Source organism: Natator depressus, chromosome 11 (genome assembly GCF_965152275.1).
Source record: "Natator depressus isolate rNatDep1 chromosome 11, rNatDep2.hap1, whole genome shotgun sequence".
Lineage (NCBI taxonomy): Eukaryota > Metazoa > Chordata > Testudines > Cheloniidae > Natator > Natator depressus.
In genome coordinates this window covers 80456039-80980463 of record NC_134244.1, presented here as the reverse complement: position 1 = coordinate 80980463, position 524425 = coordinate 80456039, and the positions used below count along the sequence as shown (strand labels likewise).

The following is a 524425-nucleotide window of genomic DNA, read 5'->3' as shown; positions in this document are numbered from 1 at the left end:
TGCTTCAGGTTGGGGGGCTGGCTGTAAGCGAGGACTGGTTTGTCTCCCAAGATCTGTGAGAGTGAGGGATCGTCTTTCAGGATAGGTTGTAGATCTTTGATGATGCGCTGGAGAGGGAATTTGTCACAATATGTGAGTTGGGCCCAGAAAAAAAAAAAACCACACTCCCAAATGCTGTCTGTATGTCGTAAAAGACGCCATTTCCTAGACCTTGTCTCTTACATCTGTTTGCTCTGGCTGGTTTAATACAATGCCATGAGAAAAGATCATTTATAGATCAGCTTTCCTTCATGCTGGTCTGTTAGTGCAGCATTAATATTTTCAAACAAATAGGATACAGACTTAGTTTACCGATTTTGTGTTTGTATTTGTAATTTTTTTTAAAAAGTAGGGGATAAGTAATCTCTTTCACACATTCCAGTAAAATAAGAGGGATACTGCATCATCTACTACAGGAATACCATAATGCATAGCTGTGGAAATAGATTTTCAAGAATTTGAGGCTTAAAAAACATTTACAGTAACCTGTCAAATAGAATACAGAACACATAGTGCTTGCTTCGCCAGGATTCTGTTGTTATAATTGCATAACTTAGCAACCGGGGGGGGCAGGCAAGCACCTGGGATGCCAGGCTCAGCATCCTTTTTTTGTTGCCACAAAAGGGAAAATAGAATACCTGAAATATTTTACTTCAAACATTCTATCTGTGGATTCGTTTTTCACTAACCTAGAATTTTTGGATCTTTGTAGAATCTCATGGAACCTTGCAAACTTTCTGAGAACTATATTTTCCTTGAACATCCTAGAATGTTGTCAGCCATTGCATTGCAGTTATATAAGGGGCGGGACATCACAGGTCAGTCGGTGAGATATAAGAACGAAGTGAAGTGAGCCCAACTATGATATTGTGAACCTTGTTTTATTGTGAAATTGTGAAAGTGTACTTGTGTTTTAAGACTTGAAGACTGTAAGTAGTGACTAATAAAGGACATATCTAATGAGACGCCAGAGATATCTATCAAACCTCTATCTACGCAACAATATAAAAGAAATACTGTTTTTGTATTACCTTAGTGAACTTCTGGCAGACAGGAAAACGCTCTTGAAAAATAGTATGGACTTTCACGGGACGCTGACACATGGGGAATGTTCGGCCGTCAATGATAAAGACCTCAATGTCAAATTGGACAAAATCCATCACATTTTGCAACACAGGAAGCACTCTCCACTCCAAGATCTCCAATTCATTCATGATGCAGAGCTGAAGGACGCTTTTCCAATGTATGGATAGCTTTGAAGGTTCTGCTCACGCTGCCAGTCACAGCAATTATGCATGCAAATTGTTCATCAAAGTTGTGAAATGGGCTACAAATGTAATAAAAAAAATAAGGTATTCAAAAGTTTTAAGAAATGGAGGGGGTGGTGCCAAAAATACTCCTCAGGTGGGGTGCCATTTGGTCCAGGGCTGGCCCTGTTAGCAACTTCTATGTTCACTAAAAATAAAAAGCAATAATATATAAACAAGTGCAAAAACTATGGCATAAAGGGTATACATTTTGGACTTGGACATACATTATCTGCTATTAAACAGTCTACACAAAATTATAATTTGATTAGGCTAATCAATATTGCAAAAGTTGATTCCAGTGCTTATGCTGAAGAAAATATCTCTTAGGAATTAATTTATAGGGAAATTCCTCCTGTGCAAACCCATACATTCTAGCTTTAACAACATTACACATCTGCAATGTCTGTCTCAGAATCAGCAAGAAAATAGGCTCTCTCTCTCATAACATGTGCTATATATAGCCAACAGGAGTCTGTCATATGTGATTTTACTTCAGGATACAAAGACTGTGGTTTCAGAGTGGTAGCCATGTTAGTGTTGTGGAGGAAAAATTCAGTGGACCCAAGTAGGCCTAAACTTTGGTCAAGCTAACTGTATATATGAAGAATAAGAAAAGAGTGTGGAAAATTCCATTGTAAGGCAATGGCAGCAGCACAGCTTAAGAAACGTTAACCGCAAAAGAACACCTGTCAATAACAGGAAAAGCTTGTTTTGCTATATTCCAAATAAGGTAATGAAGACGAAAGTATGTGTAATTTGTCTGTGGTTTTAAGCTTTAAAAAGCTGTGTGCGCTTTGCATCGGGGAGCAGCTACTTAGAGCTGTTACCCCCCCTGCGCTTGTAATAAATAAAGGCGCCTCAGGCTTGGTTCTGATCCAAACACAATGCGTGGTTAAATTTTTCCACCACAAATCTTGGTGCCGGTGACTCGGATAGACGGCGACCCTGAGAGCCGGAGGACCGCGAGTTGTTCCACACCAGACCCCGGGCCCCTTCGAAAAGGTAAGAGACCTTTTGAAATCTCTGTATTGGGTTTCTGGTGGAGGACCGCCCGTAGGCTCTGGGCTTGGGTAAGTTGTACGGTCTATCTGGACTTTTGCTGCCAGACATGCCTGATGCCCTTGAGGTGGGTCAGAGTCCCATCCAAGTTTGGTTTCCCTGGGAAGAGCCACTGAGTGTGGCTGGGCAGGTCGTGGATAGATCTGGTTCCTTGTACCAGTGTGAAAGTGAAGGTTGATAGACCAGTGTGAATTGAGTCGGGTACTGGGGGCCGGAGGGTCCTAGGGGATCCCTGCCTCGCCAGGCCCTGACCTCAGCAGTTTCCCTCTGCATGGCATGACTGGCGAGGGGCTTGTCTAGGTCTAGGAGTGTGTGATCCCATCCTTTCCATCCTCAGACGGTCTGTTTCCATACCCTCTTTCTTCCCCTGTCTCTGGTTTCTGCCTGAAGGCGGTTTGGCAAGCCACTGACTGGTCTGATCACCTCTCCTGAAGCAACAGAGTATGCAGCGCCAACCGACACTCTTTGCTGAAGGGGGCTGTAAGACAGTTGTGGAGGCCCTAAACAAAAACCTTCCCTGTGTGAGTGTGACAAGTAAAACATCCGTAGGGATTCTAGGAGCCAGGGGGTCCAAAAGCGATTCCTGCACTCGCCAGCAAAAGACAGGGGCCGGTGCGTCAAGAAGGAATCACTGTCCCACCAAAAAGGCACACACTAGTTCACTTGCAAGTTTCTGGAAAAATTGGAATTGGTATACCAAGGATAGGGATACTTTAAAGTTATGGTTTCCATTAGGGGGAAAGTTTCGACCTTGACAAGATTGTGGACCTCAGAAGTGCCAATGTCAGTGTGAGGCATATTTCTACTGGCATAAAGAAAAACAAACAAACAAAAAACGGCGCCATGAATCTCAAATAAGGAGTGTCAAGGACTCCCAGGAGAAACTTACAACACAATTAAAAGAGATAAAAAGAAAATTGGCAAAGAATTTAAATCCAACTAAGCCAGCAAGAAATATTAAGCAACAGAAGCCCCTTACATTCACCCCTCAGACAGTGACTTGCTGTACTGAGGAAATGTTCCCCTTGCGCCAATTCCCAGGCATTGGTGCTTCTGGTCGTAAGACCTTAGTGTCTGCACATGCACCTTGGTCTCCTACAAAATTGTATAATTTACTTAAAAATTTTCCAAAAATAAGAGAAATGCAAAATTGTTACAAACTGTTATAACCCTACATGGGCAAATTTAAACCAGCTTCTGTGAGGGGTCATGCTAGGGAAACACTGAGTCGCCTTTGTAAAAAAGCTCAGTGGCCCAAGCAAAATCCAGGCCATAACCAAAAAAATAAAATAAAATCAGAAAAAGCTGTTAAATAAAATTCTCACAGCCTACCCAAAGAAAGCTGACTGGAGCAAAAATTAGCACCTGTAAACAAAGTAAAAATAAGAATTTGAATAAAACCCAATACTCTCACCGCCACATTAAAACTATGTTAAATGACCTTCCAGCTCCGGAATATACAGGGACCCTGTAATAGCCACCCATTGTAGGGGGAGAAGGGGAAGGCCAAACCTAGGCCCCACCGTCCACCTCACCTAGGAACCCAGTGATGGTGCATGTTACTATTGCAAGCAAATGGGCCATTGGGTACAGTAAGTGTCCCTACCGCCCTGGTTGATCCAAAAGCGGTAGGGATGGGCAATACTCTTATTCCCCACCCCATCTCTTCACCTCTGTCTGTTTCTATCAGTCCTTTGTTTGACCATCATGTTTTCCTTCTCAGTCCTTTTGGAAAAAGACTTACTGTGTAAATTAAATTGTATAATCTGCTGTACCCCAAATGGTGTGTATCTGGACGTGCCTGATCCCGCATACAATAAGGTCCTGGTAATTTACAGGAGAAGACCGACCTTCCTCATTGCAACTCATAGCCCTTCCTCATTGCAACAGGAACTTCTGGCTAAGGTCTCTCCCTCCTTGTAAGCCGATCATGCCAACCAGGTTGGGTGCATTGGGTCTGCCCAACCCATTAAGATTCACCTAAACCCAGCAAGACCCCTTCCTGAGGTGCAGCACTACCTCTATCAAAACAGGCCAAGAAAAAAATCCAACCTGTTCTTACCTCCTGCATTCAGCAAGGATTCATTATTCCTACGGTCACTGAGTGTAACTCCCCCATTTTACTGTGCTGTTAATGCTGCTGTACTCCCTACCTTTCCCATTGTCCCTAGCCCTGCTACTATCCTTTCCTGCAAAGCACCGGTGCTGAGGGGTTACCACCGCCTCAAATAAGAAAAAGGTTGTATTAAGTCCAAACATAAAAGGATTAAGGTTATTGTTAAATAAGATGCATCTAAATATAAAAAATAAATGTGTGTGTGTGTGTAAGTAGGTGTGTATAAATAAATAAAAGGGGGGTTAGTCAAAAAAGCCCACCCTCCTTGCTAAATTGGCAGTAAAACAATACCTGTGCCCATGAAAAAATAATGCAACAACAACAAAAAAAAGGATCGGGCCCATACAAGCCAGCAATCACAGTTTGAAAAAGTTAAAAGAAAAGAAAGTGAGAGGTTAACTATGTAGTTCGGGAGAAAATTGAGCAGTGAAACTCTGTACAAATGTTAAAAGAAGGTGTTATGAAAAGAAACACCTTTGGTTTCTTTGCAGCCATTCCTTTGAAGAAAGGGCTCATTCCTCTGGAAAAATTTCTGTAAATAATCCAGGCAAAAGATTATTTAAGTAAAATCGTTTAACTATAAACAAGTTAGGCAAATTAGCTAAAAACAACACTCCTGGTGTGTACAATCTTTGTTTTATAAGTTTAAAATAAATTGGTGTTGTTTTAAAATTGTAAAACCAAAAATATACTTTTGCCAAACAAAAGAAACGAGTGTTGTTTAATTTTGGTAGTTAGCATTTAATCCTTAAGGTGATTTAATGCTTTAAAAGATTTAAAATGTTTTTAAATAAAGACCAAAGTTGTGGCTGCAGCAGGGCAGTCAAAACCAGGAAAATAAAATATATATATATATATACACACACACACACTTTTTTTTAAATCTGTTTTGGTAACAAATAAAAGCTGTAGTCAGTGCCCCACACTAAGTCTTAAGATGGCTCTGGGTAATCAACGGTCACTTTGCCAAAGGGAAGCCAAAATAGGTTGTGTTTTCCTTTTCAAAATCAATGTGTGATTAAAAGCAAAAGTTAGAAGTTAGAAATTAATTGTGTCCTTTTAAGACAAAGTCTCTAAGCGGCTGATAACTTTGAATCCAAAAGTAAGCCAAGAATGTCTGTGTTAATGCAAATCACCTAAATAATAAAGATAGAAGCCATTAAAACCTGACCTGCCTATAAAATACAGGAAAATATGGGGAGTAATTCCTCAGTTTTGCCTGCAATCAGCAAGGGTATTTGTAAAGAAAGGAATATTTTAAGCAATACTGCCAACAGTGTGTAATCTGCCAGTAACATAGTGTTGGTAAAGCTGTCAAAGTTAGATAGGCAGCACATCCCCCTTCCTGGGGACCTTTTGTAAATATTCAAATTAATTTTATTTAAATGTCTAAATGTAGTAATTATAAAAATGTGTTAGTTTTAGTTGATGTATTTTCCAACTGGGTTAAGGCCTTTCCCTGTAAAAAGGCAGATGCCAAAACTGTTGTAAAACTTTAAGGATTTTGTACCACAATTTGGCATACCTGTGAGTAGCAACAGTAATAGTGGACCTAATGTTATTGGACAAATGATAACAAGTTATGTGCAGCTTTAAAGATCCAACAAAATCTCCACTGCCCCCACCACCCACAGTCTGCCAGGACAGTAAAACGTCAAATTAAAATTTAAAAAAATAAACTGGCCAAGATCTGTGCTAAAACAAATTTAAAGTGGTCAAATGCCCTCCCATTAGCATTAATGAATATAAGGGCCACTCCCAATTGAAAGACTGGACTTGGCAATCATGAAATTCTAACAGGGCACCCAATGCGGCTACTGGCTGCACCCCCACTGGCCCTGGCTCAAATGGACAGTCATTTAATGGATGACACAATGCTTAATCATTGTCAGGCACTAACAAAATGTGTTAGGTCTAAACCAGAAGACTGGATCTACATAAAGGTCCATCAGCAAGAAACCACCCTGGCCCCATGCTGAAAGACCCTTATCAAGTCCTGTTAATTATCAACACCGCCGTGAAGTGCCAAGAATTGACTACCTGCCCATGTTTCTCACTGTAATGGCTCTCCAACTGATGATCAGTCTATCTTTCCTTCTGGCGTTGTTGCTCCTTCTGGACACCAGTAGTGAAGGACAAGGTAAAAAGCCGGTAACCTCTCCTTTGTCCGCTGACAGACTCACCGTGCCTTTAAAGGCACAACCTCTCCACCTGAACAAAACAACCTCTCCACCTGAGGACATAATAAAGCCTCCAACCAAGCAAGGTAATTGTGCTAGTAACCTCTCCCTTGCTGCCTCATTGCCGGATACCTACGTGAATTAAGACTACAAAATCTTAAAAAATAGCTTGCAAAAGCTAGCCAAAAACTACCTAAAAATAAAACTTTTAATATTCCTCAGCCTTTCCTTCTTAACAAACTTAGGGTGGGAATGGAAAAGTAATATTTTTCTAGATCTTAACCAATCAGTAGCCTCACTAGTAAATAATCAAAGGTATACCCAAAAATTAGTTCTGCCACCGGAAATTTTGCCTGTACTAAAATTATCCCAGGAACCGATCATTTTACCTGTATCCTATTGTAACATGCCCCTTCTTATGCCTTGATGCTGATGCCTCTCCGCTTTTTTGTGAAGGTGTTTAGCCATCAAATGTGGTACAATACTTCATCAAGAAGAGATGGGTTAAAGTTTCAATGTACTGTAATTAATGCTACACTAAAAACTGTAAAATTTACACTACCCTTATCTAGTTTTTAAATTACCTCTACATATCCAAATTGCTCTAAAGGGGCTGCCATCAGGTTAGCACAGCAAAGGGCCTAAGTTTCCCCTAGAAAGAAAAGGGATTTGGCTGAACACCTATGAAATGTTGCAAATAGCGTAGCGGCAATCTGGGATATCCATAAAAGTCAAGAACATGAGAAAAAAAATTGGGACACTTAGAAAAAGCCACAGACCTTATTACTGGAGCACAATTGACCCAGACACAAGCAGGAGTAGGTAAATTATGTATTTTTTCCACCCTTAGTGCAATAACCCAGAAGCTTGTAACAGATATGGTGCTTAGTATCACTGGGGCTGGACAGGCATTGCAGTGGGAATCAGGCTTGTTCAAAGGTTCAGGATTTTCTGAATGACCAGCTCACGGCCATTCGGATGGATCTTGAACATCAGGTGTGGCCCTCTGCTCTTACAGCCATCTCGGGAGTACCATCTGATCTGTGGTCAGGAAGACATACTTAAAGATTCTCTGGGTGAAAATGCAGTCATTCACAGTGTTCCCTCCAAGCATACGGGCCGGTTGGAGGGATGTGGGCTTCCACATACCGAATCCTGCTGGGTCCATGGAAAGGATGCATGTAAAATTGGGAAATTCACCAAGACGTTTGGAAAATTAAACCACCTGGTATGCCTAACAGATTTATAGTCAGTGCTCCTGAAATGACGCCCGATATCTGAATAAAAATAGGAAATCAATGGACACTCTGGCCGCTAGAACACCTGTCATTAACAGGAAAAGCTTGTTTTGCTATATTCCAAATAAGGTAATTAAGACGAAAGTATGTGTAATTTGTCTGTGGTTTTAAGCTTTAAAAAGCTGTATGTGCTTTGCATCGAGGGGCAGCTACTTAGAGCTGTTACCCACCTACGCTTGTAATAAATAAAAGGAGCCTCAGGCTTGGTTCTGATCCAAACACAACGCGTGGTTAATTTTTCCACCACGGTCTGTATCAGCAAAAAGAATGAGGAGTACTTGTGGCACCTTAGAGATCCTTGATGCAACCAAAATCTTAAAATATTCATGAGGAGCCGGAATAGGGGCTGCAGCCTGGCGCACTCCAGGTAGACGTGCACCAGGGTTTCCCTCACGCCGCAAAAAGGGCAAGTGTCCGGGATTGGGGTGAACCGCACCAAGTACACACCCGCGCTCACGGCCCTGTGAAGGAGCTGCCAACTGATATCCCCGGCGGGCCTTGGGACCAAGGTGGAATATAGGCCGGCCCACCGGGGCTCCTCACCCTCTAGAGGTGGCAGGAGGTCCCGACACTTTGTGTCGGGGCAGGACGCGAGGTTGAGGACGAGAAGGGTGTGGAGCACGAGCGTGTATAGATGTTTCCTTGGCGCGGTCTGGAAATGGACCAGCTGCAACTCATGTAGCCGGCTCACGGTGAAGGGGCGGGGGAGGTCGGTCAGGTCCACGGGGCAGGGGCCCGATGAAAAGGTTCAGAGGGCCTGGCATGGAGGGTGGGTGGGGCTCGCCCTCCCTTAGGACCCACTCGAGGTAAACCCGAGCAGCAGGCGGCAAAGCGGCCCTCACCTCCTGAAGTACGTGCAGGGGAGTACGAGGTCTGGAGAGCCCCATGCGCTGAGCAAGCAGAGGATCCAGCCAGTCTCCCCGGTCGTAGTCCAGGAGGTCTCCGACTCTGGTGACTCCTGCCAGGACCAACCTCTGGCGCACCGAGGGGGACTCTGCCACCTGCACACGGAGCTAGGGGTTGTGTAGCAGGGGCTCCGCGAGGAGATCTTCCCCCACGGAGGACGCCACGGACCTGGTGGCTGTAAACAGTTTCCAGGTCCGGAGGAGGTCCTGGTAGAAGACCGGCAGCCCAGAGAGGTCTCGCGGAAGACCTCTCGGATGGAGGTAAAGGAGCTGCCAGTCATATCAGAGCCCTTGGAAACGGTGCAGGAAGGCGTGCGCCAGTACGCTCCACGCCGGACTACCTGCACCATAAAGGAGCCTCTGGAGGGCCTGGAGACAGAAGACATGGACCTGAGTGCGGAGACACTTCAGGCCCTGCCCTCCCTCCTCCAGGGGTAGATGGAGAACCCCTGCAGAGACCCAGTGCAGTCCTGACCAGAAGAACTCCAGAATCAACGTCCGGAGGTTGGCCAGGAAATCCGGGGCTGGGACCAGGGTGTTGAGCCGGTGCCAGAGCATGGACAGGACCAGTTGATTAAGCACCAGTGCCCTCCCTTGAAGGGAGAGACACCGGAGTAGTCCTGTCCATCTCCGCTTTACCACCCTGCCTTCTAAACCTTGCCAGTTCTCCAGTGGAGACAGATACGTGGCAGAAAGGTAAACATCGAGATAGAGCAGCGGACCCGCACTCCACCGGATGGCCTGAAGCGCGGGTGGGAGGGAGCTCGCCTGCCACCAGTCCCCTACCACCAAGCTAGAGCTCTTCACCCAGTTGACCCGGGAGGAGGAGGCTGCCGAGTAAACGGCCTGGCAAGCCTCCACCCGCACCAAGTCGCCCGGGTCCTGGACCACGAGGAGCACATCATCGGCGTATGCCAACAGGACCAGCCGCAGCTCTGGCTCCCGGAGCACCAACCCTGTCAGCCTCCTGCGAAGGAGACAGAGGAAGGGCTCGATCGCCAGAGCATACAGCTGGCCCGAGAGGGGGCACCCCTGCTGTACTCCTCGCCCGAAGCTGATCGGTTCGGTCAGGGTCCAGTTGAGCCTGACCAGACGCTCTGCGGAGCCGTACAGCACCTGGAGAAAACCCACAAACTGGGGTCCGAAGCCAAACGCTCGCAGAGTGCTCAGGAGATACCCGTGATCCACCCTGTCAAATGCCTTCTCCTGATCCAGGGGCAGGAGAGCGAATGACAGACCGTCCCTACACCCGAGTTCCAAGAGGTCCCAGACCAGATACATGTTGTCGAAGATGGTGTGGCCCGGGACGGTGTAGGTCTGGTCTGGGTGGATCACGTCCACCAGCAAGGATGCTAGCCGCAGCGAGATGGCTTTCACTACGACCTTGTAGTCCATGCTTGAGGAGCGAGACGGGACACCGATTTCGTAAATCGCGGAGGTCCCCCTTCTTTGGCAATAAGGCGAGCACAGCTCGCCTGCATGAAACAGGGAGGACCCCGCTCTGCAAAGACTCGGCCCAGGCGGTGACTAGGTCTGGGCTGAGGATGTCCCAGAACATGCGGTAGAAGTCCAGGGTCAGCCCGTCCATGCCCGGAGATTTATTGGTGGGCATGCGACGGAGGGCTTCTGAGAACTCGGCCAGAGTGAGAGGCAGCTCTAGCCGGTCTCGGTCACCCACACTGACCGTCGGGAGTTCGTCCCAGAGCACTCTGCAAGCGTTAGGATCGGTTGGATCTGGGAAGAAAAGGCCTGCGTAGAAGGCCCTGGCCCTCCCGCACATCTCCTCCGGATCCGTGAGGGGGGCACCGTCCTCTGCGAGGAGGCAGGTGACGTGCTTCTTGGCCCCCCTCTTTCTCCAGGGCATAGAATAAACGGGAGCCACAATCCATCTCCTGAAGGAGGCGGATGCGGGATCGAACAAAGGCACCCCGGGCCCGATGGGCCTCGAGGGCCCGGAGCTCCTCCCGTTTCTCCCAGCACGCCCCGCAGAGGGAGGGATCCTCGGAGCTGGTGGGCAGACGCCTCTCCAGCTCTAAGACCTCCCGTTCCAACTGCCCTATCGCCGCATCCCGCCGTCGGCTGGCGCCCCGGGTGTAGTCACGTCAGAAGAGCCGGGCGCACACCTTCCCCAGGTCCCACCACCGCCGCGCCGAGGGAAAGGCACGCCGCTGCCCTCGCCAGGCCAGCCAGAACTCCCGGAAGGTCTCCACAAAGCCCACATCCTCCAACAAGCTGTTGTTAAAATGCCAATAGGCCGGCCCCAGCCTCTCTGTGCAGAGAGAGACCGTCACAGTGGCTAAATGATGATCGGAGAGCGGGGCCGGCTGGATGCTGGAGGAGTGGGCCCCTGAAAGGTGGAAACATGATAAGTAGATGCAGTCCAACCGGGAGTGGCGTGACCGATGGGCCTCCACCCGGACAAAGGTGAACGTCGAGATGTCGTCCGGGTGGTGGTCGTGCCAGACGTCCACCAGGGAGTGGTGTTCGACTATCTCCCAGAGGACGTCCGTGGCGGCCGGGCACTGCTCGGTCCTCGAGTGGTCCCGCTCCTCGAGGGTAGTATTAAAGTCCTCGCCCAGGACCAGGCATTCGCGAGGATCCAAGGTGCTGAGGAAGGCAGACACCTGCTGAAAGAAACGCAGCCGCTCCGGGCCCGATGTCGGGGAATAGATGTTGACAAGATTGAACACAAGCCCCTCCATACGGACCCGGAGGTGCAGCAGGTGGCATGGCACAGCCTCGGTGACCCCCAGCACCTCGGGCCATAGGTCGGGGGAGAACAGGGTCACCACTCTAGCCGTACGAACTGTGAGATGGCTAAAGTAGACCCTGTCCCCCCATTCCAGCCGCCAGCTATCTTCGGCAGCCGGATCCGTATGGGTCTCCTGCAGGAAAACTGCAGAGTACCCCCCCCCCCGAAGGAAGGAGAGCACCTGGCACCGGCGGAGACCCATCCTACAGTCCCAGGTGTTCAACGTTGCGATGGTGAGAGGTGCCGTGAGGAGGGCTGGGGGGGATCCTCGCCAGCAGGGAAGCTTGTGGTTCCCAATGGGCCGCGCAACAATCCGTGACCTACCCCGTAGGTGAATAAGGAGTCACAGAAGAGGTGGACCCGCTGGTAGGCCGCGGTGGCCTGCTTCCCAGTCCTTTTACCCTCGCCCATGAGGGTCCTCATGGCCCGGAGGATTTCATGGAAGTCCCCCCATCGCTGGAGAGTGAACTGCACCTTGTTACGGGAGCCACGGACGTCCTCAAGGAACTTCTGCAGCTTCTCTCGCAGCGTATGGGGGGCCGGGGTCACTAGCCCCTGGCTTTCCTCCGGAGGGACCACTGACACAGCCCCGTGGCCCACCGAGACAGGCAGGCAAGGGGCGGACCCCCCACATGGCGCCCGATGGGCTGGCGCCACACAGCCCCCCTCAAACTCCGGCTCGATTGGGGGCTGCTGAGGGAAGATAGCAGCCCCTGGTGAGTCGGGACTGGGAAATACAGAGGCCGCTCCCTGGGGGCTATCCTCTAGGAGCGAGGAGATGACGGCCCCAGGGGCGGCAATAATATCACGGGAGGTGGAGGGGACAGGGATGGGGTTGACATCAGGGGCAGGGCAGGGATCCAGAGTAGGAGCAGGGCAGAGGTCGGGTGCAGAGTCAGGGAGAGGGGCAAAGGCAAGATCCTGGGCCCCAGTAGCCAGGCTGCTGGGAAATGGCCCCTCTTGATCGAGCTCAGGGAACCTGGGGCAGGGAAGGGGGCCCTCCGTGACACTGGGCTCCGGCACCATGGCCAGCATAGTAGCATCTTTAGTGGGGTCCCTGCCCGGGAAGGAGGTCGGTCGCCCCACACCCACGAGGGGCAGCCCGTGGGGCTCGGGTCCCAGCCGCACGGCACCGGCGGTCGCCTCGGTGGGCTCGGCGGCTAACAGCAGGGTGCCACCCGTGGCCGGGCAGATGGAGGAGCCCAGGGAAAACTCGGAGGCGGGAGCAGAAGCAGCAGTTAGGGGGAGGGAGCATGGAGAAGCAGGGGCCAGGGTGAAATCGCTCAGATCAAGGCCCACTGGCAGAGGGTTGTCCTCCCCCTGGGTGATCGGGGTCAGACCCAGGGCCTCGATCTCCTCATAGATGGAGGAGCTCCCTTCCACCACCCCGGAGGTCTCCCTGCCAGTGCCCGAAGTGACGCTTGGCCCGGGGCTCACAGGGGCTCCGGATGGTAACGGGGCAGGAGGGGCTCCATCGGGGTCCTTGGATGGAAGGGACTCCAATGGAGGGAAGGTACTGCCCTCCCCTGCTGCCACGTCTTCCTCAGCTGGTACCAGGGGATGGAACACGCCCACAGGCAAGGCAGAAGGCTCAGCATCGGTGCCCCCTTTTCTGGTCTTCTGGGGGGCTCCCGCATCAGTGGAAAGGAACGGAGCTCGAGCCTTCCGCTTGTCCCGCTTCCCCTGGACGGCATCATCGGGGGCTGGCTAACAGGGGTCGGGTCGGGGGGCAGGGACAATGGCTCAGGGACCGTGGGAGGCAGCGGTGGGCCGGAATGAGAGAGGGAAGATTCCCCCTGGGGCAGGCCCTCTCCCATGCTCGGCGGTATCCCTGCCGCACCCCCCTCTAGGGGCCCCGCCGGATTGCAGGCAGCAAAGGCAGGGCTCTCCCACTCATCTGGGCGTGCTGGGGGGAAGCGCCCCTTGGGCCCGAGTGGGAGCAATGATGGACTGAGTAAGAGGAGGGGCAGCTTTGGGCGCTGGGCAGACAGGGGCGCCAGCGCTAACGGGGCCGGTGCCCCGCCAGGGCTCGGGGGTCCCAGATGCCTCTCCGTGCCGGGCCAAGGAGCAGTCCCTCCGGACGTTCCCCATCGCCTGGCAGAGGTAGCACCGGGCCTCCCCCGTGGAATAATGCACCCGGTAATGCGCCCCCTGGTAGGGGATCAAACATGACCCCTCAAGCACCTCTCCGTCACGCGCCGCCAGCGGCAGTTGCAGCTGCACTTGCCGGCGGAACGAGAGGACGTGACGGAGGGTGGGGTCCTTGCAGCCCAAGGAGAGAGGGCTCAAAACAGAGATGGGCTTCCCCAGGGTAGAGAGGGCAGGTAACAGGGCGGCATTGGGAAGGGAGGGAGGGACGGAGGTCAGGACCAGGCGGACGCCCAGGTTGTCCAGTGGCTCCAGGGGGACGAACACCCCCCCCACCGCCAGGCCCTTCTCCACCACCTCCTGGGCAGTGCCCTCCAATGCCAGGAAGAAGACCACCTTCCCGTACATTTTGGAGGCTGCTGTAATGGCAGTGGGCCCCACTGCCCTCGCCAACGCCCGCACGTAGGTCTCCACGTGGGGCGAGGCGGGCACCAGGAGGCAACGGACGCCGTGCTTCCTGGTCATGGTGGGAAAGGGGCCCCGGCCGCTAGAGCTGGTAGTGGAGACGGTGGGTGGGAGAGATGACGTAGCGGCAGGCGGGGGGCTGCCCCACCTGGGCGTACGCCCTGGGGGCTGGGGGAGGGACACTCACAGAGCTGGTGGAGGGAGCAGCGGGGAGGGACGCCGCAGCCGGTGGCGGGGCCACGGCAGTGGGGGCAGTCCCTGCCATGGAGGGCCTGGTCTTTTTGGGGGGCCCTTCCCCTTCTTCTTACCCTGGCCCTTCCCACCAGCTGGGGGGGCTCCCCCAGAATCCGAGGGGGTGAGGGACATGGCAGCAGCGGAGGTCACCCCGGTGCCCGCCGCTGCCAGCGCCCCATCGGGGGCGGTGACAGGTGGTTTGGCAGCGGCGGTTGAGGTATAGGCTTGGGGGGGTGATGGAGGGGCAAGGGGGGAGGGGTATCTGGGGCAGCTGGAGGGGCCCCGCCCATCGTGTCCCCCACCATAATAAGTGGGGAGGAAGGGGAAAACACCAGAGAGAGGAGGGGAAGGGGGAGGCAGGTCAGCCACTCCTCCCCGCTAGGCTGCGGGCAGGGGAGGAGGGCGCCAAAGGGGTGGGCTGGACAGGGGGGCTATCAAGGGCTTGTGGGGGACAGTCACCGACTCAGGATAGGAATCCGGCTCCTCTAGCTGCACTGGGGAGGGGGGTCATAACAACGTTCGGGGAGTGCAGTGAGATCGGGGCAAACTCAAACAGGGGAAGGGCACAAGCGCATGGGAGGGGGCAGGGGCACACTGAGTAGGGGGCCAATCAGGGCAGGGGTACCACGCGGGGAGGGGGGAGAACCAGGCTGGAGGCAGGACAGGGAACCAAGGGGCCAGCTTCAGAGGCCGGGGCAGGGCAAACAAACAAAGGCTGCAGAGGGAAAAGGGCGGGGCAGGCAAACAAACTGAAGCCAGCGAGGTGCTGGGGTAAAGGGGAGGGCAAAAAGGCTGCAAGGGGCAAAATGGGGCAGGTAGCAAGGAACAAAGCTGGGGCTTGCTGAAGGGGGTCAGTCCAGGATGGGGGGGTGGGGGGGGGTACGTGCGCTTGCAAAGAGTCAGTGCGGGCTGGCTACTGCTTCAGGCCCAAAAGGTGGTGGAAGGGGGCGGCAGGCCAAGCAAGCCGCAGAGTCCCAGAGGCAGGAGCTTGAGGCAGATGGTAAGTGTCCATGGGGGGTGGTGGAGGGGGCAGTGCTGACGGTGGTGGTGAGGGTTGGAGGGGGACACACGGATGGTCTAGGGGGCAGGCTCCACACCCCCTGTGTCCCCACACACACAGTCAAAACCCCCACCTCAAGAGCACAGTTCAAAAGTTACTCAGCCTTCAGGCCCCCTCCACAGTGTTCTGCAGAGTCCCTGTGTGCTCCCCCAGCAGTTGATGGCCTCGTCCCCTCCTCCGTCGGGGTCCAGCAGCTCCCGGGCAGCAAAGGCAGCAGCAGCCCGGTGGCCAGGCAGGCAGAGAGGACCCCTCACAGGTGGTGGTGGTGTCCACAGCAGCAGTATCAATGGCTGGGGCAGGGGTCCCTCACTCCCCCACTCCGGGGAGCGGGCCAGCAGCCCCCCCCCAAGGGGCTGCAGTTAGAGCAGGAGCAGCACCCAAGGGTGGGGGAGTCCAGCAGCTAGCCAGCAACCAGGTAGCAGAGAAGGGGGGTGGGTGGTGTCCGGCCCAGCCAGGGGAGCAGCTGGAGCGGTAGCAAGAGCTCAAGGCCCAGCAGCAGGAGCAACAGTCTCCCTCCAGGCCAGTTGGACTCAGTAGAGGAGTCCAAAGCAGATCTCCTGACCACTGGATGAACAGGTTTCTGTTCCATGAGTGACCAGAGCAGGGGCTGCCCTAGAGCAATCAGGAACCTGCTAGAACCAATTAAGACAGGCAAGCTAATTAAGACACCTGGAGCCAATTAAGAACATACTAGACTCAATTATGGCAGGCAGGCTAATCAGGACACCTGGTTTAAAAAGGACCTCCCATCAGTTAGTTGGGGGGCACACAAGGAGCAGGGAGTTAGAAGGTATACTGCTGGAGGACTGAAGAGTACAACTGTGATCAGGCTTCAGGAGGAAGATCCTGCAGTGAGGATAAAGAAGGTGCTGGGGGAAGGCTATGGGGAAGTAGCCCAGGGAGTTGTAGCTGTCATACAGCTGATACAGGGGACATTGTAGACAGCTGCTATCCACAGGGCCCTGGGCTGGAACCCGGTGTAGAGGGTGGCCCTGGGTTCCCCCCAACTCCTGATCAGACACAGGAGGAGTTGACCTGGTCTGTGAGGAACACCAAAAGGGAAGGTCTAATTTGGAAAGGGGTCTGGCCTGTCCCCAACACACTAGGTGGGACACAGAGACTGTGGGGATTGTTCTCCATTTCCCCCATGCTGGCCAGTGAAGAGGTTGAATGGCAGGTTTGAGCCTCCAGCAGAAGTGGCCAAACTGAGGGCTGCCGTGAACCTCTGAGGTGAGCAAATCCGCCAAAAAATGTAGGACCCACCAAGGCAGAGGAGGAACTTTGTCACAATATCTTCCTACTGTATTATCCACTGCATGCATCTGATGAAGGGGGCTTTAGACCACGAAAGCTTATGCTCAATAAATTTGTTAGTCTCTAAGGTGCCACAAGTACTCCCCGTTCTAAAGACTGTATGGTAGAACATAGAATTATTCTTTATTCCTCATGACAGCAGTAAAACAAAATCGACACAAATATAGTGCTGCTCCAAAACTTTGAATTGCTGAGCTACAGCAGGACCTGGGGACAGATCCTGCAACCTTCATGAGTTCAATAGGATTAAGTGTCTGAGTAAGGACTCCTTGCTGTGTAAAGGTTTCAGGATCAAACCTTTGGCTCCTGCTGATAGGTTTTTGCATGCTCCCAAGAATAAAGTAAAGGAAGATGAGAACCCAGGCAGATGGAGTGGGAGATAGACCCATATTAAACTAGTGCAGAGAAGCTGAGAGATGGTAGGTGCTGTTGAGCATGATTTCAGGCATCTAATCTGAGATGTATGTGCAATTATTTGTAAAATACACAACAATAATAATGAATAACCCCTGCTGCACCTCTTCTCCACAACTCCTCCTGCTGTTACCCCAAAATTTGGCCATACGGCACCCCACAAGGGCCTTCCTATCCTAATAACCTAATTGTACACAGTTTTGTTCGTTTTATTATGTAACAGGTGGCCTGCCCTAGAGGAATTGCCTGACTTTTACCAGGGAGTTTGTCTCTGACCTGCAGAGGACTCCCCATAACAGACTAGCTCTGTTAACCCTTGGGAGAACATGGATACAGCCTTCCATTCAAAGGATTAACACACAGGCAGTAATTTCTTTGAAAACAAAATAGGGAATATTTTGTGTTAAATAAATTAATACAATAAGTCTAATGCATATACTAAAAGAATAAACCATAAACCTTTTTAACATAACAAGCATATATTAGAATACAAACAAATTCTAATAGCCTATATGCATATCCAAATACCTAATATTATGCTACTATACAATTAAACACAGTTTTAAGTTATTACACTCTGCATGCAATGGCCAGTCAGATGCAGAATGCTGACAGCAGTGCTTTAAAACATAATAAACATAATAAACAATGAACACACACACACACATACACAGACTTCTACAGGCACAAGGTTCTGAAGATTCAGAGCAGGCTGTGCAGCGGGGACAGGAGGATGATGAAGAAATTTGGCAACATGTGACCTCCAGAAGAAGAAGGGGAAAAGTCCATGTACCAGCAACGCAGATACAGGTAAGTAACCGTTTTCATGTTCTCTCCACAGGTACCATTGCGGGGAGTGGCCCAGATTATACGTCTGGGGGAAGGGAGCAGAAGGAGATTCCACCAGTTGAAAGGCATGAGATGCACTGTCCTAAGGTTGGGGGTTCCACGACCACCACTCCCAAGAGAAGGAGGCGGGTGGTGGTGGTCGGGGACTCTCTCCTCAGGGGGCTGAGTCATCTATCTGCCGCCCTGACTGGGAAAACAGAGAAGTCTGCTGCTTGCCAGGGGCTAAGATTCGCGATGTGACGGAGAGTCTGCCGAGACTCATCAAGCCCTCGGACCACTACCCCTTCCTGCTTTTCCACGTGGGCACCAATGATACTGCCAAGAATGACCTTGAGCGGATCACTGCAGACTACGTGGCTCTGGGAAGGAGGATAAAGGAGTATGAGGCGCAAGGGGTGTTCTCGTCCATCTCCCCATGGAAGGAAAAGGCCGGGGTAGGGATCGTCGAATCGTGGAAGTCAATGAATGGCTATGCAGGTGGTGTCGGAGAGAAGGCTTTGGATTCTTCGACCATGGGATGGTGTTCCAAGAAGGAGGAGTGCTAGGCAGAGACGGGCTCCACTTAACGAAGAGAGGGAAGAGCATCTTTGCGAGCAGGCTGGCTAACCTAGTGAGGAGGGCTTTAAACTAGGTTTACCGGGGGAAGGAGACCAAAGCCCTGAGGTAAGTGTGGAAGCGGGATACTGGGAGGAAGCATGAGCAGGAGCGTGTGAGAGGGGAGGGCTCCTGCCCCATACTGAGAACGAGGGGCGATCAGCGGGTTATCTCAAGTGCCTATATACAAATGCACAAAGCCTGGGAAACAAGCAGGAAAACTGGAGGTCCTGGCAAAGGGAATTATGATGTGATTGGAATAACAGAGACTTGGTGGGATAACTCACATGACTGGAGTACTGTCATGGATGGGTACAAACTGTTCAGGAAGGACAGGGAGGCCAGAAAAGGTGGGGGAGTTGCACTGTATGTAAGGGAGCAGTATGACTGCTCAGAGCTCAAGTATGAAAGTGCAGAAAAACCTGAGAGTCTCTGGATTAAGTTTAGAAGTGTGAGCAACAAGGGTGATGTCGTGGTGGGAGTCTGCTATAGACCACCGGACCAGGGGGATGAGGTGGACGAGGCTTTCTTCCGGCAACTCGCAGAAGCTACTAGATCGCACGCCCTGGTTCTCATGGGCGACTTCAATCATCCTGATATCTGCTGGGAGAGCAATACAGCGGTGCACAGACAATCCAGGAAGTTTTTGGAAACTGTAGGGGACAATTTCCTGGTGCAAGTGCTGGAGGAACCTACTAGGGGCGGAGCTCTTCTTAACCTGCTGCTCACAAATCGGGAAGAATTAGTAGGGGAAGCAAAAGTGGATGGGAACCTGGGAGGCAGTGACAATGTGATGGTCAAGTTCAGGATCCTGACACAAGGAAGAAAGGAAAGCAGCAGAATACGGACCCTGGACTTCAGAAAAGCAGACTTTGACTCCCTCAGGGAACTGATGGGAAAGATCCCCTGGGAGAATAACATGAGGGGGAAAGGAGTCCAGGAGAGCTGGCTGTATTTTAAAGAATCCTTATTGAGGTTACAGGGACAAACCATCCCGATGTGTAGAAAGAATAGTAAATATGGCAGGCGACCAGCTTTGGCTTAACAGTGAAATCCTTGCTGATCTTAAACACAAAAAAGAGGCTTACAAGAAGTGGAAGACTGGACAAATGACCAGGGATGAGTATATAAATATTGCTCGGGCATGTAGGAATGAAATCAGGAAGGCTAAATCACACCTGGAGTTGCAGCTAGCAAGGGATGTTAAGAGTAACAAGAAGGGTTTCTTCAGGTATGTTGGCAATTAGAAGAAAGCCAAGGAAAGTGTGGGCCGCTTACTGAATGAGGGAGGCAACCTAGTGACAGAGGATGTGGAAAAAGCTAATGTACTCAATGTTTTTTTGCCTCTGTCTTCATGAACAAGGTCAGCTCCCAGACTACTGCATGGGCAGCACAGCATGGGGAGGAGGTGGCCAGTCCTCTGTGAAGGAAGAAGTGGTTCAGGACTATTTAGAAAAACTGGACGTGCACAAGTCTATGGGGCCGGATGCGTTCCATCCAAGAGTGCTAAAGGAATTGGCGGATGTGATTGCAGAGCCATTGGCCATTATCTTTGAAAACCCATGGCGATCGGGGGAAGTCCCGGAAGATTGGAAAAAGGCTAATGTAGTGCCAATCATTAAAAAAAGGAAGAAGAAGGATCCTGGGAACTACAGGCCGGTCAGCCTCACCTCAGTCCCCGGAAAAATCATGGAGCATGTCCTCAAGGAATCAAGTCTGAAGCACTTAGATGAGAGGAAAGTGATCAGGAACAGTCAGCATGGATTCACCAAGGGAAAGTCATGCCTGACTAATCTAATTGCCTTCTATGATGAGATAACTGGTTCTGTGGATGAAGGGAAAGCAGTGGACATGTTATTCCTCGACTTTAGCAAAGCTTTTGACATGGTCTCCCACAGTATTCTTGTCAGCAAGTTAAAGAAGTATGGGCTGGATGGATGCACTACAAGGTGGGTAGAAAGTTGGCTAGATTGTCAGGCTCAATGGGTTGTGATCAATGGCTCCATGTCTAGCTGGCAGCCGGTATCTCGCGGAGTGCCCCAAGGGTCGGTCCTGGGGCCGGTTTTGTTCAATATCTTCATTAATGATCTGGAGGATGGTGTGGATTGCACCCTCAGCAAGTTTGCAGATGACACTAAACTGGGAGGAGAGGTAGATACGCTGGAGGGTAGGGATAGGATACAGAGGGACCTAGACAAATTGGAGGATTGGGCCAAAAGAAATCTGAGGTTCAACAAGGACAAGTGCAGAGTCCTGCACTTAGGACGGAAGAATCCAATGCACCACTACAGATTAGGGAACGAATGGCTAGGCAGCAGTTCTGCAGAGAAGGACCTAGGGGTGACAGTGGCTGAGAAGCTGGATATGAGTCAACAGTGTGCCCTTGTTGCCAAGAAGGCCAATGGCATTTTGGGGTGTATAAGTAGGGGCATTGCCAGCAGATCGAGGGACATGATCGTTCCCCTCTATTCGACACTGGTGAGGCCTCATCTGGAGTACTGTGTCCAGTTTTGGGCCCCACACTACAAGAAGGATGTGGAGAAATTGGAGAGAGTCCAGCGGAGGGCAACAAAAATGATTGGGGTCTGGAACACATGACTTATGAGGAGAGGCTGAGGGAACTGGGATTGTTTAGTCTACGGAAGAGAAGAATGAGGGGGGATTTGATAGCTGCTTTTAACTACCTGAAAGGTGGATCCAAAGAGGATGGTTCTAGACTGTTCTCAGTGGTAGCAGGTGACAGAACAAGGAGTAATGGTCTCAAGTTGCAGTGGGGGAGATTTAGGTTGGATATTAGGAAAAACTTTTTCACTAGGTGGGTGGTGAAACACTGGAATGTGTTACCTAGGGAGGTGGTGGAATCCCCTTCCTTAGAAGTTTTTAAGGTCAGGCTTGACAAAGCCCTGGCTGGGATGATTTAGTTGGGATTGGTCCTGCTCTGGGCAGGGGGTTGGACTAGCCGGCCTCCAGAGGTCCCTTCCAACTCTGTTATTCCATGATTCAGCTTTATGAACTCTCATACAAATACATGTTTCAATTGCAGTCTTCTACTAAAATCATCATGCTTACTTTCTCTGATGTCTTCTTTCCCTTTGCTCTGTCTAGGTCTTTCTGTTCGGCCTCCTGCAGCTGGTATCAGCTTTGCTTCTTCAAGTGTTTTAGCTCTTTTAGATATTCTTCTTCTTAATCTTCTCTTCCAACGACTCCTCTGCTGTTCTTCTCACTCACTCCAGAGCCCTCCACTTGTGTGATATGGACTGTCTGAAGCCTGTCAGCTCTCTGCCTTATATATAGTTAACCCACTAATCAGCTTCCAGCCTTTTAGAATCTGGACCCAGTTGAAAACCTGCGCCTTTAGAGCTGGATCTATTTGAAGACCTGTGTTCCACCTGACTGACCCCTCCCTTCAGGTGTTGGAGTGATCTTTATTTCACCCCAGTCTACCCGATTGCCATTGGTCAAACCATTCTAAGGCCTCCATTTTGGTTTTCACAGCTCTGATTCCTTGCAGCTATCATTTTGTTTTCCCTAACTCTAACCACATAATTTTATATTAACTATTAACATCTTTCTAATTACCAAACATATTACATATTTATAAGCACCTTATCATGCTATTTCACTGTCACCACTCCAATTTCACTAATTTACATAAGCCTAAATCTCGATCTCTCCCTGCATCAGCTCATGGTGACAGATCAGCGACACTGATACTGGACAGCACCTAGTGCTGAACAGCGTTTTCAGCATAGAGAGAGCAGCGGAAAAATGCTCTGAATCACTGTGCCCCATCTCCCAAACCCTTCCTGGTGCCCCTTCTCCACCAATCCCTTCTGCACCCCATTCTGTGCCCACGTGGGGAAACTGTTGTGACACTCTGAGCACCCGGTGTTGCTGCTCAGCTCCCGTCAAACATTCCTCCATGCCCCTCGAAGGGGCTGGGAGGGGAGGAGCAAGCAGCAATTCCGGGCACTCCTGTACATCCAGGTCAGTTTCTCCAGGTGGGCTGCATAAGGGGAGAGCAGGAGGGCAGCACAGCCCAGGTGGGAAAAGTGACTGGATGCCCAGAGCACTTGGTTCTCTGTGTTTTTAACCCTCACCTCCCCTGTCACTGAATATTCCTCCACAGGCAGGAAGCAGGGAGAAATCTGGGTGTCCCCCCATGTATTGCCTCTGACTTTAGGGGGGCCATGTCCCCCAACTCTACCTATATGCAGTACTCACTGCTGTCACTCATTGTGCCAGCCTCTCCCCTGCCTGCCGGCAGCACACACCTCTGCGCTGCACATGGCGTCTCCCCCTGCCCCACCACAACCAGGTTCCCTGGGCAGTTGCCCACATTGCCCACCCCTAAGGCCAACCCTGCCTATGGGGCAGTAATGGCACCCTTCTCAGACATTCACATGTCGGTCACGGAGACTCACCCTCCCAGGGATTCTTTTTACGCCTAGCAGCAGTGAACCCATGCACCACACAAACCTCAGCCATTAGCGAGACTGCAACCTGGGCCCCTCAGTACCAGCCTCCCTCCAGAGCTGAAGGAGGAACTACACAAGTTGGGAATAAGTAGCAGACTCTTGTCCTGGATCTAGGATGCAGCTGCTGCAGGGAGCTCCTGTGCTGAGCTCATGCAATTCCCTGGCTAAGTGTCTTCACCTGCCCCACCTTGGCTGTGTTCACATAGGCCAGGAGCCAGCAATCCTGGGGCCTGTCCTGGCTCCACAGCTCTCTGGCCTCTTGGATGCTCAGCCCTCAGGGACAGAGAAACATGGGTCCAATTTGTCATTCCAGTTTTGGTGCCTGTTTCCTTCTGTTCCCATTGGTGGCAGCACAGTGATCAAGTCCTTTGCTGCATCCACGGCCCAATGGAAGAGCAGGGCTCCTTCCAGGGGTGGAGTATCCAGGGGGTCCATTACAGGAATCATGTGACCCCCTACAGTCTTTAGGCTCTGGGATTGGCTCCCTATAATAATGGGGCCAAATGCTGAACCCTCCCACTCCAACTGGGATCAGGCTCTGGCCCTCGGTACCAACTGGCACCACCCCCAGCCTAGTGTCCCTACGCTGTGGCCCATGCTACTGCCCCCTCCCTTCCCTTTGGCTCCTTTCCCTCCATGTCTCCCAGCAGCTCCTCTCCTGCGCCCTGCCCAGCTGGCAGACCCAAGGGGGGGTCATTTCCCCAGGGTGGGGGGGACAGAGCTGGGCTCTGGGGTAAGAGACCTGGTTTCATTAGCACTTTTCCTCACATTCGCTCCTAATGCAGAGGGAAGAGACGAACTCATCATCTAGCTGGGGTCAGTCTCAGATGAGGGGGCTCATGTCTATAAGGTCTATAAGGGGGCTCCAGGGCAGCAGCAGCTGGTACAGCCAGTAGATCTCATCCCTGGCCTGCTGGCTGATATCCTTTGCTGGGTCTGTGATGTAGAGACCCAGCTGTGCCACCAGGCACCATATCCGGGGGAATTTGGACAGTTCTAGTGAAGGAAGAGGAGAGGGGAATCCATGAGCATTTCACCTTCAGCTCCCAGTCTCTTCTGAGCCAGGAGTCTCTCTCTCCTCCTGTGCCTTGTGCAGGGGCACATGGGAGAGGAGCTGGAGCCCTAATTCCCTCTGCCTTCAAAGGGAACCTGGAGCAGAGGACAGGGCTCTAGGGCAGGGCTGTGCATGAGGACTCATTCCCCCAGCTGCTCCAGGATGACAAGAAGAGCCCAAGGCCAGGCACAAGCATGCTGGAGCAGCTGTGGAGCACAGTCCTCTAAAGACCCAGGGGACACCGCTTAGCCAGGAGAAGAGGAGCTTGCCTCAAGTGTATCTGATTCCCAGCTCTGACTGCATCCCCACAGGGCCCAGCCCAGCCTACAGCCCCTGCAGCTGCAGATCCCATAGCCTGTTGGAGCCAGCACTGCCTATGCCTGGGGTCAGGAGCCTGGGGGTCAAAGGTCATACTTATAGCTTAAATTGTGATAAGCTATGTTAAAGTCTAATTCTATTAAAACATTTAAATTAGTTACAAAAAATTACACAGTAATGTGGTACTTTGTTGCAAAATTTCAAAGGAAGTCAAACCACTGAACTGGTGGAAATCATTGGCTAAGCACCTGGATCAGAGTTTTTGAAGTGCTAAAACAGTTTTTTGACAGCAGTTATCTCTTCCACAGGCACAGAGAGAATATTTTCTTTATTTTGGTTTATTCAGCTAGTTCAGTTCAATAACTGGGTCATTCAAATAAAAACCTAACAGGGCGATGAAAAAGCAGGAAAGTTTGTTTTCCTCGTTTGTCTTGGCGGTAGGCTGAACAAGAACTAGGACTGACTGGACTTGTAGGTTCTAAAGCCTGTTTTGTTTTTGAGTGCATTTATGTGAAAAAAATCGTTCTACATTGTGACAAAGTTCCTGCTCTACCATGGTGGGTCCTGCGCTTATTGGCGGATTTGCTCACCTCAGAGATTTACGGCAGCCCTCAGTTTGGCCACTTTCATGGCTCAAATCTGCTGTTCGCTCAGATAACATCATCACTGGCCAGCATGGGGAAAAAGAGAAGAAGAACCCCCGCAGTCTCTGTTGATCCACCATGTAGATGGGGGAACAGCCCAGATACCTCCCCTCTGGTGGAACCCACAGTCCAGGACAACTCCTCCTGTGTCTGATCAGGAGTTGGGAGGCTTGGGGGGAACCCGGGCCAGCCCTTTACTCTGGGTTCCAGCCCAGGGCCCTGTGGAATGCAGCTGTTTAGAGTGCCTCCTGGAACAGCTGTGCAACAGCTGCAACTCCCTGGGCTACTTCCCCATGGCCTCCTCCCAACACCTTCCTTATCCTCACCATAGGACCTTCCTCCTGGGGTCTGATAATGCTTGTACTCCTCAGTCCTCCAACAGTATGCATTCTCACTCTCAGCTCCTAGCACCTCTTGCTCCCAGCTCCTTATACGCGCACCACAAACTGAAGTGAGCTCCTTTTTAAACCCAGGTGCCCTGATTAACCTGCCTTAATTGATTCTAGCAGCTTCTTGATTGGCTGCAGGTGTTCTAATCAGCCTGTCATCTTAATTGTCTCCAGAAGGTTCCTGATTGTTCTGGAACCTTCCCTGTTGGAGGACGGACCGTCCCTAGCTTGCTCCCCAGCTATCTGCTTTCTTTTCTTTCCTAAAGCCCCCTGGCCCGGATTTTTCTTACTTTTGGACCCTGCCTTAGTCCCCCCCCCGGACCGGGCTGGACGCTTTGCTGATTTAGTTTGATTTTTTGCCGCTTTTGGTTTTTTTTGGATTGCTGACAAGTCGCCATCTTGCAGTCAACACTACCCCCCCTCGCCTGCTTTCGGGCGCAGCTATTTGTTTCAGCTGAACCCCCGGAGGAGGGGGGGGAAGATTGCCGATTTTGTTGTTTGGAGGGGGAGTGAAAGCCCCCAGACCCAGCCGCTTTGCTGGCAGCTCGGACTATCTTTACAACATTCTTAGCATGCCGGAAGCCTTGGAACACAGCCAACACGGCCGGAGAAGAAGGACTTCAGAAGACAGGAGACATAATTTAAACAGCTACGAATCATCGTGAAGGGGTCGTAAGACTGAGTTTTTTTTTTTTTTTTCTTCGAATTCTACTCTCGTGGGGGGGAGTTTGACTGTGTTTTAATTGCATTTGTGGCAGCACAGGGGGTGTGGCAATAAGCTGCCCCCCTGATCCATCGGTGCCCGCTCCACCCCCCCCACCATTACTACAACTGTCACGACCCCCCCGCCGCTTCGTCCCTGCTGGCAATTTGCCATCCGCCTTCGGATCCAGCTGTTTGCTTTGAACTTTGCCTTTCGGACCGGACATAACAGCTGACCAAACGAGACTCTTTGGACAAATGTGCGTGGGTTTACACCCCCCCCCCGGATTGCTTAGCTTATAGCTTGCCCCTATTATTGGATTTTCCCTCCCCCCCTTGATCACCCCATTTGGTATTCCTCTCCCCTCCTGTAGCTTAGGAGGGAGGAGTGGTTATTTTGTTTCCCCCCTCCCCCTTTTTCCTTCCGGTGTTTCTCCGTCCCTCCCTGCTTACAATGGCGGGGAATGAGGAAGGCGAGGCTCCTTTAAAAAATTTAGTTGTTTTTCCCCCACCCCCCCCGCCCAACCCCCAATCTTGCCCCCCCCATCACGATTGCCAAAAAACCTGCCACCGCCCCTGCTGGGGCACCGGCAGCAGGAGGCACCGGAGCGATTACTGCTGCTGCTATGCCCCCTTCCACCTCAGGTTCTAGGAACTCTCTGCCAGCTGGCCGCAAAAGCCAGGACGGGCAGAAAAGAAAGGGCCCCGCCAAAACATCTGGGCCCTCCATGGCAGGGGCGGCCCCCACAGCCGTGGCCTCGTCATCGACCGCGGCGCCCCTCCCTGCAATTCCCTCCACCAGCGCTACATATGTCCCCCCCCCGGCCCCCAGGACGTATGCCCGGGCGGTGGCAAGCTCCCCCCTGCCTGCCGCCTCGTCATTTCGCCCACCCACTGCCTCCGCTACAATCACCAGCAGTCGGGGCCCTTTTTCCGCCCTGACCAGGAAGCACGGTGTCCGTTGCCTCCTGGTGCCCGCCTCGCCCCACGTGGAGACATACGTGCAGGCGTTGGCGAAGGTGGTAGGACCCACGGCTATTGTGGCGGCCTCCAAGATGTATGGGAAGGTCGTTTTTTTCTTAGCTATGGAGGCTACCGCCCAAGAGGCGGTGGAGAGGGGCCTGGTGGTAGGGGGGGTGTTTGTCCCCCTAGAGCCGCTAGAAGACCTGGGTGTTCGCCTTGTCCTTACCTCCGTTCCCCCCTTTTTACCCAATGCTGCCCTGTTACCCGCTCTCTCCGCCCTGGGGAAGCTTACCTCTGTCATCAGCCCTCTCCCGTTGGGCTGCAGGGACCCCACCCTCCGTCACGTCCTTTCTTTCCGCCGGCAAGTGCAGCTTTTACCGCCGGCGGGGGTGCGTGACGGGGAGGCGCTCGAGGGGTCCTTCTTAGTCCCCTACCAGGGAGCCCGCTATCGGGTCTTCTACTCCACCGGAGAGGCCCGGTGCTACCTCTGCCGCTCGGCCAGGCATGTCCGCAGAGACTGCCCCTTGGCCCGGAGGGGGGGGGCACCTGAAACCCCCGAGACCCGGCAGGATATCGGCCCCGTTGTTGCCGACGCCCCTGGCTGCCCAGCACCTGAAACCAACCCTCCTCCTACTCAATCCACTGCTGCTCCCGCCCAGGCCCAGGAGACTCCCTCCCTACTACGCCCGGGCGAGCAAGGGAGTCCCACCCTTGCTACTACCACCTCAGTAGAGCCTATGGAGGAGGGCGTGACAAAGATATTATCGGGCATAGGAGAGGGCCCACCCCAAGGAGAACCCCCCCCTCCTCATGCTGCCTCACCGCTGCCCCCCCGAACCCCTGAACCATCACCTCCGCCCCCTGACACGACCCCTGCTAACCAGCCCCCGGACGACGCTATGGAGGACTGGAACTTAGTCCAGGGGAAACGGAGCAAGCGGAAGGCTCGAGCTCCACTGCATCCATCCGACGCGGAAGCCCCCCGGAAGACCAGGAAGGGACGCACTGACATCGAGCCCTCCGCTACGACCACGAGTGAGGTCCATCCGCTGGTGTCGGGAGGAGAAGACAGACTGGCTTTGGAGGGCAGAACTCCCCCTCCACGGGAGACCCTCCCCTCCGAGACCCCTGAGGACGCCCTTTCTGCTCGGATACCATCCGAACCCCCCGCGAACCCCGAGGCGACCGCTGAGGCGGGCCCTAGAGGAGAGGCCCCCGGGGTAGCAGAGACGCAGAGTGTACGCGGAGATTGAGGCCCTAGATTTGACCCCGGTCACCCAGGGAGAGGATGATCTACTCCCGGCTGGCCTCAGACTGGGCAACCTCACCCCAGCCCCTTTTTCCCCATACTCCCTCCCCCTGATTGCCTTCCCGGGCGAGCACCCTGCAGAAGGTGGTCCACCACCAGATGCCACGGCCGCCAAGACCAACGCGGGGCCAGCGCCTAGCATTACTGGGAGCCCCCTCCCTTACCCCTTAACCCTCGACTCTGCTCAGGAGGCACCTTTCTTCAGTTGCTTGCCTCCTGAATCTCCGAGCCTTACCTTTGCCCCTGCCCCCTCCCCTAGCCCCACCCAGTTTATCCCCTCCTGCGATGCTCCTGCTGCCCCTGGGGTCGTTTCTTTTCCGCCTTCTGCAGATTCCCCCCAAGGAGCAGTTTTTGCACTTTCCAGTCGCGACCCATTAGGAGTTGCAATTTTTTCCCCGCCATTCCCTTCCACCTCAAGGCATGAAATGGATTTCATAACCCCAGCCTGTCGGACCCCCCGTCGGTGGTCCGCACCCTGCCTACCCGCCTTAGCGGACCTCGAGGCTGTATTAAGAGTCCCACCGGGGAATACCCCGGGAACCGTAACCCCATCCCCCCATGAGCTGCGGCATGCACTACGGAAGTTCTTAGAACATACCCGTGGTGCCCGCAATAAGGTACAGCTAGCTCTTCAGCTCTGGGGGGACTTTGAGCAACTTTTTCGGACCACAAGGGCCCTTATAAAGGAGGGCAAAGGGCAAGGCAGGCGCGGTGCTGCGGCCTACGAGCAGGCCCGCAACTTTCAAAACGATCTACTCATCTATGAGATGGGTCACGGGTTGGTGCGCAACCCGCCGGGGGCCAGAAACACCCCCGCCACCGGGAAACCTCCACCCCACCAGCCCTCCGCATGATGCCTACTCTTATTGCAACCTTGAATACCAGGGGCTGTAGGATGGCTCTCCGCAGGTCCCAGGTGCTCTCTTACCTTCGGGAAGGAGGGTACTCTGTAGTTTTCCTGCAGGAGACCCATACGGACCCGACCTTTGAGGACAGGTGGCGGCTGGAGTGGGGGGACGGGGTCTACTTTAGCCACTTCACGACTTGGCAAGCTGGAGTGGCGACCCTGTTCTCCCCCACCCTACGGCCCGAGGTGCTAGGGGTCACTGAGGTCGTGCCGGGCCACCTGCTGCACCTTTGAGTCCGTATGGAGGGGCTCGTGGTAAATCTTGTTAATATTTATGCCCCACAAATGAGCCCAAAGCGGCCACAATTTTACCAGCGGGTGTCCGACTTTCTCGGCACCCTAGATTCGCACGAGTGCCTGGTCCTGGGAGGAGACTTTAACACCACCCTCGAGGAACAGGATCGCTCAGGCGCCGAGCCGAGCCCGGCTGCCGCGAATATTCTTCGGGGAATAGTTGAATATCACTCCCTAGTGGACGTCTGGCGTGACCATCACCCAGATGACACCTCCACGTTCACTTTTGTCCGGGTGGAGGCCAATCGGTCACACCACTCTCGGTTGGACCATATTTATTTATCCCGTTTCCATCTTTCACAGGCCCACTCCTCTACCATTCGGCCGGCCCCTTTTTCCGACCATCATTTAGTTACTATAACGGTCTCCCTCCGTGCAGAGAGACCGGGGCCGGCCTATTGGCACTTTAATAATAGCCTGTTGGAGGACGAGAGCTTCGTGACGTCCTTCCGGGAGTTTTGGCTCGCCTGGCGAGAGCAATGGCGTGCCTTTCCCTCGGTGCGGCGATGGTGGGATTTAGGGAAGGTCCGCGCCAAGCTCTTTTGCCGTGACTACACTCGGGGCACCAGCCGACGGAGAAATGTGGCGATAGAGCAGTTGGAACGGGAGGTCTTGGAGCTGGAGAGGCGCCTGGCCGCCGACCCCGAGGACCCGTCCCTCTGCGGAGCGTGCCGGGAGAAGCGGGAGGAGCTTCGGGCCCTCGAGGACCACCGGGCCCGAGGTGCCTTCGTCCGGTCCCGCATCCGCCTCCTTCGGGAGATGGACCGCGGCTCCCGCTTCTTCTATGCCCTGGAAAAAACGAGGGGGGCCAAGAAGCACGTCACCTGCCTTCTAGCAGAAGACGGCACCCCCCTCACGGATCCGGAGGAGATGTGTGGGAGAGCCCGTGACTTCTACACAAGCCTTTTCTCCCCGGATCCGACCGATCCTGGCGCCTGCGGGGTGCTCTGGGAGGACCTCCCCACGGTCAGCGTGGGCGACCGAGAGCGGCTAGAGCTGCCTCTCACCCTGGCCGAGTTCTCGGAAGCCCTCCGCCGCATGCCCACCAATAAATCTCCGGGCATGGACGGGCTGACCGTGGAGTTTTACCGCGCGTTCTGGGACATCCTCGGCCCAGACCTAGTTACTGTCTGGGCTGAGTCCTTGCAGGGCGGGATCCTCCCTCTGTCGTGCAGGCGAGCAGTGCTCGCCTTGCTGCCGAAGAAGGGGGACCTCCGCGATTTACGAAACTGGCGTCCCGTCTCACTCCTTAGCACGGATTACAAAATCGTAGCGAAAGCAATTTCGCTGCGGCTAGGGTCCGTGATGGCGGATGTGATCCACCCAGACCAGACCTATACTGTCCCAGGTCGCAGCATTTTTGACAACCTATTTCTAGTCCGAGACCTTTTGGAACTCGGGCGGAGAGACGGTCTGTCGTTCGCCCTCCTGTCCCTTGATCAGGAGAAGGCGTTCGACAGAGTAGACCATGGGTACCTCCTGAGCACTCTGCAGGCGTTTGGATTCGGACCTCAGTTTGTGAGTTTTCTCCGGGTGCTGTATGCCTCCGCGGAGTGTTTGGTTAGGCTCAACTGGACCCTGACCGAACCGGTCAGCTTCGGGCGAGGAGTGCGACAAGGGTGCCCCCTCTCGGGCCAGCTGTACGCTCTTGCGATCGAGCCTTTCCTCTGTCTCCTCCGCAGGAGGTTGACAGGGTTGGTGCTGCGGGAGCCGGAGCTGCGGCTGGTCTTGTCGGCGTACGCCGATGACGTACTTCTCGTGGTCCAGGACCCGGGTGACCTGGCGCGAGTGGAGGCATGCCAAGCCATCTATTCGGCAGCCTCCTCCGCCCGAGTCAACTGGGTCAAGAGCTCTGGCTTGGCGGTGGGGGACTGGCAGCGGGTAAGCTCCCTCCCACCCGCACTTCAGACCATCCGGTGGAGCGCGGGTCCTCTGCTCTATCTTGGCGTTTACCTTTCCGCCACGCACCCTTCCCCGCCGGAGAACTGGCAAAATGTGGAGGGCGGGGTGATAGAGCGGATCCGGAAATGGACAGGGCTACTCCGATGTCTCTCCCTCCGAGGGAGAGCACTGGTGCTTAACCAACTAGTCCTGTCCACGCTCTGGTACCGGCTCAACACCCTGGCCCCGGCCCCGGGTTTCCTGACCCACCTCCGGAGATTGATTCTAGAGTTCTTTTGGTCGGGAATGCACTGGGCTCCTGTTGGAGTTCTTCATTTACCCCTGAAGGAAGGAGGACAGGGCCTGAAGTGTCTGTACACTCAGGTCCGCGTTTTCCGCCTCCAGGCCCTGCAGAGGCTCCTATACAGTGCAGGTAGTTCGACGTGGAGCATACTGGCGCACGCCTTCCTGCGCCGCTTCCAGGGGTTCCGATACGACCGGCAGCTCTTTTACCTTTGTTCGAGAGGTTTTCCGCGAGACCTCTCCGGGCTGCCGGTCTTCTACCAGGACCTCCTCCGGACCTGGAAACTGTTTCTAACGACCAGGTCCGTGGCGGCCACCGCGGGAGCAGATCTCCTCACGGAGCCCCTGCTACACAACCCCCAACTCCGTGTGCAGGTGGCGGAGTCCCGCTCGGTGCGCCAGAGGTTGGTCTTGGCGGAAGTCACGAAGGTCGGAGACCTCCTGGACTATGACCGGAGAGACTGGCTGGATCCCCTGACGCTCGCTCGGCGCATGGGGCTCTCCAGCCCCTGTACTCCCCGGCGCGTACTTCAGGAGGTGAAGGCCGCCTTGACCCCTGCAGCTCGGGATTATGTCAACCGAGCTTTGCGCGAGGGCGCACCACGCCCATCCTCTACCCCGGGCCCGCCGGACCTTTCCATTGGGCCCCTACCCTGCCGAGCCCGACAAACCCCTCACCCTTTCACTGCGAGCCGGCTGCATGAACTGCAACCGGTCAGTTTTCAACTTGCATCACGGAAATATTTGTATACACTCACGCTTCACACCCTTCACGCCCACACCCTGGTGTCCCGCCCCGACACAAAGTGGCGGGACCTCCTGCCACCTTTGGAGGGTGAGCAACCTCGATGGGCCAGCTTGTATTCCACCTTGGTCCCGAGGCCCGTCGGAGACATCAGTTGGCGGCTCCTTCACGGAGCTGTGAGCACGGGCGTGTTTTTGACACGGTTCACTTCCATTCCGGATACTTGCCCTTTTTGTAATGTGAGGGAAACCCTGGCACACGTCTATTTAGAGTGTACCAGATTGCAGCCCCTTTTTCGGCTCCTCACAAATATTTTGTTGCGCTTTTGGCTTCATTTTTCTCCCCACCTCTTTATCTATACACTCCCCATCCACGGCCCCACAAAGTCGCGGGATCTCCTGGTTAACCTCCTCCTAGCTTTGGCAAAAACAGCCATTTATAAAACCAGAGAGAGGAGGTTGGCCCATGAAACGTCCTGCGATTGTAGGGCCTTTTTCCTATCCTCAGTACATTCACGTATCCGGGCGGAGTTTCTTTGGGCGGCGACCACCGACTCCCTTGACACCTTTGAAGAGCAGTGGGCGCTTTCCGGGGTTCTTTGCTCGGTGACCCCATCCGGTTCCCTCCGTCTAACCCTTTGCTAGGAGGGCCCTATAATACGTGGGTGTCAACCCCCCACCCCCAAACTGCCCACCCCGCAGCCGTGCCCATCTTGCCGGGCACTCTCAGGGGGGGGATAATTGGTGACACTGGGCGCGGCCCTAGGTAACTCGAGGGGGTGGAAGACCACGAGTGTCGAGGAAGCCCCCCGCTCTAGGCCACCAGGTAACTCAGGAGGGTGGAAGACCAAGCCCCCCGCTCTGGGCCCAGGCTAGCCTGAACAGTTCTCCCTCCTGAAAGCTGCTGTGTGATACCTTCTGTTTGCGTTGTTTTGTTGCATACTTTGATTAGGTTCTTGATAATTCTTGTAATTGTCACAATAAAATTTTTTTTTTCTGTTTCAATAAAAAAAAAAAAAAAAAAAACCTTCCCTGTTATCTTACCCAGGGAAAAGGGACCTACTTAACCTGCGGCTAACATATCTGCCTTCTGTTACTCTCCTGTAGCCAGCTGGCCTGATCTTGTCACATATTTCTTTTGCCAAACACAAGTGATTGAGAGCAAAACAAGAGTAATTGTTTTGGGAGAAAATTCCTGATCAGCTCTAGTAATTAGATGTCTGCTGACCCCCATTTGCTCCAGCAATTAATTGCTCCTGTGCACAACTGTAGGCTGGGTTTAAAAAGAAATCAATCCCCTCACATCCTATTTCTAAGCTTAGTGTGGATGGTTGTTTTTCCTCCTTTGTGCACATATACTAGTTTGCTATTGGAGGGTTGCCTGTGAGGTCTGAGCTGCTGATACTCAGATTTTAATCAGCAATAAACAAGAGATAATTTAAACACTGGTGTGGGGAAGAAGTGTTTATAATGACTTAGCAGCCTGACACGCTGGACCAATTTTGTGGGTAGCAATTCCTGAAGCAGTGTGGCCTAGCAGATAGGGTGTCAGCTTGGGAACCAGAAGATATGGGTTTTATTTCCAACTGTCCCACTGACCTGATCTATGACCTAAGGTGAATCACTTCTCCATTCCTCTCCCAACCCTTGTCTATTTAGTCTGTGGAAGTCCTCTGAGGCAAGCACTCTCTCACTGTGTTTGTACAGTGTCTAGCACTACAGTGATCTGATGTTTCAAGTCAAATCCAGTGGACAAATTTCTTTACAAGTCTTCACCCATACACAGGTATTTCCCCTGCTCCTATTGAAGCCTATGATAAAATTACACTGGTAATGTTTAAAGGAAAAAAAAATCAACCCCTCATCACATGTGGAATGGTGTGGCTACAGGATCAGGGAAAGTTCAACTTCACTGTGGTTGTTTATAATAAATAACAAGAGCAGACATCAAGGAAGGGAATCACAGAAGTGCTAAGACCCAAAACCATTTATTGAAATAAAAAGAATGTAACGTTAATGCAAAACCAAGGCTGATCACACAGAAAGGATGTTATTTTATGTTAGGTTTCTGACAACAGGTGGCCATAAAAAACGGTTACTTTCTCATAACTGTTGTTCTTCGAGATGTGTTGTTCAAGTCCATTCCACATTAGGTGTGCATGTGCCGCGTGCACGAGCATCGGAAACTTTTTCCCTTAGCGGCTCCCGTTGGGCCAGCGGGGCCCCCCTGAGTGGCGCCAGTGCGCCGTACACATATACCCCTACCAGCCTGACCCCCTCCAGTTCCTTCTTGCTGGTGACTCCGACAGAGGGGTAGGAGGGTGGGTGGTGGAATGGACATGAACAACACATCTCGAAGAACAACAGTTACGAGAAAGTAACCGTTTTTTCTTCTTCGAGTGCTTGTTCACGTCCGTTCCACATTAGGTGAATCACAAGCTTACCTCTGGAGGAGGGTAGGCGTCATGGAACAACTGCTTGGAGGACCGCTCTGCCAACCACCGCGTCCTCTCTGGTCTGCTGGTTGACCAGTGGGTCGTGAAGGTGTGCACCGAGAACTAGGTGGCTGCTCTGCAGATCTCCTGGATTGGGACCTGTGCCAGGAACACTGTGGAAGTTACTTGCACCCTGGTTGAGTGGGCCATGACCGCCAGGGCCGGAACACCTGCGAGCTCATAGCATGCCCAGATGCAGCTTGTAATCCAAAACGAAATCCACTGCGCTGACACTGGGAGGCCTTTCATTCTCTCGGCTACAGCCACAAACAGCTGCGTGGATTTGCGAAAGGGCTTGGTGCGCTCCAAATAGAACACCAGCGCTCGACGCACATCCAGGGTGTGCAAGCTGCGGTGACTCGGGTCCGTATGGGGTTTTGGAAAGAACACCGGCAGACAAATGTCCTGGCCCAAATGGAATTGGGAGACCACCTTAGGGAGGAACTTGGGGTGTGGCCGGAGCTGCACCTTGTCCTTGTGAAATACTGTATACGGTGGCTCAGAGGTGAGGGACACCCTTCTGGCCAAGGTAATGACAACCAGAAATGCCACCTTCCAGGAAAGGTGGAGGAGAGAACAAGAAGCAAGGGCGTTGAAAGGGGGTCCCATGAGTTTAGAGAGGACCAGGTTAAGGTTCCATGGAGGGACTGGGGGGTGGGGGGCAGGAGTATGGAAACACCCTCTCCAACCCTTTAAGGAACTGTCCCACCATTGGGTGGGAAAACACTGAGTCCCCCAAGAACCCCGGATAGAAGGCAGAGATGGCCGCCAGGTGTACTCTGAGTGAGGACGGGGCTAGCCCTTGCTGCTTGAAGTGCAGGAGGTACTCCAGGATGGCCTGCACTGGGCCTGGCACGGCCGCATCTGTCATGGTTCACACCAACACGAGAACCTTTTCCACTTGGCCATATAGGTCGCCCTGGTAGAGGGCTTTCTACTGCCAAGCAGAATCTGCTGCTGGAAGGGAGCACTGGCTCTCCAGGGTGTTTAGCCACCGAGCTTCCACGCCATCAGGTACAGTGACTGTAGGCTGGAGTGGAGAAGCCACCCGCCGTCCTGCATAATGAGGTCCCGGTGTAGGGGCAGGACTATTAGGGCCTCCACCGACAGCTCTAGGAGCTATGTGTACCAGTGCTGGTGGGTCCAGGCTGGGGCAATGAGCATCACTGCCGCCTTGTCCCTGCGCACCTTGAGCAGGGCCTTGTGCACCAAGGGGAGCGGGGGGAAGGCATACATCAAGTCCCCTCTCCACGGGATTGCAAACGCGTCTGCAAGTGAGCCCGGGCTGCGGCCCTGGAACAAACAGAACTGTGAGCACTGGGCGTTGGCCCTGGTGGTAAACAGGTCTACCCGGGGAAACCCCCACCTGTGGAAGAGCGAAAGCATGACTTCCGCCCTGAGCATCCACTCGTGCATGCGGTACGACCTGCTGAGGGAGTCCACCAGCTTGTTTTGTACCCCTGGGAGATACGATGCCTCGAGGTGAATTGCATGGGATATGCAAAGGTCGCAGATGAGGAGAACCTCGCGACACAGTGGCGAGGAACGAGCCCCACCCTGTTTGTTTATATAAAACATGGCTGTAGTGTTGTCTGTCAGAACTATCACGCTGTGACCACTCAGAGTGGCGTGAAAGGTCTGGCAGGTGAGATGAACCAACCTGAGCTCCCTCACATTGATATGGAGTGACCGCTCTGCTCCGGACCACAACACCTGCATCATGAGGTCCCCCAGGTGGGCTCTGCATCCGTGGTCTGACGCGTCCATCACCAGCATCAGGTCTGGTTGTGGGGCGGCAAAGGGGATGCTTTTGCAAACCACAGGCTGGGACTACCACCACAGCAGGGAGTCCAGCACGTCCCTTGGGGCTGTCACTACCAAGTCCAGGGGGTCCCTGCCTGGGCGGTACACCCGAGCGAGCCACATCTGCAGAGTCCTGAGTCTCAGTCTGGCATGCCTGACCACGTGCATGCATGCCACCATGTAACCCAGCAGCCGCAGGCAGCACCTGGCCGTTGTCGTTGGAAACTGGCGCAGGGAGGCCATCGCTTGCTGGATAGCCTGGAATTGGGATACTGGAAGGCTTGTCCTGGCCTGCACCGTGTCCAGGACCACCCCTATCAATTCCACTTTCTGCGTGGGTACGAGCGTGGACTTGGGGACGTTGACCAGGAGGCCCACCTTGTGGAACAATCTCAGGGCCACCTCCACATGGCCTCGCACTTCCACCTCGGATCGGCCCGCCAGGAGCCAGTCGTCGAGGTACTGGTACACCCAGATTCTCTGCCTCCATAAGAAGGCTGCCACCACCGCCATGCACTTCGTGAACACCCATGGGGCCGTGGCTAGACCGAACAGGAGAATCGCAAACTGGTAATGTTCTTGGCCCACGGTGAAGTGTAGGAACCGCTGATGTGCTGGGTGGATGGCGATATGAAAGTACGCATCCTTCATGTCAAGGCAGCATACCAGGGAAGGGATGATGGTGCCCAGAGAGACCATGCGGAACCGGGCCTTGACCAGGAACTTGTTGAGCCTGCGCAGGCCTAGGATGCAGAGAAGGCCCCCTTTGGCCTTGGGGAATGAGGAAGTACCGGGAGTAGAATCCCTTCCCCCTTAGGCTGTGCGGCACCGCCTCTACCGCCCCCGCCTCTAGCAGCAAGCAGACTTCCTTCTCTAGGAGATGCTTGTGAGAGGGGTTCCTGAAGAGGGATGGGGAAGGGGGATGGGAGGAGGGGGGAGGGAGGCAAACTGCATCGAGTACCCGTTCCGCGCCGTGCGTAAGACCCAACGGTCTGATGTAATGGTGGACCATGTATGGGAGAAACGGGACAGGCGGTTCAAGCATTGGCCTGTTAAACCCAGGGTTGTGAGTTCAATCCTTGAGGGGGCCATTTAGGGATCTGGGGCAAAAAAAATGGGGATTGGTCCTGCTTTGAGCAGGGGGTTGGGCTAGATGTTCTCCAGAGGGCCCTTCCGACTCTGATAGTCTATGATGCTATGTCTGGTCTGGTACACTGTCCTTGAGGGCACCTTCAAACGCCTGGCTTAGTGCCCAGCTGGGGTTTGTGCTGGCCTTGGTTCTGGCCCGGCACATTATTGTTACACCATCTCCTGTTATCCCTGCCTCGCTTACAGTAAGGCTCATGCCTATGGTGAGCCTGGTACTGGCGTTGAGGGGGAGGCTGCAGCTGAAAGGGCTTCCTCTGGGTCGCCAGGGCGTGCATACCCAGTGACTTAAGCATAGCTCGCGAGTCCTTAAGGCTGTGCAGCCTCGTGTCTGTCTGGTTCGAGAAGAGCCCGGACCCCTCGAAGGGGAGGTCCTGGAGTGTATTCTGGACCTCGGGCAGCAGGCCTGACTCCTGGAGCCACAGTGAGCACCCCATGACCACCCCGACGTGATTGTTCTAGCCACCGAGTCAGCCGAATCCAAGGAGGCCTGGAGAGAGGTCTTGGCTACTGCCTTGCCCTCGTCCGCCAGGGATGTGAACTCCTGTTGGGAACTTTGTGGGAGGTTGTCCTTAAACTTCCCCACTGCCGCCCAGTAGTTGAAATTGTGCCGGTTGAGGATGGCCTGCTGGTTCGCAATCCTCAACTGAAGGCCCCCAGATAAGTACACCTTTCTGCCAAAAAGGTCCAGGCATTTTGCCTCCTTGGCCTTAGGGTCCGGGGCCTGCTGTCCATGGCTCTCCCTTTCGTTTACCGCTGAGACCACTAGGGAGCATGAACTTGGATGGCAGAACAGGAACTCATAGCCCTTAGATGGGGCAAAGTATTTACACTCCACTCCTGTAGCCGTTGGAGCGCTGGAGGCTGGGGTCTGCTATATGGTCTTATACTTGGACTGAATGATCTTAATGAGCAGGAGCACTATTCTGGATGGACCTTCAGGGCTCAAAATGTCCACCATGGGGTCCTCCTGCTCAACCGTCTCCTCAGCCTGGAACCCCAAGTTCTGGGTGACCCTGCGCAGCAACTCCTGGTGGGCTCTCTGGTCTATCGGTGGAGGACTGGACATATCTGTACCCAACACCGCCTCATTCGGGGATGACGAGGAGGTTAGCTGCTGCTCGACCCCCTCTGGTTGGTCCTCCTGCTCCCCTTCTCCTGTGGGAGGAGCCTCCGGCTCAGGCTGGGGCGGGAGTCCATGGGACGGCACCGGACTCGGTGCTGGTCTCTCCGGTTTATCCTGGGGGGATGCTGGGGGCCTTGATACTGTAGCCTCCGGCACTGTCTGGCGTTGGTACGGGCACCGGGACTGCTGCACCAAGTAACTTGCCCTGGACGGGGCCCCTTGGTGCTCCTGATAGGCCCGGGCGTCCAGAAGGGCCAATGGCCTGGGTTGCCAGCCCACCTGAGGGTCCCTGCTGTCCGGGGCCTGCTGCGGGTACCTATAGCGGCCGGTGTTGGTGCCGGACTATGGCGACGCCGATTGCGAAGGCCACGGTGGTGCCAACGATCTGCTCCGGCAGGAGAACGAGCGGCTCCTGGCTGAGCGGGAGCAGTACCGGTATCCCCAGGACCAGGACCAGGATCTGGACCAGGACCGGTGCTGGTGTTCCGTGGACCAGGACCGTCTGTGAGAGTCCTCTGGCGAGGGCTGTCTCAACTCCTCCCAGGGGCGGTTTCTGGGTGGTGCCAGAGAGCGGTGTGCCCTTTCCGGTACTTCCTTGCGCCGACCCACTCCCGGTGCCACGACCTCCTTCTGGACCGCTGGCAACTGTGAGTCCGTGGAGTTAGAGCTCGACCGGGGCCAACTCCGGGAGCGGTGCTGGGACGGTGTCCTCGAGCGGCACATCATTGCCGGCTTACCCCTCGACGGCACCCGAGGCATGGGTGCTGGAGGGTTCTCCCCATAAGGGAGGAGGCTCGGCGCCGACAGCTTGATGAGGTCCTTTGCAGCCTCAAAGGTGCCCGGTGTGGAGGGCTGATCTGTTATGCCCTTGAGCCCATTGTCCGCACTGAGCTCACTTAGGTCTGGGCTCGGTGGGGCTTGTGCTGCCGGGACCGCTGGTGTCGGCGCCGGTACTGCGACCTTCCTGCTCTTATCAATGCTCGGGGCCTTGGGAAGCACCAGCCTCCTGTGAGGGGAACGACTGTGCCTTCCTTTCGGCTGCACCGGGGAGGCTGAGCGGTGCTAAGGCCTAGTCTGGCGCTCTGGGGCTGACAGTTTACGGTGCTTAGCAGGTGCCGGGTCTCCCAACGGTTCCAGGGCACTACACACCGAGGAAGCCTGAGCTGGTGTTGGGCGCTCCGGGCCCAGTGGCTGCAACGCAGCCTCCATCAACAGCTGCTTTAAACGAAAGTCTTTCTTTCCTTCCTTCTTGGCTTAAATGCCTACACCATTCAGTTTGATGTCCATCCCCCAGGCAACGTAGACACAAGTCGTGGGGGTCACTAACTGGCATAGGTTTGCGGCATGTGGCGCAAGCCTTGAAGCCGTGGCCCTGCGGCATGCCCTGCGGCCTGGGGTGGGTGCTGGAAGCCTCCAAGCACCTGATCACTTAAGTGTCCACAATAAAGGTATGTTAACTAACTGATAAACAGCTACTCTGAAGGCTAAGGGACTGCTCTTCTACAAGAGAGAGAGAGAGAGGTCGTTCCAACACCGCCATGGATAGTAAGAAGGAACTGGAGGGGGTCGGGCTGGCAGGGGTATATATGCACGGCACACGTGGTGCCACTCGGGGGGCCCCGCTGGGAGCCGCTAAGGGAAAAAGTTTCCGACACTCATGCACGCGGCGCGCACACCCCTAATGTGGAATGAACGTGAACAAGCACTCGAAGAAGAATTTCTGATCCTTTGAATACTCTATTTTTCTCATTCCAAAGGATGTTACTTGAATACCTTGGGAAGATATGTTTTTCTCTGCTGGAGTAGCATAAAAATATATCTGTCGGCTCACATTATATACACATATGTATGGGTTGTACTTCTTTTGTGGGAAAATATCACTATGTCAAGCATTTAAAATTAAGTATCATTATACTTATTTTCTTTATCATATTGCAAACTTCTCTGTACAGTAATCTGACTCTTCCTCTGAACTAGTCAAGTCCTCTAATTATTTGCAATCTTTTTAGGCACAGATACAACATATGGCTTATATGCCAGTCTGCTCCTAATTTTTTATAGTTAAGTACCTACACATGAGCTCCTGTGGCTTTGAATAATCTTGGTGGTTTAGATCCACTTTCAGACAGAATACATGCTAGGTACTCTGAGAATCAAAACCAACCAATTTGGGCATATCATACAGAAGACAACAAAATGACAATCAGTGATATTTACTACAATACCTAACGCTCTAATCTGTGGAATCAGTTAATGATAACGTCTCTTATGGATGTTGAAGTCTGGCTGTGAAAGGACCCATGTAATATGAGAATATAGGCCAGTTGTTTGCAGACTTAGTGGAATGTGACTTTAGAGCGATGTTTGGAAAAGCAGCAGCTCACGTATTCATTCACGGCGGTAACTTGCTGATGAACGCAATTGTTTCATGGTCAACCATGTCATTAGGGAAATTTGGGGTTTTTTTGGAAAAGCAAACTGTAACAAATCAAAAAGCTTTGGCAAACCCAGCAGGAAGAGATTAATTACAATCTGTGCACAGTTAGTGAAATTCTACATCTTTTGCCTCTTTTACAGTGGCGCGGCTTCACCAAAACAATATCTACACTGTTGAACCTCTGAGCTCAATGACAGAAACAAAAATGTCCTAAATTGTAGAGACCGGTAAAATATGTTTAAACCCCCCCCCAAACCCAACAATCTTAAGTAACAGTAGAACTAAAAATGAGTGTAGTGCAATAGAGAACTCTTTTCATCAAAGTGCAAGATTTGTTATGTCAATGTCACATCTTCAACAGGGTAGTCTTTGTTGATGTTAAAATGTAGTTCTGTATTCAATTTAAAAGACTGCTACAAAAGCAAGATATGAGACTAGATCAAGATATTTCCAAGCTGATTTTCCTTTGTAGCTGGATGTCTCTGCCTTTCTGCAATCAATACCCCTACCAGGGAAACATGAAAGGAAAACAGACAGGGCCCTGACATTTGGAAACTCTCAACTGATGAAGCAAAGAACACAAAAAACTCTCAGCCATTCCAAGATAATCGGACAAATGAGACTTTGTGTACATAGCTCAAGCCCAGGCTATTTTTATAAATGCATTACAGAGGGGTTGTGAAGAATTAAAAGTTGTTTCCCTACTAGACATTTGTAGATGGAACATTAATGCTCAGATCAGTAATATCTTTGTGAAAATTAAACTCTACCATGTGAAGTTCCTTCTCACTCAGGGCCAAGCCCTGTCTGTCAAAATCACTATCATGTGAGGTTGATAAAAACAATAAAAGGAAAGACGAGACAAAAATAGCCAGAAAAAAAATGGCTGCTTGTTTTCCATAACTTAAAACACAACCATTTCTCCATATGGACTGAATAATCCTGGTTTGGCCAATCTAATCGCCCACTCTTAAAGATAAAAGCCACTGCTGGAGGGATTAGAATGATTTGGAAGCAGTTCTGTGCAGGAATGCAGCTCATCTGAGGAAGCAGGGTTTCTGATGGGCAGGAGGCAGTCTCTGGGGTATCCCACATTAGCGTTGGTCAAAACACAATCATTTTCGGGCTGAGGGAGGACAGAGAGAAAACGTTAGGAGTTCTGGAGGATTTAATGTTTCAAACACTGAAGGTAAAGATGTAAACTTTACTGATAGAAAGGATGGGCCAGTGGGGAAAGTCATCTGGGACCTGGGAGAGACAGATTCAATTTCTAAAAGATCTGCTCTAGAGGTTATTTTGGGGCAGTTCTCTGCCCTGGGCTATCTAGAAGGTCAGACGAGATGGTCACAATGGTCCCTTCTGGCCTTGGAATCTATGAATCAATGAATCTAGGAATTCCTTGGTTTGCCACAGACTTCTTGTGTGACCTGGGGTAAGTCATTTCCTGTCCCTGTGCCTCACTGGGGTGCAACAAGGAGAATCCATTCTTGGCCCCAGTCCTGGCCCATCTTGGCTTCTCTCTCACCAAGGGCCAGTCCTTGAAGATAGGAAAGAAGCATGAGATGGAGCCACAGCCCAGGACGGGTCGAAATGCCATTTGCTGGCCTAACCACCTCTCCACCACTCATGTAGGGGAGGGGCTCTGCCCCACACCACCCAGCTCTAGTTACTGCTTCTCCATTGGCAGAGTTGTGCCCTACCCTTGCCCACTGCTGGGGCAGGGGAGGGAGCTGTTCAGAACCTGATTGGCTCTCAGCTCCCAAATGGCTCACCAATGGGGAGGCAGTGAGTGGAGCTGGGTGGCAAGAGGCAGAGTGGAGCCTGGGTTGATGGGGAAGCAGCACAGCAGCTCTACTAAAAGGCTGCATCCCTGGTTCAATCTTACAAAGTGGTTTCTGGGGCTGCGACCCCTCCCCACCGTGATCCTTGTCACTTTAAGCACTGTGCCTGGTGCTCAGGTTTGTGCCCCAGAGGCAGAGATAGATTGGGTGGGGGCTGAGCCCCCTCTAACCCGAGCCACCTCTGCACTGCTTCCCAGAACCTCAGGCTGCCATCTCCTCCCGCTGCCTCCCCCATCTCCTCCTCTACCGGGCCCGCTCCAGAAGTGGGGGGGGGGGTTCGGTAAAGACATACCCCTCTTTAGGACATTTCTGGTTGCACCCCGATCTGTACAAGGAGAATAACAGCCTCACGGGGGTGGGGGTGAGGCTACATACAGTGCGAAGGACACTTCTGCACAGCATCCCCCTTTCCAAACTGTCTTGTGCCCCACTCAGTTGCAGCCGAAGAGCTGCAGCACAGGCTGACTACAGGAGAGGAAGGTGGACAGGGGGCTTGCCTGGGACATGGGAGACCCGGCTTTATTCCCTTCTCTCCCAAGGCTTGCGGTGTGACCCTGCGGAAGCCATTTTACTCTCTCTGTGCTACAGTTTGTAAAAACAGGGATAACAGCGTTGCCTTGCCTTACGGGGGCACATGAGGTGACGTACACGTAAGAGCGTGAAGCGCTCAGATACTACATGTGAGTAGCACTGACAGATAACTGGCCTATAGAAGGCTTTGTTCTAAAGGCACTCTGACATCTTTGCTGCAAAAATCAATCCCTCACCTTTGTTTTGCAAGAGCAATAACAATGGGCATATTGCAACAGTCACCTCTTTCGGCATTTCTGTCCATAAATACAGAGGTGAGGATTTTGCCACACACTGCGTGCCATGATCCCTATGGAAGTTTGAGCCAGGGATGTTCACCTGTTAAGGACAGGAATCCATGCAGCATGTTCTCCATTCTTTTGTTCTTTAATTCATCACAGGAGAAAGGGTTAACAAAGGCCCATTTTTCACCACAATTCACTAGGACACTCTGGCAGGCTAACTTAATGTGTGTGTATTGGCAGACTAAAGGAGAAGCCTAGAGTTTCAAAAAGGGCTAGTGATTTCAGGTGCCCATCTTGAGACTCCTTAAAGGGGCCCAACAGTTAGACACTGCTGAACTCCCACCCTCTGAACAGTGGGCCCCTTTCAGGTACCTCTGGTGGGACATCTGAAACATGAGACACCTCACCCCACTAGTCACTTTTCAAAAGGCTTGGCCAATGGGGCAGGTCCTCCTCTGATGTCTGCTTGACGTTGGTGTAAGTCAATGGACTCCAGGGGAGTTGCTCCTGATTCACAATGGTGTAAATGGGAGGAGAGTTAGTCCCCGAATTAATAAAATCGGCACTAGATGAGGCACTGAAACATGTAACAGATTCAGGAAATCTTTAGCTCAATGTAAAAGAGCTGCTTACCTTATGGATATTATCCTGTCGTAATAATGACGTGTGTGTGCTGTAGGAGTGCATGGAGGCATCCCGTTGTCCATGGATATTCACAAAGTGTTCCAAGGCTGAATTTGGACACAGGTACTGGGACACTGAAGGAACAGGGGTCAGCTGCTTTGGAGAAATGACCTGATATGAGGAAGGGGGGAGAAAACCCGAACACGGAGTCATCTCTTCTTGGGATGCTTCTCTACCTCTATCTCCTATCTCCATGTTGGACAGCCTGTTCAGGTAAAAATGAATGGTGGACACTCCCATGTTTGGCATCTGAGATGGGCGGAGCTGGGAGCTCAGCTCCTGCTCGACACCATAGATATTGGTCTGTGCTGGGAGGCCCCTGGGTGGCTGATTTGCAGGCCTGTAGCTATCGCCCTGCCACGTGTTACTCCCTAGGGTTGGTTGGTTGGAGGAGGCATGGCTGCACAGGCCGTTCACTAACAAGTGCCGGTTCGGTTTTTGTTTCAGCTGTGGCTCTGTGCGTGCCTGGATCTGGTTTTGTTGGATGCAAGGCTGTCTTTGCTGCAGGAATGGTTGATGTGCTCCCTGCACTGAGTGTAGGCTGCTCTCCAGCTGCTGCCCATGTTGCTGATGTTTGTAAGGGATTTCTATGGGTTGATGGAGATGGTTTGATCCATGAGGTCTGACCCATTGTGGACTCTGCTGCTGATTACCAAGAGGTGACTGTACAAACTGAGACAGCCCGAGCTCAGCTGTTCCTGCTGGTGGCCTCCACTGCAGACTGCTAGACTGCTGCTTATCCTCATCAGCCTGCTTCATCAGCAGGGGCGTTGGCGGACTGAGAACTGAGGGCAACAGCTGCTCCCACGGCTGGCTGCTCTGCTGGTTTTGGGTCACAATGTGCTGCTGCATTTGCTGAGGAAGATGCAAGATCAGCGATTGCTGGTTTTGTGGCAGGGACTGGTGTGAGCACTGGGATCCTTTCTCTGGCATCTGAGATGGATACACCACTGCATCTTTGCTTGGATTCTGGCCTGGGTCTGACGAGGAACAGGCCTGCTGCTCCCCAGTGGGCTCATCCTCACATTTGTTTACAAGTGAACCATGAATATAGGAGAGGATTTCATTGTTTGTTAATAGATCGTTCAGAGAAGGAATATAATCCAGGTCCGTTTCTACCCTCACCATCCTTTCATCCAACAGCAAGAGCTCCAGATCCTCAGCATTCAGCCCCAGACCCTCCAAAGCATTAAACAGCTCGTTATTTGAACAGTTTTCATCACTGCTAATCGAGAGAGAATCCAGCGTGGTCAACAGTGCGTCCCCTTGCCTCAAGTCAGCCAACTCCTGCTTGGGACTATTTTCCCCAAAGGACAATGGATTAGCAACTGCATTCCAGTTGTCTCCTCCAGTCCCAAATAAACCAGATTCTCCCAGGTGGCTGAAGAGATTGCTGCTGAAGGAATGTTTGGGAGTAGAAGCTGGATGGGAGACATAAACAGCCTCATCTTGCCTCATCATGGCTCCCAGAAGAGAGTTTGGGTCTACATTGTCCTTCTGGGACCTTCCCCCTTTACCGTGAGAATTCTTTTTGGATCTGTTGTTTTTCCCTTTGCTGTTGAAAGTGTCAGGGAAGCCAGGAAGTGGGTAGGGCGTTTGATATAATAGTGCCTCTCCTGTAGCAAAGGTAAAAGGAAGATGCATAGAACGCTTCCGAAGGTGCTCCCCTCCTTCTTCATCTCTGCACAGAACAAAGACAAGATTGGTTACGGACACATACCCACAAGGAGACCTAGAATGACTCACCACAGAGGTTAATATCGCCTTGCTGATTCCCCCTAGTGCTCACATAGTCAACACTGGTATCAAAGATCTTTTTTGGAAGCTTGCACCTTCTATGTGGGGTGAGGGAGGGGAACTGAGGCAAGTGACCTCAGTGCACAGAAGGTAAAGGAGATATTAAATAGTCTGAAGTCTTCCTCACATACAACCCTTTCAGAAGGCTGCACTCATACAAAACTGGATTTTAACATTGCTAAGAGAAAGGAATGTAGTTCAAAATCAACTTTCCATTAAACACACACCAGCGCCCCATTGCTGATAGTTATGTTGCAAAGAGTAACAAAATCCAGCCTGCCAAAGTTCTCCATCACTGCCTCCTCCAAAGTTTCTTCTTCTGAAGCAGCTGGTGCTGGCCACTGGTCGGAGACAGAATACTGGACTAGATGGACCATTGGTCTGACCCAGTCAGGCCATTCCTATGCTCCTGGAAAACCTTGATTTTAATTTTGGAATCTGATGCAGAACTAACATAGGGTTCTTAAAACAGGGGAGTTGTGTAGGGTTCTCTGGTGCATGTACAAAGTCAAGTAGCTGCACCGGGTTCATATTGCATCCTGGACAAAACAGAAACAGAAACTTCGGACAGAATGAAGAATGACACTAACCAAGACTTGAAAAAACCCCCCAATAGCATTTATCAGCTGTTTTGTGTGCAGGTAAGGTCTCGCTGAGGTATATTCCCAGATGGTAGAGGGATGTTCTAGGCTAGGGATTGTGCATCAACAGCAAGCTCACATATGCCCAGCTGATGATATAAGTGATATCCGGGTATCTGTCACAATCTTGTGCTATTGAAGTCAATGGGAGTTTTGCCAGGGAGTTCACTGATGTGGGTTCAAGCATATACCTCCCTAAAATGCAGCCTGTGATCAAAGCAAAGTTTGAGGGAAAACCCTCTGAAGTTGTGTTTGTGGTGTTTTCATGACTGCTGAAGGGGAGATAGGGGGTGCAGGGAGACGTCCTCACTCCTGCAGGTAGTTCCCATGCATGGGAGAAATTCCAGTGAAGTTGGAGACCACACACAAGCGTCAGGACTATTTGCAGGAGAAAAGGTTTCCAGGATCAGCCGCAGAGAGTATCGTTGGCTTGTCTTAATAACTGGCCTGTTGCATAATGCGGCTCAAGTGCGCCACATTGTGCGGAACATCCTGCATCGGGCCCCAGTTTTTAAGGCTCTCCCACAGCCCCATGCTGCCATCACAAGGTATCAGTTCAGCTGCTTGGCAAGTCTTCCTGGTTGTGAGCTGCATGGCTTGGTGCTTGACAACACCATGTCTTACACTCCTCCAGGTGTCTGTGCTGCCCCTGGGCCAAGGAAGGGGCAGCGAAGTAATTGCATCACACCTCTGAGCTGCTCCCAAGTCACCTACTTCCCCAAGCAACTGGGCCTGGAGCTGCCTGTGCTGGAGCTGGGCTGGCCAGGCTTTTCCAGGGGCTCGCACTGCAGGCTCACCCAGGGGGAGGCGCATTTCCAGCACAGCTTTGGGGAAACCATCCACAGCTGCAAGGAGGTAGCATGCAGGCAGATTTGCTCCACTGGGGAGCTGATTCCCCTGTCTGAGCTCTTCCCTGCAGCAAGGGGTAAAGCCCCATGCAGTTCCCTGCATGGAGCCACCCATGCCCTTTTTCTGTGAGCTGCTGTGATGGGGTGACTGTCCCACACTGGACTGTTAGGGGTTAATCAGATGGCTGCATGAAAAGCAGCCAATAGGAAAGGGGTTGCGAGGAGCAGCCAATCAGGGTTGGGCAGGCCCATATGAGAAGAGCTGCAGGGCAGAGCAAGTTCAGAAGCTGATTGGAGCTTGATGAGAGAAGATTGGGCTCCTGACCAGGCAGAAGGGAACTAGTATCCTGGACAGAGCAGGGTGGAGCTAAAGATGGTGCCTGGTTGGCTGCAGGATTCACAGGCTGGGGCCCTGAGGCAATGTTGAAGAGGGTGCTGGGGGCCACAGGGAAGTGGCCCAGGCAAGTGAATGGAGGAGTCAGAGGGGACGCAGCAAGTGGTGGCCATCTACAGGGTCCCTGAGCTGGGACCTGGAGTAGTGAGCGGGCCAGGTTCCCCCCACCTGCCACAGAGGAAGTGGCCAGACAGCTGGTTTCAGTTGCCACTGAGGGAAGTGGCCGGACAGCAGACTGCAATTCCCCTGGAAAGGGGGAAAATAGAGCATGACATGGCTGGACGGTGATGGCGTGAAGAGGACGCCACGGTTCTGGGAGTGACGTGGGTCCTAGAGCAAAGTGATGGTGGTGTGATGCCGCCAGAAGAGGGTGCACTGGCTAGCAGAGCTAATCCCTGGGACAGGCAGCAGGAGGCGCTGTGAGTGAACACCGTCACAGCTGCAAACTTGGATCTTGAAAGCTGGAGTTGCAACGCCCCTCCCCCGGGTCGGGTCAGCTAACTCCACAGTTCAGAGCGTAATCCTAAAGGACAGGTTAACCCTAATATTATTTATTGTTTTATTGCATTATTTTAAGTGTCTTTAACATTTTGCTCTAGCAAAACCTGTGACATTCCTGGTTAAAGGTAGAACAGCTATCACTGAAGACCAGCCTCTAAAAGACACAAGCTTTCATAATTCCCACCTTAGCATCTGCAGTATGCGTGTAGTACACAGGATCATGTTGTATGTCCGTATAAGAAGTTTCTGGCTATTTGCATGAGTGTTTTTTTTTTTTAAACAAAAACCATGTGTTCAATAAAAAGGTGTGATGTTCCTCATTCCAGTGTGTGAGGGTTGAGAAAGATGCAGGGGTATGCGATCATCTCTTGCCGTAAGTAAGCGGCCAGAGAAGGGATGAGGTAGCCCTAGCGAAGGCCAGAGGGGACTGTGGAATTTCAGAGCCCAGGCTTACAACGGCCCGATTCTGCTCCAACACGGCAGTAAACCACAAGCTCCCCACTCTAGCCAGTATACCAATGTAAGGTGGTGTGAAATCAGAATCAAACCCAGAATATTTTCTCTTTAGAATAATACAGTGGTTTTTGTCCCTGGATGCCATCCCAAGCAATGGGTGAGTTTCAAAGTATTTGTATATTTCATGGCCTAGTGGCTCAAGCTCGGGAATGGAATTTAGGAGAGCTGGTTTCTATTCCTGGTTCTGCTGGGTGACATTGGGCAAGTCACCTCACTGCTCTATGCCTCGGTTTCCCTATCTGTAAAGTGGAGATGATAGTGCCTTTTGTAAAGCACTTTGAGATCTACTGATGAAGAGTGCTAGATAAGAGCAAGTTTCAGAGTAACAGCCGTGTTAGTCTGTATTTGCAAAAAGAAAAGGAGTACTTGTGGCACCTTAGAGACTAACCAATTTATTTGAGCATAAGCTTTCGTGAACTACAGCTCACTTCATCGGATGCATACTGTGGAAAGTACAGAAGACATTTTATACACACAGTATGCATCCGATGAAGTGAGCTGTAGTTCACGAAAGCTTATGCTCAAATAAATTGGTTAGTCTCTAAGGTGCCACAAGTACTCCTTTTCTTTTTGCAGATAAGAGCAAGGCATTATTATTACATTGTTTTCATTATAGTCAGTGCCCAGTTGGGATCCATGCTGCTCCTTCTGAGAGAAGCAACAAGCAAGACAGCGTACTAGGAAGATGAAGCAAGTGACCTACCCTACTCTGACTGTCAGAGCTTCCTTACTAAATGAAACTAAGAGACTGACAGCCTCTGGAACCCAGGAGAGGTTAGACCCACTCCAGGCCCATACTCCGGCACTTACAGAAGCGGCCTTTGCGTGGCAATGATGTAATCAGGTTTGCCATTCTTGTAGACGAGTCTAGCATTGGCCTGGACCCACTTCCAGCGATTTTCTTTTGTCAGGAGACGGAACACAGTCAGGCCGCTCTCGCCCGTTTTCATCACTGGAAAAGAGATGCCAAGACAATGCAGTGAGCGACACCTGATCTGCAGAGATGGATCCAGGGATGCAGAGCCTTGGTGTCACAAGGTACCGCGATTTCTGCAAGACCGAAGCGCCCTGGAGCACATGAGCCCTTCGATACAGACTGTCCCAGCTGTGCCCATCCAATCTGGTCAAATGCCACTCAAGGACAATTCTTCATTTTTCTCATTCATGACACGTATGCTAGTAATATTTGCATATGTGTTCGTTTATTTGCAGACACTGTGGTGTTAAGTTATCTAGGAACGGAGGGGGGCAGAACAGTTATCCCTATAAAGGAGTAGGGCCGATCCTCTGCTGGAGTAAATGGGCATTTCTGATTTACACCAGCTGAAGATCTGGCCCATGCTCTTTATAAAAGCCACGTTAGAAAAAAGATAGCCATTTCAGAGGTTACGTCAGACAAGACCCAGAGGTAATTCTACCCCTCCCCCCAACCCAAATTAGAATGCCCATGTGTGCGGGGCTGGGACCTGACAGCAGGGGCAGATAAGGGTCACACTAACTGTGTCTTGTTTAATGAGGCCATTTAAACAACAATTAACTCTATATGGCTGCTTTTACAGAATCCCCTTTTTTTCTACGGCTAAACTGTGTGTGGGGTTTTTTACGTGGCTCCCTTTCTGTTACATGCAACGTGTTTTGGGTCAGATCTATCACCTGTAGCGTGAGCATGACATGTTGCACCAAGAAAGGACCACTGAAAGGGGCTCAAGTCACTTAGTGATGCTGGGTGAAATAACTGAACCAAGCTGGCTTTAGGGTCAGGAACCTGAAGCAGCAATTGTGTCCAACATCACTGCGATTCAGTTTGTGGATCGCCCCATAGGCTCCTAATCAGACAAACAGGAGGCAAAACCATGATCTGTCCAACAGATTCACAATCCTTAACACCAACACCATCCCTTCAGAAATGCTTCATTCAGTAATTGATCAGGCATTGCTTATGCCTTTATGAAAGCCAGGTTGTATTGCTTGCCCTCCCGATGTGGGACATTTGGCTGTGACCTAGAGTTCCAGCACCACTGGGCTGGGGAAATAGAGATGCTCTCCACTCCATGTGGGAGGGTGAACCCTGAGCACCAGCATATGCTGGAGCTCCTCATGCCAGCTCTTACCTTACAAAGGGCTGAGCAGGTGCCAAGCACCCTCAATGCCCTTCTGAGCACCTCACAGGGTCAGGTCCTGCTGATGGGCAGAGAATTATCTGTAGAAACCCCTAACCCATCATGTGCAATGGAGAAGTTCCTGGGCCACACTGGGCCCAGCCCTGTGTGGATTCACAAGGGGACAAGGAAGGATCCAGGCACCACTCCCCTCGGCTCCTGCCCCACGAGTCAAAAAGTAACCCAGCAGTCATGTTCGCCAGAGCCTTGGCAGCACTGCAGCACCGCAGTAGCCCCAGTGCATCCCCCCTTGCAGTCTGTTTGAAAGGGAGGGTTTGCTGAAAACCTCTACAAGAAGGGAAGGCAGAGACATGGCCTGCACTCCTGGATGTTATCTCCCACCAGTTCTTTCTGGGGGATGTTCTGAGCAGCCTGTACCAAGCCCGAGTAACAGGGCTTTGCAGGTGGTGCTCCCGTGGAGATTGCTCCCATGTGACTACAGCAGCTGGTGTCAGGAATGGAATTTAAAGGGGAATCTACCTAATTTCTGTTCTCCTGAAGCCCTTAAGACTGGTTAGCCAGCCAGGGTGCCTACAGCCTTGCACAGGGATGCAGGAGGGATGGACAGGGCTAAGAGGGTTACTTGCTGTGGTGCTGCCAGGGCGATCCCTGAAAGGCCAGGTGGAGGGGGCAGCGTCTGCAGGTGGCAGAGCATGTGCTGCTGTGGAGCCCCTGACAGGAGTTCTGGCTAAGTTAGACAGAGTCCCTCCAGCACACCAGAGCCAGACTTTTGTATAATGCACAACACAGCACAGACAGAGGCTTGTTGGCTCGACAGCTGACCCTGGCCAGCTTGTTCTAGGTCAGCATGCCCAGGGACCATTGTCATCATCTACTCTGACCCCCCCCAGTATAACATAGGCCAGACAACGTCCCCCAAATAATGCCTACAGCAGATCTTTTTGATAACATTGTGGAGCCTTCTAGGGCTCTGACACTTTTCTACCATCTCCCTCCAAAGACACCTCCAGCTGTGTCTCTGGACTGTCACTCACACTGCATTCAGATTAACTATCCAAACCTGCAGATTTTTAACAGTCTTACTTCGGACGTGATTCTCAGCACAGTACAGCATATCAGCGGCGTGGATGAACTGGTACCCGGTACCACGCACCCGCAGCTCTGCCTCCGTATAGCCCAGCACGACCTTCCCCCTGGGGTAGAAGAGCAGAGCACCACGATTACAGAGAGGCCAGCGGCCTGGCCCTCAACAATCCAGCTGCTAGGGGAAAAGGCTTCTAGCAACACTCCATTCCCAGCTTATTTACAGTTCTGCAATGGAGACATCGCCTCATCCGCAGGGCAGGCGGTCAGTAAGAGCCCCCCTCACAGGATCACCCAGACCCTGGATCTGGGCACACAGGAGATAGCAGCATTGCTCCCTCCCTCCCTGGAGCGGGTGGGTGAAGAATGGCTTTCCTCTGCGCCCTGCCCTGTACTACGCACCCATGCGCCAGAGCAGAGAGTAGGGTTACCAGGCGTCCGGTTTTTGACCGGAACACCCAGTCGAAAAGAGACCCTGGCGTTTCCGGTCAGCACTGCTGACCGGGCTGTTAAAAGTCCGGTTGGTGGCACAGCAGGGCTAAGGCAGGCTCCCTGCCTGACTCCACGCAACTCCCGGAAGCAGCGGCATGTCCCCTCTCTGGCTCCTATGAGCAGGGGTGGCCAGGGGGCTCCGTGCGCTGCCCTCGCCCCAAGTGCTGGCTCCACAGCTCCCATTGCCCGGGAACTGTGACCAATGGGAGCTGCAGGGGCAGTGCCTATGGACAGGGCAGTGCACAGAGCCGCCTCGCTGTGCCTCTGCCTAGGATCCAGAGGGGGGACAAGCTGCCACTTCCAGAAGCCGCCTGAGGTAAGTGCCACCTGGAGCCTGCACCCCAAACCCCCTCCCGTGCCCCAACCCTGAGCCCCCTCCTGCCCTCTGAACCCCTCCAAAGAGAGGCCTCGCTAGGCCTCCTCAGCTACCTGTGTTACCTGGGGCAGTACCGTTAAAGTGGGAAGCTTTGTAAAGGGTGGAATGGATCCCAACAGACTAAGAAGGAGCAAGATTTCAGGAAACTGGCTGGAATTCACCCCCGTGCAGAAGGTCCCAGGAAGCCTATGCAGCATTTAACCATTTAAATTAGGGCTTTGCTTGGTCCCTGTGCCCAGGGAGGGTTCCCCACACAAGGATTAATTTAAAAAAAAAATCTGAATTATGAGCGGCCAGAGGCTAACAGAGTACACAGCTCCTCTGGGCTGTGAAGAGTGTGACAGGGCAGAGACCAGAAGCAGGATGTTCTTCTTTTAAAGAGTAGCACAACGGGAACAAAACAGACACAGCAAGGCTAAGGAGGCCTGGAATGCCAATGGCTGTTCAAGTACTGTCAATGGAAGCAAAGGCTGGCTGTAGCATTTACATAGGACAGTGGCTCTCAACCTTTCCAGACAACTGTGCCCCTTTCAGGAGTCTGATTTACCTTGCATACCCCCTCTCTTAAAAACTACTTGCTTACAAAATTAGACATAAAAATACAAAAGTGTCACAGCATGCTGTTACTGACAGAGTGCGTCCTTTCTCATTTTTACCATATAATTATAAAATAAATTGATTGGAATATAAATATTGTACTTACATTTCAGTGTATAGAGCAGTATAAACAAGTCATTGCCTGTATGAAATTTTAGTTTGTACTGACTTCACTAGTGCTTTTTATGTAGCCTGTTGTAAAACTAGGCAAATATCTAGATAAGTTGATGTACTCCTTGGAAGACTTCTGCATACCCCCAGGGATACATGGACCCCTGGTTCAGAACCACTGACACAGGACAGTTTTGATCCAGCTAGTACTTCAGTCACGAGTGACATAAATTGGGGGATAGGTCTCATCTCAAGCCAGGGTGGACGAAGGGCCAAATCACATAGGCTTATGTCCTCAAGTGTATTTAGGCACCTACGTCTCACTGATTTCAATGAGCACTAGACACGAAAATATCTTTGAGGATGTCGGCCATAATCCCCACACAACTGCTGATTTCTGCTTCAAGAACTTGTGCTGCAGGTCCAGGTTAGGGTGCACTGGCAGAAGTCTGCAGAGAAGCCTAGCCAGCCACTTGCTATCTGTGCCTGACTAACCCATGGGACCAGTCTTTCACTTCCATAAGCAAGGATATTGACTACTACAGTTAGCTGAAAAATGAACTACTAGTTTTCGAAAGGGTTTGAAAATGAAAATGTTGTTTCCATGCTGAAGGATTCTAAATGGACCCCCCTCCCTTTTTATTTAACTATTTTTTAAATTTCTCCACCCATCCAATTGTGTTTAACCAAAATGTTACTGACCTGGTTAACAATACTTTTCATTTACCAAAAATTGTGTTCCCAGTAACTGAAAATCTTCAACAGCCATTTGGATAATTTCAATGTGGTTGATAAAGAGTACCCTGCCCCCAGAAAAACATTCTAACAATTTTTTGCAAAAAACCAAGTCACTTTCCTCCCCAAAACCCTTTTTGTTAAAAAAAAAAAATTTCAACTAGCTGTATTAACCACATTTTAAAAAACAAACATATACCTTTCCTAAGTAATTATTATTATTAATTTATTTGTATTTCAGTAGCTCCTCAGAGGTCCCATCATGGACCAGGACCTCCCTGTGCCAGGAGCTGCACAAACATGGAACACCACAGAAAGATGCTGAATGTAACGTGAGTCTTACTTACAAGAGTATTTGGGGAAAATCTTGTTTAACAGCACATGCCAACATTAGTCCCAACTTCTGTACTTACTTGGCATCACATGCCAAGGGGGTGAAGTCCAGTTTGTGCTTGGTTCTGAAGATCAAGTTTTTGGTTCTGATCTCCAGGATGGAGGGGGGCTGCAAGGGAGTGGAGAGGGCAAAGAGAGCCAGCTGGGGCGGCAGCAGGGACCCATCCTCAGACCTTTTATTCTGGCCGTGGAGAAATTTCAACCTGCCCTGAAGGTTTAAAGCCTTGAAAAGAAAAAAGAGGAGTCACTTCGAGAATGTGAATTGGGCTGTTAACTTCAGCAATGAAAGGCCTGTTTAAAGCAAATACAGCATTTGTTAATAAGTAAATGCAAACGAACAAGACAAGCCTAGGGGAAGGAGAGAAAAGCCAATGAACACTGCATCATCGGGACTGTATGCTATTCAGAGGAGATTTTCAGAGGTGCTGCTGGAGCACAAAATCCCCTGGCACTGAGTCTGGACCCCTCTTCCCTCACGACCCTGAAAGTCTACACTGCAATTTAATAGCCCCGCAGCCTGAGTCAGCTGACCGAGGCCAGCTATGGCCGTCTTATCGCAGTGTAGCTGTACCCTGTGGCAACAATGCCATAAACCAGGTTAGACCCATGCTGTAAGGTCAGGACATAGGTAGGACCTGTTCTTGTGATCTCTATTCATGTGAGCTCACAAACAAAATTACAGTAGAGACAGTTTCAGTGGTGGCAGGACACAACCCATCCCACCCAAAACCTTACAAGTCGGGAACTGAGAAGTAAAGAGGAAAGACTTACAAATTCCCTTCCCCGCTCCCGCTGCCTGCAGCATTGTGGCTAACACACTCCAGTTCTCCCATCTCCAACAAACACCCAAAAGCAATCTGTACCCCACCTTTATCAAATGTTCATCCAATGCAAAACCAGAGGGAGTAGCCATGCTGCTCAGCTGTTTGAGAGGTCTGAGAGGCAGGGATGGAACTCAGTTCTCTGACTGCACATTTTATTGCCCTTGAAAAGTTACTGGAAATAAATACAGGAAGTGACATCACCTGTCAGCTGGAGGGAAGTGCCTAGCAGGAATCTGGGTCACCACTCACTTCCATTTTGGAAACTTAACGTCTTCAACCACACGTAGGATTTCAATAATTGTTTTATTTAAAAAAAAATGGTTTTTTACTCTGTTGAGTCATTTGATTTTACTGTAGTGCCCCAATACCTATTAGGGTTTTCTTTTTTAAAAAAATGCAGCCTGTATTTTAATGTGCTTGTTAAAATGAAATCAATTCTGAATATAAAAACCAAACCAGCACCATGTGCAATTACTCAGACTCTGTGCATGTGATTTTCGTTTTTCTCCTAGAGGCATCAGTTTAAAATACTTGGTTCATTTCATTCAAACAGCAGATTCTGTTGTGTCCTAACTTTCACTCAAATAGTTTATTTTGTTAGGTAATCCCCAAGAAGCAGTTGCGAAGCAACATCATCTATTCCCCAAGGACAGTAACTATTATACACAGAGTGTAGCGGTGTCTAAACCCAGCAGGTCCCAGAGCCAAATGCTTATACTGCAGCTTTATAGTCCTGCAGCCTGAGACCCATGAGCCCTGGGTGTTGAGTTGTAGTGTAGACATAGCCTTAGAAAAAGGTACGATTTCAGCTCCTTGTCTCCTTTTGCCCACTTCTTGCTCTTTTTTTAGCCTTCCTTGGCAATGACAGTGTTTGTGCTGCAGCAGATTTGTTATCAAACTAAAATTTGATAGGTTTGCCTTGATGCCCATATATTCCCTTATGGCTAAAAGTAATAAATCATCATACAGACAAATACTCCTGTTGTACAACTGATACCCTAGGAGTCAGCCCATGAGGCACAGCCATGTGGCCAAAGCACCAATCTAAGCATGTGCTAGATTTCTTGTAATAGGAGGGCAAAGGAAAGTGAGACAATGCAGTGAAAAGTCACCAAACGAGGTGAGTTTTTTAAATCTCTTTTTAGTCCCCCTGTATCGCTTTGTTTCTAATGAATGAGCAGACAGGCTTTTGTAGAGACACAGGGGGAAATTTGCTGTCACTTTCTTACAGGGCCTGATTCGAAGACCACTGGAGGAAATCAGAAACCCTCCATTGCCTTCAATGGACTTTGAGTCAGGCCCACCCTGACTTTACTGAGCAGAACCATGCTCCTCACTGCTCCCATCTTTCCCTTATTGGGCTGTTCTGTGCGAGCTGAGCCCTGGTATGGCAACATTTCAGGCTGCCAATGGGATCTGGTGTGTCCCTGCAGTGCTGTTGCTAGTCTCCTTGGCAGTCATGTGGTTCTGTTCTTTGAGGAATAAAGTTCGCAAAGCTTCCTATCTGTGCTTCCTCCCATTCACACGTGCCCCCTCTGGCTGGCTAACACACACATCCAACCAAAGCATCGACATCCTTAAAGCCAGTCCTTTGGGACCCGTGCTGTGGTGATCTTGCATGGTCAGAAAATACTGCTCTAAAATAAAGGCCTCAGCCATGTCTTCCTGAAAATCCAGGCCATCTAATGTAAACATCACAGGGCTGGCTCCAAAGGTGGCTTTAACAAACAGATTGCTTTTCACACAGTAGGCATCCAAACCTTTCTACAAAGCACCTTGCTAAGGATTAGGGACTGCGTGCTGGGTGAGGAAAAAGCCATTCCAGGCTCAGGAATAGTGCACATGCACATGCCCCTGGGCACAGCAGTCTGGTTTACTGGGAGAATAGGTGTAAGGGAACCCCAGGAAAAAGCACCACCCACATGATACAACTATCACCCCAACAGAGCTCTGAGTATTATTAGTGCAACTGAAGCCAGTGCTGGTGAACTGTGCCGGACTAACACTGGTATTTGACATCCACTCTCCACAGAGCAGATGGCACAAGCTAACCCAGCTTTTCACTAATATGTCTCAGGCCACTAGGGGTTAAGAGGATAGCGCAGTTACCATGTCCATTCAGTCTCTGGCTTCCACTTAGCCACAAGCTGTGAGGGTGACTTTTCACACCTGCTTGCGGGCTGAAACCACACTGTGAAGTGCATTTAGACATCACACAGCTATGAGGCCTGAATGACTTTTGGTCACTACCAACAGCAGCTGCATTTGAACTGGTGATCAAGCCGTGAAAAGCTTCTCAACCTATTACCAGTCCCCTGAGCCAACCAGCCCTCTTAGCATTTTGCATGAGGCATTCACCAACCTTCATACTTTTGCTGCCAGGCAGTATCACCTAGAGCCATACCCTCATGCAGAACTGACCCCGAGTGGTGCTTTTGTGTGTGCAAAGTCCTTGTTTTGGGAAATCTCCTACCAACCACTTAAAAAGCTTAGAGGTGATCTGAAAACATAACAGTAATGGAGTTTGTGCACTTGATAGAAGCTTTATGATGTAATAAGGCCTACGGGAAAGAAAAAAAGAAGCTTTATTTTCCTGGAAGTGATTCTAAAGCATCTTTGTTTTTGTGACAGATATTTAACTCAGATGTCTGGCAAACAGATTGGAGAAAAGCATGGTTCTTAAAGAGTCTGTCCCTCTGCTCCTTCCATTAAGGGTTGAGTGAGCTCCCAAGCCGCATTTCTGGGTCCTCCCCTGGAGAACGCAGGCACTGGGGGAACATCAGACCTTGTTTTCCATTTTGAAAGTCACTTTTAAAATCACCATTCCAGAATGCCACCAAAAACTGAATGCCATTTTGTTGTTTACTGAAGTTTAACACAAGCAAATTCTCCTGTCAGAATCCAGACAAACCCCTCAATTTAGGCGACAATTGTCCTGACCCTGGTCTGTGGGTGAACCACACTATGTACTATTTGTGTGTGTGGGGGGGGCGGGGAAGCAGGGCCAAAGGGGAAGTTAAGCCAGTTTACATCCTCCATTCCAGATCCGGGGGTCAGCCAAGGACAGGGCTGTTCACTGGATGTCCCGCTTTGAGCTGCTGCCTGTGCCCCATAAGGGCCATTCCAAAAGCTGCTGACCCCCAGGGTGATTAGATGGTGATCCACTGGTGTTCAGCAGGTTTGCCCTGATAGATCGGGGCCACATTCTGCCCCCAATGAATTTAGGCGTGGAAGTATGTCACTTTAGCTGCTACTCTAGCCTTGTTCTTAAATTGTCCCACCACCAGTGCAGCTCCATTGGTGGTAGCACAGAGGAAGAGCTAGTGTGGAGTACGAGGACATTGTCTGACCATGTTCCTAACACTTCTAGAGGATGAGATGCTCAAAATGCCAGTGGTCTGTCTAGACTAGTGCTCCCACTGGCAGAGATGTGCTAGAAGTGGAAGGGGGACTGAAGAACAAAGGCTGGTGTGGAGAAGGCCTTTGTTCCAGATGGTCAAGGATTGACTGAAGGCTCCAAGGAAAAAACAGGCCTGTCATAGAAACAGCCCCCTTGTTCTGGTAGGGAGAATTCTGCCCTGGCAGAGCTGTGCTAAGGGTCTGTGCAGGACCCCTTCTGCCACCAATGGGTGTGTGTGTGTGGGTGAGAATACTCAAGGAGCAGTCCTGCACTAATGTCACACTAATGAGGAGAGGCTGATGCAGGTTCTTACTCACCACGAACCCAGATGAATTATCCAGGAGGCAGCGGAATCGGCACACAAAGCTCCTTTCGAGGAAAGAGGAGTTCTCGGGAGGCAGCTGGCTGGGCTTGTAAGTGATAATGGAGGAGCTGATACTTGTTTCACCTAAAGGATGTGGGATAAAGGAGAGCCCAAATTAACACACACGGAAGTGTGGAGACTCCCAACAAGGTGACAACGTGCATCAACAGCTATCTCTGTTGAAGGTATTGCAAAAAATCTCCTCTGGATGGACACACTTGGTTCCTTCTGTCTAATTAAACGCCCCCTACAAAAACCTGCATGTATATGAAGAACAGGACTGTTTCAAAGTGAAGCACTCAAAAGTCAGGAAAGTTCCAATGGCCTGCTGTGGGTGCAGCCCTGAGTTACAAGATCTCTCTCTATCGTTGACATAGGACCTCTGCCTTATTCAGTGCACAAGCTGGACACTGCACAGAGAATGTTTCAGTTCACAGCTGCCTCAATGAAGGATTTGCCATCTGAGAGACCTGCACCTGCCTTGGTAAGGCAACTCCCATCTTTTCATATGCTGTGTATTTATACCTCCCTATTGTATGTTCCACTCCATGCATCTGATGAAGTGGGTTTCAGCCCACGAAAGCTTATGCCCAAATAAATTTGCTAGTCTCTAAAGTGTCACAAGGACTCCTCGTTGTTTCTGCACATTACTGCAGCTGAGGCTTGAACCGAGTGGTGTCTGTAGGCAGCAGGTCTAGTGGACAATCTGTCTCCCCCATTGAGGGCCAGGACCAACTCCTCTTGACAGGATCTGCCCAGGACTAACAGGAATACAACAGCATTTTTAAAGCAACTATCTTATGGAAACAGTGAAGAGTTGCAGGACATTCCCAGTGGTCTTTGGGCTGGTAACAGAACTGGCCGGCCCCCTAGCAGGCTCTACGCCACCTCCCTTTCTTTAGTCTCCTGCACCTACCATCAGGCAATGGTTTGCTCTCGGGAGTGGGAGGTGGGTTAAGGGCCCAGTGAAGGTTGCGCCTGAACTCCTGTTGGTCCTCGGTGTGGATCAGCTCAAACACGCTCTGGTGCATGACATCTGTCTGGAAGGAACCAGAGTGACAGGTGAGTCCAACTGTCTATCCCAGGCACCTGCAGCTGCTGCACAGCTGGGGACAGCCTGGCCTCTCGCCATCGGAACTGCCACACACACAGTGGACCAGATTTCATCACCCTCACTCCCAGGGGCAGTGCCAGGGCCTGCAAAGAGTCTCACCCCACTGAGATCAGTGGGGCTCCCCGGGGAGTAAGGTTCCATATCCCAGGCCTGAGCACACTCTGCTGATGGGAGCTGGGTCAAGCCAGGGTGGGTAAAGGTGGCCTGCATCCCTCACCTCCATGGCATAGACAGCAGCCCCTGCAAAGGCAATGGAGCTACCTGCTGGAGCCAGAACTACGCAATGGACCCAATTCTGCCACCCTTACTCACCATGGGAGAGGTCCTGGTTTCTTTAGTGGGACCATTTGGGGCATAAGAGTGAGCCAGTGTGGAAGAAACTGATTCAAGTGTCAGTGGTGCAGAATCAAGCCCAATCTGCTCAAAGAATCCCAACAAAACAGATCACCATGATTAATTCTGCCTTTACCCGGTCATTACCTAAAGGGTGAGATTGTGGCTTTGGACTTCACTACACAGGTGTGCAGTCACAAGCTACCCCATTGTAATTAATATGCAGTGTGTTTGCTGGCAAGATGAAGTATGTTTAAGCAGAAAAAGCAAGCAATGACCAATAGGGTAGCTCCAATAAGAACAAAAGCCAAAAAAGGTCTGTAATTAAGTCACACTTCACAACAAAGATCTGACCTCATTTCCCTGAATGAGTCAGTAGAACAGACAGACATGATTTACAAAGAGCAGATCAGAATAAAAATCACAAACACTGCCCTCACTGGCACTTCGCAGCAAATTATAGTGAATGACTGAGTGTCAGTTTGCCAACTAAATTAATCCTCAAGATCTTCACATTTAAAATATGAAAACTTCTGAATTATGAAATATAAATAAGGTTTAGAATGCTAGGAGCTTTGTACTGGTTATATTTCATTTAAAAAAAAAAACATAAGAAACTGAAAGGAAGTTCTGCATATTGGAAGAAACATTCTTAAAGCAATTTGACACCTCAGCAGCTGGTTTATGCACATGCTGTACAGTACTTAGATTATCCTGATTCCAGTAGTTTTGAATCTATTAGAAAAAAAACATTTCAAAAGGAGAAAAACAGCACTAAATCTGCTCTATTGCCTGCAATAATGCAGAGCTATTAATAGATGTCAATTTCACTTACTTTTGAAATTCATAAAGAAAACATTGCAGATGCTGTCAGAAAATAGAGGCCAAGACACTGTGCCATGGTGGATACAGCTGAGGACTGGGAGTCAAGAGACCGAGTTCTAATTCCGGCTTTGCTACTGAGTGTCCTTGGGCAAATCACTTCACCCCTCTGGCTCATTTTCTCCATCTGCAAAATTGAGCTAATGATGCTTACTTTGGGATATATAGAGAATGAAAAGCCCTATATAAGAGTGAAGTACTTTATTTGACTTCCCTACAGGTTAAGGCAGGCAAGTCAATATCTACTTTCCACACACAGTTACTGCAATTGCATGCACGCATCAGGTATCTGTGCACGGCAAAGACCAGTGCTGGAGAGTTGGATGTGCAATTACATGATCTGATCCTGTGCTTAAGGCTATTAAATATGCAAATTAGTTGAGCAGTTGCATTTATTTTACACATGCAGTTGTGATCTGGCCTTGTTTGAAAATCTGGCCCTCCACATTTAAGTGCCCATTTAAGAGGGGCTGTCACCATTGGGGAAATATTTCAAATCAGTCAGACCTTTAAGAACATAAGATCATCAGAATGGTGATACTGGGTCAGGTCAAGGGTTAATCTACTCCAGTATTCTGTCTTCCAACAGTGGCCAATGTCAGGTGCCCCAGAGGGAATGAACAGAACAGGTCATCATCCAGTGACCCATCCCCTGTCGCTCATTCCCAGCTTCTGGCAAACAGAGGCTAGGGACACCATCCCTGCCCATCCTGGCTAATTATAGGGAAACAATTGTTAACATTAAGATCACTGAAGTTCATTTCTGCTCAGTGAAAGTTGCAGGGAAACCATCATTCTTTGAGGAGATCAATTAAGTTACAATAAACGTGGTGGCCAACTCTTTCTGCAAGCAACTGTCAATTGTTTCCAAGCCTTGATAAATGATCAGAGTCTTCGTACATGTGGGTGAAAACTGGTGACTGTGGCTCAGTTGGAAGAAGCAAATTGGTGAGAATGACACTATCAAAAAGGGGGCCATTTATGAAGGCTTCCTCTGCAAAACAAGGAAATATGGTATTTGGCCACTAAAATGTCATGAAAAATACAAAAAAAGTCTCCCGCTTAGGCAGACTGGAGTGCCTGCTGGGATATGTTGGAATTGGAAAAGGTTCAGAAAAGGGCAATAAAAATAATTAGGGGTATGGAGCAGCTTCCATATGAGGAGAGATTAATAAGACTGGGACTTTTCAGCTTGGAAAGAGATGACTAAGGGGCATATGATAGAGGTCTATAAAATCATGACTGGTGTGGAGAAAGTCAATAAGGAAGTGTTATTTCCTCCTTCTCATAACACAAGAACTGGGGGTCACCAAATGAAATTAATAGGCAGCAGGGTTAAAACAAAGAAAAGGAAATTTTTCCTCACACAACGCACAGTCAGTCAGTCTGTGGAACTCTTTGCCAGGGGATGTTGTGAAGGCCAAGACTATAACAGGGTTCAAAAAAAGAACTAGATAAGTTCATGGAGAATAGGTCCATCAATGCTATTAGCCAGGATGGGCAGGAATGGTGTCCCTAACCACCATTTGCCAGAAGCTGGGAACAGGCAACAGGGGATGGATCACTTGATGATTCCCTGTTCTGTTCATTCCCTCTGGGGACTTGGCATTGGCCACTGTTGGAAGACAGGATACTGGGCTAAATGGACCTTTGGTCTGACCCAGTAGGGCTGTTCTGTTTTCTTCAAAATGTTTTGTGGGAACATAAGAAGTTTTTCCATTTTTCGTCAAAAGTTTTTGCAAAATGTTTCAGAGTTTCACTGAAAAAACCTGAAACCCAACAATTTTTTTGGTTTTCAACAACCAAAATTCGATATTCTGTTGTGGACAACCAGAAAATGTTTTTCAGTTGCAAAAATCAGAAGAAATTGCAGCTTCTGGGAAGGATTCCATTCAGCCAAAGAAACATTTTTCAACATTGTTATTTGACCAGCTCTCCAGCACTGTTCCCAGTGCAGGGCTGTGGCAAGAGACCACAAACGAGTCTTTTCTACCAGTAATGTTTGTCTTTCCTTCCTTAGTCGACTTTCCTCAGTGTGGCAAAGTCATTCCACATCTGGAAGTAACAAGGGATTGTATTCAGAGAGGGAAAAGGAATATATGTATTGTGTATTCCCACTCCCTGATATTTGTCTTTTTTAAATTCTGTAGTCCCTATGTTAAGTGATCTTAAAAGGGGCAGTGCTAACAGGCAGACTCTCTAAAGTTAAATTCTGCTTTCATCTATATGGGTGTAAATTCAAAGTAACTCCATTGGCTTCAGCTGAGTTACTGCACGCTTACACCGCTGGAACAGAGCGGAGTTTGGCCCATGCTCTGCAGATGGGAGCTCAAGTCTCTCGCTTGGCTCTGCTTATCAGCTCAGCTCTATTTCCAGCGCCAAGAGCAATTTTCTGCTCCTCCCTCTGCTGGCCTCGGATCAGGGGAGCCATGAATGTGGTTGTGAAATCAGCCCAGAAGAGTCACATTACTTTTAGGAGCAGAAACATCTGGTCAAATCTCATCCACTCATTTCAGAGGAGCCTGGGGTCCATTGGCTGTCAGCTATTTCCCAGGTTAGAGGATATGTTTTACCAGCTAAACCAAAAAAGAAAGTCACAGGCCAAAGAGAAACCACGTTAAAAAGTTATGGAACATCCTACTAACCTGATGAAATCCAAGATAGTCTTGAATCGTGTGCGAGGAATAAAATATCAACCCTTCAGACGTCACCACCAGCACAAAACCATGAAGAGCCTAGGAGAGAGGGGGACAGAGTGAGCACCAGAACTCAGCTCCCAACCCAACACCACTGCATGTGGATGGAAAGCAAGTGAGTGGAGAGATCTCATTCTGTCTGGAGGTCAGGTTCCCCTGTCAGCTTTCTGATGGTCAGCTGCTGGTGGGGATAAGAAAGTAGTGGGGGTAGGACGACAGCTTAGACAGCTGTGAGAGACCCCGAGGAAAGGCTGCAGCTGGGGACGTAGGGAAATAAGGATTTATAGTCAGGACCAAATGATCGGAAGGGGGAAGGAGGTGTTTTCTGAAAATCTGAGAGGGCGGGTGGACAAAGAATGTCAGCCACAGGGAAACAAGGTTATGGAGATTAGCTACGTGCAGAAAGGTGCAGGATTTGATCTCTTGTTAACACTATACATGAACTAGATATTAGTGACATTGGTAATCAAGGCTCGCCACTGGCTGGCTCCTATTAGCTGGCCATTTACTGGAGCACCCTGGTAGGAGTGGGCCTGGAGGAGGGTAGACTAGTTTGGGGAAGGCGTTCCATGCCAAAGAATCTTTGTATGGAGGTTAGCTCCGATGACACAGAGCTAGGTTTGCCAACTTCGGTTGGACGCATTCCTGGAGATTTCATCACATAACAATCTTTAATTCCTGGAGACTCCCAGACAATCCTGGGGAGCTGGCAACCCTACACAGAGCTCCCAGCTTGTGGCAGCTGCCTGTTGCTATGATATCAGCAATAGGTCCTTTTCCATGGGGCGCACTGGTGGCATTCTGCATGTGACAGAGGAATGGCTAATAAAATAAGGACCTCACAGACCACTGCTGGTGCACCAGCAATGGGGTGGAACAGCCTAGGGGGTCTCCCTACCAGGGGGATTTTAGATTCACGTTAGTTATTTCCTGGGGGTTGATTTGAATCTGTCTGGATTTTGCAGCATTCTCCTTGGGGAGAATGGTGTCCCTGAGGCAAAACCATTGTCAGGTCGCGGTGGGCTCTGAGTCCCAGAGCCACCCCTCACTGACTGCAAATGAGGTAGAGGAGAGACCGGGATTTCATTTTCTACAGAGACAGTATAAGAGGCAGATTGTGAATCGCGAATCATTAGCAAAACTGAGCAAGCAGATACAAACAAAACAAAGTAGTGGTGATCTGAGAGCCGAGATCTGAAAAGTGTGAATTTCATGTAATATGGTAACTGACTACTCTGGGAGAGAACTGAAAACAGAATGTCTGGAATAGTCTTCAGGAGGCCAAATAAAGCAGTATTTCAAAATGAAGCATTGTTTTCCTTTCTCCCAGATTTACTGAGCAGGCACAAATCCTGCCTGTGACGGCGTGCGACTCACTACTGAGGCGCCTCCTGCTGGCTGTCCTGGAGATTAGCTCTGTTCGCTAATGCGCTATTCTCTGGTGGTGCCTCATCGCTGTCACTTTCGTTCCAGGACCCGTGCCACACCCAGGACTGCAGCATCCTTTTCAGTGACACAGCCCTCCGGCTGTGCCACACTCTGTGTTTCCCCCTTTTGAGGGACCTGCAATCTCTGTCCAGCCACTTCCCACAGTGGCAAATGCAGTCCATTGTCCCAGGGCTGCTTCCCATGAGGCTCCTGCACCCTCTTCTGCCCTTACCTCCGGGCCTCAGCCTACAGGCCCTAGCAGCCAGCCAGGAGCTCTCTAGCTCCCCTGGTCTCTGCTTGCAGCACTGCTTTGTCCTAGGTACTGGCACTCCTTCCTCCTGCTAGGAGCCTGGCCTTCTCCCCTCAAGCTCCTTCTCTCCAGTCAGTTACTTAACTCTGCTCAGCCCTGCAGCCCTTCTTATATGAGCCTACCGGGCTGTGATTGGCTACTCCTCTCAGCCCCTTTCTAATTGGCTGCCTCCAGTGCAGCCTCCCTAGGGCTGCTTTTAATCCCTTTTCTGCCAGTGAGGGGCAGCTGCCTTTTCACACATACAAGTGCTGAAGCCTTTCCAATGCTGGCAGAGCTGTGCTGACCTAGCAAACACAGAAAGTGCCTTCTGCTGTGTTTTGTCACATTTATGAACCTATTCTGTCGAGTTGCTTAACTGTATCCTAATTAGATCTGATCAAACATCAGGAAATTCAGATGTTTCAATGACTGTTTTCATCCTGAATCGAGACAATAAGTTGTTTTGTTTTGACATTTCTGATTGAAGTGAAACATTGACATTCCTGAGTTGAAGTAATATTTCATTTCAGCTTGGCTCAACACTGAACTACGCCTGAATTGTCACAGTGCCTCAAGGGAGCTGTAGTTTAGGTTCCTCACTCTCCCCATTTTCCCATATGGACGGGATCTCCCGTGATACAATGTGGCCCTGGTATGTACACGAGGCACAGAGCACTTTAAGCCAGAGGTGCATCAGGGTGCAGGGTGAATCAACCAGGACACCTCAAGCAGACACAGATTAATATTGAACTGACCTGAAATGAAGTGTTTCAATTTGGTTCTCAACAAGCTAGAATGTCTCAATCTGAGATAAAGAAATACTTATTTGGGGCCAGGTTTTTGGTTTTTTTTTTTAAATTAACAAAAATCAAAGTTTTCTGGGGGAAATTTCAATTTTGTGGCAACCAAGTTTTCAGCAACTTCACTAATTAATCCATTAATAATTTTCCAAATGCACAATATCAGAGAGCTGAATATTTTCAGCTTGTATTTCACATATTCCAATTAGGACGCTCATACTCCTCTCTCTTGTAGGTGGACAGCAGTAGAGATAGACTTAAGTGCACTGATAGCAGAATTACTCCTTTCTTTCTCTCTCTCTCTCCCCAGAGATCTCACAACCTCCTAAAGCCCAAACATGGCATATAATGGGGACAAAGGCCCAAAATAGAAGCATAAAAAATTATTAGTGTGACCTAGGGCTGTCAATTAATCACAGTTAACTCAAAAAAATTAATTGCGATTAATCGCACTGTTAAACAATAGAATACCAATTGAAGTTAAATATTTTTTGATGTTTTTCTACATTTTCAAATTTATTGATTTCTATTACAACACAGAATAGAAAATATACAGTGCTCACTTTATACTGTTATTTTTTATTACAAATATTTGCACTGTAAAAATGATGAAGAAATAATATTTTTCAATTCACTTCATACAAGTACTGTAGTGCAATCTCTTTATTGTGAAAGTGTAACTTACAAATGTAGATTTTTTTTGGTTACATAATTGCACTCAAAAACAAAACAATGTAAAACTTTAGAACCTACAGGTCCACTTAGTCCTACTTCTTGTTCAGCTGATTGCTAAGACAAACAAGTTTGTTTACATTTACATTTGCTAAACATTCATATGTCCCTTCATGCTTTGGCCACCATTCCAGAGGACATGCTTCCATGCTGATGATGCTCATTAAAAAAATAATGCGTTAATTAAATTTGTGACTGAACTCCTTGGGGAAAAACTGTATGTCTCCCGTTCTGTTTTATCCACATTCCGCCATCTATTTCATGTTATAACAGTCTTGGATGATGACCCAGCATATATTTATTTTAAGAACACTTTCACAGCAGATTTGACAAAACGCAAAGAAGATACCAATGTTAGATTTCTAAGGATAGATACAACACTTGACCCAAGGTTTCAGAATCTGAAGTGTCTTCCAGAATCTGAGAGGGACGAAGCGTGGAGCATGCTGTCAGATGTCTTAAAAGAGCAACACTCCGATGAAGAAACTACAGAACCCGAACCACCAAAAAAAGAAAATCAACCTTCTGCCGGTAGCATCTGACTCAGATGATGAAAATGAACATGCATTGGTCCACTCTGCTTTGGATTATTATTGAGCAGAACCCGTCATCAGCATGGACGCTGTCAAGGTTCCTCCCCTACTCTGAACTCTAGGGTACAGATGTGGGGACCTGCATGAAAACCTCCTAAGCTTACTTTTACCAGCTTAGGTTAAAACTTCCCCAAGGTACAAATTAATTTTATCCTTTGCCCTTGAAATATCCACTGCCACCACCAAACTCTAACTGGGTTTACTGGGAAACGTAGTTTGGACACGTCTTTCCCCCCAAAATCCTCCCAACCCTTGCACCCCACTTCCTGGGAAAGGTTTGGTAAAAATCCTCACCGATTTGCATAGGTGACCACAGACCCAAACCCTTGGATCTTAAGAACAATGAAAAAGCACTCCATTTCTGAAAAGAAGGATTTTAATAGAAGTAAAAAGTAAAAAAGAATCACCTCTGTAAAATCAGGATGGTAGATACCTTACAGGGTAATTAGATTCAAAACATAGAGAATCCCTCTAGGCAAAACCTTAAGTTACAAAAAAGACACACAGACAGGGATAGTCATTCTATTCAGCACAGTTCTTTTCTCAGCCATTTAAAGAAATCATAATCTAACACATACCTAGCTAGATTACTTACTAAAAGTTCTAAGACTCCATTCCTGTTCTATCCCCAGCAAAAACAGCATACAGACAGACACAGACCCCTTGTTTCTCTCCCTCCTCCCAGCTTTTGAAAGTATCTTGTCTCCTCATTGGTCATTTTGGTCAGGTGCCAGCAAGGTTACCTTTAGCTTCTTAACCCTTTACAGGTGAGAGGATTTTTCCTCTGGCCAGGAGGGATTTTAAAGGGGTTTACCCTTCCCTTTATATTTATGACAGATACACATCTTCTGGAATGGTGGTTGAAGCATGAAGGGACATATGAATCTTTAGTGCATATGGCATGTAAATATCTTGCGATGCCAGCTACAACAGTGCCATGTGAACACCTGTTCTCACTTTCAGGTGACATTGTAAACAAGCTGTGGGCAGCATTATCTCCTGCAAATTGTAACCAAACTTGTTTGTCTGCGCAATTGGCTGAAGTAGGACTGAGTGGACTTGTAGGCTCTAAAGTTTTATATTGTTTTATTTTTGAATGCAGTTATTTTTTGTACATAATTCTATATTTGTAAATTCAACTTTCATTATAAAGAGATTGTACTACAATACTTGTATTAGGTGAATTGAAATAAACTATTTCTTTTGTTTTTTTACAGTGCAAATATTTGTAATAAAAAATATAAAGTGAGCACTGTACACCTTGTATTGTGTTGTCATTGAAATAAATATATTTGAAAATGTAGAAAACATCCACAAATACTTAAATAAATGATATTCTATTATTGCTTAACAGTGAGATTAATCACAATACTTTTTTTTTAAAATCGAGATTAATTTTTTAATCTCTTGACAGCCCTAGTGAGAGCAGATGAAAGTGGTCCAGGATCAGTTCTTTAGCCTGAACAACCTCATTTGTGATCCCTGTTCTGTAATTCAGCATTTCTGATGGGACTAAATTGACAGTAATGAGATCGCAGCAGGCCTGTATAGAAGGGAGAGAAATATTTTCTAGAACACCGGACACCCACTTCTTTATGAGGGGCACTAAAGAGGTACTCACACACTCCTCCCATTTCCTCTATGTGCTGGACTGGGAAGGGTTGCTCTGACAGCCTGTGTGGTCGGGAAAGTAAAACCAACAAGCCCCTGTATTTAAATGGCAAGATCCAAGAGGTTATTCAGGCAAAGTGGATTGCTCTCAGAAAATAGAAATCCAGCCCAAAGGAGCAGAATCTAAGTAAAATATGAGACAATGTCATGGAGCGCAGACTCACCGGTGGCACTTCCTGCTGGTCGTCTCAGGGAATTAGCGTTCCAGCCTCCGGAGCGCCCTCTTCAGGCCTGTAATGTCGCCTTGCTACTGGCTCCCGTGTCCCCCCCAGGACCCCGGTGCCCCTTTCAATGGGTGCTGCCCCCTGGCAGTACCCCACAATTCTGGGTCTCCCCCTCTCAGGAGAACCCCTCACCCACTATCTCTACCTTGCCTCAGTCGTAGGCTCCTGCCAGTCATCAGCTAGCCCCTGTGCCCTGGGGCAGACTGCAGTATGAGCCACTCATCCCAGGCAAGGTTGGGTTTGCACCTCCTGCCTCTGTCTAACCTTGGGCTATCCCCTGCAACACCAGTACCTCTTGGGCCTAATACTAGGCTGCAGCCTGGGGCTTTCCTGGCTGGAGCTCCCCAGGCCTTCCCCAGCCCTGCTCCAAGTCTAGGTACTCTGCTTAGGTCCCTGCAGCCAGGTCCCTCCCTCTCAGAGCTAGAGAGAGAGTGTCTCTTCTTCTCCTGGCTTTTATAAGGCCCACTGGGTCTGTCTGGGGTGTGGCCCCCCACCTGCGGCTGCTCTGCCAATCAGCCCAGCTCTTCCCCTTCCCCAGCCCTCTCCCAGGGCTATCTTAAACCCTTCTGGGCCCAAGAGGGTGTCCACCCCGCTACACCCCCCCTTCAAAACTCCCACGCCTCTCGGCCGGGGCTTCCTGGAACTAGCCCTCCAGGCTCACCCCTCCAGGCTCGCACACCTTCTCTCTGAGGCCTCCCAGGCCTGGGACATCTCCCAGACATGGGTCTCCGCCCTCCAGCGGGCCTGTTCCACAGCCTCAAGTTGCACCCTTAGGTCTGGGTCCCCCAGAGCCTCTTCTCTCTCTGTCTGGGTCCCCGCTATTCCCTGTCCTACCCTAACCTGGGTCCCAGCCTTCTGCTGGGCCCAGTCCATTTGGGTTTCCCTGTCACAGACCTCCCTGGCGATGGTCTGGGTCCTGCCCAGTCGCAGGATCCTCACCGTCCCGGTTGCGATCTTTGCTACCTCCCCTGGGTGGCCTACTGGCCGGTCAGCCACTCTCTCGGCCACCTCCAGCTGTATTTTCCCTCCCCCTAGGGGGCAGTCTTTCCGTAGGTGGCCCGGCTCCCGGCAATGCCAACAGGCCCCCCCGCCTCCATGTTGCCTGGGCCTCCTGCTTCTTCCTGTTGTCCCTCACTGGGCCAGCCCTTCCTGGGTTGCCCTGGGTTGTGTTCCTTGGGCCAGGGCACTCTCGCCAAAGGTGCCCCTGGTGCCCACAGTCCCAACATGCCCGGACTCCTTCCTTTACCCAGAAGACGGCTTGAGGGAACCTGCCACCGTCCTGTCCCAGGTTGAGGCATTCAGCCCCCAGCCCCATAGGGACACTCCTGTCCTGTGCCCACGCCTGGCACAGGCATAACAAGTCCTTGTTTCTGCACCAGGTCTCCTGGTCCTAGCGCTGGGCTCCTACCTCTGGCCTCAGCGGTTTCTCCTGAACATGGGCCAGAGGAGCTTCTGCAAGGCCTGCTGTTCACCCACCAGCTGGGTCATCTGTCCTTGGAGGACCCACTGCGCCTCCCATAAGCCATCCTGGGTCTCCCGGTCCCCCTTCAGGCCATCAGCCCCCTTCCAGTGGGCTGCTGACACTGGGCCCCACCCAGAGACAACACCCGGGGACTCCCTGTAGAAGACCCCGGTGTACCTGGGATCCATCGTCCTGCTTCTCCACCTTCAAGTTCTCCTTTCTGATTTGGGCAATCGTCCCACAGTCCGTGCCCTTGCCCTTTGTATCAGGGGCGGACCGCTCATGCCCACATTCTTCACCACTTTGTAACCAGGGCGCAGCCTCACCGGTGGCACCACCTGCTGGTCGTCTCAGGGAATTAGCTTTCCAGCCTCCAGAGTGCCCTCTTCAGGCCAGTGTCTCACCTTGCTGCTGGCTCCCATGTCCCTCCCAGGACCCCAGTGCCCCTTTCACTGGGTGCTGCCCCCTGGCAGTACCCCACAGTTCTGGGTCTCCCCCTCTCAGGGGAACCCCCCACCCACTATCCCTACCTTGCCTCAGTCATAGGCTCCTGCCAGTCACCAGCTAGCCCCTGAGCCCTGGGGCAGAATGCAGTATGAGCCACTCATCCCAGGCAAGGTTGGGTTTGGACCTCCTGCCTCTGTCTAACCTTGGGCTGTCCCCTACAACCCCAGTACCTCTTGGGCCCAATACTAGGCCGCAGCCTGGGGCTTTCCTGGCTGGAGCTCCCCAGCTCCTTCCCCAGCCCTGTTCAGGTCCCTGCAGCAAGGTCCCTCCCTCTCAGAGCTAGAGAGACAGTCTCTCTTCTTCTCCTGGCTTCTCTGGCTTTTATAAGGCCCACTGGGTCTGTTTGGGGCATGGCCCCCAGCTGCTCTGCCAATCAGCCCAGCTCTTCCCCTGCCCCAGCCCTCTCTAAGGGCTCTCTTAAACCTTTCTGGGCCTGAGCGGATGTCCACCCCACTGCAGACAAAAATTCACAGATTCCAAGGCCAGAAGGACAATTGTGACCATCTAGTCTGAACTTTTGTACAACCCAGGCCAGAGAACTGCCCCAAAATAATTCCTAGGGCAGATCTTTTAGAAAAACACCCAATCTTGATTTTAAAATTGTCAGGGGTAGATTGTTCCAATGGTTAATTACTCTCACAGTTAAAAGTTTACACCTGATTTCCTATCTGAATTTGTTTATCTTCAACTTCCAGATGCTGGACTCTGTTAGGCCTTTCTCTGCTAGACTGAAGAGATCCATTATTAAATATTTGTTATCCATGTAGGTACTGATAGACTGTAATCAAGTCACCCGTTCTCTTTGGTAAGCTAAATAGATTAAGCTTTTGAGTCTATCACAATAAAGGTATGTCTTCTAATCTTTTAATCATTCTTAAGGATATGATTCTGTCATGGAGGTCATGGATTCCGGAACTTTCCGGGACTTCTTCTGGGTAAGGGCCAGAGCAGCGGACTGGCAGCCTGCCCCAGGGATGTGGTGCAGCGGCTGCCAGAACAGCTAACCAGCGGCCAGCCCTGGGCCTGCTGGAGCAACGGTCCCCAACTACCCGGAGGTGATTGGGGTTGGGTCAGCCCCCCTGAGACTGGAGCAGCAGCGGTCAGCCCCTGCCATAGGAGCAGTGGCAGGGCTGGAGCAGCTGCAAGCCCCGGTAGTGCTCTGTTTGTCCCCACTCCCCCAGAATATTTTTAGTAAAAGTCAGGGGCAGGTTGTGGGCTTCCGTTAATTCTTGTTTATTGCCTGCAACCTGTCCCTGACTTTTACTAAAGATACCTGTGACAGAATCATTCCCTGAAACCTCTCCAATTTATTAACATCCTTCTTGAATTGTTGGCACCAGAACTGGACAAGGTATTCCAGCAGCAATTGCGCCAGTGCCAAATACAGAGATAAAATAACCTCTCCACTCCTACTTGAGATTCCCCTGATTATACATCCCAGGATCATATTTGCTCTTTTTGGCCCCAGAGTTACACAAACTTTATATGAAGAGAGACCGAAATGATTGGAACTGTTTAATTTAGAGAGCAGATAAATACAGGTGGTCAGGATAGAGGCATATAAAATAATGAATGGAATAAGAAAGAGGGCAAATTGTGTACTCCTATTTATCTTCTCTCTTCATACAAGAAGAAAGGGACTTTCTTCAACTGAAAATCAGTAAGTTAGAAATGTCATTGAAAGAAGATGCACAATACATACTTAACCTGTGGAACTCATTGCCACAAGGTTTCACTGATGTTAAGGGCTTATTAGGATTCAAGAATCTGAATGTACATGAGAATATACACAGTGACAGAGAGAAAATAAGAAATTATAAGGGGTATAAAATCACTTGATCCAGGGTGTAAGCAGCCTTCTAAAAGACAGGTAATAGGAAAAATTAATAATTTTCTACTATGGTGCTTTCTTTTGCATCATCTGGTACTACATGATATAATAAGCATTTTGGAACAGGATTTTTATGTAAAGACAGAAGAGCTAATTTCACAGGATTCCGTTGGGGAGCATGTATAAGCAAACAACAATACACAATACACACACATAAGAGCTACGGCCACCCACCGTGTCCCTATGAATACAACTGTCTATATTGGTATAGAGCTATCTACCCAATATCAAATGCCATATAGTAAAATACGTGTGCTCATTCAGGCACATTCCCAACCCAAACACAGTGATACTAACTAGATGAGTGGTATGTTCTGTTTTTATAAAATAAACACTTAAGTTCTTTCACCTGTGAGAAATACAGAGCACTAAGAATTCCCAGGACAGCACAGCTAATGCAGCCACCAATATAAAATTTTAGATGCATTTTTAATGGTACGCAACTTTCAGACTTTACGGTTCAAAGGCTTTCCACCCTCTTCAGTGACAGGAAAATCAATAGTAAAAGGGGAATGTCTATATTTCCAAGCAGGAATTTGCATTGGCTTGTATATTTTTATCCAGCCTCCCACCCCTTTTCTTCAGGGGAGACTAATTTCAAACCTTCTCAGTAGTCTTTGCTTGTGTTGGTCTGAGGAGGTCCCTGGGTTGCCTTCAGGACAGCACAGCTGGGTGTTAAATAAAACATGAGAGGCCGTTCAGAAATGAGGCACTGTCTTTAATGAGCAGCTGCCAGAAGCAACACTTCCTTCATCACAAACCCTTCTGCAGTGCAGTTTCCTGAGTCAGGCTCTATTTATGTATTGCTAGGGATTTTGAACAGTCATTGGCTGATGATTCAAAGGGTGGCTAGCTCTGAGCTAACATCTTCTCAGAGTCCAAGCAGAAGTTGAGGTAGAAGATCAACACCACTGATCTTGTATGTCCATGGCACACTGGATGTGTGTGTGTGTGTGTGTAAGATATGCACTACTTCAAATAGGAATTATTTAGGGAAGTTCTCTATTTTATATGGGAGATCAGACTGGATGATCATGATGGTCCCTTCAGATCTGTGAATATAGCCATTTGTCTGAATTCACAGTGCAGCTGTCACCTTAGGATTTTACTGGAATCCCTGCGTTTGCTTAAGCAGATAAGAGTTAGCAAATATCCTCTCAGAACTGACAACATCAGCATCTGAATATCCCTGTGATGCTCCATGTAGCTGTCATGACTGTATGGTGATCTCAGCTCTGGGACACGATGACCTACTGAGCTTGCAAATTATATGACCTATACTGGATCCTGATTTAGGCCCTAATATGGGGCAATATTACACCCATCTGTTAATACCCACAGGGCTGTCTCAAAGAAATCTGCAAGGTTGGGGTGCTCTCTTCCAAGCCCTGGATACCTCCAGGGAAGAGAAGCTCTATGCTGCAGAGGTGCTTTCCGCATTATGCTGTTCTCTGTGGCTCCCCTCCAACCTGGAAGCATGGTTTCTGTCATTGACTATTCCAGCTGCCCTTGCTTTATATTCCCACTGCAGAGCAGAGGACAGCTGGGAACAGGAGTCAATGCACCCAGTGGCAAAGCCATGGGAATTTCCGCCAGTGTCCAAGAGGAGCAGCCTGAGTCAAGTGGCAGCTGTTCCTTGTCTCTGCCTGCACCACATTGACTCCAACCACAGAGCCAGCCTTGGGTACATCCAGAGACTGCTGAGCAACATGTGAGCAGGCCATGTTGGCCTGGATCCCCGTAACAGGGTCCCGCTCCACACAGTCTCCTTCCCTGCAGAAACTACACAGGCTCCTCCAGGTGTGACCTTTTATTTCTAGTTCCCTCCACCAATGTCACCACAGTCCTCCTGTAACAGTCTGTTTACAATGTTAACTGAGCTTTTGGCCCTGGCACCAGGACCTGAGCGGGAATGGAGGTCTCCTTACTCTGAGCCCTCTGTGTGACTAGCCCCACCTAGGCCAGTTCTCCCTCTCTCTCCCTGCATTCCCTTCCTGTGCTTCTTTTATCAGCCCTCAGCTGCTGGGGCCAAATGAGTTATTACCTCATCCAGACCACCAGCCTGATTAGATCATTAACCCTAGTCAGCTTCCCCTGGGGCACTAATTAACCTCTAAGTGATCAGAGTGCAGGCTTACCTACTCACTCCCTGCACTCTGTCACACTCCTTTTTTCTGCTGCTTCAGAGACTTGGCCACTAGTACCAGCTCCTCACCTTGTCTAACTGTGATAGGGAGCATAGACCCATCATGAATAATTTGGGGAAAGAAAAAAAAAGTACAGCATGGTCTAAGGGCAAGGACCTTGCCCTGGGCACCAGGAACTGTGGTTTCTAGTCCTAACTCTGCAACACTGGGCAGAGGTCCTCCCTCGGTCTCAGTTTCTCCATCGAGAAGTGATCGCTCCTGTGCGATGTAAAGCACCTAGGGATGAAGAGTCCTTTCTAAGTGCACACACCCAGTGTTAGCCTGGCTGTAACATTCTGAAGGATTAGTGGGAAAAGTCCTGTCTGGTGTAACTGAGACACCGTGCCTTTTGGCCATCTAATTTGTTTCCCTTTTTGAATGTGGCTGTGGCTTTAGTGACCACAATCCCTATCAAGTCAGGCCGTACTTCCAGAATTGACGACTGGCCCTGCTGGGGCATGCTCAGTAGACTCCACTTACATCATCACAAAAGGCTTTGTGTGATGATGGCCAGGGATTGCAGTCTGGTTCAAAGGAGTGAGGGAGGGCAGCAGAGCACAAAAATCTCGGATAGAAAGTAGTGCAGCAGCCAGCACTTGCCAGCATTTCCCTGTCTCTCAGACAGCATTAGGCTCTGGGGGCACCCACTTCCAAATCTGCACCTGCAAAGCTAAACTGCGACTAGAGCAAGCGTGCAGCTCCAAAAACCCATGATCTAAGTTGCACTAATACCCAGAAGTGTGTGTGAACACCAAATCCTGTAACCCAGGATGCAGGCAGCTAGAACCAGAGTTAGCTATTCTCCGATACCCGAGATAGCATGCATTCCGAGACTGCAAAAGAGCGAGCAGAAATCCACAGCAATCATTAAGAGGCATCATTGTGTCAAGTCTGATTCAGATCTGTGCAGAAATCCTACTGCATTAAAAGGTTCTCAGGCTTGCCCCAGAAGTCTTAATAAACCAATAATAGTGGTTCTGTCACTTTAACCACTGCTGGCAAATCGAAGCCTTGACATCCAACCCTGGACTGCCTTCCCAATTCACTAATGTATAGACGTCTGAAGTAATTAGAGTCTGGTGTGCATTCTTAGCCAAGTTCAGCTATTGTTGCTGCCAATTCCCTTTTCATTGTCCAGATCTGTATTCATCCCCCCCTTTATTCTAGACACAAATGGTCTCTCTATTTTCAGAGCAGATCTCACTGTGTGGGAATCTATGGCAGAGGTTAATTAATGCCACTGAATGCACTACCTTTAACCCTTAGAGCAGGCTCCGGGCAGAAACATTTCTAGACGATGACAACAATGACCATTTCCCCCAATGTTTCAATTGTGTTTTGTTAATCACACTGACTGCAGATTGGTTTCATTCCTGGTGAGCAACATATTAACCCCACTCATGGTCTACATTTCATAGTGATACAAGGAACAGTGATGCATTTTAACAAATAATTGCAGCCCCTGTTCTAATTATTCTCATTTATGCTAAAACCTCTTTTCACTACTCTGTCAGTATAAAGGGGTCTTAAAGTGGGTTTAAGTTACATTAAGTTTAAGCTCTTTTACATTACTCAAGTGCTGTTTGCGGGGGTGTGTGTGTAAGGGTACATCTACACTAGGAGCTGGGGTGACAGTCCTAGCTCGCACAGACATACGCACACTACCTCTCATTGAGCTAGCATGAGCTAAAAATAGCATTGAGCTAAAAATAGTAGCTGAGCCAGGGTAGCATAGGCAGCGGCAAGAGCTGTCACGGGCTAGAACATGCCCTCCCAGAGTCCGTGGGTATGGTGTGGCTAGCCCACACCACCGCTACTGGTGCGACCCTAGCTCTGCTACTATCTTTAGCATGTTAGCTTGATGAGAGGTAGCATGCGTCTGTCGACGTGAGCTAGTGTAATCCACAAACCTTCTGGGTGTGGTGTTCTGTCCCATCTAACAGTAACAGAAGTTACTAGATCACAGACCCTCATTCTCATGGGGGACTTCAATCACCCCAATATCTGCTAGAAGAGCAATCCAGCGGTGCACAGACAATCCAGGAAGTTTTTGGAAAGTGTAGGGGAAAATTTCCTGGTCCAAGTGCTGGAGGAACCAACTAGGGGCAGAGCTCTTTTTGACCTGCTGCTCACAAACAGGGAAGAATTAGTAGGGGAAGCTAAAGTGGATGGGAACCTGGGAGGCAGTGACCATGAGATGGTCAAGTTCAGGATCCTGATAAAAGGAAGAAAGGAGAGCAGCAGAATATGGACCCTGGACTTCAGAAAAGCAGACTTTGACTCCCTCAGGGAACTGATGGGCAGAATCCTCTAGGAGAATAACATGAGGGGGAAAGGAGTCCAGGAGAGCTGGCTGTATTTTAAAGAATCCTTATTGAGGTTGCTGGAACAAACCATCCTGATGTGTAGAAAGAATAGTAAATATGGCAGGCGACCAGCTTGACTTAACAGTGAAATCCTTGTTGAACTTAAACACAAAAAAGAAGCTTACAAGAAGTGGAAGCTTGGACAAATGACCAGAGAGGAGTATAAAAATATTGCTCAGGCATGCAGAGTGAAATCAGGAAGGCCAAATCACAATTGGAACTGCAGCTAGCAAGGGACGTTAAGAGTAACAAGAAGGGTTTCTTCAGGTATGTTAGCAACAAGAAGAAAGTCAAGGAAAGTGTGGGCCCCTTACTGAAGGAGGGAGGCAACCTAGTGACAGAGGATGTGGAAAAAAGCTAATGCACTCAATGTTTTTTTTGCCTCTGTCTTCATGAACAAGGTCAGCTCCCAGACCAGCACCAGGCAGCACAGTATGGGGAGGAGGTGACCAACCCTCTGTGGAGAAAGAAGTGGTTCAGGACTATTTAGAAAAGCTGGATGAGCACAAGTCCATGGGGCCGGATGCGCTGCATCCGAGAGTGCTAAAGGAGTTGGCGGATGTGATTGCAGAGCCATTGGCCATTATCTTTGAAAACTCATGGCGATCGGGGGAAGTCCCGGACGACTGGAAAAAGGCTAATGTAGTGCCCATCTTTAAAAAAGGGAAGAAGGAGGATCCTGGGAACTACAGGCCAGTCAGCCTCACCTCAGTCCCTGGAAAAATCATGGAACAGGTCCTCAAGGAATCAATTTTGAAGCACTCGGAGGAGAGGAAAATGATCAGGAACAGTCAGCATGGATTCACCAAGGGCAAGTCATGCCTGACTAACCTAACTAACTAGCCTAACTAACCTAGCCTTTTATGATGAGATAACTAGCTCTGTGGATGAGAGGAAAGCAGTGGACATGTTATTCCTTGACTTTAGCAAAACTTTTGATACGATCTCCCACAGTATTCCTGCCAGCAAGTTAAAGAAGTATGAGCTGAATGAATGGACTATAAGGTGGATAGAAAGCTGGCTAGAGCATCGGTCTCAACGGGTAGTGATCAATGGCTCTATGTCTAGTTGGCAGCTGGTATCAAGCAGAGTGCCCTAACGGTCGGTCCTGGGGCTGGTTTTGTTCAATATCTTCATTAATGGTGGGAGATGGTGGAATCTCCTTCCTTAGAGGTTTTTAAGGTCAGGCTTGACAAAGCCCTGGCTCGCATGATTTAGTTGGTGTTGGTCCTGCTTTGAGCAGGGGGTTGGACTAGATGACCTCCTGAGGTCCTTTCCAACCCTGATATTCTATGATCTAGCGGCACTGAGACCACTTAGCGCTGGCAGGAGGGTGCTCCACATGCAGCTCCCCTGCCCTGTGCGCCCACCCCGGTCCCATCCTTATTTGAATGCAGAGGCCAGGGAGTGTGGGGGTCCCAGCCCACACTGGCACCCAGCAGACAGGCACCGCCGACTACCAGTGGGTGCCCCTTGCTCCAGGTAAGCCTCCTTGGACCATGCCCCATGGAGCAGCTGGAGCCCCAGCGCCCCCCGAGTGCCCCTGCGGGAGACCCAGCACACTCCGTGCTCCCTGGGGGGCCCATACGGCTGATTTGTTCCAGGCCCCGCACCACTCTAGGGACGGCCCTGCATGGTGGCCAGTGGCAGAGTATTCTCAGTGGAGGGGTCTTGGTTTCTCCATGGGTCCAGTAGAGCCAGAGAGTTTGCTGACCTTCAGGACATAATGCAAAGCCATCCGGTTACAGAGGTTTCTACCAGGGAGTGGATTCGGAGAGGGAAGTTTCTACATAGTTTGAGATCAACTCTTTAGAGTTGAGATCATTGCACCAATTCATTTTGCTTTTATTTCTGTAAGTTTCTAGGGCGTGTGTGAAATAAGAACATTTTATATCAAAAATATTGGCACGAGTGGGAATTACGTGGAGGGACAGACCATGAAGGGCCACACTCTGCTTTCAGCTGTTTGACAGCGGGTTTAAGCAAAGAATTTGTCCCGTAACATTGAAAAGTCAGTGAATACTTATAGGATTGTCTCCTTCCCCTTCTCTTGCCTCTGATAAGATGGAGGCCATGAGCACAGCTGCCAAATGAAATGCGGGAGGTTGGCTGAAAAATGGCATTTTTGCAGATGAGGGTGAGTTTTGTTACTCATTCTGCCATGCCCACCCCTGTTTCTAACAGCTGTTAGCTTCTCCTCCTCCATAGGAGTCAGCAGGTCTAGACCTCCCCAGCAGCCAAAGGGGCTTTCCAGCCTGTAGCGCTCTACTTGACTATACACTATTCTTGGTGCAGCCTTTCAGCCATCTTCACAGCAGCTCACTTAGCTTGGCAAGCAAATCGCGGCAGAGGAACAGCAGAGAAAGAAAGCTCAGAAGAGGGAAGGCAGAGAAAAAGGAGTTCTCCCTCGGGGAAAACTGCCCCTCTTAAAAAGCACTGCAGGTAACTGGGGAAAGCAGCAGGACATCTCAGACTCCATGCTTGGGGCAGAATGTCCTAAAGCAGAGCAGGTGGCTCCCTGTGCATAGAAGCCCTGCTGCATCTGAGCCACCAATGAAGGGCCCCATGCACTGGTGAGCAGCAGACAGATACAGAAGAGGCAACGTTACTGTTATGGCTGCGAAGGCCACTTGTTGACAAGCCCAATGTGTAGGTGTTCAGACCTTTGCAAATTACTTCCTGTGCTGAGAGTGTTTCCAAAGCCCCCAGGTGAGTTTTTCTTGCAAGTCTGAAAAAATGCCCGTTTGGAGATTCTAGGGGCAGGGGGAGCATTATTTGGCTACACTAGCTCGGTGATTTTAGAGCGAGGATCATTAACATTTACCTTAAACAACAACCCAACTTTAGATTAAGGACTCAGTGAGGAATTCTGGCTTAAATACAGCATTTCAGTGTGTGATCGCCCCTGACAAGGAAAGATTGGGAGGAGTGGTAGATACGCTGGAGGGGAGGGATAGGATACAGAAGGACCTAGACAAATTGGAGGATTGGGCCAAAAGAAATCTGATGAGGTTCAATAAGGATAAGTGCAGGGTCCTGCACTTAGGATGGAAGAATCCAATGCACCGCTACAGACTAGGGACCGAATGGCTAGGCAGCAGTTCTGCGGAAAAGGACCTAGGGGTGACAGTGGACGAGAAGCTGGATATGAGTCAACAGTGTGCCCTTGTTGCCAAGAAGGCCAATGGCATTTTGGGATGTATAAGTAGGGGCATAGCGAGCAGATTGAGGGACGTGATCGTTCCCCTCTATTCGACACTGGTGAGGCCTCATCTGGAGTACTGTGTCCAGTTTTGGGCCCCACACTACAAGAAGGATGTGGATAAATTGGAGAGAGTCCAGTGAAGGGCAACAAAAATGATTAGGGGTCTAGAGCACATGACTTATGAGGAGAGGCTGAGGGAGCTGGGATTGTTTAGTCTGCAGAAGAGAAGAATGAGGGGGGATTTGATAGCTGCTTTCAACTACCTGAAAGGGGGTTCCAAAGAGGATGGCTCTAGACTGTTCTCAATGGTAGCAGATGACAGAACGAGGAGTAATGGTCTCAAGTTGCAATGGGGGAGGTTTAGATTGGATATTAGGAAAAACTTTTTCACTAAGAGGGTGGTGAAACACTGGAATGCGTTACCTAGGGAGGTGGTAGAATCTCCTTCCTTAGAGGTTTTTAAGGTCAGGCTTGACAAAGCTCTGGCTGGGATGATTTAACTGGGAATTGGTCCTGCTTCGAGCAGGGGGTTGGACTAGATGACCTTCTGGGGTCCCTTCCAACCCTGATATTCTATGATTCTATGAAGCCTGCAGTCCTGGGCATAGTCTGGTACTTGAACAGGGGTACGGGGTAGGGGTAATGGGGAAAGTCCCTGAAATCTAGATTAAACTGTTAAAAACTAGAAAAGAAATAAAACTAGTAAAGCTATTCACAACCATAATTAGAACTCCAGAGAGGAGGACACGGAAGGTTTGAACCTGGACTATATGGCAGCAAGGAGATCTGGAGATGTGGTGGTCCACCCTGCCCCTTTATTGCCTTAAATGGAAGCTTGAGGTGAGTCAGGGCACATGCACAGACCAACAAACACTACTTCCAAGTTCTCCAACTAGGTGTGCATGCATAACCCACACTGGAATACAATAGGGACCATTCAAAGAACAACACTGGGTTTTGTCTTAAAAAAAACCCAGAAAACTCTGTGCGCCTGTAAAGCCAACACCCCCCGGTCGTCGGTGGGTGGGATCAAACCGGGGATCTCTGGAGCTTAGTGCATGAGCCTCTACCGCATGAGCTCAAAGCCAACTGGCTGGTAGCTAAGGCTGTAGAGCAGACTCATTAATTGCTTTCTCTCTCTCTAAATGGTCTCAGTGCCACTACATGGGACAGAACACCAGACCCAGGAGGTGTGTGGGTTAAACGCCCATTTATGGCAGCTAGCTGCAGATGGTTTGAAATGATCTAAGTCAACTCCCATGGAAGTGAGTGGGAAGAATGGTAAATTGTAAATGACTCTTTACTGCCTTTTATATTACATCCTGTGTTCAAACAGGATGTAATACTCCACCAGTACTTCCATTTTACACCAGTGCTAGTGACTACAAAAGGTGCAAAGCAGTGGAGAATCAAGCTCTGTATCTTTACGCCATGCTCTACCGTGATGTGTTAAATAAGAGGCTGGACTGATTTCTGCAGGCTGAAATAACAAGGCAACCAGGGGCTGCATGGTCTTTTTTTTTTTTTTTGTCAGTCACATTTTGAACCAAACATTTGTCCTTTTCTACCACAAAGTAAATGCACAGGAGTCAAGGTGGGAGAGGAGAGAGAGAGAGAGGAAGTGCCCAAATAAGCCTTGCAGACAGACTTGATTGTAGAGAGAATGCCTGAAGCACCAACCTGTAATAGCAGTTCACCCTCTGGTATGATTCTGTCAGCCAGTCCCCAGGTCCTCCCATTGTCATGGTCATCATTCCTTTCTGCTCCCCCTTTGGAGCAGTGACTCTTCAGGGCAACTGCAATGAAGCAAAGTAAAGCAATGTTAGTGCTGAAATAATTTTTACAAAATCACTGCTGTGAATGTCAGATTCTTTTACCTCAAACAATTTGTTCACAGTTTGATTAGGTGCTGCTTCTTCAAAGGAAGCCTGCGTTGCTTGCCAGCTGCTTGCTTTGCTGTTCACGGTGTTTATGGTAGAGGCATATACCATGAAAGCAAGAGGCACTTAACAAGACCTGTGCAAACAGCAGCTAACGCCTTGCCATAGGCCACTAGAGAGAAGTGTCCAAGTACTTATCACACATGATGACATTTACCACTAACTTCAAACAGTCACTATTTTTAAAGGTATGTTTGCTTTCAGTTGGTTTGCAATTGTCGAAATCTGTCCTTTGGCTAAAAAGGATTCCCCCGGCCCAGCTCTGGCCTCTGTTTAGAGGGATCCATTGTCCCTCTTGGGGAAGGGGGTGGGGGAAGAAAAAAAAGAAGTAGAGATACTAGAGGTTCTGGTCATTGACCGGTACATGAGAGGACTACCACCAGACCTTCGCGCCTGGGTAAGCCAAAATGAACCCTCCACCTACGATGAGGTTGTCGCACTGGTAGAGAGGTGAAGGACGGCGAGGGAGCTGACCCGACCAGTTAAGGAAGAGGCACCCCGGGTTAAACTAGCAGCACCAGGCCCTAGAGCTCGGGTGACTGGGCCACCAGGAGAGCCCAGGTGGAAAAAGAGAGCGGCTGAAGGCCCACCAGAAGCCACAAAGAGTCGGAGCACTGAGGGAGAAGATGTTAAACTGCCCAAACCAAGAGACTGGGGAATGCCTAGGGCTCCATACCAATGTTATGCCTGCGGGGAGTGGGGACACATAGCTGCACAGCGTCCCAATGCCGAGGAGCCTATGCAGTGTAACATGAGGAACTGGGCAGACCCATGCTCCCTAATCCACCTCGTGGGGGTATCACTAACCCCACATATGTACACCAGACTAGTGAAGCTAAATGGGGTAGAGACCACAGCACTGGTTGATTCGGGGAGTGCTATCACACTTGTCTCGGGGAAGCTCGTGAAGCATAGTCAGCTGCTGTGGGCTAAGCGTATGGGGATAACATGCGTCCATGGGACAGTTGGTTATTACCCCACTATCCCAGTAAAAATCGATATTCAGGGGAACATTACTGAGGTAGCAGCAGGTGTAGTCCCTAAACTCCCACACCCGGTGCTCATAGGGAGGGACTTCCCAGGGTTTGAAGACTTACTCCTGGTAGGGGAATTGGAGAAAAGGGGAAACCCTGAAGTCAGTGACACATCCACAGTAGACTGTCAACCCCCAATCTTCTCTGAAATATGCCCAGATTTGTTCTCCACTCCCAGACAGAGTAGAAAGTCAAAAAGGGAAAGGAGGGCAGTTAAGGCCTTGGGAACCCAAATACTGACCCAAAGCCAGAGGGTCGCTCTCGTAGGTAGGCGGAGCCGAGCAGCTGAAAAGGAGGCCACCCAGGAGGGAGAAGCACCCGAGTCTGACCCCCACCCTAATGCCTCTGAACCAGTAGAGGCAACAGAGACTGGCCCCCTAGAGCTTGGGCAGATTAGCTCCGGGAGAGGAAATTTTGGACAGGACTAGGCTGAAGACCCAAGGACTAGGAAAGAGGTGACCAAAATAGATGGGGTTCCCATGGAAGGGAAAACCCAGGGTCCAGGACCCTACTTCATAATGAAGAAGGATCTCTTATACCAGGTTGCACCAGTACAGGGGCAGAAGGTACAGCAGATCCTAGTACCTCAAAAACACCAGAATGCTGTATTAAGTCTTGCCCCAGTCATCTTTTTGGGGGGCATTTGGGGGTAGAGAAGACCCTGGCAGGAGTCCTACGATGATTCTTCTGGCCCAGAGTATATGAGGAAGTGCGGAGGTACTGTGCGTCCTGCCCAGAGTGTCAGCTGCACAGTCCCCGCCCCGACTGGAGGGCACCTTTAGTACCCCTTCCCATCATAGAGGTCCCCTTTGAGCGAATAGCCATGGATGAAGCCTGGAGAAGACGGCTTGCGGCCACCAATATATACTTATTGTTTTTGACTATGCTTCTCGCTACCCAGAAGCCGTCCCCCTGCGGAACACGGCTTCTAAAACAATAGCTAAAGAATTGGTGGGGATCTTTGCCTGAGCGGGGCTACCAAAGGAGATATTAACAGACCAAGGAACCCCATTTATGCCGAAGTTAATGAAGGACCTCTGTACCCTGCTCCATATACATACCCTGAGAACTTCAGTCTATCATCTGCAGACCGATGGGCTGGTAGAAAGGATTAACCGAACCCTCAACGCTATAATACGGAAGGTGGTAAGTCAGGACGGGAAGGATTGTGACGCCCTACTACATTACCTTATGTTCGCCGTCCGGGAGGTACCTCAGGCCTCAACTGGGTTTTCCCCCTTTGAGTTATTATACAGGCGCCACCCCCATGGCAAACTAGATATTGCCAAAGAGATATGGGAAGAGGAACCCAATGAGGGGAGAAATATAATAGAACATGTGTTGCAGATGCAAGACCGGATAGCCTGGGTCACCCCTATTGTACGGGAACATTTGGAAAAGGCGCAGGAGGCCCAGCAAACTCACTACAATCGCCAGGCAAAAGTCCGACAGTTCCAACCAGGGGATTGGGTGATGGTTTTGGTACCCACAGCAGCTTCTGGCCCAATGGCAGGGGCCCTATGAGGTGGTTGAACCTGTGGGGGAAGTAACCTACAAGGTGCGGCAGCCAGGATGCTGGAAATAAGAACAAATTTATCACATTAACCTCTTGAAACCTTGAAACTAGCAAGAGGCATGTGTGGTGGCCCAAGAGGCCCCGATCCAGGGAAATAACCTACATGAGCAGATCAGGATATCCCCTGATCTGACACTGAACCAGAAGAAGGAGGTAACTGAGATGATCAACCGGTACCAAGATGTATTTTCAACCAAACCAGTCTTCATTAATTTAAGGTTTCGTGTGCCAGTAATAAATTTTACATTTACAGGGGTCCCCCGATGGAACCCCAGATTGGCAGAGGGCTGAGCGGGGCTGGCGGCCGGGACCCCAGCAGGGAAGGTGCCGGCGGACGGAACCCCAGACCGGCCCCGGGTTGAGCAGCTCAGCCGGTCTGGAGTTCCATCTGCCGCTGGCGCTGCCGGTCTGGGGTCCCCACCGACGGCCTGGATGAATGTAACCGGGGCCAGCAGCCGGGACCCAGGCTGAGCAGGGCCGGCGGACAGAATCCCAGACTGGCAGCACGGGCGGCAGACAGAACTCCAGACTGGCAGCGCGCTCAGCTTGCTGCCGGTGTGGGGTTCTGTCTGCCAGCCCCTGCCAGCCAGAGTCCTGGCTGCTGGGCCCGCTCAGCCCACTGCCGGCCCAGGGTTCCATCCATCCAGGCCAGGACCCTGGCTGACAGGGGCTGGCGGACGAAACCCCAGACCGGCAGCGGGCCAGCCCCGCTCAGCCCAGGTCCCGGCCGCCGGCCCCACTCAGCCCGGGTCCCAGCTGCTGGCCCCAGTTATGTTCATCCAGGCCAGCAGTGCGGACCCCAGACCAGCAGCGCCAGTGGCAGATGGAACCCCAGACCGGCTGAGCCGCTCAGCCCGCGGCTGGTCTGGGGTTCCGTCAGGAGCCCCCTATAAATGTAAAATTTATTACTGGCACATGAAACCTTAAATTAATGAAGATTTGGCACACCACTTCTCAAAGGTTGCTGACCCCTGGACTAGATGATCACAGTGGTCCCTTTCTGGCCTTGGAATCAGTGAATCAGGAGCAGATTGGCTCACAGAGCACAAACCTGTAGATGAGCCCATGGGAGAGACTATAGCTGCAAACAAAGAGAACCAGAGAATGCAGCAAAATTGATACATCACTTGTAAGAGCCCGAAGGATAGAGGAACCATCTGTCTGTGGTAAACACCCAAGTGAGAAGCCAACTCATTCCACCGAGGCCAGAGTATTCCATTTCTTATCAGCTTCAAGCCAGTAGGTCTCTGATGAATTTGAAGTCCCCATCCCACCTTATTCTGCCTGGCTGCTGGTAGCAAGGAGCATGGTCTCTGCGTCCCCCTGCCCAAGAGTCTTCTGTATATGGGTGTCTGTTCCCGTATCTCTCTGCCATCCTGACTGTTGCAATGGGGGGTGGGAGGGGAGAGAGAGGAGGGGAGATGACTCAGCTGCTTTATGCCTCTCACAGCATTCTCAATGCTGCCAGATGGGTTTCTCTGCTCCTTTGCCCCACCCCAGCTCCAGTGTATTCACAGATCTCCCAATTTGCAGCAGAGCAAAACTGAAGGAATTCCTGTCAGTTTCACTGTACTCTGGGGGTTCTGAAGAGCTGCAGTGAAAATGGACAATTCCCTGTGCAGCTACAAGCTAAAAAAACATTAAAGTACATGCAGTTTAAGCTCTGCAGATATGGAGGGCACCTGCCTGACAAGGCAAGTAGATTTTCAAAGCCCTACTCAAGGGCCCCCCCAATAACATTGGCCACATTTTGGATTCCTAGCAGGAACATACAATGTTCAACAGCCTGATTCAAAGACTCCTGTTGACATCAGTGGGCTTTGGGTCAGGATCAAAAGCAGCTAAAAAAAGGTATGTATCTGCTTTGTGGGGGTTGGGAATCACAGTTGCAGAGATTCTGCATACCTGGGGACTCCACACCCCTACATATTACAAACTAGGTCTCCACGGCACATCTGCATAGCTTACATGAGGACAGGGGAGGAGTGGAGAGGGGGACTGAGGGGTCAGAGTGGGTTTGGGCTAAATTTGGCAATAATGGGGTTGCACACATACAGCTGAAGGCTCAATCTGCTCTGTAAGGATATTTATTATTGGTGAGGATCCACAGGCCAGAAAGAAGCCAGCTTGACTCAGATCCATAGTTGAGTTTGCAGGGCTGCAGCTAAAGTAAATAAAAATGTTTTTAATTGTAAAATGAGCAAGTTTGATCAGGAAGTAAACAGACACAATATGCATACTGCCCCATGGAGGACATTTTTACAAAGTCACTTCTCAGAGGAGACTTGTACTCTAAAAATCAATACCAACAAATGATAAAATAAGAGTAAACAAGCAACATTGATTGTCGTTATCAAGCCTTTCCCATAGGAGCACAAAATTTACATTTGCACCCACAATTTCAAGGTTATTTTTTGTTCATGCCAGAGGTCTATTGTAATAATTGAGACAAATTAACCGTAATTGTCAGCTCAACTTTAAAGAGTATGTAAAACTTCATAAAATATCACAATAACCAACAAAAACCACAAGTGTTGATAGGAAAGGAGACCAAAAAAAAAAGTGAAGGCTCAGTAAGAACGAGAAAATGTGCATCCAGAAACTGAAGAACCAAAATTGGTGTGTCGGCTAGTCGGCCTAACTGGTGGGCAAAATAATGAGGGGATGGGCTGTTCCACCCAAAGGCTTGTGGGGGAGGGGGGGAGAATACGGAAGAACAGACAGAGGCAACTAGAATGAGCTGCTGCCACCCCCACCTTTTCCTGGGACCCCAGACCTTTGTCCTTCTGATCCTGAGGTGTCCTGACTATACTGAGATGGGGACCCAAATGATATCACCACCCCTACCAGATGAATCCCAAATGCCACCTGAGATGAAGAGGGATTAAACTTTAACATCAGCAGCTCATCTACTACTTCTTCCCTCACCCCCCAAGAGGACAATTACCACCATTTTTGGTACCATCCAAAGTCTGTAACCATGTTTTGATAAGTGACGTTTATATATTGTGACAAAGTTCCTCCTCTACCTTGGTGGGTCCTGCACTTATTGGCAGATTTTGCTCACCTCAGAGATTCACAGTAGCCCTCAGTTTGGCCACTTTCGTGGCTCAAATCTGCCGTTCACTCAGACAACCTCATCCCTGGCCTGCATGGGGAAAAAAGAGTAAGAACAATCCCCGCAGTTTCTGCTGATCCACTATGTGGGTTGGGGAACAGCTCAGATACCTTCCTCTCTGGTGGAACCTCCTGCGTTGGGAGGTTTGGGTGGAACCCAGGCCCGCCCTCTACCCTGGGTTCCAGCCTAGGCCCCTGTGGACTGCAGCTGTCTAGAGTGCCTCCTGGAACAGCTGCACGGCAGCTACAATTCCCTGGGCTACTTCCCCATGGCTTGTACTCCTCAGTCCTCCAGCAGCTCATTCTCTCATTCCCAGCTCCTTATGCACACCTCACTAACTGGAGTGAGAGCCTTTTTAAACCAGGTGTCCTGATTAGCCTTAATTAATTCTAGCAGCTTCCCAATTGGCTACAGGTGTCCTAATTAGCCTGCCTGCCTTATTGAGGTTACAGGGACAAACCATCCTGATGTGTAGAAAGAATAGTAAATATGGCAGGCGACCAGCTTGGCTTAACAGTGAAATCCTTGCTGATCTTAAACACAAAAAAGAAGATTACAAGAAGTGGAAGATTGGACAAATGACCAGGGAAGAGTATAAAAATATTGCTCGGGGAAGCAGGAGTGAAATCAGGAAGGCCAAATCACACCTGGAGTTGCAGCTATCAAGAGATGTTAAGAGTAACAAGAAGGGTTTCTTCAGGTATGTTAGCAACAAGAAGAAAGTCAAGGAAAGTGTGGGCCCCTTACTGAAGGAGGGAGGCAACTTAGTGACAGAGGATGTGGAAAAAGCTAATGTACTCAATGCTTTTTTTGCCTCTGTCTTCACGAACAAGGTCAGCTCCCAGAGTACTGCACTGGACAGCACAGCATGGGGAGGAGGTGACCAGCCCTCTCTGGAGAAAGAAGTGGTTCGGGACTATTTAGAAAAGCTGGACGAGCACAAGTCCATGGGGCCGGATGCGCTGCATCCGAGAGTGCTAAAGGAGTTGGTGGATGTGATTGCAGAGCCATTGGCCATTATCTGTGAAAACTCGTGGTGATTGGAAGAAGTTCCAGCAATTGGAAAAAGGCTAATATAGAGCCCATCTTTAAAAAAGGGAAGAAGGAGGATCCTGAGAACTACTGCCAGTCACCCTCACCTCAGTCCCTGGGAAAATCATGGAGCAGGTCCTCAAGGAATCAATTCTGAAGCTCTTAGAGGAGAGCAAAGTGACTAGGAACAGTCAGCATGGATTCACCAAGGGCAAGTCATGCCTGACTAATCTAACTGCCTTCTATGACGAGATAACTGGCTCTGTGGATGAGGGGAAAGCATTGGACATGTTGTTCCTTGACTTTAGCAAAGCTTTTGACATGGTCTCCCACAGTATTCCTGCCAGCAAGTTAAAGAAGTATGGGCTGGATGAATGGACTATAAGGTGGATAGAAAGTTGGCTAGATTGTCGGGCTCAACTTGTAGTGATCAATGGTTCCATGTCTAGTTGGCAGCCGGTATCAAGCGGAGTGCCCCAGGGGTCGGTCATGGGGCCGTTTTTGTTCAATATCTTCATTAATGATCTGGAGGATGGTGTGGATTGCACCCTCAGCAAGTTTGCAGATGACACTGAACTGGGAGGAGAGGTAGATATGCTGGAGGGTAGGGATAGGATACAGAGGGACCTAGACAAATTAGAGGATTGGGCCAAAAGAAATCTGATGAGGTTCAACAAGGATAAGTGCAGAGTCCTGCACTTAGGACGGAAGAATCCCATGCACCACTACAGACTAGGGACCAAATGACTAGGCAGCAGTTCTGCAGAAAAGGACCTAAGGGTTACAGTGGACGAGAAACTGGATATGAGTCAACAGTGTGCCCTTGCTGCCAAGAAGGCCAATGGCACTTTGGGATGTATAAGTAGGGGCACTGCCAGCAGATCAAGGGACGTGATCGTTCCCCTCTATTCGACATTGGTGAGGCCTCATCTGTAGTACTGAGTCCAGTTTTGGGCCCCACACTACAAGAAGGATGTGGCAAAATTGGAAAACGTCCAGCGGAAGGCAACAAAAATGATTAGGGGATTGGAACACATGAGTTATGAGGAGAGGCTGAGAGAACTGGGATTGTTTAGTCTGCGGAAGAGAAGAATGAGGGGGGATTTGATAGCTGCTTTCAACTACCTGAAAGGGGGTTCCAAAGAGGATGGATCTAGACTGTTCTCAGTGGTAGCTGATGACAGAACAAGGAGTAATGGTCTCAAGTTGCAGTGGGGGAGGTTTAGGTTGGATATTAGGAAAAACTTTTTCACTAGGAGGGTGGTGAAACACTGGAATGTGTTACCTAGGGAGGTGGTGGAATCTCCTTCCACAGAAGTTTTTAAGATCAGGCTTGACAAAGCCCTGGCTGGGATGATTTAGTTGGGGATTGGTCCTGCTTTGAGCAGGGGGTTGGACTAGATGACCTCCTGAGGTCCCTTCCAACCCTGATATTCTATGATTCTATGAATTAGTTCTAGAAAGTTCCTGAGTGTTCTGGAATAGTCCCTGTTATTTTACGCAGGGAAAAGGGACCTGCTTAACCTGGAACTAATGTATCTACCTTCGACCACTCTTTTGTAGTCATCTGGCCTGACCCTGTCACAATATCCAAAACATTTCAGGTTGTTTTGTTTTGTAACCGATTTTGTATGCTGTTGTGTGTTTTAATTAAATTCCAGTTACCAGCCTCATGCAGCCTGACACAAGTCAGCAGCAAAGTTAATTATCTAGTAAATAAGCAATGTATTATTCACCATTTTCTAACTGTACATTTTAGTACAATAAAAAAGAATCTCATAATTATCTATACGACTGCTTAAATATACATTATATTGTACCCATCTGGTTAGCAAAAAAGTACCAAAATGAGTGTAAAGGCTATATTAGTTGTAAGTCAACACATTTCAGTGTTTATACCAACCAATGAGAATGTAGGTGCTGGAACTAGGGGTGCTATCACACCCCCTGGTTTGAAGTGGTTTCCATTATATATAGGGTTTACAGTGTGGTTCAGTGGCTCTCTGCACCCCCAATATACAAATTGTTCCAGCACCCCTGAATGAGAATCAGCCCTTCTTTAGGAAAAAACCTAAAAAGTACAAATGTAAAACAAGATTACAACTGAAGATTTAAAAAGCAAGGCTTCCTGCTTACTAATTTATATCATCACTAAAAGTCAGTGATACAACTGCCTTTCATTTAAATCATTCCACCCTGACACTGATCTTATAATCTAAAACAGACATCTCAGACAAAGCATGATGAAAGGATAGGGAAAACTGAGGCATAGTGAAATTTTAAGTGACTTGACAAAGGTCAGAAAGGGAGTCAGCGGCAGATTTGGCACTTGAACTCAGATCTCTTAAATCCCGATCTGGTACTGTAAGTACAAGACTGTCTTTCTTTCATCTTTGTAGTTACCTCTGTATATTTTTGCTCCCCAAGAAGAGATGGATAACATTGTTTATACCTGTAGAAAGCAAGCAGTTAGCTAGGATCTGGTGAAAGATAATACACAGTGGAGGTTCTATAACAAAAGTGACTTGTTTGTTTTTAAAAAGAAAACTATTGTGGACTTATCATTTCAGGCCAGTACAGCTTTAATACAACTAAACATCACAGGCCCAAGTTGTGCTATCAGTGTTTAAGCATAACTGCCTATTGAGAAAAGTGAGGAGCAGTTCTGCAAGAAAGCTGAGGTAGGTTATGGCCCATAGTGTTTACTAAAACACAGACGCACCCCTGAGTATTGCTGAAATACCAGATAGTGCAATGTTAAGCAACATGCATATACAATCTGTGCAAACTTTTGCAGTACACAGGATGAATCCCATACACAGCATCTGCCTCAAGTAACAGGCTGCTTCATTTTTGTGAGCACTCTTAGTAAAACATAGGAAATATGAATAATTAAACTTCTTTAGGTCTAGGAAGGCTTGAAAAAAATGGAATACTGCAATGGAATACTGCAAAAGGTGCACAATCAAAATAGAATGACAGAGGAAAGGCTCGAAGTGTTGCATCAAGATAGACAAAGAAAGTTTGGTTTTAATGGCTTTGATTTCCCGCACATCTATTTTAATCTCTGCCACATGCTAACAGTAGAGGTATGACCAACAGATAATGGATTTAAGGCCAGATTTTTAAAGGTATCTGGGCACCTAATTTCAAATATCTTTTTAAAAATCTGGCCTTTTGTCCTTTGCCCTTTGTCCACAAGGGCTGCCTGAAACTTGACCCTAAGTCACAGGCTGAGCACCCAGAACTCACAGCTTACTTATCTGATCCTAGCCTGGATTTCCTGCATAAATAGGCCAGAGAACCTCATTCAGTGACTCCTGCATCAAGCCCATGAGGTGTGGGTGAACTAGAGAGTGTCTTGATTTAAAGATTTCCAGCGATAGAGAATTTACTGCTTCCCTTGGAAAGCTGTTCCAATGGCTAGTGACCATCACTATGCAGGTTTCAGAGTAACAGCCGTGTTAGTCTGTATTCGCAAAAAGAAAAGGAGTACTTGTGGCACCTTAGAGACTAACCAATTTATTTGAGCATAAGCTTTCGTGAGCTACAGCTCACTTCATCGGATGCATACTGTGGAAATGCATCCGATGAAGTGAGCTGTAGCTCACGAAAGCTCATGCTCAAATAAATTGGTTAGTCTCTAAGGTGCCACAAGTACTCCTTTTCTTTTTGCATCACTATGCACTTCACTAACTGAAGTCATTAGGAGCAGCAAGTGTGACCTATACACCTCCTGGGTGTGGTGCTCTGTCCCATCTAGTGGCACCGAGGTCACTTAGATTAGAGAGAGAAATTAATGAGTCTGCTCTACAGCCTTTGCTAACAGCCAGGTGACTTTTAGCTCATGCAGCAGAGGCTCAAGCACTAAGCTCCAGAAGTCCCAGGTTCGATCCTGACAACTGGGGTTCGTCGGCATTACACAAGCATGCAGCACTTTGGAAGATCAGGACACTTTGATTCAGGATTTACAAACCGCAACATTAGGTGCCGATGTTGGAAAATGCGGGCCTTTGATTTTGTCAACTAAGAGAATTAAAGGGAGAGTCTATTTGCCACAGACATGGTTCACAGCACTACTCTGAAGAGCATTTCTCTTACCTTGACTGAACAATATGTTCTTATTGAAAAGATTGAGAACGTCAAAACACAACTAAGGAAGTCCTGCTCTTTACTACTGAGATCTTAGACCAGCCCTCCTGTCTGTTCAGTCTTTGTCTCTCTCTATGAATAGCCTTCTGCAGCCCCTGGGTCACTAAATCAGCAGAACTGTCACACCATATCAAGCCTACAGAGTGAAGACAAGCTGGAGAACTGATAATGGCATCCTCCACACCCCAGCTTTACTTTAGCCTATCCTGTCTAAGCGCTGTTACTTTAAGAAGGGAAACAGTTTATTACTTGAAATAAAGTGACCTTTCAGACAAGGCACTTGGCTACATGTAAGCAGGGGAATAGTCCCTCTATTGTGAGGAACTTTCCTGGCTTCTGCAGTACCCCAGGGAAGTGGGCTAGTGAAAGGATCTGAGTCCTTGCTCCCACTTCCTTTACCCAGAGGCCTCCCTGCCCTTGAGGACTCCCCTTCCACTTTCCTGTTTGGCAGAGTCCTTGTAACCCCAACAAGGCTGGGCCTAGGATTCCTGGGGGGCTCGACCCCCCAACCCTGCTGCGGTCACCTAGGACAGGGGCTAGGGTGTCCCCACTCCGAGCTACTCTCTCTGCACTGGGCACTTCTCTGACCCGCTGATCATTACATATAATTTAAAGCAAATGCAAGTTATTTAACCAACAATTAATTTTAAAAAGAGTAAGGAAAATGGTAAAGGTTAAAGGAAACACATCACCCTGCTCTATGGCAGGGAACATCACAAAAAGAGTCTCTGGAACATCAGGGCAGTTCAGTCTGTTCCTTGTAAATCCCAGGCCTCCTTCTCAGGCCCTGGCTGTGCTGCAGGGATGCTGTGCGTTGGACACTCGCTCTGGTGGTGGCCACACGCTCTCAGGCTTTAGATGGCAGGGCCCTTCTTCCCAGCGTTGCCCCCACCCTGTCAGGGTTACCAATCCCCCTCTGAGTCCGGCCTGCAGAGCCTCCTGGCTGAGGCATCTCCCTGTGCTGGGCCTGCTGCCAAGGGTCCCCCCTCGCTCTCCCCAGCTGCTCACCACACCTCACTCTGGACTGCTCCAGCTCCACTCTGTCTCAGCTCCAGCCCCGCTCTGCCTCAGCACAACTGCTGCTCTGCCTCCAGCTCCCTGGGCTGCTTCTCTGGCCCCTCTGGCTCTGGTTGCTACAGCTCTGCTCCCAGGACAGGGTCTGCTCTCTTTGGGCTGCTTTTCTGGTCCCTCTGGATCTGGCCCAGCTCTCCTCCCCACCTCAGCTTGAGTCCCTGTTTTCTCCTTAGCTCAGCCCCACTCTGTCTGACCCAGGCAATTCCAGCTCACACGGAGGATGGGACCTCCCTGGCCTCCTGACTCCCTGATTAGCCTGCCCGCCCTGTCATTCAGGCTGACCTGGAGCATTGGCCTTTCCCCATTGTTCCTGGGGACTGTCAGTCTCAAGGTCCTGATTTCCCATCAACCCTTTCCCCCTTTTAGTACTGGGAGCTAGCAACTAAAACACCCCCACTGAATGTTAGTAAGGGGGCAACACACAAACTAAATTTAGCATGATGTCAGGAGCTTCTGTTGACCTGTTACTAGCAATAACCATACCACCAGTGGAAGATTTTTGGTGGGGAAAAAGTGGGTAGTCTGGATTTAAATGGAGAAATTGGTTCCCTCCTATAGTTTGGTTGTTTTTTTTGGAGGGGGGGGGTCCTCTGTGGCTGCATTTGGGATTGGCTGATATTTGTCATCACCAGCAAAAGCAGAAGCGAGAACACTTAAATGCAAGACATTTTGCATGGGTGCCACTTATTTCCCCCCCCAAATCAAAAAGCAGCTTCTATGGGCGACTTGCTGCCATTTTGCAAAGCCACCAACACCACCACATACCTTGTACTGCACATGTGGCATTTTCTTCCAGCCAAAAGCACCACCCGCCAGCAGAAGAGGGAGAATATCTCTGATTGGTATGTAGGGTGGATTCTCAGGACATAGCATGCATTTCTGTTTTTACACCTCCGCTCACAACTAGCAGTTTGATGCTGCCTTCACTGTGTTCATTATGTAACCCCCAAGGAGATGACCTAGATTCCTGGGACTCTGTTGGCTGGCCGCTCAGGGAGAGGCACACCGTCCCTGGTAGGGAGGGGGAGCCAAGGCAGACTCAGAGTCCGCCCAGCAACCAATAGGGAGGGAGAGGCCCCCCCAGGGAGAAGCCATTGTGGAGTCAGTCTGGAGCCAGCAAGGGAAAGGGCAGGACTGGCTGTGTGGGGAGCTGGTGAGTCCCCGGCCTGCATGCAGGGTTCCCCCTGAGAACTGGCCTCTAGGGACCTGACAGCAGATCCCTCCGCTGGGTTTTTCCTTCCACGCTGATGATTCCCAATTTGTAGCATTTGCTGGGAAACTTCCCAGCCAGGCTGAGTTCGCCCTCCAGCTCCCTCAGTGAGACCAGTCACCACATGGTCAGCTCTGCTCAGTCTGCTAGCCCAGGGAAGCTGCCTGCGGAGTGTGTGACTGGAGGCTGGGCTAGGAGGCTACAGTTTGGATGTTAGTGTAGTTTTATAACCTACTCCTTGAGCCCTGCACCCCTTTGTGGTGAGGGGAACTCCTGGGACCCACGCAGCCTGATTGCTGCCTGAGGAGGATCCCTGCCAGCAGAGAGCAGCCCCTCTGCAGTGACGGAGGAGTCCAGAGACATCTTCAAACCGGAGGATCGTGCATGGAGTTTGTGAGTGCACCATCGTTGAGTTAGTTAGTCAGGGAATTTGTTTTGGGGACCCCCTACTCCCTGAACTGTGTCCTCAAGCCAGGGAGCAAGGGTTTGAGGATTTTACAACCTGCTGCATATTACATCTGTGGAAGGATTTACCACCTTCTCCACTTGTGAGTCCTTTCGGCTGTACTGAACCCAGTCAGCCACACTGCTAAACCACTGCAGAGAAGAATTTTGTGGTTATAGGTCATCAAGGACCCCAGCAAAGTACGCATACCAACGGGACGCTAATTTTACATTTGCTACATCAAGTCACGAGTATTTACAGTGTGGGCACCGGTGACCCTAAAAATAGTGTTTTACCTTGTTATGTTGTATTTGTCTCCTGTTTAATATAATTATTGCGTTTGTGTTATTTCTTGGAAGTCTCCAACTATCTGGCAAGTAAGTGGGGATTACTCTGTAGTTAGAATTTTCCGCCCAAGCTGCCCTGGCGACCCTGCCAGGAAGAAGCAAGCACTGCCAAATAATTTCATAGGAAAAAAAGAAAGAAGATACAACCTGCTGAGTGGGTGGTGGGATCCAAAAGAACCCAGACCTGTCCATCAAAACCTGTAAGCGGATTGGCATTAAAGGAGGTAACCAGGTGGAGAGGGGGCGCTACAATTCCGCTGCTGCAAATGGAGAGGACTTTGGAAGCAAGACAGAGACCTGCTACAAATTGGAAAAACGTGATTGCACCCTGCGTATGGTGGGTCTTAGCGGCATGCAGCTCAACAGAGAGGTAAAAAAGTTGTCTGTGCCATGTAAATGAGTGCTAGGGCTGGCTCTGACAACGCTGCTAAACCTCCAGAAGGCCCTCAGGGTATAGGGGCTCCACCGATACCAGTGTGAAGTTGACTGATCATACTCCAGGGCTATGGAGCTGAGAACAAGGTAGTGCTTTCCTGCTTTGAGGGAAAAGATGGAAGTTTTGTAAAGGAGGGTTTTTACAGTGTGTTTTGTGGGAGTCAGATCCTGGTTAAGTCTGACCTGCTCAGCAAACATCTGCCACAGCTGGATTCCTGTCATCAAGAATGCTTGATCTCTTCATCCTGGGCCTTGAAGCTGATCTGGCTCAGAGGCTGGCAGCTGTCTTGATGGGTCATGGGGAGAGGTGTGGGCACTGATGCTGCTGGGCCCAGCACCCTCCCCCAGCCCATTGGCCTTGAAGATCCAGAGCAAGGTCCTGCAGTGGCAGTGGAAGCAGGCTGGAAGCCAGTCAACAGACTGGAGCCCCGGGTGATGTGACTGCAGTGGCTTGTCTTGCTGAGGAGCATTTTGGAGCATTCTGCACTGGCTGGAGTCTCAGCATTGCATCCACATTAAGGCTCGGGTACAGCTAGTCACAACAGTCCAAGCTGGAGTTAAAGGCACAGATCTGAGTCCAGATCACTAGCTGGGCGCAGAGGGCAATGTGCTTTAGCGAGCTGCAGGGGGAAGGAGGCTTATCTCTGCTGCTGCTTGGCCATTCAGGCTAAGTGAAGAGTCTTTGCATGTGGGGCAGATGCCTTCAGTGGAAGAGGACGACGGGTGCCTGTTCCTCCATCGAGCCAGCTTCATCTCAGTCTTGCCTTGACTGAGTTGGAGGCAGGTGCTCTTCAGATCTGTGGCAAGCACAGTGCCATGCTCCTAGCACAGTGCTCGCTGCACCTGGAGAAGCAGAGCAGCACAGCTGACTGGCCATGGAGCCAGAGTCGCTACACCACCTCTCCAGGCAGCATCATCATGAGGGGGAGGGGAGGCAGCATGAATCTAGACCCTGTGGGAGAGGAATGATTGCAGCCACCATAGGGCTGTGCTGTCTGTTCCAGCTATGCCATGACAGCAGGTCATCAGCACCATGTGGTGAGCAATGGAGGTTACTGGAAACATTCTCATTCACTGGTACAAGTGAGAGCCATGAATAGGATTTCTGTTGGGAAGAAGGGGTGCTCCTTACAGGCCTGCTCAATACCTCCTGCCCAACAGACCTGAAGATATTCAGGGCTCCTATGGTTCCCAAGGTCTTTCCTTACCCAGGAAAAGGCCAGTCCTTTGTACCAGGCCAAAAAGAAGCACAAGGAAGGAGACTGTAGTGACCTAACATAATGGCAGATTAAATGGAGAGCTAAGAGACCTGGGTTCTATTCCCAGTTCTGCCACTTATCTCTAATGTGATTACACTTTCCTCTGAAGCAGCTGGTGCTGACACAGTCAGAGACTGGGTGAGATGGATCTTTGGTCTGATCCACTCTGGCAATGCATATGTTGCTCAAAGCTGCAAAAGGGGCCCCTCCTCTTTGCACAGCCTAGGGGATTTGCTCCAGTGAGCAATGTCAGGGGCCAAGTAGACAGCTCCCAGGCCCAGTTATCTTTGAGTTATTTCAAACACCCCTGCAATCAGCAGCAGTTTCACCCCTCTCATTGAGCAGAGGTAGCTTGAGATAGGGGGGTGTCATAAATATAAAGGGAAGGGTACCCACCCTTCTGTATACAGTGCTATAAAATCCCTCCTGGCCAGAGGCAAAACCCTTTCACCTGTAAAGGATTAAGAAGCTAAGATAACCTTCCTGGCACCTGACCAAAATGACCAATGAGGAGACAAGATACTTTCAAAGCTGGATGGGGGGGGGAACAAAGGGTCTGTCTGTCTGTGTGATGCTTTTGTCGGGAACAGATCAGGAATGCCGCTCAGAACTCCTGTAAAAAGTTAGTAAGTAATCTAGCTAGAAATGCGTTAGATTTTCTTTTGTTAAATGGTGGTAAAATAGGCTGTGCTGAATGGAATGTGTATTCCTGTTTTTGTGTCTTTTTGTAACTTAAGGTTTTGCCTAGAGGGATTCTCTGTTTTGAATCGGATTACCCTGTAAGGTATTTACCATCCTGATTTTACAGGGGTGATTCTTTTACCTTTTCTTTAATTAAAATTCTTCTTTTAAGAACCTGATTGATTTTTCATTGTTCTTAAGATCCAAGGGCTTGGGTCTGTGTTCACCTGTACAAATTGGTGAGGATTTTTATCAAGCCTTCCCCAGGAAAGGGGGTGTAGGGCTTGGGGGGATATTTTTGGGGAAGACATCTCCAAGTGGGCTCTTTCCCTGTTCTTTAACACGCTTGGTTGTGGCAGCATAGGGTTCAAGGACAAGGCAAAGTTTGTACCTTGGGGAAGTTTTTAACCTAAGCTGGTAAGAATAAGCTTAGGGGGTCTTTCATGCAGGTCCCCACATCTGTACCCTAGAGTTCAGAGTGGGGTAGGAACCTTGACGGGGGGGGGAAGGTTCTTGCCTCCAGTTGCCAGGGATGGTAAGGGTCCATAACCCATGACTCTCCATACACCAGGTGCGGGGGCAAGGTAGTAGGGGAAAAAAAGAGCTTTCTACCTAAGAGACCACTTCTCTTGGTGCTCAGCCAGGATGGTGTTAGCTCTGGGCTGGGCAATGAGGGATGCATGGTGCATATTGGAAATAGGGGGTGCAAGGTCTTCTGTAATAGTGACCTGAACTAAAGGTGGAAGCCAGGCAGCTTCTCTGCATAATTTGAAACTGATATTCCAAGAATGGTTTCTCCTTTATAAAGCAGTTACAGTCTCTTGGGGGGAGGGATAGCTCAGTGGTTTGAGCATTGGCCTGCTAAACCCAGGGTTGTGAGTTCAATCCTTGAGGGGGCCATTTGGGATCTGGGGCAAAAATTGGGGATTGGTCCTGCTTTGAGCAGGGGGTTGGACCAGATGACCTCCTGAGGTCCCTTCCAACCTTGATATTCTATGATTCTATGATTCTTAATAGGGTTTCAACTCCAGGGTTTCTTGGTGGAAGTTCTCTAATCGGATAGCTAGTGATTCTGACTCCATTTCAAATAGGTGGAACTTCCCAGAGGCGTTTTACATATGTTAGGTGTACACACATGTTTATGAGGTGCTGCTGTAATATCTGCATACAGTTTATTGTTTATCAATGTTGTCAGGGATTTAAATCTGATCACCAGCTATTCTGAAAGCCAAGTCCACTAACTTCTACTTCTAGAAGTCAGAAAATTGTTATAAACAAGAGGTCTTCATGCATCAAACCCACAGGAGGTATGGTTCCGGCCCAGCATTTAAAGTCTCTACTCTCTAGCTTTGTAGAAAGAGCTCAATTTGTTAATGTAGGAGACTGTCTAACTTAAGTGTGAGTGTTCAAGTTGAGGGGTTTTAGTTTATACATTTTTGATTTTAGAACTGTGCTATGCAAGCTCCAAGCTTGAAAAGCTATTTCACATGGCAGCAAACTGACACCTCACTTGCTATCAAATTTGCTGTTGAACTCCTGAACCTACAGTGCTTTAGACCTGAGAATTCTCTGTACCAAAAATCTGGTATTAACATTTTTGAGAGGATCTCCCCCCCCCCGCCCAGCCCCTTTACTTCCCGGACACACACATGCAGCTCCTCCCCCAACTGCCACCAGGTCATCTCATGGGCCTACCATTCAGCAACATTTCTAAGACAGTAAGAATGAAAACAAAGGGCCTATTCTGAACTCTGGTTTTATCAGAGTATCTCCATGCACTCCAGATTTGGACCAGCATGAGAAGAATCAGAATAGGTTCAGATGTCTGTTTTTTTCCTTCAAGATAACAGATGGGTCACACCAGTCCAGAGTGGTCTGAATAATTCTGATTAAAGGGGAGAGGATACTAAAGGTCTGAGCACAAACTGCCAGCAAGGAATCCGGTCATTCAGATTATCTGCCTTCAACAGCCCTGCAGGGGTAGTTCAAAGGGGACCACCATTAATTATGCCCTTCACCTCAGAAGCCGGGTACTGCAGCGCTAACAGATGCAGGGGATCAGTCTCTCTCCAAGAGGCAAGGACTGAGTGCAAGATGGCAAAACTTTAACTTCTATTTTGAAAGCTTTTAAAACCTGGAGTGTATTTATTTCAGAGCACTGTCAGCGAGGACAAAGCAACCCACTCATCCCAAGATTTGGGCTGCCTAACTCCTGCCAAATGCGTACCCATCAGCTGGACTTTCCACCAGTTTCTTCAGCCTCCTCAGAGTGTGGCCAGTTTAGCAAACAGGAGAAGGTGCTCTACTATTTGTATTATGATAACATCTACAGGCCCTAAATGAGATCAGGGTCCCATTATACTGGCCACTTCACTGACACAAAGGGTCCAACTACAGTGAAACAGGGAGGTAGTTTCCAGCTCGAGGAGATGTACCTGTGCTGGCTGTGATTGAGCGAGTGTGTTAAAAATAGCAATGAAGCCCTGCTGTTCATGCCAGCATGAGGAGTTAGCTGCCCTTGTTCAGTCCCATCTGAGACATTAGATACAAGTTGTCCATTGGTACAAGGGATAAAAATGGAACACTAACTACCACTTGGTGACCTGTTCTAAGCTGGAGAAGTTTGCAAAAGAAAAAGAAGTTGGCAAAAGTGACCCCCCAACCCTGTGGGACGTTATTCAGTTTATTGCCCTGAGTTGCAGGCAGGAGGAGAAAAAAGTGTGTGTGGGGGAGGGCTAAAACCTGAAAACTTCTCAGTTTTCAAAAACCTAAATGGAAGCTTCCATTTGAAATGAAAAAAACATTTGTTTTAAAATTTCCTTTAAGTTTTGAACAGAAAGGAAAATCTTTTGTGGGAATCGTCATTGCAACAAAATGCCATTTTTCCTCAGGAAGGTTTTATGGTTCATAAATGTTGACCAGCTCCACTGGACAGATCCACTGGTGCTGGGATGGGTACATTACCTCTCCTTACAATGACTTGGGCTGTCCACACCCCAAGAAAGGCTGGAAGTGCTTGGATTGCAATTACAGAACAATAATCTTAGCTTTTATACCTGGCAGCTCAACATCCACATTGGAAATGCCACCACAACAATGTCTAGACTGAACAAGAAGGTATGGCAAAACAACAAACTGATAGAACACACAAAGATCTGTGTGTATCATGCGTGTGTTATCAGCACACTTATTTGTATGGGAGTGAGACATGGACCTTATACTCTCATCAGGAAAAGAGGCTCAACAGCGTTCATATGTGTTGCCTTTGTCGAATCTTTGGAATCTCCTGGAGGGGAAAAGTCACCAACACTGAGGTGTTCAAATGGGCCAGCATACCCAGCAGGCAAACACTCCTCAGAGATGCCTCCGCTGGCTTGGGCATGTGTGCCGAATGAACAATGGGCACATCCCAAAGGACATCCTCTATGGCAAATTAGCATCTGGAAAAAGACCCAAAGGACACCCACAATTGTGTTTCAAGGATGTGTGCAAGCGAGACCTCAAAGAAATGGACATGGATGTGGATAACTGGGAAGATCACACTCAAGACTGCAGCCTTTGGAAACAAGAGCTTAACAAAGGTCTCTGGAGTTCCTAGAGGAAGCAGTCCAGCTTAGCAGAGGAGAAACTAGGTCACAGAAGGCAGAGCCCAAAGGGTCAAAACATCATCTTTAAATGTGGCAGATGCAGCAGAGATTGTCTCTCTCGAGTGGGTCTCTTCAGCCACACTCGTGGCTGCCATAAAACCAACGAAGTAAATTCTTTACCTTTCAGGGGTGCATACCCGTGGTCTCTTGAGATGGAAGGATGTCTATTACTTATACAGGCAAACTGGTTGAAACTATAGTGAAAAATAGAAGTATCAGATACACAGATAAGTATGATTTATTGGTGAAGAGGCACAGCTTTTGTAAAGGGAAGTCATGCCTCACCAATTAGAATTCTTTGAGGGGGTCAAACATGTGGACAAGGATGATCCAGTGGATCTAGTGTGCTCAGACTTTCAGAAAGCCTTTGACAAGGTCCCTCACCAAAGACTCTTAAGCAAAGTAAGCAGGTCATGGGGTAGAGGGAAGGTCCTCTCATGGGTCAGTAACTGATTAAGAGACAAGAAAACAAGGGTAGGAATAAGTGTTCAGTTTTCAGAACTGAGAGAGATAAATAGCAACAAGTGAAGTCTAACATTCATAAATGATCGGGGGCGGGGGGAGGGAAGAAGGATAAACAGTGACATGGCAAAGTTTGCAGAGGATACTAAATTACTCAAGATAGTTAAGTCCAAAGCTCACTGTAAAGAGTTACAAAGGTATCTTCCAAAACTGGGTGACCGGGCAACAAAATGGCAGATGAAATTCAAGTGTGATAAATGCGAAATAATGCACATTGTAAAATATAATCCCAACTATACATACAAAATGATGGGATTTATATTAGCTGTTACCATGCAAGAAAGATCTGAGTCACTGTGGATAATTCTCTGAAAACATCTGCTCAATGTGCAGCGGTGGTCAAAAAAGACCCGAGAGAATGTTGGGAACCATTAGAAAAGGGATAGATAATAAGACAGTAAATATCAATAATGCCACCCATATAAATCCATGGTATGCCCACACCTTGAATACTGTGGGAAATTCTGGTTGCCCCATCTCAATTCCAATTCGAATGTCTTTTTTTATTGAAAAGGGCGAAAACAGCTTCCACATGAGGAGAGATCAAAAAGATTGGGATTGTTCATATTAGAAGAGAGACAACTAAGGGGTGATATGATAGAGGTCTGCAAATCATGAATGGTGTGGAGAACGTGAATAAGGAGGTGTTATGTGAAGGGGCCATAACAAGAGCCAGGGGTCACCTGATGGAATTAATAGGCAGCAGGTTTAAAACCACCATAAGGAAGTACTTCTTCACACAATGCACAGTCAACCTGTGGAGCTCTTGATCTTCACAACATCCCCTAGCAATAAGTATAACAGGGTTCAAAAAGGAACTGGATACATTCATGGAGGATAGGTCCATCAACGGCTATTAGCCGGGATGGGCAGGGATGCAACCCCATGCTCTGGGTGTCCCTAAGCCTCTGACTTCTAGATGCTGAGACTGGATGACAGGGGATGGATCACCCAATAAGTGCCCTGTTCTGTTCATTCTCTCTGAAGCATCTGGCATTGGCCAATGGTGGAAGACAGATACTGGGCTACATGGACCATTGGTCTGACCCACTATGATTGTTCTTATGAGCTTCATCCTGGGACTTTTACCGTAGCGGAAATGGCATATCCAGGCAAAGTCAATATATTTTTATATTGAAGTAAAACCATGTCCATGTGGAAAGGTCTAAACGTGCCCAAAAGACAAGATCTTGAATTGGGAACCAAGGAGCTGACTTCAGCCAGTTCCAACAACACAGTGTTCACTTCTTGAGTTGTGCTATATGATATGTACTGAAGATACATCTGCAACATGGAAGAGTAATTTCAATAAAGGGCCATGCTTAGTACAGGCAGAACTTCCCAGATATTACATGTAGCCATCTAGTTTAGATCGCCGAGAATGAGGCTAGTGGAAAAAGTAAAAATCAACTTTCTTTTTTGTAATAGTTGGAAAAAAATCTTTCAATGAGACTTTTTTACAGTTGTCCCATCTTTTTCCCCAAAAAAGTCTGATGCTAGTTAAAACATACTGGGCCAGATCCCCAACTGGGGCAAGTCAGCAGAGTTCTACTTACCTCAGACATGCAGATTTACACTAGCTGAGAATACGGTCCATAAGATTTAATCACTTCTTACCTGGGCTATTCAATTTATGTAACTTGGCATACACCCGCTGCTTTACTTCTAGTTGAAGATGGTACAATCAATGAGAAAAACAAAGCCTTGTCTGTAAAGCCAGAGAACCCAATATCCAGTTAAATTATCTGATTCTGCATGCATCATCAGGTGGAACCCACTGAGTTTAGTATTTTGCCTGTGTTCATTTCTAATGAAAATGCCTGCATGATTTAATATACATATTTTAGAAGGGTAAGGCAAGTTGCAAGAGCATATTAAAAGGCACTGAACATCAATTCAGTACATAATTATGTATTTCTTTGCACCTCGGGCACACGTATTATCTACATAACACTGAATATTGTACTATTCACAGATAGTTATTCCACTTCTCAGACAACTAATGCACTGAACTCTGAAGATCATTATTTTTATAAGAAAAAAAACGGGGTAGACCTGATATTCTCAATAATAGAACACTTGACGTGCAACTAGCTTATTGTTTTGTAGGTATGCATGCAGTGACACAAAAGGCTAAGGAAGTGCAGAAGTGAAATATGTAAAGATTTGCTGAAACAAAATAGTAAAACTAACTCTTATCCAGCTTTCTAAAATGCATATAATTTCATTTTGCACCACTATAACGTGCTGCCTCCATTTTCCAGCAGCCTGCAACTATTTCCTGAAAACAATACAAATTACATTCTCCTTGTTCAGCTATAATTAATAATTTGTTTTTTTTTTACTCATTGTTTTCCACAATAGCCTCCACATCTATTGGCGTGTTAATCTAAAGCTTGCACTGACATGAATTTCATTCAATAAATGAATTATTAATCCCTTGTCTGAATGGTGTCTGTATATATCCCAAGTTCTGCTAATGTGTATTTTGTTAATTATGGTTGCTCATATTTAAATATATAATTGCATTTTTAAATAATGATGTTTAGACTGTATATTACTCTCTATTGTAAGTCTCTTTAATGACACATTTTAAATCGGTACATTTATGCAAAATTTAGCAATGAGTATTAAAAAATACAGATGGTGAATCAAACCCATTCAGAAGTAGAAAGAAAATTTCACAAACACCTAGAAATATATGCCATTTATTTCTGAAAGATAGAGCAGGGTATGGTTATTTATGATTATTATTTCTACTCCTGTAGCACCTGGGAGCCCCACTTACAGAGCAGGACCGCATTGCGCTAGGCGCTGTACATTTACCGGTAGTGCCTAGAAGGCCCATTCATGGGCCAGGACTCCATTGTAGTAGACACCATACAAACAGTAGGATCACTTTTGGGATGTGACATGTTATACCTTTTAGCTAGTCTTTAAAAGATGCCTTAGCTTCCCCCTTAGGCTCCTTTGACAACCTCAGCCTGTACACCCAAAGCCAAATCCATCCCTGGAGTAACCCCACAGATAGAAATGAATGATAAATTTTACTCATGGTTTATAGATTGTAAGATCTAATCTTTAGCAGGAATGCTAGCAGTACTGGGAGTGGTTGACTGACATTACTGTGATGCTGCGACATGAACCTTCACTTACGTAGCAGGTTACAAGACCTTGGTGATCATTTATTTAGCTGACTCTTTGCCCATCCAGCACCAAAGGTTTCCAAGAAACTGAACAGCAGCACTCTGCTGAGATGGGAGCTGTGCAGTTTCCAGGTGTCTCCATGTAGAAACTCAGAAAAAATAAGCAGCTCCCTTTTCTGGTAAGGCACCTCTAAGTCGCTTGGGTTCAGGGCACACAGGCACTACAGGATGCAAAACCATCCCCAAACTCTGCTTCTTAGCAGCTCCCATCAGGTTCCTGATCACCTGGCACAAATAAGCCACATCTGGAGACCCACTCATCAATGGCTGAAAGTTACAAGAATCTGTAAGGAGGGGGAGGCAAGTTTTCTTGCCTCCTCCCAATAAAGGATGTTCACGCCCTCATTGACCAGCCTGGTGAGGGTGCACACTGTATACCACCCCAATTGGAGCTGCATGTCAAAAACATGCATCTTTCCGTGCTTTAGGCTTTAGCTAAGGGTTTTTCCTTTTTGGAATGTCTGAGCTGTTGCCCTCTCTTACATCTGCTAGCAATACTATGGACAAAGCAACTCCATTTGCACAACCTTCATGTGAGCAAGCAAATCAGATAACTGCACACAGAAGTGCGGGCTTTGCAAGAAGGATTACCTGTGTGTGTCTACCTAGATCTTGGAAAGTCCTGTCTGGATAGGTCATAAGAAATCACACTGTGTTCTACAATGCAGCCTTAAAATTAGAAGAAAAATACCACTGCTTCTTGAATCAGATATGAAGAAGCTCTGGATCCAAAGGCACTACAGTGCATATGGAAAGACATTAGCATCCAACAGACTGATTGTGATTATAAATGGAAGATGATAACTGCATCCATTGCACAGAACCTGCACCAGCTACAGCCTGGCAGAAGATGATGTGGCTAGACGAAACTCTGAAGTAAGTTTAGAAGCGAGAGTTCTCAGCATGTTAATTAGAACCCCACAGCTCCTCATATTGGTAGTTAAGGCTGGTGATGTTTTGTGGAGTACTTTTCATAGCAGCAGGTCAATTATTATCCTCTGGTACACAGACTAGAGCAGAGCCCATCTGATTGTCTGATGAACGGGGAAATACACATGATTAATAATGCAGTGTAAGTCTATACACTGGCAGGATGAATTTAAATGAGACTTGACTAATTAGCACTGCAGGGGCTGGGAGGTGGGGCAATATCTGTGGAAGGCTCACAGCTGGAAAATCTGTCCCCTTGTGGGCCTTCCAGACCCTGAGAATTTTTGCCTTCAGGGCATGGTGCACAGCCCTTATTTTTTGCTCCCACGAAAGAATGGGCAGCGGATGGTGTCCCAAGCAACTTTTCCTGTCACAGCGCTTTATTGGTATTAACGCCTACATGCCTGGAACGATCTGCTACAGGAAATAGTTTCTTTTGTTCCTTCAGTTATCACTGAGACAATAATGTAAAAGCTTCCCAAGCAGCAGGAGCTGATTTTAAAAACAAAACATTAAAACAAAAGAGGTTGGGGAGGATATACACTCAAAAATTATGTGTTAACTGAAGATTCACTTAACATGTCCATTGAAGCAAGGCTGCTAGTGTGAACTGAACTAATTAGACTGCGGCGACTGCAGTAGGCGTAACGTGGGAAAGCAAACCATATTTCAGGGACCTAGCCACAATCCCCTGAATGTGAAACAAGTAACATGAACATCTAATGCTGAAGAAGATGGAGCGGTGGTTTGTATATCTGGTACATGTGCTCATCATATATGCCCAGAGCACATTCTGTACTCTTAGCATGCGTGCAGCTCCTTCTGACTTCATAGGGAGCATCCAAGGCCATCACAACGCAACTTACAGCAGGTTTGTGGAAGATTGACAATGGAGCTATTTCTCAAGCACTACAAGAATGACATCTGAAATCCTAACAGGAACAGAACACTTGTCAAGCACGGTTAACCTCTGGATGAGCCAGGCTCACTCTTATAGGCTCCTAGAACTTATAGGACAGATCACATGCCAGCTATAAGGCTTGCTTTTCCAGCAGTCTATCAAAAAAGACAAGTAGAGCTGGTCAAAATATTCCAAAAAAGTTAATGTATTGTCTTTAAGATCTTCACCTAGCTATATAATTGGGCAAAAGTTTGACAAAAATTCATCCAAGTATCAATTTCAAGAAGATTTAAACAAGCAGAGCTGTAAACAGGGGGGTTTGAGTGGGAGCTCTGTTGGAGGAGAAGGTGTTTGTGTTTGGTTTTGTATTGGTAGTATTTGTATGTGTCGAGGCTTGTGGGGGCTTTGTGCTGGGAGAGAAGCTGAGCCCTGATTAGGGGGCGGGGCTTCTCTGACTAGGGGTCCTATAAAGGTAGCCAGCCAGGCAGGCAGCAGCACAGACAGCTGCAGTGGCACAGGAGCCAGCAAACAGAGCTGTAACAGGGGAGTCTGAGGGGGAGTTTGTCTTGTGGTGCTTGTGTGGGGTTTGGTTTTGCTGTGGGTGGTGGTGTTTTGGTGGGGTTTGTGTTTCCCAGATTAGCAGGATTGAGGTGGGAAGGCTATGACAGATACAGAGGCAGCAGTGGGAGTGACCCAGGCAGTGGAAGACACAATGAGGATGACTAGATGTGGAAGCTGTGGTATGTACATGATCTTGGAGGGGGCACCTGGTAAGAGTTTTGTCTGTATGAAATGCTGTCTGATAGAGCTGATGGAGGAAAAGATCTGAGGTTTGGAGATGCAGGTGGAAAGTCTGGTTGAGTTTAGGAAGGGGTTTGAGCAGGTTTTTTTGAAGCAAAGACATGAGGTATCTGAAGGGAAAAGCTCAGACTTGCAGATGGAAGCAGGACTGGGGAATTCTGAGGGGAGACTGGGTGAGGAAAGTGGTCAGCGGAAGCATGTGACTAAAAGAACCAGACAGAGGAAAAGATGGGCTAGTGAAGGAGAAATAGAGCTCAAGAATAGGTTTGCAGAGTTGGAAAATGAAGAAGGGGCTCAGCATGTAATCACTGAAGGTGGAAGGGCAAGGAAGAAGAGAAGAGCGGCTAGTCCTATAGGAAAAGGGGAAGAGTTAATGGAGACTACACCAAATATGAGCCCCAGGAGGATACAGGATAGGTTGAAGAGGATTACAAGGGAGAATAGGAATGGAAAGAACTTGCAGCCAGAGGGAACAGGGGATAGACTGGAGAATACCACCGTCACCAGGAAAAGGCAGGTCTATGTGATTGGGGACTCTTTACTGAGAAGAATAGACAGGCCTGTAACCAGAGCTGATCCAGAGAATAGAAGGGTGTGCTGTCTTCCAGGTGCTAAGATACGGGATGTAGACCTGAGGTTGAAAAGGATCCTAAAGGGAGCGGGAAAGAATCCCCTAATTATCCTTCATGTGGGAACAAATGATACGGCTAGATTCTTGCTGGAAAGTATTAAGGGAGACTATGCTAGGCTGGGGAAGACGCTTAAGGAAATCGAGGCTCAGGTAATCTTTAGTGGGATTCTGCCTGTTCCTAGAGAAGGGCAACAAAGGTGTGACAAGATTTTGACTATCAACAGATGGCTTAGGCAGTGGTGCTATAAGGAGGGCTTTGGGATGTATGGCCACTGGGAGGCATTCATGGACAGAGTACAGTTCTCTCAGGATGGACTTCATCTGAGTAGGGAAGGAAATAGACTTCTAGGATGGAGGCTGGCACAACTGATTAAGAGAGCTTTAAACTAGGAATTTGGGGGAGATGGTTGGGAGATGTCCAGGTAATCTCCACACCAGATTTTAGCATTGAGAGGGAAGAAAACGAAGTAAGAAAGGATACAGCCGTGAGTAGGGGAATGTATATAAGGAGGAAGGGCAGTGTGGATACCAGTCTAATAGGTTATACTGGCTGTAGAATGACCGTGCCTAATAGGGTACAGAATGTGAGTGAGGCCAAACAGCAAAAATGAAGATGTTTGTACACCAATGCGAGGAGCCTAGGTAACAAAATGGAGGAACTAGAGCTACTGGTGCAGGAAGTGAAACCAGATATTCTAGGGATAACAGAAACATGGTGGAATAGTAGTCATGACTGGACTACAGGTATTGAAGGGTATGTGCTGTTTAGGAAAGACAGAATAAAGGTAAAGGTGGTGGAGTAGCATTGTATATCAAGGATGAGGTAGAATGTAAAGAAATAAGAAGCGATGGAATGGATGAGACAGAGTCCGTTTGGGCAAAAATTACACTGGGGAAGAAAACTATTAGAGCCTCCCCTGGGATAGTGCTTGGGGTGTGCTATAGACCGCTGGGATCTAATCTGGATATGGATAGAGCCCTTTTCAATGTTTTTAATAAAGTAAATACTAATGGAAACTGTGTGATCATGGGAGACTTTAACTTCCCAGATATAGACTGGAGGACGAGTGCTAGTAATAATAATAGGGCTCAGATTTTCCTAGATGCGATAGCTGATGGATTCCTTCATCAAGTAGTTGCTGAACCGACTAGAGGGGATGCCATTTTAGATTTGGTTTTGGTGAATAGTGAGGACCTCATAGAAGAAATGGTTGTAGGGGACAATCTTGGTTCAAGTGATCATGAGCTAATTCAGTTCAAAGTGAACGGAAGGATAAACAAAAATAAATCTGCGACAAGGGTTTTTGATTTCAAAAGGGCTGACTTTCAAAAATTAAGGAAATTAGTTAGGGAAGTGGATTGGACTGAAGAACTTATGGATCTAAAGGTAGAGGAGGCCTGGGATTATTTTAAATCAAAGCTGCAGAAGCTATCGGAAGCCTGCATCCCAAGAAAGGGGAAAAAATTCATAGGCAGGAGTTGTAGACCAAGCTGGATGAGCAAGCATCTCAGAGAGGTGATTAAGAAAAAGCAGAAAGCATACAGGGAGTGGAAGATGGGAAGGAAAGGAAAGAAAGCTACCTTATTGAGGTCAGAACATGTAGGGATAAAGTGAGACAGGCTAAAAGTCAAGTAGAATTGGACCTTGCAAAGGGAATTAAAACCAATAGTAAAAGGTTCTATAGCCATATAAATAAGAAGAAAACAAAGAAAGAAGTGGGACCGGTAAACACTGAGGATGGAGTGGAGGTTAAGGATAATCTAGGCATGGCCCAATATCTAAACAAATACTTTGCCTCAGTCTTTAATAAGGCTAATGAGGATCTTAGGGATAATGGTAGCATGACAAATGGGAATGAGGATATAGAGGTAGATATTACCATATCTGAGGTAGAAGCGAAACTCGAACAGCTTAATGGGACTAAATCGAGGGGCCCAGATAATCTTCATCCAAGAATATTAAAGGAATTGGCACATGAAATTGCAAGCCCATTAGCAAGAATTTTTAATGACTCTGTAAACTCAGGGGTTGTACTGTATGATTGGAGAATTGCTAACATAGTTCCTATTTTTAAGAAAGGGAAAAAAAGTGATCCGGGTAACTATAGGCCTGTTAGTTTGACATCTGTAGTATGCAAGGTCTTGGAAAAAATTTTGAAGGAGAAGGTAGTTAAGGACATTGAAGTCAATGGTAAATGGGACAAAATACAACATGGCTTTACAAAAGGTAGATTGTGCCAAACCAACCTGATCTCCTTCTTTGAGAAAGTAACAGATTTTTTTAGACAAAGGAAACGCAGTGGATCTAATTTATCTAGATTTCAGTAAGGCGTTTGATACCGTGCCACATGGGGAATGATTAGTTAAATTGGAAAAGATGTGGATCAATATGAAAATTGAAAGGTGGATAAGGAATTGGTTAAAGGGGAGACTACAACGGGTCCTACAGAAAGGTGAACTGTCAGGCTGGAGGGAGGTTACCAGTGGAGTTCCTCAAGGATCGGTTTTGGGATCAATCTTATTTAATCTTTTTATTACTGACCTCGGCACAAAAAGTGGGAGTGTGCTAATAAAGTTTGCAGATAATACAAAGCTGGGAGATATTGCCAATTTAGAGAAGGACAGGGATATCATACAGGAGGATCTGGATGACCTTGTAAACTGGAGTAATAGTAATAGGATGAAATTTAATAGTGAGAAGTGTAAGGTCATGCATTTAGGGATTAATAACAAGAATTTTAATTATAAGCTGGGGACGCATCAATTAGAAGTAATGGAGGAGGAGAAGGATCTTGGAGTATTGGTTCATCATAGGGGAAGAGATGGCCAGCCCTCTGTGGAGATAGAGGTGGTTAGGGACTATTTAGAAAAGCTGGACGTGCACAAGTCCATGGGGCCGGACGAGTTACATCCGAGAGTGCTGAAGGAATTGGCGGCTGTGATTGCAGAGCCCTTGGCCATTATCTTTGAAAACTCGTGGCGAACGGGGGAAGTCCCGGATGACTGGAAAAAGGCTAATGTAGTGCCAATCTTTAAAAAAGGGAAGAAGGAGGATCCTGGGAACTACAGGCCGGTCAGCCTCACCTCAGTCCCTGGAAAAATCATGGAGCAGGTCCTCAAAGAATCAATCCTGAAGCACTTACATGAGAGGAAAGTGATCAGGAACAGTCAGCATGGATTCACCAAGGGAAGGTCATGCCTGACTAATCTAATCGCCTTTTATGATGAGATTACTGGTTCCGTGGATGAAGGGAAAGCAGTGGATGTATTGTTTCTTGACTTTAGCAAAGCTTTTGACACGGTCTCCCACAGTATTCTTGTCAGCAAGTTAAAGAAGTATGGGCTGGATGAATGCACTATAAGGTGGGTAGAAAGCTGGCTAGATTGTCGGGCTCAACGGGTAGTGATAAATGGCTCCATGTCTAGTTGGCAGCCGGTGTCAAGTGGAGTGCCCCAGGGGTCGGTCCTGGGGCCGGTTTTGTTCAATATCTTCATAAATGATCTGGAGGATGGTGTGGATTGCACTCTCAGCAAATTTGCAGATGATACTAAACTGGGAGGAGTGGTAGATATGCTGGAGGGGAGGGATAGGATACAGAAGGACCTAGACAAATTGGAGGATTGGGCCAAAAGAAATCTGATGAGGTTCAATAAGGATAAGTGCAGGGTCCTGCACTTAGGATGGAAGAATCCAATGCACCGCTACAGACTAGGGACCGAATGGCTAGGCAGCAGTTCTGCGGAAAAGGACCTAGGGGTGACAGTGGACGAGAAGCTGGATATGAGTCAACAGTGTGCCCTTGTTGCCAAGAAGGCCAATGGCATATTGGGATGTATAAGTAGGGGCATAGCAAGCAGATCGAGGGACGTGATCGTTCCCCTCTATTCGACACTGGTGAGGCCTCATCTGGAGTACTGTGTCCAGTTTTGGGCCCCACACTACAAGAAGGATGTGGATAAATTGGAGAGAGTCCAGCGAAGGGCAACAAAAATGATTAGGGGTCTAGAGCACATGACTTATGAGGAGAGGCTGAGGGAGCTGGGATTGTTTAGTCTGCAGAAGAGAAGAATGAGGGGGGATTTGATAGCTGCTTTCAACTACCTGAAAGGGGGTTCCAAAGAGGTTGGCTCTAGACTGTTCTCAATGGTAGCAGATGACAGAACGAGGAGTAATGGTCTCAAGTTGCAATGGGGGAGGTTTAGATTGGATATTAGGAAAAACTTTTTCACTAAGAGGGTGGTGAAACACTGGAATGCGTTACCTAGGGAGGTGGTAGAATCTCCTTCCTTAGAGGTTTTTAAGGTCAGGCTTGACAAACCCTGGCTGGGATGATTTAACTGGGAATTGGTCCTGCTTCGAGCAGGGGGTTGGACTAGATGACCTTCTGGGGTTCCTTCCAACCCTGATATTCTATGATTCTATGATTCCTGCACTTCAGGGCTGGGGAAAGCAACTCACAAAGTTCCAGGAAAGTGGCCTTATGCATGCGAAAGTTTTGCAGCCACTGGGAATCATCCTATACCTGCGACACTATCCAGTTCCACCAGTCTGTGCTTGTTTGCCAGGCCCAGAATCGGCGTTCCACTGTATCAACCTGCCCCACTGCCACCATGATGTCCCAATTGCCACATCCCATGCCTTCCCGTGATGTCCTCCTCACAATCGTCCTCATGCTGGCAGCTCCTAGCCAGGTTCTGCACATACTGCAGGATAATGCGTGAGGTGTTAACAATGCTCACAACAGCAGCAGTGAGTTGAGCGGGCTCCATGCTTGCCGTGCAATGGCATCTGCACAGGTAACCCAGGAAAAAAGGTGTGAAATGATTGTCTGCCATTTCTTTCATGGAGGGAGGGAGGCAGGGAGTGGAGACTGACGACATGTACCCAAAACCACCCGCGGCAATGTTTTTGCCCCATCAGGCATTGGGAGCTTAACCCAGAATTCCAATGGGGAGCGGAGACTGCGGGATAGCTACCCACAGCGCACGGCTCCGTGAGTCGATGCTAGCCATGGAACTGAGGACGCATTCTGCCGACTTAATGCACTTAGTGGGGACATACACAATTGACTGTATAAAATCGCTTTCTAAAGATCGACTTCTATAAAATCGACCTAATTTCGTAGTGTAGACATACACTCAGACACAATATCCCTATTCATTGTTCTGTCAACCTTATCTTGTTCTAGATTGCGGTTTATCTGTACTAGCCTTCTGAAATATATTTATGGAAATATCTAGTGCCTAGTACGCTAGCAGCAACTTTGCCAAGTTCATGTACTGGACAACGACCTTGTAAGCATCTGCTTTAATACATGGCCTGACTTTGGTTCACAGCTTCTGGTTCAGACCTGAGGTCCTGCACCAGGCCCAGTGCTCCAGGCTCTCTCTCTCTCAACTGCACCCCAGTTCAAGAGGAATGTTGATAAATTAGAGGGGGTCCAGAGAAGAGCCACAAGAATGATTAAAAGATTAGAAAACCTGATTTATAGTGATAGACTCAAGGAGCTCAATCTAGTTAGCTTAACAAAGAGAAGGTTAAGAGGTGAATTGAGTACAGTCTATAAGTACCTCTAGGGGGAACAATATTTAATAATGAGCTCTTCAATTTAGCAGAAAAAGATCTAACACAATCCAATGGCTGGAAGTTAAAACTAGACAAATTCAGCCTGGAAACAAGGCATACATTTTTAAACAGTGAGAGTAAATTAACCACTGGAACAACTTACCAAAGGGTCGTGGGGGATTCTCCATCACTGACCATTTTTTAATCAAGACTGGATGTTCTTCTAAAAGATCTGTTCTAGGAATTATGCTGAAAGGAACAGGGCCACTGGAGCAGCTGGTGATGGTGGGGTCTGAGGTGCTACTTCTTTGTACATGTCAGAACCTGGTGGGTGGCAATCTAGACATGGTGTCTGGAGACCTGGTTTTGGGGGAAGAGGGAAATGTCAAAGAAAAAAGAGTCAAAACAGTCACCCAGGGAGAGGACAGGAAGGTGCAGATGAGGATTTCAGTAGAAGCGGAGTCATGGCTGCTGCTTGAATACTAGAGCAAGGGGGGCCAGATAGATGACTAGATAGAGTGACTCTAGTGCTGCTAACAGCTACGTGGCTGAGATCAGAATCTGGTCCAGGTGAAGGAGAAGGAGAAGACAGATGAGAGCAGAGACCAGAACTGAAGCCGTAGATAAGGAGTCTTGGGGCAGGGTGGAGTCACTGCCTAAGGCAGAGAGTTCTGATAGGTAGGAGTGGAGCTGTGAAAGGAGATGCTAAGATGCTTCTGTAGCTATAGATCTAGTCCAGGACGCTGGAGCATCCCATAGCATCAAAGGCTGAAATGAGATAGAAGACGATGAGAGAAAAGTAGCAGAGACGTGGCAGAGGTAACTGAGCTGCTGGTGTCCAGAGCAAGGAAAGGGAGACAGTTCCACACCATTGGGAGGGATGAATGTCAGGAGAAGAGGCAGTTGTCTTATGGGAACACATAATTGCAAGGATCCTGAGAGCCAAGGGACAGGGAGACGATGAAGGAAGGAAAATGAGACCCAAAGATTTGTGTATATGGCAGACAAGGCGCCATCACAAGTTAGGACAATTTTAGCCTAAAAGGAAGCCATGAATTCCTTGAACCAAGCCAGGGCAAGGCTGGGAAGGGAAGGCCAGAGAGTACCCAGAGCAAAGAACCGAGAGTCATTGGGGATGGAGGAGAAAGGAGAAGCTACAACTGAGTGACTTCAGGAGAAGAGCAAAAACCAGTGTGAACACCTGGAACTGACATGCGACTCATGTCCCACTAATTGTTAGCCTATAGTGGGGCTAGGCTGGAACACGTCAGACAAAACAAGCCCATAGTAATTCTCTGACCTGACAGTACAAGAAAATCTCATCCTAACTGGGACTAATGTTATTGGAGCACACTGATGGCTGTGATGGAAAGCCCACGTCACTGCTCTAATGACGGCTTCTCCCAGACAATGTTTTCCAAAAATGTCAAACATCATAAAGAGCACATAACTTCTGTGCTAACCTCTCCATCAAGTCCTGCTTATTACAGGATTTTAGGTTCCAGGAGAAAGCCGTGAATGTAGCAGCCTTCTGTGGTACATGTTAGCGAAGTGAAAGGCATATTATGCATCTGCTTTTCAGCTGTAGGAGGTGACTTAGGGCTTATCTCTATGGAGGGTTAGTGCACAGCAAGCTGGGGGGCAAATCTACTATATTGTACCCTGCCATGCACTAATTGGCCATGTGGACTCTGCTGCCATGCACTAAAAGTTCTGTAGTAAGTCAAAGTGCACTAGGCAACTGTTAGTGCACAGTAGCAAGGTCCACACAGCCAATTAATGTGCGGCAGGCTAGCACACTGTAGATTAACAACCCTGCTTGCTGCTCACTAACTCTCCATATAGACGAGCCCTTAGGCTCTGCCATACCAGCAGCACAATCCCAACTCCCAGCCCTTCTATTTCGGACAAACAGTTCCAATTTACCAGTTGCGTACTTTGAAGTTAGGATATGCCAGGCTTAAATTTGCCTGTGCAACCTTAGTTCGACTCCCTTTTGCATGTACATTATGATACAGTCTTTAATTCCATGATCACATACTATCTTTTCACAGGACCCCTGCCTCATTCAGTGCACAGGATGGACGGTGCTCACTGAATGAGAGGTGATTGAATGTTTTGTTTTATCCCCATTAGCCAATGTTCGGCCTCAGGCCTTATTTCCTTCATGCTATTCAAACCCTACTCTGAAGACAAAATTATTAATTTCTCATGGACTTTCTATGGTGTGCATCACTATAGAATCTGAGTGCTTCACAAACAGTAATTTAATTAATTTTCCCAACACCGCTGTGAGATGGGGAAGGGACTTATCCCCATTTTGAAGATGGAAACTGAGGTACAAAGCGATGAAAGTCCAAAGTATCCACTAATTTTGGGTGCCAAATTTGAGACACCAATTTTCCAGGGCAGCAGTCAACTGTCTTAACCCCAAGACCATCCTTGCTCTTCCTGCTAGCCTCTGCCTCATTCATTACATACCTTCCAACTTCAGCAACAAATGAGGCACAGATTATGAATTACTTATGTGCATTATCATAGCACCTAGGAGTCCTAGTCATGGACACGGACCCCACTGTGCTAGGCATTGCCCCCCCCCCCAAATTTATCATTTAAGTATTAGACAAGAGACAATAGTTGCATACAGACAGACAGGAAACAATGAGACAATATTGGTCAGCATGCCAGGCAGTGTTCTCAGCACACCAGCAGCCTGACTGCTGTCAAAGTTTTTGTAGACATGAGGGCAGAATAGAGTTTTGAGGAACCTACAGACAACAGTCTCCTTCATTACACACCCTGATTCATCCCCTGAGCAGAACCATCCTGTGCACTGAATGAGGCTGGGGTCCTGTGGAAAAAATAGTATGGAATTCAAGACTGCACCATAACAGATACAGGGGGACAAATTAAAGTTGCAGAGGCAAACTTAATCCTGACATTTCCTGACTTTTGAGTGCATTGACATTCCATCACATTGACACCCACATGGGTCCTGCCACACGGATCTCTGCCACTTGAGCTAATGAAGTACCAGACCTGATCGCAGTGGTAGGCTGTCATCTCCTCTGTGGATCAGCACTAGAGGGGGAGGAGACTCTTTGCCAGTGGTTTCAGAGATATTTCCCAACAGCAGAGGAATGGTGAAACTCAGGGATTTTGTGTTCCATTCCAGGCTCTGTAGAGGTATGTGCTCCAGTGGGCACAGACTCTTCTGCCCACTTCCCCCATGCTTACCCTGTCCATTCCATCCTTAAGTCTCTTACGGACCTTTGGAATCTTTTATCACCCTCCACCAGCTAAAAGTTGTTCTGATTTCTAGCCTGTTTCCCCCCCTCCCTATTTGCAGCATTAGGCTATTGCTCCCTGTTTTGCAATTAAAAGACATTTAAAATAAGCACTGTCTTTTATTTCCTTTACTAGTGGCTTTTTCATGGGAAGTGGAGATGCATGTGTCACCTTGGAATCTGGCTCTCCATAACTCTTGTCTAGCTTATTGGGAACAGCCTTACAGAAAGGCTGAGCCCTCACCAAACAAAAGCTAAAATAAATTTTAGTTTTTTGTTTTTAAATACTCTTTTATGGGTGGTGATGATAGTCAATGGCTTCCCACAAATTGCAAGCAGCAAGCCCCAGAGCTCTTGAAACTAGTGAGGCCCTGTTGAAAATGAAAGCCCTGTATAATGCTGAATGGGTTTGTTTTTTAAAGGAAAAAGGAAATATCTATTTCTGTTGCATGGAAATAAAGTTGAATTTGTTAACCAATGGAAGCGGCTGCTATCTGTAACAAGCCACGATGCATAGTTATCAGCTAACGTATGATCTATGAGGAAAAACCCAGTGCTCACCCTGAGTTTACATTTCTATATGTGCACAGAATGTGAATTACATGGTGTATGAATTTTTATTAGACTCAAGTTGTACGTGCAGCATCATACTTGTAACAGGCTGGCTCATCCCTTAAGGGCTGGAGGCTCTGGGGCTAGTCGACCCCGAGTACAAAAGAGGCATGCCAGGGTTGGATCAGGTAATTTTCTGTGAAGGGCAGCAGGTGGCTGTAGTGAAGGGGAAAGCCCAGGAAGCTACAGGGAAAGAGAAATGTCCTACAGGCAAGACCCTGATGCTCGTGGATTAGAAGCCAAAACCTGAGGCTCCAGCCAGGCAGGGCCTGGGGGTGGCCGACCAAAGCAGGAAAGGCCCTGGGCAGGAAGGCCAGGGAGTAGGGTGAATTAGAGACTGCTGGGGATAAGCAAGCTCCAGTAGAAAGCCCTGGGAGGTGGGGTGTCATAAATATAAAGGGAAGGGTAAACCCCTTTAAAATCCCTCCTGGCCAGAGGAAAAATCCTCTCACCTGTAAAGGGTTAAGAAGCTAAAGGTAGCCATGCTGGCACCTGACCAAAATGACCAATGAGGAGACAAGATACTTTCAAAAGCTGGGAGGAGGGAGAGAAACAAAGGGTCTGTGTCTGTCTGTATAATGCTTTTGCCAGGGACAGAACAGGACTGGAGTCTTAGAACTTTTAGTAAGTAATCTAGCTAGGTATGTGTTAGATTATGATTTCTTTAAATGGCTGAGAAAAGAACTGTGCTGAATAGAATGACTATCCCTGTCTGTGTGTCTTTTTTGTAACTTAAGGTTTTGCCTAGAGGGATTCTCTATGTTTTGAATCTAATTACCCTGTAAGGTATCTACCATCCTGATCTTACAGAGGGGATTTCTTTACTTCTATTAAAAGTCTTCTTGTAAGAAAACTGAATGCTTTTTCATTGTTCTAAGATCCAAGGGTTTGGGTCTGTGGTCACCTATGCAAACTGGTGAGGATTTTTACCAAACTTTCCCCAGGAAGTGGGGTGCAAGGGTTGGGAGGATTTTGGGGGGAAAGACGTGTCCAAACTACGTTTCCCAGTAAACCCAGTTAAAGTTTGGTGGTGGCAGTGGAAATTCCAAGGGCAAAGGGTAAAATTAATTTATACCTTGGGGAAGTTTTAACCTAAGCTGGTAAAAGTAAGCTTAGGAGGTTTTCATGCAGGTCCCCACATCTGTACCCTAGAGTTCAGAGTGGGGGAGGAACCTTGACATGGGGTTTCCCTACTGAGACTGCAGGCAGGAAAGGCCTGGGAGTGACCCAGCAAGAGGGTAAAACCAATGGACTGTGTTTGGGACTTGGAGTTTTATTTTCGTGAATAAACTCGGCCCCTGAGAAGGGATTGGGGATGGACAAGAAAAGCCTGGGTGGCATTTGTTTAAGAAGCCCTTTGAGGGAGAAAATCACTGCAGAGGCACCCTGGCCATGAGGGGGTGCCCAGGAGGCAGCTGACCTCCCCCACGCCTCCCCGCCCCCCTCCCCCCCACACACTTCAGTACTTTTCTAAAGAGACTGCTCCAGATCTAATCCCGGTTCATCCACTCATTTCACAGCCAGAGCTTTGCACCTGGAGAGCAAAACTCTGGAGGGGAAATGTACATGGATGCTGTCCCTATTGCTCTGGGTGTTGTGGGGGTGGGAGGCCTACACCCATCCTAATTTTCACCTGGACAGTCCAGGTGTCAGCTTGTGTGTCTGGGTGCCATTTGACAAGCCCTGATGTCTTTTTTTTTTTCCATCTAGGGGAAGACCTGGAGAAGGGGGCGGGGCCTCAAGGGAAGAGGTGGAGCAGGGGGCGGGGCCTCCCCATGTTACCAGCCATTAGAAACATAGCAACCCTATTACGTGACCATCTGAAACTGACTGTTTCGGTGGCAGTGCATGACAGTGTTACGTATACCAATCCAGGTGATCTCCAAGTAGTCAGAGGGGGTACTGAGATTATGTATGTGATCCTCAAAGACCTGTGTGTATTTCATGGCTTCAACACGATCCTCAGACAAATGCTGAATATTGTATTGTTGGTGAACTTCAGGCTTGCGCAGAGTTGGAAAAGAGAGTGAAAGATGAACAACAACTAGTCCAAGGTCTGTGTATGCTGGTGCTTCTCCGCTGCCAAACACCCGGTGAGATTTCACTATGGAGCAATTTCTGACAAGGATGTGATCAGTTTCTCCATGGCATGTCCACTAGTCGAGATCCAGGTCGAGCAATGGTTATTGTGGCACCTAAAACCAGGCGCCCATAACAGACAAGCCCTCAGTGGCACACAAGGTCAGAAGCCGAGTGGTGCTGGTGTTTGGAAACCCATCACAGTTTCATACCCAGTTTGATTGCAGAATTGAAATCTCCAAGCACTAGCAGTGTGTCATGTGGTAGAATAGAATGGATTTTTGCTGCTAGCTGGTGGCCAACAGCCCAGTAACGCAATGTATAATGAAGAGATAGTTATGGTGTCTTTTTCTGCAGCTGATACATCTTATGTTGGCACAAAGGCCACAATGACAAGATGGCATTGAAGCCGAGCACAAAATAAGCGTAGAGAAATGGGGTTCCATATGGTTAAAGTCTGTTCTAGAGGCTGTCTCATGACAAGTGCCACCCCTCAAGTATGGTGTGGACCACCGAAGTGGAGGAAGGTTGCTCCTTCCGTAGCAACTTGATCGCTTTGTGGCAGGCAAGCTTCCTCAATGCCAGCGATTACCATCTTGTAGCAAGTGAGTTCTTTGACAAGAGCTGTCTTGCAGCCAGTGCTGTTCAGTATAAACACATTCCATGTGGCGAGACAGAACATGACTAAGGTCTGGTTTGGACTTCCAGGAAGTTGGGGTTATCAGGGATGTGCTTTCCCTGAGAGGGGTTTAGGTCACACCTGTCCTGCTCATGCAGAACATGCCCATCCTCCAGGAGTTGGCAGTAGCAGGGGTGCTAACCCTGGTGCTGTTGTCATGGTGCTTCATTTCAGTTTTCTTCCTTGGGACTGGGGAGGTGCAGAGGGTATCTTGTTTTTGGGGTGACCACACACACCATCCCCTTCCCCAGGAATTCTTCTGACAGACGCCATTGGTTCTGTAGGGCCTGGATAGTCTTTTCAAAGATCTATCTGTTCTCCTCCCTGTGTGGTCCACACATCCACCATCGTAGCTTGTCCACATTCACTGCCGTTGGGGAACTTGGCCCGCATCCACTGGATCCATGGTTGGCCATCACTCCTTACTCTGAGCAGGGACCCTTATCGGGTGCCATCAATGGGGGCCAGTCAGATCCAAAGCTCACGTAGGCAGAGACGACCACATCCTGAAGCAGAGCAGCTTATGCTACTAACCACTACCCTTGCTGTATAGAACCTCCTTAAATGTGCAGAAGGAGTTTTGCTACACACTATTGATTTCAATGGGAATAGGGTTAGAGCCAAAGTCAAAAACTAGCATCCACAGTCTTCAGCCAAGATCAGACATTGAACGGACCCAAATCCAAGAGCACAAGAAAAACACAAGGGTAGGGAGCATAATGTCACATTATCTCTTTTAATATAAATAAGGTTACTTGTAAGAGTCAGTATTTCTAGTGTACATAATCTAGACTAATAATAAAAGTAGGTAATACTGGGTTTGTATGGGTCAGTGTACGCTTTAGACATACATTGAGGTAAGCGAAGAGAAGCTTAATGCTTGCGAAAGTAAAAATATGGAAACTAGAAATGTTTCTCTGCAGAAGGCATTCTCAGTATGATCTTTAGGAAGAGGGTATAATACCAGAGTACAAGAATCTTCACAAACAAACCACACTGCAGTTGAGCTGAATCTGACCAGAGATAATGAATAATGCTGGAAAACTCTTTAAATATGGGTTCTTTAAGTTGCTCAGAAGTACTTGCTGCAGCAATGCCCAAAGCTAACTATTTAATACTAAACATTGTAAAGGCTGCAGGACTAATTAAGAAACACATCTCTAGGTTTGTGGTAGCACTTTCATCTATAAGGATTTTTGTTTCCTTAATGCTGATTTAATCTGACTGAGCCAGTCACATAACCAAGGATGCTTCCTCAAACTAAGCTGTTGTCTTTATGGAGGGAGGTATAGTTCTAAAACCCTAGGTGCTCTTCAAAGAAGAGTACACTATTTTATGCTTAGCATTTTGAATGCTGGTAGCTAAAAACAAATTAAATTCCAGTACAGGGGAGACACAAAAATATATTAGGAACCTTAAACAAGATATTTTACGGTTTCCTTTGATGCAAACAGAGAGGCCAATATGCCCAAATGCACCAAGAACGTAAAAACTGGGATCTAGAAATGTAAAATGAACAGAGAGTTATGCAAGTTTCTGGGTGTCTATAACCCATGAAGCGCACACTCTCCCCATGACATGGACTGTTGTCTTCTCCTTCCGAATTCAATTTCTGCAGTATCTTGGCAGAATTTCATTTGAAATTCTTAGACAAGGAGTCTCTAAGCATTGTAACTTAGGTTTTGATTCTTTGTGACAAGACCAGCCATTTTAAGGCTAAAGGTTTAAAGAGTGGCTCCCATGCCTCCATTTTATAAATTCTTTAAGCTGAGATTTTTAAATTATTAATGCTTCAAGAGAATGCAATGCCCGCACCGCACCATTGATTTTCAGCAGACATCATCAGCTCACTGTCAAAACAAGCCATTTTTCTGCAATATGAAAACCTTTACAAACAAACACAACCCAAACCAAGTTATATTTCTCTAAATCTGTTGCCATTGTTTTAGAGAGTCAGAAGATTATAATAGAGGTGGAAAACCTCTGAAGATCTGAATTTTGCCTACAATGCTGCTGCTAAAAATGTTGCATTTGATATGTTCAGTACAGTGAGGGCTCACATATAGGAACTATTTAATAGTGAAAGTCGAAGTTAAAAATAAATTAGAAATAGTTATCAACTCAGTGTCAACTGATTTGGCACTGCAGAGCAAAATAACTGCTTTCTAATAACATCAGCTTTCCATTTCACCAGCCTTCCCATTCTTATAAGCACTGTATCATGTTTAAAGCATCTTTTTAACAGAGAAAAACTAAATGGAATTCAAAAAAAAATTCTTGCAAATGTTTCTATAGTAAGTCAAACGAGTATCATTTTCAAACTGATGCTGTTTGTATAGAAGAAGTCTAAGCAAATTCTAAATATAAAAACAGCCATACTGGGTCAGACCTATGGTCCATCTAGCCCAGTACTCTGTCTTCTGACAGTGGCCTGTGTTACATGCTTCAGAGGGAAAAAAACAAAACAGGGCAATTATAAAGTGATCCATCCCGTTATCCAGTCCCAGCATCTGGCAGTCAGAGTTTGAGGGACAAGAATGGAATATATTAACTAAGAATGTTATATTACAATGGCATGATAGATGAATTCTTTAACATATTTTAAAATATCTTTAATTAGATTGTACCAATATCAAACGAGTACTCTTTGTAAGCAGAACAGGTAAGAGTACTTCCCATTCATCTGATGATAGAGAAAAAATAAGTCACTTTGAAACTATCAAATCTAATCTGTGCTAGATAACAATTTACTTGTCCACCACAAAGGTGTCTGCCACAGACATAGCCTCTCACCCATAAACCTAAACTTCAATATTCTGGAACCCTATGACAGGATGAACTCACCCCACACTGGATGGGGAAGGGTTAACTCCTCATTGTGGGCTGACGAAGCCATGTTCCCATGTCACTACTAGACATGCTCCAGATGCAGCACTAGTATAAAAGGGAGCAGCCTAGCTCAGTCTGGGCTGACCACTGGGGAGGAAGGACACTCCTTGCCGGCTCCAGCCCGGGAGCAGCAGGACCCCTGATCGTGGAAGCCAGAGCCATGGAGACCCTGACCAACGCCCAAGTGCATGCAGACGTCCGAAAGGGATCAGAGTCACTGGGAAATGCACACGCTGAAAAACCTGGAGACCTTGACGATGCCTCAACTGTAGCTCCAAAAGATATGGTAGGAAGTGGCCCAGGGGGGACTAGCTATAGTCCTGTGGCTATAAGTTGGCGTGTTTCAGCTGGAGCCCCAATGACTCAGTCGTGGAACACTCTGCCACTGTTAGGGCTCTGGGCTGGGACCTGGTGGAGCAGGGTCAGCCCAGGTCCCCCTACCCTAGCTCCGCCAGATGGCAACCTACAAACTCTCGCCAGTAATCCTTACTGCCCTGTGACTCAGGGTGAACCCCCTTGACTCTGGCTGCTAGGCTGGGTTGCCCTGCGTACCAGGGTAACTCTACTGGCTCTGGCCATTAGGCCCCACTGCCCTGTGTACATGGGTAACTCTATTCATAGAATCATAGAATATCAAGGTTGGAAGGACCTCAGGAGGTCATCTAGTCCAACCCCCTGCTCAAAAGCAGGACCAATCCCCAATTTTTGCCCCAGATCCCTAAATGGCCCCCTCAAGGATTGAACTCCCAACCCTGGGTTTAGCAGGCCAATGCTCAAACCACTGAGCTATCCCTCCCCCTATTGGCTCTGGCCATTAGGCCCCACTGCCCTGAGAAGCCAGGTAACTGTATTGATTCCAGACACTAGGCCCTACTGCCCTGTGAATCATGGGAACTTTATTGACCCCGGCCACTAAGTCTCACTGCCCTGCAAACCAGGGTTACCCTGTTGATTTTAGTCCTTAGGTCTTACCACCTCAAGGTAAAGGACAGCTGGAGGGTTGGGAGGGAACTCTCCCTGCACTGGATGGGGACACCCACCCCATTGCACGTGGTGGAGAATGCAGGCAGTGATGAGGGCCTGCTGAGAGGCCTGTGTTGAGAAGCCCAGGAAGAGGGAAGACACCATTTCCACCATGGATACTTGTACCTCTCCACTTGGGGAATATTAGGCCTTGAGATGGAGTCAAAGAAAGTATTGAAATGGCTCTTGGAGAGCCAACAACAAGAAGCACACAAATAGCAACAGGTACAGCTGTTGCAACAAATTGCCAATCAACAACCACAAATGATGTGGAGACTAGCCCCCCATCATCAAGCCCAGCAGGAGAGTCTTGTGCAGCAGATGGCGGCTTTACTGCAGCCAGGGGGCACTCCGACCACCATACTAGCAGAATCCGACCCTGGCTCCATGCCATCTGGACTCCTGCTGTAGCTTACCAAGATGGGATCTGGGGATGACCCTGAAGTGTTCCTAGTGACTTTGAGTGGGTGCCCACCACCACACATTGGCTCCCAGGGCACTGGGCCACCCACACTGGGCCTGCCCCATCAGCTTATCGCAATCTTGACCACTTGGACGCACTAGATGATGATAAGGTGAAGGCAGCAATCCCAACCAAACTGGCATCAGACATGAAACATACCGACAGTGTTTCTGTCGAGAGTGTTATCCTTCTGGGGCCAGACCAAGAGCAGTGGGCCAACGCCTCAGAGGTTACGCCTGGCGGTGGTTGGAACCTGACAAGTGGTCTGGGGCCCAGGTAGCAGAAGCCATAGTTCTGTTGCACTTCACCCAAATCCCTGCAGGGGCAAGGAATGGGTGCGACGACACCAGTCTGTGATGCGTATGGATGCTGTAGGGCTGATGGAAGATTACTTGGCAGCAGAAGTGGGGAACCACGATACTGAAAGCCTGAAGTGTCGGTGGTATGAGATAAACTGGCTGGAACAAGCCCAGAGGATACTGAAGCCCATCCAGAACCCCCACCAATCACTCAGACTTGACACGGAGGCTGATAGCTACTTGAGTCCTGCCCTGGCAGGGTGAAGTCCTCCGGGCGGGGACTGGCATGGTGAAAGTGGACCTGAGACCGTTGTTATGACTGTGGCCAAGAGGCATTTTCTGACGGGATTGCCCCATATAGATTATAATGGCAGATAGGGATGGGTAATTAGCCCACGGGCCCAGAAGAAGGCCCCAGGGAAGCTCGGGTTCCCCGTGCATGTAAATGGAACACCCATGGTGGCTCTAATTGACTCCGGATATAGTCAGACCCTGGTCTGAAGGGAGCTGGTCCCAGCCCCTAAACCAAACTGGTCCCAAATACACCTACACCTGGCCGCTAGGCTGGGCTGCCCTGCAAACCATGGTTACCCCATCAATTTCAGTCCTTTGGTCTTACCACCTCAAGGTAAAGGACAGCTGGAGGGTCAGGGTGAACTCACCCCGCATTGGATGGGGACACCCACCCCATCGCAAACCCTCAAACAAAACCAATGCAATTTTTAAAGAGCCCTGCAATTCCAAACAATCATGTGCTTTGGTATTAAAATGCTTCTGTCAAAACATGGCAAATGAACAGCTCACACACTTCATTTTTTTCACATTGGAGTAACAATGAAAAATCTTAATATAAAACAGTATCTCAAAAATATACTGTGGGGAAAAGATAAAACACATGCTGTATGCATTTCTATTTGTCTCCATTAATAAAACACCTATGTTCTATGCCACTAAGAATCAGTTATTATGTGTATTTTAACAGCATGGGCCAACAGTGCCAAATAAAATGAAAGCAAGTGAGGATATTTTAAACAAGAATGACTAAGGCTACACTTTTGTTGGCTGTGAAACTTATCTTGAAGCAGTTTAGTTTAAAAGCTACAAAAACATAGTGCTAATTTAAAACAATCCATGCAGAGACAGCTAAATTATGTTCAGTATCCAGGATTAAGTTGGTCACTTAAAGAATATAACGGAAAAAACCTGAAACCTTTAATCTAAAACTGTTTAAGTGCTATAGGCAGAGGTGAAAGTAAGCTGGTCCGGTCCGGCGTACCGGCAAGAGCCAGTACACTGTGCCGGACCAGCTTCCCCAGGCTGGTGCTTTAAAGGGCTCAGGGTTCCCCGCAGCGGCCAGAGCCCTGGGCCCTTTAAAGCACCGTCTGAGCCCTGCTGCCGGAGCCCTGGGGTAGTGGCAGCAGGGCTCCAGTGGTGATTTAAAGGGCCTGAGCTCCGCTGTGGTAAATCGCCCCTGAGCCCCGGGGCTCCCAGCTGCCTCTGGGGGTGATTTAAAGGCTCCCGGGCTCCCAGTTGCAGCTGGAGCCCTGGGGCCTTTAAATCTTCAGGTCGAGGCCACACCCCCTGCTCAGGGCTCCGGAGTACCGGTAAGTCCTTTAAATTACTTTCACCCCTGGCTATCGGTAGTATCAAATGTGTGTGTAAAGGTATGTCTACACTGCAATGTAATCCCAGGTTTAGTGGGACTCGAGTTAGGGAACCCTGGGCTTGAGTGTCTACACTGTATTTTAACCCTATGCTAAGACTTTTCTAACCCATGTTTGAACCTAGGACCCTGGCACCCACACTATAATGCACAGAGCCAAGTAACCATATTGCAGAGTCCCTAGTGCCCCTCAAAATATAGCTGCTCTAGCCCTAGGATGATGGTGCACTGTGGGGAAACTTTACTGCCTGCCCTGCACGTTATCAGGAAGCAGCTCGCTTTGCAAAAGGCTTGATGGGTTTGCTCTCCATTGCAAACTCAGGAGGCTCTCTGACAGTGTGCTTGCAGATCGGTGATCAGAAGAGAATGGGTTAATGCTGCCCTGAGCTGCTGCTCTTAGCAAAGGAGGGTGGCTTCCATTTTCAATAGAGTGGATCGCAGATTGTTGGGATAGAGAGGACTAAGGAAGCTGTCCCATAGAATTGTGAGATACTTCCAACTGACTCCCGGGACCCGAGTCAAGCGGGACTGCATCTACACTGCAAAGCAATAGGGCTCAGATGCTGGGTTCTAGCTTAACTGGGATCCTGGGTCCAAGCCTTGGGTTAGCACAATTGCAGTGTAGACGCCAGGGGAGTTATGCTTGAGCCCGGGCCTTAAACATGGGCTTATGCTGTAGTGTAGACACACCCTAAGTAAACAAATGCATCAAAAACTACACTCATTTTGATCAGGAACTCTGACTTTAACAGGCAATAAACTGACTACTAAACTAGAGACGAGGTCGGGGAGGGAATATATTTTATTGGACCAACTTCTGTTGGTGGAAGGGACAAGCTTTTGAGCTCCACAGAGCTCTTCTTCAGGTCTGAAAAAGCACTCTGCGAAGCTTGAAAATGGGTCCCTTCCACCAATAGAAGCTGGTCAATAAGATATTACTTCCCCCACCTTGACTCTCTTATATCCTGTGGCCAACACAGCTACGACAACACTGCTCAATTAGTTGCATCCTGAGCACCGAGATCTGGTATTATTAGTCTGCTATCTAGGCTTCATAATAGATTTGATTCCTCTCGTTCCAGTATATGTATTCTGAATGGGAACAGATTCTGCTCCTCTGAGCTCTTCGGCTCAAGAGATAAAAATTAGTACTGAAAAGTAAGAAGAGGATAAGCCCAGTTTGAAGACTATTGCGGGAGGAGATGTCATTGTACTGCCAGGGAATTACCATGCTGTCCTCAGAAACAGGGAGTGCTTCTCTCGCCAAAATTCAATCAAGCTAAAACACATCTGATCCTGGAGCTAACCGATTTTAGACAAGATTCCAGGTGCCATATTTCAAATAAAAGGCTAAATATAGAACAGATATAAGAGATCTGATGGAAGGGACCTGCTCGGTCTTCTGGGACTTCTGCTTTCCAATGCAGGAAAATGTAGCACCAGATAAGCATGAAGTTTCAGAGGGCTTTTTACCTTCCCAGTGGCTTCCCTTAATATGAGTGTGAAGTGGCAGATCCACATTACACTGTGTTTGTGGTGAAAGTCCGTTTTAATGTCTGCAGGTGTGGGGGTGAGTGAAAGGTGTGGGCAACATGCAGGAATCAGATTTTCACAATAACCATTCCCTTATGCAATGAAATGATCTTCTTCTGCCAGCATGTTAACACAAAGGGTGAGATTTCCCTGCAGTGCGCACCTTGCTGGTCCTGTTGCAGTGCTGAAGGGAAAATGGTGTATTTAATGGGAAAGGGCCCACTCCAGTCTCCCACCCTCCCCCAGTTTGCTCTTACTGTTGAAGAAGTTCTTGGCCCTGAGGTAGCTGACGCTGAGGCGCAGGATGGAGAGTTTATCCAGGGTAGAGATGACCTCTTCGGGGAAAGGCAACAAGCTAGCCAGCCGCTCCAGCTCCGAGTTCAGCCGATCCCTATGGCGCTTGGAGGGGTTCAACTTCACACCTTCTGGGGGTGGTGGCTTCACTCTGCCGGGGGGAGGAGCAAAGGAAGACACATCACAAACACACCTGCAGAGTTCACAGCACTCTCCAGCACACAGCAAGGGTGTGAGAGGGGACTATGACAATTGGCATCCCTGCGAGGGCTGCCAGACCTCCACTCTTGATTTCTTAACAGAATGGGAGCTCTTACGTCAACCCCTTATTCATTCCTGCTATTCATATGTTTCTAGCACCGTGCACCCTGATCCCCAGATGAATAACATATGGCCCCTGCCCCAAGCACTTACAATTAACCCCTTTGCCTCAAAACAAGAATGAACTGCAGCTGTTCTTCATGATCCCAGTCAAAGACCTGCCAATAGTGGGGGGGAAGGTCAGAGGGAGGGCAGGGGCTTCAGAAGATGTTACTGAGCATGCTCAGTCTGTGTGAGCATGCTCAGTACAAGCCAAGCAACAAGGGGGCACGTGATCCTGCATGCCCCCCCCCCCCATATCACCTCTGATTTCAGTTGTTCCCGCCATCAGGCTACCAAACTACCCAGCCCTAACAATGGCCTCTGTTGGTTACTTGCCTTTCATTTACCCATGCAAAGGGCCTTGCGACTTTTTCCAAGGACATTTATCTATTTCATTTTAAACAAATGAATCCAGGTTCAAGAGGACACTTGCTCAATGCATGAGGTCGGGCGCCCTTCTTGCTTGCCTTCTGAATCTACTTTAGAAGCTTTACGAGTTTCAACCTCTTCCCTTCCATACTTCAGCCTGCTCTCGTGGCTGCAAGGGAGCAAGTGTGAGAATGTGACTGGGCAATCCTGGGACACGGAGTTCCAGCCATTCAGAGTTTATACTGGTCAAAAAGGCTTCATATTTTTAATATATTTTAAAGATTTCTAGCCAGCACTTTAACTAAACTTTTTAACTGAGTGTTAAAATTGGCCATTCGTCCCAATGAATGGCTGCAAATCAACAGACAAACCATTTGTGCTGGTTAAATTAATAATTAGCTCATACTACATGATAACCAGTCCTTTATTTTAACTGCACTGACATTTTAGTAAATTGTGTCTCTTGTACCTATTCCCTAACCACGGAAAAGCAAACAATGAAAATAGTTTTGGATGGTACACATGTGGGTAGAAAGCACAAACCTGAAGTTCATTGTAGCCTTCTGAAGATGTACCACATTATTTTATCAATTATAAAATAATTCGGAGTCTCACCACGAGAAAAGGCAAGGGATAACCTGAAATCCACACACTCCAGTTACAAAAAGAACATTTGTTTTTTTTTTAAGTCAATAAAATAACTAAGGCACCTCTTTTGATTCCAAATATCTGCCATGGTAACTTCTTTTAGGGCATGTTCACAGGATCCGAACTGGTCAAGGGGACAACTTAAAAAGCCACCCTTTCCATCATTAATCTTTGAGAAGGTTATCAACTAAAAATAGGTCAGCCCTTGAAAGGACAACTATTGTTCACTAGTATCTTTTTCAAATGGAGGCTACTGATAATTTAAACAGAGTTCTTTCTTTATCATAACATGCCCCATGTGAAGTCTTTGAAACCTTTATATAAAACTTCCAGACCAACTGTGGGTGATAGCTCGAGCCTGTCTTGTACGGAAGATGTGGCATATGGTGCAATAGCCATATGTATGCAGACCATAGATCGTGCCTATGTTTTCAACAAATAGCCTGCATAGATTCTCATGAAAAGGACTTTTTTAAGGTTGGGGAGGGAGTTCATTGGCACCATTTTACCAAGGCAATTTCACCGTGCTGGCATTGTATCACAGCGCCTCATCAGGCTCAAACTCTGGCTTTTCCTCCTTGGCAAGGAACATCCACAGCTGGGAAATACACATAGAAATCTAGTTTCAACCGCTGCCCAGCGGAAATCCGTAGCAGCGGAGCTAGGGAGCGATGAAATGAACGAGGGGTTTCAAGAAAAAAAGAAAAAAAGAGAGAGAAGTCGGCTTGTGAATGCTGCAAGGGGGAAAGTCCGCAGGAGGCAGAGCGCCGGTAGCTCCGGCGCAGGCACTGGGTTGGGGGGGCAGAGTCCTTTGGCAGGTGGGTTGGATTCATTCTCCCCCCAACCCAACACTTGCTCTGTCAAGTTTTGGGAGCTAAAGGGGCAGAGTGCCGCCTGGAGAGCAATGCCACCTCGCCCCCACCCCGAACGTGCACCCCAGCTCCAGACACCCACCTCCCCGCCAGCCCTGTGCTGCTGCCCCCAAGGGAGAGCTCCCTGCCGGGGGTCCAGCCAGCGAGGCAGGTTCCAGCCTCCCCCCTGCGGCTCCCTACTTACGTCCTCTGCACGGGCTTCCTCCTCTTGCGACCCGCGTACATTGTCCCTGTCTCCTCGGAGCCGCCTGCCTGCCGGCTCAGCGCAGAAGAACCGGGGGACCCCGGCGCGCCAGCACCAGGCCACTCAGGGCAGCAGCCGGCTGCGCCTGGCTCAGCGCGCTGCGCCCAGGGCGCCCAGGGGCCGTGCCAGCCGGGGGCGCATCTTCTCCACGGCCGGCTGCTGTTGAGCTCCGAGCCGCTGGCCCGGGGGCAAGGCAGCCCTAGCTCCGGGGCACCGCAGCCGCTTCTGACCGGGCCGGGACTTTCGGGCTGCTCATCGCTGGGTCACGGTCGCTGCCGCCGGGCTGCAAAACTCCCTCGCCAGCCAGCCGCGCTTATGCCGCTGCTCCAAGCGGCCCCGCCTGGCGCCCCCTGCAAGTGCGCTCCCAGCGGCTAGCGCACCCAGCCGCCGCCGCAGCACGTTAGGCGACCCCCGGTAGGCCAATGGGAGCAAGGAGAGAGCCGGCCGCCGGGCATCTCCTGGGAGCCGGGCTGCGCCTCCCGCTCCCCTGGGCAGGAGAGGAGGAGGAGGAGGGATGAAGGCGGGGAAGGCAGGCGGCGGCTCCGTCTCGGGTTGAGTGAAGCCTCCAGGCTTGGCTGCTGTTGGCGCAGGCGGGTCGAGGTCGGAGCAGGTACCTTGTTGCGCTGGGGCTGCGGGGGTAAGAGCAAAGTCCCAGCGCAACGAGGCCAGGAGAGGAGACTGGCGTGTTTCGCTTGCAACTGAAAGTCCCTGAAAGGGCTGGTTGCCAGCTGAGCCCCCTCCACACACACACTTGTGCCAGGTGAGAGATGGAAAAAAGGCAAGCCAGCCAACTGAAAATAATGCCCCTGGCTGAACGCTGTATTAGGACTGGATGCAAGACTGCTTTTTCATAGCCACAGGGACCACTGTGACCAGCTAGTCTGACCTGCATAGCACAGGCCACAGACCTGCCCCAACATCATTCCTCCAGCAGTCTTGATTTAACAATTGTCAGTGATGGAGAATCCACCACGACTCTTGATAAGCTATTCCAGCAGTTAATTACTTTCACTGTTAAAAATGTACACCTTAATTCCAGTTCGAATTTGTCCTGCTTCAACTTCCAGCCCTTGGATCATATTAGACCCTTCTCTGCTAAGTTGGAGGGCCCATTATCAAATATTTGTTCCCCACAGAGCTAGTTATAGACTGTGGTTGAGTCACCCCTTCAACTTCATTTTGTTAAACTAAATAGATTGAACTCCTTGAATTTATCACCCTAAGGCAGGTTTTCTAAGCCTTGTGGCTCTTCTCTGAATCCTCTCTGCACCAGAACTGGACCAAGTATTCCAGCAGCCATATACAGAGGTAAAATAACCTCTCTACTCCTACTCAAGATTCCTCTGTTTATGTACCCCAGGATTGCATTAGCTCTTTTGGCCAGAGTATCGCACTGGGCTCTCATGTTCAACTATCCACCCAAATGTTTTTCAGAGTCATGGCTTCCCAGGATAGAGACCCCCATTCTTGGCCTACATTCTTTTTTCTTAGCTGTATACATTTACACGAAGCGGTATTAAAACACATGTTGTTTGCTTGTGCCCAGTTGGCCAAGGAGTCCAGATCGCTCTGTATTAGAGACCTATTCTCTTCATTGCTTGAACTGAAAGCACAGTCCTTGGCTGCTTGTGCAAAAGGAATTTTTTTTGTTTTCAAGACATTTCACAAAATATTATTGAAAAAATGTTGTTTTTTTTTTCATTTTCCCTCTCTCCATCTTTTTGCCACTGAGTGCAATAAACTTAATAATGTCCAGGCAATGTCCCTCCAACTTTTTCCTTCTTCCTCTCTAACTTTTCAAACCTTCTCCAACTTTGGAAAAGTTGCAAGGTAGCAAAAGAAAAAAAAACAACTTTCTGGCACTTTTAAAACATCCTCAACTTTTGCTAACCATGCAGCCTTGATCCAGCCCCCTTGTACAATATTTTTTCCACAGGACCCAGACTCCAGAGTTTGGCAGCTGAATTAAGGTTGCCTGGGCAACTATAAATCTGGCATTTCCCCATCTTTTACATTCTTAATTTTGAAACCTGAGTAACATTCTTTGTATGTAGTCCTTGTATGTAATTTCTGTATATATTCATGTTTGGAACAAGCACCCAGAGACTGGTGTAAGTGCTTATGATCCAACTGACACAGAAAAATAAAGGAAAAAAATGCATTGCAAATACATTTTGAACATCCTGTAATGGAACAAACCCCTTGGTGGGCTGTCATCTTTATGACATTTATATATGAAAGATATGCTTGATCCAAAGCGCATCAAAGTCAGTAGAGAGACTTCCAATGACTTTGATGTGCTTTGGATCATCATTCTATTCCAGAACCCCACTTTGAACAGCGTACTTATGCATAAATAAGTGCACATCTGTACAGGGATCAGCACCTGTAACATACACCTTAGAGCTACTGCTCCTTTCCACCTTTTCCCCACCCTCCCTTTCTTAAGGAGAAACTCTCTGCATCAATAGCAAGCAAATCCCATGGCTGGCAGAGGTGTTCATGCTAGGAGTGCTGACTCCCGCACAGACCAGCTATGTCAGTTCTGCAGCTTCATCTGCCTTCACAATGAATCCCTGTTCTGAGTATCTCCCTCAATATTTTGATCACCTGGAGCAAAAATCTTTCTGGTGTCACTTACCTGGTGCTTGAATTCAATTTACAGCTTTCTCTGGGGACCACATTTGAAAACTGTGCGTTTAAAAAAAAAACAACCTATAATGCCTTAAATATCTCAACATATCACATTTTGCTCTCTAAATCCTTCTACGTAAGAGGGAAAATATTTAGTACATAAAACATTGTATTGTGTGATACACTGTACCTTGTGGGAACTTGCTAAATTGTCAGACTTTGCCTTTAGATCATTTCCCACCTCTCAGTATCATCATCAGCGCAATCTGTTAAGGACAGTTGAGGAGTGAAGAGTTTGGAATCAAATAATTGTAGAGATAAGACCAAGAAAGCAACACTGTTTAGATTCCAGTGCATTGTAGCACTGGACAACAAGAACAGATACTAGAACTGTGTTTGGAAGAGCCTGTGCCATACGGTTCAGTGTCTTTGAAGAGGGAGCTCAGACAGAGAAATGGACAATGTCTGCAGTTTCTCTCTCCTCTGTGCAGACAACCCCCTCCCCCAATCAACAAACTCTCTCTGTCCAGGTTTTGCGGCGTAACTCAGGTGCTCGCAAATTCAAAAGTGAGAGGCTCGTTCCAGTGAGCATGTTCCAGCAGGTGCCCATAGTATTCTTGCTCCGGGCAAGAACTGAGTGGACAGTCCACTCTTAACTACACCTTCACTTCACCGCCTTTATATTGCATAAATCCTATAATTCTCCCTGGGAATAACTACATGACCACTGGACTGAGGATCACACAGGGCAGAGTCAGGCCTGATAAGAAAAATCAGACAAAAGAACTTGGTTCCAGTGTGGAGCTTCCATTCCAAGGAATGTGTCAGCTCCGCGTGGGGCAACTAGTGTGGCCACAAACTTGTGTCACCAGCATCCTGTCTCGAGGACTTGCCACAACATTTCCCTGAAATGAGTCCCTGCTGAAATACAAATGCTTCAGGGCTTTCTGTCTGGATCACAAAATGCTTGACAAGTATTAATGGACTCAGCCTCACAGCACCAGAGCAGCTGTGGTGAGGACCCTGCCTCCAAAGCTCCCCCTGAGGTGGTCCTACAACACCCCACCCTGACTTGTCTCCTGGCTCTCCCAGTAGCTCTTCACAGACTAAACTATTTAAAACAAGATTCCCCTTCTGGAATCACATGACCCACCAGTCACATGACATCATTTCCCACCCCTGGGGAGAGGCGAGCTCACTATTCCATTGGTGGAGCTGTGATCCATACCCTGAAAGGGACAGTTACCTTGTGACAGCAATCTTCTAGCGCAGTGGTGCCCAACCTTACGACACCTAAGCACAACCTTGTGTGGGTCAAACAGATTCTACATAATTTAATAAGATTTAAAGTAGGGCTGTCTATTGATCACAGTTAACTCATGCGATTAACTCAAAAATGTAATCGTGATTAAGAAAATTAATTGTGATTAAATTGCACTGTTAAATAACAGAATACCAATTGAAATGTATTAAATATTTTCTACATTTTCAAATATATTGATTTAAATTACAACACAGAATACAAAGTGTACAGTGCTCATTTTATATTATTTTTATTACAAATATTTGCACTGTAAATATGATAAACAAAATAAATAATATTCTTCAGTTCACCTCATACAAGGACTGTAGTGCAATCTCTTTATCGTGAAAGGGCAACTTACAAATGTCGATTTTTTTTGTTACGTAACTGCACTCAAAAACAAAACAATGTAAAACTTTAGCGCCTACAAGTCCATTCAATCCTACTTCTTCGCGAAGACAAACAAGTTTTTTTACATTTATGGGAGATAATGATGCCCACTTCTTATTTACAATGTCATCTGAAAGCGAGAACAAGCATTGCAAGGTATTATGTGCCAGATATGCTAAATATTCGTATGCCTCTTCATGCTTCATCCACCATTCCAGAGGATATGCTTCCATGCTGATGATGTTCGTTAAAAAAATAAGCGTTAATCAAATTTGTGACTGAACTCCTTGGGGGAGAATTGTACGTCCCCTGCTCTGTTTTACCTGCATTCTGCCATATAGTTCATGTTATAGCAGTCTCAGATTATGACCAAGCACATGTTCGATTTAAGAACACTTTCCCTGCAGATTTGACAAAACACAAAGAAGGTACCAATGTGAGATTTCTAAAGATAGCTACAGCACTTGACTCAAGATTTAAGAATCTGAAGTGCCTTCCAAAATCTGAGGGGGATGAGGTGTGGAGCTTACTTTCAGGAGTCTTAAAAGAGTAACACTCCGATGCGGAAACTACAGAACCCGAACCACCAAAAAAGAAAATCAACCTTCTGCTGGTGGCATCTGACTCAGATGATGAAAATGAATATGGGTCGGTCTGCACTGCTTTGGATTATTATTGAGCAGAACCCATCATCAGCATGGACGCATGTCCTCTGGAATGGTGTGTGGTGTTTAGATGTTGCTTGTAATTATTAGAATTGGGAGCACTGGCTGTTGGGAGTCTGAAAGGACAGGAAACAGGAAGGAGGGGGGAGGAGTTGAGAGGCTGGGAGAGAGCTACAGAGGGTGCAGCAGCAGCTTGGTAAAGAGGTTTTCACTTTGAAAATAAAGTCCTGTTGAAGCTTGTTAGTACCTTGCCTGGTTGATACAACATTTTGGTGATGAGGATGGATCTTCTGCCTCTGAACCCACCTGCACCCTTTCTGCAAAGCCCAGGTAAGCCTCCAATTGCTTTTACTGCCTGGATCCATATGTTTGATACTTATCTGCTTGCAATCAGTGCTACAGAGATTTCTGAAGTAAGAAAGAGTGCTCTGCTAATCCACTGCCTTGGAGCAGAAGGGCAGCATATATTTTACACTTTTCCCCTTGCAGATTCTCTAAATATGAGACTGCACTCATGGCATTAAAGAATTTTTTTGTGCCAAAAGTGAATGTAGTAGCTAATTGCTACAGATTTTGCCAGTGTGAGCAGAAACCAGGGGAAATTATAATGCAGTATATTGCTTCCCCGAGGAGTCTGATTGTAATTTGTGACTTTGGGAATATGGCAGATGAGAGGATTAGAGACCAGTTTATGGAGAAAACAACCATGCTTCATGTAAGAGAACGCTTACTTCTAGAACCACAATTTACACTAGAAAAAGTAGTAACCATTGCTACTCAGATTGAGTCAGCTACAGCTGAAGCCAAAATAATGAGCATGGATATAGGAAGCACAGTCAAGGCTGTGACTCCTTTGCAGAAAAGTTCACTATTGCTGCAGACAAATGATTACAAGAGGAAAACTAATGAAAAACCACCGAATCAGCAAATTCAAAATACAGTAAAAGCATGTTTTCGCTGTGGATCCCCACAACACCTTGCACGCTACACAGGATGTCCAGCAAAAGTAGCTCAGTGCAATCATTGCAAAAAGATTGGACATTTTGCTAAAGTATGTCACAGCAGCCAGTTCAATCAACAGGTGCATGCAGTTACAATACCAGATGTTACTGTGCTGAGGGTGGACAAAATCACTACTGCGCATATTCCAGAACAGATAAAGTGCACTGTAAACATTTTTGCCATACCCTCAGGCAAACCACACTCTATTCAGCTAATGTTGGACACTGGCTCAGCAGTATCTATACTACCTGATTCCATCTATCTGCATTATTTTAAAGATGTACCTCTTATTGAACCCAAACTTCACTTGGTGTGCTATTTGAAAAACCATATTCCAGTACATGGCTGCCTGCCAGTAATAGTTACTTTTGGTGATTGCTGTGTAACTGCAGAGTTCTACATTGTCCACAAAGGCACTCCTATCCTTGGCAGAGATTTAGTGGCTGCTTTAAATCTCAGGGTAGTTAATGGATGAATTGATCTTCCTCAGCAAAGCACTCTTGCGGTACACACACCAGTTTCAGCTGGGACACAACACCAGGTTGAGGAGAAACTCAGCTGTGCTTATGGGTTTCTGCATAAAGTTAAAATGCGGAATAATGCGATGCCTGTACGACAGAAGTTACGGCGCTTATCATTTTCAGTCACGGAAGCTGTTTCAGAGGAACTTAGAAAACTTGTTCAAAAGGACATTATTGAAGAGATCGACTCCTTGGAATGGGTTTCACCTATAGTAGTGATGCAGAAGAAGGGTGGAGGCATTCACCTTTATGTGGACTTAAAGGAGCCAAATAAAGCTATTGTGATTGACAGCCATCCTCTTCCTCACATAGAAGAAGTATTTGCAGAACTCCGTGGAGCAAAGATATTTTCTACTCTTGATTTGCACAGTGCAACCACCAGGTTATGTTGCATGAAGATAGCAGAGACCTCACAGCATTTATTACACATGAGGGACTATTTTGTTTTAAACGTGTCCCATACGGTCTCGCATCTGCCCCAAGTGCCTTTCAAAAAATGATGTAATTGATTATGAAGAATCAACATGGAGTTCAGTGCTATCTGGATGATATTATCGTGTTTGGAAATACTTCTGAGGAGCATGAAAATAACCTGCAGTCTGTACTAAACTGCATCAGCAGAGCAGGCCTCCAGCTCAATCGGTCCAAATGCAAATTTAGACAAACTGAACTCTCCTTTCTGGGGCATACAATTTCACAGGCTGGTCTAAAATCTGATCCAGATCATATCCTGGCAATTTCAAATGCTCCTCCTCCAACAGATCTGCAAACCTTACATTCCTTCTTGGGTCTTACCTCCTGGTATGCAAAATTCATTCCCAATTATGCTTCTGTCATTGAACTGTTATGGGAATTACTACGGAGGAGTTCAACCTTAGTGTGGACAACGGATGCACAAGCTAGTTTCAAAACTGTCATAAATATAAAGGGATGGGTAACCACCTTTCTGTATACCATGCTATAAAAGCCCTCCTGGCCAGAGGCAAAATCCTTTCACTTGTAAGGGGTTAAGAAGCTATGGTAACGTTGCTGGCACCTGACCCAAAATGACCAATGAGGGAACAAGATACTTTCAAATCTGGAGGGGGAAAAAAGTTTTTGTCTGTCTGTGTGATACCTTTGCTGGGAACAGATCAAGGATGCAAGCCTTCCAACTCCTGTAAAGTTAGTAAGCTTAATCTAGCTAGAAAATGCGTTAGATTTCCTTTTGTTTTTTGGCTTGTAAAATTCGCTGTGCTGGAGGGAATGTGTATTCCTGTTTTTGTGTCTTTTTGTAACTTAAGGTTTTGCCTAGAGGGATTCTCTATGTTTTGAATCTGATTACCCTATAAAGTATTTACCATCTTAATTTTACAGAGGTGATTCTTTTACCTTTTCTTTAAATAAAATTCGTCTTTTAAGAACCTGATTGATTTTTCATTGTTCTTAAGATCCAAGGGTTTGGGTCAGTGTTCACCTGTATCAATTGGTGAGGATATTATTATCAAGCCTTCCGCAGGAAAGGGGGTGTAGGGCTTGGGGGGATATTTTGGGGGAAGACATCTCCAAGTGGGGTTTTTCCCTGTTCTTTGTTTAAATCGCTTGGTGGTGGCGGCATACTGTTCAATGACAAGGCAAAGTTTGTACCATGGGGAAGTTTTTAACCTAAGCTGGTAAGAATAAGCTAAGGGGGTCTTTCATGCAGGTCCCCACATCTGTACCCTAGAGTTCAGAGTGGGGAAGGAACCTTGACAGAAATGGTGAAAGACTGGATTGTACATAGTCCAGTACTTGCACTATTCAGTCCTGCATTGCCCACAATTGTAGCTACTGATGCTTCTGATTATGGACTTGGGGCTGTTCTCACAGAACTTCATGAGGACAACACAGAGAGGACTGTTGCATTTGCTTCAAGGACACTAAGTAATGCTGAGAGAAAATATTCTACAGTCAAAAAAGAAACACTTGCTTGTGTCTGGGCTACTGAAAAATGGAGAACTTACCTGTGGGGCCGCATGTTCAAGTTGCACACAGACCACAGCCCTTTGACAATGTTGCTTACCATGAAAGGACTGGGAAGAGCAGGATACCATATTGCTCCGTCTGCAAGACTACTCTTTCAATTATGAAATGGAATATAAGCCTGGAAACCAAAATGTGGTAGCTGATTGCCTTTCTCACCTGCCTTTGCCTTCACCAGATGGTCCACCAGAGTATGAGGATGTAGTGGTTGCACTTATGACAAGCACTCTCACTGCAGTTACAAAAGAACAATTTCAAGCTGCTTGTTCAGCGTGTCCAATTCAATGAAAACTACGGGAATTTCTGAGAAAGAGATGGCCCAGGCACCCTAAAAACCTTGACCCAGTTTTGCTGCTTTATTTTAGAGTTTGGGATGAACTTTCTTTGCTTGATGGCTGTGTGCTATGAGGTACACACCGGCTCCTTGTGTGAGAAGAATTATAATCAAAACTCATACACCTGGCACATGATACTCATCAAGGAATTGTCTGAACCAAACAATAACTATGGGATATGTATTGGTGGCCAGGAATGGACTCTCAAATTGAAGCACTCATAAAATCCTGTGTCACTTGCCAAATGCATGATAAGACAGCAGTGATATGTACCCCTCCATTACAGCCTGTTCCTCTTCCTGAATCTGCATGGGAAAGAGTGGAGATTGACATTGTAGGACCCTTTGATACTGCTCCAATTGACTGCCGTTATGCCATCACTTTAATAGACTATTTCAGTAAATGGCTTGAGGTAGCGTTTACATTGCAAATCTCTTTTGCAACAGGAATTAAGTTCCTCTCTTTGGTTTTTAGCAGGGACGGTAACCGCAAAGAACTGGTTTCAGATAATGGCAGTCAATTTACTTCCCTGGAGTTTGAAACTTTTCTAGCACAGAGGAACATTTTACACAGAAGGTCATCCCTATATTACCCTCAAGCCAATTGGGAAATTGAACAGTTTAACCGAAGTTTGAAAGAGTGTTTGCAAACAGCTAAACTGGAAGGGCGATTGTGGATACCCTTCACTACTGATTTCTTGCAAGCATACCGGGCTACAAGACATGCCACAATGCAAAGATCACCCACAGAGTTACTGCATGGGAAACAGATGAATGCTAAACTAAACATTGCTGGATTGTTAAAGGCACGACCTGATGCCCCAACCAAGGATGATGTGAGAAAAACAGTTGAACAGAACCAAGCAAAGTCTAAGGCTTTCACAGACAAGTGGCAGGGTGCTAAGAAACCAAAGTTTGAGTGTGGTTCCTTCGTTAGAATAGGAAAACCTGGAATTTTACGCAAAGGGGACCATAAATTCACAGCTCCTCTTAAAATCATAGAGAAGAAGGGACCTTACACCTATCGACTTTCTCATGGGTGGGTATGGAATGCTTCTTATCTTGCACCTGCCTATGCAACAAGAGGAGATTATGCCAACACCCAGTCTGCATTGGATGACTTCACCGTAGTACCAACACAACAAGACATTGCACTGGAACCGGGGCTTGACAGATGACCCGTCAGACCCAGCCGACCACCTGTCTGGACTAGAGACTACGTTATGTAGTATCTACAGTGTTTTCAGTGTAATATTTCTGCCAACGGTATAGTGTCTTGTTTCATATTTGTTCCTGTGGTTAGAACAATAATGTTTATTTTAATTGGGAGAGTTTCTTAAGAGAGGAGGGAATGTGGTGTTTAGATGTTGCTTGTAATTATTAGAATTGGGAGCACTGGTTGTTGGGAATCTGAAAGGACAGGAAACAGGAAGGAGTGGGGAGGAGTTGAGAGGCTGGGAGAGAGCTACAGAGGGTGCAGCAGCAGCTTGGTAAAGAGGTTTCCACTTTGAAAATAAAGCCCTGTTGAAGCTTGTCAGTACTTGTCAGTTGGTTGAAGCATGAAGGGACATATGAATCTTTAGAGCATCTGGCATGTAAATATTTTGGGATGCCAGCTACAACAGTGCCGTGTGAACACCTGTTCTCACTTTCAGGTGATATTGTTAACAAGAAGTGGGCAGCATTATCTCCTGTAAATGTAAGCAAACTTGTTTGTCTGAGCGATTGGCTGAACAAGAAATAGGACTGAGTATACTTGTAGGCTCTAAAGTTTTACATTGGTTTATTTTTTAATGCAGTTAGTTTTTGTACATAATTCTACATTTGTAAGATCAACTTTCATGATAAAGAGATTGCACTACCATACTTGTATTAGGTGAATTGAAAAATACTACTTTTGTTTTTTACAGTGCAAATATTTGTACTTCCCACTTCCTGGGACCCAATAGGAGCACTCTCCTGTAACCATCTGGACTGACCCCGTCACACGAGTTACGTGGGCAGTTCACATGCTTCTGATGGCAGAAGAGGGGATAACTTTCCTGCCTAGAGTAATTTGTTATTGGTCCATCTTTTCCTTTCCAAAATGTTTATTCCATGGGGCTATCCAGTTCCAGTCAGTCCTTTGCCTCATTACTGAGATGGCCCCCAGGAAAGCCAAGTCATGGCAGTCAGGGTGGTTTCAGGTTTGTGGACTCTGGTCCTCTAGAATCACATTGAGAGATTTCATATAAGACATCGAAGAGCTGCCATAAGGTGACTTCTAGCAAGCATGAACCCAGGCTGCATGAGAATAAAAAACTCAATGAGAACTGCTGGGTGCCCTTTCTCAGCTCCCAGGCCCATCCCTGCTGTCCATTTGTATGTTAACTTTTCAGGACATAACTAGTGAGCGCCAGTGGGAACTCCTGTGCAAGCTGAGCCAGGCAGGCCATTTGGTGAACTTCCTCCCTGCACCATCCTGGAAGAGAGTGTTCTGCTCTTGCCTGATCCTGTGGCTGAGATGAAGACTTTCTATGGAGACCAAGCAGTCAGGGACCTTATAAGAAGATGGCTCTGCTTTGCCAGGCTCTGCCAGAGGCGCATTGTTTTCTGCCAGCACATTTTGGGAAGACGTTCCTTCTCTCTGAAATTGGCTGCTGGGCTCTTAATACCTCAATGATCTCGCCGCACCTGACTTTGGCTGCAGCTCAAGCTTCATAGCTCAGAGCTCGGCAATAGAAACAGTGGTGTAAATATTCTCTCTGTCCCTTTGGACTGGAAGTTGCCAAGATCTGCTTTCTGCTCTAGGAAACTCTTGCTTTCCATTAGCAGTCAGGGATCTCTGCTATACAGGATGTGGGAATTAAATATGGGTTGCTAGAGAGAATCTTTGTCCTGTTAAGATATTTTTATTTGCATCCCTGACAAATTTCCTAATGTACTCAGAAAGGCAGGAAGGTTAAGCTCATGGCAAATGCATTCACATGCCCAATAAATCAAAGATTTAAGGGAGTCTTCCTAAGGAACCTGGCTAAATGAAAGTTGACCATGACTTTTAAGACAGTGAGGAGATGCTCCAAAGGTCTCTCACTCATGCAATGATTGTTCCTGCAGCAAGATTGACTTGAAAGCATTCTGGAGGAATTCTGTTTATTGTCCATTAGCTCAGTTTAATGGTCCCAGACTTTCAGCAGATGCCTGTAGAAATATGCCCTCCCAGCCCTATGTTGTACATCACAACGACCTAGAGGTAAGACAAATACCATGAGTATGTGTAGCAGATGTTTGGCCAGATGGGTACAGGCCAGCATGACAAACAGAGGAGCTAGTTTGTGTCTCTGCACCCAGTACTCTGTGGTCCTTAATTCACAGCTCTCCATACTTGTATTCATCTGCACGTGTGTACAATGGGCACACGATCCTGGCATTTGGCTTCCCTTGGACCCCCTAGCTCCCTAGTCACAGTTGCTCCTGAGTCTGCCAGGGTGGCAACACATAATGTACCATCACGCTGTATCAGTGGCTGGAGGAAGGGCAACGGGTGCCCAACCTCTACCTGCCCTGTCTCTGCCACCTTTTCCTGCTGCCTCCTGGACTCCCAGGGGCCTTCACAGGGTCTTGGAGAGGAGGGCTGAGGGTCAGCGATGACTGTGCTGGCACCACCCTCCATGCTGGAGTGGGGAAGTCCCTCTTTCGTCCTTATCATACCCAGCTATGGGGAGTGAAAGGAGAGGGGACAGTCTCATCTCACGGAAGTGACACAGCACGAAGGCAGCCTCAGAGTGTAACATACTCCTCACAAGTGGTGGGAAAGCTGTAACGTAGCAGGAAAAGCTACCAAGAGAAGATGGAAGCTCTGCATATGCCTTTTTGTATCCTCTTCCCGCATTGCAGCCTGGCCTCACCATTGCTTCATCCTTTATGGTGCGCCAAAGGACGCTCTTGGCCTGGCCCCTTCACGCACAACAAATCTGTTCCTTGTGAGTATCCAGAGTCATAGCTGTTGACTGGATTGACGTAGCTTAAATCTCGATTACTTTTTATTCGTTAGCACTGGAAAAATGAACACAGCTATGAGATGGGGGTTGGATTCTTTGGGACTATGCGTGATCAATGGATTTGCCAACTGGTGGCTTGTCTCCACTTATGAGGGGATCAACACATGGTGATCGATCCACCAGGGGTCAATTTAATAGGTCTAATGAAGACCTGCTAAATGGACTGCCGATCACTCTCCAGTCGACTCCAGTACTCCACTGGAAAGAGAAGCATAAGGTATTGACCTAGTGCAGTATAGACACTGCAAAAAGTCGACCTAACATATGTTGACTCCAGCTACATTATTCAGGTAGCTGGAGTTGTGTAACTTAGGTTGACTTAGCCCTGTAGTGTAGACCTGCCCTAAGACTCTGAACCTACACTGGACAACATGAGGGCAGACCCCCATGGCTTAGTCTATACTGCAAAGTTTTGCTGGCATAACTGTGTGGGCTAGAAGTGTGTGTGGGGGGGAAAATCACACCTCCCAACTGACATAGCTAGGCCAGCAAAAGCCTTAGAGTAGATGCAGAGCTACCAGCAAAAGAGTCAATCCACTGACATAGCTTATGTCATTTGCGGAGGGGATTTAACTGTGCTGGCAAAAGAACTCCTTGTGTCAGTATAGCCCGGGTCTCTTCTAGGGGCTTTTCCGGCATAGCTCTACTGGTATACCTATGCCAGCAAAGCCTTTGTAATGTAGACAAGCCCTTAGAGTCAGTGAGGCTCAGGGCAGACAGATGTGCCTGACAACAGAGTTGTTTGCAGGATCTAAGTCCCAATCAGCAAATCTGTATCAAACACGGAGCCCCCAAATGCCAGTTTTGCAGTCTCTCTTTTCAAAGTATAATGCCACTTTAACATGTAATAGATGTATTTGTATTTCAGTATTTGGTGAAGTAAATGGTTTCCTGCTAACTGGACTCATTGGATATTAACAAAACAAGCAGCTCCTTGGAACCACAGCTCAGTCTCTCTGGCATTTCTCAGTCATGCACCTCTCTTGTGAATGCTTTGAACCAACAACAAAAAGCAAACTGCATTTTAATGTATAACAAAGTAGGTTAACATTTTTTTCTCCAAATTTCATCCATCTCCCTGCAACATGCAAGGAAATCATGAAGCATAAAATAATCAAAGTATACCCCAACATTTCATATATATATATGAATATACATAACATATATAGAGCAAGACATAAGTAACAGAGCTAGGCACTGGATACACAGAAAGGTCTCTTCTTCTCTGAACCCTGATCAACAGTACAGTCTCCTTCTGACTGCACATGTGTGCTGCAATAGGGTGATGAACAGAGCTTTTAATTAAAACTGGTATTGTCTTCATTGTAACTGCTACAGAATTTAGGGTTCTATTCTTCTCTTAGATTTGCACCACACAGTTTTTGTACTGGTATAATTATGTCAACTAGGGGGCTGATTTTTATACCAAGGAGTTACACCCGTCCAACCTCTGCTGTTGATGAAGTTATAAATGTGCTCCTGCTGGTATAACTACACCCACGCTAGGGGCATTGTATTGCTTTAACTAGACTGGCATAGTTGGTGTACAACTATTATGTATAGACAAAGCCATGGGGTGTACAAGGAAGGAAGGGTTTTAAAAAGTGCTTAGTATGGAACTATGTTAATGCAAACTAGATACCTTTTAGTTCGCACCAGTAGGGTCTACCTGGGGCAGCTAGAGGGCAAGACTTTACAGCACTCTACAAAGCACACTCCCAAAGTCCGGACTGCCCTAACTCTTCTCCTGTTGGCTTCAATAGGAGCAGAGTTTGCCCAATGCAGAGTGCTTTGGCAAAACTGACATCGTTCCTATTAGTAGTAAAGGGAGGTAGGCACACACAGCTGGGAGGGAGTCAGACCCGTGACACATCTTTGACCTTCCAAGGGGAGGGTGAATTTAGGAATTGTAAGTAAACTCAAAGTATGAAATATTTTGACTTTTTGGTGTAAAAATCAACTCCCCAAATATTTCCATTTAGAAATGCCACCGTGGTGTCTCCTGGGAACTGTAGTTCTGGTACCTGGTGTTCCCATTCTCCTCTACAGGCCTGGCTCCCTGGTTGGACTACATCACCCAGAATACATCATGGGCGATAAAGTCTGGCTGGGGAGCACAGCCCATAGAGGAGAATGGAGACATGAGTCACCCAAATTACAACTCCCATAAGGTACTGCTGAATAAAATATTTCAATTTTTGGCCAAAATCTGAAAACTTTTCATTTGTTTGGCATTTGGTTATTCAATGAAAAATCAAAAATTTCCATGGAAAGCAAAACACTTTCAATGTAAAGCTGCATTTTGTCAAAACCCCAATTTTCCATCAAAAACAGTTTGACAGAAAATTTTCGACCAGCCCAAACATACACAAAACTTCCCAATATTTTTCCCACTTAACTTACAGTAGTTGGGTCATTGTGGCTCCATTTAAATACAGAGGACTTGACTGAGCAAAGCACTTAAGTTCTTTTCTAAAGAGAGATGGAGCTAAGCACATGCTGAAGTTAATTAGGTGCTTCAGTCGTATTGAGGTCAGACAAACACATGCTTAACTTTAGCATGTGGGTAATTTGGTGAACTGGAGCCAGAAAAAGGACAACAGATTTGTACTGGGACATAGATAACTTTGCTTGGGGGCAGAACCCTAGTGGAGGCACTAATGTATTAAGTTTTGTGAAAGTCCAGAAGTTTGATATAATGAATAATCAATGACATGACAAAAATATAAACTGTTGAACTAAGTGACACCTGGCTTTAAGATTCCATATTTCATAACTAGAAAAGGGCAAGGGGGGAAAAACAAAAAAATCCTTTGGTGGGTCATTGAAAATGAGTTCGGATTGGGTAAAATCTTCCTGAGCTGAGTGATCAAAAAGACATGCACTCAATCCCTGATTGTAGATTGCTCTGTATGAGCCTTCTGAGTCACCTAGTTGAGTTCAATTGGAATCCCAGAGGGATAAGTTACAAATGCATACAGTATTCAATATGGTATTTTCTCTGCACGCCCAAATAGGGGCTAAGGCGATACGCTCAAGTATCTTGTAGGCAGATAGGGATAGACAAATAAAACACACATTAGTATACAAACAAGACTGTTGCCAGGCAATAGCACATTGCTACATTGATAATTATCCCCTGCCACATCATAATGCCACACATTATATATTTATACCGAATGATTAGATAGGGTGTTGAAGCAGCCACATGGAGCAATGGCTCTAAGTCAACTATATTCCAATCAGGTTCAGGGATTTGGCATCACCCAGCCACTGTATAGAACATCACACACCAGCAAAGAACACATTGAGCTAAATCCTTCTCCCATTTACTTTTCAATGGGTTTGCGTTGGGGAAACAAGGAGAATCTGGCCCAGTGTCCTTATATAAAAACTGAGCCAAATTCTGGGATGAACTACAACTTGTGCAACTTCACCAAAGTCATTGCTACTGCATAAAATATAAGACAACACAATATGCAGCTTACCCTATCTATTGACTCTCATGGCTTTTGATAAATAAGTCAGAATAGTACATAGAAAAGTTACCATAAGCCTTCGCTATATTTATGTGGGGAAAACAACTGTATGGACAGTACAGGTAAAGCAGTGGTTCTCAAACTGTGGGTCGTGACCCCATTAAAATCAGGGCTGACTTAGATTTGCTGACGCCCGGGGCTGAAGCCTGAGTCCCATCGCCCTGGGCCAAAGCCGAAGCTTGAGGGCTTCAGCTCTGGCCGACGGGGCTCAGGTTACAGGCCCCCTGCCTGGGGCTGAAGCTCTTGGGCTTCAGCTTTGCCCCTCCCTGACCCCCGCACCTGGAGTGCCTCAGGCTTTGGCCCCCCATCCAGGGCAGTGGGGCTTGGGCGGGGTCAGGCTTTGGTCCCCATTCCTGGGATTGTATAGTAATTTTTGTTGTCAGAAGGGGATCACGGTGCAAGGAAATTTGAGAACCCGCCGGAAAAGTAAAATAAGTCAGTAACGGGCATATAGGCATTTTTGTTAGCACTTATACGCTTGGGTTGATTTCAGTCATTTGGTCATGTACAGTCACTCGAAGGGTAGATGCTGTTTGGATTTAGAAGTGCCCCCATTCATTATCCAGATGGTATCACGCATGACTTCCCAATGGACAAGAGCAAATGCACAAATAATGCTTGCAAAGACTGCAACCATATCTTCACCCCCTTTAATTAGAACGCTGGGCCACAGTGTTCAAGCCGGAGATCGGACAGAGTCTTATGGAATTTCCATTGCAGCATCTCAGCCACTTTTTGACATCTGTGTCCTTTGTCTTGTTAATTACCTGACCTGGAAAACTCATTGGAAACTCCAAGTACTTGTTCCTGATTTTTTAAAGCTTATTGTGGCTCAGTTACTTTAGTGCCTAATCCAACCCTAATTATTGGTGCTTAATTCTCCTTGGTTCTGCTCAGAAGAATGATCAGAAGACAATTGGTTGAGAAGGTTATAGCTTCTTCAGTACAAAATGCCTGAGCGTTCAAGTCTGTCTCTGTGGAACCCACAGGAGAGTGTCTCAGGAGTGTGTGTGTGTTCACTTAGAAAAAGCCTCCAGCCACAACAATTATAATAATATGGAAATATTCACACATCATCAGTAAAAAAAAAAAAGGCTTGCCAATCCAAGGCCATGAAATCAGTCCACAGCTGGGAGCAGGGTCTTTTCTTTCTCTATTGCTACATTCGCTCTCAGTACTTGGAGAAACCCGCACTGTCCTTAGTGATTGTAGGAGTAAATTCCACGGAGGCATTCTCTTCATTTTGGAGACACTGCTGAGCAGAAAAAGGAGAGATGAGTTAGAATCGCAATCAGGCAAGGAAAAAAGGAGAAGCAGTGCCATCAGCATCTCACTAGAGTGATGAAAGGGGAGGATTCAGAAATTCCAAGGCCAGAAGGATCATTGTGATCATCTAGTCCAACCTATGCCAGAGAACCTCCCCAAAATAATTCCTAGAGCAGAACTTTTAGAAAAATGTCCAATCTCAATTTCAAAATGGTCAGCGATGGAGGATCCAACCATGACCTTCAGTAAATTGTTCCAGTGGTTTATTACTCTCACTGTTAACAATTTACACCTTATTTCCAGTCTGAATTTGTCTTAGCTTCAACTTCCAGACATTGGATCATGTTATACCTTTCTCTGCTAGACTGAAGAACCCATTATCAAATATTTATTCCTCATGTAGGTACTTATACACTGTGATCAAGTCATCCCTTAACCTTCTCTTTGTTCTGCTAAATAGATTGAGCTCCTTGAGTCTATCACCATAAGGTATGGTTTCTAATCCTTTAAAATCATTCTCATGGCTCTTCTCTAAACCCTCTCTAATTTACCATCATCTTTCTTGAATTGTGAGTGCCAGAACTGGACACAGTATTCAGCAGCAGTTGCACTCATGCCAAATATAGAGGTAAAATAACCTCTTTACTCCGACTCAAGATTTCCCCTTTTATTCACCCCAGGATCACATTAGCTCCATTGGCCACAGCATCACACTGAGAGCTCATGTTCAGCTGATTATCTACCATAGCCCTAAATCTTTTTCAGAGTCACTGCTTCCCAGGATAGCATCCCCCATCCTGTAAGCATGGCCTACATTCTAGCCACTTCTCAAAATTTGGCTCGTAGGCCAAAAATAGTTTGTGCTATTGGCTCAAGGATTGTTATTATAATAGACTTTTCAAATACTGCTTTGAACGCTGTCTGTGTAAGGGGTTGTGAAGAAGAATATGCTGAAATGGCATTGTTAAGATAAAAAGTGGGCTTGTTTGCATTTTTAAAGCCATTTTTATAGAACAATGGCTTTCAAGAAATACTGATATACCAGACATTTTCTTTCCTCAATGGGTTGGAAGCTTTTAGCTCTCAGTTGCAAGTTTCAAAATGAATCTGCACATATTCAAAATCCATCTGCATTGTGTCGGTATAACTACAATAATTACAAAACCAAACCTTATATAATGTTCATATGTCTCAGCTTATCACTTAACATGCACAGCTTGGTTGTTCTTGTGTCTGTCCAGTTTTCACACCTTAACATATGCCCCCCTCACCTCACCTTGAACTAAATATTGTAAGTGAAGAGCTGCTGCTGACTCTTCATCTGCCTATCTGTTAATGACATGGGAGGAAAATTTGGTTCCAACTGGTAGAAAAGTCCTCTCAAACCAGCTTCCCTGGGAGGAGTCACTGAGGAACCCAGAACGGGTTCCTTAGGCCTTTGGTAGTTACACAGTTTTGGACTGCTCTCGCCATGACAGCGTATGGTATTTTGTTGCTGGGGAAGGGACGTCACGTGAGTGGCTTTAGGAAATGCAACATCATTTTCAAAGGATAAGCCACTGTTCTCATATTCCCATGAGGCTAACATGACATTACTAGATAACGTGCTACATGATAAGGACTTCAATGAGTTTTCAAGAACATTGTCCATTTGCTGGTTTCCCACCCGGGAGCGAGTGTGACACCAGCTACTTGGCTCCAAGCAGCTGGCCAGTGGAAGTCCATTGTGTTGCATTTGAGCTGGCCTGCAATGAGCTTGAGGATGCATCCTTGCTTGCATCAGTTGCTGCTGCTGTGTTGACAACTGTTTGTTCTGAAGCATCTGCTGCTGCTCTTTATTGTAAAAATGTGGCATTAAGTGAGGTCCATGTGAAGATGTATGTTGGGGAAAGGAATGACTTCCAGACAGGTGGCCAGCTTCTAATGGATTAGATTTTTGCACAAGAGAACCAGATATTTCATTCTGTAGAGCTTGCACTGGAGACACCTGCATTATGCTGAATTCTTGCATGCCCTGGTCAGTGTAATGAAGAAATCCAAGGATTTGTTACTTGTGATCCAAAAAGATTCTGTTGGTTAGTTGCCAGTAGAGTTTGTGACTCTATCTCCATTGATTTGATTCCCAGTTGATTTGGAGTGTCAGATTTCCAAACATCTAACGAGTGACCTCTTGGAGAATTATTCTGATTGAAACTGATGACTGGATTCATTGAAACCAATGGGTCTGGCCAATGACTCTCTTGTGAATTCATTTTTAATGGAGCTGGATGATTTGAGTCAATCAGAGTTGAGCCCTGATGTGTCTGATTTTTAGGAATAACATTCCCCCAGGAAACTGGAGCAGGAGCCTTTGGCTGAAATACCTGTGCAGGATTTGTTAGATTAATTTCCGTAGTTCGCTGGTTATTAGAACCCAAGGTACTTAGTATATTTCCCACTTAGCAAATTTGCTTGATCAAAAGGTGCTTGCTTTTCTGGTTTAGAAGTGATATCCTGGGACATATTGGTGACTAAAGGACCCTGAGGATCATGGTCTAGTGAATTTTGCTGTGAAGTATACATTGGATTTTGGAATCCAGATGGTGTAGAGGCTGCTGAATTAGTCCCCCAGAAATGGTGACAATTCACCAGAGGATTGCTTTGCTGATTGCATTTCCTATTATTGACAAGCTGGTTTTGAAGTGTGTTTAGCTGAGTGCTTTGTGGAATTTGTTCCAGAGGAATTTGTTGAATAAGGGCCTGAGATGAAGCCATCACATCATACCATGGGAACCCCAGATTCTTTCCATTATCATTTTTAAACAATATCTCCTCCACACAGGAGGTCACCTCATCATTCAGCCTCTCCTGGAAAGCCTGGGCCACAGGCTCCTTGGTGTCCATCTTGCGCAAGATCTCCTCCCATTGCTTTAATTCCAGGTCATCCATTTCCGGGCTCTGCAGAGTCTTAGAGATGTCACCATCCACATTGCTCTTTTCAAAGAGTGTTTCAATGACGGCTAGAAGTGAGTCATTCTCTTTGACAGTTCTCTTGTTTCCGTAATCCAGCCATGGCTCTTCCAGCACGTCAACAATATCTGCCAGGGAGAACTGTGGCATGTTACCGGCATGGGAGACGTATACGGATTTGTCTTGGTTCATCATGGCCCCTAGGAGCGAGTTGGGATCTATTGAACCCTGCCCCACAGGGGTGTCTCTCTTTGCCTTTGAGACCTTCTTGGTGTGCAAGGAGTCCAGGAACCCTGGCGGATTGTTTTCATACAGGACTGCTTCACCCGTGGCAAAGTGAAAAGGCAGCTGCAGGCTCCGCTTGCACAAATGCTCCTCTCCGTCTTCATTCCTGCAGATATATGAATGGGACATTAAGAAGAGGGTGACAAGACAATGAAATACACAGGACTGGGCAAAAAACAGCTGCTAGATAGTGAGACAAGAGCCAACAAGTTGGCATCGGTCTGGGTGTTTTATCTATTTAAAACCCTACAACTGGGGGGTGGTGGTTTGTTTTTGGGGGATGGGGTTGGACAAGTTGCTTTGTTGTCTGGCTTGCTCTGAAGTGGGAAATGCTCCCAACTCAGATAAATGGAGCCAGAGGTTGTGCCGAGTGTCAGTGTGGCTTACATAGCTCTGTTGAAAGGCTATTTTTCATAGGTTTTGGTTTTACAGATGTTAAGACTGCAAGGGACCATTATGAGCAGCTGGTCTGACCTGCAGAACACCGGACAGTTTACCAGCCTACGTTCTAGAGACCTGCCCCAGATCTGAAGACACCTAAACTTTGGGGAAACTTGGATCCCATCTTTGCGGCTTGTGACAAGGAACAATTTCAACACAGCTGCATTTCAGCGAGGCAGGTGATTTTGTCCAAGCCCTGAGGAAATGGGTGCTGTGGGGTGAAATCCTGACTTGAGTGAACTCAGTAAGAGTTTTGTCATTGACTTCAATGGGGCAGGATTTCACCCTTGCCATCTGCAAGGACACTTACGACAGGGCCCGCTGCCTGGAAATGATACAGTCCGGTTGGCCTCCTTTATACACCAGTCTCGCATTCGCTTGGACCCAGACCCAGCCTCCTTTCTTTGTCAGCAGCCTGAAAACGGTCATTCCGCTGTCTCCGGTTTTCATCACTAGGGCAAACAGAAGAGGACAGCAGTCTAAGCTCAGCAAAATGCAGCAAGAAATAGCCGTCAGCCTGCTCCTGTCTATTTCATCCAGAAAAAAATTACCAACAGAGATCTGCAGAACCACGTCATGGTCCAACTCACAAACCATGCAGGCAAACCCTTTACAGTGAGACTTGTATAGCCACGCACTGGCCTTAGTTGGAAAAGTGTATAATGTTAAAGGAAATCCTTACTAGTCCTGGGTTCATTGCCTGGGATCAGCATTGGGATATAAAACCTCAGATAGGACATAAAACCTCATGTTTCAGGGTTTAAACCAACCTATAACTACTAGGGATGAGAATGAGACCTTCATTGGGCAGATTACCACACAATTGCCTATCAGAAGCATCTGGTGCTGGCCAAGATACTGGGCTACATGCACTTCAGGGGTGATCCAGTCTGGCTATTCCTATGTTCCTATGAATTTTCTCAGTGACTCTGGGATGTTTGAGTCTTGGTGGTGTGACATGTTTGTCCGTTAGCTTTTCATATCTGGAGGGCTGCGGTCAAATCAAACCTGGATCACAAATGAGTGATTTCAGAAGGTTCAGTCAGATTCCTAGTGGATGTCTGTCTACATCACAGAAACACAGCGCAGCTTAACAGGCAGTTTCTGGATAGGAGGTTAGGACTAAACTAACTTGGGCTGCTGCAAGTCGGAATTCAGAGCTTGTCTACATGTGGAAATTTACCAGCATAACTATACCAGTCTGACTGTACCACCATAGTTATGCCAGTATAACTACCTGGTTTAGCTCATACTCAGAGGCACTCTTTGGGAAGTTACACTTGTATAAGAGGAGGCTACTTACTGTAAGGGGAGGCTCTTTGACATGTGCGGTCCCTATCTGGATTCCACATGTGGGCACACGTGTGTCATATGCCTGGGTCTGGAATTTTTTCTAAGTAGTGTCCATTGACCTGCACATGTGCAGTACCTGCAGGGGGGAGGGCTAGCTCAGTGGTTTGAGCATTGGCCTGCTAAACCCCGGGTTGTGAGTTCAATCCTTAAGGGGACCATTCAGGGATCTAGGGCAAAAATTGGGGATTGGTCCTGCTTTGAGCAGGGGGTTGGACTAGTTGACCTCCTGAGGTCCCTTCCAACCCTGATAGTCTATGATTCTATGATACCTTCCCTTGTGCTTCCAACCGAGGGCATAAGGGGCGGTGCAGGTCAACGCCTCTCCAGTTCCTCCTCTTACCACAATACAAGTGAGTCTGCAGCAGAGGGGAAGGGGGAGGGGGGTTGGAATACAGATAGGGACTACACATCTTGAAGAACCTCAAGTGACAGTAAATAACCTCTTCTTCTTCAAGTGCTGGTCCCTATGTGTATTCCACAGGTGGGTGATTTGTGATTAGTGATCAGTGCAGAGGTGGGTAAAAGGAAGCTGCTCCTACTGATGCATCTGCAGTGCCACTTGAGTCAGGGTATAGTAAGCCATAAACATGTGGACTGATCACCAGATTGTGGCTTCGCAAATGTCCTGCAATAGGATGCCCTGATAAGGATGCTGTGGAGGATTTGATGACTGGTGGGAAAGTCCTGATCAAGACTTTCATAAAGCGTACTGTAGTCGGGTGCATGAAGCTAGAGCGTCCCTCCATCCAGGAAAGGAAGGCACTAATCGCTGCTAGGTGTACACAAAGGGAACTAAAGGCTAGCCTGATGTTAGGGCAAGGAGACAGTCGAGGCTAACTGGAATGCCTACTGTGCTGAGGGACTGGTGGTGGTGATGCATCCAACTTGAGAAATTATGCCACTTAGCCTGGTAGCATGCTCTGGTCAAATCTTTTCTGCTTTGGTTAATGATCTCCTGGACTGAGGCAGAGCATGAGCATTCTATTTCCAATGCCCATCCAAACAACAGGCCGTGAGGTGGAGTGAGCTCAGGGTGGGTTAGGAGATCTGGGAATGGGTGGGTCATGATGGGTGGGCGTGTGGACAGCCTTAGGAGATCCATAAACTAGAACTGTCTGGGCCAATAGAGGAGGAGCTAGGAGGAGATTCTGTCTTGGTGAGTCTTCTGGAGAACTTGCAGTCTGGGGCATATCTGAGGTCACCTGTCTAGGGAAGCAGGAGAGTGTCACCCTGTGAGTCACTGACTCTGGCTCCACTGGAGCAATACATGGGAAGTTTTCTGTTTGTCTGGCATGCAAAGAGGTCCCATAAGGGGAGTACCTCACTGTAGCCAGACAGCCAGCCCCCCGCCTCAGACCAGCATTGCTGGGAACACACAGAAGCCAAAACAGGGCACTTAACATAAATTCCAGCACAGCCTTTGAAGCTGTGAAAAGCACAGGTGTGCTGCTACAATGTGCCTCTGGGAACATATACAACGACTAGGCTCACAGCAGGCAGAGGCGCTGTGACAGACATGGCTCTTAGCCCCTACTAAATAGCATGATGCACACACACCAACATCCTAGGTGGGAAAATATTTACCCTAATAAAAGGAATGTCCAGTAGTCGAAACTTATTGTTTCTCTCCCTTGCAAGTGTAAACTACTCTTGCGAGAGCTGGCGTCGCCCAGACAGACCAGCCCCAATTTGGCATAAGAAAGGAGAAAGAGAATAAAGGAGTACAGAGGTATAAGTAGGGGACCTACAGCACCATGATTTTTGAGTGCTTTTCACTATCTATCTGCTGGTCAGATAAGTGACAGCCTCCCAAGGCTTCTGCAGCTAAGAGGGTCCCTAAGCCTTGTCCCTTATTCGTCTTTCTGCGGAATTGAGTGACCGATCCTGGCTTGGCACCGCTGGAATCGAGAGATGCAAGGAGGGTAAGAAGCACCCACACCTGATCTCCTATCTTTAGTGTACACATATTTTGAAATAGAGCTCTATACTTTGTTTTCTTTCTTTGGGATTGTAGCTTCAGTTTTGTAACTTGTTTGTGTGTGTAACATCTCTACATTTAAATAAGTAGGCACTAGCAATTTTGTAACCACATGATTAGAATCTAGTTTAATAAATTTTGGTAACCATTTGTGCATAAGCCTGACTTGTTTCTCTGGTTTACTGTAAAGCAGCCAACACAATTAAAGAACCTCAGCCATTTTGGCTATAAAGCCTGGCCATTAGGTGAGAGTACTAAGAGCCTAGCGTTGAGTTGTGCCGCCTCCACGGGGCAAACTCTTGGGGCGCCTGTCAGTCAATCCTGACTGCCCACTGCGAAGGAGCTCTGAGCTCTAGCAGTTAAAGTCACGGGTGGTTAGGACCTTGGGGCATCCGTCAGCCTAGCCCGGCCGTGAAGGGACAGTGCGTCCTAGCGGTTAAAGTCATGGATGGTATAAAACGGGCATAGCTGGCACCTCACCAAACATCCTTGGCCATCGGCTAACACTCACCGCGTAAAGATGTTGGCCAGAACTGTGTCATGTATTTCCCATTCATGGTCTGTGGAGAGACTTCTGCTTAGTTTGTCCTCTAGGGAGTTCTGAGTGCCAGGGAAGTAAGTAGCCATACGGTAACCTGATTTCTGACACACCAGTTTCCCAGTCTGACTGCCTCCAGACAGAGGGGACGAGATCTCGCTCCTCCTTGTTTGTTTATATTGTCTGATAGGATTTGCACATGGAGTGAGCGAATGAGGACAAGGAAGGCTTTGCAGGCCAAGCAGACTGCTCTGAGTCCCAGTGAGTTTATATGCAGTCTGGCCCTCCTGTGGTGTCCATGTGTCCTGGGCTGTGCGGTGATACAAATGAGCACCCCATTCTGTAAGGGAGATGTCCGTCACAATGGTGGCCCTCAGTATAGAAGGAGTGAAGCGGGTCCCCACCATGACACTGTTTGGGTTTGACCACCAAGTAAGAGAGGCGAGAAATCCTGAGGAAACGGTGACTAGGGAGTCAATGTGGTCCCTGGTCAGCCAGTAGGTCAAGTGGAGCCAAGCTTGTAGGCCCCGCAAGTGGAGCCTGGTGAAAGGTGTCACAGAGGTGTTTGCGGCCATATGGCCCTAGAGGGAAAGGTACCAATGCACCATAGTTTGGGGCTTGTGGGTAATGTGGGAAATCAGGCTGGGTCTGGAATTTGCTCATCATGCAAAACTTTTCCATGGGAAGGAAAGCTTGTGCCAAGATCGAGTCCAGCCTTGCTCCTATGAAATGTATTGTCTGTATGGGTGACAAAGTGGACTCATCTTCGTTTATGCACCTAAGGTGGCAAGGAGGCACCGAAGAGTCTCTATTGCAAAGACAACTACTTGTCGGGATTGTCCCACCAGAAGCCAGTTGTCCAACTATGGGAACACCATATGTCACTGGTGTTGCATTTAGGCTGCTACTACCATGAACACCTTTGTGAAAAGCCTGGGTGATGTTGCAAGACCAAAGGGGAGGAGACATAACCGTAATAACCTCCTGTGCGATGGGTCAATGTCCACATGGAAATATGCGTCTTTCATGACAAGAGTTCTGAACCACACTCCCTCCTGAAGGGAGGAGATTATTCATGCCAGTGTAATCATCCTGAATTTCAGCTTCTTGATAATGATATTCAGCTGTCAAAGGTACAGGATAGGTCTCCACCCTCTGCCCTTTTGTGGGATGAGGAAATAAAGGGAACAGAACCCTCTTCCCTGGTATTGAGGCAGGACACTCTCTATTGTGCTCCAGTGTAATAGGGAGTCTACCTCTTGTTGAGGAATCAATTTGTGGGAGGGGTCTCCTGTGGGGGGTGGGGGGCAGGTGGGAGGTTTGTGAGGAGGGAAGGAAAGGAACTCTATGGAGTATCCATAATGGATAATCTCTATAATCCAACTGTCCGCGGTGATCTTGTTCCAACTGTGGATGAAAAAAGAAAGGCGGCCTCCAAAGATGATGGGTGGCACATTAGGTGGCATCGGTGGTGGTATGCAGGTCTCGACCTGTATGTAAAAAGTGGCGTTTGGTCTGCATTTGGAAGTAAGTGGATGATGTGGCAGGATGGGGGTACTCAATAAATGGACCACAGGCCAAATCTGGACCGCTCACTTCTTTTGAATAGACCTCAAAATCTTTTTATTTACTTATTATAATTATTATCATTATTGTTATTTTTTTGTTATTATTTTCTCTGGAGACTGAACCATGACTATACCTTGACCAAGAAATTTGGACCTTGACAAAAAATAATTGGCTACCCCTGTGGTAGGGGTTGGAGCCTGGAAACAGGTTCTCTGAGATCTGGGTCACTTGTGAGGAGATTCAGGTGGACATTGATAGTATGAGGGACAGGAGGAAGAAAGCTGTGGTCTGAAGGGCTGTTATGGATGTTTTCTTCTGGGGGCTAGAGTGGAAATTCACAGAGACCTCAGGGTGGATCTCGAGTCCTTCAGGGAATGCAGAGATTCATCCGTCTTTTCATTGAACAGATTGGCCTCATCAAAAAAGAGAGGTACGGTTTGGTTTTGCATCAACTTCAGGAAGGTCAATGCAATTTGACGCCTACCCAATACCAAGACTGGACAAGTTACTAGAACAGCTGGGACCAGCACTTCCAACTTCAGACCATGCCTTTCGGCTTCCACAGGGCTGCTGCAACCTTCCAACGGCTTATGAATAAGATCCACAATCCCCACCATCAATATACAGCAGCTTACTTTGATGACATTGTCATATACAGTTCACCTGGAAAGACCATCTACAGTATATAAGGGAAGTGTTAAAACCCCTAAAGGAAACAGAACTTACGGCCAACCTGGTGAAATGTAATTTGGCTGTGAGTGCAGTAACCCATGTGGGGTACTGTGTAGGAGGTAGCCCTGTGAAGCCAGTGGTTGATAAGGTGCAAGCCCTCACGAAGAGGCAAGTCAGACGTTTTCTTGGCCTTGCACGATATTACTGGAGGTGTATCCCCAGATTCACCTCAGTTGTGGCCCCACTTATGAAGATCCATAAGGGAAGATCCTAAGAAGATCCATTGGGATAGGAAATGCATGGAAGCATTCAGCAAACTGAAAATATGACTATGCTGGGCACCTGTACTCTTCAGCCCCAATTTTTCTCAGGAATTCATACTACACACAGCTGCCTCAAATGTCAGTCTTGGTGCCATCCTCTCAGAAGACGGTGAAGGAGAAAAACATCTGGTCCTATACAGTACTTAAGTAGGAAGTTATTCCCTAGGGAAAAGTCATACTCAATTATTGACAAGGAGGTATTAACTTTCCAATGGGTAGTAGATACCCTCAGGTATTACTTGTGTAGCCCCTTTTCCCTGATCACCGATTACATGCCTCTATGCTGGATTCAGACAATGGGGGATATGAACCCTCCTATGATGAGATAGTAGCTTGCACTATAACGCTATAATTTCCGAGTACAACACTGGGTGGGAAAGCACCACACAACCCCCAATTTCTTTTCACAGGAGATCGGGGATGGAGACAACCCAACCCCGAATGGCCTTTCAATCTTGAGGGGTGGGGCAGGTGAAGGGACAGACCCTCACTCTGATATGAAGGAAACTAACGAGCTCTTATGGGCCTGTTCCATGGTAACAAGATGCACCTTCAAAACTTGTTCAGCCTGGAGAAGGAGGAGCTTAAGAGGGGGAATTTACCATAGGAAGGGGCAGTGATCAGGAATAAGGCTGCTCCACCCAAAGACTGCTGGTTCTAGCCAAGGAGGGAACAGCCATGAGACGCACCACTCCCAAAGCTGCCCTGACTGACAGGAAAGCAGTATGCCCCTGGAAGAGTGGTAGAAGGTAAACCCTGTGAAGGAGCAAGAGAAGCAATAGATTCTAGGAGATTAACCCCTTACAGCTGAATATCCAGGGGCTATCTGAGAGACAGATCCTCCTCTTTTGCAAGGAGAAGGGAAGAGAAAGGAGCCAACCCTCTGCACATGTGCAGTTGCCTCATAGAGCTGCCCCAAGTGCTGCCAACTTGGGGAGAAAAGAAGGTAAACCACAGACAGTGGGACCTGGGGTGGGGGGTGTCCAGGGATCCCCACCATCTCACAAGACAATACAAAACAATCCCTCTTGGCTCACTGTGGGGTGGGGCCACACAATGCTGGAGTGGGCCAAACCATTCTAGCTGGTCCCAGGATGGCCTCATTATTGGAAGGGATAGTCCCTGTGGCTGTAAGATGTCCAGGAGATGGTGTTGGGGGTCCTGGGCCTTCTCCAGTGGGATTTGCAAGTCATCGGCCACCCTTTGGAATAGATCGTGAAGAGAGGGTGGCAACTGGATGACCATGTTATCCGGTAATGAGAAGGCTCCGGTAAGATGTGGCGCTACTGACACTGCTTCTTCCTCCTCATACACTGATGGAACTGGCTGACGAGACGGGGAAGAATGGTAGGACCCTTGCGAAAGTTACGGGCGTCTGCTATAAGGATCCCAGGGGCCCCAGTACAGCCAGAAGGAGGGATCTATTGGTTGTGGTGATCCCCATGGGAAATGACCAGGTGTCCCTGGGCAGGGCGGTGTCACAGTCAAGAGGATCGGGGTGCTGCAGCTGTCTGTTTGGGCTCCTGCGCCTTCCCATAGATATCGGTGGAGCTTTTGCCTCTGACTCCTCCAAGTCTGAAGATGGTTCCATTGGAAATGGTGGCACTGTTGGTACTGAGACGCTCCTGTCCGATGGATCGGGATGGGGTCTCTCCTCTGACAGCAGCAACAGGTCGGCCTCCAGGCTAAGAACTTCCCTGAGAACTGCAGGGCCCAACAGAAGTGGAGATTGTGGGTTGGGGAGAAAGACATCCTCTGGTGTCATAAAATTCTCAGTATGGCCCAAAGTCTGCGGAGTTCCCACTAAGGAACCAGAGGGACACACTTCATCCATCAGAGTTGGTCACTCTGTGAATTGCCGAGGCAGTACTGATGGTACATCCGGACCTGCACTCATGGAAGGGACTGGCCTGTCTTTCTGACCCGGTACTGCACTCACTGTTGGAACTGATGGATCCCTTTTCTTCTTTGCCATACCCTCCAGCCCAAGGGGCTTTGGCACCAGTTCCATGGGATCTGTACACAACGTCTCGCCTGACCCGGCATGGCTTGGGAAGCAGACATGTTCCTTGTGGGCAGTCAACTGCAGGGATCTGCCCTTATGCCCATGAGTGTGTTCCTTATTAGCATGGGGAGCCCAGTGTCCTGAGTTGTTGGGCTTTGGTGCCAGCGGCTCTGCTCCATGGCTCATGCTTGGATGGGCATTGCTGGTCAGCTGAGGCCAAATTACAGGGAGGTCCCTCTGGCCTGGATCAAAGCAGGGCCTCAAAGCCTCTTCCATTAGGTGCTTCTTCAGCCTAAGCCCTTCGTTGGGCCTCTCTGGTTCTGGGCGGGAAGGACACTTCTCAGATTATGCGCCTCACCCAGATGGTAGGGGCACCGTGGATGATCGTCACTGATGGAAAGAGCGGAGGCAGGAGATGCAGTTCTTGAAGCCCGGGAACCTGGGCATAGTCCCCAAGACAAAGACGGTCCCTGACTTGGGGGAGGGCTTTATTAAGCTGTTCTAAACTATATGACGTACAACTAAGATTTCTAAACTACAGGATAATTATTTGCAGCAAATATGTACCATAACTCTTCTTGAGCTTGCAAGAGCAAAGGAGAACAGGATTCTGATTCAGGCCATGTGGCCGAAAGAGGGAACTGGAGAGGTGTCGACCCGCACTGCCCCTTATACCGTCTGTTGGGGAGCATGGGGGAAAATATTGTGCACATGCAGGTCATTGGACACTGCCTGGAAAAAATTCCAGACTCAGTTGTGTGGCGTGCATGCACACCCAACATTTGGAATACGCAAAGGGACCAGCATTCAAAGAAGAACTATAATTATGCTGGTATAATTATGCCAGTTATTTTCCCTGAGTAGACAAGCCCTGCATAAAATAGGACAATACAATCATGTTAGCTGAGTTGGGATCTTTGATCTAACAAATCGGCACCAAACTCACATTTCACATTATTCTCTGCACAGTACATCATGTCTGCTGCATGGACAAACTGGTACCCAGAGCCTCTCATGCAGAGCTCCATTTCTGTGTATCCCAGCACAACTTTACCTCTGTAAAATAAAACAAACAAAAAAGAAATAGAGTTCACAAAACTTTTAGGACCAAGGATGAATGCAGAACAGAGCTATGTCAGTCCATTAGCTAGGGTTTAACCTAATCTGTGCAGTTATCTGATAACAGGGAAAACTATGGTGGGTTTAGCTCACCCACAGTTATCCCTCCAGCTGAGTGAAGAGGCATTTTCCATTCTGTGAAAAATTCTGGGATTTTTGGGAATTCTGGGAAAATGTTTCAGTCCCCAGTAGGATAAAACAAACCAAAGAAAAATCAACTCAAAATTTCTTGCAGAATGACTGCTCCAGCTGGGAAACTAGGCAACCTGCCTACCCAAGGAGCCAGCCTGCTGGGCTGTCCAGGTCCTCAGGGAGCTGCCCCAGACAGGAAACCGGCTTCCCAACTCCTTGGGGAGCCTGGGAGCTGGGGCCTCCCCAGCCAGCTACCCCGGACTGCGGATCCTGGAAGCCTGGGCTGCCAAGGAACTGCCAGCATATGAGCTTGGGTTTCGAGCCTCTCAACTCCCATTCAGCCCAGCTGACTGGCTGCTGAAGAGCAGGACCTCTGAGCTGGTGTGTACCAAGTTTTGGATTGAACCCTGGCTGGGTTCTACTGGAATTTTGTCAAGTTCCTGCAGAATGTTTTGATTTCAACAAATCAGCATTTTCCAACAGAAAAACGTTCCAGTCAAAAAGCTCCATCCAACTCTACTCACTGCTCACTTCACAAAAACACAGTTGGGAAGAGTCATCTTCAGTATGTTCTCCCTGCACCTCTGTCTTTAGACCAGTGGTGCTCAAACTTTCCCAGTTGTGCCTCCCTTACCAGTAATGGAATCTGTCTTTGCTCCCCTGCCACCATTACTGCACAGCCAAGGCTCCCTCAGCAGAGGAGCTGGGGCTGGAGGCGGAGCTGCGGGCAGAACTGGGGCTAGGGGAGGAGCTGGGGATGGGGGAGGAGCTGGGGGTGGAACTGGGGCTAGGGAAGGAGCTGGGGCTAGCGGTGGGTCTAGAGGCGGAGCTGGGGCTAGGGGAGGAGCTGGGTCTAGAGGCGGAGCTGGGTCTAGAGGCGGAGCTGGTCTGGGCTGGAGAGGGAATGGCGGCGAAGCCGGGATGTGGGTGGGGCAGGGGCTGGAGTGGACATGGGGTTGAGGGTGGAGCGGAACTGTGGGCAGATCTGGCCTGGAGGTGGAGTTGGGCCTGGAGGCATGGTGCTCCCTCCCCACCCCCTTTGAGGGCTGGCTGGGCCTGGATACAGAGCGGGACTGGGGGTTGAACAGGGTTGGGGGAGGAGCGAGGCTGGGGGTGGAGTTGGTCTAGTAGCAGAGTGGGGACAGAAGCGTGGTGCTCTCTCCCTACCCCTGTAGGGGCTGGCCCACCACATACCCACCCCCAAATGTTCCTCCATAGGGGGCGCTCCCCACAGTTTGGGGACCACTGCTTTAAAGGTGTTTCTGGATATTCTCCAAGCTGAGAATTTGTAGCAAGATGCCTTCTACATGGAAGGAAAGGTAGAAGAGCAATAATAATTGTAAAGTAAAATTAATGCCCTTAAATAACCGTGACTGTCATTTTCAAAGGAGTCCAAGTTAGCTGCCCAACTCCCACTGCATTTCAGTGGGAGCTGGGCACTGTAACGGGGTGGCCAGCCCCTTTAACTGCCAGAGGTCTGGAGCTGGCCAGGCCCATCCAGTTAGCCCTGCCTTCCACACCTGGGATGCGGCATGGGGTTTCATCAGTATAACCAGCAGGGTTTGGAGGAGTTGATTCTTCTAAAAGGAGCAGCAGGAAGCAGGGGGTTCCATGTCCGCATGCTTGCTTAGCTTGCTCAGTCAGGGAGGGAAATAACAAGAGTGAGGCTGGAGGGAGAGATTTTAGCCTGCCAAGGCAAGGAATGGCTGCGGGGTGTGAATAGGCTCCAGCAGGAAACCCAGGAGTAGCAGGTGGGAACTGGGAAATGGCAAAGACTACAGAGGCTGCTGAGCATGAGCAGGCTTCGGGAGGGGACCCAGAGTCTTTAAAGAAAAGACTTGAGGCAGGGAAGGTCTGGGAGGCCCTGGTGGGAAAGACAAGGAGTGGGAACATGTGGAAGATTTGAGAACTCTGTTTTGGGAGTCTAGGGAGAACTGCTGAACTTGAGTAGAGTTTTTCTGATAGTTTGAGTTATTGGCCCAGAACCGAAGAAAAAGGAAACTGAAGCAGGGATGACCACGTACCATGAGGGAGCACTTAGGAGGCAGCTGGCCCACGGACAGGTACCTAAATCCTTTATGCTGCTGTGATAATCCCAGCGTATACCACTAGCTGGAAATATGTTTTGAGACAGAGTGGGTTTTAACCTGATGATGTCCCTTTGAATGTATTTATGTTTAATGCTGGTTATTTGTAATGCAACGGACAAAGTTTTCATAGAAGATTTTTTTTCTCTATTCACTTAATCCAGCATTTGGCCAGGGTTACAATCTACTGTTTTTTCTATTTCTACAACAGCAGTACTAGTGGCTCTTGTTTCGCATTTCACATCTGCTGTAGCATGATGCCTGCCTATATCCTCAGCAAACTTAACAAGAGCTGTGAGCAAGTGGCATCTCGGCCCCTATTCTGTGCCATACCTTGAATCGCAGGCCATGGGGGTAAAGTCCAGCTTGTGTTTTGTTTGGAAGATGAAGGTCTTGGTTTGAAGCTCCAGGATAGAAAGCGGTTGGAGTGGAGTTGCGATGGCAAACAGAGCCAGCTGTGGAAGCCTGAGGGTCCCATCTTCTGTTCTCTTTTGCTGCCCAGGGAGGAATTTCAAACGGCCGTGGAAATTCAAGGCCTTTGGGGAAGAAGGAAAAAGTGGGGATGACAAACATATACACTAGTGACATGGATCATTCGTATCAGAATCTCTCCATTCAAGTCCTTACCACTGTAGTATATGGGCACCACACAGACATTACTGAATATATCCCCCGTGAGCTGGGGAAAATTATCCCTGTTTCACAGATAAGACCCTCCATTATACCTATTGGGCACATGAGAAACAGAGGCACAGTGAGACTTGCCCCAGGGCACACAGAGAGTTGAACATGGTTCTTCTGAGTTCCAGGGCAGGGCCTTAGCCACCAGGCCATCCTTCCTCTCTAGTATCTCATCCCAAAACCCCAACTATCCAGAGGAAGCTCAGAGCCTGGCAGAGCTCTGTGGACTCCCCACAGAGTGGCATGAATGGGGAAATATTCCTTTCCCCATCAACTCCCATCATCTCTGGTCAGGTTTGCACCACCCCATAGCAGAAGCTAGGCTCAGAGTCTGTTCCCTGAGGTGTGGCTGTCATGGGGCAAGTGCAGCAGGGAAGCAAGACCTAGATCCTCAGAGGCATTTAAGCACCTAGCTCCCATTGAGAGGTAGGTGCCTAAATCTCTCTGGGGATCCGAGCCCAAACGCCTTGCTGTGTGGATTACCAGGAATCCTGAGGAGTTGTCCAACAAGCAACGGAAGCGACAGATGAAGCTTCTTTCTAAGAAAGAGGAATTCTCAGGTGGCAGGTGCCGGGGGTCATCCATGGTGGCGGTGCTGCTGCCTACATGAGGCATGGCTGGAAACCAAACCAAACCAAGAAAGGATGTATTCATCTGGTTTGAAACCGCTTCAGAACATTCCTGTTATGCTGAGTCCTTAATGTCCACCAGGCATGGAGGAAAGGCTTGGGTAATGCTGTTTGGAATGCACGAGCCTCTTGGAACCGGTTCTCCCCTCCATACATGTGCAGAGCTCCCATTCGTCTTCTCAGAAGACACACGAGCACATTGGAAGCTGAGCAGACCCCTAATTATAGCACTGTGTGAGGGTCTGTTGGCATTCCCAGCACAAGTGCTTCTTTTCTGGGGTCTGTCACTTGGCTTTAAAGGGATGATCTGGAATCAAGTTTGCCAGGCATTGTCTCCACCCAGAATAGAATAAGGTGCTGAAATTGATTAAATTGAAAACTAATTCAGCCCTTTTAAAATTTCATGCCTGTGAATAATGTATCATGCGTATGCACAGATGCACCTTAAGACCCTGATTCTCCAAAGACTGAGACACCTGCTTAGCTTTATATACTGTTTGTAACCACTGAAGTCAGCATGCACGTGCGTAAGTCTTTGCAGGATGGGGGCTGTCATAAATATAAAGGGAAGAATAACCATCTTTCTGTATACAGTGCTATAAAATCCCTCCTGGCCAGAGGCAAAATCCTTTCACCTGTAAAGGGTTAAGCTAAGGTAACCCTGCTGGCACCTGACCCAAAATGGCAAATGAGGGGACAAGATTCTTTCAAATCTGGAGGGCAGGGGGAACAAAGGGGTTGGTCTGTCTGTGTGATGCTTTTGCTGGGAACAGATCAGGAATGCAGCCTTACAACTCCTGTAAAGTTAGTAAGTAATCTAGCTAGAAAATGTGTTAGATTTTCTTTTGTTTAATGGCTTGTAAAATAAGCTGTGCTGGAGGGAATGTGTCTTCCTGTTTTTGTGTCTTTTTGTAACTTAAGGTTTTGCCTAGAGGGATTCTCTATGTTTTGAATCTGATTACCCTGTAAAGTATTTACCATCCTGATTTTACAGAGGTGATTCTTTTACCTTTTCTTTAAATAAAATTCTTCTTTTAAGAACCTGATTGATTTTTCATTGCTCTTAAGATCCAAGGGTTTGGTGTTCACCTGTACCAATTGGTGAGGATTGTCAAGCCTTCCCCAGGAAAAGGGGTGTAGGGCTTGGGGGGGGGGATATTTTGGTGGAAGAGTGGGCTCTTTCCCTGTTCTTTGTTTAAAACGCTTGGTGGTGGCAGCATACTGTTCAAGGACAAGGCAAACTTTGTACCTTGGGGAAGTTTTTAACCTAAGCTGGTAAGAATAAGCTTAGGGGGTCTTTCGTGCAGGTCCCCACATCTGTACCGTAGAGCTCAGAGTGGGGAGGGAACCTTGACAGGGGCCTACAGGCTATGATCTAAGCTAGGGTAGGTGGATGCCAGCCAATGAAGGCAAGAGAGTTGTTTTCTTTTACATCAGCTCTAGACATCCAGTGGACTGCTTATGTGCTTATGTGAATCCAGAAGCTTTAAATTAGGCGGTGAAATCTGTCAGAAGAAATTAGCAGCCCATAATATGGTGTGATAATTTTTTCCTATTTCAAAAAAAATTTGGCCAAATATACATGATTAAAGTCAGTCCCAGTGCTAGTGCTGCAAGCATTTTTAGCAGGCATCTCAAAGAGTATTTAGACACTAATTCATCAGTGTTGTAATAAACATGGCTTTAAAGGCAGGCAGGGAGCAATTCCTGCCTCGCAGGCATATACCACATATTAACAGAGTGATGCCAATGAGGGAGAACACATAGTCACTGTTGTTCTCTCCTTTTTGTTAATAAAAAGAGAGCCTCAATTCTAAAAAGCCCCCTGGAGTAAATTCTCTCACGGTCTTGATCTACACAAGCATAGGAAACGCAGAGTAAGGCCAGGCTAGCACTAGATATTTGTTAGTACAGTAATCAGGGTTAGCAGGTGATTTTTTTATGACATATCTACATTGACAAAAGTCCTGGTGTAAATACAGTAAAAACTATACCAGCAAAAGCACTCTTTTAGATGGTATAAGCTGCATCTACACGAGAAGGATTTGTCAATATAGTTATACCAGTATGGCTACATCAGCTAGCCTTTTCTACTGTCTTAGGGCATGTCTACACCCCAGCTGGAAGGGTGCTTCCAAGGGTGTGTAGTCACCTGAATATGTACCCAGGGTGGGGTAGGTTTGTACTCAGGTGGTACGCACGAGCCATTGCCCATGCCACCATGGCCACACCGCTATTTTTAGCGTGCCATCTCCAACAGAGTTGGCGCGTGTCTGTATACCCACATTGGGAAGTGCCCTCCCACCTGCTGTGTAGATGTACTCTTCGGGTTAGTTCCTCATTCTGTTGAGCATTTGAGGCACAATGATGAACCTGTGGAACATGATTCACCTTGGGCATTGCTGCCCCATCTCAAACCTTCCCTTTGGCTGGAAGTGTCATTCTGAAAGATGTAACCAGGTGACTTGAGTTGCATCTGAGTCCCTCAGGTTTTCAGCCCAGATATTGCCTAGGACTCTGTTGGTCTCTTCTATGGATGATCTCCTAGGGATGGACAGGGCTCAGGCATTGGTAGATCTTAGCCAGCCTTCACCCTGTTGCCCATGAATCATTGTTGACTCTTTTGAAGCCTCTGGCAGGGCCAGGCAGGAGAACATTCCCTGCCACTATGGGGACTTGGGCACTGGTGTGCCTTGGTCCTTCCTATTCCCTGCCTGTGCAGTCCGCGGGCCGTCACACTTTCGTCTAATTTTGATGGCTGGGTTTAGTGTACAGGTGCTGGTGTTGGCCTGTGACATACAGGAAGTCACACTAGATAGTGCTCCCTTCTGGCCTTAAACCTATAATTCGGTGCCGCAGTGGCTCTTCCCTGTGGGAGCTGCCAGAGGTGGAGCTGTGCAATGGCTCCTTTGGCTCACAGGGATCTGCGCTGTGTATGGGGGTGGCTGGGAAAGGCCATGAGAAGTTCTGGGTGGCAGCAGTGCCACACTCATGCTGATGGAAAGTCAATATTATGCATCAGATCTAGGTGCTGCAGCCACATGATTTTTTCAAGGTTTTCTTGGGATAGAGACTCCCACTGACTCTGATGGGCAGTGGGTCTGGCATGGAGCCAAGCAGATATTATATCTTGGCTCTTGCCCCTCTCTTCTCAGAGCCATATGTGGAGGTCTAGCTTCCCATTCTCTGGGAGGCCATGAATGGAAACCCTGTACCACAGTGAGAAGGGAAGAGTGGGTTTGGCTCTCTCTCTAGAGAGATTTTTTTTTCCATTTTAAATAAGCTGGTAGACACAGCTTAGACACACTGGGGGAGTTTTCTGGTTCCTCCATTCCTTGGCCTTTCTAATTGGTCTGGCTCTCCATTGCCCATCAAAACAGATTTGATTCTTCCACTTAGAACAACAGAACAGCATCCAGCACAAAGCAGCCACAAATTACATTGCCTTCCCCCACCACTTGGCTTTCGTGAGCTGGGCTCTAATGTAAGGACAGGGTTCCCAATGGGATTACGATTCCCATTGTGCTTTACAGCCCTTTGTTTGCTTTAGCACGTCTCAGCGCTTCGGGCTTGTCAGTCTCCATAGGGCTTTTCCCGTAGAGCTCATTCAGGCAGCAGTAGTCATGAAGATGGCTCTCACTGCACAAACAGTCTTGTGTTCCCTCAGCCCTGGTCACTCACCGTCTGTGCCCTGCTCCAGTTCTTTGTATGGAGGTGGGTTTAAGGACCAACGCAGCTGGCATTGGAACATGGCTCGATCGTCCGTGTGGATCAGCTCCAATACACTCTGGTAGATGATGTCTGACTGAAAAGAAATCAACAGGAATGCGCCATTGAACACCCATTCAGCTGGGAGCCACATGGAGCAAGAAATGAAAGGCACAACTAATTCATCGCAGCAGCACTGCTCTGCAGCCCGTGTCCCCTGTCTGTGGCTCAACCCCTGTGCATGGTCTGGCTTCCTCAGCACTGCCAAACTGACTAAGCATAGCTGGCCGACCCTTTGACAACTGCCACTGAGACAAGTGCATAGCAAAGCGGTTAAATCAGCCGCATGTTTGAGTCATTCAGACTAGCTGGAGAATAAGAACATAAGAATGGCCATACTGGGTCAGACCAAATGTCCATCCAGCCCAGTATCCGGTCTGCCGACAGTGGCCAATGCCAGATGCCCCAGAGGGAGTGAACCTAACAGGTAATGATCAAGTGATCTCTATCCTGCCATCCATCTCCACCCTCTGACAAACAGGGGCTAGGGACACCATTCCTAACCCATCCCGGCTAATAGCCATTAATGGACTTAACCTCCATGAATTTATCCAGTTCTCTTTTAAACCCTGTTATAGTCCTAGCCTTCACAACCTCCTCAGGCAAGGAGTTCCACAGGTTGACTGTGCGCTGTGTGAAGAACTTCCTTTTATTTGTTTTAAACCTGCTGCCCACTAATTTCATTTGGTGGCCCCTAATTCTTATATTGTGGGAACAAGTAAATAACGTTTCCTTATTCACTTTCTCCACACCACTCATGATTTTATATACCTCTATCATATCCCCCCTTAGTCTCCTCTTTTCCAAGATGAAAAGTCCTAGCCTCTTTAATCTCTCCTCATATGGGACCCATTCCAACCCCCTAATCATTTTAGTTGCCCTTTTCTAATGCCAGTATATCTTTTTTGAGATGAGGAGACCACATCTGTACACAGTATTCAAGATGTGGGTGTACCATGGATTTATATAAGGGCAATAAGATATTCTCCATCTTATTCTCTATCCCTTTTTAAATGATTCCTAACATCCTGTTTGCTTTTTTGACTGTCGCTGCACATTGCGTGGACATCTTCAGAGAACTATCCACCATGACTCCAAGATCTCTTTCCTGATTAGCTGTAGCTAAATCAGCCCCCATCATATTGTATGTATAGTTGGGGTTATTTTTTCCAATGTGCATTACTTTACATTTATCCACATTAAATTTCATTTGCCATTTTGTTGCCCAATCACTTAGTTTTGTGAGATCTTTTTGAAGTTCTTCACGGTCTGCTTTGGTCTTAAGTATCTTGAGACGTTTAGTATCATCTGCAAACTTTGCCACCTCACTGTTTACCCCTTTCTCCAGATCATTAATGAATAAGTTGAATAGGATTGGTCCTAGGACTGACCCTTGGGGAACACCACTAGTTACCCCTCTCCATTCTGAAAATTTACCATTTATTCCTTTGTTCCCTGTCTTTTAACCAGCTCTCAATCCATGAAAGGATCTTCCCTCTTATCCCATGACCACTTAATTTACGTAAGAGCCTTTGGTGAGGGACCGTGTCAAAGGCTTTCTGGAAATCTAATTACACTATGTCCACTGGATCCCCCTTGTCCACATGTTTGTTGACCCCTTCAAGGAACTCTAACAGATTAGTAAGACACGATTTCCCTTTAAAGAAATCATGTTGACTTTTGCCCAACAATTTTTGTTCTTCTATGTTTCTGACAATTTTATTCTTTACTGTTGCTTCAGCTAATTTGCCCGGTACTGATCATTTTAATTGCCAGGATCACCTCTCGAGCCCTTTTTAAATATTGGCGTTACATTAGCTATCTTCCAGTCATTGGGTACAGTAGCTGATTTAAAGGACAGGTTACAAACCAGTTAATAGTTCCGCAATTTCACATTTGAGTTCTTTCAGAACTCTTGGGTGAATGCCATCTGGTCCCGGTGACTTGTTACTGTTAAGTTTATCAATTAATTCCAAAACCTCCTCTAATGACACTTCAATCTGTGACAATTCCTCAGATTTGTCACCTACAAAGGACAGCTCAGGTTTGGGAATCTCTCTAACATCCTCAGCCGCGAAGACTGAAGCAAAGAATTCATTTAGTTTCTCCACAATGACTTTATCATCTTTAAGTGCTCCTTTTGTATCTCGATTGTCCAGAGGCCCCACTTGTTGTTTAGCAGGCTTCCTGCTTCTGATGTACTTAAAAAAACATTTTGTTATTACCTTTTGAGTTTTTGGCTAGCTGTTCTTCAGATTCCTTTTTTGGCTTTTCTTATTACATTTTTACACTTAATTTGGCAGTGTTTATGCTCCTTTCTATTTACCTCACTAGGATTTGACTTCCACTTTTTAAAAGATGCCTTTTTATCTCTCACTGCTTCTTTTACATGGTTGTTAAGATATGAAGGCTCTGAAAGTGGGACTATAATCTTATGACTTGTATTACTGTGGCATTCAAAGCCAGAGGCCATCTGGCTGGGAAGCATTCCCACCAGAAAGAAGAAAACAGTCTCCTGGACCTCGTACAAGGGACATGTGGACTGAATCAATCCATCAGGCTATGCAAAATATAAAACGACTTTCAAACCAGGGTGCCTGAGGATTTCCTCCCACACCTCCTGGAAATGCAACAGACTCTTCCATTTAATGAATCTCTCCCCTTCTCCCTCTGCTTAGGCCATGGTGGAGGGCATTCATGAAGTTCAGTTTGGGTGGCTTTTAGGGTTACTTTTTAATTCAGCATCAAAGAATTAACAGTTTCAGCTGAAAGCCAAAGGATAGCAACAGAAAAATAAAAATAAACATTCCAAACACTACCTGATTTCCCTGCTGGCACCATGTTCAACGATTGGTCCATAGTCTCTTCCCAGGCCACCTGCTGTGCAAAACCTTTACACAGCAATCTTTAAAACTACCTATTAGCATAGGCCACCAAGTGCCTTTTCAGGTTGAGACTCTCCCAGGGTCAGGAGTGTTAAGATCCAGGATTCTGTTCCAGACTCTGCTGTGTGAAAAAAAAAAAAACGAGGAGTCCTTGTGGCACCTTAGAGACTAACAAATTTATTTGGGCATAAGCTTTTGTGGGCTAGAACCCACTTCATAAGATGTATGAAGCATTCCATATGAATGGGCTAACGGAGCAGCACACCCCAACTGGTTTGGAGTTGTTCCCTCCATCAAAAGGCAAGACAGACATGTTTAAAAATTTTAAAATGACCCGTACGCTGGTTGTATGGTGAGGGGCTGTGCTAAACGTTCACAGCCAAATGAGAAAGTACAAGAGGGAACAATTTGAAATTGCTGGGGGTGGCGTTCAAAACTCTCGTAAGGCCAGTCTTGGACCATCCTTTCCCCAAAGCAGCTCCCATTTGACAGATGCAGGGTCAGGGGCCTTCCTCAAATTCTGGCCACACGATTGATATCCTTGTGTGTCTCCTTGGATTGGGGATAAAGGGGACAAAAAAATGATCTCCTGTGCCCTCCCCCTTTTAGGGGATAACTGGCTGGCCTGTACCTCCTAACCCCTCGGTCTTCAGGGGCTGGCAAGGAGATTCTTGTCCCTTCCCACCCACCAATCCATGGGACGGGTCTTTGGGGAAAGAGGGCACCAGCTGGAGTACAGGGAATGCCCCACTGTTGATATTAACAGCCCTGCATTGAGCCTCAACATGGTTTGAGGTCTTTTCAGAGTTGCCCTGTTTGGGGCTAGGAAAGGGACTAAAACTATGCTGGGACTTAAAGAGACTTAAAACTATGCTGACCATCACATCTTAGCTACTTATATAGTTGCATTACTGTAGTATCTAAGCACCTCACAATATTTACCAGGCTTCATGTATGCAGTGTATCCAGTGTTTTGGCTTGCTGGCTTGTATTTAAAGACCCTTCAGATGTCTTACAAAATGTGGGACAAGTTAATTAAACCTAAGATGACCTCACTTTTCCCCCTGGTTGTATAGGAACTCCAATTAAAAATCTTTTATACTTGCTACTATGTCTTTAGCATTCAAAGCATGATGCTGTGGCAAACTTGGAAACAAACAGAATGGGAAGAAAATGGATTTACTGTAAACAGAACCTAATCATGCTAAACGATAGTGACAAGAGATGGGGCAGAGGATAAGTAGGAGCGTGCCATTCTTCAACCCCTGAAGTGCTACATATTGATATCTGATAGCTATTTTTGACATAAATGCCAATCGAGGAAGGAAACGCTTTGGAGAATAAACTGAAGTGAGGTAGGGTGTTAATACACTGCATCTACTGCTAAGAATAGTGAATAAAAATCGTTTGCTTCTGTGGAGGGGAAAAGCAACTTATGTTCAGAGCTAGTGAAATTTTTTGCAACTTAAATAACTTTTTCCAGAGAAAAATGCAGATATGGCAACATGGAAACATTCTGTGAATTTATGTTGATTTCAACACATTAATTTGGTTGAAAAAACACTTAAGTTCTGAAAAAATGGAATGTTTTGTTTCAACATTTTCTGAACAAAAAGGTTTCAACTTTTTGGTTCAAAAGGTCCTTTAATTTTCATTAAAAAACACGATAAAAATGTTGTAAATGGTTGGAATCCAAACAAAACATTTTTATTTTGTCGAATGAAATGTTTATTTTCACCCACAACAATATTTTTTTTAATTGATTTCCTGACAAATTTGAACAATGTTGGGTTTGGTTTGACCCCAAACAATTGGTTTTTGGGATTGTATGTGTGTGGGTGAGAAAGAGAGAGAGAGAATTGCTAACAAACAAACAATGTATTTGTCTACCTCTGTTTATGTTGGGAAACATAATAGGCATTAAGATCGGAGCTGGCATTTCACAAACTACAGAAAAAGAAAAAAAATCTGACTGAGGTTGTTGCCTTTTTCCAGCTGAGATGAAGCAGATGGCTTATTTCAGAAACCGACATGGGGAAAAAAATATGTTACCTTTGGATAGTGCTTTTATAACCACATTGTGGCAGGAAACAAAATATATTTTTCAGAAGAAGGAATTGTGTAAAGAGAATATACATGTATACTCCATACAATTGCTAACTTGAAGGCTTCATTGTACACCCTTATTTCTGTCCCTTTATGCATATGTGTTACAACACCATCTTTAATGACATAAGCATGTTGTTTTTCTCAAATAATGCCCTGGGGGAAATCCTGGTCCCATTGAAGTCAATGGGAGTTTTGCTACTGACTTCAGTTAGCCAGGATTTCACTCTGTAAGTATGAAGGTAGCACATCTGCATTTGGATTTGAAATGCTGCTTTAGAATCATAGGGAGGGAACTCAGGAGGTCATGTAGTCCAACCCCCTGCTCAAAGCAGGACCAATCCCCAATTTTTGCCCCAGATCCCTAAATGGCCCCCTCAAGGATACACACACACACACATATATATATATATATATATATATATATACATAAAAATATTTATTTTAGGGCTGTCACAACACTGGGTTTAGCAGGCCAATGCTCAAGCCACTGAGTTATCCCCCCTTCCTTAACTGCAATTCTGGGGATGGCTGAGTTCACCCTGAAGCCCACTTAGCTGGGCTACAAACACACCAGCAAATGTTCATTATTACTCTGCTTTACTTAACAGAGCTGCTTTGCTGGTGCCCTACACCTGACCTAGGTCATTTCCACCAGTGCAAAGCATGCACACTCACTTTGCACAGGAAAATGATGAATCTGGCACAATGTGCAGCAAGTGAAGTGCAGTTTAATGCTATAATTACATACTTTTAAATTCTATAGCAGTGATACTCGGACCTCAGTGCTTCCAGAGACAAATTAGCCATCAACATTACCCAAAAGAGCCACAATAGTGTGAACTCATCGTTTTATTTACCTATTTAAACAGTATGAGAGGGAAATATTTAGTGTGTGTGTGTGTGTGTGTACACACATACACACAAAAATATTTATTTTAGGGCTGTCAAGCAATTAAAAAAATTAATCACGATTAATTACACTAACAATAATAGAATACCATTTATTTAAATATTTTTGGATGTTTTCTACATTTTCAAATATATTGATTTCAATTTCAACACAGAATACAAAGTGTACAGTGCTCACTTTATATTTATTTTTGATTACAAATATTTGCACTGTAAAAAAACAAAGGAATAGTATATTTCAATTCACCTAATACAAGTACTGTATTTCAATCTCTTTATCATGAAAGTTGAACTTAGCCCTGGTCTACACTAGGACTTTAGGTCGAATTTAGCAGCATTAAATCGATGTAAACCTGCACCCGTCCACACGATGAAGCCCTTTATTTCGACTTAAAGGGCTCTTAAAATCGATTTCCTTACTCCACCCCTGACAAGTGGATTAGCGCTTAAATCGGCCTTGCCGGGTCGAATTTGGGGTACTGTGGACACAATTCGACGGTATTGGCCTCCGGGAGCTATCCCAGAGTGCTCCATTTTGACTGCTCTGGACAGCACTCTCACCTCAGATGCACTGGCCAGGTAGACAGGAAAAGAACCGCGAACTTTTGAATCTCATTTCCTGTTTGGCCAGCGTGGCAAGCTGCAGGTGACCATGCAGAGCTCATCAGCAGAGGTGACCATGATGGAGTCTCAGAATCGCAAAAGAGCTCCAGCATGGACCGAACGGGAGGTACGGGATCTGATCGCTGTATGGGGAGAGGAATCCGTGCTATCAGAACTCCGTTCCAGTTTTCAAAATGCCAAAACCTTTGTCAAAATCTCCCAGGGCATGAAGGACAGAGGCCATAACAGGGACCCGAAGCAGTGCCACGTGAAACTGAAGGAGCTGAGGCAAGCCTACCAGAAAACCAGAGAGGCGAACAGCCGCTGCGGGTCAGAGCCCCAAACATGCCGCTTCTATGATGAGCTGCATGCCATTTTAGGGGGTTCAGCCACCACTACCCCAGCCGTGTTGTTTGACTCCTTCAATGGAGATGGAGGCAATACGGAAGCAGGTTTTGGGGACGAAGAAGATGATGATGATGACGAGGTTGTAGATAGCTCACAGCAAGCAAGCGGAGAAACCGGTTTTCCCGACAGCCAGGAACTGTTTCTCACCCTGGACCTGGAGCCAGTACCCCCTGAACCCACCCAAGGCTGCCTCCTGGATCCAGCAGGCGGAGAAGGGACCTCCGGTGAGTGTACCTTTTAAAATACTATACATGGTTTAAAAGCAAGCATGTGAAAGGATTACTTTGCCCTGGCATTCGCGGCTCTCCTGGATATACTCCCAAAGCCTTTGCAAAAGGTTTCTGGGGAGGGCAGACTTATTGCGTCCTTCATGGTAGGACACTTTACCACTCCAGGCCAGTAACACGTACTCGGGAATCATTGTACAACAAAGCATTGCAGTGTATGTTTGCTGGCGTTCAAGCAACATCCGTTCTTTATCTCTCTGTGTTATCCTCAGGAGAGTGAGATATAATCCATGGTCACCTGGTTGAAATAGGGTGCTTTTCTTCAGGGGACACTCAGAGGAGCCCATTCCTGCTGGGCTGTTTGCCTGCGGCTGAACAGAAATGTTCCCCGCTGTTAGCCACAGGGAGGGGGGAGGGTTGAGGGGGTAGCCACGCGGTGGGGGGAGGCAAAATGCGACCTTGTAACGAAAGCACATGTGCTATGTATGTAATGTTAACAGCAAGGTTTACCCTGAAAGAGTGTAGCCAGTGTTTTATAAAATGTGTCTTTTTAAATACCGCTGTCCCTTTTCTTTTCTCCACCAGCTGCATGTGTTTCAATGATCACAGGATCTTCTCCTTCCCAGAGGCTAGTGAAGATTAGAAAGAAAAAAAAACGCACTCGAGATGAAATGTTCTCCGAGCTCATGCTGTCCTCCCACACTGACAGAGCATAGACGAATGCGTGGAGGCAAATAATGTCAGACTGCAGGAAAGCACAAAATGACCAGGAGGAGAGGTGGCGGGCTGAAGAGAGTAAGTGGTGGGCTGAAGAGAGTAAGTGGCGGGCTGAAGAGAGGGCTGAAGCTCGAATGTGGCGACAGCGTGATGAGAGGAGGCAGGATTCAATGCTGAGGCTGCTGGAGGACCAAACCAGTATGCTCCAGTGTATGGTTGAGCTGCAGCAAAGGCAGCTGGAGCACAGACTGCCACTACAGCCCCTGTGTAACCAACCGCCCTCCTCCCCAAGTTCCATAGCCTCCACACCCAGACGCCCAAGAACGCGGTGGGGGGGCCACCGGCCAACCAGCCACTCCACCACAGAGGATTGCCCAAAAAAAAGAAGGCTGTCATTCAATAAATTTTAAAGTTGTGAACTTTTAAAGTGCTGTGTGGCATTTTCCTTCCCTCCTCCACCACCCCTCCTGGGCTACCTTGGTAGTCATCCCCCTATTTGTGTGATGAATGAATAAAGAATGCATGAATGTGAAGCAACAATGACTTTATTGCCTCTGCAAGAGGTGATCAAAGGGAGGAGGGGAGGGTGGTTAGCTTACAAGGAAGTAGAGTGAACCAAGGGGCGGGGGGTTTCATCAAGGAGAAACAAACAGAACTTTCACACCGTAGCCTGGCCAGTCATGAAACTGGTTTTCAAAGCCTCTCTGATGCGTACCGCACCCTCCTGTGCTCTTCTAACCGCCCTGGTGTCTGGCTGCGCGTAACCAGCAGCCAGGCGATTTGCCTCAACCTCCCACCCCGCCATAAACGTCTCCCCCTTACTCTCACAGATATTGTGGAGCACACAGCAAGCAGTAATAACAGTGGGAATATTGGTTTCGCTGAGGTCTAAGCGAGTCAGTAAACTGCGCCAGCGCGCCTTTAAACGTCCAAATGCACATTCTACCACCATTCTGCACTTGCTCAGCCTGTAGTTGAACAGCTCCTGACTGCTGTCCAGGCTGCCTGTGTACGGCTTCATGAGCCATGGCATTAAGGGGTAGGCTGGGTCCCCAAGGATACATATAGGCATTTCAACATCACCAACAGTTATTTTCTGGTCTGGGAATAAAGTCCCTTCTTGAAGCTTTTGAAACAGACCAGAGTTCCTGAAGATGCGAGCGTCATATACCTTTCCCGGCCATCCCACGTTGATGTTGGTGAAACGTCCCTTGTGATCCACCAGAGCTTGCAGCACTATTGAAAAGTACCCCTTGCGGTTTATGTACTCGCCGGCTTGGTGCTCCGGTGCCAAGATAGGGATATGGGTTCCGTCTATGGCCCCACCACAGTTAGGGAATCCCATTGCAGCAAAGCCATCCACTATGACCTGCACATTTCCCAAGGTCACTACCCTTGATATCAGCAGATCTTTGATTGCGTGGGCTACTTGCATCACAGCAGCCCCCACAGTAGATTTGCCCACTCCAAATTGATTCCCAACTGACCGGTAGCTGTCTGGCGTTGCAAGCTTCCACAGGGCTATCGCCACTTGCTTCTCAACTGTGAGGGCTGCTCTCATCTTGGTATTCATGCGCTTCAGGGCAGGGGAAAGCAAGTCACAAAGTTCCATGAAAGTGCCCTTACGCATGCGAAAGTTTCGCAGCCACTGGGAATCGTCCCAGACCTGCAACACTATGCGGTCCCACCAGTCTGTACTTGTTTCCCGAGCCCAGAATCGGCGTTCCACAGCATGAACCTGCCCCATTAGCACCATTATGCATGCATTGGCAGGGCCCATGCTTTCAGAGAAATCTGTGTCCATGTCCTGATCACTCACGTGACCGCGCTGACGTCGCCTCCTCGCCCGGTAGCGCTTTGCCAGGTTCTGGTGCTGCATATACTGCTGGATAATGCGTGTGGTGTTTAATGTGCTCCTAATTGCCAAAGTGAGCTGAGCGGACTCCATGCTTGCCTTGGTATGGCGTCCGCACAGAAAAAAGGCGCGGAATGATTGTCTGCCGTTGCTCTGACGGAGGGAGGGGCGACTGACGACACGGCTTACAGGGTTGGCTTCAGGAGGCTAAAATCCACAAAGGGGGTGGCTTTACATCAAGGAGTAGTTCAGGCAGGACTTCACGGAGGGTTCCAATAAGAAATGGTGCACCTAAGTTATTGTTCTTATTGGAACAAGGAGGTTAGCCTGGCCTCTGATTGATACATGGCTAGATCTACCTCGCTGCACCTTCTCTGTGAGAGACTGCAGTGTGACCTAGAGGAATGAGTCCCCTAGACAGGGGAGGAGGCAAATGAGTACAAAACAAATCTGGTCTATTTCTTGTTTTGATCCACTCCATCTATCTTTTACATCTTTGGCTGGCAGCAGACGGTGCAGAAGGACTGCAAGCCATCCACATCTCATGGCTGCTCGGCAGAAGATGGTACAGTACGACTGCTAGCCATCCTCATCTCTTGCCTGCCTGGCAGAAGATGGCACAGTACGATTGCTAGCCATCGTCATCTCTTGCCTGCCCGGCAGAAGATGGTACAATACGATTGCTAGCCATCGTCATCTCTTGCCTGCCCGGCAGAAGATGGTACAATACGACTGCTAGCAATCCGTATTGCCTGCCTGCTCACCATTAGACGGTTCAATACGACTGACTGCAGGACTAAAGAGAATGACCTGGTCAAGTCACCAAAAATTTAGTCCCTGCGCCCATGTCTGCCCAGGCGCTCCCAGCCAGGAGCACCTCGGACATGACGAGGACGGCTACCAGTCATACTGCACCGTCTGCTGCCAGAAGGCAATGGGTTGCTGCTACTGTGTAGCAATGCCGTACCGCGTCTGCCAGCACCCAGGAGACATACGGTGACGGTTACCTGAGCGGGCTCCATGCTTGCGGTGGTATGGCGTCTGCACAGGTAACTCAGGAAAAAAGGCGCGAAACAATTGTCTGCCCTTGCTTTCACGGAGGGAGGGAGGGAAGGGGGGGACTGACGATATGTACCCAGAACCACCCGCGACAATGTTTCAGCCCCATCAGGCATTGGGATCTCAACCCAGAATTCCAGTGGGCAGCGGAAACTGCGGGAACTGTGGGATAGCTACCCACAGTGCAACGCTCCGGAAGTCGACTCTAGCCTCGGTACTGTGGAAGCACTCCGCCGAGTTAATGCACTTAATGCACTTCTGTGGGGACACACACACTCGAATATATAAAACCGATTTCTAAAAAACCGACTTCTATAAATTCGACCTTATTCCGTAGTGTAGACATACCCTTAGAAATGTAGAATTATGTACAAAAAAATCTGCATTCAAAAATAAAACAACGTAAAATTTTAGAGCCTGCAAGTCCACTCAGTCCTACTTGTTCAGAGAATTTTGTTTACATTTGCAGGAGATAAATGCTGCCCGTTTCTTTACGATGTGACCTGAAAGTGAGAACAGGTGTTCTCATGGCACTGTTATAGCCGGCGTTGCAAGATATTTACGTGCCAGGTGTGCTAAAGATTCATATGTCCCTTTATGCTTCAACCACCATTCCAGGGGACATGCGTTCATGCTGAGGACTTGATAACATGTTCATTTTCATTATTTGAGTCAGACGCCACCAACAGAAGGTTGATTTTCCTTTTTGCTGGTTCAGGTTCTGTAGTTTCCGCATCAGAGTGTTGCTCTTTTAAGACTTCTGAAAGGAAGCTCCATACCTCATCCCTCTCAGATTTTGGAAGGCACTTCATATTCTTAAACCTTGGGTTGAGCACTGCAGCTGTCTTTAGAAATCTCATACTGGTTCCTTCTTTGCGTTTTGTGAAATCTGCAGTGAAAGTGTTCTTAAAATGAACATCTGAGACTGCTATAACATGAACAATATGGCAGAATGCGGGTAAAACAGAGCAGGGGACATATAATTATCCCCCAAGGAATTCAGTCACAAATTTAATTAACACATTTTTTTTAACGAGCATCATCAGCATGGAAGCATGTCCTCTGGAATGGTGGCTGAAGCATGAAGGGGCATACGAATGTTTAGCATATCTGTCACGTAAATGCCTTGCAATGCTGGCTACAAACATGCCATGCAAATGCCTGTTCTCAATTTCTGGTGACATGGTAAATAAGAAGGCGGCACATTATCTCCTGTAAATGTAATCAAACTTGTTTGTCTTACCGATTGGCTGAAGAAGTAGTAGGACTGAGTGGACTTGTAGGCTCTGAAATTTTACATTGTTTTGTTTTTGAGTGCCATTATGTAACAAAAGAAATCTACATTTATAAGTTTCACTTTCATGACAAAGAGATTGCACTACAGTACTTGTATGAGGGGAACTGAAAAATACTATTTCTTTTGTCATTTTTACAGTGCAAATATTTGTAAAAAAAAATAATATACACTTAGATTTCAATTACAATACAGAATACAATATATATGAAAATGTAGAAAAACATCCAAAATATTTAATAAATTTCATTTGGTCTTCTATGGTTTAACAGTGCAATTAAAACTGCGATTAATGGTGATTAATTTTTTTAATCATGATTAATTTTTGTGAGTTAATTGTGTGAGTTAACTGTGATTAATCAACAGCTCTAATATATATATGTGTGTGTGGGTGTGTATTATATCTTATGATCTTCCAAGAGAAGAAACAGCCTCTCAGCTAGTAATGGACATTAGCAACTGATCACGTTTAAACTACACCACCCTCTTCTTAAATCAGGAAAAAAATGCTACTCACTTGATGAAATCCCAGGTAGTCCTGAACTGTAGGCGAGACGTAGAAGACAGAACCGTCTGCCGTGACTGCAATGACAAATCCATTGAGTGCCTGAAAGAAAGAAGAGATCCAGTCCTATAGGGTGCACAACAATATTTTCTGTGTATGTGCATAGATCCATGACACAGGGGAACACTACAGGACTGTGTGTGAACTTGTTACCTGGGATCCTAGAAATCCGTTTGCCACAGAAAAACATGGAATTTCCATTTTTACAGAGAATCATTAGTTTTTACATTTTATGAAAAAATAAAAACGTATATAGTAGAACCCAGATTATGCAAGCCTCCATTATCCAGCTCTCTGTATTAACTGAACCCCCAGCCGCCCAGGGCTGACAGCCATGGGGCAAAACAGATCGAGGGGCATGACGGGGGATTTTAAAGAAAGGTGAGTCTTTGGGCTCTGATTCAGCAAAGCACTAATTTAAGCATCTCATTAAGTTTTGTTGATTTCAATGGGTGTTAAATACAAGTTTAAGTGCTCTGCTGAATCAGTGCCTATTTTAGAGATCAGCAACTGAATTGCAGTGAACAATTTACTTGACAAAAACCCCTTTTTTGGATTATTCCTGAACTAATGATTTACCACTGTCAGAAAGCATGATGGGGGTGGTCGGGCCTTGCAGTTGGAGTCAGGGATCAAAGCCAGAATTAGGAGGCTAATGCGGGGCTGGAATGAGGCCGGAGTGAGAGCTAGGATGGAGTAGGACAAGGAACAGGGCTAGAGCAAGGCTTGCGGAGGCTGTTGACACTGTTAAGCAAGGAAGCGTTCCAAGCCCTAGAGTGATGTTGAGCAAACTAAGCTGCTGTGAGGCTTCTATACTCGCCCTGAGAGTCACCAGGCCAGTTCCTGGCTTGTGGATTGGCTGGAACCCAGCACAGCATGACTCATCAGTGCATGTGTCTTAATCAGGCTCTAGGTCAGGGATGACTCATCATTTTACAGTCACAGTCAGTGCTCTGAGTACTCCGTCCGCACTGGGTGGCTGGTCAGATAGGTTATTGTTTCTGCACACTCACCCAGGTAATCCCCACCCCACAAATGACCAGGCAAACACTGCCACCATCAATACTTGTGGAAATAGAACTGTGGTCCTTGTGCACGTGACTGTGTGCCTGAATCATACAGAGTCTGAGTCTGCTACAACTCTGTGCTGAAGAGCCTGGCTTTTTAGCTCCAGCTGAAGCGAATCAGACATTTAGCTCCAGAGGCCCCTGATTTAATCCCTGCTGCTATCCAAGATGGTGGCTATCCCCAAATGTATGCATATGGGTATTTGTATATAAATAAACTTTAATAAAGCTTTCCATTGGCCACTGTGGTTTAACATAAGGACTGTGGGAGCAGGGAGGGTGGATGCTGGGTACCTCTGAGGCTGAAATAACCATTATAGGAGACAGTATTCCCTGCCCTGTGCCCTCTTGCCTCCGATCTATGTGGGACCCCTACCCTTACATCTGTGGTATCTGCAGTTGCTTTCTCCCTCTTATTAGAAATATGCAAATTCTTTGACACAACTTCAAGAAGACAATAGCATGGTTCCCACCTGTCTCATACTTGGGACCACAGTTCGTTCACATCTGATTTCACCCTGGTTCCAGCCAAATGGTGCTAATGTTCTAAATGTCCTTCAACTTATCCTAACACAGCACTCACCCAGGTGAGAATTGCACTGGCAAATAGACTGCACTCTTACCTACCTCTCCAAGGGCAGACGATAAAGCTTCTAACATGGACCTAATCTGTACAAATACTCACTGCTTCTGTTAATTGTATTCATGTCACCTGCTAACTTCACCTTTAGCTCTGTACTCGGCAATTAAATGCAAGGCATATACTAAAAAGGAAAAATTAAATTGATAGCTCCTCAATGGCAAAGCAGAAATCCCCCACATTAGAGGAATGGTTCCAAAAAATATGGAAGATCGCGGTTATGGTAAAAATAATATTCATTCATCGAGTACACCCACCAAAATAGACAGAGATACTGATATTTGGTTGCCATGTATACAATGCTCAGATATATTGCAAACTCATCTGTGAAAAACCTCCACCAATTGCATTGGATTGTCTTTTTGCAAAATTGATTACTATAATAGACCTGCTGTGGTTTGTTAATGAGCAAAGAGTGAATTGTTTTGCAGTTTAAGAAAATTCCTAGAAACAAAGGGTGAAATCCTGGCTCTAATGAAATCAATGGCAAATCTCTCATTGACTTCGACAGAGCCAGGATTTTGCCCCCCACAGCGATGGAAAGAAGTCAGTCCTCTAATGTGGTATTACCATGTCCTGTAGAGACACTGGGCAATGTCATTGCATTGTGTGTCTCTCCCTCAAAAAGTGGTATGTTCATTTTTGTCATTGTTAATATTGCATTCATGGAACCTATCTGGCAATGATTTGTAAAATGGCTTATACTTTCTAAATAGACAGCTGTTAAAAATATCAAGTCTTGGTCACCAGCACCCTGCATTTTCTTCTCAAATCCTTCACTCCTAACTCAGGTAAAGTCCCAGTGAAGTCAGCAGGAGTTGTGTGTGACTGTAGGAATTGCTCTGCTTCTACTCGTAATATATTTTACCCAAGTAACGTACAGGCCACCTGCAACTTGAGTAGTGAGAAATATTTCAGCCTTGTTTTGTAATCTCCAAGAGGAGCAGCATGCAGAATACTCTATGTCTGGCAAAAGAATGCAGGATTCCTGGTTGGTCTAAAGAAAATAATTACCTTATTTGTATGGAAAGAAAAGAGGAAGAAAAATCCATAATACCCTGAGAGAAAATTATTTCTGGTAAATTGTGATCAATTAATGACTGCTTTGTTCTGGTGTTAAAAAATGCCAGCACGTACAAGAAAAAAAAATTACAGTTTCAAGTCACACAAAAGGATTGCTTTCTCTATAAACAATGTGCTTTTAGCTTCTTGATGCTATTATTTAAACATTTGCACTTTGCAAGGGTGCCAAGAAAAATCAGACTCCCTTCAGTCAACTTGATTCAATGGTGGTGTCAACTGAACAGCTCATGTTACTGACTGTTTGGAGTACTGTCTTTAGTTTGTCCTGCTTCTGGTTCTTTTTGGGCACTCTCCACAGTGAAGCAACAGTCAGATTTTCCAGGTTATAGAAACTTTTTATGGGAGCTAGTTTTAATCTTAAATGGTTTGATCTGTGTTCCAAAGGACTTTTGCTCTCGGAGTTGCTATATTAAGAGGCCGAAACTGTGCAAATTTGATCCTGTGCCTATTGAAGTGAACTGTAAAACTCCCATTGATTAGAATGCTGCAGGACTTTTTTACTGGTGACCCCTTTGACATAGCAAATCTCTGAGTGCAACCCCCCCCTTATAAATTAAAAACACTTTTTAATATATTTAACACCATTATAAAAGCTGGAAGCAAAGCGAGGTTTGGGGTGGAGGTTGACAGCTCATGATCCCCCCATGTAATAACCTCACGACCCCCTGAAGGTCCCGACCCCCAGTTTGAGAACCCCTGGTCTATATGATCCATTATGTCTTCCACTTTTTGTCTCCCTCTCCCCCCACCCAGTGCCCCAACTTTTCAGGATATAATGTTAAGCATGTTATACATGCTGACACAACTTCTACTGCCCCGAGGAATTTTTCTGAAATGAGGCCCCTGATGATAAGCAGCTGTTTATTAATTATTATTCGTATTACCATTTCCCCAAGATGATCCCTGCCCCAAAGAGCTTACAATCTAAGTAAATTCAGACGGTAATGCAGACTGTGCAATAACATTTAAATTACTATCATAGCTAAGGTATACTTTTAGAAAGCTTATTTCATGATCAGCTCTACATGAATTACAGTGAGCACTGTACACTTTGTATTCTGTGTTGAAATTGAAATAAATATATTTGAAAATGTAGAACTGATCATGAAACAATGATGGCTAATGGTTTTCAGACTGATTATACTTGTGACAGACCAGACCAGTAGGGTACAGGAGTCTCGTCCTATTGGGATCCAGGAAGAGGGCGGGCAAAGCTCGCCCACTGCTAAAGGATCCCCCCCCAGCCTAAGGGGGGGATCCACAGGACCTGGAAGCCAAATGATTACGTGGGACAACTAATGAAGAACAGGAACGGGAGTGCGGTCAAAGGGTCAAAAAAAGGGAACCGGACGGGGATACAGGAGTCTGGTCCTATTGGGATCCAGGAAGTGGGCGGGCAAAGCTCGCCCACTGCTAAAGGATCCGCCCCCCAGCCTAAGGGGGGGATCCACAGGACCTGGAAGCCAAATGATTACGTGGGACAACTAATGAAGAACAGGAACGGGAGTGCGGTCAAAGGGTCAAAAAAAGGGAACCGGACGGGGATACAGGAGTCTGGTCCTATTGGGATCCAGGAAGTGGGCGGGCAAAGCTCGCCCACTGCTAAAGGATCCCCCCCCCAGCCTAAGGGGGGGATGCACAGGACCTGGAAGCCAAATGATTACGTGGGACAACTAATGAAGAACAGGAACGGGAGTGCGGTCAAAGGGTCAAAAAAAGGGTACCGGACGGGGATACAGGAGTCTGGTCCTATTGGGATCCAGGAAGTGGGCGGCCAAAGCTCGCCCACTGCTAAAGGATCCCCCCCCAGCCTAACGGGGGGACCCAAATGACCTGGAAACCAAATGATTACGTGGGACAACTAATGAAGAACAGGAACGGGAGTGCGGTCAAAGGGTGAAAAAAAGGGAACCGGACGGGGATACAGGTGTCTGGTCCTATTGGGATCCAGGAAGTGGGCGGGCAAAGCTCGCCCACTGCTAAAGGATCCCCCCCCAGCCTAAGCGGGGGATCCACAGGACCTGGAAGCCAAATGATTACGTGGGACAACTAATGAAGAACAGGAATGGGAGTGGGGTCAAAGGGTCAAAAAAAGGGAACCGGACGGGGATACAGGAGTCTGGTCCTATTGGGATCCAGGAAGTGGGCGGGCAAAGCTCGCCCACAGCTAAAGGATCCCCCGGCCCCAGCCTAAGGGGGGGATCCACAGGACCTGGAAACCAAATGATTACGTGGGACAACTAATGAAGAACAGGAATGGGAGTGCGGTCAAAGGGTCAAAAAAAGGGAACCGGACGGGGATACAGGAGTCTGGTCCCATTGGGATCCAGGAAGTGGGCGGGCAAAGCTCGCCCACTGCTAAAGGATCCCCCCCCAGCCTAAGGGGGGGATCCACAGGACCTGGAAACCAAATGATTACGTGGGACAACTAATGAAGAACAGGAACGGGAGTGCGGTCAAAGGGTCAAAAAAAGGGAACCGGACGGGGATACAGGTGTCTGGTCCTATTGGGATCCAGGAAGTGGGCGGGCAAAGCTCGCCCACTGCTAAAGGATCCCCCCCCAGCCTAAGGGGGGGATCCACAGGACCTGGAAGCCAAATGATTACGTGGGACAACTAATGAAGAACAGGAATGGGAGTGGGGTCAAAGGGTCAAAAAAAGGGAACCGGACGGGGATACAGGAGTCTGGTCCTATTGGGATCCAGGAAGTGGGCGGGCAAAGCTCGCCCACTGCTAAAGGATCCCCCCGCCCCAGGCTAAGGGGGGGATCCACAGGACCTGGAAACCAAATGATTACGTGGGATAACTAATGAAGAACAGGAACGGGAGTGCGGTCAAAGGGTCAAAAAAAGGGAACCGGACGGGGATACAGGAGTCTGGTCCCATTGGGATCCAGGAAGTGGGCGGGCAAAGCTCGCCCACTGCTAAAGGATCCCCCCCCGCCTAAGGGGGGGATCCACAGGACCTGGAAACCAAATGATTACGTGGGACAACTAATGAAGAACAGGAACGGGAGTGCGGTCAAAGGGTCAAAAAAAGGGAACCGGACGGGGATACAGGAGTCTGGTCCTATTGGGATCCAGGAAGTGGGTGGGCAAAGCTCGCACACTGCTAAAGGATCCCCTCCCAGCCTAAGGGGGGGATCCACAGGACCTGGAAGCCAAATGATTACGTGGGACAACTCATGAAGAACAGGAACGGGAGTGCGGTCAAAGGGTCAAAAAAAGGGAACCGGACGGGGATACAGGAGTCTGGTCCTATTGGGATCCAGGAAGTGGGCGGGCAAAGCTCGCCCACTGCTAAAGGATCCCCCCCCAGCCTAAGGGGGGGGTCCACAGGACCTGGAAGCCAAATGATTACGTGGGACAACTAATGAAGAACAGGAACGGGAGTGCGGTCAAAGGGTCAAAAAAAGGGAACCAGACGGGGATACAGGTGTCTGGTCCTATTAGGATCCAGGAAGTGGGCGGGCAAAGCTCGCCCACTGCTAAAGGATCCCCCCGCAGCCTAAGGGGGGGATCCACAGGACCTGGAAACCAAATGATTACGTGGGACAACTGATGAAGAACAGGAACGGGAGTGCGGTCAAAGGGTCAAAAAAAGGGAACCGGACGGGGATACAGGAGTCTGGTCCTATTGGGATCCAGGAAGTGGGCGGGCAAAGCTCGCCCACTGCTAAAGGATCCCCCCCCAGCCTAAGGGGGGGATCCACAGGACCTGGAAGCCAAATGATTACGTGGGACAACTAATGAAGAACAGGAACGGGAGTGGGGTCAAAGGGTCAAAAAAAGGGAACCGGACGGGGATACAGGAGTCTGGTCCTATTCGGATCCAGGAAGTGGGTGGGCAAAGCTCGCCCACTGCTAAAGGATCCCCCCCCAGCCTAAGGAGGGGATCCACAGGACCTGGAAACCAAATGATTACGTGGGACAAGTAATGAAGAACAGGAACGGGAATGCGGTCAAAGGGTCAAAAAAAGGGAACCAGACGGGGATACAGGAGTCTGGTCCTATTGGGATCCAGGAAGTGGGCGGGCAAAGCTCACCCACTGCTAAAGGATCCCCCCCCCAGCCTAAGGGGGGGATCCACAGGACCTGGAAGCCAAATGATTACGCGGGACAACTAATGAAGAACAGGACCGGGAGTGCGGTCTAAGGGTCAAAAAAAGGGAACCGGACGGGGATACAGGAGTCTGGTCCTATTGGGATCCAGGAAGTGGGCGGGCAAAGCTCGCCCACTGTTAAAGGATCCCCCCGCAGCCTAAGGGGGGGATCCACAGGACCTGGAAACCAAATGATTACGTGGGACAACTAATGAAGAACAGGAACGGGAGTGCGGTCAAAGGGTCAAAAAAAGGTAACCGGACGGGGATACAGGAGTCTGGTCCTATTGGGATCCAGGAAGTGGGCGGGCAAAGCTCGCCCACTGCTAAAGGATCCCCCCCCAGCCTAAGGGGGGGATCCACAGGACCTGGAAGCCAAATGATTACGTGGGACAACTAATGAAGAACAGGAACGGGAGTGCGGTCAAAGGGTCAAAAAAAGGGAACCGGACGGGGATACAGGAGTCTGGTCCTATTGGGATCCAGGAAGTGGGCGGGCAAAGCTCGCCCACTGCTAAAGGATCCCCCCGCAGCCTAAGGGGGGGATCCACAGGACCTGGAAACCAAATGATTACGTGGGACAACTAATGAAGAACAGGAACGGGAGTGCGGTCAAAGGGTCAAAAAAAGGGAACCGGACGGGGATACAGGAGTCTGGTCCTATTGGGATCCAGGAAGTGGGCGGGCAAAGCTCGCCCACTGCTAAAGGATCCCCCCCTATCCTAAGGGGGGGATCCAAAGGACCTGGAAACCAAATGATTACGTGGGACAACTAATGAAGAACAGGAACGGGAGTGCGGTCAAAGGGTCAAAAAAAGGGAACCGGACGGGGATACAGGAGTCTGGTCCTATTGGGATCCAGGAAGTGGGCGGGCAAAGCTCGCCCACTGCTAAAGGATCCCCCCCCAGCCTAAGGGGGGGATCCACAGGACCTGGAAACCAAATGATTACGTGGGACAACTAATGAAGAACAGGAACGGGAGTGCAGTCAAAGGGTCAAAAAAAGGGAACCGGACGGGGATACAGGAGTCTGGTCGTATTGGGATCCAGGAAGTGGGCGGGCAAAGCTCGCCCACTGCTAAAGGATCCCCCCCCAGCCTAAGGGGGGGATCCACAGGACCTGGAAACCAAATGATTACGTGGGACAACTAATGAAGAACAGGAACGGGAGTGCGGTCAAAGGGTGAAAAAAAGGGAACCGGACGGGGATACAGGAGTCTGGTCCCATTGGGATCCAGGAAGTGGGCGGGCAAAGCTCGCCCACTGCTAAAGGATCCCCCCCAGCCTAAGGGGGGGATCCACAGGACCTGGAAGCCAAATGATTACGTGGGACAACTAATGAAGAACAGGAACGGGAGTGCGGTCAAAGGGTGAAAAAAAGGGAACCGGACGGGGATACAGGAGTCTGGTCCTATTGGGATCCAGGAAGTGGGCGGGCAAAGCTCGCCCACTGCTAAAGGATCCCCCCCAGCCTAAGGGGGGGATCCACAGGACCTGGAAGCCAAATGATTACGTGGGACAACTAATGAAGAACAGGAACGGGAGTGCGGTCAAAGGGTCAAAAAAAGGGAACCGGACGGGGATACAGGAGTCTGGTAGAAGGCAAATATACTGGCCACTAGAGGAAGAGTTTTCTGTTCCCTGAGTGACTAGAGCAGGGGCTGCCCTAGAGCCATCAGGAACGTGCTAGAACCAGTTTAGACAGGCATGCTAATTAAGACACCTGGAGCCAATTAAGAATATACTAGAATCAATTATGACAGGCAGACTAATCAGGACACCTTGTTTAAAAAGGACCTCCCATCAGTTAGTGGAGGGCATGCAAGGAGTGAGAAAGTGTGCTGCTGGAGGACTGAGGAGTACAAGTGTGATCAGGAGGAAGATCCTGTTGTGAGGATAAAGAAGGTGCTTGGGGGAGGCCATGGGGAAATAGCCCAGGGAGTTGTAGCTGTAGCCGTCATACAGGAGGTGCAGACAGCTGCTATCCACAGGGCTCTGGGCTGGAACCCGGTGTAGAGGGCTGGCCTGGGTCCCCGCCCCCCCCCCCCAACTCCTGATCGGACACAGGAGGAGTTGACCAGGTCTGTGAGCAACACCAGAAGGGAAGGTCTAATTTGGAAAGGGATCTGGCCTGTCCCTGACCCATTAGGTGGGACAACAGAGACTGTGGAGATTATTCTCCATTTCCCCCATGCTGGCCAGTGATGAGGTTAGCTGAGTGAATGGCAGGTTTGAGCCTCTAGCAGAAACAGCCAAACTGAGGGCTGCTGTGAACCTCTCAGGTGAGCAAATCCACCAAAAAGCGCAGGACCCACCAAGGCAGAGGAGGAAGTTTGTCACACACTGGATGAGTTAGCATAGGCAGGGGATACTGAATTCTTCTTGGGGTTCATATGCAGTGCAGGGAGTGGATTTTCAAGGTACTTACGAGAAGAACTGGATTCCAAATGCCTCAAGTGAAATAGAAAATCAAAGCACAGATTTAAGAAATGAAAGATCACGGGAGAGCAGAGATATTAACAGAGGGGCAAGAAATAAGAAAATCATCCTGTGGGTTAGGTTTGAATATGACAGCAGAGAGCACTGCAGGAGCAATACTGAAGGTCCTGAGCTACTTAGATTTTAAATTCCTCCGGCATCAGCACTCACAGCCTCACACTACCTGGCCCAGCTCTGGGATTCCTCCTCCCAGTGTGCATGCTGATGCTGTAGCAACTCAGCTAAGGGGTGATGGAACAGGTTGGGGGGCCAAGGGGTCATGGCCCATCACTTTTTCCTGCCTTAAGGATGAGTGACAGGTGGGGAACAGGGGGTGGAGAGGAGCGAGAGGTGGGCCTTGGGGGAAGAGGCAGAGTGGGGCCTTCAGGCGGAGGGCAAGTGGGACCAAGATCCAGGGCCGGATGCCCCCCCACTTCTAGGAAGCTTCTAGCGGCGGCACTCCAAAGGCGGCCGGCTGGCACGCCTCCATCCTGCATTTCTTGCCCCCTGCATGGCTAGCCTTTTTTGAGGAGGCTTGGCTTCCCCAAGTCTCTCATATGTGCCACCCACATTTGTGACCCAGAACTGACAGGGCCAGACTGGACCTACGAGTATCACAGTGGCTGTTCCGGCGAATTGTGAGTAGTACTTGTGGCAGAAGGGGAATGGGAAGAAAGGTGTAGCAGAAGTGTTCTGTCCAGGGGAGGAGGAGCCCATCGCCCTGTGAGTCCTTCCCTATTGCTCTGCTGGAATAATAGAGGGGCAGGTTCCAGGTCTGACAAGTGGCAAAGAGGTCCCACCGAGGGGTGCCCCAGTTCTCAAAGAGATACCGTAGTATGGTGGCATCATGCAGTTCTCACTCGTGATTGAAGTAGAGAGTCTTGCTGAGTGCATCGGCCAGGGAATTCTAGGTGCCTGGGAGATACATGGCTTGAAGTGTTACGTGGTTTTTATGCACCAGTTCCAAAGGCAAAGAGACTCAAAAACAGAGGGAGGGTGACTTGGTGCTGCCCTGCTGGTTGATGTACAACATAGCCATGAAGTTGTCGGAGAGCAGTTAAACATGGAAGGACTGAATGAGTGGGGGAAAGGCCTGACATGCTAAATGGACTGCTCAGAGCTCTAGCATGGTTATGTTCATCCTGACCTCCCATGGCATCCACACTCCCCGGGTCATGTGGCGGGTCCAGGGTGGGCTCCCCAACCTGTGAGGGAAGCATCTATTGTGATAGGGACCTGTGGTGTGGGAGGGACAAGGGGGGTGTCAATCATGACCTTGGAAGGATCTGCCCACCACGTGAGGGAGGCTAGCCCGGTCTGGGGAATTCTGGTCTGCATATGGTCTGTGCTGGGTCTGTAGACAGAGGAGCCACATCTGGAATCATAGAATATCAGGGTTGGAAGGGACCTCAGGAGGGCATCTAGTCCAACCCCCTGCTCAAAGCAGGACCAATCCCCAATTAAATCATCCCAGCCAGGGCTTTGTCAAGCCTGACCTTAAAAACTTCTAAGGAAGGAGATTCTACCACCTCCCTAGGTAACACATCCCAGTGTTTCACCACCCTCTTGGTGAAAACGTTTTTCCTAATATCCAACCTAAACCTCCCCCACTGCAACTTGAGGCAACGCATGTGGAGACTTGAGTGTGGTGTCACATAGAAGCAGGTAGCCATATGGCCAAGGAGAGAGAGAGAGAGAGAGACAGTGGCGGACCATGGTGTGGGGTCTGCGATGCAGGACGTCAGTGTTGTGAAGTGATCTGCTGCAAGGAAAGCTCTCACCACGATGGAGTCGAGACACTTTATTGGCACGTGTATCATCTGTATAGCTTTCAATACTGATTTTTCTTCATTGATGCCAATAGCGTGTGAAGGACGAGGATTGCAGAGGTTACTTCCTGGCGCGATAGCAGCAGGAGGAGCCAGTCGTTAAGGTAGGGGTATACTGAATGGCCAAAGTGGCACATTTTGGGCTGCTATCACAGAGAAGACCTTTTTGAACACTTGTTGAGATGTCAATATACCAAACGGAAGGACCCACCTGGTAGTGTTGGTGTCCTTCCTGAAAATGGAGAAACTTGCAGTGGGCTGGGTGAACATCTACATGGAAGTAAGTGTGCCTTTCAAAATGAAGCACAAACCAGGCTCCCTGGGGGATGGAGGGAATAACTGATGCCAGTGTTACCATATGGAATTTGGACTTTCTGGTAAAGGTGTATAGCATCCGAAGACCTAGAATGGGGTGGTGCTCTCTGCCCTTTTTTGGGATGAGGAAGTAGAGTGAGAAGGCAGCTTTTCTCTTGTATTGAGGTGGGACAGGCTCTGTGGCCCCCTGGAAGAGCAGAGTGTCCACTTCTTGTTGGGGAAGTCCAAGGTGGGGTGCTGATGAAGTGAGAACTAGAGGAATTCTATGGTTTCTATGGTTTTCAAACAAAGCAAGAGGAGCTGGCGGATGGCTATGAGCAGCCTCGTGGAAGCAGGGATCTACCCTAAGTCACTCTCCTTTATAACATTTTGTTGCTTTTTTTCATTCCCAAGACTCCATCACAAAAGAATTCTGGAGGTGGGTTATTTGGTTTTGACGTACAAGGGCAGAGGGAAAATGGCCAGCTCTCAAATGGCAACATTTAGCAGCCAAATTGGTTTTGGCAGAGACGTGGCACCATTACTCCCAGCTGCGCATTCCCTCTCACCCACAGCCGATGAAGACATCAGTGGGCAGAAGATTATGAACTCCAGTTATGTCTAGTGAGGATGCTGCCGTGAAGACAAGCTTTGGTGCATAACAGAACCAAGTTCTGGAGCTGCCCAAGGAGTCTGCAGCATGGGGGCCAGAACAGTGGGGGCCAAGGGACCAGGGCCCTCCCACTTTTTGAAAGTGGGCAGGTCTGGTCCATCAACTTTTCACCATGGGCCAGCCCCCTTACCCCTCCTTCTCCCCTGAGGCCCTGCTCCCAATCAATATAAACTTTTTTTTGCAAGATGTAATGGCATTAATAGTTATAAGCCAGAGTGCATTTTCAGTATTACCTGCTCAAGTGTTGAAAAACCATGTGTCAGGACCCCAAAAATCAGGAGATTTTAAAGTCATGATTTTCAAGCCAAAGAATACTTTTGAAGTTCATTCCATTTGCCTTCTGTTTTGTCGCTTTCTAAGGTCCATTTGGGTCCCATTTTCAAGCTTTTCTTTGGAACCATTAAGCTAGAAACATCTTTTAAAACAATGAAAGCTGAGAGTCCCACCTAATCACTTGACTCCAGGAGCTGGGGCTTAAGAAAGTCTCCAAATATTGTGAAATATGATAAAATTGGGACAGTTGGCAATTCCTCCCAACACAGGATTTCAGAGGAGATATAACTTCTAGATGCTCTCCTTTTGGAATGGAAAATGTCCAGATTTTAAACATTCAGGAGTATATTTGCATATTAATGATCCTCCTTTTCTCTTGAAATTCTTTCTACAATAGCTATTAAAACATCTTCTCTCCAAATAGAGATCAGCAGAAGGTGGAGTCTGTAAAAGTGTATGGCTAAGAGTTAAATAAGAGCTTCAAGTTAGGCTCCTACCCCCAGATACAGGTTTTAAAGCCCAGATTTGTAAAGCATCAAGTTGGGTCCTAAAGCCCAGATTTTTAGAGATTTTTGGCATCACTTTGCTCAGTGTTGCAAGGCCTAAGCGACATAGGAGCCTAAGTCTCCTTGACAGGCTAAGCCAAAGCTTACACCTCTAACTTCACTCACTTGAAGTCTCATTCGTCACAAACAATTATGGGAGTTCTATTGGTGAGCTGTGACTGGTCAGATACAGTAACTTATAGGATTGTGTGTGCCCTCTGATTGGATGAATGTACATTCAGGCTGACGTCAGAGTCCAAACCTATGGCCGTCAGCACTGAAAGCATGACCCTCTGCCACCTCAGGAGCAGGACTAAGTCCTTTAGTTTGAAGCAGTTGCAGACTCAAATCTCTGGGAATCAGCTACTAGAATCCAGAATCAGGAAAGAATACAAATTGTACAGTGCTCACTTTATATTTATTTTGATTACAAATATTTGCACTGTAAAAAAACAAAAGAAATAGTATATTTCAGTTCACCTAATACAAGTATTGTAGTGCAATCTCTATCATGAAAGTTGAACTTACAAATGTAGAATTATGAACAAAAAAAAACTGCATTCAAAAATAAAGTCCCTCAGTCCTACTTGAGCCAATTGCTCAGACAAACAAGTTTGGTTACAATTTGCAGGAGATAATACTGCCCACTTCTTGTTTATGTCACCTGAAAGAGAGAACAGGCATTCACATGGCACTGTTGTAGCTGGCGTTGCAAGATATTTACGTGCCAGATGCGCTAAAGATTCATATGTCCTTTCATGCTTCACCCACCATTCCAAAAGACATGCGTCCATGCTGATGTTAGCATATCTGGCATGTAAATACCTTGCAACACCAGCTAAAAAAGTGCCATGCGAATGCCTGTTCTCACTTTCAGGTGACATTGTAAATAAGAAGCAGTTAGCAGTATCTCCCATAAATGTAAACAAGCTTCTCTGTCTTAGCGATTGCCTGAACAAGTAGTAAGACTGAGTGGACTTTGTTTTTGTTACATAAAACAAAACAATCTACATTTGTAAGTTACACTTTCATGATAAAAAGATTGCAGTACAGTACTTGTATGAGGTGAATTGAAAAATACTATTTTATCATTTTTACAGTGCAAATATCTGTAATAATATAAAGTGAGCAGTGTACACTTTGTATTCTGTGTTGTACTAGAAATCAACATATTTGAAAATGTAGAAAAAACATTCCAAATATTTAAAATTTCAATTGGTATTCTATTGTTTAACAGTGCAATTAATCGTTTTTTAATCACAGTTAATTTTTCAGTTAATCACATGAGTTAACTGTGATTAATTGACAGCCCTAGTTATTATCCAGATATACTTATATATAGTAGTCTCTGTCATCCAAGGAGCTCCAAGCACTTTAAAGACTAATTAAGAGTGTCTTCACTGCAGAGTTAACTCAGGTGATTGGCACCCGGGTTGGCCTGGGCAAGGTGAAAGCAACCATGGTGCAAAGTCACACTGGCATTCCTGCATCCTCCCTAGTGCTGCACTTCCCTGTGTGTGTCACTAAGGCTTCCCTTGGGTTTTTGGTATGCAGTAACTGAGCTGCTCCGGGATTCTTTCCCAGTGAATTCTGGGAGAACTTGTCTGTTCATCTGGGGACACAAGAGGAATTGTGGAAAAGGCATTGGAGGACTACCAGCACTGAGTGACTTAGCCTGCTTCCTCACAGCCAAGTATGCAAGCTGCCCCCAACCTCTAGCCTACAGGCCAGCAAGCTTGGGTGTAAAGCACCACCCCACTTGGTTGAGAGGGCTTTGTGTGTGGACAGGATGGGGGCCAGGAGCAACACCTGGGTAAGAGCTCAAGTTAGCCCTGTGGCGAAGACAGACCCAAAAATCTCACAGCACTCAGAAACAACACTTGCATTAGACTCCCGTCAGAGGCAGCTTACAGGGAGGGGAATGGGCTGCCCATGCCCACACAGCTAATCAGTAGTGCAGGATTCAAAGTCGTGACTTGGCTACGGTGCATTCATCCATTGCACACCATCAATTGAAGTGCAGGATATTTCTGGGCTTCAAATTGCCCTTCGCACTCTGGGCGCAGAGGGCTAGGATATAATACAGTACCTGGAGCAGCATGTCCCCTTCGGAGAACATTTCCCCATTGATCTGCAGATTCATCTGTCCATTCCCTCCAAGCACCCCAGGCTGATCTCCTCGTTGGCAGCTATTGCTCTGCACAGTGGCTGTGAGGAAGAGGGTGAGAGAGGACAGTGATATCAGCCAACAGTGAAGGCATCGCCACTCTTTTCCTTATTTCTCACATCTGGGGGCCTCACTTTCTTTCAGCTGCATCATGCTGCCTGCTTCAGGTGCTTCCAACCTGACTAATCCTGGTCAGAAAACACCTGGTGGAGCTGAAACACAAAACCTGGAGCTGAAAGGAGAGCTGGTGCAGAGAGGCTTTGGGCTCTGCCTGCCTCGGGGGGCTTCACAGATAGCTAGCAATCCCCTGCCCAAGACATAAAGACCCCCTCCCTGCTCCTTCTCATGTTCAAGCATCTTTTACCACCTGAGTTCCAGCCAGGATCTGAAGCAGAAGAGCTAAAACATGACAAGACAAATGGGAGTTAGACAGTAAACTCTCATTGACTTTAATTGGACCTTACAGAGCTTCCAGTGAGAGGGGCAGTAGGACAGCTGTTTCAGCCTGGCTTCCTATGGAGTTATGGTGGTGATTCTAATGGCTTTTAGTCCACTACAGGTCAGTGACTATAGGAACCTTTAGACATCAGGTTTGTTGAGAAAGGCCTAGCTGGGATGGGCTCACTGGGGTGAGAAAAATGTTGGCAGGATGGGCTAGGAATGTGGAACCGTGGCACCATCTTCAGAAGGCATTTAGGTCACATCTTTTGTAGTACCTTATTACTGAAGAGTGTAAAATAAAGTAGACTGGTTCCTAGAGACTGTAAGCTGTGATGGACACCACAAAGATGACTTTAGATGACCATTTATATTATGGTAGTGCCAAGTGGTCCTATTGTGCTAGGCTCTGTACACCCCTCCCAGTCCTTGCCCCAAAGAGCTTCCAATTTAAATATAAGATGAGAGAAAACAGGTGGATTCAATGCACGCTAGCAATGAGATGATTAGAACATAAGCCATGGCCACAGTACACCAGCTGCCTAACTCTGAAGCGATACCTACAGAACACAGAGATGTTGCACTGAGTGACTCAAAAGGAGTTTGTTTGCTTTTTAAAGCACTAGGCTAGGAGACCTGGGTTCAATTCCCAGCTCTGCCACAGACTTCCCATGTGGCCATGAGCAAATCATGTAGTTCTTCTGTGATTTAGCATTCTCACCTGTAAAATGGGTGTAGTATTTACCTAGCTAACAGGGTTAGATGTGTGGCTGAATTAACCAATGCGTGCAAAGCATCCTGGGAGCCACTGTGGCCTGCAATGACAACACTGGTATTGCAACTGTTCCTGAGTACATCAGAGGAGTCAAAGCACAAGCATCAAGCTCATCTCTGATACACTTAGAGCTCCCATAGGACCAAAGGCTCAATCAGCATGTTCTGGATCAAAGGAAACAGTGGGCTGCTAAGTGACACAGTCTCTGGGAGTGGATGTTCATGTCTGTCCAATGAGGGAAAATCTGCATCTAAAATTAATTGGGTCTTATAAGTATAAATGATACGTATCAATACCTGCAGCTCTACAAGTGCCTTTCATCCCAACATGCTTTACAAGCTGTGCTGGGATTACTTCACCTGCTACTGAAGTAATAAGAGTAGTATTTCATACCTACCATCTATTGAATAGCAGCCAGTCCAGAGGTGGAACGTGTCAGCTCTTTAATAGTGCACAACACCAGTACATTACAGTTTGGGCTGAAAAGGGAAGAGTATCCTATTCAGTGTGTGTTTGAGAGACAGACAGTGGTCGGAGTGCGGTGGGAGAGAATTTTAAGTTTGTTGAATGTAGGTGCCAGAACTGGACTCTGAGCAAAGCAATCTTTTCAAATAGTTACAATAGATCTTTAATGACCACCAGTGAGTTATACCCTTGGGATTTGCTTTTAGATCCCATCTAATGCAGGGCGCCTCTGTAACCCACACACCTCCTGGGTGTGATGCTCTGTCCCCTCCAGTGGTACTGAGACTACTTAGACATTAAAAAGAGAGTCTGCTACAGCCTTAGCTAACAGCTTTTAGCTCACGCAGTAGAGGCTCATGTACAAAGGTACCAGGTTCAATCCTGCCTGCCGCTGACTGGGGTCTATCAGTGTTACACCTCCACCAAACACTGTACCATTTACTAGATCACTGGTGCCATTCCTAGGCTTTCCTCATAAGTTTCCCAGGCTCAACCTTTGGTACTGTGAGTGAGAGCTCAGTAGGGAGCCATATTTGCCTAAGACCAACAAGCACATTCTATTGGTTCCATCTTCCTGTGCCCCTTGCTCTCTCTTTACTACTGCCTGACATTGCTGTTTTCCTTGGTTCACCCATCTCCACCACCGTGCATTGCATTGGCAGGCTTGCTTGCTGCACTAGGAAATACCATGGTCCCTGGAAGCTGGCATCCCCGGTTCCTTTGTTTGGAGTTGCACTTTCACTGCAAAGACAGGATCTTTGATCTCCCATTATTTTGCGAGAGGTTCCCACCTTTGAGCATTGCTAGCTGGCGTCATTGTGGCTGGCTGCATTGCATAATTAAATGATACCACCCAACAAAGGTACTTTTGTGGCTTGGGGGAGGATTTGGATCATTGTTCATTTCATTCGCCCATCATTGCTAGTTCTCATTAATTACAGGCCCTCAAGGTAGACTGTGGTGAACTTTGTTATTTCTGTGTGAGCTCTTTCCACATGGGAAGAGATAAAAGAAACAATGGTTTCAAGTTCGCACAGATTGGCATGGTGACTGCGTTGCCATCTAGATATTTTTCATGGACTGCTCTAGCTGTGCTTAAGCCTACTTCACTGAACTTCATATCACGCTGAAAAACTTGCCCTAGTCTGGGTCAATCACAGCTCCAGAATGAACTGCTTTTCAAACACGGGCAAGAATCTTACCCAGAGGTCAAACATTGCCCAATGATATTGAATACCATGAAAAAGAAAGGCAAGAGAGGTTGGCCTAGTGCACTATGGGTCTAATTCTTAGCATCCACCAGGGCCGAAACTGCCCTGGACATAAGTTAGAGCAAGAGCTGCACAGTGCCATGTGCTACTGACCTGCCCTGTCTTAGCCTGCCTACCTCCTGCACTGGAGTTTGTGAGGTGGCAGTGTAAGGCTGCTTATGGCAGTCCTACACGGTGCCCAGGCCAGAGAAATTCTCTTCCAGACCTCACAGCATCTCCACAGTCCTTAGCTGCCGGGTGCGGATCTGAATCTCTCGCTGTGTTTAAATACCTTCGTGGAGCTCTGTTTAGGTACAGAGCCTAAGAACAGGAGAAAGATCTTTATTGTCTGGCTCACCCCACTCACCCCAGCTTAGCAACAGCTTTTGTGAGTCTTACTGCTAGCTGCAGGTGCAAAGAGCAACTAGGGACAATGGGAACCTGCTCATGTGATGAAAACACAACCAAGACCCTCCCTGACTTCACAGGGAGTTTGCATGCATAAGGTGCCAGGATTAGGCACTCAAAGGGTATATGAGAAGAGGCACAAGCTATCCACTGCTCCCCACCCCCCTTGAATGATCCTGCCCCAGGGAAACCTTTCCTAAATAAGACTGGGGAGGAATTTCTTCGTGGGGGGTGGTTCTAGTTTGCTTTGCTCTTTGAAGTTGAATCTCTCCAGGGCATCTCACAGTGGATGCCTGCCTGTGTCCGCTCCAAGCATAAATACACCTATTGTTCAAGAAAGAAAGCCTTGTTCCTGAAGGTATCACATTAGCGCTGCTGGGGGCTAGCTGCTACTGGGCATTGCCAATATGCTGCAGAAACTCTCACTTTTGGTCAGTAGCTAAACTCCAACCCAGCTCAGCAGGGATCATACATTTTTCCCACCTAGTAAGTGGTCAGGAGCCTGGGCACCATGGGGCTCATCTCCAGGTGTTATAAACTAACTACTACACATAGTGGACTAAGCAGAGGCACCAACAATTGCTCCTGGACACTGAGCTACTGCTCTGAGCCCCAGAGAAAATGCCCCCCAGATCAGCACGGTGCAAAGTAATGCACATTGGAAAACAACCCCAACAATACATATAAAATGATGGGGTCTAAATTAGCTGTTACCACTCAAGAAAGAGACCTGGGAGTTATTGTGGATAGTTCTCCAAAATCATCCACTCAATGTGCAGCGGCAGTCAAAAAAACAAAACAGAATGTTGGGAATCATTAAGAAAGGGATAGATAATAAGACAGAAAATATCATGTTGCCTCTATCCATGGTATGCCCACATCTTGAATACTGCGTGCAGATCTGGTTGCCCCATCTCAAAAAATATACAGTGGAATTGGAAAAGGTACAGAAAAGGGCAACAAAAATGATTAGGGGTATGGAACAGCTTCCATATGAGGAGCTATTAATAAGACTGGGACTTTTCAGCTTGGAAAAGAGACAAATAAGGGGGGATATGATACAGGTCTATAAAATCATGAGGGGTGTGGAGAAAGTAAATAAGGAAGTGTTATTTACTCTCTAACACAAAAATGAGGGGTCATCAAATGAAATTAATAGGCTGCAGGTTTAAAAAACAAACAAAAGTAAGTATTTCTTCACACAATGCAGAGTCAACTTGTGGAATTCCTTGCCAGAGGATGTTGTGAAGGCCCAGACTATAACACGGTTAAAAAAGAACTAGATAAGTCTATCAATGGTGATTAGCCAGGCTTGGCAGAGATGCAAAATGATGCTCTGAAGTGACCCTAGCCTCTCTGTTTGCCAGAAGCTGGGAATAGGCGACAGGGGATGGTGATCACTTGATGATCACCTGTTCTGTTCATTCCCTCTGAAGCATCACTTCTGGAAGACAAGATACTGAACTAGATGGACCTTTGGTCTGACCCAGTATGGCTATTCTTATGACTAGGTGTCCTGCCAGGCCAGTGTGCGTGAGAAGCCTGCGATCCTGCTGCCTTGTAGATAAACAGAGAACTTCACTCATCAGGGCTCTGAAGCCAGTGCCTTTCACCAGTGCTAAATCCACACCACAAAGCTCATGCAAGGGTTTCATGCAAATCACTGACAATTATGCAAATTGTCTCATGGACTAATTGGCATAGAATGACACACATGGAGCTGTGCAGAACTTGGCAGCCATGTCCTTACCGATCTCCAAACTAGGATCATGCAGCTGCCTGGGTGAATAAAAGGCAGAACATTCTGAGTGTATTGCATAGAACTAGCTTTGATCTCTGCCACAGAAACAAAAGTGCCATTTCCTGACTGCCTGCCAGTGCTCTCTTGCTTTGCATCCGAGGCAGTTGGATTAGAAGGTAACAGTATATACTTGCAGCAGGCGTCAGTAGATTACAGGGCACATGACTAAAACGAAAGATGGACATCTAAGTTTAATACAAAACTGAGCTAGAAAAGAAATGATGATCTCATGGTGGGAGCACAAAAGAAGGTTATGAAAGTCAGAGCATTTTCAAACCAGACCACTGCAATTCCACTGCTGCCCAGATTGCCCCTAAGAATACAGTGTGTGAAGGAATAGAAGGCAAAGCATGTTCTGTGGATTTCTTCACTGACACTTTAATACCCACTAAAAAGCAGAGATTTCAGGCACCTGCATTTCTGGGTCCTTTGCTGCAGAAGAGGAAGAGACACGTGTGCTTGGCAGAAGAAAGAAGGCTGGAGAATTTTGCTGGAGAAGCTCTGGTGGTCCTCAGAATGCTACCTGGATTTCTGACCTGAGAATAGAGCAGCAGATTTGATTTGTTTCCCATCCTGCTTGCTTTAAAAGCTATGGATCTTCTTGGTTTTTCCCCGTGTTTTAGCAATCTCTCAGCACAACTCTGAGGAACCAGCTTTTTCCCTTTCCTGACTTCCCTCCAGCTGCAGTCACAAGTAAAGGTCATAGTAGTTTTGAGGGGATGGGAGGGAAGGCCCTTAAGATCACATGATTTATAGGACCATAGTCCCCAATCAAAAATCAAAACCCCAGTGTGCTAGGTGCTGTACAGACAAGTGCATGTCTACATGTCCAAGATGTTGCACCAGACGGGTGGAGAGGAGGTGGTTTGCTAGGATGAGGTTAAAAGAACAGAGCTGAGCAGAAAAGCAGAAGTCACTTGCCTAACCAATGCCAGACTGTAGAGACTTGGAGGCAAATCTGACTTCCCGCTGCTTTCCCCTGAGCTGCTATGGTTGTTGTGTCCCCCAGAACAGTCAGAGCACTCCAGCCACACCCCCCACCCACACTGGGGAGTGTGAAGGAGTGGGAGAGGGCAGTCACTACGAGTCCCTGAAGACCTGGCATGGCCCTTCTTTTCAGGGCCTGTCTTGGGATTCCTGGAGGTTTGGGAACCCTCCCCCCCTCCAGTGTTTTCTCCCAGCTGGTTTGCAGATTGGCCATCTGAGGGAGTCACTGCCTGGTGAAACTGACAGCAGGCTGGCTGAGTGGATGTGGGCCTTCAGACCTATCCTTCACTAGGGCTGTTACATGTCACTTTACCCCGAGGTCTCCCACCGACTTCCCCCAAGGCTGAGCCAACCCTTCCCAGAGGTGAACCTGGCTGGAGTCAGAGGCTGGCTCTGTCCTGTGGTAGATCTGGGAGAGGTGGGCTTACAAACAGCACAGCCATGGCAAGGGAAAGCAGGCGGTTAAATACAGACAGCAAGGCAGGCTGGTGCAGTAAAGGAGAAAAGACAGGAAGGGAAGGAGGAAGGAGTCAGCATGTCTCCACTTGTTATTTGTCCCTGACTGCCACCAAAACCACTGTCCCATGGCCCTTTCCACCTCCCCACTATAGGGAAGCCTAGTTTTTCCCCTTTGAAAAATCTGGTTGCCCATGCACAGCCTGTCTTGCATAAACAAGCCACAGCATCTGAGTCACTGCAAACCCTCAGAGGTCAGATGTCCATTGGTCAGCAGCGGCAGCACTTGGCTGACCAGACCTGCCTCTAAGTCAGTACATCCTAAACTCTTGGAAGAAGTGACCCTCAGAAGAAACGTAACAGTGAGACTGGCCAACATGGGCCCCCCCAAGCCCAGAACTCTTTGCTCGCATGCATTTGGCTTGGCTTTCTTATTCTGTGCCACGCTGCCATTCAGCATATGGTTCATAGAATATCAGGGTTGGAAAGGACCTCAGGAGGTCATCTAGTCCAACCCCCTGCTCAAAGCAGGACCGATCCCCGACTAAATCATCCCAGCCAGGGCTTTGTCAAGCCTGACCTTAAAAACTTCTAGGGAAGGAGATTCCACCACCTCCCTAGGTAACGCATTCCAGTGTTTCACCACCCTCCTAGTGCAAAAGTTTTTCCTAATATCCAACCTAAATCTCCCCCACTGCAACTTGAGACCATTACTCCTTGTTCTGTCATCTGCTACCACTGAGAACAGTCTAGAGCCATCCTCTTTGGAACCCCCTTTCAGGTAGTTGAAAGCAGCTATCAAATCCCCCCTCATTCTTCTCTTCCGCAGACTAAACAATCCCAGTTCCCTCAGCCTCTCCTCATAACTCGTGTTCCAGTGCCTAATCATTTTTGTTGCCATCCGCTGGATGTTTTCCAATTTTTCCATATCCTTCTTGCAGTGTGGGGCCCAAAACTGGACACAGTACTCCAGATGAGGCCTCACCAATGTCGAATAGAGGGGAACGATCACGTCCCTCGATCTGCTGGCAATACCCCTACTTATACAGCCCAAAATGCCATTGGCCTTCTTGGCAACAAGGGCACACTGTTGACTCATATCCAGCTTCTTGTCCACTGTAACCCCTAGGTTCTTTTCTGCAGAACTGCTGCAGAGCCATTCGGTCCCTAGTCTGTAGCGGTGCATGGGATTCTTCTGTCTTAAATGGAGGACTCTGCACTTGTCCTTGTTGAACCTCATCAGATTTCTTTTGGCCCAGTCCTCTAATTTGTCTAGGTCCCTCTGTATCCTATCCCTACCCTCCAGCATATCTACCTGTCCTCCCAGTTTAGTGTCATCTGCAAACTTGCTGAGGGTGCAATCCACACCATCCTCCAGATCATTTATGAAGATATTGAACAAAACCGGCCCCAGGACTGACCCTTTGGGCACTCCACTTGACACCGGCTGCCAACTAGACATGGAGCCATTGATCACTACCCGTTGAGCCCGACAATCTAGCCAACTTTCTATCCACCTTATAGTCCATTCATCCAGCCCATACTACTTTAACTTGCTGGCAGGAATACTGTGGGAGACCGTGTCAAAAGCTTTGCTAAAGTCAAGGAACAACACATCCACCACTTTCCCCTCATCCACAGAGACAGTTATCTTGTCATAGAAGGCAATTAGATTAGTCAGGCATGACTTGCCCTTGGTGAATCCATGCTGACTGTTCCTGATCACTTTCCTCTCCTCTAAGTGCTTCAGAATTGATTCCTTGAGGACCTGCTCCATGATTTTTCCAGGGACTGAGGTGAGACTGACTGGCCTGTAGTTCCCAGGATCCTCCTTCTTCCCTTTTTTAAAGACGGGCACTACATTAGCCTTTTTCCAGTCATCCAAGACTTCCCCCGATCGCCATGAGTTTTCAAAGATAATGGCCAATGGCTCTGCAATCACATCCGCCAACTCCTTTAGCACTCTCACATGCAGCACATCCGGCCCCATGGACTTGTGCTCATCCAGCTTTTCTAAATAGTCCCAAACCACTTCTTTCTCCAGAGAGAGGGCTGGTCACCTCCTCCCCATGCTGTGCTGCCCAGTGCAGTAGTCTGGGAGCTGACCTTGTTCATGAAGACAGAGGCAAAAAAAGCATTGAGTACATTCGCTTTTTCCACATCCTCTGTCATAAGTTGCCTCCCTCATTCAGTAAGGGGCCCACACTTTCCTTGACTTTCTTCTTGTTGCTAACATACCTGAAGAAACCCTTCTTGCTACTCTTAACATCTCGTGCTAGCTGCAACTCCAGGTGTGATTTGGCCTTCCTGATTTCATTCCTGCATGCCTGAGCAATATTTTTATAATCTTCTACTTCTTGTAAGCTTCTTTTTTGTGTTCAAGATCAGCAAGGATTTCATTGTTGAGCCAAGCTGGTCGCCTGCCATATTTACTATTCTTTCTACACATCGGGATGGTTTGTCCCTGTAACCTCAATAAGGATGCTTTAAAATACAGCCAGCTCTCCTGGACTCCTTTCCCCCTCATGTTATTCTCCCAGGGGATCCTGCCCATCAGTTCCCGGAGGGAGTCAAAGTCTGCTTTTCTGAAGTCCAGGGTCCATATTCTGCTGCTCTCCTTTCTTCCCTGTGTCAGGATCCTGAACTCGACCATCTCATGGTCACTGCCTCCCAGGTTCCCATCCACTTTTGCTTCCCCTACTAATTCTTCCCGGTTTGTGAGCAGCAGGTCAAGAAGAGCTCTGACCCTAGTTGATTCCTCCAGCACTTGCACCAGGAAATTGTCCCCTACAATTTCCGAACTTCTTGGATTGTCTGTGCACCGCTGTATTGCTCTCCCAGCGGATATCAGGGTGATTGAAATCTCCCATAAGAACCAGGGCCTGTGATCTAGTAACTTCCGTTAGTTGCCGGAAGAAAGCCTCGTCCACTTCATCCCCCTGGTCCGGTGGTCTATAGCAGACTCCCACCACGACATCCCCCTTGTTGCTCACACTTCTAAACTTAATCCAGAGACACTCAGGTTTTTCTGCAGTTTCATACTTAAGGGAGCAGTATGACTGCTCAGAGCTCACATACAATGCAACTCCCCCACCTTTTCTGCCCTGCCTGTCCTTCCTGAACAGTTTATATCCATCCATGACAATACTCCAGTCATGTGAGTTATCCCACCAAGTCTCTGTTATTCCAATCACATCATAATTCCTTGACTGTGCCAGGACTTCCAGTTCTCCCTGCTTGTTTCCCAGGCTTCTTGCATTTGTGTATAGGCACTTGAGATAACTTGCTGATTGTCCCTCTTTCTCAGTATGAGGCAGGAGCCCTGCCCTCTCACGCGCTCCTGCTTCCTCCCGGTATCCCACTTCCCCACTTACCTCAGGGCTTTGGTCTCCTTCCCCCAGTGAACCTAGTTTAAAGCCCTCCTTACTAGGTTAGCCAGCCTGCTTGCGAAGATGCTCTTCCCTCTCTTTGTTAGGTGGAGCCCGTCTCTGCCTAGCACTCCTCCTTCTTGGAGCACCATCCCGTGGTCAAAGAATCCAAAGCCTTCTCTCCGACACCACCTGTGTAGCCATTCATTGATTTCCATGATTCAACGGTCTCTATCCAGGCCTTTTCCTTCCACGGGGAGGATGGACGAGAAGACCACTTGGTTGTGATGAGCAAGGATCAAACAGCAGTGCAGAGCTGTTATGGAATTAGTGCTGTATAGTGAAAGAAAATAAGAGACCTAAGTCTCTCCAAGTGGAATTTGCAGAAAGTTCATCCGTGACACAAAACACTGCTGATGGGAAGAAATTCCCGAAGGCCTGCTATTTTGGGAACTCCCAGATGCTTCATGCAAGTTGAAACAACAAGAGTCCCTTACAGAGCTGCACTGTTTTCATTCAGTGACTGTCTGGTTAACAACCTGGGGGCTTTATGTTGTACATAGCCAACTGCAGACTGCCTCTTAGGGTTACTAGCATTGCCTTTTCTAGTAGAAGCTAAATCTCCAAGGTGGTTACGGCACCGTCAGCTTTAATAACTGACCTAGTTAAAAGGAAAAAATCAGCATCTCAAGTTTCAGGGTAATCCATTTCACATTTAAGTACCCCAGCTCCTATGCAGCAGTCAGAGAATCCTTTGATTGATTGACAAGTACAGCTCCAGCAAATCCAGACTCCAAGTCTCAGCAAAGTCTTAGCTCTTAATTCCCAGATCAAGAGAGTTTCCTCAGTTCCCCTTTACAGTCTCGGCCTGTCTGTGTTTTGAATCTTGCAGTTCCAAAATTCCTCACATGCCAGGACCAAGGAGACCTACTGTCCTGCCCTCTTTCCCAGCCCCAACCCCACTCAGGCTGATGTTTTACTCCTATGAATGCAAACAAAGATTGGGCTGGGTCATGTCTGCTGTGAGTCTGAAGGAGTTCTCCCACCACTGGTCTCACTCCAGTGCAGTTCCGTGGGTATTAGCAACAGTACAAGCATTAGTTAGATGGGCCACCAGTGATCTTACTACCTGTTGGTCTCGACCTTCTCTGAGCAAAATCAGGTGACATGGGGGTAACAATGCAGGTGGCTGGTCTACGCTCACATGGCCAAGATTGCCAGGCCAATGATGGGAGAATTCCTGACAGGCCTCATTGTAGACACAGCCTCTGTGAGTCTCACTGGCAGCTCACTGGATATTCACAAGCTCTCAGCATTGGCCTAACTCTGCTCCCACTGAGGTCAATGGAAGCAAGCTCAAGTCAAGGACGAGTTGCTTCTGAAAACCGCACTCCATCCTCTTCTTTCAGGTCTTTCTTCTGAGCATTTACTCTGATCCCCAGCTGCCCCCCAAACACTTCCCAACTCACTTGTGTTGCACAAATGGACAGATAAAGTACATGGGCAACTAAGAGTGCCCCCTTCTGGGATAACAAAGTCCCATCGGACAAGCTGTCCAGACACTGTCTCAGGCAGTCTCCTCTTCCAGCTCCAGGTCTGAAGGCAGCAGTGCAGAAGTAAGGGTGGCAATCCCACACCATGCCATCCTTCTGCGCTGCTGCTGGAAGCAGCTCTGCCTTCAGAGCTGGGCCCCTGGCCAGCAGCCACTGTTCTCCAGAGGCAGAAATAAGGGTGGCAGTATCACAACCCCCGCTCACAGTAACCTTGCGACCCTGCCCACATACTCCTTTTTGGATCAGGACCCCTTAAAATTACAATTCCATGAAATTTCAAATTTAAATAGCTGAAACCATGAAATTTATGATTTTTTAAATCTTGTGACTGAAATTTACCAAAATGGACTGAATTTGGTAGGGCCCTACTTACACCTGATGGCTTAGGAAGGGTATTTTGATACTTATTTTACTATAGTAAATAAAAATATTAATCCTAATCAACTTTATATATTTTATGCCCAAGTGCCAAATTGGTGAAGAAAGCCCTCTAAATAAATTTAAATAGGATGCTGAAGTAACCCTGTATCAATGCAAAATGTACATCATTCATCACTGACACAGTGACCTCTAGTGCCCTGGGGAAGATCGCCTTTGAATGGAGTTCCCCACGGCAACTCTGCTAAAATCCAATCCTGTGCCTGCCTTGGGGCTTCATGCCCCCCGTGATAAGAAAATCCTGTCTACATGAGGTGGCTGAACTTGCTTTGAGCTGGTTAGGACACAGAAGATGGGCACTGAAGCCACACTTCCTAAGGATGCAGGGCACAGTGCAAAGCTACCTCAGCATGGAGACGGAATTCCTGTCAGAATGGCCTGCCCTTGAACATCTGGGGTGAAAGGTTAACTTTGAAGACGTGCACAATTCAGCTCCCTGAGCCATGTGCCGCTGGTGACTGAAACAGAGCAGTGTGCCCAAAGGTGGCAGCCAAAATAAGGCTTATGAACAAGAGAGTCCTTGTGCCTCCAAACGGTTCAGAGCAATGACTCCGCATGTGCACTTTCAGGCAAGTCAGGACACCTGATAATCAAGGGAGCTGCATCCCCAGGCAGAACATCTAACCCACTTTCCATTAGCACAGAGACCTCCAGCACAATGGCTACTTTTGAAGAATTATGTCCCAAGCAGCTGCTTTGGACCAAAGAATGTTTGTTGCAAGGATTATTTCTTCACTTAGAAATGGCCAATCGCAGACTGCACATGAAAGAACGCGCTAGGATTTATAAAAGGTTCTGTCATTTTCCCTCAGGGCAGGATGGAACAATACACCCACTGTATTCTGTACAATGCACATGAGATTTAAAGTAGCTCCCAGAGGAGGAAAGAAAATTAATTTGTTCTCCTCAAAGTTGCTCTGTTCAAAGGCCTCACGGAAAGGCAGCAGAGTGAATGCCATCAAAACCCAAACAGTCCAGGCTCAGCTTTCCTCAGGAACCCACACTTTGAACAGACCGAGGGGTTCTGGCATTCATTTCTACATTCCCTCATTTCCCTGTTTGGCACCCTGCCTCCTCCAGTCCCCTGGTACAAGGATTCAGTCTCACAGCCCCTGGACCTAGAGGCATGTGGTAGCTGATTGGAAACCAACTCCTGCCAATCGTTGGCATGTTTCCTCGCTGGGCTGGGAAAGAAGTAAATCTTCACAGCTTTGTATTGTCTCAGTCCACGTGCCTTCTTAGTATGGATAAGTGAAGCTCTGCAGTATAATAGAGATAGGGTTGCCAACTTTGTAATATTTAAAAAATGGACACTCCAGCAGGAGTGCTGGAACCTCCCTCACCGTGCCTCTTCTCCCCTGAGGCCACACCCCTGCTCCACCTCTTTCCCAAAGGCCCCACCCCCATTCATTCCTCTTCCCCTCTCCTCCTGTCACTCACTCTTTCCCCTTGCTCTCCCCTACCTGGGTCGGGAGGGACTCACCTGCAGAACTGGATCTGGGAGCTGCAGCTGCCTGATGCAGGTAGGAGGCAACCCCGGCTGAGTAGGGGATGGTGCAGGTGATGACTCGGCTCCTCCCCACTTCCCCTGCCCACAGTAACCAGACTTTGAGTATCCAGTCAGTTGATCTGACTGGACATTGTCAGGTCCCCTTTTCGCCCGGGCATCTGGTCACCCTAAACACATACCCAAGACTATGGTAAAAGAACATGAAAGGTCTCACTGAAACTCACACAGCCAGGAAATTCCCGTTTGGCCACCTAGGGCAAGAGGCCTTTGCCAGGAGATAGATTAATAGATTGTAGGGCCAGAAGGGGGCCATTATAATTATCTAGTCTGACCTCACTGATCTTATCACACTTCAGTTTTCATCTGACTGTTTCCTTTCAGATGCGCACCTTGGCAGCTTTCCATTTCTAGCTGCCACAGCCATCACGCGTGTGACTCAGGGCGACACTTGAAAGATACCAGGGATGGAACCCGGGATGGCCCTGCTGAAGTCCATGGGAATTTTGCCATCAACTTTAATGGGGCCAGGATTTCATCCCCTCTGCTTATACAGAATGCAGAATTCAGAGCCTGAAGTTGAATAAAGCTATTTCCCCCCTTGAACTGGCAGCTCACTGGCTGCTCACCAAAAGCAAATCTCAGCTAGCAGCAGCCCGGTCAGAGTGGTCCCCGCCTGTGGCATTTGACTTTGCTCTGGCAGGTAATTTGAGCCACAGTTTGGCATTTGTCTATTTCACTTGGAGGGCTGCAGAGCCAGCTTTCAAGAAGTTTCACAGTCAGCATTTCAGAATCTGCCCTTCGCTGCCCCTGGGGAGAGACTCTGGGGAAGGGGGAAGGAGGGGTGGGGGTGGACAGGTGAACAGCAAGAGGAAGGGAAAGAACAGAAACTGATTTAAAAACTCTGTCTTCAGGGGCATCTCCCTTGCTAATACACTGCGACTGGACTGCTAGTGCTGATAACGGTATGAGCAACACCAGCAGTCCCCAGCACTCAGTGATCCAGAAAAGAAACAATAGAGTAAGACGCTCTCTGTTACTGCTTACCTGGAAGAGCTGCCTGCAAATAGGCCTCCCAGATAGAATCATAGAATATCAGGGTTGGAAGGGACCTCAGGAGGTCATCTAGTCCAACCCGCTGCTCAAAGCAGGACCAACCCCAACTAAGGAACTCATGCTAGTCCTACAGCACAACTTGTTTGTAGGGCTGGATGAGCCACTTTGGCTAAGATGAAAGAACTGATCCCCAGAGCGACTGATCCCTGCCATTGCCCGAATCAGGAATCCAAATCTCCACTAAGGTTCAGAAGCCTGGGCAGCATCTCTTTCCAGTTGGGCCTAAGTTTCCTGTTCCTGGCATGGACCAGAAGTGCTGGAAAGCTGCAAGACAGACATTTTCCCACACTTTCTGGCCTGACCGGAAGCAGGAAGAGTTTCTAGCTCAGTGCTGAGGACTCCGTGGTCTGTATCAGTTGAAGGTACAGAGAAGCGTCTGAACATTTGGATCCAAACCTTTAAAGATCTGGTTACCACGATCAGCGTCCCAATCAATCATTGAGCTATCCTGTCAATGATCTCACGAGGGATCGGTTCACCTTGGAACGATTGTTTCCAGCAGAAATCATGTGTCAAGGCAACTGGTCAGATACTGCCATAGTGAGTCACTGTACCAATTTTTTTTTGCATATAGCTACAGTCCTGAAAGATGGACCAGGTTCAAAAACCTGTTGAGCCTGGGCTCCATTTCAGGCAAACCCAATCTATCTCCTGGGGGTTTCAGATTGAAACCACTAACAAAAACAGGGTGTCCTGCTATTTTGCCTGGCTTACAGGGCCGGCTCCAGGCACCAGCATTCCAAGCAGGTGCTTGGGGCGTCAATCTGAAAGGGGCAGCAGTCCGTGTGCCGTGAGGGTGTTCTGCGGCAGCCTCTATCTTCAGCGCCCACGGCGGCAATTCCCATCTCTTCAGCTGCTCGCGGTGGCGGCAATTCAGTGCACTGCTTGGGGGGGCAAAAACAGTAGAGCCGGCCCTCCTGGCTTAATCCTCACCCCAGTAAAATCACACTGGAGATCAGTCTCACTTTGGTGAAAACAAAATTCAAATCAAAATACAGCAGGTGGTTTGCCAAGCTCCAACCCCCGGAGAATGGAAGCCCAGAAGCTGTGCATAGATTTCCATACATTTTCATTCAGAGAGATTCTCCATGTGCCATGCATCCTCTGAGTCACAAAATAAAACAGAGAGAGATGAGCTGTCTGTAGGACTGTATTTGTATTCTGCTAGGAACACCTTTCTCTTGGATGAAACATTCTCACCTTCAACATATAGTCATTGCTATAAATGTTCATAAGGAACCCCATATAATTTGGGGTAACATGATTTCCCTGGGGATGAAAAGAGTGTTAGATTTAAAAAAACATGCCCTAAAATATTACAAAATCTATTACGTGAAGGTGGGTTTTTTTTCCTCTTTTGCAGGTTTCAAATGGACAGACATTTCAGAATGTAGCTGAAATGAGATCTATTGCTCATCATTTCTTGGCACAAGGAAATTACCTGCAGAAGCCAACTCCTCTTGGTCTGCTTGACATGTTAAGGTTATAAGAATGAGAAAATGGGACCTAAGCATCCAAATCCCTTCCGCGGCTTTGAAAATCTCAGCCAGTGTCTGTACAGCACTTAGCACAACAGGGTCGTGGTCCAGGACTGTAGGCTCGGAGGCGCTACAGTTCTACAAATAATAAACAGTCATGTAATAAACAAACAGTAATAATACATGCCTTCAGCAGGGCACCGTTCTCGCCTGATCTCATTTCGCTCCAGTTTTAAAACTGCCTGCAATTGAAAATCAAATTGCAAATGGCGCAGTAAAAATGCTCCTTTTATTAGCCTGGCCCTTGCTCCAGAGCTCTTGCTATCTGGATGAGATCCATATGCTCCTCTCTTTTGCTAGAGCTTTCATTTTACAGGGTCCTGGGAAGCTGCCATTTACTGTTTTATGCTAAGAGTTACCATCAGGAAATTCTGAAAAACCAGCCGCTTAGGCACGTCCATAGTAATTTTCATCAATCCTGCTAGATACCAGAATGGAAAGTAGCTGAGCTAGGACATCGAATATAGGAAAACACTGGCCACTCAGCATTCTAGGAGTTAAAAGAAAAGATGGGAATTATTATTATACCACCAAACTCTTATGGAGCACTTATCAGATCTCAAAAGCACTTTACAGTAGAGGTCAGTATTATCATCTCCATTTAAGAGCTGGGGAACTGAGGCACAGAGCAGTGACTTACCCATGGTCATCCAGCAGGCCAGGGTCAGAGATGAAACTAGAACCCAGGTCTCCTCAGTCCCAATCCAGTGCTTTATCCATTAGGCCACACTGCATTCTATGCAGTAAGGGGAGCCCTTTGACTTTAAGTAGTCCTTGTGATATTAATCCTCCTTTCACCCATATTGCATATTTCTAATGCCATAACTGGCAGACCTGTAGCTGTTCTAGTTCCTTGACTCACATGATCAGATATTGACAATAATTTTCAGAAGAACTAGCTAGTTTACTACACCTGTGATCTAAGACAAATATTAATTAGGGGTGGGATAATAAGAATCTCCCTAAACCTGCACTCAAGCCTAAACCAAAAACAGTTTGAGGTTAAAAAAAAAAAAAAAAAAAAAGAGTTTGGCTCACTTGCTCCTTATGAAAATTTTGATGAAAACTTCCAGCTACATTTTGCAATTATGCCTACCTCTGAACGGCTAGGTTCCAGCCTACACTGCATAATGAAATCCCCGAATACTATTAGAAAGATGTTCTTAGGAGTCTGCAATGCAATTTAGGTGCTACATACACAAAGGGGGAGGGGTATATCCTGGGAAGCAGCAACTCTGAAAAAGATTTGGGGGAATCTTTTTCAGGAAGAGTAAAGAGATTTGACTGCTGTATTTGGCTCTGGTACAACCACTGCTGGAATACTGGGTCCAGTGTCAGAGAAGAGCCATAAGAATACTTAAAGGATTAGAAAACATGCCATATACTGACAGATTCAAAGAGCTCAATCAATTTAGCTTAACAAAGAGAAGGTTAAGGAGTCACTAGATTACAGTCTATAAGTACCTATATGGGAAACAAATATTTAATAATGGGCTCTTCAGTCTAGCAGAGAAAGATGTAACATGATTCAATATCTGGAAGTTGAAACTAGAATCAGACTGGCAATAAGGCATACATTTTTAACACTGAAAGTAATTAACCATTTGAACAATTTACCAAGAATCATAGTGGATTCTCAGTCATTGACAATTTTAAAATCAGGATTGGATGTTTTTCTCAAAGACCTGCCCTAGGAATTATTTGGGGGAAGTTCTATGATTGCAATGGTCCCTTCTGGCCTTGGAATCTATAAATTTTGCAGATTCAAGAAATTTAAGCAGTTTGAGGATCTTATTCAACTGTAGACCAAAAATTCCAACCCTTGAAGTTTGCCCATATTACACTTTAATCCAGATTTCATTTCCAACAGTGACAGAGTACCAAGCAGATCTGGGCAATCACAAGAAATTGTTCTGTAATTGGTCACCCTCTTCTGGAAGGTGCCACCAGATGACAACAGTTACACATACTTCTACAGGCTGAACTTCTTTTCTCTGTGTGTGAACAGCATAGAGTCCTCAAAGAAATCATATATTGTTAGTTTTGTGATGCAGTTTCAGTGGGGAAGCTGTTGCAAAGAGCAACAGAGTTTTCCCTCTGCCTTAATCTTTCTAACTAGAGTCAATTATTGGGGCAGTATTCCTCCCTGAGAACTCAGGCATTGGTGTTCAGGCAGAGATTCCCGAAACAGAGGACTGCCTGCATGATGTTTAGGAGCATCTCTGTTCCAGAAATGGTATACATAGTGTAAACAAACAAGTTACAATAAAAATATACTTGACTTCACATCACTGATTTCTCCTACAATGAGAACAGACACACAGGGAAATCATGCCTCACCAATCTATTAGAATTCTTTTAGGGGGGTCAAAACATGCAGACAAGCGTGAACCAGTGGATATAGTGTACGTGGACTTTCAGAAAGCCTTTGACAAGGTCCCTCACCAAAGGCTCTTAAGCAAAGTAAGTAGTCATGGGATAAGATGGAAGGTCCTCTCATGGATCAATAACTAATTAAAAGACAGGAAAGAAAGGGTAGGAATACATGGTCAATTTTTATAATGGAGCTGTGTCTCCCAGGAATCTGTATTGGCACCTATGCTGTTCAACATATTCACAAATGATCTGGAAAAAAAGCGTAACCAGTGAGGTGGCAAAATTTACAGATGGTACAAAATTACTCAAGATTGAAGTTTGCTCTGCATTTAATTAAGAGCTACAAAGGGTTCTCAAAAACTGGGCACCTGGGCAACAAAATGGCCGATGAAATTCCATGTTGATCAATGCAAAGTAATGCACTTTGGAAACCACAATCCCAACTATCCCAATCCCATAGAAAACGAAGGGATCTAAATTACCATTACCGCTCAAGAAAGATCTTGGGGTCATTGTGGATATTATTCTGAAAACATCCGCTGAATGTGCAGCAGCAGTCAAAAAAGCTAACAGAATTTTAGAAATTAGGAAAGGGATAAATAATAATACAGAAAATATCATAATGCTGGCATAAATCCATGGTATGCCCACACCTTGAATACACAGCTTCCATCTGAGTAGAGATCAAAAAGACTGAGAATTTTCAGCTTGGAAAAGACACAACTAAGAGGGGATGTGATAAGAGGTCTATAAAATCATGAATGGTGTGGAGAAAGTGAATAAGGAAACGTTATTTACCCCTACACATAACACATGAACCAGGGGTCCCCTAATGAAATTACTAGGCAGCAGGTTTAAAACAAACATAAGGAAGTACTTCTTCATACAATGCACAGTCAACCTGTAGAACTCATTGCCAGGGGAAGTTGTGAAGGTCAAAAGTATAGTGGGGTTAAAAAAAGAATTAGATACGTTCATAGAGGCTAGGTCCATCAGTGGCTATTAGTCAAATGGATGCAACCCCATGCTCTGGGTGTCCCATAGCCTCTGATTGTCAGTACTTGGGAGTGGATGAATCACTCCATGATTACCTGTTCTGTTCATTCCCTCCAGAGCGCCTGGCACTGGCCAGTGTTGTCAGATAGGATACTGGGCTAGATGGACCATTGGTCTGACCCATCATGACCATTCTTATGGCGTTGCTCTCATTTGGCAGAGGGATGACAATTCAAACAAAAAACTCTTGAAACTACTTCAGTGGTATGTCTGAACAAACAAATCTTCATGGACCAGGTCAGACAAGTGGGTTTGTTACTTGCCCTAATACATATTCACATGAAAGCTCAGAGTGGAAGTGACTTGTTCTAGCCATACTCCTGTTTACAGCAATTTCAGTCATCCAGTCAGGGAAAAGGAACAATACCATGTGACCAACATAACTAATCACACAGTGTGAGCAATAACTCGTGAACACAAACAGTTGAAGCTCCCAAATAATTCCTAGGCTGAAATGTTTGAATGAGATGGTGGAAGAATTTTACCTAATTCTTCCATGGATTTTGTCCATGTAGCGACAAAATCAGGAAAGCCCAGGCAAAGAATGAGTTACAGTTGGCTAGGAATGTTAGAGACAACAAGAAAGGGTTCTTCAAATACGTCAGACAAAAAAGAAAGATCAGGGATGGTATGGTCCACTGCTCTGTGAAGAAGATGAGCTGGTAACAGAAGATGTTAGAAAAGCAAAGTAGGCATTGAGCAGCTCTGCCTCAGTCTTCACACAAAAAACAACATATGACCAGATGACTAGAAAAGTTATCATAGACAATGAAGGGGAAGGGATGCAGCTCGGGATAAGTAAAGAACATGTCAGATCTTCTGACCAATTTGAATGAATTCAAATCAGCAGGGCCTGATGCTATTCACCTGAGAGTACTGAAGGAATCTCAGACTCACTGGCAATAGTATTTGCAAATTCATGGATGACAGGAAAGATCGTGGAAGACTGGAGAAGGGCTAGTGTAGTGCCCATCTTTAGAAAGGGGGAGAAAGGAGGAGTTGGAAAACTACAGACCAGCCAGCCTGACTTTGATACCTGGAAAGCTATTACAGCAATGTATAAAACACTCCATTTGCGAATACCTGGAGGATGGCGGGGTAATCGCTAGCAGCCACCATGGATTTACTAAGAGCCAACCATGCCAAACCAGCCTGATGTCCTTCTTTGACAGGGTAACTGGTTTGGTGGACAGGGGGAAATGCAGTGGACATCATATACCTGGACTTCAGCCAGGCTTTTGACGCAGTCTCACATGACATTCTGATAAGTAAGCTGGAGAAATGTGTGCTTGGCAGAACTACCATTAAGTAGATACATAATTGGTTAAACAACCACAAAGAATAACTATGAATGGAATGATGTCAGATAGGTGGGAGGTCTCAAGTGGGGTTCCATAGGGATCTGTTCTGGGTCCAGTGTTGTTTAACTTCTTTATTATTGACCTGGATGTAAGGAATAGAGAAAACACTGATCAAATCTGCAGATGAGACAAAGCTGGGAGGGGGTTGCAAGCACTTTGGAGGATAGAGCTAAGATTCAGCGGGATCTTGATCAATTGGAGAAGTGTGCTATAGACAACACAATGAAATTCAGCAAAGATAAATGTTAGGTGCTACACTTAGGGAAGAAAAACCAAATACACAAATACAGAGTGGGGGATAATGGGCTTGGCAGCAGTACTGCTGAGAAGGATCTGGGAATTGTGGTGGATCACAACCTCCACGTGAGTCAGCAATGCGAAGCTGGTGTGAAAAAAACAAATGCACTTTTAGGTTGCATTAACAGAGGCATAACATGCAAGTCAAGAGAGGTGATAGTACCGCTCAGCTGAGGCCTAACCAGCACCGAGCAGGAGTACTATGTCCAATTTTGGTCACCGCTGCATAGAAAGGATGTAGAGAAACTGAAAAGGATCCAGAGGTGAGTGACAAAGATGATCAAAGGGATGGAACAAAAGCCATATGAGCAAAGGCTGAAGGAACTGGGTATGTTTAGTTTGGAAGAGAGGAGATTAAGGGGGGACATGACAGCCATCTTCAAAGAATCAATCCTGAAGCACTTACATGAGAGGAAAGTGATCAGGAACAGTCAGCATGGATTCACCAAGGGAAGGTCATGCCTGACTAATCTAATCGCCTTTTATGATGAGATTACTGGTTCTGTGGATGAAGGGAAAGCAGTGGATGTATTGTTTCTTGACTTTAGCAAAGCTTTTGACACGGTCTCCCACAGTATTCTTGTCAGCAAGTTAAGGAAGTATGGGCTGGATGAATGCACTATAAGGTGGGTAGAAAGCTGGCTAGATTGTCGGGCTCAACGGGTAGTGATCAATGGCTCCATGTCTAGTTGGCAGCCGGTGTCAAGTGGAGTGCCCCAGGGGTCGGTCCTGGGGCCGGTTTTGTTCAATATCTTCATAAATGATCTGGAGGATGGTGTGGATTGCACTCTCAGCAAATTTGCGGATGATACTAAACTGGGAGGAGTGGTAGATATGCTGGAGGGGAGGGATAGGATACAGAAGGACCTAGACAAATTGGAGGATTGGGCCAAAAGAAATCTGATGAGGTTCAATAAGGATAAGTGCAGGGTCCTGCACTTAGGATGGAAGAATCCAATGCACCGCTACAGACTAGGGACCGAATGGCTAGGCAGCAGTTCTGCGGAAAAGGACCTAGGGGTGACAGTGGACGAGAAGCTGGATATGAGTCAGCAGTGTGCCCTTGTTGCCAAGAAGGCCAATGGCATTTTGGGATGTATAAGTAGGAGCATAGCGAGCAGATCGAGGGACGTGATCGTTCCCCTCTATTCGACACTGGTGAGGCCTCATCTGGAGTACTGTGTCCAGTTTTGGGCCCCACACTACAAGAAGGATGTGGATAAATTGGAGAGAGTCCAGCGAAGGGCAACAAAAATGATTAGGGGTCTAGAGCACATGACTTATGAGGAGAGGCTGAGGGAGCTGGGATTGTTTAGTCTGCAGAAGAGAAGAATGAGGGGGGATTTGATAGCTGCTTTCAACTACCTGAAAGGGGGTTCCAAAGAGGATGGCTCTAGACTGTTCTCAATGGTAGCAGATGACAGAACGAGGAGTAATGGTCTCAAGTTGCAATGGGGGAGGTTTAGATTGGATATGAGGAAAAGCTTTTTCACTAAGAGGGTGGTGAAACACTGGAATGCGTTACCTAGGGAGGTGGTAGAATCTCCTTCCTTAGAGGTTTTTAAGGTCAGGCTTGACAAAGCCCTGGCTGGGATGATTTAACTGGGAATTGGTCCTGCTTTGAGCAGGGGGTTGGACTAGATGACCTTCTGGGGTCCCTTCCAACCCTGATATTCTATGATTCTATGATTCTATGAAATACTTGAAAGGATGCCATAAAAAAGATGGAGAAAAGTTGTTCTCTTGCCACAGAGGGCAGGCGAAGAGGCAATGGGTTTAAACTACAGCAAAGCAGATTTAGATTAAATCTCAGGAAAAATCTTCCTAACTGTAAGAACAGTAGGACAATGGAACAGACTGCCTAGCGAGGTTGTGGAAGCTCCTTCACTGCAGGTTTTCATCTGTCGCTGATGGTTTAGATACAACAAATCCTGCATCTTGGCAGGGTTTAGACTAGATGACCCTTGCGGTTCCTTCTAATGCTATGATTCTATAATGAACAAATTCATAAAAGTCTCTTGCCATCTCCCCTGATGGCTCTATGCACATACCTAACACAGATAATAGTGTGTAACCCTGTAGGTCCTTGCATGTAAGAATCCTTGAGAATATGAGCAATGGTCCTGCACTCCCTGTTGGGACCTCTCAGTGGAAAGAACAAAACTACTGAAAAGCCAATTGTTGCGTTTTACCATCGAGGGAGAGGGGTCTGTTGGACTTGAAGGTCCAGTGCAATACACTATAGCTCTCTTCCTGGGCTTAAGTCTGCAATCAAGCAGAGTCAAAGGCTTTAATCTTTTAGCCATTTACAATTTAAAGAGCGACTTCCCAAATATGCACAGGTGGAGACCAGCAATACCAAAATAAAGCCAGCAATGCAATCCTGCTTACTTTTCTTTATAGAAAAGGACATTGGATTGCAGCTGAAAAGGTTTAAATTCCGCCTGCAAGAAGCATAGTGGGGAAAAAAAAACGAGGAGTTGGCACCTTTAAGACTAACAGATTTATTTGGGCATAAGCTTTAGTGGGTAAAAAAAAAAAACAAAAACAAAAACCACACACTTCTTACCCACGAAAGCTTATGCCCAAATAAATCTGTTAGTCTTTAAGGTGTCACTGGACTCCTTGTTGTTTTTGTGGATACAGACTAACACGGCTGCCCCTCTGATACTTGGGGAAAAAATGAATTGCTGGGGCTAGATTTAGGAGTGATTTCATTTCTGAGCACTCCCTTTTGCTTTATGTGAAGACCTAGCCTGCAGCAGTGCAGGTGCAAGACTGATAAGCAATGCAGTGTGCATCGCAGTAAGGAGCTAGAGAAAGAGGGCAGGGAGGGTTGCATCTGGCACACTTCATTGGCCAGTTTTGATTAACTAATTGCTGATGTCGTGATTAAATAGGAGGGCACTATTTTCCCTTCTCTGCATGGTATATCCAGCATTTCCTTCTTCGCCTACTCACTGCCAGTCAATTTCATGCTAGGCTGTTAACCCTAGAGACTGGCAGTTGGGGTTATTGAGATGCAACAGCACAAACAGCAGGGCTGTCTCCCCCCAGGACTGAAAGGGTTACTGCTCATAAGTCCTTCTGATGCTGTATTGCATGCTGAGTAAGTCGGAGGTTAGGAAAAAGGCAATGCACCTGCAAAGCATACAACAGGGAGAAAGCACTCGTTCCAAAGACACTGCAGCTCCTCCAGAAAGGATAATCCGGGAGAAGGGGGAACAGCCCCCTGGGGTTGGACTGTTCTGACCATCATTCTTTCAAATCCTTGTTTAGAAGCTGGAAGGGGGAGGGGGTTGTTTTCTTCCTGAAAGCCTACCTCTCATTCCTTTGTTATTGTAGGGTTCCTCTTGACAGATGGGATGGGGGAGACCATTAAATAAGCTGTTTTGAGAGCATTCCCATACGTCTTTCTATATGAAAACTGATGAGAAAAAAAATAAAAAGCAGCACAAATTTGGGACCTAGCCATGCTGACAACCCTTAAATAATACTGAGACAGATTCTGCCATCCTTATTCCTGTGAAGTCGCACCTTACCCTGTGAGCAAGGCCATTGCTTTGAGTTATGGTGGCAAAATTGGTCCCATTGAATGTTTGTTATGCACTAGGAATGGGGCGAGAAGAAAGCTAAGCAGCTTGTCTGATCTCTGACTTGCCCCTTTAAGTCTCTTAAGGGATTTGGATGCCCGATTCTTTTAAATGGAGATGGGGCATCCAAATCCCATAGGCTGCTTTGGAGGTCTCAGCATTAGAACATCAATTCCTGACAGTTTCCAAGCTTACATAACAATCATAAAAAGAATAAGAGTACTTGTGGCACCTTAGAGACTAACCAATTTATTTGAGCATAAGCTTTCGCGAACTACAGCTCACTTCATCGGATGCATTAGTCTCTAAGGTGCCACAAGTACTCCTTTTCTTTTTGTGGATACAGACTAACACGGCTGCTACTCTGAAACATAACAATCATAGAACTGGATGGGACCTTGAGAGGTCATCTAGTCCAGTCCCCTGCACTCAGGGCAGGACTAAGTATTATCTAGACCATCCCCGACAGGTGTTTGTCCAACCTGCTCTTAAAAATCCCCAATGATGGAGATTCCACAACCTCCCTATGCAATTTATTCCAGTGCTTAACCACCCTGACAGTTAGGAAGTTTTTCCTAATGCCTAACCTAAACCACCCTCGCTGCAGTTTAAGCCCATTGCTTCTTGTCCTAGCCTCAGAGGTTAAGAACAATTTTTCTCCCTCCTCCTTGTAACAACCTTTTATGTACTTGAAAACAGTGATCATGTCCCCCCTCAGTCTTCTCTTCTCCAGACTAAACAAACCCAATTTTTTCAATCTTCCCTCACAGATCATGTTTTTTAGACCTTTAATCATTTCTGTTGCTCTTCTCTGGACTTTCTCCAATTTGTCCACATCTTTCCTGAAATGTGGCGCCCAGAACTGGACAATACTCCAGTTGAGGCCTAATCAGTGTGGAGTAGAGCGGAAGAATTGCTTCTTGTGTCTTGCTTACAATACTACTGCTCAGGCCTTCTCAGAGGTCCAGAGAGGCCCGGGCCACTTCCAGCTTTTGAGGCCCCTAGTCATAATAAAAATTAAAAATGACAACACATGGTCTAATCTTGTGCCATCAGAACCGATATATTTTTATTAATATTGATTAACATTTTTAACTCTAACAAAATCTATATCAGTTAACAAAAAAATGGTGTCTTTTACCAAATCACATCTCTTATTTGCTTAAATTTGCCTCTCTAAAGCTGAGAGTGTCACATTTTGGTCCGATAGGGACATGCATAAAAGCAAGTTGTGAAACTTATCAAATGCCAAAAAATTAACAAGTGTCTAAATTTGAGGCCCCTTTTGAGCCTGAGGCCCAGGCCAAATGGCCCTCCTGGGCCCCACCTCTGATTGGTCATGCTTCTGCTAATATATCCCAGAATGAGGTTTGCTTTTTTTGCAACAATGTTATACTGTTGACTCATATTTAGCTTGTGATCCACTATGACACCCAGATCCCTTTCCGCAGTACTCCTTCCTAGGCAGTCGTTTCCCATTTTGTTTGTGTGCCACTGATTGTTCCTTCCTAAGAGGAGTACTTTGCATTTGTCCTTATTGAATACATGCAAATCTTCCAAGGATCAAGACCTTTTGCTAGCAGACTGAAGTTGGGAGGTTTCTGTTCAGCTTCACTGCCTTGGGCATAAACAGGGAAGTGTCTTGTGAATTCTAGAGCTAGAAAAACTGGAATTCCCTCCCAGAGCCTCAGTTTTAAGATAAACGGATTGTTCTGGATCTCTCTGGGAGAGTGCCAAGCACTAACATTTTAATAATAATTACAATAGCAGCTTTATTTGTAAAGCACCCACTCCCTTGCTAAAGGCCTAGGGATTCTGAACAACAGTCAAAGACAATTTCTCTTTAAACTAATCAAAAAAGCATCCCAACCGCAGAAAAATTACAGACAAGGTCAGTAAACAAAACATCTATTCACCCATCTCTCAATTTCTGTCACTCTAGCCAAAGAAGATGGTAATATCTTAACAAAGACAAGTTTCAGAGTGGTAGCTGTGTTAGTCTGTATCAGCAAAAACAACGAGGAGTCCTTGTCGCACCTTAGAGACTAGCAAATTTATTTGGGCATAAGCTTTCGTGGGCTAAAACCCACTTCATCAGATGCAGGGAGTGGAAAATACAGTAGGGCGGTATAATTACACAGCATATGAAAAGATGGGAATTGCCTTACCAAACTGGGGGGTCAGTGCTAATGAGCCAATTCAATTAAGGTGGAAGTAGGCTATTCTCAACTGTTGACAAGAAGGGAGGAAAAAAAATCACTTTAGTGCTAATGAGTTCAGTGTAATCAAGGTGGCCCATTTCAAACATTGTCACTACAAAAACTAATTCTCCTCCTGCTGATACTCACACCTTCTTGTTGACTGTTTAGCACTGACCCTCCCCCCCCCCACTTGGTAAGGGAACTCCCATCTTTTCATATGCTGTGTGTTTATACCTCTCTACAGTATTTTCCACTCCATGCATCTGATGAAGTGGGTTTTAGCCCACGAAAGCTTATGCCCAGATGAATTTGTTAGTCTCTAAGCTGCCACAAGGATTCCTCCTTGTTTTTTCTTAAAATAAACAAGCTGTCGTCTACCCCAGACCATAACAGCATAAATAGACCAAAAGTTTAATGTATATCCCTCCACAGGATCTCCTGAGTCACCTCCTTCCCAGCCTTCCATCACTCTCGTCTCCTTACTGGTGGGGAGCATCTGAAGGGTAACAAACGTTGACAGACACAGAAAGAGGGCAGGCAAGGACAAAGATCCAGGGTGCTAACGGGGACATGGCTAGCATCCTCCCCACTCTTATATCAACACAGGCTCTGCTGCCCTCCCCGGGAGGTACTGCCATCAGGGTGAGGCATGTTTCAGGCCATCCAGTGCTTTATAAACGGTCAAAAGTATCATTTTAAAGTCAACCTGGAAATCAACAGGCAGATCGCAGAGCCCAGGTTTAACATGCCTGCACCGACGGATGCGCCACTTAACAAGCACGTTGGCAAATTCTGCAACGTCCAGATGGCTTTAAGATGTGGCCCCAAGTGGAGCATGTTTCCGGTGGTCTAATCTCAAGGTAACAAAGACATGGTGTGTAACAGTGGCACCATCTGCATCCAAAAGTGATGGTGCCTACCATCTGGCTGCCAACTGGGGAGCAAAGTGCCTAGCTCAATGGGGTCCAGTCCATGACTGGGACTCCTAGGTGCTACGATTATATAGATCAGAAACAACAATAAAAGCCAACCTGGCTGTGGCTACTGGTAGTAGCTGGGAGTCTAACCAGGTCCCCAGATGTAATGATGTCGCTGACCCACACATGGTGGATGTGCACCTTCCGATGAAACGGGCAGAAATTACTGGTGCCATATCCTCCAATTGCTCCCCTCCATTTTATCTGGAATAAATCTAAACCAGCTAGCCCCCCATCCATGGCCCAATCTCTCCCCCACACACATAGCAATGTTAGGGATTCCCTTCTTAAAAGGAAGCCCGCCCCACTGCTAGCAACCAGTGACAATGTTGACAGCAGGAAACCATCCTGGGCTACTTCTGATGTCAAAAGTCGGCATTGCCCTTTGACAGTCTGCAAAGACTGGAACAGCGACCTCTGAGATGTACCAGGTCAACCCTTGCCAAGAATTAGGGTTGCCATTGTTTCAGAATCCTGACACTGGGCAAACCCAGTGCACAGATCTACCAGCATTTGAGTCAGGTTGACAAAACTGAAGTATAAGTTAGAACAGAGTGGGCACAGGAAAATTCCTTCCTGAACATTTGTTTGCATTTCAGTTCAGGTGGCCTCTCACATTGTGTCCCACAAACATACCAGTGCTAGAGCTTTTTGCAGAGATAAAATTTCTAAACACATGAAATGACTGCTTCTTGGAGCAGCTTGTCCTGAAACTCACAACCGGGGGTGGGTGGGTGGGTGGGGATTTAATTCTTGATTTAGTCTGAAGTGGAGCACAGCATCTGGTTCAAGAGACGCTCCACTTCAGACTTGCTCCCACTCAGTAAACAGCAATCATAATGTAATTAAATTTAACACCCTTGTAAGAACAGTGAGGTGACAAAATTTGCAGGTAACACAAAATGACTCAATACAGCTAAGTCCAAAGCTGACTGTGAGGAGTTACAAAGGGATCTCACAAAACTGGGTGACTGGACAACACAATGGCAGATGAATTTCAATGCTAAGTGCAAAGTAATGCATGTTGAAAAAAATAATCCCAACTGTTCTCTGCTTTAGCTACTTTTCCCTCCAACCCCATTTCATAAAAGCTCAGATGAACTCAAAGAGAACTCAGAGCACACCCTGAAGAGAGATAAAGAAGAGGGCAAATTGCCATTGGAGGCTCAGAATGGATGCACTCCAAAGCTGTGGGTGCATGTGTGTATGAAAAAATTAGCTGGGTACTTTTTCCAATAGCCCCTAAAAGGTCAGCTTAATATACTGTGACAAAGTTCCTCCTCTACCTTGGTGGGTCTTGTGCTTACTGGTGGATTTGCTCGCCTCGGAGATTCATGGCAGCCCTCAGTTTGGCCGTTTTTGTGAACCCAGAGTCCAGGTCAACTTCTCCTGTGTCTGACCAGGAGTTGGGAGGTTTGCGGGGGGGAACCCAGGCCCACCCTCTATTCTGGGTTCCAGCCCAGGGCCCCGTGGAATGCAGCTGTGTAGAGTGCCACCTGGAACAGCTGAGTGACAGCTACAACTCCCTGGGCTACTTCCCCATGGCCTCCTCCCAAGACCTTCTTTATCCTCACCATAGGACCTTCCTCCTGGTGTCCAATAATGCTTGTACTCCTCAGTTCTCCAGTAGTACACCTTCTCATGTTCAGCTCCTAGTGCCTCTTGCTCCCAGCTCCTCGCACACACCACAAACTGAAGTGAGGTCCTTTTTAAACTCAGGTGCCCTGATTAGCCAGCCTTAATTGATTCTAGCAGCCTCTTGATAGGCTGATTAGAACACCGGCAGCCAGTCTGTCTCAATTGTTTCCAGAAGGTTCCTGATTGTTCTGGAACCTTCACTGTTACCTTACCCAGGGAAAAGGGACCTACTTAACCTGGGGCTAACATATCTGCCTTCTATCACTTTCCTGTAGCCATCTGGCCTGACCCTGTCACAATACTCTGTTTTCAGCCACTTTCTCCTCCCCCAGCCCCCGAAGTCTCTGGCTACTGCAGCAGTCTCATTAGTTCTTGCCAGCACTGAAGTGCCCCCATGGGCATCCATCCAAGAGTGCAACACATCTCTCTCTCCTCCCTCCCATTCAGACAATGCCAGAGGATTTGCAAAGCCACAGAGACACAGCAGTTAATTGCTGCAAAGTTTTGCTGACTTAAAAAAAATCACCCCTGTAGCTTCTAGGCATGAAGTGTCATCAGGACCAAATAAAGAAGCTGCCTACACAAAGCCTAAGCTGCCAAGGTGAGGGGGCAAATTTCCAGATATATAAACCTGTTTCTCACAGGCTTGACTCACCACTAGTGGTGCCTCCTCATGGACGCATCTGGGTATTAGCTCCACTCAGGTGTGACACTCTCTTCCTCACACTGTGGCCCCTCTCTCTCCAGGCCTTGGGGTGCACCTTCTTTGTGACTCAGCCCTCCAGTGAGGTCACTATACTGCTCCCCTTCTGGAGTAACTCTCTGGACCAGCTGTCCAACTGGCATCTCCCAAGCTCCTGTGTCACTTCTCAGTGGCTGGCCGGGGAACCCAGGCCCACCCTCTACACTGGGTTCCAGTCCAGGGACCCTACAACAAGCATAAGACTATAAGAACGGCAACACTGGGTCAGACCAAAGGTTCACCTAGCCCAGTATCCTGTCTGACAGTGGCCAATGCCAGGTGCTCCAGAGGACGTGAACAAAACATGCAATCTATAGCTGAGAGAAACGGGCCTGAGCCAGTTTACAATGGGACATAAAGGCTGTACAAGAAACTGGACAGAGTTTTAAGTTGAATAAAGGTTTCTGCACTTCAGCAATGAGCAATTTTTTTAAAAAGGGAAGCTACCCTGGGAGGAAACCAGAGATTCAGAACCAACTTTCAGGGTGAAAATCAGCTTGACCAGGTTCCTGTAAGTTAGGTGAACATGGATTTTCCCCACTTCCTGTGACCCTGGCCCCCAAATCAGACAACACTCCAGACCTGCCCATTTTCTCAAACAACTGTGTTGTCTTCCAGGTGAGTGGTAGCATGCACCACATTTCAGTCTGTCCTCTGCCAAAGGAGCCCACCTCCAGAGCAAACAGAGGGCAAGTCAGGATTCAGAGGGCTGTCTAGTGTGCCCTAGTTCAGTGACAAGCTCATCTCAACACTCCCTTTTTAAAGAAATAAGATGAATCCCAGGCTGAGATGTTGCACTCAAGTTCTCTGCACAGAGTGGGGTTTTAAAGCAAATTTAAAGACAATCAATTAAGCCATTTAAAAGCTCTAGGTGTGTTAATAAGCCTTGAATTTAACAGTTTCAGAGATATTGTTCAGCCTGTAAAACTAATGTATTTATTAGTTATGAGATGCTGCTCTTCAGACCATCCAACTGCTTCTGGTATATTAACAAAAATATGGAGAGCCAAGAAATTAGTGGCCAGATCCTCATCTGATGTAAAGCTGAATAGCTCCTTTGGCTTCAGTGGAGCTACATGAGCTGATGAACAGTGCTGAAAGGTAGTTAATTTGTAATGTGCAGTTATTACTTTCTAATGAGGACTTTTATTATGCATGACACATCCTATATAGGGGTTTCAAATACAGTTTTTCCAGAATATAAGGGGAAGAGCCAGACTCTAATCACTCCAAATAGGTTCATAATGTCTGGTCAGACTTCTTTTTGAAAGGCTGTTTTCCAATCCAAGCCAATGACCAAAACCCTGGTACCCAGCTTCTATGCTAGAACTTCAGCCTAGTCATGGACATCCTGGAATCCAAGATTCTCTGCTAACTGAGAATGAAATGTTTACGGAGGGATGTAACACAATTGCTCTAGCTCAACCACAAGTTATTGGCTTGATGCACTAACTACTGGGTGAGATTTGCTGGATTGTGCTATGCAGGAGGTCAGATGAGATGGCCATAATGGTCTCTTCTAGCCTTAAAATCAATGAACAACAAAGCCACCTTTAGTAACCTCTCTGCAGGACAAACTACTGTGGTGACATTTCCAAATGTTGTGCTGGTGGGTAACCAAGGCATGAACATGATGAAGTCATGCAGCCCTGTAGGGTGTTTTGCGTCACTAATATTCTGCAAACATTTGTTTGGGTTTGCCTGTGTTTGTTCCTTTTAGGATATGTGCTGTTTACAGTGACTGGCAAGGCCTGAAGGATTCAAATTCAGGTGTACGCTATGCCTGGTCCTGAATCTGAAATAGGTGCAGAAGCTCTGCGAGGTCCCACACTGCCCATTCAATTTTTTTAATTACTGTTATAATTTATATTTTACAGAGACGGTCAAGCCATCCAATCAGATAAGCAACTTATTCCTTGCAGACTGCATGATACCAAGGCTATTCCTATTGAACAAGCGAGACTCCCATCAGGACAAGGTTGATGTCTTGTAGGATTACTATGCAAGACTTCTCTGGCTCTTTCATTTGGGATCTGCAATATTTTCTCCTTTCACCAAAGTTGCCATCAAATCTCACAGCTATGATGTTCCCTAGTTAGGAAGTGAAATTCTAGTGAGCAATAGGGACAACAAGGAGGCAAGAGCCAGCCCATGGAATTAACTTAGAGACTGGAGTGCCTGCTAGCCCAATGAACAGCTCCTGGTGTGTTGAACAGGCTGGCACTGACAGCCACGTCAGGGTACGTCCCACTGCTCCACTCAGAAGGGAAACACACTGCAGTAGTTAGCTGGATCAAATCCCAGTGGGCGGAATGAGCTCTCTTTTCACTGAAGGCTGCTCCTGCACTCCCTGTCCTCTGCCCCAGGATGAAAGCCCAAGTCCAAACCCACCCCTGCCAGCGACACAGTCCCATTGGGTCAAGGTAGCTGATGCAGGTGATCTTAGTCTTTCCTTTCAGGCGAGTTTTAAAGGTACTCTATTTCTTCCCCCTGGGTCTACTCAGGCCCCAGAACGTTACTGAACTGAATTAATGGGGGCTATATGGAATCCATTCAACACTGCAGATTACTTGGAGATTATGTTCTCATGGCTTTCCACAGCCATATGTTAGGGAAAAGTAACCTAATGGTGTGCTCACAGGTTCCAAAGCCACAACCTTGCAGCCTTGAGCAGAGTGCGCAGTTCAAGATATCCAGGCCTGTGAGTCACCTTGTTTCCCCACCACCACCACCAGCGAGAGGGAGCTGTGCCTGTGATAGCTGGGTGTCAGCTCCCTGACACCACCAGACTTTCAGTCACTCAAGCTCTCCCCTCTGGGCTGTGCCAGCCCTGTTTTTTGCCTTGCGGGTTAACAGGAGGTGCCCCCCCAGTCCCCGAGTTCCTTTGACGCATTCCCTTGCGACATCCAGCCCCCGACACTGGCTACTCACAGAAATCCCAGGTCCTCTGCCCCAAAGAGCAGTTAACCCAGTTTACTAGTTTTATCTTAAACTCATGGCTCTCAACCTTTCCAGGATTGAAAATCTTTCCAGCCGTTTCAGGAGTCTGGTTTGCCTTGCATATCCCCATGTTTCACCTCACTTAAAAACTACTTGCTTACAAAATCAGACATAAAAATACAAAAATGACACAGTACACTAGTACTGAAAAAAATGCTTACTTTCTCTCATTTTTACCATATAATTACAAAATAAATTGGAATATAAATATTGTACTTACATTTCAGCGCATAGTATATAGAGCAGTATAAACAAGTCATTGTCTATATGAAATTTTAGTTTGTACTGACTTCGCTAGTGCTTTTTATGTAGCCTGTTGTAAAAGTAGGCAAATATCTAGATGAGTTGCTGTACCCCCGGAAGACCTCTGCGTACCCTGAGGTACGCGTACCCCTGGTTGAGAACCACTGCCTTAAACCACAGCTCCTGTGTGCCACACAGCACTTATGAGCCCCTATAATAAACCAAGAGAAGCTTATTTAAGAAAGAACAGAGGTTCCACTAGAAATTAGAGAGAAATGGAAACAAATGGTTATAACACAAAACAAAATCATAAAATGTCAACTAGGGCATACACTTATTAATGGAGTTAGTTACCTTTCCTAGCCCTGGTCTACACTAGGACTTTATGTCGAATTTAGCAGCATTAAATCGATGTAAACCTGCACCCGTCCACACGATGAAGCCCTTTATTTCGACTTAAAGGGCTCTTAAAATCGATTTCCTTACTCCACCCCTGACAAGTGGATTAGCGCTTAAATCGGCCTTGCCGGGTCGAATTTGGGGTACTGTGGACACAATTCGACGGTATTGGCCTCCGGGAGCTATCCCAGAGTGCTCCATTTTGACCGCTCTGGACAGCACTCTCAACTCAGATGCACTGGCCAGGTAGACAGGAAAAGAACCGCGAACTTTTGAATCTCATTTCCTGTTTGGCCAGCGTGGCAAGCTGCAGGTGACCATGCAGAGCTCATCAGCAGAGGTGACCATGATGGAGTCTCAGAATCGCAAAAGAGCTCCAGCATGGACCGAACGGGAGGTACGGGATCTGATCGCTGTATGGGGAGAGGAATCCGTGCTATCAGAACTCCGTTCCAGTTTTCAAAATGCCAAAACCTTTGTCAAAATCTCCCAGGGCATGAAGGACAGAGGCCATAACAGGGACCCGAAGCAGTGCCGCGTGAAACTGAAGGAGCTGAGGCAAGCCTACCAGAAAACCAGAGAGGCGAACGGCCGCTGCGGGTGAGAGCCCCAAACATGCCGCTTCTATGATGAGCTGCATGCCATTTTAGGGGGTTCAGCCACCACTACCCCAGCCGTGTTGTTTGACTCCTTCAATGGAGATGGAGGCAATACGGAAGCAGGTTTTGGGGATGAAGATGATGATGATGATGACGAGGTTGTAGATAGCTCACAGCAAGCAAGCGGAGAAACCGGTTTTCCCGACAGCCAGGAACTGTTTCTCACCCTGGACCTGGAGCCAGTACCCCCTGAACCCACCCAAGGCTGCCTCCTGGACCCAGCAGGCGGAGAAGGGACCTCCGGTGAGTGTACCTTTTAAAATACTATACATGGTTTAAAAGCAAGCATGTGAAAGGATTACTTTGCCCTGGCATTCGCGGCTCTCCTGGATATACTCCCAAAGCCTTTGCAAAAGGTTTCTGGGGAGGGCAGACTTATTGCGTCCTTCATGGTAGGACACTTTGCCACTCCAGGCCAGTAACACGTACTCGGGAATCATTGTACAACAAAGCATTGCAGTGTATGTTTGCTGGCGTTCAAGCAACATCCGTTCTTTATCTCTCTGTGTTATCCTCAGGAGAGTGAGATATAATCCATGGTCACCTGGTTGAAATAGGGTGCTTTTCTTCAGGGGACACTCAGAGGAGCCCATTCCTGCTGGGCTGTTTGCCTGCAGCTGAACAGAAATGTTCCCCGCTGTTAGCCACAGGGAGGGGGGAGGGTTGAGGGGGTAGCCACGCGGTGGGGGGAGGCAAAATGCGACCTTGTAACGAAAGCACATGTGCTATGTATGTAATGTTAACAGCAAGGTTTACCCTGAAAGAGTGTAGCCAGTGTTTTATAAAATGTGTCTTTTTAAATACCGCTGTCCCTTTTTTTTTTCTCCACCAGCTGCATGTGTTTCAATGATCACAGGATCTTCTCCTTCCCAGAGGCTAGTGAAGATTAGAAAGAAAAAAAAACGCACTCGAGATGAAATGTTCTCCGAGCTCATGCTGTCCTCCCACACTGACAGAGCACAGACGAATGCGTGGAGGCAAATAATGTCAGACTGCAGGAAAGCACAAAATGACCAGGAGGAGAGGTGGCGGGCTGAAGAGAGTAAGTGGCGGGCTGAAGAGAGGGCTGAAGCTCAAATGTGGCGGCAGCGTGATGAGAGGAGGCAGGATTCAACGCTGAGGCTGCTGGAGGATCAAACCAATATGTTCCAGTGTATGGTTGAGCTGCAGCAAAGGCAGCTGGAGCACAGACTGCCACTACAGCCCCTGTGTAACCACCTGCCCTCCTCCCCAAGTTCCATAGCCTCCTCACCCAGACGCCCAAGAACGCGGTGGGGGGGCCTCCGGCCAATCAGCCACTCCGCCACAGAGGATTGCCCAAAAAAAAAAGAAGGCTGTCATTCAATAAATTTTAAAGTTGTAAACTTTTAAAGTGCTGTGTGGCATTTTCCTTCCCTCCTCCACCACCCCTCCTGGGCTACCTTGGTAGTCATCCCCCTATTTGTGTGATGAATGAATAAAGAATGCATGAATGTGAAGCAACAATGACTTTATTGCCTCTGCAAGCGGTAATCGAAGGGAGGAGGAGAGGGTGGTTAGCTTACGGGGAAGTAGAGTGAACCAAGGGGCGGGTGGTTTCATCAAGGAGAAACAAACAGAACTTTCACACCGTAGCCTGGCCAGTCATGAAACTGGTTTTCAAAGCCTCTCTGATGCGTACCGCACCCTCCTGTGCTCTTCTAACCGCCCTGGTGTCTGGCTGCGCGTAACCAGCAGCCAGGCGATTTGCCTCAACCTCCCACCCCGCTATAAACGTCTCCCCCTTACTCTCACAGATATTGTGGAGCACACAGCAAGCAGTAATAACAGTGGGAATACTGGTTTCGCTGAGGTCTAAGCGAGTCAGTAAACTGCACCAGCGCGCCTTTAAACGTCCAAATGCACATTCTACCACGATTCTGCACTTGCTCAGCCTGTAGTTGAACAGCTCCTGACTACTGTCCAGGCTGCCTGTGTATGGCTTCATGAGCCATGGCATTAAGGGGTAGGCTGGGTCCCCAAGGATACATATAGGCATTTCAACATCACCAACAGTTTATTTTCTGGTCTGGGAATAAAGTCCCTTCTTGAAGCTTTTGAAACAGACCAGAGTTCCTGAAGATGCGAGCGTCATGTACCTTTCCCGGCCATCCCACGTTGATGTTGGTGAAACGTCCCTTGTGATCCACCAGAGCTTGCAGCACTATTGAAAAGTACCCCTTGCGGTTTATGTACTCGCCGGCTTGGTGCTCCGGTGCCAAGATAGGGATATGGGTTCCGTCTATGGCCCCACCACAGTTAGGGAATCCCATTGCAGCAAAGCCATCCACTATGACCTGCACATTTCCCAGGGTCACTACCCTTGATATCAGCAGATCTTTGATTGCGTGGGCTACTTGCATCACAGCAGCCCCCACAGTAGATTTGCCCACTCCAAATTGATTCCCAACTGACCGGTAGCTGTCTGGCGTTGCAAGCTTCCACAGGGCTATCGCCACTCGCTTCTCAACTGTGAGGGCTGCTCTCATCTTGGTATTCATGCGCTTCAGGGCAGGGGAAAGCAAGTCACAAAGTTCCATGAAAGTGCCCTTACGCATGCGAAAGTTTCGCAGCCACTGGGAATCGTCCCAGACCTGCAACACTATGCGGTCCCACCAGTCTGTGCTTGTTTCCCGAGCCCAGAATCGGCGTTCCACAGCATGAACCTGCCCCATTAGCACCATGATGCATGCATTGGCAGGGCCCATGCTTTCAGAGAAATCTGTGTCCATGTCCTGATCACTCACGTGACCGCGCTGACGTCGCCTCCTCGCCCGGTAGCGCTTTGCCAGGTTCTGGTGCTGCATATACTGCTGGATAATGCGTGTGGTGTTTAATGTGCTCCTAATTGCCAAAGTGAGCTGAGCGGACTCCATGCTTGCCTTGGTATGGCGTCCGCACAGAAAAAAGGCACGGAATGATTGTCTACCGTTGCTCTGACGGAGGGAGGGGCGACTGACGACACGGCTTACAGGGTTGGCTTCAGGGGGCGGCTTTACATCAAGGAGTAGTTCAGGCAGGACTTCACGGAGGGTTCCAATAAGAAATGGTGCACCTAAGTTATTGTTCTTATTGGAACAAGGAGGTTAGCCTGGCCTCTGATTGATACATGGCTAGATTTACCTCGCTGCACCTTCTCTGTGAGTGACTGCAGTGTGACTAGAGGAATGAGTCCCCTAGACAGGGGAGGAGGCAAATGAGTACAAAACAAATCTGGTCTATTTCTTGTTTTGATCCACTCCATCTATCTTTTACATCTTTGGCTGGCAGCAGACGGTGCAGAAGGACATATTGCCTGTCTGCTCACCATAAGACGGTTCAATAGGACTGACTGCCGGACTCAAGAGAATGACCTGGTCAAGTCACTAAAAATTTAGTCCCTGCGCCCATGTCTGCCCAGGCGCTCCTGATCGACCTCACACAGGCGAGCAGGAGTACCTCGGACATGACGAGGACGGCTACCAGTCGTATTGTACCGTCTGCTGCCACAAGGCAATGGGTTGCTGCTACTGTGTAGCAATGCCGTACCGCGTCTGCCAGCACCCAGGAGACATACGGTGACGGTTACCTGAGCAGGCTCCATGCTTGTGATGGTATGGTGTCCGCACAGGTAACTCAGGAAAAAAGGCGCGAAACGATTGTCTGCCCTTGCTTTCACGGAGGGAGGGAAGGGGGGACTGACGATATGTACCCAGAACCACCCGCGACAATGTTTCAGCCCCATCAGGCATTGGGATCTCAACCCAGAATTCCAATGGGCAGCGGAGACTGCGGGAACTGTGGGATAGCTACCCACAGTGCAACGCTCCGGAAGTCGACTCTAGCCTCGGTACTGTGGAAGCACTCCGCCGAGTTAATGCACTTAATGCACTTCTGTGGGGACACACACACTCGAATATATAAAACCGGTTTCTAAAAACCGACTTCTATAAATTCGACCTTATTCCGTAGTGTAGACATACCCCTAGCTAATAACATAGGTTTCCCCCCCACAAAGTTCAGCCTGTTCAGAGCTGGCTGAGTTCACCAGGAACCAGGAGCCAATCTTTCATGAAACACCCATGCCCAATGAGAGGTCTCCTCTGTGAATAGATCCAGAGAGTCTTTCCCCCATCATGTGATACACTCTATCAGTCTTTTGTCTTTCCTCATAGTCTGTTCTACTCTCTTTTTACCTCCATGTGGTTTCCATGTCTAGAGTCTGTTTTTTGATGGTTTTTCATTGACTTTTCTGTGTGGTTGCAATGGTGGACGATTAATACGTTATGTAACTGACTAGCCAGGGAAGGGTGACAACTCCCTCCCACTTGAATGAGACATCACTAAGACACATTATTCCCTGGTGACTAACTTGCACTCCAAAACCACCAGGCATACTTTCCAATATAGTTACATTATTCCTTAAATACTACCTATGCACATGTCTTGCAATAATTGTGAATCTTGGGAAGATGTAACTTTCAGCAGAGCCCTTACTTGCTACCCTTATGGATAAATACCAATAAAGTGGTATGTTAAGTGTAGTGAGTTTGTCAGATCTGAGAAAGGAGTTGCTTGTAAAGAACTGTGAACACTTAACCCATTGGCATTACAGGGCCTCTGGGTCACATGCTCCCAGCTCAATTTACAATAAACACACAGGAAACATATCTTGCCAGATTCTAAAGTCAATTACATTCATCTAAATCCAGAGTAAAATGACATATACTGAAGTTTTTGCAGGGATTGTCCTTTTAGAAAAACAAAGCATGACAGGTCACTTTTGAGAGTAAGCAAGGGATGTCTTCCCCAGCTCACTCTCCAGTTTGGAAAAGATATTTTTAAAAATATTTATTTTTTGCTGCTGTTTTATAATACAGTGGGTACAGTTAAAACCATCCTTTAGATTTTTACCATGAAGCAAGATATTACTGGTTTCCTTATACTAAGAGACCTGATCCAGCTCCCATTGACATCCACTGAGGTCAGTGCAAGTTGGATCAGAGGCATGAGACATCTGTCAAACTGTGATGGGGATGGTCACGCCTAGTGGTCAGAGCCAGAATCAGGAGTCCAGGGCAGTGTTGGAGCAAGGCTGGAACAGGACTAGGAACAAGGGTGGAGCAAGAGCAAGTCTGGAGCAGGCTAAGGCTTGGGGAGTTCACTGCCACTGTGAGGCAGGAGTGAGTTCCAAGCCCTGGAGTGATGTTGAGCAGAGTGAACTGCTGTTCCCCCTTTGAGGCTTATATACCCGGTCTGCCAGTCACACAGCTTGTTCTGGCTTATGGATTGGCTGGAGTCTAGCATAGGAGTGATCCGTCACCTTACAGTATCCACCTCTGGTCTCGTGTCTTTTACTGAGAGTTTAAGCTCTTTGGGGCAGAGACCCTCTTTTTGTTGTGTGTTTGTACAGTGTTACGTTCAAAGTACACACACACAGAGAGGTTCGATAACAACGCAAAATACTCTTGCTGGAAGGTTGCAAGGTAGACACCAAGAACTCCAAAACAGAGAGAGACAAAGCCCGCTGCTCCCTAAGGGTATGTCTACACTAGAAAATTACTCTGATTTTACAGAAGTCGATTTCTGGGAACAGATTGTATAAAGTGGAGTGCATGCATCTGCACTAAGCACATTAATTCAGCGGTGTGCGTCCACAGTACCGTGGCAAGTGTCGACATTCTGAACGGTGCACTGTGGGTAGCTATACCACAGTTCCCGCAGTCCCCACTGCCCATTGGAACTCTGGGCTGAGCTCCCAATGCCTGATGGGGCCAAAAATTTGTTGCGGGTGGTTATGGTAAATGTCGTCAGTCAACCCTCTCTCCGTGAAGGCAATGGCAGACAATCATTTCGTGCCCTTTTCCCTGCATTGCCCGAGCAGATGTCATAGCATGGCAAGCATGGAGCCTGTTCAGCTCACCGCAGCAGTTATGACCATTGTAAACACTTCGTCTATTATCGTGCAGTTTATGCAGAACCAGCACCTGAAAAACCAGGCGAGGAGGTGATGAGGACATGAACACAGATTTCTCTAAAACCACAGTCCCTGGCAATTTGGAGATCATGGTGTTAATGGGGCAGGCTCATGCCATAGAACGCCGATTCTGGGCCCGGGAAACAAGCACAGACTCGTGGGACCGCATAGTGTTGTGGGTTTGCGATGATTCCCAGTGGCTCCAAAACTTTCGCATGTGCAAGGGCACTTTCACAGAACTTTGTGACTTGCTTTCCCCTGCCCTGAAGTGCAAGAATACCAAGAGGAGAGCAGCCCGCACTGTTCACAAGCAAGTGGCAATAGCCCTGTGGAAGCTTGCAAGGCCAGACAGCTATGGGTCAGTCGGTAATCAATTTGGAGTGGGCAAATCTACTGTGGGGGTTGCTCTGATGCAAGTAGCCAATGCAATCATTGAGCTGCTGCTATCAAAGGTAGTGACTCTGGGAAATGTGCAGGTCATAGTAGATGGCTTTGCTGCAATGGGATTCCCTAACTGTGGTGGGACTATAGATGTAACACATATCCCTATCTTGGGACCGGACGTCCAGGGCAGCCAGTACATAAACTGCAAGGGGTAATTGTCAATGGTGCTGCAAGCACTGGTGGATCACAAGGGATGTTTCACCAACATCAGCATGGGATAGCCGGGAAAGGTTGATGAAGCTCACGTCTTCAGGAACTCTGGTCTGTTTAAATGGCTGCAGGAAGGGATTTACTTCCCAGACCAGAAAATAACCGTTGGGGATGTTGAAATGCCTATAGTTATCCTTGGGGACCCAGCTTACCCCTTAACGCCCTGGCTCATGAAGCTGAACACAGGCAGCCTGGACAGTAGTAAGGAGCTGTTCAACTATAGGCTGAGCAAGTGCAGAATGGTGGTAGAATGTGCATTTGGACATTTAAAGGGGCGCTGGAGCAGTTTACTGACTCGCTCAGACCTCAGCGAAACCAATATTCCCATTGTTATTGCTGCTTGCTGTGCGCTCCACAATCTCTGTGAGAGTAAGGGGGAGACGTTTATGGTGGGGTGGGAGGTTGATGCAAATCACCTGGCCGCTGAATACGCGCAGCCTGACATCAGGGCGGTTAGAAGAGCACAGGAGGGTGCGGTGCGCATCAGAGAAGCTTAGGAAACCAGTTTCCTGACTGGCCAGGGTATTGTGTGACACTTCTGTTTGTTTCTCCTTGATGAAAACCCACCCCCTTGGTTGACTCTAATTCCCTGTAAGTTTTCATGTTAACATGCAGCAGCAGAAGCCAACGAACCCCCCCCCCCATCCAATTCTCTGGGATGATCGCTTTACCCCTCCCACCACCACTTGGTTGGTATCAGGGAAGATCCCTGCTAGCCAAACATGAACAGCTCAGCGCCAATCCTCCCTCCCCCCCCCGCCACCGCTTGGTTAACTGAAGGGAGGATTTCCTTTCAGGCACAGGCAAACAGCCCAGTAGGAACAGCCACATCTGAATGTCCCCTTTAATTAAATTCCCCTATTTCAACCAGGTTACCATGAACAATATCACTCTCCTGAGGAGAGCACAGAGAGATAAAGAACGGATGTTGCTTGAATGCCAGCAAACACTGGGACCATACGCTGCCAGGCTTTGTCATGCAATGATACCAGATTACTTGCTACTATCATGGTGTGGTAAAGTGTCCTACCATGGAGGACGGAATAAGGCTGCTCTGCCCAGAAACCTTCTGCAAAGGCTTTTAGAGTACCTCCAGGAGAGCTTTATGGAGATGTCCCTGGAGGATTTCTGCTCCATCCCCAGGCACGTTAACAGACTTTTCCAGTAGCAGTACTGGCCACAAATGCATCCCAAGTCCTCAGGGCTACTTAATCATTAAAAAACCACTTACATGTTTTAAAAGTATTATATTTAAAAAGGTACACTCAGAGGTCCCTTCTCCAGCTTGGTTGGGTTGGGAGGGTATTTCAGTCAGGGTGATAAAAAGATCCAGGCTGTCGGGGAGAACGGTGTGCTCTCCTCAAGCTCGTCCTCCTCATCATGCCCGTCTGCAAAATCTTCAGGCATGGCGGAGAGTACCCCATCATTGGAGTCCATGGACTGGGGTGGTCTAGCGGTGGTGGCCCCCCTAGAATTGCATGCAGCTCAGTGTAGAAGCGGCATATCTAGGGCTCTGTCCCAGAGTGTCTGTTTGATTCTTTGGTTTTCCGGTACGCGTGTCTGAGCTCCTTAAGTTTCACGCAGCACTGTGTTGCGTCCCTGCTGTAGCCTCTGTCCCTCATGGCCTCGGAGATTTTTTGAAATGTTTTGGCATTTTGCCTTTTGGAACGTAGTTCTGATAGCACAGATTCGTCTCCCCACACAGCGATCAGATCCAGCACCTCCCGTTCGGTCCATGCTGGAGCTCTTTCGATTCTGGGACTGCATGGTTACCTGTGCTGATGAGCTCTGCATGGTCACCTGTAGTGATGTGCACAGTCAAGGAATTATGGTGTGATTGGAACAGAGACTTGGTGGGATAACTCACATGACTGGGGTACTGTCATGGATGGATATAAGCTGTTCAGGAAGGACAAGCAGGGCAGGAAAGGTGGGGGGAGTTGCATTGTATGTAAGGGAGCAGTATGACTGCTCAGAGTTCTGGTATGAAACTGCAGAAAAAACCTGAGAGTCTCTGGATTAAGTTTAGAAGCGTGAGCAACAAGGGTGATGTCGTGGTGGGAGTCTGCTATGGACCACCGGACCAGGGGGATGAGGTGGACAAGGCTTTCTTCTGGCAACTAACGGAAGTTACTAGATTGCAGGCCCTGGTTCTCATGGGAGACTTCAAACACTGTGATATCTGCTGGGAGAACAATACAGCGGTGCACAGACAATCCAGGAAGATTTTGGAAAGCGTAGGGGACAATTTCCTGGTGCAAGTGCTGAAGGAACCAACTAGGGGAAGAGCTCTTCTTGACCTGCTGCTCACAAACCGGGAAGAATTAGCAGGGGAAGCAAAAGTGGATGGGAACCTGGGAGGCAGTGACCATGAGATGGTCGAGTTCAGGATCCTGACACAGGGAAGAAAGGAGAGCAGCAGAATACGGACCCTGGACTTCAGAAAAGCAGACTGACTCCCTCCGGGAACTGATGGGCAGGATCCCCTGGGAGAACAACATGAGGGGGAAAGGAGTCCAGGAGAGCTGGCTGTATTTTAAAGAATCCTTATTGAGGTTACAGGGACAAACCATCCCGATGTGCAGAAAGAATAGTAAATATGGCAGGCGACCAGCTTGGCTCAACAATGAAATCCTTGCTGATCTTGAACACAAAAAAGAAGCTTACAAGAAGTGGAAGATTATAAAAATATTGCTCGGGGATGCAGGAGTAAAATCAGGAAGGCCAAATCACACCTGGAGTTGCAGCTAGCAAGAGATGTTAAGAGTAGCAAGAAGGGTTTCTTCAGGTTTGTTAGCAAACAAGGAGGGAAGTGTGGACCCCTTACTGAATGAGAGAGGCAACCTAGTGACAAAGGATGTGGAAAAAGCTAATGTACTCAATGCTTTTTTTGCCTCTGTCTTCACACACAAGGACAGCTCCCAGACTACTGCACTGGGCAGCACAGCATGGGGAGGAGGTGACCAGCCCTCTCTGGAGAAAGAAGTTGTTTGGGACTATTTAGAAAAGCTGGATGAGCACAAGTCCATGGGGCCGGATGTGCTGCATGTGAGAGTGCTAAAGGAGTTGGCGGATGTGATTGCAGATCCATTGGCCATTATCTTTGAAAACTCATGGCGATCGGGGGAAGTCTTGGATGACTGGAAAAAGGCTAATGTAGTGCCCGTCTTTAAAAAAGGGAAGAAGGAGGATCCTGGGAACTACAGGCCAGTCAGCCTCACCTCAGTCCCTGGAAAAATCATGGAGCAGGTCCTCAAGGAATCAATTCTGAAGCACTTAGAGGAGAGGAAAGTGATCAGGAACAGTCAGCATGGATTCACCAAGGGCAAGTCATGCCTGACTAATCTAATTGCCTTCTATGACAAGATAACTGGCTCTGTGGATGAGGGGAAAGCAGTGGACGTGCTGTTTCTTGACTTTAGCAAAGCTTTTGACACGGTCTCCCACAGTATTCTTGCCAGCAAGTTAAAGTAGTATGGGCTGGATGAATGGACTATAAGGTAGATAGAAAGATGGCTAGATCGTCTGGTAGTGATCAATGGCTCCATGTCTAGTTGGCAGCCGGTATCAAGTGGAGTGCCCCAAGGGTTGGTTCTTGGCCGGTTTTGTTCAATATCTTCATTAATGATCTGGAAGATGGTGTGGATTGTACCCTCAGCAGGTTTGCAGATGACACTAAACTGGGAGGAGAGGTAGATATGCTGGAGGGTAGGCATAGAATACAGAGGGCCCTAGACACATTAGAGGATTGGGCCAAAAGAAATCTGATGAGGTTCAACAAGGACAAGTGCAGAGTCCTCCATTTAAGACAGAAGAATCCCATGCACCGCTACAGACTAGGGACCGAATGGCTCGGCAGCAGTTCTGCAGAAAAGGACCTAGGGGTGACAGTGGACGAGAAGCTGGATATGAGTCAACAGTGTGCCCTTGTTGCCAAGAAGGCCAATGGCATTTTGGGCTGTATAAGTAGGGGTACTGCCAGCAGATCGAGGGACGTGATCGTTCCCCTCTATTCGACATTGGTAAGGCCTCATCTGGAGTACTGTGTCCAGTTTTGGGCCCCACACTGCAAGAAGGATATGGAAAAATTGGAAAACGTCCAGCAGAGGGCAACAAAAATGATAAGGGGACTGGAACACCTGACTTATGAGGAGAGCCTGAGGTAACTGGGATTGTTTAGTCTACAGAAGAGAAGAATGAGGGGGGATTTGATAGCTGCTTTCAACTACGTGAAAGGGGGTTCCAAAGAGGATGGATCTTGTTCTGTCATCTGCTACCACTGAGAACAGTCTAGGAGTAATGGTCTCAAGTTGCAGTGGGGAAGATTTAGGTTGGATATTAGGAAAAACTTTTTCACTAGGAGGGTGGTGAAGCACTGGAATGCGTTACCTAAGGAGGTGCTGGAATCTCCTTCCTTAGAAGTTTTTAAGATCAGTCTTGACAAAGCCCTGGCTGGGATGATTTAGTTGGGGATTGGTCCTGCTTTGAGCAGGGGGTTGGACTAGATGACCTCCTGAGGTCCCTTCCAACCCTGATATTCTATGAGCTCGCCTGGCCAAACAGGAAATGAGATTCAAAAGTTCCTGGGGCTTTTCCTGTGCATCTGGCCAGTGCATCTGAGTTCAGAGTGCTGTTCAGAGCCGTCACAATGGTGCACTGTGGGATCGCTCCCAGAGGCCAATACTGTTGAATTGTGTCCACACTAACCCTAATTTGAAATGGCGATGTTGATTTCAGCACTAATCCCCTGGTTGGGGAGGAGTACAGAAATTGATTTTAAGAGCCCTTTATGTAAAAAAAAAAAAAAAAAAAAAAAAAAAAGCTTTGTTGTGTGGACGGGTGGAGGGTTAATTCGATTTAACGCTGCTAAATTCAACAAACTCGTAGTGTTGACCAGGCTGTCATAAATATAAAGGGAAGGGTAAACCCCTTTGAAATCCCTCCTGGCGAGGGGAAAGCTCCTCTCACCTGTAAAGGGTTAAGAAGCTAAAAGGTAACCTCGCTGGCACCTGACCAAAATGACCAATGAGGAGATAAGATACTTTCAAAAGCTGGGAGGAGGGAGAGAAACAAAGGGTCTGTGTGTCTGTCTGTATTCTGTCTTTGCCGGGGATAGACCAGGAATGGAGTCTTAGAACTTTTAGTAAGTAATCTAGCTAGGTACGTGTTAGATTATGATTTCTTTAAATGGCTGAGAAAAGAATTGTGCTGAATAGAATAACTATTTCTGTCTGTATCTTTTTTGCAACTTAAGGTTTTGCCTAGAGGGGTTCTCTATGTTTTGAATCTAATTACCCTGGAAGGTATCTACCATCCTGATTTTACAGGGGGGATTTCTATTTACTTCTATTTTTATTAAAAGTCTTCTTGTAAGAAAACTGAATGCTTTTTCATTGTTCTCAGATCCAAGGGTCTGGGTCTGTAGTCTCCTAGGCAAATTGGTGAGGCTTTTTACCAAACCTTGTCCAGGAAGTGGGGTGCAAGGTTTTGGGAAGTATTTTGGAGGGAAAGACGTGTCCCAACAGCTCTTCCCCAGTAACCAGTATTTGTTTGGTGGTGGTAGCGGCCAATCCAAGGACAAAGGGTGGAATATTTTGTACCTTGGGGAAGTTTTGACCTAAGCTAGTAAAGATAAGCTTAGGAGGTTTTTCATGCAGGTCCCCACATCTGTACCCTAGAGTTCAGAGTGGGGGAGGAACCTTGACACAGGCCTAAGGCAGTGAGGCATAACTTGCCGCACTTTATTCCAGGCTGACTCTTTTCAGACTGACTGATCACATGCTTCCTTGCAGAGCCCCCTAGCCTACAACCCGGACCAGGCAACTCCCCACTCTTAAAGTGATAGGTTGCAATTCCAACACAGTCCTCAATAAACCACACAGAGCACAATGAAGTCTTGGTCCATGATAGTAGTTCCTAAGTGCTACCACAATACAAACAACTAATAAACAGCAACTACAACAGTCACTAGTGTTTAATATTTCTGCCATGTAAGTTACATGGGTGGGGCTCACTGCACCTCTGAGGCCACAGAAGGAAATGGGACTGAGTCTATTAATGCTGCCCACACCACAAATGAACCCAGCCCTGCTCTGCACAGAGATAATGCAACAAAAGGAGCCTTTCAGAAGGTCTTTGCCTTTGGAGCAGGCACCCAAGAGATCCTGTCTCCAATGCACATTTGTTTCCAGGAGACACACAGGCAATGCAGGAAAATTATTGCAATTCAAAACCCATGGAGTTACAGCAGATCAGAGCAAAACAATTCCAGTTCTATCAAGCATGGGAAATCCCTGGAACAATTTTACAGAGCATGTTCCCCATGGTTTAATATGAAGCGGGGACCGTTCATATTCAATACAGTGGAGAGGGAAGACTCAAACTAAGCCAAGAGAGCTAGAGGAATGCCATTACTGGCAAGATCTCAACCTGAGCCCATCAGAGCATTCCTCTGACACATAGCACTGGGCACCAGAAACAGCTACAAAAAGCAGCCTCTCTGGACACATGCATCGATCCCCTGGACCTGCTTTTTGTTGTTTTTACACACACACACTAGCCAACACTTCTGCTTAGATTGGGGCGGTGAGGGAAGATAGATTGATATTAAAAAGAATTGCTTGTTCACCACACTAGACGTGAGTCACCTGTGCTATTATATGGCACACACCTGGCTGGTTTTTCACCAAACTATCATTTTGCTGGTGTCCAGTGTATGCTGGTGAGTGGATGTCATTAACTGAATAGTCATTTGTGTTCTGAGTCCCATTAAGTTTTCATAACTTCACCACTTTTTAATTACTGGATTATTTTTAATTTCTGCATTATTGGATCAAAATACTTTACTACTTAGTATAAATCCTCATCTTTCAGCTCAAGATCTGGGGCATTTATACTAGCCACAAAACCATTCCATCACAGGCAGTCTGTGCTCAGGAGAGGAACAGGACTGGATGGTCTAGGGTGCAGGATTGCGTGGTCTAGTTACCATGGTTACCACCTGTCCAGGTTCTACCCAGACAGTCCAGCTTTTTACTTGCGCGTCAGGGTGCCATTTAGGGTTGCCAGGTGCCTGGTTTTCAACCAGAAAGTCTTTCTGAGTGGAGCATGGGCATGGCCTTGGGGGAAGAGGCGGAGCCTCGAGGGAAGAGACGAGGTGGGGCAGGGCCTTGAGGGGAAGAAGCGGGGCAGGGGCAGGGTCTCTGGGATCCAGTTACAAGCAACTAGAAAGATGGCAAGCCTATGGTTTAGATCAGTGGTTCTTAACCCTCGGGCCACATACAGGCCCAGCTGTGCGCTAAAGGGCGGTGGGTCTAGGGCCAGGGCTGTCCCCAGCACCACACAACAGAATCTGGGGTTGGGGCTGCTGCCCAGCCCCCTGAGGCAGGGTCAGGGGGCTGGGTGACAGCCCTGACCCTGTGGCAAGGTCCGGGGTTGGGGCTGCCATCCAGGCCCTGCACAGCAGGGTCTGGGATTGGAGTCGAGGCTGCTGCTTGTTCCCACATGGTGGGGATCGGGGTTGGCGGTGGGGTCAGGCCGGGGCTGCTGCCTGGCCCCACACAACTGGGTCTGGTGTTGGGGCTGCTGCCCAGCCCCCTGCAGCAGGGTCCGGGGTTTGGGCTGCCACCCGTCCCCACACAGCAAGGTCTGGGGTCAGGGGCGAGGCTGCTGCTTGTCCTCACAAGGCAGGCGTCAGGGTTGGTGGTGGGGTCGGGTCTGCTGCCTGGCCATGCACAACAGGGTCCGGGCTGCCGCCCTGGCTCCACACAGCAAGGTCCAGGGTCAGGGCCACCTTATGTCTTGTTCATATTACTGTGAGAATGCCTCTATCCAATAGCTCTAGGTGCTTCTACAGCACTAAAAGAATCACACCATAGGTGAATTAAGCAAGCCAACCCTAGTCCAATCAACCTAATCCTGTAAAACAAATCCAGCTGTTCAGCCAGAGCAATGGAATACAGAAATACTCAAGCCTGCCTTCAAACCCCTCTTTCAATAATGTTCCCCCATCATTATTTTCCAGGGTGTTAAGAATCTCTAGAGTAGGCAAGGAGCTAAAAATGGCTAATATATTTTTTTTAAACACACACACACACTTCCCTCCAGACCATTTCCAGCATATGAACACTCACCTCATCAGCACAAAGGTGCCCTTTGAAAGCTATCACAGAGTGATCTGGTTTTCCCTCCTTTCCCTTCAGATCAGCTCCCCAAGGAATTTTTTAAAAAAGTAAAATTGCATTTTTTATTACGCGATTCCATCTCATCTCCTGAAATTAAGAACAATCCCCCTTGCAAACACTTCAAAGAAAACATCTGGGAACTATGTGTGATAAAGGACACAGCTCAACAATGAGACATTTCTTCAGCTCTTGCTGGTTAGTGAACAGCATGCTTTATCGCTGCCAAACCCAGGGCAAAAATGAGAGCAAGCTCTGTAAGCATCACAGACACACAGAGCAACGGTGTTATGCTTCGCTCACAACTGGATTTGTCTCTGTTGTGCCCTTTACAAAGAATGGCTTTGAAGTTTGCGAGGGTTCAAAGGGACTGCAGTTGGTATTCGAGTTCCAGACAGCATTTGTCGAGAAGATTAAATTATTATTCACATTCTGAAGAACTCACCAGTTTCTGAGTGGCCCTAGCCTCCGTTGCCATAAGCTGGGAGTGGATGACAGGGGATGGATCACTTGATGATTCCCTGTTCTGTTCATTCCCTCTGGGGCACCTGGCATTGGTCACTGTCAGAAGACAGGATACTGGGCTAGATGGACCTTTGGTCTGACCCAGTGTGGCCGCTCCTATGTTCTCTCCTTTGCTTTTTATTTAAATACACGTGTCAGCTTTTCAGACTGAAACCACTCCACTGCGGAAGGCTGTGATAGCACAGGCTGCTGCTGCATAGCTCTTGACAGAGCCCTTTTCCTGTCCTTTCAGGCTGTTGGTGCCATTTAGCCTAGTACTCTCCTTTCTATGGCCCTGGTGGGGAAGGGAGTGGATGGTGGTGGTGATGCAGCTGTGATGCTCAGGGCTGGGTTGCTCCACATGTGCTACAGATGGCACAGGGCCTCTTCTGTCCAAGCTGCCAGGCATGGCACCAAAACTAAGCACTCCCTCAGAGTAGAGTGTACAGATCTCCACAGTATGACCCTCTCTCTCCTGCCTCCCATGCTGTGATGGTCATGGAAACAGTGAACAATGTGGACGCTGAGAGCACCATCCACCTCAGAACCTGTTGAAACAAAGGAGGCAGCGCGCACAACAGGGCTATTGTTTCACGCTCTTTGCGAACACAGCCTGACACCTCAGCCTTTGTTATACTTGCTTCAAGTTCTGAAGATGCAACCATAAGAGCTACAGACTAGCTCAGTGGTTCTCAAACTGTGGGTTGGGACCCCAAAGTGGGTCCTGATCCTGTTTTAATGGGGTTGCCAAGGCTTGCATTAGACGGGCCCAGGGCCAAAGCCCAAAGACTTCAGCCCTGGGTGGCAGGGTTCAGGTTACAGACCCCCCCACCTGGGGATGAAGCCCTTGGGCTTTGGCCCCCCTGCCCATGGCAATGGGATTTGGGCGGTCTCAGGCTTTGGTCCCCCTACATGACCCCATGAGGTCAATTTTTGTTGTCAGAAGGGGTTTGCAGTGCAATGAAGTTTGAAAACCCCTGGCTCATTGTGTCTTTAGGAAAGCAGAGACTCCAGAGAACAACTGAGAGGTCTGCCTGCATCTCTTCAGCCATTCCTTTGTCCTGGCTTTGGGGAACAATGATCTACTGCCAGGTCCCTACAGACAGAGCTCCTAACAGCTGTGCTCTTCTGTTAGTTCTGAAGACTTAACTGAGAACCCAACTTCCCCCATTCCCAGAGCCTCTCAAACCCAACAGTCAAACATCAGTAGGTTTGCAGATAGCCCAGAAAAATGTATGAGCTTCCTCCTTTTGCAGGGAGTTGTAAGGCATGGAGTGAAAATTGAAACAGAAAAGGCCTAGGAAGGTGTAGTTGCTCTTTGTCTTCCTTCCCCCATCCCCTTCATGTAACACACCATATAGCAGCAAAGAGCTCACATTCCATTCTCCTATGCCAAAGGCTAACCTATCATTGAAGTAATGCACAGATTCAACAAAGGAAACTGCACAGTGAGCATACATGAATATGCCCCATTAGGGTACCTCTCACCGCACAGGTGTTGCTGTGCGGCAACTATAAGTGCTTCTCAACTCCAGATGCCAAACAAGACCATAGCCACGTAACAGAGGAGACGACCAGTTTCCTTTTCTAGCTATTTGATCCCTCACAGTCAATAACTGCTAGAGGGAATACGGGTTTGGGTAAACTAATGTATTTGCAAAGCATGCATACAGAAATAATAATGGGTGTTACTGAAGCTGTAACAGCAAGTAGAAGAATCAAAACATATGCATTAAAAATAGGCTTGGGTATAGGTTTTAAGTATTAAGCATTAAGGGTTTAGAGAAGGGGTGGGCAAACTACAGCCCAGCGGCCACATCCGGCCCTCCAGATGTTTTAATCTGTCCCTCGAGCTCCCACCAGGGAGTGGGGTCTGGGGCTTGCTCCACTCAGCTCCTGGAAGTAGCGGCATGTCCCCCCTCTAGCTCCTATGTGTAGAGGCAGCCAGGGGCTCTGCATGCTGGCCCCCCCCCCCAAGAACTGCCCCTGCAGAAGGGGCAGCATGCAGAGCTGCCTGCCTGCGCCTCTGCATAGGAACAGGAGGGGGGACATGCCACTGCTTCTGGGAGCTGCTTGAGGTAAGCGCTGCCTGGAGCCTGCACCCTTGACCCCCTCCTGCACTCCAACCCCCTACCCCAGCCCTGATCCCCCTCCTTCCCTCTGAACCCCTTGGCCCCAGCCTGGAGCACCCTCAACACCTCATCCCCAGCCCCACCCTTGAGCTGGCACCCCCAGCCAGAGCCCTCACCCCCTCCCAAGCCCCAATTTCATGAGCATTCATGGCCTGCCATACAATTTCTATACCCAGATGTGGCCCTCGGGTCAAAAAGTTTGCCCTGGTTTAGAGTTAGGCTGCGTAGAAGTTGGCAGGTTGCATAAGCTAACATAAGTAATATGTGCTTCGCCTAAGGATATAACATTTAGCATTACGCATCTTGCAGTAGTTTAGCAATGCATTCTGTGATAATTAGCTAAATCAAAACCAAGAGTATTTTTGCAATAAGGTAACCATGGAGCTAACTAATAATGTAACGAAACTACATAGACTTTAACTGATGCAAGAGGCTTGTGTCAGTGGTTGGAAGTTTAACTGTGGTTACTGGAATACCACACATGGGCAAGGGCCAAAACCTTATCAAATATGGTTGCAGACATGTGTGGGTGGATAGAAAAAGGTGTATAATAGATGTGGTTATCTATCCTATTACTGGGATACTGGGGATGACATGAAACACCCGGGTAGGCAGTCTGTAGGAAGCTGCAGGAGATGAGTCATGAGAGGACATATTTTAAATCAAGTCCTGTCTCCCAGAGCTTCCTTACCCCAGCTGTGAACTTGCCACGTGGTACAGCCCTGGCATGTCTGACTGATTGGGGTTTCTTCCACTCCTAATGCTTTGGCGCAAGCTCAAGCAGCTGGTTTTTGTAATTGAAAGATGAGGGGTTGGCAGCAGATAAAATGGAAGAACCAGGAGGCGTCCTCCTCCACATTCATGCCATGTGGTCTTTAAAGACCACACAGAGAATGACACCCCACCCCCGAACAAGTGATGTCCTCTGGCACCAGGTACAAGGAGGTACAGCAGGTTGTTTGGTGTTTTCTGTTTTGTAAATTATTAATTTGCAACTATATCAAGTTTCAATGAATGGTCCCTTTCCTGGGGAAGCTTTACCACCAGCATTTAGATCCACACACACCATTTCCATCCATTCTGTTTCAATCAAAGCACTCCAGCAGGCTCAGCATGTCACTGCAAATTCCACCACCCACCCCTTCATTCAATCTGCAGCCCCAATGTGGGGACAGCAACCTCTGCCCCCTCCTTTTGTGCACTCCTTTGTTCTTCCTGCCCAAACAGCCAGAACAGCTGCATCTGAACTGTTTATAACAGAGAGGGAGACTACAGGGTGGGAGTTAGGAGAACGAGACAAGCTTAGTAAAAACTGTTCCTCCTGTGAACACATAACCACCACACTCAGATATGATGCTAAGATGCCATGGTGATAGGCATGCTTTGAGAACCTGACCAGGATCACTTGATTATTTGTTCTGCTCATTCCCTCTAAAGCACCTGGCATTGGCCACTATACGAAGTCAGGGCACTAGGCTAGAAGGTCCATTGGTCTGACCCAGTCTGGCCGTCCTTATATTCTTAGAACAGAATCTCCACAGGGTCAGATTATGCTCCTTGGCAAGACACCTAGCTGAACGGGACTAGAGTGGACCATGTTTGCAGACCGTGGATTGGATATGGATACAAATTTTGTACCCACGCAGGGCTCTACTAATAACCCCATCCACTAACAGGAGGAAGGGTCAAACAATCCAGGCGCTAAAGTGAAAATGATTCAAGCCAGCTACTGAAGCTGCATCTCCCTGACATCCTAGTGCACGCAGCTTCTCTCTCTCCTCTACATAGTCCTGCCTTCTGCAGCCTGTAGCTGTGAATAGGGTGTCGAAGAAAATAATTTTCAGGGCACCCAGCTGGCTATTCCACTCTGCCAATCAGTATATTCTGATCTCTTTTTCCTGACCGTTCTCCCTAAACACCGGCTTTACCCTTGGCTAAGCCAGCACTTCGGCACATCTGCAACCATTCCATGATGCTTCCCTGAAACTCTTAACATTAGGAAATTAACCCCAGTGCAAGATTCCAGAGCTAGCTGGAGGGATTCCAAGCCACTCAACACTAAATAGATCAATTAAAGCTTTAAGGGAGTCTCTCCTTCTGATAGGAGTGGAAGATGTGGGTGTCGTTCCACACCATGAAGGAAACAGTTATCCCAATGGCCAGCATTGTAAAGTCAAAAGCAAACTGTGTTTCAGCCACAAAGAGGCTTAAAATCAGTGGAGTATCTTTGGATTTATCATGAGGTCCTTTTGTCTCACATCTGAATAATGATCACAGCAAACGGGATTGGTTGACAGGGGTGTGTATGCTACTAGTACATTATTTTTTTCTTCCTTCATGTAAGCAGTGAGTTTCACTACTTAATTGTTTAGGAGCCTGTTACACAGCCAGAAGGAAAAGGAAAGCAGCCATAGGAACATAGAAATAAGAAACTTATGGATTGGTTCCACTACAGCAGCGGAAGGCAGTGGCCAATACCAGATGCCTTAGAACAGAACTGCTTGAAAATGAAAACAATTTCACTGCAAAAGTTCAAAGTTTCACAGTCCTCTTCATTTCTTGAATTTTGTTAATGGTGTTTATTGATTTGAATAGAAATTTATCATTTTCCCTTTTCAAAATGATAAACTTTTAGAAATGAATATTTTGGTAAACTTAATCAGATGAGATTTTTTGGGGGGTAAAAATTTAGAATTAAAAAAATTACTTGAAAATTTTCTATGATGAAAAGCAAAGCAAAAAAAGTGAAAAATTTCAGTCATAAAAAGGGTGTTTTTCCACAACAAAATGTTTTAAAATTTTTGTCCAACTCTATTTTGAAGGTACAAAGCTCCTATAAAAAGGCAATTTTCTTTGACCTGTGTAGGAAGGATGCAGATTATGTCCTGAAACACAAAGATTGTTTTGCCATATACATTTGGCCTCCTGGCTATTGCAGTTGTGGATTTTCTTATCCATGTAAACAGACAATCCTTTTGTGAATCTTACTAAGTTCACAATTCAGTTAATATTAGCTGCAAAGTTACTGTGTGGGATTGAAGTGGGCATCCTCCAGAGTCTTTGTAGTGTTAAACCAGTTCCTAGAGAACAGGTTTCTGCATCACAGAAACCAGTGACAAACACTGCTAAAAACTGTTCTGGCTCTGGTGCATGGCCCGCAAACGCACCCACATTTGGAACCCATCTAGGGACCATCACTGGAAGAAGAACCACAGTTATAAAATTAGCTAATAAGTGGAAGGAAGGAAGGTTTTCTGGTTAAAGCCTCAAGTGAGGATTTAAGAGATGAGCCTCAATTCCTCTCAATCCATCCTATGCCTCTAAAACAGAGATAATAAACATGTCCTTTCTCCTATCCATTCTCTTTCCTGACTGAACACACACAGCAGGGGGAGAGATATGTAAGCAAAGGATATCACTCGCCAGAGTGGCTATTCCTGTACTATGTACAAAAACTAAAATGCACCTTTAAGAAAGGGCCCTCCCCACAAAATGTGTGGTATGGTGTTCCTTCTCCCCCTGTGTTTCTTTCTAATGTAAGATCCCCCTTTCTGTCAGCAGCCAAACAGGAGTTCAGCCTGTACACAGCATTAAACCACACACACACACACACACACACACAATGATGCACTGGATCTTGCCCTGTACCAGTTTCTTCCCAAGACTGGGTGAGTTTAAGAGCTGAAGGGCTCTTGTGGAAGGACAGAAAGATGAGTCAACATCTGGGGGTAGATTTTACAAATTGTTCTGTCTCTGGTAAAAAATTACACTCAGTGTAAAAGTTTAATGTTGCATAGGCAAGCACTGAAAAGTAAGGAAGTGATAGAATTTAGCTTTCCTCTGCATGCAACCTTAATTCAGCCCCTTGTGTATTTGCATTAGGATACAGTCTTGTCCAACATCACATAGGAAGTCTGGTACAGCCTTGTACATCCCATGATTTCACAGGCAACCTTAATACTGGCATTTCCTAACTTCCATGTGCTTGACTTTCAACCTTAAGAATCTTTTAATATTGCTTAGGTTTTTTATAAAATAACCTGATAAAATAGTAATTTCATCACATGGAATATACTGAACCCATGGGTCATCAGTAGAGTTTGACCAACAGCACAGAATTCTACCAAAGGTATAACTGGTAGCAGTAGAAGGCTGTTATCCTTTTAGGGACCAGTCTATAGAAGACAAAAAGCCAGAGTCTTAGGCCTGATCTGCACTACAAAGTCAACATAAGTCACCTTGCGTCAATCTAGTTCTACATGTGTCTATAATTAGATTTGTCTTGCAGTGATGTAAGCGCCTTGTTACACTGACATAGTAACCCTACCACCCCATGGTTGATATACTGATGTCAACACAGTGTGACTGTAGACATTGCATTACCTATGTTGACCCTAACAGCCGCTGTCCCACAATGCCTGACTCTGAATGCTCTAGTCACAACTGTGAACTCCACTGCTGTGGGGTCATGGAGACCAGAAGCACTCTCCTCCTTTAATGCCCTGTCAATTTTTGAAATGCCTTTTCCTGATTGTGCAGCTTGGCAAGTACACCTAGCAGCTCTCCACTGTTGTGTGCAACTGCCCAGCTAACCATGCCAGCTTATGCCCTCCTTCCTGGAGTAGGCAGAAGACACAGGGTCTCCTTGGCCTGTGGGGAGAAGAGGCTGTACAAGTACGGCTATGGACCCACTGTAGAAATGTGGATATCTATGAGCAGAGTGCATAGGGGATGCTGGAGAAGCGATACGACAGGGATCAGCATCAGTGCCATGTGAAAACCAAGGAGCTGCAGCAGGCAAACCAGAAGGCCAGAGAAAACAACAACTGATCCGGTGCCAAGCCACAGATCTGCCACTTTTACAAACAGATGCATGCCATACTTGGCAGAGACCCCACTCAACACACCACTCTGGATACTTCCAAAGCCCCTGGTGTGAACAGTGAGAATGGGTAGTGGGGAGGAGGAAAATGGGGACCATGCAACTGGGGGGTCCAGGTAAGTGCCATGAGGCAGGACCTGTTTGAGACTCCACCACAGTCCAGCATGGACAAGCCCGAAGCAGTGGAAAGATCCTTAGGTCACCATGTAAATTTATTTCCCATTACAGTGTTGGCACCCACAACTCAACAGGACACAGCTTTTGACTTTTCCTTAATTTACTTGTAGTATAAGAGATAGTGGTACAACAAAGGGAGGCAGAGTGGTTATCTGCTTTTTATTCTCCTGTAGAGTTAAGCAAGCAGGGTCACGTGCAGCAGTTTAGTTATGTGCACAGGAATGTCCCTTGAATCGGAGAGATCTCAATGAAACTTTAAGGGAGATACTCTGTAGTCCTTTGCCGGAGGTTTCTAGGGATGGCAGCCTTATTTCTTCCTCCGCGGTAGGACACTTTTAGACACCAGTTGGTGATAACTTCAGCAAGCTCCATTGCAGTACACAGGCTCACACCATCCAGGCCCAGGCAGCTTTGGGGCACCAGCAGCAGCTGCTCTCTGTGCCTTTGATACCTTCAGGAGTGAGGTATCAGCTAAAACCACCACCGCCTGTGGGAAACAGTGCTAGTATTTAGTGCCATTGCCCAGTGCTACTAGAATCATGCAACCGAGCAATTTCCTTCTCATTTCCCTCACCCCTAGTGGGCCACACTCACCATGGCTGGTGCTGTGAGTGGTGCTGTACGCAAGCAATCCCAGGCAGAAGTGTCAATAGCCATGTCTTGTGTAACACTTTAGGGGAAGGGGAGTTCTCTGGAAAGCAAAAGCTAACATTCATTGTGACTACTGACAATGGTACCTCCATGTGTTTGATTGGTAGCTGCTGCCATTGCAGCCTTCAGGGGTTCCCCCTCCACACCCGTGGAACACCTGAGCCAGATAAGAAGGAGAAAGACAAGAACTTGGATGATGTGTTCAGCAAGCCAGGGCTAAATCAGACCATGAGCACAGAGCCTGGAGGATAAACACTGTAGACAGCCTGGAGAAGGAAAGAGTGGAGAGGAGAAAGACCCAGGAATCTCAGCAGGAAAAGGAGAGGGAGATGCAGCAGGTCACAATGGGGCTTCTCTGGCAGCAAACACATGCTGCAGACATTTGTGGACCTACAGGTTCAACAATCCCAGGCTCGCCTCCCTCTACAGTCCATAGAGAACTCCACTGCAGCACGTCCCTACATCCCCACCCCTGCAACATTCCACATGCTATCAGAAGCCGTTGCACTACCCCTCTTCCCCCATGGACATTAAAGACAACCACAGCTTCAGATACGCTGACCTACGAAAGCCATGGTTGGTGTGTGGATAGCTGAAATGGACATGAATGTTCTTTCCCCTTCATAATAAATTAGTAGAACAGAAGTTAAGTCTCTGATGTACTTGCTTTAAAATTGCAGGGGTGGTTTTTTTTTTTTAAGCACTGATTTCATTACAGAATAACATTCTATTATTTGGAATGTAATTCATCTTTATTAGTTTACAACATCTGCTGCAGAGTGCCTAGCAGTTCTGAAAGCACCCACTACTTGTTACTGTACAGTGTGACACAACTTGTAGGAAGAGTGACCAACAAAATAGGTCATTGACAGTGCTGTATTCACATATGGTCACCAAGCACCACACAATTCCTAACAGGCTCCAAAACAGCAGAGCCAGGTAAAGCACAGATCAAAATGTGTTACTGAGGGTCACTGCTAAAGTGGTCTTTCAAAGCATCCCTGAGCCATATAGCTCCGTGTTGAGCTCTTCTGCTACCCCTTGTGTCTGGCTATTCAAACTCAGCAGATAGCTGCTCTGCCTCCACAGAAACTTTCCCTCTTTGCTTCAGATATTATGCCGGACACAGCAAGCAGCTATAACCTTTGCAATATTTTTCTCACCGAGATCCAATCTTGTGAGTAAACACCAGCGATGCTTCTAACAATCAAAATCACATTCAACTGTCATTCTGCACTTGCTGAGCTGGTAGCTGAATCTTTCCTTGGTGCTGTCAATGTGGCTGGTGTACAGCTTCACGAGCCAGGGGATTAAGGGGTAGATTGGGTCTCCCAGGATCACTATTGACATTTCAGCATCACTCATTGTAATCCACCAGTAAGGAAAGTCCTTGCTTGTAGCTTTCTGAACAGTCCTGTGTTCTTAAAGATGCAAACATCATGCACCTTGCCTGACTAGCCAACACAGATGTCAGTGAAGCATCCTTGGAGACCCAAAAATGCTTGCACAATCAAGTAGCCATTTCTGTTGATGTACTCTGTGGCAAGGTGGCCTGGTGCCAAAATAGGCATATGCATGCCTTCCCTCGCTCCACCGCAATTCTGGAACCTCACTGCTGCAAATCGATCCACTGTGTGCTGCATGTTACTGACAGTCACATTCCTGTGTAGCGGGAGGTGGTTAATCGTCCTGCATGCTTGTATAACAATGGCCCCCCATAGCGGATTTTCCAACTCCAAAATGATTTCCTACTGCCCAGCAGCAATCTGATGTTACAAGTTTCCACAGTATGATTGCCACCTGCTTCTCCACTGTCCGGGCAACTCTTATTGTGGTGTCCCTATGCTGGAGGGCTGGGGCAAGCTTGGCACACAGAGCCAGGAACATGGCCTTGCTCATTAAAAAGTTCTGAAGCCACTGCTTGTCATCCCAAGCCTGCATTACAGTGCGATCCCACCCATCAGTGTTCATTTCTCAGGCCCAGCAGAAGTTCGCCACCATTGGCAGCTGCTCCATGCAAAATCTCAGCCCAAATAATTAAAGTTTGGCAACATTATTAGCAACTAAAAATCAGAGGTTTATAATATTAAGTGTTGGGCAACTTATAACAAATACACATTTTAGAGCACATGCATTATTTAATATCAAGTTTAAATATATCTCAACATTCTAAGGCTTCTCTTTCAGAACCCTGAAGCTCCTAGTTTCCTTCAGTTATTCGGATAGCAAGTTTTTCTGCTTTTCTATTAAAGAATGAGGGGAGAGAGAGAAGGAATGTTTAAAGGCTCATAGCAAAGAAAGTTTGTTACCAAAAATGCATTGAGTCGTGCAGTTTGACAGCACATTTTTGATTTAAAAAACAATCCCACACTACAAAACAAACTCGAGGACACGGTCTTTGTTGCACCATTTGGATTTAAAAAAACAGAAAGCCCCTCTCCCCCTAAAGTTCTCTGCTGCATTCCCTAGGGATAGACACAGATGCCCATTTGTGAATCAGTTAATCCCAGCTGCCAGAAAGATGACAATCCAGATCACACATATTGTAAAAACAAAAAGGAAACAAGAAATAGCTGTCTCTCTGTTGCTGACGCACTGAGGGCAAAGTCTTGTATTTAGTTGCCTTTGGAGATTTAACCCCTGAAATGCAGGAGCCCAGAGAGAGGGGTTGGCTTTTCATTTCTGTCTTTAGCCCAGGGTCTGTACACTGTGCATTGAGGATAAGGAATTGGTTAAAGGGGAGACTACAACGGGTCCTACTGAAAGGAACTGTGAGGCTGGAGGGAGGTTACCAGTGGAGTTCCTCAAGGATCTTTTTATTACTGACCTCGGCACAAAAAGTGGGAGTGCGCTAATAAAGTTTGCGGATGATACAAAGCTGGGAGGTATTGCCAATTTAGAAACAGACCAGGATATCATACAGGAGGATCTGGATGACCTTGTAAACTGGAGTAATAGTAATAGGATGAAATTTAATAGTGAGAAGTGTAAGGTCATGCATTTAGGGATTAATAACAAGAATTTTAATTAGAAGTAACGGAGGAGGAGAAGGATCTTGGAGTATTGGTTCATCATAGGATGACTATGAGCCGCCAATGTGATATGGCTGTGAAAAAAGCTAATGCGGCCTTGGGATGCATCAGGAGAGGTATTTCCAGTAGGGATAAGGAGGTTTTAGTACTGTTATACAAGGCACTGGTGAGACCTCACCTGGAATACTGTGTGCAGTTCTGGTCTCCCATGTTTAAGAAGGATGAATTCAAACCGGAACAGGTACAGAGAAGGGCTACTCAGATGATCCGAGGAATGGAAAACCTGTCTTATGAAAGGAGACTCAGGGAGCTTGGCTTGTTTAGCCTAACTAAAAGAAGGTTGAGGGGAGATATGATTGCTCTCTATAAATATATCAGAGGGATAAATACCGGAGAGGGAGAGGAATTATTTAAGCTCAGTACCAATGTGGACACAAGAACAAATGGATATAAACTGGCCACCAGGAAGTTTAGACTTGAAATTAGACAAAGTTTTCTCACCATCAGAGGAGTGAAGTTTTGGAATAGCCTTCCAAGGGAAGCAGTGGGGGCAAAAGATCTATCTGGCTTTAAGATTATACTCAATAAGTTTATGGAGGAGATGGTATAATGGGATAACATGGTTTTGGTAATTAAATATTCATGGTAAATAGGCCCAATGGCCTGTGATGGAATATTAGATGGGGTGGGATCTGAGTTACCCAGGAAAGAATTTTCTGTAGTATCTGGCTGGTGAATCTTGCCCATATGCTCAGGGTTTAGCTGATCGCCATATTTGGGGTCGGGAAGGAATTTTCCTCCAGGGCAGATTGGAAGAGGCCCTGGAGGTTTTTCGCCTTCCTCTGTAGCATGGGGCACGGGTCACTTGCTGGAGGATTCTCTGCTCCTTGAAGTCTTTAAACCACGATTTGAGGACTTCAATAGCTCAGACATAGGTGAGAGATTTTTTGCAGGAGTGTGAAATAGACAGTAAAATTAATTTATGCATCATAATCCATTCCAAATACAATCAGCCAAAGTGTAGTGTGTATGTGCCTTCTAAGCAAAATATGCATGGAAATAAATACCTGGATCAATTCATAGTTCCAATTATAAATTGATAGAGATGCCATGAAATGGCCAGTCACACAATTCAGACTCAAAAGAGTATCAGAGTACCTTTCATAAAAAAACAGACCCCATAGAAAATGCTAACCTTTCTATATGCAGTGTTGTTGTAGCCATGTTGGTCTCAGGATATTAGAGAGCCGAGGTGGGTCTAGACTAGATTTACTGGACCAACTTCTGTTGATGAGAGAAACAAGCCTTTGAGCTTACACAGAGCTCTTCTTCAGGTCTGGGAAAGGGACTTGGAGTGTCACAGCTAAACACAAGGTGGAGCAGATTGTATAGCATAAGTAATTAACATAGTCCTCAACCATTAATGTAGTCATGAGGCCAACCAACAACTCTCCAATGTCAGAGACGACCCCACACCACAATTTACCCAGGAATTTAAGGATATCAAATCCTTCCCCAAACAACTCCAAGAGAAACTCTAGAAACTCATCCTCCAATAATTTACATACAAGATACACATGAGGAAATCCAGGCAGACCCATCATATCTGACCACCGTACTCTTACTGAGAATGCCTCCGATGAAGTGAGCTGTAGCTCACGAAAGCTTATGCTCAAATTTGTTAGTCTCTAAGGTGCCACAAGTACTCCTTTTCTTTTTGCAAATACAGACTAACATGGCTGCTACTCTGAAACCTGAGATAACATTGGGACTTATAGAAACCATCCTCAAACCACACAATGGGCCAGCTTCCTGCAGAACACAACCAACGTCCTCCACAAACTTTGTAACATTTTCAACCTCCCTGAGAACACCATCTTTGCCATCATGAATGTCACCTCCAAGTACACCAATATCCCCCATAATGATGGCATAGCTGCCTGCCTCAAATTACTTACAAGACAATGAACAACCCTCAGATATCCATTTTACATTCAACAACAATCACTTTGTCCAAACCATGGGAAACAGCCAGGGGTACTGAGATGGCTCCTCCAAAAGCCAACCTCTTCATGGGCCACCTTGAAGAATTTCCGGCCAAATGCATCACAAAACCAATGATAACCTGAGATACAATGATATTTTCGTCCTCTGGACAGATGACTTCAACTCCCTTATAAATTTCCACCACAACCCATCTATCAAATGCATCCGATGAAGTTGGTATTCACCCACGAAAGCTTATGCTTCAATACGTCTGTTAGTCTATAAAGGTGCCACAGGACTCTTTGCCGCTTTTACAGATCCAGACTAACACGGCTACCCTTCTGATACTTGACACCATCTATCAAACTCTCTAGAGCACTCTCACACCAGCAACAATTTCCTGAACACCACAATCAGCTTCAACACTGGAACCCTACAGATAATTACATACAAGAAACCCATAGATCACCACACCTACCTTCATAGGTCCAGGAACCACCCCAAACACACCAAGAAATGTGTTAGCTACAGCCAGGCACTCAGATACACAAAATATGGTCTGAGGAGAAAGTCTAGGATACACAAGTTAATGCACTCAAAACTGCCTTCACCAAACAAGGACACCCCACCAGAGAAGTAGATCACATCATAGAATGGGCCACCCAAATACCCAGAGATAAATCTGTTTTAATACAGAAATAAACCCCGCCCTCTAATCACATACCCCTAGTTGTCACCTATCACCCCACACTGGAACCCATACAAGGTATCCTCAAACAAACAGTTACAACCCATACTCGACAGGGATCCCATCCTGAAAGAAATCTTTCCTGAACCTCTCTTCTGGCCTTCAAACAACCCCCAAACTTGCCAAGCTCATCATTAGAAGCAAGCTCCCCACAGACCAGGACATGCCATCTCAAAAAAGCACCAGACCCTGCCAAAACAGATGCAAAACCTGCAAACATAGCTCCACTGCTACAATGATCAACACCCGCCACAATACACCTTTCAAGATCCATGGGTCCTACACATGCCTATCACAACATGTTGTGAACCTCATCCCATGCACTAAATGCCCCAATGGTCACTGTGGGTGAAATCAGACAGACAATCTCTACACTCTCAAATGAACTTAACACAGGAAAATGATAAAAAGACAAAAACACCCTGTCACCAGTGGGTGAACATTTTTCACAAAGCGATTGCTCTATGTCTGACATATCAGTCCATCCTCAAAGGAGACCTGCACAACACCTTCAAAAGACGAGCATGGGAGCTTGAAATCATAACTTTGCTAGATACTACTGGATTTATGGCTTATTACAACAATCTGTAACCTATTAACAACCCCAGCCCCATTTGCCTCCCCCAACAGCTCCCTTCTCACCCACTTGCTCCATGATTGGAGGGGTGTTAATGTGCCACTTCACCTTGAATGGTCTCTTGAAACGCGTTAACTACTTATGATAAATGAACTGTTCCACCCTGTATTTAGCTGTGACACTCAGGAGTACTTTTCCCAGACCCAAAGAAAGCTCTGTGTGGCTCAAAATCTTCTCTCTCACACCAACAGAAGCTGGCCCAGTATCACTTCAGCCACCTTTCTTTAGGCTTTTTGAGGCTTGCAGTAGAATTGAACAAGAAATCACATCCTGCATGTGGAATTCTACAGGAAGACACAAAACAGCTAGAAAATGAAGATCTTTCTCTGTTAAATACTGTGATAGTTTCTACCCTGTGTGACAAAGCTCTGTCCTTGCCTCCATGGGTCCCGAGTTTCCTGGCAGATTTTGCTAGCCTCAGAGGCTCACTATGACCCTCCACATAACCCTTCTCTCTCTAGGGACAAGGGTCACAGTCTACTGAGCCATTTTCTTCATAAGCCAGCAAGGGAGGTGAGGAGAAGTTATCCTTCCTTGCACAGTCTCTATTGTCTCCCAGTCTCAGTGATTAATCAGGGGACAAAGGTGTGTGTGTGTGGAGCCAAGGCCCACCCTCTACTCCAGGCTCCAGCCCAGGGACCCTATTAGTATCAGCTATGGTACCTGACCTTTAAGAAACATAACATGTAGAATTCCCTGGGCTACTTCCCCCACAGCAGCTCTCACTTCCTCAAGCTCCACTTCACCCTTACCTCAGGGCCTCCTTCCTTGTGCCTGATATGGTGTGTACTACTTAGCCTCTCCAACAACTCCTGACATACACACCCACCTGACTAACTCGGAGTCTTTTAACTAGTTTCAGCCAGCCCATGGTTGGCTTCAGGTGTCCCAATCAACCTAGCATTCTCCCTGCCTTCTGGAAAGTTCTTAATTGACCTGGAGCAGCTTCCATTTCACTTATCCTGGTACCAGGGATTTGTTTAGCCTGGAGCTAATATATCTATCTCCCACTACTTTTCCATAGCCATCTGGCCTTGCCTTGTCACACCTGTTTGATTCATTTAGAGGTGGTTTAAAAAAGGAATGGCAGAGAGGGGGAAATTGTGATTCCCTCCCCCCCACAACTTCCCCTTTTTTGAAATGTAAAATTCAAAAAGAGTTTTGACTAGTTCTATAATTGGATGGAAAATAGTGGGGAAAAGGGGGAATTCATGAAATTTGCCAAAAAAAATTCCCATTTCCCTCCAAAGCTTTGACATTAAAACAAATGTCAATTTGCTCTGGTTTTATCCCATTTAAGTTCTGTAGGACTTTTTCATAAGGAGTATAGTCTTTGACCCTACAAAATAGCCCAGATCATGTATGTTTGATGTTGTCTTGAGAAAACATGCCACACTACAAGAAGGATGTGGAAAAATTGGAAAGAGTCCAGCAGAGGGCAACAAAAATGATTAGGGGACTGGAACACATGACTTATGAGGAGAGGCTGAGGGAACTGGGATTGTTTAGTCTGCGGAAGAGAAGAATGACGGGGGATTTGATAGCTGCTTTCAACTACCTGAAAGGGGGTTCCAAAGAGGATGGATCTAGACTGTTCTCAGTGGTAGCTGATGACAGGACAAGGCGTAATGGTCTGAAGTTGCAGTGGGGGAGGTTTAGGTTGGATATTAGGAAAAACTTTTTCACTAGGAGGGTGGTGAAACACTGGAATGCGTTACCTAGGGAGGTGGTGGAATCTCCTTCCTTAGATATTTTTAAGGTCAGGCTTGACAAAGCCCTGGCTGGGATGATTTAGTTGGGAATTGGTCCTGCTTTGAGCAGGGGGTTGGACTAGATGACCTCCTGAGGTCCCTTCCAACCCTGATATTCTATGATTCTATGAAAAGATATGAAGAGGGGGAAAATTAAGAAAACAGAGGAAAAGAAGGCAGAGAAGGAGAAATAGGGAGAAAAATAATTCATTTCTAGTAATATTTGATTTCACAGGCAATGTCATATTCATTGGGATCAGAATTCAAATATTGGCTCCAAAAATCTGAAGACAAACATGACTCTCAGCCCAGGATGGGCTCTGCCCTTCATTGTGTATCTTTGAATAATTGTATAGTTACTTGTACAGTGACAAGGTTTTTTTAACCTATGCAGCCACCTGTACCACAGATATCCAAATCCAGAGTCAGAATCCTAGTTACAGCCAAGAAAAGGAAAAGACATTGCTCTCCTTGTTCAACAATTTATTACAGCACTGTACCTTGGCTCCCATCTACACCGCTTTAACCCTTCTGCTGCTAATGACTCTACCAGGGACATTCCACAGCCACACTGTACCTGACCTGTGTTACTAAACCAAGAAACATAGGACCTACCATATCAAATCAGAGCAATGATCCATGTAGTCTAGTAGCAAGTGGCAAGTACCAGATGCACTAGAGGCAAGAGCAAGAAACCCATTTCCAGTTAATGGACTAACCTGCACAGAGGGAAAGCTTGTCAGTTGCCAGATGATTTATACTCTGATGCATGAGGGTTTATATACCATAATACATTCATCCTACCTAATGCATTTGTGAATGTTCTGATTATCTTTGTAAATGTCCCATCCTTCTTTGAAATTCTACTAACATCTTGACCTCAGGTACATCTTGTGGCAATGAGTTCCACAGGCTAATTAACATTCCTTGAGCTACACAGGCATGACGCTGAAATTCTAGGGCCAGGACTATGAAAAAGGGCCCCACCTAGATTCAGGCATTCGGAGTACTGGAAAGGCTATGCACGCTGTGCCATGATCTGATTCCATTTTCTATTAGGAAAGCAACCCTTGTTCAAGACTGGTGGGAGAGAAACTGGAGCAGGATTGCCAGGTGATTGAACAGTTGGGAGGTTTGCAAGAAGTAAGAGAAATTTATTCAAGCCAGTAGAAATTATAGCATAGCCCTCCAGGGAAGGCAGCTCTCTGCCTTTCATCTTTCTGGCAGTTCACTTTGTTTTTGAGATGATAATTTGAGCTTACTCAATTGAAGAGTCCTTCTGCAAAGCAATCCTTGTTGAATTGGGACCTGCAGACATTGGGGCAGTTCCCAGTAGCAGGTCATTCTCAAGGCCTCGTGCTTTGCCCACAAGCTACAATTACATTTTTAAAGCACATGTTGTGGGGGAGGGAAAGACTGTGTGGCAGTGTAGGTTAGTCTGCATGTGTTACCAGGAAAAGATTACAGAGACAGAGACTTCAATCAGGCCACATAGCCTGAGACCTCAGGGTAGGATTGTCAAAGGAAAAGAAGACATGTGGGTGTCCAAATCCTGGTGACCACCGAGTGGCTAAATCCCTCAGGCTCCACAGCCAGTTCCAGCCTTCCAGTGATAGTCTGGCCCCAAATCACAGAGAACAGCCTATGGTTGGGGCCTCCTTGCTCCGTGCCAGAGCGATGCAGATAGAGCCAGAAGTGCAGGTGAGCAGAGGAGACCATGGGGGAAAGGCTCCTTTTTTCAGCCGCCTGTCAAGGGGGTGACTCAGCCCTCTCTGATGTGATGTGATGGCTTCCCGGGGTCCCATCACTGGTATTCAGGCTTGGGTCTCCCAGCTGGCAACAAAGTTCTATCTCCCAGCCCTCACCTCTCCGTGACCTCCTGAACCCTGGGGACCTGCCCATTGCCTGTAAGGGGGGCTGCACCATAAATGAAATTAAAAGGGATTTTCATGGTTATTCTACAACCAGCTCATTCACATTGGGATGGGCAGGTGGGTGAGCTTTCACCCCAATGTGTCCAGGAGGTCATTGCACAAAACTGTATCATCCCCTTCCATATTTCATCCACTAAACCCCCTTCCAGTTTGAATCTGAATTAGGGAGCTGCTGAATTTCCAGGAGGGCTGGATTGCAAGATGGCTGGGAAGCCCAAGGGGACTGCATGTTGGGCCCTGGCTGCGGTTTACAGCCCCCACACAAAGGAAGCTGGGGAAGTGACGGAGAGACTGCCTGCAGGAAAGCAGATAGGCTGCAACTGCTAAGATAGAAGGGTCTATGGGGGAGGGACCGGGACCGTGAGTGAGACTCTGCCGGGAAGCCAGGGCCAGACTCTCCCTCACCTCTTGACTAGGAGGAACAACTGGACTTTTTTTTGCCTCTGTCTTCATGAACAAGGTCAGCTCCCAGACTACTGCACTGGGCAGCACAGCATTGGGAGGAGGTCTCCCACAGTATTCTTGTGAGCAAGTTAAAGAAGTATGGGCTGGATGAATGGACTATAAGGTGGGTAGAAAGTTGGCTAGATTGTCGGGCTCAACGGGTAGTGATTAATGGCTCCATGTCTAGTTGGCAGCCAGTATCAAGCGGAGTGCCCCATGGGTTGGTCCTGGGGCCGGTTTTGTTCAATATCTTCATAAATGATCTGGAGGATGGTGTGGATTGCACCCTCAGCAAGTTTGCAGACGACACTAAACTGGGAGGAGTGGTAGATACGCTGGATGGTAGCGATAGGATACAGATGGACCTAGACAAATTGGAGGATTGGGCCAAAAGAAATCTGATGAGGTTCAACAAGGACAAGTGCAGAGTCCTGCACTTAGGACGGAAGAATCCCATGCACCGCTACAGACTAGGGACCGAATGGCTCGGCAGCAGTTCTGCAGAAAAGGACCTAGGGGTTACAGTGGACGAGAAGGAATCAACAGTGTGCCCTTGTTGCCAAGAAGGCCAATGGCATTTGGGGATGTATAAGTAGGGGTATTACCAGCAGATCGAGGGACGTGAGATTCGACATTGGTAAGACCTCATCTGGAGTACTGTGTCCAGTTTTGGGCCCCACACTACAAGAAGGATGTGGAAAAATTGGAGGGAGTCCAGTGGAGGGCAACAAAAATGATTAGGGGACTGGAACGCATGACTTATGAGGAGAGGCTGAGGGAACTGGGATTGTTTAGTCTCCGGAAGAGAGGAATTAGGGGGGATTTGATAGCTGCTTTCAACTACCTGAAAGGGGGTTCCAAAGAGGATGGATCTAGACTATTCTCAGTGGTAGCGGATGACAGGACAAGGAGTAATGGTCTCAAAGTTGCAGTGGGGGAGATTTAGGTTGGATATTAGGAAAAACTTTTTCACTAGGAGGGTGGTGAAACACTGGAATGCGTTAACTAGGGAGGTGGTGGAATCTCCTTCCCTAGAAGTTTTTAAGGTCAGGCTTGACAAAGCCTGGCTGGGATGATTTAGTTGGGGATCGGTCCTGCTTTGAGCAGGGGGTTGGACTAAATGACCTCCTGAGGTCCCTTCCAACCCTGATATTCTATGATTCTGTGAATTTAAACAGCCAGAGAGCAGGGCTATTAGAGGGGCCCAGTGCGGGGGATGCAAGGGATGCCTTGAGGGAGCAATTTGAGGCTGAAAGCCACCAGTAATGTCTGGTGCCCTGCGCCCTTCTACGTGGCCTCTTTATGATTCTTTGGAGTCTTTCGGCCGGTGATAACACAGACGGCTGAGATCTCAAGGTTGCATCTGTAAAGGCAAAATGCAACACTTAACAGAGACAGCATTGTTCACACCAGACAGAGCAGTGATTCCCCTGTACCTAAGGGCAAGCACAGTCTACACAATAGCATAATTTGCCGATCCCAAAGCGAGCGCCCATAACCCACGGGAGCCCCAAAATGGTGAGTAAGCACTGGGTGAAGGGGGACTGATTGTTTCACGGCCGTACTGTCCTCTAGGTTTCTGTGCCTTGGGGAGAGCCAACAGCGGCAGGGGGCCCCTATACTGAACACTGTCCCCACATTTTCCACAGGATGAGTTCGTTCTGGAAGATATCTCTTTGCTGAGGGTGACCTGGGAAGCAAGGGAGAGTCTTCTAATACAATGCGGCTTCCTCCCTGGCCCATATGCAGCTTGCCTGTGTGTAGCAATGGTCCCCCCGCCCCTCACGGCACAGTGGCGCAGACAAGTTAGCCTTACTGGGACAAGGACCACAGTGGCTCTCCCAAGAAACCTGCACAAGCGGATTGCCCAGGTTCTGGATGAGACCTTTGAAGAGATCACTGAGGCCGGATTACCGCAATGTGAGAGAGCACATCAATGCCCTATTCCGCATCGAGGCATGCATGCAGCCCTAACCCTCCTCACCCCAAGAGCCCGCACCGAATAACTTCCTTCCCAAAATAAAAACTGCTTACTGGGAACCTCCTCTGGTGTTTGTCCTTCCCCAAGCACCGGCTGCCGCGACTGGCTACCTTCCTCCTGGCTTGCATGCATCTAGAGATCAGCTTCTGGCTGCATGCATCTAGGGATTCCGGGGTGTCTTCCAACGCCTCAACACCCTTGCTCCCGCTTTGCTCCTCCTCCTCCTCCTCCTGCCTAGTTGCACTGGGCTCTGAAGTGTCCATGGTGGTCCTCGGAATGGAGGTGGGGTCGCCCCCAAGTATCGCATCCAGCTCTTTGTAGAAACGGCAGGTTGCAGGGGCAGCACTGGAGTGGCGGTTTGCCTCGTGGGCTTTGTGGTAGGCATTCCGCAGTGCGTCCCGGTCATGGCCCCTTTCCATCATGTCCCTTGATATCTGCTCGAAGGTATCGTAATTTCTACGGCTGGAGCACAGCTGGGACTGGACAGCTTCCTCCCCCCAAACACTGATGAGGTCCAGCACCTCGCCATTGCTCCATACGGGGGATTGCCTGGTGCGTGGAGGAATGGTCACCTGGAAAGATTCGCTGAGAGCACTCCACGCCTGGCTGAGCAAACAGGAAGGGGATTTTCAAAATTCCCAGAGAATTTAAAGGGTGGGTTTGATGGTTGGTCACCTGAGGGCAGGACAGTAGAGTTCAAAGTGATGACCAGAGTGGCTAGAACAGGCATTGTGGGACACTTCTGGAGGCCGATCACAGTGCACTAACAGACCAGGGTGTCCACACAGGCGCTGCGGCGCACCTGCGGGGGCACCCAAATGTTATTTCACTCGCTGAGGTGGAGTACCAGGAGCGCTGTAGCCGCAGAGTCAGAGCGCTCTACATACCTTGCCAGTGTGGGCGGGTAGTGAGCTAGTGCGCCTGGGGCTCCTTTAATACGCTCTAACTCACAAGTGTAGCCAAGCCCTTACAGGAAGGCATTTGATTCAGCCTCTGATGAGTCACTACTCATTCTGAAGGTGCTCAGAATGGCTGAGACAGTCATAGATGAGGTCATAAATGCACTGGAGGCATTCATGTGCCAAGTTTACCATTTGACGACCAACATTATGACACTTGCAGAGCTATGTTAGTGGATGTTTTCCAAGAAGTAGACAAACAGAGATAAATTGCCACTGATGCGGGCTGCATTTATACCTCCCACCAAGAGGACAAATTATCAAGGAATGGAATGAATCTGAGATGACTGAGTGCATCCAAAACCACCTCCCCTGCCAGGCACGGAGGATGGACTGATCAGACCAGTTATGACCAGTTATGTCCCAAATCAGTCCCTGAGCTAATCAAATGCTGGTGTGCAAAGACCAGATGCTCACCATCCTTCAAATATTTGGCCAGCAACCTGCCTTGTACGGAGATGTGCATGTGCAGCACGGGCAAGGATCAGTGTGATAAAGTGTCTAGCAGCAGTGTCTTAGATGGAGATGACACGGATGATGACTTTGATGAATAAAAGTTTTCAGTCGTACATGTCAGGGCCAACTTCTCTATGATTCCCGAAGAGCAATGCCTTTTTTTATGTAAGTAACATCCCTGCAGTAAAGTATAACTACAAACAGTTGATTTTTAAACATTTTCTCAAATACGTATCTACATAATTGCTCTAGGTTTGTCATGTTTGGTACCACTGTGTTTGTGGGTGAAAGGGCTTTCAAAGGATACTTAACTCGACCCATTTCCAATGACACTATTATCAAAATTTCCACCACCCAGAGCACCTGGAGGTGGGTGGCGGGGCAGCAGGTCCCCCTAGCCATGTTGCAGAGGGTGACACCACTGCAATGATGATTCTGTAGATTTTTATGAATCAAATGACCCCCCACACCCACACACTTACCTTTCTGTCACTAACTTGCAACATTTTATCACATTATGCTCCCAAGTACATATCACCCACATATCCAGCACACAGGGGGACAGAACACACACTGCCCAGGAGGCTACGTATGTGCTCTGAGTGCCGGGCTTCCTGCTACAACCTGGACCAAGAGATTTTTAAAAGATTTAAGAAAACAAACATTAAAAAACTCCCAAATGTCAGATCCCCTCAAATGACTATACTGTATGAACAGAGACAGCAGGCTGAGCACCCACAAAGGAAATCCTACCAAGAGGAAACAAAAATGGAGGGAAAACAAATCTTACCTTGCTCCTCCCAGAAGCAACTCATCTGTTACATGCAGTCTCATGGGGGTGTGTCAGCATCACCAATCAACTCACTTTAAGTGCCACACTTGGAGGCCACCCCCACAGGAGGTGCAGAAATGGCCATGTAATTGTATATACTATAAATACAGCCCACGCATGGCAAGAAAGGCTTCTCGTTATGTGAATTTGTGAAATGTTAGGTGGAGCAAAATGGGCCCAGCTCTCTTGCCAGGTGCTCAAGTATTTTAATTATGCTCAGCGTTGACATGATGTACACAACTAGGAGGAAAGCCAGCCCATCTCATGGCTCCTGTTCTGGAAAGAGAGGCATGGTACATTCCCTCAGCATGGAGGAGAGACTGCCAGCTGTATCTTCAGGACAGAGAGCTGTCAGGGGCCTTCCATAACTACTGGGAAGGCTCTGGGAAACAATGTTGATCTTTCCATACCTGTTTGCTTTAGGTGGTGTTATGAGAGTGCTCTAGAAAAGAGATGTGTGTCTGTTCACCTGTAAGCAGTTAACAAACCATCTTCACTGGTTTTGTAGAAGCAACAGACATTGTGGTGTACTGCAACTGGCTCCTTATGGGCAGCTCTTCACATGCTGCTCTTCACGGGTGACACCCTGATCTTTTTACCAGAAGCGCTATTCCCGAATGTCAACAGCAAGTAGCAAGGATTTGGTCTCAAAGGCAGACAAACAAAGGCAATTACATCCAGTGTCAGGTCAGCCAACGGTGCATGCAGGAATATTGCAAAATCTGTCGGCAGGTCAAGTACAGGAACTTCAGGCCAATGAGAGCAGGAGACCCAAAGCATGGCTGCAGATGCAGGGATTTAACACGGCTCCTGATACAAAGGCTTCAGTTGTCTGATTTTGGCTTGCCTCCCAAAACAATACTTAACTGTCACATACTGGTCAGGTGACTAGTCCCTTTTGCCAGGTAACAGTGTACTCTCACTTCTGCCAAGACCATCCTTTCACACCCATCCATTCCATCTGGCAGCGCCACATCCATAGCACTGGAAGCCAGACAAGCCATGGTCCAGAATTATATTCCAGATCTTTATATACAAAGATTTTTCAGACATATATCATCCAAGAAAGGAAAAACTAAAGGAGAGTTCTGACCTCATTCCTTCCACTAATAGCTACAGACACTGAGTCAAAGAACGTCACAGGGACCAATTTAAAATTGCTCTTATGGTTATGATAGTAACTACGATAGAGGGTCAGGGGCTGTTTTCCCAGTGACCACCCCATCTCCCAGGGAGTCCACCTTAAAATCAAGGCTTTTGCTTTGAAGATCAGCAGCAAGTCTTCCCATCTCTTGAAGACATGAAACCTCATTCTTTTATTAGCAGGTGCCTACCACTGGAGCCAACATTGCAAAACATTTACCAAATGTACCACATCAAGGAGACTGGAGAGGAATGTTGCATACTCTCTGCCCTGCATGTGTACTGTCTTTGCTCCTTTAAATGCAAACAGCTTCCACTATCTCATTCAGACAAACATGGAACACCAAAAAAGCCATATCTGCATTCCCTCATCCACCAAACCAGTTACCCTATCAAAGAAGGAAATCAAGCTGGTTTGGCATGATTTGTTCTTGGTAAATCCATGACCAACAGGACCCACTGAGAAAGGAGAAGGGTTGCCTTGCCTTTGCTCAAATTCTCATGGCCTTCCCCTCCAACAGAACATCCTTTTGTGTCTCTGTTCTCAGCTGCAAAAGCCTCTCTTATCTAACAGTTACTGCTCTGCAACACTGAAATAGCTGCTTGCACAACCAGCTTGTCAAAATAACCCGCCTGGCAGCCGTTCAGCTTTTCTTAACACCACGGCTCGATTCTTAGTACTGAAGTTCCTGTCCTACTGGCAGGAAGCAAAGTGGAATAATTCACATGTGAGGAACTGCCTTCTCTGTGGGATTAATCAGATGAGCTGAAGAAGCTTCACTTCTGTTTGTGTGCTTGTTTCTGCTAATATATCTGCTGCATAGGCCCAGATAACTTGGTAGTGACCGGTACATCCCATTATATCAGAGCAGAGTGTTGATGTTGAAAAAGCAGTGCATTTCTCTGGCATGATCTATGGTGGATCAGATCACACCAGTAGGGCAGGGAAGATCTTGTGGTTAAGGCATTAGACTAGGACTTGAAAGGCTTGAGTTCAATTCCCCACACAATCCCAGACTTGTAGGACCTTGGGTAAATCACAGGGCTTGGCTACACAGAACACTCAGGAAGACTGCTTTTTTTAAAAAAAATCACTTTTAAAGTGGATTAGTTGAAATGCCTATTGGGATGCTCTTATTCAGAATAAAGCATTCTGAATTTTATTTAGTTTAACTTACCTTGAAGTGAATTAAAATGAATTAGACTAAATTGAGGAAAGATCACTTTAATTCCGAGTAAGGGCATCCACACATGGTTCAATGCAGTTTAACAAATCTATTTTAAATTCACACCTTTAGTTCATTCAGATTAACATTCCTGAATGTCCCAGGAACACAAGCCCTCCAGCTCCCTTGTGCCTCAGTTTCCCCATCTGTCAAGTGGAGACAGCAGCCCCCTACCTTCCAGGCATGCTGCGAAGGATAAACTCATTAATGATTATGCTGTGTTCAGATACTATGGTTATTGAGGCATCTAAGTAGGACAGTAATATTTCTATGGGATTGTTTTCTTTGCCTGTTTTACCCATTTTTATCTTCAAAAACCCAAGAGGAGCAAAAGACTTAACAACAAGAGGAAAGTCAAAATGACATTATCAATGGCTGAATGCTGATATTCTGAACACAGAGGGGATTCAGATTCCAGATTTTCCAGGACTGAGTTTCACTCCCTAGCGAGATACAGGTCCCCGCCACTGGAGCTCCCAGCCCCCCAACAAATTCTGGGTGGATGAGATAAAGTCCAAGATTAACTATGGTTCAGCGAAAGTCTTTAATAAGTTAAAACACACTGCATGGCTGTGTGTTTGTGACAAGGACACAGTGTCTTTAGATGATCCCTTCTCCTTCCCTACTGCACCGTGGTATTGCTCTCTGCCTAAATGAACATGAGGTACACAAACACACCCATGTTGTATCAGCAATAGTACATGCTGGATAACATCACAGGTAACTAATCTGGATTCAAATGCGCCCCAGAATCTTTCCTGGAAGATCTGGAAGTGTTAGTCTTGGAAGTTAGGTATTGTCAGTTAGGCTGGGATAAAAAGACACTAAGCATAATGAAGTGTCTCTGGCATTCCACTGGGTCTGAAAACCTGCCATTCGTCTTCATCAGGAAAGCACAATGACCTAGAGGCCTGGACTAGGAGGTGACCAAAGGGCTCTGCTCAGTAGTGAGTGACCTTGCCAGGAAACAGGGGGCCCAGCCCAGCTTTTACATGCATGCTTGGCTTTCTCCAATGAAGCAAGACGTGTAAATCCTGGGCTGTGAAAATCACTGACAGTATCTCAGAGTGAAATGGGACTAAAGAATAGTGCTCATAAGAAAACAAGAGAACCACTCACCCCAGCCCAAATTGCAACACCCATCCACCCACCAACCCACAGCTAAAAGGATTCAGCTACCATTCAGAAGATTAAGGAGAAGGCTCAGCCCTGTCTATGGGGTGGGAAGTATATGTGCCACCCCAGAAAGGAATTTTGCTTCCCTGCGGCTCTGATGGGTGGGGAGAGAAGAGGTAAATAGAAACCATCCCTCTCAACTTCCAAACCTACCTATTCATGGAAAATGACCTGCATGCACAACAACTGTGTTTTGTTGCATGTCACACCATCATTTACAGACTCTACTGCTTCTTAACTATAAAAGCTGCTGGGCAAGGTGGCACAGATCAGGGAAGAACCAGTAACGCCCAGAAGGCCTGAAAAAAAAATAGGTCATGAATTAGCAGTGAATCCTCCCAAATGAAAATAGCAGCATATTGCCCACCCATTTGGAACCTAGATTAGGACAAAAGTTCTAAGATGTAGCATCACCAACATCTATAGAAGCGCAAGGTGCTATTGCATCTATTTGCCTTGCTCATGTTCACCATCAGCTCTGCTGAGCTGGCTTTTTAAAACCAGAATCTGAAACATATTCTCTTTCCCCATATTCTCTTTCTCCCTTTGTCACTTGTGGAACTGCCCTTTTCTAAGGCCTGATTATTCCCTTCCAGGATTTCTTTTTTCACTATTCTCCCATACAAATTCTTCAGTCACGCAGTGCAGTGCTTTAACAAACAAAGCCAACCTGACACGCAGGCGGCAGTTCCATGACTCCACAAAAATGAGAAATAGTCACTCAAAAGGCCTCAAGGCCTCATCTCTTCAGTAATGATTCCCTCTCAAACTCACATGAGCAGTAGCCCACCGCCTCCCCTTATCTCTAGTCTATACATAGGGCATCTGATTTTCAGTTTTAACTAACAAACACTCTCTCTCTCCCTCTCTCTCAAACACACACACACACACACACAACACACACACAGAAGAGAGAGAAATAGGTGTTTATCTAACAAATATCGGGCAAACCCCGGACCTAATTAATGGTATCTAAGGGCTTATCTACACAAAGTAGTAATGCTGACTATGGGGGTATGATTTCTAAAGCACACCACTGTGTTGTGCTTTAATAGGTCTGTGTAGACTAGGGGTTCTCAAAATGGGGGTTGTGTGATCAAGCCGTCAGCCTCCACCCCCAAAGCCTGCTTCACTTCCAGCATTTATAATAGTGTTAAATATAAAAAATGTGTTTTGAATTTATAAGGGGGTGAGGAGGTCACACTCAGAGGTTTGCTGTGTGAAAGGGGTCACCAATACAAAAGCTTGAGAACCACTGGTGTAGACCCTGCTGGTGCGGACTAAAGGTTCCTGAGTCTGCTTTTACTTAGTGCTGTTTGAAACACTAGGGAACATTACAAAGATTACTCGTTATAGTATCTACATTATTCTTTACAGTATATACAAAGAGAAATCCCCCCCATCCCCCCCAAGACTGATTTTTGGACATCGACATAGTACTAAAAATTGCTAAAAATGACATTAGTACTCCACCCCCTCCCCCCGCAAAAAATGGAAGCCCTATCTATGCTCTATCTCCTGAAGTAGATTTACTGTGGCAATGCAAGACTTACAAGCAATGCTCCCTGCACACTTTGGTGTGTGCACTAGGGGTACGACTACAAAGCAAAAAAGAAATCCCCCATGGCAGCGAGTCTCAGAGCCTGGTTCTACAGACCTGGACTCACAGGGTTCCCACTGTGGCACTAAAAATAGCTATGGTAGATGTTATGGCTCAGGCTGCATCTCGGGCTCTGAAGCCTGGAGTGGGCTGGATTCCAGAGTACAAGCTCAAACATCTCCATTGCTATTGTGCTGTAGTGTAAGCCCAAGTCCGTAGACCCAGGCTCCAGGGCTCACTGCCACGGATTTTTTTGCCGTGTAGATGTATCCTAAAGCACTCCATATTTGGACATGACAGAAGCACTTGAAAATATTTTCAACATCCAGAAACTTTTAGGGTTGGGCAACGACTTAAACGACTGTTAAAAATCGAACAGTTGGCAGAAAGGTTGGCCCCTCTCCACTCTCTGTCCTTTCAGATGGAGGAACCACAGTGCATCAACTGTCTCTCCCACTGGACTGCAGGCCAAACTTCACTGCTTCAGACAGGTATCTTGCATGTTCTGGTCTCGGGCTCAGGTGGAGGATTGAGCCAAAAGCAGGAGGGCAAAGGGCGAAGCCAGCATTATAGAATTAACACAGAGCAGTCATCAGACGAACACTTCGGGGGGCCCACACTGATAGCCAATGAACAGGCAGATGGTGCTTTGCTGCAGGGGAAGGAGATTAGACACTCAGAGCTCTTCTCTCTTCTCAGACAGGTTTCTCCCACAGAACTCACCAAGGAGCAAAAGCCATTCATGTATTTTTAGCCCAAGGAGGAAAAAGGGAAGACTTTAAGCCTAAAATGTAGGCTTTAAAAATGAAATTCTAGGGGAACAAAAAAACGTGAGCTGAAGTGTTTTCATGGTTTTTTTCCTTTTCCTTTCAGAAAACAGCTGGGGGTGCGGGGGCCGTGGGAAACACAATCACTGCCCTGCACAGCTGGAAGAAGATACCTAAGTGATAGCTGATAATAGCCCCAAGAAGCCTCAACTGTTCCTGCATCACAGGCCAGGCAGCAGGGCTGCAAAGCTTGAGAGGTCACGTTGGTGGCTCCACAGAGAGGTGGCTGTCAAAGACTGACCAATTGTGAGATCGTTCTGGAACAACAGACAAAGCCCTGGCTGGGATGGTTTAGTTGGGGTTGGTCCTGCTTTGAGCAGGGGTTTGGACTAGATGACCTGAGGTCTCTTCCAACCCAAAATCTTCTATGATTCTATGAACAGAGTGGATCCTGAGGATGCTGTCTTGGCAACAGAGATGTAGTGGGCAGACAGCGGCTGTCATCAACAGTACCAGCTACTTTCCTCATCTAGCAATTAAGGCTTAATCCTGGGCCTGGGAGTTTTTCCATGGATTTGGACGGGAGGAGGGTCAGTGCATGGAGGTGGGTTGGAGGAGTGCCTGTGTCCGCGAACTGAACGCCGTGGGATAAACCGGGGAGACCATTCCAAGCACAAGGTATCCAACTAACTCGCCAGGAACAAAGGGGACCCTCCACTATAGGTGGTCATATCAAATGCCATGAAGCTGAAACCATGAAACTCATCTTGCCCAGGCATTCCAGAAGAAGGCAATATGCCATTTTAGTCACTCAGAGGTTTCTGGGAAGAAGCTTTAAAAAAAATGTCATTTATTATATATAAACACACATTTTCTGAATAACTTCTTGGAGCCCACATTTGTTCAATTTTGTTCCATAATTTCAAATATGGATTGGAAAAATGCGTGTTTAGAGTGAAACTTCCCTCGCCCACCCACACAATGAGAGTTCCTGGTGGATTCTCCATCCTTTGAAGCTTTTAAAACAAGATCGGATGTCTTTTGAAAGATGCATTGTAGCTAAACCACAAGTTAAGGGCTTGATGCAGAATTTCCTGGGTAAAATTCTACTGTCTGTGTTACGTGATGGTCCCACTAGGGTAGCCTTAAAACCTATGTGTCTGTGTGTGACATCATGATTTCTTTGTTCACAACAAGTGGTGTCATAAACACCCAATTAGAACTCCATTGCAGAATCCAGGGAGGGCAGAAGCTGGCTGGGGGCAGTGGTCTTATTGAAGAAACACGCTGGGCCTCTTCAGTGGCAAGACAAAAAGAAAGTCACAGGCAGAGCAGTTGGAGCTTCCACTGTGAAAGAATCTTGCAAGAGAAGTCCCAGAACTGGACCAGCGCACTAGAACATGTATAGAGGGAAGCAGTACAGCTCTACAAGGGGAATGGACTGGGACACTGTATATTTTATCCCTGGTTCTAATGTCTGAGATTCTATGAAAGTTGGCTGCTTTGCCTTGTTCAGTTATTTGTACTTTCAAATGCGTCCCAGTACGACAGCACTTCCTTAACCCAGAGAGAGAGATGCCAGATGAAAGCGACTCCAAAAGGATGGGCTTCCACCTGGGGAAAGTCTTAAACTATTGCAAGGACAAGTCCAGGCCAGAACCTGGTTTCTTGCACTCTCCAATTTCACTTATGGATGCATTTGCCCCCATCCCCTAAGGGTGGAAGGATAGTTGTAATTTGACACATTTGGTTTCTACAAGACAGACAGACAGACAGACATATTTGTCCTTCCTCCTAGGAAAACAGAAATCTTCTGGGGTGAAGCAACAAGAAGGCGGCAGCATTATTTTAACTCCTGTATTTTAACTTTGTCAGGATTCAGCTGGGTTCCTGAAAACAATTGTCATTACAGTGTAGATGGGAAAAAAAAGAAATGTGGAACTGCTGTCTACATGACTGCAAACAGGACACAACAGGAGACAGTTCCTCTCATGGGAAGAATATGAGCTGGACAGTTCCTAGCAGAGTGGAAAGGTTATGGCATGTGACAAAGCTCTGTCCTTGCCTCCGTGGGTCCTGCGTTTCCTGGCGGATTTCGCTATCCTCAGAGGCTCACTGTGACCCTCCACGTAACCCTTCTTTCTCTAGAGACAAGGGTCACAGTCTACTGAGCCATTTTCATCATAAGCCAGCGAGGGAGGTGAGGAGAAGTTATCCTTCCTTGCACAGTCTCTGTTGTCTCCCAGTCTCAGTGATTAATCAGGGGGCAAAGGTGTGTGTGTGGGGGGGAGCCTGGGCCCACCCTCAATTCCAGGCTCCAGCCCAGGGACCCTAATAGTATCAGCTATGGTAGCTGACCTTTTAGAAACAAGACATGTACAATTCCCTGGGCTACTTCCCCCACAGCAGCCCTCACTTCCTCAAGCTCCACTTCACCCTTACCTCAGGGCCTCCTTCCTTGTGCCTGATATGGTGTGTACTACTCAGCCTCTCCAACAGCGCAGCTTCCTCCCACAGCTCCTGACATGCACACCCACCTGACTGACTGGGAGGCTTTTAACTAGTTTCAGCCAGCCCCTGGTTGGCTTCAGGTGTCCCAATCAACCTAGCCTTCTCCCTGCCTTCTGGAAAGTTCTTAATTGGCCCCAGGTGTCTTAATTGACCTGGAGCAGCTTCCATTTCACTTAACCTGGTACTAGGGATTTGTTTAGCCTGGAGCTAATATATCTCTCTCCCACTACTTTTCTATAGCCATCTGGCCTTGCCCCATCACAGGCAATAATTGTCTCTGTAAGAGGATGGGGGATAAAGGATCACATAGGTGTTGTAGCAACCAGGCAAGGTACTAACAAACTTCAACAGGACTTTATTTTTAAAGTGGAAACCTCTTTACCAAGCTGCTGCTGCACCCTCGGTAGCTCTCACTCAGCCTCCTCAACTTCCCCCCACCTTCCTGTTTCCTGTCCTTTCAGACTCCCAGCAGCCAGTGCTCCCAGTTCTAATAATTACAAGCTGCATCAAAACACCACATTCCCTCCTATCTTAAGAAACTCTCCCAATTAAAATAAACACTGTTGTTCTAACCACAGAAACAAATATGAAACAAGACACTATACCGTTGGCAGAAATATTACACTGAAAACACTGTAAATACTACATAACATAGTCTCTAGTCCAGACAGGTGGTCGTCTGGGTCTGACGGGCCATCTCTCAAGCCCTGATTCCAATGCAATGTCTTGTTGTGTTGATACTACGGTGAAGTCATCCAGTGCAGACAGGGTGTTGGCATAATCTCCTCTTGGTGCACAGGCAGCAAGATAAGAAGCATTCCATACCCGCCCATCAGAAAGTCGATAGGTGTAAGGTCCCTTCTTCTCTATGATTTTAAGAGGAGCTGTGAATTTACGGTCCCCTTTGTGTAAAATTCCAGGTTTTCCTATTCTAACGAAGGAACCACACTCAAACTTTGGTTTCTTAGCACCCTGCCACTTGTCTGTGAAAGCCTTAGACTTTGCTTGGTTCTGTTCAACTGTTTTTCTCACATCATCCTTGGTTGGGGCATCAGGTCGTGCCTTTAACAATCCAGCAATGTTCAGTTTAGTATTCATCTGTTTCCCATGCAGTAACTCTGCGGGTGATCTTTGCATTGTGGCATGTCATGTAGCCCGGTATACTTGCAAGAAATCAGTAGTGAAGGGTATCCACAATCGCCCTTCCAGTTTAGCTGTTTGCAAACTCTCTTTCAAACTTCTGTTAAACCGTTCGATTTCCCAATTGGCTTGAGGGTAATATAGGGATGACCTTCTGTGTAAAATGTTCCTCTGTGCTAGAAAAGTTTCAAACTCCAGGGAAGTAAATTGACTGCCATTATCTGAAACCAGTTCTTTGGGGTTACTGTCCCTGCTAAAAACTGAAGAGAGGAACTTAATTACTGTAGCAGAAGAGATTTGCGATGTAAACGCTACCTCAGGCCATTTATTGAAATAGTCTATTAAAGTGATGGCATAACGGCAGTCAATTGGAGCAGTATCAAAGGGTCCTACAATGTCAATCGCCACTTTTTCCCATGCAGATTCAGGAAGAGGAACAGGCTGTAATGGAGGGGTACATATCACTGCTGTCTTATCATGCATTTGGCAAGTGAAACAGGATTTTATGAGTGCTTCAATTTGAGAGTCCATCCCTGGCCACCAATACAGATCCCATAGTTGTTGTTTGGTTCTGACAATTCCTTGATGAGTATTGTGTGTCAGGTGTATGAGTTTTGACTGTAATTCTTCTGGCACAAGTAGCCTCATGTGTGTACCTCATAGCATACAGCCATCAAGCAAAGAAAGTTCATCCCGAACTCTAAAATAAGGCAGCAAAACTGGGTCAAGGTTTTTAGGGTTCCTGGGCCATCTCTTTGTCAGAAATTCCTGTAGTTTTGGTTGAATTGGACACGCTGAACAAGCAGCTTGAAATCGTTCTTTTGTAACTGCAGTGAGAGTGCTTGTAATAAGCGCAACCACTACATCCTCATCCTCCAGTGGACCACCTGGTGAAGGCAAAGGCAGGCAAGAAAGGCAATCAGCTACCACATTTTGGTTTCCAGGCTTATATTCCAGGTCATAATTGGAAGAGAGTAGTCTTGCAGACCATCGAGCAATACGATATCCTGCTCTTCCCAGTCCTTTCGTGGTGAGCAACATTGTCAAAGGGCTGTGGTCTGTGCACAACTTGAACGTGCAGCCCCACAGGTAAGTTCTCCATTTTTCAGTAGCCTAGACACAAGCAAGTGTTTCTTTTTCGACTGTAGAATATTTTCTCTCAGCATTACTTAGTGTCCTTGAAGCAAATGCAACAGTCCTCTCTGTGTTGTCCTCATGCAGTTGTGTGCGAACAGCCCCAAGTCCATAATCAGAAGCATCAGTAGTTACAATTGTGGGCAATGCAGGACTGAATAGTGCAAGTAGTGGACTATGTACAATCAAGTCTTTCACCATTTCGAAACTAGCTTGTGCATCCATTGTCCACACTAAGGTTGAACTCCTCCGTAGTAATTCTTGTAACGGTTCAATGACAGAAGCATAACTGGGAATTAATTTTGCATACTTGGAGGTAAGACCCAAGAAGGAACGTAAGGTTTGCAAATCTGTTGGAGGAGGAGCATTTGAAATTGCCAGGATATGATCTGGATCAGGTTTTAGTCCAGCCTGTGAAATTGTATGCCCCAGAAAGGAGAGTTCAGTTTGTCTAAAATTGCATTTGGACCTATTGAGCTTGAGGCCTGCTTTGCTGATGCAGTTTAGTATAGACTGCAGGTTATTGTCATGCTCCTCAGAAGTATTTCCAAACACGATAATATCATCCAGATAGCACTGAACTCCATGTTGATTCTTCAGAATCAATTACATCATTTTTTGGAAGGCAATTGGGGCAGATGCGAAACCGTATGGAACACGTTTAAAACAAAATAGTCCCTCGTGTGTAATAAATGCTGTGAGGTCTCTGCTTTCTTCATGCAACATAACCTGGTGGTTGCGCTCTGCAAATCAAAAGTAGAAAACATCTTTGCTCCATGGAGTTCTGCAAATACTTCTTCTATGTGAGGAAGAGGATGGCTGTCAATCACAATAGCTTTATTTGGCTCCCTTAAGTCCACACAAAGGTGAATGCCTCCACCCTTCTTCTGCGTCACTGCTATAGGTGAAACCCATTCCGAGGAGTCAATCTCCTCAATAATGTCCTTTTGAACAAGTTTTCTAAGTTCCTCTGAAACAGCTTTCCTGACTGAAAATGGTAAGCGCAGTAACTTCTGTCGTACAGGCATCACATTATTCCACATTTTAACTTGATGCAGAAACCCATAAGCACAGCGGAGTTTCTCCTCAACCTGGTGCTGGGTCCCAGCTGAAACTGGTGTGTGTACCGCAAGAGTGCTTTGCAGAGGAAGATCAATTCATCCATTAGCTACCCTGAGATTTAAAGCAGCCAATAAATCTCTGCCAAGGACAGGATTGGCTTTGTGGACAATGTAGAACTCTGCAGTTACACAGCAATCACCAAAAGTAACTATTACTGGCAGGCAGCCATGTACTGGAATATGGTTTTTCAAATAGCACACCAAGTGAAGTTTGGGTTCAATAAGAGGTACATCTTTAAAGTAATGCAAATAGATGGAATCAGGTAGTATAGACACTGTTGAGCCAGTGTCCAACATTAGCTGAATAGAGTGTGATTTGCCTGAGGGTATGGCGGAAACGTTTAAATAGCACTTTATCTGTTCTGGAATATGTACAGTAGTGATTTTGTCCACGCTCAGCACAGTAACATCTGGTATTGTAACTGCATGCACCTGTTGATTGAACTGGCTGCTGCGACATACTTCAGCAAAATGTCCAATCTTTTTGCAATGATTGCACTGAGCTACTTTTGCTGGACATCCTGCGTAGCTTGCAAGGTGTTGTGGGGATCCACAGCGAAAACACGCTTTTACTCTATTTTGAATTTGCTAATTCGGTGGTTTTCTATTTGTTTTCCTCTTGTAATTGTTTGTCTGCAGCGATAGTGAACTTTTCTGCAAAGGAGTCACAGCCTTGACTGTGCTTTCTATATCCATGCTCATTATTTTGGCTTCAGCTGTAGCTGACTCAATCTGAGTAGCAATGGTTATTGCTTTTTCTAGTGTAAGTTGTGGTTCCAGAAGTAAGCATTCTCTTATATGAAGCATGGTTGTTTTCTCAATGAGCTGGTCTCTAATCATCTCATCTGCCATATTGCCAAAGTCACATATTACAATCAGATTCCTCAGGGAAGCAATATACTGCATTATACTCTCCCCTGTTTTCTGCTCATGCTGGTGAAATCTGTAGCAATTAGCTACCACATTCACTTTTGGCACAAAAAAGTTCTTTAATGCCATGAGTGCAGTCTCATATTTAACATCTGCAAGGGGAAAAGTGTAAAATATACGCTGCCCTTCTGCTCCAAGGCAGTGGATTAGCAGAGCACGCTTTCTTACTTCAGAAATCTCTGTAGCACTGATTGCAAGCAGATAAGTCTCAAACATATGGATCCAGGCAGTAAAAGCAACTGGAGGCTCACCTGGGCTTTGCAGAAAGGGTGCAGGTGGGTTCAGAGGCAGAAGATCCATCCTCGTCACCAAAATGTTGTATCAACCAGGCAGGGTACTAACAAGCTTCAACAGGACTTTATTTTTAAAGTGGAAACCTCTTTACCAAGCTGCTGCTGCACCCTTGGTAGCTCTCACTCAGCTTCCTCAACTTCCTCCCCCCCCTTCCTGTTTCCTGTCCTTTCAGACTCCTAACAGCCAGTGCTCCCAGTTCTAATAATTACAAGCAGCATCTAAACACTACAACAGGTGAAAATGAAGAGGTGGGAAACAGAAGAACTTTCAGGTAATGGGTAAACAACAGCTCAAAGCAGTGGTTAGGCAGGTATTTAAATGAGATGAGAAGTTAACACTCCATAAAAGTTTTGGCTTTAAAACCGTAGGGCTGTGAGCTAGTGTAAGAACAGACCAGCTGCACAATAATGCTGGAAAGTGGGTGTGTGTGGAAAGATTTTTTATTTTTCAAAATTTGAAACGTTCTGTAGCTGGTCAAAAAGAAAATGAAAATTCTGCAAAAGTTTTGTCTAAATGTTTCCCTCTTTATTTTTTTGAATTTCATAATGTCCAAATTTGAAACTGTCAAAGCTTCAGACTAGAAAAATTTCAATCACCTTTACCAAACAACAGGTCAGTCACTGGGTGGGGTCTCTGGCCTGTGCTGTGCAGGAGGTCAGGGCATAATGGGCCTGTGCTAGGCGCTGCACAAACAGAATGAAAAAGACCCCCTTGTGCACATCAGATTCTTTGGGGGCAGATCCTCAGTTAGTGTAAATTGGCAGAGTGCCACTGTTGTTCTTATGTCTTATTGTCCAGTAGGGAACAATTTCTATTTGCCATGGGACACCTCTCCAAGTCAAATGCGAGAGAAAAAAGAAATTCAGAAATACAATGTAGCTGCTGTCTAAACAGTTCAATTTAACTTCACCTCTCGAGTAAAGGAACCTAGATGCAGCCTCTAACCTGCACCGTGAATGCAGCCAGCCTGTCAAGGGGATTTAAAAAGGTAATTGACAAATAATGACTTTTCTCATTAGGGTTTCCAAGAGAACATATTTTCAGTGTACCACAAGGGGAGCATTTGCCAGCACAAGAGCCTTTTGCTAAGTCATTATCTGTAGGTTACAGTATTGTGCAGATTAGGTTTTACCGCTGTCTTCTCATCTCTATTCAGTAGATGATCACTCTATTTGGAAGCGTATTTGCTGGGAACCAGGCAGGTTTCCTAACTGACATAGGGATGCTGACAGTACTTGTCATCTTCTGCTACCAAAAAAATGGTAGAAAAATATCTAACCCATGGGCAGATTAATGGGGAATGACAGGTGTACAGTCCACTGACCTAGAGAGAATTTCAGCCTCTCTCCTCAATACTGTAGGTATGCACAGCTCAGTTTGGACTTTGGAGGGGCTGCAGCCCTTAAAGATCATTACAGTGGAGTTGACACACAGAAGATATAATGAGTATATGGTATCTGGGTTGCAACAGAACTGTCTAAACACTCCCTGCTCAGAGTTTCCTCTGACTTCCTGGATAATGGAGGAGACCCTTCCACCTCTCATCTGGGTACAGGAGCAAAGGGAAGCTGGGTGTCCTGTCTCAATGCCCAATGGCTCTTTCGAAAAAATCAGTCATTAGCACAAGCACCCTCAGGACTGTGTGACACATACCAAAAGCTACCCCATACTCCTGCAATAGCTTTGCACGGAGGTGCAAAGTCCATACCGAAGACTGGTGGCACCTTCCGTGCTAATAAGGAGTACTAAACGAATGAATTAGAGCTATACCAAAGATGGCATGCAAGCCCATTTTTAATGGCACGCTGCAGCCTGCTGGGGTCCCTTGCGCGGGGGCAGGTGGCAAGGGGCAAGGGGCAGAAGCTTGGTCCTGCCAGCTCCCCTGCCTCTTCCCGCAGTGTGCTGGGTTCCTGCCCCTCTTCCTCCTCTTCGTCCCTCCCTCCCTGCCGGCCCTTGCGAGGGAGGGGGTGGGGGAGGAGCGGGATCAGCGTGCTCACTGCTCCTGGCGGAGGCAGAGAAGAAGCGGGGGCAGGGCCTTGGGGAAGCAGGGCATATCCCCTCCAGCCCCCTGCCATGAGCACCCCATGACCCCAGCCCACGCCACCAGATCTCTGCCCTGATCCTCCCTCACACACACCCAGCCCTCTGCCCTGAGCCCCGCACACCGTCCAGACTCCTGCCCTGAGCCCTGTACCCCCCTCACACACACCCAGCCCTCTGCTTGACTCCTTCACTCCCCCCACGACCCCAGCCCTGACTCTGGTACCCCCACACATACCCAGGCCCCCCACACCCCATGCCCTGACACCTGCACCCCCCTCACATGCCCCCAGCCCTCTGCGCTGACTCTTGCACCCCCCACATCCCCACCCCCACCCTTAGCACCAAACAGGAGCTCCTGCACCTCCCCCCCCACATTCCCACCTGCACCTCTCCCACCAAATGGGAGCTGCCCAGGTAAGCACTCCACACCCAAACCTCCTGCCCCAACCCTGAGCCCCCTCCCTCATTCTAGCTCCTGGCCAGACCCTACACCCCAACCCCCAGCCTGCTCCTTCACCCCCAGCCCTGTGCTCAGTGCACTCCCACCCTCATCTCAGTGCAGAGAGAGGAAGAGAATGGGCTAGAATCAGGGAGAAGGTAGGTACCCACTCTATGTGGGCAGGGCTGGGACCCCAGACCGGCAGCGGGCTGAGCGGGGCCGGCAGACGGGATCCCAGCTGGCAGGAGCCGGCAGATGGAACCCCTGAGCGGCAGCGGGCTGAGCCGCTCAGCCCACTGCCAGTCTGGGGTTCTGGCTGCCAGTCCCAGGTTCTGGCTGCCAGTCCCTTGCCAGCCGGGGTCCCGGCCGCAGGCCCCGCTCAGCCCACTGCCAGTCTGGGGTTCTGGCTGCCAGTCCCAGGTTCTGGCTGCCAGTCCCTTGCCAGCTGGGGTCCCGGCCGCAGGCCCCGCTCAGCCCACTGCCAGTCTGGGGTTCTGGCTGCCAGTCCCTTGCCAGCCGGGGTCCCAGCCGCAGGCCCCTCTCAGCCCGCTGCCGGTCTGGGGTTCTGGCTGCCAGTCCCTTGCCAGCCAGGGTCCTGGCCGCAGGCCCCGCTCAGCCTGGGGCTGTTCTAGGTGAACAGAACCCCAGACCAGCAGCGGGCTGAGCGGGCCAGCGGCGTAAGATCAACATTTTAATTTAATTTTAAATGAAGCTTCTTAAACATTTTGAAAACCTTGTTTAGTTATATAATATATAGACTTATAGAGCGAGACCTTCTAAAAAACATTAAAATGTATTACTGGCACGTGAACCCTTAAATTAAAGTAAATAAATGAAGACTTGGCACACCACTTCTGAAAGGCTGCCGAACCCTGGACTAAAGCATGTATACCAAGGAGGACTATAAGCCTTCCGTGCAAATGCTCATGTCAAAAATAACCTGAATTTTGGGTTTTAGCCCACGAAAGCTCAAGCCCAAATAAATTTGTTAGTCTCTAAGGTGCCACAAGTGCTCCTCGTTCTTTTTTCATCAACATTGTTGCTTTATGCTGTTAAACAGATGGCAAGTCTCACCCCAACGGTGGCTGAATTTCAGCAGCAGAGGAAGCAGTCCCATCTATACACACCCACAGTGTGGGTTATGTATCAGCTTGTGAAGCACCAGGGAATTCTGTCAAATGAACCGTGTTCTATCCTGGAGACGGCAGACACGCTCGGGGAAGAGCAGTAGTATTAGAAGCAGGGCCGGCTCCAGGCACCAGCGTCCCAGGCCGGTGCTTGGGGCGGCACTGGGAAAGGGGCGGGAGTCCGTGTGCCGTCAGGGTGGCACTCGTCTTTCCGTGGCAGCGGCAATTCGGCGGCGGCTTCACGCTGCAGGCTGTGCTGCGGCAGCAATTCGGTGGCAGCCCTACTCTGGAGGCTGCGCCACGGTGGCAATTCGGTGGCAGCTTTACTCTTCTTGCTGCCACAGCGGCAATTCAGCGGCAGCTTCTGTCTTCAGACATCCTGCTTGGGGCGGCAAAAACGGTAGAGCCGGCCCTGATTAGAAGGGTGTAAATGATCAGCAATAATACCCATGGGATAAAACATTGAGAAGCTCACTGAGTAGAGAATCCGTTATTTTATGACATGTTTTACTCCCTTCTTTTCTGTGCCATTGAGGAGAGGAGTAATTTGCCAGCACGGGAAGTCTCCATAATGCCATTTAAGAGGCAGGACAGCTGGAGAGGCAAACACAAGTAGATTGGTTTGCCAAATAAATCAGCTTAAAGTCTTTTCCTGCACAAATGAATTGGGCTCACTGGGTATTGTGTGTCATATTAAATATCATAAAACATGCTTACTGGAAAAACAAATCCTCTGGTTTTCTTGAATCCATCTATCATGGCTGATCCTGGGGAAGGGGTTTTCTAAGGCTGTGGCAACACACAGCTTCAGAGACCACAAAGTGGTGGGGGAAGAAAACGGAGTGAAGAAAATACTGAATTGAACAAGCGTTTTAGAGGAAGCTTGTATCAGCAGATCAGCATCAGCACCAAACTCACCCAGCCCCAATGGCCTTTCCTGTTTTGCAACTTCCTTCCTGTCAAGGGAAAGGACGATTGGTGGAGAATGCACTGGACTGAGGCACAAATTCCATGCTCCGGATCTCAACTCTGTCACAGACACCTTGTGTGACTTGGCCACTTACTCTCTCTGCGCCTCAGTTCCCCATATGTAAAATGGGGATAATAAAGCTCCTTTTTCCCCTACCCTTTACCTGCCTTGTCTGTTTAGACTGTGAGCTCTTCAGGGTAGGGCTGTCCCTTACTATGTGTTTATACAGCACCCTGCACCATCACGCCCTGATCTGGACTGGGACCGCTAGCAGCTACTGCAATCAGGCAATCCTCAGACTTACAACACAATTGGTTCCTGAGAACCTAATCGTAAGCTGAAAACATCGTAACTTGAATCCCATAGGAAAACTATAGGATCGAGCATTATAAAGTCAGAACAGGACGTCAATTTACAAATAAGAGATCCAGATGATCTACTGTCAAACGCAAGAGCTGCAATAGCACTAAAACCTCCACTTCGAGGCTGGGTGAAACCTAGCTGTACACGGCAAATGCACACACACGTACTACATCATCACCTTATTCCCTTTACCTGGTTGAACACTGCAATTGACAAGAATTTTATTCTCCCAGATGGGCCCTTCAGAAAAACAGGAACTCATCATTTTACTCCTCTCTTCCTAGGCTCCTAAGGAAAGATCAGCAGCGTGCAATCTGGATGGACTTGTGAGCATATGCAACTGTATCAAATCAGCACTCATACCAGATTCAGGGCTGCTTGTCAGTGAGTCACTTAGCCCAGGCCCTGGGATTTCAAGATGGACAGAGCCGTCACTTAGGTCAGGGCTGAAACAGAATCCAAAACTTATCAGTGGTGCATTTTAAACAAGTGAGATGTTATATGATTAAAATATGACCATGTAGATCATTGTTGCTACCACTGTTATGCAATTGCAACAAATCTTGTACAAAATATGTCATCTAGGGTGTCAATGGAAAAGTTAGGGCTTACTGAATGTGATGATCCTATTTGTCTTCATGTATCATTTTTGTATCTGGAGTAATGAATATTGACTATGTACCTGTTGGTAATAGCTCACCTTACCTGATCACTCTCGTTACAGTGTGTATGGTAACACCCATTGTTTCATGTTCTCTGTGTATATAAAATCGCCCTACTGTATTTTCCACGGTATGCATCCGATGAAGTGAGTTGTAGCTCACGAAAGCTTATGCTCAAATAAATTTGTTAGTCTCTAAGGTGCCACAAGTACTCCTTGATTATGCACCTGTATTTCAAATGTGTTTGCTCCTGGGTAACACCCACAAGGTATTTACATCCAGTCTAGCCAGCACATTGTGTTGGGAATGTTTAAGTTGATGGCCCACCAACGAACACAATGGGCCATGGAAGAAGCCTATCCCCACCTAATGAACTTTCCAGATGGACTTTCTAGCTAGAATATGGGTAATGGGCCCTGCTATGACACACTGAAGCATGCAAGGGCATGTGACTTGATCATGTGGTACTAAACGCCATCTTGTGTGCCTGTACTTTTCCACAAACTATGTTGAGGGCTTTTTTGAAACAATGAAGTTTCCCTCCACATGGCACAAGCTATAAAAGGTCCTGGAAACATCTCCATTTTGCCTCCTTCCTGCTCAAACCTCTGGATTATGGGTTTATACCAATGGGAGCATTCTAACCAAGGGACGGAGGTCCTTCCAATGATTTGGAAGCAACCAGAGACTTAACAAGCCAGCAGTTTATTCCATCTCTGTTCCAAAGCTGATCTAAGAACTTTGCAATTACTGATTGTATTTGATTCCTTTAACCAATTTTAACTCTCATCTTTTTCTTTCTTTCTTTCCTTCTATTTTAGACACTAAAGGATGGGCAACAGTGTGATTTTCGGGTAAGATCTAAGTTAGATATTGATCTGGGTGTGTGGCTAGTCCTTTAGGATCAGAAGAACCCTTTTGTTTGATGAAATTGGTTTTGAATAACCACTCATCTTTAGGTCTAGTGTCTGGGTGTTGAATCCAGGACTGGAATACCTAAGGAGGCTGTATTTCTGTCTTCTTGTTAGCCAGTGTGGTGAGACCGAAGTTTACTTTTGTTGCTGGTTCGGTACATCTTATGGAAGAATAACCACCAGTTTTGGGCTGGTCAGCAGCTTGTCCTGAATTTGGTATTCTTAGTTGTGACCCACTGAGGCACAGTGACAACAAGGAATGAGGAGGGTCAGATTTTTCATACTACAGATTTGTTTTTCTCTCTACCAATCCGGAAAAATAAAGGGAAAGTTGCAGCAGACTTTATTTTGCTTGTATAAAGCGAATAGCTTGCATACTTGAGAATGAGCGCTTAAGAGGCATCCATTCAACAGAAACTGTCCTGTTTTTACATTTAAACGCAACTTTAAAATGCTAATTAAATTTTGCCTTCAATTCTGTTATTCACAATTCCCTTTTTACAGTTATATTTATATATTTATAGTTGTATTTCTTTGCTTATCAGTCATGTCATTTTCCATTTGGCAAGGTCTGACTTATTCTACCACTCCCATACCAAACACATTAGAAATGAACTGAAATGCATGGGCATAGTTTGGGGGGCAGAGGGCATTGCCCCCTGAAACTGCAAGCCTTGGGCAGGTGTAGAATTTGCCCCTCCCCCCACATGCAGCCCCATTGGTCTGACTGGAGCTGCCCCCTCCCCCAAATATAGAAGTCAAATTACACCTAATGCAATGGTCTTCTTTTTGTGTGGTTTAACTTTTATTTACATAACACTTTGCCCTATTGATCTCTCATATTTTTGACTCCAGCATAAATCAAAGACATCAGAAAAGCTCTAAAAATACCAGTGCATTAGTTCTGTTGCTGAAGAAGCTGCAGAGGGGGCAGAAGAGATTAGTGTGTCTCCAGAGGCCCCAGTATACATAATGTCTATTCTTTAATAAAACGTTTTGAAGAGTGGTGGATTACAATAAAAATGAATTCTCTGGAACCTGCACAATTGTCCACAATCAGGTTGTTTAAGTTCTAAAATAAATTTATTAGGCCTCAAATCTGACCTAAAAGCCTTTGCTTTGACAAAATTGTTGGAGAAATTTTTCCAAAATGAGATTTTTTCCCCTCCCAGCTCTTTCAGTGTCACTTTTCTACCACAGTTGAGTTTTCCCCTTGTACGTACCAGAAAAGGGCTAAGATTATGTCCATCTTGAAGCAAACACTTGCAAAGGCTCTGATACAGCAAACAGCTTGCTAAAATGGTTAGGGTTTTCTTTTTTTGGGCGGGTGGGGAATGATGAATGTCTACAGACACCACCAAACTGTTTGCTACTGCTGAGACAAGGTGGCCTTTGTCCCTAAGTAGGGATGCCAGGTGTCCAGTTTTTTACCTGAATACCTGGTCGAAAAGGGACCCTGGCAGCTCCAGTCAGCACCACTGACCGGGCTGTTAAAAGTCCGGTCGGTAGCGCAGCAGGACAGGCACCCGCGGGAAGCTGCTGGCATGTCCCTCTGGCTCCTAGGCACAGGGGCGGCCACAGGAGCTCCGCGTGCTGCCTCTGCTCTGAGTGCCAGCTCTGCAGCTTCCATTGGCTGGGAACTGCGGCCAATGGGAACTGCGGGGGCAGTGCCTAGAAGCAGGGGCAGCTCATGGAGCTACGTGGCCATCCCTACGCCTAGGAGCCAGAGGACGTGTGCCGCTTCCAGGAGCTGCCTGAGATAAGCGCTGCCTGGAGCCCGCACCCTGAACTTCCTTCCGCACCCTAACCCATTGCCCCAGCACTGAGCCCCCTCCTGAGCCCCTCCTCCCCTGGGCCCCAGCCCCAACCCAAAGCCTGCACAGCCCCCCCCACAGTACCCCAACCCTTTGCCCCAGCCCAGTGAAAATGAGTGATTGAGCGAGGGTGCAGGGAGAGCGAGCGACGGAGGGAGGGAGGAAGGATGGAGAGAGCATGGGGTGGGGCCTCGGAGAAGGGGTGTGGCCTCGGGGCATAGGTGGGGCATTGGAATTCAGTTTTCTGCAAATAGAAAGTTGGCAACTCTAGTTCTAAGACATGTAGGACAGGCTTGGTAATGGACTTCTTATAGAAGGCAGTAACCTGTTATGGGGTGAAGAGCAAAGGGCCTGAGCCAATGCCAACAGAGGTGATGGTTGTATAGTTGGTGGCAAATGCTCAGAGTGGGGCCTGTTCCAACTACACCCTGAGCAGAGAATTAAACTATTACAATAATTAACTGCAGTGGGCTGTGAACTCCTCATACTCTGTAGTCAGATGGGAACTCTCAGGAGACCTGCATGTGCATGAGAGAACCAGGAAGATGGGAGCTCCTGGGTAAGGCTTGTCAGAGCTACCATTCTTCTAGCAATGGAGGGCTGAATGGAACCATCAGTGCTGTTCCTTAGTCAGCCAGACACAAAACACTTCTAATTCTCTGCCTTGCTCTTCCAGCTCCCATCGGAGGATCCCAAAGTGCTTTCTCAGCATGAAAGCGTTAAGCCACAATGGCCCCGTGAGCTATGCAGAAGCCACATTTTACAGGTGGAAGAATAAAGGCAGAGACCTCAAGGCCAAAGTCTTCATAAAAGCGTCTGTTTTGACACACCTAGGGCTTTCAGAGGGGTTGAGAATCCACGACTCCAATAAGAGGGGACGAAACCCTGGGTGTGCAGCTGCCAAAAATGAAGGCACCCCAAAGGAGTGGATCTTGGACACACAGTGGGTCAGTGGCAGCAGAAGTAGGACTAGAGCTCAGCTCTCCCCCAACTTCAAGTCCATGACCCCTCACAGCAAGCATGACCACCCCCAGCATGTCCCGAGCACCTCCCTGAACCCACAAACCAGACCTGCTGTTCTCAGGTCTGAACCACAGTCAATTCAAAAGTCTTGCTAATGCAGCATTACGGCAGAACACACAAGGGTAGCACATCATAGTGCCTCACACAGTGGGGCACAGATGCTGCAAGAACAGTGTCTCTGCCCACAGGAAGACCAAAAATAGACAGTGACTGTTCTCCCATCCCAGCCTCTCTCTGAAGCAAAACACATCAAAGGCTGATCTGACTGTACAGCAGCCCAGATCAATTATCTCATCACTATGAAATAAGTCATGAGGGAGGGAGCATAGAACAAGTCCCACCCTTACAGAGCTCAAATGCAGAGATTTTCTGCGGCCTTATGCAACAGAAATATTTAAAACTGACATGATTGTACTGAATAAAATAGTCCAATTGACAACATCTTGTTATAGCTAGGTACCTACAGTGTGCCCATCACTTTAATGTGTGTGTGCTGTCCAGAGCTGTCTATCAAACACAGACACGCACATAATTGTGCTTTTCTCCCCTACCCCACTCCAAGGGTTTGGAAAACTAAACAGAAGCATCAAGATTTACATTTCATTTTGTGCCTAATTCGATGAAAAGTACTAGAGCTCCCACAATGTTGTAATGGTTCCAAAGCTACAGAATACACCCACCCATGACCTACGTCTTTCTTTCAGTTCTCCTTGTGGAAGTCTGCAGGTTTCTGTGATGGGGAAGCAGGATGTAATTTGTCTTGAATCAGGCCCTTTACAATACCATGGTATTTCAGCCAAGCCCAGGCCAGCCAAAACGAACCCCAGGACCAGGGCTAGATGAAAAAAAATCTTTTTTTCCCTTATAGGAAATTTTGACTCTTCATTGAAAACCCAAAACTGAAATGTTATTTGACTTATAGCTGAATTGGATTTTACAGATTGTACATTGCAGATTTTACATTGAAAATGGACACCAAAACAATTCCCAGACAGAAACAGTGACTTGTTTTTTAGAGTGTCCTACATTTGCTAAATACTACCCTATCTCAATCCCTCTGTCCTTTGGGTAGAACTACTAAGGCCTTGTCTACACTATGAAATTAGGTTGAATTTATGGAAGTCGGTTTTGTAGAAAGCGTTTTTATACAGTCGATTGTGTGTGTCCCCACACAAATGCTCTAAGTGCATGTAGTTGGCGGAGTGTGCCCACAGTACTGAGGCAACCATCGACTTCTGGAGCGTTGCACTGTGGGTAGCTATCCCACAGTTCCCGCAGTCTCTGCCGCCCATTTGAATTCTGGGTAGAAATCCCAATGCCTGATGGGGCTAAAACATTGTCACGGGTGGTTCTCGGTACATATCGTCAGGCCCCCCTTCCCTCACTCCCTCCGTGAAAGCAACGGCAGACAATCGTTTCGTGCCTTTTTTCCTAGGTTACCAGTGCAGACGCCATACCACGGCAAGCATGGAGCCCGCTCAGCTGCCTGTCACCGTATATCTCCTGGATGCTGGCAGACGCGGTACTGCATTCCTACACAGCAGCAGCTTATTGCCTTTTGGCAGCAGACAGTGCAGTATGACTGGTAGCCGTCATCGATGAGGTCAGGGTGCCTGGGCAAACATGGGAGTGACTCAGCCAGGTCATTTCCCTTTTAAGTTTAGTCTCATGGTGATTCAGTCCTACCGGCAGTCAGGAGAAGACTATGGCCAGCAGTCATACTGCACCGCCTTCTGCCGAGCACCCAGGTGTTGACAATGGCTAGCAGTCATACTGCACCGTCTGCTGCCAGCAAGATGTATAAAGATAGATGAAGTGGATCAAAACAAGAAATAGACCAGATTTGTTTTGTATTCATTTTCTCCTCTCTCCCTCCATGAAATCAACGGCCTGCTAAACCCAGTTTTGAGTTCTATCCTTGAGGGGGCCATTCAGTTTCTTGCAAAGCCACCCCCTTTGTTGATTTTAATTCCCTGTAAGCCAACCCTGTAAGCCATGTTGTCAGTCGCCCCTCCTTCCATCAGAGCAACGGCAAACAATCATTTTGCGCCCTTTTCCCTGGATTGCCCAAGCAGACACCATAACACAGCAAGCATGGAGCCCGTTCAGCTCACCGCAGCAGTTATGACCATTGAATCATAGAATATCAGGGTTGGAAGGGACCTCAGGAGGTCATCTAGTCCAACCCCCTGCTCAAAGCAGGACCGATCCCCGACTAAATCGTCCCAGCCAGGGCTTACAGCGGTGCTTAGACAATCCAGGAAGTTTTTGGAAAGCATAGGGGACAATTTCCTGGTGCAAGTGCTAGACGAGCCAACTGGGGGGGGGAGCTTTTCTTGACCTGCTGCTCACAAACAGGGAAGAATTAGTAGGGGAAGCAAAAGTGGATGGGAATCTGGGAGGCAGTGACCATGAGATGGTCGAGTTCAGGATCCTGACACAGGGAAGAAAGGTAAGCAGCAGGATACGGACCCTGGACTTCAGGAAAGCAGACTGCGACTCCCTCAGGGAGCGGATGGGTAGGATCCCCTGGGGGACTAACATGAAGGGGAAAGGAGTCCAGGAGAGCTGGCTGTATTTCAAGGAATCCCTGTTGAGGTTACAGGGACAAACCATCCCGATGAGTCGAAAGAATAGTAAATATGGCAGGCGACCAGCTTGGCTTAATGGTGAAATCCTAGCGGATCTTAAACATAAAAAAGAAGCTTACAGGAAGTGGAAGGTTGGACATATGACCAGGGAAGAGTATAAAAATATTGCTCGGGCATGTAGGAATGAAATCAGGAGGACCAAATCGCACCTGGAGCTGCAGCTAGCAAGAAATGTCAAGAGTAACAAGAAGGGTTTCTTCAGGTATGTTGGCAACAAGAAGAAAGCCAAGGAAAGTGTAGGCCTCTTACTGAATGAGGGAGGCAACCTAGTGACAGAGGATGTGGAAAAAGCTAATGTGCTCAATGCTTTTTTTGCCTCTGTCTTCACTAACAAGGACAGCTCCCAGACTGCTGCGCTGGGCATCGCAACATGGGGAGTAGATGGCCAGCCCTCTGTGGAGAAAGAGGTGGTTAGGGACTATTTAGAAAAGCTGGACGTGCACAAGTCCATGGGGCCGGACGAGTTGCATCCGAGAGTGCTAAAGGAATTGGCGGATGTGATTGCAGAGCCATTGGCCATTATCTTTGAAAACTCGTGGCGAACGGGGGAAGTCCCAGATGACTGGAAAAAGGCTAATGTAGTGCCAATCTTTAAAAAAGGGAAGAAGGAGGATCGGGGGAACTACAGGCCAGTCAGCCTCACCTCAGTCCCCGGAAAAATCATAGAGCAGGTCCTCAAGGAATCAATCCTGAAGCACTTACACGAGAGGAAAGTGATCAGGAACAGTCAGCATGGATTCACCAAGGGAAGGTCATGCCTGACTAATCTAATCGCCTTCTATGATGAGATTACTGATTCTGTGGATGAAGGGAAAGCAGTGGATGTATTGTTTCTTGACTTTAGCAAAGCTTTTGACACGGTCTCCCACAGTATTCCTGTCAGCAAGTTAAGGAAGTATGGGCTGGATGAATGCACTATAAGGTGGGTAGAAAGTTGGCTAGATTGTCGGGCTCAACGGGTAGTGATCAATGGCTCCATGTCTAGTTGGCTTTCAACTACCTGAGAGGTGGTTCCAGAGAGGATGGTTCTAGACTATTCTCAGTGGTAGAAGAGGACAGGACAAGGAGTAATGGTCTCAAGTTGCAGTGGGGGAGGTTTAGGTTGGATATTAGGAAAAACTTTTTCACGAGGAGGGTGGTGAAACACTGGAATGCGTTACCTAGGGAGGTGGTAGAATCTCCTTCCTTGGAAGTTTTTAAGGTCAGGCTTGACAAAGCCTTGGCTGGGATGATTTGATTGGGGATTGGTCCTGCTTTGAGCAGGGGGTTGGACTAGATGACCTCCTGAGGTCCCTTCCAACCCTGATATTCTATGATTCTATGATTTGTCAAGCCTGACCTTAAAAGCTTCTAGGGAAGGAGATTCCACCACCACCCTAGTTAACGCATTCCAGTGTTTCACCACCCTCCTAGTGAAAAAGTTTTTCCTAATATCCAACCTAAACCTCCCCCACTGCAACTTGAGACCATTACTCCTTCTTCTGTCATCTGCTACTACTGAGAACAGTCTAGAGCCATCCTTTTTGGAACCCCCTTTCAGATAGTTGAAAGCAGCTATCAAATCCCCCCTCATTCTTCTCTTCTGAAGACTAAACATTCCCAGTTCCCTCAGCCTCTCCTCATAAGTCATGTGTTCCAGTCCCCTAATCATTTTTGTTGCCCTCCGCTGGACTCTTTCCAATTTTTCCACATCCTTCTTGTAGTGTGGGGCCCAAAACTGGACACAGTACTCCAGATGAGGCCTCACCAATGTTGAATAGAGGGGAACGATCACGTCCCTTGATCTGCTGGCAATGCCCCCACTTATACATCCCAAAATGCCATTGGCCTTCTTGGCAACAAGGGCACACTGTTGACTCATATCCAGCTTCTCGTCCACTGTAACCCCTAGGTCCTTTTCTGCAGAACTGCTGCCTAGCCATTCGGTCCCTAGTCTGTAGCGGTGTATTGGATTCTTCCATCCTAAGTGCAGGACTCTGCACTTGTCCTTGTTGAACCTCATCAGATTTCTTTTGGTCCAATCCTCCAATTTGTCTAGGTCCCTCTGTATCCTATCCCTACCCTCCAGCGTATCTACCTCTCCTCCCAGTTTAGTGTCATCTGCAAACTTGCTGAGGGTGCAATCCACACCATCCTCCAGATCATTTATGAAGATATTGAACAAAACCGGTCCCAGGACCGACCCCTGGGGCACTCCACTTGATACCGGCTGCCAACTAGACATGGAGCCATTGATCTCTAACCGTTGAGCCTGACAATCTAGCCAGCTTTCTATCCACCTCATAGTCCATTCATCCAGCCCATACTTCTTTAACTTGCTGGCAAGAATACTGTGGGAGACCGTGTCAAAAGCTTTGCTAAAGTCAAGGAACAACACGTCCACTGCTTTCCCCTCACCCACAGAGCCAGTTATCTTGTCATAGAAGGCAATTAGATTAGTCAGGCATGACTTGCCCTTGGTGAATCCATGCTGACTGTTCCTGATCACTTTCCTCTCCTCTAAGTGCTTCAGAATTGATTCCTTGAGGACCTGCTCCATGATTTTCCCAGGGACTGAGGTGAGACTGACTGGCCTGTAGTTCCCAGGATCCTCCTTCTTCCCTTTTTTAAAGATGGGCACTACATTAGCCTTTTTCCAGTCGTCCGGGACCTCCCCGGATCGCCATGAGTTTTCAAAGATAATGGCCAATGAATGGCTCTGCAATCACATCCGCCAACTCCTTTAGCACTCTCGGATGCAGTGTATCCGGTCCCATGGACTTGTGCTTGTCCAGCTTTTCTAAATAGTCCCGAACCACTTCTTTCTCCACAGAGGGCTGGTCACCTCCTCCCCGTGCTGTGCTGCCCAGTGCAGTAGTCTGGGAGCTGACCTTGTTCGTGAAGAAGGAGGCAAAAAAACATTGAGTACATGAGCTTTTTCCACATCCTCTGTCACTAGGTTGCCTCCCTCCTTCAGTAAGGGGCCCACACTTTCCTTGACTTTCTTCTTGTTGCTAACATACCTGAAGAAACCCTTCTTGTTACTCTTAACATCTCTTGCTAGCTGCAACTCCAGGTGTGATTTGGCCTTCCTGATTTCACTCCTGCAAACCCGAGCAATATTTTTATACTCATCCCTGGTCATTTGTCCAATCTTCCATTTCTTGTAAGCTTCTTTTCTGTATTTAAGAGCAGCAAGGATTTCACCATTAAGCCAAGCTGGTCGCCTGCCATATTTACTATTCTTTCTACACATCGGGATGGTTTGTCCCTGTAACCTCAACAGGGATTCCTTGAAATACAGCCAGCTCTCCTGGACTCCTTTTCCCCTCATATTATTCTCCCAGGGGATCTTGCCCATCAGTTCCCTGAGGAAGTCAAAGTCTGCTTTTCTGAAGTCCAGTGTCTGTATTCTGCTGCTCTCCTTTTTTCCTTGTGTTAGGATCCTGAACTCAACCATTTCATGGTCACTGCCTCCCAGGTTCCCATCCACTTTTGCTTCCCCTACTAATTCTTGTAAACACCTCACGCATTATCCTGCAGTGTATGCAGAACCAGCACCTGAAAAACCAGGCGAGGAGGCAACGGCAGCGCGGTGATGAGGACACGAACACACTTTTCTCTAAAACCGCGTTCCCCCGCAATTTGGAGATCATGGTGTTAATGGGGCAGGCTCATGCCGTGGAACGCTGATTCTGGGCTCAGGAAACAAGCACAGACTGGTGGGACCGCATAGTGTTGCGGGTTTGGGATGATTCCCAGTGGCTGCGAAACTTTCGCATGCGTAAGGGCACTTTCATGGAACTTTGTGATTTGCTTTCCCCTGCCCTGAAGCACAAGAATACCAAGAGGAAAGCAGCCCTCACAGTTCACAAGCGGGTGGCAATAGCCCTGTGGAAGCTTGCAAGGCCAGACAGCTACCGGTCAGTCGGTAATCAATCTGGAGTGGGCAAATCTACTGTGGGGGTTGCTCTAATGCAAGTAGCCAACACAATCATTGAGCTGCTGCTATCTAAGGTAGTGACTCTGGGAAATGTGCGGGTCATAGTAGATGGCTTTGCTGCACTGGGATTCCCTAACTGTGGTGGGGCTATAGACGGAACGCATATCCCTATCTTGGGACCGGACCACCAGGGCAGCCAGTACATAAACCGCAAGGGGTACTTTTCAAATGGTGCTGCAAGCACTGGTGGATCACAAGGGATGTTTCACCAACATCAGTGTGGGATAGTTGGGAAACGTTCATGAAGCTCACGTCCTCAGGAACTCTGGTCTGTTTAAATGGCTGCAGGAAGGGATTTACTTCCCAGACCAGAAAATAAACTGTTGGGGATGTTGAAATGCCTATAGTTATCCTTGGGGACCCAGCCTACCCCTTAATGACCTGACTCATGAAGCCGTACACAGGCAGCCTGGACAGTAGTAAGGAGCTGTTCAACTATAGGCTGAGCAAGTGCAGAATGGTGGTAGAATGTGCATTTGGACATTTAAAGGCGCGCTGGCGCAGTTTACTGACTTGCTCAGACCTCAGCGAAACCAATATTCCCCATTGTTATTGCTGCTTGCTGTGTGCTCCACAATCTCTGTGAGAGTAAGGGGGAGATGTTTATGGTGTGGTGGGAGGTTGATGCAAATCACCTGGCCGCTGAAGACGCGCAGCCTGACACCAGGGCGGTTAGAAGAGCACAGGAGGGTGCGGTGCACATCAGAGAAGCTTTGAAAACCAGTTTCCTGACTGGCCAGGGTACTGTGTGACACTTCTTTTTGTTTCTCCTTGATGAAAACCCGCCCCCTTGGTTGCCTCTAAATTCCCTGTAAGCCACTCACCCTCCCCCCTTCGATCACAGCTTGCTTGCAAAGGAAATAAAGTCACTATCGTTTTAAAACCATGTATTCTTTATTAATTGATTATAAAAATAGGGAGATAACTCACAAGGTAGCCTGGGTGGGGTGTGGGAGGAGGGTAGGAGGGAAGGAAAAGGCCACTGTAAAACTTGTTAAATGACAGCCTTCTGTTGCTTGGGCTGTCCACTGGGGTGGAGTGGTTGGGTGCCCGGAGCCTCCCACCCCGCGTTCTTGGGCGTCTGGGTGAGGAGGCTATGGAACTTGGGGAGGACAGAGGGCGGTTAAGCAGGGGCTGCAGCGGCAGGTGTGATCCTGCTGCCATTCATGAACCTCCACCAGACGCCGGAGCATGACCGTTTGATCCCGCAGTAGCCCCAGCGTTGCCTCATGCCTCCTCTGATCTTCCTGCCGCCACCTCTCCTCACGTTCATCGTCCACTGTCCTCTACTCTGCTATTGTGTCCCTCCACACAGCTCTGTCAATGCCGGACAACTGCATGAGCTCGGAGAACATTTCATCGCGCCTGCGTTTTTTTCGCCACCTTATCTGAGATAGCCTTTGGGACGGAGGAGGGAGGCTTGAAACATTTGCAGCTGCTGGAGGAAAAAAAGGGAGTGAAGTATTTAAAAAGATACATTTTACAGAACAATGGCTATACTCTTTCACGGTGAACAACACTATTCACATTACATAGCACATGTGATTTTGGTACAAGGTCACATTTTGCAACTTATATTGAGTGCCTGTGGCTTTGGTGTTAGAGATCACACATGCAGGGCCGGGCAACAGAATTCGGCTTGCAGGTGGCCATGGTAAGCCATAGTCTTTTGGCTTCTGCAACCTTCATAACAGCAACCCCCTCCTTTCCCATACCAAGCAAAGCACGTTGAGTTGGCCATTTAGTGCTGCAGTTTTCCTGTTAAACGTGCAGCAGCACAAACCAAACTAACCCCCTCCCCCCATCCAATTCTCTGGGATGATCGCTTTTCCTCTCCCCCCACCGCGTGGCTGGGATCAGGGAAGATCCCTGCTAGCCAAATGTGAACAGCTCAGCGCCAATGCCCCCTCCCCCACTTTGTTAACTGCGGGGAGGATTTCTTTTCAGCCACAGGCAAACAGCCCAGTAGGAACAGCCACCTCTGAATGTCCCCTTAATTAAATTCCCCTATTTCAACCAGGTTACCGTGAACGATATCACTCTTCTGAGGATAACACAGAGAGATAAAGAACAGATATTGCTTGAATGCCAGCAAACACTGGGACCATACGCTGCCAGGCTTTGTCATGCAATGATACCAGATTACTTGCTACTAGCATGGTGTGGTAAAGTGTCCTACCATGGAGGACGGAATAAGGCTGCTCTGCCCAGAAACCTTCTGCAAAGGCTTTGGGAGTACCTCCAGGAGAGCTTCATGGAGATGTCCCTGGAGGATTTCCGCTCCATCCCCAGACATGTTAACAGTCTTTTCCAGTAGCAGTACTGGCCACAAATGCATCCCAAGTCCTCAGGGCTACTTAATCATTAAAAAACACTTGCTTTTATAACATGTATTATATTTAAAAAGGTACACTCACCAGAGGTCCCTTCTCCACCTTGGTTGGGTTGGGAGGGTATTTCAGTCAGGGTGATAAAAAGATCCTGGCTGTCGGAGAGAACAGTGTACTGTGTGCTCTCCCCAAGCTCGTCGTCCTTCTCCTCATCTTGCCCGTCCGCAAAATCCTCAGGCATGGCGGAGAGTACCCCATCATCAGAGTCCACGGACAGGGGTGGTCTAGCGGTGGCGGCCCCCCTAGAATTGCATGCAGCTCAGCGTAGAAGCGGCATGTTTGGGGCTCTGTCCCGGAGCATCTGTTTGATTCTTTGGTTTTCCGGTATGCTTGTCTGAGCTCCTTAAGTTTCACGCAGCACTGTGTTGCGTCCCTGCTGTAGCCTCTGTCCCTCATGGCCTCGGAGATTTTTTGAAATGTTTTGGAATTTCGTCTTTTGGAACGTAGTTCTGATAGCACGGATTCGTCTCCCCACACAGCGATCAGATCCAGCACCTCCCGTTCGGTCCATGCTGGAGCTCTTTTTCAATTCTGGGACTGCATGGTTACCTGTGCTGATGAGCTTGCCTGGCCAAACAGGAAATGAGATTCAAAAGTTCCTGGGGCTTTTCCTGTACACCTGTCCAGTGCATCCAAGTTCAGAGTGCTGTCCAGAGCGGTCACAATGGTGCACTGTGGGATAGCTTGCGGAGGTCAATACCTTCGAATTGCGCCCACACTAACCCTAATTCAAAACAGCGATGTCGATTTCAGCGCTAATCCCCTCGTTGGGGAGGAGTACAGAAATCAGTTTTAAGAGCCCTGTATGTCAAAAAAATGGCTTTGTTGTGTGGACAGATGCAGGGTTAATTTGGATTTAACGCTCCTAAATCCGACAAACTCATAGTGTAGACCAGACCTAAGGCTTACATATGGAGATAAATATCATTCAACTAAAATTAGGATAAAACTTATCACAATAGGGATTTTCAGAATCATTCAGCATTGGCCTAACCGCTCCCTTTGACAGCAATGGGATTTTTATCTTTGACATCAATGGGGAGCAGAGATAGGCCAACACTGTGCATTTTTAAAATCCCTCTTTAATATTTAGCATATTAAAGATTTCAAGACAGAGGAAGGTTATGGCTGAAAGTATTGCTTCTTGCTCCCTTAAAACTGGGACCACAACTGTGACATCAAGGTTACCTGAGATGCCTACATAGAATTAGATGCTTTACCACATGCATTCTTGCTCTATTAGTCAAGCAAGGAGAAAGAATAACAAGGTCAGCTCCCGGACTGCTGCGCTGGGCATCACAGAATGGGGAAGAGATGGCCAGCCCTCTGTGGAGATAGAGGTGGTTAGGGACTATTTAGAAAAGCTGGACGTGCACAAGTCCATGGGGCCGGACGAGTTACATCCGAGAGTGCTGAAGGAATTGGCGGCTGTGATTGCAGAGCCCTTGGCCATTATCTTTGAAAACTCGTGGCGAACGGGGGAAGTCCCGGATGACTGGAAAAAGGCTAATGTAGTGCCAATCTTTAAAAAAGGGAAGAAGGAGGATCCTGGGAACTACAGGCCAGTCAGCCTCACCTCAGTCCCTGGAAAAATCATGGAGCAGGTCCTCAAAGAATCAATCCTGAAGCACTTACATGAGAGGAAAGTGATCAGGAACAGTCAGCATGGATTCACCAAGGGAAGGTCATGCCTGACTAATCTAATCGCCTTTTATGATGAGATTACTGGTTCTGTGGATGAAGGGAAAGCAGTGGATGTATTGTTTCTTGACTTTAGCAAAGCTTTTGACACGGTCTCCCACAGTATTCTTGTCAGCAAGTTAAGGAAGTATGGGCTAGATGAATGCACTATAAGGTGGGTAGAAAGCTGGCTAGATTGTCGGGCTCAACGGGTAGAGATCAATGGCTCCATGTCTAGTTGGCAGCCGGTGTCAAGTGGAGTGCCCCAGGGGTCGGTCCTGGGGCCGGTTTTGTTCAATATCTTCATAAATGATCTGGAGGATGGTGTGGATTGCACTCTCAGCAAATTTGCAGATGATACTAAACTGGGAGGAGTGGTAGATACGCTGGAGGGGAGGGATAGGATACAGAAGGACCTAGACAAATTGGAGGATTGGGCCAAAAGAAATCTGATGAGGTTCAATAAGGATAAGTGCAGGGTCCTGCACTTAGGATGGAAGAATCCAATGCACCGCTACAGACTAGGGACCGAATGGCTAGGCAGCAGTTCTGCGGAAAAGGACCTAGGGGTGACAGTGGACGAGAAGCTGGATATGAGTCAACAGTGTGCCCTTGTTGCCAAGAAGGCCAATGGCATTTTGGGATGTATAAGTAGGGGCATAGCCAGCAGATCGAGGGATGTGATCGTTCCCCTCTATTCGACACTGGTGAGGCCTCATCTGGAGTACTGTGTCCAGTTTTGGGCCCCACACTACAAGAAGGATGTGGATAAATTGGAGAGAGTCCAGCGAAGGGCAACAAAAATGATTAGGGGTCTAGAGCACATGACTTATGAGGAGAGGCTGAGGGAGCTGGGATTGTTTAGTCTGCAGAAGAGAAGAATGAGGGGGGATTTGATAGCTGCTTTCAACTACCTGAAAGGGGGTTCCAAAGAGGATGGCTCTAGACTGTTCTCAATGGTAGCAGATGACAGAACGAGGAGTAATGGTCTCAAGTTGCAATGGGGGAGGTTTAGATTGGATATTAGGAAAAACTTTTTCACTAAGAGGGTGGTGAAACACTGGAATGCGTTACCTAGGGAGGTGGTAGAATCTCCTTCCTTAGAGGTTTTTAAGGTCAGGCTTGACAAAGCCCTGGCTGGGATGATTTAACTGGGAATTGGTCCTGCTTTGAGCAGGGGGTTGGACTAGATGACCTTCTGGGGTCCCTTCCAACCCTGATATTCTATGATTCTATGAATAGAATTTTGGCCTAGGACTCACTAGCCGAGATTCTCATCTTTCTTAAAAGTACAGGGATCCTCCACTAGCATTCTCCCTTATACCTTCCCTGGAACTCCAGGCATCAGTGAGACTGGGTGCTTTCCATTTTTTGTTACTTGGCTACCTACGAGTATCTCCTTTTTCCCCATTGCACCCTCTGTATTTTCCAGGAGCAGAAGCAAACAGACAGGGGAGGAAGGAGTGAGATTTCTATCCTCATTCCTAGAAGCACTGTATCTGGAAAGTGAGATTCCTGGAGCCAACACTATTATGAATATCTAGATGGAGTAGATTCTCAAAACCAGACAGTCTCATGAACCTGTGTACAGGCCCATTCCCCAAAGTGCTTAGTAATATTGATCCCCAAGGTCTTCTCCAACAGAGCCAACAGGCTTCATCAAGAAGGAATGTTCCTTTGGGCAGCACCTCCTCCCATGGTACTACTCTCACAAGCACTGACTAAGTTGCAGATGCATTATAAAGGGCCTCAGACTCCTCCCCCTCCCAGAAGTCTTTGCTCGGAGTTCGACAAGCAAGCCTGCCTTCCCCCACTCAGGCTGGGATGCTTGCTGCTCTGCCTCAACCTCCCAAGTCCATCCTCTAGGCAAGGACAAATCTCCCATGGGCCATTTCCTCCGACCACTAAAGCTTAATAGTAATGAGGTAAAAGGGCAGAATTGAGCCACTCTGCTCTCCTGGCCTTAACAAACAAACAGGGAGCATCAGTCCAGCTTCCTAGGACGCATGGTCTGTCCTGCCCTAAGACTGCTCCCTCCTCCCCAGTGGCAGCTCATTCTGGCACAAATTGCATTCAGGACTGGGATGCGATCCAGCTCAGAAGAAGAGAAAATGCTGCCTAGTAGATCCCTGAACATCGCTTAACATCATTGAGCCAGGAAGCCCTCCTAGTCTCAGCACAGGAGTCTCTTTGAGTTGCCTACACTTACCCATGAAGTAGTTCTTCACTTTCAGGTATCCTACAATCAGCCGGAGGATGGAAAGCTTATCGAGCCTGGCCTGCACATCCTCGGGGAAGGGCAGCAAGCTCGTCAGTTTGTTCAGCTCCTGATTGAGGCGGTCCCGGTGCCGCTTGGAGGGGTTTGACTGTACGCCCTCGGGAGGTGGTGGCTTCGGGCTAACAGAGGGAAAGAAAAATGCAAATAAGAAGGGAACCATCAGCGTAAACATAGCACAAGTCACATCCTCCTCTGCTAGGCCCTTCCCAAACTCCATCTCGGCACCACTGTAATCTTAATAGTCATCAAATAGTTGCTTGCATGCTCTTTGTCCACTTGTTTAAGAGAACCCCAAGAAACCAGTATCTAGCAAGAGAAAGGCAGCATTAGCCAGTGGCTGGACCCAAGAGCCCTACCTGAGTTCTATTCCTGGCTCTGCCACTGAGCTGTTCTGAGACTTTGGGTAAGTCACTTAAAAAAAACCAAGGAAACTGGCAGGTTGTTTTCAATGGTGGGTTACAGGCATGCAGCCTGAATGTCATTAAAGGGTCTAGGTGGGCACCAGCATGGGTTGTGACGGGAACAACCTCCCAAAGACAGACTTCAGGAAGACTCCCCATTCAAGATTACACTGTCATCACCTGCTCACTACAGTTACCAAGCACAAGCAGAATGACCAGAGACACTTGCATTTGAACTCCACTTGAGCTCTGTTCATATCAAAGCTCTCTCAGCGATTGTTAGTAACACTAGAAGGAAATCCTGTACCCTGGAGCTGGACAGCTGCACTTAGAAAATTAACACCCTTTCCTTAATACTCTTCCCCTTCTTTCCCAGGAAGCAATGGGAGAGATCCACAAGATGCATACAAGGCTATTCAGCACTTGATACTGCATTATGTGATCCAGCTATCCATGCTCAATAGCAGCTCTCACCCCAAGACGTCCACGCTGAACCAGCACTTGTGCAGCAAGGTGCTATTCAGTGAGAGCAGAAGTATTATGGTCAGAGTATTGCCAAGTGTTTTCAGCTCAGAAGAAGTAATTTTTAAGCCAGAGATTTTTTTTTTTTAAATTGAGGGTTCTTTTTATTTGCCTTCAGGTTTCTGAATGTCTAGGATAAAGACATGACCTGAGTGTAAGCTAGCACAATGGGGTACTGATCCATGATTGGTTCACCTACATGACACCACACTACAAATAAAGAAGAAGAAGAACCCTGAGAGCTGAGATTCTCACCTAATCACCTGCCTCCAGGAGCTGGTACTTTAAGAAATGCATTAAATATCATGAGTGTAGGCAACATTGCGATCTGGCCCATATTTGTTACCTGACATATTGAGGGTGAAATCCTGGCCCCAGTGATGCCACTGGGAGTTTCGCTATTGACTTAAGTGGGGCTGGGATTTCACCCAAATCTCCTCGGCTTGAGTTTCCCCTACTGGCTAATGAATTTAGTCTTCTTTTGAAAGGAAGAAGAGACCAGCTGGAGACATGTGGCCTCCCTTGATCTGGATAGATTGTTATCCCTGCAGTCCAGCTGATCTTGTTTTGATGTGAATTGTCTAATTGCAAACTCCCTGCACCTTGCTCTGAACTACAGGCACTCTTGCTGTTTAAGGCAACATCAGTTAACAAGATCTGCCAGTGTTTAAAGCTGATTCCCCCCCCCCCCCCGATATCAAAACTCAGCTGGCAGGACTGATTCCATGTTTGGGGAGAGGGGCAGAGGAGTTGTCTTTGAAAATGATACGATGTGGTTGCCGTTGTGTCTTCATTTCAAACAGTTCTAAGTTTTGGATAGAAAATTAAAATCCTATTTGCATGCTGCTTTGTAATGATAGCCTCTGGCAATATTTACCCTAATTCTCACTGAGGTTAGATATCGTGACTTGTCTGTATAAGTCATGCATGACAGATTGACACCAGTGTTTTCATATATTCAACATGAAAAAGGCTTAAACACTTTTGAAATCATACTATACTCATCCTTTTAAAAAAAAAAGGATAAAGGATTTTTTGACTGTGGGTGTGATACCCTGGCATCCCCTTATTCACCACTGTCATATAATTAGGATATGTTTTGTACAAAGTATGCCATATGAGGTATCATTCTGAAAGTCTTGATCTGCTAGACATTAATATTTCATTGGATTGTATGTGCTACCATCTTCTGTGAAGTTATGAAGTTTGGGTATGTACGTGTTACTGAAACATGTGAGGTTGAAAACACCTACAAGCAGCCTTTCAGGTACAAGAGTAAAATGGCCAAACAATGTCAATGGCTTATTGAGGAAATGCACACAAGCACAAGGATTACCCCAGGAACTGTGTTACAATAGAAACCTCTCAGAGATAGCACTACACAATGGGAACTGTTTGACCCAGGTCAGAGCAAAAGAGCTTTTCAGCAAGTGGGAAGAAGATATAAAAGGGGGAAATGACACCATGATGGTACCTCATTCTCTCTACAACAACACACCTGGAAACATCTGAGGAACAAAGACTGAACTGGGGGAAGTGATGGTCCCAGGCTAAAGGGATTTCTAGTCTATGTATGAAAACCTGGGAAAGCCAACCTACCCAATTTAAACAAAACAATGTAAAACTTTAGAGCCTACAAGTTGAAGCCTTAAGAATCTGCCTGCCTGTTTATCACTCAGGGTGAGAATTTGAAAATTCATATCCTACCTATCTAGTATGTTAAGCTCAGTTTGCAGTTTTGTTTATTTACTAGATAATCTGCTTTGATCCATTTGCTATCTCTTATAATCACTTAAAATCTATCCTTTTGTAGTTAATAGACTTATTTTATATTTTAATCCAGACCAGTGTGCATTTGACTAAAGTGTCTGGGGAAAAGTCTCAGCTTGGTTACCACAAGCGTGCATGATCCTATTCACATTGAGGGAGAGGTGGACCAGGTGTTAAACCCATATAGGGGCCAAATTTGCTCTGGAGTCCTAAACTGGAAGACTGGTGGTGAGAGAGCCTGCATGTAACTGCAGCTGGGTGTGTCTCTACCTGTGTGAGTGCTGGTGAAAGTGTAAGCTTGGAGGGCTTTGCAGCTTGTCACAGCAGCACAGTGCGAGAGGGAGCCCAGGCTGGTGCATCACAGGGCTCAGTGGTACCCCAGTTCCAGGTGGCACCCCGGTGCAAACCTGTCACAGTAGGATTAAACTGCTTTATAATTATAAAACATTTTTCAAAGAATCCATCACACTTTCATGACAGAACCTGATCATCAGAAGTTTCACCTTGGGCTACAGCAGTGGATCCATGTAGAGATAGGGATGAGAATTTAACAAAAAAAATGCTTCAATAGAGTTTTCAGTTCCAGATTTTTAGGAATGAGAAAATAAAATAATCTAGGTTTAGCAGTTCTATATCAAACATGTTTCTTTGCTCTCTTGTTACTCAAAAACTGCCCATGAGAGTCCAGAAAGGAGAATAAATAGGAAGCTTTATTTTTCAGATTTTAAAGAGGGATTGATCACTATTTCACCATAGTATTTTTTAGGGCTGTCAATTAATCGCAGTTAATGCATGGGATTAACACAACACAAATTAATTAGATTTTTTAAAATAGTTGTGATTAATCACAGTTTTAATCGCACTGTTATACAACAATTGAATACCAATTTACATTTATTATAAATATTTTGGATGTTTTTCTACATTTTCAAATATATTGATTTCAATTACAACACAGAATACAAAGTGTACAGTGCTTACTTTATATTATTTTTATTACAAATATTTGACTGTAAAAAATTGTATTTTTCAGTTCACCTCATACAAGTACTGTAGTGTAATCTCTTTATCGTGAAAGTGTAACTTACATGTACAAAATTATTTATATAACTGCAACGATGTAAAACTTTAGAGTCTACAAGTCCACTCAGTCCTACTTCTTGTTCAGCCAATTGCTAAGACAAAGAAATTTGTTTACATTTACAGGAGATAATATTGCCTGCTTCTTATTTACAATATCACCTGAAAGTGAGAACAGGCGTTCGCATGGCACTGTTGTTGCCAGCGTTGCAAGGTATTTACGTGCCAGATATGCTAAATATTCATATGCCCCTTTATGCTTCAACTTGTAGGCTCTAAAGTTTTACATTGTTTTGTTTAAATTGCACTTTCAAGATAAAGAGATTGCACTACAGTACTTGTATGAAGTGAATTGAAAAATACTATTTATTTTGTTTCTTTTTTTACAGTGCAAATATTTGTAATAAAAAATATAAAGTGAGCACTGTACACTTTGTATTCTGTGTTGTAATTGAAATCAAATATATTGAAAATGTAGAAAAACATCCAAAATATTTATAATAAATTTAAATTAGTATTTTTAGAAGGAGTCAGAAACTAGCTTGTTCACAGAAGTACAGTAAAGTTAGTTTACACAAACTGTAAGATTATAAAAAGCAGAACAAAATGTAATGCTGTTATATTGCCCCATTTAAGGCACCTAATGCATTTTAGATCTGGGACAAATTTCCTTAGATGGGGCCCACTTTCTAGTAAAGGCAGAAGATCATTATTCACGCACAAGATCCTTCCAGGAGACGGGGACGCAGTTAGGAGAAATAGACAGACTGCAATGATACAAGAGGCTCTCCTTAGAAAAAACGATAACTGAGTATGATGAGGCAGTGGGAGCCTTTTGGTGAGTTGCCAACCAGGTGCAAGAGTGAAGGATCTCTTGTAGCGTCCAGACAAACCTTGAGAGTGCTCTGTGGAGGAATCTATGGTACCTATTCACCAATGATGCAGGGAAGTGTCAGAAAGAGGGGGCTAAATTTAGGTTACTAGGAAGAAGGCTTAAATTTACAGCTTCTACAATAGCTTCCTCTTAAATGCTCCTGGCTCAACACACAAGGAACTCCCAGGGTCTCCATGGATGAGAAGATGTTGTAAAGAGGCACAGGTTGTTCATTAGACACTGCAGAAATCATAGGGAGAGGGACAGCTTGTACAGAAGAGCTGGGGTTCCACTTTAACCAGACTGCTTACTCATAAAGTAAAAAGTGTATACCAGGGAAATTGCCATTTGCGCAGATCTGAAGCTTTACAGCCCTGCCCTTATGTCTCATCTTGACCTGACCAGACTACCCGTCCACTCCTGCTGGTGGGAGGACAGTTCAGTCCTATGTCACTGTGACAGGTTGGATCACAGATACCCCCTTGGGGCTGCCAACTGATGTACCAAGACTACTTCTGCCCCTGCTTTCCCTGCCAGCTGGGACTCCAGCACCCTGTCTTGTTGAGCCAGACATGCCAGTCTGCTCCAACGCAGACCCAGGGTCTGAACCACATGCCCCGAACCACATGCCCCAAAGCTGCAGACTTAACTGAAAGCAACTTAAGAAGTGTTCCTATCTTTTAACATTCAGATGCTCAACTCCCAATGGGGTCCAAACTCCAAATAAATCTGTTTTACCCTGAATAAAGCTTATACAGGGTAAACTCATAAATTATTCGCCTTCTATAGCACTGATAGAGAGATACGCACAGCTGTTTGCCCCCGCCCCCCCCAGTTATTTATACATACTCTGGGTTAATTAATAAGGAAAAAGTGATTTTATTAAATACAGAAAGTAGGATTTAAGTGGTTCCAAGTAGCAACAGACAGAACAAAGTGAATTACCAAGCAAAATAAAATAGAACACGCAAGTCTAAGTCTAGTACAGTAACAAAACTGATTACAGATAAAATCTCACCCTCAGAGATGTGTCAATAAGTTTCTTTCACAGACTGGACTTCTTCCTAGTCTGGGCCCAATCCTTTCCCCTGGTACAGCCCTTGTTCCAGCTCAGGTGGTAGCTAGGGGATTTCTCATGATGGCCGCCCCCTTTGTTCTGTTCCACCCACTTATATATCTTTTGCATAAGGCGGGAATCCTTTGTCCCTCTCTGGGTTCCCACCCCTCCTTCTCAATGGAAAAGCACCAGGTTAAAGATGGATTCCAGTTCAGGTGACACGATCACATGTCACTGTAAGAACCCACTATCCACTTGCCAGCACACACTATACAGGAGGACTTACAAGTAAAACAGAGCCATCTACAGCCAATTGTCCTGGTTAATTGGAGCCATTAAGATTCCAAGCCACCATTAATGGCCCCACACTTTGCATAACTACAATAGGACCTCAGAGTTATATTTCATATTTCTAGTTTCAGATACAAGAAAGATACATTTATACAAATAGGATGACCACACTCAGTAGGTTATAAGCTTTGTAATGATACCTTACAAGAGACCTTTTGCATGAAGCATATTCCAGTTACATTATATTCACACTCATTAGCATATTTTTATAAAATCATATAGAGTGCAACATCACAGTCACTTCCCTGCTTGTCCTCTTTGCTGAGGCTGCCATGGCAGTGGCATCTGTGAAGTGCACACACATCCACTGTGGAGCTGGAGCAAGACCAGCTCCTCTCTTAAAGGCAGCTGTCACCTAGTGACCGTCACTTACTGCATGCTGTGTGCTGACTTTCACACAGCAACCTGGGGGATGATATCCTAGCTCATTACCCATCCTGTCACCCAACCAGTCCTCTTGAATCTGGTTTCTCCAGCCCACTCACACACAGTAATGCAGATTCAAAGCAGTATTTAATCCAGCTGTAATGCAAAGGATAACTATTTCTCCTCAAGAGAATCTCCTCCATACGTCCACCACTCTCACACATCATACAGCTGACATTCTTGGCAACTGCTATTTCTTTTAAACCAACAACAACCTGTGTCCTAAACCAATCTGATTTGCCAGTGCCCTGCTCCATGGGTGGTGCTTTTCACCAGGGCTAAGTGGGCCTAATATGCAACCATTGTGATCTGACAATGTTTGCCACCTGCTTAGCACTAATACAAACGACTGCAAAGTGCTGGAGAACGGAGATTCAAGCCCTCACTATGTTCTAAAAACTTCGCCTAGTGGATAAAGTGCTGGCCTGGAATTCAGGTGTCCCAGCTCTGCTGCTGGCCTGCTGGGTGATCTTGGGCTGGTTGCTTGGCCCACCTCTCTGTGCCTGTTTCCCAGATGCAAAATAATGATACTGACCTCCTTTGTAAAGTGCTTTGAGATCTACATGTGAAAAGTGCTTTATAAGGGCTGGGTATTATTTCAGATTGCCTCATTTAACTCTAAGTTGTGTAACATCACTTCTCTCTGGAAGAAATAAAATCCTAATTCCTACCAGAAAATGTTGACCATCAAGATAGTTCATAATACCAAGTTACACTAACGTTCTTTGCAGTCCACTCCTGCCTCTCCCCATACACACTGGCCTTAACACTGCATAAAAGCACTACCATGTGACCCTGGTGAAAAACCACCGAAAGACACTTTCTTCACACATTGAACAAGGGTCTGTGTTAGAATCAGGAAGCCAGTATCATCCTTAAAACTACTCTGCCCCTGCTATACTGTAGTGCTTAGAACCTTCCCCAACCCTGCCAGCCTGGCTTTTTACTCCAGATTTAAAGAGAATAGTACAATTATGCTCATAAGCACCTCCAGCTCCCAGCATGAGAAATGAAGAAGTCCCTCCACATCCAAACTAGACAGCCTACTTCTCCCATTTTAAGGTGGTTCGGTGAGTTCCTAGAGCAAGTTTTTCTACACTAGTACTTGAGATTTTTTTTCTGCACGGCTAATACATTACAAATTGGTCTGGCGAGGTCCTGTGTCCCAGTCAAGGCCATGAGACCCCCTACTACGCCATTTCACTCTCTTTAATTCTCCATTAGTATGACCCAAACAAACACAAAGTGCAATCATTCCTGCCAGCAACTGGACAGGAGTACCCATCAACACTGCTCCTTCATTGGCCAAAGGAGTTACTGTTGAGTAGTAGGAGGCTCCCCACTCTGTGCTACAACAAATATTTTCCTAATAGGGGGTGCTATCGTTATCAACTAGCATCATACATTGAACCACATGCATCAGAAGACACAGCATGGCATATTTTCCCTTCCTTCTAAACTTGGCCATACCTATGACTGTCTGTCTTCCATATCTGGCACATTCTGAGGAGGGACTGCCAGATACCCTGAATGCTCTGGGTCTGGGACATGGTCACGTGTAGAGTTAGTCACAAAACTTCTGACAGAACAGTGTTCCATCACAAAATGTGTCAATTTAAATGAATTTTTTTTATGGGAAAAAGTCAAAATGAATCATTCTGATGATGTCAAATTGTTTCATTTCAACTTTATTGTTTCAGTGCATTTCATTATTACTCATATATTATATTAAACTTAATTTTAATCTGATATGTATATAAAACATTTATATTATAATGTTTCAACACTAAACCAGTAGATATTTTGAAATGGTAAGTGCTTTGGAAATCTCAAGGGGACAGCAGGGAAAGCCTGATCCCCCATTTTCCCAAAACTTGTGCAATCATTTACACCCATGCAAAGTGAGAGAGAAGCACTCATCTTTCTGATCTGAAAGAATTTTGCAGAGCCTTAGTGACTGCACAGGTACAAAGCAGTGGAGAATCAGAGCCATTATCTTTTGCCCTGACTTGTCACTCCAGCAAGGGCAAAGGTTTCTCTCTCTCTCTCTCTCTCTCTCTCTCTCTCTCTCTCTCTGCAGCTCCAGCGGAAGGAATCATCTTTCCTCTAGGGCACTGGGCAGAAAAACCTGATTCATTTTATTAGTACAAGAATAGCCCAGTATCTCCACCAAGCTGATCTACTTGTAGGACATCCTAAGAACCTGGCCCAGAGCCTGGATGGTCATCCTTAGATTACTTAGAGCAAATGTCCCAACTTTCCACAAATCACTGCCCATTTCATTTTGTGGAGATTTCTGTCAAGTTCTCACAGCCCCAAATGGAATTTATAACTTTAAAAAACCTGGAAAGGATTTTGACTAGAATTCCCAAACCAGGAAACAACACCCTTGTGCTCTCTTTCTTCCCTGGGAATTGCTTTTTTAAGAGTCAACCTGTCTTTGGAGCGGAGCTGCTAAGTGAACCTGGGGAAGCACATGTATTCAGTGAGAACTCTTGTGTGGGTCTTTGGGACAATTTCGAATTTCAGAGCCAAACAGTACAATCCAGATGGGATTTAAATGACGTCAGAGAAGCCGCAAGCTATTTCAGCAGCCCCATCCCAGAGACCCAGGCTTCTCTCCGAGTGTATTTTACAACCAGTTATGGAGCAAATACTTTAGACATAAGCGAGCCGAAGAGGGAGTAAAGAGACAGCAGAGAACCAAGCCTTGTGAGGTCTGTGCAGTCCCGCTCGGGGGTGACCCAAGGGGACTGGGGAAAGGAACTGGAGCCAGGGGACAGCCTGCCTGAGCATTGGAGTGAGCAGGAGCCAGGGGCAGAGGAAACCCCTGCCCTTGGATTAAAGCAAACAGAAGCAGCATCAGCACCTACCCAGCAGAGCCCAGACAGCCCTGCAAAGCCCCAGGGGTGAGCACAGGCGATTTACACACGCTCCGGGAAGGGGAGCTGCTCTCTCTCACACACCTACCTTTTCAGCACCGGCTTTTTCCTCTTTTTCATGGCATAAACGCCTCCCGTCTGCAGCATGACAAGCCTGGGACACAACCCACCGCCAGGAGAAAGTTCTCTCTGCTCTCCCTGGCACGCAGTGGGGCGGCGGGGAGGAACCCCAGACTCCCAAGGGAAACAGGGCAGCCTGGATCCCACCGAGGCCGGCCGGCCTGCCCCGGGACGGGAAGGGGGAAAAGCCCCGATGCTGCTGCAAGCCCTGGCACGAGCCTGCCCCCTCCTGCGGCCGGCCCCGGCTGCCCCACGCCACGCGCCCCCTCCGGACCCAGCTGGGACAAAGTTGACGCGGCTGGGCAGGTACAACCCAGCAGGGCGGGGCCGCGCGCCAGCCCCCTCCGCTCCCGGCGCTGCGCCCCGCCCAGGAATCACAGCCACGCGGGGAGGCGCCTTAAGGTGGACCGGACAGCTGACACCGAGTCCCTGGTGGGGTGGGGAGCGGGGCATGTTGCTGCCCGCTGTCCCCATTTCCTGCTGCACCCGGGCACAGCGTCTGCTGCCCCCTTGGGGCCCGCATGGCCCTCGCCCCCCTGCTGCCAGCTCCGCGGGGGAAAGGCAGGCAGCCGAAAGGCAGGGAGTCACCGAGGGGCAGCACAGAACGGTCTCCTGCCTGGCTGGCGAGCTCCCTGCCTCCTGCTGCCCCGCAGCCTGGCTCCCCTGGGCGGAGGGTCGTGTGCTAAGACCACAGCCCAGCCAGGCAGAGCAGGGGGAGAGAATCACAGACAGGTGGGGCTGGAGGGGACCTTGAGAAGTCACCAGGCCCAGCCCCCAGCAGGAGGGAGTCCAGGCACTCAGGGCTGGCCTTGTGCCTTGCCTCTTCAGCCTTCCAAGATCAGCTTCCTGAGCAGAGAGCTGCTTCCTAGCCTATGTGCAGAGTGCCCCAGGTGGCAGCTGGCCAGGATTCAGCAGGGAATTTGGTCCTGGTTGGATCATTAGCTTCCCTAGGCGCAGGTCGGGTACTGACATAGGAACATCCAAATGGCAATACTGGGTCAGACCAAAGGTCCACCTAGCCCAGAGGTGGGCAAACTACGGCCCGCGGGACCGTCCAGCAAGGTGTAGTGTAATAAAGTGCTCTCCGTAGTAATGTGCGATTTACCTGTACTGAGCATGCTCAGTACATCAGCTGAAGCCACTGCCCTTCACCCTGCCCTTACTATCCATAAAGTTCTGCGGACGGCTTTTGACAGGGGTTAAAAAGGGGCAAAGGGGGCAAAATGGAGTAGGAGGGTGGCCAGGGTCTGAGCAGGGGGTGGAAATTGACTGGTCGGGGGGGTGAAGCAGCTGGAGGCAACAGTAGGAGAGGGGCTAAAGGGCAAAATCAGGAATGAGTGGGGGAGGAGCAGGAGTTAAGCCCAGGAGTGAGGCACTTGTGCAGGGTGTCAGAGGGCAAAACCTGGCAGGGGCAGAGGGGGTAGCAGTTACTCCCGTGGGACTGAGACACCAGCCTGGGAAACGAGCAGGGAGAACTGGAAGTCCTGGCACAGTCAAGGAATTATGATGTGATTGGAATAACAGAGACTTGGTGGGGTAACTCACATGACTGGAGTACTGTCATGGATGGATATAAACTGTTCAGGAAGAACAGGCAGGGCAGAAAAGGTGGGGGAGTTGCATTGTATGTAAGGGAGCAGTATGACTGCTCAGAGCTCAAGTATGAAACTGCAGAAAAATCTGAGTGTCTCTGGATTAAGTTTAGAAGTGTGAGCAACAAGGGTGATGTCGTGGTGGGAGTCTGCTATAGACCACCAGACCAGGCAGATGAGGTGGACAAGGCTTTCTTCTGGCAACTCACGGAAGTTACTAGATCGCAGGCCCTGGTTCTCATGGGAGACTTCAAGCACCCTGATATCTGCTGGGAGAGCAATATCGCAGTGCACAGACAATCCAGGAAGTTTTTGGAAAGGGTAGGGGACAATTTCCTAGTGCAAGTGCTGGAAGAACCAACTAGGGGCAGAGCTCTTCTTGACCTGCTGCTCACAAACCAGGAAGAATTAGTAGGGGAAGCTAAAGTGGATGGGAACCTGGAAGGCAGTGACCATGAGATGGTCGAGTTCAGGATCCTGACACAAGGAAGAAAGGAGAGCAGCAGAATATGGACCCTGGACTTCAGAAAAGCAGACTTTGACTCCCTCCAGGAACTGATAGGCAGGATCCCCTGGGAGAATAACATGAGGAGGAAAGGAGTCCAGGAGAGTTGGCTGTATTTTAAAGAATCTTTATTGAGGTTACAGGGACAAACCATCCCGATGTGTAGAAAGAATAGTAAATATGGCAGGCGACCAGTTTTGCTTAACAGTGAAATCCTTGCTGATCTTGAACACAAAAAAGAAGCTTATAAGAAGTGGAAGATTGGACAAATGACCAGGGAAGAGTATAAAAATATTGCTCGGGGATGCAGGAGTGAAATCAGGAAGGCCAAATCACACCTGGAGTAGCAGCTAGCAAGAGATGTTAAGAGTAATAAGAAGGGTTTCTTCAGGTATGTTAGCAACAAGAAGAAAGTCAAGGAAAGTGTGGGCCCCTTACTGAAGGAGGGAGGCAACCTAGTGACAGAGGATATGGAAAAAGCTAATGTACTCAATGCTTTTTTTGCCTCTGTCTTCACGAACAAGGTCAGCTCCCAGACTACTGCACTGGGTAGCACAGCATGGGGAGGAGGTGACCAGCCTTCTCTGGAGAAAGAAGTGGTTCGGGACTATTTAGAAAAGCTGGACGAGCACAAGTCCATGGGGCCGGATGCGCTGCATCCGAGAGTGCTAAAGGAGTTGGCAGATGTGATTGCAGAGCCATTGGCCATTATCTTTGAAAACTCATGGCGATCCGGGGAAGTCCCGGACGACTGGAAAAAGGCTAATGTAGTGCCCATCTTTAAAAAAGGGAAGGAGGAGGATCCTGGGAACTACAGGCCAGTCAGCTTCACCTCAGTCCCTGGAAAAATCATGGAGCAGGTCCTCAAGGAATCAATTCTGAAGCACTTAGAGGAGAGGAAAGTGATCAGGAACAGTCAGCATGGATTCACCAAGGGCAAGTCATGCCTGACTAATCTAATTGCCTTCTATGACGAGATAACTGGCTCTGTGGATGAGGGGAAAGCGGTGGACGTGTTGTTCCTTGACTTTAGCAAAGCTTTTGACACGGTCTCCCACAGTATTCTCGCTGCTGTAGGCCAGGAGCGAGACCCCTCCAGGCAGTGGCGGATTAACTTCTGGGCCCAGGGGGCCCATGCCCAGGGGCCTTGGGCAACTTGGGGGGCCCTGGGAAAATCTCATGATGCGAGGGCAGGATGATTTAGCTGCTGTGCCCTCTCTTCTGCTGCCAGTGCTGGCCAAGCGTGGGGAGGGGTGGCAGGTTCGTAGATCTGTCACCTCCAGAGAAAGGGAAGAGCCTAGACTATGTAAAAGGGAATTTAGGTTGATAGTTTTCTGTCTGATAAGAACTCACTTATCAATGAACACAGCTGGGAAACCCTTATGTCTTTATAGATGTAGTTGTGAAGTCCTCACTTCTGTATTGTTTTGTCATTATAGTTCCCACTTTGCTATTGTTTATTTGCATGGTCTCTGTCTGGTTCTGTGATTGTTTCTGTCTGCTGTATAATTAATTTTGCTGGGTGTAAACTAATTAACGTGGTGGGATAGAATTGGATAGCTAATCAGGTTACAAAATGTTAGGATTGGTTAGGTAACTTTCAGTAGAATGATTGGTTTCAGAGCAGCAGCCGTGTCAGTCTGTATTCGCAAAAAGAAAAGGAGTACTTGTGGCACCTTAGAGACTAACAAATGTATCTGAGCATAAGCTTAGCTCACGAAAGCTTATGCTCAAATAAATTTGTTAGCCTCTAAGGTGCCACAAGTACTCCTTTTCTTTTAGTAGAATGATTGGTTAAGGTATAGCTAAGAATATTACTATATAAATTAGGGGCAAACAGGAAGTAAGTTGGGATTCAAAAATAAGGAAAAAGAACTTGGATTTAAGCTTGCTGGAAGTTCACCCCAATAAACATAGACTTGTTTGCACCTTCCGATTTCGGGTATTGCTGCTCTCTGTTCATGCGAGAAGGACCAGGGAAGTGGGCGAGTGAAGGAATAAGCTCTCTAACACGCACTTTTAAGCTGTCACCCTTACATGTTCCTGGGCTACATAGGCTGGGTCAAGCAGCACTTTCAAACTGCAACCCTTATCTGCCACAGGTTTAGCAGGTCCCTATCTGCACTTTAATGACACAATTGTACTGGTCGTAACCCACTTGAGGAGCTAACCCCACAGGATTTGGGGCACTACAGGGATCTTTAGCTTAGGTAAAAGATTTGTTTATGGCTAAACAGGTGACTGAAGGGTTTTCTTTAGGCTAGTCAATAGGAGATGATCACTCTTGGCTGTGGGTGGTGGTTTCCTCCAGGAATGCAATGCAATTAGGCTGCTTCAGTATTTTGGATTTCAATCAAGGATTCATGACTAGAATTGTCTGATAACTGCTGAGCTGGGTGTGTGCAGGCTGTAACGATGCTGGTTCTGGGGGGAGCGCAACTGGTGGGACCTGCCAACTCAGGACAAGTTGCTTTAAGCAGGGCAGTTATAGCTCAAGGCTGGGGTTCCACTGTACACCAGGGCAAACCAAACCGGCCGAACAGAGAAGACTTTTGTTTTATCCCACTAGCTAACCACAAGATCTGCTTAACTAGAGCCATGTTAGAAGCCATAATTTTCCCTGAACAGCTGTTACCATTGACTTTTACACTCTCTATGAATTTTTCACTACCATTTCCGTAATAGCATTGGCACAATTTATGTAGTCACCCTCTACAGTAACAGCATTTACATAAAATGTGGCAGTGTTGGGGTACATTTGGTTACCTCAGACAACTTCTCAGAAGTTATACAACATACCAACATCATTATAAACTGGACTTTGAAGAGGATGCATGTCTCATGTGATCTTGCTGAGAGCTAAAGAACATAGCTAGTTTATCATACAAGCTCTGGCAAATGTTTGGAACCCAATTAACGTCAAGTCAATGTAGATAGTAATGTTCAAAGTACAGGAATCTTGGCATTGATCCGTGAAAGCAATATGGTAGCGTGCCTCAGTTTCCCTTTTCAGACAGCACGTTAGGCTTGGAATGTCTTGTCTTCTGTGAAAAATTCCAATACTGCTTAGAGGCATGAACTGTGAAATATTAGTATAACAAGGCCTTTTAACACAAAGTGTGTTCTCATGTATTCCTTTTAACATGTTGTGACGTTATTGACTTGAACCGTATAGATCATTGTTGCAACCAAAGTCCTGTAGTGGCACCAAATCTTATATAAAGGGGGTCAAATGAGGTGTGTAAGACAAGGTTATGGTTTGCTGGTTATGATGATGCTGTCTATATGTGTGTATCATTTTTGTAGTTAAAGTTATGAATATTGGCTCTATACTGTCTGTATTTCAAACTTATGCTATGCTTCTGGGTGACACCGCCAGACAAGTTGGTGTCAGCTCTGCCTAGCCTGCTTGATGGCCCATTAAGGACCATCCTCCATACAATTGACCAAGTGAGAGATGGCAGACACACCTTGTGACTCAGCAAGGTGTGCAGGGACATGCCTATGGGCAGAACTCTGAGGTTTTTCCAGGCCATGTGATGGACAGCTTGTCCTTGGGACTAAGAAAGCAGAGACCACATGGCAAGAGATGACAAAAAGCTGCTGCAGCTCCTCCATCTTGTCTTCAATCCTGCTTCTTACCTCTGGAGGAACTTTGCTGCACTGAAGCTTTGAACAAAGGACTGAATGACCCCTCCCAGCTGTGGAGGTACTCCAGAGACTGGATTTGAACCTGCAATTTATTCTATCACTGCTGCAAGCCTGAACCAAGACCTTTGCCATTACTGTATGTAATTGATTCCGTGTAACCAATTCTAGCTCTCATTTATATCTTTTTCCTTTTATGAATAAACCTTTAGATTTTAGATTCTAAAGGTTTGGCAACAGCGTGATTTGTGACTAAGATTTGTATATTGAGCTGGGTCTGGGGCTTGGTCCTTTGGGATCGAGAGAATCTTTTTTCTTTTACTGGGGTATTGGTTTTCATAACCATTTTTCCCCATAACAAGTGGCCCTGGTGGTGATACTGAGAAACTAGAGTGTCGAAGGTAATTGCTTGTGTGACTTGTGGTTAGCCAATGGGGTAAAACCAAAGTCTTCTCTCTTTGGCTGGTTTGGTTTGCCTTGGTGTGCATAGAAACCCCAGCCTTAGGCTGTAACTACCCGGCTTAAAGCAATTTTTCCTTAGTTGGCACTCTCAGTTGGGTCCCACCAGAAGCAGCATCCTTACTCATGTTCAATGGTTTTTTCAAAAGCTTAGGCACATTGTACAGTTTTAGAGGTCTTGGTAATATCAACAGGTTTCAGAGCAACAGCCGTGTTAGTCTGTATTCGCAAAAAGAAAAGGAGTACTTGTGGCACCTTAGAGACTAACCAATTTATTTGAGCATTAGCTTTCGTGAGCTACAGCTCACTTCATCGGATGCATACTGTGGAAAATACAGAAGATGTTCTTATACATACAAACCATGAAAAAATGGGTGTTTACCACTACAAAAGGTTTTCTTTCCCCCCGCCCCACTCTCCTGTTGGTAATAGCTTATCTAAAGTGATCGCTCTCCTTTCAATGTGTATGATAATCAAGGTGGGCCATTTCCAGCACAAATCCAGGGTTTAACAAGAACGTCTGATGAATGGGGGGGGTAGGAAAAAACAAGGGGAAATAGGTTACCTTGCATAATGACTTAGCCACTCCCAGTCTCTATTCAAGCCTAAGTTAATTGTATCCAATTTGCAAATGAATTCCAATTCAACAGTCTCTCGCTGGAGTCTGGTTTTGAAGTTTTTCTGTTGTAATATCGCAACTTTCATGTCTGTAATCGCGTGACCAGAGAGATTGAAATGTTCTCTGACTGGTTTATGAATGTTATAATTCTTGACATCTGATTTGTGTCCATTTATTCTTTTACGTAGAGACTGTCCAGTTTGACCAACGTACATGGCAGAGGGGCAATGCTGGCACATGATGGCATATATCACATTGGTAGATGTACAACATCCAGGGCACACCCGGAGTGTTGTGTAGGAGTAGTGCACACACTGCTCCATCCAAGGGCATCAACCTTGGAATCTCGCCAAGATGACATGAATCGTGGGAAGCCTCTCAGGACTGGGCTCAAGGCCCGAGAGCAAGGAATGCGGTAGATAGAAATTGGTAAATAAGAATGTTAAACAAAGCCAGTGTATTCCTTTTATCTGTTGGAGAATGTAATGCGCGGGGAGAGAGAGAGAATAAAGGGGAAGGTGGAAAGCTGACAGGAGAAGCCTGTTAGCAGAGACCAGCCTGCTTGCTTGCTAAAAGCTGTGTTTTGTCTATCCTCCGACAGGTGGATAACCCTGCGGCAGCTCAGGAGATCCTGTTAAAAATGGCGGTTGAAAATGCGAATGAGGATTGCCGCCGTGCTCTCCAGGCTGCACAAGCCTCTGGAATTCTAGAGCTGTCGGACATGCTGCGGGCGTGCCAAAACATCGGAACCCAAGCACATAAAGCTGGGGTTCTGGCCGCTGCCCTGCGGAAAAGCGGGAAGGAGGGGAAGCGTTGTTACCGCTGTGGTAAGGAGGGTCACTTTCAGCGGGAGTGCCGCTCATCGACGGCGCCCGCCCGCCCCTCAAAGAAGTGCCCCAAGTGTCGGAAGGGCTATCACTGGGCTAATCAGTGTCGTAGCGGGTCGGGAAACCGCACGACGGGTCCCCCCCGAACCCAGGGCCAAACGGGGGTGTTTCCCACTCAGACAACTGTTCTTCTGCCTTACAATCCATAGACTCCATGAGGGCGGCGACTGCCGGAAGTGCAGGGCTTGATTTGATTATGTAGGAGGACGCTGATTTTCAGTTGCCAGGGGAGGTTTGCGCCATACCTACACAGGTGACGGGACCTCTCCCTGCCGGATTTGTGGGTCTTGTTCTCCCTCGCTCGCATGCTGGGAAACAGGCTTTTTTTGTCATCCCAGGAGTCATTGACGCTGATTACACCGGCGTTATTAAGGTTCAGGTATGGACCCATCTTCCACAGTCGCTCCCGCGTGGACGGTCAATTGCACAATTGATTTTAGTCCCCTATCAGGTGCCAGCCGCAGAGGATCGAGCCCGGGGCGGGAACAGCTTTGGATCGACGCTGTCTCAGTCGCCGTCTCACAACACGTCCTCTCCACTTGTTGCTCTGACAATGTCGGTCCGCCCCTCAAAACCTCAGTTAACGCTTCTTCCCTCACCCACCTTGCCATCCGCATTACCATTGGTATGGCAATCCTTAGAGCCCGTATGGATTGACCAGTGGCCGCTCCCTCTAGAAAAGCTGAAAGCGCTTCATTCACTTGTACAACAATATTTGCATGCACAGCGCTTGGAGAGCTTTACTAGTCCTTGGAACTAGCTGCTGTTATTTTGGCATTTTAATTTTTTGCTGATTGTTCCTTTAATTTGATTGTGGACACGCATTATGTTTATTAGGTAATTGATCATTTACCCCTTGCCCTCATTACCCCTCAGGTCGATGCGGACCTCCTTCGCCTGTTTCTGTCCTTACAGTATCTCATCCCAACTCGTAATTTCCCTTATTTTGTTGCTCATATTTGCAGTCATACCCCTCTGCCTGGGCCACTCACTGAGGGCAATGTGCGCGCCAATCGCGCGTTACGTGGTCAGGTAAATTCCCTTTTTTCTGACCCCATTGAAAGCCATGCCTTTTTTCATCAGTCTGCCTCTGTCTTGGCCCGACAGTTTCACATTCCTGCTGATCATGCCCGTTCTATTGTTCGTTCCTGCCCCCACTGTGCCGCTGCTGCCCCTACCTTTTTTTTATGCCGTTAACCCCAGAGGTACCGCAGCGAATCAGCTGTGGCAAATGGATGTCACACACATGCCACAATTCTGCCCCTATTCGTTTTTACATGTTTCCATTGATACCTATTTGGGATTCCTTTGGGCGACCCCACAGCGTGGGGAAGCCACTCCCAAAGTTATTCACCATTTGCTAGCCTGTTTTGCTGTTATGGGTCACCCGAGCCAGATAAAAATGGATAATGCCCCAGCCTATTGCTCCACAGCACTTTTCACCTTTTGTGCCCAATGGGACATCCGTCTCAAACCCGGGATCCCTTATAATTCCACAGGCCAAGCTATTGTTGAACGTGCAAATCGCACGCTAAAAACCTTGCTCGATAAACAATTAAAACAAGGGGAGCTGCGTCTCCGAACCTTAGGAGACATTCAGCAACAATTGCATATCCTTTTGTTTACTTTAAATAATTTAACGCTGAACGCAGATCAGCAGACCCCCGCGGATCGGCATTTTCACAAGTCCGAGGTACTGGAAAGACTGCATGTCTATTACCGTCAGCTGCCCGATCCGCAATGGTTGGGCCCAGTACCTCTAATCACTTGGGGTCGGGGATATGCTGCTGTGTTTCTCCCTGCAGGACCGTTGTGGGCTCCAGCCCGATGTGTGCGACCGGCACTGAAACAGCATGGCATGGCACCAGGGGCTGTCGAACCCCATACCGGAGTTTCAGCTGACCTTGGAGGAGAACGCGGTGCCTCCCGGGTCGACAACGGCGGGACGGAGACGGAAGAGACGTAGCATCCCAAGCCAGCCCGTGACATGCGGAGCAGTAAAAGCATTGGTCGCTGCGGCTCAACGAAGACTGGCAGCAAACCAACAGCCAGAGACTCCTGAGACTCTGTTTGTGGCGATTCTTGCCCAAATTACTGCTAATTCTGTACTGATTGTATGCCTTTTGTGCCTGCTATTTCCTGGAGGGGTTGACTCGGGAGCGCTTCCTCCGTTATGGGCCCGAATGACATATAACCTATGGGAAAGATTGGCTTCAATAGCAAATGTTACCCACTTTTGTTTATTTGATTTTGTAGCAGCTGAAGAATTGTTAGGTACGTGCCTTATTCCAGTATGTCATCACCCTGAGGAAATTGGGAATGAGATGATGCTCCCTGCTTACTTGAACCTCTCTTCCCAGTACTCTAGCATGGCTAATTGGGGCCCGGCCAATCACACTTTACCTTCTTAAGCTTATTTTTTGCTGCTGCTGTGTACAATGTATTCCCTCTTTGTTAAGGCTTTGTCGAGATCCGCCCTGGCAGGCTCCACGAGTTATGACCTTGTCTGTCCGGGAGTTAATTGGCTTGCAAATGCAAATTGATGGCTACCATGAGCACAAATAAACAAAAAAGGAGGGGATGTAGGATTCATAAAGGTTTATGCGCTTGGCAACATCCAGGGCACACCCGGAGTGTTGTGTAGGAGTAGTGCACACACTGCTCCATCCAAGGGCATCAACCTTGGAATCTCGCCAAGATGACATGAATCGTGGGAAGCCTCTCAGGACTGGGCTCAAGGCCCGAGAGCAAGGAATGCGGAAGATAGAAATTGGTAAATAAGAATGTTAAACAAAGCCAGTGTATTCCTTTTATCTGTTGGAGAATGTAATGCATGGGGAGAGAGAGAGAATAAAGGGGAAGGTGGAAAGCTGACAGGAGAAGCCTGTTAGCGGAGACCAGCCTGCTTGCTTGCTTGCTAAAAGCTGTGTTCTGTTTTGTCATTGAACCGCCACAGAGAGTGATCACTTTAGATAAGCTATTACCAACAGGAGAGTGGGGTGGGGGGAGAGAAAACCTTTTGTAGTGGTAAACACACATTTTTTCATGGTTTGTATGTATAAGAACATCTTCTGTATTTTCCACAGTATGCATCCGATGAAGTGAGCTGTAGCTCACGAAAGCTCATGCTCAAATAAATTGGTTAGTCTCTAAGGTGCCACAAGTACTCCTTTTCTTTTTGGTAATATCAATGCATTAGTTATAAAAATTACCATGAGCAATAACAACACATCCTTTGCAAGTGTCCATCTACATGTTTCTTATGCCACACCTCTGGCTCAATACCACTGGGGTTTGGGCCTTTTAGGGTCACCCTGTGGCTTCCCTTTGCAAATTGAAGGTGTCTCTTTTCTTTTTGTCCTGTAGGATCAAACACTGATCTCTCTTGCTTAACACAATTCTCTGGTTGATTGGGTGGGCTCTCTTTCCTAACAACTATTAGTAAGGTTTCAGAGTAACAGCTGTGTTAGTCTGTATTCGCAAAAAGAAAAGGAGTACTTTCTTCTCCCAGTCATTCAGGTAAGTTGCATCCACACAGACAGAAGCGACCAATTCCAAGGCTGGAGTCTGTCTTAAAGAGGTACCGCTCAAATCCAAAGAGTAGGAGGGTGAGAGTTTGCTTGCTCTCCCCTGCATCCTAAAGCATTCAGCCATACAACTGTTCTCATCTGCAACACCCGGAATCAAATTTGTCCTCAGACCCTGAAGCGCAGACTGTTTACTTACAGAATTAGCATGGAGACATTCCTGTTCCAACACCATTGTCTTCCCAACAAGCAGGCCAAATACAGCCACATACGGCTGTCTAAATTCCTTAGCAGCTTTTACTCCGTCTGAGACCTTCTCAAAGATATCCACACTGGATCTTTGAAAAGGAAATTCAGTGGATCCATTTACAACAGAAAATCTCTGTCTCTTAGGAACTGAAACTTCCTTGATTAAATCACTTTCACCCGCTTCGGTTGCAGTCAACTGCTTGCAGAGACTACCATGAAGATTCCTTTCCCCAGGAGCTTTTCGAAGCAGCAGTTCAGCCCTCACAGAAATGCTGCCTTTACCCTCTTCACCTAGGGCTTGCGCCAAAGGAACACTTTCCTGAGCAACAACAGACTCTTTCTGGCTCTCTCTTACATCCAGGATCACCTCGAGCTCATCAGGCGGATTTCTCTACAATCCCCTTTCAGGCAAACTGCTAGATTTCATTGTCAAAAGGTCAGAAGCATTCTCCTTCCCTTTGCCATGCACATGCTGAGGAATCTTTTCCTTCTGGCTACGAGTTTCCAACCTGTCAGTAGCTAACACAGTTAAATCACCTTTAGGCTCTCCTTGCGCCCTGGCTAGGCTATCACCCTGATTAGACCAGGTTGCTACATTCTTTTCCAACCACACTTTACCAAGAGGCAAAATACAAGCACCAGAATTGTTTGGTCTCTGGGATTTTGCAAAAACACTGACTGGATGCAACCTAGTTACAGTGCCATTCTCCCTAGCAGACACAAACTTAGGAGCAGTGCCTACCTGGGCCTTAGTTGAATCCAGAACCAACTCTGAGACAACTGCACTATTCTCAACCAGCACAGGCTGAAAGGCACCTTCTGTCTGCTCCACAGACAAAAAAGAGCTGGAGACACATTCTCCTTCACCAGACACCCAGCTTGGGATCTCATTTCCCTTGTCCCAGCACACAGGGCTGTTCGCAGACAACTGCTTGGAAACCGGGGTAGCTCCCTCCATTGGCAAGTCAATACCCCTGACAGACACAGGCACATTTCCTTCACTGTCACAATTCTCCACACAGGTAACGTATAGGGACACTCATCTTCCACTATCCTTGCCTTCCCAAACTGCTGACTAGACAAAGCCGTCAGCTCATGAGCCGGGCTTTCCATTCAAGGTGGATTCTGGCAAAAGGCACACTTACAGTAAACTCATAGAGGACTACAACATTCACACTCTGATGTGGGAAGTAATCTTCCTCTTTGACAAGATCTGCTTAACTCGAGCCATGGTAGAAGCCATAATTTGCCCTCAACAGCTTTTACCGTTGACTTTTACACTCTCGATGAATTTTTCACTACCACTTCCATAGATAGCACTGGCACAATTTATGGAGTCACCCTCTACTGAACTCACAGTAACAGCATTTACTTAAAAGGTGTTGGGGTACATTTGGTTACACTCAGACAGCTGCTCAGAGTTATACAACATACCAACATTGTTATAAACTGGACTTTCAAGAGGATACACTTTCTGCTCTTCTTCCATTGCTTTTCTGACTTGGAGCTGAAGTCTGGCTGTCTCCTTTTGCATCAGGTGATCTTTTTTCTTCCTTTCATCAGCTTGTCTCTCTCTCTCTCGGCTATCTTTTGTTTTCCAGCTATCGAATTTCTGCTCATTTCTGTTCATGCTCAAGTTGCAGTTTATTTTCTGCCTTTTGCATTCTAATTGCTTCTGCAGCTTCTGTAGCCTCAGGTAAGGGCTGTGCTCCTGCCTTCTGATCACTGGCCATTAACAGATCTCACAGTTCTTGATTTCTAGCCTCACAGGTGTAGTAGGTTCAGTAACAGCTGGAGCAGAGATCCCCCATGATGTAGTGCTTCCCTGCTTTTCTGGTCCCATAGTTCAATGCGGTTTTCTGTTCACCATTCTGTATGCTCATGGAGAAGTCTTCCTGTCCCATCTTTCATGCAAATGAGGCTAGGGGAGTTGCCTCTCTTCTGCATTTTGTATGCTAATGGAGAAGTCTTAATCTTGTCACCCTTGTCAGGAGTGGTCTAGGTGTGTCTCCCAACACCCTTCACTGCTCTCTGCAAGTCTTTTCTCCGATCAGTTTTGGTTCAAGCAGAGACTGGTTGGGCGGGGGTTTCATGAGTCAGACAGACCCGACACTGCACCCTGTCTCCCCAAGAACACAGATCTGACTGGTATCATTGACCTTCCCACTCTTATACAAAAGGAGACTTTGAACCCTATTGGTGGCCACTGGGCCGCGTCTGTCAGCTGGGAGGGAGCTGGTTGTGTGGGGGTTGGGCCCCTTGTAAATGCTGTTATTGTTGGTGGGTTATTAGTCTAGTTGCTCCTGTTCTTTCCTTAGCCCCAGGCCTTTCTTCCCTCTCCCCAATTAGCTCCCTCACCTGTTGTGTTGTTACTGGGGGATTGTGATCGATTTGTACCCTTGTGCATGGAGGACAATCCCAGTCTGTTATCGGGCACTACACCGTTCCCCAGGGCACAGCAGCCCTTGTGACTCAGGTGCTAAGCAGGCCCCCAGGGGCGGAGTCAGCAGGTGCCAAGAGAAGGACCCCGGTTTGTTCCATCCCCCGCAGGGAAGAAGCTCCACTGAGCAGCAGGCAACAGGGAGAAGGCTTGAGCTAGGACTCAGAGCAGGGCTTGCAGGGCTACTGACTTCTCTTTCTGTCCCTCCCACTGCCCTGCTGTGGGGCCCTGGGCAGGTCACTTCTGTTAGGGGGCTTATTCCTTCACTCACTTACTTCCCTGGTCCTTCTCGCATGAACAGAGAGCAACAATATCCGAAGTCCAAAGGTGCAAGCAATTCGATGTTTATTGGGGTGAACTTCCAGCAAGCTTGATTCCAGTTTCCTTCCTTAGTATCCCTCTTCCCAGCTCTGACACCACAGAGCCTTACACCTGTGTCCCTGTTCCCATTCCTGCCCTTAGCCAAACATGATTCCAATATCCCCACCCCCATTCCCTGTTTCCATCCCCCACCCATCCACCCGCTCCCTGATTGACTGCAGACTGTATTGTAAAACTTGAGTTCTGCTTAGCTATACCTTAACCAATCATTTTCCTGAAATTTAACTAACCAATCCTAACATAGTGTAACATGATTATGTAACCAATTATATCCCACCACCTGAATTAGTTTACACCCAACAAAATTAATTATGCAGCAGACAGGAACAATCACAGAACCAGAAACAGATTATACAGACAAACAATAGCAAAGTGGGAACTATAATGACAAAACAATACGGAAGTGAGGATTTCACATCCCAGCTATTGATAAGTGAGTTCTTGCCAGACAGGATGCTATCAAACTAAGTTTCCTTTTACATTTTTTAGGCACTTCCCTTTCTCTGGAGGTGACAGGCACTATCAGGACAGGATTGTATTCCTAACAGCCCAATAGCACCTTCTTTCAATGTGACTAGTTTGGAATTTGAGGATGTGACCGGTCGCTTCCCAGCTTATGGCTGCCTCTGTTGCTTAGCCAAAGGCCTTAGCCTAAGAACAGGGCCTCAGACTGTCACAGTAAGAGAAGGACCTTACACCGGCAGACAGTGATTTTGATTCTTTCTTTTATACCTCTATAACTAGCCAAGTGATAAGAATACACCTAAATTCTTAGAATATAGGCTTTTACAGACAGGCCTGAATATCTATATCCTAACACTCCACCCATTTTTTTTCTTTTCTTTTGGGAACCTCCTGCCCAGGTATCCCTGGAAAAGCATAGGACATATGGCGACACATTTGCTGATAGGGCCAGGCATCAAGGTGGAAGGTGTCGATATTCCATTTGTCCCACTGCCCCTTGTGTAGTCTAGTGCCCTGCACCTTCTCTCATACGGGCATACCACACCTATTCCAAGCAGTGTTCCAGACTTCCCATTAGAGTGGGCCCGAGAAGTTTGGGTCTGGGTTGTCTAGTACACTGCAGGGTTTGGAGGGCTTATTACTTATAGGTTATCTCCATATGCAACGTAACACAAGTACAGTTAACAATACAAAATCCACAGCAGCACCGAGTCCTGACCACTGCAGCATGGTCCAACGTCCGAGACACCCCCAAAACACTGCCTCTCCTCCTTCGACAGGGTCACAATCTGATGTGTCCAGTTGCTGGCAGTTGCAACAAGCTGCCCCTGCAGGTTTTGCTTGCTTTTGTCCATATCATAAGTCCACTGAATGTTCACAGAGAAATGGGATACTGTCCAAACCAGCTTGACCACTTGGTATGGAATCAGGCAATATGCCCTGGTTTGATTATTCATAGCAATAAGATTCACAGATCCATTTGTGCACCAAAGTCCAGATAGCAGCATGTAGATGTGTGTAGTTTGGTTATGGGCTGGTCTAATTGTGCCCCCAGTAATATGTACATTGCCAGCAAAACACCTTATACACAGTACACCCAATTGTCCACCCCTTGCATAGGCCATTGATTCTGCTCCTCCATAGTCATAGGAGAAGGGCACATCCAAACATCTTCTGTTGATTTACACTATTTTACACACCCCTCCATTGATTCCCAGTGAGCTCCTCCCCTTCTCATTATTTCCATAGGGCTTGTGGGGACTACCTTAGTTGCCATTCCATTTCCAGGTACCACGGTAGCTATTACACAGGTGCTGGCCTCCTAGTTGAGCATTTTGCATTCCCATACACATCTCCCCACGCCCAAGGTCAGTCTTTTGAAGCCATCCCCCACCCACATCATGAGATTTTCTGTTCATTAAAACACAGCAATGCTAGCAACAAGACAAACACCAGCAGACAAATAACACAAAACATAGATCCATGGTATTCTGAGTTATTCTTCCGCTGGCGCCAGCTTGCTTGTAGAGTGTCTGAAAAACAAAAGAAACAATTTCCACCCCCCTGGTGGGGACAGATTATTGCTTATTAATAATAATACCACTTTCTTTTACAAATTTCCTTGCTAATTGCAGGAAAAAACAGAAGAATTACCTCCAGCCTGTCCTTATTTTGTTCTATAGTCAGGCTAGTGAATTACCCCACTCACTGGTCATTTATGAAATTCATGAGGTGATGTACCTCAGTTTCCCCTCTTGTACAACAGACCATGTTTGCAATAGTTTCTCTGCTGTACCAGCTTTAAGTTTATTCTCAGGTAATAGCTGAGACACAGCTTCAGATTCTAGCACTGTACACATCCTGGGAAAATGCACATTCCTTCGAGATAGTTTAACCTCCATAACATTATATTAGCCATATTAATTTTACACAAGGTGTAACTGCCTCCCATGCCCACAGAGGTTTCATGCACACCCACCAAAGCAACAGTCTGATCCCCCAGAGCCACCCCAAGGCTCAGTGTTCCCATCATTCCTCCCCTTTTCCTTTTCTTTTACCTGTGCGCACACACAAAATTCTCTTTTGCCTAACATTTCTTGCACTCTGATTACTCTTTTTTACACAACTGTACCCCGATTACACTTCCATCTTGTACATCTAGACACAACCAGGGGCAGCCAAGTTAAGTTCCAATAGAAACCCCTTACATCCTTTAGTGATTTTGATGGCATTACCCAATAGTTAAATAATTTTGCTCAGATTCTCTCTCCTGCTGCCTGCAGCCGTCCCTTATAGACCATGTCTGTGGGAAAAGGGCCCATTTTCCCACAGAATAGCTGTAAAGGCTTCTGGGGACAGAAGCGTAGTGGTGGTAGTAGCCACTCTACCTGACCCCTTTGGATAATTTAATGACCAAGCTTCCATCCAATGTGACTGCACAGAGTTGCACATACAGTTATATTTATATAACTGGGTTTTATCATTAAATAAAAACTTCCTTCTTGACATCTCACATAAGTATCCAAAGTACCCTCCATTAAAACTTCAGAAAAACAAAAGAGTGTGGAAAGGCAGGTTGCACTTTGAAACTTTTTTTTTCTTCCCCTTCTTTCTCTCCACTCCCCCAGGACCAAGTCCCAGCTCCAGTCTCTAAAGGTGGTCTGTTAACTCTGCTTTTGACTTTAAACCCTGTTGTGCCAAATCATCTTTCACTCCCCTAACTAATTTACAACCCCTCAGCAGCCCTTGCTGAAGCAGCACCAAACTTGAAAGATTCCTGGCAGCTTCCCATAATGCTGCCCTTACGTCAAACCTCTCACAAGGGGACTGAAGTGCCTCCTTTTCCTGGAAGGCATTCAGTCCCCGTGGGCAGGGACCTTCTTCCACTACCCATATACCAAGGAGGGTGGGCTCCTCAGCCACCCCCCTATCCCTCTGGGTCCCCTAACACTTCCTCCATTTCCTTTTTAATCTCATCCCAGGGTGACCCCTGCACCTGGTATGGGCCCTGGTTCTTCCTTATCCATTTATCCAAAAAATCCTTTAGCCTGGCTTGCCAGAACCCGCAACTACCATCATGAGAGTTCGCGATACCCCCTCCAAGCAGCTGCGCGGACTGTTGGGGAGGGGGACTTACAGGCTGCCACTCACATATCCAGTCTCTCCAATGAAGGGATAGACACTTCTCAAACTCCTGGCAGTAGTGAGTCCTGATCAGACAAAGAACATTAAACCCTCTGAGCTCAGAAGGCCACTGGGTGAGTGTTTGGGAAAGAATTCCTACTGATTTCCTGCTGGGCTCCATCCAAAGCCAATAACTAGGGCTGTCAATTAACCGCAGTTTTGATTGCACTCTTAAACAATAACAGAATACCAAGTGCAACGTATTATCAATCTTTTGGGATTTTTTTATATTTTCAAGTATATTGATTTGAAATTACAACACAGAATACAAAAACAATGAGGAGTTTTTGTGGCACCTTAGAGACTAACAAATTTTGGGGGCATAAGCTTTCGTGGGCTATGCCCAAATAAATTGGTTAGTCTCTAAGGTGCCACAAGGATTCCTTGTTGTTTTTGCTGATACAGACTAACACGGCCACCTCTCTGGAACAGAATACAAAGTGTACAGTGCTCACTGTATATGACTATTTTTGATTACAAACATTTATACCATAAAAAAGATAAAAGAAATAGTGCTTTTCAATTCACCTCGTACAAGTACAGTAGTGCACTCTCTTTCTCGTGAAAGTGCAACTTGCAAATGTAGTGGGTTTTTTATGTAACTGCACTCCTAAACAACCCAATGTAAACCTTTAGAGCCTACAAGTGCAGTCAGTCTTACTTCTTGTTCAGCCAATCGCAAAGACAAACAAGTTGGTTGACATTTTCAGGAGATAATGCTGCCCACTTCTTATTTCCAAGATCACCTGAAAGTGAGAACAGGCATTGGCATGGCACTATTTTATCTTTTTTACAGTGCAAATATTTGTAATCAAAACTAATAATTGGGGCTGTCAATTAATTGCAGTTAATGCATGTGATGAACTCAAACCAAATTACTGCATTATTTTTTGTCATGACAATTAATAGCACACCAGGGCACTGTGCTTGGGGGCGCCGTCGTGTGCCTCCGAGGCAAGGGTGCCCCTCCTCCCACCACACTGCTCCACTGCAGCTCCCACCTCCTTGCCCCCCGCCCCCAAGGAGCCATCCCTGACCCAGCTGCTCCGTACTGGGGGCCTGCCCACTGTCTGCTGCACAGAGCGGGGATAGGAGTGGGGGGCTGAAGTTGGGGTGTCCCCTAGCTGGTAGCTGCTGAGCTGGGGTTGGGGAACAGGGGGCACCTGTCTGCTGTTGCCACTGGCTCAGGAGTGAAGCCTGGACACCTGGTTTCTCTGCCTTCTCAGGCCAGGGAGGGAGTGTGGCCTGGGGATACAGACAGACTGGCTACAGGTCTCTGTCACTGACCCCACTGCTCTAAAGGGATGAGATTCCCTGGGGGTCCCAACACTGGGGGAGCTTTGGGAGCAGCCTGCAGGGTGAGCCCTGCCAGTATGCGCAGATCCCAGTGCAGATGCCCCCTGGGAGGCATGGGATGACAGGGAGTCACGCCAGCTGGGGGGCTGACTGGCCCATTGGCGAGAGGCTGTGTTGCCCCAGACTCACGGCTGCTCCCTGCTCAGTTCCAGGATGGAGGTGCTCAGGAGGCTTCTTGGGAGGAAGACTCCACGGGTGGCCCCAGAGCCAGAGGGGGCAGCTGCCAGAGTCCCCAGACAGAGAGCTGCCCCTCCATCCCCATGGAATGGGAAGCAGCTCCCGGACAGCCCAGAAGATGGACCTGCTCGGCCCTGCTCACCAGGAGGAAACCAGCTCCCAGGGCTGGTGCTGAGCAGAGAGACACAACAGCCAGGCCAAGATGGAGGTGGCCCAAGTTCAGTCTGGGCAGGCAGGACCCAGCCCACGAGAGGAGCCAGGCAATGCAGCTCTGGGTTTGCTTCTGCTGGAAGGCCAGCCCTCAGGAGCCCAGCCCCGTGGGCCAGCAGGAGGCATCCCCAGGGCAGGAGCTGGGGGATCGCTGCCCCAGCAGCTCAATTGGTGCTGGAGGGGAGAGCGGCCACTCCCTGGAGCATGGAAGCTGAGTGCTCCTCCACTGCAGGTGAGGAGATGCTCTGGGTACAGGGAGGAGCACGGGGCCATTAACACCCAATCACTCTCTCAGAGTCATTGGGGGGACCCCAGCCCAGGGCTCTGGCCTGAGCCACTTGAGCCCAATGACGTCAGCAGGAGTTGCAGAGCCACCCCCTGCAGCGGGAAATGTGGGGAGCTACTGGGAAGTGGGATCCTGATGCTTTGGGGCAAGTCCCAGGGAGGATGGGACAGTGAAGGGCCCCATCTGCCATGGGGCCATGGTGCTGAGGGGCCTGTGGGAGGGGTAGTGTGGGGATCTCTCTGCCATGGGGCCCTGGGGCTGAGGGTCTGTGGGAGGGGTAGTGTGGGGAACTCTCTGCCACGTGGTGCTTACATTGGAGGGGGAAACATTAAATCTTCTCTCCCCACCACACCCCTGTCCTTTCTCTTCCTCCCCCCAGCTGCAGCAAGAGTCCCCCTCTGCCCTTGTCTCTCTGACGCAGAGACCCCATGGACCAGTTGGAGAAGAAGGACCTTGCCACTGAGGAAAAGGCAGAGGAGGATGAAGACCCAGCCACAGAAGGCGAGGAAGAGGAGGAAGAGCTAGAGACAGAGGAGGAGGAGAAGCAGGAAGAGGAAGTCCTGACCACAGAAAAAGAGGAGGAGGAGGACCTAGCCATAGAAGAGGACAAGGACATGACTAAAGAGGAAGTCCTGGACACAGAGGAGAAGTTGGAGGAGGAGGACATAGCCGTAAAGAGGAAAAGGAGGAGGATGAGAAGCTGTCTGCAGAAGAGGAAGAAGAAGAGAAGGAGGAGGAGAACCTGTCTGCAGAAGAGGAGAAGGAGAAGAACATGTCTGCAGAAGAGATAGAAGAGGAGAAGGAGGATGAGAAGCTGTCTGCAGAAGAGGAAAAAGAAGAGGAGGAGGAGGAGGAGGAGGAGGAGGAGAAGCTGTCTGCAGAAGAGGAAAAAGAGGAGGAGGAGGAGGAGAAGCTGTCTGCAGAAGAGGAAAAAGAGGAGGAGGAGGAGAAGCTGTCTGCAGAAGAGGAGGAGAAGGGGAACTTGCCTCCAGAGGAGGAGGAGGACCTCTCTGTAGAAGAGGAAGCTGATTTGACTGCAGAGAAGGAGGAGGAAGAAGAAGGTAAAGGAAGAGGAGGATGTGGCCCTGGTGGAGGAACACCTGATCGTGGAGCAAAAGGAAGAAGAGAAGGATCTGGCCATGGAGCAGGAAGAGGAGCACCTGCCTATGGAGGAAGAGTAGGAGGACCTGGCCACGGGAGTGGAGCACCTGGCCATGGAGCAGGTGTAAGAGGAGGACCACCTGGCTGCAAAGGAGGAAGAGGAGGACCTGGCCAAGGAGAAGGACCAGGCCACAGAGGAGGACAAGGAGGACCTGGACCAGGAGGAAGAGAAGGAAGAGGACCTAGCAATGGAGGAGGACGAGGATGTGTCCATGCAAGAAAAAGAAGAGGCAGAAGAGGAGGTAGAAGACATGGCTATAGATGAGGAGGACCCAGGAATGGAGGAGGACAAGGATGTGCGGATGCCAGGGGAAGAAGAAGAGAAGGAGGTAGACCTGGCCATGGAGGAGGAGGAGCAAGAGGAGCTGGCCAGAGAGGAGGATGAGAAGGAGAAAAAGGAGGAGGAGAACATGGCCACAGAGAAGGAGCAGGAGGAAGAGGACCTGGCCACAGAGGAGAAGGAGGAGGATGTGGCCATGCAGGGGGAAGAAGAGTCAGAAGAGGAGATAGAGGATCTGGCTATAGATGAGGAGGACCCAAGAATGGAGGAGGACGAGGATGTGTGGATGCAGGGGGAAGAAGAAGAGAAGGAGGTGGAGCTGGCCATGGAGGAGGAGGATCAAGAGGACCTGGCCAGAGAGGAGGACGAGAAGGAGGAAAAGGAGGAGGAGAACCTGGCCATGGAGAAGGAGAGGAAGGACCTGGCCACAGAGGAGGAAGTGGAGGAGGGGAAGGAGCTGGCCAGAGAGGAGGACAAGAAGGAGGAAAATCTGGCCATGGAGAAGGAGCAGGAGGAAGAGGACCTGGCCACAGAGGAGAAGGAGGAGGATGTGGTCATGCAGGGGGGAGAAGAAGAGGCAGAAGAGGAGATAGAGGATCTGGCAATAGACTAGGAGGACCCAGGAATGGAATAGGACGAGGATGTGCCGATGCAGGGGGAAGAAGAAGAGAAGGAGGTGGATTTGGCCATGGAGGAGGAGGAGCAAGAGGAGCTGGCCAGAGAGGAGGATGAGAAGGAGGAAAAAGAGGAGGAGAACCTGGCCACGGAGAAGGAGAGGGAGGACCCGGCCATAGAGGAGGAAGTGGAAGAGGGGGAGAATCTGGCCATGGGAATGGAGCACGTGGTCATGGAGAAGAAAGTGAAAGAGGATGGCTTGGATGAAGAGGAGGAGGGCAAGGCCAAGTCCTCCTCCACCTCCATGGCCAGGTCCCCCTTGCTCAGGTTGTTGTCTTCCTCCTCTATGACCTCGTCCTCCATGGCCATTTCCTCCTCCTCTTTGGCCAGGTGGCAAGAGGAGGACATGGGCATGGAAGAGGAGAAAGAAGAGGAAGACCTGGCTGAAAAGGAGGAGGAGGAAGACCTGGCTGCAGAGGAGGAGGAGGATGAAGACTTGTCTATCAATTAGGTGGAGAACTTGACAAGAGAGGAAGAGGAGGAACTGGAGGAGTAGGAACTGGAGGAGTAGGATGATCTGGCCACAGAAGAGGAGCAGGAGGATCTGGCCATGGAGGAGGAGGATCTGGCCATGCAGCAAGAGGAAGAGGACCAGGCCACAGAGGAGGAGATTATGGATGAGGCCATAGAGGAAGGTGAAGAGGAGGAGCAGGAGAACCTGGCCACAGAGGAAAATAAGAAGGAGGAAGGGAACCTTGCTACGGAGGAGGAGGAGGACCTGGACATGGAGGAGGGGGAGGACTTGGCAACGGAGAAGGAAGTGGGGGAGGGGGGGGGCCTGGACATGGAGGAGGGGGAAACCTGGACACGGAAGAGGAAGTGGAGGAGGGGGAAGATCTGGACATGGAAGAAGCTGCCCAGAGGTTGTCATGGAACATCTCCAGGGTGGTGACAAGGTACACACATTGCCTATCTTAGCAGGAAATAAATCCGTCCTGCCCCTTGCCCATCCCAGCTCCCTGCAGAGGGGGTTGTCCAGGACGATTCACAGCACCTCATGGGGACACTTACCCTCTTGGACAGGGGTGGGCAAGTTTTTTGGCCCGAGGGCCAGGTAGGGAAGGCGGTGCCTCCCAAAACAGCCTGGCCCCTGCCCCCTATCTTCCCCCTCCCACTTCCCGCCCCCTGACTGCCCCACCCAGAACCCCCAACCCATCCAACTCCCCCCACCCCCCCGATGCTTGTCCCCTGACTGCCCCCTCCTGGGATCCCACCCCCTCTGCAACCCCCCTTGCTCCCTGTCTTCTGACCGCCCCCCACAGAACCTCTGCCCCATCCAACAGCTCCCTGTCCCTTGACTGCCCCCAGGACCTCCTGCCCCTATCCAACAGCAGAGAGCAGGGATTCCTGGGGCTGAGGACTGGGCAGCAGCCAAGAGGAAATTCTGGATGTAAGTGCTAGGGGGCAGGTGGGGAATCATGGGAGTGGAGGGTAAGCTGAAGCTGGGGATAGAAAGGTAGGGGGCAGCTGAGAGAGGCTGGGGGTGGGCCAAGGGAAGGAAGGAATCAGGAGAGCAGGGCCCAGCTCTGTTGCCAGAGGATCCTGCTGGCTGTGTCTGGCCAGCCTCTCTGGGAAATGCCCAGGGCTCTGTGGGGCCTGAATCTGACATTCTCCTTTGTGTCTCACAGGAACTGACTGAGGAGCTGCCGCAGGACTCTGGGCCCAGCTCTGTCCTCTCCAGCTCCATGGACCCCACGTGAAACCTCCCATACCAGAAGCTCCCATCCGGCTCCGGTGCAGCTTAGACCCAGAGAGGCTGCCTCCTCCATGGCCAGGTTCTCCTTTTCCTCCTGAAAAGCCTGCACTGATGGGTAAGGGAACCCATGGCCACTCAGAGACACCATGGGCATGGGTGGGGATTGAATCTTGGCCCGTCTCCACCAAGGGCACAAGCCCTGTCAGGCTCCCATTCAGGAAGCCATGGAAACCTCTGCCTGCAGGCACCCCCTCTCCACTCCCACTGCCAGACTGTTGCCCGTGGTGACAATGAAGAAGCAGGAGAACTCCTGCGAGAGATCCCCAGGGCTGCACAGTCGGGTGTCACTGGGACGTCTCTGGGAGCCATTTACAGAGTGTTCTGTTGGGGCCATTTTCCTTCTCTAGCCCAGGGTTTTGCTGCTCCCCGTTTCTCAGCCAGGGAGGCCACCCTGCGGAATATGGCCCAGCAGCTTGGCGAGGGGCTGCAGGAGTCACCGCGTAGGTGTACAGCAGCCATCGCACGTGCATTGACCATGGGCCAAAACCTGCAGCCCTCACAGCCCAGGATACCCCCACGGATGGCAATGGGAGTGTAGCCTGGGTAACTAGCTGCTGGAGCCAGGGCGTACAGAGAGAGGGTTCAGAGATATAGCAAACCAATGGCGAGAGAAGTGAGGGATATGCGGGAAAGAGGAGAGCTAGGACATATGGGGAGTTGCTGCAGTCAAGGGATCCCAGCTGGACGAGAGAAGATGGGTGGTTTAGACACACAAAGTCCTGCCTCTTGGTAAGGGTTAGACCAGATGAACCTTGCCAGGGGCAGTGAGTTACATGAGCCAGCAAATTCAGGGCCCGAGGAGCCCGGCTCCACCAATGTTCAGGGCCAGGTTTCTCCCCCGGCCCTGCCTGCTGCCCCCGTGCCTCCCCCGAGCGTACCTGCCTTCCCGCTGCAGCTCCGCGCTGCGCTCCCTCGACGGCTGCTGCCACTGCGGGCTACAAGCGAGCGGCGCCGGGGGCAGCTGCTGCACCTGCAGAGGGAGGAGGCACATGGCAGCCTCCCCCCGCCCCCAGGCAGGTGACTCTGAGTCGAATCTGGGGGCGGGGCTTATCCTGGCAGGACGTCCGATCGGCAGCCTGGCGGGGCTTGGGTGAGTCTCTTGTCCCTGGGGGGAATGCTCCCTTCTGGCCCCCCACCGCAGCCCCAGGGCAGCCAACCTGAGGCACCCCAAACTCCTCATCCTTGGCCCAGCCCCACACCCTACACCCCCTCCTGCACCCCAACCCCCTGGCCCAGCCCAGAGCCCACACTCAGCACCCAAAACCCCTCTTGCACCCAGGACCCAAAGCCCCCTTCCACACCCCTTCCTGCACCCCAACCCCATGCTCTGGCCCAGAGCCTGCACTCAGCACCCAAACTTCCTCCCAGAGCCTGCACCCAAACTCTCTCCCAGAGCCTACACCCCAAACCCCCTCCTACACCCAAACTCCCTCCATGAACCTTGCAGTCCCTTCTAACCCCATGGTTCTATCATTCTTTGATTCTAGCATCTGTCATCGAAAAGAAGGGCTGGCGTGTATGGATTTCCTCTACATCCTCTGCAGTGAAGACAAAAGCAAGGAATTTATTTCCCTTCTCCGCATCGGCCTTCTCTTCCTGGAGTGCACCTTTCGCACCTCAGTCGTCTAGTGACTTTGCTGTTTGGCAGACTTCCTGCCTCATGGACTTAAAAAATAATTTGCTGGTAGTTGTTGTGCCTTAGCTAGTTGCTCTTTGCATTCTTTTTTGGCCGGCCTTTTTCTACTTTTCATTGGGCTTGCCAGTGTTTATGCTTCTTTGTATTTTCCTCATTAGGATTTGACTGCCAGTTTTGAAAGGAGAACTTTGTGCCACTGAGTGCCTCTTTTACTCGGCTATTTAGCCATGGTGGCATTTTTTTGATCCTCATGCTGGTTTTGGTATTTTTATTTCTTGTATAGCTTTAGAGTGAGCCTCTAGTATGACGTTTTTAAATAGTCTCCATGCCGTTTGCTAGCATTTCACCCGGGCATGTTGCTTTCAATTTCCATTTCACTAGCCTCCCATTTCTGTGAAGTTCCCCTTTTTGAGGTTCGATGCTCCTTCTGTGGGTTTCTTCGGCATTTCCCGCTCCAGGGCTGTGACATGTAATTCCATTCGGGCTGCGAGGACGGAGAGTAACGATTCCAGCGTGGAGGCTGCACAGTGCGCGCACACAGTGCACTGTCCTGAGCAGGGCCGGTGCAAGGAGGTTTCACACCCTAGGGGAAACTTCCACCTTGCGCCACCTCCTCCCTGCGGCAGCTCCCCGCCCCCCCCACCCTGAAGCGCCCCCCCCCACGGCAGCTCCCTGCCACCGCCCCCAGCACCCTGAGGCGCCCCCCCCGCGACAGCTCCCCACCGCCCCCTCCCTCCCTCCCCTCAGCCTGGGCAGGCCCCTTGCGGCACCTCCCCGCCACGCCCTCCCTCCCTCCCCTCATCCCGGGCAGCCCCCCTTGCGGCAGCTCCCCGCCGCCCCCTCCTTCCCCTCGGCCTGGGGAGCCACGTGCAGCAGCTCCCTGCCCCAGCTCACCTCTGCTCCGCCTCCTCCCCGAGCACGCCACCGCCACCGCTTCTCCCGCCTCCCAGGCTCGCGGCGCCAATCAGCTCTTTGTAACCCCTCCCCCCCGTTACTTGCTGCAGGCGGCCCTCCCCGCCCCCCCCCCGCCCCAGCTCACCTCCGCTCCACCACCGCCCCCAACCACTTGGTGCCCTAGGCGACCGCCTAGTTCGCCTAGTGGTTGCACCGGCCCTGGTCCTAAGCAGAGAACGTCTCCAGGAGCCGGCGCTGCGGTACCCCTCCTCGCCAACGCCGCCCGGCTCGGCTGCCTGTGCCCCGTCAGCCAGCAGGGGCTGGGTTCTCCATTGCCATGAAGGGTGAGAGAAGGACTCTCCTTATCTGTGTGAGGGGGACCGTTCCCAGCATTCAGCCAGGATTCACGGAGGTGCTGGCCTTCATCTGGCCCCTTGGCAGCTGGGGGCACAGTGCAGAAAGTGAACTCACAGCCTGCGCTGATTCAAGGTCCTGCCCACCTGTTGCTGCCCTCCCCCACACTGCCCATTCCCCTTCCCCTCCCTCGCCTGCCCCCAGCCCACCAGGCCTCTTTGCAACAGCCGCAGGGGCAGGGACAGAGGGGCAGGAACAACACTGACCCACTTATGTCACGGAGTTTGGATAACCTCAGATGAAAGGTCCATGGAAGCACATGACCCCATTACTCTCTGGAAGGGGCCGGCAGGGGTAGGTCAGTGGCCGCAGGGGGTGGGCACAGGGTCTCCTTCGCGCTAGCTCAGGGGCTGTGCGGGTAACATGACACTTGTTTTGCTTCGCGTTGTCTAGCCGTTTGCCTGCGACACTCCTCAGTGCAGCAGGGATCTCTCCCTGCACCAGTGAACTAAGCCAGGCCGCGCTGCAGAGATGGCGCGAGGAGGGGTGGGCCAGACAGCTTCCTCTCAGCAATCAGAAGAGATCGACCCTTGGCCATCGAGATGCTATTTTAAAGTCACTTTCCCAGTCAGGAAGCTGCAGAGGGGCCTGAGTGAGAGACAGAGCAGCCCACCTGCCCCCACAGGCCAGCCCCTGCCATGCTGGCAGCTCAGTGCAGGGCACATTCCTGGTCACCGAGCTCAAGGCCCATCACCTCACCTGGATGGCCGTGTCCCTCCTGCCCAGGACGGAAGATCAGCCCCTTAGCATGGGGCTCTGGAGACCCCGCCCGTGAGAGGGGTCCCACAGGACAGAGAGCAGAACACGCTAGCTCAGGGGCATCAGCTGGCAACCGGAGGGGAGCACTGAGATGAAATCTCCAGCTGCCTTAGAGAGGACTAAGGAATTTGTCCCATGGAATTGTGGGATACTTCCAGCTGACTCCTGGGACCCAGTCAAGCGGGACTGCATCTACACTGCAAAGCAATGGGGCTCAGCCTTGGGTCTCAGCTTAACTTGAGCTTGGGCCCTCCAGCCCTGCAGGGTCCTGGGACCCTGGGTTCAAGCCCTGGGTTTGTACAATTGCAGTGTAGATGCAAAGGGCTTTAGGCTTGAGCCTGGGCTCAATCACGGTCTTCTGTTGCAGTGTAGACATCCCCCTGGAGACAAATGAACTCACAGAAATGGAAGGCACCTATGTTAGTGGAGAACAGAGCATTACATAGAGCTCATTTGGTGGAAATGAGGCTTGAGAGAAAACTAACCCATATGTTAAGTTTTTGTAATGTTTGAATATGTTGTTGTTACCAGTGATAATGGAATTAAACATGAAGTTCATCATTCCAGAATAAGCGACTCATTCTGTGATAACCTGATTGTATTGTAATACTATAAATTATCTATTATTGCACATCAGTATTATAGGAAATGGTGGCTAATTCTGAAAAGTTATTTGATGTAATTCAGCCTCTTTGGATTAAGCAGTGGTGAAGTAAAATCTCACTCCAAAGGGGTTGAGAGAAGTAGCGTATAGGAGAATAGACACCCAAGATAGACTCTAATTATTTCTATTTCAAATGAAATTCATGTTGCTCCGCTTTAAAATAAACTTTCTGTGAAGAGGAAAGTTCCTGAGGCAGACAAGTTGTGTAACCGTCTCCCCGTCAGACTGTAACAGTCACTGCAATGTGAGCTGGGGTGTGCGGGACTCGCGTTGCAGGCTCAGTGTGTCTAAGCCTGTGCTGGAGAGTCCCTGGGTTGAGAATGTCAGGACCCGAGTCTCACACCAGCGCTCACGTGCCCACCGTGCAAGGCGCAGACCCAGTCACATCAGCCTCTCCCAGGCTTCCTAGCGCTCTCCCAGCTGTAGCCTCTTCAGCCCTTTCTTCCTTGTGCCCCACGGAAACACTTGAGTGTCCCTCCCACAGCACTTTATCAGAAGTTGTCTCCCCCGCCAATACAGCCAGCCAAGTTGTGTTTTGGGTCTGCAAGCTGCCGGCCACTGGAGCCAGCAACCTGGGTGAGGCCCCATTGAAGAATTTCCCCTGCTTGTATTTTCACTCCTGTTTCATACATTGGGCAGAACATCCGTGAGATGCTGTGGAGATTTTGGTGGCATTTTCTGACTGTGATAGAGCCTTCAGTGGCTGGGCGGCCTAGTGGCTGGGTCATTGGTCAGGGGAGGGTTGTAAGGGGACCTGGGCCCTCCCTGTCCACAAGATCCCAGCCCAGGGCCCTGTGTAGTTCAACCCTAAACAGGGGAGATGTTTCTCCCGCCTGGCCGGGGGAGGGGGTGGGTTCAAGACCCATTTCCCGGGGCTACTTCCTACGAAAACCTGCTTAGTTTGGGGCGTGTCCCCGCTGGCCCAGTCACCCTGCAGTTGGTGCGTACCCGCAGGCTGCACTGGGCAGTGAAAGGCATACTTGTCTCCAGTGGCTGCGTTGGGTGGCAGGTCACTGGTCCATCCGTTTGGGTAGGACAGAGAGCTCCTGCCTCCTTGCCAGTCAGCCCCCAACTGAGCCAGGCTCCCTTCTTTTCTCCCCTTCCAGGCCTGGCATTGGCTGCGGGGATAATGGGGCAGGGCTAGCTGAACCCACAGGTTTTTTTATCCCCTGCTCTGCCAGGCAGCAGTTTCCCTCCTGCGTCATACATCCCCTCGCTCTGCCCCCCCTCCAACCACTCTCCACCATCCCATGAAAAGAAGTCCATAATCAGATGGACTCTCCCAGCCTGGTGCTGGATGCGGAAGAAGAAGGGTTGCAAGGAAAGGTACCACCTCAGGATTCGGGGATTGGTGTCCTTCATGGCATGCAGCCAGCGGAGAGGGGCCTGGTTGGTAACAAGGGGGAAGTGCACGGCCAGAAGATAATAATGGAGTGAGTCCAGAGCCCATTTTAACACCAAGGCTTCTTTCTCGTTACGGAGTAGCCCTTCTCTCTCGGGAACATCTTCCTGCTAGTACATAGGATGGGGAGTTCGTCACCCCCTACTACCTGGGATGGAACGGCTCTTAGGCCGACGTCCGAAGCATCCATCTGTTAGAAAAACTCCTTAGTGAAGTCAGGGCTGTGCAAGATGGGTTCCCTGCAGAGCTGGGCTTTCAGGATTTGAAAAGCCTCCTTGCAGGCTTGGGTCCACGGGATCTTTTGGGGACTCTCATTCTTGAGGAGATCGGCAAGAGGGGCCGCAGTGAAGGAGAACCCTGGGATAAAGCGGCAGTAGTATTCAGCCAGGCCTAGAAAACGGCGTACTTGCTGGTTTGGCGAAGGAGGGGGGCACAGCTGGAGGGCCTGGACTTTGCTAATCAAGGGTGGGACTGTGCTCTTTCCCAGCACGTACCCAAGGTAGGTGGTCTCATCCTTCCCAAGGAGATGCTTAGCAGGGTTTGCCATCAGGCCGGCCTCCTTGAGGGACTGTAGCATTTTGCATTCAGTTCTTTAAGGTGCAATACAGCTGCCTTACCCTGGGCCTTTTTTTTTAATTATTATTATTATCTTATTTTGCGCTTTTGTTTGCTCCTCAGTTGAATTGCAGAAGTGCCATTCTCGGTTGCAGTTAATTGTTTGTGAGCAACTTCCCAGATTAACCCACTCACCCTCCCTTTTTCACTTCAAAACTATTTTCTTTTCTTTTCTTCACTCCGACCAAACCCTCCAAACCCTGCTGTGCCAAGTTATCTTTAAGCACCCCTAACTTTGATTTACAGTGCTCCAGTTGCCTTTCCTTGGGGGATTAAGATAAAGAAACACACAGGAACAGGGGCCAGACAGGAAGAGGAACTGAGGGGTGGGGGTGGAAGAGAGAGCAAGGTCACAGAAGCTGGATGAAGGGTCCAGGAGAGAGGCCACCTAACTTGTAGAAGCCTCATGAGGAGTGTGGGGGGAGGAGCTGCCTACTCTGGCCCAGGACTCTGGGTAATCCGGGGTCTTAGACCCAGCACAGAGAATCCCCTGGAGTGATGAGGAAACCGAGGCCGGGACCCAGATTTAGTTTTTATTCTTTTGTATGATTGTACTCTCGTCTGCTTTACATGATGAAGTCCAAAAGTCTCAGCACAGGAGCTAGCAAGCAGCTGCACACAGGGGAGTTTCTGTGGGACTTGGTAAGGGGAGCTGGGGGGAGGGACCGACTGGTGTTTTGTTGGTTGCTTTTTTGCTTTTTTTTTGGAAGAGACAATGAAGATGACCGGATACGGGAGCTGCGCCGTGTACGTTATCCTGGAGCAGGTACCTGAACAGAGCTTCCTTTGTATTGTGACAAAGTTCCTCTTCTGCCTTGGTGGGTCCTGCACTTATTGGCAGATTTGCTTGCCTCAGAGATTCACGGCCGCCCTCAGTCTGGCCACCTTTGCTCGTGGCTCAAACCTGCCGTTCACTCAGCTAACCTCATCACTGGCCAGCATGGGGAAAGGGAGGAGAGCACTCCCTGCAGTCTCTGCTGACCCACCTAGTAGGTCAGGGGATAGGCCAGGGACCTTCCCCTCTGGTGGGACCCACAGTCCAGGTCACCTCCTTTTGTCTCAAATAGGGAGTTGAGGGGGATGGGGGGAACCTGGGCCCGCCCTCTGCTCCGGGTTCCAGCCCAGGGCCCTGTGGATTGCAACTGTCTCCAGTGTCTCTTGTAACAGCTGCGTGACAGCTATAACTCCCTGGCCTACTTCCCCATGGCCTCCTCCCAACACCTTCTGTATCCCCACCACAGGATCCTCCTCCTGAAGCCTGATCACGCTTGTACTCCTCAGTCCTCCAGCAGCACGCCTTCTCACTCCCTGCTCCTTGCACACACACCTCTAACTGACGGGAGGTCCTTTTTAAGCCAGGTGTCCTGATCAGTCTGCCTGCCCTAATTGAGTCTAGTATGTTCTTAATTGGCTCCAGGTGTCTTAATTAGCTTGCCTGTCTTAATTGGTTCTAGCAGGTTCCCTGCTCTCGTGCAGCCCCTGCTCCGGTCACTCAGGGAACAGAAAACTCTTCATCCAGTGGCCAGTATATTTGCCTTCTACCGGACTCCTGTAGCTCCTACACGGGGCCGTGAGCACGGGCGTGTACTTGGCGCGGTTTACCCCAATCCCGGACACCTGCCCCTTTTGCGGCGTGAGGGAAACCCTGGCGCACGTCTACCTGGAGTGCGCCAGGTTGCAGCCCCTATTCCGGCTCCTCACCAATATTTTATTAAAGTTTTGGTTGCACTTTTCTCCTCACCTTCTTATTTACGCACTCCCTGTCCGTGGCCCCACCAAGTCGCGGGACCTCCTGGTCAACCTCCTCCTGGCCCTGGCTAAAGTGGCCATCTATAAAACCAGGGTGAGGAGGTTGGCCAATGGAGTCTCCTGCGACTGCGGGGCCTATTTCTGATCCTCCGTCTGTTCACGCCTCCGGGCAGAGTTCCTCTGGGCGGCGTCCACCGACTCCCTTGACGCCTTTGAGGAGCGGTGGGCGCTGTCCGGGGTCCTCTGCTCGGTGTCCTCGTCCGGTTCCCTTTTTTTGACCCTTTGACCGCACTCCCGTTCCTGTTCTTCATTAGTTGTCCCACGTAATCATTTGGCTTCCAGGTCCTGTGGATCCCCCCCTTAGGTTGGGGGGGGATCCTTTAGCAGTGGGCGAGCTTTGCCCGCCCACTTCCTGGATCCCAATAGGACCAGACTCCTGTACCCCACTGGTCTGGGTCTGTCACAGTATGAAGAACCTACCCACACACTGCTAAGCTTTCTAGAGATCACCTCACTCCAGCAAGGGCTCTGGCCAGTGACCAGGCCTTCACACCCCTCCTGTCTGGGTGTCTGTGGTTACTAGTTCATCAGAAGCACTGTGCCCCAGAACAAGCATACCCAGGAATCTCCGAGTCACTCTTTTACCTGCTAGAGGCCTCTCATCTTGTCTTCATGCAACGGGAGATGAGCAGTCAAGGGTCTTTCACCAGGGTGGAGCTTCAAAGGGTTAGTTTGAGAGTGAGGCATTGTCTTCCCTTCTCCCATGGATTTCCTAGGAATGACACTTACCTTTGTTTCTCTAGCGCATTGTTTCAGAGACTCTTGAACCTCATAGAGCTTCTCAAGGTTTCCATTTGCCATGTCTCCTCCGTAAAGACCTTCCATACAATCCTACCATAATACAGAAACATTTGCCTTTTCAATACAATAATCTCCTAAAACACTGAACCTTAGTTCCATCAAGTTTAACCTCATTCCCTAGGGATCTCTCAGATTGCGATTTCCCGCAATATCTATCTCACTGCCACTGAGCTGCGTGGTAGCCTCACTTCACTCGGACAAGAATTGCTACAGGCTCAGGGGTAGAGACTGTGTTCCTGCCCCTTCCACCCCCTGCCAGCTCAGCCTCTGGTAGCAACCAAGCCTTCCACCCTCGAGTTATTGACTTTCAAGACTGAGCAGCAATTCATAACACAGGTGATAAGGTTTGCCACCTTCTCTCCACTAATGTCTGGGAGGTGTTTGATTGTTAGTTCTTCCAAATTACTTGCTGCATATTTTCAAGGTACAGTTCGTGTAGCTCATTTGAGAGCACTTTATTGTGAGCATTTAGTGTCTGAAATTTGAGCAGTCAGTAAGTTTGAAGTCAGGACTCGTGGGTTCCATTCCTCCTAGACCCTGGGGAAAGTCTCCCAAGGGAAGGCAGGACTCTTGGGTTCTAATCCGAACTCTGCCACTGCCTGCCCATTTGATATTAGAGAAGTCACTTCACCTTCCTCTGCCGTAGTTTCTCCATCAAGAAATGGGGGACAATAATCTTCCCCTACCTCTCTCACTGGGCGGGAGCAGCTGTGAGGATCCATTCAAGAGTCTGTGCAGTCTTTGGAACACCCCCTGCTCCTAGGAAGTTCAAAGAAGGGCAGTAAATGACGCCTTTCCAGCCTAGGGAGGATAATCTGGTGGGAAGACACAGGATTGTGTGCAGCTTGGGAAGCAGGGTTTGCAGTGATTACAGCAGGGTGCGGGCACCCCTGGGTGCTAGCCCTGTCTTTGGGGGTATTTAGCCTCTATTGGCTAGAACATGAGTCTGGCCTGGAACCCTCTCTGCAGCTGGTGATTCCTGACATATTGCAATAAGCCTGGAGGCAGAGGGGGGTTAAGATTCCTTGGGGCCCTGGGAACAGAGAACATTCAGGCTCCCCACACTCCATTAAACACATGAATGATCAAAATGCATGAATACAAAGACTCCATTCAGTGTTAACACACTGCATTAATAAAAAAGCAAATCATATCCCAGTTCATTATGCCTAAATTAATGGCTCAAGTTTTCCACATAGAAAATGAATATGGCTAGGTGTTATTCACACCATGACACAAAGGTGTTCACTGCTAATATGGACAACACTGGTGGAACACGAATCCGTCGTTCACCGGTCAACAAGCGGTTCTTTTATCTCCCCCAGTTTTCTTAAACCCTGACCATTAGGCATTTTTTCCCCACCTATTGATCCTGTTACAGTCCAGTTTTTCTACTGTGGAAGCAAGGAAGTCTGAAAGCCAACAGTCACAATTCCAGAAAGTAACAATTAAAAGAAATAACCCTAACCTGAGGAAAATTTACTTTATCATTAAGAACTTTAAGTTTCAGCCAATGGTAAAAACTGGTTTAAAACAAAGTTTGCAACTGATCACACGATGAAAAAATATTGAAAGAATCTGATATGTGCCAAAGTGACTCTTTTGGCTTTCTGCCCAAGGCAGTTCACGGCAAACCATTTTACCAATTAAGTTTTAGGCCTAACTAGTTAGCGAATCAGAAACTCGTTTAGAATCATAGAATCATAGAATCATAGAATATCAGGGTTGGAAGGGACCCCAGAAGGTCATCTAGTCCAACCCCCTGCTCGAAGCAGGACCAATCCCCAACTAAATCATCCCAGCCAGGGCTTTGTCAAGCCTGACCTTAAAAACCTCTAAGGAAGGAGATTCTACCACCTCCCTAGGTAACGCATTCCAGTGTTTCACCACCCTCTTAGTGAAAAAGTTTTTTCTAATATCCAATCTAAACCTCCCCCATTGCAACTTGAGACCATTACTCCTCGTTCTGTCATCTGCTACCATTGAGAACAGTCTAGAGCCATCCTCTTTGGAACCCCCTTTCAGGTAGTTGAAAGCAGCTATCAAATCCCCCCTCATTCTTCTCTTCTGCAGACTAAACAATCCCAGCTCCCTCAGCCTCTCTTCATAAGTCATGTGCTCTAGACCCCTAATCATTTTTGTTGCCCTTCGCTGGACTCTCTCCAATTTATCCACATCCTTCTTGTAGTGTGGGGCCCAAAACTGGACACAGTACTCCAGATGAGGCCTCACCAGTGTCGAATAGAGGGGAATGATCACATCCCTCGATCTGCTCGCTATGCCCCTACTTATACATCCCAAAATGCCATTGGCCTTCTTGGCAACAAGGGCACACTGTTGACTCATATCCAGCTTCTCGTCCACTGTCACCCCTAGGTCCTTTTCTGCTGAACTGCTGCCTAGCCATTCGGTCCCTAGTCTGTAGCGGTGCATTGGATTCTTCCATCCTAAGTGCAGGACCCTGCACTTATCTTTATTGAACCTCATCAGATTTCTTTTGGCCCAATCCTCCAATTTGTCTAGGTCCTTCTGTATCCTATCCCTCCCCTCCAGCGTATCTACCACTCCTCCCAGTTTAGTATCATCCGCAAATTTGCTGAGAGTGCAATCCACACCATCCTCCAGATCATTTATGAAGATATTGAACAAAACCGGCCCCAGGACCGACCCCTGGGGCACTCCACTTGACACCGGCTGCCAACTAGACATGGAGCCATTGATCACTACCCGTTGAGCCCGACAATCTAGCCAGCTTTCTACCCACCTTATAGTGCATTCATCCAGCCCATACTTCCTTAACTTGCTGACAAGAATACTGTGGGAGACCGTGTCAAAAGCTTTGCTAAAGTCAAGAAACAATACATCCACTGCTTTCCCTTCATCCACAGAACCAGTAATCTCATCATAAAAGGCGATTAGATTAGTCAGGCATGACCTTCCCTTGGTGAATCCATGCTGACTGTTCCTGATCACTTTCCTCTCATGTAAGTGCTTCAGGATTGATTCTCTGAGGACCTGCTCCATGATTTTTCCAGGGACTGAGGTGAGGCTGACTGGCCTGTAGTTCCCAGGATCCTCCTTCTTCCCTTTTTTAAAGATTGGCACTACATTAGCCTTTTTCCAGTCATCCGGGACTTCCCCCGTTCGCCACGAGTTTTCAAAGATAATGGCCAAGGGCTCTGCAATCACAGCCGCCAATTCCTTCAGCACTCTCGGATGCAACTCGTCCGGCCCCATGGACTTGTGCACGTCCAGCTTTTCTAAATAGTCCCTAACCACCTCTTTCTCCACAGAGGGCTGGCCATCTCTTCCCCATTCTGTGATGCCCAGCGCAGCAGTCTGGGAGCCGACCTTGTTAGTGAAAACAGAGGCAAAAAAAGCATTGAGTACATTAGCTTTTTCCACATCCTCTGTCACTAGGTTGCCTCCCTCATTCAGTAAGGGGCCCACACTTTCCTTGGCTTTCTTCTTGTTGCCAACATACCTGAAGAAACCCTTCTTGTTACTCTTGACATCTCTTGCTAGCTGCAGCTCCAGGTGCGATTTGGCCCTCCTGATATCTTTCCTACATGCCCGAGCAATATTTTTATACTCTTCCCTGGTCATATGTCCAACCTTCCACTTCTTGTAAGCTTCTTTTTTATGTTTAAGATCCGCTAGGATTTCACCATTAAGCCAAGCTGGTCGCTTGCCATGTTTACTATTCTTTCGACTCATCGGGATGGTTTGTCCCTGTAACCTCAACAGGGATTCCTTGAAATACAGCCAGCTCTCCTGGACTCCCTTCCCCTTAATACAGATACATTCAATCTCACTTTTAAGAATAGGCCAGGTTCTGATTAGCCAGAGAACACAATGAATGTTCGGTCATTACTAAGCCAATGAGAATCTAGTTTTTCCAAGAATCCTGCAGAGAGAGAGAGAGACTATTCATCCCTCCATTATAGCAATGCCTCCTCATCGGTGTATTGGAGGGGAAAATGTCACTGGAACTTTCTCAGAAGAGAAATTTCTCCCACTTCTATGTAACTCTTCTGCCCGTCAGAGTTGGCAGCAACAAGGGCCGGGTTCAGGATCTAGGGGTTCCATTCCAATAACACAATGCAAAATCGGCTCAAGCCCCCACCCAGTGACCTGGGACAAATATATACCACCCCCACTGGGCGCCTCCATGAGGCAATACTTCCCCTCTCGCAAGCACAGAGTTTGAGTGAAGCAAAAGCCTTTTAATAACAGAGAGAAACAATGCGGCATTATGTTGGGGAAACACCACCAACAGAATTCATAACACAACCCATGAGCAAAAAACCCACCCCAAGCAAATTGGGGCATGTCCTCTCCCTTTGGTTCTTGCGTCCAGCAACCCAAAGTCCCCAAAGTCCAACAACTCAAAAGGGGCACCTTACGTGGTCCAAAGCCAATTGCCCCACCTCTCCATGGGGCTTCGCTCCACTCCAGTCCACCAACCATCCCACAAACCGCTCCACTCCATCAGCCGCTCTGCTCTGCCAGCCATCCCATAAGCGGCTCCAGCCATCCTCCGTGAAAGCAAGGGCAGACAATCGTTTTGCGCCTTTTTTCTTGAGTTACCTGTGCAGACGCCATACCACGGCGAGCATGGAGCCCGCTCTGCTCACCGTCACCATATGTCTCCTGGGTGCTGGCAGATGCGGTACGGCATTGCTACACAGCAGCAGTTTATTGCCTTTTGGCAGCAGACAGTGCAGTATGACTGGTAGCCGTCATCGACGTAGTCCTGGGTGCTCTTTTATCCAGGCGCCTGGGCAAACATGGGAGTGACTCAGCCAGGTCATTTCCCTTGTTTCGTCTTGTGGCGATTCAGTCCCGCACTGTCTTTTAATCTGCAGCTAGCAGAAGATGATGGCTAGTCGTCATACTGCACCATCTTCTGCCGAGCACCCAGGTGTTGACAATGGCTAGCGGTCGTACTGCACAGTCTGCTGCCAGCAAGATGTATAAAGATAGATGAAGTGGCTCAAAACAAGAAATAGACCAGATTTGTTTTGTATTCATTTTCTCCTCCCTCCCTTCCTCTGTGAAATCAACGGCCTGCTAAACCCGGTTTTGAGTTCTATCCTTGAGGGAGCTGTTCAGTTTCTCGCAAAGCCACCCCCTTTGTTGATTTTAATTCCCTGTAAGCCAAACCTGTAAGCCATGTCGTCAGTCATCCCTCTCTCCATCAGGGCAACGGCAGACAATCGTTCCACGCCTTTTTTTCTGTGCAGATGCCAGTATAAGGGCCCTACTGTCAATCAACCCCTAACCCCGCCCCTTGACCCCTTGAACCCACCCCTTGACCCCTTCCCCCTTCACCTGAAGTCCCGCCCCATGGGGGTATTCCTTCCGGGGGTCAAGGCTGTCACATGACCGGAAGCAAGGTGTGTCATGTGACCCCTCTAACCACTCCTCCTACTTCCCTCTACCAATCAGGAGGGGTTTTGCCCCTGTAGGACTTCCCCAAGAGGAGATTTGACCAATCTGGGCAAGTTCCAGGGCGGGGTGTCCTCTCCGGAAGTGGGTCATGTGACCCCTCTAACAACTCCTCCCCCCACCCTCTACCAATCAGGATGGGTTTTCGCCCCTGTAGAACCACCCAGAGAGGAGATTTGACCAATCAGGATGAGTTCCGGGGCGGGGTGACCTGTCTGGAAATGATTCGTGTGACCCCTCTAACAACTCCTCCCACCAACCTCTACCTATCAGGCCGCCCTGAGAGCAGATTTGACCAAAATAGGGCAGGTTCTGGGATGGGGTGAACCGCCCAGAAGAGGGTCTCACACCCCTCTGCCAATCAGAACGCAGCACCATCACCCCATAAGTCCCAGCGTCGGGCAGAAGAGGCTGTCTTTTACCAAGAGAGTGTGTTTTAGAAATCGTGGAAACATGGACTCCTTCACCAACCCCATGAGAACTTCGGACTTTGTTTTAGCCCCAAGGGCCTTCGACAAATCGCGGAGAAAGCGCGACATCAGCGTGAGTTCCGAGGAGGAGGAGGGGGCGACTGAGGGGAGCCCTTTGGCCCAGCCGTTGATGGATACACCGGAACCCGAAACCCGGCTGCTTGTGAGGCACCGCGATGAGCGTGATGGCCTCTTGTTGTCCACCCCCCTAGAGGTGGAAGGCAATCGCAGCTCGGGGGAGTCACTAGTGGACAAGATGAACGGAAAAGACAAAGCTCAGGTAAATGAATGTTTAAGAAGTGACGGTCGAGGTTGGGGGTGTAATGGGGCTAGGAACCAGGGATTGTGTAAATCAAAAACCAAGCAGTGGGGTGCTTACGCTGTTTCTTTTCTGAAAAAAAAAATCTCTTGACAGCTCGACGAGGCCTTTCTAGAGGACCTGGAGACCCTGGACAGGGTTCGCACCAAGCAGCGAAGATGAACCGGGCCCACCTTGTTTTTGCTCAACGCCGATACAAAATGTTGAAGAGGACTCCGAGGATGACGGCTATGAGGAGTTAGGTGGAGGCTTGGCATGGAACTGACTGAGCCAGTGCCACGTTGTGAGCGTAACAAAGTCATGAGGACTATTGTACGCGTTGCTGTTTATGCTGTTCTTAATCACTGTCTTAGGGAAAAGCTTTTTGAAGATTGTGAGGGCTGTGTCATAGATGCACCAGGCCAGCGGCACCATGACTGTGTGACTTGGACTTCAGTGGATATAAACTGCAAGCTCCAGGGCCTGTGTGCTGAGCTGGGTTTGGAAAGCTTATTAAACACTGTGATTGCCATAGGTTATGCTATGCAATGTCTGTGCCTAACCCAAGAACATTTAGCGCAAGGGGTGACCTTGATAAATGCTGTGCAATTCAGTGGGGACCTTGACCATGTTTTAAAGAAAATGACCAGAACGGAAGATGCCTGCTTAGAGCGTTATATTGACCGTCTGGTCCGCACAAAAAGTTACAGAACCCTGCTAAAGAAAAAGGCTATTTGTAAGAAATCTAAAAGGATTAAGTTAGAAAATGGTGAGGGGCCAAACATGCGATATAAAACTTGGTAGCTGTAAATTAAAAAAAAACAACAAACTATTGAAAAGGGCTTTGTGACTATTTGTATTTCTGTTAGAAGGTCTCTGGCCCTTAAGGGAGCTTGAAGTTTTTTTCTTTCTTTCTTTTTTTAATGGAGCATCTTGGTTTGTTTTCAAGGAGCTGTATGTCTTTTAAATAAAAAAAAAATTGTTTGTGAGAACCTAGCTCTTGTGTCTTGTGTAAGAGAGACTCATTGACAGCAAAAGAAAAAGAAAAAAAGCTGAAATGTATGTTGTGGGAGGGGAAAAATATCCTAAATATGTGTTTACAATAAAACAAACAGGGATGGTTCAGACATGTGGTTGAGCACAATACAGCTGACTTAAACTGAATGGGTTTAATCACCCCCCTCACTGAAGAGCCAGGGTGACTGTGATTACTCATCCTTGTTGCCATAGGGTTAATTTTGATGTGGGTGCACCCATAGTAAAGGAAGTGGGTGGGTGAGGATGGTGAGTTCTGATTAATATGAAATGAAATAAAACCTCAGGAGTTCGCAGATGCTATTGGACAGTTTAAATATAACCCCTGGACTTGGCAGAACTCTACTGGACAGTTTAAATATGGCGCCAGGAGTTGGTGGAACGCTATAGGCCAGTTTAAATATGTTCCAGGAGTTGGTTGAAGGCCATGGGGCACTTTTTCTAGAAAGCACCCCCACCCCACCAAACTTTAAGCATGAAAGAGACATGTTTAAAAAACAAAACAAAAACAAGCCCCAAGACATTCATTGATATCTGCAAAGGGTCCCTCACTTGAAATGGTTACTGTAAGAAGGCCCTACAGGGGGAAAAAAATGTATTTGAACTTAAAAAAAAAAGAAAAGCAGCACAACTGTGCAGAAAACTTATTCCCCCCCACCCTCCCCAGATCACAAAAGGAAATACTCGGGAGGGGTGATCCAATCAACCTGCTAACTATTTTGAAACAAAAGAGTTAGGATGGTATAAAAAACCTCAGGTAGCTTGGAGACTGTCTCTTTCAACAGAAACTCTCTTGAATTGCTGCTGGACTGCAAGAGGAGGTATGTTCCCTGTTTTTTAACTCTGAATATATATAATATCATGCCATGCTTTGGCCATGCTGTCTTAGTAAATAAAGGTGCCTATCTTTATTGCTGTGTGATCTGTTTAGCATGGAGCCAGTAACTTTAAGTTGCAGTTCATCACCAGGCCAAGGTAAAAACCATTTTTAACTGTAGTTGTGCTTAATAACTTCAGGTATTACATAGGTTGAATAGGGATTTGGGGGCTAATACTAACTCACATTTTGGCTTGTTGTTTTTTTTTAACCCAAAGACCCCAAGCACACATGGCTGGGGCGGGGCGGGGGACAGAATGCAAACTGATGGTAAGGGTGTGTTTGTAAAGCTGCTGGGTTTTTGTGTGTGGGTGTGATAGAGGGGTCTGTGCAAGACATAGGTGCAGGGTTTTAAAAGTACTTGGTTGCAAACTGATGGTTTGTTTCCAACTAACAGGGCTTTTTACTGTGCATAATGTATTTTTTTAAAATGGGGTGTGGGGGCATTTGGGGCTAATGCTAACTAACATTTTGACTTGTGTTTTTTTGTTTTTTTTAACTAAAGGCCCCAAGCACACATGGCCGGGGCAGGGCGGGGGACAGAACAACCAGGGGTCTTTTTAAAAGCATGTGGGTTTATTGAAAAGTATTTTGTTGCAAACAGTGTTTTAAACTGCTGGTGTGTGTGTGTGTAAAACATAGGTGGTTTTTAAAAAGTGTATGTCTACAAACTGATGGTGATGGTGTGTTTCCAATTAACAGGGTTTTTACTTTACGCAAAATGAGATGTACTTTTAAAAAAAATATATTTGTGGGGGTTGTTTTTTAAATTGGTAGAAATAAACTCGAAACCTGTGTTTGTTGTACAGCCCGAAATGGATTATTTTGTTTTAAAGCTATGACTTTTTTAAATAGAAAAAACGCCCTAATGAATATATTTTTTTATTTTAAAGTTTACTAGACAGTTTCATGTGTTTTATTAGAATGTTGTTTGCTTTACAGTACGGTCAAAACATGAGGGGGTAAAAATGCTCAAAAGAAAAAGGAAAGAGACAACTGAAAAGAAAAATTCACCAGTATCAGTGACGGATGGATGGATGAAGCCGGGTAAATATATTTTGCTTATTAGTCTGGTTAATTTATGAGGTTTTGTATTTTAAGTAAATACATAGGTGCGGGTGAGAAAGCTGTCAAAGTTACATTTTTGTAAAATGCTCTTTTTTTCCCCTGCCCCAATCAGGCACATGCAGCCCTTCTGACTGTAGTGGGAGCTACATGGACACCCCCCCGAGAACCACCAAAGAACCAGGAATCTGCTTTGAGACCTTTAACAACGCAAAACAGCACAAGAGTGCAGATGAAGCATCAGGCCAGTCCAAACCTCATTTACGTCAAACCCAAGGACAAAACAAAACACTCTGGTAAAAAGCATCCATGCAAACACAACTCCAGTTCCTCAGCGGCCACCGCCGCACCAAGCCCTGAGAAAACTGTGAGCGAAAACGCCCACATTCACAAACCCAGAGCATGCACTCTAGGGGCTCTGAATGTGCGCAGAAACACACAGATTCACAAACCCGGAGCAAGCGCTCTAGGGGTTGTGAATAAAAAACCAAGGACTGACAAGCCATTCTCCCAAAACCATAAGCTTGTCACAGATCCCCCATATTCTAGTATTTGGGAAGAGTTTGATGCTTCATTCAGAAAACTGATGGACGCTCTATCCTCGGGGGGTCTAAAACAACGGCATTCTAAAAAGATTTGGAAAAAATACGACGCTTTGTTCAGAAAACTGATGGACGCTGAATCCTCAGAGAGCCTAAAAGAAAGGGGGGCTGGAAAGGGTGGCTCTGATCAGGCATGTCTAGGTGTGGAAAGGGGTACCCTCAAGGGTGCACATCAGCTCATGTGTAAACAAAAGGGCGGACAGCACTTAGGGAATAAACAGATGGCTGCCAAAAAGTTCCAGGCCAGGGTCGCTGTAAAATGTTAAAAAGGGCTAAAGAGGTAATGAGGGAAAAAAAACAAAAAGAGATGCCCCCTACCGGAAGCTCTCAAACTCGCCTGTCTGAAAATGGGGAGGCGAAATCAGACTGTGGTTTAGAAAATTCCCCAGAGGGCTCTCTAGACGGGGTCCCATCTACTCCCAATGACCCTCATGGAGGCATCTGAGTCTGACTCTCAATTAGTATCTGATGTAGAAGATGCCACTGATGGTTCCATAGAGGAACCCCCAAGTAACCCTGAAAATGCAGAGGTGTATAAGGAGAGAGTGAGAAGTTGGCAACATGAATTACCTAGATTTGGGGGGTTGGTGTATTGTGAGGAGTTTCGTTTTGTCAATCTTGAGCAAATAAATTCAGCTCAACAGGTTGTTGAAGCCATACACAGAGGGATGCAGCTAGTTCTTGATGACATTAATGGTAGGGTAGGCCCTGATGATTATGTACAGTTACGTTTAGAGAGCCGTCATTTAACTAACCCTTTGTTTTCGGTCAGAAGAACTAGGGATGAGCTGTCCGCTGAGGATTTCTTAAACCAGACCTCGAAGCTGCTACAGACCAATAGAGAATTGCATGTTGTTGGGACATTGCGCCTCGTTGTGACAGTTGTAAAAAATAGGGGGTGGGGGCTTTTGTAGAGTTTTAAATTCTATCCTTAGTAGTCAAATTATTCATAAAAAGAGACAATGTTTAGTAGACCTGACTTACACTGGTACCAATCTATGTTTTGCGGGAGGGCTCTTGGCCATCATGGCCGGTCGTAAACCTACGGATGTGGAATTGTTAGCAGAGGCGAGAGAGTTGCATGAGAAACTGGGGTGGTCAGATTAAAACAAGGTTCTGCTCAGTGACGTAGCAAAGTTTGAACAGCATTTAGGAGTTAACATACAGGTGGTGCTGTATGCGGTGAAAGGTGGCTGGGGTTTTTTTAAAATGGGGGGTCCAGTGTACCCTAAGACTTATTTTATCCTGTTGCATGATGAACATTACTATGGGGTTCTGGATGTGAAAAAGTTGTTCGGAGCAAAAAATTATGGTGAGTTTTGCCACACGGTGTACAGTCACGACCACTCTTGCAGGTATTGTTGCCGCCTCTGCTTGAGCGCAACATGCTCAGACAGCGTGGGGGTGCCGCTGAGGTGTCCTAGCTGTAGACTGTATTGTCGGTCCAAAGAGTGTTTAGACAGACATGTCGACTGTGCATCAAAAAACCAAGTTGAATGCCTGTCTAAAACTTTGTGCGATAAGTGTCAGTCGTACGTGGACAAGCGGCACAGGTGTAAAGGGAGGCGCTGTAAGCAGTGTCAGGGTTTGATTGTTGGAGATACAGACAGTCACCTCTGTTTTATGGACAGCCTTAGAAAGCCCGAATCCTCAGAAAAGTATATATATTTTTTTATGATTTTGAATCCACGCAGGAGACTGGGTTGCACACTCCCAATTACATTTTTGTGATGTCCCTAAAGCCAGAAAAATCCTGGGAATTTAAGGGTGATGAATGTCTTTCTATGTTTGTTTATTGGCAAAGAGTTCCGGGACTACACATTCCTAGCGCACAATTCCAAAGGTTATGATGCGTACTTTAGCGTTAGACAGTTACTGAAGGAAAAGATGTGCATAGAACTGATCACTCAGGGTAGTAAATTAATGTGCGTGGAAGTTAAGGCCCTGGGCATTCGTTTTATAGACTCTTTAAACTTCTTGCCCATGAAGCTTAGCAAGCTCCCGCAGGCGATGGGGTTTGAAGGTTGCAAAGGGTATTTTCCACATTTTTTTAACACTTTAGAAAATCAAAATTATGTGGGGCCTATGCCTGGTGTGGAGCACTATGGTGTAGAAAGCATGATGCTCAGGGAAAAAGCAGAGTTTCTCGACTGGTATCAAGACCACAGCTCTGAGACTTTTGACCTGCAGAAAGAGCTTGCGTATTACTGTCAGCAGGATGTAAAAATTTTGAGACAGGCTTGTATCCTACACAGAAAAGAAATTATGAAAATGACGGAGAAGGGCGATATAGTAGAGAGAGAACGTGGTAAATTCACCGAGATAAAACTGTGTATAGTTCCATTCCGGTACATAACGCTGGCATCTGTCTGCATGGCTATGTACAGGTTTATGTTTTTAGAGCCTAACACGGTAGCTCTTCTCCCCCCAGACAACTATCACAGACAGAAAAAGAGATATTCAACCCCATCTATTCAGTGGCTGTTGTATACCTCTCAAAAGGAAAATATACAAATACGGCACACTTTACAGGGTGGGGAACTACAGGTAGGCCCCTACTTTTTAGACGGTTATGCCAATGTTGATGGGGTACACACAGCCTTTGAGTTTAATGGGTGTTTTTTTCACGGTTGTGTCACCTGTCATTGTGAAAAAGCACAAAACCCTATGATGGGTACAACTTTTGGATTTCTTTATTACAAGACTCGGCTCAAGACCGACTATCTAAAACGACTTGGTTTTGTAGTGAGGACTCTTTGGGAGCACCAGTGGGTGGTGATGAAAGAAACAGACAGGGAGCTTGCAAGCTTTTTAAACCGAGCCCAGTTACCCCAGCCTCTCATGCCTAGGGATGCTCTTTTTGGGGGGAGGACAAACGCTATCCCTCTATATTATAAACCTAACCCCGGTGAAGAAATCCACTATTATGATTTTACCAGCCTGTACCCTTTTGAAAACAAAACCAAAGACTATCCTATTGGACACCCCAATATAGTTTGACAAATTTGGACCCCTTGCAAATTATTTTGGAATTGCAAAAGTTAAAGTGTACCCCCCACGAGGCCTCTTTTTCCCATTGTTACCTGTCGGAGTGGGTGGCAAGCTTATGTTCCCACTATGCCAAACCTGTGTGGAAACCAAGCAGCGGGAGACGTGCACCCATACTGACAAGGAGAGGGCCATCCTGGGGACTTGGTGCATGGTGGAATTGAACGCGGCCATAGCAAAGGGGTATGTGGTGGCTAAAATCTATGAAATCTGGCATTTTAATGAAAAATCTGAGGAACTCTTTTCAGAGTACATAAAATTACACCTCCACCAGAAACAAGAGGCTTCAGAGTATCCCAGCTGGTGCACAGATGAAGAAAAACAAAATAAGTATGTTAACGATTTCTACCAGAAAGAAGGTGTGCGTTTACGCCAACATGAGATCAGGCTAAACCCCGCTAAACGCCAAATTGCTAAACTGTTTTTAAATTCTCTGTGGGGTAAATTCGGCCAAAGAACCAACCTACCCAATACCAGCATCGTGAGAGACCCTGACAAACTCTTTCAGTACCTGTTTTCCCCCAACTACGAGGTTTCATCCTGTGAGTTTATCGACGATGAAATAACGTGCGTCTCTTGGAAGCACGCAAAAGACCATTATTCTGTCTCTGGCAATCCCAATGCTTTCATAGCCTGTTTCACCACCGCTTATGCCCGCTTAGAACTATACAGCCTCCTAGACGGGTTGCAAGAGCGGTGCCTGTACCATGACCCTGACTCGGTGATATATGTGAAAAGGGAGGGGGCCTGGAATCCCCCTCTGGGGGATTATTTAGGGGATCTCACGAGCGAGATCCCACCAGATCAACACATCACCAAGTTTGTGTCAGCAGGCCCCAAAACATACGGGTATAAGCTGTCGGGAAGAAAGGCCTGTATGAAGGTCAAAGGTATTACCCTGAATGTAGCAAACTGTGAAAAGATCAACTTTGACAGTTTGAAAGATCTAGTCCTGGACTCTTGCACGGGCCTGCGAGAAAACCCCTCCAAGAAGATAGAGGTGCAGCAGCCCTTTATTGTAAGAAACAAAAATCAGTGGCAAATAGAGACAAAAACCCTTAAAAAAACACAGAAAGTCGTTTACAACAAGAGGGTCCTAGGAGAAGGGTTTAAAACCCTGCCCTACGGCTTTTGAAAAATGGATACGAGGTGGAAACACCCTTTTTCGCGGGGCCTAGCAACTGCGGGAAAAGTTACTTTATAAAAAATGTATTGGATAATGCCAAACAAACATTGTCTGTTACGCCTGAGAATATTGTGTGGTGTTCCATTTGTTGGCAACCTCTGTATAAAGAACTGCTCTGCAAATATCCCTTTATCAGTTTTGTGGAGGGTCTGCCTGATGCTTTTGACGACGACCGTTTGTTTCCTACCAATAAAGTAAACATGATTATCGTAGATGATCTGATGAACTCTGCTTGTGAAAGCGATGAAATTGAGAAAGCCTTTACCAAGTAAGTGCATCATAGGAACCTGATGTATTATGTATATAGTTCAGAACGCATTTTGCCAGGGAAAAAAGAGTCGCACTATTAACCTAAACACAAAGTACATGGTTCTGTTCAAAAACCCCAGGGATAGATTACAAATTGCTACACTCGCTCGGCAAATGTACCCCGGCAAAGCTCAATTCTTTCTAGAAGCTTTTGAGGATGCTACCAAAAGGCCTTATGGCTACCTGGTAGTGGATTTAAATGCTTCCACACCAGAAGCTTATAGACTAAGAACTGGTCTTTTCCCTCCAGACTGGCCGGCAGTTTATATTTTAGAAAGAACAACAGCTGGATATAAAAAGAGATGAATTATTAACAGGCCCCTTTTTAACAGCCGGGGGTGCTGACTGAAAACATGTCTAGCTGTGTGAAGAGAAACCTGGGCCTTTTAAATAATTACTTAGCAAATCGTCCCCGCAGCAAAGGAGGGCTATACTGTGCTCGGCCTCTGACGATCTAGTAGCAGCCATCTCAGAAATAGCGCTCAATACCTTAAAAGGAAATGTACCTTTAACACAGAATCAAGTGCGTGTGCTGAAAAAGAAACACACGCTTATAAAAACTTTGTGTAATAAAAGGGTTTCACTTAAAAGGAAGAAGCATCTGGTGAAGCAGTCTGGGGGGGTTTATCGGACCCCTGTTAAGTTTTGCTATCCCTCTGATAATGGGGCTTTTAACTAATCAATAATGGAGTATGCAGAAAAAATGTACCTGGTGCCCAGCCGCCAGTTGGAGCAATTAAGGGCTCTCCCTCCAGCAGAGGAAAATATCAGAACGACCGCAACACGCTTACTGGATGCTGAAATGAAGTCTGTTCTTCAAAGAACTGACTTAGGTGAATATGAAAAGGCTAAACTTTACAGCACCGTGCTTCAAAGGTACCTAACGTACGTGAAGCAGAGCGATGTGGATAAAGGAAAAATAAGTCTGTTTCTACCAGAACAGGAACAGAGTGTGACTGCCAAACCCTCCGAAACACCAAAGACCTCAGACTCTGTTGCTCAGGAGGTGTTGGATAACGTGAATAAGTGTTATAAGAAAAACGCATTCGTATTGCTAAATAAGCTGGGCCAGGATAAAAATATCTCTTCATGGAACGATAAAGGGTCTTTTGTGTACAAAAGCTCTGTGTTTAATGGTTCTAACATGCTCAACTTAGTCAGGGCCGTCACCCAGACGTGCTCTGTTCCTAGCAGACATGTACCTAAAGGATGGGATGTGTTTATGAATGCCATGGCGGAACTGAACATACCATCTTCCGTCATGGGCGATGCGGCCAACAGAGATCTTTTGGAACGGCTCAAGGCCTCGACCGCCGACACTGAGGAGGATCAAGAAACCGTGACCCCTTTTTTGCCATCTAAAAAACAAAAATAGGCTAAAAGAGCCGAATGGATCAGTGTGTGATCTTTTTCACGTTCTATTTTTTTTTTAAACTGGTAATGTTTTGCTTTAAATAAAACATTTCTGAATTGGTCATTGTGTTTTGTTTGTTTTTTTTAAAAACCCCGCCAAACATCAATTGTCTTTAAACCCCACACCTGGGGTGCTTTATTGGGTAACATGACTATGAAAATCATTGCAGGATACACATGTCTGGGCTTGTTGAAACTAGGCATGTCCAAGTATTTAAATTTATTTTTTACAAAATTCATCACCATCCGGTCATTTTGCACTAAGTCATTAGAATACAATTTTAAAATCCGGCCAAAAGATAAACCCTTGCTATGATGGTGTAAGAAAAACATGCAGTGATAGCCGCAGGCAACGGAGCTGGGGTCTTGTAATTGTCTGTTATGAAACACAATGTCTGTGGCATTTTTGTTTAAAAATTTCATAATGCTTTTAGGAAAGAACACACTGTTTGGGGGGTGCCCATATGAGTCAAAAAACTCTCCAAGGTTACACTCCACCAGATACAAGGCAAGCCAGTGTTCACCCGGTTGGTTGTGTGGATGTGTGTTGACCACCAAACCTTGGGGTCTCTGAGACAGCTTGCCACCAGGGAGCCAATTGCAGGGAAACACATCTAAGAAATTCTTTTTCTTGTAATGGTCCATTGATAAGACACGTGAGAGCTGCACGGTGTCCATGTTCACATGTAGTCAAACAGAACATTTCTCCTCTGATTTATCTCTATGACGTTGTCAAAAATCCCAGACACGATCATATTGATGGTAATGGTTAAAGCCTTCCCAAAACGTATTTCTGCTCTCAGGTTCCCAGTTTTAATCAAGGTATAGTGATCGGCGCATTCCTGGTTGGGGGACAGGTCAAAGGCAAACATGGTGTAACCCTGTGCAAACTCCTCACGGTCGATTAACAGAGAACGATCTTTCATGTGTTTACCAGCCGTCTGTACCAGATTCATGTATTCTCTCACACAGCGTCCTGCCTCGAAGTCTGGTTGCAGAGGCTTGGTTGGTATCTGTTCACCATCCACATACAAGGCCACAAAATTAATATCGTAATGGATAAAATGAAAGGGATTTTTAGTGTAACTTCCGCTAAAGGCATCATTATCCACAAACCCCAGGACAAGCATTTTGGGTAACTGTCCCAAAAACAGGTTCTCCTGGTTACTGATCCTGCTGCCTGCAGGGATGCTAAACACTTTCATTCCCACATGGTCCACAGGGTATTTAGCATTAGCAGTAAGCAGGGCCTCAGCGTGTCCCAGACGAACACTCGGGGCCACCCGTACTTTCTTCACAAAAAGGGATGCTGATAGAATGCGCAGTTTAAAGCCTTCGGTTCCACTGCCCATTAAAAAGAAAGCATCTTTACTGCGCGTCAGTTTAATTTTCACATCCACTCCGTTCAACAATAGTTTTTCTTGAAAAAACAGGTCGCTGTGTAGATGACCCAGAAGCTCTACTGTTCTGCTTTGGGCAGTCAGCTTTGCATGCCTCACAAACCCTAGATTCTCGCCATCCAACCCCGTTTCCTCCTACTGTCCGGCAGTGTCTTTGTAAAAGAGGCCAGTGGAAAATTGTGTGGCGAAGGTGTCGTCGCTGTAATTGAGCACCGATTCTATAAAGGCCCTGAAAGGGTAACAGTTGTTGCTTTGGCTTACAAGGCGGCCTCCAAGCGTGACATCCAGCTGACTAAAAAGAGAGGCCACTGGGTAATTCACCAGGCCCACCTCGGCGTCCGCGGCGAGTTCAGTTCCGTCTCCTTTTACAATCTTGCAACAGAGGTACAACAGTGTGTTGTTTAAATCCATATAATCTACGCCATTCCCTGCTATAAAAAAGTCAATGGGGTAGACTCCATAACGGCCGACAGAGGTGGCACCTCGATGTAGATGCTTTTCTCAATGCTGGTCTGCGTAGGGGCTATTTGGAACAAGTCTAGTTCGGATGTGGTGCACTCTTCAGACCCGCAGTGAACAAAAGCCATGTTGATTAAAATATCTCTCTTTTATCAGGCGGCGAGCGTTTCCTCTTTCGCCCCGGCTTCCTCTTGGACTTTCGCTTATGGCTGACCCTGCGGGTCAAAGCCCTTCTTTTAAAGGGTTTCGGGGGACCTGTGCGTCGCGGGTATGACGCATTTCTCTTTCTCTTCTTCCTCCTTTTAATGTACATCAGCCCCAATCCTTCCTGTGAAGCTGTATTCTCCACCTTCTCCAGAACAGCGTGGGAGACATGACCTACCATGTCTTTAGCTATGTTTTGAGCAGCAGTTTTTACGTGGGGTTTAATAATCTCTAGCCCCCTCCTCAAAAGTGGTACGGCTTTTCGAAAGAGGCTACGGAATATTCCACCCACGCCCCTCCCCATACATTGCAGGGGCTCCATGATATCCAGGAAGGGCGTATCCCACCCGGGCTTTGTAATAGTTCCTGTAGATGTTGGGGTCGCCGTAAGTTTTTAGGATCGCCATAATAGTGTTTTGCTTTTTAGAAAACTCGCTCTCTCCGGGGGCGCAGGTGTAGCTTGATGATCACCTTGCCAAAGCGAAATGAGACGCTTCTGTTCTGATCTGTCTTTATTTCAATGGTAATGGTGTCGATGTGGTGTTTACTGATAGGGACGTAATGAGGTTTATCGTAGGTGATGGTGACAAACTCTTTGTTTCTTCCTTGGACGGGGACATAACGTAACAGGGGAACAGAAAAGTCCCCCACACACTGATCTTCTACGATATCCATGTACAGATACAAGGAATTAAAACCCCCTGTAATGTCTGCTGAGAAGGGGAATTTTTGGACGCTGTGTTTGGGGCCCAAGCCCAGAATGTTAGCTAGTTCCCCGCTGGTAGAAAACATATAAGTAAAAGCGGTGGATTTAAGTCTAATTTTTCTACCCACAGGGTCGTAGTTCATGACCATCTCAGGCGGTCCGGGGTGACGAGCCATGGTACTGTTCATATTATCCAGTAATGCGGATATGGACGCATAATAACCTCGTTGTAGGATGAAACTCCACGCCATATCTCCAAAGGTGATTTCAAAAGGGGTGTCTTCGTTGATAGTGTTCCAGCTGTGCGGGTATTGTATTTGCACTAACCCCACCTCCCAGGCACCCCGGAGATCCAAGGGCTTAATTAGCCGTATTGTAAAGTTCGAGCTGGTGTTTTGGGGGAAAACTGCAGAGCTGGCGTTGCTGGGCAAAGTAATTTAAAACCCGCCGTCGCTCATCTTCTCTGACTTTGCGGGAGGAATAACTTTTGTTTGTTTTTGTTGTTTGTTTGTTGTTTGTGTCTAAATGTCACAGAGTTGAGAAGCTTTCACCCAGCTCTTAAACTTATCAGGACACCCCAACCATTTCACCAGTAGTTGCTTTTTTCTCCCTTTTCCTTTCTCCGCTAGAACTTTTTCAATCCTGTAAATCCTGTCTCGTTCGGGGTTTACTTTTTGTAATTCTTCAGGGTAAAAAATCCAGTAACTGTCTCACCCTCGTAGTCTTTTAATCAGTATACAGGTCTCTGACCCCTGGTTAAGGCTTCATCCACTATGAATATCTCATCGGTAAATGTCTGTTCATAACCTTTTTCAAAAGCTCCTTTGGTTTTAGATAGACTCACGTGGTTGCCTTTTCTAAAAAGGGCAACAACCGGTTTTATTTTAAAACCGTCTCCATAAACCATTTTCCATACCTTCAGAGAATTTGAAGGGTTAACATCAGCGGGTCTGGTACGTATAGTTCTGTGAAAGCTCTGGTTGTAACTCTTTATAAAGTCAGGTAACACATCGATGTAGCGAAAGGTGTTATGGGCTGTAAAATATCTCCACATCCTAGTTTTTAAAGTTCTGTTAAATCGCTCCACAACCCTTGCTTTGACTTCATTATTAGTATCAAAATGGTGAATGCCATGCCACTTTAACAATCTGCTTAAGGGTTTGTTTAACAATTCTTTCCCCCAATCGGTTTGTAATTTTTGAGGCACACGCCCTTCGCTAAAAATAGCTTTAAAGGCCTTGGTTACCTCACCACTCGTCTTGTCTCTTAGGCCTAAGGCCCAGGCATATTTGGATAGAATGTCTACCACTGTTAAGATGTACTTAAAATTGCTGTTGTGTTTGGAGAACCGGTGCATATCCACCAAATCTGCCTGCCATTGCGCATCCACATCCGAAACAATGGTCTTGTTTCTTTTAAAATTCGAGCCGGTTTGTGTAAAGTATAAGCATCCTGGTCTGAAAGCCAAGCTGTTACCTGTCTTCTGTTTACAGTTTTACTATGCTTTTTGGCCACTTGAAAAAGAGGGTTCACCCCGCCAAAGCTCCCAACTTCCCCGGGGGTGTAATATATTTTCTTTAACAGAGACGTCTCTGGAGACATGCCTGTTACTGGCACCATCTTTTACTAACACAAGTGTGGGTGGGGGACAACATTCATATTAACACATTTAAATAAGTTTTATTAATCGCCTGGTTTAACACAACCTTTTACAACCGCCTGTAAAAATGGACGCCATGACTCCTAACATGAGGGTGTCTGTGCTGGTTCATTCTTCCATTTTGTCCTTTTCCTCTTGAGATCTGTGTCTCAGACATGAGCAAAGACAGCTGATGCATGTTACATTTACTTCCACAGGGCTACTGATGTGTAAGTTCTCAAAGGCCTCTAGAAAGGCATCATCGAGCTGTCGAGAGATTTTTTTCAGAAAAGAAACAGTGTAAGCACCCCACTGCTTGGTTTTTAATTTACACAATCCCTGGTTCCTAACCCCCATTACACACTCCCCACCCCCACCCCTGACCGTTACTTCTTAAACATTCTTTTACCTGAGCTTTGTCTTTTCCATTCATCTTGTCCACTAGTGACTCCCCCGAGCTGCGATCGCCTTCCACCTCTAAGGGGGTGGACAACAAGAGGCCATCATGCTCATCGCAGTGCCTCACAAGCAGCCGGGTTTCGGGGTTGGTTTCCGGTGTGTCCATCAATGGCTGGGCCAAAGGGTCCTCCTCGGAACTCTCGCTGATGTAGCGCTTTCTCCACACAAGTCCAAAGGTGCTCGGGGCTAAAACAAAGTCTGAAGTTCTCACGGGGGTGGTGAAGGAGTCCATGTTCCCACGATTTCTAAAACACATGCTCTTGGTAAAAGACAGCCTCTTCTGCCCAACGCTGGGACTTATGGGGTGATGGTGCTGCGTTCTGATTGGCAGAGGGGTGTGTGACCCTCTTCTGGGCGGTTCACCCCATCCCAGAACCTGCCCTATTTTGGTCAAATCTGCTCTCAGGGCAGCCTGATTGGTAGAGGTTGGTGGGAGGAGTTGTTAGAGGGGTCACACGAATCATTTCCGGACGGGTCACCCCGCTCTGGAACTCATCCTGATTGGTCAAGTCTCCTCTCTGGGCAGTTCTACAGGGGCAAAACCCATCCTGATTGGTAGAGGGTGGGGGGAGGAGTTGTTAGAGGGGTCACACGACCCACTTCCGGAGAGGACACCCTGCCCCAGAACTCGCCCTGATTGGTCAAATCTCCTCTTGGGGAAGTCCTATAGGGGAGAAACCCCTCCTGATTGGTAGAGGGAAGTGGTAGGAGTGGTTAGAGGGGTCACATGACACACCTTGCTTCCGGTCATGTGGCAGCCTTGACCCCGGAAGGAATACCCCCATGGGGCGGGACTTCCGGTGAAGGGGGGCAGGGGTCAAGGGGTGGGGTTAAGGGGGCAAGAGGCGGCGTTAGGGTTTGATTGATGGTAGTGCCCTTATACTATGGTGACGTGAGTGATGAGGACATGGACACAGACTTCTCTCAATGCACGGGCCCTGGCAATGTGGGCATCATGGTGCTAATGGGGCAGGTTCATGCGGTGGAACTCCAATTCTGGGCTCGGGAAACAAGCACAGACTGGTGGGACCGCATAGTGTTGCAGGTCTGGGACGATTCCCAGTGGCTGCAAAACTTTCGCATGCATAAGGTCACTTTCATGGAACTTTGTGACTTGCTTTCCCCTGCCCTGAGGCACAAGAATACCAAGATGAGAGCAGCCTTCACAGTTGAGAAGTGAGTGGCAATAGCCCCGTGGAAGCTTGCAACGCCAAACAGCTACCGGTCAGTCGGGAATCAATTTGGAGTGGGCAAATCTACTGTGGGGGCTGCTATGATGCAGGTAGCCAACGCAATCAAAGATCTGCTGATATCAAGGGTAGTGACCCTGGGAAATGTGCAGGTCATAGTGAATGGCTTTGCTGCAATGGGATTCCCTAACTGTGGTGGGGCCATAGACGGATCCCATATCCCTATCTTGGCATCAGAGCACCAAGCTGGCGAGTACATAAACCTCAAGGGATACTTTTCAATAGTGCTGCAAGCACTGGTGGATCACAAGGGACGTTTCACCAACATCAACATGGGATGGCCGGGAAAGGTACATGGCGCTCGCATCTTCAGGAACTCTGGTCTGTTTCAAAAGCTGCAGGAAGGGACTTTATTCCCAGACCAGAAAATAACTGTTGGGGATGTTGAAATGCCTATAGTTATCCTTGGGGACCCAGCCTACCCCTTAATGCCATGGCTCATGAAGCCGTACACAGGCACCCTGGACAGTAGTCAGGAGCTGTTCAACTACAGGCTGAGCAAGTGCAGAATGGTGGTAGAATGTGCATTTGGGAGTTTAAAAGCACGCTGGTGCAGTTTACTGACTCGGTTAGACCTCAGCGAAACCAATATTCCCACTGTTATTACTGCTTGCTGTGCGCTCCACAATCTCTGTGAGAGTAAGGGGGAGATGTTTATGGCGCGGTGGGAGGTTGAGGCAAATCGCCTGGCTGCTGATTACACACAGCCAGACACCAGCGCGGTTAGAAGAGCACAGGAGGGCGCGGTGCGCATCAGAGACGCTTTGAAAACCAGTGTCATGACTGGAGAGGCTATGGTGTGAAAGTTCTGTTTGTTTCTCCTTGATGAAACCCCCCGCCCCTTGGTTCACTCTGCTTCCCTGTAAGCTAACCACCCTCCCCTCCTCCCTTTGATCACCACTTGCAGAGGCAATAAAGTCATTGTCGCTTCACATTCATGCATTCTTTATTCATTCATCACACAAATAGGGGGATAACTACCAAGGTAGCCCAGGAGGGGTGGTGGAGGAGAGAAGCACCAGGAGGGGTGGTGGAGGAGGGAAGGACAAGGCCACACAGCACTTTAAAACTTATGGAATGCCAGCCTCCTGTTGCTTGGGCAATCCTCTGGGGTGGAGTGACTGAGTGGCCGGAGGCCCCCCCACCGCATTCTTGGACGTCTGGGTGAGGAGGCTATGGAACTTGGGGAGGAGGGTGGTTGGTTACACAGGGGCTGTAGCGGCGGTCTGTGCTCCTGCTGCCTTTCCTGCAGCTCAACCATTCGCTGGAGCATATTGGTTTGATCCTCCAGCAGCCTCAGCATTGAATCCTGCCTCCTCTCATCACGCTGCCGCCACCTTTCAGCTTCTGCCCTCTCTTCAGCCCACCACTTACTCTCTTCAGCCCGCCACCTCTCCTCCCGGTCATTTTGTGCTTTCCTGCACTCTGACATTGTCTGCCTCCATGCATTCGTCTGTGCTCTGTCAGTGTGGGAGGACAGCATGAGCTCAGAGAACATTTCATCACAAGTGCGTTTTTTTCGCCTTCTAATCTTCGCTAGCCTCTGGGAAGCAGAAGATCCTGTGATCCTTGAAACACATGCAGCTGGTGGAGAGAAAAAAAGGGACAGTGGTATTTAAAAAGACACATTTTATAGAACAATGGGTACACTCTTTCACGGTAAACCTTGCTGTTAACATTACATACATAGCACATGTGCTTTCATTACAAGGTCCCATTTTGCCTCCCCCCAGCACGTGGCTAGCCCCTCCCCCCCCCGTGGCTAACAGCAGGGAACATTTCTGTTCAGCCACAGGCAAACAGCCCAGCAGGAACGGGCACCTCTGAGTGTCCCCTGAAGAAAAGCACCCTATTTCAAGCAGGTGACCATGAATGATATCACACTCCTGAGGATAACACAGAGAGATAAAGAACGGATGTTGTTTGAACACCAGCAAACATACACTGCAATGCTTTGTTCTACAGTGATTCCCGAGTACGTGCTACTGGCCTGGAGTGGTAAAGTGTCCTACCATGGTGGATGGAATAAGGCTGCCCTCCCCAGAAAACTTTTGCAAAGGCTTTGGGAGTATATCCAGGAGAGCCACAAATGCCAGAGCAAATTAATCATTAAACATGCTTACTTTTAACCATGTATAGTATTTTAAAAGGTATACTCACCAGAGGTCCCTTTTCCGCCGGGCGGGTCTGGGAGGCAGCCTTGGGTGGGTTCAGGGGGTACTGGCTCCAGGTCCAGAGTGAGAAACAGTTCCTGGCTGTCGGGAAAAATGGTTTCTCCGCTTGCTTGCTGTGAGCTATCTACAACCTCATCATCATCATCTTCCTCGTCCCCAAAACCTGCTTCCGTGTTGCCTCCATCTCCATTGAAGGAGTCAAACAACATGGCTGGGGTAGTGGTGGCTGAACCCCCTAAAATGGCATGCAGCTCATCATAGAAGCAGCATGTTTGGGGCTCGGACCCAGAGCAGCCATTCACCTCTCTGGTTTTCTGGTAGGCTTGCCTCAGCTCCTTAAGTTTCATGCGGCACTGCTTCGGTCCCTGTTATGGCCTCTGTCCTTCATGCCCTGGGAGATTTTGACAAATGTTTTGGCATTTCGAAAACTGGAATGGAGTTCTGATAGCACGGATTCCTCTCCCCATACAGCGATCGGATCCCGTACCTCCCGTTCGGTCCATGCTGGAGCTCTTTTGCGATTCTGGGACTCCATCATGGTCACCTCTGCTGATGAGCTCTGCATGGTCACCTGCAGCTTGCTACGCTGGCCAAACAGGAAATTGAAATTCAAAAGTTCGCGGGCCTTTTCCTGTCTACCTGGCCAGTGCATCTGAGTTGAGAGTCCTGTCCAGAGCAGTCACAATGGAGCACTGTGGGATAGCTCCCAGAGACGAATACCGTCTAATTGCATCCACAGTACCCCAAATTCAACCCAGCAAGGCCAATTTTGGAGCTAATCCCCTTGTCAGGTGTGGAATAAAGAAATTGATCTAAGAGCCCTTTAAGTAAAAAAAAATGGCTTCATCATGTGGACAGGTGCAAGGTTAAATCAATTTAAGACTGCTAAATTTGACCTCAACTCCAAGTGTAGACCAGAGCTTAGTAAGTTTAGCTCTTTCATGATATCAGCTTGCAGTAGAGAAGCTGCAGGGCTAGTGCCCTATTGGCCCAAAATGACTTCAGCTCAGCAGTCTGTAACTAGCCTCTTAAGGAAATCAAAATTAGCTCTGATATTTCACAGTGTAGAGAAGAAAAAGTGCAATTAACATGTAAGGCCCTCCTCAGGAACCCCTATCACCAGATATTAATATCTATCCACAACCTCTCTCAACTCACTGAGTTTTGGAACCCATGTCCCTTGCCTAGCGAGTGCTACTTAGTTGATGGCAAGTTCCTCCATCATAACAAAAGGCCAAGTACAATTCCAATGGCCTTGATTCACATAATCAGGATAATAACAATTTATTCTTCCTGCCCCAATAACAGAGAAACTGGGGATCCCACAGCAGCCAAAGTGACCATTTGGGCAGCTATGGCCTCATGCTAGGCAGGGTGGGTTTGCCTATGCAAATGAGATCAGCCCCTGAAGTTCTTTTCCACAACTTGCCACAACTCACCACCAGATGTCAGGGTGGAGCTTATCCTGACTCTGCTTACATCTACAACTATCTGGGTTTGTCCTTTAGGTTTTATCCCCCAACCCGGCTTGGCGTTGGCATTCACACAGCAAGAGACGCCCATTAGCCCATGTCAACAGTCGCTTGCACTGACCATCTTTGTTAAAAGAAAAGGAGTACTTGTGGCACCTTAGAGACTAACCAATTTATTTGAGCATAAGCTTTCGTGAGCTACAGCTCACTTCATCGGATGCATACTGTGGAAAGTGTAGAAGATCTTTTTATATACACACAAAGCATGAAAAAAATACCTCCTCCCAGCCCACTCTCCTGCTGGTAATAGCTTATCTAAAGTGACCACTCTCCTTACAATGTGTATGATAATCAAGGTGGGCCATTTCCAGCACAAATCCAGGGTTTAACAAGAACGTTTGGGGGGCGGGGGGTAGGAAAAAAAAAGGGGAAATAGGTTACCTTGCATAATGACTTAGCCACTCCCAGTCTCTATTCAAGCCTAAGTTAATTGTATCCAATTTGCAAATGAATTCCAATTCAACAGTCTCTCGCTGGAGTCTGGATTTGAAGTTTTTTTGTTGTAATATCACAACTTTCATGTCTGTAATCGCGTGACCAGAGAGATTAAAGTGTTCTCCGACTGGTTTATGAATGTTATAATTCTTGACATCTGATTTGTGTCCATTTATTCTTTTACGTAGAGACTGTCCAGTTTGACCAATGTACATGGCAGAGGGGCATTGCTGGCACATGATGGCATATATCACATTGGTGGATGTGCAGGTGAACGAGCCTCTGATAGTGTGGCTGATGTTATTAGGCCCTGTGATGGTGTCCCCTGAATAGATATGTGGGCACAGTTGGCAACGGGCTTTGTTGCAAGGATAGGTTCCTGGGTTAGTGGTTCTGTTGTGTGGTATGTGGTTGCTGGTGAGTATTTGCTTCAGGTTGGGGGGCTGTCTGTAGGCAAGGACTGGCCTGTCTCCCAAGATTTGTGAGAGTGTTGGGTCATCCTTCAGGATAGGTTGTAGATCCTTAATAATGCATTGGAGGGGTTTTAGTTGGGGGCTGAAGGTGACGGCTAGTGGCGTTCTGTTATTTTCTTTGTTAGGCCTGTCCTGTAGTAGGAGCAGTCGAAACAGCAGACTGGACTTCTACATAGAGTGCTTCTGCCGACGTGCACGGGCTGAAATTGTGGAAAAGCAGCATCACTTGCCCCATAACCTCAGCCGTGCGGAACACAATGCCATCCACAGCCTCAGAAACAACTCTGACATCATAATCAAAAAGGCTGACAAAGGAGGTGCTGTTGTCATCATGAATAGGTCGGAATATGAACAAGAGGCTGCTCGGCAGCTCTCCAACACCACTTTCTACAAGCCATTACCCTCTGATCTCACTGAGAGTTACCAAAAGAAACTACAGCATTTGCTCAAGAAACTCCCTGAAAAAGCACAAGATCAAATCCGCACAGACACACCCCTGGAACCCCGACCTGGGATATTCTATCTACTACCCAAGATCCATAAACCTGGAAATCCTGGGCACCCCATCCTCTCAGGCATTGGCACCCTGACAGCAGGATTGTCTGGCTATGTAGACTCCCTCCTCAGGCCCTATGCTACCAGCACTCCCAGCTACCTTCGAGACACCACTGACTTCCTGAGGAAACTACAATCCATCGGTGATCTTCCTGATAACACCATCCTGGCCACTATGGATGTAGAAGACCTCTACACCAACATTCCACACAAAGATGGACTACAAGCCGTCAAGAACACTATCTCCAATAATGTCACGGCTAACCTGATGGCTGAACTTTGTGACTTTGTCCTTACCCATAACTATTTTACATTTGGGGACAATGTATACCTTCAGATCAGCGGCACAGCTATGGGTACCCACATGGCCCCACAGTATGCCAACATTTTTATGGCTGACTTAGAACAACGCTTCCTCAGCTCTCGTCCCCTAACGCCCCTACTCTACTTGCGCTATATTGATGACATCTTCATCATCTGGACCCATGGAAAAGAAGCCCTTGAGGAATTCCACCATGATTTCAACAATTTCCATCCCACCATCAAACTCAGCCTGGTCCAGTCCACACAAGAGATCCCGCGTCTCCCCCGAGTGTCCCCCGGCCCCCTCTTGTTGCCCCCGGCCCCCCGCGTCCTCCCCGGGCCCTGGAGCAGAACGTCCCTGCCCCTGCCCTGCAGCTCCATGCTGCCTCCCTGCAGCAACTGCTGCCCCAGGGTCCTGGTGTTCCCTCTTGGCTCCACTGCCAGAGCAGACTGACTGAGCCTGCCCTTCCACCTCACACCTTCCCTTTTCCGGCGGGACCCTCCACCAGCACAGGGGGCCCCCCGCCCACAGTCACCGCTCCTGCCCCATGCTGGGCAAGGGGCAGCCCCCTCCCTCGCCCCCCGTGAGGCTACAGGCAGGGGCGACAGCAGGGAAGGAGGGGCACGCAGTTCCCCCCGGCACCCACCACGGGGAGGCGAGGGAGATTCCTGGACCTGAGAGGGGCCCTAGGAGCACACGCAGTGACAGTGGTGGGGGAGAGTGTGCTGCTGGGGGGCGAGAAAGGGGAGCTCCTCCCCCAGAGCTCGCTGCTGCCGGCAGGGAAAGGGCTGGGGGGAGTCCTCCTCTCTGGCCTCTGGCCCAGAACAGCCTGCCTGCACCCCAAACTCATCCCCAGCCCTGCCCCACCCCAGAGCCCACACCCTCAGCCAGAGCTTTCACCCCCCGACCACACGCTCAACCCTCTGCCCTAGCCCTGAGCCTCTCTAACACCCCCAATCCCTCATCTCCAGCCCCAGCCAGAGCCCTCATCCCCTGGCACTCCAACCCTCTGTCCCAGCCCTGATCCTCTCTAACCCCCCAAGCCACACAGCCCCAGACAGAGCCCTCACCCCCCACACTCCTACTCTCACCCTGAGCCCCTCCCATACCCCAAACCCCTCATCTGCAGCCACACCCCACAGCCCTCACGCTGCTCCCCTTCCCATCCCCAAACTCCCTCCCAGAGCCTGCAGCCCAATCCCCTGCCCCAGCCTACAGCCCGCACTCCAGACCTGCTGCCCTACCCAAACTCCCTCCCAGAGCCTTGGGCAGGTGGAGGGAGGATTTTGGGCAGGGGCGAGTTCTGGGCACCACCAAAATTTCTGCAAACCTGCCACCCCTGCCCACACATGGCCAGCACTGCCAGCAGAAGAGAGGGCGCAGCAGCTAAATCATCCTGCCCGAGCATCATGAGATTTTCCCAGGGCCCCCCAAGTTGCCCGAGGCCCCTGGGCATGGGTCCCCTGGGCCTGGGAATTAATCCGCCACGGCCTGGAGGGGACTCGCCCCTGGCCTACAGCAGCGATGGCTGCAGAGCTCAGGATCCCGCGTCCCAGAAGGCCTGGAATGCCGGGCGCAGACGGAACACGCCGGGAGCCAATCAGAAGCCAGCGCTCAGAGACAATGGGCTTGGTTTACATTGGATTGTTGGCTGTTGGTGGGGTGGAGCGGAGGGAGATGCAACACAGCCGGGGACGTGCTGGGACCAGATTTGCTGGGACCAGATTTGCCCGTTACTGTGGGGTAGGCTCATTTATTAGGGTTACTCTTCTGGGGAAGGTGGGAGGGTTCTCTAAAAATCTATCCATGTACTGCTTATGTCACTTGTGTGTTCATATGGAGCGCTACTCCTCCCTTCTGCAAGTTCCCTCTGTCGCGAGGGGACGACTTACCGGTGCGGTGCCTCCTGCTGGTCGTCTGGGAATTAGCTCTTTTTCCAGCTTACAGAGTGCCCTCTGCAGGCCAGTGTCTCGCCTGCTACTGGCCCCGTGTCCTTCCCAGACCCTGGTGCCCTTTACCCTAGGGTTCTGCCCCAGCAGTACCCCCACACTCTGGGTCTCCCCTCCCAGGGGAACTCCCAACCCTCTAAACCCACCTTGCTTCAGTGGCTCCTGCCAGTCATCATCTAGGCCCCACTCACTGGGACAGACTGCAGTCTGTAATGGACACTCATCACTGATAAGGGGTTAGGATTAGGTGCCTCTGCCTATCCCTGGGCTACCCCTCTGCAGCCCCTGTACCTTTCATAGACCTTCAACAAGTCCTGCAGCCTGGGGGTTTATCAGGCTAGAGCTCCCATTTGTTTGTTTGTTTGTTTGTTTGTTTGTTTGTTTGTTTGTTTGTCCTTCCCTCTGCTCTGCTCTGCTCTGCTCTGCTCTGCTCTGCTCTGCTCTGCTCCCACACAGCTAGCCCTTCCTACTCCAGGTCTAGAGTGAGACTCCCCTGCCTTCTGGGGCTGCAGCTCTTTTATCAGGGCCAGCTGGGCCCTAACTGAGCGGGGCACAGCTGTGGTCAGCTACACACTCAGCTTCCCCCAGCTCTTCTTAATCCCTTTCCCTGCTGCAGCCCTCTCCAGGGCTGCTTTTCACCCTTCTTTTCCAGGAGTGGGGCAGCTGCCCCACTACCCGCTCCCAATGGAGCTATCCTGCAGGACCTAGGTTCCCCAGGGCTGGGTTCCTCCAGCCCTACAACCCCTCCAGCCCTATAAATCCTATTATAAAAAAATAAGTAGCCCAAGTGAGAAAACTCAGAGCCAAGGCTGTTGAGTGTTCTCAAAGGAGGGAGTTGTTGGGGACACTGGGGCATGGCCACTAGGTAACTCGAGGGGATGGAAGACCACGAGTGTCGATGAAGCCCCCTCGCACTAGGCCCAAGTGTCCTTGCCCTGCCCCCCGCTTGGAGGCACTTGCAGCAGCTCTGCGTACTAGGCCCAAGTGTCCTTTGCCCCCGCCGCCTGGAGACACTCACAGCAGTTATGCTGAAGATCTCCAACAATATGTTGCAGAGTCAGACTGCCTGAAACTAAACAAGGCCAAACAGGGCAAATATATAAAAAAAAAAATGCTGAATAAAGTAGCTTTATGTATAGTTTAACAAATAATACAAAAAACAAGGGAACTAGCTGGTAACTGGATTGGCTGGCTATATGGATACTTAGGGCAGTTTGCTATTAAATAAATATACTAAAAAAAAAATGTATAAAAGCCTGTGTAACTTCCTGCTCTGTGTGCAGGATTTGAGATTCTATTCTCCCTGTACCTTTTTGAAGCTTCAAATAAACTTTTCTGCTTCTCCACCCCATTGTAATTATTGGGTGAAGCACATGGGGTAGCAAACCAACCCCTGCTGTTGTTTTGCCTCTCGGCACTGGGTGCCGGCAACAGAGGTATACAAGAAAGAATCTGTGTAAGGGCCTTCTCTCACTGTGACAGTCTGAGGTCCAGTTCTTAGGCCAATGCCTTTGGCTAAGCAGCAGAGGCAGCCATAAGCTGGGAAGCGACCGGTCACATCCTCACATTCCAAACTAGTCAATATGGGGCTGTTAGGAAGGTGATCCGATCTATCACCTCCAGACAAAGAGAAGAGCCTAGACGATGTAAAAGGAAATTTAGGTTGAAAGTTTTCTGTCTGGTAAGAACTCACTTGTCAATAGACACAGCTGGGAAACCCTTATGTCTTTTTAGATGTAGTTGTGAAATCCTCACTTCTGTATTGTTTTGTCATAGTTCCCACTTTGCTATTGTTTATTTGCATGGTCTCTGTCTGGTTCTGTGATTGTTTCTGTCTGCTGTATAATTAATTTTGCTGGGTGTAAACTAAATAAGGTGGTGGGATATAATTGGTTAGCTAATCATGTTACAATATGTTAGGAATGGTTCGGTAAATTTCAGTAGAATGACTGGTTTCAGAGTAGCAGCCGTGTAAGTCTGTATTCGCAAAAAGAAAAGGAGTACTTGTGGCACCTTAGAGACTAACAAATGTATCTGAGCATAAGCTTAGCTCACGAAAGCTTATGCTCAAATAAATTTGTTAGTCTCTAAGGTGCCACAAGTACTCCTTTTCTTTTAGTAGAATGATTGGTTAAGGTATTGCTAAGCATATTACTATATAAATTAGGGGCAAACAGGAAGTAAGTTGGGATTCGAAAATAAGGAAAAAGGAACTTGGATTTAAGCTTGCTGGAAGTTCACCCCAATAAACATAGACTTGTTTGCACCTTCCGATTTCGGGTATTGCTGCTCTCTGTTCATGCGAGAAGGACCAGGGAAGTGGGCGAGTGAAGGAATAAGCTCTCTAACAAGCACTTTTAAGCTGTCACCCTTACATGTTCCTGGGCTCCATAGGCTGGGTCAAGCAGCACTTTCAAGCTGCAACCCTTATATGCCACAGGTTTAGCACGTCCCTATCCCCACATTCACGTCACAATTGTGCTGCTGGTAACCCACTTGATGAACTAACCCCCCAGGATTTGGGGTGCTACAGGGATCTTTAGCTTAGGTAAAAGATTTCTTTAAGGCTAAACTGGTGACTCAATGGTTTTCTTTAGGCTAGACAATAGGAGATGATCACTCTTATTATGGGTGGTGTTTTCCTCCAGGGAGCTCACAATGCAATTAGGCTGCTTCGGTATTTTGGATATCAATCAAGGATTCATGACTAGAATTGGTCTGATAACTGCTGAGCTGGGTGTGTGCAGGCGATGCTGGTTCTGGGGGGACCCAACTGGTGGGACCTGCCAACTCAGGAGAAGTTGCTTAAAACAAGGCAGTTATAGTCCAAGGCTGGGGTTCCATTGTACACGAAGGCAAACCAAACCAGCCAAACAGAGAAGAGTTTGGTTTTATCCCACTGGCTAATCACAAGTCACAAAAGCAATTCCCTTAGACACTCCAGTTTCCCAATATCACCACCAGTGCCGTTATGGGGACAAATGTTTATGAAAAACAATACCCCAGTAAAAGAAAAAAGATTCTCTCGATCCCAAAGGACCAAGCACCAGACCCAGGTCAATATACAAATCAGATCTTACCCATGAATCATGCTGTTGCCAATCGTTTAGAATCTAAAATCTAAAGGTTTATTCATTAAAGGAAAAAAATATAAATGAGAGCTAGATTTGGTTACATGGAATCAATTACATACAGTAATGGCAAAGTTCTTAATTCAGGCTTGTAGCAGTGATGGAATAAACTGCAGGTTCAAATCAAGTCTCTGGAGTACATCCACAGCTGGGATGGGTCATCAGTTCTTTGTGTAGAGCTTCCGTTTGTAGCAATGTCCCTCCAGAGGTAAGAAGCAGGACTGAAGACAAGATGGAGGAGCTGCAGCAGCTTTTTATAGTCTCTTGCCATGTGGTCTTTCTTCCTTTGTTTCAAAGACAAGCTGTCCACCACATGGCCTGGAAAAACCTCACAGTTCTGTCCATAGGCATGTCCCTGCACACCTTGCTGAGTCACAAGGTGTGTCTGCCATCTCTCACTGGGTCAGTTGTACAGAGGATGGTCCTTAATGGGCCATCCAGCAGGCTAGGCAGAGCTGACACCAACTTGTCTGGGGTGTCACCCAGAAGCATAGCACAAGTTTGAAATACAGATAGTACAGAGCCAATATTAATAACTTCAACTACAAAAATGATACACACATACAGATCGTATAATCATAGCTAGCAAACCATAACCTTGTCTTAGACACCTTCTTTGACCCCCTTTATGCAAGAGTTGGTGCCACTGAACGTCCTTGGTTGCAACAGTGATCTACACGCTCCCAGTTCACGTCAATAACGTCACACCCCCAACACAAAATTGATGCAGGAAGGGATGACACAAACATCACTGACTGCATCCCAAGAGCTCCCCATCCTTGGTTCTGTCTTACTATAGCAAGTATTGGGTTAGAAGCCAGACCAGTGTATCACAACTATGGTTGATCAGAATCATGTTCAATAACAGGGTTGAATCTCTTTACAAACTCAAGGTAAAATTTGGTTAGAACAATAATGGATTGGATCTGTTCTTGCAGCATAGTTCCTGTATGTCTCATGTGATCTTGCCGAGAGCTAAAGAACATAGCTACTTTATCATACAAGCTCTGGCAAATGTTTGGAACCCAATTAACATCAGATCAATGGAGATATTAATGTTCTTCATAGTACTGGAATCTTGGCACTGATCCGTGAAAGCAATATGGAAGTGTGCCTCAGTTTCCCTTTTCATACAGCGCGTTAGGCTTGGAATGTCTTGTCTTCTGTCAAAAGTTCCAATACTGCTTACAGGCATGAACTGTGAAACATTAGTATAAAAAGGGCTTTTAACATGTGTTCTCATGTATTCCTTTTAACATGTTCAATGTTTTTTCAAAAGATTTGGCACATTGTACATTTTTAGAGGTCTTGGTAATAGCAACACGATCGTTATAAAAATTACCATGAGCAATAACAACAAATCCTTTGCAAGTGTCCATCTACAATCACGTTACTTTTGCCACACCTCTGGCTCAATACCACTGGGGTTGGGACTTTTAGGGTCACCCTGTGACTTCCCTTTGCAAATTGAAGGTATCTCTTTTCTTTTTGTCCTCTAGGATCAAACCCTGATCTCTCTTGATTAACACAATTCTCTGGTTGATTGGGTGGGCTCTCTTTGCTTACAACTATTAGCAAAATGACAGGTTTCAGAATAGCCGCTGTGTTAGTCTGTATTCGCAAAAAGAAAAGGAGTATTTGTGGCACCTTAGAGACTAACAAATTTTTTGAGCATAAGCTTTCGTGAGCTACAGCTCACTAATTGTAGTCTCTAAGGTGCCACAAGTCCTCCTTTTCTTTTTAACTATTAGCAAGTCTTTCTTCTCCCAGTCAGTCAGGTAAGTTGCAGCCACACAGAGAGAGATACCTGTTCAACAGTTTTCAGATTCTTAACTTCTACAAATTCCAAGGCTGGAGTCCGTCTAAAAGAGATACCACACAAATCCAAAGAGTCTGAGGGTGAGAGTTTGCTTGTTCTCCCCTGCATCCTTAAGCATTCTCATCCATCCTCCCCGTGGAAGGAAAAGGCCCGCATAGAGACCGTCGAATCGTGGAAGTCAACGAATGGCTACGCAGGTGGTGTCGGAGAGAAGGCTTTGGATTCTTTGACCATGGGATGGTGTTCCAAGAAGGAGGAGTGCTAGGCAGAGACGGGCTCCACCTAACGAAGAGAGGGAAGAGCATCTTCGCAAGCAGGCTGGCTAACCTAGTGAGGAGGGCTTTAAACTAGGTTCACCGGGGGAAGGAGACCAAAGCCCTGAGGTAAGTGGGAAAGCGGGATACCGGGAGGAAGCACGAGCAGGAGCACGCGAGAGGGCAAGGCTCCTGCCTCATACTGAGAAAGAGGGACGATCAGCGAGTTATCTCAAGTGCCTATACACAAATGCAAGAAGCCTGGGAAACAAGCAGGGAGAACTGGAAGTCCTGGCACAGTCAAGGAATTATGATGTGATTGGAATAACAGAGACTTGGTGGGATAACTCACATGACTGGAGTACTGTCATGGATGGATATAAACTGTTCAGGAAGGACAGGCAGGGCAGAAAAGGTGGGAGAGTTGCATTGTATGTAAGGGAGCAGTATGACTGCTCAGAGCTCAAGTATGAAACTGCAGAAAAACCTGAATGTCTCTGGATTAAGTTTAGAAGTGTGAGCAACAAGGGTGATGTTGTGGTGGGAGTCTGCTATAGACCACCGGACCAGGGGGATGAGGTGGACGAGGCTTTCTTCCGGTGTAAGCAGAGTCAGGATGAGCTCCACCCTGACATCTGGTGGTGAGGTGTGGCAAGTTGTGGAAAAGAACTTCAGGGGCTGATCTCATTTGCATAGGCACACCCACCCCGCCTAGAATGAGGCCATAACTGCCCAAATGGTCACTTTGGCTGTTGTGGGATCCCCAGTGTCTCTGTTATTGGGGCGGGAAGAATAAATTGTTATTACCCTGATTATGGGAACTGTGCTTGGAACTGTACTTGGCCTTTTGTTATGATGGAGGGACTCACCATCAACTAAGTACCACTCGCTAGGCAAGGGACATGGGTTCCAAAACTCTGTGAATGGAGAGAGGCTTGAGACAGGTATTTGTACCTGGTGGTGTGGGCCCCTTTGTGAGGGCCTGAAACACCAATTGCACCTCTGTCTCTCTCCACTGTGGAATGTCAGAGCTAATTTTGGGTCTATTAAGAGTCTTGCTACAGGTACTGTGCTGAATTCACTTTGGCCTTATGGTGCACCAGCACTAAGGCTCCCACTACTATGAGCTGAAATCACTGAGCACTGTGTCAAGTAGTGGGGAGCCGGAAGAACTAGAGTGCAGTGGTGCTGTTTGTGGATAGGCTGGCAGAGTGTTCGTGAGACGGTGAGGTGAGCTGTGCAGAGTGGAGCCGTTCATGAGACAGCGGAGTGTTCGTGAGACAGCGAGCTGTGCAGAGCAGAGCCGGTTGTGGTGGAGCGGAGCCGTGTGGGGCAGTCAGCTTCAGGACACGTAAGATGCCCCTTACCTCTTTCCCCCACACACAGGCACATTTTAGCCAGACTGGGGAGTAACACTCTGCAGATGAACTTTTGAACTCTGGGGCTGGACTTTTTGAACTTTGGGTGATTTGTGGATTGCTGGACTCAAGAGACGTTTGGGTTCTGGGACTCAAGAACGCGAGGGAAAGGACGTGGCCCAATTTGCTGGGGTGGGTCTTTGCTCATGGTTTGGTTAATGAACACTAGTTGTGGTGTTTCCCCAATTTAATGCTGATGTCATTTACCTCATGTTATTAAAGATTCTCTGCTACACCGAGACTCTGCGCTTGCGAGAGGGGAAGTATTGCCTCTTTGAGGCGCCCAGGGGGTGTGTAAGATTTTCCCAGGTCACTGGGTGGGAGCTCGAGCCAGTTTTGCATTTGCTTTGATGAGAGGGAACACCTGTGTACTGAACCCGGCCCTTGCTGCTATCAACTTGGCCTGGCAGAAGGGTTACACCGGCAACTCACAGAAGTTACTACGTTGCAGGCCCTGGTTCTCATGGGAGACTTCAATCACCCTGATATCTGCTGGGAGAGCAATACAGCGGTGCACAGACAATCCAGGAAGTTTTTGGAAAGTGGAGGGGACAATTTCCTGGTGCAAGTGCTGGAGGAACCAACGAGGGGCAGAGCTCTTCTTGACCTGCTGCTCACAAACCAGGAAGAATTAGTAGGGGAAGTTAAAGTGGATGGGAACCTGGGAGGCAGTGACCATGAGATGGTCGCGTTCAGGATCCTGACACAGGGAAGAAAGGAGAGCAGCAGAATACGGACCCTGGACTTCAGAAAAGCAGACTTTGACTCCCTCTGGGAACTGATGGGCAGGATCCCCTGGGAGAATAACATGAGGGGGAAAGGAGTCCAGGAGAGCTGGCTGTATTTTAAAGCATCCTTATTGAGGTTACAGGGACAAACCATCCCGATGTGCAGAAAGAATAGTAAATATGGCAGGCGACCAGCTTGGCTTAACAGTGAAATCCTTGCTGATCTTGAACACAAAAAAGAAGCTTAAAAGAAGAGGAAGATTGTACAAATGACCGGGGTAGAGTATAAAAATATTGCTCGGGGATGCAGGAGTGAAATCAGGAAGGCCAAATCACACCTGGAGTTGCAGCTAGCAAGAGATGTTAAGAGTAACAAGAAGGGTTTCTTCAGGTATGTTAGCAACAAGAAGAAAGTCAAGGAAAGTGTGGGCCCCTTACTGAAGGACGGAGGCAACCCAGTGGCGGAGGATGTGGAAAAAGTTAATGTACTCAATGCTTTTTTTGCCTCTGTCTTCACGAACAAGGTCAGCTCCCAGACTACTGCACTGGGTAGCACAGCATGGGGAGGAGGTGACCAGCCCTCTGTGGAGAAAGAAGTGATTCGGGACTATTTAGAAAAGCTGGACGAGCACAAGTCCATGGGGCCGAATGCGCTGCATCCGAGAGTGCTAAAGGAGTTGGCGGATGTGATTGCAGAGGCATTGGCCATTATCTTTGAAAACTCATGGCGAGCCGCGGAAGTCCCAGACGACTGGAAAAAAGCTAATGTAGTGCCCATCTTTAAAAAAGGGAAGAAGGAGGATCCTGGGAACTACCGGCCAGTCAGCCTTACCTCAGTCCCTGGAAAAATCATGGAGCAGGTCCTCAAGGAATCAATTCTGAAGCACTTAGAGGAGAGGAAAGTGACCAGGAACAGTCAGCATGGATTCACCAAGGGCAAGTCATGCCTGACTAATCTAATTGCCTTCTATGATGAGATAACTGGCTCTGTGGATGAGGGGAAAGCAGTGGACGTGCTGTTTCTTGACTTTAGGTTAGCTTTTGACACAGTCTCCCACAGTATTCTTGCCAGCAAGTTAAAGAAGTATGGGCTGGATGAATGGACTATAAGGTAGATAGAAAGATGGCTAGATCGTCTGGTAGTGATCAATGGCTCCATGTCTAGCTGGCAGTTGGTATCAAGTGGAGTGCCGAAAGGGTCGGTCCTCGGTCCGGCTTTGTTCAATATCTTCATAAATGATCTGGAGGATGCTGTGGATTGCAGCCTCAGCAAGTTTGCAGATGACACTAAACTGGGAGGAGAGGTAGATATGCTGGAGGGGAGGGATAGGATACAGAGGGCCCTAGACAAATTAGAGGATTGGGCCAAAAGAAATCTGACAAAGACAAAGAGGAGTTGCATTGACTAGGCATTGGATGCTTGTACCTTTAAGAACCCAGCCTTGGGAAGCTGATGCTGAGAGGTGCTGTCTGTGAGAGCGGAAATTAAAAAGCCCTTTTGCCCCCACCATTCTGGCAAACACTGGTGTCTCAATCCCACTGGGGTAACTGTTACCCACGGTGCCCTGCCTGTGCCAGGTTTTGCCCTCTGACACCCTCTCCCAGCACCTCACCCCGAACTTAACTCCTGCTCCTCCCATCCCAGCCCTGATTTTGCCCTTTAGCCCCTCTCCTAATCCTGCCTCAAGCTGCTTGACCCCCCCACCCCGACCAGTCAATTTCCGCCCTCTGTTCAGACCCTGGCCACCCCCCTACTCCGATTCATCCTGTTTGCCACTTTTTAACCCCTGTCAAAAGCAGTCCGCAGAATCTTACTGATAATAAGGGCAGGGTGAAGGGCAGTGGCTTCAGCAGATGTTACTGAGCATGCTCAGTTCATGTGACAGACAAAAAAGCCACTTTGCTCAAATAGAAAAGCCTCTGGCCCACCCCCCCACCAAAAAACTATTTTGCAAAGCATAGAATCATAGAATCATAGAATATCAGGGTTGGAAGGGACCTCAGGAGGTCATCTAGTCCAACCCCCTGCTCAAAGCAGGACCAATCCCCAACTAAATCATCCCAGCCAGGGCTTTGTCAAGCCTGACCTTAAAAATATCTAAGGAAGGAGATTCCACCACCTCCCTAGGTAACACATTCCAGTGTTTCACCACCCTCCTAGTGAAAAAGTTTTTCCTAATATCCAACCTAAACCTCCCCCACTTCAACTTGAGACCATTACTCCTTCTTCTGTCATCAGCTACCACTGAGAACAGTCTAGATGCATCCTCTTTGGAACCCCCTCTCAGGTAGTTGAAAGCAGCTATCAAATCTCCCCTCATTCTTCTCTTCTGCAGACTAAACATTCCCAGTTCCCTCAGCCTCTCCTCATAAGTCATGTGTTCCAGCCCCCTAATCATTTTTGTTGCCCTCTGCTGGATTCTTTCCAATTTTTCCACATCCTTCTTGTAGTGTGGGGCCCAAAACTGGACACAGTACTCCAGATGATGCCTCACCAATGTTGAATAGAGGGGAACGATCACGTCCCTCGATCTGCTGGCAATGTCCCTACGTATACATCCCAAAATGCCACTGGCCTTCTTGGCAACAAGGGTACACTGTTGACTCATATCCAGCTTCTCGTCCACTCTAACCCCTAGGTCCTTTTCTGCAGAACTGCTGTCTAGCCATTCGGTCCCTAGTCTGTAGTGGTGCATGGGATTCTTCCGTCCTAAGTGCAGGACTCTGTACTTGTCCTTGTTGAACCTCATCAGATTTCTTTTGGCCCAGTCCTCTCATTTGTCTAGGGCGCTCTGTAGCCTATCTACCTCTCCTCCCAGTTTAGTGTCATCTGCAAACTTGCTGAGGCTGCAATCCACACCATCCTCCAGATCATTTATGAAGATATTGAACAAAACCGGTCTGAGGACAGACCCTTGGGGCACTCCACTTGATACCGGCTGCCAGCTAGACATGGAGCCATTGATCACTACCCATTGAGCCCGACAATCTAGCCAGCTTTCTATCCACCTTATAGTCCATTCATTCAGCCCATACTTCTTTAACTTGCTGGCAAGAATACTGTGGGAGACCGTGTCAAAAGCTTTGCTAAAGTCAAGGAACAACACGTCCACCGCTTTCCCCTCATCCACAGAGCCAGTTGTCTCGTCATAGAAGGCAATTAGATTAGTCAGGCATGACTTGCCCTTGGTGAATCCATGCTGACTGTTCCTGATCACTTTCCTCTCCTCTAAGTGCTTCAGAATTGATTCCTTGAGGACCTGCTCCATGATTTTTCCAGGGACTGAGGTGAGGCTGACTGGCCTGTAGTTCCCTGGATCCTCCTTCTTCCCTTTTTTAAAGATGGGCACTACATTAGCCTTTTTCCAGTCGTCTGGGACTTCCCCGGTTCGCCACGAGTTTTCAAAGATAATGGCCAATGGCTCTGCAATCATAGAATCATAGAATATCAGGGTTGGAAGGGACCTGAGGAGGTCATCTAGTCCAACCCCCTGCTCAAAGCAGGACCAATCCCCAATCAAATCATCCCAGCCAGGGCTTTGTCAAGCCTGACCTTAAAAACTTCCAAGGAAGGAGATTCTACCACCTCCCTAGGTAACGCATTCCAGTGTTTCACCATCCTCCTAGTGAAAAAGTTTTTCCTAATATCCAACCTAAACCTCCCCCACTGCAACTTGAGACCATTACTCCTTGTTCTTTCCTCTTCTACCACTGAGAATAGTCTAGAACCATCCTCTTTGGAACCACCTCTCAGGTAGTTGAAAGCAGCTATCAAATCCCCCCTCATTCTTCTCTTCCGTAGACTAAACAATCCCAGTTCCCTCAGCCTCTCCTCATAAGTCATGTGTTCCAGACCCCTAATCATTTTTGTTGCCCTTCGCTGGACTCTCTCCAATTTATCCACATCCTTCTTGTAGTGTGGGGCCCAAAACTGGACACAGTACTCCAGATGAGGCCTCACCAATGTCGAATAGAGGGGAACGATCATGTCCCTCGATCTGCTCTCTATGCCCCTACTTATACATCCCAAAATGCCATTGGCCTTCTTGGCAACAAGGGCACACTGCTGACTCATATCCAGCTTCTCGTCCACTGTCACCCCTAGGTCCTTTTCTGCAGAACTGCTGCCTAGCCATTCGGTCCCTAGTCTGTAGCGGTGCATTGGGTTCTTCCGTCCTAAGTGCAGGACCCTGCACTTATCCTTATTGAACCTCATCAGGTTTATTTTGGCCCAATCCTCCAATTTGTCTAGGTCCCTCTGTATCCTATCCCTGCCCTCCAGCGTATCTACCGCTCCTCCCAGTTTAGTGTCATCTGCAAATTTGCTGAGAGTGCAATCCACACCATCCTCCAGATCATTTATGAAGATATTGAACAAAACCGGCCCCAGGACCGACCCCTGGGGCACTCCACTTGACACCGGCTGCCAACTAGGCATGGAGCCATTGATCACTACCCGTTGAGCCCGACAATCTAGCCAGCTTTCTACCCACCTTATAGTGCATTCATCCAGCCCATACTTCCTTAACTTGCTGACAAGAATACTGTGGGAGACCGTGTCAAAAGCTTTGCTAAAGTCAAGAAATAATACATCCACTGCTTTCCCTTCATCCACAGAATCAGTAATCTCATCATAGAAGGTGATTAGATTAGTCAGGCATGACCTACCCTTGGTGAATCCATGCTGACTGTTCCTGATCACTTTCCTCTCATGTAAGTGCTTCAGGATTGATTCCTTGAGGACCTGCTCCATGATTTTTCCAGGGACTGAGGTGAGGCTGACCGGCCTGTAGTTCCCAGGATCCTCCTTCTTCCCTTTTTTAAAGATGGGCACTACATTAGCCTTTTTCCAGTCATCTGGGACTTCCCCGGTTCGCCACGAGTTTTCAAAGATAATGGCCAAGGGCTCTGCAATCACATCTGCCAATTCCTTTAGCACTCTCGGATGCAACTCGTCCGGCCCCATGGACTTGTGCACGTCCAGCTTTTCTAAATAGTCCCTAACCACCTCTTTCTCCACTGAGGGCTGGGCATCTACTCCCCATGTTGTGATGCCCAGTGCAGTAGTCTGGGAGCTGACCTTGTTCGTGAAGACAGAGGCAAAAAAAGCATTGAGTACATTAGCTTTTTCCACATCCTCTGTCACTAGGTTGCCTCCCTAATTCAGTAAGGGGCCCACACTTTCCTTGGCTTTCTTCTTGTTGCCAACATACCTGAAGAAACCCTTCTTGTTACTCTTGACATCTCTTGCTAGCTGCAGCTCCAGGTGTGATTTGGCCCTCCTGATTTCATTCCTACATGCCCGAGCAATATTTTTATACTCATCCCTCGTCATATGTCCAAACTTCCACTTCTTGTAAGCTTCTTTTTTATGTTTAAGATCCGCTAGGATTTCACCGTTAAGCCAAGCTGGTCGCCTGCCATATTTACTATTCTTTTGACTCATCGGGATGGTTTGTCCCTGTAACCTCAATAAGGATGCTTTAAAATACAGCCAGCTCTCCTGGACTCCTTTCCCCTTCATGTTAGTCCCCCAGGGGATCCTACCCATCCGTTCCCTGAGGGAGTCGAAGTCTGCTTTCCTGAAGTCCAGGGTCCATATCCTGGTGCGAACCTTTCTTCCCTGCGTCAGGATCCTGAACTCGACCAACTCATGGTCACTGCCCCCCAGATTCCCATCCACAATCACATCCGGCAACTCCTTTAGCACTCTCAGATGCAGCGCATCCGGCCCCATGGACTTGTGCTCGTCCAGCTTTTCTAAATAGTCCCGAATCACTTCTTTCTCCACAGAGGGCTGGTCACCTCCTCCCCATGCTGTGCTGCCCAGTGCAGTAGTCTGGGAGCTGACCTTGTTCGTGAAGACAGAGGCAAAAAAAGCATTGAATACATTAACTTTTTCCACATCCTCTGTCACTAAGTTGCCTGCCTCATTCAGTAAGGGGCCCACACTTTCCTTGACTTTCTTCTTGTTGCTAACATACCTGAAGAAACCCTTCTTGTTACTCTTAACATCTCTTGCTAGCTGCAACTCCAGGTGTGATTTGGCCTTCCTGATTGCACTCCTGCATCCCCGAGCAATATTTTTATACTCTTCCCTAGTCATTTGTCCAATCTTCCACTTCTTGTAAGCTTCTTTTTTGTGTTCAAGATCAGCAAGGATTTCACTGTTAAGCCAAGCTGGTCGCCTGCCATATTTACTATTCTTTCTGCACATCGGGATGGTTTGTCCCTGTAACCTCAATAAGGATGCTTTAAAGGAGCTCTCCTGGACTCCTTTCCCCCTCATGTTATTCTCCCAGGGGATCCTGCCCATCAGTTCCCAGAGGGAGTCAAAGTCTGCTTTTCTCAAGTCCAGGGTCCGTATTCTGCTGCTCTCCTTTCTTCCCTGTGTCAGGATCCTGAACGCGACCATCTCATGGTTACTGCCTCCCAGGTTCCCATTCACTTTAGCTTCCCCTACTAATTCTTCCCGGTTTGTGAGCAGCAGGTCAAGAAGAGCTCTGCCCCTAGTTGGTTCCTCCAGCACTTGCACCAGGAAATTGTCCCCTCCACTTTCCAAAAACTTCCTGGATTGTCTGTGCACCGCTGTATTGCTCTCCCAGCAGACATCAGGGTGACTGAAGTCTCCCATGAGAACCAGGGCCTGCGATCTAGTATCTTCCGTTAGTTGCCGGAAGAAAGCCTCGTCCACTTCATCCCCCTGGTCCGGTGGTCTATAGCAGACTCCCACCACGACATTACCCTTGTTGCTCACACTTCTAAACTTAATCCAGAGACACTCAGGTTTTTCTGCAGTTTCATACTTGAGCTCTGAGCAGTCATACTGCTCCCTTACATAGAATGCAACTCTCCCACCTTTTCTGCCCTGCCTGTCCTTCCTGAACAGTTTATATCCATCCATGACAGTACTCCAGTCATATGAGTTATCCCACCAATTCTCTGTTATTCCAATCACATCATAATTCCTTGACTGTGCCAGGACTTCCAGTTCTCCCTGCTTGTTTCCCAGGCTTCGTGCATTTGTATATAGGCACTTGAGGTAACCTGCTGATCGCCCCTCTTTCTCAGTATGAGGCAGGAGCCCTCCCCTCTCACGTGCTCCTGCTCGTGCCTCCTCCCGGTATCCCACTTCCCCACTTACCTCAGGGCTTTGGTCTCCTTCCCCTGGTGAACCTAGTTTAAAGCCCTCCTCACTAGGTTAGCCAGCCTGCTTGCGAAGATGCTCTTCCCTCTCTTCGTTAGGTGGAGCCCATCTCTGCCTAGCACTCTTTCTTGGAACACCATCCCATGGTCAAAGAATCCAAAGCCTTCTCTCCGACACCACCTGCATAGCCATTCGTTGACTTCCACAATTCGACGCTCTCTACCCAGGCCTTTTCCTTCCACGGGGAGGATGGACGAGAACACCACTTACACCTCAAACTCCTTTATCCTTTTTCCCAGAGCCACGTAGTCCGCAGTGATCCGCTCAAGGTCATTCTTGTCAGTATCATTGGTGCCCACTTGAAGAAGCAGGAAGGGGTAGCGATCCGAGGGCTTGATGAGTCTCGGCAGTCTCTTCGTCACATCGTGAATCTTAGCTCCTGGCAAGCAGCAGACTTCTCGGTTTTCCCGGTCGGGGCGGCAGATAGATGACTCAGTCCCCCTGAGGAGAGAGTCCCCGACCACCACCACCTGCCTCCTTCTCTTGGGAGCGGTGGTCGTGGAACCCCTAACCCTAGGACAGTGCCTCCCATGCCTTCCAATCGGCAGAGTCTCCTTCTGCTCCCTTCCCTCAGACGTATCATCTGGTCCACTGTCCGCATTAGTACCTATGGAGAGAACAGGAAAGCGGTTACTTACCTGTATCTGCCCTGCTGGTACATGGACGTTCTCCCTTTTTCTTCTGGAGGTCACATGATGCCAAATTTCTTCACCATCCTTCTGTCCCCGATGTGCAGCCTGCTCTGAATCTTCAGAACCCTGTGCCCGTAGAAGCCTATCCTGACATCCATCCAGGAAATCTTCAGTTTCTCTTACGCAACGCAGGATCGATACCTGTTGCTCCAGACCTTGAACCTTCTCTTCCAGTATGGAGACCAGCTTGCACTTTGTACAGACAAAGTCGCATCTGTCCTGTGGAAGAAAGACAAACATAGCACATCCAGTGCAGGTCACAACAGCTGAACACACCCCATCCATATTACCTTCCTTCTACTAGCTTCCTCAGGAGTTGTAGTAATTACTCAGAGAATCTTCAGAACATTGTGCCCGTAGAAGCATATCCTGACGTCTGTTCAGGAAATCTTCAGTTTCTCTTATGCAACGCAGGGTCGATACCTGTTGCTCCAGACCTTGAACCTTCTCTTCCAATATGGAGACCAGCTTGCACTTTGTACAGACAAAGTCGCTTCTGTCCTCTGGAAGAAAGACAAACATGGCACATCCAGTGCAGGTCACAACAGCTGAACACTCCCCATTCATATTACCTCCCTTCTACGAGCTCACTCAGGAGTTGTAGTAACTACTCAGAGAAGCTGGCCAGATGTAAGCCTCAGCAGGCTCTCACCAGGCGAACTCCCAGGCATACTCCCTCTGTTAGCCGCTCTGCTGTTCACTGCTCAGCTGGTTCGCAGCTGACTGGCTGACTGGCTTTTATACAGTGAGGCCCACTCAAGGCTCACCTGGAACAAAGCACTCCCTATTCACACTTTTCAAACCACCAAACAAGCACACGGTCAAACTGTCAAACTGTCCCCACAACAGGCAATCAGATACTCACCAACACAGCCTTCCCAATCCAGCCCTCCATACAGTTGCGTAACCCCGATGTGGCCCTCGGGCCAAAAAGTTTGCCCACCCCTGACCTAGCCCATCAACCTGTCTTCCGACAGCGACCAATGCCAGGTGCCCCAGAGGGAATGAATAGAACAGGGAATCATCAAGTGATCCATCCCCTGTCGCCCATTCCCAGCTTCTGGCAAACAGAGGCTAGGAACACCATCCCTGCATATCCTGGGTTATAGCCATTGATGGTCCTATACTCCATGAACTTATCTAGTTCTTTTTTGAACCCTGTTATGGTCTTGGCTTTCACAGCATCCTCTGGGAAAGAGTTCCACAGGTTGACTGTGTGTTGTGCGAAAAAAATACTTCCTTTTGTTTGTTTTAAACCTGCTGCCTATTAATTTCATTTGGTGATCCCTAGTTGTTGTGTTATGAGAAGGAGGAAATAACACTTTCTTATTTACTTTCTCCACACCAGTCATGATTTTATAGACCTCTATCATATCCTCCCCAGTCGTCTCTTTTCCAAGCTGACCCAGTCTGATTAATCTCTCCTCATACGGAAGCCATCCCACACCCCTAATCATTTTTGTTGCCCTTTTCTGAACCTTTTCCAATTCTAGTATATCTTCTTTGAGATACTGCGTGCAGATGTGGTCAAGAATTTAGCAAGGGTCAAAAAAGAGATTGGACATTTATATGGATATCCAGAATGATCACAATTAATGGTTCCAAAACGTTTTGGAAGAGACATTAAAAATCACATATCATGGCTTAAGTCAGACCAGGATCAGATCCAGTATGGGCGGGGGTTATCCCGCACCTGGTTCTTGACCTTTATCTGAAGCATCTGGCACTGGCCACTGTCAGAGATAGGATCATGAGCTAGACGGGCCTCGGGTCTGATCCAGTCTGGTAATCACTATATTCTTTTCCTTGCTGTGTATTTTCTTCAGTATGTAAAAGGATTCATGGTTAACTCTATCCTTTGTGTCTCTTTTCTGTGATATTGTCCCATCACCCTAGATTGCCCCATTGCTCCAGAACTGCCCAAAGAACCTCTCCCTTTCTGCCTCTTCAACACAGAGCTCCTCTGGGCTGCACTGCCCCAAGCTACTGATTCTACTGTGAGCTACCTGCCCTGCTGCTGGGTCAGAGGCAGGAGAGTGAGACCAGGGAGCAGCAAAAGACAGAGGGAGCCTCCCAGGAGGTTGAATGGAGGGTGTGATGTTCCCCTGGTGTTATCTGGACTGGTGATCTGCTAGGCCTCTCCAATCCTTAACTCTGGGAGCCAGCCTTACCCTGCTCTGCTATGAGAACCCCCACTCCTGGGCTGTTCACGCACAGTCTCTGGCATGTAAGCTGCTTGGATTGTGCAACTGAATGACATGAGCCAATATCTCCGGTCCCAGACACAATCCTAGGAACCTCCATCTTGCAGTGTCCCGTTATGTCAGCTGGACACTACAAGCTTATATGAGTTCGTCAATTTAACAAAGAAATTGATATGCACCAGGCTTGTTATCCCAAAGGAAGTCGCTGACATGCTTCAAACCAAACACACGACTTCAGGTAAAATAAACAAACATTTATTAACTTCAAAAGATAGATTTTAAGTGATTATAAGACAAAGCACAACAAATCAGATTTGGTCAAAAGAAATAAAAGCAAAATGCATTCTAAGCTGATCTTAACATTTTCAATGCCCTTACAAACTCAGATACTTCTCATCACAGGCTGGCTGGTTGCTCTTCAGCCAGGCTCTCCCCTTTGATCAGCACTTCAGTCACTTCGTGGTGATGTCTGTAGATGGAGGTGGAAGAGAGAGAAGAGCATGGAAAATGTCTCTCCCTTTTATCATGTTCTTTCTTCTCTCTTGGCTTTGCCCTCCCCCTCTTCAGGGTCAGCTGAGCATTACCTCATCATAGTCCCTGTCTGACCAAGGGAAGGGATGACTCACTCAAGAGTCCAACAGATCCTTTGTTGCTGCCTAGGCCAGTGTCCTTTGTTCTTGTGAGGCTGGACTGGGTTTGTCCCATAAATGCCATCATGAGGTGTGAACTGCCCCTCTGTTCCTGGAGAGTTTTGCCTGGGCTTGTTTTAAGCCATGAGGACACATTTTCAACCTCATAACTATATAGATGAGATTACAACCTTTAACATTACTATAATATTACTATAACAACAATGCTCAGTGAATCATGAGCCTTCTGAAGATACCTGGCATAACAAAGTTTGCATTCGAAATCATATTATAAGGATGAACATGGGGGTGCAGGGTGTTCCCCCGAGATACAGAGTGCCATAGTGGGACTGGCCCCATGCCCTTTATCTTCTCTCCCAATCACAGCCCTTCTCCAAACTCAGTGACCTTCCTACAAACCCAAGGCACCAACGACCATTGCTGAGATGCAAAAGATGTCAGGCCTAGCTGTTGTCACAAGGGCTAAATATCAGAAAATTCCTAATGGAGATTATGGCGAGACCAGATCGGTCCCTTTCCAAGGGCAGTAGTGGGAGCTCTTTCATTGGGATGAATGTGCAAACCACTCTCCATTAGTACTATGATTATGTGAGTAACGTACTAGATATGACTAGTGGGAAATTTTCCATCAAAACTGTTTTTTCATAGAATATTGGGTGTTCAACTAAATTTTTTCATAAAAAGTGTCTGCTTTCCTTGGGAAATTTAGATTTTCCATTAAATAAAGAACACATATTGCTGCAGTGCCTATGAGAGTTGTAGTTTGGTTGCCTTAAATCCATATTCTCTTCTATTAGTCTATTGGTCAGGCTCACTGATCAGATTACATCTCTAATGCCACACTACAGCCTGGGACTCCGATGATGCACCACTTCCCCAAAGCGAAGAGTGTAGTGCATATGAGAGATGTAGTCCAATTAAAGAGCCCTGTTCCTAGAGAAGAATGGGAGCAGCAGGAACCTGAACTACAACTCCCATGAGGCACCACAGTATTTCCAAATAAAAAATATTTCATTTTCTTGGCCCAAATACTCTGATATTCAAATTTTTGCTGAAAAATAAAAGTTGTCAGCAGAAAATGTAGACACAAAAGTTATTTGTTTTTCTCAACATTTTCCAACTAGCTCTGCTCCTGTCTCTTTGATTGCTGAGAGTGTGTTGTGTTGTAAGGAGCTGTGGGTCTCTTGATACCAGAGCCCAGACTACTTCCTGGTGCAGCTCCGCTAACCCATTGCCTCTTGTTTTCTATTTATTTCTGTTGCTTAACATTACCCAAAGTTTACGCCTGTCTGTGCTCCCTCCCCAGACCTGCCTTCATTCATTGTAGAAACAGGCAAAGAGTAAGACAACATTTTGTAGAAACTGCTATTCAAATAAAGACACCAGGCAAGCAAAGGGGAGTGTTAGGAAGAAGTACTAAAATAGATACCGATACTTAGCAGATCTAACCATGTAATATTATGACTTATCTCTATCCTCCTTTTGCTTTCCCCTGCTAATGTTTATCATACTCACTTGTTGTGTCTTGTCTTAAATCAGGCTTCTCTCGTGGAATCACTTATATATGCGAATAGTCCCACTGGCCTAGTCTTGACTAGTGTAATGGGCATAATTCTCCAGCCCCTCTGCTTTTAGTGTCCACTCCATATAATTTATTCAAGTCTTCTCCACCAACACCTGTAGAGTGCAATACCTATTACAGTCATCCCCTGTTCATCAAAGCCCTGGGAGGAAAAGAGGTATCCCTTACATGGATCAGATCAGGGCAGGGCCAAACCCTGACCTGCCCTACCCCAATAACATTTCCTTCCTGCTTTTTATCAAGATAGTCATCTGAGGGGCCAATTAGTTCCTTAATTTACCCAGCCTCCCCATCTGATTAGCTATTTCATCCCTATTTCCTCAATCAGCTGTCACTAGGGAAAATAATTGATGCTACAATGATCAGAGGGCTAACCCATCTTTTAGACCTCAGCACTCTATCACAACTAGGAAGAGGTCATGATTGACATCATGTTATGGCTTTGTCCTTTGCGCAGACACTTTTTAGCACATTAGCTAGTTTTGGTCAACCTTATGAAGGAGACTAGGGTCAACCATGACCAGCTAACACCTGTTAAAAGCTTTCTACACAGGGACAAAGCCATGGCTGGTGTTGTATTAGCCAACATGATGTCAACCATGACCGCTTTCCCTAGTCAAGCCATTGCCATTGAACTAATAGATTAATAGATTTTAAGGCTTACTTCTGAGGGAATTCTGTTCCAAAAAATTAAAAATTCTGCACACACTATTTTAAAATTCTGCTTATTTTATTTGTTAATAAATAAATGTGGAGGCTCCAGCATGGCAGTGGGGAGCACAGGCCACTGGCTGCATAGAGAATGGAGATCACTCTGCAGTGCCCCCCAGGACACAGACTCGGCGGTGAGGCTACACCCAATCCTGACACAGCGCAAGGGCTGGGCCTGTCCCAGAAACGCCCCAGAGTCCTGCCCCTCCACACCAAGATAGCTAGCAAGAGGGACAGAATCTCGCACACACACAGCCCTGGCCCCCAATCTGGGTGTGGGACAAGCAGGCTCATCCTGGCAGGATCCAAGTGTGGAGGGGTTCAGTGTGGGGGGATCCAGGTGTGGGGTAAGAGGGTTCTCTGTGGGGCAATCTGGGTGTGGGAGTCTGGGTGTGTGGCTGAGGAGTGATGGGGGCAGGAAGCGGGGAGATGCGGAGCTTCTTGCAGGTGGGTGAGCTTTCTGGGGGTGGGGGTGCCCCAGCCCCAGCTGCTCCTCGCTTGGGAAGAAGAAGTCCCATCCTCCCCAGCCCAGACAGGACTAGCAGCAGGGCCCGGCACAGGGTAGGACCCACTGGCCAGGGTGTCCTCAGCCCTGCATCCCCATCCTATGGTGGTTTTTATCTCTCCGCCGACTGCTCCAGGTGCCTGAAATGACGCTCCCACACTGCTGCAGAGGCTTGTGTGACAGCTCTTGCAGCTTCTCTTTGCTTACCCAATAATCTCTATAGAAACCACTTTGGAAAAAATGAGCTAGAGAAGGATGGCCCAGTGGCTAGGGCACTAGTGTGGCTCTCAGGGGACTAGCATCAACTCACTTTGCCAACGGTTTCTCTCTCATTTTTGATGCCAGCTGAGATACTACTGTTAGTTAGATCTCAGGCTTCAGAGTAATGTGGATTGCCTCCAGGGGCAGGAAGGCATTTCCCTTCTCCTCTCTCATTCTGTACGTACAGCATTACTCTATCGGGTGTCAAAGTTTGACTCAGACTGACAATTTATCAGACCACTCTGTTTTATTAGCAAAGCTGCTCTGCTAATACATTTAGAAGTGAGCCCCCCGAGTGGGGCTTGTGTCTCTTAATTTATACAGCTTGCTGGAGAACAAGTTACAGAGAAGTTACAGACAAAAGAAGAAAAAGATTTTAGTCACCACCCTTCGAGATCCCTGAGACCAGTCACGTATCTTCAATTACCTGCCACCCTTAACAATCTCCTTTAACAGCTTCCAGTTAACTTAACTAATTGCCCTTCACACCTTCCATTCTGATGCCTGCTTCTTAGACGTGCTGGCTCTATCTTAATTGCTTCTCCATTCAAAAGCTAACTGTCCCTACGTGTGCTCCCTCAGATACTTTGTAACATGTTTTGGCATGCCCTCTCATATACAATGTATCCAGCATGTCCCCTTATACAATGTTATACTTCCACAATCCCCCCTTTTGGTCAAGGCTACGCCCATGACCAATGACTTACTGGATTCCATACATCAATCGTTCTTTTTCATTACTTTCACTGGTGACATTTAACAACATTAGATTAGCACTCTGGTTAGGGGTAACCTGATGGATGGTGTGTCTTGTGCAGTTTTGGATACAACAAGAAATCAATTGAAAACACACAAAGATTATTAGAATTCCAAATAGGATAGTCAGGATTCCTTGAAACAACCAGTTTCCCAGACTAGAGAAATTGAATAAGTTACTTATCCATTTCCACAAGGAACTTGGTTCTTCGTGGGGAAGGTATGCAATTTGCTCCAGATGGCTAGCACGATTTATTACCTCATTAGTATTATCAGGTATGTATACACAGCATTCTGTTCCAAGTAGAGCACAGGTCCCTCCTTTGGCTGCCAGTATTATATCTAATGCCCGACGGTTTTGGAGGGCCACTTGTCGGACTGCTCCTGCTTCTTTGGCTAGAGCTTTTAAGCTCTCTCCTGTTTCATTGGCCATGATCTCAACCACCGCTTGTAACCTTAAAAGCCTTTTTGCATGGTGGATTACCCCCCTACTGGGACTAAAGAAATGCCAACAGCTTCTTCCCAAGTTAGGGGGCTTATGTTATCCACATACCATTTAGCATCTGGCAAGTCCCTCCTTTTTCGCCTGAAATTACGGAGGCGATTTTGTGGGAGGGATTGAAGCACCCGGAATTGTGGGAAAAGCTGAGCAGGATAACAGATACCTGACCAATTTGCTGGTAACACAGTGTAAGCATTTTCCCCACAAACCCAATGATGTCCCATTAAAGCTGGGAAGGGTTGACTGCAACCCTTTGACATGTAAGAATTTACGAAGGAGGAATAGTATCCCCCAAAGGGCACAGGATGATTTTCACTGGGAGAAGAGGTAGCATTCACATGACATTTGTAGATGGTGCTGTTTTTCTCAGGGAGGCTGTAGGGGGAGCAAGAGATTGAATCTTTGGTTTGGTCCCAGGTTGAGAGGAAGTTTATCTTTCCATACCTGGTTCGCCATTCTCCAACCTTGTTTGAATAGTCCCATACACCATGGGACACGATGTATTGGAGACAGCTGCTCCTCCCTAGATTCAGCCCTGTCCCATTACACACCCAACACCAGTGGCCCTTTCCTTTCACCACACTTATAAGTTTAGGAACATATGTTTTTCCCAGCCCCCAAGTGTCATTTTCCTTCCATGTCCTTTTAAGTGGATAGGGTTCTCCAGCAAGCTCTGAGGAATTCAAAGGGATTGCCATGGTGGGGATACTAGCTTGTGAGTGAGCTGGGATGTGGCTGCAGACCCAGCAATTAGAAATATTCAGGATCTGGGCTATCTGCACCTGTTGTTGGATGAAAGAATTGTCACTGTCACTCTGGATTCCCCAGACCCTCAGGACACAGTAGCTGAGGATTAAGCTTCTCAAAGGACACATGTTGGAAGCAGGACCCTTTCTGGTTCCGAGAACCCCTTTTGAGGGAACCGCAGTCACGGTTTTACGTCCACCAGGCAGCAGGCGCTAGGCTCACTACTGCTTCTTGTTTGTTGGGTCCTGCTGTCTGCTTACCCTCTGCTTCTGGCAACCCTTACGAGAGCGCAGATTGTAAGGTATTGCAGGCTGTTCCTCTTTGTCTTCTGGGGTTGAAGCTGGTTCTGCGTGGTCTTGCAGAGGTGCTTGGTCCCCTTGAAGTGGTGCTGGCTTACACTGTGAGGCGTGGATCCATGCAGTGATGCCGGATAATTTCACTGCTGTCTGGCTGGTGAGCAGTACCTGGTATGGACCCTTCCACCGGGGTTCCAAGGCGTGCTTCCGAAGGTGGTGCCGCAGGTAGACCCAATCACCAGGCTCAAGAGTGTGACAGGCAGCAGAAGTGGGTTCCGTCGGCCAAGCTGCTCGCACCTGCGAATGGAAGGAGCTCACAGCTTGCATTAACCCTTTGCAGTACTGGAGGAGCGTGCTGTGAGTTAGGTTTAGGTCTGGGGCTGGGGTAATAGTAGCCATTGTTCGCATAGGGCGTCCCATGATGATTTCAAATGGACTCAATTTGTGTCTCTGGGATGGGGATGACCGAATTTCCATAAGGGCCAGTGGTAAAGCAGCTGGCCAGTTTAACGCTGTGGAACTACAGATTTTTGCCAGCTTATTTTTAAGCACACCATTTCGCCTTTCAACTGCCCCTGCACTCCGTGGATGGTAAGGGCAGTGCGACAGGTGGGTGACATATAATACCTGGTTTAGATGTTGAACAATTTTTCCAGTAAAATGTGTTCCCCGGTCACTAGACAAAGTGGCAGGAATTCCCTTGGTAGGGATAATGTGGTTTAACAGACATTTTGCAACGGACAATGAATCAGCTTTGCGACAGGGAAAGGCTTCAATCCAACCCGAAAACAGACATATTATAACTAAAATGAATTCATATTTCTGACACTTTGGCATTTGTACAAAATCAAGTTGCCAGTGTAGGAAAGGTGCTTGAGGCAAACCCCGGAACCCTTGTGTTACTTTTACAGATTTGCCTACATTGTGGCTTTGACAAGTAACAAAAGCGGCACAGTGGCGGGCTGCAAAGGAGCTGAAATGGGGAGCCCGCCACCCCGCCTTACTCATAGCAGAGACCATCCCCTCCTTGCCGTCATGCGAAACACCATGTAGCAGGGCAGCTAGAGACGGGTAGAGTGAGAGGGGGGCTACAAAGGTACCGGTGGGCGATCGCCAAAGGGAATCAGAGTGCAAAGAGCAACCCAAAGCACTCCAGGAGTCTCTCTCTGTTTCTGGGGCAGAATCCTGGAGCTGAGCGAGATGAGACAGGGATGGTGGCGTTACAGAGACAGAGAGGGGACCAAGAAACGCCTCTGGTGAAGGTTTTATAGTGGTGGCATGTTTTGCAGCAGCATCAGCAAGTGCATTACCTTTTGCCACCTCGGTGTCTGCCGCTGAGTGGCCAGTACACTTAACAATTGCCAAGGCAGACGGTAGTAAAACTGCATACAGGAGGGCGGCAATGTAGGGGCCATTCTTGATGGGGTACCAGTAGAGGTAAGAAAACCTCGAGCCTGCCAGAGGGTGCCAAAGTCATGCACAACCCCAAAGGCATACCGAGAATCAGTAAAAATAGTGGCAGAGAGCCCCTCGGCTAGAAAGCAGGCACGGGTTAGAGCAATCAGTTCAGCCACCTGGGCAGAGGTCACAGAGGGTAAGGGCGCAGCTTCTATGGTCTCAGAGAAAGAGACCACAGCGTACCCTGCAAGAAGGTGGCCTTGGTCATTTCTATAACAGGACCCATCAGTGAATAATACCAGGTCAGAGTTAGGGAGAGGTACATCTGAAAGGTTGGGGCGTGGGACAGTGATAGCGGAGACAGTTGCAAGGCAGTCATGGGGTTCACCATCACTAGGTAAAGGAAGGAGGGTAGCAGGGTTTAACCGGGAGCAGCGCTTAATAGTGATATGTGAGGCTGAAAGCAGCAAAAGTTCATACCTAGTGAGGCGAGCAGAGGAGAGGTGAGCAGTGTTGCGTTGCAGAAGGGGAGTTTCCACAGAATGGGGAACCATGAGAGTGAGAGGAGAGCGGAGGACAAGGGACTCAGACATCTCGACCAGGCGCGCTGCAGCAGCTACAGCGCATAGGCAAGGGGGTAAACCCTGGGCTACAGGGTCCAAGGTTGCAGAAAAATAAGCCACCGGGCGATTTCTGTCACCGTGCTCCTGAGTAAGAACCCCGAGGGCACAAGCAGATTGTTTGTGACAGAAAAGGGTAAAAGGCTTGTCATAGTTAGGTAACCCTAAGGCAGGGGCAGAGGCTAAATTCTGCTTAAGGGAGATGAAAGCAGCATTTGCTTCAAGTGGCCATGGCATGGGGTTAGGTACAGAGGATCGAGTGAGTTCTTGGAGTGGTTTAGCCAGAGAAGCATATTGGGGAATCCATTGCCTACAGAACCCTGTCATGCCTAAGAATTTTCTGACCTGGCGTGGAGAGCAAGGCTGGGGAAAGCTAAGGATGGCTTGTACCCGGGCTGGAGAGAGTGTACGGGAGCCCTGGGAGGGAAGGAAGCCTAGGTATGTTACAGAGGTTTGGCAGAGCTGCAATTTTGTGCGAGAAGCCTTATGACCCTTGTTCGCTAAAGCTGTGAGAAGTGTTAGTGAATCAGTTTCTGAGGCAGACAGAGAGGGGGAGCACAGGAGTAAGTCGTCCACATATTGGATCAGTGTGGATCCTGATGGGAAAACCAGGTCATCGAGATCCCTGGCTAGGGCTTGAGAAAAATAGGATGGACTCTCTGTATACCCCTGGGGAAGAGTAGTCCATGTATATTGCTGACCCTTGTAGGAGAAGGCAAAGAGATACTGGGATTCAGAGTGAACTGGGACAGAGAAGAAAGCGGAGCACAAATCTACAACAGTAAAGTGGGTTGCATTTGGAGGAATAGACGCTAGTATTGTAGCAGGGTTAGGAACCACTGGAAAAGAAGGTATGACAATATGGTTAATAGCTCGAAGGTCTTGAACAAATCGCCACGATTTGCCATCAGCCTTTTGAACTGGGAGGATAGGGGTGTTACTGGGGCTGGAACAAGGGACAATAATTCCTTGTTCTTTTAATGCAGATATAACTGGAGCAATCCCAGCCTCTGCCTCAGGATTCAAAGGATACTGAGACAGGTGAGGCAGAGGTTTGGAATTGTCTACAGTAATCCGAACTGGGTCAGTATTTAATTGGCCCGCTTCAGATGGGTGAGATGGCCATAGGGAGGAAGGAACCTGAGAGATTAGGTGCTCTAGGGACGGAGTTAAGGGATAGCAAGGGACCAGAGTGGAGAGGGAAGTTTCAGACAGCAGGGAGGCTACAGAATCACATAAGGAAGACTGAGGGATTTGCAGATAGACACCATCTGGGGAGCAGTAAATAGAACAGCCAAGTTTGCATAGCAAGTCCCGTCCCAGAAGGTTTGCAGGGGTGGAATCAGAGAGGAGGAATGCATGCTCCTCAGAGAGGGGACCGACCTGAACAGACAAAGGTTCTGAGAGGGGAAAAGAGGTAGGGACCCCTCCCTGTAATGCCAACAGCAGACACAGATTTTCCAGATCGGGGAACCTCAGGCAAGTCAGTGGTGCGGATTGTAGACAGAGAAGCTCCAGTATCAACAAGGAAAGGGAGAGAGAGATCATTTACAGTCAGGACACATTCTCCAGTAGGGGACAGAGGTAATAAGGGAGCTAAAACTTTGTGAGGTTCCCCAGCATCCTGTCATTTTTGGGGTGAAAAATAGGGTTGGGGATCAGCTGGAGGAACCAGCGGGGGGGTTCACTTGATTTCCCATACAATTATTAGGTCGTCTTGGACACTCTTTTTTCCAGTGTCCAGGCTGTTTACAGTAGTTACAACCCCAGTTAATCCAGCCCCCCCCCCCCCTTCCACAACCCCGTCCCTGTCCCCGGTGTGGTCTGCTTAGTCCTGAATAATGCTGTATCTGCAGAGCCATTAACTTTTGGGAGGACTGTTCCTCCTTTCCTTTTAAAGTGCGGTGGCAATGCTCTGCTACTGCCAGAAATTTGTCCCTGGTTTCAGTCTCCCATCCCACACTTATTTCTTTTAACATGCTGCCTGTGGCAGGGAGAAGACCATCAACAAATGCATGTGCCAAGGCCCCCTGCCCATTTACATCGGGCTCTTGTATTCCTGAATGTTGTAGGAAAATATCAGTTAGCCGGGACCTATAGTCGCCTGGGCTTTCTCCTTGCCCTTGCTTATAGCAACGTATTGCTGTCCAGTTTGTTTTAGGAGACCACACTTTGGGAATGGCTTGATGCAGGCGCTTCCAAAGAGCCATACACCGGTCTCTGTATGCCGAATCTGGGCCAGTACTTTTTATGGTTGAGTGGCGTGCCTCAGCTGGCCAGTCTGCGGCAGCCAACCATTTTTCATAATAACTGGCAGGAGCTAACAATTTACACAGTTGGAGGAGATCTGTCTCAGAGGGTTCATAGGTTTCACAGATTAACAGAAACGCCTCAGCAAATTTGACAGAGTTTTCCTGTGGTTTGGGAAAACTTTTAACTATAGATAAAAGTTCCGTATGAGTCCAGGGCTTATAATCCCATATGGACTCACTTTCTCCCATCTTAAGGACTCGTAAGGGTGCCACAACAGTTTGATCAGAGTCTCTCATTAACCTCCCATCAGGTTCTCTTTTCCAAGAAGAGATGTCAAGAGAATCTTTGCAGTCTGCTTTGGATTTCTTCTTCATAATATTTTGCAGAGCTGCGAGGCCAATGAGGGTATCTTCTTCACTTTCATTATCTGTAGTCACTGAAGATTTTTCCTTTTCTGATTTCTTATTTGCGCAGGAGTATGGTGGGGGTCAGGTTTGATCCAGATCATTGCACAGGACTGGGCAAAGGGGAGTGCTCAGACTAGTGGTGGGAGAGACTGCATCCAATTGAATTGTTAGTTTTTTGATAGAATTTTTAAGAGAGGTGAGTTTTGACTCAGTCCATCTACGATTTGCCTCTTCCCACCACTACATGAAGCAGTCTACTTCTCCTCTCTCCAATTTGGTTTTTGGGAGGACAAGTTTGCTTTTTAAAGCGTCCACTCGATCCTTGTCCCAAGAACCTAACAGTGGCCACTGTAATTTGGGGTTCTCTAGAGCTAATTTGGACCATTTTCCAAGAAACCTACAAGAGTCCGGACCCCTCCTAAAATACATAAAATAAGCTGGAGTTCCCTTAGGGAACTGTTCTACCTTAGACTTCTGATTACCCATCCAGGAGGACTTCACACAGCACTCACACAAGAAGGAAATTCGGGCTCAGCAGAGCGGTACCCGGTGCAACACACAGAAAGGAGCCCACAAGCTACTGCCTCAACTGCCCTTGCTTTCACACCAGGGGTTATACCCAAGGCGTGGTGCGGCTGCAGCTGTGCAGATTCCACTTATTCAGACCATGGGGACGGGGACCCCTTGGTCAGCCAGTCTCCGGACAGAGATGGCTCCCAGATTCAGACACACACCACGGGGAAGACGGATAGACACAAAGACAAGACAGTCCTCAAACCGGTTAAAGCACAAAAATAATAATTACCTGAGACGTCTGATTCCAGAAGCTGGATCCAAAGACCCCTACCCGAACAGAGTGGGAACCAACAAGTTCAATGGCCTAGACTGCGCTGCTGCTGTGTACCTTTCAGTCTTGTGGAGGATCGCTTGAACTAAGCGTCCAGGCGCCGGCTGCCATGATCGTCCTGCAAGGCAGTCAGGGATCACACAGCCTCAGTGAAGCTGCTTGCCATCTCGGTGGAACCTCCAAATTGTCAAAGTTTGACTCAGACTGACAATTTATCAGACCACTCTGTTTTATTAGCAAAGCTGCTCTGCTAATACATTTAGAAGTGAGCCCCCCGAGTGGGGCTTGTGTCTCTTAATTTATACAGCTTGCTGGAGAACAAGTTACAGAGAAGTTACAGACAAAAGAAGAAAAAGATTTTAGTCACCACCCTTCGAGATCCCCGAGACCAGTCACGTATCTTCAATTACCTGCCACCCTTAACAATCTCCTTTAACAGCTTCCAGTTAACTTAACTAATTGCCCTTCACACCTTCCATTCTGATGCCTGCTTCTTAGACGTGCTGGCTCTACCTTAATTGCTTCTCCAATCAAAAGCTAACTGTCCCTACGTGTGCTCCCTCAGATACTTTGTAACATGTTTTGGCATGCCCTCTCATATACAATGTATCCAGCATGTCCCCTTATACAATGTTATACTTCCACACGGGTTAGAAGCTCTTGCTTCCCTCTGAAACCTCAGCTATTGGTCTCTGCCAGAGGCAAGACACGTGACTAGAGGGACAAAATCTTTGATCCTTGAGGGCAGGTAAACCATTTGTTCTTGTCGAAGGAGATCCTTGATGAGGAAGAGGAGTTAGCGGGACCTTAACACTGAAGCATTCTGAAAAGGAACATTTATCTAGAAGGAAACATGGATTTGGCCAATATTTCCATATATCTTTTGCTCTCAAGTTCTTAGGTTTTAAGAAGAGTTTCCTCCTGACAGGTCAGTTTTTTTCTGCTTCACCTGCCAATGAAGTTAGGCCCCTGTAATTTGAAGATGTGATATCCCAATTGACTGTGGCCCATTTGCAGAGATGCTAGGAGATCCCCAGCTGGTAGGTTTACATGTGATCTTCTGAGCAGTGCCAATTGCTCCGTGATCGAGGAGTGACTGCACCATGTGGTCACATTAACGTGACCACCTGCTCCCTAAGCCGTGGCAGAGATGCCTATAGTCAGCATGTTTATTTCAGTGTCCTGGCTATCGAGGAATGTGTTGCTGTGTGCTAAAGGGCTCTCTGGCTCTAACACAATCCAACAGAGTAATGATTTTTATTATTTGTAGGCATTTCTTGGGTCAGTGTGGAAAGAATTCCAGTCTATGAAGTCACAGAAGAAATAAAATGATCACCTCTAGCTCCTTATTTATTCCATTTTAGGGTGATTTTAATTGTATGTCTGAGAAAATTGGTAACAGCAGACAGATGGTTTTGAGAACAGATGGTAGACTTCTACAATCAGTTACGTGAAGCCAGCATCAGCAGAAGATATCCACAGGGAATGATAGCTGAATAATCCTGGATGTAGAGGACATATGCACGATTGTGCCCTTAAAGTCTAAAACAGAAAAATCTACTAGTGAAATGAGACAAATCTTTTTCAGAGTTACAGGAAAGAAGTGTTTGAAGGAAATAATTTCAAAAGAAGTTGAAAAAAGGTTAGAGAGACCCTCTCAAACTTAATCTAGAGCTAGGTGGGATCTGAATTACCATTCTGTGGGAAATTCCAACATTCTGGTGGGAAAAAACTGTTTCAAGTCAGAACCAAGAAAATCAAGATTTCCTTTGAAATAAGAATTCTGAAAAATTTTGATTCAGGACCAGCAAAATGTTTTGTTTCAATAGTGCCATTTTGTTTAATTTCATTTTGACTTTCATAATATATAAATGTTAAAATTAATATTTTAATAATATTACTGTCTAAACAAATCATTTTGACTTTTCCCCATTTAAAAATTTAATCAGAATGGATATATTCCTACAAAATGTTTCAATTTCAACAGAAAACCGTTTCATGGAATATTTTTCGACCCACCTTACTGAAATATAATCTGTTTTTAAAAAAGTGAGTTATAAACAGTGTTAGCCCTACACCTGCCTTTTAATGCCCTGCCCACTTGTGTGGCTTCATAAGTGCATCTTCCTGTTTTTTTTTTAAATTCTCTCTCCCATTGCTGTGTGGAAGACCCAGTCACAGAACAAGGAGAAATGGACAGAGGATACTGTGAAAATGATCCTAGAGACAAAATGCTATCAAATGCACCAAGTAAACCAACTGAAAGGAAGAGAGTAAGGATAGTCTGATCTTTCAGTTTTAGGAATCATGAGCGTTGCTTGCAACAACAGTAGGTGAAAAGATGCAGAGAGGTGTGTGATTTTTTTTAAGCTGCTGGTGTCTTTTTAACAAAAACAAGCTATGAATAATAATAAGAGACATTAGTAGACTTGTATTCCAAGAGAACATTGCAGTATGAGAGGAAGGGGAGACAGAAATCAAAGATGTGAAATAAAAATGGGTCAGTTATTGATGTCATTTGTGTAACAGTAACACCTAGATGCTGCAACTGAGATCAGGATCCCATTGTCCTAGGCACTGTACAAAAAGGTAGTAAGAGACAGTCTCTGCCTTGAAGAATTTATCAAAAAGTGGACAAGCTAAAATAATGGGAGGGCAAACAGAGTCACTGAGATACAGCCTGATTCCCAGCTCACTGCAATCTCCACTTGGTCATACTGTACTATCAGTTTCAGGCTATCAGCAACTGTAGCCTGCCTCCGTGGTCTTCTCTAGACATCAGCTCTCTCTGGGAAGGGACCCATGTCCCACTTCCTTCCCACCATGGATTTTAGGCCGCAGTCACCTAGCACTCACCGTGATTCTCCCCAAGCAGGTCTGACAAATATCCAGCTCCCGCTCTTTAGCTTCACTCCGGGGACAATGGCAGCGATTTACCAGTGACCACACAGCACTTCCAAAGCACAGTACATGTATTCAAAAATAAAAACGTACAGAAAAAAAACACAGAACCCCAAAACAGGATTGAAAGCCTTTACCAGTAGTTCCCCATCAGTCCTATGGAGACCTTGCCAGGTTCCAGTCTTTCTTAGGGTTGGGTCCCGCCTTGGGCCAAAGGCCAGGTCCACCGGTTCAATCTAAAGCAGTGGTTCTTAACCTTTACTGCAGCCTGCACCCCTTTGGTTCTCAAAATATGTTCTTGCACCCCTTATAAAAAAGTAGGTCAGTTCTTTAAACCTAGATATATTTTTGTTTGTATATTACAGTAATCATTAAAAAATGTATAATGTTAATAAATACATAGGGTTGATGAAGCAAAGTAGTTGTACTTAAATGCCTGTGCTTAATTTGTGTTTTCGATGATTTACCTTCTAAAAAAATCTGGCATGTCATGCATGCACCCCAGGTTAAGAATCACTGATCTAAAGGCAGGCCCTGAGGTTGTGCCTTTATACCCAAGCTCTTGCTTTGCTTTCCAGGTAAAACTAGTCATTGCCCCGCTGCCCAGGAGGTCACACCTCAAAGGGTTGGGTATCTGCATAGCCAGCTTTGGGCTTCTGCATCAAGCAGCCCCCAGACATTTTAGTTCCTGAGGGAATGCAACAACCCTCCACTATGGAGTAGTGCAATCCCAAAAGGTACTGCATGTGGTTGTCTGCCCCCAAATCAGTATAGTAGGATTAGTAACATTATATAGGATAATTACAGGGCCTGATGCATCCAGTTCCTCTCTAAATCTTCCTGTTTCTATGACACAAAAGAGAAACTAAATGGTGTGGTTTGCAGGGGAGGGGTTCTATGGAACAGAAACCTCATTGAATTTGCTGAACAGAGTCCTAAATGAGAGTAACAGTCATCAGCTTTCAAGCAGATAATTTTAAAATAAATGCTTGTGTCAAGGTTCCTCCCCCACTCTGAACTCTAGGGTACAGATGTGGGGACCTGCATGAAAAACCTCCTAAGCTTATCTTTACCAGCTTAGGTCAAAACTTCCCCAAGGTACAAAATATTCCACCCTTTGTCCTTGGATTGGCCGCTACCACCACCAAACAAATACTGGTTACTGGGGAAGAGCTGTTTGGACACGTCTTTCCCCCCAAAATACTTCCCAAAACCTTGCACCCCACTTCCTGGACAAGGTTTGGTAAAAAGCCTCACCAATTTGCCTAGGTGACTACAGACCCAGACCCTTGGATCTTAAGAACAATGAATAATCCTCCCAACAGTTGCACCCCCCCTTTCCAGGGAAATGTTGGATAAAAAGCCTCACCAATTTGCATAGGTGACCACAGACCCAAACCCTTGGATCTGAGAACAATGAAAAAGCATTCAGTTTTCTTACAAAAAGACTTTTAATAGAAATAGAAGTAAATAGAAATAAAAAAAAATCCCCCCTGTAAAATCAGGATGGTAAACACCTTACAGGGTAATTAGATTCAAAACATAGAGAACCCCTCTAGGCAAAAACCTTAAGTTACAAAAAAGATACACAGACAGAAATAGTTATTCCATTCAGCACAATTCTTTTCTCAGCCATTTAAAGAAATCATAATCTAACACGTACCTAGCTAGATTACTTACTAAAAGTTCTAAGGCTTCATTCCTGGTCTATCCCCGGCAAAGACAAAATATAGACAGACACACATACCCTTTGTTTCTCTCCCTCGTCCCAGCTTTTGAAAGTATCTTGTCTCCTCATTGGTCATTTTGGTCAGGTGCCAGCGAGGTTACCTTTAGCTTCTTAACCCTTTACAGGTGAGAGGAGATTTCCTCTGGCCAGGAGGGATTTTAAAGGGGTTTACCCTTCCCTTTATATTTATGACAGCTTGCTAAGGACAGCCTAGAATACCAAGGTATTAAAGAGAAAAGAAGGTAAGGATAAAAAGAAATCTTCATTTCTGATGTAACCCTTCTGCCAGGCCAAGTTGATAGCAGCAAGGGCCGGGTTCAGTACACAGGGGTTCCCTCTCATCAAAGCAAATGCAAAACTGGCTCGAGCCCCCACCCAGTGACCTGGGAAAATCTTACACATCCCCTGGGTGCCTCAAAGAGGCAATACTTCCCCTCTCGCAAGCGCAGAGTCTCGGTGTAGCAGAGAATCTTTAATAACATGAGGTAAATGACATCAGCATTAAATTGGGAAAACACCACAACTAGTGTTCATTAACCAAACCATGAGCAAAGACCCACCCCAGCAAATTGGGCCATGTCCTTTCCCTCGGCTTCTTGAGTCCCACAACCCAAATGTCTCTTGAGTCCAGCAATCCAAAAATCATCCACATTCCAAAAAGTCCAGCCCCAGAGTTCAAAAGTTCATCTGCAGAGTGTTACTCCCCAGTCTGGGTAAAAATGTGCCTGGGGGGGGGAAGAGGTAAGGGGCACCTTACATGACCTGAAGCTGAGTGCCCCACAGCTGCACAGGGCTCCGCTCCACCATCTCACGAACGGCTCTGCTCAGCTCGGCTCCACTCGCCGTCTCACGAACAGCTCTGCTCTGCACAGCTCAGCTCCACTCGCCAGCTCACAAACGCTCCGCCAGCCTATCCACGAACAGCACCACTGAACTCTAGATCTTCAGGCTCCCCACTACTTGACACAGCTCTCCGTGATTTCAGCCTGTAATAGTAGGAGTCTTAGTGCTGGTGCACCATAAGACCAAAGTGAATTCAGCACAGTACCCATAGCAAGACTCTTAATAGACCCAAAATTAGCTCTGACATTCCACAGTGGAGAGAGACAGAGGTGCAATTGGTGTTTCAGACCCTCACAAAGAGGCCCACACCACCAACTACTAATACCTGCCACAAGCCTCTCTCAATTCACAGAGTTTTGGAACCCATGTCCCTTGCCTAGCGAGTGCTACTTAGTTGATGGTGAGTCCCTCCATCATACAAAAGGCCAAGTACAGTTCCACTGTCCTTGATTCCCATAATCAGGGTAATAACAATTTATTCTTCCTGCCCCAATAACAGAGACACTGGAGATCCCACAGCAGCCAAAGTGACCATTTGGGCAGCTATGGCCTCATTCTAGGCGGGGTGGGTGTGCCTATGCAAATGAGATCAGCCCCTGAAGTTCTTTTCCACAACTTGCTACACTCACCACCAGATGTCACCGTGGAGCTCATCCTGATTCTGCTTAAACTAAGAAACCCAGAGGGGTTTTGAAAGCTGTTTGTAGATTCCAAGGATACATTCTCTGGAGGAAATGGAATTAGTAGTTGCCCAAGGGGCTAAGCAGAAGTTGCTACTGCTATTAGAAAGATCTCAGCAAAAATTCCTCAGGTCAGATGAGCTGATATCAGAGTTTTATGAAAAGTTTGTTAAGATGTTAGTCCATGACCTAGCTAGATTAGATGTTGAGATTTTAAGGATCAGAAATGTAGCTAGACTACAAGCATTTCAATTATGTAACTTAAGAAAAAGATTCAGTTTGGCTTTGGAAACTGTCATAAATATAAAGGGAAGGGTAACCACCTTTCTGTATACAGTGCTATAAAATCCCTCCTGGCCAGAGGCAAAACCCTTTCACCTGTAAAGGGTTAAGAAGTTAAGAGAACCTCGCTGGCACCTGACCAAAATGACCAATGAGGAGACAAGATACTTTCAAAGCTGGGTGGGAGTGGAGAGGAACAAAGGGTCTGTCTGTGTGATGCTTTTGCTGGGAACAGAACAGGAATGGAGTATTCGAACTTGTTAGTAAGTTAGCTAGAAATGCGTTAGATTTCCTTTTGTTTAAATGTCTGGTAAATAAGCTGTGCTGAATGGAATGTATATTCCTGTTTTTGTGTCTTTTTGTAACTTAAGGTTTTGCCTAGAGGGATTCTCTATGTTTTGAATCTGATTACCCTGTAAGGTATTTACCAACCTGATTTTACAGAGTTGATTCTTTTACTTTAATTAAAATTCTGCTTTTTCATTGTTCTTAAAATCCAAGGGTTTGGGTCTGTGTTCACCTATGCAAATTGGTGAGGATTTTTATCAAGGCTACCCCAGGAAAGGGGGTGTAGGGCTTGGGGGGATATTTTGTGGGGAAGACGTCTCCAAGTGGGCTCTTTCCCTGTTATTTGTTTAACATGCTTGGTGGTGGCAGCATAGGGTTCAAGGACAAGGCAAAGTTTGTACCTTGAGGAAGTTTTTAACCTAAGCTGGTAAGAATAAGCTTAGGGGGTCTTTCATGCAGGTCCTCACATCTGTACCCTAGAGTTCAGAGTGGGGAAGGAAACTTGACAGAAACTGTTCTCCAAATCTTTGTCAAATGGGGAAGGGAAACCATAGCAATCTCAGCTAACAATCAGTGTAGTAATTTGGCCTCAGACTTTCAGGAAGTACCCAACTCCCACTGAACTGGAGGGAGATTGTCATAGGCACAGATGGGAGTTTGGTGACCAACTCCCATTGGAAATCAGCATGACCTGGGCACTAATGCCTATTTGGACCTTTGAAAATCCTCTTTGCTCCTTGAGGCTGAGACTGGGGCCTCCATCAGTAGGACATGCCCCTAGCATTCCTAAATGGGAAGGATGGCCCTGTGGTTAAGGTGCTAGTTGGGAACGGAGGTTGAAGTCCTTGCTTTGCCACAAACATCCGATATGACCTTGGACCTCATTTAATCTCTCTCTGTCTGTGTTCCTGATCTGTAAAATGGACATAAGAGCACTGCCCTGCCTCATAGGGGTGTTGTGAAGATAAATACATTAAAGATTATGAGGTGCTCAGATACATTAAAATAGAATTAAAGGACAGTAATATAATTAATGACAATCAACCTAGGTTTATGGAAAATAGATCTGTCAAACTAATTTGATATCTTTTTTGATGAGATGACAAGTTTGGTTGATAAAGGTAATAGTGTCTGTAAGGTGTTTGACTTGGTACCTCACAACATTTTGATTAAAAAACTCCAGTGATATAAAATTAACATGGCATATATTAAATGGATTAAAAGATGGCTAATTGATAGGTCTCAAAAGGTAACTGTAAATGGGGAATCATCAGGCGGGTGTGTTTCCAGTGGGGTCCCACATGGATCGGTTCTTGACCCTATGCTAGCTAACATTTTGATCAATGACGGAAGAAAACATACAGTCATAAAGTTTGCAGATGACTCAAAAATTGGGGGAGTGTTAAATAATGAAGATGATAGCTCACTGACAGAGTGATCTAGATCACTTGGTAAACAATATATGTTTTAATACAGCTAAATTTAAATTTATACATCTAGGTACAAAGAATGTAGGCCATACTTACAGGACGAGGGACTCTATACTGGGAAGCAGTGACAGAAAAAGACTTGGGGTCATGATGGATAATCAGCTGAACATGGGATCCTAGTGTGATGCTGTGGCCAAAACTTGGATGCATAAATAGGGAAATCTTGAGTAGGAGTAGCGAGTTATTTTACCTCTGTATTTGGCAGTGGTGTTACCATTGCTGGAATACTGGGTCCAGTTTTTCTGTTCACAATTTAAGAAGGATGTTGCTAAATTGGAGAAGGGTCCGAGAAGACCCACAAGAATGATTAAAGGATTAGATAGTTTGCTTTACAGTGATCAACTATTTAGTAATTCCCTTATTCCCTCCAGAAAATGCATAGTAGCCTCCAGAGTAATTGACTGGAAAAAGCCTGAGAGAGCAGCGAGATAGCCTTTAAGCAAGTATCTGGCATCAGATCACTGCAAAATTAGAATTATTGTTATTATTACCATTTATATTATAGTAATGGCTAGAGTCACCAACTGAGATCAAGGTCCACTGTGCTAATGCTGTACAAATATATAGTATGGGTGGCATTCCCTGCCCTGAAGATCTTACCACCTAAATAGAGAACACAGAGAAAGGGTGGGAGGAGAAACAGATGCACAGAGAGGTAAAGTGATTTGCCCAAGGTCACACGGCTGGCCCATGGTAAAGATGGGCATAGAACCCAAGTCACCTACCTCTCAGGCCACTGGACAATACTGCCTCCACCTAAATACCTTCCCCTTGCCAAGCTGCCACCACATTCAAGAGAGGTATTGCCAAGCAACTGTGCAGTGAGCTCCCATAGGTGAGATGAGACTGGAGACTTCATTGGAGTTACATGCTATGGCAGGGGTGGGCAAACTACAGCCCGTGGCCACATCTGGCCCACGGGACAGTCCTGCCAGGCCCCTGAGCTCCTGACTGGGGAGGCTAGTCCCCGGCCTCTCCCCCGCTGTTCTCCCTCCCCCGCAGCCTCAGGACGATGCGCCACCAGGGCTCTGGCCCACCGCTTCTGCCGGGCAGCATGGCGGCGTGGCAGGCTTCAGTGTGGTAAGGGGGCAGGGAGTGGGGAGTCCCGGGGGGCAATCAGGGGACAGGGAGCAGGGGGTGGTTGGATGGGGTGGAAGTTTGGGGGGGGTCAGTCAGGGGACGGGGAGCAGGGGGAGTTGTATAGGGGGTGGGGTCCCAGGGGGCAGTTAGGGCCGGGGGTGTGGATAGGGGTCGTGGCAGTTAGGAGACAGGGAGTGGGGGAGGGGGTTGGATAGGGGGTGGGGTCCGGGGGGGCGGTTAGGGGTAGGGGTCCTGGGAGGGGGCAGTCAGGAGTCAAGGCGCAGGGGGGGTTGGATGGCTCGGAGGTTAAAAGGGGGGTGGGAAGTGGGAGGGGGTGGATAGGGGGCAGGGGCCAGGCTGTTTGGGGAGGCATAGCCTTCCCTACCCAGCCCTCCATACAGTTGCACGACCCCGATGTGGCCCTCGGGCCAAAAATTTGCCCACCCCTCTGCTATGGTGTTCCTCTTTGAGAGAGTCTGCCTACACGCAGGTCCCTGTGTCTTGACCTAGATGTCTTTAAGTGCATGTCTCCTTTGTAGTGACACTGTTTTATGAGGGGGAGGGGAAAAGGAGGTTGGTGATAGCCAATTGGCTGACATCTGCTGATGTCATGAACAGCTGTCTTTCAAAGAAGTTCAGGAATAGCAGGATGTCAGCCCAGGTCGGCCCTCCAGACAACAGAAGCAGCACTGCATGTGCTTGAATGATTGAAGTGGGCATAACAGAACAGTTATGCAAGCAGAGAGAAATGGAGGGACATATCAGAAGTCCTGCCATTCCCAGTTGCTCCCACTGTATGGAACCAAGGAAGACCCTGACTCCCTTCCACCCCATAGGAAAGCAAGGAAAACCATCCTGTCATGCGCAGATGATTAGCTCGCAGCTTTTTCATTTGCAAGGGAGCTCCAGAAGCAGGAAGGAATGAGCTGTGAAATGCGCTCTGTGAAGCTCAGATGAATAAGTCATGAATTCATTCACCACTGCCCAACATCTGGTGTTGTGCTGCCAGGCAGATCAAATCTTCACAGTTAACAAAAGAAAAGAAAAGAAAAAAAAGCAGCTTTAGGCTTACTATACATTTCAATCCAGGCCTGTTTGCTTTTTAAAGAAATGGCACCATGGTAGTGTCATCACATGGAGTCTGCAACCCCCTTCCCAATGCAGCGCTGGGGACCTGCCACAGCCCTCACACATCCCAAGAGCTTTAGCGGCAGACTTTTCCATGGGGAAGTAAGGCCTATAGCCAGTGACAACCACGGGCTGTTAGAGAGGCTGAACTCTTCCTGCTCAAAAGGGAACTGCACTCCAGTTATATCACCTCTTAGTCTGGGACTTTGTACACTTGAGAACTGCTGTGGAGCAGAAGAATAATACTTGGTCTGTGATTAGTCAAAGGACAACAGAAAACAGAAGAAACATTTCCCAGCATCTGTTAGTTATGGGCCAGGTTGTGTCCTCAGGAGCACAGAAAGGGTCCAAAGTCTAATGCAGGATTCCAACTGGCAGCCCTCTCTAATGCAACAGCTTTCCCACCCCCTGACAGGGTTCATAATTTGTGTAACATTTTAGTGATGCATAGATCTTTTGCTAGTGAATTTCACCCCCTGAGACTAAGAGAGCAGAGGTGGCTGAAATTTCATGTTGAAATTTCTATGGCAATCCAAGGGGAAAATCTATTAAATGGTTGATTCTTGTAGTACAACCCCCAACTGATGTAGAGTCCCTAGTGGAAGACAGATGGAGACCCCCTCCTGCAGAGCTGGTTTCTTCCTTCCTTTGTCCAATTGCCCTGCCAACTCTGGTGATATTTTGGTGGTTTTCCTCAACCCCCAGCTTCTGGAATCATCTGAGTACATGACAATCTCAGGTTTTTATTTTTAAAGTAAGTTTCTGGCCCTTGTTGGCTCCACAAACAAGTTGAAAATGGACCCAAGAGTAAGCAAAAGGCTCAAAAAGCAGAAGGCAAAGAAAAAGGAACCACACATTAATTATTTTAAAAATATCTGATTTTTAAGGCAATCTCATGATTTTTTTGAGGTCCGCCACGTGAGTTTTGAATACTGGGGATTGGCCATATTGGCCTTATCACAGATGATGGAGAGTTGGTTTTTCTTACTGCAGGGATTTCTTTGTGGTAGTTTTCCCTGGAGCAAGAAGAGGCCACTATGCCTGGTAGGGGCTGTGGGACTCCATTTTGGGTCATGCAAGGAATGTTGCTGTTTATACCTTTGCACAGCACCATCTGGTGTTAGGAATGCAGGACTGCAAGGAAGGCAACACTACTGCTTCCCAATGATAAGTGATGAATGGTTATTATAACTCTGCTTGGTTTGGACTCGTATTGATGGGGGTGCTGTACTTCTTTCTGGCCAAGTGATGGAAAAGGTTAATGGAGGGGAGGGTGAAATACATCCACGGAAAAAGAAGAGAAAAGGAAAAAAACAACCTCCCCAAAAGTGTAGAGATCACAGCATGGAAAAACTTGACATAGAATCATAGAATATCAGAGTTGAAAGGGTCCTCAGGAGGTCATCTAGTCCAACCTCCTACTCAAAGCAGGACCAATCCCCAACTAAATCATGGCTAGATCCTAGCGCAGGACCTGGGCTCTTCTCCAGAACACAGCAGTGGAGTTTGGCAGAATGGATGCCGGTTCTCATTTTGCCCGGCCTTTCCCAAGGCGACATCTGCTTGGCTGACAAAGGTTCCAGCTGTGTGAGTGTTGTCAGATGTTCGACTGTATGCATGTGTTCTTTCTGTGGGCTGCACTGGCTCTGGACAGATAGCCCATACAGCAGGTTCCAGTCAAACTGCCCAATAACCACAGACTCCTTTAGAAGTGAAGGCATGGTGCTAATGCCCCGGCTCAATGGTTACAGGTACACTAACTCATGTATGTCCGTGACAATGGACCAGCTCAGCCAGTGGCGGGACTTTCCACTGTCCCCTAGGCCAGACAAACAGTTAAAGTGAGGTATCCCAACATTTGTAGATTGAGACAAACAACCTGGGATAAACAACTTATGTATCATGTTACGTGTTTCATGACATGTTTGTTACCTCCCCTTGTACTCTTCTCCTGATGTTTCAGACAAAACATCCCTATACACCACCTGTCTTTGTTCCTTTCCTCATGATGTTTCCGACAAAATATCTCTGTTCATCACTTTTGTCAAACCATTTTATTGTGTGTTTGATCGGGGTGTTCTTGTGCTGGCCTGCTGGAATGTGTTTACATATTCAGTGTGCTTTAGCAATGCTAGCAGTACTAGTGCTGAGTTCATGTACTGGACGCTGACTTGTCAGCGAGCACTGCTCTTGACAGGACCTGACTGTTGCTCAGAGCATAACTTTTGCTGACTTTGGTTCAGGCCTCGCATCAGGCCCATGCTTCTGGCTCTCTCTTTCAACTACTTTCCCCCATTTTTTGTGTTTTTATGTGGAGGGTGTTTACCCATCGTCCTGAAAAAGCATGATGCATGAACTGAAGATGACCCAGTGGGCTAAACACTGTTATGTGGTCACCTTACTTTACCATCCATACATTCATATCCCATCTGTCCCTTAGTCTGCACATTCCCTTGTATGAGCAAAGGATAGATTTTATTTTCCAACTGTTTTTAGTCCTTTACGGTGGGCCTGGGAATGTTAGGCCCAGGGTCACTATTGAGGGGTGGGGTTCAGAATTGTGCTTTGATGACCTTTGGGTGATATTATAAAGGGGGCCACCTTTTGCACTTAGTTGGTGGTCAATAATATGGGCTTTGGTCAGGATTATAGATATATTTGTCATTGTACCTTTTGTGTACCATTGTACACTTTTGTAGAGTGTGTGTGTGTGTGTGTGTGTGTGTATATGTATGTATATATATATATATATAGGATTACATGATAGTTTATATACATTCAAGTAAATGAATACGCAGCTCAGGGGAGTCACCGGCAGACAAGGTGAACAGAAAAGACGTCACTTAGGTAAATGAACGATTTAGAAGTAATGTTAGAGGATGTGTGTGTGTGTGTGTGTGTGTGTGTGTGTGTGTGTGTGTAATGGGGTTAGGAACTGGGGATGTGTAAATTCAAAAAAAAGCAGTAGGAACTTACACTTGTTTCTTTTCTGAAAATCTCTTGACAGCTCGACGATGGCTTTCTAGAGGACCCGGAGGCCCTGGACAGCGTTGCATCAAACAGTGAAGATGAACCGGGCCCACCTTGTTTTTGCTCAACGCTGATACAAATTGTTGAAAAGGACTCCAAGGATCACGGCTATGAGGAGTTTAGGAGGAAGCTTAGGATGGAACTAACTGAGCCAGTGCCACGTTGTGAGTGTAAACAAGTCACACGGACTATTGTATGCGTTGCTGTTTATGCTGTCCTTAAACACTGTCTTAGAGAAAAGCTTTTCTAAGATTGTGAGGGCTGTGTCATAGATGCGCCAGGCCAGTGGCACCATGACTGTGTGACTTGGACTTCAATGGATTTAAATTGCAAGCTCCGGGGCCTGTGTGCTGAGCTGTGTTTGGAAAGCTTATTAAAAACTGTGATTGCCATAGGTTATGCTACGCAATGTCTGTGCTTAACTCAAGAACATTTAGCGCAAGGGGTGACCTTGATAAATGCTGTACAATTCAGTGGGGACTCTGACCATGTTTTAAAGAAAATGACCAAACCGGAAGATGCCTGCTTACAGCGTTATATTGACTGTCTGGTCCGCACAAAAAGTTACAGAACCCTGCTTAAAAAAAAAAAAGACTATTTGTAAGAAATCTAAAAGGATTAAAGTTAGAGAATGGTGAGGGGCCAAACATGCAATATAAAACTTGGTACCTGTAAATTGAAAAAAAAAAAAAATCTATTGAAGAGGGCTTTGTGGCCATCTGTGTTTCTGTTAGCAGGCCTTTGGCCCTTAAGTGAGCTAAAAGTTTTAATGGAGCATCTTGGTTTGTTTTCAAGGAGCTGTATGTCTCTTAAATAAAAAAAAAAATAGCTAGCGCTTGTGTCGTTGTGTAAAAGAGACCCATTTACAGCAAAAAGCTGAAATGTACGTTGTAGAATCTTGTGGGGGGAAAAACCCTAAAAAAACCCATGCGGGTACCCATAGCAGTGACATCCTGGCCACTATGGATGTAGAAGCCCTCTACACCAACATTCCACACAAAGATGGATGACACGCCGTCAGGAACAGTATCCCCGATAATGTCACGGCAAACCTGGTGGCTGAACTTTGTGACTTTGTTCTCACCCATAACTATTTCACTTTTGGGGACAATGTATACCTTCAAACCAGCAGCACTGCTATGGGTACCCGCATGGCCGCACAGTATGCCAACATTTTTATGGCTGACTTAGAACAACGCTTCCTCAGCTCTCGTCCCCTAATGCCCCTACTCTACTTGTGCTATATTGATGACATCTTCATCATCTTGACCCATGGAAAAGAAGCCCTTGAGGAATTCCACCATGATTTCAACAATTTCCATCCCACCATCAACCTCAGCCTGGACCAGTCCACACAAGAGATCCACTTCCTGGACACTACGGTGTTAGTAAGCGATGGTCACATAAACACCACCCTATACCGGAAACCTACTGACCGCTATTCTTACCTACATGCCTCCAGCTTTCACCCAGATCACACCACACGATCCATCGTCTACAGCCAAGCTCTACGATACAACCGCATTTGCCCCAACCCCTCAGACAGAGACAAACACCTACAAGATCTCTATCAAGCATTCTTACAACTACAATACCCACCTGCGGAAGTGAAGAAACAGATTGACAGAGCCAGAGGAGTACCCAGAAGTCACCTAATACAGGACAGGCCCAGCAAAGAAAATAACGGAACACCACTAGCCATCACCTTCAGCCCCCAACTAAAACCTCTCCAACGCATCATCAAGGATCTGCAACCTATCCTGAAGAACGACCCATCACTCTCACAGATCTTGGGAGACAGGTCAGTCCTTGCTTACAGACAGCCCCCCAACCTGAAGCAAATACTCACCAGCAACCACATACCACACAACAGAACCACTAACCCAGGAACCTATCCTTGCAACAAAGCCCGTTGCCAACTGTGTCCACGTATCTATTCAGGGGACACCATCACAGGGCCTAATCACATCAGCTACACTATCAGAGGCTCATTCACCTGCACATCCACCAATGTGATATATGCCATCAGGTGCCAGCAATGCCCCTCTGCCATGTACATTGGTCAAACTGGACAGTCTCTACGTAAAAGAATAAATGGACACAAATCAGATGTCAAGAATTATAACATTCATAAACCAGTCGGAGAACACTTCAATCTCTCTGCTCACTTGATTACAGATCTAAAAGTTGCAATATTAGAACAAAAAGACTTCAAAAACAGACTCCAACGAGAGACTGCTGAATTGGAATTAATTTGCAAACTGGATACAATTAACTTAGGCTTGAATAGAGACTGGGAGTGGATGGGTCATTACACAAAGTAAAACTATTTCCCCATGTTTACTCCCCCCCCCATTCCTCAGACGTTCTTGTCAACTGCTGGAAATGGCCCACCTTGATTATCACTACAAAAGGTTTTCTCCCCCCCCCCCCCCCATTCTCCTGCTGGTATTAGCTCATCTTAAGTGATCATTCTCCTTACAGTGTGTATGATAACACCCATTGTTTCATGTTCTGTGTGTATATAAATCTCCCCACTGTATTTTCCACTGAATGCATCCAATGCAGTGAGCTGTAGCTCACGAAAGCTTATGCTCAAATAAATTTGTTAGTCTCTAAGGTGCCACAAGTAGTCCTTTTCTTTTTGCAAATACAGACTAACACGGCTGCTACTCTGAAACCTAAGCTCCTTAAGTTTCACTCAGCACTGCTGCAGGTCCCTATGATAGCCTCTGTCCTTCATGCCCTTGGAGATTTTTGCAAATATTTTGGCATTTCGTCTTTTGGAACGGAGTTCTGATAGCATGGATTTGTCTCCCCATACAGCGATCAGATCCAGTACCTCCCGTTCGGTCCATGCTGGAGCTCTTTTTCGATTCTGGGACTCCATGGTCACCTGTGCTGCAGAGCTCTGCATGGTCACCTCTGCTGATGAGCTCACCACGCTGGTCAAACAGGAAATGAAATTCAAAAGTTTGCACGGCTTTTCCTGTCTATCTGGCCAGTGCATCTGAGTTGAGAGTGCTGACCAGAGCAGTCACAGTGGAGCACTCTGGGATAGCTCCCGGAAGCCAATACCGTCGAATTGTGTCCACATTACCCCAAATTCGACCCAGCGAGGTAGATTTCAGCGCTAATCCACTCGTTGGGGAGGAGTGCAGAAACCTGTTTTAAGAGTCCTTAAAGTCGGAAAAAATGGCTTCGTAGTGTGGACGGCTGCAGGGCTAAACCGATCTAACGCTGCTAAATCTGACCTAAACTCGTAGTGTAGACCAGGGCTGAGATTACCCACCCTTGTTGCCATCAGGGTTAATCGTATTAGTGATCAGTAGTTAAATTTGATGGGTGTACACCCACAGTAAGGGAAGTGGGTGGGTGAGGATGGTGAGCTCTGATTAACATGAAATGAAATAAAACCCCAGGAGTTGGTAGAACTCTATTGGACAGTTCAAATAAAATCTCAGGAGTCGGTTGAACACTATGGGTCACTCTTTCTAGCAACTCAAAGTCATTAAAAGTTTAAAATAATATTTTTACAAAAATAAACAAGGATCTAACCCAAAACTGAAATGTTTCAAGGGTTCACAAATCTCCACCATACTTTAGAACAAGCATTTGCTTTAAAGAAAATCAAACATTTAAAAGCTATGGGTATTTTTAGGGTGCTTACTATGGTTGTGATACACCCATTTTATTTCAGAAACAACCCCCAAACTTTAAGCATGAAAAAAACATTTAAAACAAAACAAAAACTAACAAACAAAGCCCCAAGACATTCACTGATATCTGCAAGGGGCCCCCACTTTGGAATGCGTATAGTAACATTAAGGATTGTTGTTTATAGTGATTTACTGTTTAATACTGTAAGGGGGCCCTACAGAAAAAATAAATTGTATCGGTGTGTCCAATAGGTTATTCTTTGGTTTTGTTTATGAAAGGGTACAGGCTGGTACAATCATAATAGTGGATTTCTTCCCCAGGGTTAGGTTTGTAATACAGGCGGATAGCGTTTGTCCTCCACACAAAAAGAGCACCCCGAGGCAACCTGAAAGCTCCCTGTGTGTTTCTTTCATCACCTCCCACTTGTGCTCCCAGAGAGGCCTCACTACAAAACCAAGTCTTTTCAGACAGTTGGTCTTGAGCTGCGTCTTGTAATAAAGAAACCCAAAAGTTGTCCCCGTCATAGGATTCTGTGCTTTTTCACAGCAACAGGTGACACAGCCATGGTTTAAACACCCGTTAAACTCAAAGATCGTAAGTACCCTGTCAACATTGGCGTAACTGTCTAAAATGTAGGGGCCTACCTGTAGTTCCCCACCCTGTAAAGCATGCCATATCTGTATATTTTATTTGTGAGAGGTATACAACAGCCACTGAATAGATGGGGTTGAATATCTATTTTTCTGCCTGTGGTATTTGTCTGGAGGGAGCAGAGTTACCGTGTTAGGCTCCAAAAACATAAACTTGTACATAGCCATGTAGACAGATGCTAGCATTATGTACCGGGAAGGCTCTATGCACAGTTTTATCTAAGTGAATTTACCAGGGCCTCTCTCTACTATATCTCCCATCTCCATCATTTTCATAATCTCTTTTCTGTATAGGATACAAGCCTGTCTCAAAATTTTGACATCCTGCTGACAGTAATATGCGAGCTCTTTCTGCAAGTCAAAAGTCTCATATCTGTGGTCCCGATACAGGTTGAGAAAAAACAATTGCAGAAAGTTACCTTCCATCACAGGATAAAGGGTTGCTAGCACATGGTTGTTCTGTTTCCCACCATGTGTGTTTGGGTCTATGGGTTAAGGAACAAGCAAAAATTGTAGTGAGTATTACCCCCAAATCCCGAAGCAACCTGTGTAATACCTGAAGGGTTTTTTTTTGGTTTTTGTTTTTAATTTACCAGTATTAAGCACAACTGTAGTTAAAAATGTTTCTTTGGTTTGGGGGTTTTTTTTGGCTTTTACCCTGGCCTGGTGGCGAAATGCAACTTAAAGTTACTGGTTCCATAATAAACAGATCACACTGCAATAAAGATAGGTACCATTATTTAATAATGACAGCATGGCCAAAGAAGTATATTATATAATTTGGAAGGAGGATAGCTCAGTGGTTTGAGCATTGGCCTGCTTAAACCCAGGGTTGTGAGTTCAATCCTTGAGGGGTCCATTTAGGAATCTGGGACAAAAATTAGGGACTGGCCCTGCTTTGAGCAGGGGGTTGGACTAGATGACCTCCTGATGTCCCTTTCCAACCCTGATATTCTATGAATCTAATATATATTTTCAGAGTTAAAAACAGGGAACATACCTGCTCTTGCAGTCCAGCAGCAATTCAATTCAAGATAGTTTCTGTTGAAAGAGGACAGTCTTAAAAAAAACCTGAAGTTTTTATACCATTCTAACTTTTTGTTTCAAACAGACTTCAAAAGTCTGTAGTTAGCAGGTTCATAGAATCATAGAATATCAGGCTTGGAAGGGACCTCAGGAGTCATCTAGTCCAACCCCCTGCTCAAAGCAGGACCAATCCCCAACTAAATCATCCCAGCCAGGGCTTTGTCAAGCCTGACCTTAAAAACTTCTAAGGAAGGAGATTCCACCACCTCCCTAGGTAACGCATTCCAGTGCTTCACCACCCTCCTAGTGAAAAAGTTTTTCCTAATATCCAACCTAAACCTCCCCACTGCAACTTGAGACCATTACTCCTTGTTCTGTCATCTGCTACCACTGAGAACAGTCTAGAGCCATCCTCTTTGGAACCCCCTTTCAGGTAGTTGAAAGCAGCTATCAAATTCCCCCTCATTCTTCTCTTCCGCAGACTAAACAATCCCAGTTCCCTCAGCCTCTCCTCATAAGTCATGTGTTCCAGTCCCCTAATCATTTTTGTTGCCCTCCGCTGGACTCTTTCCAATTTTTCCACATCCTTCTTGTAGTGTGGGGCCCAAAACTGGACACAGTACTCCAGATGAGGCCTCATCAATGTCGAATAGAGGGGAACGATCACATCCCTCGATCTGATGGCAATGCCCCTACATATACATCCCCAAATGCCATTGGCCTTCTTGGCAACAAGGGCACACTGTTGACCCATATCCAGCTTCTCGTCCACTGTAACCCCTAGGTCCTTTTCTGCAGAACTGCTGCCAAGCCATTTGGTCCCTAGTCTGTAACGGTGCATGGGATTCTTCCATCCTAAGTGCAGGACTCTGCATTTGTCCTTGTTGAACCTCATCAGATTTCTTCTGGCCCAATCCTCCAATTTGTCTAGGTCCCTCTGTATCCTATCCCTACTCTCCAGGGTATCTACCACTCCTCCCAGTTTAGTGTCATCTGCAAACTTGCTGAGAGTGCAATCCACACCATCCTCCAGATAATTTTTGAAGATATTGAACAAAACTGGCCCGAGGACCGACCCTTGGGACACTCCACTTGATACCGGCTGCCAACTAGACATGGAGCCATTGATCACTACCCGTTGAGCCCGACAATCTAGCCAACTTTCTATCCACCTTATAATCCAATTGATTGATTCAATCACCACAACTCTGAATTAATGAATATTTAAGGACTTTAGGCACCCCTCCCCTAACATTCCCTTTTGTGATCTGGGGTGGTGGAATTAAGTTGTTTGCACAACTAGGCTGCTTTTCGCTATTTTTTTTCTTTTAGTTAAAAAACATTTTCTTAAGGGGCCAAGGGGCCGGGTTAGTGTTTGATTGATGGTAGGGCCCTTATACTACTCACCATGGAAGATATATGGTTGTACCCTTGCAAACATAATCTGAATCTGTACCAATAATTATTTTTGTTTGTTTATTCTTCATTTTTTCCAGCACTTCTACAACCACTGATACTTTTAGGGATTCAGTTCCCACCTACTTTAGTTTATACTGAAAATTCTTTTTTACTTGCCCATCTCTGGTAAGGCATATTCCTGCAAATCCTGTTACTTGCTTTCCTTCCTTATAATAGGAGCTACCATTCACAAACCAGATTTTCCCCCCAATTACCTGTTCAACCAGGGTTGTCTTAAAGACAGGGCTCACAGACATGTATCTGACCAGTTAAAGTTAGTCCCCAATCCCCATACAGATATTTCAGACTCTTTTAGGGTAACCAATTGCACATTTTTTGTCATGGGAGCAAAGACCCATTGTATAGCCTTATGCACTTTCACATGCCCCTTAGATAAGTTTTCCTGACTTACTAGTTTTTCTAGAGCATGATGACTTTTAACAATTACTTTACTTGCTCCAATAATTGCCTGCGCCTTTTGCAGAGTCCAGTGGGAGCAAGGGCAGTTTGCTCACAGATTCCCAGTTTGTTTTCTGGAGCTGTTAAAGCTTGGCTATAATATGCAGTGTTTTTTACCCAGTATCCTGAATGCTGACAATACAGAAATTTTTAACACCAGGACACAACACAAAGGGGAACTCATTGTTATGGGCGGCCAAAGTAGGCGCTTCCATTAACTCCCTTTTTAAGTTTTCCCATGCACAAGTTGCTTCTAATGTCCAGGTCAATTGTGATCTTTTAAGAACCTCCTACAAGGATCCTGCTTTTTTCTGCATACTCCACCATAAATTCTAGCCAACACTTAGCGAGACTCAAAAGAGACTGCAGTAATTTAGTATCCATTGGCACTGGAAGCTTAACAATACACTTCTCTCTCTCCTTATCTACTGATCTTCCCCCTGCACTGAGTCTGATTCCGAGATACTGCACCTCTCTCTGTTTGATCTGGGATTTAGAAGGGTTAAGTTTCAAGCGTATGCCTGGCAGCAACACAGTAACCTCTACACTAATCCTTCATGCTCCTTTTCTGTTTTGCTTACTATCAAGATATTATTCACATGCTGAACTATTTTACCCATTTGCAACAATCCTTCCTTTTCCAACATATTCCCTACCTCAACATGAATATGGTGGGGGCATCGCAGTACCCCATAGGTAGAATGTTCCAGCAATATTGAGTACCCTGGAATACAAAAGCCATTTGATATTGGAATTCCAAGCTTAAAGGTAAGCTTCAAAAAACATTTGCCACATTAAGTACAGAAAACCACTTCTTTTTGGGGGACACTACCCCAGCAGCTCAGGATAAGCAGCTAGTATGAGTGGTGGGGCTCATCTCCGGATTAGTTTTTGCTTTTCCAGTTCTTCTATGACCTGTTTCAGTGATTATTTTGCTTCCTGAGATATTGGATACTGTTTAATGTATGGAGTGGTGTCCCGTTATACTGTAACTGAAGTCTGTACTTCTCCTGTATCTAAAGAGTCTGTAGCCCACGCATGTTGTATTTTAGTCCACCATGTTTCCCAGCCTTCCAGTGTGGGAGGTGGCTTTTTTGGTTTTATTGCCTTTATTGTTTGAGTAGCAAGCCCCATGGGGATCAGACTAACATGTTCCTTCCCCTCTTTTACAGCAAGAGCTTGTTACACATATTTGGGCTACAGTCTAAATAAAGACAATCTAAGACAGTTTTTGTAAACTATTCTGAATACATTTTTGGCCCTGTCCCCACCATCCCCCAATCTGAGCTCAAAAAAGATTTACTGTAGAACTTTGATAGAAAAGCACAGCAAACGCAGCTCTTTGCAAGTATAGATGAGCTCCATCTCTCACAAAAGTGAGCTCTGTTAAGGTAGTGTGGTTGAGTGGCTGTAGTGGTAGACTAGCAGGTAAGAAGTTTAAGGGTCTAGTCCGAGTGCTGCTATTATGCTGCTGGGTCTAGGGTGACCAGATAGCAACTGTGAAAAAATGGGACAGGGGGAGGGTGGTAATAGGCACCTATGTAAGAAAATGTCCCCAAAAATGGGACATCTGGTCACCCTATTCAAGTCAATTCCCACCTCAGTTTCCTCCCCGCACCGCTGTGAAATGGAAAAACTGACCTGGTTTTCAGATCTATGGATAAAAAAACTAAATATTATCCTGCATTAGGTGCATTCCCTGCCCTGTCCTCACTGCCCATCGTAAACCAGCACTTAAACCTGACTCCAGGAATGACCAGATACCTCTCAGGTGGGGCGCATCCTGTAATCAGGGTTGGCTTAGCTGCAGGCTCTCCAGCCCCTCAGGCAAGCTACCCTGTTACAGTCCTGATTTGAGATGAGAACATTTTTCAAAATCTTGCAAATTCTCACGGGATAGGAAAATCATTTCCTGCCCAGCTGTACCTATCACTTGACATCCCCAAGATAGCAAATCATACCCCTTGAAGATTGGGGGGTACCAGCTGGGGTACTGTCTCGTCCTGCAACTTACTGCTCCTTTAAAACTACTGCTCACTTGAGCAGTGTTTTCTAGTCCTGCCTGTTGCTGTGGGGGGCATGATTCACCAACACACTAATGCAGTGGTGGGCAAGATTTTGCTCAATATATACAAAGAAATGAAAGAATTCTCACCATCTGGGTGGAAGTGACGTGGAATTGTTAGTGGACACAAATGAGTTTTACAACTCATCTGAAAAAAATACTCAAAAGGCACAAATAACAGTGCTTACAAAACTGGGACCACACGCTGCCCTTAGATCGTATAGGTAGGGGCATTGCCAGCAGATCGAGAGACGTGATCGTTCCCCTCTGTTCGACATTGGTGAGGCCTCATCTGGAGTACTGTGTCCAGTTTTGGGCCCCACACTACAAGAAGGATGTGGAAAAACTGGAAAGAGTCCAGCGGAGGGCAACAAAAATGATTAGGGGACTGGAACACATGACTTATGAGGAGAGGCTGAGGGAGCTGGGATTATTTAGTCTGCAGAAGAGAAGAATGAGGGGAGATTTGATAGCTGCTTTCAACTACCTGAAAGGGGGTTCCAAAGAGGATGGATCTAGACTGTTCTCAGTGGTAGCTGATGACAGAACAAGGAGTAATGGTCTCAAGTTGCAGTGTGGGAGGTTTAGGTTGGATATTAGGAAAACTTTTTCACTAGGAGGGTGGTGAAACACTGGAATGCGTTACCTAGGGAGGTGGTGGAATCTCCTTCCTTAGATATTTTTAAGGTCAGGCTTGACAAAGCCCTGGCTGGGATGATTTAGTTGGGGATTGGTCCTGCTTTGAGCAGGGGGTTGGACTAGATGACCTCCTGAGGTCCCTTCCAACCCTGATATTCTATGATTCTATGATCTATTCATACAATTCCTACTGAAGACGGATGTTGCACCTGTTTAACAGTAAGCATGACTCAAAATGATGAAGACCAGAATGTGTGGCAAGAAAAGTTTATACCAGGAGAGGGAGCAAATTCCTGACTACAAGAGGTGCTTTTAACAGCTGGAAAACAGGCAGGGTTGAATTTAAGCCTTTCTTCCCTAGAAAAACTTGAGGAACGTACAGGTTTGGAGATCTTGACACCACCTGCACTGGCACAGTACACTGTCTAAACTGGATCCTAACCGTTTTGAAGGTCCCATGTTATTCTTAGCTAATCTTTTCATGGATAATAGCGATTTTCAGAGCCACTGAAATCTGACATTTCTTTGATCTTTCCAGACCATCCAGCTGATCCCTGGCGATGGGAGGCAGCAGCAGCACAGTGACTGCATCCTTCACATCTCATCACATGTGGGCTAATGTAAAGAGAGACGACAGACACAACATGCTCTGTGTTAGGGTACATCACATCACAGAAGATGAAACAGGAACAGACAGTTAATCTACAGTGAAAGATCCGAGTTTCCAGAAAACTAATGACTCTAAAGCATTTAGCAACTGCTGCAGAGCCCCTAGAAGTCAATTCTCCCATTGACTTCAATGGGCTGAAGAGCCAGTTCTTGGAAACTAAAGTGATGGGGAAATTAGAAGGATTATACAGTTGCAACCATGCATCCTTTGGTGGGACACAACTGAGAGTATCAATTCAGGACAAATTGCTTAGAGCAGGGCAGTCACAGCCCCAGGTTGGTGGTTCTCCACCTCTAAGGCACACCAAACCAGCCAAACAGAGATGACTTTAGTTTTACCCCCCTGGCTAACCATAAGTCATACAAGCAATTCCCTTAGACGCTCCAGTTTGCCAGTATCACCACAAGTTCCACTCGTTACAGGGACGAATGGTTATTGTCATAAATATAAAGGGAAGGGTAAACCCCTTTAAAATCCCTCCTGGCCAGAGGAAATCTCCTCTCACCTGTAAAGGGTTAAGAAGCTAAAGGTAACCTCGCTGGCACCTGACCAAAATGACCAATGAGGAGACAAGATACTTTCAAAAGCTGGGAGGAGGGAGAGAAACAAAGGGTCTGTGTGTCTGTCTATATTCTGTCTTTGCCAGGGATAGACCAGGAATGAAGCCTTAGAACTTTTAGTAAGTAATCTAGCTAGGTACGTGTTAGATTATGATTTCTTTAAATGGCTGAGAAAAGAACTGTGCTAAATAGAATAACTATTTCTGTCTGTGTATCTTTTTTGTAACTTAAGGTTTTGCCTAGAGGGGTTCTCTATGTTTTGAATCTAATTACCCTGTAAGGTATCTACCATCCTGATTTTACGGGGGGATTTCTTTATTTCTATTTACTTCTATTTTTATTAAAAGTCTTCTTGTAAGAAAACTGAATACTTTTTCATTGTTCTCAGATCCAAGGGTTTGGGTCTGTGGTCACCTATGCAAATTGGTGAGGCTTTTTATCCAACGTTTCCCCAGGAAAGGGGGGGTGCAAGTGTAGGGAGGATTGTTCATTGTTCTTAGGATCCAAGGGTCTGGGTCTGTAGTCACCTAGGCAAATTGGTGAGGCTTTTTACCAACCCTTGTCCAGGAAGTGGGGTGCAAGGTTTTGGGAAGTATTTTGGGGGGAAAGACGTGTCCAAACAACTCTTCCCCAGTAACCAGTATTAGTTTGGTGGTGGTAGCGGCCAATCCAAGGACAAAGGGTGGAATATTTTGTACCTTGGGGAAGTTTTGACCTAAGCTGGTAAAGATAAGCTTAGGAGGTTTTTCATGCAGGTCCCCACATCTGTACCCTAGAGTTCAGAGTGGGGGAGGAACCTTGACAGTTATGAAAACCAATACCCCAGTAAAAGAAAAAAGGATCTCCCGATCCCAAAGGACCAAGCCCCAGACCCAGGTCAATATACAAGTCAGATCTTACCCACAAATCACACTGTTGCCAATCCTTTAGAATCTAAAGGTTTATTCATAAAAGGAAAAAGATACAGATGAGAGCTAGAATTGGTTATGTGGAATCAATTACATACAGTAATGGCGAAGTTCTTGGTTCAGGCTTGTAGCAGTGGTGGAATAAACTGCAGGTTCAAATTAAGTCTCTGGAATACATCCACAGCTGTGATGGGTCATTCCGTCCTTTGTTCAGCGCTTCAGTTTGTAGCAAGTTTCCTCCAAAAATAAGAAGCAGGATTGAAGACAAGATGGAGGGGTTTCCAGCACAGGTGCCAACTTTTCAGCTTGCGCCCTCTGCCCCTGCCCTGACTCCGCCTCCTCCCTGCCCCTATTGGACCCCTCCCCAAATCCCTGCCCCAGCCCCGAGCATGCTGCATTCCTCCTCCTCCCCCCTCCCTCCCAGCGCTTGCCACATGAAACGGCTGTTTCCCGGCGCAAGCGCTGGGAGGGAGGGGGGAGAAGCAGGACGCAGTGGCACGCTCAGGGGAGGTGGCGGAGGTGGAACGGAGGCAGAGGTGAGCTGGGGCAGGTTGGGGAGCTGCTGGTGCATGCAGAGCACCCACCAATTTTTCCCCGTGGGTGCTCCAGCCCCAGAGCACCCAAGGAGTTGGCACCTATGGTTTCCAGGGCCTTTTATATTCTCTGCCCATGGAAGGACACCCCTTTGTTCTTCCTGTGGAAAATCACAGCAGCAAGATGGAGTCTGGAGTTACATGGCCAAGTCACATGTCCATGCATGACTCAGTTTGCAGGCCGACAGCCCGACGCCATTGTTTACATGTTAGTTTGAATGTTCCCAGGAAAGCTCAGATGTGGATTGGGATTTCCCAAAGTTCATTGTCAGTTAAGTGTTTCTTGACTGGGCACTTACTTTGCAAATTCCTTTCTCAAGAAGCTGACCAAATGCTTCACTAATGCTATTTAGAATCAAACACATTGAGATACAAGTACATAGCCAATATTCATAACTTCAACTACAAAAATGGTACACACATACAGATAGCACAATTATAATCAGCAAATCATAACCTCTTCATAGACACCTTACGTGACAACCTTTGTACAATATTCTCTGAAAATATATAACAGTGGTTGCAACAATGATCTATACGGTCAGAGTTCATGTTAATAATGTCACAACACTACATAATATTACCAAGATTTACATTATCTCTGATAGAGACAAGGAAGGTGAGGCCCAACAGAAGTTGGTCCAGTAAAAAATATTACCTCACCTACCTTGTCTCTCATATTCTGGGACCAACATGGCTATGTCAACACTGCAAACATTAGCATTGATAGACCTGTTCATGCAAAGCCCAGAGTCCAGGGCATAGTACCATATACATAATAAGAAAAGGAGTACTTGTGGCACCTTATAAGCTTATGCTCAAATAAATTGGTTAGTCTCTAAGGTGCCACAAGTACTCCTTTTCTTTTTTGCGAATACAGACTAACACGGCTGTTACTCTGAAACCTGTCATATACATAATATTATATCATTATAATTTCTCTTCCTGAAGCTCCATTATACAGCAACACTTGCAAATATAGGTATTTCTAAGTTGGGGAGAAAGTCAAAATCCAACAAAAGTCATTGGAACACAATAGTTACAGCAGGCCCTTTTGCTTCTCACACTGCTCCACTGCTGAGCCCCATCATCTGGCTCCAACTCCTCTTATTTATAAACTCCCCACTCCCCTTGAGTTCCCATTTAGTTCCATTTTCAGAGAGTGTGACAGGGTTTGGAGGGCAATCCAGAACAGCGAAGGGTTCTGTCACCACTTGCCCTGCAAACCTGAGTGCCTCACGATGCTTTGCTGCTATAGCTCCCAACCTGTGATGCTCCCAACCAGCCTGCAAACATGCAAGTCACCCCTTGAAGTGTCTGAGGGCTTAGATGGCCCTGGTTCAGCAGCTCTGACCAAAGCAACCTGTCTACAGCCCCACTCTGGCTTCCTCCAGCCTTGGTTACAACCAGCAAGGTGAGCCCAACACAGTCCCAAACTCAGATTTTCCCAAAACCATGTGCTCTGTAATGTCCAGCCCTTTCCTGGATAGTTCACAGCTGTTTGTGCCTCTAAAGACAAAAAAGGACTCTGGCAAGTGTGAATGCAGACGGGGTGTGTGCAAGCAAGTCAAACAAGTGTACAGGCCTCGCCAATCAGTGGGGGCACAGAACTCTTCTGGGGCGAGCAAGCGCCTCAGGGGCCGGGCTGGGGGATGACAGTTCCTAGGCCTGGGGAGAACCATGTTCTCTAGCTGCGGGGGGGTGAGCCAGGTCTTCTGGGAAGGGTGGGGGGGGGGGAGACAGGAGAGAGGAGAACCAGCTCCTCCAGAAGTGGGGGGCCCAGAAAGTGCTCCTCCAAAAGTGGCCAAATTTTTATTCCTGTGCATGCCCCCGCATGCAGAGTCCCCCCCAAAAAGATAAGAACTATATATCCTTTCCACTGTATCTTCCCTTATTTACAACACTAAATGCTACAATACAAGTATGTGGGTACACAACCAGTCCACACCTTGGTGGGAAAACCTTTGCCTAATCCTAGGAAACAGGAGATACATGGCAAAGATGGCATCACACTGTGCAGAAACTTGCCACCGGAACAGGAATGGACAGTAATGATAAAGAAATGGGCATGTAGCTCTGTCCTGTCTTGATTGTATCTACCTCTGACAGATAACCTGACACATTTCTTTTTACTGTCTGGCAATCCTTGTGTAGCTTGTCACACCAAAAAACCCCCAGTGAGTTGAATGTATTAAGTATGGTGTCAGACTTGAATACTTAACCTATGGTGATTGCCATAGCTTTATTTTTCTTTAATACTGTATGCAAGGTGTCTGCGTTGTTTGGGGTAGCCTGTCTCCACCTTAAGTGTTAAACAGTGAAGATAGTTTGCAAATTAACATTGGTTACAGCTGCCTAGAGCAATGGGCAGGCAGACACCTGTACTCATGCAGAGCACCACTTATTTCAAACGGTAACTGGGTGGGTCCGGGAGGAGCTCCCCTATGGAGCTGATTGCAGGACAGTGGCGATAGCAAGTAAGCTCTCTGAAGACATGGCAGGGCCCTTGTCTGCCCTTTGTTATGTGCAGAGCCATGCATGTCCTCAGGGCTAACAAATAACGGGTGGCCCTACAGCTGAGCTACCCCTCGCTGGCAAGTGAAGTGGGTTGCTCATCTCCCCTGGGGTGACCTAGGGAGTGCATGGCGATCATTACACCCCGTCCCACAGGTGCTTTATCCAGCCCCCATCAGCATAGCAGCTGAGCCCTCCCTGCTCTTGAATCACTCCCTCCCCCGCATGAGGCAGGGAAACAATGCCGCTGTTCCCACGGGGCACTTGGGGAAACTGAGGCACAGAGAAAAGGAGTACTTGTGGCACCTTAGAGACTAACCAATTTATTTGAGCATAGAGAGACTGGTGCTTTGGCCAAGGTCACAGGGGGAGTCTGTGGCAGAGCAGGGACTTGAACCTGGGCCTCCGGAGGCCTGGGTCACCCTTCCAGCCCGCAGAGAGGGGCCATGCTCGGGCACGGGCTCCCGGGTGACGCCGTGGGGCCCGGAGCTCCCCACGCCTGGCCGAACGGGGCACTCCCCGTGGCGGCGAGGGGCCGCTCAGGAGAGAGGAACCAAGCAGAGGAGGGACTGGGAGCAAGCGCCTCGCCCGCAACTCGCCCTCTCCACTCAGGCGCTCGCCGCAGTTACCTATGCACCGGGTCCTCTGACGTCATGTCCGCGCGGGCAGCCGGTTAGGCCCCCCCTTGAGGGTCCTTCCGCTGGTGGCGTCGTGTTGGTCGCAGCGGAAGAGCGTCCTCCCGCTGCTGTGCTGGGTCCGCGATGTCCTTGCGGCTGGGAAAGCTCGCCCGCCCGGGGGCTGCGGCCGTTCGGGGCCGTCCGGGGCTCGGCGCCCTGCGAGTGGTGAGGCGGCCTCCCGCTGGCCGAACCGAGCGGGGGGCTTGTGGCCTTCCGCGCCCTAGGGCGGACCCTGGCCGGGGGGCTGGGCGCTGTGCAGCGCCTGGCAGGCCGGGGCCAGCTCCCGTGCTCAGGGTCTGACCGGTCCCCCTGCGGGGCGGGGGGGAGTTTCCCCCAGGAGAGACTGGCAGAGGCCTTGGCGGGTTCCCACCTTCCGCTGCAGCGTGGGGTGTGGGTCGCTTGCCAGGATCATCTGGGGAGAAATTCCTGCCATTGAGGGGGGCCTCGGGCACTGGTGCAGCTTGGTCCCTGCTGCGCTCCGCCTGTGGCACGTAATAGTCTAGTCTAGTGTAGTCTGTAATGCTTAGGTCTCATTTTGGTGGCTGGGTTTAATGTGCAGGGGCTGGGTCATGGTGGTGATCTGTGATCTACAGGCAGTGGGACTAGTCCGTTCGGCCTTAAATTCTATGACTTCTTGTAGCCTTCAAATGTTACCTCGAGCTGTGTTTAGTAATAATCCTGGGGAGAAGTACTGGATCGGTATTGCATCTTGCTGTCACAAGTGACGGGGTACCACAGAAGTGATGCAACTCGACCTTTTGCAAGGGTTCAGAGTGAAAAACGTGACATGAAGATCCTTTATAAAATTCATGTTTGGCAGCCACATTTTATTTATGTGTATATATCTATGCACGCACACATCTAGGTGAACTTAATTCATATTCTAACCTGGAATTCATTACAAATCTGAAGACATTCCTTGTGTTTTCTAACAATTTGGCTACATGTTAAACGTAATCATTAGCAGATCACTTGGACAGGAAGAATGGTTTTGTTATTAAGGCACAGGGCTGGTTTTGTTATTAAGGCACAGGGTTATTAAGGCACAGCATTCTGCTCTTTGCTCTGACACAGGTTTCCTTTCACAAGTTATTTCAGCACTCCAGCACATTTTTTTTCTGTACAATGGAGTCCCTGATACACTACTACAGTACTCTTCCAAAGACTTGAGGCTTGATTCACCTATATTTGGAAGGCACTTAGAAAGCTTTGGGTGGAGGGTACTATAGATTAGCAAAGCGCTGTTTATTTTCTTTATTGTTCGAGAGTAGCCTGAACTCTACATTTAAGAGCTCAGTCTTGCAAAAATGTTGTTCATTTTTACCAGTCTAAATACACAATCTTCTTGCCTATTCTTTTTGATGATGATGAAAAAACTAGTGATGTTTTACTTACCTCTATAGGGGGAAAAAGCTGTTCAGAATGGACGTTATGAGACTATACAGGCTGATCCCTTCAGTTTAATTGTAAATCTCTAAAAGTGGACATGCTGTTGCATAGAATATGATCGCTTACATAGCACTAGCATAGCAATGTAGCTCATGTTACGTGGATTGGAAACTGGTTAACTGACCAATCACAAAATAATTGTATGTGGGGAATCATCATCCAGTGGGGGTATTTTTAGCAGGTCCCGCTGAAGCTTTTGTTAGTGGCCTGGGAGAAATTTAAAATCATTGTTGGTAAAGTTTGCAGATGTTGTTCTTATTGGTCGAGTGGTAAATAATGATGGGGACTGGGTCAGTTATACAGAGTAATCTAGATTCATTGGAAAAGGGACCAATTGAAGAACACATGTTTTTGACCACTAGAAACGAAAAGTATAAGTCACGCTTACAAGATAAAGGGTACTGTATCCTGGAATGCATTGATTCTGAAAAGTACTTTTGGGTCATGGTAGATAACCAATTGAACAAGAGCTCCCAGTGATGTTCTGTAGCTCGGTAAAGATGATCCTTTGATATATAAACAGGGGAATAGCAAGTGGGAATATGGAGTTGGTATTACTAGAGCCCTGCACGGATACACAAATGTGTATCTGCATCCAATCTGCTATCCGCAAAAATTATTTGCGGATATCTGCGGATTTGCAGGGCTCAACACTGGGGGCTGGGCTGAGGCTCCCAGGCATCCCCCAGCCGGAGCCCGGTCGGGGAGAGCTGCGGGCAGCTGTAGGGAGCCCACGCAGAGTTGCGGACCCTCTGCCACCCAATGTCCCTGCCCCCCCATCTCCTCCACCCAGGGCAGATGGGGGAACCCAGATTCCCCACAGCTGCTAGCACAGTTCTCCCTGCTCCGGCGGTGGGGAGGGGGGACTCTGAGTCGCAGCCCAGCCACAGTAATTGCCGGGCGGGGAGCTGTGGGGACCCACGGCAGACCGCTCCACCTGCCCTGGGCATGGGGCTCAAGCAGCCCCCCCCCGACTAGTGTCCCTTTGCCGCAGTTCCTCCTAACTGCCTGCCCGGCTCTTACCGTCAGAGCCCTGCGCGGATACAAAATTTGTATTCACATCCGTGCTGTTATCCACAGAAATGGTCCACAGATATAAAGTGGATACCCATAGATTTCCATGGCTCTAGGTATTACCTCTGTATGTAGTACCAATGAGAGCATTACTAGAATGCTGTGTCCAGTCTTGATGCCCACACTTCAAAAGGGAATTGGAAAGATTGGAATGGGTTCAGACAAGAACTCCAAGAATCATTAGAGATCTGGAACCCTGCCTTAGATTGAATTTCCTTAGTCTCTCATTGTATTTAGTTTAGCCAAAGGAAGGTCAAGAGATGACTTGATCATTTTCTGCTGGTATGAACACAGAGAAGCAATTTTTGTTAATAGATGGCCCTTTAATCTAGCAGAAAAAGGCACATAAGGTGATCCAATGGTTGGAAGTTGGAGCTTGACAATTTCGGAGTAGAAATTGTGAGCAAATTGACCATTAGAACAGCTTATCTAAGGATGTGGTGGTTTCTCTGTTGCTCTGTTCTCTGTGACAATTCTCTGTTGTATAAAATTATTAGTGAATTAATTGTCCCTTAAAATAAGTCATTAAAGATCTTTGGCACTTTTTAGACCAGTTATATCAATCCTTCTGGCCAAGTTCTATTTTGTAGTAACATATTGAATCACTTTAAATCATCCGTGATTTCTATTAAATACTATTTTCTTCACTTCCTGGGTTATGCTACAGTTAAACAAATTTAATCATTTCATAGATCCTGATTCTACAATCAGATCTGCAGGGCACATGGTTGTACTCTCATGGATCTGATTACAAGGTCAGGTCCTAAAACTGTAAACTCTCCAATGATGCCTTTAATTGTGTTAAGTGCTATACACACTAATGTAGGCATTGATCCTGATTGGGGCCTCTGGGTCATTATATTAATATAAATATTATGTTAAAATCAACAACTTGAATTCATTAGTTTGGTGGTTATGTTTTCTTGCAGGCAAAAATTCACGTGAGCTCTCAGCAGAAGTTGCGGTATGGCTGGTTGGCTTATATGCTGGGAGAGAGATCTACTAAAAAGTTCAATAAATACAGCAAAATCTTTACTGTGGATGGCAACTTATCTTCTGGGAAGGGCAAACTTGCACAACAAATAGCAGAAAAGCTAGGTATGGCTGATTCTTTTTCTGTCCTCTATAATATTTTATGGAACATAACACATTATTGCAATCCTTGTACAAGCAAAGGCACTGATTCATCAAGTATCAGTGATTTGGGGTGGCTCAAATAGTTCTTTGCTGCTATAGTTAATATAGTGGTTTGACCAGCAACGAGAATACCAAATATATAGCAAACTGGGATTTCTGGATGTCACATTTTCCAAATGTGTGGGCAGTTGTAGGGGTGTTGATGGAAGAAATCCTGGCCGTAAGGAAGTTAGTGGGAGTTTTCTCAGTAGGTTGTCTTAGGTTACACTGCAGTAAGAATGTTCTTGCAGCAACAGAGTGGGGTTATAAGAACTGTGGAGAGGGAAATGGCTGCTCAGAACAACAGTTTAGAGGCCATTTTGAAGAAGGAAGAAGAAATTGAAAGATATAGTTTTTAACTTGGTTGTGCATCTCTAATCATGATGGCATGGTGAAATTCATTGGAGAACATTGTGTAGTAATATTTTGCTCAGAACTTGTGGAGATGAGTTATGCATGCTTGTAAATAAAATAATTTCACTTTAAACTACAGTTTTAAAAATAACTAAAATGAATAGGAAATGTCCAGTTTAAACCAAACAGTTTTATGATCTTGATTCCTCTTTGTCTCAGGTATGCAGTATTTCCCAGAAGCAGATGTCCATTATTTGGACAGGGTCACAGGAGATGGAACACTACTGGATGAGAAATTTAATGGCCATTGTAGTCTAGAGAAATTTTACAATGATCCTAAATGTCCTGATGGAAATTCATATCGCCTACAGGCCTGGTTGTACAGTAACCGTGTTTTACAGTATTCTGATGCACTGGAGCTCCTCCTGTCTACAGGTTAAGTTTGGTTTCAAAATTAATTGGTGAATTTGGGTTCTAGAATTGTTAAAATGATTAAGCTGCCTTTAACAGTTTGGCTGCACCCCATAGCTGTATTTTAAAATATAAAATCTCGTTATTCCATTAGTTTTTTGAATAGTCCTTTTTATAAAGTAGTGTTTAAAAATGAGAAACCTTCCAAATTATTAAAAAACAGAATAACAGTTCTATTGTTAATTTATATTCTGAATAATGTTTTTCTATGTTGTTTTTCATTATACCTGTCTAAAAGGCATCACACTGTGATGGTGAGCTTCATTAGTTCTTTCAGAGGGAGGGCAGAGTTACATTGGTAGTCTGTCAGGTCAGCTTGGCAGAATTTTCCAGAGGAAACTGCACTTAGAAATGTTAATGTGGCTTTTTGAATATAATAATTAAGGTGGCACAGTTAAAATCAAAGTCGAAAAATACATAACTCAAATTGTATAGTCATCTTGCAGGATAAAAATGCACATTGCCTTGTAAGGCCCCATACCTGTGGCCACTCTTTGACTAAGCAGAATTGATCTGGAAGCTTCGGGGGCAAAAAGTGATTTTTCTAACATCCAGTCCTGCAAGCTTGACCTGGAACCTGAAAGTTAAGCTGTGGTGTTTCTGGCTCACACATCACCAAGAATACAGATTCTGTGATGATGTGTAAGCCAGAAAAAAAATCTGTCTCCCTTTTCAGTAGCTGTATCAGATTTGCCTCATTAACATAGATAAAAATTAACAATCTTACTGTAATCAGTGTAAAGTAAGCAAATGAGAGGAACAGATTGGTTAGGTAAGAAGTTGCTATTTCTATAGCCACTTTTGTACCCTAACTATACTTTAAGGTTCCAGCAGCAGCATTAACTCAGCCATCTTTCACCTGCTAAATATATGTATCTAAGTGCCCTTTGCGTATTTGAGATACGAGAGCACTTTGCTATAAGGAGGAACAATAATATCCTTGCCTTCACTTTAACAAACTGCATTTCAGATGGGGGTCTCCTCATGATGTATTGCTTATTGCATCACTGGAAGGCATTTGGATATCATGGTGATAGGTGTGGTATAAAAACCTTAATAGAATCGATCAATACGTATGTTCAGTAGTGTTAGAGATGTATGTTCGTTTGAGCTATGCCTGGTATTATGTTGAGGGGTGAAATCTTTACTCTTTTGGTATGTTAACTTGGTTAGAGAAGAGTGTGTTCCAAGATGATGTAATCACAAGAGCCTGACTATTGCTTATTATCTAATAGATATGACTTGACATGTTGTTGCAGCATAGTTTTATTGAGCCTTTCATGATTAGAACCTGTTTGTAATCATAGGACAAGGTGTAGTGATGGAACGCTCCGTCTACAGCGACTTTGTATTCATGGAGGCGATGTTTCAACAAGGCTATATCCACAAAAGGTGTAAGTCCCTATCTGCAAAAAGAAACTTAATTTGTAACACTGTCTGTGAGGAATGTAAACAGATGGAAAGGCAGCAAGTCTGAATCCTTAATGTCTGAAGGTGTCATTTAGCCAGTGGGCCATGCTACTGACCTGTACGCCAAGGAACTCTCTAGCTGCAGGATTCCAGTCCCTTTTGTTCAGTGCTTCAATTTTATTTCTTTAACATTAAAATTGTTGAACACAAGTTCCTCCTATCAATTATGTTCTTTTCCCTGATTCAGGAACATCTGCAGAAGCTCTCCTGTTCCTTGCAACTCTCCCCCTAATTGTGCTTTTGCTGCCTCTTATGAGGACCAGGTGATCTTCAAGCTATTTACCTGATCTCTGGCCACATAACAGCAGCTGGGAGACAGCTGATTCGGGCTATGCCCAATTCCACTTAAAGGGCAAGCCATCTTGTGAGAGTGTTTAAAGGTATTCTTAACAAATCAAATGAAGTTGCTTCTACAGTCTTTTAATGATTACCCAAGCCTCTTAATCTGTGGTGTGATGTTCTTCTACATTTCCTTTCACACTTCTTATCACAACATCTGAGTGCATATAGGGGACAGTTCTGCTATGGTTGTTCCCTTAGTCTTGCCTGGATTCAGTGATACCCTACTTTTTTTTTCTTTCTTTCATGAAATCATAACCTATTGCTATGGAAATAGTCCCTGAGTAAATCTGAAAGGGAAAGGGGTAGATTAGGAGAAAGAGCTAACTTGGTGATCAGCAGGCAGGAGAAAGATACAATGCAATATTATTAAATCCACACTGTCGCACAGCTGGGAATAAAACTCAGGAGTTCCTGGCTCCCAGCTCTCTGCTCAGTGCACTTGACCATGCTGCATTTGGTGCCTGCCTTCCCTGCTCCTGATGGAATTATTGAGATGCTTCAACTCAGAAATTGAACTAACAAGAAGAATTTTTGCTATAAAATGGGGATTTATCAGTTGGAAGTGACAGAAGAGGAGAGAGACCTGGATGTATTGGTTGATCACAGGGTGACTATGAGCCACCAATGTGATTCAGCTGTGAAAAAGGCTAATGCAGTGCTAGGATACATCAGGTGTGGTATTACCAGTAGAGACAGGGAACTATCAATAACGTTAGACAAAACACTAGTGAGACTTCAGCTGGAACAGTGTGTGTAAGAAGGATGAATTCAGACTGGAACAGGTACAGAAAAGGCTACTAGGATGATCTGAGGACTGGAAAACCTGCCTTATTAGAGGAGACTTAGAGCTTGATTTGTTTAGCCTAACCAAACGAAGGCTGAGGGGAGATATGATTGCTCTCTGTAAATACATCAGAGGGATAAAAACTAGGGAGGGAGAGGAGTTATTTAAGTTAAGCACCAATGTGGACGCAAGAACAAATGGCTATAAACTGGCCATTAACAAGTTTAGTCTTGAAATTAGATGGTTTCTCAACATCAGAGGAGTGAAGTTCTGGAACAGCCTTTCAAGGGGAGCAGTGAGGGCAAAAAACCTAACTGGTGTCAAGACTGAGCTTGATCAGTGTATGGAGGGGATGGTATGATGAAACTGCATACATGCGCATTGTAGGCAATCTGTGACTGCTAACAGTAAATATCTCCAGCGGCTGGTGATGGGACACTAGATGGGGAGGGCTCTGAGTTACTACAGAGAATTCTTTCCCAGATGTGTGTGGTGGGTTTATCCCACATGCTCAGGGTCTAACTGATTGCCATGTTTTGGGTCGGGAAGGAATTTTCCCCTGGGTCAGATTGGCAGAGACCCTGAGGGGTTTTCGCCTTCCTATGGAGCATGGGTCACTTGGAGGTAATGTAAATGGCGAATTCTCTGTCACTTGAAGTCTTTAAATCATGATTTGAGGACTTCAGTAACTCAGCCAGAGGTTAGGGGTCTATTACAGGAGTGGGTGGGTGAGGTTCCGTGGCCTACAATGTGCAGGAGGTCAGACTAGATGATCATGATGGTCCCTTCTGGTTTTCAAGTTTGTTTGAGTCTATGAGAAGTGAGGCAGCTTCTTGAGCCATGTAGGAGTATTTCATGCTAGCTGAGAATGGTCCTTAGAAGCTCCAAGGCGGAGCTCCTGGGCTACTGAAAGATTCAGAAGTCGGTAAAAATGACTCTGAAATGAAGCATCAAACCTTCCCCCAAATCAGTTCTTATTGCATGGTTGTTTTTATCGAGTACAGTTTGGAATTTGTTTAAACCAGTGTGGAATTTGTTTCTGAAGTGATGTTTCAGAAAGTGAAAACCCCTTCTCTGTCTTACCCTGTATGTTTCAAATGTCATCTCATTCATGTCGGATTTAGTTAAAAACAAAATCACCTGTTGCAAGAGACCACTGTCATATTGTGGGATGCAGTCCAGACCAGTGCAGAGTTGTCACCTCTTACCTATAATGTTGAGTGCCTCACAATATTTTGCTATCATAGTTCTCATGCGTGCAGGTCACACCCCAAAGTGTCTGTGTGCTAGACCAGAGGCGCTCAAACGGGGAGGCACGGAATGTATTCTGGCGTGTGTGTGTGTGAGAAACTTTCGAGGGGGGGAAACTTACTGTGAATGTTTTACCCACAGCAATGAATAACTCTTCAAGTTTGAGGGGGACAGAGCATCCATCGTAGACCCTGGCAGCTGTTCAATATGCCGCCTTTACTTCTGCACTGCTGCTGGTGGCAGCACTGCCTTCAGAGTTGGGTGTCTGGCCAGCAGCAGCTACTCTCTGGCCGTCCAGCTCTGAAGGCAGAGTGGAGAGTGGTATTGATATGGTATTGCCACCCTTCTGCTCCGCTGCTGGCGGTGGCACTGCCTTCAGAGCTGGGTGCCCAGCCAGCAGCCACCGCTCTCTGGCCGCCCACCTCTGACGGTAGCACAGAAGTAAGGGTGGCAACAAGTGACCCCCCACAATAGGCTGGCAATCCCCTTTTTGGTCAGGAACCCCTGTTTGAGAAACGCTGCTCTATATACTTAAATAGCTCTCTTTGAATCAGTGCCTTACTGTTTTTAATATTTAGTGAGAGTTGAAAGACCTATCTTTCTCAGCTTGTAAGAGCTATATTTCCTTGTATCTGTCTAGTGATGGATGCCAAAGATGGCTTCAGGCCTTGCTTATATCACCAAACATTCCATGACTTTGTTTCAAGAGGCATGATAATACTCAGGGTTCTTTTCCCATCCAATGAAGTGAGCTGTAGCTCACGAAAGCTTATGCTCAAATAAATTTGTTAGTCTCTAAGGTGCCACAAGTCCTCCTTTTCTTTTTCCCATCCTATGAGTGTCCTATCCCCCTGCTGATCTCTATGTAAATGCAGCTTCCATTGTTTCTGGGCAGACCTGACTTAATTTAAATAGCTGTAACATTGCCTCCTGTCCGGGTGGGAACTGTTGCTTCCTTTGTTCAACCAATGCTTTAAAACATAATATTAATGAGTATCCATAATTCCTTCTGTAGTGTTAATATATAAATTTAACAGCCCTGGTCTACACTACGGGGTTAGGTCAAATTTAGCCGCATTAGGTCGATTTTAAAAATGGCTGCATCCACACAACCAACCCCGTTCTGTCGACCTAAAGGGCTCTTAAAATCGACTCCTGTACTCCTCCCTGTTGAGGGGAGTAGAAATAAAATCGACCTTGCTGGGTCGAATTTGGGGTAGTGCAGACACAAATCGACGGTATTGGCCTCCAGGAGCTATCCCAGAGTGCTCCATTGTGACTACCCTGGACAGCACTTTGAACTCCGATGCACTAACCAGGTACACAGGAAAAGCCCCGGGAACTTTTGAATTTAATTTCCTGTTTGGTCAGTGTGGCGAACTCAGCAGCACAGGTGACCATGCAGTCCCCCCAGAATTGTAGAGCGTAGAATGTTTCTACGCTCCCCCTATCATCTCCATCCCTGAGGTTATCGCAGATTAGAAGGTGAAAAAAAACACATTCACGATGACATGTTTTCCGAGCTCATGCAGTCCTCCCGCACTGATAGGGCACAGCTTAATGCATGGAGGCATTCAGTGGCAGAGGCCAGGAAAGAATTAAGTGAGCGCGAAGAGAGGAGGCAGGATGCGATGCTGAGGCTAATGGGGAAGCAAACGGACATGATGAAGCGTCTGTTGAGGGAGCAAATGGACATGATGAAGTGTCTGTTGGAGCTGCAGGAAAGCCAACAGGAGCACAGACCCCCACTGCATCCACTGTATAACCGCCTACCCTCCTCCCCATGTTCCATAGCCTCCTCACCCAGACGCCCAAGAACGTGGGGGGTGGAGGCTCTGGGCACCCAGCCACGCCACTCCACTCCACTCCAGAGGATGGCCCAAGCAACAGATGGCTTTCATTTAAACAGTTTGATTTTCAGTGTGGCTACAGTAAGCAATGTGGCCTTCTCCTTCCCTCCTTCCAAGCCCCACCCGGGCTACCTTGTCCGTTATCTCATTTTTTTTTTTTTAAGTAATAAAGAAAGAATGCATGGTTTCAAAACAATAGTTACTTTATTTCGAAGCCGGGAGGGTGGTTGGCTTACAGGGAATTAAAATCAACAAAGGGGGCAGGTTTGTATCAAGGAGAAACGCACACAACTGTCACACCGAAGCCTGGCCTGTCATGAAACTGGTTTTCAACGTCTCTCTGATGTGCAGTGCACCTTGCTGTGCTCTTCTAATCCCCCTGTGTCTGGCTGCGCGTATTCAGCAGGCAGGCGAATTGCCTCAACCTCCCACCCCACCATAAATGTTTCCCCCTTACTCTCTCAGATATTATGGAGCACACAGCAAGCAGCAATAACAATGGGAATGTTGATTGTGCTGAGATCTGACCAGCAGCACCAGCGAACTTTTAAACGTCCAAAGGCACATTCTACCACCATTCTGCACTTGCTCAGCCTACAGTTGAACTGCTCCTTACTACTGTCCAGGCTTCATGAGCCATGGGAGCAAGGGGTAGGCTGGGGTAGGTGCGACTGCTCGGTGCTGCTAGCTGGGAGAGCAGCCTGAGGCAGAAGCCTCCAGCTCGCAGGAGAGTAGAGTTGCAGCGGAAGCGATGGAGCCATACACCATGCCCTGGAGGTTGCTAGGAGCCGGGCAGGGAAGACGTTCCCAGAACCCCCGGCCAAGCTACATGTCCAGCAAGGATGGCTACCAGTCCTACTGCACCGTCTGCTGCAGAGTTGCAGGAGAGCGGAGTTCCAGCGGAAGCGGTGGAGCCGTACACCATGGACGAGGACGGCTAGCAGTCCTACTGCACCGTCTGCTGCGAAGGCACCCAGGAGCTGCTGCTGTGTAGCAATGCCAGCTGCTGCAGGTGCTTCTGTGTCGAATGCTTGGAGGTCCTGGAAGGGCAAGGTACCTCGGACAAGGCAAAAGAGCAAGAGCCCTGGAGCTGTTACATGTGTCAACCACAGAAGTGCTATGTGGTATTACAGCGCTGACCGGACTGGAATGTATGGCTGAAAGACATCTTCACCAGTGACAAAGGACAGGAATATGATGCACCTACAATCTAAAAAGGCCCACACATTTCCCAGAGTCATTACCCTTGATAACAGAACGTCAATGATGGCATTGGCTACTTGGATCACAGCAGCCCCCACAGTAGACTTGCCCACAACAGCAGCGGTGACGGTGAGCTGAGTGAGCTCCATGCTTGCCGTGGTATGGCATCTGCATGGGTAAACCAGGAAAAAAGGCACAAAGCGATTGTCTGCCGTTGCTTTCATGGAGGGAGGGGGCGACCGACGACGTACCCAAAACCATCCGCAACAATGTTTTTGCCCCATCAGGTATTGGGAGCTTAACCCAGAATTCCAGTGGGTGACACAGACTGTGGGAACTGTGGGATAGCTGCCAACAGTGCACTGCTCTGTAAGTCGATGCTAGCCACAGTAGTGAGGATGCACTCCGCTGACTTAATGCCCTTAGTGTGGACATATGCAATCGACTGTATAAAATGGAATTCTAAAAATCGACTGCTTTAAAATCGACCTAATTTCGTAGTGTAGACATACCCACAGTGATATTAATCACTAGTGTGGCATTTGCTTTGAGAGAAGACCTCACTTTGTACACTTACACTACAGTAATGTTGCATGCAATCAGTTGACTTAGTTGCTTACCACTTGAGATTCAGCCCCCCATCTTTATAGACCAGTAAATCTTTGAAATGACTTCTTTGAGACCAAGCTTCTCTCTCCTGCTGGGTGTAGATGCCATGTTGTCTTCTCCCCCACTTGCTAGTGTGAGGTTTGCTTCCATCCCTCATTAGTTTGATGTCTGTTTGCTGCTTATACGTAAAATTGAGGAGGAACACATGTTCCTTTGCTTAGGATTGACCCGTTTAACAATTCCCCTTACATACCTGTCTTAAAAATATTTTAGTTATCATTCCTGCATGTGTCCATATCTCTTAATACCCACCATGTACATACATGATACAAGGCATATTATGTACAAAGGGATATTACACAAGGCATATTATGTACAAAGATTATTACAATAGCGTGTAGGGTGTGAATAAAGTGGTGCTTAGTGTCACAACCATAGAGGAGAAATTTCATGCTGAATGGATTTGTTTGGAGGAATTTTGTGAAGAAAGATGTGTGTCAAAATAAGGCTTATAATAGAAAGTTAGTTACAACCCACTGTGTTGTTCTAATGACTCATGTTGATCATGCTCAGGAACCTTAGAACAATAACATCTTGTTTAGGAACACACCCTTGTGCATAAATCTTCTTTATTCTTTAAGCAACTAATCTGTTATGAAACATCCAGCAATACTGATCTCCTCAAACAAGAAATACTGTACTAACCATAAATATGGACATCCCAGTAAAGACAGGTATCAGTGGTGCTAAAGATCATCTTGCAAAACTGGAAATATCTCCAACTATTTGGTTTAGAACACAATAAAATATATGTAGCCAAATTCACCCTTAATTTCCACTGACTTTAATGGAACGGCACTAAAGATGAATTTAACGGAGGCGTTCTGGGCTACAGTTGAAAAATCTACTACAGAAGAAAAGATTGGCATAGAAATCTGTTCATGGATGGTTATTTCTGGTTGTGCCCAAAGACCTCTTTCATGGTTTAAGCGAAGGGAGAGGGTCCCAGAGCCCAGACTCCAGCCCGAGCCTGAACATCTACAGTGCAGTTAAACAGCGCTGTAGCCTGAGCCCCATAAGGCCGAGTCAGCTGACCCAGGCCAGCCGCGGGTGTTTAACTGCAGAGTACACATACCCAGAGGGTCTTTCTTTACTGCAGGCTGAATCTGGGTTTTAACTAGTCATCCTCCACCCCACCATCCACGCAGGAAAAAAAACAGGTTTGGAGGTGCTTTAAGCCCAGGCTAATTTACTTGACTGGGGCTGTGCGTTAGAGCCCAGGTTCCACTTTAACTCTGGCTGGAATCCACCAATTTTGCTGTGAGGATGCAGGCAAGATCATTCAAGTGTAGATAGTTCTCCCGTGCCTTCCCACAGTTCTTTGCAAAGTACAGATTCTCCCACAATGGCCTGGGGAAGAACCCTAAAGCTTCTCTGCACAAAGAACCCTGGGCTATGCCCCCAGACCTGCAAGGGCAAGTGTAGAAAGTCTGAGGGCATAGTATGGCTTCATTGTGGGAATGCTTACACCTGGACTAAGCTAGATCAGGTGCTTAACCTGGGTAATCACCACCCGGTCTAACTTCTTTCCCAATGAGAGAGCACAGAGCTGTTGGGAAAGTAGCAGTAGAGCAGCAGTTCTCAACCCGCTGCCCGTGGACTGCATGCCGCCCAATTAGCTCAAAGTTGTTGCCCAGCTCAGGTGTGTGCTGAAGGCCGGCCCGCGTGCTGGGGTCCGCCAGGTTCCCGGCTGCCTGGTGCAGAGTGGGCCGGGCTGTCCCACCGCCCAGCACAGCTGGGTTGGGGTTGAGGCAGCTGGCCGGGCCTGCAAGCTCCAGGGTCCAGGGTAGCCAGCTGGCCCCTGCGGCCTGAGTAACAAATTATGGGCTGCATCTGCAGCCAACAATGTGTAATAAGTTGAGAACCACTGCAGTAGGGAGTCTGGGGGCTCCACGGACTGTAGTGGGAGGGAACACTGAGCTCACAGCTCAGTGCACTCAGACGTTGGGCACCCTGACAACATTTCCCTTCCTCCGAGACGTCCCTTTTGGGGGGTGTGTGTGTGGGGGTGTTGTGGGAGGGCAGATGTGCCTCTCACGCTTCCTCTCAGATTTTTTTAAGATGGGATAGGATGGGGTTTTTGTGAAGTGACGTGATGTGGTTATTCCTCCGTTTCTTCCCTAGACTCCCTAGAACCCGCTTTGCCCCGCTGCCATGTTCTCAGTGGGTGCAGCTTTCCTCATACTGTGGCTATTGGAAGTAGCAGCCTGCAGCCTTCAGGCAGTCTCTACAGCTGCCTCTGCCAGTGCCCTCTGCTGTTTATATAAGAACCTACCTGTGCAGGTTGGGGGAAGGGTCACCTTTCTGCAAGTTCATGAAAGGAGGGAGGGTTAGGGGGCAAAATGGCTAATGCAAAATAATTAAAGGGAACTGGGATTTGTGGCTTGTTGGGCTGAGACTCTTCCTTTTAATAACATTGACCTTAGTGAATCTGGCAACATTTAAGTCAGAAGTAAACTACCCTATAATGTTGTTTGTTGCTTATTTTCTATTTCTATAAGGCTATTTCAGCTTTAAATTTGCTAAATCCCCTTGCCTGGGATAAAAACCCAACCTGAACTGTGTATTCCAGCTGAAATCTTTGCAGAGAGGTAAGACTTCATAAACACTTTTACTGGGCAGACAGACTCTTCTGAAAATGAAATGCAGTTACGAATGCTGACAGAATCCTTTCAAGAGGCTGTGTTGATCATTTACCTGGTGGATGGGATGATGATGATCAAAATCAAATTGTTTCTTTTCTGTGTGTTCTTGAGCTTCATTACATACATGGAAAATACAGATGGTTATGTATTTCTATTTAAGGAATTCCCTGCTCTATTTTTGTTTTTTAGGTGTTGATCATTATAATGAAGTCAAGGGCATCAGTATCTGTGAATTTCTGCCACCTCATTTGGTGATCTATGTTGATGTACCAGTCTCAGAGGTACAGAAAAGGATCCAAGAGAAAGGAAAGGTAATTCTAGCTGTTAGCTTGCTTTTTTATGTTAAAATGTCATGATCAGGGCCTTGTGCATGAATCATGCGGCTGAGGAACTTGCTGCCTAGTCTGTCCCTCTGCTGCAGAATTGTGCTCCAGAATCTTAAGTTTTTTTTTTTTAATTATGTTTCTTCGTCTTGTGAAGAAAACTTTCAGAAATGTTCAGAGTCCCATCAGTGAGGTTCTGTCTTCCTGGGCATACAATTAGAATAAAAGAATAGCAGGGTTGGAAGGGACCTCAGGAGGTCATCTAGTCCACCCCCTGCTCAAAGCAAGAGCAATCCCCAACTAAATCATCCCAGCCAAGGCTTTGTCAAGTCTGACCTTAAAAACTTCTAAGGAAGGAGATTCCGCCACCTCCCTAGGTAAGACATTCCAGTGTTTCACCACTCTCCTAGTGAAAAAGTTTTTCCTAATATCCAACCTAAACCTCCCCCACTGCAACTTGAGACCATTACTCCTCGTTCTGTCCTCTGCTACCACTGACAACAGTCTAGATCCATCCTCTTTGGAACCCCCTTTCAGGTAGTTGAAAGCAGCTATCAAATCCCTCCCTCGTTCTTCTCTTCCGCAGACAAAACAATCCCAGTTCCCTCAGCCTCTCCTCATAAGTCATGTGTTCCAGTCCCCTAATCATTTTTGTTGCCCTCCGTTGGATGTTTTCCAATTTTTCCACATCCTCCTTGTAGTGTGGGGCCCAAAACTGGACACAGTACTCCAGATGAGGCCTCACCAATGTCGAATAGAGGGGAATGATCACGACCCTCGATCTGCTGGCAATGCCCCTACTTATACATCCCAAATTGCCATTGGCCCTGGCAACAAGGGCACACTGTTGACTCATATCCAGCTTCTCGTCCACTGTAACCCCTCGGTCCTTTTCTGCAGAACTACTGCCGAGCCATTCGGTCCCTAGTCTGTAGCAGTGCATGGGATTCTTCCGTCCTAAGTGCAGGACTCTGCACTTATCCTTGTTGAACCTCATCAGATTTCTTTTGGCCCAGTCCTCTCATTTGTCTAGGTCCCTCTGTATCTTATCCCTACCCTCCAGCATATCTACCTCTCCTCCCAGTTTAGTGTCATCTGCAAACTTGCTTAGGGTGCAATCCACACCGTCCTCCAGATCATTTATGAAGATACTGAACAAAACCGGCCCGAGGACCGACCCTTGGGGCACTCCACTTGATACCGGCTGCCAACTAGACATGGAGCCATTGATCACTACCCGTTGAGCCCGACAATCTAGCCAACTTTCTATCCATCTTATAGTCCATTCATCCAGCCCATACTTCTTTAACTTGCTGGCAAGAATACTGTGGGAGACCGTGTCAAAAGCTTTGCTAAAGTCAAGGAAGAACACGTCCACCGCTTTCCCCTCACCCACAGAGCCAGTTATCTTGTCATAGAAGGCAATTAGATTAGTCAGGCATGACTTGCCCTTGGTGAATCCATGCTGACTGTTCCTGATCACTTTCCTCTCATGTAAGTGCTTCAGGATTGATTCCTTGAGGACCTGCTCCATGATTTTTCCAGGGACTGAGGTGAGGCTGACTGGCCTGTAGTTCCCAGGATCCTCCTCCTTCCCTTTTTTAAAGATGGGCACTACATTAGCCTTTTTCCAGTCGTCCAGGACTTCCCCGGATCGCCATGAGTTTTCAAAGATAATGGCCAATGGCTCTGCAATCACATCTGCCAACTCCTTTAGCACTCTCGGATGCAGCGCATCCTGCTCCATGGACTTGTGCTGGTCCAGCTTTACTAAATAGTGCCGAACCACTTCTTTCTCCACAGAGGGCTCGTCACCTCCTCCCCATGCTGTGCTGCCCAGTGAAGTAGTCTGGGAGCTGACCTTGTTAGTGAAAACAGAGGCAAAAAAAGCATTGAGTACATTAGCTTTTTCCACATCCTCTGTCACTAGGTTGCCTCCCTCATTCAGTAAGGGGCCCACAGTTTCCTTGACTTTCTTCCTGTTGCTAACATACCTGAAGAAACCCTTCTTGTTACTCTTAACGTCTCTTGCTATCTGCAACTCCAGGTGTGATTTGGCTTTCCTGATTTCACTCCTGCATGCCCGAGCAATATTTGTATACTCTTCCCTGGTCATTTGTCCAGTCTTCCACTTCTTGTAAGCTTCTTTTTTGTATTTAAGATCAGCAAGGATTTCACTGTGAAGCCAGGCTGGTCCCCTGCCATACTTACTATTCTTTCTACACATCGGGATGGTTTGTCCCTGTAACGTCAATAAGGATTCTTTAAAATACAGCCAGTTCTCCTGGCATGTCAGCTCTGACAGGTGAATTGCCCTGACTATCTCCGTGGGGCATTAGTGCTGCCACAGAAAGTTGACTGACTGTTAAAAAGTGTGCATTGCAAACTCTTTTGGCTAGAATTAGAGCCTGGGAGAATTAGATGCCTAACTTCTATTAGAAATTGTGGCCTTCACTGCTAATCATTTTAGTACGGACACCCTACTCTGACTGAGCTTATCCCAAAAGCTTTAGCAGCCTCCCCTTCTGACAACCCTTTGGGTACAGTTATATGTCGTCAGCATGTGGTCAGTGTAAAATGAATAAAACTTGGTATTCAGATAAATAACATGAGGGCTACTATTCTGATTGCTATTAACTTTCATCTTTGATTCAGTAAAAATCTTTTTTTATATTTAAATCAAATTGCCATAGAGGTTTCCACATGCTGCAGAAACCAGAGGGCCTTGCTGCTGACTCTTAAGTCCAGCTCATTGCAGAGCACACAGAGACTTGGCTATTATTTCAGTTATTCATTGTAACATAGAAATGATTTCTCTTCCTAGTCTGAAATTCTGGTACTTGAACTCTCCTGAGACTGGGATATTCTGTGAAACTCAAGGGTGTTCTCCCTTTTGTTTTCAAAGTCTTCTAAAAGCAGGATAGTTTCTGTGGGAGAACAGAGAGAACCTGCCTTTTGTTAACATATGGTACTGAAAGAAGAATAACAGTTTTGTTGAATGCTTTGACTTCTAGTATTCTGAAGCAACGTGTTTTAAAATTACCCCTCTAAGGGTTCCAGAAAATTGGGTCAGTAACACAGTCTGAGAGCAGGAGAGCTGTGGAGTGTTTTCATTTAACAGATAATCTGAGCTAGTTTCCTCCCCCCCCTCCCCCCCCCCCCATGGTATTGAACCATGTATCAGTAACTGTTCCCAGATGTGCTACAAGAGCCAAATGATGTTTACCCTGCACCTTGTTCAAAGGTTACAGGAAATTGGATCTGAGTGAGGAATTTAACCATGAGAAGTCTAATTTTTTTTTTTAAAGCCTTTTATTGAGATCTCTACAAACATTTGACCACATCTGTTTTCTAAAGCCCTTTGTGTATATGCTATATGGGACGGCAGCTTTGGTGACAGGCTTGGAAATTGCTGTACTCGCGTCAAACAAAGTTGACCATTGTCAAGGAAGGGTGTATATGGTAGTGGAAAATAAAAAAAAACACAGGCAGTTTTTTGTAACTTCACTATGATAACATTCTGCTAAGATAGGTTTGTCACTGGCCTGAGTTGCGCTGTCTATCAGTCTTGCACTTCTTTAATATAATAAAATGCCCGACAGAAATTCAAACCATGACTGAACGTTACCCTTTTGTTTAAAGAACAGGATGTTACTTTATGCAACAGTAATAATGGGCCGTTTCTTTACTAGAGGAGGCAGTTTCCACAGTATGCATCCAATGAAGTGAGCTGTAGCTCACGAAAGCTCATGCTCAAATAAATTGGTTAGTCTCTAAGGTGCCACAAGTACTCCTTTTCTTTTTACTAGAGGAGAGCGTCTCTGTTTAAATTAAGCTGCTTTTTTGAATGATACCTTATGAAGCACCATGAGAGGTTTCTAATTTTTATCTCCCTCTGCTCATCTTGGGGAAAACAGAACTGGTCTCCTTGACCCTGCAGTCCTTTTTATTCTGGCACAAACTGCTCCTACAATAACATTTCTCAGGGGTAGAGGCTTTGAAGGGTGAATGTATTTATTAATATATCATTGTTTGTTTGCAGCAGCCCCTGGATCTCTTCTGTCTGTTTACATTAATGGCTTGTAGTTGGCATTGACTGAACAGTAATTAGAGGCTTGGAATAGAAAATACTTCTGTGTGCTCAACTAACGGAGGAGCCTAATTCTCCAAGGTGCTGCACACCATCTCTGGCATACAGGTGTGGGCATTCTGTACCTCACAGGCAGGATCAGGCTGTAAATGGGTAGGGAAAGAGCAGAACAGATCTGCTCTTAAGGGAAGAAGGAAATCATGATGAACCGTGCACTCAGGAAATGTGATGAAAGCTGTATAGAGTAACTGATGCCTGCCATTGATGGGTAACCCTTTGACAGTAGAATTGCAGTCCACTTAATTTATAAGAAAAAGTTTTTTTGGCTTTGTATTGAGTGCACTGTTGCTCATCTGTCTGCCTAAAAATTAGGGAGGATTATATTTGGGGTGCACGCTGTAATCATGCATGTCCTAATCAATCCTCAAGAGAAGAAATGATGGTTAGTTGGCCCATTTGGTTTAACTTGCTGAAAGGGTCGAAGTGGGCAATCCTTTTTTCTTTTTTTTAACCAACTGACTATACGTAACTTCCTTAAATGTGCAGATGGGTAGGATTAGTCATTTGTTTAGAAATTAATCTGTCTGGAGCCTGTTCTTGGTTGGTAATTCTGTTTGTGTAAGCTTAGAAAAATTGAGATTCTTCCACCGTTCATCTCAGCCTTTTAGAGAAGTGTCTCTTTGTGCATTCTTCAGTAGTACTTGCCTTTTTCTGTCTTTCTAGACTCTTATATACCAAGGGAATCCTATTAATCCGCATCATTATTAAAGGAATTGCAAAACAAATACGTTCAACTTTATGGAGAACATACAAAAAAGTACAGTGAACAGCTATGATTCTACAGCAGCTGCAGTTTATTCTGTTTGCCACATATGTAGTGTTCTATATGTTAATACAATATTCTGTAATCCCAAATACTCCATATGTTAGTCATAATTTTGAAGTCTTCATAAATGCATGTGGATGTAAATGACTGCTTGTTTGGCTGTTTAATGCAGGAGCTATGTTTCAGCAGATGGTGTGGGAGTCGTGGCTTCTACGTGGGATCTCTGGAATCTGTACCAGTGTAAAAAGAAAACAAACACACACATTTCACAGTGTTTTGTTTTCTTTGTGTTTAGCCCCATGAGAAAAAGGTGTCTCCTGCATACCTCCAGAGCATTGAAGATGTCTACAAGAAATCTTTCCTGCCAGAGATCAGGTTAGCAGCTTAAGCCTTTTTGTGTGACAAATATTTATGCAAAACTATTTGTGCGTGTAGAGCTAGAATCGCCACACATACACTTGATTCAAACTGCTTGTATGTAAAAATTCTCCTTGTGTTTTGTTACCATATTAAACTCTGGATGTAATAAGTTACGCACCTACACAGTTGGATCCCTATGCTAGTGCTGAAATTTACCCTTTGAAATTATTCATTGCAGTTACCCTTCATGTCAGGGAACATCATAGAATATTAGGACTGGAATGGACCTCGAGAGGTCATCTAGTCCAGTCCCCTGCACTCATGGCAGGCCTAAATATTAACTACATCACCCCTGACAGGTGTTTGTCTAACTTGCTCTTAAAAATCTCCAGTAACGGAGATTCCACAACCTCCCTGGGCTATTTATTCCAGTGCTTTACTACCCTGACAGTAAGGGCTTGTCTATACTGGTACTTTACAGCGCTGCAAATTCCTTGCTCAGGGGTGTGAACTCCCCCCCCCCGAGCGCTGCAAGTTTCAGCTCTGTAAAGTGCCGCACTTCCAGTGCTGGTAGCTACTCCCCTTGTGGAGGTGGGTTTTTTTACAGAAGCCACGTTAAACTTTTTTCTGAGTTTCAGATCACTGAAGATCTCATGGTCTCTTGCCATACTTCCTATCTTTCCTACGCAGTGGGATAGTTCGCTCTTGTGCCCTTAATAATGTCTCTTTGAAAAACTGCCAACTCTATTGAACTGTTTTTCCCCTTAGACTTGTTTCAATGGGCTTAAGAAAGATAAAAGATTTTATTTGAACTTTTAGGTTTCAGTAGCTTTCTAAAAGCATAAATTTATTTTTGGGGGGCGGAGTAGTTGCTAATGGTCACTTGGATTGTATCTCAACTGGATTTCAAGACTGAACTCAAATTCCTATATGGCAGAAGCATTGAATATATTACAAGGTTTATGGACCCAAATCCATAAGTCAGTGCTTTTTGTCCTAGTATCTCCGAGCACATTATAAACAGCCTCACAACTCCACAGTCAGGTGGGGAAGTACTATCGCATTTCAGAGAAGGGTGCACAATAGTGCAAAGAGTTTCTGGCTTGCTCACAACCACAGAGTGAGTCAGGGATAAAGCAAGTAATAAATCCCAGGATCGGAGATTGCTGTCCCCTTTACACCAACTATGAGAGATTCATAGATATTAAGGTCAGAAGGGACCATTATGATCATCTAGTCCGACCTCCTGTACAATGCAGGCTACAGAATCTCACCCATCCACTCCTGCAATAAACCTCTCACCTATGTCTGAGCTATTGAAGTCTTTAAACCGTGATTTGAGGACTTCAAGGAGCAGAGAATCCTCTAGCAAGTGACCCGTGCTCCATGCTTCAGAGGAAGGCGAAAAACCTCCAGGGCCTCTTCCAATCTGCCCTGGAGGAAAATTCCTTCCCGACCCCAAATATGGCGATCAGCTGAACCCTGAGCATATGGGCAAGATTCACCAGCCAGATACCCGGGAAAGAATTTTCTGTAGTAACTCAGATCCCACCCCATCTAACATTCCATCACAGGCTATTGGGCCTATTTACCATGAATAGTTAAAGATCAATTAATTGCCAAAATCATGTTATCCCATCATACCATCTCCTCCATAAACTTATCGAGTTTAATCTTAAAGCCAGATAGGTCTTTTGCCCCCACTGCTTCCCTTGGAAGGCTATTCCAAAACTTCACTCCTCTGATGGTTAGAAACCTTTGTCTAATTTCAAGTCTAAACTTCCCGATGACCAGTTTATATCCATTTGTTCTTGTGTCCCCATTGGTACTGAGCTTAAATAATTCCTCTCCCTCTCTGGTATTTATCCCTCTGATATATTTATAGAGAGCAATCATATCTCCCCTCAACCTTCTTTTCGTTAGGCTAAACAAGCCAAGCTCCTTGAGTCTCCTTTCATAAGACAGGTTTTCCATTCCTCGAATCATCCTAGTAGCCGTTCTCTGTACCTGTTCCAGTTTGAATTCATCCTTCTTAAACATGGAAGACCAGAACTGCACACAGTATTCCAGGTGAGGTCTCACCAGTGCCTTGTATAACGATACTAAAACCTCCTTATCTCTACTGGAAATACCTCGCCAAATGCATCCCAAGACCGCATTAGCTTTTTTCACAGCCATATCACATTGGCGGCTCATAGTCATCCTGTGATCAACCAATACTCCAAGGTCCTTCTCCTCCTCTGTTACTTCTAATTGATGCGTCCCCAGCTTATAACTAAAATTCTTGTTGTTAATCCCTAAATGCATGAACTTACACTTCTCACTATTAAATTTCATCCTACTACTCCAGTTTACAAGGTCATCCAGATCTTCCTGTATGATATCCCGGTCTCTCTCTAAATTGGTAATACCTCCCAGCTTTGTATCATCTGCAAACTTTATTAGCACACTCCCACTTTCTGTGCCGAGGTCAGTAATAAAAAGATTGGTCCCAAAACCAATCCCTGAGGAATTCCACTGGTACTTCCTTCCAGCCTGACAGTTCACCTTTCAGAATAACCTGCTGTAGTCTCCCTGTCAACCAATTCCTTATCCACCTTTCAATTTTCATATTGATCCACATCTTTTCCAATTTAACTAATCATTCCCCATGTGGCACAGTATCAAACACCTTACTGAAATCTAGGTAAATTAGATCCACTGCGTTTCCTTTGTCTAAAAAAATGCTCCTTTCTCAAAGAAGGAGATCAGGTTGGTTTGGCACGATCTACCTTTTGTAAAACCATGTTGTATTTTGTCCCATTTACCATTGACCTCAATGTCCTTAACTACTTTCTCCTTCAAAATTTTTTCCAAGACCTTGCATACTACAGATGTCAAACTAACAGGCCTGTAGTTACCCGGATCACTTTTTTTTCCTTTCTTAAAAATAGGAACTATGTTAGCAATTCTCCAATCATACGGTAGAACCCCTGAGTTAACAGATTCATTACAAATTTTTGCTAATGGGCTCGCAATTTCATGTGCAAATTTCTTTAATATTCTTGGATGAATTATCTGGACCCCCCCGATTTAGTCCCATTAAACTGTTCGAGTTTCGCTTCTACCTCAGATATGGTAATATCTACCTCCATATCCTCATTCCCATTTGTCATGCTACCATTATCCCTAAGATCCTCATTAGCCTTATTAAAGACTGAGACAAAGTATTTGTTTAGATATTGGGCCATGCCTAGATTATCCTTAACCTCCACTCCATCCTCAGTGTTTAGCGGTCCCACTTGTTCTTTCTTTGTTTTCTTATTTATATGGCTATAGAACCTTTTACTATTGGTTTTAATTCCCTTTGCAAGGTCCAACTCTACTTGACTTTTAGCCTGTCTCACTTTATCCCTACATATTCTGACCTCAATAAGGTAGCTTTCCTTGCTGATCCCTCCCATCTTCCACTCCCTGTATGCTTTCTGCTTTTTCTTAATCACCTCTCTGAGATGCTTGCTCATCCAGCTTGGTCTACAACTCCTGCCTATGAATTTTTTCCCCTTTCTTGGGATGCAGGCTTCCGATAGCTTCTGCAGCTTTGACTTAAAGTAATCCCAGGCCTCCTCTGCCTTTAGATCCATAAATTCTTCAGTCCAGTCACTTCCCTAACTAATTTCTTTAATTTTCGAAAGTCAGCCCTTTTGAAATCAAAAACCCTTGTCGCAGATTTATTTTTGTTTATCCTTCCGTTCACTTTGAACTGAATTAGCTCATGATCACTTGAACCAAGATTATCCCCTACAACCATTTCTTCTGTGAGGTCCTAACTACTCACCAAAACCAAATCTAAAATGGCATCCCCTCTAGTTGGTTCAGCAGCGACTTGATGAAGGAATCCATCAGCTATCGCATCTAGGAAAATCTGAGCCCTATTATTATTACTAGCACTGGTCCTCCAGTCTATATCTGGGAAGTTAAAGTCTCCCATGATCACGCAGTTTCCATTACTATTTACTTCATTAAAAACATTAAAGGAGGGCTCTATCCATATCCAAATTAGATCCCGGCGGTCTCTAGCACACCCCAAGCACTATCCCAGGGGAGGCTCGAGTAGTTTTCTTCCCCAATGTATTTTTGCCCAGACGGACTCTGTCTTATCCATTCCGTCGCTTCTTATTTCTTTACATTCTACCTCATCCTTGATATACAATGCTACTCCACCACCTTTACCTTTATTCTGTCTTTCCTAAACAGCACATACCCTTCAATACCTGTAGTCCAGTCATGACTACTATTCCACCATGTTTCTGTTATCCCTGTAATATCTGGTTTCACTTCCTGCACCAGTAGCTCTAGTTCCTCCATTTTGTTACCTAGGCTCCTCGCATTGGTGTACAAACATCTTAATTTTTGCTGTTTGGCCTCGCTCTCATTCTGTACCCGATTAGGCACAGTCATTCTACAGCCAGTATGACCTATTGGACTGGTATCCACACTGCCCTTCCTCCTTTATGTCCATTCTCCTACCCACGGCTGTATCCTTTCTTGCTTTGTTTTCTTCCCTCTCAATGCTAAAGTCCGGTATGGAGATTACCTGGACATCTCCCAGCCATCTCCCCCAAATTCCTAGTTTAAAGCTCTCTTAATCAGTTGTGCCAGCCTCCATCCTAGAAGTCTATTTCCTTCGCTACTCAGATGAAGTCCATCCTGAGAGAACTGTCCTCTGTCCATGAATGCCTCCCAGTGGCCATACATCCCAAAGCCCTCCTTATAGCACCACTGCCTAAGCCATCTGTTGATAGTCATAATCTTGTCACACCTTTGTTGCCCTTCTCTAGGAACAGGCAGAATCCCACTAAAGATCACCTGAGCCTCGATTTCCTTAAGCGTCTTCCCCAGCCTAGCATAGTCTCCCTTGATACGTTCCAGCGAGAATCTACCGGTATCATTTGTTCCCACATGAAGGATAATTAGGGGGATTCTTTCCCGCTCCCTTTAGGATCCTTTTCAACCACAGTTCTACATCCTGTATCTTAGCACCTGGAAGACAGCACACTGTTGCCAGCACCCAGTGCCTAGAGGCAAAACAACAGCAGGGGTTCGTTACGCGGTGTGTTTCACTCAATAATCACAACGGGGTGGAGAAGCAGAAAAGTTTATTTGCAGCTGCAAACAAGGTACAGGGAGAATAGACTCTCAAATCCTGCACACCAGAGCAGGTCATTACACACACTTTTATATTCCTTAATGCTACTGCACTACACATCAGCCAATTAAAACTTTGCACAAATACTCTGCCTTCCTTATATGGGTTACAACAATGTTTGTTTCCTGCAAACTCTAACAAGCATTCCTAGCAACTTAAACAACCAGCACATTCTGTCTGGCCTTGTAACTATCTCCTGTTATCTTTAGCTTGGCGTCAGCAAACCTTACAGTATGAGGCATTATCTGCGGCTGCAACATTGTTTTAAGAGCAAAAGAGCTTACTCAAACCAGCCAGGCCTGAATTCTATTAAGGGGGGTTGAGAAGAAGCCCTCAGGCCTTCAGCAGGGAGACTTCCTCGACCCTTATGGCCTTCCAGCCCCTCGACTTAACTAGTGGCCATGCCCTGGGGTCTCCAACAACACCCTTCTATTCTCTGGATCAGCTCTGGTTACAGGCCTGTCTATTCTTCTCAGTAAAGAGTCCCCGATCACGTAGACCTGCCTTTTCCTGGTGGCTGTGCTATTCTCCAGTCTATCCCCTGTTCCCTCTGGCTGCAAGTTCTTTCTATTCCTATTCTCCCTTGTACTCCTCTTCAACCCATCCTGTATCCTCCTGGGGCTCATATTTGGTGTAGTCTCCATTAACTCTTCCCCTTTTCCTATAGGACTAGCCGCTCTTCTCTTTTTCCTTGCCCTTCCAACTTCAGTGACCACCTGCTGAGCCCCTTCTTCATTTTCCGACTCTGCAAACCTATTCTTGAGCTCTGTTTCTCCTTTCCGCTCTTCTGGTGATGTACCGTGGGCGTTTGGCATTAGCATCCTGGCTGCTTATCCAGTTGACAAGATATTGTGGACAACCTATAGAGGTGAAGAGAGCACTTTCCTAGAGTGGGGTCTAGTGGCTTTAGCTCTTTACTGTTGTGTGTGTTTGTGGGGGAGAGGGCATTGCAAGATGAGGAGGAGCGGAGGTGTCCTAATATGATCACCTGTCCGATTTTGTTTGGAGAGAATACTTGCCGCCGCCGCGCCCCCCCACCCCCCTCCAAGAATCTTCTCATGTTGTAGCTTTGTAGTAGTCTTTTTTTAAATTTTTTTTTAATTTGGGCAACTGATGATAAAAAAAAAAAATTGAGGGGGATTTTCACATTCTTTTCTTGCTTTAACTCTCTAGCCTCGTATCCCATGTGGCAACCACTTTCTGAGCATACTTCTGTGGCCAGAAAGGACTCCTTAGTTGATTTTGTGGAGCTTCTGTTAAATGACACTTACTCCTCCCTAACCTGTTAGACTGGAGGTGCTCTTCTCCACAACACTCCTAGCTCTGTCCACGTAGGAAGGACGGACCTAGGAACTGAATTTGAGTATGGCAGCTCTGAGCAGTACCGTGGAGACAGTTTCAGTTTGTCCCCTATCCCAGTTCTTATGTGAGAGACTCATTAAAATCAGAACTATCTTGTGAGCTAAATTTGCGTGAAAGTAAGTGCCTTTTTGGGGCAATTAACATAGGCCATTTCTACACTACAGGTGCTGTAGTGGCAGTTATGACTCTGTAGTGTTGACGCTTCCTACATTGAAGGGAGGGGTTTTTCCATCACTAGCTAATCTGTGTCTCTGAACAGCAGTAGCTAGTTTGACGGAAAAATTCTTCTGTTGACCTAGACACATCTACTTAAGTAAGCTTAACTGTGGTGATCTGGGGGATGAATTTTTCACACCCCTGAACACAGTACCTATATTATCTAACTTTTAAGTGTAGACCAGGTCATTATCACGGCGTGTCATGGTGTGATGACTCTGGTCAGGAAGGGTAACTTTCAAAGGTCACAAAGCTAATCCTACTTTGAATTAAAACAAGGTAAGTATAATCAAGCTGGGGTTGGCTTCTAAGTTCCCTCTAAGCTGCGTGGCCGCCTATTAAGCCCCATGCAGGGTCTGAGGGCTGCGGCGGGGAGAGATGCCTCTCCCCCAGCATGGACCTGCTGCGGCGGGGAGAGGCGCCCCTCCCCCAACCCAGTCCTGGCACGGACCTGCCACGGCCAGGAGAGAGGCGCCTCCCTACCCAATCCAGGTGCTGCTGCGGGGAGAGAGAGCTGGGGGGAGTCCTCTCCCCACCGTAGGCACTGAGAAACCTCCACCCCAAACCCCTCATACCTGGTCCTACCCCAGAGCCCGCACCCCCAGCCAGAGCCCTCACCCCAATCCTCTGCCCCAGCCCTGAGCCCCTCTCCCACATGCGTGGGAAAAATTAGAGGGAACACTGGTTGGCTTGTGTATGCATCTGGTTATCTAGTCTCATTGATGTAAGTCAGAACAAACCTTAAAGTGTGTCGTCCATCTCCTCTTGTTTTCTTGCTGCAACTCCCAAGATAAATCAGGGTAACTGTGCTGCCAGCAATTGAAATGAATAATTTCATGCCGTCATCCTAAAACCTGTCTGTCATCTGGGGCATGAGATGTTGATGCAGCTAAGGTCAGCTGCCTCCCTTGGTGAGTTCACCCCCCATTGATTAGCAGCTAGTGCACAGCTGTAAGAACAAAGCTGGAACTAAAGGCTGAAGAGAGAGGGTGGGAAACCTTAGAACTTCCATCCCTGAGGGCAGAATTGTTTTAATTGACCAGTGAGGAGAAAAATGTTGTTGTTTATTCTTTGGATCAAATCGAGCCCCTGAAACATACCATTGTTACTTCATTCAGGTTACATCCTGATCTAGCTGGTCCTCCTGTGATTTCAAGTCTTCATCTGTATGTGGCTTAATACACTTTTTAAGCAGTCACTCTGCTTGGCATCTCCAGTGTATGGGTTTATAACAACCTGTCAAATGAAGTTTGTACTCAGTTTCGAAGGAGGACACATCTGCCCCTATGATGTTAAAAGTTTTAACATGTATGACACTTAAGTTTCACACAACGATGGAATTCATCAGTAGTTTATGTATTAGACGAAAACAGGAGGTTGATGTCATACTGGAGATACCAGAACCTTTCCGTGCGTCATCTGATAGTCTCATAAATGACTAATGCTGGGATAGGTGCTCCTCTTCATCATATTGAACAGATCACTTCAGTCTTTTTGATGGTCTTTTCCTGGCCAGAAGCCTAAAATTGCAAATCTGTTCTTTTAGAGTAACAGTCGTGTTAGTTTGTATTCGCAAAAAGAAAAGGAGGACTTGTGGCACCTTAGAGACTAACCAATTTATTTGAGCATAAGCTTTCGTGAGCTACAGCTCACTTCATCGGATGCATACTGTGGAAAGTATAGAAGATCTTTTTATACACACAAAGCATGAAAAAATGGGTGTTTACCACTACAAAAGGTTTTCTCTCCCCCCCCACCCCACTCTCCTGCTGGTAATAGCTTATCTAAAGTGATCGCTCTCCTTACAATGTGTATGATAATCAAGTTGGGCCATTTCCAGCACAAAATGATCACTTTCTAGCCTCGTAAATAAAGATAAACAATTTAATCCTCTCCTGAAATAATCCACAAATGTAATGGTTATAGTAAAATGCAAGACTCTCACTGAATTTTTGGGTCAAACAGCTGCTAATAGTTTGGAGAGCGGTTGTCTGAATTGAATAGGAGCAGAAGTGCATAATTAGGACAAGTCTCATATTAGCAAACTCTTAGATTCAGCTGTACTTAGATAGTTTTCAGTTAATTCTGACATTGGGAATTTTAAACACTTTCATTGCAGGGAAGAAACATTGAGCAATACAGGGAGTGTTCTACTGCAACAACTTCTCCAAATAACTCCTCCACAAAAAAAAAATCTTAATTTGAAATTATTTCATTTATCTTGGTGTATTACATCTTAATTTCATTTCAGCATGAATAATTGGGGTCTTTTTTTTTCTGGGAGGCAAGGTAGCTATATCCAGCAACTTTAATATTATTTATTTTCTTTGCAGTGAGACCTCTGAGGTTTTGCAGTACACAGCGAGTGCGGCACAGGACGTAGAGAAGGTAAAAGAGCTTGCTGCATGGAGTTGATATCGTTAAGCTTTGATTAGGGAAATGCATTGTTCTGGCCATCTTTTGTACTTAATCTTGGATTTGCAATTTAGTCATGTCTTTTAGAGTAACAGCAACATAAAATAATCCACTCTTAAAAGAAACTAGTTCCAAGACTAGTTAAAGGGAATATCAAGTTATTTTATTACTTTGGTAGACAATTACTAGTGGATCTAAAGTTTGACTCCTTTTACAATCCCACGGATTCTTTGATCTGAGAAAAATGTTTGTGATAACTGTAAGGGCCAACTGCTGGAAGGTAGTCATGCAGCCACAAATGTTGAGACTGCTAAAAGGCCAGTCACTTGAGCTGTATTGACAGTTGCATATGGTATCTGTGAATTGCAGTTCTTCTCTCCAAATGGATTGGTGCAGACCAGTGTGGACGTGGGGAAAATCAACCAAACTGCAGGGTAATAGGCCAGTTTATAGTATCCAGTTCGATTAGCCTGGGATTGATTCTGTATGTGTCTTTATTCTGGAAAAATGCAATCCACTTGGTCACAGTGTGGGGAGAATTCAGAGAACATTGTAGAGGATTGATAATGGGATAATTAAGGCCTTTCACCTCGTTTGTTGTTTTGTTTCTACAGTTGCGGCTAATTTCTAATGCCTGCTTACTGTCTTATATAGCTTTGGACCAGTTTGTAGTAGATTTGATCCCTCATCAAATGATGATCTTTCATTTTCAGTACACAGCCTGTTAAAGTACTATCAAATTTTGTACAAGTGATAAGGTTCTGCACAGCTCCTAAGAGCTACATCACCCATATCTTTTTTTTTTTTTTTTTTCCAATTTATTGAACCCCATTCTCCCCACGCGTCTTGCTTTGAAGGCCTGATATTATGGGGACCTTCCTTGTGACTTCATCAGGAGCTTGTCTAACTTAACTCTTTTCATCTGCTAGAGAAAGAGAGCGGTGCAAAGAATCATTCCCAGGGCTGATTGCATAGCCCAAGAGATGAGACCCAGACCCCTGCATGGTAGCATGTTGCTTACTGCTGAAGGAGGAGGTGTGACGGGTTGGATCACAGAAACCCCCTTGGGGTTGCTAGCTGTTGTGCCAAGACTACTTCTGCCCTTGCTTTCCCTGCCAGCATGGGACGCCAGCACCCTGTCTTGCTGGGCCAGACACGCCAGTCTGCTCCAACACAGACCCAGGGTCTGAACCGCGTGCCCCAAAGCTGCAGACTTAACTGAAAGCAACTTACGTAATGTTCCGGTCTTAAACACTCAGATGCTGAACTCCCAAAGGGGTCTAAACCCCAAATAAATCTGTTTTACCCTGTATAAAGCTTATACAGGGTAAACTCATAAATTGTTCGCCCTCTATAACACTGATAGAGAGATATGCATAGCTGTTTGCCTCCCCTGCCCAGGTATTTATACATACCCTGGGTTAATTAATAAGTAGAAAGTGATTTTATTAAATACAGAAAGTAGTATTTAAGTGGTTCCAAGTAGTAACAGACAGAACAAAGTGAATTACCAAGCAAAATAAAAAACACACAAGTCTAAGAAAACTGAATACAGATAAAAACCTCACCCAGTAAGCGTCCTTTTACAGACTAGTCTCCTTCTAGTCTGGGTCCAGCAATCACTCACACCCCGCGTAGTTACTGTCCTTTGCTCCAATTTCTTTCAGGTCTCATTGGGGGTGGAGAGGCTATCTCTTGAGCAAGCTGAAGACAAAATGGAGGGGTCTTCCAAAGGCTTAAATAGACTTTCTCTTGTGGGTGGAGACCCCCTCCTCTTTCCTATGCAAAGTCCAGCTCTAAGATAGAATTTTGGAGTCACATGGACAAGTCACATGTCCGTGCATGACTCAGTTTTTTCAGGCAGCAGCCATTGCTTACCTTGAATGTCCTCGGGTAGACTTCTTATGTGGATTGGAGCATTACAAGTTTCATTGTCATTTAAGTGTTTCTTGATTGGGCACTTAATTTGCACATTCCTTTCTCAAGAAGCTGACCAAATGCTCTACTAAGGCTACTTAGAAATCAAGCAAGTATACAGCCAATATTCATGACTTCAAGTACAAAAATGATATGTGCATACAAATGGGATTAATAGATTCAGTAGATCATAACCTTTACAGAGATATGTTACATGGCATATGTAGCATAAAACATATTCTAGTTATGTCATATATACATTCATAAGCATATTTCCATAAAGCCTTATGGGGTGCACTATCACAGGAGGGTTGGGAAGAGAGGATTTACAGAGGGAGATGGGGACCTAATTGGTTCAGGGATCTACTAGCAAAGTAATCCTCCTAGTTAAACCCAGACTTTGCTATGGATGAAACTTTCTCAGGAACAGCTCAGTTGATGCATGGGCATGGAGAATGTTCTATCCAGGTTTCCATGGCAAGTGTGGAGTGGGAGGTTTTTATCAACATTTGATAAATTAGACACAGGGATGTATATTAGTCTTAGAAAATGTGCTTAAATTTCTGTTGGCAACAGCTGTGCATAAACATACACGTTAATAATACAGTTTCTGCCATCATGTGAAAAGGATCTTGCTCCTTCACCCTTAGGGTATGTCTGTGCAGCACCTGAGGTTGTGTTTCCCAACATGGGTAGACAGACACTCACCAGCTCCGCTTGAGCTAATTCGCTAAGAATAGCTGTGTGGCCACAGTGGATTGTGCCAACTACCTGAGTACAAACCCGCCTGACCCCCTACATATGTATTTGGGTGGTGAACCCGAGCTGCTGTGGCCACATTCCTATTTTTAGCACTCTAGCTCAAATAGAGCTCGCATATTTCTGTCTACCCATGCTGGGAAGTGCCATCCCAGGTGCAATATAGACACACCCCTAAAAGTTGAAGAATTCAGACATCTCATAACTTTCATGAATTTCCTGCAGCTGTGGAAAGCCCACTTTCCGTTTGGTGATCAATGTGTAAATAAACACATTTGAGGACCAGTCCAGAAATGCTTAAACAAAAGGGTTAAGTAGTTAACATGGGCAGGTTCAGCCATAATATTCCATTATGCTATGTCTTGTTCTGATCAAAAACGAAACATCATAAGAGATTGGAGACATTCTGATGGTGACAGCGTACTTCAAAGATGTGCGGGAGATGTGAATTTCAGCTTTACATGGTTGCTGAGCAATCAGACAGCAGAGCAAAGTTGTAGCTTTGTAATTTTCAGAATTCTGCCTCTTGATAAGGCTGAAAACATGAACAGAAATTTAACACTGTGAATTCATATTGGAGCAGTTCATTACTCTGATTTTATTTTTAATGAGAAGTGATGCATTTTTGTAGGGAGTGGGCTATAAGAACCTGGCTATAATGGGATGTACATTTAAATTCAGTGCAGCACTCAGATCCAAGTATGCCTCTATTTTCCACCTCTATACAACTGGGGGGATGCCAAACTGATTTTGTTTTAGCTATGAAAATAGCTTATCCACAAGTCTTTTACATAACTTTGCAGACTGTGTAATCTTAACTGTAATAAAAACATTGTTTTTCAGTGCTGTGTGGTAATTTCAGAGTGCTTTTCTATGAAGGGCAGCACACCTAAATTTGCCTTGGGAGTGATTTTTATAGCATTCAGGTTGGTATACTAATACCATGCTGCTGGTTCTTTCTTCCCCATACAATGATCTTGAGTTCCTCTTCTCTACCTGGTCTGCAACGAGATGCTTAACTGAAGATATTTAAATGTAGATCGGCAGTTAATAGTAAAAGAGGCTCCTGACCTGCCTACCTTACTGCTACCTTTGTGAAGTTGTTATACTAGGATATTTGCTTTTCAGCGTTAAACAGCTTTAAAATCTTTGTTGAAGATCACCTGCTGTCACTGTGCCTTGCTCATTGATAATGACATAATGCCGCATCAGGGTACAAATGAACCATGGAAATCCTGAAATCAATTGCTTTTGGAGTCTCTAGAGAAAACAAATTGTGAACTGGAGCCGAATAGCCTCTGTCAGGCAGCAGGAAAGTCTCTGTGCCACCCAATTTCTGTTGGAATCATCTCTGTAATTCCTATTAAATCAAGTTAGTTAATAATTTTATAAATTCCACTTTCTGAATTGCAGAATGAGATGGGTCTGTGTTTTGACCAGGAGCAGTACAAGGCAGAGAATGGGAGGAATGTGATGTAACACCTACTTCCAATTGGTAGATCTCTCTAATTTGCAGGTATTGCAGCCTATGTTTAAGCTGCATCTCATGAAAAAAGTGTAAAATGAAACCTCATCCCAGGTGATGTGTGTTTAACTGTTTAATCCAGATGGTAAAGTCTAATAATTTCGTCCAATCTCCCCTTTCTTTATGTCCTGTCAACTCTATTAAAATCTTGGGTTGGGGAACCTAGTTACCTCCATGGTCATGCTCAACACAGTTGGGTGTAGAGCAGTGGTTCTCAACCTGTTTATCATTGTGGGCCACAGGTTGAGAACCACAGCGTCCCCCTCAAAACTCCACACACTCCCCTATGCCCAGCATCCCCCGCCCAGAGACCCCTCCACAGAGAGACCAAGAGCGGAGCCGTGGGGCCGAGCAGCCTAAAACCTGGGAGTGCTGCAGCACCACCACAAACCCCTGGTTCTCAGTACCTCCCACCCCCTCGCTGCCCAGAACACCCCCTCCCCCAAATCTGCCCAGAGACCCACACTCCTGCACCCTACCCCCCTGATGCATTCACCAACCCCCTGGTGGCAGATGTGCTCCAGCAGGCTGCCAGATGCTGTCTTCCCCTCAACCGGCCCTGCCCCCTTTCAGATCAAAGTGGCAAATTTTGAATTTTTTTTAGCATACAGCTATGTGCTAATTGAGAACCGCTGGTGTAGAGGAGTTCGGACTGTTCAGCTGGATTACTGAGTTGTGTGAAAACCTTGGGCTTAATTATCCCTGTTACTACACTTCGCTGCACATTTTAGTCCATTTTGTGTTGGATACTACTGTATTGTAACCAGATTCCCTATCACTGTAGGTTTTGGTACCATAAATGAGGTCTTAGTGTCTCCTTGAATCCCTTTTGAATAAGCAAAGACTAATTAAGAAAATCTCATTTAAGTGGTTGGTTGAGGGACTTGTCAGGCAGCTTGATTTCAAAATTACAAACAGGGCTGGTTGTTCCAGTGTGCATATGATAATGGAGCGTGTTAACCATTTCCCCAAAACACACATTTATAAGCAATGATTTGCGTCTCATGTCGGTGGTTATTAAATGATTGTCAAAATAATTATTGTAGAGATAAAGATGTGTAATAGCTGTCATTGAAAGCTTGCTTGAACTTGTGCATAAATTTGTTTTTTTTTTTTTAAAAAAAAAGAAAAAGTTCTTTGCATACCTTCTAAGATCCAATCTTATTTATGTATCTGATTACTGAGAGTCTTTCCAATTGGCAGTCTCTGACATTGTGGTGTAAGAAATAGTTCTTAAGAGTTAACATTAATCCTCTACCTAATTTAAGAAAATAAACACTCAAATTTTGGTTTTTTAACTTTTGAATGATATATCCAAACTGCTGTTTAAATAGGCCTCAATCCTGCAGACACTCACAAGTGAGCAGTCTCTGGTCTCCATTTGACTCCTTCGGTGCATAAAAAAAGTTACGCACCTGTTAAGTGTTTGCAGGATTGGGGTCCTTAATTTGTGCATTTCTAGATGGATACATAATCTGAGCAGCACCTCTGATCTGTATTCCACTGTATTATGTTCAGATACTACAGCTGCCACACTCATTGTGGCAGTATTGGTGTGAAACATCCAGTTTAAGTACTGCCTGCGGATTTAGGACTTGTAGTCCCTTCTTTTCTATTCTAGTCTTGATGCTATTCCTAGATTTGCTACTGGCTTGCTGTTTGTTGAGTTACAAGTCTGTATAGTGCCCAAATCAGATGTTTCATGAGCTCTCCTGCCGACAAAGCGCTGTTCGCACTGCTGCTTTTCGTCAACAAAACTTTTGTCGTTCGGGGTGTTAAAAAACCACCCCCAAATGACAAAAGTTTTACTGACGAATTGCCAGTGTAGACAAACCCTTAGTGAGCCACGATGGGGAGAGCACCCATCAAGCTGTATAAAAAAGGTAGCATTGAGATTAATAGGGTAACAAGGTAGATGTCATTGATGGAGGTGGGGCTGGAGAATATGAAAGGAGGTCAGATGCAGGAGCAGATTTGTGTATGACCTCTAAAGGCAAAAGAAAAAGGTCTTAAATCTGAGTTGTTGGACAATGTGGTGCAAGTGAAGTGATTCAAGAAGTCTTGTGATGCAGTCAGATCAACAGGCAAGGAATAACATGTTCAGTACTTCATTTTGGGTGCACTAAGGAGAGATGTTATGGGTGTCAGTTATGCAAGGGAGGATGAGGCTTCAAGAAACAAGAGGAAATAAATAATCAGGGTGTTGATGAAAGGAACAGTTGGATTTTCAATATGTTGCAGAGGAAGATATCGCAAGATTTGGCAGGACCTGCATGTGTGGGAAAGGGTGGGAGGAATCAAAAGATGATCCCAGGTTGTACGGCTATGGATGGGGATAGTCACAGGCTCAATAGGGAAGTGGAGAGGCTTTAGGAGAAAAAAATTACATCCCTTCTACTCCTTCCTGGTAACAGTTAGCAAATCCCATTGCTGACAATTTTATTTTAATCCTGTAAATTGGGGTTTAAAGTAGTCTAAAGCTCTTATTGCTCAAGCAGATATTCCTCCGGGCCAGCAATATTACATCATCACAGTACATGGCCCTGGAGTGTATTGATGACCCATGTCAAATTTGGGTTTGAGCAGATCTGGAGTAGAGTAGGAATTTATTATTTGCAGTCATTATTTGCAAGAATAGCATGCAATTTTGCAAGTTAGATGCCAAGTGGGAACCATAAACATGGATATTAATTCTGCTTAGAAGGAACTTGTACTATATTTTCTCTTTTGAGATTGTTTCCCATTAAAGTGAAATTTTCCTTGAAAGCTGTTGGAAGACGGACAAAATCATTTGCAGTCTATAGATTCTGTAGACAAAAATACATGCACATGCACACTGTCACCCACCCACAGTAATACAATGATGTGATCTGGATAAGAAGCTGCTGAAAAGATGCTCTTTCCTACAGTCACTTGAATAAATGCAACTGATTAGAATACTGATTGATTTCACACATGCTGATTCATGATGTTTTTAGAAATTAATGCGTGGGCTCTTTCTCCAGCCATTAAATGGCAGTGATTAAAGGGTTACCTCAGCATGAAAAATAACTGCTTTCTCATTTGTCAAGTGGAACATATGGTATCTAATTTGAGTATATGGAATCTAAAATTAAGAATAAGGAAGGGGCATTTAAGATAATTTAGCCCCTTATCTTGCCAATGTTGCACTTAGTCACAGATCAACAGTGGGCATAGAGAATTCAGGGTTTTCTTTAGATTGTCAGGTTTTGAGACTATCGCACATCAACCATCTGTTTATAAGTTTACATCAGCTAAATGGTCTTAAGAGAAATGTACACTGCAATGCTCAAAGTAAAATGATGATCAAAGGTTAGTAATACCTGTGTAAATCAACTCTTGTTCCTACTTAACATGAGGAACAAAGCAGAATTCTTTAGGTAATATAGAGCCTTTTGTAACGTAAACAATGGATACCTTTGCCACCCCTTTCTGCCAAGAAGCATTTATTGCTCTGTGAGGTACAGGGAAGTGATTGTTATACTATGTAGCATAGAATAGAAATGTGTGTGTGTCAGTGTCAGTAAATAGATAAATAAGAGTGGGCTGAAACCTCTGCTGCTGTAAATTATTGCTCCCTTGAAGTCAATGGAGCTATAACAATTACACCTGCTCAGGTTCTGGCCTTGTAGATATATTACTCACTGTTTCATCTAAAGCAGTGGTTCTCAGTCAGGGATGCATGTACCCTTGGGGGTACACAGAGGTCTTCCAGGGGGGTACATCAGCTCATCTAGATATTTGCCTTGTTTTATAACAGGCTACATAAAAAGCACTAGCAAAGTCAGTACAAACTAAAATTTCATACAGACAATGACTTGTTTATACTGCTCTATATACTACACACTGAAATTTAAGTCCAATATTTACATTCCAAGTGATTTATTTAATAATTATATGGTAAAAATGAGAAAGCAATCCATTTTTCAGTAATAGTGTACTGTGACACTTTTGTATTTTTATGTCTGATTTTATAAGCAAGTAGTTTTTAATTGAGGTGAAACTTGGGGGTACGCAAAACAAATCAGATTCCTGAAAGGGGTACATTAATCTAGAAAGTTGAGAGCCACTGATCTAAAGGGTCTTCCTGGAAGACCTGTTAGGAACTACCCTCTTCACTACATCCTCCCAAATTTTCCCCAACTGTTAATCCCTACCTCATAAGAATATAAGAATGGCCATACTGTGTCAGACTAAAGGTCCATCTAGCGCAGTATCCTGTCTTCCGACACTGGCCAATGTCAGGTGCACCAGAGGGATTAAACAGAACAGGTAATCATCATGTGATCCATCCCTGGTCGCCCATTCCCAGCTTCTGGCAAACACAGGCTAGGGACGCCAACCCTGCCCATCCTGGCTAATAGCCATTGATGGACCTATCCTCCATGAATGTATCTAGTTCTTTTTTGAATCCTATTATAGTTTTGTCCTTCACAACATCCTCTGTTTAACTAACTTCCTCATTTTTGTGTAGTCCCCCTTTTTGAAATTAAGTGCTACAGTGTTGGGCTGCTGTGGTGTTTTCCCTGCCACAGGGATGTTACATTTGATTATATTATGGTCACTATTACCAAGCGGTCCAGCAATATTCACTTCTTGGACCAGATCCTGTGCTCCACTTAACACTAGATCAAGAATTGCCTTTCCTCTTGTGGGTTCTAGGACTAGCTGCTCCATTTAAGGTGTCAAGAAACTTTATCTCTGCCTCCCATCCTGAGGGCACATGTACCCAGTCTGTGTGGGGATAGTTGAAATCCCCCATTATTACTGAGTTCTTTATTTTTATAGCCTCTCTAATCTCCCTGAGCATTTCACCATCACTATCACCATCCTGGTCAGGTGGTCGGTAATATATTCCTACTGCTATGCTCTTCTTATTCGAGCGTGGAATTACTATCCATAGAGATTCTATGGTACAGTTTGGTTCAGCTAAGATTTTTACTTCATTTGATTCTATACTTTTTTCCACATATAGTGCCACTCCCCCATCAGCACAACCTGTTTTGTCCTTCTGATACAGTAATACCAGGGTACAAAATATATCCCATTGATTATTCTCATTCCGCCAAGTTTCTGTGATGCCTATGATATCAATATCTTATTTAATATGAGGCACTCTATTTCCCCATCTTATTATTCAGACTTCCGGCATTGGTATATAAGCACTTTAAAAACTTGTCACTTTTTAGCTGTCTGCCATTACATAATGTAATTGAATGGGCCTCTTTTTCATTTGGCTGTTTCTCATCAGATCCTACCTGTATTTTATAATCTTCCATCTTCTCCTTCTTACTGGGATGTAGAGAATCTCCATTAATAGATCCTCCCCTAAGGGATGCCTCTGTATAACAGCTGCAGTCTGGACTATGTGTGCATCTAGTCAACATCATAGCCAGTCACTTTGGAGTGTTTTGAGAGTAGCACAAACAAAGTCCCTACCAGCACCCTAAGTATTCCCCACCTATCCCTCCATGGGGATGTAAAGCATCAGTAAGTGAACTCAGCAAGAGTTCCTCAAGGACTCTGGTCACTGCCTGTGGGGTGTTCTGAACATATAATTGTTACTAACGTTTTGCATTACTGTTGGAAGGTAATAGCAAATCACCTATTGGGATGGCTTTGTTGTTTAATTGCATGTATTGTTTGCTTCACTGACTTTTATTTTTCTTGACTGAGGATATACATTTTGATAAACTCTTGTAATTGTAACATATGCCTCTCTTTCAGGTAGTTGAAGATATTGAGTATCTGAAGTTTGATAAGGGACCTTGGCTGGAACAAGATGATGTTAGTTTCCATCACTTGAGGCTTTAGTAAGTAAACCTAATCCTATTCAATGTTGCCAGTAAGGAGAAACTTTTATTGTCTTTTTTACTTTAAAAAAAGAAATTGCATATTTGCACCAAGACTTAGTTTTATACATCCTCTGCCAGAGGTAAACAATGAGAGGATGGTTGCCACTAATCTGGTCTGGGACCACCAACTTTTAGTAAGCCAGATATCAGATGGTGGTGGCTTTTTGGTTACTACCAACTTGAGCTAGATTCAGCCAGAGACCCAAAGATAAAGGCTCCATATCCAATTAATCAATCCCCAAACCACAGAATTCTATGCTTATTTCATAATATAAGAGTTTTGCCATGAACTGTGGCTTTTTGAGCTGTAGGAAGTTGTGTTTGATGTGCAAGTTATATCAGTGGAATTACTCTTGTCCCCAAACAATTACTGTACCAAGATGAGAGCGTAAAGCCTTAAAAAAACAAATGCTGCAATGTGCCAGGAGCACATCAAATTTGGAGTAATCAAATTTTTGAATTGCTCTGCTCCAGCACCAATAGTGACTGCTCCAGCTCCGTTCCAACTCAAATTAATTTTTAACTAAATAAAAAAGTGCAAACTGAAATTTTGAAAAAAACATTTTTATCCAGACTTTTAAAACAATTTAAATGTCATCAACAATGATACAAACTAGAATCATTCATAATTCATTCTGTAAAAAATTATTGCAGCAATCAAGTCATCTTTCATAGCCTGCCGCAAATCATTTAAAATGAACTTTAAAGCCAAAAACAGTCGCTCTATACTAGCTTGAGTTGTTGGCATGCTCGAAGCAATTCTACAGGCAGCCTGAATGCAGTGTGGGTAGCTGTGAATGGCTTCAAAAACAGACTTAACTTTTAGCCTACCAATAGACTCCATCGCCTCACAATCTTCCCGAAAGTTTCTCTCGAATAATGCTTCATTACAATTATGAATGACAGAAACTCGCTGGCTTCTTTCTTGTTTATCCAATTCCTTTTTGAAGGCATCATCTTCTGAAGAATTGGTGCATGAATTATCTCCATTTCCCTGTGATGGTTGAAGTCATCTCAGGGATGGATGCTCTAACAAGTTCAGAGTGGAGACGGAAGTTTGAGAACAGCCTGCTATTTCTGAAGGATGTGAACTTTCCGAAACCGCAGATTCGATTGTTGATGACTCCTTTTGTTGTTTCATTTTCTTCAGCTTCTTTCGCTGAGTTCAAATGTAGCAATAGATTTTGTTTTTTGACTTGTCGAGCAATATCAAGGAGCCCTTCCTTTGCCTTTGGTATTTTCCTTGAGGTAAGAAGAATCCGATACCGTGGGTCAACATAAACTCCAGCAAGGAAATGAATATTGTCAAAAAGCTTCTCATCGCGCTTCTGCATGGAGGATAGAATTCCTTCTGCAATTTGTCCACCATTTTCTTGCAAGAATTTTGACAGTTTTCGCCATTCATTCATTAAAACTCCCAGGGTTTCATCAACAGCTTGAAGATTCACGATTGTTTTGGTTTGGCTTTGCCAAGAGGTCTCACAGGTTCTTCACTTTCATAGAATCATAGAATCATAGAATATCAGGGTTGGAAGGGACCCCAGAAGGTCATCTAGTCCAACCCCCTGCTCGAAGCAGGACCAATTCCCAGTTAAATCATCCCAGCCAGGGCTTTGTCAAGCCTGACCTTAAAAACCTCTAAGGAAGGAGATTCCACCACCTCCCTAGGTAACGCATTCCAGTGTTTCACCACCCTCCTAGTGAAAAAGTTTTTCCTAATATCCAATCTAAACCTCCCCCATTGCAACTTGAGACCATTACTCCTCGTTCTGTCATCTGCTACCATTGAGAACAGTCTAGAGCCATCCTCTTTGGAACCCCCTTTCAGGTAGTTGAAAGCAGCTATCAAATCCCCCCTCATTCTTCTCTTCTGCAGACTAAACAATCCCAGCTCCCTCAGCCTCTCGTCATAAGTCATGTGCTCTAGACCCCTAATCATTTTTGTTGCCCTTCGCTGGACTCTCTCCAATTTATCCACATCCTTCTTGTAGTGTGGGGCCCAAAACTGGACACAGTACTCCAGATGAGGCCTCACCAGTGTCGAATAGAGGGGAACGATCACGTCCCTCGATCTGCTCGCTATGCCCCTACTTATACATCCCAAAATGCCATTGGCCTTCTTGGCAACAAGGGCACACTGTTGACTCATATCCAGCTTCTCGTCCACTGTCACCCCTAGGTCCTTTTCTGCTGAACTGCTGCCTAGCCATTCGGTCCCTAGTCTGTAGCGGTGCATTGGATTCTTCCATCCTAAGTGCAGGACCCTGCACTTATCCTTATTGAACCTCATCAGATTTCTTTTGGCCCAATCCTCCAATTTGTCTAGGTCCTTCTGTATCCTATCCCTCCCCTCCAGCGTATCTACCACTCCTCCCAGTTTAGTATCATCCGCAAATTTGCTGAGAGTGCAATCCACACCATCCTCCAGATCATTTATGAAGATATTGAACAAAACCGGCCCCAGGACCGACCCCTGGGGCACACCACTTGACACCGGCTGCCAACTAGACATGGAGCCATTGATCACTACCCGTTGAGCCCGACAATCTAGCCAGCTTTCTACCCACCTTATAGTGCATTCATCCAGCCCATACTTCCTTAACTTGCTGACAAGAATACTGTGGGAGACCGTGTCAAAAGCTTTGCTAAAGTCAAGAAACAATACATCCACTGCTTTCCCTTCATCCACAGAACCAGTAATCTCATCATAAAAGGCGATTAGATTAGTCAGGCATGACCTTCCCTTGGTGAACCCATGCTGACTGTTCCTGATCACTTTCCTCTCATGTAAGTGCTTCAGGATTGATTCTTTGAGGACCTGCTCCATGATTTTTCCAGGGACTGAGGTGAGGCTGACTGGCCTGTAGTTCCCAGGATCCTCCTCCTTCCCTTTTTTAAAGATTGGCACTACATTAGCCTTTTTCCAGTCATCCGGGACTTCCCCCGTTCGCCACGAGTTTTCAAAGATAATGGCCAAGGGCTCTGCAATCACAGCCGCCAATTCCTTCAGCACTCTCGGATGCAACTTGTCCGGCCCCATGGACTTGTGCACGTCCAGCTTTTCTAAATAGTCCCTAACCACCTCTATCTCCACAGAGGGCTGGCCATCTCTTCCCCATTCTGTGATGCCCAGCGCAGCAGTCTGGGAGCTGACCTTGTTAGTGAAAACAGAGGCAAAAAAAGCATTGAGTACATTAGCTTTTTCCACATCCTCTGTCACTAGGTTGCCTCCCTCATTCAGTAAGGGGCCCACACTTTCCTTGGCTTTCTTCTTGTTGCCAACATACCTGAAGAAACCCTTCTTGTTACTCTTGACATCTCTTGCTAGCTGCAGCTCCAGGTGCGATTTGGCCCTCCTGATATCTTTCCTACATGCCCGAGCAATATTTTTATACTCTTCCCTGGTCATATGTCCAACCTTCCACTTCTTGTAAGCTTCTTTTTTATGTTTAAGATCCGCTAGGATTTCACCATTAAGCCAAGCTGGTCGCCTGCCATATTTACTATTCTTTCGACTCATCGGGATGGTTTGTCCCTGTAACCTCAACAGGGATTCCTTGAAATACAGCCAGCTCTCCTGGACTCCCTTCCCCTTCATGTTAGTCCCCCAGGGGATCCTGGCCATCTGTTCCCTGAGGGAGTCGAAGTCTGCTTTCCTGAAGTCCAGGGTCCGTATCCTGCTGCTTACCTTTCTTCCCTGCGTCAGGCCCACTTTGGCCCATTCAGCTTTTTTAACTTGAGTTCTCTTGTTCCAGCAGCAGCCACTTGTTCACAGTAAGATTGAAAAACGAGAAGCTGATCAATCATCACAAATGTTGAACTCCAGTGAGTCACAGTATCCAATGATTGTTACCCCATGTAGATCAAGCAGAACACTTTGAATACTTGGGGTTCGTATTTTGACAATGACTTGTCGAATTTTTGCCAGGAATTTCTTCACATGTTCAGTCTGGATTGCCAACTGAAGAGTGTGAATATCACTCTTCAGTTGGACTTTTGAGTTGTCCTCATGAAGCCATGTTGGAAGTATGAGGCTAGGGTCATTAACCCATTGCGCAGCAGCATCCATGTTGAGTTCGATTTCATCCATTCCTTTAGTTCCTTCATCAGGTAAAATAGCTTCAGTTCTGTCCACATCCCTGTTCTCAGAGGTAGAAATGATTTCATTGTCCTCGCTGAAATTTTTGATGGCACATGTCATGTTTGCTGCATTGTCAATGCAGATGCTCAGCACTTGCATTTCACTGATCCCAAATTTTTCTAAAACAGCTTTTACTTGACTTTTCACGTACAAAGAATTGTGATGCCCTTCAGTGTCGATTATGTCCAAGGTTTTTACCACTGCTTTATCTTTTCCTTCTTCGTAGTACTGAGCATTGATTGCAAGGAAATTTCTGTTTTCACGGGTTGCTGCATCCATTTTCAGGTAGCACAATTTTTGCTCCAAAGCTTTCTTGAGCTCTTCGCGACCAAGCTCAGCTGTGCTGACAACTAAATGACGAACCACATCGTGCTCCATTGAAACGCCAAGCTGCTGACCCATTTCACGCGCAATTTTTTGGAATTCTTTGTTCTTTAGCCTGAAGGTAGTGATCAGTGTTGAACTCAAGCAAACCATTTCCATCAGCCCTTCATGGAAAGTATTGGCATCCATGGTGACTGTAACCTTTGAGGACTTCAAATATTTTTTTCAAAGTTTTGTTTGCGCAATTTTGGGTTTCTTTTCAGATGAAGCTCCGCAAAAAATCTTTTCTCCAGGAGTTTTCAAAGAGCCAGATGAACATTGTTTAGCCGCGTCAGCTTTCTGTTTTGCCTCATCTTCCTGGTCCTTTTTTGTAACCAGAGCCACATAGTTTTCAGGATGGTTATGTTTTACATGCCGCCAAAGGTTGAAACTTTTCACGGCACTTGCCTCACTTGTCTTGAAGCTACATGGTTTGAGCTCACCATTCACTTCCTTTTCCACCTTGCACGTTGCCAATTTCTTCTTTGCTTTTCCCAAAAGCCCAGATTGGGGTTTTTCAAATTCAGAAGTAAAGTCGTCATTGAGATTCTTTTCCGTAAATCGGCTATCAATCATGGGGGGCAGATTTGATTTTTTTGTTGAAGCCACGGCCAAGTCTTCTTGTGCTGCTACCGCATCCAAATGTTTCTTGTTACGATCTTCGAAAAGCAATGAGCAAAAGCATTACATTTTTTTATAATGTACCTGCTTGTGATATCTTAACCACTTAAGGTACTTGGAATTTATTTTGGATTTTCTGGACAAAAATGATCGCATTTTCTTTTTACACAGAATTATTATTAAAGATATTTTAATATTTTAACATGTTTCTTGAAGTTTTAATGAAGTAAGTATTTTTAATATACCTAATATAAATTTGTATTTATAAATTGCAAGTTCATTTTTCTTATGAAATTTTGCGGTAAAAATATTAGAAATATTTTCCAAGTTTTTGATTAATATCTCAAAAACGCTTTACTATAGATATCTCAATGAAATTTGGTATGTGCCGAAGCGTTAATACGTGCTATCGCTGTTCTACAACATTGTTGGGAAGTAACGAGGCTACACGTTACAAGGTTAAAAATAAACTTTAACGGGAAAGCGGATTCAAATTGCAAGCACAGTCCTTTTAGTAAAGAGTGCAAATTTTTGGAAATACGTTTTTCTTTCATCAGGCTGGAAACATTATACAAGATAGAACCTGTTAATTGCTCTATCTTGTATAATGTTTCCAGCCTGATGAAAGAAAAACATATTTCCAAAAATTTGCTCTCTTTACTAAAAGGACTGTGCTTGCAATTTGAATCCGCTTTCCCGTTAAACTTTTATTTCCAACGTTCTATCGTACAACATCATTCAAATAAAATTATTTAAACTGCAGGCGTCGTGAACTGGGGGGATTGGGCCAATTTTATTTAATATTTTTTAACTCTTCGACTATGTAACAGATGCGACCCTGGAATATGATTTAATGCTAAAACATGCATCTTAATTCATTTTGTATAATTAACCGTTTCCGAGAAAACTGTTCAAAAATTTTAATCTGCTTAGATGCTTAGAATGATAATGATGATACTTATTACTTATTTTTCAACTTTAGAACCATAAATTTTAAACGTAATAATAAATAACCAAAAATTAACAACTTATTATGGAACATAATAAGTCGACGACAAGCCTTTCTTGAAATATGAAATAAAAATGACCAACCGCCAGTTCGGGATGCTTATGGTTTAAATAATTTTGGATAATGTAATATGGTAGCACATACTAACGCTAAGACACGGACATACTTTCATTACTTTATCTTAAAACGTTTTTGAGATATTAATCAGAAATTAACTTTTCATCACCTCCTTGAAGGGACTGTAGCTCCCTTAGGAAGAATTTTAGGACACGTGTTCACAGAAACGTTTTTTCTTAAAATGACCTAAGGATTCACCCCCAAAGTTGTGTTGGACATTTTCCAATCACTCTGGAAATATCACAGAAATCACTCCTAATTTATGCAAAAATGTTTATTGTGTATTTATATGCCTGCTGCACGCGACTTTTTCAGTAAATTTAAAATTACAAACAAAGCTACTAAAAGACCGTTGAACAGACGACATATAAAATAAGTCCATCAGAGTGATACGGGAGCATGTACAAATGAACAAATGTATCAGTAACTGGAGCTTGAGTGAGAAATGAGCTTAAGTGGTTGATATCTTTTGCAATATCTTAATACATCAATAAACAAAAACATTATTTTTTTTTGCAATATACCTGTTTGTGATATATTAAATGTTGCGTCTTGCTTCACACTTTTCCGTAATCACAGTACTCAACGCGTCTCGTTGATCAACCCTTACAAAAGAAGTATCAACACATACTAATTTAACTATCTAACTAATCTACGCGAGTACGTACTCGTCTAACCTTGGCACAAGGGTGGGAGCAGTCTGCAGTGTTGCCTGATGTCTGATAATTATCTGATTCTTTAATAAAACATGTCTCCAAAAACGTCGTAATTTTGTATCTGTACATTAAATCTTGACGGACGAAGTGAGAAGAACTGTGACATATTACGTAAAGTGGTAAAGTAGATGTTAATATCAATTGTTATGCAATCTGAAACTTTTTGGCACCTTTAGGACTTTCTTGCTAAATATCATTCATTTCGGATTGAAAATGGAAAAAAAACAAAACTGGAGCAGTGGAGCAGTCAAGATTTTCTGTGCTCCGGCTCCGCTCCAGCTCCTGGCAAAAACCTGCAGCTCCACTGCTCTGCGCTCCAGTTCTGGGCTTCGCTCCAAAGCCTTGCAATGTACAGTTAGCTACCCTGTGTCTTTCACTGTCCCCTTTGTGGGGAGGTGATGGCAAACTAAAACTTGCTGAAATGTGTTGCTGTTAAATTATAATGCAGCCAATCTTAAAGATTTGGGGGGAGGAGGCCCTTGCGTGCTGCACTTCCATTTCTGTTTTCAGATCTCTGCTGTTCAGGGAGAGCAACCAACAAGGAGGCTAAAGGGAATGTAAGGGAAGAAATGCAATTTATGCCAACTTGGATGGTTGACAGGAACACAGTCACTCAATCAATACTGTTTTTCCAATAAATAATCCTAGATAAAGAGCCTTAATTAATCCTAATCTAGGTTTTAGAGTATTGCCAGTTTTGTGTCTTTCACACTCAATTATTCAAAGATTTTAGAAGATTGCTGTTTCAGGATATTTTTAAAAAGGTTTCTGTTTAATTGGATCAATAGAGATAGAATCAGAAGAGAGAAGACCTTACTGAAATAATCTGTCAATGTGATCCTTCTCTCTTAGGCTAGATTGTCAGTGAATATCTACATTAAGCTCTTCAGTAGTGTGGTAGGTATTGATACTAGTGGAAAGAGTACCTGACATCCAATTAACTGCCTGGACGTTCCATTTGTTCAAAGAGAGATCTAGTGCGCACATGCTGAGATAGGAGCAGGGGATTGGCTGCTTTGCTGACTAACTTTGATCCTCTTGGTGCCCTTGCTACTCTGGCAGTGCTCTCACTGACTTCAGTGGGAGTTCTGCCTGAGTGTGGAGGGCCGGTTCCAAGCTCTGTCAGTTGTCGGAAAGGGAGATACAGCACTACTTACTCCAAGCGTGGTAGGATCATATCTTTTGGTGCAAGAGAGTTGAGGGAAGAGAACAGCATTGGAACACTTGCATGATAAAGAGCAGGGGCTGCAGTGTTGTGACTCTCTGAATGCACATGCTGGCAAACACAACCCACGCCAGGGAACTTGCCCCTAATTCAGTTAAGCGTGGGCAGAAATTTCGTTTAATACCTCAGTTTATTTTTGAAATTACATTGGCCATTTGCACTGATTTTGCTACCTGTGAACCAACTCTAGAGCTGGAAACACTCTAACAGATCAGCTAGTCCCTCTCCTTTCATGTGCAGGATTGCCCTTGGGTAAATTTACTAGTGTTTTCTGCAAGTCTAGATTTAAATGGTGAATTGGTCCATTTCCCTTGGGAGACTATTCCATAGGCAAGTAGATCCATGGGCAAATTTTTCTTGATATTTTTCCTTTCTGAATTTCATCCTCTTATTCATAGTGTCATAGATTCCAAGATCAGGCGGGACCATTGTGATCATCCAGTCTGACTTCCTATATAACACAGGCCAGAGAACTGCCCTAAAATAATCTGTGGAGCAGATCTTTGCATTTTTTTCTAAATATTGATTTAAAATGGTCAGTGATCAATAATACCCTCTCAAGGGATTATATCCTTTAAGGGTTGTAGATTGTCTGCCCTTAATCTTGTGCCTTTAGTTCAAATGCTTACCGATGTTGGAGAATACTATTTCATTATGAGGAGGATGACTGTTTGCCTTTTCATGTAGTTATATGATGAAAGTCCTTTGTTCTCAATGTTTAGATTATCCTTTTAAAAACAAAAATTTGCTGTTTCATCACTAAAAATTCTCCTCCTCAAGTTACTGGTTTTGTAGCTCTTACATAAGCACACAGCATAGTGTTCTCCCTATGCTGGCTGCAGCAGTTAACGAATTACCACTGTAGATTCACAAAGGCACATGTTTGGGTGGATGAAGGTGCTCTTTAAAGAAAATTGCTGCTTCAGTGTCATCTGCCTGTAAATTGAAAGAGACAATCATTTTAAAGGGAAAAATGTTCAAACTTCATTGCTTATAAACCTACTGTAGAAGAGTAAAAAGAAAAAAGAAAAGGAGTACTTGTGGCACCTTAGAGACTAACCAGTTTATTTGAGCATGAGCTTTCGTGAGCTACAGCTCACTTCATCGGATGCATAGCATATCGTGGAAACTGCAGAAGACATTTTATACACACAGAGACCATGAAACAAAACTTCCTCCCACCCCACTGTCCTGCTGCTAACAGCTTATCTAAAGTGATCATCAAGGAAGGCCATTTCCAATACAAATCCAGGTTTTCTCACCCTTCCCCCCCCCCCACCCCCCCCCCCTACAGACACACATACAAACTCACTCTCCTGCTGGTAATAGCCCATCCCTCTTTGAAACCTCTCTTTATAATGCGCATGATAATCAAGGTGGGTCATTTCCAGCACTAATCCAGGTTTTCTCACCACCACCCCCCCCACACACACACACCCCCCTCCAAAAACCGCACACACAAACTCACTCTCCTGCTGGCAATAGCTCATCTTACAATGTGCACAGCAATAATCCAAGTTTAACCAGAACGTCTTGGGGGGGGGGGGGGGTTTGTAGGAAAAAAACAAGGGGAGATAGGCTACCTTGCATAATGACTTAGCCACTCCCAGTCTCTATTCAAGCCCAAATTAATAGTATCCAATTTGCAAATGAATTCCAATTCAGCAGTTTCTCGCTGGATTTGAAGTTTTTTTGCTTTAAGATAGCGACCCTCATGTCTGTGATTGCGTGACCAGAGAGATTGAAGTGTTCTCCGACTGGTTTATGAATGTTATAATTCTTAACATCTGATTTGTGTCCATTTATTCTTTTACGTAAAGACTGTCCAGTTTGACCAATGTACATGGCAGAGGGGCATTGCTGGCACATGATGGCATATATCACATTGGTGGATGTGCAGGTGAACGAGCCTCTGATAGTGTGGCTGATGTTGTTAGGCCCTGTGATGGTGTTCCCTGAATAGATATGTGGGCACAGTTGGCAACGGGCTTTGTTGCAAGGATAGGTTCCTGGGTTAGTGGTTCTGTTGTGTGGTATGTGGTTACCAAATCTAAAAACTAAAAATGATTTGAGTAGCCTTTATACTTCTAATAAGGATTTTCACTCAGTATTTCAAGACAAAATCAGCTGGCCACTTGCACCCAGGGCAGCTTTCAAAAGCAAGTTTTGTTTTGAAAGACAAAAAATACCATAATGTTAGTTTTTGTTAATGGAAAGCACTAAATCTATTCCTTCATACTAAAAGTGATGATAAAGGGTAATTGTTACTGCACAAAGTGTAGGAGGAAATTAAAGGTAAGCATTCAAATGAAACGGGTAATGTTTAAGTTTTATTGTGAGGACCACCATGAGTAAGCCATACTTCACAATATGAAAGGCAGCAAATTACATTGCTAAATAGTTCTTTATTGAAGGTAGGAAAGAACGAGTTTCCTTTTATATGTCAGTGCTTTCATTCAAGGTACTTGATTTGTTCTTAATTGTTCATGGCAAACAACTTTGGCTGTACACTTATGATATCACAACCAGTTACTAACAGAAATATTCTGTATATGGGTTTTACTGTCGCTTGTGGCTTACTAAAAATCAAACTGTCTACCTTCATGAAGACGGTTTTGTGTTTTTAAATTCCATTTACAAGAGTGTTCAGTGTTTGTACAACATGTTGCCTCTCAAGATTGTCTACTCTTACAATGCTACAGTGGCACAGCTGCAGTGCTGATGCTGACGAGAGAGGTTCTCCCGTCGGCATAGTTAATCTAGCTCCCGGAGAGGCGGTAGCTCAGTCAATGGAAGAATTCTTCCATTGACCTAGTGCTGTCTATGCAGGGGATTTGGTCAGTATAGCTACATCTCTTAGCAATGTGAAAAATCCACACTCCTGAGGGACCTAGCTATACTAAAGTAGATTCCTAGCGTAGACCAGGCCTAAGTAAAAAGTCAAAGGTAATGTGCTAATTTATGAATGATCAAGCTGACACTTTCCCGGGAGCTTCCCCTTTGTCTTTTTAAACTGCTTTCCCTTTAAGTCACCCACATAAAGATTGTTTGTGGTAGAATCTAGGCTGATGGACTGTTTGAAACTGTGGCTGTGTCTACACTAGAAATACTACAGTGGTACAGCTACAGCTGTGCCACTGTAGTATTGTAAAAGACACTACAGTGACGGACCAGGTTCTTCTATTGCTGTAGTAAATCCACTTCTCCAAGAGGCAGTAGCTAGGAAGATTTCTTCTAGTCTATGGTGGAGCTATGGTTGGCTTAAGTATGTCTTTCAGGGAGTGAATTTTTCACACCGCTGAGCAATGTGGTTTATTCCTGTGGAAATTCTGTGCCAAAAAAATTAAAAATTCTGCACACAATATTATAAAATTCTGCATTTTTTTTTGTCAAAATAACAATATAATCACACCAGTTTCCATTATTTTGGTAATTTAGTTCAAAATACCTGTCAGCAAGTATGTCTGGAACAATACAGACAACAAAAAAGATTCAGGAAATACTTTTTGACAAATAGATTCCTTACTAGGCATATTAATACAGATCTCTGAGTAATAATTCATTTAAACTACAATACAGAAACATATTTCCTGCACCCCTCTGAAGCAGTGCAAAGGCTTGGGGGAGTCCATTACCCCCAATGGAGGACCTGAGGGAGAAGGAAGTAATTGCTGGGCAGGAGCCTGGGTGTGAACTTCGAGGGTTGTTGTCTGTGGGTGGGAGAACTATAGAACAGGTTTTTTTGGTGGCAGGGAGGGATTGTCAGGGAGCTGACCCTGGCTGACCTCTAGCCTCTCTCATTCAGTCAAGCACATCTGACCCTGTCCCCATGTGTCCCTGCACCCACCACTCAGCCACCTCTTCCCCCCCCGTCCTCATGTGACCCTGCGCCCCCACTCAGCCATCCCCTCCCCTCATCCCCATGTGACCATGCATACTCTAAGCATTTAAAATTGGCAATAACTAAAGTATGATCAATATTTAAAATATAATATATAATAAACCAATTAATAATACAGCTGTTTATATAGCTCTAGCCACCAATGATATTAATAAATCCTTTACATTCTGTAATCTATAGCAAGCTCCTTTCCTGAATGCCCAGAGTTAAAAAACTATGGGGAGTTTTCCTCAGCAGAACTCAAGGAGCCTGCCCTGGGCGCACAAGCCCTATTTATGTGTGACTTATCAAGTGTTAAACGCTTTTATTTGTTATGGAAGGATCTATTTTTTTTTTGTACTTACATATTTCTCGTGTGCTGGGTGAGCTGCTGTCCATGTTCGTGCACATGCTGCCCCCGTGTGGACATTAAAAGGGATAAGCTATTAACTTAAAGCCTCATTCTGTGGTGGAGTTACATAGGTTATAGGACTCTAAGGGACCTCTTGGATCACCACGTCCAGTCCCCTTCTATTGCAGACAACACCATAGAATCATAGAATATCAGGGTTGGAAGGGACCTCAGGAGGCCGTCTAGTCCAACCCCCTTCTCAAAGCAGGACCAGTCCCCAACTAAATCATCCCAGCCAGGGCTTTGTCAAGCCTGACCTTAAAAACTTCTAAGGAAGGAGATTCCACCACCTCTCTAGGTAACGCATTCCAATGCTTCACCACCCTCCTAGTAAAAAAGGTTTTTCCTAATATCCAACCTAAACCTCCCCCACTGCAACTTCAGACCATTACTCCTTGTTCTGTCATCTGCTACCACTGAGAACAGTCTAGATCCATCCTCTTTGGAACCCCCTTTCAGGTAGTTGAAAGCAGCTATCAAATCCCTCCCTCATTCTTCTCTTCTGCAGTCAAAACAATCCCAGTTCCCTCAGCCTCTCCTCATAAGTCATGTGTTCCAGTCCCCTAATCATTTTTGTTGCCCTCCGCTGGACTCTTTTTCCAATTTTTCCACAACCTTCTTGTAGTGTGGGGCCCAAAACTGGACACAGTACTCCAGATGAGGCCTCACCAATGTCGAATAGAGGGGAACGATCACATCCCTCGATCTGCTGGCAATGCCCCTACATATACATCCCCAAATGCCATTGGCCTCCTTGGCAACAAGGGCACACTGTTGACTCATATCCAGCTTCTCGTCCACTGTAACCCCTAGGTGCTTTTCTGCAGAAGTGCTGCTTAGCCATTCGGTCCCTAGTCTGTAGCAGTGCATGGGATTCCTCCATCCTAAGTGCAGGACTCTGCACTTGTCCTTGCTGAACCTCATCAGATTTCTTTTGGCCCAATCTTCTAATTTGTCTAGGTCCCTCTGTATCCTATCCCTGCCCTCCAGCGTATCTACCACTCCTCCCAGTTTAGTGTCATCTGCAAACTTGCTGAGAGTGCAATCCACACCATCCTCCAGATCATTTATGAAGATATTGAACAAAGCCGGACCGAGGACCGACCCTTTCGGCACTCCACTTGATACCAGCTGCCAGCTAGACATGGAGCCATTGATCACTACCAGACGATCTAGCCATCTTTCTATCTACCTTATAGTCCATTCATCCAGCCCATACTTCTTTAACTTGCTGGCAAGAATACTGTGGGAGACTGTGTCAAAAGCTAACCTAAAGTCAAGAAACAGCACGTCCACTGCTTTCCCCTCATCCACAGAGCCAGTTATCTCATCATAGAAGGCAATTAGATTAGTCAGGCATGACTTGCCCTTGGTGAATCCATGCTGACTGTTCCTGGTCACTTTCCTCTCCTCTAAGTGCTTCAGGATTGATTCCTTGAGGACCTGCTCCATGATTTTTCCAGGGACTGAGGTGAGGCTGACTGGCCTGTAGTTCCCAGGATCCTCCTTCTTCCCTTTTTTAAAGATGGGCACTACATTAGCCTTTTTTCAGTCGTCCGGGACCTCCCCCAATTGCCATGAGTTTTCAAAGATAATGGCCAATGGCTCTGCAATCACATCCGCCAACTCCTTTAGCACCCTCGGATGCAGTGCATCCTGCCCCATGGACTTGTGCTCGTCCAGCTTTTCTAAATAGTCCCGAACCACTTCTTTCTCCAGAGAGGGCTGGTCACCTCCTCCCCATGCTGTGCTACCCAGTGCAGTAGTCTGGGAGCTGACCTTGTGCGTGAAGACAGAGGCAAAGAAAGCACTGAGTACATTAGCTTTTTCCACATCCTCTGTCACTAGGTTGCCTCCCTCATTCAGTAAAGGGCCCGCACTTTCCTTGGCTTTCTTATTGTTGCTAACATACCTGAAGAAACCCTTCTTGTTACTCCTGACATGTCTTGCTATCTGCAACTCCAGGTGTGATTTGGCCTTCCTGACTTCACTCCTGCATACCCGAGCAATATTTTTATACTCTTCCCTGGTCATTTGTCCAATCTTCCACTTCTTGTAAGCTTCTTTTTTGTGTTTGAGATCAGCAAGGATTTCACTGTTAAGCCAAGCTGGTCGCCTGCCATATTTACTATTCTTTCTGCACATCGGGATGGTTTGTCCCTGTAACCTCAATAAGGATTCTTTAAAATACAGCCAGCTCTCCTGGACTCCTTTCCCCCTCATATTATTCTCCCAGGGGATCCTGCCCATCAGTTCCCTGAGGTTGTCAATGTCTGCTTTTCTGAAGTCCAGGGTCCATATTCTGCTGCTCTCCTTTCTTCCTTGTGTCAGGATCCTGAACTCGACCATCTCATGGTTACTGCCTCCCAGGTTCCCATCCACTTTTGCTTCCCCTATCATAGAGTCCTGTCCATAAAGTTTAATTCTCAAATGCAGCATGATGCATTTTATAATTTTACATCACGATCATTCACAACAAATTCCTTCCAGTTTGTGTAGAGCAACACTAGCCCCTTAAGTTTGATTTAACGTGAAAGAAACCTGTTCTAGGTTCCCTGCCATTATCTAAAATACAGATCTGGTGGCTAGGGCACAGGTCTGGGAAACGAGACCTGGGTTCTATTCCCAGCTCTGGTGGTGGCCTGCAGGGACACCTTGAGCAAGTCACTTCCCACCTCTGTGCTTTTATTTCCCCTCACCTTTGTCTGACTTGACTTCTTAGATCGTAAGCTCTTTGGGACAGGGACTGTCTTTAACTGAGTTTGTGCAAAGGCCAGCACAACAGGGCTGTTATGCATAAGAATGGCCATACTGGGTCAGATCAAAGGTCCTTTTAGCCCAGTATCCTGTCTTCTGATAGTGGCCAGTGGCAGATGCCCCAGAAGGAATGAACAGAATAGGTAATCATCAAGTGATCCATCCCCTGTTGCCCATTCCCACCTTCTGGCAAACAGAGGCTAGGGACACCCTCCCTGCCCATCCTGGCTAATAGCCATTGATGGACCTATCCTCCATTAATTTATCTAGTTCTTTTTTTAACTCTGTTATAGTCAACCTGTGGAAATCCTTGCCAGAGGATGTTGTGAAGGCCAAGACTATGTTGTGTGAAAAGATACTTCCTTTTATTTGTTTTAAACCTGCTGCCTATTCATTTTATTTGGTTCCCCCTAATTGTGTTATGAGAAGGAAGAAATAACACTTCCTTATTTACTTTCTCCACACTAGTCATGATTTGATAGACCTCTATCATATCCCCCCTTAGTTGTGTCTTTTCCAAGCTGGAAAAGTCCCAGTCTTATTAATCTCTCCTCATATGGCAGCCGTTCCATACCCCTAATAATTTTTGTTGCCCTTTTCTGAACCTTTTCCAATTCCAATATATCTTTTTTTGAGATGGGGTCACCACATCTGCATGCAGTATTCAAGATGTCAGCGTATCATGTATTTATATAAAGGCACTATGATATTTTCTGTTTTATTATCTATCCCTTTCTTAATGATTCCCAACAAATAATATGCAAATAATAAATAAGTTAAACAAAAGGGCAGACCCCCTCCCACATATAACAAACCCTGTGTAATAAAATCTCTTACCTCCCTGTCCTCTTTTCCTTCGCAAAACACTTGTGAGGGGAGGCGGGGGAAGGGCCTCTGCACCATAGCCTGAAGGTAAAAGATCATGACTATTTCAATGTGGGGGGGGATAAGAGGGGGTCAGAAGTCCAAGGGCCCTCTCAGAGAATGCTTTACCAGTATCTGCCATCCCTGTGTTTCAAGACTCCCATTGACTTCAACAGGCTTTGGATCACACCCAAAGGGAAGCCCCAGTGTGATTGCTATCTGAAACAGAGAGAGGTTCTCTCTCAAGTGGCAGATCCCAGGCCATTTAAGGCAGCATTAACACCTTTAAACTCCAAAAACCAATGGGCCTGAAGTGCACCTCATGAGTACTGGTGTCATAGGCTCTCAGTGACATACTCACTTAACATGAAAAGAAAAGGAGTACTAGTGGCACCTTAGAGACTAACCAATTTATTTGAGCATAAGCTTTCGTGAGCTACAACTCACTTCATCGGATGCATTCAGCTCACGAAAGCTTATGCTCAAATAAATTGGTTAGTCTCTAAGGTGCCACTAGTACTCCTTTTCTTTTTGCGAATACAGACTAAAATGACTGCTACTCTGAAACCTGTCACTTAACATGTGGGCTGCTGGATTCCACTCTAGCTTCAGCTTCTGACTGGAGTTAATTCCTTGTAGCTTGTGGAGCATGCGATAACCCAGTCTGGAGCAGACAAAGGAGTATCTTCTGGTCCAGGACTCTGTGTGTGTGTGTGTGTGTGTGTGTAAATAAGTTACAGTTGGAATATTCCCAGACGGACTGTTGCTTCCCCTGGGAAGCTAATCTGCCAAGCCCAGGATATCTGCTACGGTTTGGCAGAGGGTCAGTGCTGCTGTTAGAATGAGACACGGCTATTGATAAATTGGAGGATGATATAAAGCCAGTGCCTTTAGGCCCCAGGGCAGAAAGATGCTTAAGCACCATGCCCAATGCTAACCATGTGTAAAGTCCTATTGAAGTCGAGCCATAGTTTGATATCTTGTAAACAGCTAGTTTAAGAGGAAATTGCTGTATGAATGGATGGAAGTGCTGGCTGCACAATGAAAATGCAGATTATAACTCATTATTTTATTATATATATTACCATGTATTGCCATAATGCCTCAGAGACCTAATCATGGGTCTCCGAGACCTAATTGTGGTAAGGTCTGTATAAATACAGACCAAAAAGACGGTCCCTGCCACAGAGAGTTTACACTCTATAGTGCTGGCAGACTTTCCTTAAAAGGGGCTGGGCGTAGATGTGAAAAAAATCACTACTTGGAGAGATCCCTTCTGCATTGGGAGGAGGCTAAGTTAATTCCACTTGAATGGCACTGTGTGTTCCAGCTTGTCCCTGTTCTACAGAACCTATATGGACCAGATTTAACATGTGGCAAGGACAGAAATGCTCTTTGCTGAGCCAGTGGAATTCACAATGGGAATTGATGTGATTTTTATAATATTCTTTCAAGCAAAACTTACTCTGCCTTCAGTTCCTGCTTCTCTTGGGGTGGGAGATGAAGGTATGGGAGAGTCATTGGCAGCGTGGCTCCTAAGAGACCCATATTTGTCTTGGCTAGAGGGCCCATCTTCCTGTCCTGTAACTTGTGGATGGTGCTGGCTTTGGAAACCTGGCTTCCTTGTTACACCCAGAACTCCTCTGGTTTTCCTGGTAAACACCATCTTGCAGATAGGGTTATAAACCCCCAAACCTGTTCTTAAAAAAAATCCCAAAAAACAATACCAGTCCTCTCCTGCCCCACTATACTAAATTGGAAGGGAAAAAGTTATATTTGATTAAGGGAAAATCACAGTTTTGTGATAAGTAGTATGAACAATGTTTTTTCAGTTGTAGGAGAATTTCTTTGACATTATTTCATCCTAACTTTGCCAAATGAGCATTTATTTTTATTCATTTTCTGACCTTGGAATAATATTCAGGTTGTTAGTTCAGTGTTGTTTTTATGTTATCTATCTGTAATAGAGTGGCACGTAGGTTTATATCTTAACACACAAACCATTTGGGTTTGTATTCAGTTGTGAATTAGCTAGCTAACTACTCATGGGGCAGGGACTGTGTTCTTCTATGTTCTAGACAGCATTGAGCACAGCGAGGTCCTGATTTGAACTCTTGGAACACTACTGTAATACAAATGATTAACAGTAGTAATTGTAATTGAGTAACCGTTTTCTGCACCATATTACTCCTTTGCATTCTTGTGTAAATGTTTCTAGAGAAATGACAGTCCCTGAAAACCAAAAGCACAGCTGTGTTTGCAATTGACAATGAATTCAAAAACAGAGGTACACAATGCCATGATTGGTGTGATGTCCTCAGACTTTATATAGATGGCACTGTTCCTCTGTATATAATTTCTTCATCTAAATAGTTGTGCGTTTCTAGCAGTTTCTTAAGCTCTTCAAATAAATGTTAGGTTTTTGAATGTGCTTAGTGTTGCCACAGAGTATCCCTTTTATGGTGGATTGCTGCTTATATCTGTACTGATCAGAGCTGAACTGCAGCAAAATCCTAATAGCACAGCAAGGTATCTCTAAATGTTTCCATTCTGGTAAAGGGACACTGTTGACTTCAAAATCATGTTTCCAGCTGAAATTCTGTTACTGTTTGTTACATTAACCCTCAATGTTACAGGCAAATAAAACATTTGGGATAGGAATTTTGGGGAGACAAGCATGAATCTAATATTTTTGTTCTGTTTGGGTCTACTTGGCAATATTTTTTATATAAATCTTATGATGAAATGTCACAAAGTGATGAATTTGATATAGGAATAAAGCAAGAGAGTACTGTACAATGTGAATTTTCTTTATATGAAATTAATGCAATATATATTTTAAAACTGTTTCAACGTCAAAACTTTTGAAACACTTGGAGCAGATATTGAAAAGTATGGAAATGCAGGATTATGCTACTCAGTGTTATCTATATCCTCAGGATGCATTGTTTCTGGGCATAGCAATTTTTTTGTCATACTAAGTTCCAAAAGCCGGACCACTTCTACACAAGTCAATAACTTCTCTTGCTTCTGTCTTCTCCTGAGTGTCTTGTCCAGCTAGCACCTCATCTTTCCCCAGTCCTATCCTTCTCCTCAAATGGAAAAGAGGGCTTGTTAGGAGCTCATTAGTATGATATTCCGGGGTGCAATCCTGACGATTGAGGGGCTGTATCACCACCTGCCCTGCAACTTGGGTGCCTCACAATGCTTTGCTGCTGTAGGTCCCACCTGGGCCACTCGCGGACAGTATGCTGGTAACACCCTGAGTGTCTGTAGAGCCACAGTCCCGGTCCAGCAGTTCTGCCCCCTGCAGCCTGTCAGCAACTCGCCAACCGCACTCTGGCTTCTAGCAGCCTTGGTTACTGCCTGCAGGGTGACCCCAACACACTGCCAGCCCTGGGTTTTCCCCAAAAAAACATGTGTTCTGCACTGTCCAGCCCTCTCCTGGACAGTCCAGATGGTCCCATTGCCCTCTAAGTAGATCCATATACAACAGTTTGCTACTCTAAATGGAGTTACCTACACAATTTTGTTTAAAGACAACACTGGATTTGTTTTAATTAAAGAATAAAACAAGTTTATTTCACTATAAAGCGTTTGTGAGTACCAGTATAAGGCATTTAAGTGAGCAGTGGTTACAAGAGAAATAAAGATAAAATGCTTTTTAAACGTAAACTAGATTTGGGTCAAGTTGAAGTCCATTCCCACTAACATTATTGATCAAATTCTCAGGTTGGCATCTACTTCCAAAGTCCAACACCTGTTTCTTTTGTCATCTGAGGTGAAAAGAGAGAGATGGATAGGGAGAGAGAACTTGGGGCATTTTGCCCATCACTTTCATAGTTCAGTCATCCTTTGAAATACATTGTAGTGAGGACTATCCTATTAAAGTTCATTCAGACAGTAAAGAAGGCAACATGGTGTCCGGTGGTGAAAGAGGTTGCACACAATTTCTTCTCACCTCTGCTGAAATGCAGATTTTCCTTATCTCCTGTCTTCTCCCTCTCACTATCTGAGGACCCTGTTTACAACTTGCATGTAAATTGAGGTAAACACATATTTCTGTAAGATCTGCTTGACCAGTCCTGCCTAACTGGGGCTACATGGGTTTGAATATGTGCTACCGACATCATTCAAGGAGAATTCATAACTTTATATATAATGTTGCTACACACATTTCATCATTGTTATTGACCAGTGAGTGATTAGTTTTCAAATGATGCCTCACAAGGCATATTTTTCACAAAGATTATTACAATGGTGTGTAGGTTGTGAATACTGGGTACAAGACATCACAATTGGGCACTTGTGGAGAGTGCGGAAACATACTGCTGTCATTGGCACTTGTCTTTCTAGTTTCCCCTCTTGTTGTTTTCTTTCCCATGACCCCCTGCCATGACATCTTGTTGAAAGAGACTAGAGAACGATTGGCTAACGTAATCTGAGCTAACCTAAGGAACACTGTAGCTTCACACAGCGGTAACAGAGTTTTGCTGTGAAGAATGGTAGCACACCCTCTACGCATTGAGCATATTTCCTCTACTCTAGCCTCAGATCCCACCAGCTGAGAGATTGCCAGTAATTGAAGATGGTGTTGTATGTGACCATGTCAAGAGCTACTATTGGGCCAGTTCTTGTTCTGTTGAATATTTGTGCACATGGATCACCTGGTATGTTGCCAGGTACATTTAAAAACACTTTCATACAAACTCTTTACTGAAAAAGTAATAGAATTTAGATGCTGCATATTGATAGCCTCATAATGGAAGAGGAGACCATGAGTGTATTAAATTATTTTGAATGCATTTAGAATAAAATGCAAGTAAGATCTCTATTTCATTAGTTGGGCTAAACTTAATCTACACAATTTAAGCAAACTCAATTAAAAAAAAACCAATGTGAAGCTATTGTATTAAGCTCAAATTTTATCTGGGACAGAGCCATACGTGTGCGATTTGTTCATTTCACTAGAGTTGGAAATATAGATTAATATTGATGAGAAAAGCATCCTTCCACTGCAAATGAAATGCCAGCGCATGGATGCTATTTGCAAAACATTAACGGAGTACAAAAAATCCATCTGTTTTATTTATATCTGTTACTGAGTTACAAAACCGAAATGTTCATAGAAGCAAGTAGTTGCAGCTCTCTGACACACCAGGCTTCCAGCAACTGCAGAGCTACCATTAGAAGAGTTAGCCTTTCTTTCAAATAAAGGCCAAATGGGAAAAGGGCTATACTGAAATGGGATAGGGAAGGGTGCAAGGGGCAGTCTGTTCATGCATACAGTAGAACCAAAAGAGGACCCTACATCTGCAGAAATATAGTTTAAGTAGGGGGAAAAAAATCATTTTTTTGTATTTGGTTTGCCTGAAGTAATGACTTCTTTATTGTCCTTTGCATCCAGATTACTAATGCATTTCAGTTTTCCAATATCTCTCTGAATTTCAAAGTTGATTGAATTATTTCCAAGAAGGATGGACATAACTGTGGTTTTTTTGTTTTTTTCCCTTTTTTAGTATGGAGGACAAACATAAAGTGGTGAACCCTACAACTATCCCTCGCTACATCCCAGAAATCACAATTGGAGGCAATGAATTTGATAAAATATATTACCAATACAGATCGGTAAGAAATGTCTGGAGGGGATGAAAATGTTGTGGACAGGAAAGGTGTGGGAATGGAGAAGATATTCCAGACTATGGCCCCAACCCTGCAAAGGCTTGAGCCCACGCATAAAGCGCTCTGTGTAGCTCAAAAGCTTCTTTCTCACCAACAGAAGTTGATTCAATAAAAGTTATTACCTCGCCCACGTTGTCCCCCTAATATGCCAGGGCAAGTACAGCTAGAACCACACTGCATAACTCAGTTATGTCAGTTCTATGCATAAATATGCTGATGTCTTTCCAGGAGTGGGGCCTCTTATCATATGTACTGGCTTTGTATAGAACCCAACTTTTCTTAAAATCTAGCTCCTATTTAGGGGAAATAAAGAAGCAATTATTAGGTTGATAAGCTGATTCTTTTTTTCTCTCTCTAAATTTGGACGAAAAGATAAATCCTTTTTTAATTCATCTTTCTGCCCTCTGATAAATCTAAAATATTCCTTAAAGTCCAAAGAGAAAATTGAATCCCCATTGAAACACCTTTTTTGATACAACTATAAAATACTTGTTGCTTTCGAAAAGTAGGTGCTGAGGATGTGAACGTTTTATTGGTTCAGTGAAATGTTATTGCTTTAATTAAACATGTTCCTATGAGCCTGCAACCTGCTGCACCCCTTCCTGCAGCCCACAGACGATATGTCTACACTGCAGTTAAAAACCCATGGCTGGCCTGTGGCAGCTGACTCAAGCTCAGATCTAAGGGACTGTTTAATTGAGGTGTAAACGTTTGAGCTCAGGCTGGAGCCTGGACTCTAGGATCCTGCAAGGGTCCCCTTAGCCAGAACCCCGCAAGCCCGAGTCAGCCAGCTTGCCTCTAATTTCAGAGTAAATGTACCCACAGATTCCCAAACAAATTAGCTGCTTACCTTGCTAGTTTTGGAGATAATGGCTTGAAATTGGCTTCCTACCTTTATGCAGTCAGTCCTGTGGTATGATCTGCATGGGGTCTTCTGGGACTTAGGGAAAATTAACATCACCTGCTCTTCGAGGTACTCTGCAGAATTTCTGTAGGACTTACTACTATAAGTTCTTAGTTTGTACAAATTGAACAGCCAGCTGATGGTGGTGTCTATATATTTTTAAACTGTGTGGAAACTTTTTCTCTGCTGGCTGCTTGGGGAAACTAGGGCAGGTAAAAGTCCAAGGAAACTGTATTTGGAAGTTGTAGTGAACTATAATCTGCAGAGTCAAAACAGTTTAATTAGTGCACTAGCAAGGTTAGAGAAAACACTTGTGGTAAGTACAATTAAAGTGTAAAATTCTGGTATTTGAGAGACTGTGAACTTTTGAAAAAAAAAAATGTCTATTATGCATCAGGTTTAGAATTTCCAATGAATATTACCCCTTCTCTGCTCCTACTCAGTCTGTGCAGGCTTGGCTGTAGAGAAAGATGCTCTGGGTTCATACAATTCCACATCTTTTGAGATCTGTATTAGAAAGCGTTCTCTCCGGCTTGTAAATGGGATTAGAATAGCAGAAGGCTTCTCGCTGTTGCATAAGTTCAAATCAGTTGATGGCTTTGAATACTCCCTAATTAATTCTGAAAATATTTTTTCCTTGAACTTAACACCTTTATGGTAGCTTTTGGCATCATTTGCATCATGAATCTGAAACTTTGGACTCGATGACTAAGTATATTTGTTCCAAGAATTACGATTCTTGTGTTTCAAAATTAAACAGAAACCTTTGTGTGCATTATTGCATATTTAATAGTGGTGTTCTGGTATGTGCATTGTCATAGTGCATCATCTAATCTATACCTACTGTGCCTGTTTTGCGTAAGACAACGGACTTTCCCTGCTAAAGGATCACGTGGTGGTGGAGTTCAGAATTGTAGGTGTGTGTTGAGCTCCCTCAGTAGGTGACCTCAGTGCATCATATTGGGAACTAGGGATGCGAGTTCTAAATACACTTTTTTCCTAACTTGTGTAACTGACAATCTTGTGTTCGGCAACAAGGCAAGAGTGCCCTGACTCAGTTGGAAATTGGCTTTCAAATAGTGAGATCCACTTCCCAGATATGATGGAAGGATATTTGGCAGGAAGAACTGTGTAAGCCATCTCTAGAAAGGAAGACAGGAAGCTCAAGTCACACAGTTTCTCCCTGATGCCAATCAAGAAAGGCATGGTAGTCTTAGGGACCAAAACCATCCCATGAGACTGTGCTTAAGTACTTTCCTGTATTGGGGCCGTACTTCCTACTGCTGTTTCTCTTCGTCTTTTCTTTTTACTTGGCCAGTATGTTTAAATGATAGTCATAACCCTTCTGTACTCTCACATGGCCGCTCTAGAGAAGGATTCCTACCCAAATGATGTATCTGCCCTCCATCTGGCCTTCAACTTCTGGGCTCTTTTTCTCTTCCTTCCCCACTTCCCTCCTGCAAATGTGACCCAGCAGCTCCCTCTTTCCTCCTCCCACTCATATCTGAAACCTGTCTGCTCCTAGGTAGCGTCCCTCCTTTCCTCACAGGCCTGTCCCTGCATAGGTGCGGCATAAGAAGCGTCTCCTCCTCCAGCCAACCAGCTGCCCCTACACTAGGAAACACCCCTAGAGTTAGGGGGCCACACGAGCCACAAGTGGCTAGGGAAGCCCAGGGCCAGTGTCATGGAGGGGGCGTAACAGAGCACAATGCTACAGAAAGTCTGAGCTTGTAGGCCTAGTCAGCTAGTAACTCCAGGCTTAATGATCCTGTAATTAAAACATCACAAGAATAGTAAACTTTTCATTTTGGACAATGTGTGCGTGTTTAAAGTTAGCGGAAGTAATACTGTGCAATTCCCTTTGTAAGTGTGTCCTCCATTTCATAAACCTTTCACATGTGGCTTGTCCCCCCCCCCCCCCCCCCGTGCGCTTTGTGTCCGTCCGTCCGTCCGTCCCAGGTTGGGGAAAAATCACAACCCTGGAACTAATCATCAGTCCCAAGGCTTACAAATAGATTACTAACTTCTAGGCTTTCCAGACCAGTGCTGTTTTGCTGTTTAATAATGGCAGCTTCAAGGTTTCTTAAATTATAGGCAGAAATTGTTTTTCTTTCAAATTCTCATTCGGTATGAGGACCTGTGCAAATACCTTCCTAAGAACAAGGTTTAAGGCATACCCAACTTTTTTTTTTTTTTTTTTTTTTTTTTTAACAGTAGTGAGGCAGCTGCAGAAAATTTTTGTTTTTACCTTTTTCAAACTCAATCATAGAAATATTGGACTGGAAGGGAGCTTGAGAGGTCATCAGGACCTGCACTGAGGCAGGACCAAATAAACCTAGACAATCCCTGACTCGTGTTTGTCCAACCTGTTCTTAAAAACCTTCAATGATTAGGATTCTAGAATTTAACTACCCTTATATATAACTACCCTTAACTACCCTTCCTTCCATTTTTTTCTTTTTTGTTGTTATTAAATGATCTCTCCATTTCTGAGACAAGACTTGCTGCATCTTTCTTTTACTATTAAGTAAGTTGTCTGGCTCGGTTCAGCAGCTTTTCATAAAATTTAAAGATGTGTGTTGGGAGGTAAAAGGAAACTCAGTAAAAAAAATAATTTTGTGTCAAGTCATGTAGATCACTGGAAGATAAGCATGTTAATTCTGACAGGAAGCAGCAAAGACTTGCGAATTCTTTAACAAGTGCCCCTTCTGTCTTTCCAATGATAGAGAATACTCCAAAGTCCTCAGGCTTCCCGGGATACTGGGAGTACTTAGAGGTGTCCGCAGAGGGGAAGGAATCAAATAACACTACACTTCACACTCCCAAACTCAATCCGTGAGTCCTGCTGGAACCTTCTAGGGATTTCTTTTCTCACCCCTCCAAACATGTCCTCTCTCTTCTCCCAAAATTAGGCAGATGGTTATTTGAAGGGAAACATTAACACAAGCAGCATTTGTATCTCAGAAACCAGAGCTGGATAATTCCTCTCTTCTCACTGCAGATCACAGGAAGACTAGTTGGTGTTTCCTGTGTACATGTGTACACACACACACACACAAAACCTTTGATATTGCTGTTAATTGAGAACTAAAGAAAATTAGTGGGGGCTAATTATCACTAGTATCCTCAAGTCTGAGGCTGGTACTGAAGTCCACTGCTCTCTGTACATTCGTTCATGCAAATCATTCTCAATGTGTCAGGTTCACTTGGGATTTCTCTGGAAGTGCAGCTCTGAATTAATAACCATGCAGCCCAGCAACTTGTCTCTTTTCTGGAATGTATATTATAATTACAGTAGATGGAAGACCCTTCTCATTTGTCTATGAACAGGAAGAAAACATAGCTATTGCATTACTGGATCAGACATGTGGTTTGTCTAGTCCAGTGTTCTGTCTCCTACGGTACCTAAACCAGCTGCTTTAGAGGAGGGTCTAAGAAACCCTTGAGCAGACAAATGTAGGATAACTTGTCTCCCTGTAACTCTTGTGTTGATCCCTATTAGAGATCTAGCTTAAGCCCTGAAACGTGAAGTTTAATATCTCTTCCCATTTATTTAGGCATTAACTGACATAATTGTGGATATTCTTGTCATCCTTACAAATGTCCATTCCCTCTTAGAATCTTGTTTAATGACATCTTGTGGCAATTAGTTTCACAATCTAATTACATGTTGTGTGAAAAAGTATTTCCTTTGATTAGTTTTGAATTTACCACCATTCAATTTCACTGAATGCCTACTCCTCCTTCCCCAGCAAAAAAACCCAAACCCTAAAGATAAGACTTCTATAAAGAGAGATACTTTTACTGTATAGTGATACTCCCCAAGAAGATACAGCCTGGGCCCTCACTTTGTGTGAAGTGCTACTCAGACACATTCTAGCAGCTCTGGTTGGGGTGGAGATGATGCCTAGAATGGGAATAAACACTCAGGCAGGCCTCCAATCTTCCCATCCTTCTTCATTAGTACAGAGCACTCTCAGGGCTTCCATACTAATCCTCCCTTTACAAGGTCACCACAGAGAAAATACTTTTAGATGCTGGGGATTCCAGAGTCCGGGTGAGCAACAGGGAGGTTGTGTCAGAATAATACATGTAGGGTTAACTCCAAAATAATTGTACTGTGGAATAATAAACATTTTGGCCATTGATCTCAGATTTTAGATATGGTGATTGAAACAAACACCATGTTACCTACACAGAAAATGTCCTCAATAAGTTGAAAAGAAAAAATTATTTCCAAGCCAGACATTGTCAATGTTTTTAGAACACTGCAGCTCTTTTTCTTTAATGTAAGTAATTACATTGTAAATTGTGTTTCAGTTTAGCCTCTCTCTGTTTTTCCAAAATTAAGGAGGCTAATTATTGTTAGGGTAACTCCCTCCCTTCTTACGTATGACTTTATCAAAGACAGCTGCTATGGCAACACCATCTTCTGTTTTCTCCCCCCTGCTATTTTTTCCTTTGCCATCTTTAGTTGTTTTCATTTTTCTGGATCAAGGTCTCCCTTTCCATTTTTTATTTTAATGGAGATATTTGACAGCTTTAATACAGAGCGCGGTCTGTTCTCAGAGCTAGGAAGAAAAAGTTTAATAAAGACAGACGTGCAATAAGCAAGAAAAGGCTCTAATCTCTAAGTGTTCTGCTTTGTGAAATATTTGTCTCTTCAAAATTACTTGTTTAGCAGATTCCAAACTAGAGTAAATAAAATTGTTCTTGCCATCAAATTTAATGTTTGTGCATATTATATGAAAGTACTGTTGTCTGATAAAAATATCCTTATGAGTCTAACAAACAAAACCCAGTAGATTTTAAATGAACTACCAAACTATCTTTAAAGCTGACCTGCAAAGGGGGAAAATGGGTGTTCTGTGCTTTTCTTTTCTTCACTTATAAAATGGAGCATAAAATTTTTGTTTGTTTGTTCTGCTTTGCTTTTTGCTTTAGAATCTGTAGACAGCTAGAGAAATGGTAGGATTATAAAGTAGAGTACAAAGGAAGTGAAACCAGTCTAAGTGATGAGTTTGAAGGCTTGGTAGACTGCTTCAAAACTTTTTGGGGAATTTTTCGTAGCACCAGTTGGTTTATTTAAATTTAAATGATAAAATTATCTATCCAAGGATTTGGATTCCATGATGCATCATTACTAATACAATAAAATAAAATGCCAGCACCATTAAAATATTCATTTCAAACAGGAACTCGGTCAGCAAGAAACCTAAAAAAAACCCCAAACCTCTCTCTTCATCATTGTGAGAAGCGTGCCGTCAGCCCCCTCCAACGACCCTGTTGAGCGGATGTCTTTTGCAGCATGCCTGTAAAGTCACCATATTCAGGCTGTATTGGACCAAGCAAGTTCCAGAGTTCTGTAGCCCTCACAGAGAGTGCCTCCTTTATAACAAGGGAGATCCAGCTTGAGTGTTTCTACTGACCACTATGGCAGCATGATGTGGGGAGAGGTGATTCCTCAGATATGCCTATTTAACTCAAACAAATAGCTGTGAAGAAAGTTTTGTTAAAGATTAAAATCCCAGCTATTTCACTTCTGGGATGAGAGAGCTCAACTCCCCTCCTCTGGGCCACCCAGGAGGCTAGCAAAATCAGGGAGGACAAAATTTGATGATGATCCTAGTATCTCTTAGGCTAGAAACTATTTCTTAGAATGGGGAAAGACTTCAGGCTGCCTTTTTTTAGATCTTTTACTGTGCAAAGGACACTGGCCCCATTATTTTTCCTTTGGTTATTCCTGACTTGCTCTGTAAGGCTGGATTCTGCAGGGCTTTCAAATAATTGAAAATATTGCATTGTTTATATGCTGGATTTTGCATAGGCTAAAACTGAAGGGTCAGTTTTAATGTCTGAATTTCTTGATTTGTGAAGTACATTGTTTTGAAAGCTCTCACTGATGAGAAGCACTTCCGACAACACACAAACTGAATTATGTGTAGAGCTAACTTTCTGGCATTAAAACTGGCATTTCTAAAGCCTGCTGCTACCTTGCTAAAATATGTTAATGTGGCACTAACCATAAGTTAGCCTAGAGGTAAGAGGCTTCAGATGCATTTTAGTACTGACTAATCAGAAAAATAAATACCCAGTTACAATAATCACTTTATTCAGCATGGCACTAGTCAGTTGGTTCTACAGCTTCTCCCTGTGGTGTCATGTGGTGGTCTGGGTCTGCTCCCCACTCTGCCACTGGCTTGATGGGTGACCTGCAACAAGACACGTCATCTCCCGGTGCCTCAGTTTCCCCATCTGTAAACTGGGGATAATGATACTGTATTGTATCGTAAAGTGCTTTGAGATCTACTGATGACAAGTGCTAGATAAGAGCTAGGTATTACCTTACTGACTAAAGTCAATGTTTACTATTAGCACTGTTCTGCTAAGAAAGAGCAAGGTGGATTCTGTTCCGCTGTGCATATCAGCGCCTAGAATAGATGTTGTAGTGATTTGCCATTATAGAAGTATATAATTTTGTTACTAATCTCTTTTAATCAGCTAAATTCTGCTGCCTGAATCTTTATTACTGGCAGTGTTGTAAAAGCAAGAACACAGCTGTACTCTAGGTTGTCTATAGTGCTGATAGTTGGAGAAATCAACTATTAATTTGAGCAAGTTTGGTAAGTTAATCGGTGAAAGAATACAAACAAGGCGTCCCAGAGATGTCATTGTTAATGACTCTTCTCAGCACTCGAATATCTTAAGTAGTTTTCTGACTGTTGACCCAATATGAGTATTGGATGGAAAATATTTCACCTGGCATTGTACTCTTATGCTGCTGGAACTACAGATGTTGTTTTTCAGCATTCTGGATATGCCAGCAGAGAAGACTCATAATTTCTAATTGATGACCAAAATCTTTACAATACAGCTCAGTTTATATGCAGCAACATACATCTATGTAAAATTTCAGAACATATCAGCAAGAAAAAGTGTTGTGAACGTCCGTGTTACTTTAAAAAAAAATTGTATGATTTTCATTTTCTTTATTTTTTAGCAATAATATAGAAAATATTTGGATTGCCCTGACATTACTCTTGCTTATATTGGCATCATAACTGCAGCTTAGATCACCCTTTTCATGCTTGTCTATACATGTATTAGGCCAAGACCCACCCTTTGAAAATCAGGGCCCTTTAAGGTGGTGTCAAGTTGGGCGCCCAAAATGAAATCACTGATGAGAATCTTGACACATTTTATGCATTAAGAACCAAGAGGAAACCAGAGATAATTAATAACTGTTCTACTAACGAGTCTGTCAGTGTAGCAGGATAGTTGCTCGTCTGTTCATATTGTAACTTTTTTTACTTCCATGAAGAATAGGTTACTTTAATATTAGGTCAGTACTCCTTATTCAGGCTAAAAAACCCATTGACTTCATTGGGAGTTCTGCCAAAATCAGGAACTGTAGCAGCGCCTTAAAAATTAGCATCCTAATTAGTATGCTATTCTTCTGAAGCATGTGTATCTGGCTTACAGGTTTTTTATTTTCTACTAATTTTCTATAATTTTGCACTGGAGCAAGTAATACCAAGCCTACCCCAATACGTCTAGCACAACCAATATTTAAAGCGTTCTAAGAAGAAATGGTATCTGAAGTGAAAACCATGCGCTTTACTTTACAGCCAGCTAAAATAAACCACCTTAGCTATAAACCTCTGAAAACCAGGGCTTCTAATGGAAAAAGCAATAGACCTTAACTAATAGCAGCAATGACAGGTGCTGCTATGGTACTTACTATAAATGGTCAGCAAATGAAAAGGCTTGGAGATTGGTACAAGCCTTTGTGCTTTCCAGAGTGATGCCTTGTGTTTTTAAATACTCTTTGATCAACAGTGTTCAAACCCTGTTATTTATGGACCTATTTTAGCTGTTAAGCATAGCGGTGTAATGAAAGCAGCCAAGGAGTTGGGGGAAGGAGAGTAGTTCTTCTCTTTGGTCCAGAAATTCTGGAAAATAAGACAGGCTCCAAACTCCATGATGGATTTAGACATTTCCAGATTGTTTAAACTCTCAGGCAGCTCTGGCTCTGCATGTCTGATTTTCACTTTTTTTGAGGATCTGTGAAATGCAACTGTAGTGTACCGTAAACACCTCGTTGAAGCTGTTCATTATTCTACAACATATACCATTTTAAAGGGGCATTTCATCATATTCATGGTCTTGACACACACTTCTGTGGTATAGTTTTTAATTTAATTATTAAAGTGATCTTTTATTTTTTATGTAATTTTGCTTTTTAAAAATCTGAACAAATTAATTCCTTTGTATGAGTCAGTTCTGTCTTCGGAGCAGCAATTCAGTTTGAGGAGTTGATGTGTAACATACTTTTGTTAAGGTGGGCCCTTTGGTCAAGTTTAATTAATTCAGTGCAGTGTTACGTGGGAGATCCAGGCTTGATTCCTGGTCTCATACTTCTCTCTGCTAGGATAGTAGAAAAGGCTTTGCTGGGAATGGGCGACGCGATGGATCACTTGGTGATGACCTGTTCTGTTCATTCCCTCAGGGCACCTGGCATTGGCCACTGTTGGAAGACAGGATACTGAGCTAGATGGACCTTTGGTCTGACCCAGTATGGCCATTCTTATATTTTGCATTACTCAGCAGTGACTATGCTGGAAGGCGCATTTCTGTTTTGCAAGGGAGATGTACTAGAATTCACGGACATGCTGACCACAGTGGAACGCTGCTTTTGGGCTCGGGAAACAAGCACTGAGTGGTGGGATCACATCATCATGCAAGTCTGGGATGACGAGCAGTGGCTACAGAACTTTCAGATGAGAAAAGCCACTTTCATGGGACTATGTGATGAGCTCGCCCCCACCCGGCGGCGCAAGGATACGAGATTGAGAGCTGCCCTGCCAGTGGAGAAGCAGGTGGCTGTTGCAATCTGGAAGCTGGCAACTCCAGACAGCTATCTATCGGTCGCTAACCAGTTTGGAGTGGAAAAGTCGACCGTTGGAATCGTGTTGATGCAAGTTTGCAGGGCCATTAATCGCATCCTGTTCAGAAGAACTATGACTCTGGGTAACGTGCGTGACATTGTGGCTGGCTTTGCACAAATGGGTTTCTCTAACTGTGGAGGGGCAATAGATGGGACGTATATTCCAGTTCTGGCACCAGCCCACCTAGCCTCAGAGTACATAAATCGGAAGGGGTATTTCTCTGTGGTTCTCCAGGTGCTTGTGGATCACCGTTGGCGTTTCATTGACATTGTTTCATTGACGCAGGCTGGTCTGGAAAGGTGCATGACACACATCTTTCGGAACACAGGCCTGTTCAGGAAGCTGCAAGCCAGGACTTTTCTTCCCAGACCAGAAGATCACCTTAGGGGAAGTTGAAATGCCCATTGTGATCCTTGGAGATCCCGCTTACTCTTTAATGCCGTGGCTCATGAAACCCTACACAGGGAGCCTCCTTGAAAGCAGCAAGGAGTGGTTCAACAACAGGCTGAGTTGGTGCAGAATGACTGTGGAGTGTGCTTTTGGCCGTTTAAATGGCCGCTAGCGCTGTCTGTATGGGAAGCTGGACCTGGCCAAAGACAACATCCCCGTGGTTATATCTGCGTACTGTACCCTCCATAACATTTGTGAAGAGAAGGGTGGAAGATTCACTCAGGCATGGACCTCAGAGGTTCAACACCTGAAGGCTGAATTTGAACAGCCAGAGAGTAGGGCTGTTAGAGGGGCCCAGTGCGGGGCTGCAAGGATTAGGGATGCCTTGAGTGAGCAATTCAGTAATGTCTGGTGTCCTGCACAGGAGTGAAGTGCAGTGGTTCCAATGTTAATAGGAATCTGTTTTTGCTACTATGATGCACTGACTTGCAGTGCCTGTTGCTTTCCTGGGCTATGGTATCTTTTACTTAATGCAATCATAAAGAATGTTTTCAAAGCCAAAAAATTCATTTCTTGAAAAGAAAATTAATTTCTTGAAAAGAAACACAACTGCTTGGGAAACAAAGGGCATGACATATCTGTGCTGTGTGGGACGAGGGAAGGGGGTGGGGTGGGGAACGGTACAATCACAGATTTGTGTATGTCCTGTTATCATACTCAGCCTTCCTGTCTGGAGTGCCGTGTAATGAGTGCTGCACTTCAGGTTGGCTAAAATGCATGGTGATGGAGGTTGAGTGCTGTGGGTAAGGGTCGTAGTTTGCAGGGCTGGGTGATGAAGCTATAGGTGTTGGAGGCAGCTGGTGGTGATAAGAACATAGATGTTGGGGAAAGTGGGTTGGCGGTGACATGGGGGAACAAGAGAGAGAGTTTTGGGACAAGGGCTGCGGGGGAGGGGGGGAGGAGGCATGGAATTGCCTGTATTGCTACGAGCGCCTATATCAAGTCCGCTTGGCTCTCCATGATGCTTAGCAGCCGCTCTGTGCTTTGATGCCAGTGATCCGCATTCTGCTGGCGGACCCACCTTTCACTCTCCCACCACTCCTGCACTTTTTGATTTTCATTAAGGGACTGCTGCATTACTTCACGCAGCAGGTCCTCTTTGCTTCTTTGTGGACGCTTCCTGATTCTTTGGAGTCTTTCGGCCGTTGATAACAAGGATGGCTGGGATCTCAAGGTTGCATCTGTAAAGCCAAAATGCAACACTTAACAGAGGCAGCATTGTTCACACCAGACAGAGCAATGATTCGCCTGTACTTAAAGACAAGCACAGTGTAAACAGTAGCAGAAATTGCCCATCCCAAAGCGAGCGCACATAACCTACAGGAGCCCCAAAATGATGAGTAAGCACAGGGGCAAGGGGGGCTGATTTGTTTCACGGCCGTACTGTCCTCTGGGGTTCTGTGCCTTGGGGAGCGCCAACAGCTGCAGGGGGCCCCTATACTGAACACTGTCCCCACATTTTCCACAGGATGAGTTCGTTCTGGAAGATATCTCACTGCTGAGGGTGACCTGGGAAGCAAGGGAGGGTCTTCTACTACAATGCGGCTTCCGCCCTGGTCCATATGCAGCTTTTCTGTGTGCAGCAATGGTCCCCCTGCCTCATGGCACAGTGGCGCAGACATGTTAGCCTTACTGGGACAAGGAGCACAGTAGCTCTGCCAAGGAACCTGCACAAGTGGATTGCCCAGCTTCTGCATGAGACCTTTGAAGAGATCACTGAGGCCGATTACTGCGATGTGAGAGAGCACATCAGTGCCCTGTTCCGCATCGAGACATGCATGCAGCCCTAACGCTCTTTGCCCCAAGAGCCCTCACCAAACAACTTCCTTCCCAAAATAAAAGCCGCTTACCGGGCACCTCCTCTGCTGTGTGTTCTTCCACAAGCACTGTCCGTTGTGACTGGCTACCTTCCTCCTGGCTTGAAAATAGCTCTTGGATGCATGTATCTAGGGATGCCGGGCTGTCCCCCTCCTCCTCAGCACCCTTGCTCCCGCTTTCCACCTCCTCCTGCCTTGTTGCACTGGGCTCTGAAGTGTCTGTGGTGGCCTTCAGAGTGGAGGTGGGGTCACCCCCAAGTGTTGCGTCCAGCTCTTTGTAGAAACGGCAGGTTGCAGGGGCAGCACCGGAGCGGTGGTTTGCCTTGCGGGCTTTGCAGTAGGCATTCCCCAGCTCCTTCACTTTAGCCCTGCACTGCAGTGCGTCCCGATCATGGCCCCTTTCCATCATGTCCCTTGGTATCTGCCCGAAGGTATCCTAATTCCTATGGCTGGAGCACAGCTGGGACTGGACAGCTTCCTCCCCCCAAACACTGATGAGGTCCAGCACCTCACCATTGGTCCATCGTGGGGATTGCCTGGCGCATGGAGGCATGGTCACCTGGAAAGATTCGCTGAGAGCACTCCACGCCTGAATGAGCAAACAGGAAGGGGATTTTCAAAATTCCCAGAGAATTTAAAGGGTGGGTCTGACGGTTGGTCACTTGAGGGCAGGGCAGTAGAGTTCAAAGTGATGACCAGAGTGGCTAGAACAGGCATTGTGGGATACTTCTGGAGGCCGATCAGAGCGCATTAATAGACCCGGACGTCCACACTGGCGCCGTGGCACTCCTGCTGGGGCGCAGAAAGCGTTATGCTTCTCGTGGAGGTGGATTACCAGGAGCACTCCAGCTGCGGAGTCTGCGCGCTCTACGTGCCTTGCCAGTGTGGATGTGTCATGAGTTAGGGTGCCTGGGGCTGCTTTAATGCGCTCTAACTCACAAGTGAAGCCAAGCCCTGTGTAATGACAGAGTCCACAGATCCGGCCATGCTGTGTGCAGTGCAAGGCCCAGGAGGAATTAAAAGGACAAAGGTGGCTTTGTCTGTGTTTCATACCTCTCCTCCCTCCCTAATCATGGCACTTCAGGTTGCCTTTGTTCCCAGGGGCAATTCAAACAGTTGGGGATAGGCAGAGATAGCAGTGTTCCAGCTACAACCCTTTCCCTGGCCGCACACCCTATGCCAAAGGCTACAAGAGAGGGTGGCATAGGTTCAACTATGCTGCTTCTGCCCCACCGGAGAAATCCTCTAAACTGGGGATTCTTTGGCTGGCCATTCATGTCATCACAAAACAGATGTAATTGGGACAAAATCCTGGCCCTAAATGTTTCCCTGTTAATTGTATGAGGAGACGCTTGTTCTGATTTTTACCTTGCCAGTCAGCTGCATCTTCCCTTTAGTCTAATTCAAGCCTTAGTGAAATCGACTAGTTTTTCTCAGGCACAGAGCAGTACTGCAAACGGGCCAGCCACTCTCATTAATTATGTGGATTAACTGATTTTCATTACTGCTCTCTGAGAAATTGTTTATTATCCATTGCATAATGACAGGTTTCAGACAGCCGTGTTAGTCTGTATCCGCAAAAAGAAAAGGGGTACTTGTGGCACCTTAGAGACTAACAAATTTATCTGAGCATAAGCTTTCGTGAGCTGCTCGCGAAAGCTTATGCTCAAATAAATTTGTTAGTCTCTAAGGTGCCACAAGTACTCCTTTTCTTTTTATTATCCATGAGACTTAGAACTTTTCTAACTCCTGTTAGACCAAAAGGGAATGTAGAGGGTAATCAGGACGATCTTTCCGCACCTCTGACCAAAAAGGTGTGGGTGTAGGTAGGTAAGATGGAACCCCTTCCTAGGAGCCCAGGTTGTTGTTGTTTTTTTTGTTTTGTTTTGTTTTTTTGGGGGGGAGGACAGGGAATGGGACTGAGATGCAGTGCATTTCAAGTACTTCTTCTGCCTATTGCATAAAGAAAAAAAGTTGACTTATGACTAAACTGTACTTACTCACAAGTTATTTTTAAATGCATGTTTAAATGACATAAAAGGACTTCACTAGAATCACTGGAAAATATTTTCTCAGTCATTCTACATTCACAGGAAGGTGGCATCCTCTGTGAAGTGTGCTCAGAACAAACCATATCTATATTCCTGTAATAATTTTGGAGTTACATCACTTTTTCAGTTAAGTCCTCTTGTATCCACTTCATTGCTGCAGGTTTGTTTTCTGAGTTGTTGCTACATGGCATGGCTTACTAGATATGTGACTTCATTTAACTGTATTATTTTCCCTTTGAATTTTTAGCAATTTAAGAGCCTGTCTAGTAATACGTCCTCAAATTCATACAATCTTGGCTCTGTATTTTAACAAATGTCTTTGCCAAGGCCCAATGTGAAAGCCTGACTGAACAACTCAGTCCCTCCTTCAATGAATACATATTATAACAATGGCTTTGATGTACTTTATATCTCTAACAAAAAACACATGGCATCTTTGTACTGGATAATTTGAACTGTGGTGGGGGTACAATATGGGGTTTTTTAGAGTGGATATTTACTCAGAAATGAAATAATAAAATTCATGGTTTTTTTCCCAGAGACCCCCTTTGCTTTAATAATCTGGGAATTTCTTTAAATCTGCCTTAACAAGGCTGGGGAGAGCAATTTTTGTGCTAGAATTAATAGATGCAGGCTGAACACACCAGCCCTGATGCCCTGAGAGATTGATTTTTTTTTCTCCAGCTTTCCACTGTAAATTTGTGTTGCAGAGATGGAAACAAATGACTTGCTATCACAAATCTGCTCTTCAGTCAGCAGGAGTTGCTGTTAACAGGACTGCATGATTGCATCTGATATTTAGACAAGACATTAAGAGGCAACTTTTAAATTAAAAACCTTAGAGAATCTGATCAAGGGTGACTTGTAATACTTTCTACTAGGTGGGGTGTGTGTGTGTTCGTGTTCAAGACATGGAAACTATTTGTGACTCATTTGATCTCTGTCGTAACAGACGTTGCTTTCTTACCTTAATCCAGGATGAGGCCATTTTTGTTAAATACATAAATACTCTGTGGCATAGCAAACTGCTATCGACCACATGAATACCTATTTGGACCCCTCTTCCCATGCTGTGAACAGGTGCACTTACTCTAAATAGTTCTTTGTTCAGACTTCATTTGTTCTTTAAAAAAAGAAAAATGATAAGCCTGTGGTTCTTGCTATATCACCGCTATCTGTGTGGGGAAACGAGGCAGGAAAGTGTTTTGTACATCAGAGATCAATGTTTGGCATTTAAAAAGAAATCGTTGAGATCACAGTAGATTTTTACAGTTACGTTTTCTTCACATGCTGAGCATCATCTTACAGAACGGTGATGTACTTTGTATATTTGATGATAGTTATGTACCAACTCATTAGAGGGGTAGACGGCTTTTGTTATCTAATGGGGCCTGCAAATAGGAACCTGAGAACTTCTGTCATTCTTAGGTCATTGTCCGTGCCTCCTTCAAAGGCATTGTTAACAGCTCGGAGTTTAAAAAGGCTGAGATGTATTTACCTCTGTTTGGCCTCTCACTGGATTTGGGGGATTTGTTGCCAAAGTAGGTATTTGATGTCTGGTTTCACCCATATGGATCGGACTGTAGACTCAGGCCTCAGTATGTGTCTACTGAGTACGTTCAATATTATAGATATGTTGATCCCAAGACCAGAAGAAGAGCTCCTGTGTAAGTTCGAAAGCTTGTCTCTCTCACTAGCAGAAGCTGGTCCAATCAGGTATTACCTCACCCACGTTGTCTCTCTACTGGGTGTGTTAGTTTGCACTGGGTCTGTGTTAAAACTTTCACTAGTTTATTAATATTGGCTAGGGGTGTAACTTTTCTTATGTTTCTATACCGACCATAGGCCTTATAAAGCCGAAGTTTTAGTGGCATAAAAGTGCATTTGCTGATGTACCTTCTTTCACTTGGGGAACTGAAATAAGCTTTGACAGCCAGAGCACCTTTTTGCCAATATCTGTTCTGTCAGGATAGCTATCTCAGCAAACCTTTCCTAGTTTAGGCCTGGTCTTAGACACTATAATTTGTAACCCTTTAAAAATGCTGATACTCGAAACACCCCACGGCTCCCACCCCAAAATCTTAGCAGCTTGAAATTTAATTCTGTATTGCAGTTGGATTTTTCACTGTGTACTCTGGGGTGGCTTTGTGCTGTTCTTGGATACTGAAAATGTAGGCTGTGTAATGCTTTGGTTCTACTTTCTGTTCACGTGCACAGGCAGGGGACTGTGCTGTCCTGGCATTGCTCCGCAAGTCTGCCTGCGCTTCTTTCCTTCCACCTCCTTGCAGGAAGTAGTTCTTGAAGTAGAACAGTTGTGTGTGTACTGAGAAACTGCATGAGACTGTCCATAAAGGGATTGTCTTTTTTAATGTTACACTTGAATTTTCCACGCTCTTGCTCACGCTCAGAAGGTCTGCTGATCCCCTGCCCAGCTCAGACATGGATCCCAGAGTTGCTTCCCATTAAAGCTTCCTATCCTACCAAGCAATAGGATTCTTGTTCAGCTCTTCCCATGCACCTTTGCTTTACTTCCATCTATAACCCCCCTTCCTGTCCTCTCTCAAGTTAGGATTTATCCTGCTGCGCTATCTCCTTTCCTAGCAATCCTGGCCACTCCCCTTTTCTCTGCACTCCCCACCTGTTCCTTGGTTTTCACACTTGCACTCTTCTCTCCACTCATTCCTCTTACCTGTCAGCTCCAAGTCCTGATCAGCTTCCCTTTCCCTTGTGGTCTTAGGCCGACACATCCTAGAGGGTTGGGCCTGGGCTATACCACAGAAATGGTCAGCCAGAACTGTTTTTAGATAAGTAACTATCTAAAAAGTTGGATCATGCCAGCTGGAGGGTCCATTGGGATCCCACTTGAAGGGGACGTGAGATGCTTGGGCAGAACTGAGCTTTCTAGAATGTTAAGGGGAGAGCTGTCTAAAATCTATCCAGAAGGCTGGTTTCCATTTAAAAGGGAAGCTAAAGTGGATGGGAACCTGGGAGGCAGTGACCATGAGATGCTCGAGTTCAGGATCCTGACACAAGGAAGAAAGGAGAGCAGCAGAATACGGACTCTGGACTTCAGAAAAGCAGACTTTGACTCCCTCAGGGAACTGATGGGCAGGATCTCCTGGGAGAATAACATGAGGGGGAAAGGAGTCCAGGAGAGCTGGCAGTATTTTAAAGAATCCTTATTGAGGTTACAGGGACAAACCATCCCGATGTGTAGAAAGAATAGTAAATATGGAAGCCGACCAGCTTGGCTTAACAGTGAAATCCTTGCTGATCTTAAACACAAAAAAGAAGCTTACGAGACAAATGACCAGGGAAGCGTATAAAAATATTGCTCAGGCATGCAGGAGTGAAATCAGGAAGGCCAAATCACACGTGGAGTGGCAGCTAGCAAGAGATGTTAAGAGTAACAAGAAGGGTTTCTTCAGGTATGTTAGCAACAAGAAGAAAGTCAAGGAAACTGTGGGCCCCTTACTGAATGAGGGAGGCAACCTAGTGACAGAGGATGTGGAAAAAGCTAATGTACTCAATGCTTTCTTTGCCTCTGTCTTCACGAACAAGGTCAGCTCCCAGACTACTGCACTGGGCAGCACAGCATGGGGAGGAGGTGACCAGCCCTCTCTGGAGAAAGAAGTGGTTCGGGACTATTTAGAAAAGCTGGACGAGCACAAGTCCATGGGGCCGGATGCGGTGCATTTGAGATTGCTAAAGGAGTTGGCGGATGTGATTGCAGAGCCATTGGCCATTATCTTTGAAAACTCATGGCGATCGGGGGAAGTCCCGGACGACTGAAAAAAGGCTAATGTAGTGCCCATCTTTAAAAAAGGGAAGGAGGAGGATCCTGGGAACTACAGGCCAGTCAGCCTCACCTCAGTCCCTGGAAAAATCATGGAGCAGGTCCTCAAGGAATCCATGCTGAAGCACTTAGAGGAGAGGAAAGTGATCGGGAACAGTCAGCATGGATTCACCAAGGGCAAGTCATGCCTGACTAATCTAATTGCCTTCTATGATGAGATAACTGGCTCTGTGGATGAGGGGAAAGCAGTGGACGTGTTCTTCCTTGACTTTAGCAAAGCTTTTGACACGGTCTCCCACAGTATTCTTGCCAGCAAGTTAAAGAAGTATGGGCTGGATGAATGGACTATAAGGTGGATAGAAAGTTGGCTAGATTGTCGGGCTCAACGGGTAGTGATCAATGGCTCCATGTCTAGTTGGCAGCCGGTATCAAGTGGAGTGCCCCAAGGGTCGGTCCTCGGGCCGGTTTTGTTAAATATCTTCATAAATGATCTGGAGGATGGTGTGGATTGCACCCTCAGCAAGTTTGCAGATGACACTAAACTGGGAGGAGTGGTAGATACGCTGGAGGGTAGGGATAGGATACAGAGGGACCTAGACAAATGAGAGGATTGGGCCAAAAGAAATCTGATGAGGTTCAACAAGGACAAGTGCAGAGTCCTGCATTTAGGATGGAAGAATCCCATGCACCGCTACAGACTAGGGACCGAATGGCTCGGCAGCAGTTCTGCAGAAAAGGAACTAGGGGTTACAGTGGACAAGAAGCTGGATATGAGTCAACAGTGTGCCCTTGTTGCCAAGAAGGCCAGTGGCATTTTGGGATCTATATGGTGGGGCATTGCCAGCAGATCAAGGGACATGATCGTTCCCCTCTATTCGACATTGGTGAGGCCTCATCTGGAGTACTGTGTCCAGTTTTGGGCCCCACACTACAAGAAGGATGTGGAAAAATTGGAGAGAGTCCAGCGGAGGGCAACAAAAATGATTAGGGGACTGGAACACATGACTTATGAGGAGAGGCTGAGGGAACTGGGATTGTTTAGTCTGTGGAAGAGAAGAATGAGGGGGGATTTGATAGCTGCTTTCAACTACCTGAAAGGGGGTTCCAAAGAGGATGGATCTAGACTGTTCTCAGTGGTAGCTGATGACAGAACAAGGAGTAATGGTCTCAAGTTGCAGTGGGGGAGGTTTAGGTTGGATATTAGGAAAAACTTTTTCACTAGGATGGTGGTAAAACACTGGAATGCATTACCTAGGGAGGTGGTGGAATCTCCTTCCTTAGAAGTTTTTAAGGTCAGGCTTGACAAAGCCCTGGCTGGGATGATTTAGTTGGGGATTGGTCCTGCTTTGAGCAGGGGGTTGGACTAGATGACCTCCTGAGGTCCCTTCCAACCCTGATATTCTATGATTCTATGACAGTGTGTCAAGTAATATATTATTCTATTTGGAAATGCATTACACTGTGTATAGGTAGCATGTAGTAATAAAATTGTGATGTGTCCCAACCAAAGATTGTCATCACTTTGTTTTCAGATGAAGTTGTTGAGACCTGAATAAATGGTATGAGGAACTTTAGCTGCCATGTTTCAGAGTAGCAGCCATGTTAGTCTGTATTCGCAAAAAGAAAAGAAGTACTTGTGGCACCTTAGAGACTAACAAATTTATTTGAGCATAAGCTTTCGTGAGCTATAGCTCACTTCATCGGATGCATTCAGTGGAAAATACAGTGGGGAGATGGATATACACAGAGAACATGAAACAATGGGTGTTACCATACACACTGTAACCAGAGTGATCAGGTAAGGTGAGCTATTACCAGCAGGAGAGCGGGGTGGGGGCGGGGGGAACCTTTTCTAGTGATAATCAAGGTGGGCCATTTCCAGCAGTTGACAAGAACGTCTGAGGAACAGTGAGGAGTGGCAGCGGCGGGGATAAACATGGGGAAATAGTTTTACTTTGTGTAATGACCCATCCACTCCCAGTCTCTATTCAAGCGTAAGTTAATTGTATCCAGTTTGCAAATTAATTCCAATTCAGCAGTCTCTCGTCGGAGTCTGTTTTTGAAGGTTTTTTTTTTGTTGAAGAATTGCCACTTTTAGGTCTGAAATCGAGTGACCAGAGAGATTGAAGTGTTCTGCAACTGGTTTTTGAATGTTACAATTCTTGACGTCTGATTTGTGTCCATTTATTCTTTTACATAGAGACTGTCCAGTTTGACCAATGTACATGGCAGAGGGGCATTGCTGGCACATGATGGCATGTATCATATTGGTAGATGTGCAGGTGAACAAGCCTCTGATATTGTGGCTGATGTGATGAGGCCCTATGATGGTGTCCCCTGAATAGATATGTGGACACAGTTGGCAATAGGCTTTGTTGCAAGGATAGGTTCCTGGGTTAGTGGTTCTGTTGTGTGGTATGTGGTTGCTGGTGAGTATTTGCTTCAGGTTGGGGGGCTGTCTGTAAGCAAGGACTGGCCTGTCTCCCAAGATCTGTGAGAGTGATGGGTCGTCCTTCAGGATAGGTTGTAGATCCTTGATGATATGTTGGAGAGGTTTTCGTTGGGGGCTGAAAGTGATGGCTAGTGGCGTTCTGTTGTTTTCTTTGTTGGGCCTGTCCTGTAGTAGGTGACTTCTGGGTACTCTTCTGGCTCTGTCAATCTGTTCCATGCAAATTAGGAAACAGTTGTCTGTTAAATGGAAATTGACAATGCAATGAAAACACTGACCCCTGGATCAAGTTTTCTGTTTTAATAAGTTCAAGTTAGATCTGCATATAAAAGCTGAATATTAATGTGTTTTAAATGTTTTACTGTAATAATTAACTGGATTTTTCATGCATGCCATCTTTTGTATTTTTAATTTGCATTTATTTTGGGATTAGTTTCTACACTCTTACTCCATTTCTGTGGGACAAACTACAATGAACCCTTTAAACGTTTAGGATCCCTTCTCATTAAGATTACTTGTTAGGATATCCTAGGAAGGTGTCCGGGTTTCTGAAGCTGTCAACCAAGAGATATATTGGCCAATGTTTTTTTTAAAGCAACTTCTCATTGTGGATGCCCATTTGAAGTTACTTTAAAGAGGCCTGATGTTCAGGAAGTAATGAGCGGTCTCCCCCTGAAAATTGGGCACCCAAAAATCACTTGTCTTTTTTTAAATTGAAAACCTGGCCAAAGGTGTTGGGGGTGGGGAGGTGAAGTGTGGAAGAAGAAGAAGAAATGATTTATCATCATAAATGGCCTAGCCCTGACCGGACTTGTTTTGTTTTTCTCTAGCTTCCTGGTCGCAATTTTGACAAAGGTTACAACTCCGAGGTGGGAGACAAGTGGATCTGGCTGAAATGAAACCCGCCGTGCTTTGAAGCCCTAACACTGAATGACCACAGAACTTGAATGATACAGAAGCTGCTTTCAGTCTCTCTGCTCACCATTGACTGTATATGCAGCACAAAGAACACACATGTAAATGGTCGGGAAATTAGAGTGTAAGAGAATGGTCTCAAAGTAAACCAAACCACCGTAATATTTAAGGAAACGTCTTGCCTCTTCATGGAATTCAGCTCATTTTTATTTTAGAATGATCCACAATAATTGTAATAATATGACATTGCAGTGGTAGCCTTTCTAAGATCAACAGGGAATCGTCATCAAAACGGGGGCTTAATATTATACAGGATTGTGATTGTTTGACTGAACTGAAAAGAAATAAAACCTGTATCCTTATGATTTTTTCATTTTATATTTCCATCCCCGTGTCATACACAGTTCTGTTAGGCACACCATTCTGATGCAGCTGTATTTCTATAAATAGGTCTTCCATAGGTATTGACATCAAAGCAAACAAATATATATATTTTTAAAAACACCACCAAGAGAAGGAAAATGGGTAGTGCTCACTTTTAAACAACAAAGTATTTTTTGCACTTAAAACTGTAAAGATTTCATAATAATTGCCAGCTGTTGAGCACTAATTTCTTCCTCTAATATAAAACCATAAATCAAAATGTTGGAGTATAAAAGGCAAAGTAAAAGTCATTATTATTTTATATGTCTCTAAAAATCTAAGTTACAGAGTTCTTTTAAATAAATGATTCATTTGGCTTTAGTTACCAGTCATAAAAATTAGGCTTTCTGGCATTACTTCTAGCAGCGCAGTCCAGATTCAGTCTGTCATAATTCGGCATTTTCTGCTATGGGCTAAGTACTTTAATCATTGAATGAAAGTGCTGCCAGGCATTCCAAAATTTAGGGCAATGCTCTTGTCTAAGCAACCACGTCTGGCCAGCTCCCTTTTCTTGCACTAAGCCTATTGTGAAAAGACTTCTTTAAAAACTGCCTTGGGGGCCCAGTTAGATGTTGAGATAGGCAGGAAGGGGGCTTGCCTATTTCCTTGGGCTGATCAAAAATCAGCCTTTTTGCTCCATTTGGTAGTGTATTGCTAACTCCCCGATCACAACCAAGGCTTTCAGATCAGCTTCTGCAGTTCCAGCGTAATGTCAGATGTGCAAGTAAAGCAGGAAAGTCCTTAGAGACAAATATATGTGCCCAATCACCTGGGCTACAGTTTCCCATTCCAGACCAGCCTGGAGCACTGCAGAGCTCTCAGGCTGTGGGCCTCAACAGATCCTCCAGCCTCAAAGCTGGAGCTTGGCATTTCCCCCTGTGGAAATGCGCATATGCGGGTACCACTCAGAAACTTATCTGCCACGGGAGAGAGGCAGGTCTAGGGGCCAAAGAGTGCAGCAGTAGTTGGCAACACAGTCACACAGTTCCTTAGTCCTCACACCTATCCAGATGGCTGTGTGCCAGCTCTCCCTTCAGCATAGGCCAGTTTTGAGGCTCCTCTTGCCACCTGGACCATTGTATTAGCCTTGCAGATGAGATGCGAGCTGAACGGTAAGTGTGCTAGGATATATTTTACTAGCTTTTCCTTCTGGGCTTTGAGTGCCACCCTACAGCAATCATTAAGGAGGTGTGGAGGAGAGATGACATCTGCTGGGTTTGCTGTGAACCTTAAAAGTCCTTTTTTGAGAGGTCCAACACTGTTTTCATAAGCTAGTCCTCAGGATTTTGCAGACATTGGTAACTCACTTGGCATTGCGTGTGCAAGTGTGATATAAACCCCTCTGCTGGAATGTGAAGTTCTGGTATTTGGAATGCTGGAAAAGGCGCTCTGTTTAATTTTCCAGTGTGGGTGCTCTGTCTTTGTGTGGTGTGGAGTGGTCGGAAGCAAAGAAACAAATCTTCCCCTAAAATTCCAAGAGTCCTGTTTGACGAAGTGCATGTCCCCCAAGCCCTGCTTTAGATGGAACATAATTCCAATCAGAAAATTCCACACAGCTCACATTATGACACAAAACATACAGCATAAACCTTCTCTCCAGATTTAACTGGAGCTTCAAGAACTGTAAACTAAATATATAAGAAAAGCAATGTTCCTCCTTCTGATTCTAACTTCTTTACATTTGCTGTTACTGTTTCCTTTCTAGGAAAAGAGTTCCCTCTGAATCAACACTGAAAAAGGTATTTAGATTCTAATTCCATTAATTAGCATTCGGTGTCATGCCAACGTCAACTTACAGATCCCTGGTCAACTCTCTCCTGCCTTTTAGTAGATTTGAAAAAGTTAAGAATCTACAGTCATCAAGACACCATCAGTTAAAGTTTGTTCTGTAGTATCCAGCGTCTCTGCAATATAGGCTTTAGTCTGCGCTGTCACCAAGATCTCTTGCCATTCGCAGAGTGCGAATCCGATTGGAGTTTAAAGTCTCCAAAATGCTACAGCTATGAACCGAACCAATCGCTGGGTGAAGTTCCCAAGCCTGTGCTATCCAGGAGTTCAGACTAGATGATTGCAATGGGCCTTTTTGGCTGTTGAAATCTGAGTTGATGGAAACCTTTTTCCAATTTTAAAACTAAGGGTATGGCTACACTAGAGAGCTTACAGCAGTGCAGCCCCATCAGAGGGCTCTCCCGTCACTCATTGGGGGTGGATTAATTATGTCGTCAGGAGAAGCTATCCTGCCGACATAGCACTGTCCACACTGGTGCTTAGATCAGTGTAACTTATCTTGCTCAGGGGGGTGGCTTATTCACACCCCCAAGCAACATAAGTTATACCAACATAAGTGGTAGTGTAGACAGAGCCTTAGTTCACATGGGTTTACGGAGTTCTGGGTTCCCAGTAAACCCTCCCACTCGAACCAGCGCTGCAGTTGACGACTGGCTTGTGTTTTTGCACTTGAATTGTCCATTAGTAGTTTCCGTGTCCGTTGATGGAGAGTTGAAATATTGCGGTGTTTATCAGGGTCAGTCTGTCTACATTCGTTATCTCCATGCACTCTGAACCACCGAGCAAACGCTGTATTTAAACTTGACATTTTAATTCCACACCTTCCCTCCCTCCTAAAAAAAAAAAAAAAAAAATGCTTCCCTTTTAGAGAATGAGCAATGACAGTTGGCTCAGGGGCCATGGCTATGGGATCCAATGAGTTTTTCTGCTCCCTGTCTTAAGGTGCCTCCTTATGTTTTCAAACAAGATGGTTTTTATAGAATCATAGAAGATTAGGGTTGGAAGGGACCTCAGGAGGTCATCTAGTTCAACCCCCTTCTCAAAGCAGGACCAACCCCAACTAAATGATCCCAGCCAGGGCTTTTTCAAGCCTGACCTTAAAAACTTCTAAGGAAGGAGATTCCACCACCTCCCTACGTAACTCATTCCAGTGCTTCACCACCCTCCTAGTGAAAAAGTTTTTCCTAATATCCAACCTAAACCTCCCGCACT

General features: G+C 46.7%; 3 protein-coding genes across 5 annotated transcripts; 1 reads left to right on the top strand and 2 right to left on the bottom strand.

The window, feature by feature from the left end:
* Nucleotides 1-40886: 40886 nt before the first annotated feature.
* LOC141996273 (aryl hydrocarbon receptor-like) lies at nt 40887-134793 on the bottom strand. The gene is made up of 11 exons (XM_074968257.1): nt 134346-134793; nt 131873-132060; nt 84262-84377; nt 65177-65266; nt 61119-61242; nt 60156-60286; nt 55635-55837; nt 52911-53020; nt 50518-50659; nt 44960-46691; nt 40887-42796 (listed from the first exon to the last, which is right to left on the bottom strand). The coding sequence occupies exons 1-11, from the start codon at nt 134384-134386 to the stop codon at nt 42641-42643; spliced, it is 3033 nt and encodes a 1010-aa protein (XP_074824358.1). The 5' UTR covers nt 134387-134793; the 3' UTR covers nt 40887-42640.
* Nucleotides 134794-153953: 19160 nt separating this feature from the next.
* Nucleotides 153954-318183, bottom strand: LOC141996272 (aryl hydrocarbon receptor-like). The gene is made up of 10 exons (XM_074968256.1): nt 317798-318183; nt 308278-308465; nt 200335-200453; nt 185213-185302; nt 172543-172666; nt 168716-168849; nt 167885-168087; nt 165160-165269; nt 156086-156227; nt 153954-155440 (listed from the first exon to the last, which is right to left on the bottom strand). Exons 1-10 carry the CDS (start codon nt 317854-317856, stop codon nt 154507-154509), a joined length of 2103 nt encoding a protein of 700 aa, XP_074824357.1. The 5' UTR covers nt 317857-318183; the 3' UTR covers nt 153954-154506.
* Nucleotides 318184-438299: 120116 nt separating this feature from the next.
* NDUFA10 (NADH:ubiquinone oxidoreductase subunit A10) lies at nt 438300-521343 on the top strand. Of its 3 annotated transcripts, none has more exons than XM_074968268.1 (10): nt 438300-438455; nt 441743-441911; nt 442563-442778; nt 444122-444208; nt 453218-453339; nt 458563-458642; nt 467727-467781; nt 477758-477843; nt 499510-499618; nt 520918-521342. In XM_074968268.1, exons 1-10 carry the CDS (start codon nt 438375-438377, stop codon nt 520984-520986), a joined length of 1074 nt encoding a protein of 357 aa, XP_074824369.1. In that variant the 5' UTR covers nt 438300-438374; the 3' UTR covers nt 520987-521342. The 3 variants fall into 3 exon arrangements, with proteins under 3 accessions (XP_074824369.1, XP_074824370.1, XP_074824371.1); XM_074968269.1 differs by lacking the exon at nt 520918-521342 and adding an exon at nt 509086-510183; XM_074968270.1 differs by lacking the exon at nt 499510-499618 and having other exon boundaries at nt 520918-521343.
* Nucleotides 521344-524425: the final 3082 nt, after the last annotated feature.

Bases quoted from the DNA above. Each gene is read 5' to 3' on its own strand.
- NDUFA10 (XM_074968268.1), top strand. From the start codon at position 438,375: ATGTCCTTGCGGCTGGGAAAGCTCGCCCGCCCGGGGGCTGCGGCCGTT. The intron at 441,912-442,562 runs GTATGGCTGATT...TCTTTGTCTCAG, and splicing joins ACAAATAGCAGAAAAGCTAG to GTATGCAGTATTTCCCAGAA. The intron at 458,643-467,726 runs GTTAGCAGCTTA...TTTTCTTTGCAG, and splicing joins TCTTTCCTGCCAGAGATCAG to TGAGACCTCTGAGGTTTTGC.
- LOC141996272 (XM_074968256.1), bottom strand. From the start codon at position 317,856: ATGCTGCAGACGGGAGGCGTTTATGCCATGAAAAAGAGGAAAAAGCCG. The intron at 200,454-308,277 runs GTAAGTGTAGGC...TCTTCCTCACAG, and splicing joins AGTGAAGAACTACTTCATGG to CCACTGTGCAGAGCAATAGC. The intron at 172,667-185,212 runs GTGAGTAGCATT...ATTTCTTTTCAG, and splicing joins ACTACCTGGGATTTCATCAA to TCAGACATCATCTACCAGAG.
- LOC141996273 (XM_074968257.1), bottom strand. From the start codon at position 134,386: ATGTACGCGGGTCGCAAGAGGAGGAAGCCCGTGCAGAGGAC. The intron at 84,378-131,872 runs GTAAGAGCAAAC...GCTTCATTGCAG, and splicing joins GGCCAAGAACTTCTTCAACA to TTGCCCTGAAGAGTCACTGC. The intron at 42,797-44,959 runs GTAAGCAGCTCT...GTCCTCCCTCAG, and splicing joins GACAGGATAATATCCATAAG to CCCGAAAATGATTGTGTTTT.